Here is a 526496-nt window from a genome sequence, read left to right as displayed (position 1 = left end):
AACTAATCTCCCACGCCAGCTGACTTGGGGGTGTACTCTCTTATGCAATGCAACGCTCATCAGGTCCAATCCGGTTTGATTTGATTTGATTCTGAATGAGTTCATTAATTGAACCAGTAGACATCCACCAATCTCACCCCCCCCTTTGGCCCAATGGAGCCCTGGCGTGCAACCGGACTAGCACCACCCGCTTCATGAGTAAGTATCTAATGAGGATGCGCGGCGTCACGCCGGATCATCTGCAGATAGGACGTGGCCCGGGATGCGAAGGACACGGTAAACAGGAAGGGAGAAACGATGATCCTGCACGTCAATCGATTGCTGCATCGACTCATCGGTCGATCCATCGAGATGCGGGTTGCGTTCTCGCGTCGATGATTTGACCCGGTCGCTGGTCTCTCCGCCGACAATTTTCGTTACCCACGGCCGCTAGAGAGATAGGCCGGCGCCTAACAGGATACTAAGTTACTAACAACCCCGGCCTGCGTCAAGTCGTCCTCAACGATTGACTTCTTTGGCGTAGTGTGCAGCTGTTAGCGCCGCTGCATGCATGACCACTGACTGAGACTTGAGAACGGACAAGGCAGGTTTTTTTTTGCCAGTCCTAGCAGTAGTATCGTGAGCTACGGCGTCCTACTGTATCTACTAATTTTATCCGGTTAATGGTGATGGCCGCCTGACGCAAAAGAGATCCCGCGCGCTTCCGGTGGATGAATGGTTCATTTTCCCTTTTTCTTATTACATAGTAGATATAGGTTCCCTGAATGATCCGGATCAGTCATTTCACCATCTTTGCCACTTCCTGATTTCCGTCAGGTCACATGGCTCTTATCCATTTGGGACGACGGGGACAGAGAGAGGGCCAAAAGAAAAACACATGGCAAGAAGGAGAAAGGATGTTGACAGAGTGGATCCCAGTTCCAAGAGAACGAAATGAGATCCCCACTGTTGGGGGTGTTCATTCCGCACCGTTGGTGTGGTGAAAACTGGATCGCAGCAATCAATGGCCGGTCTCAGTGCGGAGGCAGGGTGATTCACGCCAATTTCGTCAAACTCCTCGGCAAACTCCCACTGCAGTCCTGGACAGATTGCTATAATAGTGCACAAAGTGGAGAATGGGTACACATGATACACCACACTCATTGAGCCTTTGTCATACTTACGCGCCTTTCTCTCTCTCTTGTTCTCCCCAACTAATGTTGTCGTATATCCCGGACAGTTTCCCGCCTCAAGTTTTGGTTCCCCTGCGGGTTAGTGGATTGGATGTAACGCAGCAATTGCGTTAATGCAGGTACTATGCATCTCACTGCATCCTCGACTATCACAATCACCGTGACGCCTCCCAGTCTGCAATATTCAATAGTCCGACTGCAGGAGGGGTTGTCCACGCCGATGTAGGCAAGATCGGAATTTCCCAGGCAGGACTCCGTGCGGCGTACATATCTAGTGAAGATCAACATCAGGGAATTTCTCCGCTCTGTGGAATGGTACTGACTCTTCCAGAAACCGTCGCAATCCATGGTTCACCGCTCCTCTTGTCGCACAGTGCTCGTCCACTATCCGTCCCACACAGGTTGCGGTTCAAACTCTCAACAATCGCTCCCGCTTTGTCGCTAAATTCGGACTAAAAGGCCACTAATTATGATACGAACTTGCTACTTTGTTCTAGTGAGCAGCCGGTCTCAGCACCGCCTTTGGCGCCGCCGGTTTCACTACAACGGCTGGTCCACTTGCTCCCACTAACTCTGTTGCGGGAAACCACTGCTCATCGAATTCTATCCCAGCCTCTTTTTCACCACACAGACCCCGTTGGTTATCGGTTGGCTGAATGATATTACCTTTGCTCCTTCAGGATAAGCACTGGAAATTACTGCCGTCCTGAGTAGTGGCGTAGGAGTCTACGGAGTTCTTGGTGCTCTGAATACCGTGTCTTAGGACCCATGTTGATCACGATTTTCAATAGCACCCTTATGGTTCGACTACTCCCTGTTGAACCCCGCAGCGGGATCGGATCTCACGGGCGGCTGGCTACGGTTTTTCTCGAATCCTCAAGCAAGGCAATAACATAGGCAACAGAGGTTCAACCTCAGTTGCAATTCTTTCGGCCATCTTCCTCGCGGTGTCTTGCCTCTTTAGGCACATCTCAAGCGGCTAAAAGCCTAAAAGGGCTGTATCTAACTAGAGGGTCTCGTCTACGTCTTCCGCATGGAAAAGTCGTCCTTACCGTGGAACATGGATCCCAATTTTATCAATGTCGGTCAATCCTACTCCACAGTACGGAGAACTCCGCCCACTACCTTAGTCGGAGAAAATTTTGTTTGGACCTGCCCTTTTCTTCCTCCATTGACGTCAAGATTCGGCTACTCTCCATTGGATCCAGTGCAGGGTTTTGCTTAGCCTTGCAAGATTATTAATGTCTGCACGCCAATTACTGGGCCATTGTTCAATTGCTTCGGAAGGCATCTCCGCAAAAGGGCGGACAGGGCGCTCCTGAAAGAAAACGGTGAACCAAATCCCGGTCCTCGTTTACTCTGGTGTTGGGGTAAAATTAGACGACACGGCAATATCTCGGTACTTTGACTCTTGGCAAGATACTGAAGCAGAAGCCATTCGGGACGCGTCTGCTCAATCTCAAACGCCATTCTGTCTCCTGTTTTCAGATATATCACGGAGTCGCAAGCTGTCAATCGGCATGTCAACGTGAAACAACCCCTGTACATCAGTATGTTATGCGCCAGGATCATGGCTTATGCAGCAAGCCGAAAGTCTAAATGACCCTCACATATGTATGTGCTGCAGTGCACATCCATGCGGCATGGTGTTCTATTCCAACGGCGAGTGCCCCGCAAGAGGCTCCCAGGGACCGACTGAGTTATGACAGTCTAGGCCGATTGCGACGCGTCCTGACACTGTAGACGTGGTCTTCGGCGCAAAAGGGGCGAGACGGTCAGGTTCCTTGGGACCGGTGTTACACAGAACTTAATCCAGATAACGGCCAGCATCCGAGTCAGGCTGTCGCACACCACTGTTTCGTCGCCTCACTGGAAACTCGAACTCAAAGATGATTCTCGGCCGGACTGGTCTCGACTCCAGCTAATGTTGTCCAGACGGGCCGCCATCGCACCAGGTGGTACAGCAATTTGCGAACACGTCGCAGGACAATTGTTCGATCCTTTTCAGCCGGATAGCAGTCAATCTGCATCACGCGCACGAGCATTCTGCAATTCATGATATGCGACCGTTGGACCATACCATGCGTTATGCAGAAATCAAACGATCAGGTCGCATCTTACGACGAGGCGCCATCCCCGTCCCACGCGGCGTTTGCAAGTCTTGCAATGCTGTAACGTATTGCAGGCAGCTTCGAAATCATTCTTCGGGCAGATCGCCCTGGGCCTGGCTTGATATCCATTCCTCCATCAAGACCTGACGACCAGGTTCTGCCGGTGCAGCTCTTGTCCCTGTTTTGTCACCTTTCCGCGTGACAAGCAGACACAGCACCCAGCCGTAGATATTAAATCCCTCGTAATTGGTCCTGAAGCGCATCTTCTTGTCATCACCATGATCAGCATCTCGCGATAGCGTACCATCATCCTTCCTCCTCTTCGATGTGCGTCGCCGCTCCGGCGAATCATCAGACTGCCCATCAGCATCATCCCGCTGGCGCTTCCCCCCAGCCGCATTATCATCATCATCACCACTCGTCTGTGGAATATCCCTCAATTCCAACCCCTCTTCCTCTTCATCACTCTCAATCAAGATCCCACCCCCAGCCGCCCCAGAACCAGAACCAGAACCTCCTCCTACCCCTCTCCCCACAGCGTATCCCCCCTCCTCACCCCCATCAAACTCCTTATGCCTCGTAAGAAGCGAATGACGCGTCCTCGACTCGCGCAAAAACAACGCAACCTCGAATTCCTCTACACGAATTGCATGATTAGCCAGCCATCCCTTCCAAGCACCATACATAGTCCATCCAAAATATATATATATATATATATATATATATATATATATGCATTTCCTGTATATTCTAATAAGAGATTACTCACCCTCAGAAATAACATCCTTCACAGGCTTCCCCTTCTTCTTCGCAAATAACCGCTCATTCTCCTCACGTAACTTGGGCAGCACGAGTGGCCGGATCGCTGCGAATACGCGTGGAAGTACGGCATCACGCGCGTTCAGAAGCCATCGGATATCCGAGGGGTTCTCGAGGTAGATTCGACTTTCGAGGACCGTGTATTTGCTGATTCGGAGGTAGCGGCGGATGGGCGCCATGCTTGAATGTGCGCGGGTGGGTGGGTGGTTGGTTTGTGGTTGGGTTGGGAATCGAGCGGGGAGGTGGTGGTTTGTTGGTTATGGATGCGGGGGTAGTAAGTAGTAGGTGTGGTCTGATGTTGAGATTATTTGGTGGAGGTTGTTGATTGTGGTTGTGATGTTAGAGGAAGTAGGTGAGTGAGTGTAAATCAGTGACGTTACCGCTGCAGGCAGTGACCGCCAAGCTTAGGTTAGCTGCGGTGCGGTGCGGGATTACTACGGGCTGGCTGGTTTGGCTGTATGTAGTAGCCTCCGAATAACAACACTGGTCGGTTTGTATCTAGGGATGTGGCTTAGCTGGTTTGTGCTACTTGCAGGGGTGTTGAGGGTAATAAGCTAGATTTTATTATTGTTTTTCTGTTTTCTTGGGGGATCGATCATACGATGTCTTCGGTTTTGATTTCGTTCATTTTGCTTCTCGGTTTACTATACAACTGGTGGATAAAGTAGATGAAGTGCAGGGAGGTCTCGGCCGAAGGCGATTCGGTTGATTGTTAGATTGGCTGGGTAAGTATCTGGTGATATTTGCATGGCGTATACTACACTGCATCTTCTCTGGGGAAGAAAAGTCACTGTGGTTGGTACTGTTACTTGCGGTGGTTGTTATTGATATCTGGCTTTGGTCTACTCCATGGATAAGTTCTGGCTATTTATAAATCATTGATAGACATCTACAGAGTTATCCAGGTAGAAAGAAATTCATCGAGGCATACATGCAAGATGAGTTATAGTTCAGTCCGAACATACATATACCTGGATGTATATAGAGGGTGAAGCACATATGGCGTGGTATTGTCTCTATCCCCTCTTGCATGCAATCTCCACGATTCCCATGTATCGGTAATACCTCTCTCGCTCTCTCACTGGGTCTCTATAGCTGGGCTCTGTCCTGTTCCTTTTTCTCTGGTTAAGTGTTGATTCCCGGAATAGCAGTATCCTGTGATTTCCCGTTCTTGCTCCTGATGGGAGAACCAATGCAGCGAAGTACTCACCTTTCCTTTCGTTGTTAAATACCATGGTTTCTGTACTTTTAGCTTTGAATTATTCTCAGATAGTGAAACGCATCGTGGCAAGGACTTACCAATCTTCTAGCTGGGATGCGCCTCCATGGTAGGTTCGGTCAGCGCAGCTCTGAGTGCTGCATTAGTTGGCTAAATATGAGACTGCGTCAGCTCGATTCACTCTGGAGTGGAGGTATATTAACGAGGAGTTTATGCTATGGAGATCTGGAGTCTTCCTGGTGCGGTCTGCTCGGGTTTGGCTTTCTATAGGGTTGGTGTGATTGTCAGTGGTTGTCCATTTGGGGGCCGAATGTTGTACTTAGTTCTTGAGTGGCCTACCTGCGAGCTGATGACTTATATACTCAAGGAAACGAAAAGACTTATTGCAATATTTTAGCCGTCTCATTGCATTGTTGGTGTAGAGCGATTCAGGTTCTGAATGTTGTGGTGTGAACTGAAAGATTTCAATGACTGATTAAAATTTATCGTGGACACAACACAGTCAAATATTCTGTGGGCTGTCTGATATTAAATTGTAAAATAGTATTAACTCAATACAGGATGCTCCTTCATACCATGTTCTGGCACTCAAATGAGTCGCTGCAGATAGTGCCGTGGATTTGTACTATGATGGCAGGTATGGAGCTCCTATATATAGTTCAGCAATTCCCACACCGTTCACATTACATTATCGACCTGCCAAAAGTCCAACAAGCTCTGCAACTATATATATCATGAAATTAACCATCAATTTCATTATCATCACTATCTCAAAGTATACATCAAAACTCGACAGCCGGGGTGCAGAATGTATAGACGTCACATGACACCGCGTATCGCTCGCGTCTCCCCGAATCGACGATCTGCAGCTTCTAGACCCCTCAGCATCAACAACACAAGCCCCATGGCTACTCCGCAATGGATCCTATCCTAGATGGGCTCAATTCCGCCCAAACAGCCGCCGTAGCGTCTCCATCCCCTATCCTCCAAGTCCTCGCTCCACCCGGCTCAGGAAAGACCAAGACTCTGACCGCGCGCGTCGCGTACCTGCTCGCGCACCATGGCTACCGACCACAAGATGTCATCTGCTGCACGTTTACAATCAAAGCTAGTCGGGAGATGAGGGAACGGCTGGCAAAGCTGATTGGTGACGAATTGCAGAGGAAGCTGGTTCTGGGCACTTTCCATTCGATTTGTCGGAGATATCTGGTAACGTATGGGTATTTGATCGGGCTGAAGAAGGGGTTTGGTATTGCGGATTCGGGGGATAGTTTGGCCATTATCAAGGTAGGTGGTCTAGGTTACATGGTCCATGTGTATGTGTATGTGTCTGTCTGTTGCTGACTTCAACAGAGGATCATCAAGCGATTACAGGTCGGAATCCAGCCTAATGCAGCGAGGGCAAGGATCTCACACCAGAAAGCTCATGGAGTTAGTCCGGATGAGCTGGCGGCGAAATTGAATAAGAATTCGAAGGTTCTGGAGCAGAGAGAGTTTGTTCAGGTTTATCGTGAGTATGAGGCAAATTTGGCAGCTTCAAGTTTGCTGGACTACGATGATTTACTTGTGCGGTGTGTGGAACTGCTCAGGAAGCATCCGCAGTGTGTATCGAACGTGCAAGCTGTTCTGGTTGATGAGTTCCAAGATACGAACCATATCCAGTATGAGTTGATGAATTTGTTTGCGTCTCAGAATCAGCGGATCACTGTTGTTGGAGATCCGGATCAGAGTATCTACGGTTTCCGATCTGCTGAGATTAAGAACCTGGGGCGTATGCAGCAGCTATATAAGGATACGTCGGTCGTCTTGCTGGAGGACAATTACCGGTCGTCTGGGTGTATTCTGAGTTCGGCGCAAGATGTCATCGAACAAGATTCATCACGGCCGGCGAAGAAGCTGCAGCCGACGCATAGCTTGGGCACTATGCCTGTCCTGCGCAAGCTGCCTGACTCGGAAGCGGAGGCCCTCTGGATTGTTCTGGAGATTAAGAGGTGCATCGCCTTGACGGGAAAGCTTGTGAACTACTCAGATTTTGCGATACTGCTCAGGTCGGCTGCTCTCTCGCGACAGATAGAAGCCCAAATGGGAAAGCATGGCATTCCGTACCGGATGGTTGGTGGCTTGAGGTTCTTTGACCGAGTGGAGATCAAGTTGCTCCTGGACTATCTTCGAGTCATCAGCCAGCCGGGTAACACCGATGCTCTCCTGCGCATTATTAATGTGCCGTCTAGAAAGCTCGGAGATGAGTCGGTCAATATATTGACAAAGGGCGCGGAGAAGGTGAAGAAGCCGCTCTGGGACTTCATGAAGGATGTCGCGCAAGGCCGCAGTTCTACGGAAAAGTCTCTATCAAAGCCTGCCGACAACGGACTCTGCACCCTGGTTGGACTCATTGAGTCTGCTCGACAGAAGCTCCGTGAATGTACCGACGGGTCGTCGCCGAGGAAGCTCCTCGACTTTTTGATCAAGAAGCTATCGTTCCGAGAATACCTCAAGGCGTTGCATGGCTCGAATGAGGAGAACCGGTGGGCCAACGTGGAGGAGCTCTTGACCCAAGCTGATGACACACCTGGGCCAGAGAATGAGGCTGAAAATGAGGAAAATCTTCCGGAAATACAGGGCATCGAACAACAACAAGCTCATCCGGGCGAAGAGGCGCTGTCTCGCTTTTTGGCGAATGTGGCTCTGTCCACAGAGATTCTTCCGCAAGAAGGTGACGAGGGCGAGCAATCCAATGAGAAGGTTACCATCTCCACGATTCATGCAGCAAAAGGCCTTGAATGGCCTGTGGTGTTTGTGCCTGCCGTGCTCAATGGTATCATTCCACATTCACGCGCCGAGGATTCAGACGAGGAGAGAAGACTGCTTTATGTAGCCATGACCAGGGCACAGGCATTGCTATATCTAAGTTATCCTCTGCGACAGTCCCGCGATGGCGAAGAGGCAACATTGTCGAGCTTCCTCCCGTCAAAGCTAGTAGAGGAGCGATTTCGTTTTCTCGGACCGAAAATCAACGACAGGATTATCCAAGATATCGCAGATATCCTACGTCGACCAATGCCGGACTCAGCTGCTATATCGGAAGGACGATCTACCTGTGATATCCCCTATGATGATCAGTGGACAGAAGATGGCTTCGAAGCACCTGATGCCATCATTCGCTGGGACGGCAGCAGAGCCATGGGCGGGGAGCCCAATCCTAAGAGACAACGTCTCAATCAAGAGCAATCGGGCGCATCGACGACAACGTACATGTCGTGGACGACGCCGACCATGAATGGCTCCAACTTTTCTGTGCCCACCACATTATCCCTGGGCTTCTCGACAGCCCGCGAATACATAGCGACCAGCGACTCAGCCCCAGAACAACCCCCAACCAAAGCCGAGACCAAATCGAACGCCATAGCTGCCAGCATCGTCGGTCGCAAAGCGGACGGACTATCGCAGAAAACGATCTCCGGATTCTTCGGGCAGCCTTCGTCGTCAGGCCCGAAGAGCGGTTCAGGCGCGGCTGGGCGCTACCAGCCTCAGGGCAACCGAAGAGACGCGGTAGGGCAAACGCGTCACAGTGGATCGTCGAACTCTGAGTTTAAAAGTGTGATCCCATCGAATCTCCGGACGTATCGCCCGCAAGGGCCAAAGTTGCAACCGCCTCGCCCGGTTCTCGAATCTTCCGACCCGAATCAATACACCTGGTTGGCAGCATCCTCGAAGCCGTCGGAGGGACAGAAGCCGTTCTCGCGCGCCACTCAGGGACCGAAGTCGACTGACGAAGGAAGAGGCGAAGCAGGGAAAGATTTGCGGACAAGCGAGATTAAGAGTCTTTCAGGAACCGTTGGGGGAGCCAGACCGGTGGCCACGTATCACACGACTACCATGTCGATGGTGCAGACCGGGCCAGCGACGACGATGCGACGGACGCTAGGGATTCGACGAAGCATGAATGGATGGGCGGATCGCATGAAGAGGGAGAACAATGGGCCATCCTCATAACCGTATGAAGAAGGGTGTGTGGCGTCAGGCGAAGACAGGGTATATACTGGCCAGCTATAGGCTGTGGGCGCATTACGAAGTCATGATCAAACCATCAAACTACATGGTAGTATAGCATCTTTACACTTAGCGAATACGGCCCCATCCCTTCTAGCAATCCTTCGTAGAACACCATACCTATGCCCTCTATGAGTATGGGAAGTATTCACACCGACCAAGCCCAACTCCAACTCCAACTCGAACTCAGCTCAGCTCAGCACAGCACAGCCCACTAACCCCCATCCGTACTAGCCAGCCACCTTACCACTCCAGCCAGTCCTCAATCTCAGCATCACTTCGACCGTCCATCCATCCATCCATCCTCAGTAAAGTAAAGTAAAGTAACTCACCCAGTATGACCTACCAGTGATGTATGTATGTATGTATGCACCTAACTACTATAATAACATGCAAACATTATTAAATGAATAAATAAACACCAACCATCCATTCAGGAACCTTCCATTACCCACGCAAGCAAGCCAGCCACAATAATCCAATCCCGCCTCACTTTTTTACCATCCTTCGCCTTCGTTCCTTTCCGTCATTGTCGTGATTATTATTATTATTATTATTCTTGTCTCGAACTTACGGGGGACTAACTAACCCAGATCCAGGTCTAGTTCTTTCTTTGCTTGCCTGCTGACCTGGCAGGTTTGGCACTAATCCAATTACAGTACTCTAGTACTGGGTTAGTATGAGTTGGTTGGTTACTAAGATATTACATAAGTAGTGATGCAGGCACAGCTGGCGATAGTTCATAGGAGGGTCACAAGGGGTCACGTCACGTCAGTTGGATTTGCTTTTGTACCTGACAGACAGACGGACGGGCTGGATGGGCACGGTCGGTTGAGTGGGATGGATGGGTGGATGGATGGATGTAGCGGTGTGCTTACTAAGGTAGGTATTAAGGTGTATTGTTGGGAGTTTATTAGTTAGTAGAACATGAATGAGTGAGTGATTTCTCTGTATCTTTCTTCGGATTATATGATTGTAGCGGTGAGTAAGTAGTAGTAAGTAGAGTTAGTTTTCTCTCTTCCATGCGCATGGTCTGATTTATTATTCCGTTACGGATACTATTAGTAGGTATGGGATGGGATGGGATGGATGTGATTACCCGAGGATAATAATAATAATAATAATGTGATGGGGGGTGGGGGATTAAATTATTTACTCCATATTGCCTTAGTATGTCTCAATAATCTAATCTACTTGATGGGAAAAAGGAGGGAGGTGAAGCGAGTTGACTTGAGTCGGTAAAGGATCCAAGTATGGTTCTACTGGATTTAGCTTGCTTACTCTGCTAAGGTAGGTGCTACTAGGTAGGTAGCTTACTGACTAGATCCGGAAGTAGATAGTTGCTGATAGTCTGGGGAATGATAATTACCCTGATAATAAGCTTGGAGCTATCTATCCATCTATCATTTACTGAAACGTTTGAGCTATTTTCCCATCGTCAGCATCAATCATCAAGACTATTATTGGGAGAATGAGCTGTTTATTTTTTTTTACTGCTTCGCTTCTTGCCTAATAATCGGGCTTCATCAAAGTATGGTTCTTATTGCGACTAGAGAAAAGCTAAGACCCGAGATAAGGGGGTGAGTGATGAGTGAGTAGTGTGGGTGGGTGCGTGGTTGATCCATCCCCCTTCTCCTGAGAGGCAGGTCTGTCTCGAGTACAATACACGGCATACAGTAGATACTGTAGTGATTAGTCGAGTCGGTGATGGGGATGGGTTGCGATGTTCAAATTACCTTACCTAGCTAAGGTAGGGTAAAACCGTACTTTGTCCGTGTGACAGGAATAGTAGTAAACCAGTTGGGTAGGACGGCGACGACTACGACGACGACTGCTATTTTGGACTTTTTTCGCGGGTCGTTCTAATAAACTGGAGCTTGCTTTGCTGCCAGCTAACACAGGAAGTTTCCGTAGATAGTAAGGAAGTCAATTAGGTGTGGAGGATGTTGATCCACTTGGAAGAGAGGAGATGTTCGGTTCGGTCGAGACTACTATGAGTAAGTGTGCCTGAGGTTCAAGTCCCCTTCCACTCTTACTGTTTCGGGATGGATGGGGCCAGCACCAATTGGGTTAGGTGTGTTATTTATGGGATGGTATGGGAAGTGTAATATTGGCTCGTTATTAATAGTTGGGCGACTGTCAGGTGACCTGTGGGGGTGGTATAAGGCTGTAAATTTCCATTATTGTGACAGCTCTGACCCAATAATCGGGCATATCCCTGGTTTTAGGGGGTAACATTCCCAGGGGGAGCTGGCTTCCCGTGACCCAAGGCGAGTCGGTAAGGTATTGGGCCTTACCAGCATTGATTTCCAGCTTGGACAGCATCAGCAACTGGCAAAAGTTGAGTTGTCGACAACTAACTAGTCCAACTAATTAGTAGTAGTCACCCAAAGGCAAGGCCAGTTGGTGAAATGACCGCCTCAGCCTCGTACCGCCACATCACCCAGGTTCTTCGGCCAGACGAGAAAGGAGAGTGGATTCAGCCTGTCTGTCCAACTCTCCAGCCACAGTCTCCTGAGGGCATTGCCTGATCACTTGACGGGCGGTGCCGAGGGAAGCCTTCCTGCCTGCCTGCCTGTCTGTTGCTCCCAGGCACTTTGTTTCCCAGGCTCTCTGACTCCCATTCATTCCCCTTCAGGCTCCAGGGCTCAGGCTCAGGCTATCAGCATAGCAACTCTCCTATCAGAATCATCCCCCCAAACCCAATTGAAACACTTACTCATCCCCCATCGTGAGAGTGTCACTAGAATGACGAATCACCTGGTTTGCTGCCTCGTCTTTTTGTCCTTGAATTTCGCCCCTGGCAGGGGCAGTGGATACCACCACCCCCGGGCGAAGTTCGAGGCTTCGACGAGGATTCCAGACATTCGATTTCCTTTTTGCCTGGGGGCCACCCCATGACGTCTGTGTCGCGGACTTCTTTTGGATCGACGATGCTTTCGTAGCATGTAACTAGTATGTAGCCTGTAGCATAGCATGTAGCAGGCCGCTGCAGGCTGGTAATGCAAATGGGGGGGGGGGGAAAGAATGGAAGGCAGCAGAGCCCACCGACTAGTCAGTCCTGCAAGATGATCGATCTGCTTCTCCGTCATGGCTGGCTTAGTGAAGTGTGTGAGTTTACCGTCTAGATCCAAGTCCCTGGGGGGGGAAGCTAAACTGAACGGGATCTGATTCGACTTGATCCTTTTCTGGATTGGAGCATTATTCTGGCTTTGCTTTGCTTTCTATTCTATTTCCGTTTGGATACCGTTATACTTCCCTCGTCCGGGGAAAACATACAAAAGCCTCCTGCCGTCCGTCTGGAAATCGCTTCTTTTCCATCTACCACAGAACTACTAACTACTATTACAACTCTACTATCAACAACATCTTCAACCCAAGACTACTCCTAGTTTCTAACTACTTCTACTCTATCTTCATCTATCCTTCTTCTCTCATCGTCTTCTCTCACCCTCTTCTCTTACACTTCGGATTTTGGCCTCGTACTGAGCCTTGCTCCGCCACCGACTGCCATCCTTATACTTACTATATAAATCTACTTTCCTCTCTGATTCCTACCGTCTACTACCTGAGTCATCTCACCTCCTATCTTCTACCAAACTACCACCACCACTACTACAAAACAATCCACTTAACTCTATCACTTCTCTTTTCATCAAACCATCAACATGCCTCACAAAGTCAACGACTCCAATTCTACCCTGTCCAGTAGTGGCAGCAGCGGTGACCGTGTTGTGGTCTCAGATCTACGAGGTATGTCTTTTCCCCAATCTGCAACTTCAAATCTACTATCTACATCTTGTTGGATCACGGAAGCTAATCCGGCGTCTGTCTCTCCTTAGGGCCCAATGCTGTCCCACGCCGTACACAACCCCCGGTGATTGTCCACAACCGGGGAGGGCAGATCTACGATGAAACGAGACCCTCTGATTGGGACAAGCAACGGTGGAAGTAAACCCATCCTGGTTTCTTCCAACCCTCCAGTCGGGGGGAGTTCCCTTCCGGAAGCGCTGCTGGGCAGTTGCTGGGGACTATTTGTCGCCGGAAGGGCCGATTATCCGCGCGGCTTCGTCCAAAAGTGAGGCGACGGATCGACAGCTGGTCTGGTCAACTATCTTTTCGGCGTCTCTCTCGTTCTCGACCGGCAACCGACGGATGGGATGGCATGCTCTGGACTCTCGTCACCGCCCCCCTGACAATGCTGCATTGCAGCGCTGCTATCCTTTGCTGTCTCTTGTCTGTCTCTCACTCTCTCCGTTGCCGTCGGTTCCCTTGCGAATCGTTGCCCCGGATTCTTGTCTTGCCCTTCCGTCGAGATTACCTTCTGGACTTGATTTCCTTTCCCGATCATTGTACACTATTGTGCCTCTTTTTGTTTTTTTGACGCCCTTTTTCGGATTTCCGACGCCATGCCCTTGTATTATTTGGTTTCTTTTACCCTTTCGGAGATTTCGTGTTCCTGTTGCTCCGTGTCTCCTCACACTGTGACGAGGCACACGTGTTACATCCCTCCATCCATCCATCCACTGGCAAGACTGAGTGAGGACGGACACGAACTCTAACCCGGTTGTGTCTATCTACGCTCGAGACAGCGACGGCATAGTTCCGGGCCAGCCCTTGCTTCTGCCGTCCCTTGTCAGCAGCAACCGCGACACCATCTTCCTATCCCTTTTTTTTTATTATTTCTTCTTTTCTGGCTGTACCATATCGTGCTGATGCTTTTTCTCTGCCCTCCCTTTTCTGCTTTTGTCATTCCGCATAGCGTGGGTTTGATCTTGCAGGACTACCTTTTTTTTTCGGCTCCTGTCCTAATTATGTGCTTCATGTCATATCACGGTCATGTCATGTCATTCCTTCATTCGCTCGTTCGCTCTCTCGTCCGACTTGGACGCGGAGTCATCTGCATCGCCTATACTCAGGCCATGACAGTTGCCGACCGGCCCAGTCTGGGCGGGTGGGCAGGTGCTGCGCTGGTCGCGGGCTACCTGCCTCCTACATACACTCATACTCACACTAACACACACACACACACCCTGATGTATCATCATTATTGCTCGACATGACTGACGCTCTACTGTTACCAATTACTATCCATCTGCTGTTGACTGGTTTGGATTCTTGTTGCCGTTATTTTGATGTCACACATACTATTTCACAGAACTTACTTGGATACATTCTAAGTGAGGTTGTACCAGATAATCTAATTGTCATGATTACTACCACTACAAGTGCATCCATACACAGTAGCTACTATCTCCCATTGACTTTGCACCAACCCGACTAAACCCAATCCATCCCCCACCGCATACCCACTGCATACACAGAAAACGAAAACAGTAAACCAAGAAAGTAACACTGACAACACTGACAACACTTTCTTCCCCGCAATTCCATTGCATTCATTACCCACTTTCTACCCCGTGGCATGATAACCTCCCACATTTGACGTACTGTACTGTACACTTGTCTTGCCCTGGTCCTATTGTTTCTAGTCACATCTCTACAGACACCATACACTCCCCACACTATCGACAATTGACATTTGACATATGCTCCGTGTTAATGTGCTGGCATGTCGTTATCCATACATACATACATACGTACACAGATACACACATACCCACATGCACACACAGATGAACAGAAAGACATATAATCCGAATCTCTCAATTCTCTCCGCATCTGCAGATACCACAGAAAATGACACAGAAGAGCAAAGTCTAGAACTAAATGAATTGCCATGACTAGTAATGGAAGTAATACCAGCCAGCACATCACCTGACCACACGCACTGCACACGACATCGTCCATGCATGATGCTCAGGCAGATAGGCAGACGAGCTACCTACATACTACCTACCTACTTTCACTGGTATTTACCTAACTAGGGAACTTAAGAAGGTAGGTAGGTTGACAGGCAGGTTGACAGGTTACAGTATGTAGACGAGAGTGGTAGTAGTAATAGTAGTGACTGACTACCTGCTATGAAGCACTGCATGCACAGCAGCGGCATCAACGGCCAGCCAAGATCGGAAAGTGACAGACAAGCAAGCAAGCAAGCAAGCAAGCAAACAGACAAACAACATCCACCCTGCCTACATACAGTACAGACAATAGCAAGCAGGCAAGCAAAGCAAACACACATTTCCGTTTCGAATATGCTGCCAAGTTTTCTCATCGTGTCTTAGCATTACATACAACAAAACCGACTACTAACTGAAGAAATACTTCTGTCGCCTCATAGCTTACTTACTATACTAGTCACTTTATTCACTATTGACATATATTTTCTAGAATGTATATCACTTACTACTACCTACCTACCCACTGAAAGATACCATCTGTGTATTTTCTGCAATGCAAGCAGATTATCTATCTATTCACATCTGGAAAGTGAAAAGTATCCCATTGTGGCAGGCAGCTGTAGCCAAGACGGACTGGCCCGAGTCGGGCATGTCGGGCACTCACTCTCGCGCGTGCGTATGCACGATTGATTGATTGAGTGATTGATTCATGGATGGGGTGTACAGGGTATGTGGGATTGTCTAGAGGGTAGTCTATGCATGTAGCTTACTTTGGAAGGGTATGATACTAATAGTAGTGGTATAATCGGGTATGTGTATGTGTATGTGTATGTAGTCGCTCAAGATCTGACTTTCCACGAGATAATAAGAAGAAGGAAAGCAAATGCGAGATTGAACCACCAGGGAAAATAAACTTAAGGAGATGGATCGATCGATCAAGGTATCATCCGAGTGAATGAGAGAAGAGGGAGAAGAAGATAGTAGTAGTAAAGGTAAAATGGAATGGTCAATTTTCATCCACCGGTCCATAATTGTTGTGATGACAGATCCTTCATCTGCATCTGCATCTCTCTCTCCAACTATTAAATAACAAAAATTCATATCTGTTTGGTATTTTCTCATTTGCATTTTCCTCCCCGGACCACACAGATTTTTTTGGTCGGTTTTGACAATGTTCTTTTCTGCTTTTTTTGGGGGACCTCATTCCACCAGGAAGAAAACAGATGCCGTGCTCAGATAAAAACACGGTGCAGGGTCTTGTATGCGACCTGCGTGTATAGAAGGAAACATGGGGTCAGAGGTTAAGCCACATTAATGTTCTTTACGTAGGGGTGTTGTGAAGGGGACAAGGTTGATGAATGTTGTGAAAGGGGTAGATAGGGACAAAAGGGGAGAACTAGAAACGGAAAGTTAAAACGAAACACCCAGCTTGGTCATCGCAATCCACTAAAGGAAGCGCAGGAATGTGTGACGCTACCCATGGGCTGCGATGGAAAACGAAAACATAAATGCAAATGTACTCGAACGGCTCGCGCTTGCAATGCTAGTTGTAGAAGAAGAGAAATAACAAGCTGAATGCAACGGGGGGTAGTCCCGTGAGATGATATGCGGAAGACAAGGAGATGGGGTATGCAATTTTTAGACAAAGAAACAAAGACGGAGATAGAACGAAATTGGTGTCGAAGTAGAACCAGGTCTGTATAGGTTCTGGTTCCAACCAGATCGGCAGTTATGGCACAAGATGCAAAAATACATCGTATTCAGGTATCAAGCAATATGTTGGTATATTATTGATGAGCAGCTTCTTCAACCCTCGTGTCGAGTTCAGTAACCAGTGCTGAATGACATGTTGGGCTGGAGGAACTGTTGTTGGTACGTGGTGTCCTGCGAATACGTGTGAGAGCTCACGTACTGCATACTGGGCGGAGGTGTCGGCGATGGCGAGCAAGCACTAGCTCCTGCTGTGCCTTTGGCAAAGGTGGGATTACCACCATTGGCAAAAGCCTCGTTCTCCGGCGTGATTGGCGGTGTGATATAACCGTGCGCCATGGCCGATGATTGGGTCGCCTTCTGCGGTGTAGCAAGCCCAATCTCGCCTTCGTATGGCTTGGGCTCGGGTTGGACAACGTCCGTTTGCGGGCTGGGGGGCGTGTAGCTTGCGATCGAAGCTTGACGGGCAAGGAATTGTTCCAGCACCTTGGACACACGGGAGTAGTGAGCCGAGGAATACTTCCTGGAAAGTACCTGGGAGGGTTGGTGAAGCTGCTGCGACAAACCCACGAGCGTCATCGAGTCGTACTGGGACGCCCATTCTGTGTGACGAGGCTGAGTCCGGTTGAGGATGCAGCGCGCCAGAGCCAACGAGGCCCGGGCGAGATCCGACGATGGCTTGGACACGAATTCCCGATGGAACAGCGAGATCTCCGAGATGTACAATGCTAGATGCTCGACCTCGGCATCATACGGGCAATCCATCACGGCCATCTGCAAGAAGCTATCGACAGTCGGGTGTCCAATGGTCCACCCCAGTGTTTGCAGCACATGCCACTCCATTTGGATGAACATGTCGTCGTCGTATAGCGAGCAGCACATGGACTTGAGTTCCTTGATGGTAGGCACGCGGTCCTTCTTGTCGCCATACTTGGCTGCGATGAGCAAGGCAGCACATCCAACGAGTTGATAGTGTCTCTTGTAAACAACACGCTTGGAGCAGTAACGGTCAAGAAGGTTGATGGTGAGGAAGAGGGTCGATGGCAAGAGCTGGAATGCTGTGTGGGCTTCAATCAAGAAGTCGAGCAGGTATGGACGCATGAACCACTGAATCTCAGTCTGGATATCGATTGACTCGACGTCCGGAAGGGTGGCAGCATCCATGTCCAGCATGTGCGCCAGAACGTCATCACGGAATTCCTCGCTGGTAATCTTTGACAGCTGTTCCGCCATGGCGTACTGACGCTCGCGAGCCATCAACTTGGCGTGTTCTTTCGGATCCATACGGGGGGCAGGGAACTCGTCGTAGGACTCGACGAAGAAAGTATCGCAGGGCTGGTAGCTCGATGTGGGGCGCTTGTGGTAGGCCATGATGTCGGTCTGGTAATAACGTCGACCCAAAGAGTATTCAAAGAGTGGACCTGATAACTGTGTCGATCAGGAAACGACGGAGGTGAGAGAGTGACAGTCGTCGGATTAGGGGATTAATGAGTGGAATTAGTTGGGAAATATTAAAGTCAAAGGCCACAAGAGACGATAGCCTGGTATTGAAAAGGGGGAAGGATGGGTAGACAGCTGGAGCGGAGCCTTGTGATGGCCGGAGCTAAAGGAAGGTAAAATTATTAGTAAAACGTAATATTAAAATTAGAAGATTAAGGAAATTGGTAAACGAGTGTGAAGTGCCAAAGGATGGTAATGTAGATATAGAGGTGAAGGGAAGGATTGAAAGGTGAGAAAGGAAGGCCCAAAGATCGAGGGCGGAAAAGGGGATTCCCTGGGGATAAAGTATACTAACCCAGATTGAAAGCCTTCGGGCAGAGGGCACGATGCAACCCTTACCGTGACGGCGTGTCTGGCATCTAGGCTGGCTAGGAACAGGCAGGAATGATCCGTTGAGATGGTACTCTGTAGGATACCAGTCCGAAAGACGAAGCACGAGTAAACGCCTTCGCCCTAGGAACCGATGCTTGAACTGGCAAGCCTGGGTGTGCTCCGGAATGTGGAAACAGGAGCACAGGCACGAACCCTATGAAGGGGTGGGGAAATCGTCAGGGGGGGGGAAAGGATTAAAGTGCAAAGAAAAGAATGACCACCACATACAGTTTGCAATCCAGTGTCTTTCGAACGTCCCTGTACAGGACTGGAATGGTGTTGCGACAGGGGATAAGCGCTTAGAGAGCCAAAATCCACATTAAAGGGAGGGAGGCTAAATCGAGGCCAAATTGAGAAATTAATCAAGAAAAACCTGTCTGTTGAAGGAGCAAAAAAAAAGGTTAGCCATCATCATCTAACCATCACTCATCTTTCCTTCAATCGCCAATTGTGACTAAAAGGTAAAAGCTTCTTGGTGGTCTGCCAATGTATGAGGGCCCGGGTCGACCCCGTCAAATATGCACGAGCCGTGCTACGCATTCTTTCTTCAGGGCACATGAGGATCTCCTCCTTCCGATCCACCTCGTTGCTTAAGATAAGGACGATCCTCTCCCTCTGGCAACATGTACTGTCGAATGGAGACAGGCCAAGGCGGAGGGAGAGGACATCCGACCTGCAACATCTGCATTCCCTGCCCACACCCAACTCAATGAGCCATTGTCCATAACCCCCGACCTATACGCAGCCACTGTCCGAATATCCTTTATCCAGCACTTCCATTGTGACAATGCCGACGTATAATTGCGGTCATCTCAGACTTCAGGTTTCCACGCCTCGAAGGAAATGTGGCAGGTCTCGGAGTTCGAAATAAGGAATTGCTGACTTCATTCGAATTGGGCTCATGGGGAACTCGCTCAGCTGGCAGAAAGCTTCACTGGCATCCACTGACATCGGTGCCAGGCAGGTCGAACTATCATCCAGAGTGTCTTCCACTTCCACCCATTCACCCACCCACCCACCACTCAAACCCCGACCATCCAAGCAGGGGGAAAAAGGGGGGGTTGAAGGACAAAGAAAAAAGTGTTCTCACCTCCCAAAGGATCACAACCAAGATATAGAAATGTACAGAAAGCGTTTGAAAAAAAAAGAACCCTTCTCTTTCGCTCTTCTAACCGGCAGGAGCTGAAGTCAGGGGAGTCTATCCGTCGATGTCACAGATAGGGCACCGGTAGTCGGATATAGGGGGAATTCGCCGTTTGAGTTAACAAACGTCGAAAGGGGAGGACGTCGAAGCGAGAGCTGACGGACACGGCTCGACTGGAGAGCTGGTGCAACTGGCTGAAGAAGTGGTCGACTGTTATAGGACAGTCAACGGTCTTTTCTGCCTCGTAGACCAGTCTCAGTTCTCTCCTAAGGAATTGGCGGGTGGTAAGGAAAGGGGGAGGAGGGGAAGAGAAGGAAGGGAGAGGAGGTGAAGATAAGAAGAATGAGGAGGAGAGGAAAGTGAGGAGGAGCTGCTCTCTCTCCAGACGGGTGTAGTAGAAAGAAGAGAAAAAGAGGATTAAAGAGATGGGACGAGGGCCGGAGATAGAAGTCTCGAGAGGATCGCTGCAGGTTAGCTCGCCCACGCTGTATCGTAACCCATGACGCTTTTCCCGTATGAATGGTGGTATTGGGTATCGCGTACCGAGGCTGGAAGGTAAGCGTATGGTTTTGTTTTAGTTTCATCTCGGTTTCCAACGGTATCTGACCAACCAAAATGGGCGGTTGGCTGGCTGGTGTCTCTTCTTTCTTTTACTTCCACCTCCATACGTTTGATCTTTAGGCCTACAGATCCATCAAACTCGTGTTCAAAGGTACGGATAAGATGCTTGTGAAACATGCTAAAAAGGTCTACAACTCAAGCATGTCCTCCATGGCCAAAAATACCATCTACTTGTGTTGTGGAACAAGCGGAAGCGCATGAGGAAAGCCGGGGCGCTTTGGTGTATCTTACTTACTGGAAGATACCAGGAGAATGGGTAGAAACTGAGCCCTCACAGACCAAAATCACATCGAGCAATAGACAACTCCTTTTGCAGAACCTCGCATCGGATACACCCTCAACCTAACGCGGCCTGAGCCCCGGAGGAGCGGCCCTTACTGTGAAAAGGGAAAGTCTATTACCCTAGAGGTACATACATACAGGCAAGTACGTAAGGGTATGGATGCGGTACAGCGGTAGAGACGGGAGATACTGGGAGGTACTGGGCTGGGGCGGGTACCTACTAGTAGGAGTTTAGTATACCACCGTATAGTTACGGTCGGCCGTATGCCTTCGTCCTTTGGTTACCTATTCATTCTTTCTTCATTTGGGACCAACTTTCATCCAGGAGGGGCACAGGCATCATCACTTCTTCTCATACCTTTCAACATTATCCACTACTTTTTTGTTCTCTCCAGGTGGTAGATCCCCTCTCAAACCAGGGAATCGATAAGTCTGGAGAGAGAGGGGTTTTTTTTTCTTTTGACGTTGCAAGTTGCAATGCTAGCTGGAGATTGACTTTCTTTGCTTCCGGGCTGTACCAGACGACTGGTCTCGGTTCACCCGTAGGGGAGACACCTGTTTTTCGATGGCGGCCTCTCGACCCTCTAAACCTGCAAAGTCCCAGCACCAGCGCTCCTTCGGTGGGCTTCGGGGTGGGGTGATCTCCCTCGTCACCGGCCAGTCCTCACCAGCCATTGCCTCCCTGATTCAGGCCAGGAACACCTCCGGTCCTTGGCTCTGTGACCTTTCTTTTTCTTTCTCTTCTCCTCTGGTCTCTCTGGGTCCTTAGGATGCGACAGAGTAGCGTACCGTGTATGTATCTTTATTGGAGCTGCGATTCTCTCTTGCATTAGGCCTTTCCCTGCTACTCCGTAACTAAACTCACACTACCTATCTAGTTAGGGTGAACAGTGTGTCAGTTGCGCTCTAGTCAATTAGTTAGTTAGTCTGTAGACAAACCGACTTCAATTGTGGGCTGCGGTCTGCTGCAATGTGACGATTAACTAAACTAGTACGGAGAGCCTACCAAACTCGTCGTTATCAAGGAATTTTAATCTATCTGTCGTAGTTGAAATAATAATATGTGATCCCTAATGCGACAATGCTGGACATATTCTCTCCATGGACACAATTGACCCTCCCATTTCACTGAAACCCTCGATCTATCCATCCTATCCTCTTAACTCGTCAGGTCGACTAGGGTCGGGCAACTTTACCTATCCTTCAGCATATCATAAGGACGAAACGCTATTTGACGACTCGCTCGGATTACCCACAAATGCGGAGTAGCCGACTGGGACTTTTTTTTTTTCAGCTGGTGACTGCCCGTAATCATGCTCGATCGAATGGTTCGCATTTATTTTACTTTGGTAGGTAGTTGTACGTAAGTAAGTATAGTAACTAAAGTATGTAAGTTGTCTTCATACATACAGTAAGTAAGTATTAGAAAACCAGAACTCACATCCCCGTACCTTACTACTACATAATAAGTAGTATCTAGTTAGTTCCATAGTAGTGGGAGAGAGCGGTCGCGTCTTTCTCTCTCTCCCTTCCTATAGCCGTCATCGACTGCTGACTGGCCCGACCCGCACTGGGCTACGGTACATCGCGTATCCTTCTGCGACCATTCACAACCAGTCGCTACCATGATTGCTCTTACGCCCCTCGTCTGAGGCTTGTTGTTGTACAGCTCGTGATCCATCGACTTTGGCCTCTCCCCCGAACGAAAAAAGACCCTCCTCGTAGTCCGCTGGTCTCTTTGTTTCGCACACAACAAGGGTTTTTCGCTCTTCGCCTCGAACCAAAATCAGACGAGAGGTTATGCTGTTGGATCATATGCAAGATGATCCGCGGGAGAGGGGTAGCCAGAGCCCAGGCCCACGGTACGCAGTTCAACTTGACTCTACTGTTTCAATTCGCCTTTTTTCAGAGCTCTTTGACTGAACCGGACACACATTTGCTTCGTACTGCATCTTGTAGTGTTGCCCGATTCACACATATCGCTGAACACAAAAGAAACGGTGAGAGAAATTGGATGAGGCCTGCCGTAGTGTGTATCTATCCGGGTACTACACGGTCTCTGCGCAGTAAGGCAACCTTCAGTATTACAGTAGGAAGATGGCCATATACCGATGTTCATCACCCGTTAATATTGGCGATTCCGATTCCCCAGCATAGAGAACACATTATTACTTTACTAGACACTGGGATGCCATTGATGCAGTGCAGCTGCACTGGCGTGACCATACCGACGAACGCTTTTCTTTGAGTTCCTGTGACGCAGGTATCCTTGCGGGGGTGACCTCCCGCAACTTACTGTTCACCCAATGGCTCGGAGTAGGCGGTTCGCGGATCTAAGATGGTGTCATGAATGCTACGTATAGAATCACGACGATTGATAAAGAACGCGATTTGGTGCGAATTCTACGGAGAGCAGAATTGACCCGTGGACATTGCACATGTGGTCGAACCGGCTATCAATGACATGCAACCTCGTACCTGTCGAAATCTAACAGAGAGGTAACGGGACGTAACCCTGAATGCGTACCTTTCAATTATCTACACCGATAAAGAATGCAAATATGCTAATTGAAGATATTGTGGTATCGATTTATGAGCTACTCAAGGTTTGACCTGTGACTGAGAAGTAAAGATATGACCCATGGTAGAATTTCAAGGGAGTAAGGGAAGTCTAAATCACAAGGCTGGCTGAAAAGTCTTCAACGGCCAAAAAGCTAGTTTCATGAAAGAGTGAAGCATCACGAAGCTCTGCCGAGCTTTGTTGAAAATTCAAGGTTGAGGTGGTGGCTAGAACGCTCTCGATACTCGGCGCAGGGATAGCTTCTAATCCCGAGCCTCGAATTCCCGTATCCTCCTACAAACCCTGGTCCTCCAAAGCCATGCCTATTCAGAGGACGGGAGTGGCTGAGACGGGCTGACATTGTCACTTGTCATTTGTCCGTTCTCCACCGAGCTTTATGTGTCTTGCATCTGGTCTTGGTGTATAATTGAGGTGGCTAACTCTGGTCACAATCGCAGGCTGTCCTTGCTTCAGACTGATCTCTTCCAATCTTTAACTCTTACCCTAGTAGGTCATGCTGCCCATTCCGGAATGCACGCGCTCTGGTCCTGTGGACAAGATACGATGCATCCAGGTGTTTTCTTATCATGATGAATGCTGGATAGGGAACATTCTCACTATGCCGGGAGAAAGGAGCAGCCTGCGGGACCGGGGGATCTGGCGAAGATACTTCCTTCATTCATCCATTATTACATGACCAAACCATTCAAATCTAGTCGCTCTCGTCAGCACATTCAATCGTGATGAACAATAAGGGGTAAAAGGGGCACTTTAGTGCGGACAAGGATGTTTGCTTCATTGCCTCCAGGCGCCAAGCTGCCAGCCGATCGCGATTAGTAGATTACCCTCTATAGCACTCGTGTAATGAATGTCTAGCTTGTACATGACTTGTGGCGAGCGATCGAAGTGAGGCTTAGCTATCTGAACATGTTCTTTGCAGATCGTGGACTCAATACATTCTGTAAGGAATCATCAATTGGTAAGAAGTGCACAGAATCTCGGTAACTATCAAGTTGCCTAGGTAATAGCAACTGACCGGGCAGATTTCGACCATTGGGATCTTTTCTATTCCACTACAAAACCACCAAATATAAGTGAGGCTTACATTATTGGTACTTATTCGCTTCAGGGACCCTTATGAGGCTTCTGGAGTAATGCACGGTAGCCGCTGGAGCCTATCCGCCTTCTTCCCGTCCACTACATCCGCTTACCATCCCCCATCCCGCCGGGAGTATGGAAACAAGACCTTAGCTGGAGGAACAATTTATCTCCTCCTTCAATGTATGGACAATCGCCGCATGGGGTACATGTATAATGATACTATGGAGATATCATCATGCATGTAGAGATGATCCAGAATGCGTTGCTTTCGTAACCCCATCCTTAACTAAAGTGGCTAGCTACCTAACTATTCTAAGCGTCCTCCCGGCGACGTATCAATAGACATCTCCTTGCTGGGTACCTGCAGACTCCAATTCGATACATTCTACTCCAATCAACGAATCCTTGTTTAACCTGCAGACAAGTAACCGTCCTTGCACTGATATTATGCATTCCTCTGGATGGAATACGTACATGATCATAATTTCTCCCCAGGCCAACCATGAGTTCCATACGTTCGATGATTGGTCGCGTGTAACATCCCGTAACTACTAACTATTTCGCCCCCCCCATGCAAGGGCCATTCTGACGGAATATCCTCAGTGCATATCATTATTTCCTGTAGTATCTAGATAGCCCCAGAAGGGCCGAGATTCCTTATTCTTCCATTTCCATCATACGTATCACTCTAGAATACGAACTAGTTCGTGCACTATATGACTCGGAGAATTCCACATCTTTTTTCTTGATACAATCACCGCTCCACACTAGGGCCATAGCAAAGAGGATGGATACCCTGATATATCGGTGAGCCTTCACATATCAACGTCCATGACTTAGTCTCATTCCTGCTAACGCTCAACGGGGTAAAAAATTGAAGGCCATCTATTCACTAGTCCCTATTCATCCCATCGTAGACTAGAAAGGTGTCATACAATCCTTTCCAATACACTGACTGGCCTTTCTATCTCATTCCACGCTGCTTCCTTAGTTTCCTGTACCATATAAACACACCGCATTCGGGACCCGAAATTACTTACAACCCACTGCGGATCTTGGAAGTAGACGAAAGAAAAGTCGTCAAAGAATTTCCTGGAATTCTCAATTGTGTAAGAGGCACACACGGGCGGGTAAATCAGCAACCCCTTCACTTATTTGAACCCATATCCTTTGCGAAGGACAATCAAGGGCCAGTAAATCAAAGCTGTCACCGACTCGCCCAGTTCACCGCCCAGCCATATAAAACGGACCATTCCACTACTACTTACTACTACTTACTAACTTAGCGGGCGTTTTCTCAACCAGAAAAAACGAGGCGGTTTCCCAAGGCCCCGCAGTTCCGACCTTTTGGTCCACACTTAGAAACCGGCTTACGATATTTGGAGCGCTAGCCCATACGCACAAAATGGCGGTAGCCGGGAGGCAACGGGTACAGTATGCAAAAACGAAGTTCGACTTGCCCATCTAACGGATGAGGGTACTAGATGGGTGTGGGCCAAAGTGGGCAGACAAGCAGAAATTTTTTTTCTCTCCTAGAAAGAAACGGTCGGAGGAAGCCCAAATTCGTCAAAGAAAATTCGAAGTACAGTAAGTAGTGTTTTTCTTTGGGTCGTGATGGACCGAATGTTAGAGAGGGGAAATATTCTAGAAGATTTGGTGAGTTGATGAAAGGAAATTCGTTTTTTTGTATAGACACAAAAGTACGTACCAGCAACCAATATTCTACATCACATTGGTAAGTAGTATTTGCTCCATCTTCCCTCGGTATATTGCATGTTCAATCCCGAATTGATCGTCGCATTTTCTGCAGTATTTTGATAGTAGTTGTGGTAGTGGCTCAACAAGTCAACAATTTTTGATTCTGATCAGACCATCTTTGGGTAGGTCAGAAGTTTCTTTATACTACTGTATGTTCTTCGAATTATGCTACGTGTATCACTTTTTTGGTACTCTACCTATCTTCATGTTCGGTGTATTCGTCAACTTTCATCGGCTTCGAATTTTGCCTTTCTCTCTCACTCTTGTTCTTTCTTTCAACATCTTAAATTTACCGGTATTGATCGATTGAGACATATACGTACTTTACTTGTTTTTCATTGTTGCGTTGATATCCGTTTCGGGTCCACTACGTTGACTTTTACCTAACGATTCTTAAAGCCTGTGTATGCGCAGCGTAGTTTAAGGTGGTGGACGAGAGACATGGATGTCAGAGGTTGTCGGCAAGAAAAGCGCAGCACAACTTGGCGCGAACCGTCGAAACTCTCCCTCCACCCCCCATTGATCTTCATTATTTCGTCATGGAGTCCTCAGTCTTTTGTCATGATCTAAATCAATCGAGGGGAGTGCAAGGGAGGGATACACACATATCATTACTTAGTAGATATGTACCTCGTAGCAATAATGTGGGGGGAAGAGGGAAGAAAATTTTTAACATCCACTGACTGCAACGATGTGCATCACGATCTGAGGCATTTTACTAAATAGTGGGCAGATGTATCCCACAGTATCCCCCTCTAAAAGATGTGTGGAAAAGATATCCACGTTGCCCGTTGAGTATTTCATCCGAATACTACATCGACTGGGACGAATAGAGACCCTGCCAATTGGTGACAAAACGCCCATTCTGACGACGCGAGAATTGCCCCAAACCCGCACCAAATTTCTCGAGAGACAATATGACCTCTTCTGGTAAGGTCAGGTCCTCTTTACGACTGGGGCAGCGGAGAGCCTCAACCATGGTATGCTTTGTGCTTTTTGACGGCCGGTTTTCTATGGGTCCAGGTTGTTTTCTGTCAGGTTCTGCCTGTCCTGCCTGGTAGAATACCAGTAGCAGTGTATAACCCGTATGAATACGTCCCAAGACGTATGCTGAAGAACGATACCGAGTAAGGGTCCTTACCTATACATACAGACCGAGATCGTACTTACATGGCGCTAGCTGGGATTTGGCTTAGTGCAAAACAGAAGAGCGGGCCCGATTGTAGTGTAAATAAACGACTCCACATTTAACCCCAAAGCTCTAGAAAAAGAAAGATTATTACTCAGCGGTCAAGTTCAGCCTTGTGCCGAATCATATGTTGTTGCTGTTCCCCTTTGGAAGGGGGTGAAGTAACTAACTAATATGTGGAATTTGTCAATCGAGATATTGTCATCCGGAATGAATATCTTGTGCCATCCAATTCCCGTGGTCGGTCGCTCAATGGCAAATCGCGTTTTGAAGACACTACTACTAAGGGACGGGATGCATCGATAACTCCGTTCCTCGGGGCGCGTTCTGTATTCCCTCTTTTAGACCCATGTCGTCATTGAGTCTCGCGTCCCACGTTTCGGGTCTCCGGCCTGCCTGTTCTGGAATCCGGAGTTACGAGCAGCACAGGATGGAGATTATTGGCCCATCGTGATGCTTTCATTAACCGTCCAATTGCTAGGAGAGTAAGTACGTACACTAACTAGTGTTTGCTGCTAATAATCTCGCCCCCGGGCTTCAATAATGACCGTGATATAACAATGGAGCTACTCCTATTTTCATCTCTTCTAAAAAAAGGAGTTGGGATAATCCGCTTCGCTTCTATACTTGTTCTGGGTTTAATCTCCTGGCAGGACCGGGAGATCAGACATCCGATGAATTGATGCCGTCCGTCCTGAACAAGCCACGTTTCCCTTCAGCTCTCATCTCCACGCCTCAGGCACACGCTCGCGCGACCACCTCCTTCCGGCAGGTTAAAGGGGGAGGGGGAAAGGGGACAATCTCAAAATATGACATAAACTCGAAATTGAAAGTCTTACCCGCGGGAGCTTGGCGTGGATTGTGATGAAAAGCCCTTTACGCGTGATGATTCGACGATCGCGTTGGGAGCCCATCGCGCGCTTATTGCCAATCTGGCGTGTCTCTTCAATGAGCGTTCTCCGGATAACCCTGGTCTAGAAACTAGAGAAAGCCTTGCATCTGCATCCCGCTTGCCGTGCCTCGAGACTTTTTTTGCCACTAGTCCGGGGAAGGATTACGGGTTTAGTACCCATTCTTTGGTGCCGCTTTTGGGTGTGCAGCGATAGTTCACACTGGCTAAGGTGCCTTTCTTGCATTTTGGTTTCTGTGCCCTGCTATCCCTGTCTAATCCCAGAAGCATAATATATGAAACTGCCCGCAATTGGGCTCCCGGTTTGCATGAACCTGGTCGGAATGTTATTAGGTTCAGCTGGCACGCCTGGACCGCCCCCATCAGCCACCTCCTGAACCGGAGAATGAGTGATGCCTGGTCTTAAACCAACGATACCTGGCGTGCGCTGTCATTGCCGTCTCTGCGCCGACGGTCGCCATGTCCGCCAGGGCTACCACCATGCTGTGTTGCGCATACCTGCATTCACGTTTCAAACCAGCGTGTCGATACCCCATACAGTGGCCAGAAAAGATAGCTTAGTTTGCACCAATTGAGAGCCCCTTTTTGATTGATTAGGCGCAGCGAAGATCACATTGCGTGATGATTTCAGCCTGAGGTGGAATTGGCGCCATCCGTTCTATATTTGCGTCTTGGCTATCTATAAGATGCATATTAAAAGGTCTGACAGTGCATTTTCTCATACCTTAGGAGTATCAAACCCAGACCAAAAGGACAGGGAAACTTCATCTGCGACTTGGCATTGTGTTTGGGACTACAGTCTACTCTCCTAATGAAGAAAGGTATGGATTCTCATCGCGATATCGTGTATATTTAGCAAGACTGTCACTTCTTCCCCTGCTGCATGCTGCGTGGTGGTTGTTATATCCGAGCGCTTCGACGGAGTAACCCCAGGAGATCGTCTAAGACCCAATGGACCCGTAAGCAGCCCCGCCAATCAATGATTATATTCATTCGACTCTTTGGCTCCGGAAATTGTCCCCCTTCTCATCCGACGCTATTTGCATTATGTAGGTTTCGCTCGATTCGTGATCTTTGGTTCTTAATGTTAGAGAAGGCAACGCGACTTGACGATCAGTCGGCTCCGATCTCACGGGTTTCGCAGTCAATCGCGCACTCGTTACTTGGCTTCTCAAATGCTAATCTCCCGCGCAAGACTCCTGAGGAGATGATCCAAGAGTGTTGTCTTAGTTTGGGAGTGTTTGGTGCGGCTCCTTCCAAGTCAGCGCGGCACAAAGTGTGTGCCTATCAGTGAACCCCGCACATCCCAATTATCAAATCAAACTGTCGAACCGAACTTGGAACTGAGCCACGCATCCTGGTTCAGCTGAAGGTGGAAGATGAATCCGCCAAAGATATTTTGAGCGATCCATTTGGGTCCACTAATATTCCTTGCTGCTGAGCCTGCTGGGGCTCATTTCCATACGCCGAAGAATTTGGACGTAATCGTTCTATCCGCGTATACCCCTTTGCTCACCCTCCATACTGTACAAGCCAAGGGACGGACGGCATATCTCCCCTTTACCTTTACACAGTACATGCATTTAGTCTCTCCACACCTGCACATGAGCTCTGACATCTTGAATACCACGAAATTTCGCCCCCTTGGGTGGGGAGCGATGCCTGCAACATCGGCTTAGTCGCATCCTATCAGCTCTCTAGGACTCCGAACCGGGCCCTGCTAGCCTTTAAAGTACGAACCGCGTTCCGGCAATGATGGCCCAGGCTGCTCTGACGTGGCAATCCCTTGATCTCGAATCAACCTATGGACATCCTTGGACATGCAAGTGTCTTGTCAGTGATACGACATCTTCATGCAGCAAAACTCGCTTCTCTGTGTTCAAATATCCGATGGATGTCCTGATAGCCAGTCATTGACCCGTTTCAAACCCCGCTTGCATATGGCCAGTACAATCCATTTGTTCGACATCCTTTCCCCCATTCTGACTGCATTCACAAGAATCCACTAATCAGGCTGTCTGCTTTTCAGCATGTGTCGCGCAGAGTTGGTCCGACCAAACAAACCATCCTGGTCCTAGTCAGGACTTGTTTGTTATCTCGCTCAAAGCTTGGTATGGTCAAGTCCTCGAAAGCAACTGTTGGTTCACAGCATTTGTTCTCATCCGGTGTGTTGGCGTTGCTTATCAGTACAAGCTGACGCCTCTCCGAGATGGAGGGTATGTCGAATGACTAGGCCATTCTGGCCAGAAAGGTGAGTGCTAGACAAGTGCACTCTCATGCAGTAGTGGACGAACATTCCAGTCCGTTATTGCCATTGTTGGAAGACTTGCTATGGCATATCTGGTAGGTGAGTTTTTGCAGTTGATACCAGTAGCACAGAGAAGGTTAGACCATCTATGTCTATGTCGCACATGGAAAAAGGCTCCCTAGTAACTGCGCTGGACAGAGAGCAGATCAATCATCGTAGTATTTTTGTAGTCTCTTGGCCCTTGTCCAACCTAGATTGGTCTTCAATATCTGTAGATATCAGTCCTTGCCGTCTCGGCTTATTGGATAGGAAAAACTCAACGACACCATGTCCCACAACCATGATAGCCAGCCAACACACCTAATATTCACATTCATAATTAGTGAAATCCACATCAAATCAACCCGTATCTCATATCTTAGCAATGAGCATTTACGATGCTCGACGGCGACCACAGCCCGCAACCAGTCACGTGACACAAGAGCCGGTGGGACCTCCGCGGCGCGCTAAAAATTGTATCAAAAAAGATCCGGAAAAAAAGCTGAAGAGTCGCCAGCACCATCCAATCGAGCCACCGCGCCTGTGCCAACCATATCACGAACCGTTTTTATCGACCGGAATGATTGTTTAACGGTCGGCTCTACAAGCTGAGCCGGGTAGAATCCTATAATCGCCAAACGGGGATCTACTTTTTCCACACGCCGTATCATCAAGAAAACGAAGCTCTTCCAGTTACCAAAAAACCAAGACATCATCACCACCACCAAAAGCCCATCATGGATATCCACCGTTGCCGTTTCGTTCCCTACAACCCTCAGGCGATCAATGCGCTTGCTTTCTCCCACCCTCCCTCCGCGGAACTCGCAGGACGAGGTGTCCCTACGCTCCGACTCGCAATCGGTCGCGCCAACGGCGATATCGAGATCTGGAACCCCCTGCGCGGCGCCTGGTTCCAGGAGACAGTTCTCCGAGGAGGAAAAGACAGAAGCATTGAGGGGCTGGCATGGACGCTTGACCCTCCTGAGCCTGGTCCGGATGGGTCCAAGCTGCCTGGACGTCTGCGCCTCTTCAGTATCGGATACTCGAGTGCCGTGACGGAGTGGGATATCGAACAGGGTCGTCCGCTGCGCCATTCGAGCGGAAACTACGGCGAGATCTGGTGTTTGGCTGCTCAGCCTAGGTGGCAGGCGACGCGGGGTAAGGATGGCAAAATGTTGCCTCCGGCGGAGGGAGAGTTCACGGGCCAGCATCTGGCTGCGGGTTGCGCCGACGGATCGATTGTTATCTTGTCTACGGCGGATAATGATCTGAAGTATCTGCGTACTATGCGCCCGTCTACGAAGAGGTCCAGAGTGCTTAGCGTGACTTTCCAGAACCGTAATACCCTTGTCGCGGGATATGCGGATAGTTCGATTCGGTTGTACGATATTCGGAGTGGTCAGCTTCTGCGCACGATATCCCTGGGTAAGGGGCCTGCTGGGGGAACGAAGGAATTGCTCGTCTGGTCGGTTAAGTGTCTGCCTGATGGAACGATCGTTTCGGGTGACTCGGCTGGTGAAATTCGCTTCTGGGATGCTAAGAACTATGCCCTTATTCAGCGTCTGCAGGGCCATTTGGCGGATACGTTGGATATCGCTGTGAGCGCCAAGGGTGATACTGTTGTCAGTGGTGGTGCCGATCAGAGGACGGTCGTGTATAGGAAGAAGGAGGGTGAGAAGGGTGACAAGAAGGCTAGATGGACTGAGGTCATGCATCGTCGCTACCACACTCACGATGTGAAGACCTTCGCTGTGTACGAGACCAGGGATATCAGTATTGCCGTGTCTGGAGGTGAGATTCACTGTGCTACGATGTATGCGATTTCCTGTGTACTAACAAGGACTAGGACCTGACGCTGCCCCGGTTGTCCTGCCCCTGCGCGAATTCGGAAAGGAGCACCACAGAAAGCTTTCCAGCTTGCCTCAAATACCCCAACTTGCTTCCTCTCCCTCGTCTAGACTTGTGATGAGTTTCTGGGATAGGGAGGTCAGTATCTGGCGTTTGCACCGTGGTCCTGCGACGCACGAGAATGCGGATGGCCAGCGCCATCGCTTGGTTGGCAAGGTTCTCATCCAGGTAAGAACCGCAGTGATCCATTTACAATACGGCCTATATCTAACGAGTTGCAATAGGGCGAAGAAAACATCACATCTGCTATGCTCTCCGCAGACGGAAAGATCCTCGTCGTTGCCACGATATCCACCATCAAACTGTTCTCCGTGCGCCGCCGCAAGGGCGATGAGAAGGGAACTCTCCGCATACAGAAGTTGGACGTGCCGAAGGCTCTTGCGGAGGACGGTGCTCGGGTCGTGACTGTCGCTCCCAACGGCCAGTGGGTTTGCGTCGTCCGTCCCAACAGTGCCATGTACCTGGCTCGCATCAAGCCGGCCTCCACTGCGCAAGAGAAGCCCCACATTCACACCCAGCTCGTCAAGCTGAACAGAGCTACTCGTCACACTCGATTCGAGAAGGCCTCTCACGGTACCTTGGGCGAGTACGAGAGATCAGTCCGCTGCGTCGTATTCTCTGACGACAGCAAGGTCCTGGCATCCGGTGATCTCTCCGGCTGTGTCGATACCTGGGCGCTCCAGAACGCAGAGGACGCCCCCAAGAAGCGCAACAATGCCGCCGGCTCAGACGACGAATCTTCCGATGACGAAGACCAGCCCGTGATCGAGGGTGAGCGCTGGACCCATGCTGCTGGGGAGTCCCCCATCCCCCGTCTCAAGTCCGGCGTTGTCCTCCTGTCCTTCCGCCCCCCCAACCCATCCAAGACGAAACTCCTCCTAAACGGAGTCGCAAAGGGCGAGCACCGCCTGATGGCCCTCACAAGCGAGCACCAGCTCGTAGAGTTCGACGCCGTTGAAGGCAAGCTATCCGACTGGTCCCGGAGAAACCCGAAGGCCTTCCTCCCCGAAGAGTTCCGCGGCGTCAAGGACCGCGCCATGGGCTGTGTCTGGGACCTATCGGCCGCCCGCGAACGCCTATGGCTCTACGGCACCTCCTGGCTGTGGATGTTCGACCTCAACCAGGACTTCCCCTCCCCCGAGGAACTGAACGCCTCCGCAGACAACCACGAAGACGAGAACGCCTCAACACAAACCTCCAAGAAGTCCGCCGCGCAAAAGCGCAAACGCAACCCCTTCGAGGAGGAAGAGAACGCCCGCAAGAAGCCCAACAGCGGTGCCGGTGACAGGATACCCCTCGCCCAGTCCGACCTGTTCTTCGCAGCCAAGATGCGCAAGATCGTCGGCAGCGACGAAGGCCAAGGCGAATGGATGTCCCTGGACAAGGAACGCCCTCGCGCCCCCGACGCCGACGATGAAGCATACGACTACGACGAAGCATACACGGCCAACAACGACGTCGCTCTGGCCCGTCTCCGCAGAGAAAGACAATTCATCGAAACCAGCACCCCCCTGAAACGCGTCTCCATCGGCGGAAAGCAGGATAAACTCCTCCTCGGCGGTGACGTCGAAAGCCCCTCCGCTCAGAAACAACTCGTCCCTGCTTCAGCCGACTCCAAATTCAACCAGCAGCAGCAGCAGCCCTCCCGCCGCTGGTGGCACACCTACAAGTACCGTGATCTCCTGGGTATCGTGCCCTTGGGCTCGGATGCCGATGATGTCGAAGGTGATAGCGACGATAGTCATTTCCTGGAGGTCGCTGTCGTCGAAAGACCCATGTGGGATGTCGATTTGCCGGGTCGTTATGTCCGGGACTACGCTTAGGCGAGTCGTCATCTTCTCATATTTATTTCATTTACTTTCTTTTCTTTTCTTATTATTATATGTTCATTTTCTCCAATTTATATTAGATATTCTTCCTTGTCTTGGCGAGCATGATAGGTCTTTATTTTTACAAATCAGAATTAGATTAAAAGTTGTTATTCTTGAAATCACTTTCGAAGTAGCATGTAGATTGATTCATTGGTAAATGTCGATCAGGGACATATAGATATGTTAGACCTCGTACTCTGCCACCTAACCTGATATCTAGATATACTAAGTAACTCTGATTTCCACATACGTACGTCTGAGGGATCTATCGCCAACTTCGACAAACAATCAGTCAATTAGTCAGTTGATCAAATATCCCGCATAGTTATTAATCACCTAAAACTACCTGACGATAGCAGTTCCATTTCAAGTGTTGCTCATACACACGCCTATTGTAAGATAGATGATACAAATAACTATCCACTCATGTGTTGATTATTTGTTATCAAAGTAAAGGAAGGGAATGTATGCACAGTTTGCTGCTGTATTTGACACAGCTTGACGAGGCTACTTTGTGTTATCACGGAAGAATCGAGATGACTACTTAAAAGTGGACGTGGGCATGATAGATGATGGTAGGTAGTATGCGTTCGGATGTGGCATGTTTTCGTGTTGGGTGTATTTCTTTACTTCAACAAGGATGATTGGATTGTACTGAAAGTTGAGAACTCGATTGCATTAGGTGAGATGACTGTCAGTTGGGCCCTTTTCTCTTTCCTCCTTCGTATTTGTAGATGAGGGGGGTGGAAAAAGCTGAAAACCAAGAGTAGTGAAGGATCAAGACAACGCCATGCATGTTTCCTGTAAATATCTACCACAACTATCGTGAAAATCGAACCATGTTCCATGTAGCATAGCATGAGCGTAAAGAAAAACCGAAGCAACCCAGAACCTGCTGATCTGCGTTCAGGAGACAGCATACATATCGTGACGCATCAAAATCTTGTCTTGTCTCAATCATTGCCCGAAGGCAACAGGAGACTCCATAGCAAGTACAGAAAGTAAACATGTAACGAAAACGCCAATGAAAGAAGAAAGGTACATTGCAAACTCCCGTGACTTTCCCTCTTTGGCTTGTGGTCGTGATTTTCAAGTCAAACTTCTTTCTTCATGCAATAAATTTGCGGCCGCTAGGTTAGACTCCATAACCGTAAGCCGGTTTATAAACTGTCTATCGGGCGATCCGATATGGATTCGTCTCATGGCAGGCCTATCATGATGTTGATCGATTCCGGGTGGCGAGAGATATAACGGACCTGGCACATCCCGTGTCTGCTGCATCTGCAGAGTATATAGTCGTGCGAATCAGCTTCGCGGCGCTGTGAAGTAAGTTTCGAAAGCTGGCACCCGAGATACGTATATCGACGGGCAACGGATAAGTGTAGCGCAGCATCCGTTTGCTGCTGACGGTATGCTAGCCCCACCAGTTTATTATAGGTCGCACCATCGAGTGGACGGGATGTTGGACGCTGACCAGCCATGGCAGGCTCAGGTCCAGGTCCTTGGTGGTGACATATGGGCGGACGGCGATTGCTTGGCATGTAATTACCAAGACCTCTAGTAACTTTGCGCAGAGACAGGTGCAGGCTGCATTCATTAGCATCGAACAAGCAACGATGAATGCCAAGTTGAAGAGTAAAATCGTCATCCCAAGTACAAGCGTCTGGGCAGCGTTACACAAGGGAGTTGCGCTGTGACCTGGCAAGAGAAGATGGCTAAGCAAGGGACAACTTACAGGACTGCTGAGCATGCTGTTCCGCTTGTTCCGGCCCTTCTTAATATGGTTCTTCAGTGCGGTGGAATCCAGCGGTTTGAGCAGCTCAAAACTACACAACAATTCACCTGAAACCGACATAATGGCACCCCAGTTGTCGAATTCACCACAATACTATTATGAATAGTGGTTAGCAAGATAAATCATCGGGTTGCAGATACCTTATAACGGTGTCTGGAAGCACTTACATTAGGTGCAGAAAAGACGGTAACGAGAATTCGATCCTGGTAGAACTCATAGCCGTCCTCGACGACCATGTGCGCTCTGCAGACCAAGTCGAAATCATGCCGTTGCAAGAAGTCCATGATGACCTTCTTACCGAAGCAATAACTCACTCCGCGCTCGTTCGGCTCCCAGTCCTCTTCCATATCCGCAGGGTCGCTCCACAAAAGATCATTCAGCAAACCGTAGTCCGGCACATCGGTCGGACGTGCGATTCCTCGAATGTCATCCATATGGGAGAGGCTAGGAGACAAACCACCATGGACACAGAAGATCTTGCCAGCGACGATCGCAGCGATGGGGAGGCAGTTGAAGGTATCAACAAAAGTCTTCCAGATCTTGATGTTGCAGCGCCGTTTACATTCATCATAAAACCCATAAACGCGGGTTACGTTGGCACACTCGTGGTTGCCACGTAGAAGGAAGAAGTTCTCCGGGTATTTCAGCTTATAGCAAAGCAGGAGAAGAATCGTTTCCAGACTCTGCTTTCCACGATCCACATAATCACCCAAAAACAGATAGTTTGAAGCAGGAGGGAACCCGCACATCTCAAAGAGCCTGATAAGATCCGTATATTGACCATGAACATCTCCGACGATCTTGACAGGGGCAGACAGCTCCAGCAGAGCCGGCTGAGAAAGGAACAATTCCCGTGCCGCGGTACAGATAGCCGTGATCTCTGCGTTCTTCAAGCAAACGGTCTTGGTGACCTTCGTCGAGTAACCGGCGTCGAGAAGCCGCGAAATCATGTCGTCCAAGTCAATAGACTTCAGAGCGCCCATTCCCATACCTGGCGAACTAGCTGCCTCGAGTGGAGTGTTCATTATATAGTCCAGAATGGGGTTGAGTTGATTGTCCTTTTTGATGAGGATTGATTCACCCACGGCCTGCGAGGATGGGCCCACGGGAGCAACACCAGTGGGAGGAGCGTCCGACACAAGGTCAACCTCGCCGCTTTGTTGCATAGCACTCACATCTTGATGTCCTCGCTTCAAGCTGCTCGACAAGGAAGGGGATGGGGGAGGCTCGGGGGCATCAGGGTTCGCACCCGGATCCTCGGCGGTAGGAGACTGTGTACTCAGGTTGGTGGAGCTGCGTCGACTCGCTGCCGACTTGATCGAGCCAGCATCCGACCTGTCGGTCTGGCTCTCCGTTTGTGACAGCGCGGACGTCGATGCGCGGGGACTGTCACTGCTACGGATTTTCGAGCGGATCGAGCCCCGAAGAGAACGGAGCGATTCTTTAGTATCCGACCGAGAGAAAGATGGATACGACTGCAAAGAGTCGCCCGGGCTGGAGTTGCCCTTGGAATGCGACTGACCCATTACTGCAGGGTGAAATATCTGCCAAGCTCGATTTCGGACGTCTATACAAGCGATATACGTTCAAAGTGTGAACACCAAGCCCTGCGGTGCGTCGGAATGCTGAGGGTCGTCTTGGCTGCTGCCTAGTCCCGAGAGGTTTGGTCCAAATATAAAGGAGACAGATCTTCCACAACGGTATGGGCAGGAAAAAGACCAGTCCTCGATCGCGAAAGTTGGCGGTGACGGAGATGCAACGAAGCAATAAACGGGGACCAGTTAGGACGAATATCAGTACAACAAGGGAACCAGTCCCGGGGAGGCGTTGCAAAGATTAAGAAGCGATTCGACAGATCGGTGATGTCGAAGAGTTATCGGAAGGAATGGATGGACATTGAGCGGAGGGATGAGAGAGCTTCACTATGGAGAGCCGCCGACAGCTAGTAGGGTGCTCGGAAGGGGAAGCTCCGATTCGCCGAAAAGAGCTCCTAGGGACGTGCGGATTAGACGAGGCTTGAGCAGGCAGCGACAGACGGAACACAAGATCACAAAGACAAAGGGAGAAAATGATAAGGGGAAAAAAATAAGAAAAAAAAAAATTGGAGTTAAGTTGAGGGTGGCATGTGTAGGGGAGATCTGTGAAAGCTAGAAGCTCTGGACGGAGAATTTGGGTAGATTCGGGGCTGTGGGAGGGGGAATAATAATAGAGTGTGGAATGGATGCGTCATTATGGGGTGGGAAAGAATGGAGATGAAACCAGACCGGACAGGAAGGGAAACTCACCCTCACCAGACTACTGGGGAGATTGAAGCACTAAAAGCTGACGAGAGACTGTGTAATGGAGGGAGAGGGGTTTGTCAAAGTTGGAGAATATTTGGAAAAGTCTAGTTGATCAAGGAAAAAAGAAAGGAAAAAAGGGGAGAGTAGGGAAAGTTGTAGTAAGTAAGTTGTAGCTTTGTTGGATGTCGCCTCAATAATCCCCCAGGCTGTCGTTTTTGGTCTCGATCCTGCAGCCAAAGCGGGTGTGGCATTTCCCGGAGGATCTGTCGGCCCGGCTGAAGCTTGGGCGGCTTGGGAGGCCTGAGGATGAAATAGAGCTGCCTAGAATCTCTTGGGGTCACTAAACCGAGATAAAGAGATAGATAGATCAATAAATATAGAGATTTATCGAGATTCGAATTTAAAGTGACCACTCCCTACCAGAAGTCTATTTATTTTTTTCTTCTACTACCCAACTTGCCCTGTCTGTGCCCCGTTCTTCTCTAATTTATATCACCACAAACTATAGGAAGAATGAGTAGTTGTGTGTCGACGAACAGAAAGGCTTACACGCCCCCTCCCCTCCTCCAACCGATGACCGAGCCACATTTCAGCCCCTCGTGACTACTATACATACAGTAAAAAGTTGACACCACGCTGCAGCACAGACACGTTCTCGTCTCTCCATCACACCCGTCTCTTTTCTTGGCTTCGTTCTCTTCAGGGCATTATAGGTTCCTCGCGCTTGCAACCATGCATACAGATTTCAATCCAGCCTGGAAAACCGGACGCACCACTTACCTTCGGATGATCACCGAACTGTCAGCCTCTCAGATGCTCCGAGCACTCCCGACAATTCCATGAGGGAATTCGTCGGCCTGCTCCATCATTGGTCGGTCCGGAACGCATGTAGTCATAGACTTCTGCCAGTTTAGATGAACTGCCGTCCCGCTGGTGTCGAGCCTACGACCCCTCCAACGCAGGGCCGACGACGGATCATGAGGCGTAGAATAATGTGCTATGCAAGATACCTCTTAGTCACAACGATGGCAGGACGCAACTTCAGTCAGCAGCAGGTCCAAACTCTACCCCACTGCAGGAACACCGCCATTTGCATCCCCAACCCCAGCTCAGCCTGGTCATGATCATGGCTTCTGCTGCCAAGCCCCCTCTACTGCGCCAAGAACCAACGACTTATGTCCGATCTTTTCTCCTAGCCACGTTGTGGTGGGCATGTTTTGGGTGATGTGCCTTGGCCTGCGTTGCAGTCTAGCTGATGCGGGTAAAGGTTTCCAACCATGGCATGTGTGACACTGAATGGGATTACTGCGCAGGTGAATATGCAGAGTCTGCCTTTTTGACTCGGCGCTAATAGGTGCATTTGTCCAGTCGATTTCAGTACCTCCCCGATGACCATCATTGGTCACCCTATGACCGCCCGCACCCAATCCTTAATATGAGAAAGCCGGGACCGAGCGGTGTAACAGCTTTTCGTGATGTTCGTAGCGCAACTTGGTAGACGGGATTATAAAGCAACGGCGTACCGCCAGTTTCATTCTACTTCTTCAGGGACTCCCGCGCGCGAATCTGCTGCGGAGTTTCCTCCAACTCAATTTTCGTAATATGTTGGCCAGGAACGACCACAAGACCGATAAATCGACTCGTCATATCCATCTTGACGCTCTGGGCGTCGACTGCGCTACCGGCGGCTGAATCATGCGTACCCGTGGCGGCGTCTCGAACAGTAGATGGGGAAGGGAAGCGGTATTCGTAGGTGCTGGCAAGGATGATATTTCGTGCCTAATGCGGCCAAAACAAGTCAGCAGGCGCTAGTTTATTTTCTTTCTCGTATTCTTGGTTTTCATATCCCTCCGAGCTATCCAAACAGATAAAAAGTGTTGAAACGGGAACTCATAACAGAAAGCACCTACCGCATCCGTACACTTGAAGGTACCCACGAAAATGCGCGTATCTGTCGCGTGCACTCGTAACGTCCGACCGATCAATGAGTCCAGATATTGGACTGCTTGGTTTCCGTCCATTGTGCCCTTTCCTGTTCTTTCCAATCGATTGACGTAAGGCAACCTGCCTAGCCACACCTTCACTTTTGAGCGGGGTGGGGTTTGACCACTAGAAGAAAGAAATCTAGCGGTCTAGACTATTCTGCGTTGTCCCAAGGCGAGGCGGGAAAATCAATCAAGGGGCGAGATTGGGGAGTCTCTTATAGCCAGCTGAACTCAAACGCCTAGTCAGACTGGACGGATTCCGGTTGGTTGTCGGGGAGAGAAAGATGGTCACCGGGTCGCGACAAAGAGATCCGCTGGAGACCTCAGGCATTCTTGTCGCATGTGACGTTCCGCAATCGGGCACGCTATAACAACGGCTCTTCATGATGGATTTCGCTTCATCTTGAGGAAGAGGTCTTTTCAGGATTTGAGAGAGAGAGATATAATAGCACCAGTATAATCTTTTCGGCTTGTTTACCATAAGGATAATATGAATTTATTGTTTGCATCGCTCAATATACTGTAGTATAACGATCCTCAACATTTCTAAGAGACTATATACATCGTTTCGTCTGTAACTCCGCACCTCAGTCGCCAAGGTAGCTAGAGTTGATTCGAGCTCAAACCGAGTATCCTGGCAGCCGTTTCGGGCAAGAGAAGCAGGTTCCGGGCTGCTTTGATTCATATCTCCAACAAAGACATGCAGATGCATGGACAGTGCAACGTATATCAAGTGACAGTGTCGTGACGCTACCAATATGACCAGCACATTGATCCGCGCGGTTATAATATTAAGATAAAGTAAATCAAGGTATCATCGCTGAAAGGACTAATGTCGTTGGTATCGCACGCGATGGGTGTAATGCACCCCAGACATGACCGAGCACTCGTCATGCCCAACCAAACCCTCCGAATGGTCTCCGAGGCTCTTGGACTGACTCGTTGGTTACTGAGTCCATGTCCATATCGCTGCCTGTCAGCTGCGAAGGTGGGCTACTCGTACCCCATCCCATCGAAGTAACTGGCGAGGACAGATTGAAGGTATGCGATTGAAAGGGTGTTGTTTGCAGTGGTATAGCATTGTTCGATGGTTGATCCAGCTTGTCCATGCGGTTGTGAGCGGGTGTAGATTGGGAAGGACGGAAGAACTTGAGTAATGTCTGCTGGCGAGGGTCGACGATCTCAGATGATGGTACAGGTTCTGGCTCAGTTGCCTCGTCCTCGTCTGTGGAAGGAGTAGGAGCTTGGTGTTGTTGTTGCTGAGCCGTAAAAAGCCATCGCATTGTATTTTCTACTGTATGTGAGACAATTGCTTTCGGATAGAAAGGTGCAATCTTTCAAAACATACCATAGACTACTTCGTCATCCGGGCGATCGTTCCTGAAGCGCTTGCGGGTGCGACTGTGGAGGTGCTTTGGGGAGTCATCTGCCACGAATGATCGTCCTGACATCACAGGAGCAGGATTGGGCGATGTGAGATTGGGAACCGAGGCCTTGCGCTTGAGGGACATGGTGTGAGGCAGAGAAGGTTCAGATCAGATCTCCGGTGTCGCGTGCGAATATTGAAGAGTTTATTTCTCGGTGGAACAATGCAGAGAGCTCTTATGAGAGGACAATGTGAAAAATTGATCGTGCAGAAATGTTTAATCACGAACAATGGGTAACTGTGCAGGCTGATATATAGAGTCGTTGGCTATAACAGGGCTGGGGAGTAGCCTTTTCCAGTGTGGTTGGGGAGAAGGATACCGGCGCGTCGGGGTCACGGGGGAAGCGTGAGCAAGACCGCGTTCCAATACACAAAATATGCGCTATTCCAATTCGGGGTAAATTGATCCGTCCATACCAGTGATGGCAGGCGATAAAAGATAGCAGATAACAGAACCTTGGATCCCGCCATAGTACTGTACGAGTAGCTAATTACTAGCTCCTCCGTAGTAATTTACTTACTATTCTCTCATATGAAAGACTACATAGTAGTATATGGTTCCAGACAGGCATTCCGCTTCGGGATTTAGCTGTATCGGTATCTACTCCAAACTCACAGGCACAAACGACCACGGCGCTGACAATCTAGTTCAACAAGGCCGGAAACGACTCCGGTTCTGCATGACCTCATGCTGGGTATTAGCTCCTTCCTGAAGAGTGTCTATGATCGGCATGCTGCCCTTGATGCTGTTTTGCGTCTTCAGAGCTTAGACCCGGCTGCATTCTTCATTGCGGGTACCGCAATGACGAGAGTTCCGCCTTCCCCGCTTCTGCCTTATCAAGCTGCCACCGACTGTTGTTCATCATCATCCCAACTCTTCACTTCAACTTTGCCCCATTCATACCTATATATACTGTATATACCATCGAAGCGTCTCTCTAATAACAGACCCTTCAGCTAATAGCAAGTCAAGCGGCTCAACATGGATGCTCGTGAAGATAGTCATGCTGGTTCATGGTACTCCGACGATAAATCCACCTTGTCCTATCAACTGGATCACTGGTTGCAAGAGGTACCGGATGAAATCGAGGGCATCGGCCAACTACCAGTGCCTGGTGCACGAATGATCATTGCGCCGTATGTATCGGAAAGCTAATTTGCATGTTGTATCTGACACTCTGATCTTTTCTCAGACACGCAGGCTATGCATACTCCGGACGGTGTGCCGCTTTCGCCTACAAGGCCCTGGACCTGTCACAGGCGTGAGTGATAGCCCTCTAGCCTCACTCGCTGTTTACTAAAGTAAATGAATGTATAGTAAACGAATCTTTGTTGTCGGACCATCGCATCACCATTACTTCACGACGCTTGCCCTTCCTGAGTTCACTTCATACCATACCCCGCTCTCTGACGACCCTCTACCGCTTGATACCGAGTTCATTGCCAAGCTACGTTCAACCAAAGCAGTGTCACGAAATGGGCTAGAATTGCAATTCACCACCATGTCTCGCTCCGTGGACGAAGCTGAGCACAGTATCGAACTGCACCTACCTTACATCCACCGTCTCCTACAACGCCAGCGGCCGAACCAGCCAACATCCCAATATCCGCCGCTGGTACCTATATTAGTGGGTGCTGTTACTGAGTCGACCGAGAGGGCTTTCGGAACCTTGCTTGCTCCGTATATCGATGATCCAGAGAATGCTTTTGTCATCAGCTCCGATTTCTGTCATTGGGGGCAGCGGTTCCGTTACACGTACTACAGCCCCCAGGCTCCTAACCCTGGGCCCAGCATCCCCGTTTCCGCTCCAGGCCTCCCTCAACCCGGGATTGATGGCGATAGTGTAACCGATCAGATGGAGATGGTGTCTACTGGTCGCTCCTTGAAATCGCGGGAACGTATTAGGAGCCGAGAACCACCGATTCACGAGAGTATCTCGGCAGTTGACATTGCGACCATGGCAGCTATTGCCACCGGAGAGTACGCACGTTTCTCAACGATACTCAAGAATACAGGGAACACTGTGTGTGGCCGTCACCCCATCGGCGTGATAATGGCTGGTATTGAAGATATTAGAAAGAATGAAGGGGAGAAGGGCAGATTTCGCTTCGTCCGATATGACCGCAGTTCAAATGTGATAGAGGTCGATGATAGCTCTGTGAGCTACGTTTCTGCCTTTACCGTGCTCTAGGTTAACACATGCTCACTGCAAACTGAGAAGTCAGAGGAATTGTCATCTGTATCCAATCCTTGCTCGGGACTGTGAATAGCCGCGTGCCTTCAGGCTCTCTAGTATTGTGTAGGAATCATTTTACAACTACTGCCATTCAATATGTCTTTCGGATAACTTCGCCTTCACCCTCCGCGAGAAAGCGGCCTGCTTATCCCCACAGCAGCATTTCCCGACCAAGGAATGAAACCCTTGAGAGATTGAGATCACCGGTCCTGCGGCCAGGGAAGGGTAGCATAGAGGTAGTATTGCTAAGATGGCCACTCTTCACTCTTGTTGGGCCATTGGTTAATGCCCAATCAACGAGGTTGAAGCTCGAAGAGTCTACTTACTATACCCGCCATGACTCTCAAGACGACATGGTACTCCCGGAGAGACTTCAGCAGGCGTCGACGAGGACAAACGAGCGATGGAAGATCATTGTCACATGGGCTCCCGATGGAAGCAAAGAAGGTTCGCCGTTACACGGCAATGGAGGGGGTTGGATTAAGGTAACTCGGCCACTCCGGGGCAATAACCCCAAAGAGACTGGAGAAAAAGCCTCATGCCTGCCGTTTCTTGCTCACTGCATGGTGCCGGTTTGCGGCGGGGCTACATATGGTCCGATTGTCTGGTGATAGGATCGCGTGGCTGACCTGCCTGCCCGGTTACCCCGCAGCTTTGCGCGATGGTCTGCCGGGGATGGAGGAAAAAGCAAGTCGAAACCCTTCGTGCATGATGCAGTGTTCAAAAGGTTGCATTGGGCTGAAGGGGATGTTTGGCATTGGTACGCTGGGGCTGGTGTTGACGGCAGCCGTTAGCCAGTGACACTCTCCAACGACACCCTTAGTCGTGCGACTGCGGAGGTTTGGCACCACCCAATCGATGAAGATGAGCTTAAATTGAAGTCCTACATCTCGTAGAATTCCTAGCCAATCCGCAGTCAGAAGTGTTGGCTCAGCATTTTGGCTTTCTGACCCGTGCGGTCTCTCGGATACTTCCGCAGCTTGAGCCAGATTCCTCAAGGTTTTTTCCAAACATTTGCGCCTTCAGGGCTCCAATGGTGTTCCTGTTTTGTCTTGGAATTGGACCCCTACGGTGATGCTCTTCACTCTCATTCGATTCTAGTTTGATCACTTCTGGCGATCTGTTGACTCTATTGTTCCCGTGGCGTGGCCAACGTCGGGATGTGCCTTCTGTGCCCGGGTGGATAGATCCATTCCCTGTCACCGTTTCCAAAGTCTAGGTCGTAAGACAGTCGGAGACAAATTGCAAGGACGGCGGAGATTGCCAAATGTTGTCACACACGCACACCGGGGCGCAGATGGTTGTTGGTTCAGGCCCCATGATGCCACAGGTTGAGGTGTGTCGGTATTTGCCGACATACAGACGACTCAAGGCGACTATAAAAGGCGTCAATGGAAGCTGTTTCACTTCTATCAATTCAAAATCAGAGACCTGAAGTTTCAATCCAACAGGTAAGCCAAGTATTTGAGTCTTCCGGAGATAGTCTGCTGAAACAGAGGGTTGACTAGCATCTTTGTTGCGAGACGACAAAGAGCTGCATCTAAGAACTATATCATCTGCACTGCCCACGCTCGTTCTTCGCGTGTTTCCGTGGTCAGTCTTTCCTTGATTGCAGATCTAGAGGCGCTTGAGGCGTCTGCTTTGTCCCTTCTTTATCTCTTTTGCGTTCTGTTGGCTTAGTCTCGATCACTTGTTGATATTTCGAAGATGAAGTTTTTCAAGTTACCCGTTCTGGCCCTGGCTGGGCTTTTTACCGCGGCGAGCTGTGCTCCCACGGGCCAGAATACTACTGTTCCGGTCAATGGCACTACTGAAGCGTCGACTGATCGACTGGTCTTTTGCCATTTCATGGTAAGCATCCCATTGGATGTGATATGGCTGGGCTTCACTAACAGATTAGATCGGCATTACTAGCAACCGACAGAGCGCTGCGGACTATGATGATGACATGAAACGTGCAAAGTCCCTGGGCATCGATGCCTTTGCGTTGAATATTGGGGTTGATCCCTACACTGACACGCAGCTCAACTTTGCGTACGAATCGGCCGCGCGCAATGACATGAAAGTCTTCATCTCCTTCGACTTCAACTGGTACAATACCGGACAGGCATCTACTGTTGGACAAAAGATTAGGCATTACGGAAGCCTGCCGGCTCAACTTAAGGTCGATGGCAAGGTCTTCGCATCCTCATTTGCGGGAGATGGTCTCGACATCAACCAGATGCAGTCCGCCGCCGGTACTGAAGTTTTCTTCGCACCGAACTTCCACCCTGGCCAAGGAAATTTCGGCAATATCCAGGGAGCATTGAATTGGATGGCCTGGGATAACAATGGCGATAACAAGGCACCAAGCGCTGGTCGCAACGTGACTGTTGCTGATGGCGATAAGGCATACGTCAATGCTCTGAACGGAAAGCCTTATATTGCCCGTATGTATCCCTCTGTGTTGTGGATGTGTTGCATCAGTCTTGCTAACATTATGCAGCTGCTTCTGGATGGTTCTTTACGCACTTCGGTGGTGAGGTATCCTACAGCAAGAACTGGGCGTTTCCCTCGGATCTGTTGTGGTACAACCGCTGGTTCGAGATTCTGAACCTTGCACCTCGGTTTGTGGAGATTGTTACCTGGAATGACTACGGCGAGTCGCACTACATCGCACCGCTGGCCTCTCCACACACCGATGATGGCGCATCCAAATGGGTCATGGACATGTAAGTCACCTGCCGTCTTCACAGCCAGCAAGACAATACTGACCAGCGATTCAGGCCCCACGACGGTTGGCTCCAGATGTCGAAGCCCTTCATCGCTGCATACAAGAACGGCGAAAAGTCACCCGACAAGTACATCACCGAAGAGAAGTTGATCTACTGGTACCGGCCTACTCCAAGGAACATCAACTGTGATAGCACCGATACTACCATGGACGGCAGTCCCAACAACTCCTCTGGTAACTTCTTCCGCGGGCGCCCTAACGGATGGGAGTCCTTGCAGGATTCGGTCTTCGTTGTCTCCTTGCTCAAGTCCCCCGGCACAATCCAGGTGGCTTCCGGACAAAACAACCAGAAGTTCGATGCACCAGCCGGCGCCAGCGCCTTCACTGTGCCCATGGGCGTGGGACAGCAGAAATTCGCTCTCGTCCGCGACGGCAAGACAGTGCTCAGCGACACCAGCCTGAAGGACATCGTCAACACGTGCATCTGCGGAATCTACAACTTCAATGCATACGTCGGTACGGTGCCGGCTCCGCCCACCATTGACAAGCTGGGCCCAGCTGGTCTGTCGGCCCTTCAGCAGGGCTTGCGCGTGGCATGTCCGACCAACACACTGGGCCTGGGGTCAGTTGCGTCGGCTACGCCTATCCCGACTCCCTCTCCTGCATGAGCCATTACTTGGAGGAAAGTTAAGCTAAGACCATGTATCTTAACGTAAATGTATGGCCTGTACTTGATCTCCGTTGTCACACACTCATCCATTCATTCAACGAAGAGAGAGACTCGCTTTGACTGGAAGGATCCAAACATTCATTCAAACAATGCATTACTCCATTCTACCAACTCCCAAGTTCACCAGTAAACCAGTAACCCACCCCCATAAACTTAAGCACCACACCTCCCAAACCACCACCTCCTCAACCACTCCCCCCTAACCACCCCCGAAATCTCCGCCCCAGGACACAACAAATCAAACCCATGAAACGCCCCAGGCCAAACATGCACCTCACACTGCACCCCATCCCTCAACAACCTCCTCGCAAACTCCACCCCCTCATCCCTCAACGTATCCGTACTCCCCACATCCAAATAAACCCCCTTAGACATCCCCTCCTCACCCCCAAGCCACCCCGCCCTCCCGGGCGCCGAATACTCACTCACCACCGACCCCTTCACTCGACTCCCACTCCTCTCCTCCCCAAGTAACGCCCTCCACGCCCTCTCATTATCATTCCGATCCCAGACCCCTATCCCCTCGAACTCCATCGCAGACGCAGAGTCATTCCGATCATCCAGCATCGGACTGAATAGCATGGGCCCTGGGTTCCTGTCCCGGAGAAGCAGGGCTACTTAGTCCCGCTGCGAGACATCCGCCTGCGGAGACCCCTATGACGGCTATTCTGTCCCTGTCGATGCCGAGGGAGGCTGCGTGCGTGTAGAGCTAAAGGAAGCCGGCGTAGGTGTCTTCTAGGGGGATTGGGTTCGTGAGGAAGGAAAGGGAGGAAGGTTTGTAGGTTTGTGAAGCGGTTGCCGGTTGTGAGGCCGCCGCTGTGGATGTGGTAGATTGTTGGGAGAGGGATGGTGGTGGTGTTGCTGGTGGTTGGGTAGTGGGTTGGGTTGCGTCGGAAGATGGAGATGGTTAGGGTTGTGATGTTTGTGGTGGTGATGATGATGATGATGGTGATACTACTCAGCAGTAGTTGAGTATATGGATATCACTTCTGCTACTATAAGACGAATAGATTCTGAGTCTAAGTGTGATAACAAAATACTTAAAGCTTGGCTAGGCTAAGTCATGCTGATATTATATTGTCTGTCTCTATACTACTTGGCTGTCTTTGCGACCCGGTCGTGCCTCAACTACTCCCTTGCTCCCACAACTCACGAGCTAACCCTCCTTGCAATGATTGTACAACCGTTCCTTATCATAGATGCATGTAGCCAGTGGCATCTATTGCCTCTTATGCTACACTGCATTGCTAGCTACATTATAGTTGCAGAGTATTGCCCGTTATGGCCGGTTGCTGCATCCCTAGCAGAGTATAACCACGTATAATTATTTTCTGCTAGCCGGCTAGTATTGCTAGCTTAGAAGAGAATATAGAGTTATCACACAAAGCTGCGTACTAGCCAATTGTGCAGCTGAATAGAAGAGGCATGAAAGAGCCAGCATAAGTCATGTGCACTCATGCTAGGCCTTGCCCGTCTGAGATTACTCGTGCTGCTCGTCATGTTGTGTCTCTACAGTGTCAAGCTATCCCTCTTCATAATGGAACTGGCGGCTCGCTCAACGGAGAAGAAGGCGGTTACTGAAGCCTCCCGAGAGACACATCATGACTTCTGTTGTGGCTAAAAAGATCTCGGCCAGTTTGGTGATGATGAAATCAATATTCCATCACGACCAAGCTCCTGTTTCGCCCTTGGCCTCAACCTCGCTTCTTCCTCGTCGGACTGCTTGGTGCCTGCGTCGAGGGGTTCTTTCATATGTTGTTTGACTATAAAAAAACCCATCCGATGTATATGAAATCATTACTGACAGATACAGCTCCCTACCTGTTTCCATCTATCAAAAGAGCAAGTGCCATCGAACCGGTATCATGAAACTTCCGATGACTTGGTTTTATAGTCGCTTCCGTCTCAGTTGGTATCTTGACGTCCGTGACCGGCTACTACGTCCTGTTAAATTATGTCAGAACATACAAACCAGAACAATACCAGTAACCAGAGAGGGATTTCTCTTTTGGCCTACTTGGTATCTGTTTCAACAAATTATCTGACGGTTGTCTTCAGTTTCATTGACACCCGGCTTCTGAGTATTGAGGCCGACTCTGGACACCCCAAGTGGATTATCGACTCGGTCTGCATGTCAGACAGTGCTCCCCTGGCAGTATTGCTTTGGCCGCCTCGATCATCATGTTCTCAAGGGTTTTGTAGAGGCAACGGTGGCCTCCGTAGCGACAAACTATCACGGACCAGCTAGTCCGGAACATCGCGAGCGGAGTACCTTCTATTGACCCAGGGACGGTGATCAACGCTGGTGCCACGGATCTCGTAAGTCATGTGCCAGTGGAACTGTACCATTAGGTCATTGTCGCGTATAACAGAGTCGTAACACATCCACATTGTGTTAGGGTTGCAATGGCGTGCTGCAGTGTGTTAGGGGCGGTTCTTTTGGAGTGGGTGCATATTAAGGGGGAGAAATGATGGACGGGGCTACGGCAGGATGTAGCATATTCCCAGATAAGTATATTAAGAAATAGACTGGCCAGAGTAATCTAGTATAGAAGGATAAATGTTTAATCATTTCAATGCGGGGAAACATATCCATGGTACAATAGTAAAGATCCAGACCGGGAGAGATACTTGTATACGGGGGTGGACCTCGGGCCAGCTCAGCCCGACCAGTCCCTAAAAGATCGGAAGGAAAGACGCGCCCTGCGTTGGACAGAGAGATAGTGGCTGCCTGATGACCTGGCTAGCTGTCATACTATTTGCAAGTAACTCCGCCTGAAATCCGGACAAGCCAATGCCATCTGTGCCAGCGGAAACAGTTCCTCAGACTCCGACTGTCTCCGGCACAGCTTATCGGAGAGACTCGAGCGACTTATCGTGGTTTATCTCCCGCCGGCGCATTTAAACCACCACCAACCCCTGACCAAATAGTTCGCTGCATCTCACCGACTTTCTCGGATCTACTTTGCTTATGACCTGTTCTGACCGGCACAATGATCTTCTCCGGTGAGGCTGTCTTTTGTTGATATCTGCCACCCCAACAGTGTCTCTGTTCCTCGCCATGGATCTGTTCGGTTAAGCCTGGCGCTTACTGTCGGTTTCCCCTCTCTATCGCCTACTGTTGTCCATCACCCCGGATCTCGCGTGATCGATTTCCATTTCCTACCTCACGTTGATCTGTGTCTCTCAGATCATTGCGCATACTTGTGACCCATCTCGACTCTTACTTTGACACCATGGCTTGTTGACGGGTTGATCCCGCCTTGTGCTTATACTTGTGCTTCATTGATTGTTTTCCATCTCGTCTTTTGTCCACGTGCCATATCACGACGCCCGACGCCATGGCGCGCACCAAGCAGGGTGTGTTTTCTTGGGAAGATGTGTTGGCGCATCGCTACCAGAGTGCGTTATATCCCAGTTACCAGTCATTCTCCATATTCTGGTAACACACTAACCACCCATCGCTCACCAGACAACAAACCCTCCGGGCTCCCCAGGTCCCGTCGATACAGCGCCGTTCAAGGTCAACGGACGTCCTCCAAACCCGACACCAGGAAGGAATGGTCCATCCAGTCGCAAAGCGCCTTACTGGCCAGGCTATCGCCCGAGCTGCGACTCATGATCTGGGAGATGGTCCTGGGTGGCATGCGCATCCACATCGTACAGCGTCAGAACCGGCGAATGGGACATATAGTCTGTCCTCAGACCAGCGCATGCGATATTTGTCGCGGTGGACTTCCAGGCATGAAAGTGTCGGCGGGTCTGCTGGCGCTGTCGATGACATGTAAACAGATGTAAGTCATCTATGTCTACTATGTAGCTTATATACTAATATCCACTCAGCTACTGCGAGTCTATCTATATGCTCTACTCACTCAACACCTTTGAATTCAGCAACACCTGGTCGCTGACATACTTGCGACCCACCATCCCGGCCGACTTCTGGGACGCCATCCGCGAAGTCGAGCTCCGCTGGGCGTTCCCGGGCCACTGGCTCCCCTGCAAGGACCCCGTCAAGTCGGTCTACTTCTCCGCTGGCCGGCAGCAGTGGGTCGAGACATGTCTGGCTCTCACACACATGCAGGGCTTGCAGACATTTACGCTGCAGCTGAGCGGGAGCTGGTTCTGTGAGCCGGTGGAAAAGATCCCGGTGTTCTTGGAACCGCTGCGGGAGCTGCATCTGCGACAGCGATGGAAGTTGCAGCTGCCGAGGCAGCCGTACTATGTAAAGGAGATTCGGAATATCGATGGGGATTTGAGGAAACGAGGAATTGAGTGTGTGGTGAGGGTGGTTTAGCATGTCCTTTTATAGCGTAATAGCGTGCAGGCGATATATTTATACCCTAATAGTTGATGAACTGTTTAATGGATGGAATTGAGTGATTTGGATTATATTAAGATGAACACCTGCTTGGCACAGTAGACCACACTATATATCACACTCTGCTGCTTCACAATATATATATATATCACACCCGGCATAAAACTACTAGTAGTGGTAATGTACAGACAGAACCACGACACTATCCCCCAATAGCTACTAATTATTTACGCACCCAACTTAATTATACTTCCCAATTGCCCACTGTCATTACTACTACACTCTCTAAAATCTATGAGGAACGCAAACAATCAATACTCCTACAGAGTACATCCATCTCAAAACAAACACAGAACACAACACAACAAACTAACACATCAACATTCCCACCCATCACCACAGAAACCCCAAGACACCCACCAATCCAGTAATCACCTAATCCAGGGGTACACACAAGTCTACATTATCCGAAGAGATAGGTAAATAAGAAAAACACATCATCCAGCCGAGGAATGTACGTATGTATGCGTGTGGCGTAGAACAGGTTATGTAGAAGTAAAGTGTACCTATATCGATGGAGTGTGGATTTTGTGTAGTCTAATTTTGTTGGCATTCTTCGGCGTTTGACGTGTCTTGGATGGGTGCTTATTTGGTTGGGGGGTCTGTTTGTAGCTGATAGGCAATGGGATCAGGTTTGGTTGGTGGTGGGAGGGATGGTGGGATAACTAGTAGTTTGGGAATGGATCGTTCTTCTATAGGAGATAGATGAGATTAGTAGTATTCTGGAGTGGTGAGAGTAGCTATAGTAGTAGTTCAATTGGTCGGGAGTAGGGGTATTTAGTGATAATTAGGGTAGATGGACGTAGTATATATATAATTGTATAAGGATACTGATTCCTATGCTTCACTGTTCTCGGCTGCTTATGTCTACTAACTTATGTTGATGTCTAGAAGCCTACTACTAGTTTAAGCAGAGTGCTTACAGAGTGTGGCGTCGTGATGGATTATATTTAGGATCTCCAGAAGCTTCTTCTACGGTCAATGCTTGGGAGTGTATAGGGTAGTGGGAGTGTATAGGGTAGGGTGGGATAGGGTAGGATGTGAACATCAGCAAAGCTAGGTGCATGCATTCTTCCTTGACCTACTGGAAGAAAACAAGCTTATTACCCTCCAGCACTTTCTAGGTTGTACACGTCAATTCAGCTGTTGTGGTGGCTGGTGGCTGGGCAGAGAGGAATGTGTGGACATTCTTGACAAGGAGGCGAGTGAATTGCGAGATGGGAGGTTGATGAGGCTCGATTGATCGGTTCCATGGATGAGATGTTCATCTTCATTTTATTCATTATGGACAGAGTCAGTTCTGGAAGGGATAGTTTATGTTGTAAGCTGGATGGGTGGAGGTTATACAAGTACAGATGGGAGGGAAGAGGAGAGTGACATCAATTGCATGTACCTGGATTCTTTAGCGATAGACTCGCATTCTTGGGAATTGTGCCATTGACTTTTAGTCCGAGCAGTCAAGGAACTTCGAGGGAAGACTGAGGTAGACAAACCAGCTAGAGATGCGGTGCTGGTGTTGTCTTCCGCCGACTCAACATCTCCATCTCACGTCGACCAGACGACGCCAAAATTCCCGAGCAGTCTCCCCGGTTAATACTCCGCGGATACACCCTTCTTCTCTCACCTGTCTACTCACTGAGAGCCAATGAACTGGGGAGCAACCCTGGTGGAATGCCTCTTTCCCCCCAAGAATGGACAGCCGACATACCAAGCCAAACAACAAACAACCCAATTTACGAGTCGGTTCCACTGATGTACATCCAGCTTCCCAGCTTAAGCTAACAGCACCAAAGGGGGCAGTTTGTTGTTCAGTCCATCGCTATGGATCGACCGTCAATAATCATATCAGACCTGTTAAATACATATCACTTCAACATGCAGCCATATAACTCAAATTCTTCTTCTCTTCCCCAGCCCCATCTGTTCACGTCGTGCTACATGCTTGATCCTCTGTACGACCTTAGTGATCTACAACCATGCGACAGGCCATATCCACCCGCACCTCTGGTGCAATTCGAAGGGATGTTCAAATAGCTCAAGCTTCCGCCGTCCCGTATTCTTCGTACGGAGGTTCGTCATCTACCTACGACGACGGTCAGTGGCACGGAGGATATTCGTCGGGCAATTCGTACGGTCAGCAAGGTTCAAACGGTCAACAATCGGGGCAGTCAGGCGATATGTCCTCAGGAAGCGCGGGCACAGGAAGCTCAGGCTCGAGCGGTGCCTCCAACAATGCAGGAGCTCAAGGCGGTGCTGCCGCCCAAGCCAGTCCTGTTGCTTCGACAGAAAACTCAGCTTCATCGTGGTCTGAAGGGAGTTCCGCCAACAGTGCCCAGGGCAATACCGACTCGTGGACTAGTCAATATGTTCCAAACTCGCCGTCTCCATCTGTTGTAAGCGCGACATGGGAGACTTCGGCCATTCCCACACAAACAGGCAGCTGGACGACAATGACATCGACCACTTCTAAAACCAGCAATAGCACACCCACCCGCTCGAGCACTACCGAAAAAGAAACGCCCGCCAGTACAACACCAGCGGCCTCCGCCGGAGGTACCTCGCATGGCCCTACCCCCCTGTCTACCAAGTTGGCTATCGGCCTCAGTGTCGCAATGGCGGTCGTCGCCATCCTAGGATTCTTCGTGTGGTCATTGCACCGGAAGAAGCGTGCCTTGCAAAAGGCGATAGCTGGTAACAAGGCCAGGGACGAGAAACCAGACCCTAGCCCACCGCAGCCCTCTATTATGAAGAGGTACGCCAGCAGCTTCTGCAATGGTGTATCAACCATCAAGTTCAAGTCCACCAGATCGCGTCTTCGTTCTAGTTCAGTGCGTCTGCCTGGAGCTCCCAAGTCGGAGTACAAACCGATCAAAGACTTGGCACTCAAGGTGTATGCCAATGGCCGCGGAATGTTGCGTACAGCTGCCAACATTGCACGGTCTACTTGGCAGAAGTCCCACGTACATGTTCCGCGCCCTGCTTCTGAGTACATGCACGATCCTGACAGTGTGATACGAGATGGCTTCCGCCAAATTCATCGGTCATACTTGTCCCTGCCTCAGGCGCGCAGCAGCAACAATAATAACAAGGATAACAAGGACATTCATCCCGCACTGCGCGGTCTACATTCCTCGACTGAGACATTAGTCGGGGCAGACATGGGCAGAATCAAGGAAGTCACCGTGTCCAACACTCCTCCAAGAGAAGAGACCGGCAGGATACCAGAGGCCAATGTCGCAACAGTAGAAACCATTTCGCGAGGAACATCGACCAACTCCAGTTCCCCGGCCGTTTCTAGAAGCCCTACCATCGAAGTCCCTACTATCGAAATACCCACTTCTCCTGGAGCACCACCAATTTCATTGGCTCGTGTGTATCGCGTCGACATGGACTTCCGCCCTGTGAGCCCTGAGCACATTGGACTGAAGGAGGGGCAAACAGCTATCCTGCACCTAGTGTACGAAGACGGATGGGTAAGACACCAACCTTGTATAGCCTACTTTATAACTCTAGCTAACATACTCAGGCACTGGTCACCGTCCTCGAAACCAACAAAGAAGGCCTTGTCCCTCGGGCATGTTTCTCCGCGCAACCAATACGGAACCAAGCCCAGTACCTCGGAAACAACATCAGCATCTCGACAGATCACGTCCCTCGCTCGCCGCGTCCAGCGACTCCCACGTCACCATGTGAATCCACATCTGATGGCGACCTCGGGCGGTTCTACTCGAACTGCGTGAGTCCGGAGCTGCCGCCAATGGACGATGAGAGGCCACAGACCCCGAAGCTGAAGTCTTTGCCGTCGATTGCAAGTTTCCTTAAATCACCTCCAAGCTTTAAGAGCATGGTTTAGGTGATGAGCAGCATTCGCTTCCTGTAAATATTCGGTGTGACCCGTGTTAAGCGACGGGCGCACTTTATTGTATATATACATGATATCATAATGTCTTGTGCGGATACCTATAAATTCTATTGAAGATATCGAGAGACATCAAGATGGTCAGAGGATGTCCAAGTAGGAATTTATGCCAATGTATTGGCAGTTAGTCTCAGGGCCAATTGACCTGCCACCTTTCTGGGAGAGATGGATCCATCTTTACCATGCTTCTCCTGCGAAAGCCTATCTTCTTGCTCATCTGCCTCATCAGGCTTCTTGCTCGAACGACCACTTATTATCACAGTGGCTTCTCGCTAGGTTGCTCACTAGAGCATTTGTTCGTTGCTTGCCTTTGACACAAGCGCAATCACACCACAGATGGCAAGCTCATTGATATATATGATGGTGCCTAGTAATATCGCTTCTTGTTACATGCGCTGCGAGACGTTTGACATGAAAGAAAGCAGAAATGTCCAGAGCATAGTCTTCTACATGCTTTCTTTTTCTATATATATACTATGCAAATGTGTATATATCACAGGATGATACCAAAAGGATTCTTCGTGCAGATTCAATGTCTACTACGCACTACCTAACATTAAATAAACTTTGTAGAAGTACCTTATGGGTAATGTCCTTCTATCAAAGAACTATATACTAATACACAGCTTTTACTAAACCAATGAACATACTACCCGTAAATATTCCATAACTATCTCACAACACATACCTACAGATGCAGCCCAAGCATACATACATACATCGTGTACGGCAGAATAAAATACAAATACACAGCAATACCATGACCACACAATCGCACACTCACATGACACCACAACTGACGAACCACAAGCGCCCGTTCCAGTGCAGATCACCGCCGATTTCATTTCCATCTAAATATAGCTCTTTATGCTATCAGCCTTTCTTAGCTGGTGGGTTTGCCGTGCGGGGTCCTCTTCTTCTTCTGCTGCTTCCATCTCTATTATGTTAATGGTTTTATGTATTAACATAATTGTTCAGTATATGTCTATACAATGTGTATCTAGTTAAGAGTATTATCATTTACGAAGTTTCCCTATACGTATATATGGCTGAAGCTTAAAGTACATGGACAACATTCCTGTTCCTGAACCATACCTCACTACTACCCTCTATACCCACACCACAGATCACACACTAACTCACTCACTCCATAACCCCAATCCAATTAAATTATAATTAATCAATCAATCAACAACCCGGATTCCATCCCTGTCTCACTTCCACTCCCAGTCTCACCTCATCCTCTGAACCATCATCCGACACCCGAACTGACGCAGTCAATAAGTCACTAGTCAGGTACAAGTTTACACACACGGTCGGGTAATTCCTATCCTTCTTTACCCGTTCTACTATCCATCCATCCACTTATCCCAATGCATCTTCTACTACTACTATCTTTCCAATCTACAGTAGTATCCACAGTACGGAGTAGTAGTACTTACTACACAAGGTAACCCGGCCCACTCCACTCCTCTCCACCTATACATACCCCGAACCGATTGAACGTGACCTCCAGTTTGAAGAATAATGATGCCTGTTCTGGTGATCAAATCCAACCCGTTCCTGACCTGACCTGGACCCGTTTCCACGTTCCAACCCATCCTCCCTCCATTCCATCTCTGAAACCTTAGCATCACGTTCTCATATCATACTTACTTACCAACTTACATTGGTATGTTCAATTGAATGATTACATACATATCCAAGACATAGAAGACAATGGTGTTGTAATTCATTCCCCAAACCGGGGAGGGAAAAAAAAAAAAAGGCCCCCAAGGATTCATTTGATCTAGCGTAACCTGTTTTGGCCTTTGGGGAGGGTCGTCGGGGTCTAGGCTAGTCTAAGACGGGTTGAAATTGTGGGTTTCTTAAGTGGAGAGAGAGAGAGAGAGAGAGAGGTAACTACTAACTAGGAAAGTAAAAAGGGGAGGGAGGGGGGTGTGGGTTTGGAGAGTTGGACCCTGAATTTTCTTTCCCACTCGGTTCGAAGTTTCTTGGCTTGGGGTATCTTCCATTGGGTAAGGGAAAGTAAATTCGGCTGGTAGGTTTGGTTTGGTGTGGTTTGGTTGGGGGAAATTAAGGGTTCTTTTTTTTTTTTTCTTCGGTCTATTTTCGTTCGAGCTTTGTGGAGGGTATTATGTTTCATTATCATGTTTCTTTATATTTTTTTTTATTCTCTATATTATTCGTATGTAAGTATGTGCGTATGGCCTGATAATTGTATGAGGGTAGGTCTGGTCGGGTCAGGGTCTGTTGGAGAAGACGGATGGGGCAGGCAAGCCTGGAGGGTCCGTTCAACTTCCGGAAAGTCCGGGCGAGGCGCGAAGAAAGTCTTGATCATGGTGCGTGTAAGTTCATCCTCTTCAAGGTCCAGACAAGGCATAGGTTTACCCCATAACTACGATCTATTGATCTTGATAAGGGTCTCGACCAAGACAAAGTGGATATCATTATCATCTTGAAGATGATCGTGTCGAACTATCTGTTTATCCACAGTGCAAGGACACAAAAAGAGGGCAGAACTAATTTAGTACGAATTGGTTGGATTGCAATACGAACGGCTTAATCTGGGCGACGCACGTATCCTCCCATCTACGCATGGTGGTAAAAAATAATATCAGTAGATGTCAATTCGGTATCTGAGATCGCCAGGAGTCAGAACAAAAATGGAAAATGAAGGTGCCGCTGCGCCTGTCAGACCCCAGCGCCGAAACAAGTGTCTCATAAACGCGGCAATGACTGGCCAACGCCAGTGCTTGGCATGCACCCTAACAAAGAACACGGGATGAAAATGAGAATGAAAAAATGGAAATGATTATAAGGAAATTAATATGGAGAAGCTGAGGAAATGCTCAAGGCTAAAACGAATCCAAATGAAAAGCCTGTCACGATCGCGCCTCCCAACCTGCCCGTTTCCCCAAGGTATCCGATTATATAACCTGAAAATGCATCATAAATAAAGGAAAGGAAATGATCTGGTGGTGGACAAAGTGTCACAGAGTAAAGGAAATCCAGAATGAATGAGTAGATAGAATAGGATGATCAAAGACCATCACTAAACAAAAAGTGTTGTTGGCGAACACTAGTAGTGTTCGCAGCCCGCCGACCGAGGCAGTTGCCTCGGGCGCGGCTGGGCGAGAAACGACCCGATTCTCGTCCGGACGTGAGCCCGAACGCCGGCAGAGGTGTCATTAGAATCCATACGGAAATGCTCCCTAGCAGTGGAGGATGTAGCGAGTCGTGAAACATGCGATGCCGCTGATGTGAATCCGATAACAGGCGGAGGCCAATCGTGTATCTCGTGTCATGTGTCGTCCATCGAGAAACGGTCCAGCCAGATTATGTGGTCGTGTAGGGTCGTACCTTGCGGGGAACCGAAGTCCCGACCGGTCGCTGCGTACCGATCAAGAGGCACCGAGCCTTACTTGCCGCAAGGTGACATTATGGGGGTTGAGGGCTGAGACACGCGCAAAGTTACCGGCCGTTGTGCGATCCGTCGGGGCCAGAATGGCCATGGTTTCTCTGCCGAGTGTCGAGCCATTCCATGGGAACGTCCTGCCGCGAGGCGGGCGTCTTCTGATCCTCGGGGCGCCCGGTGGTGGTGTTCTGGGGGAAGAGGTTGTTCAGTTCGGCAGCAAGGGCGGACGCAGTGTAGGCGCGCAGCTCTCTCTCTTCACGCTCATCCTCCTTCATCAGGCGTCGCTGATCCGTCTTCGAGAGGTTCTCCCGGCGCTTCTTCCGGATCTCGTGGATCACCCACACAAGCACCTCCTCAGGAGCACGGTTTCGGGCCTTGCCATGCCGTGTCGGGCTTCGAACATAGCGTCTAGTAACATCGGTAGCTCCATCGATCGAGAAGGCAACGCAGTAGGAGATCTTCCGTCCCCAACCTATAGCTATGATTAGCGAATGTCAAATCAGACGAAGCCGGATACACATACCCTCAGTGTAGAGACGGGGCTGATCCCAGGCCTCCTCACAAGCATCTACATGCACCCAGCGGCGCTGATGCTCAGAGTAAACCTCAGTCCAGACGTGATCCTCGGCGTTCCACACCCATCGTACACGGCCACCAAGGGCTCTGCAGAACATGCTGAAGCAGTTGGCCCATTCACCGGCACGTCCCCGTCGAGTTTGCAGCAGCTGCCACACATCCGAGTAGCGGGGAAATCTCTCGTAGGAGCCACACATTCCTTCGGAGCATCGGTATAATTCGACACGAGTGGCACCACGTGCGGTCTCGTCAGGCGACGGGGGAGTCATTCCTTGGGCGATTGAGGGCGAGCCACATCGAGCACATGGGGGATTGTTGACGAATTTGAAGAAGCAGTTCTTGAACCACCTATATTGATATTGATTAGTAAAGCCCATGAGACGATTGAATTATCAAAAAAAACGTACCTTAGAAGCGCCCGAATGACGCAGTCCTGGTATCCCCATTCCGGCTTTCCTCCTACACTAGCTGCCTGAGCCTGCATAATCTGACTTTCTTCCTCTGCTTCCGAGTACAACCGGTCGAGAGGGATATGGGCGAGAGCCTCATCTAGAAGGCCTGGGTTCTCATATTTGGTCGGTGTTACAGAAAGAACGTGGAGAAGGTTGCGAAATTTGAGGGAAGCCGGATCTTGTGGGGGAGCAGGAACGATAGGTAGACTGCGGAGTAGGGGTGATTGAGCAGACGTTTGCGGAGGCATTTGAGGAGGGTATTGGGCGGCGGTCGGAGGCGGTGGTGGTGGTGCTCGCGAGGGATGAGGCGGGTACAGGCCAGAGGACATAGCCGCGGGCGCTGGGGATTGTGTGCGGGAGGATGCTCGGGACTGTTCCTGAAGCTGGTTGAATCTCTTGTTGCGCATCAATTGTTCGAAAGCGTTGGTGAGTTCCGAGGCGTCGAAGTTCTCAGGCTGCAGCGCCGGGTTGTGGTGTCGACCGTCCGCCATGGTGGTAGGGGGTAGGGTCAACGACACCAGCAAGTGTAAGACGTGTGAATCTCCAGATTGGGTGATTTGCGATAATCCTGGGTATTTAAGATCGACTAGTAACGTGTCTCCAGACGCAGTGAGGAAACACGAAAGAGATGAAGGTCGGGATGGATGGAAGAGTGATGTCGACACAGGCCAGGTAGTAGTAGGTGGGAAGGTCCGTCAGGTCGGTCGATTGTAATGATAGTCGCACAGCCTAGCCAGGCGGTCGCCACGCTTGGCGCTGGTCAACGTAACCGCCACGACTACGGAGGGATCAAGGTGGTGATGAAGATGGGAGGATACTGAAGCCAGATGTCGAGATGGCTACAGTATAATCGAGTAGTGTGAGAATGGATAAAATTATGTCAAAGTGTTTTAACGACCGAAAGGGTATAGGAAGGGTTTGGTTTGGAGAGGAGAGGAGTGGGCGGGCGGCAGGGGGACCGAAAGGGGAGCGAAGAGGAAAGGAAGAGAGAGAAAAGAAGGAAGGGAAAGGGAAGAAAGAGAGAGAGGAAGAGAGCGGTTAGAAGAGGAATGAGGAGGGATGGTTGTTGAAGATACCTACGACGAGGTAGGGAAGTAGTAGTTCCTGGGGAGGGAGGGAGGGAGGAGAGTAGAGAGAGTAGAGTAGAGAGAGAGGGAGGGAGGGAGGGAAGAAAGGGAAGGTAACTAACTGAACTGCTAAGAGAGAGTCGAGAAGCAGTTACGCAGACCGTGGCCGAACAATACGCAATACTAGTAGTAATACGACGACGGAGGGACTGACTAGTCACAGGAGAGGTGATGATTTTTCTGGCCATTGGCGCTTTTTCTCTCCACGCCAGCAGCGAGGGCGAAGCGTCGTCAGCCTTGAGCTCTTCGCCCCAATCAGGGCCCCGCGCCAGCACCGCAAGCCGCGTGTGTCCCGCCCCGAAACAGTTAACTGAACCATGGCCAAGACCCTCGCTCTCCTCGGTCCGCTGCTTTGCATTGCTGCGTCGCACTTACTGCCACGCACTTTTCCTCTCTTTCTCCTGCTGGTAGCATGGCTCCCTCCTCCCGGGTTTTGGCAATATTGCCTTGATGTTGATCAGTATGGTTTTCTGCCCGTACAGCCAGCCCTTTCCCAACCCAAACCCTCTGTTGACTCTCAAACTGCATCCATACGTTGCAGACTCTCCTCCGATCTTTTCCCCAATTATTGACCCCAACCTTCCCGCAAGTATATTTCTTCTTTGTCAATCACTCCTTGTCGCGATCCGATTAGGTCGATATCTTTGAACTTCAGGCTCCACTTCTTGAACCCGATGTCGATTCTCCCTGTCCATCGTGACCTCTTCTATGCTAACCAACGGTGTGGCTGTCTGCTTCTACAAAAAAACAACTACAACTCCATACTGCCCAATAAAACTACTATACGACTATACTAGTATGGACCACTGGTAGATAGAATTTAGACTATGTTTTTCCACCCTCTTTCTCTATCTCCACTTTCTTCCTAGGCCCTACAGAGAGGAGACACACCTGCTGATGAATCCCTCAAAAAGCTTGGCCATGTCCGCGTGGGTTGCACGTCGCGATCTGACATTGGGACTGGCTTTTCCCCTCAACCTCGTCTACGCAATCCTTGCACAGATTTTACTATGATCCTCAGAGCTTCATCATCTTCCCGACTACACCCTCCCCGTGGAGGTCCTGTCCCGCTATACAGAAGATTTGCATCTCCCGATCGGGTAACTGTCGAGCGCAATCTTCCGCGCTCTGGGTCCGCACCATGGGGATCTCGTTCGACGTCAGCCTGCCTGTCTTACGCGGCTCTCTGACCAACGGACTAAAAATGTCACCATCGTACGCTACCATGCGCAACGACCGTGCTCCGTGCACGTCGTGTCCACTTCAATGGTCGATACTAGGCACACCATCAACAGAATTTTAAGGAGCTCTTCCTCCACCAGGAGGGAAATTTCATGACTCCAACACCTATTCAGACACGAAACTCCAATACCTCTACCAGAAGGGGCAATTTGGCAGAGCGGCATGGCCCGTAGCCTTACGAGTATTCAATCCAGTGCTGGGATTTTTAACCCACTTCACCAAATTCCCCTCAGCTGACGAATCACGGATGAAGTCGAACCCGATTTTGGGTGCCGATTCTCTGGCAGACGAAGGGATTGGGCAAATAAGAGGGAGCTGGATAGTCATGTAAGGCTAAGAACTGCACTATTTGCCAGCTAAATTACTCGGAAAGCTGCCACAGAAGCAATTGGAGGGGCAGCATCGTATGCTGGCGTCGAACTATATGCTGGGTACGTCGTGGCCTTGAAGGATGTGAGGGTCATTTTAAATGAGCCCTCCTATAAGACGAGCAACCCAAACCCTAGCCGGAACAGACTTCAGCCGTCGTGTGGCCGGCGATGATCATGGTGATCTTGATGACTTATAAAAGCCAACCTTGATCAGGGTTCAGACTGCGCCTTGCACGGCAGACTTCTATATGTTTCAATTGGAGGACGACTCCATGATAGACACAGCGATCAGAAGACAATCATCGCGCCGTATGCGCACGATACCCTTGAAGCAAGCCCTGGGCAGTCCGTACGCATAAACGCCCTTTCTGTACATATAAGACGACCTGTCCAGCGCCCTATCTTCTTAGCATTAGAAGCACACGCGGCATCTGCACCCTGATGAATGTGAATCCCCACTCTGACAGTTCTCATGTACCACAAATCGCCAATTCATTTCCACCGTCATTTTATGTATCCCTCCCAAAAAGGAATTCCCTAGGCCAATCATTTCATGCATATAACACATCCAGAGAACCCTACGCCATTGGTTTTAATCATTCAGCTGAATGGCGGCGCTGAATGAACACCTGAACTCGATAACAGTTATACCGAGAGTGTTCAAGGAGAGAGAAAAAAAAAATACAAATCAAAATAAAAATCAAAAGAAGACCCGGAAACCCGACTTCTCCGAGTGTCCGCATATCTTCCTCCCTACCAACTCAAAGCGGAAAGTATCCAACGGAGATAAAACCAGTCGGCGTTACAGGATTACGGCATCCTTCCTAAACAGGACGATGGGTGGCGGAGACGCGCAAGCGTCCGTCTTGGCATGAGACAAGATCTGGCTAGAGGGAGCTTCCAGACCCATGGCCCTAAACCCGTTTCTGTTTGTTGTCCAAGATGTCAACAGTCAATACCACCGTCCTAGACCCTGGCTAGGGGGCTTGGCGTGGATACCTCATCCGGTTATGTGTGGCTTTGCTTTTTCTTTTTCCCTCTTCCTTCTGAGTTTAGTAAGTGGTAGATTGATTGCGAGAGAGAGTCACAACCCTTTCCAGTTCGTTCTCGGGTTTGTGTTCCATTCCATCGATGGTCGAGACCCTGGACGATCTCATCTCTTGTTTTTGAGGACATTCTATCCTACAGAGGTATATTTCCATGGTTTAGATAATTGACTTAAAATCTTCTTCACTACTACACTCTAGATAAGTAGGAAACAAAATATGGGGATGGCTAATATTAGCACCACCTTCACACACCAGGTAAGAACTAAGAAGATTGCAATTCCAGAGATCAGTTGTTTCTTGGTTGGATTACGCAGCACTATGCAGATGACTAAGTAACTAACTAAAGGGAACCCGGGCTTTACGGCATCCCACTTAACCCGAACTGAACTGTTTTTTTGAACCTGGACGCGGAATTGAACCCTTGAAACCGAACACGTGAGCCATCCCTTTCCCGATTGGTGAGAATCCTTCAATGTAAGGTGCGGTGGGTCTTTTATCGATGCTGAACTGGCATGATTACGACAACTCTTTTCTAGGTGGATTCTTCAGTGCCTGCCTGCCTCCAAAGAACAATACTGCACGGATTACTGAGCAGAAAGAAGAAGATCAACGGAATAATGGAGTCACGGAGTTAAAAACTGTGCGCGGCTCAAGCCGACAGAGATTCATACCCACATCTCTTTGTACCAGGTTTCATTGACCCAAGGATCACAGTCAGTTACTGAGATTACTTATCCACAGTTCAGTTGGAGGCACTAGACTACGTACAAATTAGTTTATCTAGTTGGTTGGTGGTTGGTGGTTTGTGGTTAGCGGGCCGTGTCATCGTGAAGTCATGATTAGATACTACTTGCAGATACGCTAACTATACTCTACAATACAATATACTATCCTATACTATACACAATATATGTAGATAGATACTACATAGAGTAAACTAGTCTAGGGATATATATATACATACGTATGTATGATGTGATGATGCAACCGCGACTGCATCTTCACCTGAGACAAACAGATAGATAGATAGATAGATAGATACACAGCATACTGTAGTAGATATGATCCAGTTCCTTGCTTCAGGTACTCGCGGACATACATACATGCATACTACACGCATACTTGCTTGATTCGCACACATACCGTATAGCATAACTTCAATACTGTGGATTCGCCATTATGAATACTACCTGCACCTGTTTGTCTGACTTCTTGCTAAGGTAGCATAGCAGGAAGGCAGGCAGGTAAGTAGATGGACATTGCCGCTGCGCTGCAGTACTACCGTTACTGTGCAGGATGTAGGAAGTATATACTATCTGTAGGTACTATTACTACACTTATACTCTAACTTTTTCCCTCTATTTACTCTGCAATCTATTGTTATAAATATATATAAAGTATTGTATGTTATATTAATCATAGCATTATCCACTTTCGAATATAAGCAATAAACTAAACAAATTAATCAATCTCATCTCTAACATACATTGTATGAACTGACTCAAGAAAATGATCTACAAAATATATGTACATGATGACGTACACCCCCAATCCGGGTCCCATAATCCCTTCTTTTTCCTTCCCGGGACGGGTAAGTATCTGCTTTGCTCTGCTCTTTGTCCCTCCCGGGTACGTATTTAGATATTATGGACAACGTGTTTCAGATAGCGTAGGTAGGGATGTATGATGTGTGGTTGGGTTTTGTTGGATAATCCGATGATCATTGTTGGGATGTATCAGATAACGTATGCGGCTTTATTGAATTTTACTTTTCTTGCCATGTGTCATGTGTATTGTGGTGGTTAGGTTTAGAGCATGGGTTTTTGACTTCTTCGATGGATGTTCGGTTCGGCGTGGTGGTGTGCTTGCTGTGCTTTGCTTACTGTGCGGTGTGTAGAGGAGGGAATTAAGTTTTCTGCACTACTACATACTACTCTAGTTTGGGTGCTAGTTATCTATCAATCAATCTTCTAGAAGGTGTCTCGTCTTGTCTTGCATTAAGCGGTATCTTTATTATGCTGTGTCGCTTGCCGAATTCTTATTTAATCTATGGATTAGAAGATCGCTATGCCCAGATACTATGTTCGCCGTGCTCGTGTTCGCCAAGAATATGAACAGTAAATGCTGGATGAACGAGTGAACGAATGAATGAATGAAGGAGATGAAAAGAAACAAGGAAACCGCTACAGTCCATAACAACAATCAGGTTGAACACTTGGATAGTTCGGCAACAAATGACTTGCCCCAGAAAGCACTGCGACATTATCGTCAGCTAACTATGCGTTGTATACTCATCAATAGGCCGCGTCAGCTTACCTGGTGTACTTGGAGATGTATTTGTAGAGCTTTTCGAATTTTTGGGCCCGCAGATCGTCACTCATCGACACGGCCTCGTGGTATGCGTTGGCAAGTTCTTCCGTGTTCCATGGGTTGACGACAATGCTGCCGTTAAGGCTTTGCGCGGCTCCAGCAAACTCCGACAGAATTAGCACCCCCTTGCGTTTCTGCTGTGTTGCAACGTATTCGAACGACACTAGGTTCATCCCGTCGCGAGTCGACGACACGACACACGCGTCGGAGGCAGCATACAGTGCGATGAGCTCATCAAAGCTCACCGATTTGTGCATGAAGTGGATGGGCATGTAGTCGACCGTTCCTGAGTCAGGCTGTTAGCAGGCGCAAGAGGAGAGAAGTATTGCCATTGCCAGTCTTACCGAACTTTCCGTTGATTCTGCCCACCAGCTCGTTCACCACGGCCCTCAGGTTCTGGTACTCTTCAACATCCTGACGACTTGGGACAGCTACCTGTACCAGCACGACTTTGCCCACCCATTCGGGATGCTGGGAGAGGAAGACCTCCAAGGCGTGCAGCTTCTGAGGAATACCCTTGATGTAGTCAAGGCGATCAACGCTGACCATCAACTTGGTGCCTTGGAACTTGTTCTCAAGGCTCGCGATGCGATTCTGCACCTTGGGGCTCTTTAGGCCTTCGGTGAACTTGTCGGGGTCAATGCCGATGGGGAAAGCTCCCACGGCAACAGATCTGTCCTTGAATTTGACACTGCTGGGGGTCGTGACCAATCCACTGCCAGGGACGTTAGCCTACATTCGACCAGAGAGCAAGTGGTCACTTACAGGATATGAGAGCAACAGCTCAGGAAGTGACGCGCATAGTCATAGGTATGGAACCCGATCAAGTCACACTGCAACACGCCGCGCAGCAACTGACTCCGCACGGGTAGGATTCTATAGATCTCACTGCTCGGGAATGGAGTATGCAAGAAGAATCCAATGCGGATATTGTTCTTGCCCAAGGCTGCGAGTTCTTCACGGAGAACCTCCGGAAGAAGCATGAGGTGGTAGTCATGGACCCAGACAAGGTCCCCTTCCCGGGCCTCATGGGCGATAGTCTTCGCGAACAAACGGTTCGCCTCACGATACGCGTCCCAGGCAGCTTCGTCGAAAACAATTTCACCGGGATGGTAATGCAAGAGAGGCCACAAGATTGAGTCTGATAGCTCACATTAGCAACAGCTACGGACCTGTCGCGCCCTGCCAGGTGGCAGCCGCAGGAGATAGGTGCGGAAGCGCATCCGATGCGGGTGGAGAGGGGAATCACGACGATACATACTTGAGAAGCCATTGTAGTGGCGATCTGCCAATTTGTCGTCCATGAACACTGGAGTGGCGTTGAACTCTTCCTGCAATCGCTGCTTCACGGAATCGACCTCATCTTCGGGTACTTCCAGTCCTGGCCAGCCATACCACTGGAAGGTCGTGGTCTTTGATAGTCCGCTCAAACCAGTCACCAGGCCACCAGAGGACATGGAAAATTCATATTTCCCACCTCCGGAGCGACGAATGGTGATAGGTAGACGATTAGAGACGATCAACAGGCGGTGATCGCCTTCCGAAGAATGACCGTTAGCAGCCATTGGGGGGGGAAAAGGAGATAATGCAATGGAGAGCAGAGCAAAAGGGGTGTGCCCCGCTTTGAGAATGATGGAGGATAAGATGAGTCAATTGAGGGGAATTGATAGGAGACTGCGAGGTAATATAATGCGAGTAGCTGGAGGGAAGGGAAAGGTGGTGGTGAGAAAGAGGGGGGAGACAAGACAAGCAAGAGGTAGTAGTAAGTAGTGTAGTGTAGTGTAGAGTAGTGGTGGTGATGGATGGAAAGTTGAAGGGGGGAAATATTGAAGTGGTGATGGTAATTTTGGTTTATCTTTCAAGCTTTCCGCTTTCCATCTCATTTCGTGTTGCCCCTCACCATTTCCTCTTTGTGACTTCACTTTTTCCACTTCCCACGTTTTTCTTCTCCTACTTTTCTCTTCCTTCCCGTCTCCATCCCTCAATTACCCGTTCCTTGTCTGGAGTGCCGGAATCATCATTGACCAACCCGGTGTTCCATGTGCTTCGGTGACCATTCCCATTGTCTGGCGGAAACAAGGCGCGCGTGCGCGACAGAGCGACCCAACGCCCGGTCGAATTGTCGAGAACCATCGCCAAAACGCTATCTTAGTGCCGGTGGAGAGACTGCGGATCCCACGGGAACCACAACGTCATTGATCTCATTGGTCTGCCCACTATAAGCTGCAAGGCTATAGCAGCACTGCCAGGCAAGTTTTCTTGCGTCTTTGGCTTCATCTATGCCATGCATCGGGCTTGTGATCTGAGACCATAATCCTGGTGGCCTAGATCCGGGTCCCCGTTCCCCCCAATTCCCCTCCTTCTCTCTTACTCTCCTGCCCTCTTTTGTTTTCTTTTTTAGCATCCCTCATGATGCGACTGGACTGGCATCTCTCTCTGCCCAAGACAAGCCCAAAGAACCTGCCCGAACCCCTCCTTCGCGCTTGGAACATGCCCCTCTCCAGTCACACCTTTTCCCCCGAAGAGCCCAGAATGTTCCTGTCATTTTCGCATGTGCTTCATCTCCCTGGTCTGGACGGCTTCCCCCCCCCTGGTCCAATCATCAACGTCACCACTCCCTGCTTTCTTCATCTTCTGGCTCGGGTGTCTAACCTGTCCCCGGGATTTTCAGGGTCGTCGCAATTCACTCTTCTCCCGTGACACTTAAGACATAGCTCCTGCCGTCGCATATCAAATCATTCCCACACCCTCTTTAGCCTCCCTTGGTCCGGACAGGAAGAATTCAAATCTCCACGGATCATTCACTGAAGTCCCTCCGGGAAAAGCGGCACGCATAATTCCATACTTCAGCCTTTCATTTTCCTCACAGAGAACCTCCCAAAGCTCCCCCTCAATTCCTCGTGCAATAGCCCTTGAACAATACAATAGGCAAGATTTTGTCGGTGTCACTTCACCCCAATGACGGTCTTCATTGCCTCACTGTATGTTTGTCCTTCTTCATCTCGCAGTTGATTGAGTTCTCTCACTCACACTGTCCAGTTTTCTCCCCTATACCATTGACTTTCAAGCTACCGAGTTACGACATGCTCGGCGCAAGTCATCCAGTAGCTCTTCTCGCGGAGAGGGCCGAATCATAGGGCGACTAGCAGACACCAACAGGAAGCACCATTCCAAGAGCATAAGTCTGTCGCTAACTCCTGGCGCCACCACCGACGATGAAAGAATCTTCAAGCCCTATGTCTCGCGCGCTGCAGGTGAGATTCCGGCTGCAGATGATCCCAACGGCCCAGGCCCTAGCGAACCTCGTACCGTTTCCTGGGGCCAGAGCCGTAAGTTCAATCAGCCGCGCTTAAAGACTTCTCTTCACCCGGGTCCCTCCATCCTAAGCCGTCCTGGGCCAGGGGATGATGTGGACAACCCGCCCTATCTGGATGGTCCTGTAGATGTATTGAGCTCAGAAGAAGAACACGGGAGTCCCCGTGCTCTGCTCTCTGAGCTTGACTGGGTTGTCAAGGCAGCTGAACAGGGCAATGGTGGCTTGCGGAACGCCATCAATGCTGCCGAAGAAGCAGGCATGTTGACGGACAAGATGTGGGTAGGCACATTGGGTATGCCTACGGACTCATTGAGAGATGGCACGCGTGCCAGTATCTTCGAGACGCTTGAAGATGAATACGAGTCGCTTGCTGTGTTTGTCCGCGACAGCGAATTCGAAGGTCATTACACCCACTTCTGCCGGGCTGTCCTGTGGCCTGCTTTCCACTATCAGATGCAGGAAAGCCCGCGACACACGGAGTACGACGATTACTCCTGGAAGCAGTATGTCAAAGTCAACGAGGCATTCGCAAAAATCATTGCTGCATACTGGCGTCCTGGTGACAGCATCTGGGTACATGACTATCACCTTCTGCTTCTTCCGGGAATGCTCCGGGAGAGGCTGCCAAAGGCAGAAATCGGCTTCTTCATGCATACTGCATTTCCCTCGTCGGAGATCTTCCGCTGCCTGAACGCTCGAGAGGCACTGCTGAAAGGGCTTCTTGGTGCGGATCTGATTGGTTTTCAAACGGAAGAGTACTGCTATCATTTTCTTCAATCTTGCATTCGCCTTTTAAGGTTGGAAGTCTCCGTCGATGGTGTACAACTCGACCGACGATTTGTCCATGTGAAGAATATGCCCATCGGTGTTGACGTCAAATCGCTCGACGCGCTGCGCAGGACTACACATGTGAAGGATTGGATCGCCAATATCACCTCTCGATACAAGGGAAAACATTTGATCGTTGCTCGTGACAGGCTCGATGCTCCGGGTGGTATCAAGCAGAAGCTTCTCGCTTATGAACTTTTCCTGAAGAAATACCCTAAGTGGAGGGAAAAGGTATGTTCGGGCGAAGCACAATGCATGGTTTAATACATTTGGTACTAACTAGCCCAGGTGGTCCTTGTTCAAGTCGCTTCGGCTTCTGAGCTGCCTGAATTGGAAGCTCAAGTTTCGAAAATCGCCATGAGGATAAACTCGGTATACTCCAGCTTGACTCATCAGCCCCTGGTACTCCTGAGACAGGACATCAGTTATTCCCAGTTCTTGGCCCTCATGAGCGTGGCGGACATCTTCATGGTCACCAGCCTTAGGGAAGGCATGAACCTTAGTAGCCACGATTACATTCATTGTCAGGATGGAATTCTGGCATCTCAGCGTCACGGCTCTCTTATCCTGAGCGAGTTTACAGGGAGCGCTTCCCTCTTCAGTGGGCACGAACTTCTGGTTAACCCTTGGGATTACAAAGAGGTTGCCGATGCGATTAATAAGGCGCTTTCCATGACGCCCGAGCAGAAGGAGCGGAACTGGCAGTTCTTGCTTGAAAAGCAAACCCCTCACACAGCGATCGCATGGTTCAACTCATTCCACACCGCTCTGACTAATGCACACAGCACGCAGCTATCTCGTGAACTCAGCCAGGTGTCCCTTCTGTCCGTCAAGGCCGTGAAGGAGGCGTATGACAATTCCAGCTCACGCCTTTTCTTCTTGGAAGACGACGGCATCATTGCTCCTCAAAACGGAACTTCAGCTGACCTAATCGCTCTGCTCGAGCGCCTGCTAGCAGATCCCCAGAATATTGTTTATGTGACGAGCAGCAAGAGTCCGGAGCAGCTTGACTCAGCCTTGGAGGCACTCTCTACCAAGGTGGGGTTGATCGCCGAGAATGGCTGTTTCAAGCGCGAGGTCGGCTCATACACTTGGAAAACGCTAGTAGACATGGAAAAGGCCAAGGACTGGCGGAACGGCATCCGCAAAGTGATCCAGTATTACCATGAACGAACTGAAGGAAGTGAGATGGAGGAGCGGCGTTGTCTCATGAACTTCTGCTACGAGCATGCGCATGATCCGGAGATCGCCGGGCGCCAGGCCTCGAGCCTAGCAGATCAGATCAACGGCACACGGGGAAGCGAAGCCATCCGCGTGGTCCTCAGCCAGGGCGCAGTGAGTGTCGAGCCTCTGGACGTGTCCAAGGCCAAAGCAGCCGAATCCGTCCTGCGGCAGTTACCCCGCACGCCGGATTTCGTGTTCGTCGCCGGAGGTGCGCGCGGCGACGAAGCCCTTTTCCGCTGGGCTAATCGCCTGCATGCTGAACAGATGATCCCCAGCGTGACCACCCTGACCGTGGGCTCTCACGCCACGGAGGCCAAAGCCGTGCCTCCCGGTGACATGAGCATGGCCGATATCGTAGACGCTTTTACTTCTCGGCCGATGACAAACGGCATGTCTAACGGACACACCAACGGGCACTCCGCTGAGGATACTAACGGGCATGCAAATGGTCACCACCCCGAAGTAAATGGCGTCAATGGAGAAAGCCATGACTGACCCTCTCCCCCTTTCACCCCTCCCTCTATTCTTCCATTACTCCATCCTTACTCCATTCCTTCCCAATTGAACATGTAGCATCCATCCATCCATCCTCTGACCCCTCATTCCATTCTACTGTTATCTCTCTTCTTTCCCTCTGCCCTTATCTTCTCTTCTTCTCACATGTCTAGCTACCTCTTTCCTAAGTATGATATAACGTGTCACGGCGAATGATCATAATGTGTCCATCGGAAGGAAAACCCCTACCTCGATACACGATAATTATACTATACTATCCTTTCCTTACCAATATATTCTTAGTGTACTTTAAGAATGGACATTTGATATTCACTACCGTAACATATTCCTTCCTCCGTACTACATGCATCGTTACATAAGATAAGATAGTAATTAAGATAGAAAGGAACACCAGATCCGATTGTATGTTTGATTGATGATCTATTCCAAAAACAACCAGACAAGTTTCCTACCTTACCTACTAACTAATTAGTCAGTTAGTTACCTATGGATCTTACCTCCCCCCCCCGCAGCGCAGCCATGGCCAGAGTCAATAGTCAGTCAATGAACAATGCAACCACTGCCTTTGCAAGATAAGATGAAACCCCTGGAGAAAAACAGAATCAAAGGGGGAAAAGGGGGGTACTCGCGACTATGAAAAAAGTGAACAGTAACCATGAAAAACACCAAAGTAGACAAGGGTTGTGGCTATGGAAAAAAAAGCGAGATGAGTAAATACATGGAGTAATCCGAGCCCCTCCCCACGTGAGTTGAGCCAAAAAGAAGTAAGAGTGAGAACAAGACGGTTGAGGGGATGAGGTTGCAGGGTTACAGTGAATGCGCCAGAAGAAATGGAGGGAGAAATTGAATGCATGCATGCATGACCGGAACGCGTGGGTAAACTCTACCGGGATTTCCAGGAAGGAACCGAGACCCATCGGGATGAAAGAAAAAGCAAAGTTAAAAAGACGGAAATGAAAGGGGACGTAAATCATCAGCAAGGGAATAATAATAATAGTGATAATAATCGTAGCAACCAGATCATCCGGGCCCGCGTTTGACATTACACGGATAAAAAAGAAGAGGTGGGGGGAGCGATGAGGAACAGCAGATAATAGTTACACTTGGGCGACCAGATAAGGTATGTCTTTGTCAGGCGAGATTTAACCGCCCACGTCAGCATTGGGTGGCTCGTCACGCAATGTAGCAGACGGATTGGTGCCGGCTGATATCAGGGTCGGTGCAACCCGTCTCTTCTTCGGCTGTTGCTGACTCTGCTGTTGTTCCTGCGGAGCGGCGCTCTGATTTTTGTCGTCCTCCTTCTCAGATTCACCGGCTCGTTTGCCTAGAACACTGTTGCTGACATAGCTTGTCCCACTTTGGGAGGCCGCGGACATGGGGGTCTGCGGCGGGGTAGTGAGCGGAAGTGTCGGAGGCTGGGCTGAATGGGTTGCTGTCACCAGCGGCACAGATCCCAGCGTGGGCGTCGGGTTATTGATGAGCCTCGAACTACCAGACTGTGTCGTAACCGAAGAGACAGAGTTGGACCGTGCCGGACTTGCGGGAGGTGCCTGAGTCGAATTCGCTTGAACCGCTGAGCTTGGTTTGGCAGTGACGGGCGTGGGGAGAGGCGTGTTATTGGCGGATGAAACGGCAGCTCCTGCCTGTTGAGCCGCTGATGCCGGAGCAACGTATGGTTGGCCCAATTCACCCGGGGAAAACGCGAGGGTCGAACAGAACCCGTCTGATGAACTCATCATCAAAGTCAATCCGTCGTTTGACCTGGAGAGCACTTAGTACACCGGTATGTGATCCTGTTTCTGATACTGAACTTACCATGTCAAGTCGGTGAATGTGGCAAAGTGCAAATTGCTAACGACACAAATCGGTGTCTGTTGCTGGGTATCATATACCATGACCCCATCCTGGGTCGCCACAGCATACACGATCCGGTAAGGTAACGTGAATACAGGAGCAGGACTCTGGCTTACTGCTCGATCCGTGGCCTTGGGAGTCGAGTTATTCTTCGCTTGGTCGTTTGGCGCCGACGTTGGGGGTTCCATGGAAGCATTGTCCCCTGTAGAGCTTACTACCGGCTCGGGAAGAGAAGAGAAAGATTCCTCCGTTGACGAGGTATCTAATGTGATATGCTTCGCAGGCTGGGGACCTTGCCGAAGCGTGTAAAACACGGGGGAGCATTTCACTGCCACAGAGGGCTTCTTGTGGCCTGGAAGATGGGAGATGGGAGGCTTGTTGAAGCCTGCACGAGTGTAGATGTAGACAGTGTTGGTGATCTCATCTGTCGTCTTGGTCGGATCCGTAGCAGACACATGCGAAGTTTTGTATTGGCCTGCGGGCGTGAATAGCAAGCTACCATCGGGGGCAAATGTCAGCCTCCGGAAGAATGAGGTGAAGGTTTCATTCGCATATATATTGGCATTCTTCACGCCAAGTCCACCCAGCAGACCTGGCGAGGGTACTTCCAGTGGCTTGACTGCAGGCAATGGCAAGGATGGCGCTGGGGATGCCGATCGACGGATCGAGGGAGATGAGCCGAAGGATGAGCGTCGGCTGTGAGACACCGGTGGAGGGTCCATGGGCAGATTTGAGGTCATCGGCGTGCCCGGAGTAGAAGGGGCAGGGGACACAATAGCAGCAGCGGCGGAGCTAGGTGCTGCGGGTTGGGAGCGGATAGAAGGATCTGGTGGAGCTGGGCTACTGGAGGAGATGCGTTTGGCAGGGAGATCCATCTTGAGGAATTTCCCGTGGGAGGTGAGGGTGAATTGACCGTCCTTTGTTTTCAAGCTGTAGATATGGACAGAGCGATCTGACGACTGTGTCGCCACGAACTCATTCAGAGGATCCCAAGCTACACCTTGGACATAATGAGAGTGCTCAGCAATCTGGCGTACCATTTGACCTAGGTTTTTCGTCGTCAGCTAAAGGTATTCCTCGAGGGATTCTGAGAGAGAAAGCTCACCTGTCTGAGCATTATAGATCCGAGCAATATTGTCCATGCTCCCTGTGATGATGAACACGCCATCCGGTGACCAGGCGAGATCATAGATCTCTGCACCAGAAGACCGACACATGTGCTTTACGCGCCACGTTTCCTTGTCGTCCGAACGATCTTCACCCAGGCCGGATTGTGTTTGCAATTCCGATGGGACCCAGAGTAACACATTGCCATCATCTCCGGCAGATGCCAGCATCTCGCCTGAATCATTGACAAAGACGAAGTCAGAGACAAGATCGGGTATACGGGTCGAGGAGATATCTACCTTTAGGACTGAAACGGACCACATTGACGGCTTGGGTGTGTTTGATCAGTGTGCTCAGGTAGGTCACTTTTCGTTCTTCGCCAGTTGTCTCCACTTTCCATAGCTATGGTTGAGTGTTTGTCAGAGAAAAGGCCGAGAGGAGGAGTAATGAGGGGGAGGAGGTCTGGTGAGGGGGTTTCGTACTCGGACGTTGTTATCACTAGGGAGGAGAAGCGTTAGCACCATAGACCCAGGACTCGAATTAACACATAGAGTGGAATAGCATACTTGCCAGCCGTGGCCAGACGACCTTTGCCATTGGGGTCGAAATGGACCGAGTAGATGGGGGCATTGTCGTTGTGCCACGAGATGAGCAACGGGGTGGCCTTCATGGTGAGCACGGCAGCTCAATGAGGGCCCCTGGGGAGTAACGGAGAAGACTACAGCTCTTCTTGCGTGCAGGGGAAGAGCTTGATAATATTAAATGTTGGCAATGGAAAGGGTGTGAGATCGCCACAGCAAGAGAGAGCGAGAATGGGTAATGATCGGAGGAGGGAGCCGTTCGTAGAGAAGGTTAATTTATTGCTTTGGAGCAACGAGAGGAATCAATCAATCGATCAATCAATCAATTAATCAGGTGCCGCGGAGCACAACCAGTGGAGAGACGGAGGATTCCAGTGGGGAGGCAGAAGAAAGGGATAGATCCGGTGAAGGTAGCCAGGGAGTGAGTAGTCACCAAGTTGTATTGAGGAAAGTTGAATGGGAAGAAGGAAAAAAAGAGGGCCCAGCAACAGAGAGCCAAAGGGTCGTAGTGGTGATGTCGATGCTTCCCGTGTTGGTTTCGCTTCCTCGTGTCGCTCTGGCGTTCAACGCGCCCGGCGAATGACAGCCGCCCTGACCGTCAGCATCTTTCCTGGAGATGCAATCGATCAGCATTTCAACTACTTCCCGTGGTTACAATGTTCTACATTTTTGGTACAGAGGTTTGTCTCCTGTCTTTATGCATGTCTTGAACATACCCAGACGGTCGCTTTTCTACGTGAACTAGATATATGATTCTGCTCATGGTTTGTTGCAGATCAATCCCTCCTAGCTCAAAAGGTGTATAAGCAAGCAAGTATATCTATCCCGAACGATGGTACCTGAGGGATCGCTCTCCTGCGTTTGCTTTAGGTTTTTATTTACTTTCATTGGCTTTCCTTGCATTCCTATTGGAAGGGTAAAAAAGCACCCTGGAAATCCGTGGCCCTGCATGTCCATGCGTAACAACGTCGATTGTCGCAGACTCGCTTCTAAATCATAACTCCTACTGGAGGGGGTGACAAATGGGGTAATTATACACAAGAGAAGAGAAAGATCCAGTCCATAATGGAAGCACCACGCATATGCTTTATGTAACCCAACGGCCAATCGTCTCGCCGAACCAACTGACGGCTTTCTCTCTGCGCTTTTGCCGTGCGTCCTCGTGTGTCTGCATAAATGGCGATGCCTCCTGTACGTACAATTTCTGTTGCTCCAGCTGCGCATTGTGTGCTCGGATCTCCAATTCTCGTTCATGTGGAGTAAGCTGTGCCAACGGTTTGGACGGTTTCAATCCTGCCGGAATCGTCTCACCTCCAGGAATCTCCAGGGCTCCTGGTGTGTTGGTCGGTGTCTGCTGTGCCTCTGCCTTGGGGTTGAAAAGAGAGGTAAGAGGCGGGGCCTCCTGTCCGGCTTTCTGCGCCTCTTCGACCCGTTTCTCGTAGTCAAGCATCTGATGGTAGAGTTTATCGGCGTGCATCTGAATCCGTTCTTCCCTGTCCTCGTCCCAGTTGAAGGAGGAAGCGTATCCTAGGGCCTGGAGGAATTTCTGGATGATTGTCAGCATATACCGACCGACAACGGCTCAGACGTCGCAGGAAAAGAAAAGAGCCGGTTTAACTGCGCCTGCACTTACAGCCTGCGTGGTAAAACAACGAGAGAACTTAGCGTTTTCCTCAGAGCACAGAGTCACACGGGCGCGCAATCGTTTCTCCCAATTGCCAGTCTGGAAGCAGTAGGTCAAGTCCTCATGCTCCAGGGCGCAGTTTTCCATCGCCGCCCGGTGCACAGTATCACCGCGCTGCTTGTACTTCTCAATCACTCGCTCTGCAGTCTTCTGTTCCGTCGCTTCCTTTTCCTGGGGCGGCTTGTAGGTCTTCCAGAGATGCGCATAACGGCCATCTTGGAATAGAGAAGCGGAGGGGAGGGCGGGTTCGGAAGGTTCGGCGCTGACAGCTGGCTTCGTATCTTGGGGCACCGTCTTGGAGGGGTCCTGCGACGAGGGGACTGAGGTGGTTGGGACGTATTTCTCTGGAGCTTCATGCTCGAGGTATTCTCGCAAACCCGGGTCAAGCTTTTTGACCGGGTCGTCCTTGTTCGAGCCACCCCAAAACCAGCCCATGGTGTGAGTGCAGCAGTGGGTTCTTTTTCGGAAGAGTAATTGTCCAATCGATGGGCAGAATGCGCGGTTAAAGGGTGCGAGTAGTATTGAGGAACATATGAAGAAGAACTGGCTGGAGCATGCGGAGACCGATCGACTGCAAAGGCACTTGACCGACCGCCATACCGCTTTGGTCTAAAGTGCAGCCCAGAGAGGAAAAGGCCAAAGGTCGAGCCGGGGTTCGAACCCGAGGCATTGCCAATACCTTGGATCTATCTATCATATATCGCGTCTTGGCGAATGCTTTCGACAGTTTACAGAAGACATGATGGTATGAAAAAGAGAGTCAAACTTTGAGAAGGAGACGAAAATGCCATCTGGTGTTAATAGTATTTTTAAGTCATCTTTTCATGACAATACTGGCTGTTAATAATTGTTGTTTCCATCCATGATACTGGAGCATTTCAGGATCTGTACTTTGGCGAATCAACTGTTACCCGACATTTATATATAACTTACAGCTTGTTGAATGTGAAAGAAACCAGCGTCAGAACTTGACTTCATGATACTTGCCACAGAATCGCAGTTGACAGTGACAAGGGTCAAAGTTGCATAATTCCATCTCAAATCACACATTTATTTGTCATAATATGTGTTGTCGGGTGTATATCCACAAGTCCATCAGAGTTACTAGTCTGCTAACTCAGTGTACTTACTTATTGATCAAGTAGTCTCGAGCAAAAGAGCCATGGTATCACAATGTTTTCCGGGAAATAGGGGAGATCTATGTCCGTGAAATATATCTGTATGTATCGCTTGTTCATACCCAGCACATATGACGATAAGTTTTAAACAACTTCTTCCCAAAAGAAATAAAATGTAAACATAGACTGCGGTTGTTCACGGGCACCCACATGGCGGGAGTATCGCCAACCCACCATTGGCCATCTCGGCGGGCGGCATCGCTCCATCATCACAGCTCCTCTCCATCCATCCACCATCGCCCGTCATATTCTCCCTCCATTATCTTCCCCTTCGCGTGAGGTTTGGCGCGTTAAGCTCGCCAGGAGCGCCGCCTCTCAACTATGGCTTCCAGTATGTTTGCATCAAACCTCCGTGCTTGCGCCAATGCTAATGGTATTCCAACTATTCAGATCGAGAGGAGCGGCTGCAAATGCGGCAGCGCGGAGCAGCGTACGCGCATCACCATCCCGAACCCCGCGACGAATTCACCCAAACTGCGATTTTGCTAACGCTGTGACTGTCTAATAGGTCACGTAAGACCAAGGCGATAGACTTTGGGTTTTCCTTTGGCTTGCCCACTGCCTCCGATGAACCGTCTCAATCCACGTCGCGACCGGACAATGTCGGTATTTCGCTGTTTCCTCCTGCACCACCACCGGCCTCCACGACAGATACTGCTGTAAACGTGACGGCGCCTATATCAGCAACGGAACCAGAGATTACGCAACCTCCCCATATATCGCCGGAGAGAAAGCTGTCATCGCAAGAGGGGCATATTCGCCGAACACCTGGAAGCGCGCGCAACAAACTCCCGCCGCGTCCGTCGCCTTACGATCTACCTACGGAAGATCCGCCGGAAGTCGGTCCTAGTCGCAAGATTAGGAAACTTGGTGTGTAATTAGATAACATGATGTGCTACAGGATGCTAATAGGCCAAAGATCATCCCAGAAGAACTTCGACAATATCATTCAGCGCGCGGAATGAAGAGAGTTCGCATCCCCTCAACAATGGCGTCGAATCAATTGCTGCTACCCAGTCGCCTCCCAAACCGACGAGCCCACCTATTACCAATGGCACACAACATCCTCAAGATATACCGTTTACTACACCTGTTATACAGGAGCATCCCGCACAATTACAACCACCGCAGTCAGCAGAGCCTGTAGCACTTGACCATGCCACGGAACCGCCGCCGCAATCTCAACAAGAACCCCAAGCGAAAGCGACGCCTTCTCCGCCAGGCGAGAAAACAAGAGACAAGCGCAAGAGACGTACATCCCAGGATAGTGAAGCTTCTTCGCGTCGCTCTCCGCGGGGCTCGCCGCAGAACGCCGTGAGCCCCAAGGCAGCAAATGTGGAAGATTCACAGGTGTCAGAAGCAATGGATATATCACCGGATGGGAAATCACCAGTCACAGCGTCACCAAAACTTGCTGCGCCTGATGCTACCGGGAGCAAACAGGACGGTACCGAGCCTCAGGCTACTAGTGAAGCGCAGATACCCGCAGCGCGAATACCCAGCGAAGAACATACTACCACTGCAGGCGATATTACACAACAACACATTGTTAGCGAGGCTGAAGCCACCGGATCTCCAATTGCTACGCAACCTCAAGAGGCAGCTGAGCCTCAAGATGGCGTCGAACCCGAAGAGACGAATGGCATGGAGAAAGCGGCCGAGCCTCATGCTACTACAGCACAGACAAAGTCTCCAACACCTCCAAGAGCCAAACGAACGAGAGGCCAACGTGCAGCATCCGTTCAACCGCAGTCAACAACTGCCAAACAGTCTAGACTGGCCAGAGCCGGCTCAGCAGAAAGCGCCCCGGCCCAGGGTATGGAGCGAAAGAGGCTTCGTGGACGTATCGCGAAGGGCCAGGAGCCTACGCCCTACATTCCTACAATAGAAGAAGAAACCGCCGATGACACTGGCGTGAATATTTCATCCGAGCCAAAGCACGATCTTGTGGCCAACAAGGGAAGTCGGCAATCACGGCTGCCAAGACCTACGGTGGACAAGAAGCCGACACGCGCTGGACGCCCCGGAAGAAAACCGGCACGATCACAGGATGTTCAAGAAGAAGTGCCTCTGCCCGAGCAAGAGGCGCAGCAGCCGGAAGAACAGGAGCCTGAACCTGAGCCAAAGCCCAAGGCCATCCCAGAACCCGAAACAGATATACAGCCGGAAGTACCGACAGAATCCATACCATCAAGGCCTGGCAGACGTGGTCGCGGCAGGAAACCATTGCCAGAGACTACAGTTGATGAAACACAGGCACCGAACGAAGGAATACCAGCACAAGCCGAGCAGGCTGAGCCTGAAACAGAAATACAAGCGGCACAACCAACAGAACCTTCTAAGCCTGCCAAACGTGGTCGTGGCAGGAAACCGCTTTCAAGGAAAGAGAACGATGCGACGCAGGCTCCGAACGAAGAACCTACAGCGCAAGCTGAGGTAGTCGAGCCGGAACCTGTACCAGAGCCCGAAGAAGAACCACAGCCGGAGCCTCCAGCGGAGCCCGAACCGTCCAGGCCTGCCAAACGTGCTCGCGGCCGTAAACCAGCGTCAAAGGAGAATGCTGAGACAACACCGGCTCCGGATGAAGAAGCTACAGCACAAGCAGAGCCGGCGGAGCCCGCCGAAGAAGCACCTCCACCTAAGAAGCGCAAGCCCAGACAGCCTCGGGGAGAAACAGTGCCAGTAACTGTCCATCGCTTCGTGAACGCCGCTGTACTTGGAGAAGGACCCGAACCAGAGGGATCATCGGACGAGGAAGAGGAGTCAGCCGAGGGACTCGCAGCGAAAGAGAAGACCAAGCTTGTGAGCCGAGGCGGCGTCAACGCAGCAGACGTACTAAGCCAGATCTGCCGCGAGACATTAGAAAAGACGCTCGCGACACTCAAGAATGGGATCGCCAACGAAGGCAACGCCGCCCGGCGTGCAGAATGGACACGCAAGAAGAAGGCCGTCGAGGCCTACGGCACGGAACTCGAAGGCCGCCTTTTCGAACTGAGCGAAATGCTCGACAGTAACTTTGTCCTCGGACGCCAAATCAAGAAATCCAAACGGGAAATGATGGACCTACGGAGCCGACTATACCGAGTCCGGAAGGAACGAGAGGAAGTGGCATTGCAAATGGACGCCGTACGGAGGAAGCACAGTGAGGAAGAGAATGCCAAAATGGTAAGCAAGCAAGCAAGCAGATTACCAGACATACCCTAAGCATTGCTAACAAACTCCCCGCTAGGCCCGCTCAACCATCAACAACTCCCTCCACAGTCTGGATCTCGCCCTCGAGCGCAGCCGCAATCGCCCCGTCGACGAATCCACCTCCCAGAACCCCGAACCTTCCTCCACAGCCGGACTGGAGTTCCTTGTCCGCAACGTTGCGGAGAACGTGAGCTCCATCGCCCCCGGAGCTCAAGGCGGTCTGTTACATCAGATCAAGTCATTCAACGCACAGCTCGAGGCTACTGCGCGGAGACTTGAGAGTTGATTTATTGATAACTCGATATGAGTACTTGTCTAACCTCTTCATTCATATGTTCGTTTGTGTGTTGATTGTAAAGCTGTGTCTGTGTTCTTTTGTTCGAATAAATACCCCCGGCATTGTTGTCTACGGAGTGAGGGTCATGTTCTTTGCTAGTTTGGATAGGAATGAATCAGAATAAGGATAATGGGAATCAAATGATGATTGATAGATATATCCTACTTTTCGTACTACCTCACTACTAGATCTTCAACACCATATACAACACCATCACCATCACCATCACCATAAAGTGCGAAATAACCAACCCAAGAAACTGATTAATTTATAACCTATAGATATTTTACTATCCTACCCACCCCATCATAACCGTCACGTCAAACCCCCACAAAATAACTAATTACTTAACTAAGATCACCTTCTCTAACTAATCAACCCGCAAATAACTAAGCATTTCCACCCCCTCGGCCTAAGCAAAGACCGAACGAAAAGGGAACAACCGGTCTCCGCCCGTAAATCCGGCAGCGTAGCTACAATGGAGTAAGGTTTGATTTGACCAGTAGGTTAGGTTGTTGCATTTGTCAGCTAACGTAAGCCATGTGGCCGCCACCCGCAAATTCAACTACGTACTACGTACTTGTGGGGCTGAGGAAATTCTGCAGGATTGTCTTGTCTAGTCTGAGTCTGGTTAGTGCTTAAGAAGTATTATTGTTGGGTAGTCAGTTAGTCAGTTGATGATGATATTGATATGTTTCTACATCCTATACTGGGAGAATATCTTTTGATGTGATAGTAGTACGTATATTTGAATAATAGATAGGTCCATATGATCAATATAATGCTGTGTGTTGCTCTGTGTTTGGTTCGAATCAAAATGTGGCGATGGACCCGTGGATGGAGGGAGACAGAGAGATTCGTCTCGTGGGAAGTTCATGCAGGGTCTTCTTCCTTCGTTGTATGTTCAAACTCCGGGAAATAGTTCAAATTTGTTGATGATAGGTTAGGATATCATTTTTGTAGGATTTTTGCCTAACTAAATGTAGATTTGACTTTTTTTTTTTTTTTTTTCAATCCCTCGAATTGTATGTAATCGCAGCGATGCTACGCTACATTCCCATATCTTCTCCCTGATTAGAAATCCAAGGTGTGGATCTTCTCTCCATCTGGTTCCATTAATTTTTTTTTTTTTTTTCCCCTTTCCCCTTTGACCCCTCGTCCCGAGATATGGGTTGTATGGTTATGGCGTGCCACAGGGGATTAGTAGTTGTTTCCAGAATAAATATCGTGTCAGTGTGTGGCCCTGTCTTTGGGGGTATATAAGTAACAGCTTTCATCTCCTCAATTCCCCTCTCTCTTCTGTATCAATATATAAACCTTTCTCATATAGAACAGTCGTTTATATAGACCATCACCACCATCATCATCATCATCATCATGTCCAAGTTGTTCTCTCCCATCCAGGTCGGCCGCATGCCCCTGGCCCACCGTCTCGCCATGGCTCCCATGACTCGTTTCCGTGTCGACGACAACCACGTCCCCCTTGACCTTGTGACGCAGCACTACGAGCAGCGTGCTGCTGTCCCCGGAACCCTCTTGATCACGGAAGCCACCATCATTGCGCCCCCTGCTGGCGGATTTCCCAATGTTCCCGGCATCTGGAACGATGCGCAGATTGCGCAGTGGCGCAAGGTGACCGACGCCGTCCACAAGAAGGGCTCGTACATCTACATGCAGCTCTGGGCCCTGGGTCGCGTCGCCAACCCGCAATTCCTGAAGGCCAACGGCAACCATGACGTCGTGTCTAGTAGTCCTGTTGCTCTCGACGATGGCCCTGTTCCCCGCGAATTGACCGAAGCAGAGATCCACCAATACATTGCCGACTATGCGCAGGCAGCGAAGAATGCCATTGCGGCGGGTTTTGATGGTGTCGAGATTCACGGTGCCAATGGGTACTTGATTGATCAGTTCATTCAGGATACCGTTAACAAGCGTACCGATGCCTGGGGTGGAAGCGTTGAGAACCGTTCCAGGTTCGCACTTGAGGTTATCCGGGCTGTGTCTAATGCTATTGGCGCGGACCGCACCGCCATCCGCTACAGCCCTTTCAGTACTTTCCAGGGTATGCGCATGGATGATCGCATTGCTCAGTTCACTCACCTGGCTGAGAAGACCTCCGAGTTCAAGCTGGCCTTTGTGCATCTTGTCGAGCCACGCATCGCCGGAAATGCTGAGGGGCTGGTTTCGGAGAAAGATTCTCTGGATTTCTTCGTCAAGGCGTACCGCGACGCTAGCCCTCTTGTTGTTGCCGGTGGCTACAAGGCTGATACGGCCAAGGAGGCGGTTGATGTGCAGTACAAGGACCACGAGGTCCTTATTGGAATTGGCCGCCCCTGGACGGCGAACCCCGACCTGCCGTTCAAGATCCAGAACAATGTTCCTCTCCGCCCTTACCAGAGAGAGGTTTTCTACTTGCCCAAGGACCCCAAGGGTTACATTGATTATGACTTTAGCGAAGAGTTCAAGGCCGTCAAGGTTGCTGCTTGATCGGGTCTGAGATCGTGATTCAAACTTTGTGGCATGATTGTTGAGCGCTTGCATATAGTATATTGATTTCATTTGTATATATCATAATAGACATGACATTAATGTTCTTTTTAGCTCAGTGTTTATACTGTAGACTATGTTAGTACCGCTAAAATTACCAGGAAGATACGCGCTTACTCTAAACTCAAGGTTCTCCTTGTCTGTAAGGTCCAAAAACTCAGAATTCTCTTCATGCTGGAGCCCTGCACACTTTCTATCGCGTCTTCGGTTCTCCCAGATGTAGTAGCACTTCAGAGCCACGGTGAACACTATCGCAACAGAGACGGTGGCTACAATGGCGACCTTGGCTGGCATGTACTCCGGCTCGTCCTCAGTGCGAAACGACAACGGCCCTAGAATGTTGCCCAGACAGAACGCCATCAGGACGATTGCATTCATGGTCACTTTCTTAGTATGACCGGCGACATTCGCGCCGACGGTAGAATAAAGCAAGGGAAGTGCTGAGCCGACGCAGTTGGTCAGGTAGTTTCCTGCCAACTTGGCGCCTTTGTTGTTACTCGGAGCGAATGCCATGAGGCAACCTCCAAGCAGGCCAGAGCATAGAATGCCGATAATGCAGAAACACCGCTGGTCGAAGCGGCCTGCCAAGTATGTACCGAGTAGGATGCTTATCACGCTGACGACACCGCCCGGTATCGTAAGTAGCTCAGTCTCCTTGGTGTCGAATCCGAAATTCTTGATGATCAAGGCCGAGAAGCTGCTGATGGCTGCATTACTGATATTCCCCGAGGCAACTATTATAGCGATCAGGTAGGTCTGAGGGTCTTTGAAAGCCTCGAAGAATTGCTCCCATTTGAAATGCTTGTTCTCGATACCCGTCCGATTCTCGCGAAGACGCTCAATTACCATTAACTTCTCTTCATGGCTGAGGCGAGACTTCATAGGATTGTCTGGAAAGACAACAATAACTGTGATCCCAACTGCGATAGTAATGAGCCCGAAGATCAAGAACATGATCTGCCAGGAGTAAAACTTGTTTCCTTCGTAGAAAAGCAGCCCGTATGCAACGAGGGCGCCTAATATGGTCGCGGTACCTGTGCCCAGGTACCAGAAACCGATGCGCTTAGGTTGTTCTTCACTAGGTCAGTGAATATGAATTGATCAGCAAGGTTTATTGCATACCGTTCCTCTTGTACCACATGGAGGTTATCAGAATCAACCTAATCTCGTTAGGTAAGTTCTTGATACGTCAGATGGTGTCTTACGCAGGTGCTACAGCACTTTCGAAACATCCTAGGAGCACTCGAAGAACGACGAGTCCGGGAAAGTTCTTCGCAACACAATTCAGAGTTGTCAAAAGGCCCCAGAGGGTCACTTATTCGTCAGCATCGCCAATATGGGATGATTGAGTGTCTTACCATTCATTCCCAAGTACTTTGCAGTTGGCAAACGCTGCATGAAATACCCAGTTGGAAATTCAAAGAAGAGGTATGATACGTAGAATGCCAAAGCGAGGTTTGAGAATTGGTCTGTCCGCATGCCAGTGTCATCAAGAAGGCCCATGACCGAAGCATAATTGACTGCAACCGTTTAGCTTCTGGGTCGAATAAAGCACGCTGTCGCGACACACTGACTTAGAATTTTGTCTAGGTATTGTAGAAAGTAGATCGCCCACATTAGGGGCACAACCATCCAGTCGATCTTGCGAACCAGCCTTTTCTCATCGATATCAGAGAAAGTTGCCACCTCGCCAGCATGAAGGTACTCCAGTGCTGCATCAGCCTGGCCAAAAGATACATGACCGTCGACCTTCGATTCGGTGTCAACTGCACTTGTGGCGACCACCTTGTCATCTTTTCCTGATGTAGAAACTGTCATGGTTTCCGCCATATTCCTCATCTGATGGTCCTTAATGGTTGTACGCAGCTGAAGATTACTTTGGCAAGATGAGATACTTCGCAGGTGAAGCCATCTCTCTGCACCTTTCTTATACCCCACTGGCTCTCAAGGACTGAACTGCTATCGCCCCGATAACCATGATATGCTTGTGCAGGCACCTGCCAATCGTGAAAAGGTAATGTGCTCGGCCGACTGATTGCACATCCTGATTGCTTTGATTGGCCCCCAGGTTTGGTCTTAATAAACTAGTGGCTACTTAGCAACACGACTTGGGATGGTTTGACCCCTTCGAAGATCGATAACCCCGCGGGCTTCTATATCAATCAGTATCTGATCAGGCTATCGGAGGATCCGATCCCTGCAAAAGCTCGAATTCTCCCATATAGCTGAATCTACGCAACTGATGTCGTTGCTTGACTGTGAGCCCTAACATATAATAGGCAATGAGTCTTGTGTGAGCACGCTTGTAAGTCATAGCCAGCTTTGAGTGACAGCTGGCCGGTCGATATCAATCAGCATCACCTGATAGACCGCGCGCAATGCACCTTCTCAGAGAAGTTAGTCAGGAAGTAAAGATACTGGTAGAGATTGATATCACTGATAAAGACCCTGAATGTCAAGACCATCAGGATGATCGCTCCAGAAAGAGAAGGTCGTAAGCCGGTTTTCACGGGGATAACGTGTCTGCAGCTTATCAACCCCGCACGACGCGAATCTGTCAAGATAATGGCAGACACCTTATCACTCTTCGACGCATCGCGTCCTCGGATCTTCTTTCGACAATAAGTCTAGATTGCCCAGTTACCAAGTCATGGCTCAATGAATATGTGGTGAGGTCCATCTGGGTGCGATGCGACCGAGGTAGAGCATAACAGCAATGCAGATGAATCAGAACGCATGGATGCAACCATAGCTTCTATGCTGCTAGTCCGTCTTTCAACTTCTGATTAGTATGTTCAGAGTCATTATGATGCAGTTTGCCTTCGCGTACTCGCTTCTGCAGAGCAAGATCACAGTCGACGCAGCAGTCTTCGGCAGATACCATTGTGGCGATGATATGATCTATGAAGGTATCTTAATCTGCATCCTGGGCTGCGCTGGCTGTGGGAGAGTAAGTAAACAATTGAGAGAAGAGAATTGAGATCAAATGTGGCAGTGTTGATGGTCGGCGAGTTTTTGCTTGTTTTGGCTGGTTTGTTTCCTGGTTGACATGCACGTGCTGCATCAGCAAAAGCAACAAGCAAAGCTCGTCCATCCAGCGACAGCAAATCCCGATCACTGCAGCTCATGATCTTCGGAGCAGCATCTGGTCTATCAACAAATTTGTCATTTTGCCATCAGTCACCATGCCACTATCGAGTCGGTGAAGCGCATGAAGAACAACAGTTCGTCTCGAAGGCTCCTCAACACCCCGCCGCTTTCCTACTATCGAAGGATAGAGCCGAGGAATCCACTTGATTCCACTTGGACCCTCGATAGTCATTGACGCCAATTCCGTGATGGCGCTGCCTCTGCTGGCGAGGGAACCGGGAGGATGCCAGACCGCTTCTTCTGTAGATCTTCCTCCCCACATCAACAAACACCATCACTCGATCCAACCATCATCCCACCAAAGATCGCCACAGACGCCGGCTGTGATTGACTTTGAACGGATTGTGACTATGTTAGCTTGCCACCTGGTTGGCATGTAGTGATGGGGCTAAGATAGCCCGAAGGCGCGTGGGTGAAAGACAAAGATCTACAAGGCGTCGTGCTTAGACGGCACGGGATTCTAGCAACCCATCTAGCCATCTACTGACTAGTAAGTGAAGATTACTTGCTGTTTTTGCTTTGTTGCATGAACTATGGAGCCGTGAGCATTTGGACTGAATCCTACTTTCGCTTCAGATTCGAAGATTCTACTCAATGTGGACCGGCTCAACCTGGCCACGGACAAACCCGGTTTCCTGCCCCAGCCGCCTACTTTCCCCAACCTCGATACAATGGCCATTGTCCAGGACCTACTCCACCAGCTGTAACTCAAAAATGGGCGTAGCAGAGATAACGAAGGTGGAAGAAGAGCAGAAAATAATACACACGCACAGAAATTGCATCATTGTTGAATATCGAGTGGGTTCTAAACCTAGAGTGAGCAATACGGCAAGTGTACTATCAGAAGCACTGCCGGACTTCTGGAACCGTCTCCCAGCCAGTCATACCCGAGAATTCAGGTTACCGCATCTCCGCAGGCGGGGACCAGGCTCAAGAAGGACAAAGAAAGACCTTCGACGAAAAAAGCAAGAAGAACATGAGAAAGTGGAATATCCCCTCCAAGCTACAGTGGACCCTAATACGAGTCCTTCCAAATGTGGCGCATAGCTTCTTGGAAGGAGAGCTCCAGATTTATTCGAACTTGAACGTAAGATTTTGGTTTGTTTCTCCGCTCCGCCGAGCCGAGGGTATAGAGCAACACGTCTCATCATTTGTCATTTGCCCAGGCAGGATCTATACCAAGCCACCTCTACGAATGGCCGCGGGGAACGGGAAATCCCCAGACCCCAAGAAGAACCCAAGGATGATGGCCATCCACAGCCCAATTTCCAGGGTCTCGGTACCAGCAGCGTGGATGTGGAACCGACCAGACAACAAACAAGGGCGGTCCGGACGCAAGGAACATCATCCATGGTTTGACCTTGCAAATGCTGCTCTACTAGGAAGTCTCAGAAGCTGTGCCCGATTTGTCATCTCTGAATCCGTGAGATCACCCGTAACTAGCGAAATTAGGCGTCGACAGCGTTAGAGAGCATCGTGTCAGCTCGATCAGCAATATCAGATTCAAAATCCCCTCCCTCCGATAAGCTGTCGATCCCCCTCACTTCTCATCATCCCGTGACTTTGTGCAGGCTGTCTACCCCAACATACATGCAATCACGATCCACGACCGTGCCCATTGCCCATCATCAATAGTCAGATCCTTTGCCCAGACAGTTGATCGTCGACAGGGTCATACTCATTTCAAGTGTGTGGCCCGTACCAAGATGCAATGAGTGGATGTCCTTCCCAAAGTAGCATGTCTGCACACAGGGATATCCCTTGAACCGTAACCGAAAAAGAAAAGAGGAAATGCCTACCAAAGTATACGTCTCAAGCAAAAGCAACTCCTCCGCTGCATCTACGAGTCCAAAATTGGAACACAGTGACGTGGACCACTAACGCACCAGGATCCTGCAATTCCCCCGCAGAACCAGCAGATAGGCAACCAAGCAGATACTCCACGGGATTAAGCAATAGAGCTAAGTAATGCACCACGTGGGTGTGCACATGTACATGGTACATATTCTCCCACCTATTTTGTGTGCTTATTCTGTGTACCATGCGGAGAAATAGTACTTCTCCGAGTGCCAGTGTATGCAGGATTATTCCCCTCATCTGCTGCTCACACATTACGGAACATCACATTCAACTAGAGCACGTATGAGGGGTAGGTAGAATGCAGATACACAAGCTGCATAATAAATCCCATTAATAGTATCTAAACAATACACCAGAGTGCAAGTCACACATGTGATAAGAAAAAAGAAAAGAAATAGACCGAAAATTAACATTCAATAGATTGGAAAAATCTTCCGTCACACGGACATATACCAACAAGAAATATATTTATTTTTTCTTTTTACTTGCCCGATGGAATTACATCATACTACTGAAACCTTTTTCAAACTCAAGATAATCAATAGTACTACCGTGCTAAAGAGTAGATAGTAGATAGAACCCGATCAAACTTTGAATCCCTACAAGGCATGATAAACCTAGAATAGCATTTACAATAGTACTACCACTTATAAAATATAGAATTGAATTGATGAAATCGGTCAGATGGGATCTTCACGATCTACTCTGTACGAACAGGGTTTACCATGTCAATCACACATTTCTCTGTATGTATTCAACGTGACCATAAATCGCCATGAAAAAAAGTAGAAAAAAGAAAAGAAGATATCATCCCTCCAACATGCTCAAGAGGGAAAGAAATAATACTGCGGCCTATTCCGACATGATGGTCTAAGCTTTACGTGTGCTTCTTCCTCCAACTAACTACGTAGTATAACCCAACTGATGCATTAATTTCCCACAACCAAACCAAACCAAACCAATTATCTACCCTCCCATTAAGGGTTCCCATAAACCACAACCTGGACCAGGCTACCAGCAGATAGATTACCTACATTAGTGTACTCCGTACTCCCTCTGTTAAATGAACATGATGGTAAGCACTAAATCACACACACACAGACATCCATAATACTAAGAGTGTGAGACACATCCCGACACGGGTAAATTGCTTCTCAGGCCTAATTCTGCCTAGACTCAATATTACTACTACTAGTAAGTATTAATTGAAGGTGTGTGTGTGTGTGTGCGATGATAATAACAATAATAATAATATATTGTAATATAGTAATAATAATAATATAAATGGGGACTACTGCGTAATATCATATAACAAGTAGCCTAGCCAAGACAAGACAAGAAAAAGAGATGGATTCGTGCACGTGCAAATTGCTTACTAGGCAGTAGGCAGATATCTTTTTGACTATGGAGATGGATGGATGTAAGTTAACTAGCTAATTACTTATCCTATCCACTGTTAAGCAGGAATATGAAGCCATCTTCCATCCGTCCATCCATCCCATCGTGGGTACCGCACGGAGTAGTAGGCTTTTTGCATTTAGTGAGATGGAGTTATTATTGCCGGCCCGGGATCCCGTAGGCTGAAGATGGGTGTGTCCCACACCATTACTATCGCTGTTTAGCGATGATATCCCTCTCTCCCTCCATCGAGTTCTACAAGTGGCGCCATCAGTAAAAAGCTAGTCTAGGGCCCCGCCGCACAAGCTGAACTGAACTGAACTGAACTGAACGAACCGCGACCGAGCTTTTTCGCAAAGAAAAAAAAAAAAAAAATCTTCCTGTATTTTTTTTTTTTCCCTCGCAAACTTCAGATAGGTGGATAATTTATTTGTTGGGACAGGGAATGCAGGATGATGAAATGATTCGTTGAAAGTTCATTTCTTGGCTGCAGGATTTAGTGCCATGACCGGACCACGATCTAGAGCGGAGCCCAAAGCGCAGGTTTTGAGTCCAGGACGGACTCTAGTGAGGGAGAGAGGGAGGGAGTCATACGAGGATTGGATTGGACTGGACTGAACTTGTATCTATCTAGACTAGTAAGTAGATACGGATTACTACGGCGTGTTACTAGGTTGGTTGGTTGGATTGGTGTGGCTCCGTCTTCGTGCAGCGACCTGCATAATGGTCTCGCCCTGCAGAGCATTTGCCGGCAGCAGCGTAGTCGTCGTCTTCGCTAGGAACAAGCTTCCCGGTCGGAGACGAGGAAAGTCTTAGGAAGGAATGGGATGCGAACTAGACTAATTGCTCTAGAAGCAATTGGCTTCGTTTGTTGCTGGAGAAACGCCGCTCGCTCGCTCGCTTTTTTGAAGAAAACCCTGCAGGAAGAGGGAAGAAGGTTTTGTGTGCGTTGTACCTGGCATGCTGGCTTGCTAGGCTAGCTAGCTTAGCTAGTAGGGATGGTAGTAGGGATAGCAGAGAACAAGAGAGAAATTTTTTGACGGCTTACTTACCGACCCGAACTCCGTGGCTGCCGAGGTAGGTACGTACAGAATAGGGAAAGGGATAGGGAAATAAAATATAATAATAATAATAAATAAATGAAAAAGCAAGTGTTGTGCGAAACTAGTAATGGCTAAAAGTGAAAGCAGTTCTTTGGCTAAAATGATTACTGAGTAAGTAGTATACGGAGTATTATTGTTGGTATAGCTGTCATGATAAGCTCGAGGTTCATTACTTTTTGACAGCTTTGCTTTTCCACCTTCAAAAGACCCGACTGATTAACTATCGAATGTTTAATTTACAATCTGACTAGCTTAACGGACATTTGCTCAGGGATTACCCTCCTGTCAGTGTCAAAAGTGTCAAAGGGGGGGGTTCATTTTAAATGACGATGAGCAGTGGGAGACTGGGTCCCGGGCCAATTTGAGCTTGTTCGTACGCCATCAATTGAGGCTGTGGACGGGAGAGCAGGCAAGAGGGGAGGAAGAGAATAGGGGGGAGGAACTGGTAGCTACTTCAGGGAGCCAACTCGGAGACGCGGCTGGCGACGTTCCGAGTTTGAGCTTGACACGAACAGGGCAAAGAAAAGAGAGAGAGAGTGTGTGTGTGAGTGAGTGAAAATCGGCGACGCGGCAGAACGGTCGCCAAGAGGCGCTCCAAGTGGGGATGCGTCCCTTTGTGCCGCGACGAAACAGACCGAGAACGGAGTCTATCCCCAAACCTCTCTTGTGTATATTTACTGGATCCAGAATCGTTGGTTCTGTCTGTCTGTCTGTCTGTCGGGTGGCATCCGCCACCGCCGCCGCACACGGGGAATCTACCCATCTGGAGCCGATGGGGGTCGACCCAGATGGAAGTGTTCGTCTCGTGTCTAGCAGTATCTAGTCTGATGTAGCATGAAGATAGCTGCTCTCTAGGTTGAATGCTGATCCTGTCGATGGCAACATCGTACTTTTAATTTTTTACTTCTTTCATTTTTTTCCCTTCTGGTTGCGCGGACAATGACTGATAATGTCGCATGTACCGGAATTATGCTCAACGTCACGGCGATCAACGGAGAGAAGGTTCTCCGTAGTTTCCACTGAAAACGAACCAGCTGCTCCGTACAATTGAGTCAGGATACCTATGATAGAGAGTCAGATTTGAGATATATATCCTGCAGGAAAAAGAATAATTCCCTCATAAGCAATCTCAAAAGGAAGATTAAGCATATTGAGTAGAACCCACACAGCCGCGTTGCCTGCATCTCACACTGCATCTAGTCAATGTATTAAGGGCGCTTGGAGAGAACGGTATGACCCTTCGGTTTGAGACTCGGAAAGCTTCAGATTTCGGGCCCGGTCCCGTTCCCCCCCCTACCCACACCTGGGATCATTCAGTGATTGCTCAGCAAGCAAGTAGTAAGTAAGCAAAAAAGCAGGTACGGTCGCAGCCGGGTCAGCTAACAGAACTACTAAACCTCAGTTAGGCACAGGCCCCGGCGCAGGAGTAACTTAGCAGTACGTAGTAGAAGTGATGCGAGAGGTAAGGGCCCGCAATCACCGCACCTGCCAAAGCAACTGTACTACTAAACTACTACTTACTGTGTACTACTACTCTCCACCAGTCACCCAGCTAGGACTTCTCCAATGAGCCACAGCGTCCAACTAAAAGTAGACTAACCCTTAGCTTGTATGGGACCAGAACTGGGTCATCTTCGGTCGGGTCACACCTCCTTGCGGCAATGGAGGCGTGGGCTCAGCTTTTCGGGTTAGATGCTACTTGGCCATCGTGCAGTGTAGTTTAGATCGGACGGAAAGGGAAGGGAACTGCTGGGGTTGTTGTTGTTGTTGGATGGATAGTTATTTTTCTTTTTTTTTTTTTTTCCCCATTTATCTTCCCTTGCAACAGATCCAACGATAGACAAGAGACATACCGTCACGGCCGTTACTCTGGGTGACGGACGGATGGGATTCAAAAATGAGAAATTCCCACGAGAGTCACATTACTGCCTCAGTTACTTACTAAGTACTTACTGCCCGCTTGGGGTGACATCCAGTAATGGAAGTGACAGCACAGCTTCCGCGGATGATCCGGTTGGAGACTGATGTTCGTATGTAATTAATTTACCCGTACCCTTTTGGAGGAGGGAACAGCCGCACCGTTTGGCGATCGATTAGTCGATGGACTACGAGGGACTACTACAGAACTACTAGTAGTAGCGAGGGTGGCTGGTAAACGAAGAGAAAGAAAGAGAAGGGCCACATCATACGAGATGGCAATCATAATCTATAGAGCCCCATAAATGATATACATAAACATACAAGGATTGTAGAATAATCCAGACCATATGGCATGAGACCTGGAATGTACACAGGTGCTTATTATTGCAACTGGTGAGAAAACAAATACTGCTAAGTTAGCAGTCAGTTGAGAGATACAACAACACACCCGTGACCACTCCAGCTCAGCAAGAGAGATACATCCATATTACCGTATTACTGACTAAGGCAGCACTACGGCCGAAGACATCTGATGGGTTACACCAATAACAACGCAGCCTTCGGAGGTCGAGTCTCCAGTGGCAGCTTCTTACTACGCTAATTGGCTCTTTCCCCAGACCTCGGGCGCCTTTAATCTCCACCTGCCCTTGCTTTCCCCGGGCTTGGAAAGTCAATCGTTCTTAGGCGATACCCGGTCGTCGACTAGAGGAAGAGAGAGAGACACACACACGAAGGATTTGCCATCTGAGAGGTTGTCCGCGTGTTGAGTCTGCAGCCCTTGCTGGACGAATGGAGCCATGTTCCTTCCACCCTGCATTTTGGGGCCCTATGGGGTTATTCCCTCCAGCCCTTTAACCTAGGTAATTAAACAACCCTCTAAGACGATGGCAAAGCCCTTCTTCTCCCCCGCTTGCCCATGGTTTGCGGAAAGTCTAATCCCCCATGCCTCCAATGGGATGTTCATGGACGAATGGAGAGAATACCGCAGAATGATGGAGGATCGGCACCTCCCTCTTGTCTGTGTCTCTGGTGATGGTGAACGGCGTCCAAGTACTCGCCAGCGAGACCCATTGTGTTAGCCTGACTTCTAGTCGTCAATTAGGGACATTCACACACACGGGAGTGGCCCGTCAGGTGGATTCCTGCACATCGTTTTAAAAGCCAACGCTAAATTCGGCCGCTCCACTCCTGCGCATCGCCGACAAAGCATGATAAAGTAATAAAAATCATGGTGACACCGTAATAATAAAAAATAATAATATGATATAATAACAGCCTAGATTATATGCCCCCCAAAAAGACAGATTGGGTGAGGGGAGGAAGGGAAAAAAAAAAAGAAAAATTTCCCAAATTTTGCTCAGATCAACGCTAACCAACGGATCCCATGGAGAAAATGTCGAATGAAAATGAAATAAAATAAAATGGAGCATCAAAATAAAATAAAATAAAATAAAAAAAAGAGGAGAACTTACCAAACCAACTAAAATCCCAGGCTAAACTCAACTAACGGTCCTTCCTCCCAAATCCGGTAGAATTGCTGGCTCCCTGCAACCTTCGCTCGTCCGGGTTGGGTCTCATCCCAAAGTCCGTTAATCCCAGCGAGAAGCACTGTCAGGCCGGGCCACTTCCTATTTCTTATTTGACCTTCGCCTTTTCCCCTCTTCTCCCTTGTCCTCTCTCCTCATTGCTTCTATTTATTCCTCTTACATCTTGCACGGTCCCAGTCGTCGTCAAGATACCTTGCTGATCCGGCCAGCAGAGCTGTGCGCATCATATTTCTTTTTGGACTCCTCTTCCCCTCTCCGTGGTTTCATATATATTCATCTTCCTCCACCTTCCAGCTAGCTGGATTGCTCTTTGATCTTAAACCATTATAATCAATCTCCCTCTTATACCTTTGATCCTTGATCGAATTATCTCCCGATAATCATCATGTCTGCTGAACACCCTATTGAGAAGGACATGGCTCCTGAGCTTGAGAACGGCAGCAACGGCAGTGCTCCCTTGACCCACGAGTTGACCGCTGAGGAGACCGCCAGAGCTGCTGCGCGTTTTGGCTATGGACCCATGGCTCACGTCAACACCAAGGAGGCCAACCTGCGCCCCTTCGGAGGTGAATTCCAGCCTGGTCTGTACAAGTCGGTCGAGCAGCGCAAGTTCGCCAACCCGGCGCCTCTGGGTCTCTGCGCTTTCGCCCTCACCACTTTCCTCCTGAGTTTGATCAACATGGGAACCCGTGGTATCTCTGCGAACAACATTGTCGTTGGTTTGGCTTTCGGATATGGTGGTCTCGTTCAGTTGCTTGCTGGCATGTGGTATGTACACCCTGTTGCCACATCCTCGAAATGAAATGCTGATCGTTATTGATAGGGAAATGGCTGTCGGAAACACCTTCGGTGCCACTGCTCTGTCCTCCTACGGAGGTTTCTGGATCTCTTTCGCCATTGTCTTGACCCCCGGTGGGTTCGAGATCGAGTCGTCGATTGAATCCGCCGGTGGCGCCACCATGTTTTACAACTCGATGGGACTGTACCTGCTGGTAAGCTTGATCAATGGCTGGAAGAATGAGCATCGCGCTAACTATCCTCCTTAGGGCTGGTTCATCTTTACCACCATCCTGCTGTTCTGCACTCTGAGATCCACTGTCGCCTTCTTCTGCCTCTTCCTGTTCCTGGACCTGACCTTCTTGCTGCTTGGTGTTGGTTACCTGCAGCGGAACTCTGCTGGCGAGCCCAACACCCCCGTCATCAAGGCAGGTGGTTTCTTCGGTCTCCTGGCTGCATTTGCCGCTTGGTACAACGCCTTGGCCGGTATTGCCGACAGCAGCAACAGCTTCTTCATCATCCCTGTTGCTCACTTCCCCTGGTCTCCCACTGCTCGTAGCCGTGCTAAGACCCCCCGTGAGACTGTCTAAACCAGTCGCGTGGGTTCGGACCATCGACATGGTCGCGTTGAAAGGAGCCTCTTGAAAGAAAGAGTAATACACCTGCAGTTGTTATGTTTCAGATACCCATTCTAGTAAGGCCATTGCTGCGCGGGGAATGGTCCAGGTTGTAGACCACTTGGGGGTCTTGTCAAGACGTGCAAGCCCTCTGCAGCGGGTCTAAACAATCCAGAGCAGTGTTTTGTTTATTGTGTTGGTTTCCATTGGGATATATAATATCGGAACCTGGGTAATAATGATGGAGCAGTCCGTTGTCGAGTGCGACGGACAGGAAACGCGTTGGTTTTGGATGTTTAGTTTTTGTTAATGAAATGATTAACCTTGAATGAATACATGATTTATGTCAGCTTGACCTGAAGTAAATGCTGTTGAACACCTACCTCATCCCTCTGTCAAAGACATCCATCCATCACCAAGTCCTGCGCAGCAGTCCTGATAGACCTTATATACCCCAACACAAACAAAGAAAGCATAAACAAGAAAAGAAAAGAAGTATAAAAAAGAAAGCAATAAACTATGACCTGCACGCAACGCAACACAATGCAATGCAACTCACTCTTCAAACCTTCGAAGAAAAGCTTCAATAGTCAGTAGGTAGTAGTAAGTAATCCCCGACCGCAGGAAACAAAGAAATAATATCCCGGTCGCTTGACACCTTGTCAACGTCGCAAACTCTCCGACGTCGCACAAGTTGAAACCAAGAATATGAGTCAAACAATCAATCAAGTAATCGGGCAGGTAAGTTGGCGGGCCGTTTCCAAGCTGTCAGTTAGTAGTTCTGTTCGCTTTTCTTTGTGTAAATATACTTTGTTAGTGTATAGACATGTAGTATAGCAATAGTAGTCGTAGTAGTAACCACACCCAATCTGCCCTGCTATGGAACCAAGCTGTATAGAGTATAGCTGAAGTTATACCACCGAAACAAGCAGGTAGGAAAGAAAGAAAGAAAGAAAGAGAAAGAAAGAAAATAATAATAAGCGCGCAAGGCTACAGTAGCTAGCAGCGAAACGAAGAGACCGACGTAAGTATTTATCTCTCTTCACACCGACCGACCGGCAGCGGCAGCGGCAGAGACTCGGCATTCGGGCGGGATTTGCTCGGACGGAAATTTCTCGGAAGTGTCAGAAAAAAAATAACCTCACTACTTACTCACGGGCACTAGTTAGTTCATACTTAGTTGATTGATCCCGAGAGCGATTGTCCAATCCGCTGCTGTTGGCTGGGTTCTGCCAATGTGGACTTTTTGAATGTGTTCGTGTAAGTGGATTCTTTCTTTTTCAGGGCTTTTCTTTAATCACATATTTTTTTCTCGTGGTTGGGCTTTTTGTTTCATCGTTTGTTGGTGTGGGAGAGGGCGTGGGTGGCTGGGATTGTGTTATTGGGAGGTGACTGTTTGTTCAATTGGTATGGGTGAGGGATTTTTTGTACAAGGCTTGGTTTTGGGGCTTACTGTCCTGTTTTCGGGCTTGGTTAAGTCGGGATCCCGGATGGTGTGATATTTGGGATTATGACTGATTGGTTGATCATCCTGTTTTCATGATTGAGAGGATCATGTGTGGATAAGTAGTAGAATTAGGGGTGTTGTAACGATTGTGGCAGCTTTGGTCATATATACCATATCTCATTAATATATCATACATGCCACATGAAACATGCGATCAGTCCTATGTATGAGTGTTATGTCGGGTCTATATACATTCGTGCGGTGCGCGGAGCTTCATCTCAATCTCTTCCCATAGTTCTCGTAGCGGAGTCAGGTAACTCCGGTCCGCATAGAAAAAGCCTAGAAGTAGGGCTCGGAGGTCCTGCCACGAGTGGATGCTTCCGTCTTCTCGAAGTACCGAAACAAGCTCGTTCACGAAAAAGGTCCGCTCCGGTAGCAGCCGCGAACTGCACGCCCCGATGAACAGGATCCAGATCAGCACATCCCGGCACAGTTCAAAGTATCCAGCACTCATCGTGCTTTCCAGCGCAAAACGAAGCGCAGTCACCGGTTTGGGGAACACCGGCGCGATGTGCGGGTAGAAGCCCCAAATGACAGTGTTATGGAACACCAGGCATGCCAGCCGAACGCAGCCTTCGATGGTGGCTTCCATCTTGATTTCACCTGTCGCCGTGTACCGGTCCTCATGGAGGGAGTATTCGACGTACAGGACTTCGGTGTTGAAGTAGTCCTCCGTCTCATCGTCAAAGTCTTGGTATTGCGTTGTACTCTTGATCCATTCGCAGTACCACGTCAGTGCGGCCAGGTCATATATCATCTTGGACATGGCATCCCCAAAGATGCCGGGTATCTCAATTAATTGTGTCAAACGCGTAGCTAAAATTAGTAGATCTTCATTAGGAGGCATAAGCGCCAATTGCGAGGGACGGGCGTAACGAATAAAAGGGAATATGGGCTTGGTGCCGGCCATGCACGCCACGCGGATGTCAGTCCTACTCGAGTCAGTCCCGGCCCACAGACTCCACCAAAGCTTGAGTTGAACTGACCATGATATCTGGAATCGAACGTCGGGCGGTACATCCGCGAAGGTTTTCCTCATGCCTACCATCTGTCGGAGACCGGCCAGATGGATTTTGAGATAGTCGGCATTGCCAGATGCAATCTGACAAGTTAGCTAACCTCTTACATAATGGTTCAGCAGTACTAACCTCAATAGTCAAAAGGATTGACACGGCGGCAATCAGCTGGTCACTGGAGGCCTTGATCGGATCCGATAATCCCTCGTTAACTAGCTTAATAGTCTCACCCCGATGGTGGAACGTGTCCAGAAGTAGCACGCTAGAACGCCGCTTGTTGGGGTCCGTCAGCGGGAGCTCCCCTGCTGCCAAGGCGGAATTCGATGCGGCTACACATATACAAGCATGCAATGATACCGGATCTTGTTGAACCAATGCGGTCCAGTGATCCCGCAACTTAGGTCCATACCGGCGCTGCAAAGGATAGGCCTGCTGAGTCAGGTCGAAAACTGCAGAAGATCGTTAGAACTACGTCTTTCAAAGTCTATTGCAAGTCAACCTACAGTGCTGAAGATGTCGACACATACGGTCCGACATGACCGTATGCATTGAATTGAACGGGTCGGTAGCACCGCCCAGATAAGCCCACGGAGTTGCGGACTGCACGGGTGCGAGAGCATTCTGCGAAGGAGTGTCGACGCTGTAGTTGTCCACTGTCTCGGCAGAAACAGATGGATAACTGCCCGCGTCGGTGACCACCAGCTCTTGCTGCGGTACTTCCTTCTGTCGCTGTTCGGGCGACGATGAACCAGAGGATGATGATGGAGAAGAGGAGGGAGAATCAGAGACAATTCGTGTGCCGAAGGAAGAGGATTCGGTGACACTTGGTTTCGGGAAGGATCCGGCAGAAGGGGCCGAAGATGACGGAGCTGCAGCTGACGAGCTGGAGGCTGTAGTTTCCACCGGCTGAAAGGCAAGATGTTTCCAGGTTTTGCTCTTGTAGCGTTTCGTGTTTTCTAGCCGCTTCTTGCGGTTGTGCTCGGACATGACATGGGAACGAATGCGCTTGAGTGTCTCCTCCCTGGTACCTTCGGACACGGACTGTGGATCGGTATGCACCCAGAACAATGTCGATTTCCCCGCGGCGGCATTGTTGGACTTCCGCGATTTGCGGGGTTTCGTGACACCATTCCTGTTTACATCCTGCCGGGTTGATTCAGTGGTGAAGGTCTGCGCGTCGGCATGGACGGGGGCCGGAGGTATTGATTGCTGGGGCGGCGGCGGAACAGGACCATAAGCAAGCGGTTGGCTGGATGTCGAGATCGGATAAGAGTAGGGATGATGAGGATGTTGATAGGTATTATTATTAATCGTGACTGGATGGACAGCAGTAGTGGGAGAGGCCCAAGCAGCTGGTTTGCTCAGCACAGGCAAGACGTGCTCGTGGTCGGTGGCCAAAGAGCGCGCCGTTGGCTGATAGTGGTGGGAATTTCTAGCGTCCATCGCACGCGCGAGTCTAAAGTATTATTCACAGATCCAGCTGGCGATCTTCATCGACGTTCATCGTTCTAGAATGGGCGAAAATCGAACGATAACCGTCTAGGCGGAAGGGTGGGAATTGAGGATGATGAGAGAAGAATCCGGGGGGGAAGGATGAATGAACAGAGGGAAATGCTGAATGGTCAGCGCACTGCCCTTATCAGGAAAAGCCCATCTCTCGGAAGGTGGATGTTCAAGGAAGAGGTGGAAGGGAAGGATGCCGGAAGAGCAGTTAGTGGTAGTACTAAGTAAGTGATAGTAATAAAGAGGGAGTGAGAGTGAGAGAGTGATTGGGGAAGGGCCGATGATTGATTGATTGAGTGGGAGGAGGAGAGGGGCTGCAAAGTGGAGGGGACAGGGACCTCGAATTGGGTAAGGCCCAGCGAAGAAAAAAAAAGAATGAAAAAGATAAAAAATTGAAAAGGAAAAAAACAGAAAAGATCAAGCAGCCAGTTGAGGAGATTTAATTCCTGTTCCTTGTTTTCCCTTTTTTTTTAAACCCCCGTTCCTTTTTTTTTTTTTCCCTTATTTTCCTTCCCGTTCTAATTTTCTGCTTGTCTGGACGCGTAGCCAATGATCGGTTTGTTTGGCGGCCAACAATACCGGAACAAATGCAGGCACAGGTACATAAACGAGTCACCCTGACAGGTTCACAATCACTTCTTCTCAGCAATTAGTGTATAAAATGAAAATTATATTATGATAACGGCGCACAACAATGGTAATGCCTCATAATGAAGAATACAATGAATGCAACAGAATAGACACGAGGTCCAGATCTCGGATGTTGCAGTAGCCGGTGCCGGGTGGAGCAGCAACTTAAAAATTCTCGATGCGAATTGGAGACTCCAAACATGAGTAATACACTGCATTACGAGTATCCGCAGGTTATTAATAGTAGGGGCGACCACATTTAATATCATCCAGAAAGTAGTGCCCAGACTTGTTATGCACCTTAGGAATCAGATAGATAGTATCAAGAATTCTAGACAAACAAAGAGAGTGTGTGATGAGATACCACTTCCTACATGTTTGATCGATACTACCATAGGCATACACTACACACACTAATCATTTGACCACTCAGGCACAACCCTGACCAGAACAAACCATCCCTCCTCCTCCCCCCGTACTTCCGCGGGTTTCCCTCTGGCACATACAGAAAACCGCGTTAGTCGGAAGTTAAAATCCAGCCCAAGACCAGCAGGAGACATCCGAGAAACCCATAACAAACCGGCGGGCTCCACTCTTTTCGATCGGAGGAGATCGGACAAATTTTCCCTCCTGGATGGTTTTGGAGGTTCTCCTTGCGCGGTCAAAAATATGATGTATCTCTCTCTCCCTTCCAATTCAACCGAACACCGAGAACACCACTTCGGTTACGTGTACTCAATAATTGTGCATCGTCAGATTGACTACCAACATAGCCAGAGATATATTAAGTTATTAAAATCTGTCAATTGCCCGACTCCACGGCAATCAAACTTGCACCTCCACGTACGTCATGTTAAGAAAGTCTTCAGGGCTGACACTTTTGCCGGCTCGTTTCCCAACAAGCAGGCACGCCCGTCCGTCGGGGAGAAACTAAAATCGAGCCAAGACGGTTTGATCCACCGCCATTACGATTGACCGCAACGGTTTGAGCACGTCATTCCAGATTGTCCGTTCCGCTTTGTACGACCCTCCTGAGGGATGGATAACGGTTCTCATTAATGTTTTGAATCAAGTATTGTTTGTCGATTTAGAGAAACAGTCAACTATTAAGTGTCGTTGAAATTCGGTTTCATATCATCCTCTACTCTTCAATCATGTTTCACTCTCATACCATGGTTTTTCCACACACTCAAATTTTCTTCCACTAGTGTGTGTGGTAAGCAAGTAACTAACAACGCCCCAACAGCCACTCAGCCAGCCAACCCGCCAAACAAACAGCAAAAGCACGCACAGGATGCTATGCTGCCTGCATCTACCTGCACTGCGCCTTGACTGCTACCTTTCGTGCAGCGATCGCCCATACTTGAAGTATACAGGGATGAGAAACGAACAACTCATTCTTGGCTCCCCGTGACTTTTTCCTTTTTCCCCTCCCTCCCTCTGTCCCTCTGTGTGATTGTGTATGTGTGTGTGCCGTTGGCTTACATACTTTCTCCTGCGGAGTTTATGCACACGAGTCAGGCCAGTCTCATATGTACATGCCTCCCCTGTGGTGATTGTTGCAGTTGCACAGAGTTACATCGGGAGGGTGTTGTGGCCTACTCAACTTGACCGCAACATGGCCGCCAGGTTACGTCCGAATCGGTCTCCCTGCATGTGTCTCTAGCCATGTAGTAACTAATTAATAGGCGTTTTGCTATTAACTAGATAGATAGTCTCCATAGACCCCATCCAGATCGGGCGCTCAAATCCGCACGCTAGGACCAATATGGAGTTTTTCGTTTTCATTTGTACTATGATAATAATGTAGTTTATATTTCCGGAACTGAGAAGAAATATCGCTACAAATGGTGTTCCTTCAAATCTAGTCCGTCGCTTATTTACTAACTACTTACTTATTAGTTAATTAGTTAGTAAAAAACGGTGTTTTTATCTCCGCTTACTAAACCTCCGAGGAGAGAAAAATTTTACGAGAACGTCGGATATATCTCTGTTTGAAGCCACAAGCACGGAACAGGATTGTTTTAGGATGGTGACGGCTGTCATATCCGCTTTCCACTGGGCTAGGACCAATCGTTTGGTTAGCTGGGATGCTCTCTTCTAATGCCATATCTACTTCTAGAAAGGAAGGAAAGGGATTCAATCATACGGAGTCCGGAGTAATTAGATCCCAGCCATCAGTGACAATATATTAAATCACCCAAAATCTGGACATCAATATCGAGTGTATACACTTAAGCGACGAGTACATAGTACACATCTCAAGTCCCAAAACTCAGTCGGCACATAGATACACATCTAGAAGTGGATACGGGATGGATTCCCAGTCCTCAGGTGGGCCAAACTAGCCTGGAAACTGACTAGCTAGACTTAGCTAGCAAGCATCTTGACCAAGCACAATTCTTCACCACAAGAAACCAGCAGCAGCATCGACACCAACACAACTACGTACCTCGTACTCCTTATACGAAGATACGCATAGAAGAAAGCCTATATAGTAAACTAAGTATCGACCAAAACCACGGGAACCCGCAACGCCCATCAAACTCTATCTAGACTCATACTGAAACACGACACTCAACAGCGGCAACTTCTTAATAACTAGTACCTACGGAGTAATTAGTTAAGTAAGTAGTTAGTTAGCATAACCCACCCACTATGGAGTCATGGACAGGTAGATAGGTGATTTAATTTACGTTCTATCGGAACGAGCCGATCGGTCTGCACCCGGTCCACCGTTAGTTGATCCAGTCCAATGCACGCCAAGGTATAGGTCAACCAAACAGAGAGCGGGTTTGCGTGTTGGTTGAGGTCTGGACACACAAGTCTTTGGGATCGGATATTCCGGCTTCGCCTGGATGAGGGAATATAAAGAAAGGGCGTGTGAGTGTAAAAAGTGTGGATAAAGTGGACTTCAGTTGGGATATTGTTCGGACGCGTCGGAGATTCGAGCCCGGTGATAAGTTACTTGGCCCGGCATACCGGGATGAAAAGTTCCGTGCGTATGAATGGTTCGGATGTGATTGGTTGGGTGCTCGGAGATTTGATCGTGTTGGAGGTACTATTAGTACTGCTACTTAGTACGTATATAGTGCGATTTATGTGTTGGGTATTAGGCTTTATGGTCGAGACCAGGTTACTGCGGTGTATGTTTTTGAGATACAAAAGAGCTGGTGAATGACTAAGTAGCGAACAGAACACTAAACATGGTAGTACGTACTCCATAGTAGGCTACTAATAGCCGAGGAAGATTGGTTTGAAACTGAATCATTTTATTAATGCCCAGATATTGGCTTCACTGTCTCAACAGATAGAAAACATGTTCATTGGCTCGGGAGCAATATCCGATACCTCGACTCTGAAAACTCGGTTCGCATGAGAAGGCAGAAGAAGCCGAGGAGTCTGGATCCAGCAGCTGCAGCTATGAAGCAACGGATTAAGTTCCCTGCTACTAACACCTCTGTCTTCCCCCTCTTAGCAAGCAGGTCCTCTGTCTTCTCTTAGGACTGCTGGTCAAGGGAAATGGATATTTTCTTCGACATTTTCAACCGGGAGTTATAACTCTGGTCCAATCGTAATCTCTCTATATACGAAACATCGGGAACGTACGTACGTAGTACTAGTCAGTGCCCCATTCGATATTATTGGCTTGCTGTTCTACTACTGAATAGTAGTATATTTAGCCCAGAAACTTGTCTTCAAGACGTAGTTTAGACGGCTTCTGGGCTTCTTTAGCTGCCCAGCAATGGGAGACACGTAGGGAACAGTACACCAAATCCAAGGATGTGTGGGCGTAAGTCTATGTTGGTTCATTAGTGTTGGTAGTAGTAACCTGATATGAACGACTTTGACGGATTGTTGAAAGAGCAGGACGAAAGATATGAGAATCTAGGAGAAATTATATATGACGGAGCAAGCCTTGACTACTTCTGTAGTAGAACACTCTCATCAGGCCAGCAGTAAGCCACTCTGCCCTCACTCTTGAGTAGTACGAATAGGCTTGACTGAGAATTGTCATACCCGGAAAGATATCCGAATAGCATATATTTCCCACTATGATCAGAATTACCATAGTCTATTGTGTGAGCAAAAAGAGCCATGATTCTGTGCATAAGCCCTCAGCTCGTATTTGACCTCGTGATATTATGTATCTAGTTATCCAGGGCTTGAGAGCATAAGTGGTAGCATATCTTCTACGAAGGCCTCGCTTATAGCTCTCTCCACACTGACCACTTGGCAGCAATAACATCAGTGATGGACCCGAACTGCTGTACTATACAAGGATATCCCATAGCCACAGCTACCATCTTGGCGGTCAGTAGTGGCTGAAGTGACTAAGTATCAAGTTTAGTGGGAAATGCATCCAGAGAGGCCAATCTAGCCATATACTTTCACCGTTAACGACATGTTAGATATTCCGTAGACTGGGACTACATAGCTGATCTATAGCAGTGATTGATAAGACTTCATACTGTGGGAAGGATTACTCACACAGGAAGTCAATCAGGCAATCGATTGCCGGGGTTAACTAGGAGGGTTTCACGAGGGCCAGAATGTCGATCTCCCCTTGCTGATGGCCGGCACTCATGCAGGTAGATCCCAAGTACTACCCTCATCTTACTGGCTAACTGTTGCTTATCATCTATACAAACGGGCAATTGTTTCAGGTTGCTGCAATCCTTTGTTATATTCTCTTATCACTGAACCTCTGCTATCGCTACATGGTCAACGGTCGGGCCCGCACTGCGAGCCCCGTCATTATGCTTTCAAAACACTCAATCAAGAAACCCAATGCAAGTCAATAAAAGAGTATTAAAAGGAAAGGAGGAATAGTTATGTTCTAACACACTATTTTGTTTTCGTGTGGTGTTGTAGAGATCAAAATGTTTTGTAAGCACCATTATGATAGCCCCGGTCGCGGGAATATGGGCACCGTGTCTAGTTGCTCCAAGCCTCCCATTGTGCCCTGTTGCCCGCCGACATGCCACCCTTGGCCCGTCTGTTGGTTCACAAAGGCACTCTGGCGGAAAGGATTCGTGCTCCCCGTCGGGTTTGGTCGTAGAGGAGCCGCAGCAGGAGGTTGCAGGCCCTGGGACTGCGGTGGGGGAACAGAGGAAGCACGGGCAAACGGGTTAGTTCCCGTCCGCTGGGCTTGAAGTGGCGCTGGCTGTTGGGGCGCTTGCGGCTGCACCTGCGGGTAGGCTTGAGGAACACCGGTATCAAGCTGCGGGTTGACTGTTGATAAACGTCGTGCGAAGGGGTTCGTATTCTGACGGTTAAGGGGAGTGGCAGGCGTGGCCGATCCGGTCGGCGTGCTCATTAACATCGATTGTCTGAAGGGGTTGGTTGACTGTGGCTGCAACTGCTGCTGGGCCATTGGCATTTGTTGCTGCTGGGAGAATGCACTCATGTCATGTTGTGGGATGGGAGCGAGGTTTGACTGGAAACCGTATGTTTGGGGCTGCGCCGAATAACCACCAAATCCGGCCCCCGTGTGGTTGGGTTGAAGAGGTTGGGGTGCCTGCTGCTGCTGCTGCGGCTGGCCAAATTGCTGAATATTCTGCGGCGCAAACTGGTTTCCAAACGCCGCTTGTTGGTCAAACCCAGTAGGTTGGGGCTGCTGGAAGCCCGTCGGTTGCGCGTAGAAGGCCTGTTGCTGCGGTGGGAACCCGGTTTGTTGGAACTGCATCGCCTGCGGTTGCTGCTGTAATTGGGCTTGCTGGAACGGATTGGTCTGGGCCATCGGCTGTTGGTTCTGCTCGATTGAATCAAAAAAGTCGATAAGGTCCGATTGGTTTGACTTCTGTGTCTGTGGATTCGGCTGGGTTTGAGGCCGTGCCGGCATATTGTTCGCGTTGCTCACGGCCCTATCGCCTGTCGCAGTTTTACTCACAGGCGGAGGAGTTCCGCCGCTCTTCCCTTGCTTCCGTGCCAAATATTCTCGCCGGCGAAGGTTGAAATCCGGGTCATTGAGATCGTCCTCCAGAAGTCGCGTAAGATCCGTAGAAGCATGTTTGAGCTTAGGGATCTCCAATCGCGTCGCAGACTGGAAATGCCTGGCAACTCCCAGAAACTTCACGACTTCTTCCGTTTGGACCGTAAATGTCTTGTATATTTCCAACGCACGTTCGCTGTCGGGTCGCGACATTTCAAAGTAATGCTCTGTGCGCAGTTCAGTCAGAGCATGCCGCGGGTTTGCTAAGCAGAGCACCTACCAAGAACGTTTATTGTTCCTTCGTTCATCACGGAATATAGGGTCAAGAGATCCAAAACCAGCAAGCGAAATGCGGTCAACGATATTTCGTTCTCGACGTCGTCAGTGAGAAGCTGAAAATGTCAGTTGAAGATGTCATGATGCAAGGGAAGGAGATGACATACGTCACATTTGAGCAGCGCATGGATCTGATGTTGAACTAATTCTGTCTCCCTCAGAAGTCCCTTCTCTACTGTCAATCTCTTCATCCGACCTTGTCCGCTTCGCACATAGTCGGTCTTTGTATCCTCGAAGGCACGCGCACGCGCGATGAGATAATCGGAGTATCTTCGAATATTATGGCCCTGCGACTGTACTGTGACATCAACGTGTCAGCACTCTCCCGCGCAGGTTCTGACATCACCTCTCACCTTCTGAGAATCCACTGATGGCAAGTCTTCTGGGGTTCTCCGCCATATACTGCAATGTAGCATCCAACTGTCCTTCCCTTATCATCAAGTGGACAACAATAAGAGCTTTGAAAACAATGGTCCATGTTGAGTCGCGAAGTCGGAGCTGCAGCGTCCGAAATATCTCTGCAACACCTGCCTCTCCTGTATGAGTCGCAACAAGTATATGTTCAATGTATTTGGATTTGGGGGCCGCAAGCTGTTGACGAGGACCAGATTGTCAGCACTTGCGCAAGATCACGCATCCCCTGAAAAGACACGGAACCTCCTACCAACCTTTATCTTGGTGGCTCCCTTCACCGACTTCTCAAAGTTGTGAGACATGTTCAAAGATGGCTGTCCTCCGACACAGCAATTGGTCGGAAACAGAAATCAGGGGACTCTGGCAGGCAGCTGGATTCGAGGTGGAGGGGGGGGGGGTTTTCGGGGTGGAACGATAACCAGATCGATCGAAGATGAGAAGGTACCAAAACTATAGTCGTGTTCTGAATGCTTTGCCCACGCCAATTCCAAAAATAATCATGATGCGTCAAGTTGCCATGTCGCGGAACTGGTGATTCTTACGCAAGCTGTCAATAGTGAAGTGGGACGGGGGTGAAGTGCCGACTCCTAGGGAGGGGGATCGGGACTTTCGGTATGACAGGGATGATCTGCCTGATAATCCCCCAGAGGAAGGGTGGTGGGGGGGTTCGAGGATTGAAGCGGTCAAGGGAACAGGAGGGGAAGATTTATGAGAACAAGTCGGGGGGGGAGAGAGAGAGAGCTTCAGGCAGTTCGGGATGTTGGACTTCAAAGCGGCATCGCAGTGGAGCGCCCGGTTGCACCCAACTAGGCTAGAAACCGCCTAGTGCTGTTTGGGTCGGCGCGATGATGTTATCCGACGAACTATATGTACCACGCTGTTGAGGATGATCTCTACCACTGTGGTACAAAAGAAAGATGAGGGTAGAGTAAATCGTCACTTAGTTATAGTATTTTAATATTTGATTGTCTCACTTCTAAGTTGACAGAAACCATAAGTTGAGCCTTTCATCAAGTGCAATTCTACGGGGTCTGCGATCTGTCCTCACGTGATAAATAATATATATATTTCTGGAATGCCTTCGCTACTACCAGTAACCTCACTATCACTCTCCAAAAGAAATCATACTAATGTCAAGTTCAAATTTTGTAAACGATACTTTCAACATGACCTGGACTTATTTAACCGAGTGAAATTCTTATAAATATAGGTTTCAATGGCCGCACCCAAATCGAAATCCATACTAGCTAGCCCACTCATGCTGTTTGAAAAGTAGGCAAACGTCTTTTTCTTAACCTGTTTCAATGTCCCAGAGAAGAATTTGTACTATACAGACTTGTAGCCATGATCGAAATTTATGATCAAGCTATTATGGCTTCCTCGCTTATTCCTCATCCACAAATTCTTGCTGAAAACAAGCTTCCAATATCGCTCGCTCACTACTCTTGTGTGGCCCACCATTCTCTTACCGAAGCCTAATCGCGAGACTATTTCATACTATCTTGTCTCACTACTCTTTCATGAATCACTCGATTGTCGTGATGGATTCCGAAATTGGTCTTGACTATAGAACTCCACGGCTCCAAAATAAATGGACACGGGAACAGAGACTGTTCCTCTGCTGTCTCTATGAGTTCTTTCAGAGAAACACGAGCGCCTTCAGAGACATATTCAATCGAGTGTTTGAATCGGAGGTGACAGAATGCGGGTTTACTGAGGGCATCCCATCAAGTACTCTACGTACGCAGTGGGGTGAAATGGTGAGATATTCGTACCCGGAGTGGAAAGAAGTTCAGCAGCATACATCCGAGGGACATTGGCGCTGGATCCCAACCTTGAGACGGATTAGAAGGACTGCGAGGTTATTAGGTCTCCATATAGTCCCGAATTATGTCGACGACAATGAGGAAACTTGCAGCCATCAGCAGAGCCTGACACCACAAGTCGAGATGCCAGAGATAACTCCTCAAGACACGTCTATGACACAGCGCCCTGAGAGAAGAGATGTTGGTATTACTGAAGTGCAGGAACAAGCCCCAGTACCAGAGATCGTGGATGTAACTCAGATCGATATTAGCCTATGCAGTGGCGGCGACAAAGTATGCTTTTGGTGTGTACAAGAGCAGATTTTGAATGTGAGACCCAAGTGACACCTGAGTAACATATAAACTAATACCACATTCAGCAGAAAGCACGTAAAGAACCGAATACTGTGGGATCTCGTTCACGTTGGACTGATGAAGTGCCTCCTGTCATATACAGATGGTCTAATATCGACAGTCAAGGCGTCAATTCAAAAATGCTATTCCTGGCCGGACTTTTTGCAGATGGACGCCAATTCTTCACACCTGGGGATATATCTCAAGAAGAATTTATCAACTACTTCTCTAGACATGTTCACATCGACAAAACGCCATCACCGTTCATATCTACGTTTCGCTCAATGTTATCGCCTGTTCACAGAGCACTCTGGAACAAAGAAGGCGCTATTATATCCATCATTGACACACATAAGCTTGATACCGACGTATATCCCGCGATCAAGCTATTCAGGGAACAAAATCTGCGTATCCGAGGCTACGACGGTAGAGGCGAGTTCTTGGTATGGGGAAAGATACCACCCGCTGCTATAATATGTGCTGTAAAAATAAGCACGATACAACAGCTCGCAGATGAGCATGCTGAGATTGGGCATTTTCTACAGCTTGATAAACTTGCATCTCATAAATACAACAGAAAGCAGTTGCATGGCGAGCTAGCTAGAGATGCCGGCAAACTTGACCACACGTCGGGATATGCAATAGGAAAATTTCTTAACTCTATTAATCTCCCATTCGAGTTCAGCAGGGAGGTGAGCGGGGGCTTATTCCACTCCTGGAGACTGAAGAGGCAAGGAACTTGGGAGTCCTTTCATGAGGGAGTATGTGCTGGCTACAATCGCTCTATACCATCTACCAGTGTCAGCGAAGTCGGACGTCCAGAATCCATTGTTCATGATATATCGGATGACGACTCAGTCACCGAGTGTGGATCTATTGCAGAAGACGAGAAAATGAGTGATAGCGAATCTGAAGATATCGGTGCTAGCTCACCCTGCATGGGGCGCGAGTTAGCCACACATACCTCAGAACGAAAACCCCTTTCCACTCCTGACTGGTTCTTCATGAGAAATACAGATGATGAACTGATAACATACGAAGATGGAGAAGAAGGAGCCACTGGACGGCAAATCAACCTATTTTCCGAACAAAATCCTGACCGATCGGCTGAGCTGATTACCGATTGGCCTGAAGAAGACACTCAAGTACTGTCATCCTTGAACTTGAACATATCTCAGACTCGCATCCCTACCATCGAGATGTTCGACCCCAAAACTGGCGGATGGGTCCAAGAACAAGCGAGACTCGCGCAGAAAATGGAAGAGGACGACTGTCAATCTTATATGCAGCCACCATCCAGCAATGATACTCAGGAAATGAGGAGTATATCCGTGGAAGGCGAAAGCGACATTATGCATGATATCGAGACTAGATATTCAATTCTGAGCATGTCCCGTGAATTGTCAGAGGATGTTCTGCCCCACATTCGGTTTGCGAGAGATCGAGAACGTCGAAGACGCTGGCTTCTTCAGTAGTCTCGTTCCTCTTTCTGCCCCAGATTTGCAATACCCTGTATTGCGGACTCGCCGTCGATGTTATTATTGGTTCAGGACTCACGATTATTAAAAGGAAAATTGTAAGATAAGGGTCGACAGGTCTGGTTGAAGGAATGGTGTACGTTAGTACCAAGGGGAGAGATGTACTCCGTAGTGTTTGATTAATGAATTGGAGATAACTGAAAGGCCACTAAAATGTAGCTAGTACTTGCTTTATATCAGCTAATTAGAATGGGTCAGTGCACCTACGAATACTACCGTTGACTATTGGCGCTAAGTGCCCGCAGTGAAAGCGATAAGGAACATCTACAAAAAGACCCAAACTGGAAGCGGCAGTGACTCGATTAGAAAGGCTAGATTTCACACTAGCATACTGAACTCTCCCTCAGTGCTCTGAGATCTCGTACAGATATAAAAAGTCTATGTGGGAGAATCAAAGTAATTTTTTCATTGGATATTCCTTCCACAAGGGTACCTGGGACATGAAATCGTGAAACAATCCCAACCCGAGAAACTATTCCGTTTATATCCAGTCACGCCGCTGCCCTAGGTTCGTCCTCGCGAAAACACACCCTTCCTCATCGAGACGCTTAGAACTTGGAGAAAGCCTTGACGGCCTTACCGGTACGGGGAAGGACACGGAGGACGTTGAAGCGGACCTGATTAGCATGTTAGCGCATCCGTTGCAGATGGTTGTGCGAGTCATGTGGAATATCTTCAGTAGCACTAGGCGTTATCCGCATTCTTTCCAGGCGTATAGGAAAGAAACGCATTTGCCACCAGCAACTGCAGAAGATATTCCGAGGAAGTTTTGACATACAGTCTTGGAGAGGGGACGGCACTGGCCGACGGTGACCCAGTCACCTTCCTCAACACGGAAAGCGGGAGAGACGTGAGCGGCAAGGTTCTTGTGTCTCTTCTCGTAACGGTTGTACTTGGGGACGTAGTGGAGGTATTCACGGCGGATGACGATGGTACGGTGCATCTTGGTGGAGACGACACGGCCGGTCAGGATACGGCCACGGATGGAAACCAGACCGGTGAAGGGGCACTTCTTGTCTGTTCGATATCAGTTATTTTGTCCCACCTGGGATTTGAACAACATGACTGGACTTCTCCGGAGCCTTTGAGAGATGAGAATAACCGGGTTCCGCAAATCAGTCGCCAAGCGCTCTTTCCAGGTGTGATCTCTGATTCCTTCTCTTGTCGCATTTCATCCCGATCCTTTGCATGGTGAAGTTGCATTTATCGTAGACTCATGCTGGCGCTCCCCAGGTGATTTTTCCCTTTTTCCATGCGGCATATTCTCATCTCCCCATAGCCTCCGAAAGATTCCCAGTCCCGGTCCCGCATGATCGGAAGTCGATAACGCCGCAAAATAAAATTTCAACATAGGTCGTGCATACCGATGTAGGAGCCCTCAATGGCGGTCTTGGGGGTACGGAAACCAAGACCGACATCCTTGTACCAACGGCGGCCGGTGCCAACCTTCTTGCTCTTCGCCTGAGCCTTGGGGTTGACGAAGATGTGAGGCTGCTTCTGGAACGCACGTTCCGACTGGACGGTCAACTCGGTCGCCATTGTTGCGAGAATTCAGTCCGACGAGGAAGCGAAGTCGAGCTGGGTGGTATAATTCGTCGCGGAGGGTGGGTGTCGGGGCCTGCGGTGGTCGACGTCGATGTTGGAGAAGATTTATTCGACGATGGCGGATATTCGGCCTGTGAGTGTGCGATGGGGGCGCTAGTCTGTTTTGGGACTCGGCTAGGGCTATCCGTTTTGGTTTGTTTACATCCCCCGGTCACATGAGCGCCGACCGGGTGACGCGCGGGAAGCTCGAGGCCCAATCCATCTAAGTGTTTATGGTGAAACTTTAGGGGAGTAAACTCGTTGGTTGTTGTCATTCCCCGGACTGATCCCCCTAACTAGTCAGTTGGATATCGCGGGTGACGCTTTTAATCTACCTCATTAATCACTTCTTCATCTTTCATGTCCCCCTCAATATAGACTCCCATGGCGTCCCGAAGTGACTCCGCGGGGTCTTCCCGCCCGCGATCTCGTCGCTCTATCGCCCATGTCCCTCGATCGCAGTTGACCTCTACCTTGGACAAGGAGAATGCCACCACAAATATCAGCTCTTCTCAACCTATTGGTGAGCGTCCAAAGCTCTCGGCAAAGGATAAGAAGTCGCGCAGTAAGAGTCTGGGACCTGGTGGTCTAGATGCGCTCCAAGATTCAAATGGCAATCGACGCAAGGTAGCTCCGCACTCTGCCCCCCGATGCCCTTATCTGTCACTTATACTAATATAAATCCTGTCGCGTTCAAGTCTACTGCAGCCTTTCCCCTCAAGTCTATCCTGAAACCTACAGTTCCCGTTTCCCCGGTTCGCAACATTCCTACGTTTGAGGAGACACGCAGACGGACTCCCGCTCGAGGTCCACCTCACAATGACGGCACAGGTGAAGCCCCGGACCAGGGCAAAGAGGGCATGTTAATAGACTTCGATACTCCGGCACAACCGTCAGGCTCTGCGGGTGACGACCCGTCCAATCCTTTCGATAGCTTCACCGCCGCTTCAATCCGGGATGAAATGGCCGCGGTGAGAGAACGGGAAGAGAAGGAACAGCGGGAGCGCGAGCGCAAGACGATCCTTGAGCGAAGAGAGGCGCGCCGGAAATCTATGGGTTCGTCATACAGCTTTCCTATTCTAACATTAAGCTGACAGACCGCGACAGCAAATCGCCGTGTTTCATTTGCCCCAGAAGCAACATTGCACACGTGGAATGTTGTGGAGATACCTGATGACTCGACCTCTTCGTCTACTTCCAACTCAACCAGGCGTGCATCGTCCCTGGCAAATCAGACCCCCGCGCAAAAGAATCCCCCGGAAGATCCTCCTTCTCCAGACCTGGACGCAGAATCAGATATCGGCTTTTCCCCCGTTCAGTACCCAGATCTACAGCAGCTCCAGAACCGCTCAACGTCGTCGCAGGAGATGTCCTCAAGCCCATTCAGCGGGAGCTCGGCGGACGGCAGTGAATATACCGGATTACAAGGTTCGCAGGAAGACATCGACGATGATGACAATTCGTCAGTTTCCGGCTCTGACGGGGAAAGTACCGCGATGAGTATGGACGATATGACCGCTCGTTCTGCAGTCACGACTCGGTCAGATGGGTCTGAGGCTAGCACCAGCTCCAGTGCTCGGCTAAATGAGGCTCTACGGCAAGCGGCCCGAGAAGCAGGCACTCGTGGCATTGAGGACGATGATGACGGTGACATGTCGATGGAGATTGCCGATCAGGAGATCACAGGCGCCTTCCAACCTTGGATCAAGAAAGGTGAACGCCAAAGTTTTGATTGGGAAGACATTAGCGCTCGGCATGACCAGGAGAATGTGCAGCCCTCAGGGTTCGTGGCCGACCAACCGGCTGAGGTAGATGCGGCAAGCGACAATGAGGATGAGGACCTCAGTATGGAAGTGACGAATGCCATTGGACGTATTCTTCCAGGCCAGCAGAGCCGTCGTCAGAGCATGAGAAGTCGCATGTCACTTGGCGCAGAGACCGTGTACGATGAACAAACAATGGAATTGACCAATGTCGTTGGAGGCATCGCGCAACCTATCTCGCCAGCCAAGTCAACAGGAGCCTACAGTAACGCAGACGAAGATGAGGAGATGACCATGGAATTCACATCGGTCGTTGGTGGCGTTCTGAACAAACCATTTACAGCTAATGTCGCCAATGAGAACGACGATGGCCCAGCAGAATCCTTCACGCCAAGTTCCAAGGCACCGGATTTCTCTGCCTGGGAGAACGAAGATGACAACATGGATGAAGGAATGGACATGGAAATGACCGGGGCCATTGGTGGCATACTTCCCGCAGCTCAGGAGCAAACCGAACCACAAGATGAGGATCAAACCCAGGGCATGGATTTCACGACTGCTGTGGGTAAGATAATCTCACCTCAAGCAGGGCCACAGGAGACCGTTGAAGAACCAATGGAAGTAGAGCCAAATGCCGAACCGACTGCTGCTCGCCTCGGTAGCTCACCCTTCCAGGGTTCCGCTCGTCAGTCCCCAGCTAAATCACCCGCCTCGTTCCATGTCGCTGCCGTTGCTTCAGAGAACGGAAGCCCTAGCCTGGCGAGTGTGAGATCCAGGCGGACCCGACAAAGCCTAAGCCATGCTGCTTTGAGCACCCCAACCTCTCAGACATCACAGCCATCCCCGAAGGAACCGGCGCTGCAGGCCAGCGGACTCTCACCTGCTGAAACTCCGTCTAAATCCACTGATGATCAGAGTACATCGCCCGAGAAGCCACCGCAGGCGAACCCTACGGGACCTGCAAGCGGGAAGAAATCTCCAAGGCGTAAAAGTCTTTTCGAGAAGTCTGCATCTGGAGAGTCAGCTCCTCTGTTTGTCCTGCAACCTCATGGAAAAAGACGATCTTCAGGTCTCGGGATCGATAAAGAAGGCCTTGGGTCGCCCAAGGTGGCCGCTATGCTTGACAAGCGTCGATCGATTGGTGAAGAGGCACCGCAGTTCATCCCCCAGGAACCGTCTAAGCAGGGAGTGCGCTTTGAAGATCCCGTGAAGCTTCAGGAGGAGGTTGAGAGGGAGCGCGAAGAGGAAGAGAACCGAGAAGATGGGCATATTCCGCCCCCACCGCTCAATGATCGGGACCCCACAGCTAATTTGAAAGACATGATCTCAAGTCTTACCCCGAAGAAGAATAAGCTGCGTGGGAGAAAGAGCTTGCATGTTGGCGCCGCTCGTGGCGTCCTCGGCAAACGGCCAGCCGAGCTGGATATGGATGATGAAGATGTTGATAGCACACCTAAGCGTTTGAGGGGGCGTGAAAACGTGAGTCCGGTGAAGAACATCAGGCTTCCTGCACCTCCGTCCAAGGATGAAACGGTTGGGCGTGCAGCCCGTCCGCCTCTCAAACTCTTCAGTGGCTCTCCATTGAAGATGAGCACCACTCCTCTCCAGGAGCCGAAAGGCAGCTCCCTGGCGACCAGTCCGGAGAAACCCGGTCGAGTGTCCTCAAAGTCACCGTCTAGTGCCGAACCAACGGAAGAACAGGACGCTGTTGCTGAAGAGCCTGGTCCGCAATTTGAACCGATACAGTTGCAGGACTTCCTGAACATGACAAACATCCACTTCATGGAGCTCACGACGACAAAACGGCGGCATACCACTGCCCCTGACAGTGCTACCAAACGAGCAATGCGACTTTCAACTGAGAGCGAGACTAAATCAAGTGCTTCTGACTTTGAAGCCTGCGTGGCAGCTGGTTTCTGCACTGTCCCCATGCTTGAGCTCTATCAACACGTAAGCCTCCGCACATCTATCTATATTGCTTTTGTCATCTTACTAACAATACTACAGTCTTGTCGCGAACTGAAGTCCTATATCTCCGAAGGAAGACAGATCATTCGCTCGATCGAAACCGAGACCTATGCCGAAAACCCGCCGCTGTTCCGTGAATACATGACAGCGCCACCCGACATTCGTCTCTTGATGGACAACCAGTTCCGCAACGTCAAGACGCACGCCAGACTCCAAAGCAAAGCCACCTGGTACGAGTGGCGCATGAAGCTCCTCGAAGGCCTGAAAGACGGACTTGACCGGCACGCGCAGGAAATGAAGGCCGACAGTGACATCCTATCCAAGCATGAAGCCCTCCTTACCGAAGTCGTACCGAGTCTCGAAGAAAAGCACTCCGCCCTCGAGAAAGAAGCTACAACGCTCCAGCAACTCGCAGACGAGATGGAGAACTGCGACCAGGACGAACTCCGCAGTACAAGAGAGAAGCTCTCTAGCGTGGAAGCCGAAATCGAAGAGAAGAAGCGCCGACTACAGGAGATGCAAGACGAACTCAAAACCAAAACCGACACGATCGAGTCCGGCACAGCACTCAAAGCAGAATACACCGCTCAGATCGAGGAAGCAGAACGAATCAAAGAAGAATGCCGCGGCTGGAGCGCCAAAGAGATTAGCGAGCTGAAAGAATCCGTCCGCAACCTGGAGCGCCAAACCGGCTGGAGCATCATCTCCGCGACCTCCCATCCAGAAGGATCCTCCGCCGGCCCAGCCATAACCATGTCCTACCGCAACCAACTCCAACTCACCTTCCACCCTGCCTCCTTCCACACCAACACCGACAACAACACAAACCCACCCACACCAATCGACCTAAAATACGCCCCTACATCCGATACCAAGCGCTCTACCACAACACCCACCGCCCAACTCTCCCCCATCTCCCTCCTAGTCCTCAAATCCCTCCAATCCCACATCACCACCACCACTCCCCAACAAAAATCCACCCCCAAACACCTCCTCCACTTCATCTCCCAAGCCTGGGACCTCACCCTCAAACTCGAAGAAGAAGCCCGCATGCTCGAATTCTGCGGCGTCACCAAACTCAAGCTCCTCGAAGCGAACGACTCCTCTCCCTCCCTCCGCGCAAGATGCACACTCCTCTCCACGGGTACCACACCCGACGGCAAACGCCGACGCATTGACGTCGACTTTGCCGTTACAACCCGCATCCTGCACAAAACTACCCATGGCGATGAGGGCCAGGAGAGTGGTAGTGACAAGAGTGATATCGGTACCTTGGATATCAAGACCGATGTGATCGCTAGCAAAGTCTATGGATTCGGGAATGGCAATGAAGCTGGTCTCTCGGAGGTGGAGATGCGGAAGATTCTTGCGAAGGGGCTGCGTGGCGGTGGGGAGAAGAAGGGTGGTGATGCGGCTGCGTTGAAGCTTGGGGGTGGGGTTTGGAGTATGGCGGTTAGGAAACTTAGTGGGGTTGTGTTCTAGTTAGGTGGTTTTTTTTTTTTCTGATGAGGTGTTCGGTTTGGGTTGGTTTTGGTGGTATGGGGTTTCTCTGTTTCGGTTTGTAGGTATTTTATTTTATTGCCGGTTGTGTATATGGATGGGGCTGGTGGTGTTTGGTTGATTGGTTTTCTATTTGTTAATCTGGGATCAACAAAGGGAAGGAGATGGTGTTCTATTTCATGCTGTGTACCTTGCTCCTTTTTATGGGTTTACTGGTTTACACAAGGTACAAGGTGCAGTACAAATGACAACTATATCCACATTTTTCATTACAATATCCGCCTATGTCACTAGTTAAATGATAATAATCTGAATGTCTGATCGTCACTCATGCTCGGTATGTACAATTTCGTTTCTCAGATTCACACATGAAGCTGAATATATCGGTCCGGTCAGGGTGGGAGGTTATATGGATTCGAATACATGCCGGCCATCCACATATCGTTTTCCTGCAATGACTGATCTGCAGTTGTAGGCATCCCGCCATGTTGACTGCGGTTGCGGTTCCGGCTCGGATTCTGCGCTTCAGCCATGGTATTGGCATAAGTGAACTCCATGGGCGCTGGTACAGTTGTCATGGGTTGGCCGGCAACCTGGCTCGTCGGTTGGAGTTCATTACTGCCCGGGTCTGTTTGCCCCGGGAAAAGGTAATTGAAGTCGGGCCCGAACAAGCTGCCTAGGGCGTGTGGCGTGACTTCCCAATCTGCTGTTAAGGGAATTTGCCAGAGTTCGGGCTGAGAAAAGTTGAAGCCGTCACTGTTGACTGTGATGGGGAAGAAGGAGCTCTCGAGGCCTGTTGGTAAAGAGCTATCGTAGGATCGAGGGGGACCGGATGGAGGTGCAGGTGTGGATTGAGAAAGGGGCTGCGTGGTTGTGGTTGTAACCGGGTGAGAGGAGAATGTCGGACCCTGTACTGGACTGGGGGTCAGGTCATCGGGGACCACGTAGCCGGCAGAGTTGACTGGGGGAAGGCCTTCAAGATTCGGAATGTCGATGCTTAGGCGGACGGAGGAAGGCACGGGAGGGCTTGATCCGGATTTAGAATAGGTGGATGTGCGTGATAACTGAGGGGATACCGCACGCACGGATTTCTGATCCTTCGCGGTAGTGCTGGATTTGCGGGATGAACTGCAATGTTTCGTTTCACTAGGTTTGACAGTTCTCTGATTTCGCTCAACGACAACCCTGGCTATGCGCTCGAAATTGGCACACATCCTCGTCATGAAGCGAGCGTAGTGACCAGGCCCATCGCCAGGAATGAGGGTTGCGAAGAACGTCGCCGCCATGTTCAGGGACTGTAGGTCGTCTTTGACTTTCTCGTGCTGCGGGTCTCGTAGAATATTCACAAAAATGTTCATGACCGCCAAAAAGATGTAGTACAGTAAGGACCTGGGTATTGTCAGTCATCAAAGAGCCGCCGTGCAGACAAAAATTCTGTTTATTTCTTACCATATCCATGCAATATCACCCCATGGCAAATTGTTCACTAGTCTCACGGTGTCCCGGGCGGCTTGGACGCAAATCGCAGCTGAAGCAGACGCCTCGCTCGATATCAAGTCATAGTCCATTGGGGGGTGGTTGCCTCTCGCGATACAGTGCGCCGAGGCAAATTGAATCATCAGAGGCAGTCGATGTATCATAATCATGGTATTATAATAGACGAACTGCAGTCCTGCCGAGGCAAAGCCGATCAGGAAGTCCTGACCAGCACCTCTTTGTTTCATTCGAAACTCGAGCGCATTGACACGCTTCCATTCCTCGAGCTCATCGTGTAACTCCCGAATATTGTTGTAGATCTCCTCTGGTGACTTATTCTCCAAAGCTTTCGCTGCATAAAGCTTGCTGAACACGCGGCTTTTGATCACCGTAAGCTGGCAAAGATGGCGGAAGAACGAGCCGTCGCGAGCTTTCACAAACGGATCGTGAATATGATCAACAGGGAAATCCACATCGAAGTCTTCGAAGTGCTGGGCTGGGGCGCTTCCGGATCGAACACAGGCGCTATTTAAAAATCGCAAGTTAAAACTGCTTAGAAAGGATGGACTGTAGCTTTTGAAACTTGCACTTCTTACCTTTGATCGAGGATATATGCAATCCAAAATACCCTCCTTCTTTGCTCCTGTTCCTTTGGGGTGAGGTAAGGCCTTGGTATATTGCGATGTAGACCCATTCGCTGGCAAATGCGCATGGCCGCCGTGATTATTGGTAATGCTGACTGGGTCCCCGAGTTTCCACGAAGAAAGAAAGCCATGCCCAAAAGGGCTTGCACGCTTAGGAGGTCAGTCCGTCGCAGAGAGAGCTCCGCAAAAACCGACATTGCGTTCTTGTAGTAAAGCCATGCACGTTCTCGATCTTTCTCCGATTTTTGACAGTTAGAGAAGCGGTACTCGTAGGCCAACGAGAGGATGATATTGATACTGGCCCATCGGGCAGCATCGTCACACGTTTGTTGGGTGTATTGCCATTCAACAAGCTGCATGAAAGACGATTCATCATAAAGCGGGAATAGGCGGTTCACTGTGCGAAAATAGTCCCGCAACAGAGTGAACACCTCTGCTCTCGGGGGCAAAGGCTTGAACACCTGCGAGGCGAACAGGTCATGGAAAACTTCCGGTCGCCAGGCATCCCAGGCGTTATCACTATTGGAGTTGGAAAATACAACGTTTAGTATCGTGTCTTCGCCAGTCTTGTGCTTAATCCAATCCAGTGCCTCCCGCGATAGAATGGACAGCGAAGATGACCGGCCTAGTATACGTTAGAAACACAATAGGTGCCAGAGAGTGGCGTTATAGACGATTGCCATACCGTAGTACCTCGAATCCTCTCTGCTATCCAACTTGAATACGGGGGCATGGGTGTGAAGACACTTCTTCGAAGAAGAGCTCCCGTCCTCAGGAAGCTTGGACGAGTTAGTAGGGCCGAGTGACTGACGAGATGGGGTGGCATGAGATGCAGTAGATCCTGCGTCTTCCTCAGTTGGCGCACGGTACTGTAGATGATCATAGTCCCTTGAGCCATCCGAGGTCAATGCCCCCGAACTACGCCGGCTGGAGACCTCGCGGGGGCTAAAATAAGGCGAGATCGATTCATCTCCCGAGTCACTTCCATAGTCGGGCCTTCTATTATCATCGTCGCTGAGCCCATCATCCAAACTCATGAGGTCATCGCTTAGAAGGCCAGCGGCTCTGAGAATAGACTCTGTCCTCTTCACTCGGTTTTCCAGAGTCCTCACGTAGTGCGCCCTACGGGTGTTTATTAGCAAGTGCCTTCAGATCGGATATGTATAGAGAATCTAGACAGTAGATAATTACCTCTTCAATTCATCTCTTTTCTCTTTTCTCGTGGTAAATTTGCAAGTTGTATTACGACGCAGGCATTGTATACATGTTGCGCCGGAACCTTCGGTCTCGCACTTAACCTTTTTCTTATAACACGCTTCGCACGCCTGCCACCATAAGTTCAACTGATGTACATCCAAGAGCGGGAGAGGATGTCGCTCACCAGTGGGTTGCGCCTCCGGCTACTCGGATCTTGGCCGCCGTGGGTGCCTGCACCCTTGTGGATGATGGGATGATTATCTTGCACACTCCATGAGGGCAACAACCCCGCAGCTACTTCTGAGTCCTGCATGGCTTTGTATGCACAAAGCAACTGTTTACTGTGACCATGAGTAAGGAAGGCCCATAGGGGGGCTTAGTGGACCGGATGGAGACAGAGCAGCCAGTCGTCTTGTCTGTGATAAAAGCACTAGAAATTATGGCCGGTATTGATTGGCTGACAGTTATGAAAGCATAGAAGCCGGACACAAAAATGAAAAGCAAACTAGAAACATTCAAGGCGCTCCGATCACACAAGCAATGATATACACAGGAAAACGGACGTTAGTTGGAAGCTGACGGCGCGCCTATGACAGCGCTTCACGCGATGGATCGAATATGGCACAGCCGGTCCCGCTTAGCGCTGGATTTTTCGGGTGAAGTGGCGTGTAGCTTATTCCGCCCAGCAAGCGATGGGAAAGGGGAAGGTCGATGTAGAGCAAGATCAGGGACGATGTGTCATATACTGTGTTTGTAAAATGGATCCTCCGATCACTTTGGCTGATATTACAGCAACTGCCAGCAGATGACCAACGTTGGGCAAGATTTTTCCTTTTTCCTCTTGAACAGCCAACCGAGGGTCATCGCCAAGATTATTAATGACGCTCTAGCCTTTGAGGCGCTCGGCGGTCGGCACTCGGTCGCTTCCGTCTCCGTCGGGCTCATTGGCGCCGATGGTTCGTTTCGATTGTGTCTTTAGTCCGTTCCAGAAGGACTGCTCTTTGAACCCTGGCGCTTGCTCGCTTTGAGAATGACTGCACCCGTTTAGAATCTTAACTGCTTTGTGTCAAAAATATAGTGACGTAGTTGAATTGTATAGGATTCTTTACGGCTAGAATCAATGATTCCTTTGAAATCGTCGGTAATGCCACTGTTGGGTTGATAACTGAATCGGTTTAGAATCCCTGTCAGCTACTAACTCGATGCCTGCTCGCACTTGTTTGCTCTCAATGAACCAAACGCATACCTTTTATAGCTCCAGGTCTCGTTGCTACACACGCGTCTGCCATTCGGACGAAATACTTCTAGATCCAGTAGGATACCTTCTATCTCATTGGGCGTGGTTGATGCCACCGAACGCTGCAAACCCGGGTGTACCAATGAGCATGGCTCCTTCGACTCCGATGGAGGTAGAATGATCTCTACCCAGTAGTTGCACTCGAAGCAACGTGGGCTTCCTTCGTGGCCTGAAGATGATTCGAATAACCCTATAAATGCTTGCCACCTATTGCCATTACAACGCGCAGGCATGCGAATCTCTCCCTTGAGTTTTTCTCCAGACGACCGCTCTTTCTCAGGCCATTTTCCGCGCTTCGTGGATACTTTTAGAGAGGAGGGTGATCACTAGCAGAAGCTCATTGTTAGCACGATAGAGGATTAAAGCAAGTGATCATGCGGGCTGGTAGCCTTACGAACCCATAGTTGTTGCAGCGCCTAAGGTTTGGGTTAAGGTCAGAATCCGATCAGATAAAAGCCTGCATCGGGGTTTCATTGGACTTTCCAAGTCAAGAAAAGCCCAATCCCCCCCCGCATTTCGTGGAAGATGCAGCGCTTTTCCCTCTCTGCCTCCTCAACGAGTAAGATTGAAGTTGCCTACTCTGCTCAGCTGAAGGTCCCGGGAGCGGGAGGTGTGACATGTCATATTGGGACGTAAACGGATTATCCAATGGATAGGTGCTCATCTGTTTGATAGATGTACCAGAGCTTGGTAGAAGACGTACACGCTATTAAGTGAGCCGTGTTCGTTCTCGTCCTTGTCTTTCCTCTTCCTCCTAACATGATGACAACTGGACTCGGTAAACGTAGTATAGATTCTTGTCTGGTAAAATTGAATCACCTTTTCCTGCTCCATCCGGAAACCTTCGAAGAGTTAAAAATAAGCAAGTATACGCGAGAAAGAAAGAGAAAGAAAGCTTGACGGTCAAAGGAGAGATGGATCGTAACTTCCGCGTTGGTAAACATTGGAGCACGTGCTAGTTCATCAGCCGGTGTAGTTATTGCGTACCGTCTCTACAACAACAGACAGTTGCAAACAATTAGCATTCGTAAACCATACCCAATTAGACTACTGCTGTTGTAGAACTCCGACGTTCGCAACTCTACTATACAAGCTGGCGTAGTATAACATAATCCAGCCGGGGGCGATGACTAGTGACCATCGTTGTACTAGGCAGGTTACGGCTACTCTAGGCTTTAATTGTAGTAAGTGGCAACCTACGCCACTCAAGTAGCAGAGGGCTAGAAAGTCCTAATCAGCTCACGAAACTTAAAAACACGCAGCCTGGAGCGGGATCTCTCGTGGTCATGTTGGATTTTACGCCTGGTCTCTTCCTAGTGGGTATGTATACATTCCGAAAAGGTAACATGGCCCGAACATACGAGCCCTAAGGGCATTGCTACTGCGCGAGTAAGACATGAGCTGAGATTTCATGGAAAACTTCTTCTTGGCAAGTGGGCAGGAAGAATTCAAGCATGAAGATGGGTGGCATGGGGCACGAATTGGCAGTGGAGAATCAACTTCCAGCGGCGCAGTAGGCGGTTGGAGAAGTGGATAGTAGCCTATCCAGTCGGCCGCGGAAAAACCTATTAGGTTGTCGACGTGGTAAGCCTTCTTTACGTAGGTTAATGCATAGTTGGAGTTATTGTGGTCCATTGCGGCGCCGAGATGGTCCCGAGAAGAGGACATCCACTCTCCGTAAGATTCGAGACTTTTCCGTGGACCGTGTCATCCATCGGAAGGTCTTTCTGAATGACAGCAGGATGTAGTGGGTACAGAATGGTGTGCTAGGTCAGTCGCACCTACCGGAGTTCTCCCGTCACTCAGGGACCATTTGACTAACCAGTCAACACAGTGCGTAGTCTGTGGTGACCCGCGAAAGAAGAAGTGTAATTGACAGCAACCGCATGGTCCAGATAATGCACATTGCGGGAATTGTGCAACGAAACCAGTGCAGGTGTAAGGACCGTACTTAAGTATACTCTGCAGGCCAGTCGAGGACGCAACTAACCAAATCCTCGGAACTCGACAGGACTATGTAAGGGGAGAAAGATCTTCCCACCTGAAGGACAACCCGTTTAGGGAGTTGGACTGGGGAGCAGTGTGGTCGATCGGTCTGATCATAGCCAAACAAAGATGGCCATCAGCACCGTGAGGTCATATTCCGCCGTGGAGCGCGGGGAAAGCAGTCCCTCCAGTAGAGATAGAGACCGAGGAGCAAGAAGATGGATTCAGGAGACGGACGGAAGCGCCAAGCTTGCATGTTAGTAGTAGTTATGGTTAGTTGACCAGATGCCTCGAAAGTTCGATCGAGGAAGCAACGGCCGGAAGGACCGCGTCATTCAGCAACGCGTTTAACTGATTATGATTTGCTCCGAGCAATAGTGAAACGGCAAAACAGAATATCCCAGGGCTCGGACAAAGGTGCTTTTGTGAGAGCAGTGGAGAAACCAAGGTCTGGCTCAGCGATGGGTGGACTGGAAGAGAATATTAATATCTGGGAGGAGACAGTGCATAGGGAAGGGGATTGGCTCCTGGTCCAACCCCTGGTGGGAAGCTAACCCCAAGACGGGCCACACTAATCTGCGGCGGATAATGTTAGATTGAAGGTCGTTGGCTCTCTGTCACGTTCTCGTAACGGAGATGTTGGATTCATAGTTAAGCCACAATAAAATGTGGGTATCAAAATTACCCATGATTACCAATTAGTTCTCCGTGCCGTGGCACTTCCCCTTTTTCAGTGGTTGGAGTGGGCGGGACTGGGAGGGACTTTTCGCTCCTCTCGGACGGCGTTCGCCTGTCTTTGTCGCATCTGGGCGATGATCGAACAGGTTGACGTCCGCATTGTACTGTAAGTAGTAAGTAGTTGTAGTTAGTAGTTAGTTCCGTTACTGTGTCGTACCCAGTGCCGTGCTCCTCCCCCCCTCCTCTCCCCTACTACCCGGGCCTTCTCCCTAACATTCTGGAATGAGTAAGTATAGTAAGTACTGTAGTAACTGGTATTATTTTCCCCCCCTCTGGACCACGCACCCCCTTCTTTCCCCAAAAATCTATCCGATCCAATCTTCTTTCGTTTTATCTTTCCCACCCCTCTCTCCCCAACTTTTCTTTCCTTTCCCCTGGAAACTATATCTATCTAACCATCCCATCTCCTCTCCCGCTCTCCGGACTCCTCCGCAACTGCCCGCCTCCCAAAGCGGTGAAATCATTTGGGCATTTCCGAGGCTGTGACTGGCCAACCACAGCGTGCGATCACGACATTTCTCCATTCTATCAGATCATCCACTAGCCTTGCCCGGGCATGAGACGATCACCACAACTGCGTGGTCCTTCATGCTTATTCCCCGGCCTGACGCTCGTTTTTCTCATCTTTTCGCCCTGGTGATACATGGTCCTGCTTGCTGGTCGTTTCCTCCTTCTGCAACTAACTCTAGTACTCACCTGAAATCCCACCCCTCTCTTTAATCTGGCCACGCTTGGTCTCGATCCACATCGCAACCTGACTAGCTTTCCCGGTCGCCCCCTTCTACCCTCCTTCCCACTCATCCCTCCCGGCCCATTGTCCCATTACTGCTCGTGCTTCTCTGCGTACGTGGCTAGCCGTCCCGGGCCATACCATTGTGAGCGATGGAGTGAATGCAGAACAGATATCTTTGCTACAAGTCACCCAATCTGCATCCTGTGAAATATTCCTGCCAACCTGTATTATCTCCGAACCTTACTTTTCCACTCGCAGACACACTCACACACACCCCTTCCCCTCCTTTTTATTTTTATTTTCTTAGACACGCTGATCTGGGGTTTGACATCGGCTTGTCAATTCTGTACCATTCTGTTGTCATCTAAACCACTTCTGGATCCTGCCTGTCCGGGACGCAGCCACCAAGCAATTTGGGAGGCCGGCGGTTACGAAAAAGAAAAATACCCAAAAACGAACCTAATTTAGAGGGCAAGGGCCGGAATCCCTCTAAATACCTCTCCTCCACTGCCAATATGTCAGATGAGCACCTCGCTCGTCAGACAGCCTCGAGCTTCGATAGGCTTGAAAACTTCAACTTTCTTCTCTCTCGACACGATCCTAACTTGGCCAAGAGTCGTCACTATTCCTTTGATGCAGATTCTGCCGGCCTGGCTGCCTTTTCGAATCTGAACATGGATTACGATCAGACTGAGGGGATGGGCGGTCTCTCCGTCAGTTCGTATGATAGCATTGAGGACGAACGCAGTCCGATCGATGTGCGCGGATATCCGTATCATGGTAAGTCTCCCAAGATCTATGACTCTCATCGTTGCATCGTTTGCGCAATTTTCGTGCTTTGTGGTTCGCTTTAATTTCGCTAGCCCTACGGCATTGGATGGCTTTGTTATGCTGGAAAGTTGCTGTGGAAGCGCATGTAACCGCAGATGCCTTGTCCCTGTTGCTTGTGACCAGATTGTCTTGAACATGATCCTCCCTGCGTCCTTTAATTCTGGCTGCCTGAGAATGGCCACATTGAATACCCTCTGTAACCACTTTTCCCCCTTTACTTTTTCGGGGGAGTTCTCTGGATTCTGTTTAATTTTCGCTGCATTGCGAAAATTCTGCAGCTCCGGGACACCTTACCCACCTTGGTTCTATTTCTATGCTTTTCGCTCGTCTTTGGTGTCTTTAGCTTGAGGTTTTGGTGGGTTGCCATCCCCATGTCTGGATGAGCGCTCTATTTGAGCACGCAATCGTTCACACCAATGACAACGTCGGGAACCCTGTCGTTAACGGACCCTTATGCCGAGCTTACCTCTTCTTGATCATCCAAGGCCCCCTTCAAGTGCTCCATGTTCCCCCTGCTTCTGTTTCCGATCTTGAACATTGTCCCCTTCTGCTTGCTGTCTCCATATCACTTCTTGGCTTTGGGTGTTACCACCCCACGCTACCTACTACCAAGGGACAAGTGTATTGACTCCTCTATATAGACCAAATGCTGTCCTACTCAGCTCATCCCATCTATCCACCTATCTCATATGGTCCTCCCGATGACCTGGGGCACGGTGCGGGTGCTATGACACCCTCCGATGTCTCCTCTTCCATCTCACCTCCAAACGGCCATATCAACCACAGCAAGTACAGCACGCAGATTCCTGGCGATCACCTTGCTTCCGCCCTTGGCCAGGAGGAGGGCGTCCGCCGTGCTGCCGAAGAAGACCGGCGACGCCGCAATACGGCTGCCAGCGCCCGGTTTCGCATGAAGAAGAAACAGCGCGAACAGGCCCTCGAACGCACCGTGCGCGAAACCACCGAAAAGAACGCAACTCTCGAGGCGCGTGTAGCGCAGCTCGAAATGGAGAACCGCTGGCTGAAGAACCTCTTGACCGAAAAGCACGAAGCCAGCTCGACTCGCATGGCTCCTCCCCCAACTGACAGCACAGCCTTGGCCTCCCAAGGTACCAACGCTACTGGCCCCGGGCAAAAACATATTCAGCCAAAAAAGAAGGGCGTCGGGACCGACAACTGAAGTCAAAGAAAAGAAGTTGCCTCCTTGATTCCTTTCTTTTTTTGAGCTTCTTTTTGCCTTGCTTCATCGTCCTCAATCATTTCGATATTTACATAGTACCTGCGTGGATCTCCATGGGTCTTCTTTTGTATGGGCGTACTCACAGACTGAGTGGCCCGTCGCATCTGTTTTCGTTTCCCTCTTTTAGGCTGGTTATCCATCCTAGGATGGAGTCAGATGACGATGTAATGACTTGTTTCCTATGTTCTTCTATCTCCTGTTTGTGTGCGCGAAGGTGAGGGTTTGTGGGTAGTCTTCAGCCTGGTTCGGTTATTTCTCAAGGGCCATGGACATGGTTTCAGTTATGGTTGTTGTTGTGAGCTTTCAGCGGGCCGTGGGTCAGGGATAGAGTCCTCTGAACCCCTTATACATACATACGTGCCCCCGCAATCGGAGTACTGGGAAGGGTTGCTTGTTCATCTCTTGTGTTTTCTGTTGGTGTTGGTGTTGTTGTTGCTGTTAAACGCATTGACCAGCCCACGTGCAATTGAGTGGTCTTGAAGATTCGACTCTTGTACACGGTGTTTCAGACTCATACTACTATCATCTATCTACTATATGCCGAATGGGTTTCAGCCGAGCCCAAGTGCCAGAATGAACTGCACGGCTTATTTCTACAGACCAGCGAATTATCAGAGAAGCCGTAGACGAGACAAATTGTCTTTGACTGACGGCATTCAGCCACAGTCCCTAAGCATGTAGTCCTAGTAAGTAATCTCTATAAGGCAACAAAGACAAGGGTCACATGGTTGCTGCGCCCAATACCACCAATCCGGGGAATCCGGCCGCTTGGTGGCTCCCCCTCCCTCCCGACCGGCCGCCCCGACCGCCACTTCTTCCGTCCGTGACATCACCCCCTAATTTTACTGCCTAAGGAAGCAAACTAGAAAACTAAGTACAGGCAACTTATCCAAGCCCGGCTGATCTTTACTCCGTGATGATTCCAACATCTACAAAGTAAACAGTCTTCCTTTTAAACTCATTTTATTCCTCTTGATAGACCCATACAGTTACTGCTGTCTACGAATACATCAGATCTAATTTATTATTGTACTTTTGCATACTACTAGTATCTTATCCTTATGAAACTATGTACTAAGTACTACATACAGTAAGACCCGATCGATCGATCTGAGAAGGTACTAAGGTCACTTTAGTAAATAAAAAGTATTGATTTGAGGAATGACGTGATATGGAGAGATGGTCACGATTTTGTTTTACTAAATTAAAATTGTATTGGACGTGGGGGTGGGTGTCTTTTGTATTTCACCTTATTTCTTTTGGTTCGTAAGTTGCTTTTTGGCTCGTTTTTGAGGGGTAGTGTGGTGTGCTTGGTTTGTAGGCTGTAAATATGATGACTACTACTGCTGCTGCTGCTGCTGCTGCTTAAGTTGACCTGGTTTTACGTGCTTCTATGTAGACACAGGCTTAGCTGTGACTGCACTTCTCCGTAGGAGTCGTTTAATAGAATATAATAAGTATAGACCATTGCACAGCTCATTAACAAGTTCATTAAGTACCTACTACTCCTATCCCAAAACACAGAGATTCAAACCACGAGCACAAGACGAACTCAAGGATTGCACCAACTATAAATACTCTGTCTTTCTTCTCTCTCTGCTCCGTCCTCCTCGCAGGTGGTATAGTAATACATTAATCAGTTCGACAGTAGAGTAAGTTCCCCTTGGACCCGGCCATGTCTCTTTGGATCGCGAATATTCCCACCACGTGTGTCGGGTTTCATTTCCTTCATCAATAGGGGAATAATCTCGATGACTAGTGTCGGGACATGCGTCGTCAGGGAGTATATTAATCGTAAGGTAACGGAAAACTCGTTAGGGGTAAAAAGAAATCACAAAAGGCATCAAGGAAGAACGACAAAATCATATCGAGCGGGAATCTCAAACCGCAAATATAGAGACAAAGATGAGAGTATTGATCAGTAACTTGGCGGTCTCAATGATCGTATATGATCCACCAAGGTAAGCTGATCTTCACCACTTTCTCATCCTATTTAAACAGACACCGTGACGGGCTCCCGCTCCTCTTCTCGACCCCGCGACTCTCCGTCCACAGTGCTGGCCACTTCCTCACCATCCTCTACCTCGTGCTGGTAGGTCGCATGCTGATCCGCGGGCACCCAAGAGTCACGGCCCATGGGCTGGTCCTGGCCGGAAAGATCGACGCCTTCACGGCCCTTGAGGGTCTCACGGTGACGCTGAGACAGGGTGCGCGAGCGCTGGGAGAGAGCGGGCTTGACCGACGCCTTGGAGGTGACCCAGTTGGCGAGGGCTTCCTCACAGTCCTGGATGATGGCCTTGCTGGCGTCATATCCATCATAAGCATGGCGAGTCTCGCCTGGAGTAACCGGCGTGTCATCGACCAGGTCCAGGAGGTGCTTGCCGTATCCAGCGATGAGAGCCACCTTTTCACAATGCTCCCTGAGTGCATCGAACTGGTACTGGAAGGCTGCCTTGAGCTTCTCGCGGGTGATGTTGGAGAGCTGGGCTTCAGCCACGAGGGATTCGGCCTCTGCACGGACAAGCTCTTGCTCTAGAACGACGATGCGGGGAGAGTTGGGGTCCTTGTACTTGAGCTTAGCAATCTCATCGGTGATCTTCTGCTTGCCTAGAAGCGTATGCATGTTAGAACTAAAAATCGGTAATAGGACAGAAATCACATACGGTCGCGGCTGGGCTGAACCGAAGCCTCAATGTTGCGGATGCTCTTGATGGTGACACGGTACTGGTCATAGCGGTCGACGAAGAGGTCTTCCAGTTCACCAATCTCGTAGAGCAAGACTCCCAGCTTGTCAGTGACGTCAGAAACATCTTCGTCGCAGTTTTCACCCCAGATGGAGAGTTGTTGCTGCCAGCACCCATGATTAGTCCTCGTGTCTCCCAAGAAGTTGAATCGCTAGACATACAGCAGTTTCCATACGCTCCCTAGAAACCATCTCCATGCTGCGCATGACGTTCTTTTCCATCTTCACCAACTGGGAAAGCTTCCTGGCAAGGTCGGGCCCGAAGGCGCCAGCCGTGTTCTTGCGCAAGGCATGACCTGAATTGACATTGTCAGTTTCATCATCATACAAGGCTCAGCTTGTTCTCAGCAGATAGTGGTTGTCTAGCCCCCCCTAGCATAGGGAGTGACCAGAGCCATTGATCTCCATCCAGGACAAAGATCCAACATTCTTGGGGATCACTCACCAAAACCACCCTTTCCAAAGATTCTGTTTGTCTTGGTGGAAGACAATGGCGGAGGAGGGTTCTCAATCTGCGAGGCCGTCGGCAGGCGCGACTGGCGCATAGAATAGGTGCGATGCATGGCGAATTGTCCGAGTGCGAAAGGCTAGACACAAGGGATGAAACGAAAGAATAGAGAAGAAAGCCACCAAGGTTGGCTGCAAATCGGACGAGGCGGTATCTTTCAAGAGATTCTTTGCGCAGGAGTGACGTGTGTCAGGAGGGCGCGACGGGATGCGACGGAAGAGGGATCAAGGCGAGAGGGGTGGGCAATGCAACGGGTCCGAGATCGAGACACGAGATGGTCCAAAGTGGGAAAGGTGGATGAGTGGTGATGATGGTAAGGAACCACGCTTGAGAGTCGATGAGCAGATGGATCAATGACACTTGCGAAATTCCTTCACTTGAGCCAGAGGGGGGGGGGGGGAAAGAAGTGGGCTTTTGGGTGCTTTTTCCCCTTTGAAGGCTGGGGGAAGAGTGGAGCGAGTTGGGCTGGAAATGAAATGAACTGCTTGTGGTTGCAACTCTAGAGTCTCGTTCGTGACGTCGAGACTAGACCAGCACTAAACCCGATTGAGAGGCTCCAGTATTACAAGGTGAAAATCAGGCAGTAATTTTGGTTGATCACGAGCAACGCAAGGCGATTGGCAAATTTTCTCTTTGCAATTAACTTCAATCCAGAGGAACCGGAGGAATAACCTATTAGGAAAATTAAGGGGATTCGCAGGGGAACTGGGATCATCTCTCACTGCAAGCTTCATATATACCCATTCTTTTTTTCTTTCTGGTTTCCCCGGAACCCGCGACGTCATCACGACCCAAAGAATCCGCTCAAAAATAACTGATGTCATCGATTTTTGGTCCCTCGATCAGTCCAACAGATGAAGCGAAAGTTTGACCAACTCGTCAATGTCATACAGAGTTTGAGCTATTCTCATATGGTGATGGTGTCTGTTTTGTGGCTTGCTAGCTACGTTTTCTTTTCATTTGTCTCATGCCCACAATGATCTAAACTTATTGATTTCTTCTTCTCATTCTAGGTAGATGTCCTCTACAGAACCGCCCCGATGGCTGGCTCGAGCAATTCCACCAGAAACCCCCTTTTCGAGACACACGATGGAAATGATCAAGGCGATAGTCCAGACCGCTGCGGGACTATAATTTAGTCTCATATAAACGTACAGATAGTAGGTCCAGATAGTGCCCATCGCCTAGGTGATCGCCGTCTCCGCATTCGGATCGCCCAGGACCAGAACTCCTGGAACTCGGGTCCAGCGGCACTTGCTTAGTGATTCTGCAACATCATGACGAACGGTGGGGGGCCCTTGTTCATCTCCCGTCAACACATGATGTTATGCAGAGTTTTTCTCGTCCTTTTACCTATGGCTAACAAGCTCTTGTGACACAGGCACTTATACCCCTTTTAGATGAGATTCGGCAGTAGCTCACGCCAGGTTTTGTACTTTTTTTTGACGCTCCGGGTCACTCAAGTCATATCGTCACCAGGAGTTACACCCTCGATAACTCTGCCCCACAGGTCCTCAGTCAAGACGGCTTCCCAATGGGGGTGACGAGTTAAGTCTCAAGCTAATCTTCTCAAGCTTGAATATAAGCCTGTGGAGTCCATCTGCTGTCTCAGCATGGACCGCATTCTGTTAAGCTGGTCTTGTTAGCGCTTCCCACCCACCCGATGCAGCAGCTACTTGTGTACAAAGTACAATTTTCCAACCCTTTACACGGCTACTACTGCCCTTGTTCTCCGTTCAATGTGTTTTTACCCACACTTCACAATTAGCCCCTCTTACACGTCTTAATCTTATCTTGTGTAGTATGTTGCCGTTATTGTGTGTCATGCAGAATTCTCGTGATAGTCGGCTGAAGCATTGCGGCTTCGTCCTATTACTTAGCCCACTTTTCGATACACACACAGTAATTTGCAGCTACACAGAGTAGAAGCAACAAAGTAGAAGCAACAATATGCATCCGAAGAGTGACAAGTGATCTCAATCACGTGAACCATGATTTGCATACACTGTAGTATTGACAAGGGATGATTTTATGATCATCTTCGCACTCAATTCCCAATAGGGGCCATACAAGTATCTACCATAGACTGGGTTCCTCGTTGATGGACTTATGGCTTATCTGCAGCGATATAATCACTAGCAAATGCAAACCCCTCAGATTCTGGCAGGCTGTGTCACGTGCCACACCATATCCCACCACTCATTACGTAAGCCTATTCACAGTGGATGGAAATTCTGGAATTTTGAACGATGATCGCCATGCGGGGGAAGCCACCATTTGTAGATAATGTGCCTCGAAGAATGCATCCCTCCGTTGAGGTCAGTGGTAGTCTTATATATCAATCATACTCAACATCGCTGACCGTCTCCAGCACATTGACACTTGCGTCCCCGTAACGGCGCTCAAAGCGCTGGAGTTGAGGGATGTCAAGCTTCTACTCCAAGCCCAAGGCACTTATATCAGACTCATTGATGAAGTGACTGGGAAACTGCTCGCAGAGCTGAAGGCCTTCAAGCGAAATCATGTGCACGGGTTCGTTGCTCTCAGCCAACAAGAGCAAGTTGCCGGGCCCTCACATGCCCGGTTCGTTGCCTGGGGAGGACAGTCCGTGAGAGCTTTTGACTTGTTTCTCTCTGTTCAAGAGCCCAGTGCAAGACTCGTGGCTGCAAGCGCTGAATATCAAGGACCAGATTGGATCCTGGCTGGTTGTGCGTCCAGCCAGGAAGAGTCCACGACTGCATATGTATTGACGGCCCACAATGCCGTTCTTGGTCTGCATATAGTAGATGGAGACGGGTCAAAACATGAAAAGGCTGTTCACATAAAGCCACTTGTTACTGGTGTCAACACGATTTTGTACTCTGCAGATATCGTCGCCCTCTCGGACTCTCACATCCTGATTGCCGCAGGGACTGTTTTTGGAGAGATCATCGTTTGGTCTTCCTATCTGAATGAGTCTGGAGGAGCAGTCGGTTCGATTCATCACTTCTTTACGGGCCATGAAGGGTCAATCTTCGGGGTCCGGATATCTCCTTCTATTGCTTCCTTGCGCGGCGACCAGAGCGGACGACTGCTGGCTAGTTGTAGTGACGATAGAACGATCAGAATCTGGGACATTTCTGACTGCGAGCGTACGTCTCGCCACGATGCGCCGGCGTACTCGACCGATGGCTTTGAGCTCCGGAGCACTGGCTTCGGTGCTGTAGCTCACGACAACGAGGTCGGTTCCGAGAAAACCATTGCCAGTGCTTTTGGGCATCTGGCCCGAATTTGGGGTGTCAACTTCCTTCCTGTGGGAGAGGGATTAGGCAAAATGAATCTTATTTCTCGTGGTGAAGACGCGACGTGCATACTATGGGATCTCACATGGGACCCGTCGTCACAGACACCCCAATTCAAGCTGACTGAGGGCATCTCCATCCGCAAACACACGGGCAAGCACGTCTGGTCCTTGGAGGTGCGCAGCACGGATACGGAGGCGGTGATTTATACCGGCGGCGCTGATGGAGCCGTGAAGAACTTTACCATTAAGGCAGACGAGAATGGATCTCTCGTTCTACCCAATCTACACGACCGCATTACGATGACAGTTGATACTCAAAATTCGGAACCCCACGTTGAGACGTCCATCAAAGGCTTTGATTTTGTCTCACAGAACGAGTTCATTGCTGTGACTGCCCGTGGCGAGGTTCAGGTCGGTCATATCAATGCCCAAGACTTGTCTAAGCAACATATCTTTAAAGAAACATTATTCGTCGAAGATGACCTGCGATCTTACTCAGTTGTTGGCAGCTTACCACAGGAAGGTATTGCCCTTGTTGGTAACGCAAGAGGTTCGATTCGGCTTTACAATCATAACGTCAGGTCTTTAACAAAGCTCGTCGACGTCGGTCAAAGACCTTTGATTTTGATCCCCCTCGACTATAACCAGGTTTCAGAATCAGAAGCCAATCTGGTATTCACTGTGTCTTATCCGAACTCCGAGACAGCAGAGCTTTTCATGGTATCGCTGTCAGGTGATAAACCGTCGGTGGATAGAATAACTATTAATCTCCCCTACGGCTTCGGCATGGCATCTGCATCATTGGTATGCGGTAAGCAGTACCTGGCACTCGGCTCTCTCACTGGCAATTTCGCTCTGTATAAGGTGGCCAATACCGAGAGTATCGAACCTGTTATGCCCCCGAGCAAGCTACACGGTCGTGAAGGACTCAGCTACATCACGTCATTCTCGTCGCTATACGGTGAGGAAGAACAGCTGCATCCGTACTTTTTGACCTGTGGACGGAGCGGGACCTACGGCGTACACAAACTGGTTATCTCAGAAGGCCCGGAGCCTTCCATCTCTCTTCAAACCTTACATCTGGCCTCACTGGCTTTCAACTGTGAGATCCAAGGAGCCTATATCGACAAGGTATCTCAAGACCTCATGATCTACGGATTTCAGCCCATGGACTTTGTGCTTTGGAACGAATCCGCGCAGACAGAAGTCGCTAGACACAAGTGTAATGGCGGCCGACGCGCCTGGGCTTTCCAACCTAACAATACCAAAGCTTGGGCTGGTTCACTCCTATGGATTCAATCCGGCTTTAGTGGCATGGAGATACATCCGGACGCCAGCCGGACCTTGCGTTCTGGCAGCCACGGTAGAGAAGTGAAGGCCATGTCTGCGACTCAGCAGGGTGGACTGGGCCCGTTGTTCGCGACGGGATCGGAAGATACAAATGTGCGTATCTTTACACCTCGCGATGCGCAGTCTGAGAACCGCTGGGGAGCTTTCAAATGTTTACGGCTCCTGCGAGAGCACCACACGGGTCTTCAGAGTGTGGGGTGGTCCACTGACGGGCGCTTCCTCTTTACGAGCGGTGGTTACGAGCAGTTCTTCGTTTGGCGGACACACTCGATTCCTCGGTTTGGACTTGGAACGATCTTGGATGGGGAATGTCCCAAGAGCGACCCCAACTCTGATCTTCGGACAACGAGTTTCGACGTATTGGAGGTGGAGGACGAGCAGGCAGAGGGTTCGTTCCTAATCTGTCTGACCTATTCTAATTCCACCATCAAGGTAAGCAGACCATACATTCTTTTTGAGCGATGCTAACTGTGCAGATCTTCCATTACACCTCATCGGCCGAAGGAGGCAGCTTTACCCTCTTAGCGAATGGCACGTACATGAGCAACTGCCTCACGCAAGCAAACTTCATGCTCAAGGGCTCATCACTGAGCCTAATCACAGCTTCCACAGACGGCTACTTTACACTCTGGGACCTGACCTCCGTTTTGGAACCTTTCTACACGATCACATCACCTCTGCGTATGAAGCAGACCATCCAAGGAGCATCCATCACGCCAGCAACCATCTCATGCGAAAACCGCTACCAGATCCATTGGAACAGCATCAAGAGCCTAGAACTGGCCGATCTATCAAACACCCTGTCCTTGATCGTCGCAGCCGGCGACGACAACTCGATGACCGTCACTCTTCTGGACACAAGCATCGAGAACGGCGCGGCCACATGCACCATCGCAGTCCCCGATGCCCACGCAGCCTGCATAACGACGACGAAGATTCTCACGCAGCACCTGAACCCAAGCGACGGGACTGCTCGATTCGCCGTCGCATCGTCCGGCAACGACCACCAAGTCAAGATCTGGTGGATCGATATTAACACGAAGATGAACGGGGCGGACCGGATCCAGATCTGCAAGGCAGCGGAGCGGTACAGTTCTGTGGCGGACATTTCGTCGCTGGACATCCTCCACGATGCGTCGGGAAGTAAGCTGGTGGTGTGTGGTACTGGCATGGAGATGTTGCGTCTGCAGTTGTAGTACCTACTTTAGATGATTTGCACATACTATACCAATAAACATAGAGCCATAGAATAGAGTGTACCGCGGATTACGCTATTACCCGGGGAACTAAGCAAGTAACCCCGTAGCCAAAACGGCATAGTCTGCTCGATCAATGCTTGATTGATATCTGCGTGATGTTCTTCTCCCTCCGATTTGCTATCTGCAGGATGCAAGCAAGCATGCATTGCTCGATTGCTACCCCGCAACACCAGGGTTCAAGACGGGGAATTCTTTTTCCATCAACCGCATTGAGGTCCGATCGCAGTCGGCTAAATGATTCCACAGGATCCAAATTCCAATGGGTTACAGCTGGGTCTAGAATGGGCGTGATGCATACCCCTCTTTTAGTAGTGATACTATATAATAGTATCCAGAAGATCAGCACAGCTTGAAGCTTCACATTCTACCCAGCCAAGACCTTCATTGAACCTACAATCCATACTGCAACAACAGCAGTAAACCAACATGAAACTCCCACCCTCCTGGCTCCTCGCCAGCGGCATCACCTTCACCATGACCGCTATCCCCACAGCCACAGCCAGACCATGGACCCAAGTACCACGACCAAGAGCAGAAAACACCACCACTAATCCCACCTACTTCTTCACCTTGTACGTCCCCAACCGTCACCCCTAACCACACCACACCATCACCGCCACCACTAAACAAGAATATAGCGGAGACTCCTACTCCCAAACCGGCTTCAGCGCCTCCAGCACCCAACCCTCCGCCTCCAACCCCATGGGCAATCCAGACCTAGGCAAGCACCCATTCCCATTCCCATACCCATACCCCTCGCATAACACAAACCCCTAATAATAATAATGGGTCAGGAATCGGCACCACAACCAACGGCCCCAACTGGATCGGCTACCTAACAACAACCGAAAACGCCTCCTTAGTCCTCAATTACAACTTCGCCGCGGGGGGCGCCACAATCGACAATGCCCTAGTCCCCGCATACCCCGGTGACTTGGCATCGCAGTTCCGGCTCTTTGAGGATGTGTACGCCCAGAAGCCGGAGACGGCGCCTTGGGATGCAAAGGATGCGGTGTTTGGGGTGTGGATTGGGATTAATGAGTATATCCCCTCCCTCCATCCTTCTTCTCATTGATCTTATTCTCGTTGTGTATTATGTATGGGGATGTGGGTGGGTGCATGCTAATAAAAATGTATGAAATAATAGTATAGGAAACGCATTCTACTCCACCGACGCAGCGACATACACACCCAAGCTCATATCCCGACTAGAAAGTCTCGTGGAGGAGGTATATAAGAACGGGGGCAGGAAGTTCCTGTTTCTGAATGTCCCGCCGACGAGTCGCAGTCCGTTGTTTTTGGATCAGGGTGAGGAGGTCGTTAAGCAGCATGCGGAGTATTTGGCGGTTTTTAATCGGAATTTGGAGGGGATGGTGGAGAAATTTAATAAGGAGAAGGGGGATGTAAGTTTCCCGTTTCTTAATGTGTAGGGGTTGGAAGGAGAGCTGACTAGGATGTGTACTAAGGTAACTACCGTCCTCTATGACTCGTGGTCATTCATGACGAAAATCCTGGATGATCCCACGGCGTATGGATTCCCTAACGCCACGTGTATCGATGATGATGGGACGTCGTGTATTTGGTGGAATAATTATCATCCGGGCATGAAGTATCATCTTTTGCAGGCGGAGGATATGAAGGGGGTGATGGCGGGGTTGGGGGGGTGGTAATATTATTTTTATAGTATGTTATTTGTTGGATAGTATTGCTGCTATACTACTACGTTTGAGATGAAGCATATATACTAGTGGGTGTAAATGGAACTAGTTACGCTGTAAATGCTCAGCTTTGTTTATTGGTTCATTGTTGATATGTAGTATAGACTGCATCGGTTATATATTTTAATGAGGGACTGCCCTACGGTATTCTGGCTGAATGCATTGCCAGTGATAAAATGTCACTGACATAAAAGCTCCACTTATGCATTACTCCATGTTCTTATATCATAGGGGCCCGAAGGGCCGCGTAGTAAGGATAGTAGTATATTCAATAATATTTAATAATAATATATTATTATTATTCACTATTATTACCTGTAATTACTCATTCTTATTTACTATTACTATATAGTTTAATAACAGTTATATATAATAATAATCAGTTATTTATATATTATAAAAAGATTATTTATTATTATTCTTAGATAAATTTTATTCTAAATTAATAAATCTTATTTAAACCGGGTAATTACATTTTACTATTATAAAATTATATGTGGAAGCTGATCAAATAATCAAATTTAGTATTATCTAACAAGAATTTCTAGCATGAGGAAAGAAAGAAAGAAACTCAGAGAGAATATATAATTATATAAAGATAAATAAATCATGCAAGACAGGTAAATAAAATAAATAAAATAAAAGTTATATAATTCTGAGATATTACTTATTATTATATTATTTTTTTATTTAAGTCTAGCTATCTTTAGCTAGAGATAAATTATTTTTTTTATAATTTAATATAAATTTATCAGTCTCTATAATTATTAATTATTATAGAAGGTGCTTAGAGAGTCTAAAATAAATAAAATATTTTATATAATAATTTTAAAAATAAAAGAAAGTATTCTTGAAATTTTCTACTGAATATTAAATATAATTAACTATATTAGATATTAGCTATTTAATTTTATACTAGAAATAATTATATTATAAATAATTAATTAAAATATTTTTAATCTCTTATTTTATTTAATTATTAATTTTAATAAATATAGTAGTATCTTGGATCTGTTCTGATAATAAATTAAATATATTATATAAATAAAATTTTTTAAAATAGAAGATAAAATATATATATATATTTTTAAAAAAATAAATTTTATAAATATTATTAATTTTATTAATAATAGATACAGAATTATACCAGTTTTCTAATAGTTTTTATAAGAACTAGTTCTATTTCTAGTTATAAATATTAATAAAAATTTTATTACTGATATTGAAATTAATAGAGTAATAGAACTAATTAGCTTATTATATTTATTAATTTTATATTTTCTAGATTTTATCTTATATAAAGATTTAAATTTATTTTATATAATAAATAAACTCATGGGCTTAGTTTTAAATAATAATATAAAATAATAAATTTATTAGAGAAATCTAGTTAAATAATATTTAAAATTTATATTTTTTCTTAATTATAAATAAAAATAATCTGGTAGATTCATGAGGCAGAATTATAATAATAAAATTAATAAATAATAATAATTCTAATTAATTATTTTAAAAATAATTAATAAATAAAATAAATTATTAGATTATATATTAGTTAATAATTTTTATTTATTTATTAATCTGCAAATAATATATTATTAAAAGTTTTAATTTAATCTATAGGATTTAATATAATTTATTCTAAAAATTAATTATAAATTAATTTTTTTAATTAAAAATAATAATATTAAGGGGCCCTGTCCAGGCATAAACTTAATTAATAAATAAATAAATTATATTTTATATAAAAATCTGTTTTGTATAAGAAATAAATATTATATATTTATTAAAATAATTTATTATTATAAAAATAATATTAAATCTATAACAGTCCTTCAGAAAGAAATAGAAATTTATAAATATATATTATTATAATTAATCAGGAATTAGAAGAGATTAGAATAATTTAAATAATAAATCTTAATATATATTTTTTCTTTTATAAATTAAATAATTATTTATATAGTGTCGGATATCTCTGTTCTAAATATTTTAAAAATATTATTATTTAATTAATATTATTATTTTTATTTATTCAGAATAAGTTAATAATAATTATTAATAAATCTTATCTAATAATTAAATTCATAGATTATTTTTATCAGAAATTACTAGTTTATTTTAATATAGAAGTAGCTTATCTTATAAAAAATAATTAATTTCTTACTAGTAGACTTGCTCCTGGAGATTTTTTAAAAAAAAATAAATATAATTTATTTTTAAAATATAATTTATAATATAGAGATTTTATTTTATAAAAATTATTAATACTGGATTAGAAGTTATACCAGATTCTAGAAACTTGGGTTTTAATAGTACTTAATAATAATAATTATTAATTATTTTTAAGTTAATCTTTTTCTATATAAGATAATCAGTTAATATATTATTCTTTTCTAGTTAATATTTAATAATAAAATAATATTAAAATAATATTTCTGCTTAGCAGGCCTGCTGGATATTAAATTTTTTAATAATTATAAAATATTTTAGGATTTAATAGTCTATAAAAATTATAAATTTTTTTAATTATTATAAGCTTTTCAATTCTGCTCTCTATTTTGTAAGAATATATATAATAATTAATATTTTTTTATTATAAATATTATAATTATACTTAGAAGAAAATATAATCTTAAAATAATAAATTATAGAATATTATATATTTTTAATTTATTAATAAAAAATTCCTATAATTATTTTATTAGCTATATCAGTTTTAATATATATAAATTAAGATAAATTATAATAGATTAATATAAGAACTAATATCAAGATTTATTTTAGAATCTGAAAGATTATTTTACAGAACTAATTCCAGATAAATAAAATATTTTTCTGGATAAGTTAATTTATAGACTTAATAATTTAATTATAATTTTTTATAAAATACTGGTAGAAATTACAGAATCTAAAAAATAATTAAATTTTTTTAATAATAATTAAATACTGTTATTCTGTAATTACAGTAGTTTTTATAGAATTAATCTAAATATTAATAGTAATAATAATAAATTTTAAAAATTTAATTTTTATTATATAGAACTTGTACTTATAGATTATTATTTAAAATTTAATTATCTGAAAATATTTAAAAATCTAATAAATATAAAACTTATATTTTATTTTATTTTTATTAAAGATTAGTATGTTATTTATATATATTATAATAAATTTATTTAAAAAGTTTATAAAAATTTTATTAATAAAATACTAGAAGATTACTGGTTTATTTATAAGTCTGAATAATAATATTTAATATTTAAAGATTTTATAATAAGTTTAGAAAGTAGTTAAGTCTTTAAATTTATAATTTATATAAATATAATAGAAATCTTAGTAGATATTAAGTTTTATAAATATTTTTATATTCTAGAAATAATCTATTATTTTATTAATTAAAAAAATGGGATAAGAATTCTTATAAATTAAAATATTAAACTTCTAATAATTAATATATAAATATAATTTTTCTCCAGGCTTCTTTACTATCAGGATAAAAAAAATAAATAAAATTATATTAAATATAATAAATTTTTTTTTTAAATTTTTAATAATATAATTACAGGCAGCTTTAAGTTTTTCTAGAATTATCTTATAAAAAGAAATTATTTTTAATAGATTACTTTTTTTTAGTTAGATGTGATAATCATAAGATTAAAAAATAAATAAAATATTTAATTTTTTTTTAAAGAAGATATTTATTAGATTATAATAATATTTAAAAAGAATTTATTTTATTTTCTCTTTCTCAGTCAGTTTAAATATTTTATTATTAAAATCTGTTTTTTCTATAATAGCTTTTTTAATTATACTCAGGAATATGATAAATATTTTTAATTTAGAATTTTAAAAATATTTATAAAAAGTAGTAGTTCTGATAAAAATTATTTTAATTTTTTTAAAAATATTTCTTTTCTAAGAGCTCTGGGAGATTTTAGAAATTTAATATTAAAAATTTTAGTTTACTAGATTCTGGTATATTTTAATTAAGATTTTTTATAAAATATTTTAGTAGGTGCAGGGCACTTCAGATTTTATTTTAAAAAAAAATATTTATAATAAAATATTAATTATTTTTTAAAAATTATAGTTTTATTAAATAGCATTTTACTAGTAATTTTAATTAATTAAATACTATAATAGAATATCCCGGGAGATTTATTATAATAATTTAATTTTAATTTTATTTTATAAAAAAAAATAGTTAGGCTATATTAGCTTGCTTTATTAGTAATTTAATAAAATTTTTTATTTTATAAATTATATTTATTTTAAAATAATATCATAGTAGTTTAATTTAAATATTAAAAATAATATACTATAGAACTGGTATTTATTAACTGTAAGTATAAATTAGATAATATAAATTAAAAATACTATAATCTTACTATTAAAATCTATAATAATATAATTAATTTTAAAAAAAATAATATTAATTTGGAATTAGTAAGTTATCTGAATAATAAAGATAATATTTATATAAATATAAATATTAGTTTTAGTATTAGTAAGAGTATATATAAATACTGTTAATCTATTATTTAATATTAGAATTTTAATAATAAAGTTTTTATTCTCTTGGCTTAACAGATCTTGTAAATTTAATAAATTAATATTAATATTTATTTTATTTAAAAAAAAGATTTTTTTTAGATATTATTTTTTATTAAATTATTATTTTTTATTATTTTTAATAGCTTAACTTAATTTACTTTCTTTTTTAAATAATTCTGGATTAAGTATTTCTATTTCTAATAAATAAAGTAATATTCTTTAATTATTATATAAATATATTTTTCTGATTTTATGCTGGTAGCACAGCTAGTATTATAAAAGATTTTAATTAAAATAAAGAAGATTATGATTATAGTAATAATAATAATTAATATAAATAATTAATAATTTAAAATACTTGTTTTATTACAGTATTTTATTATATTATTAATTAAGTTTAATAATTAGATATATTCTTTAATATATTATTTAAATATTATATTATTATTATTGAAATAAGATATTATCAGTTCTTGTAACTTAAGTAGAAGATATTAATAAAGATTTTTTTTTTAATAAATTTTAATAATATCTGCTTCTACAGTGAGGTAATAAAATATAAATATAAAATTATAAAATTTATTATTAACTATTATTTTAAACTCCTGATACTATTAATATATATTATAAGATTTATTTAAATTAATATAAATAATTTTCAGATATTTAAGCATGTTAATTATATCTGTATAGAGATTTAGAATATTAAAATAAAATTAGAAAACTAGATATTTTTTAATATTATTTTTATAATAGTTAATTATATAAGTTTATCAGACAGTAACTATACTTAAATAATTTATATTAATTTTTAGTTTTTATTATATTATAAGGAGCTAATCTTTAAAACTAATAATTTTATTATTATTAAATAAAAATAAATCAGAGATCTTTATTAATTTCTTAAATTCAGAAATCTTAGTTATTTAATTATTCTAATTATTAAGTTAGAGAAGCTGGATAGTATATAAATTATATTTATATATTATTTTATTATAATTATTATTAAATTTATCCCGCTGGCGGATAATCTTATATATTTTTATTTTTATTTCTTTTATAATATAGAAAATTATATTAAAGATTTTATCAGGATTTTTTATATATAATTTATAAAATTAATTATAAATAATATTTTCCCTGTTATCAGGCTTTTTTTTTAATAAAATTATTAAATATTATTAAAAATTTATAGTATTTAATATTAATTTAGTATAGTTTTCTTTAATTATTATAAATATTTTTACTAATTATTTTAGTTCAGGTTTTAGTTAGATTATTCTATCTTAACTATATTTAGTATTATTAAATATATATAAGAGATAATACTGGCTGCTGAGCTAGATAACTAATAATATATAATATTAATTTAAAAAATAAAAGATAGAATAATATTAGAAATTATATAAAAACTAATTAAATAGTCAAATTTAATATTATCTAATAAGAATTTCTAGTATAAGAAAAGAAAGAAAGAAGCTTAGAGAGAATATATAATTATATAAAAATAAATAAGTTATATAAAGCAGGCAAACAAAGTAAACAAAACAGAAATTATATGATCCTGAGATGTCACTCGCCGTCACATTATATACTATTTAATAATACTTATTAAATTTTATTAATAAAATAAATAATCTTTTATTTAATATTTTATATATTAATAATATCTGTTATTTACAGTTAGAAAAGATATTATAAAATTAAATAATATATATAAATTATAAATATTTTTGATTTACTGATTATATTATTCATATAATAATATATTCTTATAATTAAGAATCTTGAAAGTTATATAAAATTATATTAAAAATAATAAAAAACTAAATTATAATAATTATATAAAATTAATATTTTATAGACAGTATACTAAATCTAATCTATTATTATTAATTAATAATTATTTAAAATTATTATATATATTTATTATGAATATCTGTTTAATCTTATCTTATAATTTTAATAATAATTAATTCTCTGAAGAATAATAATAAGAAAATATTATTATTTAATTTAAATTATTAGATTTCTAATATTATATTAAAAAAAATAAGAAAATTTATAACTAAAAGTAATATTTTATATTATAACTAAGATATACTAATAAAAATTTATATTTAATAAAATTTTCAGTAATGATTATCTGTGAATAATTATAAATAAAAAAATAATTAATATAATATTAATATAAAAGATTATTATAAAAAATTTTTATAATAATCTTATAAAATGATCAGAGATTCATCGGGAATAGAATTTAATATAATAATAATAAAATAAATTAGACTTATTATACTAAATAGATATTAAAATAAAATATTTTTTTTAATAAATAAAAAATAATATATTTAGTATATCCTGCTCAGAAAGAAAATAATAATAAAATTTAATAAAATATATTATTAAAATCTGTATATCAGTATTAAATTTATTTATAAAAATATATTTTTAAATAAAATACAGGCAGGATTTATATAATTTCTAGATTATTTAAAATAAAATTAAATAATTATTTTATTAGAAATTAGCAAGGCCCAGGTATACAGAATAATAAAATTAATTTAATTAAAAAAGATAAATTATAAGCTGAGATAATAAGATATAATTAATCTATTTTTTAAATACTTTTATAAAAAGTATTAATAATTAATTATATATATTTAAATAAATATTTACCTATGCTTTAACTTGCCTGTTAGAATATTATAATTTATAAATAAATTATATTTAATAATAAATATATAAAAATAAAAGCTAATATAAATAATAGATATTTTAAGATATTTTATTTATTTATTATTTTTTATTATTATATCAAGATTATGCAGTAATTTTTCTACTATATATAAATAAATTAGTAAATTAAATTTATTAAAAAAAAGAATTAGATTATATAAAATATTATAGATTCTAAAAATATATAATTAGAAATTAATTAATCCTGAAGCAGTAGCTATTAAATATTAGAAAATATAATAATTATAAAATATTTAAATATATATATTATTAGAAGACACTACTTGGCTAGTCAAGATAAGTATAATAATAAATATAATTTTTATATAAATATAGATTAGTTATTAAAAAAATAAAGATAAATCTGTAATAAAAAAAATAATATTAATAATTAAATTTATAATAAGAATCTTACATAAAATCAGATTATAATTATATAATATTAAAAAATAATAAATAAAATAATAATTTTTTAATTAAGTTTTAATAATGTCCAGGTCTTCAGATATTTTAAAAAAAGAAATTAAGATTAATAAGTAAGCTAAATTACTTTCTATAAAATTATATTAAAATTAGTAATATTAAAAAATAAAAAAATTCTCTAAATATATTTTAAAAAATAATAATTAATCTTTTTTTAATTAAAATAAGATATATTATATAGACAGCCTAAAATAATATTAAAAATTAAGATAATTTATTTAATTAATAAGGATGTAGACTATATTCTTTTAATATTAAAATATTTTTATTATTCAGAAATAGTTATCTGATAATTATTTTTAATTTAATAATATTAATACTGAAAATAGTACCAGTTATAAAAGATTATATTATATTTTAAATTAATCTTTTTTTTTCAGGGGTAGTAGTAAATCTGATATTCTATATTAATATTATAATTAAATATATTATTATTTTTAGCTTACTATAATATATCTCCAGTAAATATTATAATAAATATAATAATAATTATTTATTTACTATAAAAGATACTGTAAAAGTCTTTTATAATAATTTTAAAATTAATATTAATATTAGCTAGAATATCCTGAAATAAGATATTATAGAGATCTAGTATTATAATAAAAAAATTAATTAAATATTTTTATATTTAATAAGATAGACTAGCTGATATTAGATAAATTTTTTTTAAAGTTCTGAATATATTGCAGTAGATTCTAAAATTATTAATTAAAAAAAAAAGACTTTATTTATAACTAGTAGAATAATTATATAAAATAATTATATTTAAATATCTTAAACTCAAGTTCTGCTCAGAGTAAATATATAACAGTATATAATTATATCTGTCTAGTATAGAAAGTTAAAATATAATAAATAAAGATAATATTATTAAATAATATAGTTAAAAAATTTATATAAATAAGCTGGAAATTAATATAATTATTAATTAATATAAAAAAGATTTTAAATACTATATTCTTTACCAGTTAATATTTATTATTAATATAAGAATCTGTAAGTTTAAAAGAGTATTTATATTTATTTTAAATTTTAATAAATTAATATAATTTAAGAATAGGCTGGACAGTATAAATAATTTAATTATATATATATAAATAAAATTAAATATTTTTATTAATAAATATTATTCTGTTATATTAAGATAATATATTAAAATATTATTATAATTAGAAAATAAATTAAATAAAATTATTTAAAAGAAAGATATTTCTAGAATCTAGATAAAAAATATACTGGCTGGATATAATAATAAAAAATAAGTTTTATATATAATAATATTATAGTTTAACAAGATAATCAGAATATTTTATTATTCTAAAATATAATTTAAATAATTCCAGATTAGATAATAAAATAAAAAAGAAAAGATATAATAAATTATAAATATATTATATAGATATTTCTTACTTCAAGAAATTCTTTATAACTAGTAAAACTAAATTTTAGATCTTAGAATTAACTGAGATAGAGTATATTTTTATTAATAATATAAATAAAAAATTTTATATATATTTTTTTAAAATATTTAGTTTTCTAGAAATAAACCTGAACTCTTTAAGTAATATAATTAAAATTAATATTTTATATAATATTATATAATTACTCTGGGAGATTAGAGTAGTAGAAATCTATAATTTAAATATAATAATAAATTTAGAAAGCTGGTCTTGAAAATAATTAATATTAAATTTAAAATATTTTATAAAAGATTTTTATTAATTATTTTTATTTTTATAAAAAAAAATCTTCTAAGAAGACATGGTTAGGAGATTTTCTAGATTATTAAAAAAAAAAATATTTTTATAAATTATATTAAAAAAATATATTATTTTTAATAAAATTAATATTATTATTTATACTAGTATTATTATTAATATTATTATCAGAACTAGTAATACTATTAATATTTATATTAATATTATTATTAGTATTACTGCTAGAACCAGTATTACTATTAATATTTATATTAATATTATTATTATTATTATTATTAATATTTATCTCTATATTATTATCTGAATTAATATTAATAATATATCTAGTATAAGTATCAGAATTAATATAAAAGTTATTTATATTAGAATTACTAGCTGCTGTTAATTTAATTATTATTAAAATTAATATTAATATATTTTAGTTAAGCAGGCTCTGCTTACATAAAAATATTATTTAAATATTTAATAAAAAAAAATTTATATTATATTTTAATCTCTGGTAACTGGTTTTTTAAGAATAAGATATAATAAATATTATTAATTAATATAAACTGGTTAAATAAAGTAAAATATAATTTAAATTAAATAGTAAAGAATAAAGGAAAATAAAAATTAATTTATAAAAAATATAATTAGAAATAAAAGTTTTAAATAATTTTTATAAGTCTTATAAATTATAATAAAAGCTTAATAATATTTAAAATTATATTATTAATAAATAATATTTTCTAGAATTTAGACATGTTTCTATTATCAGAGATTTATATATATAATTATTATAATAATCAAAGATATTAATACTAAAGATATTAATTATAGAAAGATAAGTATTATATATATTAATAATTTATAAATTAATATTATTATAAAAATTATTAAAAATTTATTATATTTATATTTATTCAAGATAGATATATATCATGAATTATATAAATAAAAAAATAGTAAATAGAATACTACTATTAAATAATATTATTAGTAATTAATTATAATAAATATATATTTAAGATTACTATAGTACTATAGTAATAATACTAGTATTATATAAATACTTAAATATTATTATTACTTAGTAGTCAGTATTATTATAATTATAATATAATTTTAATTTTTATTACTAATACTTAGTTACTAGTCTTTTAATATTAAGAAGATTCTGTAAAAGCCTTTTACAAGATTTTATATATTTAGTAATAAGAGTTAGTACTATAATTATTATAATATAATAAATAGAATTAATTATTAATTACTAGATTTATAATACTAATCATACAGCTCTTTATTATTTATTTAATAATATATATAATTTATATTATTTATATTATTTATAACTTATTATTAGCTATTTTTATTCTGTTATTTTTACTTATTATTTTTAATTTTTTTATAAATAGCTGTCTGAATAGCTTTATCTTAATATTATTATTATAATTATATTCTTATATTATTTACTGTGGCTTGCTGTGGGATCTATAATAAGATTTATAATAAAATTTATTTATAATTATATAAAAATTATTTTTTTTTTCTATTTTTTTCTATTATCTTACTTTTCTTTATTAAGATTTTTATTATTATATTTTTATTAAGTCTAACTCTTACACTGCTGTTTTAAATTATTTTTTATATTATTATTATATTTACTGTGGAAGCCGATCAAATAGTCAAATTTGGTGCTATCTAACAAGAATTTCTAGTATGAGGAAAGAAAGGAAGAAGCTCAGAAAGAATATATAATTATATAAAAATAAATAAATTATATAAAGCAGGCAAATAAAGTAAATAAAATAGAAATTATATAATTCTGAGATATTATTTATTATTATATTATTTTTTTATTTAGATCTGGCTGCTCTCAGCTAGAGATAAATTATTTTTTTTATAATTTAATATAAATTTATTAATTTTTATAGTTATTATTTATTATAAGAGATACTTAAAGGGTTCAAAATAAATAGAATATTTTATATAATAATTTTAGAAATAGAAAAAAGTATTCTTAAAATTTCTTACTAGATATTAAATATAATTAGCTGTATTAAATACTAGCTATTTAATTTTATATTAAAAATAATTATATTATAGATAACTAGCTAGAATATTTTTAATTTTTTATTTTATTTAATTATTAATTTTAATAAATATAGCAGTGTCTTAAATCTATTCTAATAATAAATTAAATATATTATATAGATAAAGTTTCTCAGGATAAAAAATAAAATATATATATATATTTTTAAAAAAATAAATCTTATAAATATTATTAATTTTATTAATAATAGATACAGAATTATATTATTTTTTTAATAATTTTTATAAAAATTAGCTCTATCTCCAGTTATAGATATTAATAAAAATTTTATTATTAATATTAAAATTAATAGAGTAGTAGGACTAGTTAATTTATTATATTTATTAATTTTATATTTTCTAGATTTTATTTTATATAAAGATCTAGATCTGTTCTATATAATAAATAAATTTATAAATTTAATTTCAGATAATAGTATAAGATAGCAGGTCTACTAGAAAAATCTAATTAAATAATATTTAAAATTTATATTTTTTTTTAATTATAAATAAAAATAATCTAATAGATTTATAAGACAGAGCTGTAGTAGTAAAGTTAATAAATAATAATAATTTTAATTAATTATTCTAGAAGTAATTAATAAATAAAATAAATTATTAAATTATATATTAATTAATAATTTTTATTTACCTGTCAGTCTGTGGATAATATATTATTAAAAACTTTAATTTAATTTATAAAATTCAGTATAATTTATTTTAAAAATTAATTTATAATTAATTTTTTTAGTCAGAGATAATAATGTCAGAAGATTTTATTTAAATATAAATTTAATTAATAAATAAATAGATTATATTTTATATAAAGATTTATTTTATATAGAAAATAAATATTATATATTTATTAAAACAGTTTATTATTATAAAAATAATATTAAATCTGTAATAGTCTTTCAGGAAAAAATAGAAATTTATAAATATATATTATTATAATTAATTAAAGATTAAAAAAGATTAGAATAGTTTAAATAATAAATCTTAATATATATTTTTTCTTTTATAAATTAAATAATTATTTATATAATATCAGATATCTCTGTTTTAAGTACTCTAGAAGTATTATTATTTAATTAATATTATTATTTTTATTTATTTAAAATAAATTAATAATAATTATTAATAAATTTTATCCAGCAGCTAGGCCTGTAAATTATTTTTATTAAAAATTATTAATTTATTTTAATATAAAAATAACTTATTTTGCAGGAAGTAATTAGTTTTTTATTAATAAATTTATTTTTAAAGATTTTTTAAGAAGAGATAGATACAGTTTATTTCTAGAATATAATTTATAATATAAAGATTTTATTTTATAAAGATTATTAGTACTAGATTAAAAATTATACTAGATTCTAGAGACTCAGATTTTAATAATATTTAATAATAATAATTACTAGTTATCTCTGAGTCAGTCTTCTTCTATATAAAATAATTAATTAATATATTATTTTTTTCTAGTTAATATTTAATAATAAAATAATATTAAAATAATATTTTTATCCAGTAGGCCTACTAGATATTAAATTTTTTAATAATTATAAAATATTTTAAAATTTAATAATTTATAAAAATTATAAATTTTTTTAATTATTACAGGTCTTCCAGTTCTGTTTTTTATTTTATAAGAATATATATAATAACCAGTATTTTCTTATTATAAATATTATAGTTATATTTAAATAAAAATATAGTTTTTAAATAATAAGCTATAGAATATTATATATTCTTAATTTATTAATAAAAGACTTTTATAATTATTTTATTAGCTGTATTAGTTTTAATATATATAAATTTAAATAAATTATAATAAATTAATATAAAAATTAATATCAGGACCTGCTTCAAGGCCTGGAAAATTATTTTATAAAATTAATTTTAAATAAATAAAATATTTTTTTAGATAAGTTAATTTATGAGCTTAATAATCTAGTTATAATTTTTTATAAAATATTAATAAAAATTACAGAATCTGAGGAATAATTAGATTTTTTTAATAATAATTAAATACTGTTATTTTATAATTATAATAGTTTTTATAAAATTAATCTGAATACTGGTAATAGTAATAATAAATTTTAGAAATCTAGTTTTTATTATATAAAATTTATATTTATAGATTATTATTTAAAATCTAGTTATTTAAAGATACTCAAGAATCTAATAAATATAAAATTTATATTTTATTTTATTTTTATTAAAGATTAATATATTATTTATATATACTATAATAAATTTATCCAGAAAGTTTATAAGAATTTTATTAATAAGATACTGGAAGACTACTAGTCTATTTATAAATTTAAATAATAATATTTAATATTTAAAGATTTTATAATAAATTTAGAAAATAATTAAGTCTTCAGATTCAGGATTTATATAAATATAATAGAAGTCTTAATAAATATTAAGTTTTATAAATATTTTTATATTCTGGAGACAGTTTATTATCTTATTAATTAAAAAAATAAAATAAGAATTCTTACAAATCAGGATATTAAATTTTTAATAATTAATATATAAATATAGTCTTTCTCTGGATTTTTTTATTATTAGAATAAAAAAGATAAACAGAACTATATTAAATATAATAATTTTTTTTTTTAGATTTTTAATAATATAATTATAGATAGCTTTAAGTTCTTCTAAAATTATTTTATAAAAAAAAACTATTTTTAATAGATTACTTTCTTCTAGTTAGATATAATAATTATAAGATTAAAAAATAGATAAAATATCTAATTTTTTTTTAAAAAAAATATTTATTAAATTATAATAATATTTAAAAAAAGTCTGTTTTATCTTCTTTTTTTTAGTTAATTTAAATATTTTATTATTAAAATCTGTTTTTTCTGTAATAGTCTTCTTGATTATATTTAGAAATATAATAAATATTTTTAATTTAAAATTCTAAAGATATTTATAAAAGATAATAATTTTAATAAAAATTATTTTAATTTTTTTAAAAATATTTCTTTTCTAGGGGCTCCAGGGAGTTCTAGAAATTTAATATTAAAAATTTTAATTTATTAAATTTTAGTATATTTTAGTTAAGTCCTCCTGTGAAGTACTCTAATAAGTATAAAATATTTTAAATTTTATTTTAAAAAAAAATATCTATAATAAAATATTAATTATTTTTTAAAAATTATAATCTTATCAGATAGTATCTTATTAATAATTCTAATTAATTAGATACTGTAATAAAATATTTTAAAGAATTTATTATAATAATTTAATCTTGATTTTATTTTATAAAAAAAGATAGTTAGATTATATTAATTTATTTTACTAATAATCTAGTAAGATTTTTTATTTTATAAATTATATTTATTCTAGAATAATATTATAATAATCTAATTTAAATATCAGAAATAGTATATTACAGAACTAGTATTTATTAATTATAAATATAAATTAGATAATATAAATTAAAGATACTATAACTTTATTATTAAAATCTATAATAATATAATTAATTTTAAAAAAAATAATATTAATTTAGAATTAGCAGGCTATCTAAATAATAAAAATAATATTTATATAAATATAAATATTAGTTTTAGTATTAGTAAGGATACATATAGATATTACTAATTTATTATTTAATATTAGAATTTTAATAATAAAATTTTTATTCTCTTGGCCTAGCAAATTTTATAAATCTAATAAATTAATATTAATATTTATTTTATCTAGAAAAAAGATTTTTTTTAAATATTATTTTTTATTAAATTACTATCTTTTATTATCTTTAATAACTTAATTTAATCTACTTTTTTCTTTAAATAATTCTAGGTTAAATATCTCTATTTCTAGTAGATAAAATAATATTTTTTAATTATTATATAAGTATATTTCTCTGATTCTATATTAATAGTATAACTGGTATTATAAAAGATTTTAATTAGAGTAAAAAAGATTATAATTATAATAATAATAATAATTAATATAAATAACTAGTAATTTAGAATACTTATCTTATTATAATACTTTATTATATTATTAATTAAGTCTAATAATTAAATATATTTTTTAATATATTATTTAAATATTATATTATTATTATTAAAGCAGAATATTGTCAGCTCCTGTAATTTAAATAAAAAATATTAATAAAAATCTTTTTTTTAATAAATTTTAATAATATCTACTTCTACAGTGAGATAGTAGAATATAAATATAAAATTATAAAATTTATTATTAACTGCTATTTTAAGCTTCTGATACTGTTAGTATATATTATAAGACTTATTTAAATTAATATAAATGATTTTCAGGTATTTAAGTATATTAGTTATATTTATATAAAAGTTTAAAATATTAAAATAAAATTAAAAAATTAAATATTTTTTAATATTATTTTTATAATAATTAATTATATAAGTTTATTAAATAATAGCTATACTCAGGTAGTCTATATTAATTTTTAATTTTTATTATATTATAAGAAGCTAGTCTTTGAAATTAATAATTTTATTATTATTAAATAAAAATAAATTAAAGATCTTTATTAATTTCTTAAATTTAAAAGTCTCAGCTGCTCAGCTGTTTTAGTTATTAAATTAAAAAAATTAAATAATATATAAATTATATTTATATATTATTTTATTATAATTATTATTAAGCTTATTCTGTTAATAGATAGTTTTATATATTTTTATTTTTACTTTTTTTATAATATAGAAAATTATATTAAAGATTTTATTAAAGTTCTTTATATACAGTTTATAAAACTAATTATAAATAATATTTTTCTTATTATTAGACTCTTTTTCTAGCAGGATTATTAGATATTATTAAAAATTTATAATATTTAATACTGATTTAATATAGCTTTTTCTAGCTATTATAAGTATTTTTATTAATTATTCTAGTTTAAGTTTTAGTTAGGTTGTTTTATCTTAGCTGTGTTTAATATTATTAAATATATATAAAAAATAATACTGATTACTAAGCTAGATAACTAGTAATATATAATATTAATTTAAAGAATAAAAAATAGAATAATACTAGAAATTATATAAAAGCTGATTAAATAATCAAATTTAATATTATTTAATAAGAATTTCTAATATAAGAAAAGAAAGAAAGAAGCTCAGGGAGGATATATAATTATATAAAAATAAATAAGTTATGTAAGACAGGTAAATAAAATAAATAAAACAAAAGTCATGTAACCCTGAGACATCACTCACTGTCACATCTACTGCCATACCTGCTGTTATAATTATTATTATTATTATAATTATTTTTATTTCTGCTGGTCTGCTTTTTTATAAAAAAAATCTATTTTTTTTATTATAGAAAATTTTCTTAAATTTTTAGATTTCTTAGTTAAAATTTTAAAGAAAGTTATTATAATCCTGGAAGTTATTAAGAAGATTATTAATATTATATTAGAAATTAAGAAGATATATAATAAGATAAAAAAAATAAAAAAAATAATTTAAAATTAATAAAAATTTTAAGTAAGTTTATATTTTTTTAAATATATAATTAATATATAACTAATATATAATCAGTATCTTATTATCAGTATTATAGCAGGTTATTTCAGAAAGATTATTATTAGAAATATAAAATAAAAAGAAACAGAAAAAAAGAATAATTTAATAATTATTTAAATAATAATATTTAAGTATAATTTTTTATAAAAATATAAATTTTTATAACTATTAATCTTATAATAATCTGATATAATTTATTATCTAATATATTTTATAAATATTATAATTTATTTATTTAAATTCTAGTCTAGTATTCTTTTTCTTATTTTATTTATATTTTCTGGCTTTTATCTAGTATTATTATTTTTATTCTTATTTTTATTCTTATTTTTATATTTATACTTACTGTTAGTATTATATTTATTTTTATTTTTATTTTTATTATTCTGCTGTTATCTCTGTCTACTAATATTAAATATAATTTTAATTATTTTATTTTTATTCTAAATAATTAGTCCTGGTTCTTATAAATAAAATTTAGTTATATTTATTTTATTATTAAAATAATTTAATCTATTAGATTTTTTTAGAAGAAAATATTTTTTCTTATATATTTTAATAAAATTATTTTTTATAAATTTATTTATATTAATAATTAAATGGGCATAGTGTATTTTAATTATAAGTATTAAATAATAAAAAAAATTCTTAATATTAAGTTTATTCTAAAATTTATTATAATTATATAAATTGTCAAAGATATATAGAATAAAATAATAATTTTATTTATTTAATAAAACAGTGCTGGATATATTTATAAAATATTATTTATTAATATTTATAAAATAAGTTAATGTTATAAGCTGGATTATAATATTTAATATTAATTAATATTATTTATAAAAATCTTTTATTATTTTTTTTATTTATATTATAATTAATCTTTATCTAAATTAAAATAATTATTAATAGATAATACTTACTAGATCTAAGAAAAGATATTAAATATTTAATTAAATTTAAATTAGCTAGCTATGGCCTGGTAAATTAAAATAAAATTAATTAATTAATAAATTCTTTATATTTATTAAGAAAAGAAAATAAGAATCTAATTATTAAATTTTTTTAATATCAGATTCAAGAACTTATTCTTTTATATTTTATAAAAATTATAAATATAAATTATTATATTTTTATATATTTTATAAGTAGCAGAGAAACTGGGAAATATTTATTTAATTAATTATATTATTTTTTTATTATTTAAAATAATAATAAACTATTACTATATATAGAAAATTATTTTCTTAAATATTTTATTATCTGATTTAAAAATTCTAATTTAATTAAATAAGTTAATGGGAATGACTAGTTTTAATTAAATTAATTTATTTTCTTATAAATTATTATAATTAATAAATAATTATTCTTATAAAAACTATTAGTATAACTAAGAATTACTATTTTTACTAATTTAATTATTGGAATTAGATTTTTACTTATTAAAAAAATAAATAGATACTGAGGCTTTCTAGAGACTTTATAATAATAATAATATAATAATAGTATTTAGTATTATTACAGCTATAATAATATATTCTAGCTGGAATAGATTAATTAAATTCTAATTTTAAAAAAATAAAAAATCCAGTTTATTTATTTTTTTTTTATAATCTTATATAGAGAAGCCTAGCTCTGAAAGAATTAGATTATATTATTTTTTATTTTAGTTATTTTTAATATTTACTTAGAATATATCTTTAATTATAATATTTTTTTTAAAAACTATTATTATTAATAATATATAAATACTTAATATTTAAAAAATATTATTTATTTTATTATATTTAATACTAGTAGTACTTCTTACATGAGTTTTAGTTAAAAAAAAAATAAGTTTATTAAAAATAAGACTAATATTAAATTAATATTAATTAATATATTTTAAGATAATATTTTTAAAATCTGTTTTAGATAATATTTATTATTTTTATTTATTAAATATTAGTAGAAATACAGGATAAATACTAGTATAATAATATTATAATATAAAAGCCAGCTATTAAGTACTTTTATATAATAGAAATAAATAAAAGAAAATAAAAAAATATCTATAATTTAAATATTATTTTTTTATTATTAATAATATATTAATAAATAAATATTATTAGGATGCCTGGTACATGAGTATATTTATATATAAAATATATTTTTTATTATAAATATATATTTATAGTTTTTTTATATTATTTTATATATCTTTTTAATAAGTCTTTATATTATTATTAATTTATTTTCTAATTAATTATATTATTTTTAATATCTGTCGGCCTCTTATATCTTTTAATTTATTTATTTTATAATTATTTATAAGTTATCTGTAGAAATCTTTTATAATATAATTATAATTTTATTTTTTATAGAAAGAACAGCTGCTGTATTTTTAATAATTAAAATAAATATTATTATTATTATAAGAATAAGATAAGTATAATTATATAAAAAAAAATCTTTTACTAAATATAATATAATATAAAAATAAAAATAATTAATATAATTTTTAAATTAAAGCTGTGCTCTAAGTTCTAATTTAATTATAATATTTTTAATTTTAATATTTATATTTTTAATCTAGAATATAAGAAGACTAATATTAATAACTTTTTTTTTATATTTATCTTATTTTTAATAAGTATGAGTAGCTATTTTTTAAAATTCTTAAAATTATTTATATTTATATTAATAAATATATTAATTTATTAATTTTATTATATTTAGTTTTTATTTATTAATATATTTATCCAGGTACCTTGTGAAGATTACTAGTAAAAAAGATTTTTATTTTTATATTTATATATATTTTTTTTATATTATTTATATTAATAAGATATTATCTTATACTGGTACTAATTATTTCTAGATTAATATATATAATATCTTTAATAAGTCTTAGAATATTATTATTTATATAAATATTAATTAGATTATTTTATCTGTTTATATTTATAATATTAATTATATTATTATTATTAAGATTTTTTATTATTTTATATATAAGTTCTCTGATTATTAAAAGAATATTATTTTTAAAAATTAGAATTTTATTTTTATTTTTATAAGGACTATATCTAGCTCTGTTTAAAGAATAAATTTAAATAAAATAATATTTATAATATATATTTTATATTAGTATATTTTAATTAGAAATATATAATATAGTACTAGAGTAATTAATAATTTATAATTACTTTTATATTTATAATATATTTTATAAAAGTCTTTTACTGAATACTTTATATTATTATTAGTAGAATTAAGATAATTAATAATTAAGAATTATAAAGATTTTAATTATTTTTTATAAAATTATATATAATCTCACGTACCACCTGCTTTATTATTAATTTAATATTTATAATATTATTTTTTTAAAGCTTCTTATTCTTGTTTAATATTATTAGTTTTTTATTTTATATAATTTATTTTTTAATTAAAAATTTTTTTTTTAAATTATCCAGTGCGGGGGCCAGTCTAATATATATTATTATAATAAGATTTAATAAGATTTTCTATATGCTTCTCTCTATTAAATAAATATTAAAGATTTTAAATATATAATATTTATATATAAAAATTATATAAATTTAATTTATATATAATATTTGATTTACAGTCTAATTCTTTATAATTTTTAAAATAACTAGAGAAAATAAATACAGATTATAATAAAGATTTTATAAGTTTAAACTAACTGAATTTATTAAATAATTTATAATTAATATTATATATTTATTAAGGTTTCTAGTAAATAATTTAATAATAATAAATCTTTTTTTAATTATTAATCTAATATAGATAACTGCATAATCTAAGCTAGTTTTAATAAATATAATAAAAATATATATCTCCTCCTTAGAAAAATAGGTTTAAATAAAAAATTTCTTTTCTTTAAGAAATATTTAGTTATAAATAATTAATAATATAATATATATTTTAAAAATATTTTATAAAAGCTATTCCAGATCTTCTATATTAAATTATAATATATTATTATTATTATTATTAAATAAAATATTAATAAAATAATACTCTTTTATTTATATATAGAAATTTTTTATAAATTTTTTTTTTATTATAATCTTTGTCTCTAGACTCAGATATATATAAATTATTTATTTATATTATTTAATAATATTAAATAATTTTATAATAGCAGAAGCAGACAGGCTGCTTTTTATATTAATAAAATCTAATTATAATAAATTTAGAATTAATTTATAAAGATAATTTATATATTAATAAATATAACTTAGCTTCTTCTAGTTAATAATAAAAATATTTTTATAATTTATAATTTTATAAATTTAATATATTATAAATTTTTTTAATTTAAAATTTAGATATAGTATTTTCTTGAATATAAAAAGAATATTTATTTTAATTTTATTATTTAATTTAATTAATAGTACAAAGTCCTGTGTATATTAGATTATAAAATATTAAAATAATTTTCTTAATTAATATAAAATAATATTAATATCTTATACTTTTTTATTAAGAATATATTTTATTATAAATTTCTAGTTATAAAGTAATTAATTATCCTGTATCTCTAAAGTAGTATTTATAATTTATTATATATAATTATTAATAAATATTATTTTTATATCAGGATTTAAGAGTAAGAGAAATCTTATATATTTTAAAAAATTATATATATTATTATAAAAAGATATAGCTATTAATAAAATATAAAATCTAATATATAATTAAATATAAATAAATAAGATACCTGATTTTTTATTATATAATAAATAAATTTTATTAAATATAATAATTTTAAAATATCTCCCCAGATTGTCTGGGAAATCTATAAATATATAAAAATTAATTAAATTATATAATTTTTTTTATTAATATATTAAATTTTTATTATTTAAAGATTGTAGCAGGTCTTTTATATTTAATAAAAAATTATTATAATAATATATATATTTACCAGCCTGTCTTTAAAAATTTTATATTTTTTTATTAATTTATTTTTAATATAGCTTCCAGCCTGACAGCATATATTATTATAATAAAATAATATTTGAAATTCTTTAATTATTAATATAATCTTATTTATCTATTACTTAATAAGATAAAATAAAATAATAATAATTATAAAATAATTTTTTAGAGAGTCTGACCCGTCTCTCTTAATTATAATAAATTTATATTTAAATTTATTTAATTATTATATTATATTAGTTATAAAAGCCTTTTATATATCTTTAAAAAAATATTTATATATAAAAGAAATATAATAATTTTCTAAATCTTTCTAATACTGATAATATCTATAATAATTATTTTATATAATAAACTGAGTTATATAATCTTAATAATATAATTAATATATATAAATTACTAGAATTTTAGTTCCTGACTATATAGTATTCTTTTTATATAAGAATTTATTAAATTTTTAATATATAGATTTCTACAGATTTTCTTATAATTATTAAATTAATATTTTTAAGTGTCCAGTTACTTCTTATATATTAAGATTTTTTTATAATTTTTTAATATTAATTATATAAGCAGGTTATTTAAATCTGTATTATTATTAAAAGATTATTATAAATTCTCTATAACTTAGTATATACTTAATTTAAATATATAATTATTAAATATTTTTAAAATATTTATCTCTTTTTTCACGTGTTTAGATTTTTTTAATATAATTTTATTATTTTTATTAATTTTAATATTTTTAATAGTTTTAGTACTTTTATTATTTTTAATATTTTTAATAATTATAATTATCTTCTTTGCCTGAGCTATAATTTAAGATTTTAATAATTATAAAATAGCTTTTATACAGATATAAATTTAAAATAAATTTTTAAAATTAAATATTTTTAATTAATATTTAAAAATTAATTTTTATTAATTATTTAACAGCTTATGCTTCTAGACTGGAATTTATAATTATTATATTTTTAATAAATCTAAAGACTTATTATCAGTAATAAATAATAATAATAATAATAATAAAAATTCTTTATTTAATATTAATTTTAAAATCTTTTTTATATTTAATTTATTTTTAATTATAAAATTAGTTTTTACTTTAGCTGCTTACTATATTTTAATTTTATATATTTTAATAAATTATAATTTTATTATTTTAATTACTAGAGTTAACTATAAAAATTTTTTATAAAATATTTTTAAATTTTTACCTAGTAAGGTTGCTCTGAAAATAATTTTATTATTATTTAATTTATTAATTTATAATAGATTATATATTTATATTAAAATATTTTTTAAAATTTATATTATTATATTTATAGTATTCTCAGAAAGATTTCTTTAATAAAATATTTTTTTTAATTTTTATATATTTTCTAATCTTATATTATATAGAAAATAAATAAGATATTTATTAAAATTTTATTTTATTTTATTAATATATTAACAGCTGTATTTAATAATATTTTATATATTTTTTTTAATTATAAATTTTTAGATTCAGGCAAGCCCGGCTCTCTATTTTTAATTATTAATTAAATTTTTTATTATATAATCTTAAAATTTAAATTAATAAAATTTAATTAAATCAAATAATAATCAATCTTTTTAATTATTTTTAAAATTAAGTTTTAATAATTTTTATAATTTTTTTTTATTTTTTTTAATTAGTTTCTGTACCGCAGTTATCTCTGCTATAATTATTTTTATTATATTATTATTTATTAAAAAAAATTTTATATTATTTTTATTATTTATTTTTTTTATATTAGTACTGTTTTCTTATATTATCTATAAAAGTTTTTTAACTTATTTTTAATTTAATTTATTACTGCTTCAGCTATTTTGCTTTAATATAAAAAAAAAAATAAAAATAAAAAAAAAATAAAATAAGTAAGAAAGAGAGGAAGAAAAAAAATAAAAAAATAATATAAAAAAAAAATAAAAGAATAAGAAGAAAAAAAAATATAATATATATAAAAAAAGAATAAAATAACAGTAAATTAATAATAAAATAATAATAAATAACCTGTAGAAAACTCAGTCAGTATAAAAGAAAAATAATAATATAATTTTTTATAGATAGATTAGAGATAGAAAAATAATAGATTTTTAATAATAATAAATAACTATAAAATAAGTTTTAAACAGTTAATTTTTTATTATTTTCTTAAATATAGTTTCAAAGTAATATATAAATACTAGTATAACTATTATGTACAGTATAACAGAATACTTATAATTTATCTTAGTTAATAACTATTGGGAACTGTTATGCAACTGGCCACAACTCCCGGTAACTTCCACCAGCGGCCTACTATGATGTTGATCCTTCTTCTCCCGTCACGGACCTCATTTCCGTATCAGTTTCATGACCCTGACCCTGCCAAGGCGGATCATTGACCGAGCGTAGTCCCTGCTTCGACTTTATCCGCCCTATAGGCATTGATGATATCTGCAGGTGTGAAGATCTGCAACGTTTCCTGTTTGAATATCCGTTTACCTCTACATTCGGACGTTTCGACTTGAATAACGGTGGATGGGGAGATGTTGCCGAGAAGGGTGCATTCTGCTTTTCTCCGTGCTGGATTGGGATAGTTAGGATGAGAGGAGGATATAAAGGTTGGACATTCTCATCTCCTTGGACACTAACTGTAGACTGTTAATCGAGCAGTCATCATGAAGTTTCAGAGCACCCTGCTTCTTGCCGCCGCGGCTGGTTCCGCGTTGGCTGTGCCTCATGGTCCTGGACATAAGAAGAGGGCGTCTGTGTTTGAATGTAAGCTTCCATCTGCATTGTTGTTGCGAAGCTGACAGCATAGGGTTCGGATCGAACGAGTCTGGTGCTGAGTTTGGGACCAATATCCCTGGGGTTTGGGTATGTATCATTGCCAAAGTATAGGCGTATGCTGATGTCGCAGGGAACCGACTACATCTTCCCCGACCCCTCTGCCATCTCTACGTTGATTGACAAGGGGATGAACTTCTTCCGCGTCCAGTTCATGATGGAGAGGTTGCTGCCCGACTCGATGACTGGCTCATATGATGAGGAGTATCTGGCCAATTTGACGACAGTAAGATGATTCCAGTCTGCTTTGAGTAGTGCTGACGAGATAGGTGATAAGAGCGGTAACGGACGGAGGCGCCCATGCGCTTGTCGACCCTCATAACTATGGCAGATAGTAAGTACGCAGTCCCCGTAGGTGATGCTTGCTAACCAAACAGCAACGGCGAGATCATCTCCAGCACGTCGGATTTCCAGACCTTCTGGGAGAATTTGGCAGGCCAGTACAAAGATAACGACCTAGTCATGTTTGACACTAGTAAGTACCCACAATCCCGTCAAGAATCATGCTGACAAGGCAGACAACGAATATCACGACATGGACCAGGATCTCGTGCTGAACCTCAACCAAGCAGCCATTAACGGCATCCGCGCCGCAGGTGCGACCAGCCAGTACATCTTCGTCGAAGGCAACTCCTGGACCGGCGCCTGGACGTGGGTCGACGTCAACGACAACATGAAGAATTTGACCGACCCCGAAGACAAGATCGTCTATGAAATGCACCAGTACCTAGACTCCGACGGTTCCGGCACCTCGGAGACCTGCGTGTCCGAGACCATCGGAAAAGAGCGGGTCACTGAAGCTACACAGTGGCTGAAGGACAATAAGAAGGTCGGCTTCATAGGCGAATATGCCGGGGGTTCCAATGATGTATGTCGGAGTGCCGTGTCGGGGATGCTGGAGTACATGGCGAATAACACGGACGTATGGAAGGGTGCGTCGTGGTGGGCAGCCGGGCCATGGTGGGGAGACTACATTTTCAGCCTGGAGCCCCCAGATGGAACTGCGTACACGGGTATGCTGGATATCCTGGAGGCGTATCTTTGAGGTCTGGGTGGGTCGCAGATGCGGTGCATCGGAGAACTATACGGAGTATCTTGTCCGGGTGGGCGGTGGTGGTACAGAGAGTACTAGTCTAGTATACATTAGTGGCAGCGCACTGACTGACGTCACAAGGCATTCCGTTTTGGACGCTCCATCCTTGTGCATTCTGTTGAGTGTTACCTGTAGGCACTAGGCAGTGAGGCACGCCTGTCGCTGAAATAGTGCACGTTGTACACCGTAATCAGTAGTCAGTGGATTCTTATCAACGATCATCAAGTATAGCTCAACGAATTGCGTAGGAAGTAGACATCTGATGACCCACAGATCGTAGGATATACATAGCTCTCCTCGTCAGCCTTATCGGATAAATCATGTTCGTGGATGAACACCGCGATGTTGTTGAATGCACGAGAAAGCAACGACTGCAGGTAGGGCAGTGATGGGATGGTCGAGGCCGATGAAGGAACCATGGATGAGAGACGGGCCCGCCAAGACGCTCAACGTAAGCCCGGGTTAATAGTCTGGTCGATCGGAGAGGGTCAATCCCGGCACTTTTCCCGTCTGCCGCGACGGTTGAGAATTGAAACAGCAGATTTGCTTCTTTTCATAGGTGGTCATGAAGTCATGACTCAACTAGTCGTGGTTGATTACGCCAGTTGCCTTGCTAAGAATACTCCGTGGTGATGATCCATCAATCACTGTTGAGATGACTTCTTGGGCACTTCATCGGACGTCCCTGAGGCAGTACCATGGGACGGACAGCAGGGAAGATGTCGATGCAGAAGAAACTTCCGAGAAATGTCATGCATACCAATAAAAGCATCCAACATTGACCGCGTATTGCCAAGCTCAGAATGATGAAGCCTAGTCAGTGGAGGTTCAGTGGATGGTGGGCTGAGGGTGAGACACGCTCATCCAGAGATCCAGGCTCACAGGAAATCTTGGGAATGAGATGGTTAAGCAGATTCCCGATGATGACGATCGCTACTTCACTGTACGGTGCCTCTTTGGTCCACCGTGTATCAGATAGGTTGGTTGAAGTGATACGATCCAACTGGACCCGACCGACATAGATTGCGCAGGACTACTCAGTTAATAGCCAGAATTCCCGTGTGTGTATAAAATTGATGAAATTGAATACATCAACTGACTTGATAAAATATAAAATATTAGGAAACAAGGTTAATTCCAGAGTAATAATAATAATGATAATAATGAGGAAGAGGACGCGTATTACCCCAGCCACTTTCTGACGTGGCGGTAGGGCTGGTGAGTCTCCGCCACGAGGGTCAGTCTTCTCAATGGGGATTAGTCCCTTGCAGTGTGTTCTGTGCAATGTCAACAGAAATATTGCTTGCTATGAAAATATCTGCTCATTACCAGAACCCTTTAAAAAAAAAAAGGCTCCACTATCAACCGTGCTGGATCCCGCGTTTGGGTTGCGGTGGAAACTCGCTCGAATTTATTATAGAAACAAGCGTGGCGTAGTCCATCATCTGCCCTCCGTGATTGGCCCGCTGATCAACCAAACTCTCTCCATCTGACTGCGCCTCCCCAATAAACTAAATTCAAAGCAGTAAATAACAAGTAATTTTGTGTTGATCCCCCAGCAGCCTCTTTTATAAAATCATCCTGTCCCAGCCTTCTTCTCATCTTACATCTCTCACATTTTTCATCACCACCCATCACCCTGATACACTCACGTTCAGTGTCCTGCTTCTATTTATTTAAAACACCTGTTCGGACCTAAAATCAAATCTACCCCCCCGATAAGCAAGGGAAAACAACCACAGCATACATACATCCCCACGACATCCTCCACATCAACCGTCACCATGGGTAAAGGCGGTCGCATTGTCTGCATCTTCACTCCATATGTCCTCACCATCGCCTCCTTAATATGCATCATCATGGTGGGCCTGGGCTGCACAAAATCCAGCTCCAGCACGCTAAATGATCTCTACTTCTTCAGAGTACGTCTTGCTTACCTTTCATGCATCCCCACTCTCATGTCCGATCGTACTGACTCCGCTTCAGGCCAACCTCAAGAACATTACCTCCGAAGCCTCTTCCACCGTATCAACAGTATCCTCCGTCGTGAGTGACCTGACCGGTGTTTCGGATGGCGATCTCTCCGCTGCGCTCGAGGAAATCGAGGAACAATACAACATCGAGGACTTCTATGCCATTGGTCTCTGGGGCTACTGTGAAGGAAACATCACCTCCAACAACAGCTACCAAACCAGCAACTGCTCCAAGCCCGAGGCCGAGTTCTGGTTCAACCCTATGGAGGTCTGGAACTTGGAAGAGACCGGTCTGGAGAATGCCCTTCCCAGCAACGTCAAGAGCGCCCTGAACACCTACAAGGCCGTTTCCAAGTGGATGTTCATCGCCTATGTCATCGCCTTCGCTCTCACCATCGTCGAGCTGGTCGTCGGTGTCTTTGCTATCTGCAGTCGCTGGGGTAGCTGCGTGACCAGCTTGGTGTCTGCTGTCGCTTTCCTCTTCACCGCTGCCGCTTCCGTCACTTCCACCGCCATGTTCGCCGTCCTCAAGGGCGTCTTCAAGTCCGATCTCGAGCAATACGGCATCAAGGGTCAAATGGGCAAGAACATCTACGTCGCCACCTGGCTCGCGGTCGCCTTCTCCCTCGGAGCCACTCTCTTCTGGATCATCAGCTCCTGCTGCTGCTCCGGTCGCTCCCCTTACAACCACCGCAACCGCAACCGCGCTGTCATGGCCGAAAAGACTCCCTACACCTACGAGGCTCTGGGCCCTCACGGCCAGACCCAGCCGATCCCTTACACCAACACCTCTTACCCTCCCCCGCCTCCCATCCACAACAACCAGACCACGGGTCGCACGAACGCCTATGAACCCTTCCGTCATGCTTAAATGATGGTCTACCACCAACATCAATCACAAAAACCACTTCCTGAATAGGAAAGGAAGGAATTTCATTCAACATTTGTTCATACTGGCGTTCTGGTTTGGGTTGGTTCGGTCATGACAACAACAACAACCTGATGATGACATTTTTCTATATTTTATTCGTGTATTTTGTTTCCAGCCAAGAAAAGGCAGGAAAGCTAGTGTGCATACCCGTGATACCCCGAGTATGGAGGGTTTGGAACTTGGATTATAGAGCCCTTGGTCCGGCACTGATTCATTCAGTGCTGCGACTCTTGGCATGATGAATTAATGCTAGTTGCATCCATCTATTGTATATGAAATGAGAATATCTACCTTTAAACATTTTTATTTTTATGTTTGGTAACTAGCCCATTGGTAATTTCATCATTAGTAACTTAGTAGGGGAAAGAAGGGATAGATGCACGTCGCTGTTTGGAGAAATAAGATGCTTACCTACTACGTTAACAATGCATTTGTCATTTTGTTCAGCTGAACAATGCTTCCTGTTCGGGAAGTGGAAAATGGCCCATTTTTAAATTGCCCACCTCTTGCTGTATAGCGACTCTTCGATTGAAATACCATCTGGCCTTGCTTTGAGAATCACAATACCCCTGTTAAACAATCCACCTCCATTCTTCCCATCGAAGAGGCATTAGAATACGGGATTACTGGCTTAAAGATCATAATATATATGAACCACACTCATATCTTTCATGAATAATATCTTAAATTAGAAGACGAAATATAGTAGCGACCTTAATAATAGTAATACAAACAAAGAAGGTAAAATAACCACCTTAAAAACACAGGTAAAAAATAGGGTATACGAAGAATAATATCCCAGAAGATAAATGAATTAGAAACATGAATAGGCATGAAATAGCCTTCACCCACGATACCCAGGACGCTGGATCACTCCCTTTTCGTCAACAGGCAGGTATGCGCCGCCTCGTCGGTTACGTTCAGAAAGAACGGCCTGGTCCGCTCGTGCCCATTGCTTGAAGGGCGTGTTGGGGTCGTCGGACCAGACAGGGCCTTTGGGACGGATGTGTCGAAGGGACACGAACCAATTCTCGTTGACACTTTCCGTGTCGGATTCGGGTTCGAGGTCTGAAAGCTGCTGCTGCTGCTGCGCGAGCTGAGCGGCATCTTGGGTCTCTGCGCCGAGCTCAATGCTGGCTGTTTCGTGCGTCTCGTCAATCATTTCGTCGTCTTCGTCTTCGTCTTTCTCTTCCTCGTCTGAATGGTCGGATCCGGAATCTGCGTCACTATCTGGGGGCAGTGGTATTGCGTTTGGCTTTGTTTCTGAATCGGTGTCATCGTCTTCATCGTGGCTGGTCTCGCTCACCATGTCGGATTCGGTTGAACCTTGTGGGGATTGGGGGACTGAGTGGTGCTGTAGTTCCAACTCATCGTCCTGCCCTGTGCCTGCTGGGTTTGCCATTGCAGCTTCACTCTCGGGTATACTGGAGTCCAAGTCCGGTTTGGGTTGTTCGTCCATGACATAATCCCCACTCTCTGGGACGCTAGAGTCCAAGTTATCTTCCTGAAAGGCCTCGTGCGCAGCTGAGGGTATCTCCGCGCAATCAACGGCATTCTCCACGGCACCGGACTCTGGCTGTCCCGGCTCTGCCAGCTCTTCAGCAATGGCTGTTCCCGCGCGAGTGTTGACCTGGCTTCGTGTCTCCTTTTCGTCCAAAGTAGACTTCAAGTACTGTTCTAGTTGCGCAGACGGGGTGTCTTCATTCACAAACGGGTCTTGAACGTCGTAATAAGTTTCGCCTGCAGGAACGGAAGACTCCAAGGGTTGATCGTCCACCGGCGGGCCATCCCGCTCGTGCCCAGTCTCATTGACTGGAATACGTGATTCCGAACCCCGTTCCGAGTCTGTCTCCATAGCCTCTTCGTCCAATACTGGGAGGTCTGGTGCATTTGTGTCGCGCCTGACCTTTGTCTGAGGCGTGGGAGACGACATAACACATGACATATAGTCCATATCCGTATCAGACTGGGTTCCCTGAGTCTCAGGACCAAAGGAATGGGCGTGGAAATTAGTGAATCGCTCGACAAGACTCCCCGTAAAAGAAGCGTTTGCTTTTCGAGATGCGATATCGGTATCGGGTGCCCCGGCTTGATCAGCGGGAACATACTGGGCCGCATTTGATTCAATCCCATGAGTGGTAATGCTCCGTTTCTTGTATGAAGGCCTAGAGTAGGACGACGAAAAGAACTCTTCATATGCCAACGACTTGGTACCCGCGGAGAGACACTCTTCAGTATAGCGTGGATAATCCTCGAGGTGCTTGATTATGAAGTCATCCCATAAGAAAGACCGCTGCAAGTGTCCCTTGGAGCGGACAGCGTGGAGTTTCGAACAAAGCTCGGTAAAGTGAGCGAAGTCCCCTGAATAGTTCGGATAATCACGCCGAAACTTTTCATACACCCTTTGCGCCTCCTCCAACTTTTGGGTGGAGTGGTTGATGTAGCTTCGGCGACGAACGACTATGTTCAACGCTGGTTCTTCAGCTGGCTGTTGATGAGACTCCATCTTAGGCCGTTTTGCAGGGGACTCTTGCTCTTGTTCGACCTCCGACACACGACGTTTTGGGCGCGACATTGTGGGCTGATCAATGCCCGCTACAACTGCCCCGATCTCCGAAGGTACTGACGAAGGCATTTCTCGGTACGAGGAAAACGGATCTGACTTCTGTGAGTTGTGCATCTGGCCATTGGTCGACACACTGCGCGGTTGAACTCCTGAAGCAGATGAATTGAGCCCCATGTCCGACGTCGTATACGGCGTTGTGTCTTTATGCATACTGCCGTTGCTCACTTGTGTGCCAAGTATATCGGAGTCCTTAGTAGCGGTGGTGCCATCTTGACGATCCTGGGATGAAGTCCCTTTGGATCCACTACTGGCATACGTGTTCAGGATCCGTGACTGAGATGACGATTTCGCTGCGTCAGATGACAGCTGCCCATCGTGACGAGTGTGCAATCCAGCGTCCTTTTTAGCAAAGTGTCCAGATCGACGGCTAACATTGTTGTCTGGCGTGTCCACAACCTGCACATGTTCGCGAATGCGAGGCCCAGGAAGTGATGAGCCAGAGCTTGTAACCTCCTGTTCTGATTGACTAGTAAGTTGCACTTGTTGCACATCACCAAGCGGGCACGGAACGGACGTGTCCATCATCGAGTCCTCGCTTTCAGCATCGGACATATCCTGAAGATCTTGAATGTGGTTTGTATCTTTCATCTGAGTCGCCTTACGGCCAACAAGCTGACCATCCCCGTTGGGGCCGAGATCAATAGGGCCCTCCTTAGTCTTGAACATCGGTTGTGGTATGATTTGATTGTCACGAGCAGACTCCAAGCTACCTCGCGGCGGCTGTTCGGATGTCTCGTTTTTCGACTCTCCTCCCTTCCTAAAGGTACGAACACGCACTGGGCTGCTATCTGCAGGCAAAACCTGACGTGAACGTGACTCCTGCTCTGGAGAACTTGACCATTGTGACGTCAAAGGCTCGCCCTCTGATTCCGAATCGGTCTGAGGTGAAGGGCTGGGCTGGCTAGGAAGAAGCTGGCGAGATTCAGTCTCCACGTCCACAGACATCTCCTCTCGAGCCATGCGACTCCTTCGGAGTGCCGTTTTGTTCCATTGATCAAGGAGTCTGGGCGGCACATGCCCCTGTGGCGTGCTTTCTCCTGGAGATGGTGGTATCCAACGGCGCCTATGTTGTTCCAGCAGTTCAGCTTGCTCTTTTGGGATTTCTATGTCTCTCCGTCGAATCTTTGTCATTCCATGCCAAGGATCGGTATGCCTGGGATACGGTCTCTCCGGGTTCGTAGATTGAGGAGAATGTTTAATAGGACTTCCCTGAATCGTGATGGATGCTGACCCATTCTCTGTAACAGCACCATTTGAATCTTTTGCATATTCTTCGCCTGGTGGATCACAGGGTGGCTGGCTGACTCTCTGGGTTACCGACTCACTTGGCAGTCCAATGAGGGTATCAGGTTTCCCTGTCCCCGTGGCATTCTCAAGCCTCGTGGGGCTGATAGCCGATGAACTTGGTCGGACAGTCATGGAGTTGGGGGAAGGTTTGGTAGCCTCGGCGCTGTTCTGTCTACTCCGAAATTGTTCTCCAGCCTTTGTCTTTCGTCTGTGCACATGGTCACTACTTGAATTGGGAACATTCGGCGCTCCGGCACGCATTTCTGCATTCCCAAATAAACTATTTGTCAAATGAGAACAGCTAACAGACGAGGTACGAGCCGCTGGACTCTTGAAAGCGGACATTGGGGGTAGTTGGGACATGAGAATGTCTTGCGAAGCAGATATCCGAGTGTCTTGGTAAGCCTGTGTTCCAAAACTATCATCAAATGGCTCCGCATGTGCCACATCTTGCGCCTCAGGGCCTTTAAGACCGTGAACGACATGTTGCATCAATTTCTTGACGGAAGGATTCTTATTGACGAACTTGCCCTGCGGGGCTGATTTGATTTTGCCGCGGCCCCAGTCGATATCGAAACGTTGAACATATAGATGAACCCTCGGCTCAACTATCGTATACTCCAGGACTATCTGAAAGTCCAACAACTGGATATAGTAACCCCGAGCCAGGTCCGCGCCCAATGGATGTTCTGGTGCTGTTTTTCCGTATACCCGTAATGCCTCGTGTGTAAGAATAGCCTCAATCTGGGATTTGGAGTCGGTCAAGATTAATTTGGGTACATCCTCTTGCTCCCTCCACTAGTCGGAAAATATAGTCAGTACAATAGTCCTCATAGCCGCAGGAGGTTGATCAAACTTACACCTTGGATTAAAGCCGAATGCTGAACATGGGTAGAAAAACGAAGGTTACTACCATCATCTTCGTACTTAGTACTACTAGCTGAACCTTGACTATAAGATGCGAGACATCTCTCAATGATGGGTGCAATCCAGATCTCGGCGGAGGCCATCGTGAGGATCTAGAAGTAGGCAAAGGCGAGCGAGCTTTTTGGTATAGGGCCACATAGTCTGGTGATAGATTTCAGCAGATGAAGGTTTGGTTAGTGTACGTATACGGATCCACGTTGGTTTTCATTCCATCTGCAGATGCAGAACTGTATAGTGGGTAGTAGTACTCATGATCTTATCGCTTCGATTATTTGAGTCTGGCTCCTAGCGCAAGCTGCGCAGCTCATTAATTTGTTCCCGGCGGACGCGACCTCGTCGGCAACCGACGCGCCTGACCGCCCTCACTGTGGCGCTTCAATACACTAGCCACACAACCAGCCACAACGCGGTGGTCGGCGCGAACCACGTCATTGGGCAGCGGCACATGTCATGGGCACCGCCCGAATCCCTGTTGCTGCTAATCGACGAGGTCTAGACAGTAGACAGTGCAGCCTGTCTCATTCAGCATCTCTTCTCCCCCGCTTTGCTCCTCTTCTCTCATCGGAGACAAAGGCTGCCTTGCCTGCCCTCCTCGGTGTCTCCGACTGACTAATTTTCTTTTCATCCGACTTCCCTCCAGAGAATGTGGAGTCCAACTCACCCATGCATGGACACTCACCGCACAGACTCCGATCACCGAGCAACGGAAGCTTCTCCGCAGCAAGATACCGCAAATGCTTGCCACCCCTTGCCTTGCTAAACCCGTCTGATTAACGTTCGATAAGATTTCGCGGGGATATCTGCTTTTTCGTGTCCCATCTCTGGGTGTGAAGAAGCCTGGATGGCTTCCCAACAGTCCCAAGGGACTTCGAGCCCCTCCGCCTCTTCTGTCTTCCTTCCTCTCGGTCGCCGCGGTTCTCGAGCTTCTGTATCGACGCAGGCGGAACGTGAAAGTCTGCACGCAGCCCTCGATCAAATACATACCGCTGCCTACCAGTCGGACGCCTTGACAGTTTTCAACGAGTTTACGAGCCCTCCTGCCCCATCATCTGCAACAGACGAGAAAACCATATCCGGCGAGCTGCAAGGTGGGTTGAGCGGGCTATATAGTCGCTTTAGGACATCGGTGGGTGGTATTGTGAGCGGGGTTGGGAAATCCTCAGACAAGAATACTGCGGATGATACTGGGTTAAAAAGTCCCCCGTCAGAGCGCTCTTCTATAAAGCCTACCCATGAGTCTTCGGAATCCCATCAGCAACATGCGGGCTCGTCACAAGGATCAAGGCTTCACTCCCCGGCTCCTGGGAGCCAGCACTCCTTCCAGGATAGTGTTTCTGGAGCCGGGAAGAGCGCAAAACATCCTCCCAAATCAACCAATTCATCTTCGAAACCGTTAATATCACCTGCGCTGAAATCCCCGGTGCCACCGTTACCCAAAGCTACGGGTAGCTCAACAGCCATTGACCCGATGGTAACCGAGCTTCATGTGAATGCTACTCATGCCTCAAGTACGAACTCGGTCAATCTTTCCACTAACAGCCTGCAAACTGTGGAGTCCGCTGGCACGGACAGGGAAGATGGCCCTCATACTGCATCCATGTCCTCATCGGGTTGGAGCCAGCGGCTCTCAAATTCCCCAGTATTACAGGTCAAATCCAGTTCCGCGAACGAAGCTCCAGCAAGCCATGATATCAGCAGAACGTCTACCATGGGAAGTCAGGTGCCTGAAAATTTTCGAAGGTCGGATTCACAGGGAACTCATGAGATAGAGGCTGCTTTGCCTGGCCCGCTGCGAAAGGCTAAACGTTCGATCGATGGAACCCAAGATGGTATCCCTTTCCCGCCTGAAAGGCTACGATCGAATTCAGGCGCGTCATTCAGCTTGGACAGAATCAACACGGCCTCTGGATCAAGGACGAATAGCGTCACTCAGTACAACAGCAATGAGGTAGCTCCATTCATTGAAAAGCAAATTCCCTCTGGAGTTGCTACGCCATTGCCAATGCCCGATGATGAGGTTCAACGGAAAGAACTACCAAAGCCGCTAGTCAAGCATAAGACTGGAGAAAGGCAGTCCATATCGAGTGCCAGCCGGTTGCCAGGATATGTGGCATCCCAAGCCTCCACAGCAGAGTCCGTAACTGGTCCACCACCTCTGGCTCCATTAAACACGTCTGTGGACCGCGTTTCTGGCACAGATGGAAGAAGCTGGCGGCCGCATGCGAGTGGCGATGGCGTTATGTCCCAGCTCCGAAGCAAGCTACTAAGCAAAGAGTTTTGGATGCGAGACGAAAATGCCAAAGACTGCTTTCATTGTGGCGAACCTTTCTCTACATTTCGACGAAAGCACCACTGTCGGACCTGCGGGCAAATTTTCGACTCTAAATGCACATTATTAATCCCGGGTGACCGGTTTAGCCAAACCGGAACAATACGAGTGTGCAAGCCTTGCGAGGCAATGATAAATGGCCATGACGACGATTCTTCCGAGTTCTCTGACAGCGAACAAAGCCCCATACCGCTCCATCCCCGGATGTCCGAATTCGGGGGGGGAATTTATCCGCGTATTCCTTCTGAGGAGGATGATACCTCATCGGTCGTGTCTCAGTCCATCGAACATGTGATGAAGACTCCTACTATGGCCATTCCCGCGACACGGCGTGCAGGAGAAGGCCACAACCGCCGCTCAGCTGTGCTTGAGATTAGCCCAGATAGACCACTAGCCCGGCCGACGTCCTCAAGATCCTTGAAGTCGTCATTGAGTGGGAGACCTCATTCAATGGGCCACAAGCGTCACCATTCCCGTCAGCAGTACATCCGAAGCTTCAAACCTCACCACGATGACCGTGCACCGTTCCAGCGGCGCCAAATAGATGATGCCGTACATGAGTCCCGGTTGCCTGCATTTCATAAAGATAACATCATCGATCCTGACCTGGCACAGTACCTCTCTGATGATGCCTCCAGTGGCGAGGAACAGCCCAATCTAATGTCTGCTGTATCAGAAGGCTCGTTGTCCAAAAGTGGTGGAGAAAGTGAGCGTACTACATTTAGCGGACTGCTTGCAGCCATGAAGAAAGGCCGACACGCGTTTGGAGATCGGAGTGTTGCTGGTTTAAACTCTTTTGGCCGCGAACCAGATGATGGTAGTGTTAGCAGCTCGAGAGCAGTAAATTTGCCTCGCGCTTCCCGTCGGCGCAATCTTAGTGTTGCAAGTAGTATTCATCAGCGCCACTCTCCGAGAGCATCGAAAGATAGCATGTTTAACTCCCTTGAACAACCGCCTGCTGTTCATGTTCTGCCCCCGGGTGTTCCGCCCAGCGGCTTCAAAATGACCAGAAGCTCATCTATGAGAGGAGCGGGTGCGCCTCCGGTCGAGTTAAACAAGGCTAGCCTGCAGCATGTTCGCAAACTGCTACGACAGCTCCTCAAAGACTCGTCCGTGCCAAACGTCTCCAAGTGGGAAACGGCTCTTCTGCCGATACTTCTTAAGGCAGCGGACGAGGTCGTACCGGACGTGCAGGGGGGTGATGATATGGATATTCGTCACTATATAAAGCTAAAAAAGATCCTGGGTGGCCGACCAGGAGATACTTCCTATGTTTCCGGATTGGTATTCACGAAAAATCTTGCCCTCAAAAGTATGTCGAGGAGCATACCGCAACCAAAGATCTTGATAATAGCTTTCCCCCTCGAATATGCACGGCATCAGCAACATTTTATGAGCCTGGAACCTGTGATCCGGCAGGAACGTGAATTCCTTGCGAATCTGGTGAGCAGAATAGCTGCTTTGCGACCTAATTTACTTCTCGTTGAGAAGAACGTCTCCGGCTTGGCCTTGGAGCTGTTGGAAAAGGCCAATATCGCAACCGCATACAATGTCAAGTCGTCAGTACTTGAAGCTGTGTCTCGATGCACTCAAACAAGGATCATCACCTCTATGGACAAATTGGTGACCACCCCGGTGCATAGTGACTGCGGCAGTTTCGATGTCAAGACATATGTGTACAATGGCCGGAAAAAGACGTACATGTATCTTTCTGGCTGCCGCAAAGAATTGGGTTGCACGATTGTTTTGCGCGGCGGTGATAGCGAGGTGCTTGCAAAGGTCAAAAGAATCACTGAATTCATGACCTACGTTGTTTACAACCTCAAACTGGAGACCTGCTTGATGAGAGACGAATTTGCGCAGATGCCGGCATTGACTGATGCTGAGAAGGAAAAGAAGATAGATGCAGGGCACGATTCTAGCGAGGGGTCGAGCAGTTCCTTGCCTAAAGACACAATAACCGACCCGGAGACTGCAAGCGAAGTGCCCGACGACGTTCCGAGGCCAACTTACTACGAGGATATTGTTCGGGACCATGAAACGAAGGTTCTATCCGCGTCTCCGTTTGTCCAGTTTGAGCCACCCTACCTGCTCATGCGTGCCCGAGAGATGGAGCGCAAACTGGCTTATCTTAAGCGCCTCCGCGACAAAGACCTTAACCTTGACCAGTCAGCAGATGAGAAGGCCAAATCTCAGAAATTCATACTGATAACCCCTGAAATGGTTCATGAGTCACCCGAGGGTGCTCCGCCTAAAGTTAAAGAAGTCCTACGCGCAGCCCATGATGCTGAGTATGATAGAGCTCTTCATCATTATCAAACCCAGAAACGTCAGTGGGAGGCTTATGTCGCCGGAAGCGTCGGCCTTTTCGATCCGTACGCCCACCAAAACATCGTCGTCCTCTTCAGTCTTGTCTGCACTACAACGTCAATTCCCTGCTCTGGTCCAGATCTTCTTGCGCTCGAGTACTACAACGAGCATGGCGGTGACCCGATATTCGAGCCAGACTGTACTTTAGGACAGTATGTCGAGGATATTTGTCTACATGCAAATGCAGTATGTACGGCAAATGGTTGCGAGAAGCGAATGTTTGAGCACCACCGTCAGTATGTGCATGGTGAAGCCCAGATAAGCGTTTTCACCCAGCCCTACCCCTCGAAACTGCGAGGTCTCCAAGACACAATCTTAATGTGGAGTTGTTGCAAGATCTGTGGTAATGAGACTCAGGTCTTTCCGATGTCGGAAAGTACTTGGAAATACTCATTTGGGAAGTATTTGGAACTCTCCTTCTGGAGCAAGAACCTCCATGCTCGAGCGGGCGTTTGCCCTCATGACTTACAGCGTGACCACCTTCGCTTTTTTGGCTTCAAAGACGTTGCTATACGAATCCACTACGACAGCATCAACTTGCTTGAGATAATTGTTCCTAGAACTCGGGTTACATGGAAAGTGGACAATGACTTGAAACTCAGAAACGAGGTGTATCAGCGAATGGAGCATCGCATCACCCGGTTCATGGTTTCAGTCAAGGCGCGGCTGAAGGGGATCAGTGTTGAGAGTGTTATCCCTAAGCAAGCCGAAGATTGCAAAACACAGATAGAGCATCTGAGTAAGAAGGCCAACGAGGATCACATCCTCTTGATCAAACAGCTACAGGAAAAATACACCAACTCGCGATACTGGGAAGTAATCCCTCTCAATGAAGTGCTCCGCTCCGTTCAGGAGAAAGTCGTCGAATGGGATGCTGCCTTCGCTGAATTTGAGAAGAATTTCTTCCCCTCGGAAAAAGATATCAAACGATTGGCTACTCTGCAGCTGAAGAAAATCTTCCTGGACAAGGATGTGTCGGTGATCCCCGAAGAGCCTCCTACCACACCAAATGAGGCCGACAATGAAATCATCGAAATGCCGGAGCGGATGCGACTAACGCGCCGTATGACCCTTTCCCCGGAGAAGGCCCAGGATGTCCTAGTATCTGTTGTCGAAGAGCATTCGGGGGAGAAAGATGTTGCAGGAAGCCAGGAGAGTGATGCCATCAAGTCCGATGATGTCGGCTCTGCAACTCTCTCTTCCAGTTCAGGGAGCTCGCAGTTTTCACCCCCGCAGGCTGAGATTGCGGCCGAAAAAGAGGTGCAGCATCTGGATCTCGCAACACCTTTGAATCACTCTGAGCATCCGGTCCTAGCCCCGCCCACCACGAAGGCAATAGACAGTCAGGAGCCCCGGGAGCCCTCGGAGCCACTGGAGCCATCAGAGCCAAAGGCTACCTCTACTGATTCTGATGTGAACCCGACGGAACCCCCTCCTGAGGAGCCAAGTGTTCGTCAGAGAAAGAAAAGCGATGAAATTGAAAGAACCGCAACTCCAAGTCGTTTCCCATCTGCTATTCCCCGACTTGCCGAAGCTACTTTGCGACGCAGTGGAAAGTCTACATCTCCACCATTATTTCGGGCTCAAACGCAACCTGCTCCTTTCCACAGGGACCTCGGAAATGATACAACCCCAATAAAGGGCATGAAAATCGCCTTTGGCAGATTGACACCGTCTGATGGAGCTCCAAGTCCTCCGCTGGACTCCAGGTCAAGGTCTTCGGACAACAAGAAGCTCTCGGAACGTTTCAATCTGGCCCTCCGAAGTGGAAGAATGACACCAGGCTCATCTCTCATACCGCGTTCTATCCCGACCCGAAAGAATACCCGAGTCTCGAACCTGGCTAAACACTTCGAACAGTTGAGCCGTGAGTTTGAAAAGGAACGGCAACGAGAAAGAGCGCGACGAGCTGCCAAAGGTACTCATTCTCGCGCAATCCCAATAGCTTCCTCGAAACCAATCGTCGAGGTATACAAGAATGTCAGGGAAGCAGTTGAAGAACGGGAGCCTTCTGGCGAAGGGGAAGATTTCATACCCCCAGCATCACGCCTCCCGCCGGACCAGTCCGGCAGAAACAGCGAAGATATGCCGAGGCGGGATTCTGAGGAAGAGAGCAGGCAGGAGGATATTTCACAGGAACCTTCTGCAGCTAAGGAAGAAAAGGAGGGCGCTAGCCCGGAGGACGAAAATGTCTTATCTGAGGTCGAAGGTGAGGAACACAGTGATGAAGACCGAGACGACCTGCAAAGACTAGACTCGAATGATGAGTTGAAGATGTCGCCTGAAGACGAGTCGATGGACCTGAAAGAATTCCCCAAGCATGAGAGGAGTACGCTATTGAAGCTGCTGACCAACTTCTGGTCAGAGCGTTCTGCCAGCGGTTGGGCACCTCTAGATTATCCGCTTACCATGTCCGATCACGTTTTTGCGGATTGCGACATAATCGTGCGGGAGGACGAACCAAGCTCCCTGATCGCGTTCGCGCTGGACTCCAGCGACTACAAGGAGAAATTAGAAGCCATCCAAAGGCGCTACGAAGAGCCTGACGAGAAGGACACGTATGAAGAGGATGGCAACGATACTTTGGACGAGACCCGGGTCGAACATGCACTCTTGAGGTCAACAGGTACACATCTGAAGTATCAATTCCAGGAAGGTCAAGCGAAAATGCTGTGCAAGGTATTTTATGCGGAGCAGTTTGATGCCTTACGGAAGAAATGTGGAGTCGCAGAGCGGATTGTAGAATCGCTCTCTCGATGTGCCAAATGGGACTCCAAGGGAGGAAAGACCAAATCCCTATTCTTGAAGACTCTCGACGATCGCTTCATTCTCAAATCGCTGTCGCCCATTGAAACACAGGCATTCCTGAAATTCGCCCCAGCGTATTTCCAGATTATGTCCGAGGCACTGTTCCATGAGCTGCCGTCTGCAATTGCGAAGATGTTTGGTTTCTACCAAGTGATCATCAAGAACCCCGCTACAGGGACAGAGTTTAACTGGTTCCTCCTGTTGATGGAGAACTTGTTCTACGATCGTGTTCCTACTCGGATTTTCGATTTGAAGGGCTCCATGCGGAATCGCAAAGTCCAGAGTACGGGAGAACGCAACGAGGTTTTGCTAGATGAGAACATGGTGGACTTCATCTACGAAACACCGTTATTTGCGCGGGAGCATTCAAAGAAGCTTCTGAGCCAGAGCGTTTGGAATGATACCTTGTTCCTGGGACGCCAGAACGTGATGGATTACTCGCTTATGATCGCTATCGACGAGAGTCGTTCAGAGCTAGTGGTTGGCGTGATCGATTGCATCCGCACATACACCTGGGATAAGAAACTAGAATCCTGGATCAAAGATCGTGGATTTGCTGGTGGTGGAAAGAACAGACCTACCGTCACCAGTCCAAAGGAGTACAAGAGTCGATTTAGGGAGGCGATGGCGCGATACGTGCTCCAGGCCCCAAGGTATGTTCCCGAAACCTCACATTCTCAAAACCGCAGCATTTACTGACATGGCCATAAGCTGTTGGCACCAATTCCAGAATTCCCAGCTCTACAGATACGCCCCAGTCGAACATTACCCGAGCCAGAGTTATGCCGCCGCGGACGCTGATGCCCTCGAGGAGATAGCAAGTTGAGCGAATCAGTTCCCCCGCGGACTGTTCTGTACTGATTAAGACCCTCATGACGGATATGACTTGACGAACACGACATGATGTACCAAAAATTCCCACTTCCAGTTCATTCATTGATGCTACATTTGCACTTGGCGTGTCGATCCAACTTTTGTGTACGGTCTTTGAGCGGTATTTTTCTTTTCTATTACTTTTGCTGTTTTCTCCTCGTTCCACAAGCATTCCTTCATTTTAATGAGTGTACGAGACCACACCACACCACCACCACCACCACCTAGACTAGGACCTACCATAATACCACACACCCAACCATAATGACCATTATGATGACACAAGCATAATAAAACATCAATCTGAAACCAAGTTCCCCAAAATCCAGCATACACAACAACTAAAAAGAATACCCGAAGTAGTAAAACATAGTAGTAATCCTTTTTCCGGAAGAACCCCGCGAGTGTCACACATCCCGAACACACCATCGGCTGAATTCGGGACGCTCGGGTTACCACTCGGGAATCTGATTTGCTGCTCCGCGGTTTTAGTTCTCCTTCAGTTCAGTTTTGGGCAAATTCGCATTTCCCACACCGTCGCGTGCGCGGATTTTCTTTCTTTTTTCTTTTTCGTGTGGCTCCTCTTTTTTCTTCTCTCCTCTTATTCCCCTTCTTCTTGCTTCTTGTGTGTGCGCCAGTTGCTGGTAAATGACTGCTCTCTATTGCTCCCAGAGGGAAGGTGTAAGGGCTAACGGGATAACCCAGCCTTATGCTCCGCGCTGTGCTACGGGATTGAACTCACGAACTCACTATTTACCATGACTAACTGATTTACTGCCAGTGGCTGCTGCTGCTAGCTTTACCACTCACGAGCTATGGGCTGGATTTCAAATGTGAAAGATTGACAAATGCCTTGCTTGCTTGCCTCGGTTGGGGGGGCTTCTTGTTCCGTTCCCCCGCACGAGAGAGGAGGACTCGATTCGAGGGGCTTTCCTCTCTCTCGCGCGCGCCCTCTCTCTCTTCTTTGCTCTTTTGATTTACTACTCAGCTCATTCTCTTCCTTCTGCAACTGTCTTCATTGACTTTTGATTGTTTACAAAACTACGTCCGATTCATGTCTTCGGACATGCCGTTTATGGCTTACATCGCTGCGATTCGTTACCGACGAATATTAACTCTTTTGCTCGACGAATGATGGATTCTCAAGTGATCCGGGTTGCATTTCCACTAACCAATCATACTGACTGACTCTCAGGATGCTTACTTTGTTCAAGACATGAGAACAACTTATTAAATTCTAGCTTTTGATCGCAGCAAAGTCCACCAAACATGGCTGGCTAACTAACGTCAAATCAAAATACATACACATTACGTTCCCAAGGTGTGTGTCTTCCCCCAGCGCATTTCGGGTTCAAAGTGAATGTGGTGGTAGACGCAAGTGCGCACTCCTGGTGCTCCTCGTCCTGCCCCGACTAACGAGTCTCGCAGTGAAGACACAAGCAGTCTACCGCGGGCAGACTACCCTGGGTCGTCGCATGGCGGCGAGACCGGTCTACGATATCCAGAGACACACCCTTGACGCTTTCTATCCAATCGCTGTCGTTACCGTGTCATCCACCAACCGGTGGCATGCCAGACTGCTTTTGCATTTACTCAGCCAGGCCAAGGTTCTCCTCAGCAGGGACCACACGAACGGTGTTGGTGTGGCCCATACCGCCGCGCCATCCCTGGACACAGACGATGTTGTCACCCTTGTTGATGATGCCGAGCTTGAGGGCGTGGTTGATACCCCACTTGAGACGGCGGTCAACATCCTCCTGCCAGACCTTGACGTTGAAGTCGGGCTTCTTCTCGGGGAAGAGGAAGGGCCAGACACCACGGTACAGGTGCGAGTACTGGATTCAACACGTTAGCACACGACTCTCGAAACAACACTAGCTTCTCGACTTACCCGGGAGGCAGCGGGGTTACGAGTGACCATGACAATGGGGCACACGGGGCGGTACTTGGAAAGGTAGCGAGCAGTTTTACCGCTGCAGATCTGTCAGCACTCATCCTACCCGACTGGATATATCCATTTGGAAGCGTCGCTACATACCTGGTAGTCAAGACGACAATGGCACCAGCGTTGAGTTCCAGACTGGCGCTAACGGCAGCCATGGCGATGGACTCGACAGTGTCGGTGGGGCGGGGAGCAAGGTTGCGGAGCTCATCGAACACGTTGAAGTGAGGGATGGCGACCTCGGCGAGCAGGCAGGTCTCGGACATCATCTTGACGGCCTCGTTGGGGTAGTTACCCTTGGCGGTCTCACCCGACAGCATGACACAGTCGGCACCGTCAAGGACGGCGTTGGCAACATCGGACACCTCAGCACGAGTGGGACGAGGGTTGTATGTCATGGACTCGAGCATCTGAGTGGCACAGATGACGGGCTTACCCTTGATGTTACACTTGGCGATCATCATCTTCTGGGCGATGAAGACCTTGGGGGCGGGGATCTCGATACCAAGGTCACCACGGGCAACCATGACACCGTCAGTCTCCTCGAGGATCTCGTCGAAGTTGTTGACACCCTGCTGGTTCTCAATCTTGGCAATGATCTGGATCTCCTTGCCCTCCTCACCCAGAACCTCACGGATGTGGCGGATGTCGCTACCGCGGCGGATGAAAGAAGCGAAGACCATGTCGACCTTGTTCTTAACACCGAACTTGAGATCGGCAATATCCTTCTCGGAAAGGGCGGGGAGGTCAACGTCAGTGCCGGGCAAGTTAACACCCTTGCGGGAAGAGATGTTGCCGTTGTTCAAGCAGCGGACGCGGATGGTCTTGTCGTCTACGACTTCGATGACCTCGAAGGAAAGGATACCGTCATCAACATAGATGAGCTTGCCAGGAGAGATCACCTTAGTGATGTTCTTGTAGTCCAGGTACCTACAAGACGACTGGTTAGCGGAGTCCGTGCACAGACAAGTCTGGGGCTGGTCTCCCGATCCACTTGCAGTGGTCGGAAGAACACGGGGAGGAGCCTTACATGTTCTTGTCGTCGGAGGCGGTGGCATATTGATCATCGGTGGTGATGTTGAGCTCGTGGCCCTGCTTGATAGGGATATCCTTATCATCGGGGGTGTTTCCGGTACGGATCTCGGGACCTTTCTACGGAGGAGTCAATTTGGGGATCGCGACCGGCCAAGGGACCGGAGAACTTACGGTATCGAGAGCAATGGCGAGAGGACGTCCGACCTGGGTCTTGGCGGCCTCACGGGCGTTGTCGATAACAGATTGGTGGTACTGTGGCGGGTCAACATACTGTCATGTGCCAATGCACGGATGGGGACCGTTCTTACCTCATAGGAACCGTGGGAGAAGTTCATGCGAACAACGTTAAGACCGGCTGCAAGCTAGTCAGCTGATTGATACCTTCCAGAGTGAATAGGTTTTATCGGTCGTACCAGTGCGGAGAGAGTTGATCTTCTCCACGGAGTTGGTCTTGGGGCCTAAAGAAAAATCGGAGGTTAGCTTGGATGAGGTCAAGTGCGGGGTGCGAGGTCTTCATGAAGATGGATGACAATCGCGACGACACAACTGGCAGAAACGTACCGATGGTGCCGATGATGGAGGTGCGGCGGAAGTTCTTGGAGGGCACCATCTCAGTGTTGAGCTTGGAGTGCCACTCCAACTTCATGCGGTTGCTCAGGTGGTCGAGGGAAGAGCTGGCGGCCATCTTGACGGATGATTGATCTCTACTGAACTAACAGGAAAGACAGAAGAGAAAGGGATTGATGGAAGATGGGAAGAGAGAATGGAGAGAGAAAGAAGAGAGGAAAGAGGAGAAGAGGGAGAGATAATAGGGAAGGAAAAGACGGGGCCGGTGAGCGAGAGAAGAGAGAGATGGTGGACTAGAGGAGGGGTGCCCGGGAAGGAAAAATGTTGGCGGCGGTGATTGGCTGGATCGGCCCTTTTTGGTGGGATTCCTGCTTTGGGACACTTTTTTCTGTCGGTCGGTTCCCCGCGGGTTGAGAGAGCAAGAGCAATCAGTACTTACTCCCGTACTTAGTTTAGTTGTGCCTCCTGCTACGGAGTAGTTACAATCACACTTCTCATCGCCTACCTAATTCCCATTATTAATGACTTTTTCCCTCCCCGGCACTATCGCTGGGTATCAAAACTCAATAATTTGCTTCGTGATCCACCTTTCACTGCTTTTGCTTCTATTCTTTGATCGGTAGATATACCCTGCTGCCTCTGTCCGCGCTTTTCACTGGTCAGCCAAGGGTTTCCGCCCAGCGATCAGCAGCAGCTTTTTGTCCACTTCATCCTCAGGCACCTGCTTCCGCGCATCTCAGGCATTCATACGCCGCATGCAATATTAATTGGTTGGGAAGATCCAAAAGCAATTCAAGCCCAAGCCACAATCTGGCAGATACACCCACACAACATTCCCCTACTATCTATCTAAGTATCTACCTATCTACAACAAACTTTGTCAAAAGTAGAAATCTGGCAGGACCACATGATCCCCCTTCCTCACTGTCCAGTTGACCCCACATGGTCGCGGATCCATCCTCTCCTAGCGAGGTGGATTTAATGTTCTTTGTCGGTGCTGAATTTTCTCTCCCTCCTCGCAGAAAAAAAAAGGCGCCTATTTTCCCCTTTCCCCTTCGCAAGAACTATTTCCCTGACTCCATCGGAACCCATAAGGCTGAATTTTGCTCTGGTCGGATGGACCCAGTTGCCAGTTATGGAGAAGCTGTCTCATTTTTTTTTTTTTTTACCTGCTCTTTTATGGGTAAGCAATTTTACTTAAGGTAGTAGATAATTTACTCGGAGGTTTTCTCTTCCTGTTGGAGGTTCTTAACTCCGAAGGTGTGCCGATTCCTCTATTTGTCTTGGAGATAAATACTGTTAGTTGAATTAGGATGGGAGATAGTAGTAGCAGCACCTTAACCACATATATCCGAACTGAAGCTTGGTAGTTATCTTGGCCTATTATGCTCAATATAATTATGTAAGTCGGTCATATGAAACATTCATGGTTGTTGCATTGATATTCCTTATTTTCTGTAATTGGACACCCCCAAGGTAGACAGCAAGTAGTAGTAAAGGTACTCACTACCAACATCACTCATACCCTCACCACCACCGCACAAGTACCTTCTACCTACGAAAATATATGAATAACGAATCCCGATCTACACCTACCTACTTCGCACCTGATACTATCACCACAATCACCCCGTCCCGACTCAGCCCCCGGTGAATGAATGCTATGGATAATCTGCAATATGCATGCTAGGCCATTCCACTCCGTAACTACAGAGCCCGCCGTCGGCTCGGCACACTTCCTCTTACAAGGATAACTCTATACTTAGCACAGATACATACTTAATATGATATAGTCTGCAGAGCCAAGCCCCGGTTATCTTCATTCATTCCCCTTCTCGGTAGTGTTTCATCCTGCATCCACCCGCTCAGCTACTATTTGCAAAGTACTGCCGACTTGGCGGTGATGTGATTGCGTACTCTCTACGGAGTAGTTTTGTTTGGTTTTGTTTAGATTGGTTTCGGACTTCGGAGAATGAATGAATAAATGCATGCTGATCTACTTAGTATTGATGTTTGTTTGCTCAGATTTGCTTTTTGGGTTGAGTTGGTTTAATTGTTGGGGAATGATATAAATGGGAGTGTGGGTAGTATTTATGATCCATCCTATCTCTAGATTCATTCCGGAGTACGTAGTACTATTTATGAAGTGGTAGAATACTCCATACATAAGTAGTAAATAGATAGGCAGACACTGCCCCTCCATACTTTACCCTCTACTATGAGCAGCAGTAACAGTGGTCGCTCGGCTCGGCTAGACAACTTACTAACCACACCAGCCACTCCCTCAAACCCAGCCACCCAATTGACCCATGACCACCAACCCAGCCTCGCTCACCGCCTCGCACCAAATCAGTCGCCCACGTCATGTGAAAGCCACGTGAACTGGATGACTTCCTCCGTGGGGTGACCTGATACCTACCTACCTATCTTTCTTTTTTTCTCTATTGCCCACTCACAAAGAAAAACCCCACGCTCATAACCTCTACTATTGCTATTGTTACAATTCGCTGCTGCGAAGCACTCAACCTGTCAGATTATCATCCCCAAATCTTCCTGTCATCATGGTATGTCACGTACCCAAACTCGACCGGACCGGATATGGATGGATAGGGAACAAGAAGAAATGGGATGGGATATACTAATATTTATGGGTGCATTCAGCTCGGACGTCTCAGCCACTACGCATTCGATGCGGTTCTTAGTACGTACACCCTTATCCTATCTTCTCTTGTTGTTAAGTTGGGGTTTGGATTTGAAAGCTGACCTATTTCGCAATCTAGTCTCTGCCTTCCTGGCTGGCGTGAAGCGCTCGACTGGATTAACGTAAATACTACACCTCATGCTCTCTTTTTCTTTTTCGATCACTGCGCTATCTTATCCACCCTATCTGTGACGGCCAGTAAGCTAATCAGTTCATCCCGCGCACATCCCCCAAACCCTGGGGGGCATCGCGTGGGGTCTTCCACAGCCCCAGTCTCAACTCCGACAAAATCACCGATAACAAGGACTTCAAGAAGTGGATCGATAACTACCTGGGTGTTGGCGAGTGGGTGATGGATCAGTCTGTGGCTGTGTTGGGTTCCACGAGCTACTTCGAGCGCAAGCGGTAGATTTATCACTGCTACTGATACATCTTAAATACCGATCGCATCGCTTTTCCTGAGTCGGAGTCGCCGGTCGGCTTACGAATGGGTTGAATGGATCCCTGATGGGGTGGGCATCTATGTGTGATTTGCCTGGGTTGGGCGAGTACACTACTATGTGAGGCTGGGGGTTTCTGGCTGGAGGAGAGATTGCGATATAAGGCAAGAAAGGGATTAAAGGGTATGAACCCCGTCGCGGTTGAGGGTATGGCTGCGATGGGTCGTTGCTCACGATTGATGATGGCATTTCGGCTCGTGTTCGAGTAGCGCAAGTCATGGCGTTGGGTATTTTGCGTTGACTGTATACCTTGATCCATGCTCCAATGGCAGCTCCCTTTGGAACATTTGCATCTCTTCTCGATATGCCTGTTTGTACATAGGTTCCCTGTTGAGGGATAACTCATCTGTATCTCTGTTCTCCGCTGTTTAGCTAACAACGGCCATGTTGTGACCGGACTACCCATCCAGGTTGCTTCCGGTATTTTCCTATCCACCAGTACAGTCACCGTGTGCAGGTCACTGACTAGCCTTGGAGTTATACAAGAGTATCCATTCTCAGGAGTCCAGTTCATTTCAATGTGGTAACCTCCGCAGGACCCGCCCTTGGACCGTAAGTGTGGTCTCGCAATAACTGATGCGCCCAGAGTGAAAGATTGATTGTCCCATGCAAGCATGTGCAGGTCTATCATAGCACGTATGTGCTCGCTAACAGGATAACGTCAAGAGCGTCCATGCATGTAAAAGCCTAATCGCCAAAAAAGAGCTAGGGTATGCTCTGGAAGCACCGTAGGGTATGTAGTGAGTGACGTGATTCGTTCAATCGTAACTTTCGTACTATGTAATCATTAAACCTATGTCCGGAGTAATGCATCGATGTCCAGACGACGGTAATAGGAGATATGACCCATGGTTTCCCAATAGTGTGCTACGCACTCTGACGAAATCAGAATAAGTTGGGATGAAATAAACGTATCTAAGAGGAATATTAGCATGCATAGCGAAAAGCTGGGCATTTTCAAATCAAACTTACCATCTCTGAAACCGAGGCCCGCTACATGACCTTTGCTCCGTACTATACGTGCTCCCTGGAAGAGAGCTTCCTCCGCAATGCGGACAAATCCTCCGGGGCCAATGTCATCTGCTGAGAAAGATATTTCCCCACGAGGGACGTTAGGGTCTCCAGTGAGCTTGATGGCCTCAAGGCTGCATCGCTCTTCTCCGTGATCACGTTGTAGGAAAAGCAAAAATTCGCATCCATGTGCCGAGTAGTCTCCAACCCAGATGCCTTGGTATGGTTTCTTGTCTGTAGGTGTATACAGCTCGGGGTCAAGTGTAGCATAAGTCGACAGCGTCTCGCTCCGCCCAGCGGTGAAGATCGGCATACCCAATCGGAAGTGTGCCCATCTTCTAATTCGAAACGCATGCTCGGAAATTTTGTCCAGCTGTGGAGGGTGGTGTTCCCACTCCGGATCAACTTCACCACGATAGACGCGGTGTTTAGTTGGAATGGTTTTAGGAGGCCATTGTTGGTTCGCCACAAGATCAGACGTTATTCGGGCGGAGCAGAGCGAAAATGAGTTGAAGACATGCTGCGTCTCGAGAGGCATAGGCATGCGGGTCTCACCGCGCAAATATAACGGCCGTCCCTCGTGATGGTTTTTCAGGAGCAAGACTGGATCATCTAGCCAAAGACTGACCTTAGGATTGAACGTTTGGATTATAACATCTGGATTCCAGTCCCAGAGTTGGAACTGGTGCGAGCGACGTTCTGCGATGACCCGGTAAGCCTCTATGACACCCCGTCGGTGATCGTAACGGGCGAGGATCAAATTTCCCGTGTGCTCGGTGTCCGAAAACCAGATCTTGTTGCGAGGAATGAACCAACAGGGATGATGGGCGATGTAGAGACTGCGAAAGGAGTCAAAGACACCTGTTGTGTGTATGGGTTCGGGAAGATTGGAGTTGATGATATTGGCCCATAAAAGTTCGTTCGTCGCATGCTCAGCGAAAGTGCGGCAGGTAGATGACAGGCGAGCGAGATCTTGAGCCGATAGAAAAGACAATATATGCTGGACTAGCTCGGGAGGAAGGTCTAAAAATGAAGCGCTGGTTTCTCGGGGATTGTTGGAAGTTGTTTCCGATAAAGACGCCTGGGGATCGTCGTCCATCTCCACGGGTGCCTGGTTCCGTTCCTCCCAGGCCGGCTGATTGACAAGCGCAGCAGCCATCACGAGTCTCTTGGATGGAGTGAAAGCCGAGAAGCCAAGGGTGACAGGTGCAGCAGCAGATGATCTGCCAGATAGCGCTCGGAATAATTGAGTTGGCAGTGAGCACAAGAGCAGGGGAGATAAAGTAGTCAAGGAAACAAATGGTTGACGATCTGCATACTAAGTTAGCTTCCAGTGGATTAGCGAGGGGAAGGCAAGTCCAGCTGGCCGCCCGCATGACATCACCCTTGCAGCCGCCCCGATCACCTCATCAACGGCGCTGTCCAGCCAGATGTCTAGGTAAAGAGCGGTGCATCCCTGCGAGCATTGTGCGAAGCATGGGATGACCAGTATTGAATGGCGTTACTGGGAGATCATTCATTTGACCACAGCAGTTGGCAGGGGACTTCCAAGTTCTCGTGGTGGGCTGCCGGCAGTAAGAGAAGTTGAGTTGAGGGGGAAAACGTCAATTTGGTGCTCGTCACGGGGATGGGCGATAAGATACGGAATTAATGTCTTTTATTGGCTAGTCACACAACAGATACAATACGCCTTGTCTTTCCCCTATCAATACTACATACAAGGCAGGCATTATCCGGGCGTCTCATTAACAAACTTGTCTTGATCACGATTTGGAATAACAAAGCAAAACACAGCCTGAAACGCAAGGCAGCCGGGGCAGTCAGGTGACCGGCGCAAGGGTGGGTTTGTTTACGCGGTCCCAATCGGGCAATGGCCCTGTCCTTCAACGCGTCAGGAAGGCACGATGGGCCCTTACCTAATCGGGAAAAATCACAATACTCCAGTCCCGTGGTGATTGCCGTCAACTGTTGTTCCGAACTACCATCATTATTACTACTACTCTATATATCTATTGGTTTGGTCTACGGCGCTATAACATCATTATTGTCTTAGCCAAGTGTCACTTAAGCCCTTTCTTTTTTCAGGCAAAACAAATCAGAGGCTGAGAAGATCGTGCGACATTTGACTCACCCCAGTCGGACCAGTACACAATCGCCATGGACACGAGACAGGCAAAACGAAAGAGACAAAGCAGCTCTTCATCCGGCCAACAGCCTCAGGAGCCTCAAGAGCCTCCCACTCCAGTCTCGATTAGAAGGACTCGTCGCACCGAGTACTATATTACCTCCGCCACCTCTTGCAATACCCCTCATCAGAGTAAGAAGGTTCGCTTCTCAGACCCAGGTCCCGGCGGGCAACATGGTTCTACCCACTCGACCGGCCTCACTCCGGCCATGTTGCGTTCTTCCTTCGAAGAACGCGCAGAAGATGATCCTTTGATTCGGAGCCCAAGCCGTCGCCAGCGACGGCGCTCAACCCCTCTTCCGCGGTCTCGCCGCAGTATGGGTACTTTCGATGCTGCCAGTACAGCCTCCCCAGAGCATGTAGTGCAGTTTACACCGCTGCGACAACTTCTAGACGCGCGCACAAAACGACGAATCCGGCGGATAGGCCTAAGTGATGAGATCAACCATCTAGAGCGCGAGAAGAGAGAATCCGCCCAGTACGAGAAGACACTTCAAACACTACTACGCGAACGAGATTCGTTAAAGACTGAATTGGACTCGGTTAAAAGACATCAAGACATATCCAAGAGTCTAGCATCCAGCGAAGAAACCACATGGCTATCGCCACAATCCATGATCGAACAGGTGTCGTCCGAGAATATCCATCTAAGGGAACAGCTTTCTTTCCCTTCTCCGGGTGCCACAACAGACCATGATACTATCAGCAACTCAGAGGGAGAAACAATGGTGATCAATGAGAGCGCATGGGATTGTGATACAATGCTTATATCAAACTCGCCGGATATTCGAGGCGTAGATGCCCGGATATCAGTGCCTGATGACATCTCGCTTCTGAGCCAAGGACATGCGAATACTGATGCGTCGACTCAAGCATCCATACCTGATTACAGGCAGGAGGCAGAGATTATTGCGCTTTCAGCCGATCTCGCAGCTGCCAGGAAGGAAAAGTATGACTTGTTTGACGCTTGTCGCGCCCGTGTCGCTTCGTTTAGTGGAACTGCAATTGAAGGTCTCCTTCGCCAGTCCTCTCCGCCGCCAGACTTCTTGGATCAAGTTCTGCCTACCTTGACCCAGACACTGCGGCGTGCTTCTGATGCCGCCCAAGCACTAGACAACGTTAAGGAAGAGTTGTCGGGTCTCGGATTTCCTGGGAACAACGCTGAGGAAATCATCTCTACGATGCGCGATCAATTTCGCGCCGCGCGCCTTCAACTCGAACGCGCAGTTCCTGGCGAGACCGCCAACGCTAGTCTCAGTGATGGCAAGGCAACTCTTGGTGCTTTGGTAAAGCGGGTTGAGATACTCGTCAAGAGCCTTGGGGACGAGCAGGAACGACTGGAAGGCTCCGTAGGCCGGGAGAACGCACTTCGGGGTCAATTCGATACCCTGTTGGCTCGATATGAGGGGGCATCGAAGAAGATTCATGACTTGGAAGAGTCTATTGCCTCCTCCGCTGGAGACATGCTTCACACACGAATGCGTATGCAGGAGCTTGAATGCGAAGGAAATGAACAAGCCGTCAGCATTCAGCGGTTGAATGCAGCCCTCGACAAGTACCACGAGGAAGTCAAAGGACTAGAGGCCCTAGTAACTGAACTGGAGGATGATAAGACGAAGAATAACGAGTCACACAAACAGGAAGTGGACCAACTCCAGCAAAAGCTGGAAGAGCAGGCCCGTTCCCTTCGTACTGCCGAATCAACCGTTGTGGAGCGGGAAACTCGCATCCGGGAATTGGAGGAGGCCCTTGAACAAAATCGCACCAGTGTGCGTGACCTCACAGCCAAGATTGAGTCGCTCGAAGCTGAGCGCCAGCAAACGATACATGATCTGGAGCAAGAAGCAACGGAGCAGCAACAGCGCCTTGAACAAGAAGTGGGGTCGATGAATGTCCTCGTCTCGGAGCTCAACACGTCACTAGAGGAAGCCAAATCAGATGTTGACCGACTTCGCCGGAGTAACACTGGCCTGGAGGAGCAGCTGCGCCTCGAAGTTGAAGCAAGGGACAGCCTGCTGGATAAATGGGCTGCAGAGCAAGCGCGGTCATTTGCCATTATGAAGGAAACCGTCAATAGCGAGCGACGGAAAGCCAGAGTTCGCGCTGCGAACTGGGAGCTACGTTCGGATGAGATCCAATCATCAGATGGTGTGAATATCGAGCCCATCACACCGGTCAGTATGACAAGATTTGTCGACGTGGAAGCTGGCCGGGGGAAACATCGTAAGCGACTAGACAGTGGGGTAGGGATACTCACCGACGACCTGGAAGATGCAGATGCTGGTATCATGCCAGAGTCGTTGCCTTCTGATCCCGCTGAATTGCTGTAGTTCGTTTGGTACATGAGTAACGTGGGGACGTTGTTCGCTATGCGTGAAAAAGTCTGCAATATATTTTGGTTAGCTATGCATGTTATTGGGATAGTCTGCTAAGTCATGTACATCAAGCCTTGGACATAATGAAATGATTTGATAGTTGTCTATTGTGCTTCTATAACTAGTAGCGAACGAGGGCAGTAGTGTTGCACGACACACGACTCAACAAGGTGTGCCAGAGCTCATCAGGTCAACTTCCACCAACACCGATAGGATATGAGCGTTCAAGTTGGGATTTTGTGACATGTCCAAGACATTTTTAACCAACACTTGCTTGCATATAAGCAGATGCTACAAGTACATGTGGTACCACAACACCTGGATCAGTTGCCTTTGACCTTGCACCAAGTAGCAAAATACATTGGCAGATACTACCTGGTGGTGCCGACGAGGCAAGTTCGCATGATGATACTTCTTTACGCAAAATAATCAAACTCCCCAGGATGCATCAACTTCCTTGGTTCGAAACATGCTCACATTCTTGACTGTCATCCGCATACTTTATCCAAACGAACTGGCTTGACAGACGCCTGTAGCCCAGCGTGTCAGTCACGCGCAGTGGAGGCCTACCTGCAATAACTAAGCCTGGACCTCAGTGGTCAAAGACCTTGCTTAATTTCTATCTATTGATGATTATATTTCCGGTTATCAGTGCATCTAGTGGAAAATGGACAATGGTAACAGCGGTCTGACGGCCAGCTTTGGGGCGTTTCCATGGTTGAGTCGGACTTCCCTGCGTTATAAGGTTCATCCCGCGGGTGGGGGCGCTTTGATCTTTCCATTGAAGTCTGGCACAGCTTCCCCGTCTCCCCTTGTTTGCGTCAGGGCAAGGCCCTGCGGAAACCCTTTTTTTTTCACTCTATACACAATACTACAATCAATTGATTGTTCATATTGCCGACGACAAGGGAGACAACCGTGCCATGGGGGACTGCAGTTAGCAGGCGGGGGGGACCACAAGCTGGGACTACTGCCATGTGTCATGTCCGAGGGAAAGGGAGAGAGTGTGAGTGAGGAGGTCAGTGCATCTGAACCCACCGGGGTAATTAAAGGAAAGCACTAACAGCATCCTTTGATTATTCCATGAATGCTCTAGAAGGACTAGAATGGCACTAGAGGGAAATTGGTCGCCGTTAACATCCTCGCGTCCATCCCTGATCCACCAGGGGTTTCCTAGGGGAATGCGTCATCCAGGAACCTGTCCACGAACACAGCAACAACTATCTCTACACAGTAATATTCCTACACCAACCATTTGTGGGCTGACGGGGATGGTGAAACTGGATGTTGCCACCGGAAGGGATGCAAGATCGAGGGGGCCAGCATGTGAACTAAGGATTGGGACAATCGGGATGCACGATCAAGGTTTCGCTAAACTTGTGTCGCAACTTGCAAGGAACTGCAAGCTGGCCTTTTTTAGGGGCGTGGGGGGAAAGGGAGACGATCGGGGGGAAGTGCAGGAGATTGCAGGAAATGTCCCGGCCAGTCGGGGCTCCATGGTGACCATGACAAACAGTCAAATTGAATTGATGATGCTGTGATGAGAATGATAGTATACGTAGTACGAGGCATGGGTTTCAGCTGGTAAGAGGACTGTTTCATCCCACCTCAGCAATAGGATCATCACTAGCATCGCATCAGTATTGACTGTGTATGAACTTTGCAAGGAGTTGGTGCCGATTATTCCGTCGATCGCAAAAGAAAGGATGAGAGTCATTCCCTGGGGGAGGTCAATAGTGCCGGAGACTATCAGGTCAAGGGGGGGAAGGGAAGCATCCACCAAAAGGAAGAGAGGGATTATTAGGTATTCTTGGTGGTGATTATTCAATAATACGTAAGGCCATCCAGGCAGAGACCGACGAGAAAACGAATCTGAGACGGAGCGCCATCAACTTGAAGCCGCGGATCCGACCCCTGAACCCGCTGCCTCAGGCGTCGGGGCCTCGTTGCTTTCTCTCTCTCTCCACTTTCCTCTCTTTAGTTGGAAGTGTCTCTCTTTCTCCCTCTTCCTCCTCTTCTTCTTCTTCTTCTTCTCCCTCTTTCCTCTCTTCTCACCTACTCATCCTCATCCCCCCTACCATTCATTCATTCATTCTCTATTCACAGCTTCCTCACTCCAATCCCCTCTTTGTCCACCATGGTTGTGTCCACCGCGGTTACATTGTCTCACCTGCATTGACTTTGTTTCCCCCCACTACCGAACCACTGTTTGCCTCCCGCGTGTTGTTAACAGATTGGGTCTACTGTTTATCTCACGTCACCCCGTCCCTCCTCTTTCTGGGACGCGTTCATTCATCCTTGTGAATGCCCTCCGATTCCTTCGCTTCATCCGTGCGAAGCGCTGAATCTCCTCTTCGCATCTCCACCTCCGTCGATTCTTTGACCAACCCCTCGAGCTCCGATTCTCCCCTCCCCAGTCCCATCCGCCACGATCAATACCCTCTGCTGACCTCCCGCTTCCGCCACTTGTCGCCCAAACGAGCCGCCATCATGAACGAGACAGGCGGCCATCCTGGTGTGCGCAACCTTCTCGCTAGGTTCGAGAACAACCAGAACAACACTACTTCCCCTCCCTCCCGCGGTCGATCTCCCGCTGGCTCCGAACATTCCGCAACTGCCAGACCCTTGTCCAAGGTGCGCGCCAGCTTCATCGCTGTCGATGGAGCCACCCAGCCGAACCCTGTCGCAGGGCTTCGCAGCGTGAGTGGTCGCAGCGATAGCCCTGCTGCTCCCTCTCGGGTCAGGAGCTTCAATTCGGAGGATTTCGAGGGTGGCTTGAGAAGTCCGTTGTCTGTGTCACCAACCAGCAACGGCTTCCCTCAGAAGATCACCGAACAGCCCGTTGCGGCCTCGGAGACATCGCAGAATGATGTGTCTGAGAAAGTCGAGTCTGCCCCGGTAGAGCCTGAAAAGCCCTCAGAAGAGGTCATCGAGGAGGCCCCTGCACCTGCTGCTGCTGCTGCTGCTGCTGCTACGCCAGCCCCAGCTTCTCCTGTAAAGGCCAGCAAGGTCTCCACCCCCAAGCCGACGCCGACCAAGACAGTCACAAAGCGACCATCCACTATCCAGGTGGGAAAGACGGCACCCAAGCCTGCTTCCAAGTCGCCAGCGCAACCCCGTACCCCCACCTCTCCCGCCAAAACCGAGGACAAGACTACTCGGACTACACGGGCAGTCCGGCCGACGGCGACGAAGACTGCGGCCCTTGAAGCCCCCAAAGTCGCACACAAGCCGAGCCGGACATCCTTGAACACTGCGACGAAGCCCGTCACCAAGCCTGCACGGCCCTCTGTGCCTGCCCGCGACCTGACAAAGCCGACAGCCTCGACCGCATCCCGCACCACCAAAGCGGCCGCCAACCCCACTCGCCCGGCTTCGACAACGGCTTCGACTTCGTCTACCGCCAAGAAGACCACCACGTCTACTCTGACGCGCAAGCCGTCCACGCTGAAGAGCTCGACCACTGCAACCCAGAAGCGCGCGATCACTCCGACCGCTTCCACCGTGCGCAAGCCGTCGTCTCGTACCTCCCCTCCTAGCGGAAGCGAACGCCCTCATTCCCGTGTGAGCAACACGAGTTCCAGACCGGTCGACGAGGGATTCCTGGCTCGCATGATGCGCCCCACGGCTAGCTCTGCCAGTAAGACGCACGACAAGGTTGAGGTCAAGAGCCCCCCGCGGGCCACCAAGCCGGCCCGGGCGCCTAGACGAGTTCCCTCCAAACTGGATACCCGCACGTCCCGTCCGACCAAGGTCGAGCAAGGCAAGCCGCTGGAGAAGCCTGCGCCTGAGGCGAAGGCCGAGGAGCCGGCCGAGGTCGTTTCTGAGGCCTCTGCTATCCCAGAGAAGCCCGTCGAGGTTGTCGAGGAAGCTCCCGCGCAGGAGCCTGTGCAGGAACCTGTTCAGGAGCCCGTTGAGACCTCTGTCGAGCCTGAAGCTGAAGCTGCTGCTTCCGTCGCCGAGGCTGCCCCTGAAGTCGATGCTACCGAGGTTGCTGAAGCTGCTGAGGAACAAGCTACCGACCTCCCTGCGGTTGCTGAGACCGAGCCCGTTGCCGAGATCACCGTGCCGACGGAAGAGCCAGCCATTGAGGTGCCCGAGACTAAGGAGGTCACTGAGCCCGAAGCTCCTGCTAAGGAATCTACTGAGGCTTCCACTGAGGTTGTCGCCGAGGCTCCTGAGGTTGTCGAGGCCCAGTCGGGCGAGGTTGATGTTGACATGGGCAAGCTCTCTCTCAACTGACTTTCTGCGGAGCACTTGACCAGTTAAAATAGATTCTTCTCTTCTCGTTTCTTTCTCGTGACATATCTTTTTATACCCTTGATAATCGTGATGCGACCAGGTACATATGCTTGTCTCCACGTGTTCTTGATACTGATTTTATTGTTGGGCTTTACCCTTCTTCTCTGCTTCTTGGCTTCTCTGTCTTCCATTTTGGTCTCGGGTTATCTTTCGGGATCTTGGTGTGGAAAGCCCCTTGTTGACAGTCGAACAAGACCGACGACGTGCATGTCGGAGCATTGCAGGTGGAGTTGATTCGGATGTGATCTTAGCGATGTGTACGGAGTACTGCATCTTGCATAGTACTGGGTCCTCTGGCATATTCTTATCCTTGATTATTTTATGCTTTGGTGTAAATTATTGGTATTCAGTAAACGATAGTTTGTTAATCTTATCATAACATGCCAGTACACACAGAAGCCCTTTTACCTAGATCATTACGATTGATTTTCATGACCAAACTAATAGCCAACTCAGAACACAGCTACAGCGTGCATTGTTCTAGACCGCCACAGCTTATACCTTGGGAGAACGCCGAGCACATATTTACTAATAATGCGCTCGACTGCATGCTACGCCCTACACACAACAGCAGTATAATCCTTCGCCCATGAAAGGATTCTTCCTTCTCTCCACCTCAAATTTACTGGTTCTATTTTTATTGACTCCAAATCCAATGCCATTCGATCCGATTTAAAATCAACTTACCATGTGATGGATAGCATCATCACCAGACCACAGAGAGATAGTCAGCTCATGAAGCGGATTTCAAGCCGTACATGCACACAGTAAATAGTTACTAACTAGGTATCCGGTGAATAAATATGCTCAATACTGCTCTACTAGCTGCTGAGGTCAGATTAATCATTAGCGGTGATTCACGGAACAGAATAGCACGTGCCTGTACCTGTTTGTTCTAGATTGGATTAGTTCCTGGCAGTACTTTGTTCCTTCTATAGTAGGTAGTTATAATAACAACAGGAGGAGTGAGCACTGGATTATTAAAGGCGTCATCTATCCTCTTTGACTCACTCGTTGAATCCTAACTATCTCATAACTGCTATTCATCCTCCCCAATCTCGTCAAATATCACCCCACTATGACAGGTACTTCCCCTCCCTCCCCCGCCCCTCTCCACATCCCAACTATCACCTCCATCCATTGACACTGACATTAACACCACCACTCCAGACTCTCCCACTACCGCAACAACTACATCACCGCCCCTCCGCATCGGCGTCCTCCTCTTCCCGGGCTTCCAAGCCCTCGACGTCTTCGGCCCCCTCGACGTCCTCAACGTCCTCTCCTGGTCCACCAACACTCCCTCACTCACCTCCCCATCTCCAATCCCAACTCCACCCATATCCCTAACCCTCCTCTCCACCACCCTCACCCCCATATCCACCCTCCCCCCCTCCCTCCCCAACGCCCTCTCCCAATCCATCCTCCCAACAGCAACCCTCACCTCTGCCCCACCGCTCGACGTCCTCCTCATCCCCGGAGGCTGGGGCACTCGCGCCCCGCTCCCCGAACACATCGAGTACATACGCTCCGTCTACCCGTCCCTCAAGTACCTGTTGACTGTGTGTACGGGGGGCAAGTTAGCTGCCAGGGCGGGCGTGCTGGATGGGAAGAGGGCCACGACGAATAAGAATGATTGGGAGGGTGTGGTTAGGGATGCTCCCCGCGTGGAGTGGGTGAGGGAGGCGAGGTGGGTGGTTGATAAGTCTACTGCGAAGGGAGATGGGGTGGGTGTAGAGGTGTGGAGTTCGGCTGGTGTGAGTGCCGGTGTGGATTTGATGTTTGCTTGGGTGGAGAGTATTTGGGGGGAGGAGGTTGCGGGGAGGGTTGAGAGGGTGTTGGAGTTTAGGAGGTGGAGGGAGGGGGAGAGGGATCCGTTTGTTTAGTTTGTTAGGGGTTGATTGACTGATATTGTTCATTGATTGTTTGGGGGGCGGCGGTGGTGGGTAGGGATATTCTCCTGGGGTGTTGTATGTTATGGATTGATGTGTTGATGAGGAATGTGAACGTGCACATGTATGGAATGGAATTAATCGCTGTTGAATCGAACGTGTAAGACAAATGATATACTATGTAGAAGAAGCATTCAACGCCAGTATAAACAGATCCTTAACCATCATGCCATAACAATCCAAAAGTCAAGTTCCTTATAGGAGATGGTTACAACTTCTTCTCCAACTTCTTCAAGAACCGATTCACCCCATGCTCCACCTTATACGCACTCTTCACAAAATACTGCGGCCGATGCGGATCCCCCGGCTTGACCATCGCCTCCTTGGCATACTTCTGATGCGGGGAGATCGACTCCTGCGCCGTCGGCTGATACAATTGATTGTGAACGTTGTACTCATTCCCTGACACCGTTGCGCTTCGCTTCGGTCCCTGCTGTTCATACGAGAAGGTCGAATATCCGCCTAGCGACAACTGCATTGGCGGGGTAGATGTCGATGATGAGTCCGTTGACGTTCTGTATATGCCAGGAGTTGGTCCTGCGGCGGCTCCTGCTCCTGCTCCGCCGAAGAGGTGCGCGTTAGGGTCAGTGGGAGGCGGGGCGAAGGACATGCGTTGCTGCTGCTGCTGTGGTGGACCTGGGAGTGACTGGTTCCCCATGGGATGGCTGAGGCTCTCGCCTGATAGGAACGAGGCAGAGTATGAGGGCAGACCTGGGCTAGGCATGGAGGTTGGGAACGAGGAGAGGCCAGCACTCGGAGGTCCAGGGGGCACGTAGTTCCCAGGCATGCTGTAGGGCGGGGCGGGCCCTGGTGGAGGTGGAGGGGCGGATAGACCTCTTGTTGCTGATGGTGCTGTTGCTGTGGCGGCTACCCCCGGAGGCATTTGGGAGGATTGAGGATAAACAAGGCCGTTGTCGACAGCTGCAGCTGCTGCAAGGCCGGTTCCTGTCTCAGCGTCCTCTGGCGGAGGAGTCTTCTCTCGGTGCCTGATAGGCTCTGGCGCCGGGGGTGCAGCGGGATTGTAGGGTAGAGGGGCGGGAGTTGGTTCCGGCGGAGTAGTATCCTGTTGTTCGCTGGCTACGGACTGGATTCCAGGCATGAATGGCTGGGCAGTTGTAGCTAAGCCGCCTAGTGGAGGGGGAGGAGGGAGGTTGCTCGGTGGTGTGATGGCTTGGTAGCTGGGCACGGGGTTAGACACAACCTCGGCTTGAGAATTGCGAGTCTGTCCATTCTGGTAGCCAGGATCGGTGATGGCTACATTTTCCAGCTGCTGCACAACAGAACTGACGGTGCTTTGTGGTGGAGGTGGAAAGGGGTGTCGGTCTGTCTCGATTTGTGACTGCGAGAGATGACGCTCCACCAGATCTAGGAATTGAGTGACGTCCTCCGTCGTCCAGAAATAGATGTCTAGTGTGTGCAGGCGGAATAGGGCCGGGGAATCGTTACCAGGCAGTTGCCATTCGCTTGAAATGGCGCCTGGTGGCGGCGGAAATGCCGGTTGGCCTTGGGGTGGACTCGGCACTTGTCCGTCCACGGTCACAGTGCAGAGAGTCGGGAATTTAGTTGAATGTCGGAGATGGATATTGTCCAGAGCTATAGGCGTTTAGCGATAAATCAGTATCACCAAGGAGGTGAGTACTAACTGCCATTGAAAGCATCCTGCTCTGGAGTCCCTGGATTGTTCGCGACCTCAATCCTGATCTTCTGCAGAGCGCTGTTGAGATATAGATATAGATAGCAACCCTTATCAAACCGGTGATGGACAGGCTTCGGACATGGCGCTGCAAAATAATAATGGATATCCGCAAAGCTACACGGCGGTTAGCAACTCCAAGCAACCAGATGTGATACAGCTGCAGCAGCTGGGATCTGCGGGGTAGCGCTACTCACACAGTTAGTATACGCTCTTCACCCGATAACGGCGGCATAATGGGCGATCAACGTCGATAAGGCCACCAGGGCGTGTTGAAGAAGAGAAGAAAAGATGATGAATTCCGCACGAAGCGGGAATTGGGGGGAGACGACAGCGCCATGATTTATACCTAGACAAGAGGGGAATTCACACCGGCCTGTAAGATGCAGCGATGCAGCGTGATGCAGAAGCCCGGCGGCTACAGAGCGGCTGAGAGCGCTTCTGGCCGCTGATTCGCTGCCGCCGGAGATGTCACAAGAAACAGTGATGCCTGAGGCATATAACCCTATCGGCGCCGCGATTATGTTCCTCCGAAAATTTCATCTGAGCTTCCGCATCATCGGAGATTGTCTGCCAGCGGGACCTCAAATCCGACCATTGCTGCTGCTGTTCTAGATTGAATCGATAGAGATTCGACTATCTTTTCATTGACCTTCTCCGCCCACCGCAACAGGTACACCCAACCCCCCCACCAGCTTCAGTCGCCGCGCAAGTTTGCTTACTCCGACCCAGTCACCTTATCCCCGTCCTCCGCACACCACAGGCCCCCGGGCCAAACCTCTTGTCAAGATGTCTCTCGTCAACCTCGCCCACGTCTGCTCGCACCTGAACAATGCCTGCAAGGCCCGTCTCGGCCTCACCTCCATCCCCAACTCCAAGCTCCACCTGAAACTCGCCCTCGCGCTCCAAAACGACGGCTACCTCTCCTCCGTCGTCCGCGGAGGCCCGACTCCTCCCCCTGTACACCCTATCCTCGGCAACCCGAACCCAGTCGATGAGGTCGAAGGCATCGAGCCCGTGACTCAAAGTAACGTCGCTACCCGACGACTCTGGCTTGGTCTGAAGTACTGGCAGAGCGAGCCCGTGCTAGGCAAGTTGAGCATGGTTAGCAAGCCGACACGACGAGTGACGATCGATGTGGCTGGTCTGCGTCGGGTGATTCGCGGTGAGCGGGATAACACTGTTGAGGGTATTCGCTCGCCTGGTGAGAGCTTGTACATCTCCACGGACCGGGGTATCTTGGAAGCTAGGGAATGTGTGGAGAAGAAGCTGGGTGGGTTGGTCTTGTGCCGTATTCGCTAAGGACTTTATACGGAGAGGGAAGGATGATAGATGGATTACTTTTGATTCTTGTGGTTTTGCATTTATAGCGGAGTTTGGTCAGTCGCGCTGTGTCTCATCCCATGCTTTGTATGTTTTATGTCGCGACTTTGGGATGGATACCTTGTATAGTAACTAGGTGACTTCATGTACGATCTACCATTTTGAAGGCCTGTTTTTCTTATCTTTTGTGCTGGCTGCCAGTGATGATGGCTTGGTTGGAGCCGATGGTCATTGTAGGTGGTGAATCTAGCTGCTCGTGATGTTCATCTAGCTCTGGTCTTTTGTTTACAGGGGATCCGCCTAGCTATGGTTCAACAAACCTCAGGGACAGCCAAGCAACAGGTTTAGAGCTCGGTGAATGACTCAGGAAGACATTCTCGTATCCAGGCAGGGTTTCGTGCACATCTACCAGGATCAACCCCTCTACTACTACGATGTTCTCAACAAGTTGCAGCTGGCCAGGTCATCTATCGACATACAGAACCACCCGGTAGTGTCCGATGGCTTACTGCTCCGCCTGTGAGCACCTTGAAATCAGAGTGCTTTAATGATTATGGCATTCTGCTGCAGCTCTACACCGACCTGCCTGATCCAGTAGATTCTGCTGCTTGCATCTAGCAGTGTCTGCTGACAATATCCTGTTATCCATGTGCATGTGAGCTCCTTCCCATGGGTCTCTTTTGCGGCGGTTGTCTCGCTTTGACCGTTCATCGAATTAGTGCACCGGTTTATGAAGCTGCCTTACGCATGGCTCAGCTGTCGTGGCGGCGCTGATATAAGCAACAGGTTCGCCATGCAATATTGGCAAGTACGGAATATTTTCTTCCTGTTAGAACTCCTAGAAACGCCGTTGAGTAGCCGATACAATAGTAATTCTCAATTTATACTTTCCTGTTGGTGCATGGACTCTGCTGCCATTGCCAACACCTCACCGTGCAATGGGAGGACATCAGATCTTCCAATGTTAGTCATAGAATTTGGACCAAGTCTGATGCGCAGTGTGTCTGGATTGAGCCAGCGATGTTATCTCCGGGCTGTCCGGATACTGACTTGAGATCACCATGACCCATTAATCTATCGTCGATGTACCAACGAGATAGGTAGCAGGAATGCTGGTTAGGACGAAGGGGGCATGGTCTGGTGGGATTGTAAAACCACGGTGGGTAGGGCAGGACACCCCAGGCGTTTGTGACTACCGAGATAATATCGGGTGAGCTTCAAAGCAATATCAGACGCCACGAATCATCCACACTCTTTACTCGGGAGGTTACCTCAGCGACTTTCCGTTGGGTCGCAATGATGTACGCCATACGCAACCCGGCAATGTCTCACAGCTTGTGCTGGTTCAATTTAATCGAGTAATCGGTTCGATCCACGAGAGAAGGCCCTGGTTGCTTTGTCTTCTGGATTCTTCTTGTCCAAGGTTTCCCCTTATTTGCCTCGGCACATTGTTTGCTCAGATGGGGTCATTTAGTGTATCCAGAATATAGGCAAATAGCCAGGGATCCCCTCAATAGATCGGGGTGGTAAGTTTCCCTATTCATGATCTATCATTAGTTCGATTGCTGTTTGCACGTCAGTGACCTCGTACGAAGAAGTAGTTTCATCAAGTCAGCGTCGGGAAAGGAGTATTGGCTGACACGGACGCCCTCAGTTTGGGCGACAAAACATGCAGCTGTGTGTGCCCAACTCATCGAGGAGCAGTGACATTTCAGGCCGGGAACCTGAAGCTCCCCGCCCTGTGGATTCTCGACTTTAGGCCGCCATCCGTCCTTGACCGTGGTGTGTGTGTGCTCCCGATCCACTCCACAATATATACACCAAATCTCTGTGGTAGTTGAATTGAACTGGGTCCTTCCCTCCAGCATAGGCAGCTGTAGAGCAAATGCGAGTAGCGCATCCTCGACAGTGGGGATGGATCCGTAGATAGACAAGGGCTAGATGTCTACCAGTTGGAGTTTGAGATGGACTGGACAAGCGCCAGACTATGGTTCGGTTCACCAGCACCATGGAGTACAACGATATGCGCATAGCCAAAAGAACGATCTGGAGTGGAGTTAAGAATAATGACGGTAGATGCGGTAGCAAAGTCCCGATGGGGAAAGGAAGATCGGGTCTATTTTGGCCCTCGACCGGTGGACTCAGGCACCCAGGCCAGTCCCCGCCGTCCGCCCCGTGATTCGCAGTTTGCTTCTCTTTCCCACTGCAACCTCCGCTTCATCATCGGCCTTGGTCTTGTTCTCCTTCTTCGTCCCTGTCCACAATTGGATCCCAATCAAGGCCCAGTCGATGTGGGTGGAGAGACATGGGACCATTGACACGGTGCCCAGTAACTTTATTCCCTTTAACTTCCCCCCTCCCAAAGAAAAAAACAAAAGCCCCTTACCCGCAATGTTCCATCAGCAAATGGACTGACTGGCAATTGGGCCAAGGCCGTGAATAATAGTAGGTAATGTTCTCGTCCTTATGCCCAGCGGACGCATGTTCCCTGCCGAGTCCTGCGGTTGCTGCCCAAAACCCTATGCAGCACCGGATCCTTCGACTCCTCATTTCTTGTCCTGACATGCGCGGTTGAGGGCAAGATCAACATACAGGAGTTGGCTATGTCCCGCTGGTGGAGTCTCGCTGCGATTTACTGCCGGGTCCATCCATGGCTATGTACCCCAGTATGCCTGGTGCAGCTCCACTGATTGCACGGAAGACTGGCAGGGCGTCTAGCTCCGGGAGTTATTGTCTGGCTGCTGCGCCGGCGGACTTCCTTATTGCTCTTCATCGTCCCTTGTTCTCCCGGACGTCTCTGGCTCAATCGATCCCCCTCAACCCTGTCGGCGAGGCACGGTGGAGACCTGGCTCGATTGGCCCTGGAAGCAAGATAGATTCGTTGTTTTCCGTATAGTACGAGGTATCTTCCGGCACGCGCTTGCTCCCTGACAGAGCGGAGCCCGGCCTTGAGCAATCCAGTCCTATTGCCACTGACAGTGGAGTTCTTCATATTTCTTCCAACTTGCCATATCTCACGCGGCCTTTGAAATTAAAAGCTTATCTGGTGCCGTGGGCCGTCCACCCTCTTATTTTATTTTTTTCCCACATTATCTGCTACTTTGCTATAATAAAACGCCCCATTCTACTCGCTGTCAGGCACCATTCTGAAAGGTCTGGACTGAACAGGCTGAGGTTGCCTCGCCATTGTGTATACCCGTTCATTCTTCTATATAAATCATCAGCCTCATGTCCACGGTCCTTTCACCCTCATTGATCGCAATGTCTTCAGGTCTCAGTTATTTCTCACGAGCATCTGGGAGCAGCGGCTCCTGCACACATTCCATCAGCAGTGATGATTCGTGGTCTCGCCACAGGTCAGCCCCAATGCAATATTCTCCTTATTTTGTTCCTGGTGGTGTCGTCGGGGGAAGCTCACCTTGTACAGTGGCATCATGCCCCAACAACCGTCCGTATACGGGACTTCGGGCGAGGCGCCCGTGATCTATCATCCAAGGTACCTTGTCACTATCTTGTATCGGCTCTACTTCCTTTCTTTGCAGAATCTGTCATACTGAGACTCTCATGTCACTCATCCTTAGCGCTAGAAGGTTCTCCCCTCCGCATATTGAGCGTGGACCCATAGATACTCAGGCTCCTGTCAAGCCCAACAAACCAGTTTCGTCGGAATTTGCTATGCCATACAGCGGACTTCCAGTGACTTCACATGCATTGGGAACCATTCCCGTGTCTGCAGGAGGTGCCTTGCCACGCCCCACAGCTCTGTACCCAGAGTGGGACCACCCTGCTCGCCTCCCAGCGGAGTCACTTAGGCGTGATTACGACCTAGTCAGACCCTACGAAACTTCGGAGTACCTGATTGAAAGAAACAGTCGACGCGCAACGGAGAAGCCTAAAGGCGCTACCCGGTATCACTCGCAGAGACGGCCGTCTAATCGTGACGAGTTCGACGGACCCCATCAGTTGCTAGACCCACCGTCACCGCGGGTCATAGCAGCCCAAGGGAGGGATTTGCCTCATCTACCTACTAATCTAGATGTCTCAGAGCAAGATCAAATCCTGTCGTCAGTAAACGACCGACTGTCACAGTGTGCCTTTGACTTCGTTGCAAAGTATCAATTTCCGATTCCACTGGAACCGGACAAGAGACCGGTGAGAGTTCCTTCTGACCGCGAGTGGACCGAGTGGGTATATCTCCTAAAGAGACTGGCGACCAAGCGTCGTATCCCAGCCCGGGTGTTGTATAATGGCCAGATCAAGCAATTAGTGACCGTTCTGGAGAATTCCCTGGAGATGAGACATGCCGCCAAGCATCAATCCCGGCCCATCAAGGATGATCGGAATGTTCTTCAACTTATCTCAGCTGGCACGCAGGTGGCCAAGATTCTCAAGGATGCCAATGCCATGGAATTCCTTGACCGCCTCTATCTTGATACAGAAAAACGCATCCATGATCGACGCAGCCGTCGCGTCAAATTTGCCAGCCCATGAACTAGGGTATTTGCCAGCCTTTGCCTAAATTATGATGATGATGATTTGAGTTATGGCCACACGATCCTGCCTTCCCATGGACCAAGTGCAGACCGCCATGCTCCTGTTTTTGTGGTTTACCCCTCCGCACCTCTGGACGGTTGTTCCCAGGAAGGAGACTTCCCAAGGAGAACAAACACAGTGCCCGTGGAATATCCGGATTACCCGTCCATTGTTCAAGCGGAACTGCGGACCTTTACCTTACCCTTACGGATGGATTGACTTTGTCCAAGCGTCCCACATATGGCCCCTGGATATGGATTCCCCAGTACTACCGGATTGGCCGATTCGATGATCTCAGGCCATGACCGGCCGAGATTTTAAACAAGTTTGGTTCAATAGATCCCCTTTGATTGGACGATGATGAAGTATGCCATGGTGATATTAGGGCTTCTTTTATGCCGTTATGGAGGTTTCTCGTGTGTTCCTCGGGTTTATTTGTCTCTTTTTATATGTTGTCTGGATTTCCATGATCAGATTACCTTTCGGCTTTAGATTATACTTTTGGTGCCGTTATATGCTTTTGAACCTTATGCCTTGGTATGGGTTGAAGATTTGTCTATTCCTTATGTTTCTCCTTCAATATCATGTTGTACAGCTCATTTTGGCTGATCCGGGTGGCCTTTTGTTTTTTTGCACTGCGGTCGACTTCCGTTGATCTAGAGGTTACATGGCTGTTGAATTGTCATGTTTATTGCGTTCTGTTGGCTTTTCAGGCTGAACACTTATATGAAACTCTGCGCTGGCTCAGTGCTTGGTCCATTTTTGAATTGTCCACTAGCACTGATAAAGCGTTGTCAGCAGCCAGACTTTGTGTCTTTCTCAGGGACATATACAAATACTTTTTGGACTCTACGAAGCGGGAATACAGTGTTATTTTCACACTATAGAGCCATACGAGCGTTTGCTGAAGGGAGATGAGGTGGAAAGACATGGGGCCACATTGGGGGAAAATTCCTGCAGAATTAATAGTCTGTTATGCGCCTTCTCTGTCCGGACATGATAATCGGCCAAGATTGGCCTCAGGCACAGAGACAGAAGGGGCCTTTTTCTAAACCCCTAGTGCTTCTCAACCAGCCCTTGCCTCAATCAAGATAGTCTGGCAATCAACAGACGGCTATCATTCTTACTGCCCTTACTAACGAACCAGGTACAATCTTACCCCCAACCTCCTCAAAGAGCCACCATACTTGGCGCGCCACTTGTTACCTCTCTGCAAAAACATACGTAATACAACGGGACCAAACAAAACCACGAGAACTGGGCGATTTATAGGCCCAACAAATCATTGCTTTCGAGGTCAGCGGGCAGCCTGAGGCATGGCCCAGAAGGAAGTGCATGATGATCACTAGCATTCTTTCTGGAGTAATTGTACTAGCCTAGTAAGTAAGTATCTAGTAGTGTCTGTCATTTGGTATGTGACAGAGATAACTGTACTACCTGTTACACTAGAACATCTTGTTATAGTGTTATCTTCTTTCAATAGTTTTAAAATGTCCATAATACCAAAGTATTTTCATTTGGTAACTAAAATCCGATCGCATTAACTTGTGTCATGAAATGAACTCATAAGTCAGGTACTATCTCTAACATGGTATACTGGGTTTAACTCCCCACCGAACTTATTTAAACGTACTTACTGAGACATTCAAGCTGTACTAGTTGCTAGTATCAAACAAATTTTATCAGCAGCGGGTTCACCCAATCCATCATGATATATATCTTGTACTACTATTCCAGTTTCACTACTAGCACTACTCATAATCATCCCTTTTCCTCTTTCTCCCCCCCTCCCTACTACTAGTACTATTATTCTCATTCCACCCCTCCAAAAAGTCCAAAAGTCTACATACAAGCTCCTCCTTCCTACGCGCGGGCCTCGGGCCTATCGGCAGTTCATCATCCCATTCAGACTCCGCCTGCTCCGACAAACACTCCCGCCTCACCAGGGTCAGTCCCAGCCCATACATCCGCCAGCAATCCCATACCGCCATGCCGAGTGCGTGCCAGGACTGTGACAGGTCCTGCTGGGAACCGCGTGGGGACGTGGACATTGACTTGCTGCTGCTGCTGCTGCTGTTGTTGTTGTTGTTGTTATCCTCGCGGGTTAGCTGTTCTTCTCCGACAGGTCTGATCATGCTATAGCGGCTTGGATTAAGCCACTCGGTGCTTCTTGTGCAGTTGTCGGAAGGCTTGAAGCATAAATTAGGAGGTAGTGGTAGTGGAGTTTGCGTGGCTTTCTGATGTAACTTGCGGATTTTGCCGAGGGCTTTTGTAGATGGTCGACGTTGAGCTCGCGGCTGTAGGTCAAAGTCTGTGTCTGTACCTGCATCCGTTTTGAACAGATCCAAATTCTCATCTAAGCCCTCCAACCACCCAACAACAGTTCTTATCTCACGATAATTAATGCCTAACCACTTGAACTCCTCATCATCGTCAGTATCTATGTCCATATAGTCATCTTTCATTCTCTGAAGTCGAGCATCAGTGAACAATCTCAGCTTCTTGCCAACAGATAACAATTCATATCTCAGCTGTAGAAACCACAACGGACGGTAGATGCGATACTCTTCGAGCCATGAGGGAGGTCCCACGTCGTGTAGCTTGTACGGTTCCATGTCTGTCTGTGTGGATGCACTTGTCTTTGGATCTAGGTCTTCTTTGGTCCAGCGGTGCGGATGAACGCTCCGAAGCCGGGTTAGGAAGGTGGATAGACATGCGCATGCTAGACGCTGGATGTTGGCCGCGAGGGTGATCATTTCGAGGAGGGTTGTGTGGGCTGGTGGGGAATCGAAGGAGAGGGAGGAATCATCATTCCCTAATAGGAGTGTAGTATAACAGATGGTGCGGCTGACTGCTGGTTGTGAGGAAAATTGACGTAGTTTGGTGATTATGTGGAAGTGCCGACGGATAGCAACGGACATGATGGGGTTGTTTTTGAGGGTGTATTTGACAATGCGTATGGCTTCGCGGTGGGCTTTGGATGATGTTCGTGCTGATCTTCGTGATTGTTTCTTTGGTGAGGTGCTGGGGGCTGCTGAGGTGGTGAAGAGGTCGTGTAGTGGTGGGGAGATTTGAATGAGGCTTTCGAGCGTGATCCAGTCTGCTGTGTAGTCGATGATTAGGGAGAGGAGCTCGTATGGAAGCTTGCTTAGGGGGTCCATTTTGGTGCTGATGTTGTGAGTGGAGTTGGTGGTTCTGTTCTTTGGGGTGACCAAAATCTGGATATGTGTGAGAAGGTTAAGATGACATATTCTATCGTCAGACAAACTTATCATGCAGATTTACGTGCTTTTGGCGTCATTCTATGGTTGCATGCAGTCGGGTCTCGCAACAAAAAAAACATCAGCTATACTTACATAACATACTGTTATAACGCAAAAAAAGCTCAAACAAAAGACAAATACGGAGGATTCCATCAGTTTCTTCCAAACAACGTCCTCCACACAGCTCTCAACGACAACCTCTCCGGCCACCTCATCAATACCCCAGCCCCGATCATCACCGACACCAGGACCGACCCCAGCCCAGCAACGCCTAGCAACTTCCCCTGCCTCTTCACAGACGCAATAACCTCCGAGTACCGTTGGTTACTGAAGCTTACCCGAGAATACTGTGTCTGCCATCCCAGGCTCGGTACATAGCGGTCTAGTGTCTCCTCCACCGTCTTGCGCAACTTGTAGACGGGACTCTTGACTCCCCAACGCATTTCCAGATAATTCTGCTTGGACAGGTCGTTGATGGCCCATGTATCGGCCGTGCGTTGGTTGGTGTATGCTTGCAATGCTGCGGCACGGGCAGAGGCTCGAGCTTCAGGTGTAGGACTGACATGATCGTCATAGACGCCGTATTGGTCCATAAAAGAGAAGAGAACGCGGATATCTTCAAGTCCGGCGTTCAGTCCCTGTCCATAGAAAGGCAGGACGGCGTGTGCAGCATCGCCGACTATTACTACGCTGGAGCCGAAGTGGTGTGGTTTACATTTCAGACTGATGAGAGGAAGGTGTGGGTTCTCGGTGAATTGCTGGGATAGGGCTTCAGGCGAAATCAGGTTGGGACAGACGCCGGGAAAATTATAATCGAAGGAGGTCACAAGGTCTTGCGGTGAGCTCTTTTCCAGTTTCTCATAGTGCCAGGCTGGTGCGAATAACGTGCAGGTGAAGGATTTATCAGCCGATGGAAGCGCAATGAACATGAATTCTTTGCCCGGCCAGATGTGTAGATGGTTGGGAGAGATCTGGAAGTCTCCTGTTTCTGGGTGTGGGGGTATGCGAAATTCACACCAAAGCGCGTCGATGTATTCTTGCTGATAGTCTACTCGGGCGAACTTCATCATATGATAGCGGGAGGCGGAGTGGGCACCGTCGGCGCCGATGAGGTAGTCGAAGGTGATTTCGATCTCGGTCACTGATTCCGGAGTGTAAGCGGTGCCCGGAGTGCGGCGTTCGAGCCAGGCACGGTTGGTGCGGAAGTCGGCGCCGGTGAGCTTGTGGTTGAAGAATATCTTGACGTTTGGCGTGCGCGACAGTTCATCCAGGAGGGCATTGTTGAGAGTGCCGCGGTCAACGGCATTGATGGCCTAAGGACAATGTTAGATGGATTTGTTGGAGAATGAGAGGGCTGAAGGCATACCCGGCCGTGGACGTCATAGGTTTGCGCAGCTTCCCAAAGCTTGCCGTCGCTTCGGCCATGAATCATACGTCCGTGCATGGGGATGGCGTCGGCGAGGACGCGCTTGATGAGCTCCTCTCGATTCGCCTGCCGCATGGCAGTGATTCCCCGCTCGGAGAGGGCGAGATTGATGGACTTGGTGAAATTCAGAGGAATTGTGTTTGGATCACGCAGATCTGTAAATCAACATGTAGTGTGAGAATGGCCCCATTCTTGATAGAGATCGAGTCATCAGGAAGATGCGGGGTCGATGATGATAGAGTCATCGCAGCCTGTCGGATGGCAAGGGAAGCAGGATATCCAGGATAACCTGGCAGCGTATAGCGACTAACCTCCGCGTAGTTCGTACATCTCAACATCGTCGCCTCTAGCTGCAGCGTAGAGAGCCGCCAGGGACCCCACCGGGCCAGCACCCACGATGACCACTTTCTGTCGTCCAGCAGACGGTTCCGCCATGTTGACCGGAGTCCGTGATCGAGAGTCTACCTGGACACTTGATGTGATTTGGGAGTCTTGGAGATGATCCCGAGTCTGCGTAGTATAAAGACCTGCAGATCGGCCGAGCTTAAACTGATATTGAAATGGCAACTGACAGCTGCGTCACACGCATTCCTTCTTTCTTCCATATGGCGGTGGGTCTGTGGAACATTTTTACGGCCAACAGGAGTTTGTTCTAGCCGCTCCCCGCCGATAAGCATCGGGACTGATTGACCAACGAGCATGTCCCATTGAGGACCCTTGACGCCGGTTACGCGCGCTTGTTGGCGCTTACTTAGGGTAAGACCGGATACACTAGTCCAGTTCAGGCTAAGGTCAAACAGCCCACACTAACCCAAAGCGGGAATGGAGTGCCTGGAATTGGCCGGGCGGATAAGCGCCACGCCACGCCAGGCCCATCCGCGGGGGATTGTCCCATTTTTTCCCTTCTAGCCCAACTTATATTCCTCCGGCGACCATTTTTCTCGATTCTTTCTTTCCTAGCGGTCATTTACCTGATTCTCTTACATTCGCGATATAGCTCGATCTCAAAATGGCGGAAGTCGCAACGCGGAAATGCATGGGGCTGGACTGTGACAAGAACGCAGGCACGTTGCAGTGTCCGACATGCCTCAAGGCGGGCACGGATAGCTTCTTCTGCTCGCAGGACTGTTTCAAACGGAGTTGGGTAGGCTACCTTACGTGACCCATCCGGCTCACGTGGGTTTGAACGTTTTTCGAGGTGATCTGCGAATGCTGACTGGTCCGATGCAGAGCGAACACAAGACTATTCACAAGAAGAGTAATTTCCTGGCCAACCTCTTCACTCCTAAAGTAGTTTCTGAACCAGATCCAGCAACCGGCTTGTACAACCCCTTCCCTGCCTTCCAGTTTGCCGGCAACCTGCGCCCTGTCTACCCGCTGTCGGCTCCGCGAACCGTCCCGAAGACCATCCCCCACCCCGACTACGCCAAGGATGGCATTCCTCGTTCCGAGCAGAAGTTCGTTGGCCGCAACAACATCAAGATCCTGAGTAAGGAGGAACAGGAGGGCATGCGCAAGGTGTGCCGTCTGGCCCGTGAGGTGCTGGATATTGCTGCCCGGGAGTTGAAGCCCGGTGTCACGACCGATTACATTGATGAGGTGGTTCACAAGGCTTGTATCGAGCGTGAAGTGAGTGCTTTTCCGGGCATATTGAGTTATGATGTTTAGTGGTGGTTTGGTTTGGTGCTGATGCGATTGACTACAGTCGTACCCCTCCCCCCTCAACTACTACAATTTCCCCAAGTCGGTTTGCACGTCAATCAACGAGATTATCTGCCACGGTATCCCCGACCAGCGACCCCTCGAGGACGGCGACATTGTCAACATTGACGTCACGCTGTACCACAACGGTTTCCACGGAGACATCAACGAGACCTACTATGTCGGTGACAAGGCCAAGGCCAACCCCGATGCGGTGCGCGTGGTTGAGACGGCGCGTGAGTGCTTGGACAAGTCCATTGAGCTGGTGAAGCCGGGCATGCTGTTCCGCGACCCTGGCAATGTGATCGAGAAGCACGCCAAGTCCCGGGACTGCAGTGTGGTCAAGAGCTACTGCGGTCACGGTATCAACCAGCTGTTCCACTGCGCTCCTAACGTTCCTCACTACGCGAAGAACAAGGCCGTTGGTGTTGCCAAGCCCGGTATGTGCTTCACCATCGAGCCCATGATCAACCAGGGTACCCACCGCGATCGTACCTGGCCCGATGACTGGACCAGCTCCACGGCCGACGGAGCCTTCTCCGCCCAGTTCGAGCATACACTTTTGGTTACGGAGGATGGTGTTGAGGTGCTGACGGCGCGCTTCCCCGACTCGCCCGGTGGGCCTGTGCCCATTCCGGCTGCTGCGGAAGCGTGAGTTTCAAGTACATTGCATGCAGATAGCGTAACGAGATAGAGCGTTTATGATTACGAGGGTTGGGTGTGATGCGTGCTGTATTGGCACTGTTTTGGGGTGTTCTTAGTGATTATTATGCCGCTGTCTTTGTTCGTCGTTGAAGATATCCTTAGTGTATAGGAGTGGACCATGACCTTATCCATGTTTGTGTATTTTGGTGTCTGGCATTGCGTTGTCGCAGTATAGTTTACTATCAGACCAGGATGAAGGTGGACCAAGCCAAACTACCAGCGAAATCATCACAGGAGAGCGTAGTTAGCATTACGTACGCGGCCGGATCGGAGAAGATAGCCTTAACGATAGAGTTGCGATTGCGATATCCGAGAAGAGACCATCGCCATCGGGGCGGGCGGACCCGTTTCCGTTTTGAGGAAGTCTCTCCCTTATCTGTATTTTTCTGACAACTCTCCTCGGATGAGTATGTATGGCCATGTCTAAATCGACATCCACAAGTGACACTTGCCTACGCGGCTCCAATTCTGTGTAACCATCGAGGATGATCCCTCAATGTCGTGCCTCGGCCGAGCGAGAGATGGCAGTTATGTTGCCGATAAAACCAATCAAGACGGTCTCTGACGGTATTTCCGCAAGTGGGGAAAAGATGCTTATCTCCACGTGACAATAGCGCAGGGGCCCATTATCCCAACTAGTGGAAGTCTAGTTAGTGAGTCCTTTAGTGAGCAGTTATTACTTATTCGCCCTTCTGCCTCTGACAATCGGTGACTCTTCCCTCGCTTCATTCTCCCCTCCTTCTTCTCCACCTTCTCGACTTTGTGTCGACTCCCTGGCCCCCTTGGTAATGGAGATTACCCTTCTCTAGAGTCATTCCCCCACTATGTCTCCAGAAAGGATTCCTTCCGAGACCTCCCCGTTGCTGGGTCCCCAAAGCAATGTCTCTACCACGGGGGCTATTCCCAACCTTGGCCGTCAGGATGTTGAGTCCGGCGAGCAGACTCTTCCGCCCCAGGAGGACCAGGCCAAAGATGCTTCCGAGGCCGGGAAGGGCCTAAGGTATATCATTCCGGCTATCTCTCTGGGAGTATGTGATTCCCCATCTATTTGCGCATAGGAGATTCCTCGGTAATACTAATGCCGCCCAGGTATTCCTCTCCGCAGCCGACCAAACCATCATTATGGCCAGTTATGGGCAGATTGGCAGTGACTTGGAGGCCCTCAACCTGACCAGCTGGATCGCCACCTCCTACTTTCTGACTTTGACCTCGTTTCAGCCGCTCTACGGCAAATTGAGTGATATCTTTGGTCGCAAAGCATGTCTCTTGTTCGCATATGCCATCTTCGGCATCGGTTGCTTGTTCTGCGGTCTTGCGCAGAACATCGATCAGCTCATCGCTGCACGCGTAGGTTGAACTGTTGTATTCTCTCTTCGAGACAGTAACTGACGATGGCCAGGTTTTCCAAGGTATTGGTGGCGGCGGTATGACCACCGTCGTGAGTATCCTGATGAGTGACATTGTTCCTCTCCGGGACCGGGGTGTTTGGCAGGGCGTGATCAATATCATCTATGCGACGGGCTCCGGCATAGGTGCCCCTCTAGGTACGCTCGATCAATGGCAACGATTGGAACTCTCTAACCGATTATGCAGGTGGTATCTTATCCGACTTTATCGGCTGGCGATGGTACGTTCCTTCAACCACTCTCGTTACGCACCCTCCTCTAACCTAACCCAGGGCCTTCATCGCTCAAGTCCCCCTGTGCATTCTCGCCTTCATCGCCGTGACTGTCATGCTCGACCTCCCCGCCCAGGAAGACAGCCACTGGAAGACGAAACTGCGCCGCATCGACTTTCCCGGCGCCATCGTCCTTGTCGGCGCAGTCTTCGGCTTCCTCCTCGGTCTGGACCGTGGCAGCAACGTCTCCTGGACAATGCCGATTACCATCGTTTCTCTGAGCGTCTCCACAGCTCTCTTCGCTCTCTTCATTGTTATAGAGGTCTTCTACGCCGCCGAACCATTCGCCCCCGGCCACATCATTTTCAACCGGACCTTCTTCGCCGCATACGCTTGTAACTTCTTCAGTTTCGGCGGCTGGCTCGCCGCCCTATTCTACATCCCTCTCTTCTTCCAAGCCGTCGACGGCGTCTCCGCCACCGTTGCCGGTCTTCGACTTCTCCCTAGCATCATCTCCGGCGTCAGTGGCTCCCTCTTCGCCGGCTACATCATGAAGTGGACGGGCAAATTCTACTGGCTCACCATTGCCGCATACACCGGCCTCACGATAGGCCTTACCACCATCTTCATGGCCTCTGGTGCAGTCACCGAGAACACCACCGTCCTAGTACTAGGCATGGTCGGTTGCGCCTTTGGAAACGGTATCGGTGTAACTTCTACCTTAATCAGTCTCAGTAAGCCTCTTCCTCGCTTCACTCCCCATCAGTTCCACAACCCGATTCTCTAACCTCATTCCAATAGTCTCCAACTCCACACCCGAAGACCAAGCCGTCGTGACAGCCTGCTCCTACCTTTTCCGCTCCCTCGGCTCCGTCATCGGCCTCTCCCTCTCCTCAACAGTCGTTCAGCAACTCCTCCGCGAACGCCTGCACTTTGCCCTCCGCGACAGCAAAGACATTGATAAGATTGTCGACGGTGTCCGTCAAAGTCTCGACTTCATTAAGACCCTGGATCCGACTACTGCGAAGATCGTTCGTAGCTGTTATGGCTGGGCCACGAACAAGGGCTTCGCATTCTTGGTTGGGGTTGTGTTTTGTGCGTTGATTAGCAGTTTCTTTATCAGAGAGAAGAAGTTGTCGCGGTAGGATATACATATATTTCGGGGTTGGACTCTGGCTGTTGGTGGTAAGGGGACTTGGGTAGATGATGATAGTTTGCGGGGATGCTTACTTGCATTGAGGAAGGGGGGCGTATACACTTGCATAGTGGCTGTATATGCCACTGTCGGATGGTTAAAAGACATGCTAGAGGTGGTACTACATATATGATGACTTAGATGGCATTATCTGGTCCGGTGATAAAAGGGTTGGATCTACTTAGTTGTGATCCATCGGATACGAAAATGGATTTGGGAAAAGGAAGCATTAGATCGTCTGATACTAGACTGATCATGGAGATTATCTTTTTTGTTGTACATATGCATGCATTCCCGGGTGTATCTATTAGTACTATAGTTTGGACAAAATTGATTTCATCAGATGCATATTAACGCAGCCCTTACTACTACCAATATTGACCGAGGCAGCAAGCAACCCAGAATTCAAGTGCCAGGCGTAGCATATGAGTTAGCAATTATGAGATACCCAAGTTCCCTCGATGAGATTAACTGGAAGTAACCCATCCCATGATCACAAGCTGCATTTTCATTCAGAAGAGTAGTCAACGTTGGGAAGAGAAGAGAGAAGAAGTGGTGTTGAGTCAGGTACAGAAGAAGGCGGTGATGGGACTTTGAATATTTTAAGCCTTGGATGGCTCCAGCTCCGCCAACTTTCCCCGGAACCCCAAACTGTCAGCCTCTCCAAGTCACACTGTCGCGGTTTGAGAGACAACAGCACCTGCAGCCCCCGAGAGTTCCACCGGCGACTCCCAGGGAAATCTCACAAGCATGATCCTATCGGCCTAACCGTCACATTTCTTTGTCGCCCGCCATGTCGGACACCCGCCCACGGCTGGCGCTGTCACGATATCGTCCCATTCTTTACCTGCTCTCCGGGGTAGCCGCCGCCTACGCGATCGTCTACATCCACAACTACATTTCCTCCTCTCCTCCGTCGCCTTCCCGAACTTCCCTCCGACGCCGCAGAGCCGTCCGTCGCCGGCGACGCAGAAGCGAAGCCAGCAACGCCAGTGATCATCCTATTGACGACACCCCGTCGACGCGAGCTATCGCGCACCTGGAACAACTGGAGCGCCAGAATGGAGTTTACGGAACATTTCGCATCGAGACAGAGGATGGAAGGCGCGTGGAAAGTGGCCTCCTCCCGTCCCTTCTCGCAACGCGGGACCAGCTCATGGAGGAAGTGGGGGTTCCCCAAGCTCATGCGGAGCGGATGCGCGAGATGATGGAAGACACATTTCTGGAATCTTTCTTGGCACTGGACTTTCCGCCCACACATTTCATACAAGAAGGTTGTCCGGAATGGGAATACTTGATGGTAGAGCTCCAGCGGCGGGGGATCTCGCAGGCCGGAATCGAGAGGGCCTTGATGCGATTCAATGCAGACAATAACTACGGGGAGGAGTTACGGCGGCGGAGACAGAACGGCGAGAGGGTCACGTTGTCGACATCGACCTTTCCCGAAGAGTCACCGCCGGCACCGAATATGGATGGTGGGGAGACGGTGGTGGATGATCAGAGTGTGTTTTCGTGGAGGGATGGAAATAACGATGCCTCGCCAACGAGAGAAGGGCAGAATCTGCTCAACTTGCTGTACCATATTGCTGAGGACCAGGCCAGACGGGACGGGTATATCCATCGCGGCGTGACTTGCAATAGCTGCGGAGCCATGCCCATTCAGGGTATTCGGTACAGATGCGCGAACTGCATCGACTACGATCTGTGTGAAACCTGCGAAGCCATGGGAGTGCACATCAAGACACACCTGTTCTATAAGGTCCGTATACCTGCCCCATTCCTGGGCAATCCTCGACAGTCTCAGCCGGTCTGGTACCCTGGGAAGCCTACCATGCTGCCGCGCAGCTTATCTCGGTCTTTGGCCAAGCGCCTCATGAAGGAGACGAGCTTCGAAAATACCGAGTTGGATGCGCTTTGGGACCAGTTCCGCTGCTTGGCCAACCATGAGTGGGAAGAAGATCCGAACAAGCTCTACATGGCCATCGATAGGAAGACGTTTGACCGGTGTTTCGTGCCGAACACATCCATCCGCCCACCGCCGCCTAGCCTGATCTACGACCGCATGTTTGCCTTCTATGATACCAACGGGGATGGTCTGATTGGATTCGAGGAGTTCTTGAAAGGAATTGCCAGCCTCAACAATAAGAGCAATGACGAGCGGCTACGGCGCGTATTCCGTGGCTACGACATTGATGGTGATGGCTACATCGAGCGGAAGGACTTCCTACGGGTTTTCCGGGCCTACTATGCGCTTAGTAGAGAGCTGACTCGAGACATGGTGGCAGGTATGGAGGACGACTTTCTCGAAGGCGGTGCTCGGGATGTTGTTCTGGGAAGTCAGCCGATCAGCTCGGCCTTTCCGGGCAGCATTCCCTCCGGGGAAGTCTCGAGGACCGGAGAGGGTAAGCGTATGAATCAAGACGGCGACATGGAGCTCGTGGACAACGAAGGGATCGTACGAGCAGACCGCGCGGATACCGCAGATCGACACTCGGTTGTGGGAGACGCTGCGGTGCGAAGCCAATACGGCAGCGTGCGACCCATGTTCCCAACTGCGGCCCGCCTGGCGACTCCATCCGGATCTGGCGTGGCTCATACTTCAGGAAGCAACACTAGAAGAGAAGTCAACGGTGACGATGGTAGTAATATCCCTGACGATGTCTCCAACTCTTCCGGTGCCAGTGACAGGTGGCCCCCGCCGGAGCATGTTCGAGACTACGATATCGTGAACGCCCTTGGATATCATGTGCCTTTGAACGATATCACTGACCCGGTCGATCGAGCCCGCGTTGGTACTGCGGTCTACAACAGAATGTGCGCTCAGGACCGACTCCGGGTTAACATGGCTCACAGCACGGGCATCCACAACCGCTGGCAGCGCAGACGGTTCTATACTGATGAGGAAGACGGCGCAACTGTTCCGCCCGGCTATCGCAGCGACATGGACGTGGATGGCCTGAGCGAGGATGAGGACGAAGATGATGTCGACGAGCCCCAGCCCGAGTCTCACCCCCCATCTCCCCGATCTCGCTCCTCCTCCAAGGTGCGGTTCCAAGATGATCTCACCGACGACTACGACGTGCGCTCCAACCCGTCAACCTCATCTCGCAGCATCCTGGTGGGTGAACGGTGGGGCGGGTTCGAGATTCCAGAGGTCGAAAGAGATGTCGGCAAAGAGATCCTGTATCAAGTCACCCAGCAAGGGTTCAACGAGCTGCTCGACCTCTTATTCAAGCCGAAAGAGGACCTCCTTATGGAGGCCTTCCGCACCCGGGCCGAGCGTAAGATGTGGGCGCGCGAAATCGAACAAGTCGAGCAGGCGGAATCCGGTACACAACTCGCACCGGAGCAAACCAACAACGAGCCGGACGAGCATCCAGAGTCATCGATGGTTAATCCATTCCGTGACCATTCCCTGGACGAACTGCTCAGCCGGGCAGGCTACTCCGTCCGCAGTCCACCTCTCGAGCCCGTCCAGGATGGCCCAGTTCTTCCCCCTCCCACCCCAGACCTGGGTGTCCCCAACGACGACGTTGTCTACCTCGGCGTTCCTGAAGTCGAAGAAGAAGGCGACGACGACGACGAAGAAGAAGCCATGCACCCACGATCCAGCCACGACTTCCTCCGCACCCTGGGAACAGAACACACACCCATGTCCCCCTCCTCTCACGCGTCCACCTTCGAAGAAGACGACGACGAAGTAGTCAACGACGACTACGAAGAATCATCCCGACCCCCATCCACCGCATCCTACTACGATCCCACCCTCCCACACCACCGACCCAACGAACCCGACGAGCCCTACCACAACCACCACGACGACTCCGACCTCATCCTCTCTAGCAGCACCAACAGTCCCGCCTTCCCACCCCAACAAAGCCACCACCTCCCCGCCGAACTCCGTCTCGAACCCACCGCTACAACCTCCTTCCCAGCCCCCACCTCCCCCTCCATCTCCTCCCCGGAAGCAGAAGCCACAGCTCCCAAACTCTCCCCCTCCCCTATCCACCCCCTACCCCTCTCGTCATCATCCTCTGCCCCTCCTCTCCCTAGACAGGCCAGTCCGCCACGGCCCCCATCCAAGGCTCGCATCGCCCATCTCGCTTACCTAGAGAAGGTCGAGCGAGAAGCCAAGGAACGCGGCGGCAGTGGCGCAAAGCTTAATTTCTCGGAGTTTGCGCAGCGGATGGCGATGGATCGCGGTCGTGCGTTGGCGTTTGTCGCGAGTTGGATTGAGATGGCTAGTTTTTAGGTGTTTACTTTTTTTTGTGGACGTAAGTAGTAATGGGTGGGTTTGTATATTAGGTTCATTGTGTGTGTGAGAGAGCATGATGGTATGGAAATAGTAGATTTCATGACTTGATTTAACTAATCATACTACCTACCTTTTCTTCTTCTATCTATTACTGTTATGTTATGTATCACGTTGTAGGACAATACGACCAAGAAGTGATATACGTCACGTTCAAAAACGCATCATCATATAGTCGATATAACCCATTTCATGCATACTATATCTATTACACAACACACAAAAACACCTATACAGAAAAAAAGAAACAGCGAACGAAACAACCCTAATCCCAATACTTAATCAACCCGTCCAACCCACCCGTAACAACCTTACTAGTTTCCTGCGGATGCCAATCGAGACAAGTAGTCGCGCCACCTTCCTTCCCACCAGCCAGGATCTTATGGTACATTTTACCCGTCTTCCAATCCCAGAAGCAGACATAGCCGCCACTATCACCGGACGCGATGAACTGTCCGTCAGGGGAGATCTTGATATCAATAGCGTAGCCGGCGTTATTGTGGCCGCGGAAACTCTTCTTCCGGTTCTGGCGGAATTTGTCTGTGGCGCCGTACACGACGATCTGGTTGTCGCCGGATTGGAAGGCGACGTATTTGCCGTTGGGGTGGGGGGTGGCGCGGGTGAGGGCGAACATGTATGGTTCGGCGATGAATTTGATGGGGACGGGGATACCGTATTCCCAGGCGCGGAGGGATTTGTCGTCGGAGGTGGAGATGAAGCGACGGTTGTCGTCGACGAAGGTGATGGTGTTGATGGCTGCCAGGTGGTGGTCGTATTCTTGGACCAGTTCGCCGGAGCGGGTATCGAATTGCACGATCTTCTTGTCGGACATACCGGCCAGGAATTCGTGGGAGTGTTCGGCGCCTGGGTTGAAGCGGATGACGTGGGGGGTCTTGCCGGTGCTGAAGCGGCCGAGACATTTGCCGTATTCGGTATCCCAGAGCTTGATTTGGCGGTCGTAGGAGGCTGTGAGGAAGGTGGTGCCGCTGGGGTGGAAGTCGGTGTCTGTGATGGCTTTTGAGTGGCCGGAGAAAGTGCGTAGCAGTTCGCGCGAGTGGTAGGCATCCCAGATCTTGGCTTTGCCGTCGGCGGCGGAGGAGAGGAGGAGGTGGCCGGAGCGGGGGAAGAAGCGGAGGGAGGTGATGGCCTTGGTGTGCGATTTCCAGGTATGGATGAGTTTCTTGGGGATGAAGTTCTTGACACTGCCGGGACCTTTGCGGAGGTCGATGTCCAGATCTTGAGGAATGTGCATGTACGTGCGGCCCAGGTAGTCGAACTGCTCTGTGCCGTGGAATTCGGTGGATTCGACCTTGGTCGTGTCGTCTTGGTAGTCGGTGGCTTCTTTGCTCATGGCGGGCATGGCTGACGGGGCCAGGTCCTCCTCTTCGTCGACCTCGACGTACTCCTCGTCGCTGGCGAGTTCGCGATCCTCGTCAGCGGCCTCCTCCTCGTAGAACTCCTCGCGTTGGTATTTCGCCCATGGGCCGAGGTAGGCACCTTCACCTTCAACGATGCTGGGGTCACCCTTCTTTTGCCGCTTCGCGCGCAGCGCTGCAGAGGCCTCCTTGGAGGGCTTCATCTGAATAACATCGCGGCCACCAAATTTGGCTGCGCTATCAAGATTGCCGACAAACTGGCCCGGGAGACCTGGGTTGCGCGTGTAGCCTAGACTCTGGAAGGTACGGTGTTGCGCGGCGAAGGTCGCCTCACTGATGGCTGCTTCTTCGGCGAATCCGGTCGGGACATTCTTGCGCTTGAGACCGTTTGCTAGTCCGGCAGGTTTGAAGGGGTTGACTGGGCCTTGAGACGGCCGCGAGAGATCATCGTAGGTTGCGTTGTAGGTCAGCGCAGTGGATGAGGTGTTAGCGAGCATCATCTGCATGTGAGCTTGATCCTGTAGGTTTGTTAGATACACCAGACATTCCGAATTGGGTAATCTTAGGGGATTCATTGCATAGCAGCGATCTCAAGAGAAACTGGGGGACCAAACCTCTGTGTTCACTTCTGGCGCCGCGACAATCGTGGTCGCTGAGGGCACCGTAGGTTGGGCTTGAGTGGGCTTCGCCGAGTCATCGTCGCTAGACTCGTAGCCGGCGCCGAGTAATGATGCCATGATTGCTGCGATGGCTGTGATTCAGGGAAGAATGAACTAATTGAACTTCCCCGATGCGGCGAGAAATGAAGTGGAAGCAAGCTTGGTTTCTACGATCGGCAGAAGTCCCACGCCCGACTTTTACGGAAGGCGGAAGCACCGCCCACGCAAGATTCTCCGGCGGACAACCAACCCTACTATCTACTACTACTATCTACATAGCTGTGCTTCTACAAGGAATCAAGATATCGTACGCGCTCATTGTCACACCGCTGAGGTATATACAGCACCATTATTGAAGACATTAACAGGAAATTAGCAACATCAGAAACCCAAGGAAAGTACACTAAGCAAACAAGAACAACTCAAGCAGCCTCTCCGGCGTGCTGCTCCCAGGCGATCGGATTACCTCATCTATCGCCCATCTCTCTTCCGCAAACCTAAAAAAACATCAAGATCTTGAGACCTCACGCGTTCGCTGTCATCAATGATATGCTTTCATAGTCACGTCATATACAAGGTCTCTTCTGCTGCACGCGCCGGCACACCGACGACAGTGTCAAGCAGCCGGGACGAGAGGCGCAAGTTGCGTCGGGATACAGCAGCGAGACCGATACTCGCAGAACCATGCTCCGTCCAATCTTCCCTAGCCAAAGGAGAAGTCAAGACAATCGCACTACATGACACTTCAGCCCGGGCGGCCGTTGCGCAGTGCGTGTTCCGTCTTGCCACGAAGTCAGTGAGATTCGTCGCGGATCAGGGCGACGATCATGCTGTAGAGATAGAAGAAGAACATCAAAAGGTGGAAGCCCAGCTTGATGAAAGATTCCTGCAAAGTGTGTCAGCGCTCGGTCCGCCTTCAATAGCGGGATTGAGATAATGCAGTCTAACCTTCTTGTGCACGTTCAGCTTGCGGAAGATCTCGGTCGCATCCAGGAGGTGCTGGTTCTCGTAGATCCTGTGGAAAGGGCGGTTGTGTTAGTTGGGCTACACCATGGCGGAGCTGGAAGGACAGCATTACTTCTTAGCGTTGAACGCCAACAGAGGCAGGTTCAGGACGATGGCGACCCAGTAGCCATTGATGATGAACAGGAAGGTCAGGAAGGCGTGAACGGCGGCCTCGGGCACAATGTAGGCGTTGAGGCGGTTGCACAGATCAATGGGGTTGATGTAGTCACTGCGGGAGCGAACCGGGATGGTTAGCTGGTTGGGTTCCATCACGCTGTCGCAATCCATGGCGAGCTCCCATGCGGCTCACAAGAGCCCGTCCACGCACACGACAGATACCGGCGAGACAATAGGGAGGATATAGACAAGAACATACCATTCCAGATCGCTGTACATGATAGTAAAGAAGACCTGCAGGAACAGGTTGACGGCGTTAATCAACACCGCCAACAGATAGAGCCAGGCTTCACCGGACATGGTGGGCAAGATGGAAAAGAGATGCTCGAAAGACTCGAAAAGGGTGCTAACAGGAAGACAAGGGGGAGGAGAGGAGCGGAGAGGTAGCCGTACTCGGGGGCAGGGAGATAGAACAGGAGGAAACAGAGGCGAAGGGGTGCAAGGTGAGAACTGAAGACGAAGGAAGTTGGACTTGATTGTGGATTCGAACCGATGGGGGAAAGCCGCGATTGGAGCTGGCAGGCGGTGAGGCTCTTCCGGGGGAGTGACCCGCGATCTGCTGTCAAGTCCGTGGAGTTGGTTACTGGTGACTTTTACTTCCAATCTCGATTCATTATTACGACTTACTACTGTCTATCTGACGCTGAAAATCAGGGCCATAGCCCCAGTGTGCGCGAGAAAAGCAATTATGGCCATGACCGCGGACTATGCGCCTGTTCATGCTCAGCCGCTATCGGATACTAGTAATCGCGGCATCGGCCACTATTGCCAATCACCACCACTGCAGTCTCGATTACGAAAGTTTTTGCTGCAGAGCTTAGCAAGCGTATGATATCATTAATGCAAAGGTCTACCAGAATATGAAGGCTCAACCACTTAATAAACACTTGTCAAAATGGCGGTATGGGCACACATAGCATAGCATAACATTTCTGCCATCATAAACACATGTCGATGACGTGGGGAAACACGTGCTTCCATCCGCATCTGGCGGCTTCTACTGGCCAGCCCGCATGTCCGCATTATAGCATCACCATCACCAAGTATATGCAGTAGAAGCACCTTCAATAATTGACCTCTATTTACATAGATATAACCCATCATTAGCTAGCTAACGGTGCAATGGAGATCCGTGGCAAGAACAGGACTAAAAAGCAGAAATAGGAAGAAGACGTCGTATCAGAATGCTCATCACGGAGTCAATACCAGTACACAAAAACAACCATAGCCCGTGGGCTGCATAATAAAACAAGATCAAGTGTGTCGGCATAGATGATTGCCGGCACCTTTATCAGACTATCACCGCTTCTCAACTAGCAGAATATGCATCGCGCCATATGCGATTACGATGAATGCACCCGAGATGACGGCCAGTCCAATGACATCGGTCCACAGAGCTTGGGTATCAAATCCAAAAGCGCTCAGGATGGATGCACCGGGAACTTCAATGTCGAGGCCGTATTTATGATCAATCAAGGTCAGATACGTTACTTCATTGACGATCAGAGCCTCGAAGCCGTAGTGGAAGATGGAAAGCTATCAAGAGTCAGTAACTTGCACAAAACCTCTATGAATACAGCAACAAAAGGTTCGTGGATACTCACAGTTTGCAGCCACAATGCAGACTTGGGAATGGCGTCGTGGTTGAGCAGGAGACCAGCGAAGAGCAGACTGAACAGCATCACCAAGCTCCCAATCAGATTGGCCACGCCTCCATCCCGGAAGATGATACCGATGAACAAGCAAATATTGGCGGCCGCTAGATTGAAGAGAACAAGTACCAAGATGAAACGGAAGAATTCGCCCCAAGCCGGGATCAAGCCAGTCATGGGATACACAATGATACCCATGATAATAGGAGGGAGAAGGCGAAGGGGCACAATGTCAAACACCACCTTGGCCGCAAAGTAGGTTATCGGGTGGTAGTAGCCATTAGCTCGCTCGCGTACAAATAGAAGCCGCTCCCCGGAGAACACCGTTAGACTGGTAAGCGTGCTAAATCCAAACAATGCGAGAATGAAGAAGAAAAGACCCAACCGATTCTGGAAGCCCTTGATGTCGTCGGTCAAGCCGTAGAAGAGGTAACCGCACAGAACAGCGAGCAGGATAGAAATGGCATAATGCGTGAGCATCAACATAGGATTCCGATACAAGTTACGCCAGGTCCGTTGTGACAGGATCAGAAATTGTCGCAAGAGGCCAATGCGAGCGTATGTCTTGCCGGTTCCAGTAGGAGCTGACATCAGCTCGGGGTTGGTATACCCGTTCGCCACGCGTGCATGCTGTATGGCCGCTACGATCTCATCATGCACGGAGCGTGCGATGTCCGATGCCGCATAGTTTGCAACCAAAATGTCAAGGTCTGTCTGTCCGGGGGCCGCTGGGGGTATCTGATCAGGGTCATCCATGATTTGAGATGGAGCGGTGCCTGTTTGACGAGAAAGACGCAGCCATTGCTGGTTTTCCTCGGCGGCATCATCCAAAGGCTCGTCTTCTTCATCGGTTTTCGGGGTAGGGGGAGCTTCTGGGTCCTTCTTGCGCGAGTAGAGCTGTCTGTCCTGTTTCTGTTTGAGGGAGACGCGCCGCTTACTCTTCGGTCGTCTGTTCGCATCGAAAGTACTGCTGCTATCCTCGAAGCTCGCGTTGGATGCACTAGCCACAGATTTGACAGCTCGTAGGCTGCTTGACGCCGTCTTAGGGGGGTCGACACGCACATCTAGTAAGGGGGAGTTGATCTCGTCGCTGTGAGAGCGGGTCACGCTAGCGTGCATCGTGAGGTCGACAAGATAGTCAGCAATGTTGAAGCCTGGTGGGCAAGAGTAACCTGAATGGTCGAAGTATCTTTGGCAAGTGGAGAAGGGTCCGGAATAGACGGTCTTTCCTTTAGCTAGGAGAATTAGTCGGTCAAACAAAGCAACAATGTTGGAGCGCGGTTGGTGAATAGTGAAGATGACAGTGCGATTGTATGTTTTTGCCAATGTCACCAAGCACTCAATCACATTGAATGCGTTGTATGCGTCCTATGTAGCTAGTCAGAAAAGCACAGTGTTAGTTGGGCTGATGCATCTTACCAATCCACTTGTAGGCTCATCCAAGAAAAGAATACTCGGGCTAGTAACCAACTCGCATGCGATGCCAACTCGGCGCTTCTCACCACCCGAAATGCCCCGACCTCTGCCTTCCTCAGATCCGATCAATTGATCCTTGATATGGGATATCCCAAGTTGCCTTTCAACTTCAAACACGCGCTGCTCCTTCGCAGCCCTGCTCATGTCTCGCGGCAATCGGAGCAACGCACTTGTCAAGATAGTCTCGTGCACAGTCAGGGTGGGGAGCATAGTATCTTCCTGATCGACAAAGCCAATCATACTCTTGAAGTCATGGTCACTGATCTTCTCCCCATTGACATAGAAATCGCCACGGACAGTACCCCGCTTGTTCTTCCGAGCAAGAATGTCAAGGAAGGTCGTCTTTCCTGCACCCGAGGCGCCCATGATGGCTGTGATCTGACCAGGCTGAGAAGAACCCTGAATGCCACTTAGAATTTCCTTTCCGTTCAAGTAGTACGAGACACCGTCCCAATACAAGGCCGCTGGTTTGTGTTCTGCCAGGAGCTTGGCCGCTTCGTCGTCCTCGTCGTCCGAAAGGGGCAGCTGAATGCGACCAAAATAAGACCTGCGTGAAAGATACCATACAGACAGAATGACAGCAACGACGAAGAGGGCACATCCCGCGATGACGCCGGCGATAAGAGGGGTGTTGATCTGTTTGACCGGGCGCGTGTAGCCAGGAACATCTGTCCGATACAGACACTCGCCAGCATTGCAATTCAGAGTAATACTCTTGTCGCCAAAAACAGCTTTAATCAACTCGTCCATAGCTGGCTCCTGGAACGTGCTACCATCTTCCGGACTGCCACCCTCAGTGGAGATCGAGGAGAACGTAGCAGGTCCCGCGATTGACTCCCGGAGAAAGTCGCCGATATCGATAGATCCTTCCTCGCCACAAAGCATGCGTCCTGGGATACACTCGCAGTTGATGTTTTCGCACGTGTAGTGGGTTTTGTTCTGACTATGAGTAGTCTCCAAGCCCCATTGGCACTTATCCAATCCACAATAGAACGATTCTACCCGGCCCACCCAGAACTGAAAGTTGCAAGTCTGGTCTTCGGCCTCGCAAGAGAACGTCACCTGTGGCTTGCGCTCCTTGAGCTGATCAAGGATCTTGCGATTGGTCACGTCACACATCTGAAAGTTCTCTTTGACGGTAACACCCTGTTTATAGCAAACACCCCCTTCACCTTCTGGCATCATCGCATTGCATGCATCATCCGTTTGGCACACGTTGCAGTTGATTCCTTCCCAGCCATCTTCGCACGAGCACTGGTCGCCCTGCCGGGGGGACCTCTGATGGCCATCGGCCAGCGACCCACACAGAGGCTGCGCGCAGTCATCGCCACCAAACCCTGGTGGACAGACACATTTCCCGGTAAATTTATCGCAGTCAGCAAACTGGGCGCATTGGAATGCGTCTAGTTGGCAGTTGAAGCACGGCGGGCAACCGTCTGGACGATCGTCGAGTGCGGAGAAGAGCGGAGATACGAGGGCGGCCTCGGAGTAGTTGCTCCGTGCTGCGACCGTAGAGGCCGAGAGTGAGAGGGAGAGGGCGAGGGATAGCTGGAGTGACGATGGCAGCCGCATGCTGGCTCCAAAGTGCGAGAGCTGCCTTTGCACTTGAGTTAGTAGGTAGCTGGCAAGCTGATGGGCTGTCGGACCGAGAGACCGGGTGCGGAGTAAGCAGCGACGACAATGAACGCCTGAGAATCACAATAAAGGATAGCACATCTGGATACAATCTAAAGGACTGTAAGGCTTCCCTGACAGGTTCAGGAAAACAGAATATCCACCAACGTGATTGCACCGACAGAAACCACAACCAGAGAGCCACGAAAGGAGCGGTAAAGGTGGGTGGGAAGAGGAGAGGCTGGATGGGGAAACCGGTTGAGGCGATGACGAGGGCGGAGAAGCGCTAATCTGTGGCCTGACAGCCTGGGGCACCCACCCAATGATAGCCCGGCGCGATGTGGTATTATCGGGTACCTACCGCGACCTACGTTGCTTCAAAGTAACTACGGCATATATTGGTCTACTGTGGATCATACTGTCACCTACAGGGCGCGGTGGATATCAGTAGGATGGCCTCGAATATATTCCGATGGTTCATGTTGACGGCAACAGTAAATTAACCGGTCATTTGCTGGATTTGCCTGGCTTCATCCACTTTCTCCTCCGTTTCACCCAATCGGGAAACCCCATATTCAACTCTCACGTGACTCGGTACCTGAATTTCCACGAGATATAAAGGAAAAGCATTCCGACTCATTGAGTCATTGTTGAGAAAGGACCGTATTGTTGTTAGAAGTAAACAAGTGTCTATCCTCAAAAAGCCTTCGCGATGGTTCACATCAAAGAGTTCGCCGTGGAACAAGTATGACCCCTCCTCAACCGGACAACCCCGCATATTTTAAGTAGATGAAGCTAACCGTGCTACTCTGTACAAGTGGATGGACAAATATGAAACCACAGCCAAATACAATGTGGCAGAAACATGCTGTGCGTCAATCTCATTTAATGATCTTCGGGAGCTGTCGGAGGACAAGTCCGACCCATTGGATTTGAGCATTAAGCTCACCTACGGAGCTATTCGTGGGTCAGAACGACTCCGGGGAAACCTGGCAAGGCTGTACTCGGATCAAACACCCTTGCCATCGGACAATGTCTTGATCACTGCTGGCGCCATCCAAGCCAATTTTCTCCTGCTCTATACTCTGGTTGGGCCCGGCGACCATGTGATCTGCCATTATCCCACATACCAGCAGCTCTACTCAGTCCCGGAATCGCTCGGGGCTGAGGTGAGTCTGTGGAAGGCGAAAGAGGCAGACAACTGGAGGCTGGATATCAATGAACTAAAGAGCCTTATCCGTCCGAATACCAAAATGATTATCCTCAAGTGAGTAAACCCCTCGAATTCCACTGACCGGCTTCTCTGATCAAGATATGTCACCGTACAGTAACCCTCAAAATCCTACCGGAGCGGTGATACCCCAGGAGACATTGAAGGATATCGTTGAAATAGCTCGAAGCTCGTCCATTATTGTCCATGCCGATGAGGTTTACCGCCCGCTGTATCACTCTGTCGAGGAAGGCCAAGCCCCGCCATCGCTCCTGTCTCTAGGATACGAGCATACCGTGGTGACCGGCTCCATGTCCAAGGCATATAGCTTGGCAGGACTCCGTGTTGGATGGATTGCATCTCGCGACCGCTCAATCATTGAGGCCTGCGCCAGCGCCAGGGACTACACAACCATTTCCGTCGGCCAGCTGGATGATGCTATTGCCAGTTACGCGTTAGCCCCCGCGTGTGAGCCCAACCTCATTAAGCGGAACCTTGACTTGGCCCGCCGGAATTTGGCAATCTTGGAGAAATTCATCGAGTCACATCGGTGGGCATGTGACTGGGTTAAGCCGCGAGCAGGTACAACGGCATTTGTGCGTTTTAACAACCAAGGCCATCCAGTGGACGATGTAGCCTTCTGTGAACAACTGCAGGCCAAGATTGGGGTGATGTTTGTCCCTGGAAGCTCATGTTTTGGGGAAGGAGAGGATTATGAGGGATATGTTCGGATTGGGTATGTGTGTGAGACGGAGGTGTTGGAACAAGCCATGGAGGCGTTGCGATCATTCATGGACGGGGAATATAGGAACGTGCCGGTGAGGAGACGGACTTAAGAAATCTGCTGAGTAAGTTAGAGAATAAATTCAATAGTTAGCCAAGCCAATGCTGCATGTAGCATGTAGCATGCATTGACCGGAGAAAGGTGAAATCAGGTACAACCCGTGCATCAATCAGCCCGTGCATCAACCCGAACATCAAAGTTACTTAATCAATAAGTCCGGCCATAGTTATTGCTTTTAGTGTAGTAGCGATGGATGGAATTAGCCCCAACGAAGGCTTATTTTCGGTTATTCCCACACTCTCCACGGACCCATTGGCCGGTTCAGCCACCAGCCAACTTGGCGAGTCTCCACCTGATCAACTGGTTTCTTGTTGGACCATTGAATAACAATAATTCCAGGTTAGTGGAGACTGTGACCAGCTTCATTTGATGCACAACCCATCATTAGCGCTTGTTCCGTCCAGCCGAGGTAACTCTGTTCACCCGCTCCTCTCCACGTAACGACATACTTAACTAGTACTTAAATAGTGAATTGAATGACAAGGATCTTGTTGGCTCAGCCTCATGGCTGTCAACTAAAAGCTCCATCGATGCCAACTCGTGCTCCAACAGTTCCTTTGTTCCTCTGCTAGTATTTAATACCCCGCGCGCATCCTCATTTCCGGCTCATTTGCTCGTCTCCGTGCTTCCCTTCCTTTTCCCTTTCCTTCCGGTGACCACCAACGGGCAGACCATATCAGTGTGCCGCTTCTTCCGAACCATCCAACATAAACAGTTGAAATAACTCCCAGAATGTCTGCGATACCTGGTCTGTGAGCTCCCTACCATAATTATATATTAAGTATAGCTAGCATTCCGGTACTGACTAGATGATCTACCAGATCTCCCCGTCCCTCTCCCGATCGTCGGTTCGGCGCTGGTAGCCACGCTTGCATATCTAAATGCCAAATTCTCTCTATTCCAAGACAAACATTCAATCTCCTCCATGCTCAGTATAGCTAGTAACTCCAAGTCCTCTGAGCGAACCGATCGGGTCAATTTCTTCTATGTTCTGGAGCAGCATGCCCGCGATCCGAAAACCAAGGATCGGCCGTTCATCGTCTACAATGGACAGAGCTGGACATATCACGAAACGTACGTGCTGGCGCTGCGCTATGGCACCTGGTTCAAGCAGGTTCACGGAGTCAAGTCCCGGGAAGTCGTCGCCATGGATTTCATGAACTCCTCGACGTTCGTCTTTATCTGGATGGGTCTCTGGAGTATTGGCGCTGCGCCCGCCTTTATCAATTACAATCTGACAGGGCAGCCTTTGACACATTCGGTTCGGGCCTCAAGCGCACGACTGCTGCTCGTTGAGGAGGAACTTCGCCAGAAATTCACGCCCGAACAACTAGAGCTGTTTGCTTCTCCTGACTTCCGAGACGGAGGTGATTCGGTCAATCTGGTCTTCTTCACCCCAGAAGTCGAGGCTCAGATCCTCGGAATGGAGCCTACGCGGGAGGACGACACAGCTCGGAGCGGCACTCAGCTGCGCGACATGGCCACGCTGATCTACACCAGTGGAACTACCGGCCTGCCCAAGCCCGCGATTCTCCCTTGGAGGAAGGTCTGGGCTGGTGCTGTAATGACCAATACCTGGCTGAAGATGACCAAGGACGACCGGATGTTCACGGTACGCTTCTTTGATACTCCTGTACTGTCTCTCAAACTCACTAATTTCATCATAGTGCATGCCTCTCTATCACTCATCCGCAGCCATCCTCGGTCTCATGCCATGTTTGTGGACAGGATCGGCTTTGATCATCGGTCGCAAGTTCTCTGCTCGCAGCTTCATGCGGGAAGCCGGGGAGAACGATGCAACTATCGTGCAATACGTGGGTGAAACCATGAGATACCTCTTGGCAGTGCCGCCCGCCATCGATCCTGTCACCGGGGAAAACCTAGACAAGAAGCATATGATTCGCCTAGCTCTAGGCAACGGCCTGCGTCCAGATATTTGGAACCGGGTGAAGGAACGGTTCAATATCCCTACAATTGCCGAGTTCTATGCCTCTACCGAAGGCCCAGGCGGCTTGTTCAATATCTCCTCAAACGACTTTACTGCGGGTGCAATTGGCCGTAGCGGCTTTCTCACCAGTATGATCATCGGTCGCAGTGTCGCTATTGTTGAAGTTGACCAAGAAACCCAACAACCCTGGCGCGACCCCAAGTCCGGTTTCTGCAAGAAGGTCCCGCGGGGCGATCCGGGCGAGTTGCTATATGCACTCAACCCGCAGGACCCCGGAGAGAACTTCGTCGGTTATTACAAGAACAACAAAGCCACGGACGGCAAGATACTTCGCGACGTGTTTCGCAAAGGTGACGCCTACTACCGATCCGGAGACTTGATCCGATGGGACAAAGACGGTCGGTGGTACTTCTCCGACCGTCTAGGTGACACCTTCCGCTGGAAGAGCGAGAACGTGTCCACCAGCGAGGTGGCCGAGGTGCTGGGCGTGCATCCGGAAGTGCACGAAGCCAACGTCTACGGAGTGGCGTTGCCAAACCATGACGGTCGTGCTGGCTGCGCCGCCATTGTTCTTCAGCAACAGACACGCTCCGAGGACCAGACTGTGGTTCTGCCTCCATCTGAAGAGAGTCTGAACAGTCTGGCTGCGCATGTGGTGAAGAATCTTCCGCGGTTTGCTGCTCCACAGTTTCTCCGAATCACGGCTGAGATGCAGGCTACGGGAAATAACAAGCAGCAGAAGCATACTCTTCGGACACAAGGTGTGGATCCTGCGCTGGTTCCGGCGAGTGACCGGATGTACTGGCTCCAGGGGAACCAGTATGTGCCGTTTGAGTCGAAGGATTGGGACCGACTACAGGCTGGGCAGGCCAAGCTGTGAGCTGGTCCAGTTAGTGTTTTCTGGATACTAGTAAATACAGGGACATGTAGATAGTGTAGTAGGTTTTCATTCAATCAATTGGTAAAATAATCCCATTGACGCTGATTAATGGGTAACCCTTACAGTGTATCGATCCCGAGGACGAGAACATAAATGGAAACAGACAAATTTGATCATTTTAAGCCTATAAGACAATACATCACACATAATACCGGAAAGTCCTTCGTAGTTAATTAATCAACATAATTCAAAGACCACTTTCTTCCACCTGATCCTTGAACGATTTCAAGAGCTTCGCGGCCGCCATATGCCCATTTTTCTCAGCCAATTCCACAGCACGCCGATATTGCCGTTCACCATCATTGCCTACCAGCGATGCTCCTTCGTCAAGAAGTAGCCGAAGTATGTCAATTCGCCCGTGCTCTGCTGCTCCCTCCAAGGCTGTTCTGCCATTGCGTCGTGCAGGAGCAGCATTAACGTCTGCGTCTAGGTCGATGAGCTTGCGAGCGATTCCCAGGTAGCCTTGAATGGCAGCAATTTGCAACGCGGTAGCTCCGCCATCCTCTGATGGTGTACTGTTGACATTGGCTCCGTGGTCAAGGAGGAAGTTGATTAGGTCCATGTTTCCGTTGTTGACCGCATGTTGTAGCGCCGTGCGTCTACCCGCGCCCTCCCCTAGGTAGTCAATATTGGTTTGCGGGTTTTTGACTAAACATTGAACTATTGATACCAACTGGTTCTTGACTGCAGCCTGTAGAGGTGTGAGAATCTCACACCATCCTGGTATTTCCTCATCATCCTCATTCACCGTGTCGTGGTAGTAAATTTTAAACTCTTGATTCATGTCCTCCACCTGCTGCAGGATATCATCTATTAGCCCAGTGCGTTGACAAATAACAGCCATAGTCAATGCACGGCCGATAGTCCGTTTGTCCCAGATACAATATTGGAGAAGAATTTGAAGAGATGATCTATCATCCACCTGTGTCGCCAATTCAAGGACTGATTGCGGGTCCTCGGGTAAAAAGTCGAGATCAGCGTCTTCGTACCAATTGTCGTAGAAGGCTTGCGGTGTTCCTGTTGGTTCGATGCCTGCATTGAGTATCAGTTCTATAGCCTCTTTTTTGCCCGTTACGATCGCACATCCGATCGCGGTGGGAGCTCTCCCAAGGAAACCGGCCAAAAGGCGACTCAGCAGATCAAAGTCACCAAGACCCACCGCTGTAGCAAGGTCACGGTCGGTCACTTTGGCGCCACGTGCCATGATGCTCTCCACGAAGGAAAGTGATCCTGCTTCAATTGCGGCTTGCAACGGCGTTTCTGAAAGTCCGGAAGAATCAAGCATAGTGGGATGTCCGTCGAAATTAATACGATATGCAAGTAGCCACTGCGCCAGTTCAGGCTTTTTAGCGGAGATTGCACGGGCCAGAATTCTCCCTCCACATACTTCGAGGATATCGTTCAGTACACCCCTTTCTTGTAGATACACTGCGAGTTGCAAGTTTCCGATTCCTCGGAGCTTTGGCCCAATTAATGTAGCCCCGGCGGACTCCAGCATGCGAATAAGCATTAGATCTCCCTTTTCAATGGCTGCTGCAAGCACTGTTCCAGGCGCATCACTGTAGACTTCATTTAACGGTGCACCTGCTTGGACTAGCTTATAAACAATGTCGCTATAACCGTTCTGGACGGCAAGGAGGAGAGCTGAAGAGTTCTGCTGTTTATCTGAATAGGGCATGTGTGTCTGAGCGTCACACTCTATCAGAAATCTGCTCATCTCCGCGTCTTTCCTCTTGATAGCACGTTCAAGGGGTGATAGCCCCCAGCCCTCAGATGCAGTTTGGATGCCAACACCCGCTCGAAGTAATAACCGGGCTATTTCTATATCACCAGCCTCAATAGCTAGGGTAAGAGGTGAAACATAAGGCAGCCCATCTAGTCTGGGATCGACGTAGACACAAGACTGGAGCATTACCTGAATAACCTGCAAATTCTTTCTTCGGGCTGCAAGCCCTAGGACTGTGGTCACACCAAAGTCTTGGTCGAAATCAATACTCAACAATGCATTTATATCTGCCCCTCTAGAAAGAAGGAGTTTGACCGTCGTAAGATTGCCACACGCCACTGCCCGCGCCAAGGGACTAGGATCCTGCCATCCGCTTCGTGCATTCACGTCGGTAACTCGATCTACTATCTCGATGAAGAGGCTCAAATCGCCCATCTCTGCGGCAGTTGCGAGACATGATGGCGTGACAATTGCATTATGGGACAGTAATAGCCTGGTTGTCTCAGAATTCTTGCATTGAAGTGCATAATAAAGGGGAGGACAGTCGTTGTAAGATAAGTTGATATCGGCCCCGTGAGACACAAAAAGTTCGACGGTCTCAATGCCATAATCACTGTTCGTCATATGAGCAGCAAGTTGTAAACATGTAAGAGGACCGTCGTCAAATGTGTCGACCCGACTATCCGGGTCCATTCCAGCCTCCAACATCATTTTCACAGTGTCCAGATCCAAGAGTCGCAGTGCACTGGCAAACAGTTTCTCTGCTATGGCCTCTGCGGTGGGCTCTCGAGTTGATAACAAGATCTCAATGTGCTTTTTATTCTTCCAGCCAGACGCGTGGAACAATTTCATCACATTCTGGTCATGGGCAGCCATAGTTCTTTTGGATTTGCCAGTTGGACCGTGGGAGACGAAGTTGTTAGACAACAAGAATAGTTCTAAGTTAAGACTCTCTGTTGTCGTTCGTGGAGTGTTGCACAGCCTTGTGGCGAGGGTACGATGCTGGCCATTGAACTCTTCCGGCATCAAAATACTAAGTCCAGTCACTATACGGGAAAAGCTATTGATATTTGGTGGATGGGACAGCGTCTTCCAAGGAATTATCGAGCCTAGTCGTTGCATCAAGTCTCGATTGATGTTGTTTATCAAAGCACCAGGGGATTGTGGCGATGTCACAGTCAGGGCGGACGGTAGCGACGGCAGATCTATACAACCGTTCAGATCAGTTTTGAAGAAGAGGAGTGGAAATAGCCCCAGGAACATACTATCGTCTCGTCCAGGCTTGAGCAGCTTGGCAAATTGCGACCATGGAAGGGAGTGATTCCAAATCAGCCGCATACCCGGCGTTGCAGGAGTACAGACAACAATTCCTTCTGGAGTACTGGGAGAAGGAGCTAAGACTCTATTAGCTCCCTGGGATTCATGTGAGCAAAATGATATGGGAACAGGCTGAACAGACCATTTGGAAGGTTATCCACCGTCGAAACAAAGGTCTTATTGTATCGAGACTTTTTCAGCTTGCTGGGAGGGTATTGAACCCCGTCGACATACACTTCGCTCTCTTTCTGGTGTTCCCTCTTTCTCTTGTCGATTCGCCGCCCGATGAACTTGCCCTCCGCTGAGGTCAGAGAATGATTTTTTCGCAGGCCCCATCGCTTGAAGTATTTTTCGTACTGTGACTTTCTATTTGGATATGAGATTCTCTGTGTCTGTAGGTGCAGTAGGGTAAGATTGTACTGACCTTTCATCGAACCCGTACTTAGTTCGCATATACTCCCTGACTTCGCTTAATTTCTGGCCTTCATGGATATAGAGACGCTCCAGTTCGGGCCGGTAAGACTCCCAGATGGCGTCAGCCATGCTTGGATGTTGTGGACTTGTGCCTGAGAGGTAGAAGGAAAAGCGTTCTTTCCGGTGGGAGTCAGCCTGGTACTTATAGGGGAGTGAATGGCGAGGTGCACATCAGCCTAGTCCACCCAAAAGGGACCAAGTACATGTAGAACCACTAGAGCAGTAAGCCTGACGAATCAAGGCGTGGGCGGGAAGGTACATTCCCTGCCAGTTTCCTTCCTTCTATTGGCGGTTTCCAGAATCTCGATGCACCTTCTTTAGCCCTGCCAGGGGGCTGCACGAATAGAAAATCGACGCTGGTGGAGCGCAGCCATGTTTAGCGTCTTGCCTGATTATCGCCCTCTGGGATTGGTCTTGTCCAAAATCTTGGGATGATAAACCGTGTGCCGTCACTGAGATCCCGGATGATCGAATGCATCAACAAGTGCCAGCCTAAGCCCATCTATACAGAAACACACAGCACGAAGGCCCCTTTCTAGTATATAAAAGGGCACCTTCTCTAGTAATGACCTCTGGCCAAATCCAAACACCAAAGCACTCATTGAAACCTGAATCATCTCTTTCACCATTACCATTGCCCATCCGAGTTCATCATGGAGTGGCCGACCAGTTCTTTCCCAGGGTCCCAAGAGGAGAGTACTCATCCAGACCGCTTCCCCATCGGTCAATTCCTCTTTCCCCAGTCATCAGCCGCTCCAGTGTCCCGGCCAGACTCCTACATCTTTGCAAATCACCCCCTATGGAGCCTTTACCTCGATTGCTGGTCCACCCCGTAGTATTGAACCTCGTGTTTGCACAGTCAATCCGACGGGGGACGGAAACATTCCACCACAAGGCGGCGGTGTGGCGCAGACTGCCCAAGCGCCTTTTGCCTATGATGAAATCCCTGCCGAGTCACTTGATTTGTTGTATGCTTCCACTCGTATCACTGGTGGTCAGCCCCTGCGACTACCAGTAGACTGGACGGATACCAATGCAGACACGAACCCAACCTGGCTTGCCCCCAATAGCGCCATGAGCCACCAGCCACACCCAGCTCCGGGAAGGTATGCGGCCCGCTTCATCTACTACTATCAACATGGCGTATTTAACAGTACAATATTAATGCAGTAGAATCCCCCGTGCCCCATCTAATGCTCATAGCCCACCAATCTTTGAGTGCAAATGGCGAGGCTGTTCCAGCTCCACACGGTTCAGCACTGAAGGGGACCTTGTCCGCCATCTTAAATCGATTCATATCTCCCCAGATGCAGCGTACCTTCCCGATTAGGAGATAACAAAGATACTTCTACTATCTTCCATTAGATAGCTCTAGAGAAGACATAATCAACTATCTACTTCTGCTTAAAAAAAATCCTTTTTTATATTTATTATATAAACTTAGATTAATTACTCTAGTATAGAGCAACATAGTAGCATATCCTAATATTTTTTAAAGTATTTTTATTTTTCTTATATAACAAACCACAGTCCACAGAATATACAGAAAAAATATTTTCTTTAACTAGTAGTATCTAAGCTCAAGAACAGCTATACTTTTTTAAATTATAATATCTAAATAAAGTTTACTTTCTACCTGGCATTGCGCCTACATAATAATAATAAAAAATATAAAAAGAAGATTTATATTATTTCTAAGAAAACTAAGTTTACTGTCCTTAAAAACTACAAGATCAATAGTAATAGTAAGATTAAGTATTTCTACTATAAGTATCTTTACTACAAGTACTGTCAAGCATCTTTACTATAAATACTATTAAGTATTTTCACTGTAAGTATTATTAAGTATTTTTACTATAAGTATAGTACTGGTATTCTCTTCTTTATAATTACTAAATATAATTATTAATATAGCAGAAAAGTGCCGCCTCATCTATATCTTTAATAAATCTGAATAAAAAGAATTATCTTAATTAATAATTTTCTTATAAATATCAAATTTATATCTTATAATTATAAAAATATATTATTTTATTTTTTATTATACATCTAATTATTTTTTTTAAAAAAAATATTTATTATTAAATACCAGCTGAACATTCTATAAAAAGCAGAATTTTTTTAATCTAATTCTTAATTATTATTATATACTTTAAAAGTTATATTATCAAATATCACCTTATTAAACTTAATTTATTAAATTTAAATTCTTATGATTATAACTCTCAAGAATAGAATAATTATTAATAATAATATTATATCTTATATACTAAAAAAAATAATAATAAATATTATAAATTTATATAAAACTATTCCTAGTCTTTCTAATACTAGAAAAATCTGTAATAAGTCAGGCAATAATACTAAAAAAAATAATTTAATTAAATCTGATATCTAAAATAATAATATTTTTTGTTTATATAATTCTTAGATAATAAAAGTTTATAAATAAACTATAATCCTGTTATATTATATATAATAATATAATTAAATAAATAAAATATCTAATCTTAGTATATCTAATCTAATAGCTTATTTTATAAGTTAATTATATATAGTAAATATTAATAAAATATTTAGAATTATATTTACTCTGAACAAAAGCTAATACTAGAAAATTTATATAATAATAAATATTAATTTTATTAATTTTTTTAATTTAAATATATTATTAAGAAATTACTTAAGATTATAATAAAGTTTAAACATAGACCTTTCTACTATATATTAAATAAGTATAATATCTCAGATATATATAAGACCAATAAAATAAATATAAGAAAAAGAGAATATAAAAAATAATATATTTATTATTAATAAATTAAAAAGCAGAATACTAAGATCATAAAATTATAATAATAAATATTAAATCTTAATTAAATATTTAAGTAATCTGACTAGAATTATATTACTTACTAAAAATAAATATAATACAGGAAATAAATATTATAAGAATAATTTAATTAAAAAAAAATAATATAATAATAATTTAATATATCTTAATTAGCACAGGATTTTAAACCCAGTGAATCTTATTATAAATAATAAATAAATTTAAATTTTTTCTAGAATATTACTAAAGAATAAAGTAATCTTTATATTAAAAATAATTAATTTTAAAATACTTTCTATATGTCAAGTACATGTCCTGTTTAAATAAATCTTTTTTATTTTAATTATAATAGATAAGATAGATATAATAATAAATAAAATTATAATTAATTTTATATTAATCTTAATTATTATTTTATTAATTATTATACTACTGAATAACATCCTTATTGGCTGAAGTCTAATAATATAATAATATTTAATTTAAAAATAATAAATATTAAATTTTTTATTTAATAAATTTAAATTATTATAGCTCAGGAAGAACAGTAATCTATATTAAATATTTTTTTATTTTATTTTAAAGATTAGATTTTTATATAATATATTAAATTATTTAAGATACTCTAAGACCAGATAATTTATAAGATTAAAATATAGTATAAAAAACTTAAACATAAATTTAAGTATTTAATTATTAAAATATAATAAGAAATATAACAGTTAAAATTCAGATTTAAGAAAATAAATAATCTCTTACTTATTAATTATTTTATTTAAAAAATATTTTTTTATGAGTTATCAGTACAGTAAATAAAAAGATTCTGAAAAGTAAATTATAAAAAAAATTTAATAATAATTTTATTTATTTTATTTAATTAATAAAGAACAAGTTATTTAAAACTTTTAAATATTATTTATATATTAGAAAAGCCGGTACAAAACACCAGTAATAATTATTTAATAAAAAAAAAATTATATTAAAATATATAACTATATTAAATATAAGTATTATAATAAATATTTAAAGCTAGTTAATAATCTGATTAATAAAGATAAGAATTTTCTAGTAAAAATTTTCAGTTATTATAATATAAAATTTAGTCAGTCTTATCGCTATTATAACAGTAATTATTAAAATTATAAATACTTAAAAAAGAATAAGCAGAAGTAGTCTAATAAAAATATATATTTAATAAAAAAATATATTAAAATAAATAATAATTTTAATAATAATATTAATCTAGAAAACTTATTAAAGTCTAGTACAGACTTTAATATATTTTTTATAATAGAAAACTAAAGTCCTTCTTAGAAATAAAAAATCTTAAAAATATATTTAAATCTTTCTTTATATTTATTATATAATAATAAATATTAAATTATATAATTATAAAGTAAATATTATAAATATTTATTATTTATATATCTATATCTAATAGGAAAATTTTTATTTACTTAAATACTGACTCTGACTTTATATGTATCTTATATAAATATCTTATTATTTATTTTTTTACTATTATTATCTAATACTAATTAACTATTTTTAATATATTAGAATCTAATATTACTACTGATAGAATTATTTTCCTTAAGATTCTACTAACAGATAGATACTTAAATATAAATATTCTAGTACTTGAGCGTGTGTCTACTAGTATATTATTTAATATAAATATATATAATATAAATAATATTATTATTAACTTTTTAAAATCATATATTTAATTCTAAAATATATATTCTATATTTTTTTAATCTATATATAATATATATCTATTCTTTAGAAAGAAGCAGGATATTTATATAAATTAAAATATAATAATAAATTCTAGTACAGAATATTTCTTATTAATAATATATTTTTATTATATTCCAGATAATACTTTATTATAATTTAAGTTTATATTATAGATTAAACAAGAAATCAGCTTATTTAATAATTTATCTAGTATATTTATTATAAATAATAATTAGATTCTGCTATATATAAATTTAGAAAATAATTAAATTTAGATATATTAGAAATAATTTATAAAATATATATTTAATCTTAAATTAGTAACAACAATAACAGTTATTATATATATTATATAAACTATAATCAGGTCTGATACTAGTAGTAATCTTTTATTAAATACTTACAGTAATATACCTGATAATCTTAATTTTAATAATATTAAATTATCTATAGCCATTTCTGAATTTAATTTTATATTATTAGTTAATACTAATATATTACCTGTATAAGGCGAAGACTATATTTTCTAAATAAAAATTATATTAAATAAATATTTTTTATTATTCTGATCAGAGCTTAAATACTTTACTAATATAAAAATAATAATCCTGTTTTATAATAAATATAATATTAAAAATTTAAAGTAAAATCTATATTTTCTAATATATAAAAACCGCATAGTAATAGATAGTATCTTAAACTTTTTATAAAAAATAGAACAGATTAAAAAAATATCTCTTAATAAATCTTTTCTTATATTTTTACTAGTCTTTATTATCTAGTAGCATAATAAATCTTATATTATTATTAATTTATAATATATTAATATATATCTAATTCTAAATACTTATCTATTATTATAATAAAATAATATATTAAAAACTCTAGATAGCTTAATTATTTTTATATTATTAAATATTATTAAAAACTACTTTTAATAATTTATAAAATATAAAAACTACTAGAAAATAGCATTTACTACACTGCATTAAGAATATAAATAATTAATTATTATATTTATAGAATTTATCTTTTTCCCTGGATTCTTTCAGGCAAAGATAGAATTTATATTAAGTTATTATTTATAAGATTTTATACTAGTATATATTAATAATATTATTATCTATAGTTAAATTCTAGATAAATATTTATATTATCTAGATTTAATTCTTAACCTGCTTTAAGCCAGCAGAATAATATTATTTTTTATAAAACATTATTTTATATACCTATTAATTAAATTACTGTTACAGGACAAGCCTCTACTAAAGGACTCGGCTAACCAGTCTTATTGCCGCCTGCTAACTAAACATAATATATAAAATCTCAGGAGCTCTGAGGCCCTGTTCTGAACAGTAGTTATTTCTTCTTATTTAATAAATAATATATTCTTAGAATTAAGAGATAATTTCTAATATTAAAAATAATTTTTTAGATAAATCCATAGTATAAAATCTGATTATATAATTAATAAAATATAACAGAATAGAATAGAACAGAATAAAAAAATAATAAATAATATAATATAGTTATAATTCCTTACTAATCTTATTAATAGGCTAGAAAAGACTGAATAATAAATAATAAATTAATAAAATTATTATTAATAAATTTAATAAAATAAACGCGAACAGCTGAATTAATATATTATAAAATTATAAAATATTATTAATATTTAAGCTGTAAATAATACTTCTTATAATATTATTATTTTTTTTTAGTATATAATTTTATAATTAAGACTTATATATTTAAAAATTAAACTCTTCAACAGGCAGGATAAAAAAGATTATTTTAAATTTAAAATATATTTATAGTCTAAGTTTCTTATAAATTTAATTATATATCCGGATAATATATCCCAGGTAATTTATATATTTAAATAACTAGAGAAAAATACAGAAAAAAAAATCTTATTATAATATTAAAGTATAGATAGTACAGCTACTTATAAAAAAATAATAAAGAAACTAGATAAAATCTATAAAGATAAGAATTAAAAAATAAAAGTTTTAAAAAAATTATACTTTCTTTAATAAAATAGTAAGAACTTTAAAAACTTTCTAGAAGATTTTAATATTATCTTAATCTAGATAAATAATATAATATAAAAAGATATTCTTAAAATTATAATATTAGAAAACTTAATTAATTATATATTATTATAAATTATTATTAGTCTGGAGAAGAGTCTCTTTTATAAAAAATATTATAATTAATTTTAATAATATAGTTATAATATAAAATAAATAATATTTAAAAAAAATATTAGAATTATTAATAATATATATAAATTTATAATTTTTATATAATTTTAATAAGCAACATGAAAAATATTATAAATTAAAAATATATTATTTTAATAATAAATAATAAAAAATAAAAGTATACAGTTTAATCCAAAAATCTAAACTAATATAATCTTTATTTTACTAAATAAATTTTAATTAAAAAATTATAATAAAAAAGACAAACAGGTCTTTATCTTTAATATAAAAAAAATAAATATCTAATCTAAAATTATTATTAAAAATCTATATTCTAATCTTTAGTCTAAGTAATTATTATAAAATATAGAAAATATTTAATAAAAGAAATTACAGATAGCAAGCAAGATAAGAACTAAGAAAAAGAATAGTTTCTATATAAAATTATAAATAAAAATCTTTAAATAAAAAGAATTATTTTTAATAGAAGATTTTTAAAAAAAAATATATAAATTTTAAACTATTATTTTTAAAAATTATTATTAACTAAGTAGCTAATACCTGTATTATAATTAATATTAAATATCTTATTTATAATATTATTAATCTAAAAATAAATAAAAAAAAATAAGCTGGACCTGGTCTCTATTATTTTAATTTTAATATTTAAAATTAAAAAAAAAAAAATTATTAATTATATTATTTAAATATATTTAGATATCAGGGCACACACTAAATCAGAATTATATATATATATATTTAATTATAATCTGAAATATAATATTATTTTAAGTTTTTTTTAGCTAGAGTACTATAATAGAAAAATTAAATTAAATTAAAATTAAATTTATTTTTAAATAATCTAAATCTAGATTAAGATAATATAAATATTCTAGTCTGAATATATCTTTATCCAGATTTTAACTATTATCTTTTAAATATAGATTAAAAAAAAATACTAAAATTAAGGATAAAAATATTTATTATATTTCTAAAAAATATAGAAAAGATTTTATATATTAAATCTAAATTAAATTTAAAGGACAAGCTACTAAAATAATATTAATAATTCTTAAATTTATTTAAATTAAGAAATACAGAAACTTTATTTTTATATTATAAATCTAGTATTAACTACTCTATTAAATTAAAGAAGAAAAATAAGAAAATATTTTAATTTTTATAAAAATTCTTATATAATATATTTTAAAAAGAATTTATTATACTCAGAAAAAAATTTATAAAATTATTAAATAAAAAATTTATTTAAATAAATAGCTTATTAACTGTAGTTTTTATATTTTTTATTTAAAAATTAAAAAAAGATCTCTATTTCTATATTAATTATTATAAATTAAATATTATTATAAAGAAGAACCAATACCTGCTATTCTTAATTTATAAAATATTAAACTAGATTAAAAAAGTATAATAATTTATTAAGTTTAATATTTTTACAGTATTCTATAAAATATATATTATTAAAAAATAAGAATAGATGATAGCTTTCTATATTTAATATAAATTTTATAAATAACTAATTATTTTATTTAGATTTATAAATATTTTTAGTATTTTTCAGAAATATATTAACTAGATTTTATAAGAATATTTAAATAAATTCTATTCTACTTATCTAGATAATATATTTATTTTTTTAACTAAAATTTTATAATAATACTAGAAATAGATTTAAAAAGTCTTAATTAAATTATAAAATACTAGATTATATCTAGATATTAATAAATATAAATTTAAATAAAAGAAAATAAAGTATCTTAAATTTATTATTAAAATTAAATAAGAAATAAATATAGACCTAGAAAAAATCTATATAATCTAAAAATAAAAATTATTTATAATAATTAAAAAAGTATATAAATTTATTAGATTTACTAATTTCTATTATTAATTTATATTAAATTTCTTAAAATTACTTAAGCTTCTTCATAATCTTATTAAAAAGAATATATAATTCTGGTAGACTCAGGAATATTAAAAAAATTTCTTATATTTAAAAAAAATATTCTATATAAAATTAATATTTATTTCTTTTAATTCTGATAGATAGACTATTCTTAAAATTAATTTTTTAAATTATAATCTAAAAGAATACTTATTCTAATATAATAAGAAAGAAAAATTATATTTATATATTTATTTTTTAAAATAATTAATACCTGTAGAATATAATTATAAAATTTATAATAAAAAATTATTAATTATTATTAAATATATAAAGACTCAGAATATTAAATTATACTTTATTTTTAAATTTAAGATAATTATAGATTATAAGAACTTGGAGTATTTCTATACTCTAAAAAAATTATTAAAAAAATATATTTAATAAAATCTTTTTTTTAATAAGTTTAACTTCTTTTTTATCTACTGGAAAAATATAGAAAATAATTAAATTAATATATTTTTTTAAAAGAATTAAGACATACTTAATTACTAAGATAAATAGATTATTATATAAATTTTTTAATTTCTCTAGTTAAAAAGATACTGCGGGATTATTTAAACTAGATTTTTAAAAATAATTCTTATATCTGCTAATATAATATTATTATAAAAAAAAATTAAAAAATAAGATAATTAATATTAAAAAGCTAAATAAATAATTTAAAAAAATACTTAAAGATTTCTACCCAGTCTAGAACTAAAAGTTTTAATCTTAAAATATATAATTAATTTATAAGAAAACCTGATCTTTAAAAAATAAAGATAAATCTTTAATTATAAATCTTTATAAATAGAACTGATATAAAAAATCTATAATTTATTAATAATTAAATATCCAGATCAGAAATAGATATATTTAATAATAAATTAAAAGTATTTTTAATTTAATATAATATAAAATATATAAATATTTATACAGAACTACAACACCTGCAGGAAAATAAAAATTAAGTATAAAAAAAAAATTATTAAAATTTTTTTTAATTTTCAAGTACTTGTAATAAGATATTAATATAGATTTTATTATTAGATTATTAAAAAATAATAATTATATAAATATCCTAGTTATTATAAATTAATTTATAAAAAAAAGTAGTATTAGTAATTATAAAAAAGATAATAATTAAAGACTTAACTTAGATAATTCTAGATAATTATATATATTAATATAATTTATTATAAATAATTATCTTAGATTATAAAATATAATTTATAAATAAGGCCTGGAAATAATTATATTTATTAATAAATATTAAAAAATAATTATTTATAATATATTATTTCTAAATAGACAGGACCACTGAATAAGTAAATAATATTATAAAAATTTATTTTTAAATTTATATTTAATATAATTAGAGTAACTAGAGTAAGCTTTTTCTATTTATTAAATTAATTATTAATATCTAAATTCTAATATCTACTGGTATATTTTTATTTTTTTTAAATTATAAGTATAAGCTGTTCTTTTTTAATTTTATTAAAAATTAATTTATTTTATATAATAAGATCTTCCAGAGTCCAGTATAAGTAGAAAAATATATTACTTATATTATTAAGAAAGCTAATAATTAAGTTAAAATATTATTAATATATATTTAGTAGAAAATAGAATAATAAATAAATTAATTATAATTATTTATTCTAATATACTAGACTAGAAATATAATTTAATTAAATTTAAAAAATATTAACACTGACCAGCTAAGTAAGAAATTAGATTAAAAAAATATTAAATATTAAGTTACTAAGATACTAAATATTTATTTTATTTATCTAGATATATTTACTAGAATTTATAATATATTTTATATAGATTTATTATATTTAATAACTATAAATTAATTATTATTTTAATAAAAAAATAATTAACAGCCCCCAGCTATTTATATTAATAAAAAAAAAGAATATTTAATAAAAGTTATTTTAAAAAAAGTCTAGTAATTAAAAAAATAAGATTAAAGATTTTATTATTAAATTAAATAGATAGACTATATATAAAATACTTAAAAATTAATTAAGACTTTTTAAGATATTACTGTTACTTATATATAAAAGAATTTCTAAAAAAAATTATAATTAAATCTAGTATACTCCTATCAGGGCTAGAGAAAATCTTATTAAATTAAAATAATAAAAAAAAAGAAAAATTATTTAATTAGTTATTAATATCCTGAAGAGCTAATTATTAATACTTTAAAGAATTAATTATTAATATTTTAAAGAATAATAATAATAATCTTAATTATTTATATAATTAAAAATTAATATAATCTAATAAATCTAAGGCCAAGAGTACTTACTATTAAAGATAATCTATAAATTATTAATATATTTATTAGATACTGAGACAGGCACTGAAATAAAAATAAAATTAATAAAATTATAATTAAAATAGATAATATTAATAATAAATATTATAAAAATATAATTATATTTATTTATTATTTTTTAATATAACTTTAATCTTCTTAAAAAAAATATAAAGAAATCTTATAAATTAAAATAATAAAAAGTAAAAAGTTATACAGGTTAATTAAATATTATATTTAAATTATAAATTATTATAAAGTTTAATAAGATTTCAAGATATAAATAAATTTATTTTTTTTTATAATAAATTATTAGACAGGCTAGCAGATCAGAAAATATAATAAATATAAATAAAAAAGATTTTCAGTTTAGTAATCAATATAATAAAATAAGATAAAATATAAATAGAAATAAATAAAATAAGATTAAAAAATAAATAAAAATAAGTAAAGCAGGACTAGAATAAAAATAAAAATTAATAAAATTAAATTAGAAATAGAAAAGAAAAAAAAAGAAAAAAAAAATATAAAAAAAGAAAAAAAAAGAAAGAAAAAAAGATTACTTTTATATATTTTATATAAAAGAAAAATATAGAAAAAAATAAATATAATTTAAAGAAAAAATAAAAAAAATAAAAGAAAAATAATAAAAATCTATCTTTTATTATCAGATTTAAAGTGAAGTAAGATTATAGTTTTAAAAAAAATATTAAAAATATATTTTTTATTTACTAGAGTTAAATAAAACAGTCTTATAAGTAATATAGCTAGAATAGAAAATAAGATAAGATTAAAATAAAAAAAATAATAATATAAAATTAAAAATAAAAAAAGTAAATTTTTTTATTTTTATTAAATACAGAAGATAATAAGTCTATATTTTTATATATATTTATTTTTAATCTAGACTGGTCCAATACCTGGCTGGAAATATAAATTATCTTATTTATAAATAAGAAAAAGAAGAGAAAAGAAAAAAAAAATCTTTTTTTATAAAGATTTAAATTAGTTATTTAATTAATAAATTAATCAGATAAGTCTATATTAAAAAGAAGATTCCTGCTTAAGATAATAAAAAAAATTATATTAAATAAGTAACTAAAATTAGAATACAGGAAAAAAAAATCTATAAATATTAGATATCCAGAAGATATTAAATACCTGGAAATAAAAAAAATAGAAATAGTATAAAATCTAGAAACCAAGTATTAAAAATAGAAATATAAATAAGAAGACTAAGAACTAAAATAAAATATAAGATTATAATAAAACAGATTAGTTAAAAATCTGAATTTAAAGTATTCTAGTTTATAAACACACCAGTTTCTATATTATTATTTTACTAGAGAAGAGAGATAATATTATAGAATAAATCTTTATTAAAGAACTTAGCTAATTAATTTTATTATTATTTACTAATTAAATATAATATACAAAACCTTAGGAGCTCTGAGGCCCTGTTCTGAATAACAGCTATTCCTTCTTGTCCAACAGGTGATGTACTCTTGGAACCAAGGGGCGACCCCTAACAATTACTTAATTATTATATTTCATATTTAAGTATAACTATAATAAATAATAAAATAGCAGCAGTATACTGCATGTAATTTTTATTAATTATTAAAAATTTTAAGACCAGTATTATCTTTTTTAATTATTACTAATATTTTATTAAATATTTTACATTAATCACTGAACTGCTATATAAATTTAAAGTCTTATAATTATATTTAGATCTAAAAAAGAACTAAATAAGAAAATATTTTATTAATTATATACTTATAACATCACTGCAGAATGATAATAAGTTCTATAAATTAATAATTTAAAATATAAAAATATAAGATATTATTTATAAATACTTAATTTCTGCTCTAATATTTATATATTCTAATTTTTTAAAATTATTTAAGTTCTATGTTAATAGAAGTAAAAAATAGAAATTCAGAGTTATTATATATTAGTTTAATAAAGATAATATTAAATATTTAATTATATATTTTTTTAAGATATTATTCTCCGCAGAATAAAACTATATAATAATAAAGCTTAAATATACTATACTAATATAAATTTTAATAAAGCTATCTTAATATACTAATAGTATTATATTTATTATTATAATAGATTACTTAGTATTACTAAGCATATTTTAGATATTTAATAAATTATATAGTATATAGCTTAATTAATAAATATTATATCTAATATTTTACTTAGATTAAATAATAATTTTATATAGAAAAGAATTATTATATTTTAATATAAATATATTATTCTAATTTCTAATAAATATCTATAACTTAAAGCTACTTTTACTAAATATTATTTATATCTTTTATAAGCTGTTATATAAAATCAATCTATATATAATAATAAAGTATCTAGGCTTTAATAAGACTTTTTAAAAATATCTATATAAATTAATCCTGGATAATTAAATTTTTTAATAAATTTATTATCACATTATTAACATATCTAATAAGAGATATTATTTATTTAAAATATATAACAATATTTTATATAATATATAATATAATTTACTAAGACTATATATTTTCTATATTTTTAATAAAACTATATTCAAGATCTGCCATAATAAATACAGATATTTAAAATTAAATAAATTATATATAATACTAGCACACGATTTCTATATATTATATATAAAAAAAAATTTATAATATTATATTTTTTAATACCCTGTATACAGTCAGAATATTTATAATAATTATAAATTATATAACTAATTATAACTAATTAAAAGTCTGTTCTGGCTATTTTATATAATTATAATAAATTTTATTATTAGCTTGCCTGAAAATAATAATTATAATATAATATTTATAGTTATTAATAAGTTGTCATATGCAGTATAACTAATTATTAAATAAAAAAATTAGATTATTATTTAATAAATATATACTTTTTAGAACAGTATTATCTGTAAATAAAGATTATTAAATATAATTATATTTAATTATAATCTAAAGTTTACAGGTGACTTCTGGCACGAGATTCTTAAAATATTTTAAATTAAATATAATATAATTATTATCTATTATCTGAGTACTGACAGCCAGGTAGAAAAGATAAATTAAATAATTATTATTATATTAAAATATTTACTTACTAGTAAATATAAAATATTCTAATATTTATATATAATGAAGATATAACTTAATCTAAATATATTATTATTAAATACTACCAGTATCTCACTGTTTAAAATATTATATAAATTTTTATTATATTTTATATCTTTTATTATTTAATTTACAGGCAAAGTATTATCTACTATATTTATTAAAAATTAATCTATTATCTGTAATTATATTCTAGATATATTATTTTTAATAAAAGCATAGATAACAGATATATTTAATAATAATTATAAACCTGTCTAATTAAAGAAACAAGCCTGACTTAAAATAATATATAAAATAAATATAAAATATATTCTACTGAACTTATTTAAATTATTACCTATTAAATATAGCTCTTTTAAAATTATTTAATATATTAAAAAGCTGGTATATAAATTATATCTATTATTAGATTAGATTATTTATTTTATTATTAATATTATATATCTCAAGCAGGTCTATAAGAATAATTTTAAATATAATAAATTAAATAAAATATCTATCTTACCTATAATAATTTAGAATCATAAAAAATATAAGATTAATTATATTATATAAATTAAGATAAATAAAGTTCTGTTACATTAGAAGAACAGAGATTAAATTTAAGAATTATTAAATAATATATAAAAAAATATTCTAGATATATTAAAAATCTATTAGAAAAGCTAGTACAAGCAGTAAATACTATAATATAAATAAAAAAGTAAATAATAAAAACCTTAGTATTTATATTATAATTATTATTATATTATATCAGTAATAGATACTCTGCTATATATAAAAAGCTGTTATATTTATATTTATTTCTATATTTATTTATTATTTTCTAATTTTATTTATTTTCTTTTTACTTATTTCTCTGCTTGTTAATTAACTAGTTAATTTTACTAGAATCTAATATATTATATAATTTACTATAAGTCTTTATTTTACTTTAATTTTTATCTTATCTTAACTCTTATTTTATCTTAATTCTAATCTTATTTTCTCTTATTACTCTATTCTTTTTTTCTTTTATTACTCTATTCTTTCTTTTATATTATTTTAACTCTTTTTATCTTTAACTTCTTTCTGAATCTCTACTTCAGTCTATTTTCTCTAAGTAAAGCAGTATCTTTTTTATTTATAATATATTATTCTTTGATAACTCCTCTGACAATAATAATAAGAGTAATATAATAAAAATCTTATATTATAAAATAACTAATACTAACAGGAAATTTATAAAAATTATTAATATTAGTTTTTATAATCTGCCAGTCTGGTATAACAGAATACTAATTATTTTAAATATTTTATTTAATAAAGAAAAGTCAGACCTGTTTATTACCAGATAATAATTAAAATTATAAATATATTAATTAATAAATACTAGTTTTAATTATAATATTAAATTATTAATATATATTTATCTCACAGATATATAAGTCTATATTATTTTATATAATAATATTATTACTACTTCTACCCGTAGCTAATATTAAGTAGTTAATTTTATTAAAAAAAAATTATAAATTAATTATATCCCACAAGACCCAATAATATAGTTAAAAAAGAAAAATATTTATTATTTTCTTATTATTAATAGTTATTATATATTAGATAGAGATCTTATATATAAAAATAAGAATTAGATTATTAACTATAAGTATTCTATAGAATAAATAATTATATATAAAATAATTATGATTAATACTAGCACTCTTACTAAGTAATTAATAAATATTTATAATATTAATTAAGCCAAGTAGAGTTACTTTAATATTTTAAATATAATTATAGACTTTTTTATTAAGATAAAACATTCTATGGTTATTAATTTTCTGGTTAATATTATATTAATTAACTTAAAAAATAAAGTAATCTTTATAACTAATAAAACTTTATATAATTTTTATAAGCTGGTTATAGGTCCTTCCAGAATAATTAATTTTAATTTTTTAATAATTATAAATAATACTGATATTACCTGGATTTATTTTATTTTTAAAATAATTTAAAATACAGTGAATATGTAATAATAAATAAATAATCTTATTATATATCTAGTATATTTCAAAGATAAATTCTGAGATCTGAATCTATTTCTAATTATAAAAAAAATAATCAGGAAAATCATAATACTGTATTTAAATAATATTATTAATAAGAAAATTATCTAAAACACCTTACGCGCTACTAAATAAGACTAAATCTTTATTTTTATTACTAAGACCCGCGCGTTCTCTGCATATTCTATTTATGTTTTTTATAATATAAAATCTCTTGATTTTTCTTATATATATATATCTTATATACTTTTTTATTTATTTATGCTTTGTTACTTGCTTATAATAATATTTTTACTTATTTATACTTTGTTATTTACTTATAATAATACTTCTACTTGTTTATACTTTACTACTTGCTTATAATAATGCTTTTACTTATTTATATTTTATTATTTACTTACAATATATTTTACTTGTTATATTTTCTTATTTATATTTAAATACTTATTATTATTATTACCTATTAAAAATAACAGCTTATATAAAGCAGCAGTTTGCAGTGTATCTTCCTGATTAGAAGATAATAAAGATACTTTTACTATCTTTTATTAGATAGCTCTAGAGAAGATACAATCAATTATCTATTTCTGCTTAAAAGAGATCCTTTTCTATGTTTGTTGTATAGACTTAGATCAGTTACTCCAGCACGGAGCAACAGATGCGTATTCCTGTTCAGTTTGTGGCAAATCCTTTGGTAGGAAGGATCACCTCCGTGACCACCAGAGACGTCGTCATCGTTGCTTAGCCTGAGACTCTCTGTCAATTATACGTGTTTCATATTAGAGTTTCCTGCAATCTCTCTTTTCATCATCAACATCATCATCATTATTATCATCTTCATCATCATCATCATCTTCTTCTTCTTCTTCTTCTTCTTCTTGATTTTTTTTTTTTTTTTTTTTTTCTTTTCTTTTCAAAATATATTTATATCTACTCCGTATTATTTCTATACTATACCTGTTTGGGGCCTTATTAGCTGTTTTCTCATTCCATGTTTTCCTTAATAGCATCTGATACTATATACAAAATTTGGAGAGAACGATATAAATAAAAAAGAAATCGATTTTGTGTCATCGGCGCTCGAAGTTTGATAAACAGTATCGAAAGAATTCATAGGTCTTCCGTTTACACTATCTATTAAACAAGTTTACCGTACCAACTGTTATGGGGAAGGCCGAAGAAACAAAAAGTGGGGCATGTCCACATACCCGTTCGGCGAGCATTCAGCGTGACACTAGGCAATTGTTTTGGCAGTCTAATCTTGGCAAGAAATATCGGACAGCCGCGTTGGACACCTATCAAGTGGTTGGATAGTGAAGTTTACGGAAAATCTAATTATCCTTACGCAGCCCCTTCGCGATGCATCTAATACGTGATTATATTAGCGGCAAAGACATTACGTTCATATATTTGTAGATTTTTAGATTATTACTACCGTAGGTCATGGTCCCCACCCTTTCTAACTGTTGTCGCCACTGCGGTATACCAAACGCTGCTTCATAACTTCGGATCCTGATGCTTATATAGCTTTCAAGCATCACTGGCCTAGTGCCCAGCGGGGAGGGGAGGGGAGGGGGGGAAGGACCCTAAGTCGATCTACGGTACATGATATGCAGCAAGCTGCAACGGAGTAAATGTCCAATAAATTTCCCCAAAGTTATGATTATTGTATACTATTGGCCTATACTTTCTTCCAATACTTTGTCGTGTGGGACTTCTGAGAAAGTTTCCCATGCATGACCAGGTGTAGCAGAACTCTTTCCTAACATAATTTCTATTCTATTCATAAACTACCGAATAGAACTTCAAGTATTTTGAGATCTGCTGAGGCCAGTACTACCGCACCATAAATCTTCATAACAGAGTTCGGCATCATCTCTCGCAGACCGAGAGAATGCGGCGGCTAAATGGCGGAGCCATAAAGGCTACTCGGAACATAGCCTCTCAATCCCGGTCTCGGAAACCCCCCCAGTGACCCGAGGTACAAAACCCCAGCACTTCCGAGACAACGCCCTGTTAAGCTCCCCTCTCACTTCTTCCACAATAACTCCAATCAAAGCAAAACAACATACACCCTCATTCAAAATCACAATAAACTCAAATCACAATGTCCTTCCCCTCCATAGCCCGCCATTCCACTCGTTCCCGCCTCCGCCCCCAATCCCTCCCTCCGCAACTGACCCGCGCATTTTCCAACCGCCCAGCCCTCCGTACCTCCGCATCCGCATCCACCATCGCAACATCCTTCCTCACACGCTTCCAATCCCTCGGCCCACAAACCCGCTCCCAAACCCTCGACGCGAACCAACTCCAACTCCTCTCCCTAACACTCAACCGACCCTCTCTATTCCCCAACTCCCCACCCCTATCTAATACCCCGACCGCCCTGCCCACCGGCACGCCCTTACCCGCCGGCTACCACCTCGTGTACTTCACCCCCGCATTTCTAGAAAATGAGCTCGGCGCAGACGGCACCGACACCTCGTATAACCCTGCGTCGCCGTTCACGCGCCGCATGTGGGCTGGCGGGGAGGTGCATTGGCCGAGGGGGAAAGATGGGAAGCCGAATTATCTGAGGGTGGGGCAGGAGGTGCAGGAGACCACGAGGGTGCTGAGTGCGGAGCCGAAGGTTGTGAGGAAGACCGGGGAGGAGATGATTGTTGTGGGGGTGGAGAAGGAGTTTAGGAATGAGGATGGGGTGGCGGTTTTGGACAGGAGGTGAGTAGGAATTGTGTTTTGTGAAGTTGGGGATGGTGCTGATAATAATGTATACAGGAACTGGGTCTTCCGCAAAGCTCTAACCTCGCCGTCGCCTACGAGTTCATCTACGCCTCCAGCGACGAAGGCGTTCAACGGCCCGGCTAGTTCGTCTACGGTGACGAGTGACAATGTGTATTCGCGCACGCTGCGCCAAACGGCTGTGACATTGTTCCGGTTCTCCGCGTTGACGTTCAACCCGCACAAGATTCATTATTCGACGCCGTGGGCGAGAGATGTCGAGGGACATAAGGATATTGTTGTGCATGGGCCGTTGAATCTCATTTCCATTCTGGATTTGTGGCGCGATACGAGGAAGAATGAAGGTGGGGAGTTGGTTCTTCCGGAGAAGATCTCGTACAGGGCGACCAGTCCGTTGTATGCGGAGGAGGAGTATCGGATTGTGTTGGAGGATGGAGGAGATGGAGTTGGGAAGGTGCAGATTGTTGCGCCGGGGGAGGTGGTGGCTATGAAGGCGGAGATTCAGTAGATACTATAGTCTGAGAGTAGTTATGTAGATATTTGTTTTGTTTGGCTGCTGAGAGTCGATATACTGTGATTACTATAGCTATGTGTAGATGATGTTACACGAGAATACTATGTAAATGAAGCACCCCAAAATAGAATCATAGCAATCATACACTGTATGTACTATTCTTCTAAACAGGTACCGAAACTTGACTTCTTTATTAAGTTGTCTGCTCCACTCCACCCCAAAGTAGGGTTCGGGCTTAAGCTCCGGAGATAACCACACCACCCCCCATCCTTATCGCCATCGCGGCAGCCTCCACTCCACTTCAATTACACTCGAACTCAACTTCACATTCACTATCTAATTACCACAGATACCCCACGCTCCACACATCCCTCCTTATACTTGGAACATAGTAGACCCACCAGATACTCCACTGTCCAACGACATATACGGGAGTCAAACGGACATGGAAAAGAAACGCACCCGCGTGCAACTCTCCTGCACAGCCTGCCGAGCCCGCAAGTAAGCACGCGGCGGCCCCTCCAATCCCACATTACTCACTCTACCTCCAGCGATCAACACCTACTATTCCATGTATAACGCATACCAATAACAATAATTTATGCAATAGGTTAAAGTGCTGCCGCACGCACCCCTGCACAAACTGCCTGAAACGCGACGAAGCCGGCACCTGCACCTTCATCGGGCGCGGCCCGCGCAGCAAGACCTCGAGTAATGGACGGACCAGCCCGACGCAAGTACAGGATCGGTTGCAGCACTTGGAGAATTTGATTCTGTCTTTTACGCAGCAGCAGCAACAGCAGCAGCAACAGGAGAGGTCAAATAGTGTGGGTGAACACCAACAGGTGGTTAAGAATGGTGGTCAGATTACGCCGGCATCGTCGGTGCCATCGTCATTGGCATTTGGGGAGGTACAGCAAGCGCAGGAGGGGGAATCGGAAACTCCGCCTCCTGATCCCGGGAGGTTGGTGGTTAGGGAGACGGGCATGAGGTATATTGATGGGGCGCATTGGAGTGCGATTCTAGAGGAGGTGAGGCTGTTCTTTTGCTTGATCAAGCTAGGCGAGGCTGATTATGATATGCAGATAAGTGGGGTCAAGGAGTATCTAAGGGATAATGAGGAGATGGGATTGTCGGATGAGGAAGTGGAAGACGAGGAGATGGTGAGGCCGTCGAATGCGCCAACGCTATTACTTGGGCTGCACCAGGAAATGACCATGGACGAGCTTTTGGACGGGTTGCCGGCTCGGCCGGTCGTGGATCGCGTCGTGGCTATGTTTGTCGGCCTTATGGAGCCGACGACAGGTAGGTGTCGCTGTTGTATCAGTCCTTGATAGGTGATGCTGATGGAATTAGTGATGTTGCACTTTCCTACTTTCCAGAAACAGGTATGCTAGCTCAATTGAGTGGGAGATGCAAAGGATGCTGACGTGCGCAGTATAACCAATTCTGGCAAAGACCTAAGGAAGTTTCCATTTCTTGGCTGGCACTGCTGTACGCGGTTCTCACAATAACAATGTCCGTGTATATGCGCACCGGGGAGCCACTACCGGCAGAATTCGGGGAAGCAGATGAAGCCGTTCAGCGTCTCAGGCAATTGACCGCGCAGTGTCTAGTTCAGTCAAACTACACCGTTCCGGGGCGTTTCAAAGTGGAGGCTCTGTTTTTCTACACAATGTGCGAATTCTTCCGCAGCGAGGATGCCCAAGTCGGAGTATCTTTTCTGCTGAACATGTCAATTCGACTTGCTATGCGTTCAGGGTACCACCGGGATCCGCAACACTTTCCGAATATCTCACCATACGAAGGCGAGATGAGGCGGCGGGTCTGGGCTATCATGCGTCAACTGGATGTTTTGATCTCGTTCCAGGTTGGGGTCCCGCGGGGTATACAGGACTGGCAGCAGGACGTGGAGCTACCGCGTAACATCTCTGATGAGGAATTCGGGGAGTCTATCGTCGAACTGCCGCCATCTCGACCCGAGACTGAACTCAGTACAACTGCATATATCCGCGGAAAGTCACGACTTATGGCCGTATTTGGGAAGATCTCTGATTTAGCGTACTCGCGCGATCCTATGACATATGATGACATACTGGCCCTGGACCGACAGCTGGAGGAAGCTCGGGACCTTGTGCCCACTGCATTCAAGATACGCCCACTTGACCAGTGCTTCGTGGATCCATCATACCTGATCCTGAGACGATACACATTGGAACTTTTGTACCAGAAGGCCCGCTGTGTGCTGCACCGGCGCTACCTGGGCGAGGTGCATACCAATCCCCGCTATGCCTACTCGCGTCAGGTTTGTATGAGTGCTTCCAAGGAGATCCTCCGTCACCAGGCGGATATCTACCACGAGACTCAGCCGGGTGGACTTCTTTACCGCGACCGACAATTCCCGAACTCACTTCAGACCGCAGATTATTTGCTTGCCGCGATGATCATCTGTCTGGATCTGTCGCAGAACCCTACCGGCACACCGACGGGAAGCACGGACGAGGACGTAGCGGCAGTCATCCGGAGCCGGGAGGAACTGCTAGCGACCATTAAAACGTCACATCGGATATTTGAGCAGCAGCGTAGGCGATCGGCAGATGCACAGAAGGGATATGTGGCACTGACAATCATGCTGCGGCGAATTAATTTCCAGCAACAGGAAAGCCAACAATTGACTTCCGGTAAGTGGCACGGGATAATCCGAAGTACATTGCTAATGAGTGCAGCACAACCACCACTATACGGAAGTTGGAATGGGCAGCCATACTCAGTTGGAGTGGATCCAATGGGGATTACCCCAGAGTATCAGTCACTAGATGTGATCGGAGAGATGCTTGATGCGCCCACCAATCTTGACTGGGTAAGTGAGCCGCTGCAACTAATATTTGAAACTGGCTAACAGGCGTAGAATCTCTGGGACCAGCAGATGCAAAGTGCCGCCAATGCGGATGTGGGGTTATGGGGGGATAATATACCAGAAGCTGTAAACATATAGAAAGGGAAGGAATTGTAGTAGACCACAGCGGAAGTGTCAACCGGGAGGAACCCGAGATAAGCTCGGGGGCGGAGATCCGCTCGGAAGCCGACAAAAAGTCCACCCAAAGTTGAACCACCATTCTACCCTCTACCCAGACCAACTACTGATATACTCCAATTCCACCACCACATTGCACTACACACTACACATCCACAATGATGCGACCACCGATACCACGCAGCCTCTACAACCGGGTCTCTCTCCCACGAGCAGCCCATCGCTCCCTCTCCACATCAACCTTCTCCAACCACCTCTCTCACCACTCAACAAATAAGATCAACAACCTACGAACCACCAGACCAAGAATCTCAAACTCTTCGACCACCTCACTCTCCCAATTAACAATCCAAAAACGTCCCTTCCTTTCCTCCTTCCTCCCCAACTCCGACTCCGCCTCCAAAACCCGCCACCTCACCGCGACCCGAACGCTCCCACACGCCCCCGCTCCTCTCTTCGACATCATCTCCTCCGTCGAATCCTACTCCTCCTTTCTCCCCTTCCTAACCGCCTCAACCGTCACCCACCGTGACCCAACAACCAACTACCCGACCCGCGCCTTCCTCACCGTCGGCTACGGGCCCCTCAGCGAAACCTTCACCTCCAAGGTGACCTGCGACGCGGAGAACTGGGTCGTGGAGGCGCAAAGCGGCGCCAAGTACGGCGTGGGCAAGAAAGACGGACAGGGGTTTCCGGGTGAGGATGAGGGGCTCTTTGAGTACTTGAGTACACGGTGGGAGTTGCAGAGTCAGGGTGAGGGTAAGGGGACGGTGGTGAAGCTGGATATTCGGTTTGAGTTCCGCAGTCAGCTGCATGCTGCTATGATGGGCGCCGTGGAGGGACAGATGGCTGGTGTTATGGTCGAGGCTTTTGAGAAGAGGATTTATGATGTGTTGGGGAAGGCTTGAGCTGTCTTTTCATTCTTTTGTGGATCTATTGTTGATGCATGAGGTGGACAGGATGTATTATAATATTGTTGTGAAGGGAAAGGAAAGGGATATGATACACATCAGTGCATACATAGAATATGGAATAGAAGCTACACATTGTATAATACAGTTTATCACATGAACAAAAAAGAAATGACCGGAGAAGAGAATAAATCACAGCATGCTCAAGTTCCGTCCAGCATTAGCCGCATTGCCCTTAACCGGCCCAACCGCATTGTAGTTGTCGAACACCACCTCCCAGTTAATCCGATCCCACCAGCGCTCCAAGTACTCCGCCTTACCACCAATGCCGTAGTCCATCATCCACACATGCTCCCATGTGTTCACACACAGAATAGGCTGCACGTCCAGAGCACCCGGCGCCATGTTCTTCTGGTTAGCCGCGTGCGCACCCATCGCGCCAGCGTACTGGTTGCCCAGCGGTGCGTCCGGCGAGTGTGTCGCCATATCGACCGGTTGCCTCCGCGCATGAGCCGCCGGGTAGGGCGAGCCAGCGTTATACGTGCAGAAGATGTGCATCAGACCCTCCCGCTCCAGGTTCTTGGCCAGCCAGACGAAACCGGGGCCGAACATGGCGTTGGCGGTGGCCAGGAAATCGAGTTTCAGGGATTCGATCGAGGAGCAGGTGTCGACGATATCTTTGGCGAACTTTTCGGGGATCTGAGTTTGTTGGGGGGACTAGCACAGGTGTGTTAGAAGCTGGGCCTGACACGACTGGACCTTGGTACCACTCACCAGGCAGTTGAAGAAGAAGTGGTTGTTGTGGGCCATCGAGGCATAGTTGAACACGGACGCCATCTCCGGTCGGCGGGAGTACTTGACCAGCAGTTCTCCGGGCTTTGCGTCGGCGTCGACGGTGTCTGTTGCAGTGGAAAGACGATGGTGTCAGTTTCATACCAGCGGAGTTTGAGCTGCACTGCAAGGAAACTAACCCTGCGTCATCAGGTTCAGCTTGTCAATGAGCAGACCCTGGTATTGCGTCCAGGCGAAGTCGAACGCCTCGGGCGATAGCAGCTCCGGAATGCCATTGTTCTTGAAGTACTGGTCGTTGGTTAATTGGGGCACGCGGTGCAGGCTCCGGATCTGAAAGCGTGGGAGCGCGGAGACGGGCTTCTGGCGGAGGTCAGGTTGGTTAGCTATGAGCCCACCCCGGGCATTGGGATGGGGTCAGCTCACCTGGGAGAAGGCGGAGGCAGCACGCAGCGCGGACTGCGGCCGGAAGAGGCGGTTCAACATGATGATGGGGGATTGGACAGGCAACAAGATGGCGAGCAACAAGCGGTTGATTTCAGGACCACCGCAGAATTTCCCGTTCGGCCTTCAGAACTCACCTCTTTCGGGTCTAGCGCCGGTTAGGTAAGCGGGCGCCAGCTCGGCCAATCAAAATGCTGCGATTTACTTCGGCAGCATTTCAGCCATCATGATCTTCTTCCTCTGGCTTCTTCATCGCTCAACTTGCTCTACGCGCCGGGCTCTGCAGGAGATCTGGTCGGGTTTGGAATGCCATGGCCTGTTGTTGATCTTCGCCTTCCCGTGGCTCCTCCCGGCGCCTATCTCAACCACCCTCATTAGCCCTCGAACCATGCGCCCCATCCGCTGTGCTATTCTGAGACTCGGCGCCTGCAGCTGTGGATGTTTGTATCATGATGCTGCAGAATGTCGGGCAGCAGATAGCGCTGGGTGGTTAGGATGGGCGCTTCCTGGTCATCGTTGGGGGTTGAAGGCAAATGCCTTTGTAAGTCGCTCATTGTTCTTTCATCCTTTCTTTCACTCATTGACACTGTTGCAAAGTTCTTGTCTCATACTTTCTTTCATAGACAGCTTTCCTCGCTTAGCCAAAGTCTACGCAAGCCTATATTTGATTTTCTTCATCTCATCTATCTATTGTATTGGATTAGAGTCAGATCGCAATGACAAGGCCACAGCTTTGTTCCCTCATGAGACGGCCCTCCATGATACTGCTCCTCGCCCTCATTGCTTCGACGGTATCGCCAACGCAGGCCTTTGGCTTACTGCTACGAAGCTCCGACTCGTGTCCAAGCAACTATAACAAGTGTGCAGACAGCAATTTGCCGGATGATTTCTGCTGCTCTAGCTCGTCAACATGCATCAGCCTGGACAACTCCAGCTCTGCTATCTGCTGTCCAAGCGGACAGAGCTGTGACTACATCGAAACAATAACCTGCGATGTGCAGCTCCAGAACGCAACAGCACATCCCAAGAACTCTGTCAAGACAACGCGGCTGGATGATTCCCTCCCCAAATGTGGTGACAAATGCTGTCCATTTGGCTACACCTGCACAGGAGACTCGCTATGTGCCATGAACACGTCCAGTGCATCCACCCTTAGTGCCAGCCAGTCATCCACAACTTCCACAACAGGGACCACATCCTCCACAGGAGCCATCACCTCCTTCACAACCTCCGCCTCTACAACCGATGCCTCAAACCCCACCATCGTCCCCGTCACGACTGGCTCCTCCAAGACTGCCATCTCTGACAACAACGGCAGCAGCGCCAACGGCACCTCCTCAGCAGCCGCACTATCCTCCAAAGCCACCTGCCCATCCTACCCAACGAACGCCATCATAGCAGGCTTCTTCCCCGGGGCCATCTTCGGCGCTGTCCTAGCCCTTCTAGCCGTCTTCCTCTACCGCAAACACCAGCAGAAACACCAACCCCCCTCAGCCAAAGTAGCCCAATTCACGCGCCGCTCCTCGAAAGGCACCCTCATCGGCATCTCCTCCCCAATCCCCTCCGACGAGACCTCCTACCGAACGGACTTCCTCCTCCGCCGTAACCGCAACACAAAGCGATACTCCGAAGGCGCTCGCTCACGCATCCAACGCACCGGGACCCGAGTCCGGAGTCTCTTCAACCCTAACAATGCTCCTCCCCTACCGAAGGCCAATCCCGCAAAGACCCTCGTCCCAGAACACGGCGGAGGAGCGATGCACGCTCGTGTACCAGTGCCTGTTCCCCCGCTACCCATCTCCGTAACGCCGTTGCAACCTGGACGGACGCCTTCGAAGAAGACACTGGCCCGTACGGAGAGCATTAGGGTGTATACACCGCCAGGCGTGTTTGCTACAACGGGTGTGTTGAAACCGGAACCGTATCCAACGCATATAAGAACGGAGGGGACGTTTGATGATATGGAGAAGTGATATAATACTGTGTTTGTCTTTTAAATGTCTCGAGATGCGTCGTATTCATGTTGTTCTATGTGATTTGATAAAGTAATGAGGTGGTACATTGTATTCAGTATGTTCTTAAGAAGTCTTTGAGATACCTTATAGCTAGTTAGTTACTCATATTCGAAATTCCGCAATAAATATCTTTCAATGAATCTAAGAATGTAATATACTATACATACACGAAACCAAACACATCCACTAAAACGGGGTAATTGCCTTCACCCCCTCCTCCTCTCCTTCCAAGCACTCACTACTTTCTTCACCTCCTTCAGTAGACCCACAATAAGCGGTACTCCCACGGGCCCCAACAGGGGCAAATACACCGCCACCTTATGCTCATCGGGGAAATACATCTGCCCGACCATACTCTTCTCGAAGAAGCTGCGCTCGGCCTCGCCCTCCGCGACACGGGCACTTGCCAGGGCGGCCTGGAACTGGCCGTGTCGGAGATGGTCGCACGCGGAAGAAAGATGAGAGAGCGTAGTAGAGACTGAGGTAGCCACTGTAGCGGGGATAGGGATCTGGGGGAGGGATTCGGTGAGACGGGCGAGGGAGCCCATGGTTGAGGAGGCGGAGAGGAGGAGAGAGGCCGCGCGGACGCGGGTGAGGGTTTGGAGACGGAGGGGAAGAGGCGGAGGGGTGGAGGGGGTGCCGAGGAGGGTGAGAAGTTGGTGGGAGAAGGTCATGAAGGCCGGGCCGAGGGTTTCTTTGGTGAGGTGAGTTGGGTGGTTAGGAGGGTTGAGGAGGAAGACGCCGCCCCATTGGGGGATGATCCAGCTGGTTGCGAGGCTGTCTTTGACGACGAGGGGGGATTGTGAGGGGGACGGGATGTAGAGGATGAAGTTGATGGTTGGGCCCGGGCCGATGCTGGGGCTGAGGGGCCATTCGGCGGCGTTGATGAAGGCGCTGAGGTCATCTTTTTTGAGGGTCCAGGCGGAGTGAGTTTCGTCGTATTCCGGGGGTGGTGCGGTTGGGGAAGAGGTTGCGTAGAGTTGGACTTGGGTGTCGACGGTGAAATTGCTGATAGGGGAGAAGGCGTCGAGGACTGGGGTGATGTAGTCGTGCACGGCGGCTTGGATGTCCCAGGAGGAAGGGGTGGCGCCGGGGGTGAACAAACTGAAGGCGAGGTGATAGGTGTCGGCGTATTTCATGGAGCGGCGGAGACGGCGAGTGACGCTCTCTGCGAGGTCCGGGGAAGTGGGTGCGCCGGGGATGTTGTTGTCGGAGAGTACCTGGGCGATGATGGCTTTCTCTTCGGCGAAGAGAAGCTGGAGCTCGTCTGCAATGAAGGTGGATAGGGGCGAGTTGGACGCCGATGGGGGTGGGATTTGGCTGGGAGGATAGAAGACGTCGAGCTGAGTGGTATCATGGTGGAGAGCTGCTCGAGGGCTGGCGAGGTCGTCCTGGGGCAGTAGACGGACGGTCAATGCGGTGTCCGCGGCGTCGGCGGCGGGGGGCTGATCGGGGTCTTCGTTGGAGAGCTTCAGTCGCAGATGGTGCGCGGAGAACTCATTGAGGTCGTCGAGCGTGTGCTGCGTAGAGCGGAGGAGATTCTGAGCGTCGACGTCGGGCAGGGAGGGGGTCTCGACGCGGATCTCGAGGGGGAAGACAGGACGACAAGTCTGGTATTGGTGTTCTGGTTAGCAAGGTTGTGAGCAGTAGAAGGTGAAATTACCTTTCCATCAGCCCAATCAATCATCTCCGGGACCGGCAGGGAAGCGCGATAGATCGAGGTGGTCTTCCACCAGATGGGAAAGCCCAGGAAGATGATCACAGCCCAGAAGGCCGCAATGACCTTGAAGCGGGTGCGGATGGCTTCTGGCTTCTCGGGCGGCGGCAGACGCGGCGTAGGGGTTGTGGTAGTCATTGTGTGGTCAGAGACAGTCTGGGGAGACGTCTGGGGATCATTCTTGGCCGTCATGGCCACATGCTTGAGAGAGGGTGGTGGATGGAGAGTTGGAGATGGATTGGAGATGGAGTTGAGATGCGGCAGCCAAGGCGGAGTAGCCCCGCCAGTTGGCCGATCCTCTTAATTCTGCTAACTACCACTACGATTATGCCTGGAGATAGGAAACAGTCTAACAGCATACCAATAATTCCATATTATCTATCCTGCAAATTCACTTGGGGTATCTAACCAATGCGCCATCCTAAAACAACAAGACAATCCCACTAATACTCCTTTTCGAATAACTTCTGAATCGGTTTGGCCGCCTACACCCGTTAGTAGAGTCCAGCACACAGGAACACAGTGTAACCTACGTCAATAAACCGCTCCAGATCCTGATCCAAGCTGGCCAAGTCCTCCTTGCGCTTGTTGTTCTCCGCAATCAATGCTTGCTTGCGCTTCAGCAGCTCCTGTCGGGCCTGTTCCAGCTTCTCCCGTTCCGCGTGTTCGTGGTTGATGCGAGCGATCATCAATTCGTGTTCATCGGACTGTTGGTGCTCGGGATGCAGAGCCAGAAACTCTTCGAGAGGGATCAAGGGGAGGGAGCGATATTTGTGACTATTCTGGTTAGCATCTCCCCCACCATATATTGTCATTGAAGACCACCTACTCGTAGGACTCGCAGGCGGCAATCTCGCCTGTCAAATGTCGCTGTTCATAATACAAGTTCTGAAGCTGAAGATGGAGACGGTCAATCTCCTGGCGGGCCTCTGCAGTAGACTGCTTGGTCTCGCGCACCCGCACGATCGCATCCCGGTTCTGCCCCCGCAGACGAGCCAGAAGAGCAAACAATTGTTTCTGCTCGCGAGAGGCTGCCAGAGCACGCTCTTGGGGGTCATCGGACAGATCAGCCGTGGGGTCGAGGACGGCCAGCAGTTTCATGCATTGATCGCGAGTCTCGGCGCTGAGCCCGAGCACGGGCAGCAGCGAGGGATTGGCGACGATATCCCGGATGGCCATGGCGGGTTATCACAGGATGGATAAATCCGACGGAAAGGCGGAGACGATAGAAGGATAATTTAGTGGAAGAGAGTAGACTGTTTGTTGGTTCGGAGGTGGCTGGTGGCAAGGAAATCAACGCCAACGTGGAGCAGCTGCGGTCGCTGATGGGCTGAACGATAAGGTAGGGTTTATGACAGTAGCCACTGAAAGGTTGGGATGAAGACTGAATGGCGCGTAGACTCAATGAAGTTGAAGGACCGGGCGGAAATGAAAAAGGCCGTTTCAAGCGCCAGTTCAGTGAGTGGTCGATGATTCGGAGACGAAGCAGCCGGAACTAATCTTTTGGATCCTCCCCACTTCATTGGATTCTGTCTCTCTCTCCTCTTTCTCTTTCTTTAGTCCTTCTCCTTCTCCTCTTTCTGACTTCTCCTTTCACCCTCGCCCTTTCTAACTGTACTGGCTGCTGTTGGATTGCCCTCTCCTCTCTTTCGTCTCTCCTTAATTTCTCTCTCCTCTCCTCTCCTTGCATATTTATTAGTTTTCTCTTCTTGTACGTATTTTGGTACTCGTTTTCTCCGCCTCTCCCGGTTCTCCCGATCTTCCCCACCCAAAACAACATCCTTTCGCTGTCTGCCCAACCACCACTAACTCTTACACCCTCTCCAGGATATGTGGAATTGACTTCTACGCTGTGGTTTTAACTGTCACTGTACGCCATGGCCTGCTCATCTCAATCTGTCACCATTGAGTCTTATCCGGAGGCCGCGGTGGCCTCCGCCTATGCCACCCCCGGAGAAGACACCGGCCTCCTGAGAGATCGCCGTCGCAGACACTCCTTTCATACGGCTCGCAAGTTGTCCTGCGACTACGATGCGGATGCTGTTTTCCTACGGGTACGCTGCTTCCTTGGTTCCACCATCAATACTGTCCCTGACTGACCTCTCCGTAGGTGGAGCTCTTCCTGGCCGAACTCGAACGACGCCTCCACTGGCTCGAGCAATACCGCAAGTCCCACATGGATCAGATCGACGCCAGTCTCCGCCGTGGATACGCCACCTTAGAAGCCGTGCGAGATTCCTGCTCCTATGCCTCCGGGGAGCTGATGGGTGGTGGAAAAAAGCGGGCCAAGATTTTGGTCGAGACGCTGGAGGACCGCTACATGGATGCTCTCGCAACAAAGGAGACGCTTGAACAAAAGGCTCAGGCGGGAGTCCGACTGATGGAGTCGTTTCTGGTCGAGCTGGAGTCCCGCGCCCATGCGGTCCGCGACCGGGGGCTCTACGGCACTCTAGATGATGGCTGGAAGGCAATGGACTCGAAGCTGGTGCATGCCCGTGAGGTGGTCGACGAGGGTATGGAACGGGCACGACGGGCGAAAGACGCGCTGCGGGAGAGCATCGACCGAGCTATCCTGCTGGCCCAGGAGCAACGGTTGATCACGTATGCGGATCTCCCGCACCCGTGGCGGGTGAACCCGCATATCCTGCAGGGGTATCGGTTCACACACTCCAAGGTGGAATGTTTGACTTCGGTGTTCACCCCTTCGAATGAGACGTTCAACATCTGGTCTCACCTGATTGGGCTTTTCATCGTCCTGTCGGTGGCCTTTTACTTCTACCCGCTGAATCCCAACTTCCACCTCAGCTCGCGAACGGACATTCTCGTGGCGGCCGTCTTCTTCTTCGCGGCGTGCAAGTGCCTGGTCTGCAGCACACTGTGGCACACGATGAACAGCATTGCCAGCCAGACGCTGATGGAGCGGTTTGCCTGTGTGGACTACACAGGAATCTCGATGCTGGTGGCAGCCTCGATCGTGACGACCGAGTACACGGCTTTCTACTGCGAGCCGGTCTCACGGTGGACTTATATCCTGCTGACCATGTCGCTGGGTATTGGAGGAGTGATCTTGCCGTGGCACCCGACCTTTAACCGGGCGGATATGGCGTGGGCGCGCGTGGCCTTTTACGTATCGCTAGCGCTGACGGGATTCGCGCCGTTGGCCCAGCTGACGTACACGCGTGGACTCGCCTGGTGCTTGTATTTCTACGCACCCGTGGTGAAGAGCATCATGGTGTACTTCGTGGGAGCGTGTGTGTATGCGTCGCAGGTGCCGGAGCGCTGGCGACCAGGATTGTTCGATTATGTGGGTGGCAGTCACAACATCTGGCATTTGGCCGTCCTTGGAGGGATCTTGTTCCACTACTGCGCGATGCAGGATCTGTTCGCGGGAGCGTTCCAACGGGCGCAGGGCGAGTGCCCGAACCTGGCCAAGTAGGGGGTAGATGGGTAGTAAAAGGGGTGTAGATGGTGTATAGACATAGAAGTACTCTGTAGATGGAGGTTGTATTGTGGATGTCTCATTCTTGTACATACATTTGGGGAGAGAGATAGCGGACATAGATTCTTTCCTATACTGTCAATATTTCCGACCACATATTGCCAACGTTCTTCTCTGTTAGCATCTGCTAACAACCCCCTCATTCCTCACCAATCAGTAAGTGCCCGTCTAATCTATCGTAAATAGTTTGGATGACGGCGTTGCAAAACGAGCAAGTCAACCACGGGAGAAGGGCCCATCCATTACATTTGCAGCGACGGGATTGGACGGGAAGTAATGATATAATGGGTCTGGAGGAAGACGACTAAGAGATAATTGTGGATGACAGTTGGTTCAACGAGATAAAAGAGATCCTCAATCAGCACTAGAGAGCTACTACTAACCCCTCCATGTCTTGATTCACTGATGGGGGCTAAAACAGATTACTGTTGAACATATATAAACTGAATATCGCCACCACAACCACTCACCACTCACCACCCATACCACCCTCCCAATTACCACCACCACTGTCACCACCAACTCACCCCCAAAAGAACCAAAAGATACTAGTAATTGAAGAGAAAATGTTCCTCGCCTCCCTCCCCCCCAATACCCCAATCACCGTCACCATAACCGGCACGAACCCACACACCCCACCCAATCTCACAACCACTCTGACCACACTCTTCGCCTCCGCCCTATCCGACTCTCTCTGCGCCCATACCGAAACCCTCCACCAGCACCATACCACCAATAGTACCATCCACTTAACCTACTGGAGCACAGAAAACTACAAAACATGGCTTACCTCCCCAACCGTCTCCACATTCTTTTCCTCCCTCAACAACAATGATCCTGCTGAAGCACCAGCAGCAGGAATCTACCACGAAACCCTAACCATCCAACCCTCCCGCATCCAAGGCGCCACGAACCACCCCGTCCCCTCGGGATGTATGCACCTGGGGACGATAGATCTCAAGCCCGAGTTATCGGGGTATTGGGGGTGTTATCCGGATCGGATTGGGGAGAAGAGTATTAGATCGAAGATTACTAGGGAGGATATTAGTGCTGTTATTGCTGAAAGCAAAGCTGATAACCAAGAAAAAGAAGGGGAAAAGATCCTCCCCTACAAACAAACCATAACGCACATCCCCGATAACATCTGCTTCGTGGTCGAAGGTCAAGATCACTCTGCTGCATCTGCAGAGGAACGTACGTACTGGGCTGAACACTTCGATTCCCTGTCGCAGGAGTGGGTGGGCCAGGTGCTAGGTGCGGGATTACCGGGGGGTGTGGTTTCTTCTAGGGGATGTTATAACCCCTCTGTGGAGAGTACTATCATCCCTACCTCTAATTCTACTGCTGAGGAGGGGAAGAAGAGGAGGTATCCGTTGACGCTGGGACGGGATGTACAGTTGCTTTACTTTGTGGATTTGCAGTATATGGAGACGTTGGGGAGGAAGAGTGCGGAGCATGTTAAGCTTAGGAAGGCGTTTATGGAGGCGTATGGGCCTGGAGGTGTGCTGTTTGGAGGGGGGTTGAAGTTGTGGGTTGAGACGGCGGTGTTGAGGGATGGGGATTTCTTGGGCGAGTATTGGGGGTGTGTGCAGGGGACGGGGTTGTTGGGGGTTAAGGGGGTGTTGGGGGTTGAGTGATTATGATTCTGTGGGAATGGATGTGTGTATGCAATGGGAGTGTTGGTAGTAGGCTGTTGTTGAGATTGGTGGGTGGTGTTGTGAGGTTTGTGTGTTAGGTCTATGTTTGGGGTCATTCTTGGTCTGTATGATATCAAGGTTGGGTAGGGGTTAGGAGCTGGTGTACACTTGATGACGAGTATAACAGTGTCTACTCATCTAATGAAAGTAAGCTTGTTTAACCTCTTGTTATTATTGTCTCTGTACCTCTTCTACTATCAAGAAGACCATGCAATATCGCTTACTGCAACAAGATGCAGGCTTACGTGGACTTGACTCAAATAACTATACATAGTAGACATGATCTACGACTGCATCCACCATGTCAAATTATACAATGTCTTCAATTGGAACGAAGATATTCTATCACACATCCACGAAGATTGTCTGATGACTACAACCTGCTTCAAGCAGACTCACTGCACAGATTTGAGATATCTCACATCCATCACCTGTAGTGTAATCAACAAGTATCTGTCATGACTGCGCCATGGAATGCACACACAGATCCATACTTAGTAGCAATACGTAATCACTGCTGGTCATAATCTCAGCACATGAACAGGTATCTAGCAACCATGATCTTCCAACCCCATCTTTCGCAAGAACACCCACCTCGCGTGTACATCCCGCAAAGCATGATCCATCCTTGCGTCGCATGACCTCTGCATTACGAGGTGATCATGTCTCCACAACTGAGATACCTTCGCTTCAATGTGCGGAACTGCACTCCCCATGCCAAGGTGCACTGCATCATGTTTGCCCACGCTACCTGACATCGAGCGAGTCAGAATATCCCGCTCTGCTTCGAAACCTGTTTTCGAGACGAGGTTTAGCACTGCAGATACCGGAGAGTGCCCGAGAATAGACCAACCGCTGCAAAGATACTGCCCTCGTCCATAGAACAAGGACAGATGTGACAACATGCATATTCTTGTTTTCACCCGGTCATTAACCGCGCCACATAGGTGACGTTGCTGCTGCCACTCGCCTCGGAGATGTAAGTGTAGATCTCAACGCCTCGACGCCACGTCCATCCCTCGCTGGTTGCCTTCGGTTGCCTTGGCCTTGCTCGGGTCTGGCGGTGGGATGCTGCCGTTATTGCCATGTGGATTTGGTAGCCTCGGGATAGTTAACCCAGATAATGGGAACCATAAGGCTGATCGCGGCATATTTCAGTCTATAGATTCTGTAGTTGCATTACATGCAATGTTAGAGGCTATTGCTGGCCAACTTACTAGATCATGTTGTCTACGAAGATCCTATGCAAGAAGCGCAATTGAGAAAAAAAAAAAAAGAATACTCTCGTGATGAACATGATCCTCGTATAAGCCACCATGTTGGGTTCCCCACGAGGATCACGAACAGGTAGATAGTATATCCACTTTACGCAGGGATCACCCGGAAGCGAAGGCTTAAGCTTCCATGTGCCGTGTTCTTAGCCGATTGTTATGCCGTCTTCCTTGTCAGCTGGTCTTCTGTTACTGCTATTGGCCTTGGTGCTCTTTCTGCTGTTCCACTTCATCACATCTGGTCATTCTGCTGGTTCATGCAGGTGTCCGCCACACTCCTCGCTTCGTTCAGGCGATGTTTCAGCTATCAGCTGCGTCGAACCTAGACAGTTCCACTTCAGCAGCATGATCACACGCCAGATCTCCACGCATGAACTGTGCAGCACCCGGTGGAATAAGCACTTCTCAATCACACATGTTGTACTTCTTCAAGACATACACGTCCCAGTTGGCCTATTCACCATTAGTAACGCTCACCAAAAGCAGCATACCTTGAATAACATGATAGGACTACAATTATAATCACATAGGCAGCAAGAATGGCAACCAGTATCCAAGAGCGTACTAACTTGGATTCAGCTCGTAACGCTTGGTGCACAAGCAAGGACCATCAGTGTCCCACCTGCTATGTAGAGATGGGCTTTCTCGACGTGTGCTCGTCTAGCTTGCTGAAAGCAGCCATAGCAGACGCATTTCCACGTCGTATTAGCGGTCCCCACGATCCCACTACTCAAGGATCACAGAATCGACCTCGTACTTAGATTCTGATCGCACATCAAGTCGCAGTCGATGGCAAACACTAGTCCTCCGTAGCAGATTCTGTTGCCTTACCAAATATTGGGCAACAGCAGTGTTTCAAGTGTCTGGCATCAAACGTCTTTCCTTAGTCTCGGCTGTTTTGGGCCTTGGCAAACATGTAAACTGATATGAACCTGTTCGTACCAAGATTTGTCACATATCCTGGAGCCATGCATGCATGATAGAGACATGCCAACGCCATATCATGGCAATGCACTTACGCGCATGTATAAACGCAAATGACTCATTCCGTGTCGCGGCTTGAGCCGACATCCAAAGGCCCAGCCTCGTGTAGCACTCCGGCCGAGCATACCTTGCTTAGCGACATAATCCAGGGATTTGACGGGAGCGATACGAATTTGTAGCAAATCCCGAAAGCCGAAAGGGTGTATGTCGCTTCCGTGTAACGCTCAGAGACTACTAGTTTTATGGTACCTGAGAACTAGTCAGGGGACCCGTAGCTTCCGAAGAGCTCCTGCGTAGAGGGTCCTAGTTTGGACGTATCGCTCGGTGAGGAGGATTTGACGCGGATCCCTGCCGAGGTCGTCCATGCCCGAGCATACCTCGAAAAAAAGGGAGAGAGAAAAAGCAACGGTCCTTGGCTTGTTGACGAATGCCAACTGAATGACGGAGAACGCCGGACCACCATTATTCACATTTCCGATGAAGGCCTCATCAGCTGCTAGCGTCACCTCGTTCCTGCAATCCTGCTAGTTGACGTAACTAACTTCTGGCGGGTGTTTCAGCTGTCCTGCGCGTGAATGGCGACTGCTTGTCATGCTAATTTTGTGGCGGCCGGAAGGGGCTGTACAGGGAAAAGAGTTACGCCGAAGAACAGGGGTAACATAGGGGAGGGAACTCTCAATTCCCCGGAATTTCCGTCAACTTGTTTCATAGTTTCATCACACTATGCCTTAGGCTTCAGCTGAAGGGAGGATCAGCGACGTGCAGTTGCGGCGAAGATCTTTGCCGCTTTGGCTGCGAACACCAGATCTCACAGCCTGCGCAAGACACTAGGTCAAGGGCGCAGTTAGCTTGGATTCCTACGAATCTCTCTTCTTCTGGTCCCGTAATTTTAAGGCTCGGCCGCTGCCATAGTTCGGCTCGGTTCGAGACATGGCAGCTCTGACCAGCGGTCCACGCGGAAAGGCATGCTTGGCTGGTCCAGTTTGATTAATCTCTTATCTCTTTGCTTTTTGTTCGTGGTTTTATAACCTTGTCACTTACTTTTCGAAAAGGTCCGGTGTTGGACGAGGCCATGGATCTTTGAATGAAGCAAATGAAGTCATCCTTGGACTCGGTAAGCTCTAGTGAGTACCTGCTATCCATGCCGGACAGCCAGCCAAGGGTGGTCCATGCGGGTTTGCGCACCGGCTTTCTTACCGAATAGAAGCAGCGATGTGAAAGATAAGGTTGCTGGAGCTAGGAGCTTGGACCAAGCGTGCCTTGCAGGCGCGCAGTGAAACCAGCCAACCCGTGTCCGCGACCAGGGGAAAAGAAAAGTAAAAAATTATTGACAGTATTATTTACTCGGCTCTTCAATAAATTCGTATCCTCACCCAGTTTTGCGGCCGAGCCCGGTTGAACTCGCATTACCCGGAATGCAGGTCCGTTTTCAGGCCGTGTGAATCAATAGCACTGGAGGTGTTTCCTGATGGATACCTTCCCCCGCGGAATGGCGTGGAGACTGACCGTTTCTGGGTCATAATCTGCCAGCGGAGAAGCCCGAGCCCGCAAGGGCGCTGGCATATTCGGGGGGAGCGAAAAATAAACCAGAACGGCATCAGTCGGCGTTGTCTGTAGATAGTAGGAGACAATAGCGCAACGCTTTGTGAGTGAGACCTCTGGAGGAGCCCCTTTTCGGAATGCTTTCTCCGAGGATCCCTGAGATGGCCAACCGCCGTTCACTCCTCCATTGCTCCGTTAGCCGTTCATAGTCACTTTAGCTTGTGCAACGGACCCGGCGTTCTGGTAAGCCATGCGAAGGAGGCAGCCGGACTTACACCAACTCGGCGAATCTAACGTTAGTTGCCAAATAGGAATGATTAGGTCCGTGGATTGACGCAGGGTACTTTCGCCGCTACTCCGTAGTTTGCCATTATTTACGGTAGTGCCATCACGATCCGTGATTGACCAGGCCAAATTTAGAAAGCGACAATTGCTTTTGGGGGGCGCATCCTCATTTCTTATCGCGCGGGCGTGGATATCCCCTTTTTTGACTGGTCTAAAGGCCAGGAAAAAGCAAATCTGACAGAGCACTGGCCAGCAGCAATCTTTTAAGGAGAACGAGGCTTGGCTTAGCATGCTCCTTTTCAGCAAGTACATAGTTGATCGTTTGATTAAAGGGACAACCCCTCAATCAAGCTGACCGAGGTCAGCAGTGCCGGCTGGCTGTGACAAGCAGGTATGTGAACGCCTCCGGATAAAGATCGGGGGTTGTTCAATAATCCCTGTTGAAGCTCTGCTAATTTTGGAGTTTTGTCGACAGGGCGAGGAGAACCAGCAAAACTGATGTTACGTCCTTTGATGGAGCGAGGACTGCTCTCGTATCGTAATTAATGGTTCAAGGAATGGGGTGAGGCTTTCCATAGCTAGCTCTTGATGTCCTTCGCTGCCCAACTTGGAGATTTGTATGCTGTTGAAAGATGACATTGTCACCTGCAGCTTTCGTAGTGACTGCCACTGAATGCAATAATGCCGTTGATTCTTCGGAGACCGCAGAACCGTTAGTGGATAGTGTCGCCAATCCTAGCTGAATACAGTAAGAACCAAGGAACCTGAAAAGCAAAAGAAATTATCGAGATGCAGAAGCGTGGGTTAGAGAAAACGAAGCCCAAAGCCCGTCTATCCCCTGGGGCAGTGCGTGATCGCTTGGATGGGATCGACCACGTTTTGTCCACATCGGTGAGGTCTCAGGCGATCCTTCAAACGGTCTGCCTTCGATCCTTTCTTCGTTTGGCTGCTCACTCCCCCTCCCCCCCCCATCTCTTTTCCGAGAAAGGATGGGTCTTGACCATGACATAGCGCGAGTGCGAAAAGGGAGTAGGCTGGCGGCCAAAGGGGGATCGGGGGCAGTGGTCTAGATTTCTGGCAAGCTTTCAATCGTGGGCAGAGCAAGCTGATTTGGGCGTTTCAGCCCTCAAAGCCCCTATCCGATGACGACTGCCGTTGAACATCCGCTATGACCAGTTTGGTTTGGTAGTGGACTTTAGACCCAAGACGCATACCGAATGACCGGTTATGGTGTTTCTCGGCTCATGTGCCCGATGTAGGCCATGCTGATGATCGTTCATGGGTTCCCCAGAATGTCCTTACTGTATCCAATGGTTCATGAACCGGGCCTTGGGTCACACATTTCACCCTAGTGCTTACCCTGGCAATCATCGCCTCCAATTTTCTAGGGATTGGGGTGAATGTGACTAAATTCGTCTATCGGGTCAATGGGCTGATTCTCGGCAAACCCTAGATCGAGGATGTGCAGCTATCCGAACTTGCAGGGCAGAGTCTCATCTCGATCAGTGGCTGATCTTGACTAGACAGCCCAACCGTTCCTTGAAAGTAGCCTAGTTAGTCAGAGATACACTACTCCGAGGCACTATCCCACCGAAGATCTTTATCTGCCTGTGTCACTTACTGGCTTCTTTCCTACCATTTCCCTTCACACTCCGGACCCATTTTCGGATTTTCCAATCTCATCGTTTCCCTCCACGTCTGTGGCAGTCCAGCTTTTTTTGGACGCTCCCAAGGCATCTACTTATTCTTGTATCACATTCTCGGTTTCAGTCGTCAGCAACAGCGAGGCTTGGAATATAGCCGGGGCCGTTGAAAGGTATATAGGGACAGGTCTCTCCTCGCCGTTTGGTCAGAACTCACCAACGAATCCAAAGCCAAACAAGCCTTCTCATCCACTCAAGTTTTCCATCTGCGACCAAGAGACTTCTCTCTTCATACCCAATCAAAGTCCATCACGCACGATCGTCTGTCCAAACTCTCTCAAATCTTTCCACACAAGCTCTTCCTCTGAGTTCACGGGACTATTATCCAAACTTCATTAATCATGTCTGGAAACGCTCATACCTCCAAGTAAGCTTCCATCGATCACCTCTTCAAATCCTGTTGATACTCACACACTTGCAGGTCCGCCAACGGCATGGGCAGCAGCCTCAGTGCAGGAAACCTGAGTCACATCCCGGATGGCAGCAGCGGCAGCATGGAACGCTTTTCGCAGTCGTCCGCGGCGGAAGCACCTTACTATGCCCGGGCACGAATGGGAGAACGCTCTGATCATGTGTCGCGTCTCTCAAGCCAGCTCGACGCGACAGAACAGATCTTGAAAAAATGAGCGAAAATCAAAAAAAGAAAAACGAAAGAAAAAGCAAGATACAAACGCGAAAGAATAAAAGCGCTATGAGAGACGACCTTTTTTGCGAGTCGCTTTGAGGAGACTGGGAAGTAGACGATATGCTGCCTGGGTTGCGGGGAAACGGGCAGGCGGAAGGAAGTGAAGGTGAAAATGGAGGACGACGAAGACAAAACGACCAGTTTGGCCAGGCAGGCGCTATACCCAAACAGGAGCCAATTGCTCCAACGCTGGACCGGAAAGAGGAAGGGAAAGTTGATATAGAGGTCCTATAGTTACCAGCTGGCGGCGTAACACGCGCCGCGGTCTATCCTTGACAATGCAGATACCCAGTCTCCTATGTTTTAACCACTCCTTTTATCCAAGTTATCGCACAGATATTGCATGATTCAACATACTGAAGTGTGTCAATAACCAAGTAAAAGTGGAGTTATGTGGCATCTAAATTATCGCTGGATAAAACTAGGCATTTGCTCTAAATGGAAATGGCAATGTGGGCCAACATGAGAAAGATGGGAAGCAACAATCCAAAACAGGAAAGTCTAACAAAAAATTCCACTCCAAAATGTCTATAAAGAAAGTAAATCAAAGTCAATGATCAGCATCGTAGGATGATTCCTTGCAGGGTCCTCAGTGCATAAACTCCATCACATATTGGGCCACTTCTTCATATTTGGTACTTGGGAACTCGTGGCCTGCGTTGAAGAATTTGAAGCTTGCATGCCCTTGAAGTGCCGACGTTGCATCAGGGACAAGCTCTTTCTTGACGATGACAGCATCATGGTCCCCGCACATGATCAGTACCTTATCACTTGGTAGGCCATTCAAACGCTGTTCGTCGATCGGGAGATCATTTTGTGCCGATAGATGCCTTCCAAGACGTTCCCAAGTCTCGCGCTGGCGTTGCTGCAGAATCGGTCCATGTCGCATACTGGACATGAAAGCATGCACGAACCCAGCATGCTCACCCACTTGCCATTGGACCGCACTGGGAACATTGACATGAGAGTACGTCCGAGATAGCTGCTGGACTTGTGCCGCACCCTGTGTTGGCAGCTCCTCGGCGAGCGCATCCTCAGCGGTAAGCTTACGGGCCTTCGGCTTCGGGGTAGTCAACGGGCCTGCGCGGAGGCGGCGTCCAACCAAGAAGCCAAGCACACGTTCCGGAACAAGACCCCGGGAGTAAAGGAGACGTGACTGGAAACTGATCTGGGAGTCACGAATCAAGCCTGCGGGTGCAAGTAGCACCAACGAAGAGAGAAATTGGGGGAAATATGCTGCAAAGGAAGCAGCTATGCCACCACCCAATGAGTAACCCACGAGGCAGAATCTACCTGAACCGGCTCCAGTCCAAGAAAGTGACGATGAGCTTAGGGCGAGAAGGATTTGAGTAGAGAACAGTCTGTTGTCCTGTGGAATGTCAGACGGGCAATCGGAGTAGCCTCTGCCGAACCTGTTCAGGCATATTAGTGATAATTCCTCTTCATCATAAGCGAGTCACCTACAGGTCAAACAGCATGACCCGGCAGCCCCGGTCAACCAAGGCATGGGCCAGCCCCCCAAGTGCAATACACGGAGTGGTTATCCCGTGAACTAGGAGAACCTTAGGTCCATCTTCTGGGCCCCATTCATACACACGGATAGATCCATACGGCGTAGAGACATCCCGGGCTCCCGGGAGTACGTCCGTGGGCAGCGGAAGCTCACGGTTCACTGAATCGGACACGGACAGGACTTTCTTGCGCGGGGACTCAAGCACTGTGTTTTCCTGTTGTGGGTCTGAAAGCAGTGATCGAAACAAGAGACCCAAAGTGAACGAGGCCCCTGTGACGGCGAGCAGGGGAAGTTGGCTTCGGCTGGTCCCCAGCGAATCGGAGAAGGATTCGATAGTCTGGCTGTACCACGCCATGTTCTATCGTCTATTGTGACTGTCTATTGTATGATCTTTAGTCTACACGAGAAACCAGGAGTGGAAGTAAATGGATGCAAGCCAGATTAATCCTGACCGGTGAAACAGACGAACGAGGGGGAAGCGACCGGCGAGGTTGGGCGGTTGGCCTGAGGATACACCATCTCCAGTTGGGAAAAGTCATCCGATAAGCGATAAGCGGGTGATAAGAAACTGCCGAGGCTCATGACTAGTTAGGCATCACAGGGAATACCATTGTGTCCTCTCCTCTTCCTAGTTCAGATGAATGATTAATCATATCCTCCCCTTCATTTCCTATGATCTGGATCTGACTACATGAGTACATATTGTACGGACAGTGGAATATGCGAGATCTGTCTATGCTAGGAAATGTCAGTTCCACCGTTGGTACTAGTTCTAAACACAACGATAGTAACTAAGTATATATTTCTGCTGCACAAGTTAAAAGCATGATCATGGCAATCTGCTCACCCGACACTACAGATATCCTCACCCATATGCAGACAAAGGCCTTGTCTGAAGTACTACTAGTAGCAAGACTGTCTGTTATGGGTTAAACGTCAATGCAGTCGCTGCATGATCAATCCAAGCAAGGCAGTACAATCTTGGCATCTACGCCATGTATGTCGCGGAGAATCACTCCGCGCCCTCCTCAAATTCAAGCCGGCTAAATAGCAACCGTTGGATCTTGTTGGCTTGCACGCCTCCGAACGTAATCGGGAAGCGATCTGCAAGGTACAGCGCCATATCGTGGCTTCCGTCGGCTTTGTCGGATGTCTGTGTGTGAGCTCACTACAGTGGTTCGATTTACAGGTGACACGGCCCAGTTAGTATTACCACGTTAGGTACAAAACCAGGCAAATGAAAGGGCGATGGCGTCTGGGGAAACACCTTACGTTATGAACAAATGGAAATTCGATATGAATAACTGTGGTGAAACATTCGTCTGTCGGAGATGTTAACCGCCCTGTTTAAGCCGGTAAGGCGGCATCTACCGGGAGCAAAGACCAAAACATTTCTTGGTTTGACGTTGATTACCCCATCCAAGTCTACTATTACCGGCTTGGATATATCAATTTCAGCCTAGCTACCTGCATAAAATTTGAATCATTTTGGCACCCACTCGAGCTGTCATTGATGGGATGTAGCACCCCGCATTCCGAGATCGACAAGGCTAAAAGAGGACCCTGGAAATTAATCAACCCTTCATCAGGATTTGAGATGAATCGGAGTTGGCTGTCACCCAAACAACGCCACACGCTGCCACATCTTCATTAACCCAGCGGCTACATGGGACGCCGTTGCCTCCGTATTTCCCAAATGGGACTGCGAATGGCCTTTGTTAATCGATGCGGCTAATAGATGACAGGGTTTGTGATTTGAAGATACTCTAAGTATCGGAGAAGAAAAACAGCAACGGAATGGACTGCCTGATCGCTGCCATTTGCTAGTGTTGGTTATGATATTCTGCGAGATACCCTAGAGCATCTCCTCGGCAAGGCTCCTACACCCGAGTAAAGGGCCCTAAAACCTGTCTATCGCAGAGCTTCACTAAGTTGGCATGTGAGGCAGATTCTCTCTACATGCATGGCTTTGAATAGGCCACACATGACATAAACAGCCTTCATTGGAAAAGACCATAATGCTTCATTACACACAGGGAACAGAAACAACTCGGAGGGCCCTCCGTGAATCCCTGAAACTCCATGAACCAATAAGGCACAGCGGTAGCCAAGCAGCCTGATATACTCCATCCTGGTGATAGAATCTGGGCCCACTCTCGGACACACCTCAATACGCAGAGCCATCTTTCTGCAACACAGCACTCTATTATCGTGCATTCTTCATTTCACGGCACATAAGGCCTTGCCTAATTTGAAACATCGACGGACTGACGGTCCGCTGCACCGGCAAAAATGGGAGACCCTATTCTTCCGGATCGCACGGAGGTATGAGACCGAATGCTGGCTGGGATGTTATAAATGGGGAGGTTATCCCGCTGTACAGCTTGGAAATCACATCTGCCGGACAGACAACAGAATCACTGAAAGAAGGAGACGACTCGAGTCTTATACAATCTCATTGCAATGCATCAACGCGCCCTTCTCTTTTTGACCCTGCTGACGGCCGTTCGTGCCCAGCAAGCCGGAACGCTCACGGAGGAAGTCCATCCTTCCTTGACCTGGCAGAAGTGCACTTCTGAAGGCAGTTGCACGGGACAGAGTGGCTCGGTTGTCATCGACTCAAACTGGCGCTGGACCCATTCTGTCAATGATAGCACCAATTGCTACACTGGCAACACCGTGAGTTTGACTGGCACCTATGTGCTGCACTGGCTGACGCACATCACAGTGGGATTCAACTCTCTGCCCTGACGATAAAACCTGTGCGACCAACTGCGCCCTGGACGGAGCAGACTACGAGTCCACCTACGGTATCACCACTGACGGCGATTCATTGACACTGAAATTCGTCACTGGTTCCAATGTTGGCTCGCGTGTGTATCTCATGGACACGAGTGACGAGAAATACCAGACGTTCGACTTGCTTGACGCAGAGTTCACTTTTGACGTCGATGTGTCTAACCTCCCATGTGGATTGAATGGCGCGCTGTACTTCACTGCAATGGACGCCGATGGTGGCACCTCAAGGTACACTGCAAACAAGGCCGGAGCCAAGTACGGGACAGGATACTGTGACTCCCAATGTCCGCGAGACCTCAAGTTCATCAACGGAGAAGTATGTAGTCCTTGAAAGCCTCCTCAAAGCTTATATGCTAACCTGAACCAGGCCAACGTCGATGGCTGGAAACCTTCTAGCAACAATGACAACACAGGTATCGGCAACCACGGTTCTTGCTGCCCTGAAATGGATATCTGGGAAGCCAATAAGATCTCGACCGCATTGACACCCCATCCCTGCGACAGCAGCAGCCAGACCATGTGTGAGGGTAACAACTGCGGTGGAACGTACTCGGATGATCGCTACGGAGGTACGAGTACCTAGATAAAAGCTCGAGCTGGATGTTTCGGCTAATCCAATCACAGGAACCTGCGACCCTGACGGCTGCGACTTCAACCCCTATCGCATGGGCAACGAATCTTTCTACGGTGCTGGCAAGATCGTTGACACCGGATCCAAGATGACGGTTGTGACCCAATTCATCACTGATGGCTCCAGCTCTCTCAGCGAGATCAAGCGTTACTACGTGCAGAACGGAAAAGTTATTGCGAACGCCGAGTCCAGCATCTCTGGAGTGACCGGAAACTCGATCACAACGGACTTCTGCACTGCGCAGAAGAAGGCCTTTGGCGACGACGATGTGTTCGCTGCACACAATGGACTTGCTGGAATCAGTGATGCCATGTCTTCCATGGTTCTGATCTTGAGCTTGTGGGATGATTACTATGCCAGCATGGAGTGGCTCGACAGTGACTATCCTGAGAACGCCACCGCTACCGACCCAGGTGTTGCACGCGGAACATGCGACTCGGAGTCGGGCGTCCCTGCCACAGTCGAGGGGGCGCACCCTGATGCTTCGGTGACCTTTTCGAACATCAAGTTCGGTCCCATCAACTCGACCTTCAGCGCTTCCGCATAAGCTGAAGCGCTGGGCTCAGAGCCTCAACTACTCCCCCAAGCCGGACATAGCAGGACAGGTTCCTGAAAGGGGATATGGGAGATTTGAGGCTTGTAACTAGTCCGAAAAGTGGCCACTGCTTTTGTATATCGGGCTGCCTTCCGTTTACTTTTCGTTCACTCCGGATTGACTGATGCAGACTTTGTTTCTTTTTTTTTCTTGTTTTCCTCCAATTCATGTTGAAACTTTTGTACTTCACTTCACATTCGCTTATTTTGTGTTTTGAGTCCACTCAATTCTAGAGACACTTATTTTTTGCTAGTCCCGACCTAATCAGCCCTGCATAGATAGCAAACTGATAAAGTAGCCTTAAGCCTAAACTCTATAACCAACCGACCCCGGAAGATCCGTCGGCCCGCTCACTCCGAGACTGATCGGCTCCGCCAGCCTGCAGCTGCAAGCTCCGCCAGTCAAAAAAACTGCGGCATAGGTTCGCCCTCGTGCAATTGCTCATTCCCCGCAATGTTCGACACCGTCTGCACCCTTCCGCTATCAGCGGACCTGTTCTCCCAGGCCCTGCACCCCAAGGAGCCCGTTGTGTCCGTGGGTCTCTCCTCCGGCCACGTCCAAACATTCCGACTCCCCACCGACGAAGCGGCCAGCGACGACGACGAGACGTCGAATGCCTCGTCACGCAATGGCAGAGGACACATTGATACGATGTGGCGGACGAGACGCCACAAGGGTAGCTGTCGGTGCTTGACGTTCGGAATTGATGGCGAGACGCTCTACTCGGCCGGAACGGACGGACTGATCAAGGCCGCGAAGGCGGAGACGGGTGTTGTGGAAAACAAGATTGCTATTCCTACGATGAAGAATGGGTAGGATATGAATCACCTTCCATATGTGGTTGGATGGGGACTCAATGGCTCATTGTATTCGCTTCTAGATCCATCGATGCTCCCACTATCATTCATGCGCTTTCCCCTCAGACTCTCCTTCTTGCGACCGATTCCAGCGCCCTCCACCTCTACGATCTCCGCATACCCTACTCCAAGGTTTCCGCAAAGCCTGAACAATCTCATCACCCCCATGACGACTACGTTTCGTCGCTTACGCCTCTTCCGGCCTCCGATACCAGTACCTCGGGGTTCAGCAAGCAATGGGTGACCACGGGTGGTACGACCCTGGCAGTTACGGATCTGCGACGGGGTGTGCTTGTTCGCAGTGAGGATCAGGAGGAGGAGTTGATCAGTTCGACGTATATTGGCGGGCTGGCAGCCAGTGGCACGAGTCGCGGCGAGAAGGTGCTTGTGGGAGGTTCTAGCGGTGTTCTTACGCTCTGGGAAAAGGGCGCGTGGGATGACCAGGACGAGCGGATCTATGTGGAGCGTGGAGATGGTGGTGGAGAGTCCCTCGAGACCATGGCTGTTCTGCCGGATGAATTGGGCAAGGGCAAGGTGGTTGCTGTTGGCCTGGGCAGTGGTAAAGTCAAGTTCGTGCGGATCGGCCCTAATAAGGTCGCCTCGGAGGTTATGCATGATGAGACTGAGGGCGTGGTTGGCCTGGGCTTTGACGTTGAGGGGCGCATGGTCACTGGTGGTGGACAGGTGGTGAAGGTTTGGCATGAGGCTGTTGTTGGTGCTGATAGGTACGGGGCGATGCCCGGGGAGAAGCGCATGTATGGCGACAGTGACGATAGCGATGAAGGTGATGACAGCGATGACGACTCGGATGATAGCGACGCCGGCGGCCGCCAGGAAAAGGCACAGAACAAGCGCAAGAAGACGAAAGCCAAGGGCAAGGGTGGACAGCAAATCATGGCTTTCGCTGACTTGGATTAACTGGAATCGAATGTGGTTTATTGATACCCTAAGCGGGAGGTTATGCATAGCATTGGTGTCGGGAAAACAAAACTGGGAGTGTGCTTTGCAAATACGTACTCAATGATGCTAATATCTCTAGATGATCAGCCATTAGTGTGACCCAGCCTATCTAAATAGTGTTTCACATTGTAGCCGAGCAGAACTAGTGTATCTCGCAATACAATATTGCTCCAACCGCATGAAATCCAGGCACAAAGAACTGCGGTTGCACACAGCCTTGTCGGCTTCTAGTTCAAGGCTAGCAGCTTCAACTGTCCAGGATCAGCAGCTGTATTAGACTGTCTTGGCAGCAGGGGAAAGCAACATAAAGAATGATAATAAGCGCCAACCAGCCCATAAACCATCTCACATAAGCCATTGTACCCCATACCCTTCCATCACCATCATACATCACTCCACCGCAATGCCAGGAACCATCCTCCTCACCGGAGCCAACAGCTCTCTTGCCATCCCAGCAGTCCATCACTTCCTCACTCAATATCCAGACTACACTCTCGTCCTCACCGTCCGCAACCCTTCCACTTCGGACCCCAACACCAAGCGTCTCAACGACACCATCACGCCCTTCTTCAATCCAAGCACCTCAATCCGAAAACTAGACCTCTCCAATCTCTCCGAGGTGGCCGCATTCGCGCAGACCTTAGCCACTGAAATCACCAATGGCACACTGCCCCCTTTAGCAAGCATCATCTGCAACGCATACTACTGGAACCTAGCTAGCGAGCTCGAAACAACTGCCGATGAGCTGGATAAGACCTTTCAGGTGAACCATATTGCTCACGCCTCGCTAGTACTGCGTCTGCTAGGTTCATTCGGACCAAACTCTGGACGGGTTATTCTCTTCGGTAGTGATGCCCATTGGCCCGGAAAAAATGGATTGGAGAAGTATCCGCCTACCATTCCGGAGGATCTGGATGTGCTGGTGAAGCCGACGAAGAAGGCGGACGAGGATGTTAGGGGGAAGGGGTTCTATCAGTATGCGGTGTCAAAGTTGGCGATTATTATGTGGATGTATGCGCTGAATGGGCAGTTGATTCAGGTATTATCTTGCTTCCTTGCAGTCTTCTGGATATTCAAAACCGAGTATACTGACATCGGGATTAACATCAGGATGACAATCTAAAGCACATCAAGGCTGTAGCTATCAACCCAGGCAACCTGAGTGATTCTCGCGCGCTGCGCACCAACACGCCGCTAATTCTTAGGATCATCTCCCGTCTCATAATCCAGCCACTCCGGCCACTGTTGAGACTACTTGACCCGACTATGCGCACGGCTACGGAGGCCGGGGAGGATGTGGTTGAGTTGGCCGTGGGTGAGAAATATGCGGGGGAGGCGGGGTACTTCACTCTTCTGAAAAAGGACGAGAGTTCTCCTGAGAGCCAGGATGGGGAGAAACAGGGGAAGACCTGGAAGAAGACGTTGGAGTGGGCGCAGGTCAGCCCTAAGGATACGGTGTTGAAGCTGGAGTAGAAGGAATTGCAGTTTAGGACAACTACACACTGTGCCATAACTATCATGATACTCAATAATGGAAGTCTATTCCTTAAACCATTATTCACCGAATACTTATCACTGAAGTTTATCGAATATCAGTTCATAGTATAGTATCGGCATGAACAACAGCCAACTGCCGAGCCCCTCCACGGGCGACCCACGGCAAAGGCCTTTGCCCCAATAACTTCATGACGTTTGCTCCGGAACGGTGGGGTGTGGGGGATTATTCATGATGATCAAGCTTCGTCGGCTGTTCGGGTTCCTAGAAGTCCAATTCATGGGTCGATCTAGGCAAAGATATATACCGATCATGATTCTCAGTTGAGTTTCCCTCCCCCGCTATCCTCATCCCTTCCCCTCATCCACAACTCCAACCATCACCCTCACCACCACAAGCACCATGGACTCCTTCGAATACAACGCCAATCCCGGCCGAGTCATCTTTGGCAGCGGCACCTTGAAGAAGCTCCCCGACGAGCTCGCCCGCCAGAACCTCAAAGCACCTCTCCTCCTCTCGACCCCGCAGCAAGTCTCCCAAGCCGAGAATGTCAAGACCGTCCTGAACGGCCAAGTGGCCGGCATCTTCACCGAAGCCACCATGCACACTCCCACCCACATCACCGACAAGGCATTGGAATACGCCAAAGCCCAGAGCGCCGACTGCGTCGTCTCTATCGGCGGTGGTAGCACCATCGGCCTGGGCAAAGCCATCAGCATCCGCACAGGGCTGCCGCACATCTGTATTCCGACCACCTACGCGGGCAGTGAAATGACCCCGATTCTGGGTGAAACAGCCGACGGATTGAAGAAGACTCGCTCCGACCCGAAGATCCTCCCGGGGACTGTGATCTACGATGTGGACCTGACTATGACTTTGCCGGTGGCCATGAGTGCGACGAGCGGTGTCAATGCCATCGCGCATGCGGGTTAGTCCTCCCCAGTACCCTCCCCCAAAACCGTCAAACTAACACAATCGACCACCCAACAGTGGAAGCCCTCTACGCGCGCAACACCAACCCCGTAATCAACCTCATGGCCCTAGAAGGCACCCGGGCCCTCGCCTCCTCCCTCCCCGAAATCGTCCAGAACCCCAGCTCGCCCTCCGCCCGCTCCTCCGCCCAATACGGCGCCTGGCTCTGCGGTACCTGTCTCGGCAGCGTAGGCATGTCCATCCACCACAAGCTCTGCCACACGCTCGGCGGAAGCTTCAACCTGCCCCATGCGGAGACGCACACGGCGGTGCTCCCGCACGCTATCTCCTACAATGCGCCGAAGATCCCCGAGGCGATGAAGAAGCTGGCCGAGGCGCTGCCGGAGAGTAACGGGGATGCGATCCACGGGCTGAATGTGCTGTTGGAGAAGTTGCAGGTTAAGCGTGGATTGAAGGACTTTGGTATGAAGGAGGAGGATATTGATAAGGCGGCAGATATTGCGGTTAGTAACCCGTACTGGAACCCTAGGGAGATTGAGCGTGCGCCGATTCGGGAGTTGATTCGGAGGGTGTGGGCTGGGGAGCCGGCGAGGGCGGATTTGTAGATTGAATTCTTAGAGAGGGGCTGTATGTAAATAGTGGGTGTGTAGAGTTCAACTCTATATGTGAATTATAAGTACTACATTCTATGTAACACACTTTCCACTGAACCAAAACCTCTACACTTCTACATACATAGCAAGTAAAATATGGCACCATAACCTACAATCCTACTCACCTCCGTAATCCATCCTACCGCGATTGGCCCTCACCGTTCGCGAGCGGACGGATGGCGGGGTGAAAGTGGGGTGGAAGTTTTGCCCGCCAGAATGAAAATCAACTCCGAACTAATTTTGCAATCCATCCCACTTTCCTCACCCCTCAATCCAACTCTACACTTACCATCAACAACACACACACACACACACATTCTAGCTTCCCCCCACCATGGGCGCCGATATGGAGGCCGCCCCAGTCCTCTCCACCCCGGATGACCGCATCCTCGAAGAAGCAGCAGCCGTCCCGAACCGCAGCGGTCCCGTCTCCGACGAAGAAATCGCCATCACATATGACATTGAACGCACGCTGAAGGAGATCCGCCAGGCGCGGTATAAGCGCATTGCGCTGCAGTTTCCGGATGATATGCTCCCGGATGCGCCGAGGGTGTTTCAGCTTTTGAGTCGGGGGTTGGATACTACTACTACGACGCGAGAGGGTGCTCGTGGGCAGAGTGCGGGAGCGGAGTGCGAAGAAGGTGGGGAGAAGGGTTTGACTGAGTCGGTGGCTCAGTTGAAGGTGGATGAGGCTGAGCCTGCGCCTAGGCTGTATATCCTGGCCGATACGTCCTACGGAACTTGCTGCGTGGATGAGGTGGCGGCGGAGCATGTGGATGCCGATGTGGTTGTGCATTACGGTCGGTCGTGTTTGTCGCCGACGGCGAGACTTCCTGTGATTTATGTGTTTACGCATAAGGAGTTGGCGTTGGAGAAGGTGGTGCGTGCGTTCAAGGAGACGTATCCGGAATTGGACACGAAGGTTGTTTTGGCTGCTGATGTGACTTATTGTGATCATGTCCCGGCGGTGTATGAGGCTCTGGTGAAGGAGGGGTATACGAATTTGTTTGCGACGGAGGTGCTTCATGACCCTTCGTCGGCTATTCCGAACCGGACGGTGCCGGAGACGGTGCGCGAGAGCCCTGAGTCTCTGGCTGAGTGGCAGCTTTTCCATATCTCTGATCCGCCTACGGCGCTGCTGCTTACCCTTGCTTCTCGCGTGGCGGCTATCTATATCTATCCTACGGATAAGCCGGGGCAGGATGTTAAGCCCCTGCCTGCGTCTACGGCTGCTGCCTTGCGTCGTCGCTATGCTATCCTGACGTCCTTGAATACTGCCCCGATCTTTGGTATCCTGGTCAACACGTTGAGTGTGAAGAATTACCTGCATATTGTGGATCATGTTCGGGAGCGGATCGCGGCGGCCGGGAAGAAGAGTTATTTGTTTGTGGTGGGCAAGCTGAATGCGGCCAAGGTGGCTAACTTCAGTGAGATCGGTGGCTGGGTGGTCATCGGGTGCTGGGAAAGCTCGCTCGTTGATAGTCGCGATTTCTGGAAGCCGGTTATCACGCCGTTTGAGTTGGAGCTTACCCTGAAGGGGGATACGGAGCGGGTCTGGACAGGAGCCTGGCAGAGTGATTTCCAGACCGTCCTGGATCAGTCTGCTGCCGAGGCAGAGAACGGAGATGCGTCGACAAATGATGCTGCGAACGGGGAGGATGAGGATGAGATGTCCGAGCCCGAGTCGGCTCCGCCAGAATTCGACTTGCGCACTGGCCGGTATGTCTCGCATTCCCGGCCCATGCGAAACCCTGCACCCCGCGTTTCTGCCTCAGGAGAAGAAGGTGCTGCCTCGTCAGCATCAGCTGGAGGTCCATCCGCAGCGCGAGCTCTGGCCAGACGGGCCAAAGGGGATCTGGCGATGATCGGCGGAACCATCTCCCCTGGAGCGGAGTTCCTTCGGTCGCAACGGACGTGGAAGGGGCTGGGCAGTGATTTCGATATCCAGTACGAGGAGGAGGATGCCAAGGATAGCACGCTGGTGGTGGAAGGGCGCAAGGGTATTGCAAGGGGATATACAGTAGGAGAAACAATAGAGCGACACTAGTTCAGGCCGCCCTCGCTCCCCTGGCGTTCGGAGAACCGGATTGTTGGGCGCGACCGTTGAAAAAGGGTAGAAAGTATGGGAACGAGTAGGGGGAAGGGCAAGGCAAAGCATAGTCAGGTGGAACTAGTGGTTTGCTATTTTCTTTGTATTGATGGATTGACGGATCTGTTTTTTGTGCCCTACTGATGCTGCTGGCACGGCCCAAAGCGGATGGCGAGGTTAGTGGTTGTGGTTGTAGTGGTGGATTGGATCGTCGGGGGCAGAGAACAACACCACGCAGCTAGCAGCAGATAGTGGAAAGAAATCCAGAGGGATGAATTCAATATTCAATAAAATACACTGGGGACGAATCACTAGTGAAGTTGAGACCCGTCAGGCCACAGACTCCGGTGACCCAACATATATCGTCATAGGAATAAGTCTGAACTCATCATCAATATTATCATCATCATCATCAATCAACAAGCAAAGGCAAAGCAACAATAACCAAAAAGAGTGGCATCCCAACGGGGCCAAGGCGACCTATCACATGATTGCCGGCCGCCCGTTGGATTTTTGTTGCCCATCGCCAATTCTGAGCTGAGTTGTCCAAGCCACCCCCAATCGGTTTGCTGTAACTTGTTCTCCCTCCTCTTCCCTCTCTGACCCTCTTTCTCCCTCCATTTCATCCTATTCCTCTCCTTCCCGTGGATGGCCACTGCTTATGTCCAACATTTGGGTGTAATCCGCCCTCCTTGCGCATGCTCTCCTTCCTGCTTCCCTTATGATGTGCGGCCCTCTCCCGCATTCTCCGCTGTGCTCGCGATTTCGCGTCACTCTAACCTCCAGCTTCCTTTCAGGGGAGTGAAATCAAAAGAAAAAAAAAGGTTGTTGAAGAAGCAAAGGGTCCCGCCATCCGATTCGGATCGTCATGCCATCCGTATCTCATATTCCGGGAGTGCCCGCTATCGATCATCGATCGGGCCCTGAGTTGACTACTACTACTATTACTACCACTACAGCCATGGCCAGCAAGCCCAGCGGAGACCAACAGCAGCAACACCTGGTGGATTCCGCGCTCGAACACTCCGTCCTTCCGGCCCAACATCCGCTATCCACCTTTGAACTCGTCGTCACCACCAATGCCCCCATCCTCGAATCTCTCCTTTTGCAGACTCCCACCGAGGCCATCCTAGCCCTCTACCATACCTCCCGCTACCTCCGCTCATTCCTCCGCTCTTACCCGACAGCATGGAAATACCTCTCTTTTCGGCTCCTCTACCCCTCTGGCACCCCGCCGCCCCTCCGGGTTGTCTTCACCGGCTCCTCCGAGACCGTCATCCCGCGCCAGTCGCGTCCGTATGCCCTTGACCAGCTGTTGATGAACGTGGTGATTCCGTTTAGTCCGTGCTTGCGCAGTCTGGAGTTGGATAACACAGCTGTGTCGGGGCAGATTCTGATGTCGACGGTACTACATTCGCGGCGCGAGACCTTGGAACATCTCTCCGTACGAGGCTGCAAGAACGTGTCGCTCAAATACCACATCATCCCGTACCTCACGATGTTTGGCCTCCAATATGATGTCAACATGGAGCAAAATATTGGGAGTTCACCGGATACCAAGCATCTTGCACTGAAAAGTCTTTACACATATCGATGTCGACATCATCGACGACGGCCGTATCTGACTTCCTCCTTGTCGCGAAAAGACTCCGACTCCGAACCCACACATGAGCTGGTCAACCTCTGCCACAAGCTGGGCATCTGGACGGATACCGCGTGGTGCTCGACTCCTGCGGGGAGATGTTTCCGGAGGCGGGGCTACGTGTCTATGCGTGTTCCACAGGGGTCGGCGGAGGTGTGGGTGGTGTTTGATCGGCTGTGGAGGTCGAAGAATTGGATCGGTCCGGTAGACCAGGCGAACCGTCCAGTTCAGCGGGATGCGAAGCTGTGGGAACACAGTGAGACCGGCTACTACGGCGAGGCTTTGGGGACCGGAGAGAGTGGAGACCATGGAGAGGGCAAGATGCTGCCGGCACATTTGCGACGGAGCCATACACAGTTCGTTGAGAATATCCGCTGCGACAACTGCTGCGAGTTGATCCCTGAACGATGCGAGCAATGCAGTATATTGATGCACTGTGTCGGATGTCGAAAGACTCTGTGTGCTAGCTGCGCTTACGAACGGCCTTATCTGCACTGCCGGCCTCGATCGGCATCCAAGGACAGTCCATTCTGGTGGGCCCCTGGAGCTACGATGTCGCCATGTTCTATGCAAGACCCTGTCGAAGATTCCGAAAACACCACTGTAGCCAACAACGCGACTCCCTCCTATCCCGCCCTTACGTTTCATTGGTGCTGCACTGAGCCTATCTTCTCTGGCGGCGGCGGCATCAGTATCGGCACACCGAACCGCGATGTGGATCAAGTACGAGCCGTGCCCCTGCCGCGAGGACAGGGGTGGGAGGACCTGGAGTACTCGGCGCAGGAATGGAGCAAGACGTTCCCGCGGGACGCCTACGGAGACCCTCGCAAGCCCGACTATACGCTGGAGACCGGACACATCGCCATGATGCGATGGCTACTTGGGCCGCCCGACCGACAGCCTGCAGCTTGTCCGCGCAACCTATGCCAGGACTGCTACGACACGCCTCAGTGGAAGGTCCACTGTAAGAGCTGCTCGAAGCCGCTGTGTATTGAGCATGATCTGCGGGGACTCCGCTTGAGGATCTGTGGGTACCGTGATCTCACGCTGGAGAAGCTGGCAATCCAGAACCACGCCGAGAACGGCTCTCGCGGGTTTGTGTCATCGCGGATGCCCTACACGAATTCCGTGCCAGAGTTCGAGCTGCCGTATCGGACGCAGCGGATCCTTGATTCGACTACGAGCAGTTTTACCGAGGACAACCAAGAGGTCTTTCCCGAGGCGAGCAGTAGCGCGTTCGACCATCCTCGACCCACGCCTTTGGTTCACCGCCGCTCGCGCAGTCTCTCCATCTCCAATTCCAACCGTTCACGCTCATCCTCGCCATCCTCGGTCTACTGCGACTCGCCGTCCGACCAGCCCAGATGGCAAGGATGCCAGTCCTTTTTCTGTCCGCAGTATCGAGCGGTCGGTGACCAGCGACAGCGGTGCGCCAGCGTTCTCCGCGAGTGCACCAGCTGCTCGGTGTACGTATGCGAGGACTGCACCATCGCCTTCCCGCCGTGCAACTGCTCCTATTGCGAAGCGAACTACCTGTGCCCGAACTGCCTGAAGGTGCGGGAACGAGACGGGACTTGCCGCCGGCCGGCAGAAGAAAAGGCTCGTCGGGAGCGCAAATGGAAAGAGGACATGCGTCTGCTGGAGGGAATCGTGCAGGACAAGCTGGCGAATAAAATGGCAAACAAGATGGCCGAGTATGCCGGCGAATTCTTCGACGTTATCGAGCGGGAGGAACACGGCGAGGTACAGCATATTGAAGAAGCCTCGACGTATCCTGGACCCGTAGCTGAGGATCTAGGCGAGGAGATATTGACGGACAGTACGGGATGAAAATAAAATATGGCTGGCAGGGATCTACGGGCGTCGAGGATGGGCGGACTGATGATTATTTTCGGAGTTACTCTTTATCTGGGCCTGCAGATATAGCAGCGTGCATAGCAAATGATACTGTTGCGGGTTGCCCTGATGCGCAGGGCGCTGAGGGGTCCTGTTGTCCCAGGAGGACAGGAGAGAATTTGTGGGTCATTGCTGGAGGAACTGTATGTAATAAAATAATGACATACGATATCCCACCATGCCCTACCATTATCTGCATTGATCATAGTGTTTGTTGTAGTCTACTAGTAGTTGCTATGATGTCTACACAATAAACGTAGTAGAAAGTTGCCCCGCACGCGGAAGCTTCCAGCCATCCGGCCAGTCCCCACCATCTGTAATTCCCTCCAATTCTCCAAACAACCTTCTTCTACAAATCTTTCCACAACCAAGTATGACCCCAACTTCCCCCTAATACAGCTTCTTCACCCACTGACACAACTACAACTACAACAGCAAAATGGCCGACGAACAACCCCCCACCCCCGCCGAGCTCGCCCGCCGCGACGAGGAAGAATCCGCCCGCAAAGCCCGCGAAGCCGCCGAACAAGCCCAGCTGCCTTACAAATGGACCCAAACGATCCGCGACGTGGAGGTGACGATCCCCGTAGCATCGAACCTCCGCGGTCGGGATTTGGATGTTGTTCTCACGAAGACGAAAATCCGCGTTGCGATCAAGGGACAGGAGGCTTTGATTGACGTACACATCCCACTCCACAACTTATCACTCTACATCTCTCGCTATAAATACTAACCTGGTACTGGAATATCGTAGGGCGAATTTCCCCACCCCGTCATCCCCGACGAATGCTCCTGGACCCTCGAATCGACATCCCAGCCGCCTGGCAAAGAAATCTCGATCCACCTGGACAAGGTGAACAAGGTGGAGTGGTGGGCGCATGTTGTGACGAGTGCGCCGAAGATCGACGTTACGAAGATTACGCCGGAGAATTCGTCGTTGAGTGAGTTGGATGGCGAGACGAGGGCGATGGTCGAGAAGATGATGTATGATCAGAGGCAGAAGGAGATGGGTGGGTTGACGAGTGATGAGCAGAAGAAGAGGGATATTTTGAAGAAGTTTCAGGAGGAACATCCTGGTTAGTATTACTCCCTTTTTCTTTTTTTCTTAGGTGTGGGTTGTGCTAATGTGGTGTGTGTGTGTGTGTTTGCAGAGATGGATTTCTCGAATGCGCAGATTGGTTAGGTATATAGTCAGTGGTATATGAATTATGATGTTGTTGGAATTGTATGTTATGCTGGTATGCTATGCTGGTGGAATATAGCTGGCTTCCGTATTAGGACTAGTCTGGTCAGGCACTCCCGCGAGGCTGGCTGCTCTCATCGTCATATGTCATGAGTCTATCTGTCTTACTATCTTGTTCTCTTCACATATCCTCATCGTATGAATGCAAGCTATGCACCTTCATGGAACGTAGCAAGGTCTAGCAACTTTGGTGGCTGCCATGCAGTCTGTCCTCCAACTTCGTCCTTCTCCCCGTACTTATCATCCCCGACGCCCGCATCGCAAATCCCGCGCTGGCTGCCTCGTTTGCAAGCAGCGACGGGTCAAGGTATTCCCCTTACTCTTCTGGTCATCGCCCTCTCTAATTGTACTATTCTTAACTGTAGTGTGACGAGGGAAAACCATCCTGCCACCGATGCCAGAAACTCGGGTTCGACTGCAGCTATGAGCCCGAGACCAAAGACAAAGACAGCGTCAGCGTCTTCCTTGCGAGTCCGCCCGATTCAAAAGCGTACTGCATGTCGGTGGATACCGTGACCAAGAATATCAACGAGATACTGCAGTTGGATTCAAAAAGCGGCCCATTGTCCGTCGTGCAAGCATTGCAGCACTTCCACCATGGCCTAACAAACCCGGCGCTCGGGCCGAAAGGCGCTCAATCCGCTATGCAGGCGAAGATCATTCAGCTAGGGTTTAATGTATGCTGGAATTCATCTTACTCAGGTGTACTGTTACTGACAGCATAGTCACCCTTTCTACTGCACACTATCATTGCAGCAGCCACTTCGCACATCCGTCATCTGGCTTCGGATGGTCGTGTCTATACCTTCACGGAAACTTACCACTGGCAGCAGGCCATTACTCAGTACTCTCGGGAAGTTACCTCCATCGGCCCGAAGAACACGGATAGTCTTATCTCTGCGTGTTTGCTGTTGACTATTCGTTCCTTTTCTTTAGACGAATACGACCCCCTCAGCTCGTTTGTCTTTTCAGACGATATTGCCTCATTGAGTTGGCTGACCTTGCAAGGGGGGTTACGCCATCTGATCATGGCTACGGCGCAGTGGAAAGCTGGCAGCATGTGGTGGGAAGTATTCATGAAGTCTCAAAATGAGACGATGGATCTCTTTGAGGATGAGCGTCCTGGACGGGTGGCTATTCATCCGGGGCTAGCTGATCTGTGTGGGATTGATGACACGACCACCGCAGAGACGAACCCGTATCATGCGCCAGCACGGATACTGACAGGACTGCTGTCGCTGGAGCGAGGAGTCCGGAGTTTTGCATCCTACACGGGATGGATGGGGAGGCTGCTACCGCAGTTCTTTGCCAGATTGATGCAGAAAGATCCACCGGCACTAGTGTTGCTGAGTTGGTGGTTGGGTTTGATGTATGGGACGGACATGTATTGGGTCGAGACGCGAGCGAGGTCAGAGATTACAGCGATCACATGGTACCTGGGTGAGGGATGGGATGAGTTTGTGAAATTTCCAACAGAATGTATAGAAGACTACGAGAATGCTTGCATACCAGCGTGAGATGAGATTGAACTACAATTGATTGATGCTATCTTATCCGCTTATCGATAAAGTGAAGACCAGGAGCGGGGAACTCCACCAATCAGCGATGCGGGGAACGTAGATGCCTGGATGCTGAGGCGCAGCCTCGTCGTGACTTTGACTTTCTTTCCTAGTCGTTCACTCTCGTAGACATCACCTCTCGCTCATTAAGACAGAGACACGTAGTCTCTGCATCGCATTGACGTGCCTGGTGTCTCAATCAGCCTTTATTCACCTTGCCCCTCCAACCATCAGACACCCGTCAATACCGGAGACTACGATAGTCTGCGAACATCTACAGCAGACTGACCACCTCACTCCAACAACCACAACACGAACACATCCTCCGAACCTATACAAAGACCAGGACCAGAAACAATGCTATCAACCCTCCTCGCAGCCCTCTGTCCATGCTCGTGCACCAGCCCGACATCTCCCCCACCACCAAACACCGCAACCACATCCACCCATCACCACCACCACCCCAACAGCATCCAGTACCAACCCCCCTTAGAACCCACCCTCACCCTCCCAGCCTACACCCCCCACCCAAACACCGAAACCCTAAACGAAAAGACCCTCGCCCTACACCTCCGCGACCCGCCCATCTCCTCATCCAGCTACAACAACAACAACAATTCCTTCCCCCTCGACGAAAAACACCCCTACACTACTACATCCACCACCACCCCACAAACATCAGAGACGAACTCTGCAGGAAACAATGCAACAGCAGACGACGCCTCCTCGCAAATCTCCTTCCCTAGCACAACCCACAGCTACGGAAACACCTCCACCGCGACGAGAGAGACGCCGCCTCCGCCGTACTCGCCGACCTGGAGGGGTCACGCGGAGGGGGAGGTCGAGGGGGTGATTTCTCCGGTGCCGTCGTTGAGTTTTTCGGGTGATGGGGAGAGGTCCAGGTCGGTGTCGGTGTCCGGGAGGAGTAGTGGGAGTTGGGGGGAGGGGGGGAGTAGTATTGGCGATGGGGATGGGGATAGGGTGGGGATTGTGGCGCCGAGGGGGGTGTATATAGCTGGTCAGAGTGGTAGAGGGGATGCGTGGAGTGGGAGTATTGGGGAGGAGTATTATGGGGTTGGGTATGGCGTTAGGGATGGGGATTTGGGGAGGGTGAGTTATGAGAGTGGTAGGAGTGGGAGGGGTGGTGGTGGTGGGAGGAGGGGGTCGTGGGGTGTATAGAGGGTATACTAATTCCTTCATTGAGTTTTATCTGGAGGAATGGTTAACTTGGTTTTTGCTTGGGCTGGAGTTAGTTCTGGGATGTATATACGCCTTATGAGGCTTAATGTGGTATGAATATGGGTGTGATTGATATTTAATATACACGTATATGCGATACCAAAGGCTAGTATCGATAGTCAAGTATAATTTCCTGCCATCTGACTATCTCACTTATCAACCCCAGGTTGACACTTAACATCCCCAATACAAAACGTGTATATACACAAAATCAGAAGAAGAAGAAGAAGAAAGAACAATGTCTCACCACTTCCACCTTAAGAGCTCTGGTAAGTGACCTTCAACTCAGAGTCACTAACAACACTAGGCACAGCCTGGACATGATCACTAGTGCTATCCTCCACAGCCATCAAAGACGAGCCATCAAGACCGATCGTCTTTCCACCAGCCTTAGCAACACAGCCAGTGAAAGTAGCCTCACCGAAGTTAATGAAGGTCAGACCATCACCATCGATAGCCAAGTCCTCGACGATCCACTCAGCAGTCTGACCGACCAGAGTCGAGGAGCTATCCGGGGCCGAAGCAGTGGAAGTAACGTTCTTGCCGGTGGTCAAGTTCTCAATCAGGGCAGTACCCTCGCTGCTGGAGGTCGACTCGACCGAGACAACAATCACATCACCGATGCTGAACTCCATGTCAAGACCGACAGTGTCAGCAGGGTACCACTCCGACCAGCCGAGGAAGGTGGTCTCGCCGTTCTGGACGTAGATGTCGACACCGGCCTGCCAGATCTGGTTCTGGCCCGTGGCACCGTCAATGCCGACCCAGAAGGACACGGCCTGGTCATCCGAGGAGGAAGAAGCCGCGGTGGGGGTCACGCTGGGGAGGGTGAAGGTGGCGGCCACGTAGGAGAAGGTAGCGCTGCCGCTAGTTTCCTGGACAGCACCGGCCCAGTTCTCGTTGACTTCGTAGTTGTCCGACGAGGTGGAGCTGCTCTTGTGGTTGGTGCTGACGGCGGAGGTCACGGCGGGAGCGACCTGGCTGGCGACGCTGGGTTGAGGGGTGAACTGCGCTTGTGGAGCGGCTTGGGTTTGGTAGCCGTTGTTGCTGGGCTGGATGCTTGGCTGGGGGGCAGCCTGGCCTTGACCTTGGCCTTGTCCAGGGGCATTGAAGCCCTGGTTCCCGGCGCCGGGGAAGTTTTGGTTGGACTCAAATTGGTGACGGACGTGACCGTGGGGACCGGCCAGGGCGGGAGCAGCCAGGAGGGCTGTCAGAGCCAGAGTAGAGGTGAACTTCATATTGATGGTGGTGAGACAAAAGAAATGTATGTAAAAGAATGAACTGAGCACTGCTCGGGTGATAGTAAGACTAGCTATACAGATACCGGCTCTGGGCTGATATGACGGAAAGAGATGTAGGGAGATGCTGAGGATTTATAGTCAACTGCATCATGGTTGACTGTACCGTTGGGCCATCGATAGCTGTTAGTGGATCAAACTTGAAACATGGTGCCGCGACTGGTGGAGTCAGCGGAGATTGACGTTTGTTATATATGAGCATCAGTGTTTCAGGGTGGAGGTTGCAAGCGCATTCGGCAGTGATGTGCGAACGGGCCACTGCTAGCTTTGTAGGGCAATAGCTTAACAGATTAAAGCTCCAAGGGGTTCTTGGCTATTGTTTAATCACCATTCGGTGGAGACATCTCGTCGGGGTAGATACCAGAAGGGGTGAATTGTGAATCAGGGGTAACAGTTTGGCTTTAGATTCTTCCATCTGCCCTATATAGCGGATAATCTATTCTGCATCAGGCCATGATCAGTACTCATGGGATTTGGAGTGGTTGGTCCGATTGCACGCAAGCAGGCAGATCAATCAGTAATTGCAGGCTTCAGGGGCAATGGCTTAGCAGTCTAGATCTTCTTCTACTCCTGAACGTGCATAGATCATATGAATGGCAAGATCATTTGTTTGGGGTTTACCTCAATAGTGTTGACCAGGATTTAGCTAAGTCCCTTATGATTAGATAGTCATGTAACCTGTGTCTGAGGTTATTCTGATGCCTTCTAAGTGGACCCTTTGCGTGATTGGCTCCATTTAGTTCGGCATTCTTGAGTCCGCTTACATAAATATGAGGAAAGTGCTTGAAAATAGCATGGTATCTCCAATATAGAATCACAGGTAGATTGGGCACACTGCTGAAGGGGATATCGATCTACTGTCTTGCAGGCACAGGCACCGTCAAGGCCTTGACCTGATGGAGATGGCAGTCTCAGGGTCGCCAAACGAGGCCCAATCCATAGTGAGGTATACCTGCTCGAAGAATCAAGCCATCGGCGCATAGAGATCTAATCTGCAAAGGTATTCTGTGATTAATCTGGGTGATTACTTCTTTTCGTAGATCGAGTCGTTGACAGTCTCACTACAAGCAGCTCGAAGCTCCTCGATTAAGCATGTACCAACTGTTCTGGCATTCCTGGTAGGATCATGCTAATGTCACAGATGCTTATACTCCCATCATTGGCAGCAACGGCTTGTTTCGAAATGCCTGAGCTGTACGGATTATGACGGTTCGTGGCATCAGATACCACTTACACGAAGATCTGCCCACACATGACTGGTGTACCGACAAGAACATCTAAAGTACAACCAATCGCCATCAAGCTGTCGTATTGGCCAATTCCGCAGTCTTGAGGGCCTTCCTGGCTTCACTTCCGTAAAGTTCTTCGGGACTAGATCTTCACCTTGTTGATAGTAATTTCTGGAGTTTTACCACAGATGCAGTCTCCATGGTGGGACGCGCATGAGAGCTCGGTGTCTCACTCTGTCACCCCAATGGTTTGACGGCGCCATCACATTTGAGTTTGACGATCGCTCCGTTATGGAGCAGTCCGACTTGGAACTGATCGGAGACACATTCCTCCGGGTTCAGTCAATGGTCGTTAACGATATTAAGCAATAGCTTGGTAGTTATATCTGAGTTTTCAAAGGCCATACGTGGTAAAGCCGCGTGGTTGAACAAGAAGATGTAACCAGCCTAGAGGCTGTCTGGGGGAGTTGAAGAGTGTAAGTTGATGAAAGAAGCGCAACGCGTGATCAGGCTGCAATACCTTTCTGCCTGAGGAATAAAGTCACGTGTGGATTGGACCGATTGGGAGGCCCATCGCAGAGGATGAATGAACGACCCCATGATCATCTTTCCCTTTACTTATTCATCGGGTCCACATCTCGCCATCTTGACAGCCTATATATTGTCACATCATACAAAAGTATTGGCTGTATTTATGACTCGCCGTGGGTGAATCATGATTTAAGCCTGCGGGGCAATCAACCGGCGACCCGTAGCGACGATCGCTCTACGGCAACCATCGAGCCATATCCCTTCTTGTGAGTATCATAACTCGCTGCTATGTCTAACAACTTATGCTGACGCGATATTTCAGCCTGTAATGCAGCGCAATCTTCCTGAAAATGGATTCGAAAGCCACTCTGGGCAGCATCCAGAAAGCCGTCTGGGCCGGAAAGCTACCCTTACAAATCACCTTGGCTCCATCAGAGAGCCGTACATTTGACCAAACAGATCCATACCTAGTCCGTCCTCTTTTAGTATCTGATGAACCTAGAGCTAACTCACTCAGATCTCCTGTCCCCGCATATCATACCTACCATCGCTTCTCCCAAGGCTAAGGGCTTTCTTCGCCCCCTCCCTCATTGATCCCGGCTCCCGCCCGCACGAAGGCTGGTTCTCCTTCGAGGGCGTCCCGTTGAAATGGCACTACCCAGTTGGCCTCCTTTATGACCTTTATGCGGGAGCAGACCCTGCCTCTAAAGGAGGTGCTGATGCTGACTTGGCATCCACATCGGATGAGGACCCGTTACCATGGCGTCTAGTCGTGCATTTTAGCGACTGGCCAGATGAAGAACTCGTCCGACTTGATGCGGAAGGGATAGTCATGCATGATGCCTTCATTAATAGTGTCAAAGAAGCAGATTTCCTGAGGAATGGTACCGCTAAAGGAATCATGACCCTTTCCAGGGAGGATTCGGCGGGGCTTTGGGAGTCGGTCAGAGATGGTACGTTAATCCAGTTGTCGCTTACATGAACATGACAGCGAGATCAAAGTGCTAAACATACATCCAGTGGACCTGCCCAACTTCCAGCGTATATCTAACATCCTCCTACCACCACAATCACAACCGTTCCGCAACATTCCCGTCCGGTTCTTTCTCCCCCTCCCCCCAGACTCTGACTCGCCGTCTCTCAAAGTAGTTCAGTCACCTATTCCACCAACAATCCAACCAATCTCCGGATCCAGCGCCAGTGTCATGGCGAGCCAATCCATTCTAACTACATCCAGAGGGCCTCAGCCACAGACCATAGGGTCAGCACTGCACTCGCTTCTACCGCATCTTTTTCCAAGTCGGAGGACACCTGTCTTGGCAAAACCAGTACTGCATGGTGCCGCGGTGCCAATGGGGGCCCCGTTAGACGAAGTGGTGAGGTGCTCAGGGTATGGCGACGGGTGGCTTTACATCGTGATCAGAATGATGGGGTGATATATAATCATCTCATTGGCAAAGAGTGATTCAGCATGAATGGCCTGGCCATGATGTTAATAGATAGCGTTGATATCATCTGATATTACCAGTCCTTTATTATATTAGTATAATTGCGCATCGTACCTTATGTTTCTCCTTCTTATACCCCAAGGTAAATGGTAGATTTTAGTTGCGATGATTACACTAACCAAGAAGGCATTTGTACACGATCGTCTTATCTTCTGCAATGAATGACAAGTTAGTGGTTGTTGATGATAGATAAGTGGGTATAAAATTCTCGCTAGGCAATGTCATGACTCTAACAGTACTTATCAGAATTGACAGAGGAATAGTGTTAGTATTTCATGTGAGGTGTCTCTGTAAGCATGTGGAAGTGAGCCCACTCCGTCCATTGCTAAACCGGCACGTTACTGGGAGAAGATTATCAGTGATGTAGACGGAAAGTGTCCACCATCTCACATCACTATCGAGTCATCACTATCCAGGTCCTAGTCGCCTCACAACTCCACAACAACTAGTATAACGATAAGTAATAGGAAGAGGAACAGTACCAAGTATAGAAACACATACTCCATGCAGCACAACCGCGCCTACTCGGAAATAGTATCAAAGAAAGAAGAACTTACTAAAAGTGTCTATCAAACTAAGATCTTAATTTAGAAATATGTGAAACTCAAGGGACTATCTAGATGCAAGATGGAGATCGAAGACCCCAGGATAGGTAAGTGGAAAGCATGCAACGGCTGTATGTAAAGGCGTAATGAGTGTAAAGTAAGACCCGTACGGTCAGTAACATACCGGTATGGTACAGAAATACAGATCGTCAGGGTAGAAGATCATATCTAGATCCTGAAATAGACATAGCAAGCAGGGGTGATGTCGCAAGCGCAAGAGGTATGACTGGATAGAAGGCAGAAAGTGGAGGTATGAATTGCTTCATCCAGTTCTATTATTATCGTGGCGCAGGAAGGGAAGTGGGAAACGAGATTAGAAACTTGGGGTGGTAGGAGGGTAGCGTGCAGTTGGTGGTGATGGTGATTTGCATCAATGGGAAATGCAGGTAGGGGCTTAGGGTAGAACGCAAGCGCGGTTCGGATAGGACAAAGTTGTTGATGATTGGGGGAGAAGTAAGGTAGTGGATGAGATTAATTGTGATGCTGGGTGGGAAGAGGGGAATGATGGTGGTAGAATGAGAAAAGTTAGTATGTTGGCTTCATGCTAGTGCTTTGGATGGTCCAATAAGGGAAGGGAGAAGATAGGCTCTAATGCTCGAGGTTAAAGATTCTATATGTGACTGACTAGTAGCTAGAGAATAGTAGGATAAGAATAGTAAATCATTTCTGGTTTCTGTGGTTTAACTGGTCAATGGAAATTTGATGGGGGGTTGCTGTGGAATGTTAGTGCTGCCCCTCAAACAAGCGGGAAGGTTTAGAGCGCAACGCCCGCCCACTCAGCAGACTTTGTGATCCTTGTCTGATTTTCACCGCAGCCTAACGACGTGAACGCTAAGTATTTTGGAAGGATTTACAGCCCGAATTTGGTCAAAGTAGATGCGAAATAGCTATCTTCTATCACATTGCTCCCAGTCACCCAATTCATGTTCTGTCAGTTTCTCCTTTGGTATGTTTGTAGTTGAAGAGTATCTCAACCCATCTATCTATAAATCTAACAGCATCGGGCATAAATATGGCATAACCAACGACTGCAGGAAAGCTCGAGTAGAGGTGAAGTTGAGATTGGAATGATTCCAAAAATAACTCCCCGCCAACCAGAAAAACCCATGTGCTGCAGGGGACCTCCTCCCATGTGGGGACGGAGATGTCTATCTAATAGGGCCAGAGAATCGCGCCAGAAAGATCTCAAGAGAGAGAAGCTAGTGTTTGGGACTAAAACCTGGGACGTAGACAAATATAGAGCAGCGGCTCTATGCCGGAGGCAACTGGCTCGAAGTTTGCCTGATAGAGGTACTAACTATTTGTTGAACATGGATATGGTCCGATCCTGCCCTCCACGAAGGAAGGTGGAGCATGGAAGCCATTAGGTATGATTACTGGGCGGTTAGGTGAGCTTGCCCTGGCCTCTGAGACTAAAGATAGAAAAATTAGACAGGATGGGGATAGATGAACCCTCTTGCATCGAAATGGGCGGGGGTAGCATTCTGAATGTGTTCTAAAAATGGATTCTTCAGGGCCTGTGATGTGATCCGGCGGCTAGTAAGGCTTAGTAGCAGAGAAGAGCTTCGGGGGCGAAGAAAGGTCCTCTCCAGGTAATGGGGAGGGGGTAAGGTGCGAAATCTTGCATATGTGGGTCAGGAGGGCGCTTAGAGGCCATAAATAGAATATCACACGTGCTGAGTGATATGATTCGTTAAGGTGAGGATATGGAAACACGCATGGGAAAGCGCAGGCATATCGCAGGTAGAACCTCAGAAAGGGGATTGGCACATGCGGAAAGACCGCCATCAGAATGGGAGCACAAGATGGGTGCCAAAAATAGCACCTTTTGCCGCGGGTGATATCGTGGCTGCAAGCTAAGAGTGAATAGTCTGTTGACAGCAGCCAACAAGCGCTTAATGTCAGGATGTTGTATGCATGATCCATGTCCCGCCAGTCTGATTTCCCCGCAGTGACAGTGTCTGTGCACCAATCAAGCCGATCCCTGGATGTGAACGGGATCAGGGATTTAGGCTAAGCCCAAACTGGGGGAGAAGCCCGTATCGCGGCACTTTATTGGTGGTTAACGAATTTAGGCATTGGATGCCCACCACGGTAGCGCAGGAGCTCGAGGTTTGGTAGCCCAGAAGACCATGAACTGCCCAGACTCTTAACCACCCTTTTGAATAAGGCTATGGATCCAAAGCGAATTAACGGAACTTGATAGGCGGAGAGTGTTTTAACGAGATATGCATTCTCAAAGACTGTTACTTTTTTAAGCACCCATTGAGCGGGTCCTATAGTCACATTCGAGAAAACGCATGTTGATTGCGTGAAATGGTGACTGCCGTGCATCGCAATCTCCGAAGCCTGTCCTAAAAAACAACATCATCCCGTTCCGACATGCATGAAGTAGGTCTTACTACCCAGTGCGCCGAAGGCGTACGCAGGGATTAAGAAAAGTATCAAGCAAATCAAAATGCAACCATGGATCTTCCATAGACCCACGCAACAAGGTTGAAGAGTGTTATCGCACTAAATTCCATGCAGCTCTATGCGAACGGTTGATTTAGAGAGCCTATGAAGGCACATGTTGTCCACCAAACTAGTAGCTAGGTTTGAGGTCCATAGTCACCAGAGCATAGGAGTATCTTATTTTAGAATCAAATTCATAAATCATCTCCACAGGGTTTTGTTCAACATTCGCATGCGAGTTCTCTTTGGATGAGAATGTCGTCGTTTGTCATAGATCACAAATCGGTGCGGGATGTCTGTTTCACCAAATCTCTAGGCTCTGCGACATGATAATTTCCAAATATACGAGCCAATGAGAACCTAAATGCAGTATTTAATATAGTCATGATTCTATTTCACCGGTAAAGTAGATGGAAAGGTTTAATTATGATGTCTTCCTTACCTAGTTTCAGGTGATGTTGATGGATTGGTGATGGTGATGCTTGTAATACGCCGTAATACATGTATATCAGTATGCCGTATAATACCAGTTCCAAAACAACCGTCACTTATCTGGTTACCGTTTAGATCTGAATTCCAACCGGCATGTCGAATCCTGTAGTGTATCAGAAGAAAATCGCCCTATCTGCCATTGACCTATGGAAATTTCTCTGAGAATACCTCTGGATCTTGGATTGGACATTGCCGGTGGATCCTCTGGTGGTATGAAGGTGGCTGTGAGGCTCAGCAAGAACACATCCGCGCTAGGGAATCCTTTGGGACCAACGAGGACGTCACCACCTGTGTGGTGCTTACCCAGTCAACGGTATGTTTGTGGGTAAATTTACTCGCGAGTAGTATCTACTGGGACCATGTGGGAGACACGTGGGTTAAAGGAATCTAGTGAAAATCCTTCCTGGCGTCAAAGCGGGATGAAGTCCTATCAGCTGCATTTCGCTAAGACTGCCTGCGATTCCTTTGAGGCTATGCCATGGCCAGATTTCTGAAAAGGATTGCGATTAGGATGATTGTGATAACAAAGTTCAGGTGTTCAACTGTTTAATTGGGTAACATTGCAAGCCTAACTGAGAACAATAGATGCCGCTGAACCAAACATAATTGACAAAGGATATCCTAAACATGTACTAGCCACTCAATTGTAAACGAGGCCTTTCTTTTTCCCAACACAAACAGAACTACACACTATGCTCCAACTCCATTCCTTCCGCCACAGGCAGTACCAGACCGCCGTAAGGTGGATGCTAACCCCTCTAGTAGATGTCAATGCCAAAACAAGCTCCATATGCGATGATTCCCACCGAGTAATAACAAAACATAAACAGAGTAACAATAAGATGTAGCAAGAACAGCCATATGCTGGGATAACAGAGACTTAGCAGTGCAATAAATGAGAAATATACACCAGCAAAATTGGATACGATCCTCCAAACTCCGTAAGCGCAAAGACATCAAATCCGTCTAAGTCATGGTCGTCGTAGCGTATTCTTAGCGCTCCTGGGATTCGTTGGTCCTTCTGCGTTTGCCCCTTGGTGGGGGTTCAAGTGAAGGCGCGCGCTTGAGATTGACAGTGTGTGTAACAATATGTTGTATGGTAATGGTTCTTCCATTCGAATCACTTGAGCTCTCAATATACCTTCCCCTCCAATCTGCTGGTGAAAAGGGTGTTCTTAGAGTGAAAGGACTCTGTGGGGATTCAGTTGTTGCTGGGGAGTACGGGTACTGTGGTGAAGCGCGGAGGTGGCGTGCAGAGATAGGCTCCCTTGCTGATCGCGGAGGCCCACGTGGTGTAGGGGGAATTGAAGTAGGACTAGACTTGGGTACACTTCCAGGAGGAAAGGTTGCGCTTCTAGCAGTGGGAGGCATCGAGACAGGTGATGGTAGAGCCCTGCTCCTCACCCATCTTGTGTAGCTTCCATTGATACCTTCGGGGCCCGAGTAAGCCGGGCGTAGAGCCCTGAGAAACTCCATATATGCGCGTGGAGGGGGGACTAAAGGCCCACTTCCTGGCTCATGCTGATCCATATCAGATCGATGAGGGGCGTTGTCTTGAAGTTGTGATGGGAAGGTCACGCTCTTCGAGGTCTTGAGTGGGTAGAGGATTGGTCGAGGAGCCATGGTACTGTCCAGCAGTTTCTATGTTCGGTATTAGACGAAGTGAATAGGGAAGGCAAAGTATTGAGAATATCAGATGTCTTTGAGTGAGTTCAAAGAGTAGACCCCAAAGACTGTTTGAATTGCAGCAAGGATGAAGTGATCAAGGGTGGTGAGGGAGAGAATGAGGAAAGATGGAGAAGGTTTGGATGGTTGTGGATAGGGGGCGAGGAAAGTGAGGTTAGATGCAGGGAAAGATAGATGATTATATCTTTCTCGGTCCACAATGTGGATATTTTCAGGATCGTTAATAAAGTGAACGATCAAGTGTGTTGGACGAGAAGTATAGCCACCGGGGTATCGGGTATAGTTGGTTTCGTATGACACTGGTACGATACGTAACGCATTGTATTTCACCGTTACAATACGTTTTTGGTTTCGAGTGGAGGCGACATCGGCACTAGTCTCTGAAGGGTTAGTGGGACAAGCTCCGGTTCCAAAATAGCAACAGCAGCAGCAACAACGGAATCGGCGCAGATTGACCACCGGTTTAGATCCTGCTACGCAAGGTGTAAAAAAAGAACAACTGGATCACTTGCTTGATCCTCGTCCGTCTGTGCAGATGCTGTCCACTCCTGTTTCTAAACTTGGTGCTGGCGCTTAACTTCGATTGACGGCTGCGGAAGACAACTGATGCGGGAGACAACATGCGGCGGAAGAGACACCATGAGATCAGTCCAGAAATAGACTGACCGGCTAGACAGGAAAATTTCCTTCGCAACTACCAGGAAGCCGCCTGATTCCCCCTACATCCCATCGTCGGTGACTTCTCTGGAGTGCAAGCAAAAGCTCATCGCAGTCATTTCGCTTGGTAGTGTTATCGCTCACTATCTCGTTGAACTGTATTCGCCCAGCCTGTCTCAAACCTGACATGTCCCATTCGAGTGAGTCACTATCCTGGCCAGATACCTTAGCCTTGGCTTCTCTGGCCGTTGGGTTTGTCAACACTAGGCGCGCGATACCGAGTGTCTAGTCCAAGGCGTCGGCGACACGCTTCCTGCTACACCGTGGAGCCCGAATCCAGCGCGAGAGACCCTGGTGCTTCAAGATCGCCGCTTCTTTGGGAGGCTCCTGTCTCAGTTCCTCGCTTCATACATATCAGCGGGTATGGGTAGCCATGACAGGCGACACTGGTTGTAAGCTATCAATGCGCACACGACAGCGACTTGGTTGTTACTAGTGAGATACATTCCATTAGATTTGCACTGGACTATTTGGCTCGACACAGAGACTCGAACAGTTGAACGCTCCATACTGTTTGCCTGGGTACATGTTTTTTCGGCTATTCTGCGAAGAGCGGAGCCTTCTATTACCTGGAGAACACTCGGTAGGGAGTCTTCATTATGTTACAAGCCACTGCAGCTTGACCTACCTCATCAGTTCCTCATTTGCTTCGCCTTTTACTCGCCAACACGGACCATCATTGCTTCAATAGCTGATTAGTTCACTAAGCTTCATCAGAGAAATGCAATTTTACATGGTAAGTTTTGAGTTTATCTTTCATTTTGTGTTTACCTGGTTAGCTTGCCATAATCCTTCAACGTCTCGCTGATAAAACTGTGCCATATATCAGAGACCGTATGTCGCCCTTGCAACGAAATATTTTCAAGGATTTTCGGGACATCATTTGGCAATCAGCAACCACCGGTGACTTGATCATCACTTTCTTTCGAATCTGCAACCGCTACTGGAACCCCGGACCCAGACCTATCTACGTTGGCGTTGCCGTTTTATCGGTCGGTCCTGATTATATGAAGCTGGCAGGGTATGGTGTGCAGTGTCTGGTTCATCTAGGGTCATTGGTGACAGCGAGTATAAATGACAATGTATGCAGCTCAGAGGCCGACTGAAGTGCTGTACATAAAAGGATGACATGCCGTGTTGGAGCAGAACAAAGCCGACATGAAAGATTCGCGCGGGAGTGGGACCAACGAAGATTACACATAATGCGGATACTGCGTTTGGTATGTCCCTTTTCATCTGTGCTATAGCTGCCTCCGATGTTGAGAACTCCAGGTGTTGGTCGTCCGACTTCTCAGCTACGGTCATGAGCGTCCTGTTCAACAGCCAGCTAAGCCACCTTAAGCTTCAGGTCTACTCCAACGGTGTCCTCGGGCTCGAGTTTTACGCTTGGAGACGTGCAAGCAATATTCCACACAGGATACGGCTCCCTTACTAACCGCTGCTACCCCCCAGGCTTAGCTTCATGTTGGCCACATGCAAAGAGAGGAGCCATTTTGTGACACATTGACAGCTCCAGAAGCTTGGCCTGTTAATAAATTGTGCTGCAGGCCTTAGGCTGCGTGGAGAATTCGCCGGACACATTCATCTTCTCTCATGGTCTTTGCTGGACCCGAATGCCGTTGGTATCTTACTGAATATTCACGCATGGGAACACCGCTATGAGTATCATGATATGTTTGCAACATATTGCCTGACACTGTCAGGTTTCACTCATTGATGCCTCGAGTTATGGAGCAAATGTGAACCCGCGACATTGATACGAGACCCGTCATTCAACACCTGGGCTTGGGGAATGTGGACAAACCTTTCTAAGCATGTCCTGCTAAACGTTACCTGCTCAACGGACTGCTGGCCAGAGTTACATGGAAGGAACATACTGGGAACAAAAGCTTTCAATCCACTCGCTTTCTCCTATTGAGGCCATCTCCGCGGAGACAGTCTATATCCATTCATGGTCCTGCGCTACCTCGAAGGAGTCATAACAGCAGCCAAATCCATTCGCGAACGGCAGAACTACAATTGATAAAATTACAAATCAGCCCTTCAATTAGGAAGCATATCAAACCCCATTCTTATGTCTAGTTCTTATCCCGCATGAAAGGCTGTCAGAGACATGAGGAGCTTCATGGGACATCGGTGTTCTGCTTCGAACATCCTTGGGTATTCAGGAAGCTGAGATGCATGGATGGGAGAAATTGGGATAGTTTCACGGTGACACCTGTGTATCTTTTCCGATTCTCGTCGTCCCCTTCTTGCCTAGCCGGTTCTAGCCTGGCCCAGATGCTCACCGCAGAACGTCAGGTTTACGACAAAGCATTGCGTTTATTGCCTGGCGTATCTGGCTATGTCTTTTGGGCTTCGATCCTTAGACATTGTCTCGTTTCCGTCAGCTCGACGGCTTGTTTAGCATCCAGTTGTCGAAAGTTGATGGCCTCGGAGATGAGGATAATTTCGTCGGACATATCACGGATCCTCGCGCTCTCGCGCTCTCGCTCTCGGAGCGGCGGCTCACGTCTACATCCCCGATATTCGACTTCCCCAGCTCGGACCTCTTACAAGGCCTCGGAAATATCAATCTGGATGGAACGTGGACAAATATGGATGTGTTGTATGCTGCGTTTGTGCTTTTTTGGTTAACACAGACGAACATTATCGTTCCTATTCAAACCACGCGAGGGTACCATTCGTCGCTCATTATGTTGATTGTGCGTGAGAGATGTTGTTCAATGCGAAACCAAAGACTCCAAGTTCATCTCCAGTCTCAACAACATGAAATGGTCTCATCATGGCCAAATAACGTCGCGGGTCCCAGCTGTTTTATAATGAAGCTGTTTGGATAGCTCAAACGCGGTCCGGTACGCGGTCAGAGTATGGATATATAAGAGCTTCCCTGCGCTATTGCACATCTTCGTCTAACTATAGGTTTACCAACAAGCTGAGGCCAAGCCTCTCACTCCATAACACTGGAGCGAAAAGCCGAAATGAAGTTGGTGCGGGCCCTCCGAACTGCCTCTGCATTATTAGGCTCTCACCCCGGATCGATGTCTATAGGAAGCCAAAGTACTCTACCATGATGGGAGATAGAGCCATGGAAGAACATGGTAAGGAAATGTGGGGCATATCACATGGCTATGGCTATGCCAGTCTTCTACGTGGGCACATAAGGCGCCCTCGTGTTCGAACATGACCGTATACACTCTGCACTCTAGGCTCCGTGATGATCAAAGTTGGCATGCGATGGCAGTGAAACCTTGGAGACATTAACAGCACTTATCCTCTTGTCAACCCGTACTGCTATCGCTGGCCTATGTTTCAAAGTACACGAAAGCTCGCAGTGTGCCCAATTCTGGGCATGTCTCCTGGGAATAGAGCCACCGCTCGAAGATACGGTTCGTCTCTACATCCATGCCTGCGTCAGCTCCATACAGGGTTTCGGTGGAAAAAAGGTGTCATAACTGGGTTCTGCTTTCAACTTTCTTGGAAGGAATACAGATGCCTCGGGTATCGTTCATCCTATGCATTAACCCGCACTTCCTATTTCCTTACTAAGTATAATCGTTCGCACGAATGTCTCGATCACACCATAACACTCAACCACGCACATGCTATGGTCGCATCATGAAGCGCAACGATGCTCGCCCACTGTGGTACATCATAACAGACCCCCTTTTTCAGGACCGACCTTCCTGATCTTTCCATTTATCGACAGTCGTTTTGTGAGTCAAAACTGGGCCTACGGAATACTGGGATCTACGGGGATGGCGTGCACGCTTGCCAAAATGAGGGGGATAATGAAGTCCAAGCCCATCAAGTCACCACGGACTTGATCACCTGGACACCTTACAACGAGTCCTACAAAGACGATTACATCCAGTCAAAGCTCCTTCGTAAATCGGCTTGCGCAACGGCAATCTTCGGTCTTACTTCGATACGACCAACGGACTGAAAATCATTTGTTTCGATATCGCAATCCATCCACATTAATCAGCCTGGCTCTGGCAAAGTACGTCCCGGACGTTGAACTCCGCAAACCACAACGGCCAGTGGACGTCAGCGACATCGGGTTTCGTCACTTGTCGATCTAGAATGCTGTCCTTTATGACTAATCCCAAATGTGCGCTTGGGAGCCACCAAAAGGCCTTGTTACTATGCTCAGATAGCCATGCGAGGCCTTGTCAAGGGGACCCCGAATTCAAACCGGAGTTATTGCTTGTTGGTCGAACTGACAAGGTCGTAATAGGCATATGGAACCACCGGCAACACAAAGATTCACTGGATGAATGTGCTAACATGCTAAGGTGAGTCTACTGTTAAATCGGGTGAGAGGTATGTACTAAACTTTTTATTCTGAAATGCACTCTGCCTATATGACAGTCACCTCTAAATATTTGGAAAGCGACACTAAGATATTAAACAGAACTGAACTCGCATTGCTCGAACTAAACTAGACTGAACCACCGGAACGGAAGACGACAGCAACGTAAGGTGAGGACGTGAAACCATGAACATCAAGGAGGCCTAAAACAGACTACACACAGCAGGAGAGCAAGTCAAGCATAACGTTACGAGAGAATGAAAAGCCACAGAACAAAAGACCGAATACGCAGACGAGAAGAAGTGAAGGAAGAGCGTATGTGCGAAAAATCAATAAGGAAAAGAAGAATTGTACCAGGGAAAGGAAAACACCGGGAAAAGCTCAATTGACCAAAAGAAAAAGAAAAGAAAAGAAAAAAAAAAGAACTGAAAGAAAAGGAAAGAAGAAAAGTCAAAACCCATCCAGTCAGTAGTGTTGGGTTGGTAAATGGAAAGTTGCGCTGTCTGCAGCGTGCGCCAGCTAGTGAGGGGCAGCACTCACCAACAGGCAAAGCGGGGAAATAACCAGCGCCGGCGGGACGTGGGCAAGAAGAGATTCGAAAAGTCCAAAAACCACGGAGGTGAAAAAAGCAGAAAGCCAACCAACACGCCAAATAACAATCACAGTAAACAAATGATATGTTCAAAAAAATTGAGCATCACATGAGGGGGGCAGAACACCTCCCACGAGTCCAACAGTCGGACGTTAGCCACTTGCGCCTGAACTCCTATCACATTCGCGCCATGCAGTTGCAGAAACACCCTCAGCCTTGCCGCAGCATCTCTGCATATGCGTCAGTTTCGAGGGAGACCCGTTGAAGAATTCATAGGCTGAAAGATGTGCAACATACATGTTTGGTAATCACAATTCTTTTGTTTCCTCCCCAACTTCCTGTTTGTTACAGTCTTCCTCTTCGTGCCCGATTGCATGCATGTGTTGAACACGCTTACAGAAGAAGCCAGTGCCAACCGTGGCGGAACATAACGCTACGCCAGTGGACAGCCTGCTTCTTAATGGGCCGACCGATAGTCCCTATCGTGGGCGGTGGCACGTTATCTAGTCTCTCCAGCATCGTATTCATCGAGGGCAACATGTAGTTGGCCTCATCGTAAACAGAAGTGGTGGGGTCGTCTGCAAGCTTCCAGGTCTCCTTCAGCACGCGGTACATTCGGCCGAAGCTGCCGTATTCACCTCCATCATCTAGCTCGCTTGCTCGGCGGGCGAGGATCTTGCGGAATTCGCTGTCAGGAGTGGAGCAGACCCCTGCCATTAGTAGAGGCCAAACGAGTGAGCGGTCGTATCCGTGGGGCCCCATCGGCACGGAACAGAGGGCTTCCACAACTCCTTGGACGAGGGTGGATACGCTGGGATTGCTGCGTTCGAAGCCCGGGGCGAGAGTGCTGAGGTAGACTCGGGCGGCGGCGCGGAATACAGCGGTTATGTTTGCTGTCAGCTTCTCCGGACAGATGATGCCATACCGGGAGCATGGGTTTGCCGTTGCTTCGGTATCGGTGTTGTCAAGCTGTGATGTAAGTGCCGAGATGTGGAATTGTAGCGCGTCTTCATCAAGGCCGTTTAACTTGAGAGATTCAAGGCACCCAATCTCCGCAATGAGGTACATCACACTGTCGTCGCATCCCATTAGATCCCTCATACCCGAGGAGATTCCACCTGAGTGCTTGGCGCGATAGACATGAGAGAATTGGGGTGATCTGCCGAGCATGGTGGCTCCAAGGATATCGATCCACGTAGTGAGCGACATGCTGAAGGGGAGGGGCGTAAAGGGCGCCGGTTCGATTAAGCCGAGTTGGTGCACAAGGTCTGCGACTGGTCTGAAGTGCTCAAACCATGGGATATCAGGCAGGTAATCCTCGGGCTCGCCCACAGCGCAGTGGAAGAGTATCGTCGCGAGCGTTGCGTCCAAAACCTTCTGATGTTCGTCGGCATTCAATGCGTCACAGAGGTCCGAAACCGAGGCGTAGCGATGTCGCATGATATCGTCGATGATTTTCGCTTCCGTGCGGAAGCTCGTGCTGGCCTTTACTGTCTTGATGTGGAGGGCGGAAACGCTGAGGCTGCAGTGGAAAAAGGGTTTGTTGGTCTCGAGCGATTGCAGAATCTCTTGCGACCTGGGAGCCATCTGCGGGTGGAGGTCTAGAATGGGGAAAATGAGCTTCAGAACATTGTCAACGAAGTGATGGAGTAGTGGCTTTTCGGCGGCTTTCACGGTTATCGTCTCTAGATATTCGGATAGCGGTTTCTGAGACGTAAGGGTATTCTCCAATCCGGTAATCTTCTGGGAACCAGAGCTCTCAGTGAGGTTACCAGGCTGGGCAGAGCTTGCGGCAGGTAGTAGGGGTCGGTACTGCTGCCCTGGATATTGTTCCGAGACCTGCTGTGGTAGTTCCTGTGGAATCTGCTGAAGGTATTGTTGCGTTGAAGACTCCTGGAATAGCTGCGGCTCAAGCGGAGGGAACGGCTGTGTGACTGGCTCCGGGAACGGCTGTAGTACAGGAAAGGTCGGGGTCTGCAACGGCTGTCCCAGCCATTGCTGTGGTGATTCTAGAGGCAGTTGCTGGTAGACGTGCTGGGTGGATCCTGGAAGCGAGAACTGCTGCGTCAAAGGATTTGACATCTCTGGTAGTGGTAGTTGTCCAGGTAGCCGTTGGCCACCCATGAGGGTACTGTATGAAGTGGACGGTATAGGGTGCTGCCAGGGATTCTGCCCCTCGTCAATAGCCGATTCGAATTGGGGTTGCGCAGGAACATTCAGGTATGGTGTGTATTCGCCAGATGAGCTTGTGTCGACGGACAGGGAGCGGGAGCGTGCACGCTTTCTCTTCGGGCCTGAGAAGTTGCGGTTGACGAAGGCTATTGTCAAGGTATGAGGAACACTGTTCAATAGATCTTCCGCAGCCATTACCAACCTTGAAGGTTCTTCTGTCTCGCAATGACCTTTGAGTGCCTTATCTGCCTCTTGATCCGCTCTTTGTGTATGTCCCGCGCTGCTAGGCTCCTCCACCACGGCGGTTCATCATAGTCACAGGTGATATCGAGACTGGTGCACGAGTTACATCGTGGGTGATTCTCATCACACTTCTTCCTTCGTAGTCTACAAGTGAAGCATCCTGTTTGAAGTTTGGTAGGTCAGTTGACTGACTTGAACGCGACCAAGACATGGCATGATATCTGTAACAGACCCTCACGCGAACGCTTGTACTGCCGGACTATCCTGTCATTAGACCCCTGCGGAATGGCAACCCCACACGATCTTCCCGAACCCGAGCTAGATGCGACTGCGCTTGACATGGTGCCTGTCGGAGACTTCAATGATGCTTGGCGGGGGCGGGGAGGAAGGAAGATCTTTTAGTATGCGGCAGGCGAAAGGCAAGAAGATCAAAGTTCGCGAAGGTCAAGGTGGAAGTTTCTTGTCTTGTAGAGCAATGGTGATGATGATTGAAGAGAATTGTTGTTGTTTGGATGGATTGAAATCGAACGAACTGGTGCCGGACATGATGCCTTAATATCTTTCGAGATGATGACTCCAGGTCTAGTTCCGCGATAAAGTGTCATGCTATGGTTGCTTCTATTTTTTGACGACGAGGGCGGTAGAGCTAACTGGGGATGCATGAGCACCGAACCAACATGCGAACTGCAGGCGGGGAAGATCTGATGCAGGCGACGAATGGCCGGCGTCTAAGAGCTAAATTTGGGACAGTCGACCTGAGGGGTGCTTTGGGGAAGATCACGTCGAGTTGGCAGCGAGAATTGCTTACTAGGGAGCCGGGGTCCCTGGCTAGGGCCGACCCTTAGTGCCTGCAGTCCCGCTAGCCTCGCCCTGATAGGCCCTACCCCGGCCAACCATCGTCTCCTCGTACCTTGAAACCATGGAAGTGTCTTCCATACCCATCTTTCGCTGCCTCTCTTCGGATTCAGTATCCCTCTTTTTTTCCTGACTCTCCCATTATGGTTGGTCGTCTCTGGGCAGTTTTCGAAACCCCCATGAAAACCAGCATGTTTCTAATTTCGCCCACACTCTGACCAGTAATCCCTGCTCGGCGCTTCAAAAATGTCGACAATCATTGGCCCTGATTCGTCTGAGACTGGAATTTTTCCTGTTTGGTATGCCAGTGGGCGACTGATGAAACGGCGTTAAGGGAGCTTAGGATGTGAATGAACAGTGGAAGGTGCATGCCAAGCTTCTTCTCTTCCTCTGCCATTGGAGGACTTCATCACAAGTCGGCGCTTCGGTGGGTTGGTTGGTGGGCGCTAAAGCGGCCCGCTGGGGACAATTCGAGTATTCTCTGCCAACCAGGTGCCGACGACCACTGTGGCCCGTGCAACTTTGAAGGTAGTCGAGACGCTTTCCTTCATTTCTCATTTGTTGTCCTCCAGCGCTAACTATTTTTGCCTGTATCCTTGATTAGTTACCCTTAACCGCCGCCATCCGCACCTAGAATAATGCTTAAACGCTCTGTGTCGCTGATAATAGATCATAGATGCCATATCGAAGCAGCTGAAACAGAGATAGCCGCCCAGTCCATGGTTTTGACTTCTGAAGCGTAACTGTTTTTAGCCTCTAGGTGCGGCGCTTTGCTAATAATAGTTCTCTGCTAGCTTGCTGATTGATTGTCTGCACATGGGAGACTAGGAACCAGATATGAAGCAGACACTACCCACTATCTGTCACCGATCTATATCGGGAACATCAGGTCCCTGACCCGCAAAATTAAGCGCAAGGTAACCAAAATTAACAACAGTAACCGCCGACTTGGCTCTATTTGCAGACATCTACTATACAGTGAGTGGTGAGGATCTAGTTCACTATCCAATGTACACACATCATGAACACGCCAATTGCTTGTCGCTCGCAACTTTCAACGCATGCATACTCGCTGATGCGCCATATCAGAACTCACATGTGATGGGAAATATGTTTTAGTCCACTTTGTGTTCCTAGAGACATGGGTTAGATGGTAATTATGAGAGGGGTAGTTGTTGGATTTCAACATGGTGTCCGGTAGATGCCAGATTCCAGCGATGCTGTTGGTCCCAAGGCTATGGTACCGTACATCTCTGGAAAATGCATTGGCCATCGATACATACCGATTATCTACCAGTATGTGCTAGTGGAGAAGTATAGTAGGCACAACTATCGGTTCATCTGCGGAAAATATATTCGCTGTGAGCATCAAAGCCATGTGTAGCGTGCAGCGGATCGGCCAGCGGCTCTCGGGCTAGCCTTACACCTTTGACCCCACATATCAACCGTCACCACTAGTAGTTTCGCCGCCTTATATTGAAGAGTATTTATTGATAGGCTAATAGTAGTGCAACTATATGTCATATGTGGTGATCTACACGTGCGAGATGGCACAACTTAGTAGTTTATGAACCTGTTGAGTAACAACTGGTCTGAAAAAAGGACCAGGGTCATGTATACGAACGACCAGTAGAATGTATATTATCAAACAGGTTGTGTATATAGCTAGTTACATTGACGTCAAGCCTGTTGACTTCACCAACCAACAGAAATTTCGAAGTGCTTCTGTTTGCTCGAAATTCGATTATTTCTATTACTTGTTTGGTGACAAGGATCCTATCTCTCTGCCACAGTTGGGATTATCGTGAGATTCCCCCACGAAATGGACCACCGTTGTACATTAATAGGGGTGAGATGATAGGTGTCTGCAACAATCGCTACACATCATAATTGTGACATCGCAGTCACCTGATAAAATAACTTTGTAGACAGCTTTGTACCTTCCTAGCTTGTAAGGTTCTACCACACTCATCGAGTATATTCTCCCAGTAAGACACCTTTTCTTCTACATCCCTCTAAACATCATCACTCAAGTCGCTTCGCATGGCTGCTACAGGGTATGTTAGCAGCAAATTTGAAGAGCAGACCTGTTCCTGTTGCAAACATCGTATTGAGGAGTAAGTTCCTACTGTCCGTGTTCTCCGTCCTCAGTTCTAACATACTATCCGCGATGGTGTTCTTCTTGACTAGATAAGTCAGTTGATGGTGAAAACCGATTGCCATTAGTTGTTGACCAGAACACGAGATATGATTTTAAGACTCACATGCACTTACGGCAATGAAAGATGGAGGGATAAGCATGGCAAGAGGAAGAAAGATAATGGGGATGTTGAGATGTGGGTGAAGAAGGTAAAGAAGAGGCAGGAGGTTGAGCTTGCTGACATAACTGAGGTTGTTACATGCGACCCATCCATCTCCTTGGAGCTGCAAGGCAGTGATCACACTGGTGCAGGCACACTATCACATCGACCGAGGGCCCAAGCATAACTTCATCGCTTGACATGCCTCACTTTGAAATGTAAAGTATACACGCAAGAAAGGTCCATGAAGAGGACTCTGTCACTTAGCCCAGTGCTAGGGCCTACTGAGACCATATGTTGATTAAATCATCGGGACTTTTAGGGGTGAAAGATTACAAGTCCACTGCGATAAAGTGTCGGGAGAGAATAACTTAACAAATAGTTCAAGCGACATAGCCAAAGGGCTCTCCATTTTGTGATCGCGGGTGGAATCCGTCAAACAGTGAAGCTGCCGTCGAAATTGGCAAAGTAAGCAAGCAACCACCGGACGGATTGAGATGAGGACTAGAATGAAGGGGACCCCAGCTTCCTCGGCGGGTGTCACCGTGGCTGTCACAGTACATCTTCAGGTGAGGGGTAACTGTGGGCTACGCTCTATTCCTGACAAGTACCGAGTACCCCGTCTCTGCTTCCAAGGCAATGTCACCGACTTTCTGCGACATTAGGGTGGCTATTCTTGGAACTACCATCAACCGCCTATACTATTTTCGCAGAATTATCAGTCGCTCAGTGGGTACGGAGTAGCTAAATTTAATTTCCTAGGGTCAAGTGAAGCCGGTAGCAGTCAAGCTGAACGGAGACCGACTAAGTGTGCTGCGTGACAGATAGACCAAAGCCATTTACAATCACCCCCACTGCACCGTCGTCACAGCAGTAGTGGGCATCCTTCGAGCCAGTCAAACAGCAAGCCCATCTTTCCTTGGGCGCCATGTCCTCTCGAGCGATGCTCGTTATAAACTCTGGATCATCAGTATCAGAATGTCGGCCAATCAGAGCTCGGGACCGCGTCGGACAGACTCTCTCCAAGCGCCGCCATATTCCCGGCTTGCAGGACAGCGACAAATCAGAGGCCTGAAACTTGATGCCACCACGGGATGGTTGGGATCTATTCGACGGTTTTTCAGTCATCTCCGCCTAATGCACCTGCAGGCTCAACCCGTCACATCGCTCGTTCCAGCAATCACGGCATGCCTCCCTCCCTTCTCTTCGACCGTGTCATGTTCTTTTTTTATACCGCCAGACGAGGGATTTCAAGTTACTCGCTTATACTTATACGCCCTCGCCCACCCTGTTCCTCTGACCGCGCTTCCCTATCTCCAAGTTTACCCCATTGAACTAACCTTCCGTTTTTGGTGAGGGCTGGTGATAACCCTGCCAATTCTATATTCTATCTCAACCTCCTTTACTAAACCCTCTAAACGATCTAATCTCCCTCCACGCAGTCGTCCCCACACCGCCCACAGTGGAACGAACAGCCTCACTCCTAAGGGGACGAGTCACTTGACCAGAAGACTCCGAGGGCCATTTTGCCATAGCGAAGAACTTCCATTGATTATTAGTTTGGCTGGTCCAAAGCACAACAACTTCTTCGTTTTTCGACGGTCTATTTCCCCGCCTGGGCCCTGTGCCACAATGAACTACTTCCCCATCCTATCCGATCCTACGGTATCTGATACCGACACGACCGAAATTCTCGACACAGACTTTGAGTCTGACTCTTATGAGAATTATTCAGATGTTTCCCGTTATCTCAGCGGCCAGTCTGTGAGTACGCTGTCCGGAGAATATTATCCCAATGGCTAACAATAGATGTAAGCTCGGAACGGAGAGTGTGACGACTGCTTCGACGCCAGATGATGTGAAAACCCCCGATACAACCGGCCTCACGGCATTCCATTTCCAGCTCGATGAATATCCTGTCAAGGGTCCTGTAGGACCACACCTCTTCCGTGTTTCCTCTGAATATTCGGAGGCGTCCTTTGGCTTCGATTTGACCATGGAGGATATTTCTACCACTGCTACAACTCCGCTCTATCAAGCCGCCTCCAAGCTTGAGCCCGAGAGAAAAGACACCCCGGTACCGGTCACTGCCGTCGCAACGGAACAGAAGCGGCCTGAGAAGACAACATCCCGTCCTGTGCCTAAGGAGAGTGAGGTCGCCAATTGGACGCCCCAGGATGTCGTTACATGGCTGCGAAAGCAAAACTTTGACGACTCTGTCGTTGAAAAGCTCTTTGTCAATGACATCACTGGCTCGATTCTTCTTGAACTTCAAGCGGAAGATCTGAAAGAACTGGAGATCAAGTCATTTGGAAAGCGACACCGATTGTTGGGTTGTATTCGGGAGCTCCGGGGCAGAGCGGCCTCGGTGGCGTCAGTTGCGTGCGAGTCCCAGTGTACTTTGGATCCCACATCAAGGGAAGACACATCAACCCCACAGACCACTGCCGCTGAGGTTGGTGTTGATTGCACAAGCCCAAGTACGGACGATGATAAGTCCCGATCCAAGTCTTCACAACATCGGCGTCGCAGACGTCAAAAACAGCAGAAGGGCACAGATATTGTTCCTGAAGACTCGGTCTCCATTGTCGCCATAGAGCAGCTGTTGCCAAGACTTCACACTTGCTCTAAGGGCGAGAATTGCCGCAAATGGCAAAAGCAACAGGCCAAGCTCGCACGTCTAGCCAAAGGCCTCCCGGTTGAGGGCTTAGGCGGCTCGGTTCTTATCACTGGTGACCCGGGAAATCCTGCGACCGCGCAGAATCTTGTCAAGACACCCAAGTCAGAAGTAACGCCATCTGTTATTGCATCCTCAGATGCCCTGGGTAATAACCATGCTGCCGCATTGCAGCTATCCCAGGACAAGCTCGAAGGCGTGAAGCCCCGTGATCCTCAGGAAAACGTACGGCAATTTCTAAGCTTTCAGCGCCTCAGTAAGCTGGAACCAGCCTGCGATCCTGCCACTCCCCCCGGAGATCACCTCTCTCCTGGAGCTGGCTCGCCTGGAGCCGCAAGAGCGAATGCTACCCTGTCCGAGAATCTTCGTCATCTCCCCAAGCTCCGCATCCCAAGCCTCAACACCGATACTAGTTCCATGTTGTCGCCCAACTACTCTGCTCAACGCACAATCACCCCTTCGATCCTACAACGAAGGCAACCGTTTGGTAGACAAAACTCAAAGAAATCTCTTGAGCCCTTGCAAAGGGGGGTGTCACCTTCAGACTTCTACAGAATTGACCCCCACTATGCTCAAAGCACGCCTTTGTCTGAGATGGATGCCCCAATTACTGCCATCCCCATTGGACCTGTTGCGCGGAACTTTTCTCAATCCGTTCCACCGGATATGAGATTTGGGGGAGACATGCACCATGTACCGGATGTAATTCTCCGACCAGCCTCTACTAGGCCCGAGAATTCGCGGAGACACGCCTTTGTCTCAAATGGTCAGGATCTGCCCTACCTAGGGAAACGGTTGCCATTGCCACCAATTGAGACTCCCGAGGATATGGCAAGGACCCCTCGGGCTGCACACTGCAAGGCTCCCAACGGTGACAATAGCGTCACCCACAGTGGGTGGATGAAAAAGCGGAAGACGACACGGTTTCTCCGCCACGATTGGGAAGATCACCACTTCACCTTGCGGGGCACGCAATTAGCCATGTTTCCCGACGAAGAGACCTCACACCGAGACTCCAAGGCTCTTGAGTATATCGATGTGGATGATTATGCTGTGGCTTGCTCGTCCTTTCCATCCAACTCAAAGCTGACAGCGGCTTTCAAGAAAACCGTTCTGAAGCGCAAAGACACCACTCAGGGAGGAGCCGCCTTCGCATTCTCTCTAATCCCATCACCGACAAACAGCACGTTTGACAAGAAGCTTTTGTTTACCAACGGCCCCAAGGCTCATCACTTTGCAGTCAAGACACGGGACGAGCGCATTGACTGGATGAGAGAGTTGATGCTTGCCAAAGCGCTGCGGAAAAGCCGCGAAAGCGGTTCATCTATCAACCACAATGGAAATTTCATCTAAACGATGTATTCGAACAAGCTGCAGATTCTTGTGGTGTTACTGTATTTGCTACAGTGCATCCTTTGATACCCTTTTACTTGCTTCATGTTTTGCATTTACCGGTTTCATTCTCAAGTTCTCATTTTCATCACTCTTAACGACTTTACGACTATATCCATGACTGTGTCCAATCTTCTGTCTCTCTGCCTCTCCCTTCCCAATACCTAATAATCCCTATTTCATTTGTCAGTGGCACAAAAAACACGGGTAGATTGGGTGTATGGCCCCCGATGTCGACTCACGTCTGGCTTGCCATACTGATTATACATTACTCAACTTATTGTGGAGGCTGGCCCTTCAGATTATGTATTTAAACTGCAACCAAGGCTCAATAGAGCTAACAAGAAACATATGATTCTAAACTGTGAAACACATCTTTACCTTCAATGTAGCCTTTCTCCCAAAGCCTCTATGAGTTAGTCTCGAGACAAACCAGCTGAGACTGGAACTGAGCGACCGGAAGTGGATGGAGCCGACCCGCCTTTCCTCGGGTGACACCTTCGTGCTGGACGCCACCCAGCAAGGTCGGCGCTTAACCAAGTCTACCTATCAACTTCTCAACAAACCCAACAGCTTTACGCCTAACAATATGAAAACCTTATCCCTTATTATGTCACATGTAAGAGCAAACCGGTATGAGTTGTATCCACTTAGTTGTTCATATTTGGGCCATCAGATCTCTTCGAAGTAATCTTTGTCCCTTCTTCGTGTCCAAGTTCTCCTGGTGCTCTCCTTCTGCCATACAATGTCGCGCTGGAGGTACACACCAAGGATCGCAAGTCGCAACTTTTGGTCTGAGCACACGGTGAAAGTGCATGAGGCGGGGGGTTGCATATTACTTGCCAGCAAAGTCACTCATACGGGGGGTGGTGTGCCAATCCTCGATGTTATCACAATGTCAGGGATGGGTGGAGCCCATTATTGGCCGCGGGAGCACGGAAGTATACTATGGATGGATCCGCCGGGCGGCTAACGCTCGGCGGGGAGTGGATGGATGCGAGCACACGCACGGCAATCACATCTGCTCCACCTGCAGTTCCCCCGCTTCTTATCATCGTTGATCGAATGAATGTTGCGATGGGGACGGGGCTGGAGTGGGGGATCCCATGGGCCCATTCCTGTCTTCGTCGCGACCTGCAGTAGTAGTAGACTCATGTCTCCCAACTCCGTACCGTTTAGTCGTTACTACTACTACTCACCTCGTTTCTCTTTGTTCTGTCCTGGCTGATGATCACTTCGGTGGCCACGGGGCAGCAAGGTACCATGTAACATGGATAGGTAATATCTTCCATGACCCTAGTGTGGACCAGACATGTCTGGGAGAATATTCAGCCCAGTATAACTTGTGTTGATGCTGCTTAAAAAGCATATTGACTGTCTGGCTTATATCTCTCTCTCTTAGCTTCGACACTGGTAAATAGACAGTGGCTAGCTACTATTAGTAATAATTGTAGGAATAGCAGTGACAGAGTAGTAGTACTACTACTACAGAGCATCCAGCTTCTCTCATAGGTAGAAGCGCCCACTTGGACGGCTTCCACTGGGCGTGTGACCAGCAGCGGATTGTCGCTGTACCTAAGCTTTCGGCGGTTGTCGGTGGGCTGCCTTGCGAGGGGCACCAGTGGGCATTTGCTTCTTCCTTTCTCCAGTAATTGATCGCTATTTCCACTAAATATCATCGCAAAGGGTTTGTACCCGCATGTTTCTCTTTTTCTGCTAGACGCCACTATTGTTATTCGCTGCGCATCCGTCCTGTTTTCCGCATGGAAACCCACCCGGCACGCTTGGGTCAACCGCTTAGTCCTACTTTGTCTCGCTGATTTCTCACTCACACTTCCTCTTTTAACCTCTTTTGTTTACCACTTCCATATATCCACAGCATTTTGCTTAATTGTTGTCACCCTCTCGCTTGTGCTTGCTCATATACTCTCCGTTGATTGCGGCTACCAACCCCTGCTTCCCGTACATTTACATTACGGCCAAGGAGGGGTCATTCAGCGAATTGGTACCGGTGCAGAAATATGGTCGAGGTCTCAGAACTCCGGGGGGACCTCGTTCAGGTCACTCAGTCTACTCGCATTGTGATGCGCTGTCTCAGCACTGGGCGGGATTCTCAGGAAACATCACAAAAGGCTCTTACCCTGCTGGCGGATATCTTGGACTTGCTATATCGCATCAAGGAGCAGATCAGTTGGGGGGAGGAGAAATGGCACGTGGACCCATCGCGTCTGGTGGCTTTGGCCGAAATGCTCTCCTGGCTGAATTCCTCCATGAAATCAATCGAGCTCTACTTTCAGCCGGGGGGAGTGAGCGTTGCTTACTTCCGGAAACACCTGTTGGAGAGAACATTCCTACCGCGTCTGGAGCAGTATAAGATTCTCCTGTTGCTAGCAATGCAGCCTGATTCAGAGTATGACCCCGGATATTTGATGCTAGCCGTTAGTATATGTCACTAAGGAAACTCGAGCTAACTTCTGTCCACAGGGAACGGTCTTGTTTGGAAGAAGAAATACGATATACACTCCGGCTGGCTCGAGGTGTAGATTGTGGTATGTACTCATCTAAATTTGACTTAAGTGCTGGCAGTTGATCAATGTACTCAGGCCCAACGGTTGATTTACAATTCGAGGAAGATGCACTGGGCATAACAAGTCGACTTTGCTCTGAACAATTTATTGGCCTCGCCGACTTGTGTAACCGACGTCTCAAAGGGTCATGCAACTGGTTCTTCGATCACACAGAGTACAGACGCTGGCTGCTTGGAACTTTCAAGACACTTTACTGTGTCGGTCCGCGTGAGTACTCCATACACCCTTCAGTGAAACACTGGTAAGCTAACTTGCTGTCTTCCATGTCGATAGCTGGTGCGGGAAAAACATTTCTTTCGTAAGTCGTGCTACATACAATTAGATAGACTGAACACTGATGAGAAACATGCAGTTCTGCTATCATCGATTCTCTGCAAAGAACTTTCACGGGGCCCGATGTAGCCACGGTATTCGTTATTATCCAGCAGGAGCATGCAAAGGACCATAATTCCACCGATATTTTACGCAGCATACTGGCTCAGCTCGTATATCGCAAGCGCAGTCTTTCTTATGCGACATCGTCTCTTTATCACTCTGAATCCTTAACAAAAGGGAGGGCCTCGCCCAAGGAATACCATAACGCAATACGTGCGGAAGTCAATCGTTTCTCGAAAGTCATGTTCGTCATGGATGGACTGGAACTACTTTCTGATAAAGAGCGCATTTTGAGCCGACTGCAGAAACTCCCAGAGCACGCACAGCTATTAGTCACCCTTCGTGAAGTTACCCAAGTGGGAGACGCGTCTTATGTGAGCATCCTGGGATCATCAGAGGATCTTCAAAGATATGCTATCTCTCGGATCGAGAATGATGCTGGATTGAGGGGGTTGTTCGAAAAGGAACCGGACACTCGGTTGTACGAAGAGGCCGTATACACTGTTGTGGAAAAGTGCCATGGAGTGTAAGTATCAAGATTTCCCCCAAAGTTACCACGTCATAGTACATGGGAGGCTGATTGTCGCTGCTTTGAAGTTTCCTTTTGGCGCATATACATCTAGATCTTCTGTCGCGCTACACGGACAGAAGCCTTCTAGAACGAGCTTTGGTCCACTTACCAGAGAGTCTCATTGAGGCCTACAGTGAAGCGATGAAGCAGGTAGTGAGCATCAACCCGAGTGCCGCTCGCTACGTATACTGGACATTATATGCTTTTCGGCCGTTGACGGTCGCAGAGCTAAAGTGTGCCACCAAAACCTCAACAATAGATGACGGAAGCAACAATTCCACCTTCGAACACTCTCTGCAGGTGCAGACTGGTGGGCTCTTGACCGTGGATGCAGTAACAGGAACAGTTCGATTTGTCCACAAAACCGCGAAGGAATACCTCACTGGCACAGTTGCAAGGGTGTTCTTCCCCACCGCCCAGAAGGATATTACGGAAGTGTGTATTACAGCCATCTCACCTGATGAAGTGGTCGATGAGTGCTACCGAAATTGCGGGCCGATTCCCCGCAGCGCCAGTAGCGGCTTTCTCAGCTACGCGGCGAGATACTGGGGCGACCATGCTCGTCAAGTCCCTGATGACGAGCAAACAATACAGGTCCTCACAAAAACATTTCTCAATAAGCTCCTGTGGCGACGGCCACCTTTGAAGGATCTGAGTGATGAAAGAGTCATACCTAAAGAGCTAGGCCTTGGGTGTTATCCTTCAGACTGGAGCGCTCTGCATGTTTTGGCTTTCTTCGGCATCATCCCTCGATCAAACCGTCTGATCCTCCAAGGTGCCGATGTCGATGCACATGACAACACCCTAAAGTTTACTCCACTTCATTGTGCCGCGTATCGTGGAAATGATGAAATGGTCAGTCTTCTGCTAGAACATGGAGCCGACGTTAACGCCGTCGCACGAGATGGAAGCACCGCACTGCATTTGGCCACACAATATGGGCAGCGCAAAGTATTAAAGGTGCTCTTTGCTCATCGGGTCAATCCCCAAATCGCAAACGAGAAAGGCGCTACAGGCCTCCAGGTGGCAGTTGGCACAGAATCCGACGAATCCACGATCCCGTTGCTAGTGAAAAACCGAGTAGGCGTGAACATCCGTAACATTCACACTGGAGACACCGCGTTACACCTTGCTGTTGAATGGAGAAGACCACGCATCATTCTCTTCCTTCTTGACAAAGGCGCTGCCATTGACATGATGAACGAGAATGGGTTCACGCCGCTGCAGCTAGCAGCGAAAATTGATAATTGTGAGGCAATCTCGCTTCTTCTTCAGCGATGTGCCCAGGTAGAGACGCGCTCCCTGTCCGGGTTCACAGCGCTGCAACTCGCGGCTCACGCTAGACATTGGGTTGCCTTTGATTTATTAGTCATTGGCGGTGCCGATGTCAACGCATGGAACAAACAGGGGGATTCTCTGCTCCACGAGCAGGCGAAAACCTCCTCCAATACAGCAATCGCTGCTAAGCTCCTAGAGCAAGGTGCCAATATAGAAGCTCGTAATTACCAGGGGTATACCCCCCTTCAGTGTGCTGCCAGAGCAGGAAACAGAGCGATGTGGCTGTTTCTGCTTGACAAGGGAGCAAAGATGGATGTTGAAACTCCGAAAGGTGAAACACTCCTCCACATCACACCACCGATCAACGATGATTGTCTCGATATTCTCAAACTTGCCCTGGACTTTGGACATAACGTCAATGCAGTGTCTAGTCAGGGCTGGACGCCTCTACATCAGGCAGTGTTCGTTGGCACGGGTGTACCTGACTTGTCTTTTGACAAAACAGCCGAATACATCCAGATGCTTCTCTCGTGTGGAGCAGATATTAATGCTCGCGCCACATCGGGAGCCGCGGAGACACCACTCCATCTTGCAGTTATGGCGGTTGTTCCCAGACCGTCTTTGGTCCAGCTTCTTCTGGACTTGGGTGCCGATATAAATGCCATGACTTCAGAAGGCAAGGCAGCCCTTCATCTTGCAGCTGAACGCGGTCGCGAGACAATATTCAGGATCCTTCTGGAAGCGGGGGCAGATGTGTCACTTGAGACCCCAGACAGTGCCACGTCTGACGATGATGACGATGTTGATGGTGAAGAGGAGGACGGGGCAGGGAGCACTGCGTTTGATGTAGCTCGGAAGAACCCATTTGGTGCGCAATGGTTTGATAATGACGGTCAACTGCGTCCGGGGCCTCTTAGAACCCGTAGAGACAGCGTTGGAACGGACATAGAGGATATACATCCTGAGTGCTCGGAGGAGGACACGGCAGAGGCGACCCTTATTGGAGGCGAACAGCCATATGTCCTCATCACTTGATGGGGGGAAAGGAGAGGGTGGACTTCACTGACGATGGTGATGACATGTAAAGAGCAATTCCGGTGCTGGTCCACTGGACACTTGATACCCGGACGTGGAGCGGATATGATTCGATGCATGTGAACAGGAGTCCCGGGATAGTGCAATCATAAAGGCGTGCTATTTCTTGAGGAGGAATGAGTTGGTTACAGTTCTAAGTATAGTATACTCCCTCCATATAGATTGAATCTAGATCATGGCGCTCTTTCGATGCGTCTTCATCAAACTTCTGAGAAGCCTTCTATTTCAGTATACTCTAAGAATAGCAGGATTCTTCTTCTCGGGAGCTTCGTACATGAAACTATTGAAAACCATCACGACTAGCGTGTTTTTCGATATACCAAATTGACATCAGGATGTACAAATCAGGAATGGTGGGAAGAGAAATGTATGAACAAAGGCGTCATCGACACCTCAAAGTTAACCACCTTATCGACGAGGAGCCGCGTGCATGTCCAATGGCATGTTGCAGCTTTTCATGCACGTCCCCTCCGTTGGTGATAGTGACGGCTCCTTCAGGTTATTATTAGGATAGACCTGAGCAAATTACAGCAAGTCATTCGTGGGAACCCCACCTGATTTGCGAGCAACGGCCAATGGACAGGCGTCCATTTCCCTCCAAGATGCCTCTCCGGCTGCTAATTAACGGTTGTCAATGCTTCCTCTCAATCCTTCTCACGGCCACTTTCCCCTCCTTCTGCCCCTCCCCCTCCTCTTTCCTCCTCTTCTTCCTTCTCTTCCTCCATCACCCGCACGGGCCGAGTCCCGCCCACTGCAATGATGGGTCAACAACGACTGGCTCTGGTCGAATCATGCTTCAAGTCTTGAAGCTTGGCAATGTACGTTGGCGCCCATGGAATCCTTTCAACCAATAGCCATACTCAGATGCTCCTTAAGCGCCGTGGTCGATTAAACTTGGGCGTTACTATGTCCCGGGCCGACCATGAGAATAACACTATTACCCATGCTAACTATGGCCGGCTAACTGGAGAAATGCATCTTTTTCCATAGAAAGAATCTGGCTTTCGGAAAACCGCGCATCGTGAACTTGAATCTATACAGATTGATTCCTATTCTTAGCAACAAGCCATGATATGCGAACAACAATAGCAACATGGACCTACAACACCACCACCACCACCACCAACAACAACAATGCTTTGCTCACTTAGTCCACAAACTATTGGCAAGCCCGGAGGAGATGCCATCCAACTGACCAATGTAGCGCTCTCATTATCCGCCATTCTCAACTTCGCGCTAATGACGAACCTCCCCAAGACCCTGACAGGAACCTCATGGTAAGAGCCCAACGTGATCGACCCTTGCATTTTCCGGCTGCACGCGAGCTGTGCCAGATATCGGCTCGACATTCAGAGGCTTTCGGTGCATGCCATACCATCCATCTCGACCACCACCACCTGGTCTCAATTTAGCTCTCGCGCTTTGTTTTCGGTCTTCGCGACAATGGTGATTTGTCGTTCGTCCTCGTTCCCCACAAGGTTTGCATCTCGGACTTGTCTTCGAAACATCGTCCATCCACAGTAATCCGCTGGTGTTGGTAAAAAATAGAATCTACCCGGGCATCACCTGCAACGGTCGACACCGTGTCTACCCTCTCTATGTCCCAGATGCCGGGGTGGAAAAGATTCATAAAGGCCAGCTCGATGCCTCCTTCGTCTCAACTCCATCCTCTTCTGTATCATCTTCTACAACAACATCCTACTTCAAGGATAAGCATAGAGAGGATCTCAACACAGTGCAACATCTCAAGTCTTCTATTGTTACTTCACTTCATAATCATCGTTTCACATCTCTGTTTTTACAATCTCTATCATCTAAGTCGACAGTCCTTCTATCAAGACCCGTGACTTCTTCGTCACCCTTCGGGAACACTCTACGGACTGCTTGATAAGGTGGTGCTGCACAATGGCTTCTACCTCCGCCCAACCAGTCATGGACGATACCCGTCGTTCCGAGAGAGCCAACTCGGAATTGCCTGATGAGCCTGGTCCATCCGGGGAACGGAAGACCAAGACATACAAGAGATCTCGTTCAGGTATGACTGGCCTTAACATATGAATACCTTCCATCATATGCAGTCTCAGATCAGCAGGGTAGCTCCAAAAAGCACTGACCATGGAACTCTCTTTAGGATGCTTCACTTGTCGCTTGCGACGGAAGAAGTGTGATGAGATCCGGCCGATCTGCTCTACATGCACTAAGCTTGGTCTGAAGTGCAATTATGTGACCCCTAAGTGGTGGGCCACTAAGGAGCAGCGTGGGGTGCAGAAGGAAAGGATCAAAGAAAGGATCCGACAGACGAAGGTGATGGAGAAGGAGGGCAACTTGCAAAGTATGTGCCACTCGCTCGATGCTTATCTGATAAAGATGCATTCTGACTATTTGTGTAGAGTATAGAGACCGGATTTCTGCTCTCGTCCCAAAGCCTCCGGAGTCTGAGGGAACGAGCTCCAGTCATGCAGCGTCCATGGGCCAAGCTATTACCATTCCTCAGTCTCTTCCTACCCCGGTCACTCCCAATCCTAATCCGTTCCAAGTTCAGCAAGATGTTGCTCTGAGCACTGGAGTTGTATCAGCATCCCCAGCCTTGCCCCAGAGCTCGCCAGTTCCCCAGGCCTCTTTCTTGGCGCAGACCCCATCGTTGCCCCAGTCTGCGACTTTCTCTCAGACCCCAGCACTTCCTCCAACCCCATTATCAGCTCCTCCCACCTCGACATTTGCCCAATCGCCCATTATTCCCCAGGTTCAGACGTTCACTTCAACTGCGGGTGCTCCCCAGCTACAGCTGGTGTCTCGAGTGTCGATCCAGCCATCTCCTCAGACGGAGACGTTCACTCGTCCACCTTTGCCGCAATATAGCGGGCAGGGTCCTTCTTCAGTGCCGCCTCCAACGCCCCGGCTTCCTCACAGGGAGTTGGCACGGCCACCCTTCAGTCTCCCACAGCCTTACAACCAGGACTTCTTCGATAACATGGCCAACGGAGGCGCCGATAGCACAGATGCTCAGCTTCCTCTTTACGAATCGGTGCGGGGACTCATCTCTGTTGACAATAATGCCCAGCCGCTTCTGCAACACTTTGTCGACTACGTCCTGCATACTGTCTTCCCGATCTTGGAAGCAAGGCAAGGCCCTCGTTTGCACATAAATGAGATCCTGGGCCTGATGCAAAACAACCGGGCGTACCTTCGATGCTGCCTCAGCGCGGCAGCTATCCACCTCAAGTACACCCTAGGCTTGGACGACCAAATGGATCACGACATCATGGAGCATCGCTACGCAGCCATCTCGCAGCTCTCCAATGTCCTCAACAGGGAAAGCGGGCATCTGCAGAACCTTGACGCTACACTCGGTCTGATCTTCTACAACTCCTTCGTGGCAACCTCAGAAGATTATTTGGATGATATCCCGTGGAACCACCACTTCAAAGGCGCTGCCACTCTCATTAAGAAGCTCATCAACCCTCCCAGTTCTCTGAGCGTCGCACTCGTTGCATGGATCGATATTATTGGAGCTACGATGCTAGGGGCAACGCCGGAGTTCGCCCATACCTATCGGCAAAGACATGTAACAGGTATCCGTTCTGGTCTGCAACATGTCATGGGTTGCGATGACCGTATCATGTACCTCATTTCGGAGATCGCATGTCTAGAATCGCTGTGGCTTGAGGGCAATCTCGAAGAACTGGATCTGTATCAACACGTCTTCGCACTCAACGAGCAGATCAATTGGACCGAAGCGACCGACTCACCTGTCGAAGCCCCCTACGACTCCAACGGAGTCATCATCGCAGATAAGTTGGTCACGCTGATCACGGCGCTCTTTCGACTGGCAGCGCGGCTCTACGCTCACAGCATCCTCCCGACCTTCGATAGCTACGATGCCACCGTCATGAGCTGGGTTACCAGAATTGGCGACATCATTCAGATGATTCCGACCGGTCGCACCGGTTACGATCGCTGTCTGGCCTGGCCGTTTTTCATTGCGGGTTTGTACTCCGTTCCCCCAAGTCAGTTCCGGAAGATCTTGTCGGAGAGAATCGCTGCCCTGGGCTGCCTAGGGAAGTTCGGAAGTATCGGTCGGGTGTATCGTGTCCTGACAGAGGTCTGGAGGATTGCTGACGCGACCGCCTCTCTACCTGGAAGCGGCACAAGGCCTCCCAAATCCCGTGTTAGTCAGTCCGTTGCAGCTGAAGAGGCTTGTCAGGCAACAATTCAGCAGCATCGGAGTCCGCTGGATGTCGAAGAAGTAGGTGATGAGCACCACGATGGGGAGCAAGAAGCTCAGGAGGAGCAGAGTCCTGAGCCACCGATTCAGGAGCAGCACGGTGAGGAGCACCAGAATCACGAGAAGGAGAGCGAAGAGCCAGAGAAGCGCTACATCTACTGGCGAGAAGTTATGCGCGCCAACAACTGGGAGTACTTGTTGATGTAGAGGGCCGTGTCTCGCCACAAGCACCGCAGCTCTTCTAACCCACTCGCTGGTCGATGGGTATGAGCGCAAGCGACAACTGCACTAGTTGGCAAGCCGGCTATTAACGAGGGGAATGTTTGTTAATTCGTCTGCTTTGTTCTCTATCTGTGTTGGTTTCGAGTTTGTTCTGCTTTTCTTGCCCAATGGTCTTTTTGAGATTAAGTCGTGTCATCTATGTTTTGTCTCGCTATTTTGTCATTCACATTATATACCTCATACGCTCGCTGGATCCTGTTGTCACGCTTGCAGTGTTTGTTCCTCTTTGCTTTGAACTCCTCCTTCCATCATGATCTATCCACGACCAATGCCTTATGTCCCTCGTTACGTCCTTCACGTCTGATGATATATAGTTTATGTTTTGTTCGGGTTTTGCTATTTATTATTCCTGTAACTCTTGCTTCATTCTTGATGATATTCTGCTTAGTTAGTATGCTATTTAGTTCCGTCTTCAATGCAAGTTTGTCCCGCGTTCTGTCCAGAAAGAAACAGGCCAGTAGACCACTTTCCAACTGTAGTCAAGAAATATCTTCCATCCAACCCCCTTCCCCCAAATACTTAACCACCCTCCCACCAACCAACTACACCCATACCACCCACGACGACCAACTCAACCAAAAATACAAATAATCATCCCAAATACTACTTACCTGGTACTTCATCCACCCCACTACTTAGCCAACCAACCAACCTACTATATATAATTGGTTAGATAAAAAGTTAGCCGCGCAAACCCTTAGCCTCGGCTACCCCCCTCAGCACACAGACAATCGAAACCAACCTACCTATTTAGATTAGAAGGTACTACTATGTCGAACGGACGAATGCGATTCCACCACGCGGCTATCGAGTACTATTTCAAGGATGTTGGTTTGCGTTAAGCGGAGTTGGAGTGATTGCGGCTTATCCTTTTGATTGGTTCGTGGGAGAGGAAGACGGTGGTGGTGGCTGAGTGCATAATGTTACTACGTATGTAGATGGGTGGAATGGAGTCTGATCCTGCAGGAATTCTGTGGGTGGGATTCTGCTTGTGCGTGGGTGTTGCTGGTGCTGGTGCTGGTGCTGGGTGTTTAGGTACGACGTAAAGCTTGTCTGTTCTATTGGTCTGGGTTTGGGATAATTTGGTAGTTATTCATATGGGTTATTAACTAAACTGACGTGAGAGTACATAAATAGAATGGAAAGATCCCGGAAATAGAGAACGTAGCAGTGACGAAAATAGACATGAACTCCGACTCCCGTGTCGCATATCCCATTTGCAGGTAAAATGTAGCAGAGGAATGAACATAAATAACAAGATGTGAAGCATGACAAAACTAGACGTGATGGAGCATGTACATTGCACTCGTGACACAAGGAGATATAGTAGATGGTAGATATGGAGGATTGACTTGATATCCAGTCAAACATGGCACCAAGATGGAAGCATCAAGTGTTACGACGCTTGAGATTCTTTCTCTTCTTGCCCAGCGGCGGTGCGTCAAGCTGAGGAGCCCGCTTATACGTGATGGTCGTGGTCACCACGTGTCGAACACTGAAAGAGTTTCCCGCCTCACTGACCGGAGACTCGAAGGGACGACCTCTATACTCCGATGAGGTGAAAGGAGAGTGGAGGGGGTGTGCACTCCTCGGGGAGTCGGACACCGGTGTGCAGACATACGGCGGTGGTAGACGCATACGTTGACCATGTGTAGGATGAGGGACGACCGCAGTGGTGCTGTTGTTCTTCGGTGGCTGGCCACTCGGGAAGTAGGTTGACGTGGTGCTGGAGGGGGTGGTGGAAGTGGGGGAGTGACGGGGCTTGTCGACCATGTACTTGTAGAAGTTGGCTCGGGATGTTGTGGGACTGGAGAAGATAGGACTGAAGGTGTTCACGAAGTCTGTGTATGCTGGTGGAGGAGTGATAGAGGCCTCGTTGTCTTCGGTGCTGCTGGTTCCTTTTCCCACGATGGACGATGACCTGTCTGGGTCAAGGCATGTGGTGAAGGTTCGCTCGCGGAGCTCGGATGGAAAGACCATGCTCTTAGGAGTCGTCAATGGACGGAGAGTTGGTTTGGTGGGACCCATCTCGAGGATTATGAGAGGTGATGGAGAGGTACAATGGCAAGTTGCAGCTTGAGGAGAGAATCTCAAGGGTTGTGGTAATCGGCCTGGAGGGAGGGGTTCTTATAGTAGACAGAAACCCCTGGGATACGGGTGGAGAGAGTGGAGAGCCTTATCTAGGCGGAGGCAACAAAGCGAAAGAACTAAGTTTAGGGGGTAACTGGCAAAGAAAGGACCTGTGGAGGAGTCAGAATCAAGGAGAATCCTATACATCCTGCTTGGGGGTCAGGCGTAAACATACAGATGGCTGTACCAGACAGTATCAATACGCAGGAGCCGTATAGATTCGCGAGGACGAAAGTGGTTTAGCCTAAGCTGCGTTAGCACCTTGCACCTTCAGCTCGCCAGAATAGCAGCACGAGATCGGATTACTTACTTCCAGGCACCCAATCTGAAGGTCGAATAAGAGTGTGTCTTAGTCGATGATTATCACTCAATCCGGACCTAGAAGGCTAGCTTTGGTATGGTTCCGGCGTGGCAAAGTTCCTGGTGTCAAACGAAGACAAGCTAGTGGAGGCGCACAGTCCAGCTGTTTAACCCCAAAGATGACAACAGAAAGAGCTAAGGAAACAAAGAGACAAAGATTGACTTTTGATGATGATGAAGAAGAAGAGATTAAAGAGAAGGTTTCTCTCTGACTTTATAGACTTTTCGGGACCTTTTCTTGCTCGCACATAAACACCAGACGGCATCTCCAGCATTGTCGCGCGCCATCTGAATCAAGTCTCATCTCAGGGTCTCCTATCCCCAGAGGCTTCAAGAAGCGGTTTGTCCGGTTCTTCTCAAAATTCCATGTACATGGTTCGTCACAGCAAAGCGCGCGGTTCCGCTACCACCGTTGAAGCCGTCGTCGTCATGACGATGGCAGAAGACGGGGAAGACCCGAAACATGTTCCTGCAGCACTAACGACGAGCACGGTATAGCCTGCAGAAAAATATCTAGGGTCGACAGCATCAAGAAACGCCATGGAAGGGTCGTGCTCCAGTCACTGAGTAAGAGAGAAGATTGTCTGTTGTGATCATGGTTTCAATCGTCGACCCCTTACATTGCAAGCTTGAAGACGGCGCTTCGTGGGGATGGCTGGACCCTGATAGCGGGCTGTAAGCGGCTACGATAGACGGTATGGATCGTTGCCGATGAAGAAGTCTGTCTCGGTTCTATGCATCAGGAACATGAATCAGTCTGGTCCGTTTGTCTAATCTACGGACGTCTTCGTTCGCTCGGGTTCACTCAGATGCTCACGTTAGGTGCTTCTACTTATGAATGTGAGCGCCTGTAGAGCCAGCATATAATCTGCACTAACACCTCACTACTATAGCTATGGCTTCTTTGATTAACTGCGAGGGCTACGACTAATGGCAATATCTAATCGTCCAGTAGTGGTAGTTTGCGTCAGCTCCTACCTTCGAAGGGCGCGTGGTGCAATGAGATCCCCTGCTCTTACCAAGAGCTTTCAGTGGCTTCTCACAGTGCCTACAGACTTGCCATCGCCAGAGCTGCTCAGCGAATCAGAGTCACCATTTACGACCGTCCAGAAGCCGGCGCTTAAGCAGGCCACCAACCACCGCTATCGTGATACAATTGGGTACCCGCTGGTGCTATAAACAGCAACATATGCATCTCCTGCGCAGTCTTGGTAGGCGCTTAAACGCGACCATGACTCTCGGGCACCAATCAACCCTCCAGTTGAGAGATGAAGTAGCACTGGACAAGAGCATATGCTCAATCCCGCACTCCTCACGTCTCGCGTCCTCGCTCCTCCAATCAGACGAGTGATTTAGCGCCGGGAAGATATTCTTGGCAACTGGCAATCCTGGCGGGTACTAGATAACTACTAAGATTAGATCTGCTACCGGTCTAAAGATGGGATCCCTGCACGCCTGGCTATTTTTGGATATCTGCACACTATCTCAACTTCATAGCACTACCTCAAGTGTCCATTCCCCTCTCATGGCAGAATAACTGTTGGGGAAGCAGCAACTCATGGAGGGTATAAGAGAGGTGTGTCTTTTCATCCAACATGAGCAGTCGAGTCCGACTTCTAAATGATACAAAAAACCGTTCAACAACATCTACCGTCTACAGTCGCATTCATTTACATCACCATAAACTGATACCAAGCCAGCACAACGCCGCTTGCTCGTTCCTACAGCCAATACTTTTGCAAAGACTAAGTACCGTGCTGATCCAATTCCCCCTTATGCTAACCTGATAGCAGCTACTCGCCCTTCGCTAATGCACCATATCCCTTGTGCCCCTCCACACTCCGCCAAACAGGCTGGCTTTATGACCGACTAGCCCGCCCTCCTCTCACTCACTCGCTTGCAAGATTGATCAGCCATTACTTAAAACAAGCACTATATTAGCTCTTTCTATTCTTGTATCATCGTCGCACGCATACCAAGCGCTGCTGGCGAATTGGCCAGCCATAGCTTTGCGCTAGATGAGTGTTTCTTCCACCTCATTGAGTTCATGCTCACATGCCATCATCACACCCGCATATATCCTACGCCAATATTGCTCACTCTTGTCTCCACAGTCGGCAGGGGGTTCCGCCAGAGAGAAGTTGTCCCGCACGAAGAATGATAATTTTAGATCACACTATCGATTTCGTGCTTGTGTCTATCACGCCCTTGGTCATCCTTCCCTGTCTTTCCAGCTCATATAAGGTATGTATCTACACTCACATCATCTAGTTGATATCCTGTATGATACTGTATCATACCGTCCACGAATACACCTTATACCTCCAGATTTACGCTCCACTAAATCTGCTCGTCCTCCGTCTCCAGAATTATTCTTGTCTAGTTTCCTTAAATAGCATCCAGCACTACTATACCCTTTTCATTTAATCCAGTTCCTACGCGCCTGTCCCTGTGCTTACCGGTGTTATCATGTCCCTGGTAGGTTGCTCGCGACCATCTATATATAGAGCTCACACTTCTATGGCATGTTCAGTATCATGTAAACCGCAATTTCACATGTGCAGTTCCCTAGTGCACTAATACCAAAACTACTATTGCAATGATATATCTCATTGGGAAATATTTAGTACGAGTTGCCGCCTTGTTTCTGCCTTTCGCCAGCACACTCGGCGCATTTTCATGTTGCTTAGTTGGTTGATTGAGCAAATGCGAGAGGCATCACTACGTCGTGATCTACAAAGTAAGCAGGCATACCCCTCATCACTGGGACTTCATGTGTCCGGAACTCGGCTCAGACATAGTTAGAGCAATTAACCCCCTAGGGCGCTATAGTCCTCCTTACGGTAAAGTCTCCAACATAGAACCGGCAGACTTGCCTTCTTCGTAAACCCATGCATCACTCTCCGTCAAGAATTAGGCCTAGCATTATACTCCCCCATATCCATTCTTGTGCCACCCCTTCTCACTAGACAGACATGTAGGAGTATTAAACTGGCATAACCTAACCATTTTGTTTCCCTCCACAGGCCGGGCATATTGTTTCTCTACCCAATGCTCTCATCTACACGAATTTGTGATAAACTCCAACTATCCCCTCCTTTCACTTCCTCCACTTGTCCATCTATCCCTAGCCATTCTCATCTAAACCAAACAATTAAACACCATACACACCACCTTTAACACCCAATTCACATCATCAACCCCATCTAGCCCCTGTATCTACTAACAAATGCCCCACCCCCTCCCTCTGCCCCACTCTCACTTCTACCAACACCCCAATAAAGCCTATCCCATCCATCAACCCTTCACAATAACACCCACTCTTACGCCCACAACCTTTTTGGTCTTCACCAATCTAACCCAGTACCAACACATCACTCCCCAGAGCACGAATCACCCCATCCACTCATCAACCCGATCAATAGCCCACAAAATAAGAGCATGACCCACCGAGGGCAATCAACTGGATACAGGTACATCACCCTACGGACAGGCTAGTATTAAAGTCCTCAATCAAGGTAGTAAGAAAGAGTTTTATGGTGCTGGTGTGTTGTCTGAGATGTCTTTTAGGTGTGCATGTGTGTGTGCTGGTGACGCACAGGCACCCTTATGGGTCTGTATCTGAATCTGAGGCGGCGATTACTTAGAAAGTGTCGTGACGGACTTTGGATCAATCATGGTGGCAGTATTGATAGATTAGTGTATCGAAACATGGAGTAATTGTATACGGGCAAGGATTCAATTGGGACTAGTGCGGACGTGCAGAGTACTAATACGCTGCTCCGGGTGAGTCCACTGCAGTGATCTCTATGACGTGGGCCAGTTGACTGGTCAGCACGAGTCTGATAGTGATGACGTGTGGCTGCTGGCTGCCTACAGCATAGGAAGAATCATTAAACTCAGATGCATCGCCCGATTATTGAATTGAGAGTAGACTAGTACAAAAATATCATGAATGCCACCCCATATCCCAAGAGCCGTAAATCATTCAAATCCAACCCATATACCAACAGCCTATTAGTTAATACCGGGACCTGCTATATACATAAGGCCCCACTAGATGTACAAGGAAATAATCAAAAAAACAAACCGTGGTATCATGTCGCACAGTCGTGGTGAACAGAGTGGTATCATAATCGAGAAGATGAAAAAGCGATGAAATCGGAAGAAACGAAGGAAGGACTTGGACCGTATCCGGAATGAAAGAAATAAACAGCTGGAAGAGTCATCACATTTACTCTTCAGTCAACGCGTCGTCTCCAGTCTCGCGCCATTCCTTGGATCGTTCGGTCAGGCGTCGCACACCTGCCACACGCTGGGCCCAGTGGGCCTCAGACGGCGATCGGAAAGTATAGGCCCTTTGCGAGGAGATTACACCGATGCCTTGCAACACAGCCTTGCGCGAGTCTCTGGAGAATACCGCAGGATGGTTGATCCATTCCAGCGCCGACTGCAAGTCTGCGTCCAACGCCGTTATGGTCTGACCATCGACTGCAGACACAGAAGTGATGGTCGCCGTATCCGAAGCCGCCGACGAGTGACCGTCAAACATAGACGACTTGGGTGAAGAAGAGGTGGGAGTGTCTGCTCGGCTACCGGAGTCGCTGGTACCCGCTGGCCTGGCGCCCGGGGGCAGAGGAGGAAGACCACCCTTGCCCAGGCCTTTCAGGATACTGCGAGTCTCGGTCAACAAGTGTTGCGCACGGTCATGCTGGCCACGGGACACCAAGGTCAAGGCCCGCGTCAGCATGTCGGACGTCAGAAGCTCCATGCGTCGTTGAACGATGGATGGATGAGGAGGGATGGGTGGGCTAGACGGGCGACCAGGTTTGGCTTTCGGGTTAGGTGGAAGCATAGTAATTGCCAAAAGCGACGGTCTTGGAGAATGAGTAAGATGGCCTTCCCGCAGGAAGTCACCATAGGTCAGGTCTGCCTGGATCAGGGGGACCTCCTCAACGCTCGCCACACGCTGATCATCGCCATCAGACATACCCCCTAGTGCCTCTAGTCCTGACACCAGGCTCTCCCAGGCATCTTGAGGCGTAGTGTCTTGCGTGGAGTTGTCAGGAGGAATAACAAGCTGGACCAGAACGTCACGCTTGTCGCCAAAGCGCAAGTCTCCCAGAGCTGCCTCCGCATCACGGCCAGTCGCACGTTTTGTGGTATGCAGAGCTCCACTGATCTTCACGAACTTGGCAGGAGACCCCTCGGGTAGACGAAGCTTCAGCTTCACGTTCTGGTGGGAGGTAGTTTGTAGTGCGCCCAAGCAACCAGCGACACACTCGCGAAGCATCATCCAGTCCTTCACGTAGACGTATGAGCCTTTAGTCCGAGTAGAGAGTTCAATAATAGTGTCCGGTTTGTGGGTAAGCCCAAGGCCGAATGAGTGGATGTTAACCCTGCAAGCAACGTCAGCAAATCGTCCATTGGGCCAAGAATCAAGAATAACTTACTTGGCAGCTTCAGCCCTGGACACAACAAAATCGACGCTATCGGGATCGGAGGTGGATGTATCACTGATTAGAAGGATGGTAGAGATGGGATTCGACGACTTTCGTTGCATCAGCAAGTCCATGGCCACGTTAGCACCCTCGACCACATCTGCACGAAGACTCTTCTGTCCGACAGGTCTGATGGACTCAAGGATCTTGGGCCATCCACCCCAAGACTTGGTGGTCATTCCCACTATTGGGACGCCTCCACTGCTAGAACCAAACGTCACCAGTCCCATACGGTCGCGAGGGCCAAGGCTTTGTACGAGGAACCTTAGTGCATCTCGAAGGAGCGTGATCTTCAGTCCTTGCATGGAAGAAGACACTGGAATCACGACTACAAGGTCGAGAGGAATATGGATGGATGGAGCTGGGCTCTCATTGCCCATGCTCGTATAGTCTGTGATAGCCGTGTTGATTGATCGGGCTGCCCCGTAAGACGAGTTGATCGAGGCCTGGCGTTTGATTGGATTGTTCCGGTATTCTTCCTCCTCTGCGCCAGAATTATCATAGTCGTAATCATTGTTTGGAGACGTGCTCTCGATGGGATGAAGGTCGAGAAGGGAACGGCGCCAGAGCTCTAACTGACTGCGGTTCGGGAATCGAAGGTAAAAGCAGGGAAGCTCACTGACAGACAGGTTCAGTGCAAGGATAGGCTCGTCTGCGGCAGCTTCCATGCTGTTGAGGTGCTTCTTGATGAGAATGGAACCCTTCAAGGTGCACCGGGTTGGCTTCGGCTTGGACTGTTCATCGTCATATGGACGGCGCTGGGTGTTCTTCTTCTCCTTGACGCAAATGAGCATTTCTCCGAAGAGATAACATTCCAGTTCCTGCCAGGATGTACGGTCTTTCCCCACACTCATGTGACCGTGCAAGCGGAGCTTTCCAAATCTGAATTTCCATCAGCGTTGCAATTTTCGTAACGGCCAAATTGAGTCACCTACCGGTTGAATTCCAGGCCATGCCAATTGTCCACCTTGTTCCGCAGGTCCTCTGCCAGATCGTCCAGGTTCTCCTGGCTTTCATAAGGAACTGGTTTCGGCTCCTGGTTAGGGGGGAAGCGCATTGCGCCGTAAGGTTCGTCTTGAGGCTGGTCTTTGCCATTCGCAGTTAGGTCGCTTGCATCGGGCTGCCAGCTGCCCTCAGGCACTTCCACCGTTATCAGGCACGTCAAAGACTGCTGCTGGCGTGAGCGATTAAGCGTCGGGAACTCGCTGCGGATTGTCACCGTTGGCGCCGGGATGGGATTTTTCGTGACAGCGGGACGGGGGCTGAGGTCAGACTCCATAGCTTGCACGTCGTAATCATGGCGTCTTCCATTGGCGGCATGTTGATGCGACTCATTATAGTCCGATGAACCAGCAACACTTCCGTTCCGCGAGTGATGTTGGCGGGATCCCATGGTCAGACGTTCGACCCGTTCGCGGTGGCTGCTATTGTCGCGGCTGTCGCGTCTGACGTAAGTATCCCGACTGTCACGGTTATGTGGCCGGCTTCCTGCATGACTTCCAGCATCACTGGGCCGTCGTGCTTGAGCTGGAACAGGTTCCCAGGGAGGAAGATTAGACATGCCACTTCGATGAGTCGCAGCGTCACTAGTCACAGAGCGGACAATATTGCTGAGCTTCTCTGTATGCGGTAATGATCAGCACAACCGTTATTCCGATCCCTGCAAGGGAGAGAAGACCTACCGAGATCCAGCATATTTCCCCCACGGCTCGTATCAAGCCCTAACGGCGCATCACATGTTGGGCAGTACTGGCCCTCGAATTCGCGAATATATTCGTAGAAGCAGGCTTCATGTGAGACATGAGTGCAGGAGAATTGGAGAACACGTTCACCGCGCAAGGTATGTTCCAGTGGCTCGTCGCAGATAGCGCACTCAGTGCCGACGAACGTTCTGTCTCTCCGCGTCCGAGTGCGGTCAACATCCATTAAGCCCGCCATTGGCCTGCCTGACCTGGAGTTGAAGGACACGCGCGACGAGTTGTGGGAATCAGACGGCCAGCCGGGGTCTTGTTGGCTGGAATAGACGGAGTTGGCTGTGGTGGAGGGGGCGCGAGACCGGGCAGTTTGAGCAGAGTAGCCGGTTCCAGGGCGCTCTAGTGGTATATAGGTGAAGGTTCGGGGTGGAGGAGGTGGCGAACGAGATTTGGAATTAGAGAAGAAGTCTGCCAATATATTTGATTTGTCACGGTCAGTGGTGATGAAGTGAGATGGGAGGTCAGGTGAATAGCAGAGGCCAGGACGGACGACAGCAAAGACAAAGCAATGCAATCGTCTCACATAACACCAGTGTAGAAGGTTGGAGAAATGAGTCAACGTTCTAATTCACGTGCTGACCCCAAGGAGGGTATAGCAATGAATGAACTGTAATGGATAAGGGACAAAAAAAAGTCCTGAGAGCTCAAGAAGGAAACGAACGGGGGGGCAGCGTCCAGCAAAAGAGAGGAGAGACAGTAGAAGAAAGAGAGATAAGGAGGGAAAAGGAGAGTGGATGGCAGACAGCAACCAGAAGAAACAGAAAGAAAAGGGCAAAAAAGTGTAAATGATAACCAGAATAAGAAGGACAATAATAATAATATAAGATTCAGCAGCCGAAAGTTAAGAAGAATCAAGAGTAACACTAGTACGAGACACTATACTTACGGAGCGGAGACTTCTTTTTAGGACGAGCACTGCTGCCACGCTCGGATGTGTGAGGGCCAGAAGAATCGTCATTCCCAGACGTGTAATCCGATCTGGGAGAGGGCCGATGTTTCCACATGGATCACGGCAAAAGAAGCTCCTGACGGATCAGGAGGACAACAGGATCAGGAAGGAGGAGGTTTTGGGAACTTTTGAAGAAAACAAGTAGAGAGATTTACTATTTAGGGGTGCCAAGTGGGGGGGGGGTCAAGACGTAGTGGGGGTTGAACCTGAGGGAAACGCCCCGAGGATGGATGAGATTGACCAAGGGTGGAGGAAGATGAGTGGCTGCAGTGAGAATCATCCAACAAAAAGGTTGGTTGGCCACGCGTGAGACTGGGAAGGAGGAGGGAGCGAAAGGGAGGGAAGGGTGTGTGTGAAGATGACGAGAATCTGGGAGAGGAGACTAGGGAAAGGAGAAGGCGGAACAGGAAAAGATGGAGATATCGCACTGGTGCGAACAATTTTACGACGGCGTCCGAGCCGGTTCAGCGAAGCCGTTGATAGTCGCTGGGGCGGAGCGATCAGTATTACGAGAAATGGTAATACTACCTTTACCTTTTTTTTGTGTACTAATTATTTTGTAGTATTTAGTATCCGTTGTTACCTAGGACTGAGTAACCATGGTTTATTTCCACTGCCACTTAATACCATTATGAAAGACTATTCACACAACATACACAACACATACCAGATATAATCATTTTCATCCTGGTTTATATCGAGTGCTACATACTCCATGACCTGTACTCTCCTTTCCAATGGGGTAATTCTTTCGGAACGGTATTGACAGGAAAAGCCATCGGCGTATTTTGTGAATTGGAGATTACTGGTCTATAGTGGGGCCATGACCGCCGAGCCATGGATGTCTGGAGCTCACTAAACCACGCAGTGGGGCCGATCCAGGGACTGGATACATTCAAGTCTCAAAAGGACGGACTCTCGGTACGGGTAAACCTACGGTATCTGAGTAACTACCCCTGAAATGCTGGAAATACTTAACCCCCTCGGACTAACGTTTCAGAGAATGCGAGCAAATATGGTATAGAAATCACCCGGTTAGGAAGGCGTGAGGTCATCGTGGCTGCACGATGTAGTCAGATATGAGCTGAGATTTCTCCAGGTTAAAGTTGCATCAACTATCCAACAGATATCTTAACTATTAACTCCAGTCTGAATCACCCGGAGACCCGTCATTTTCCCATCCCTTGCATCCCCAGGTAAAATGGTCCGTCCAGTCAAATGCTTCAGTGCTAATGCCCTACACGGAACTTGGACCTATCATTTCTGCTGCCAATTATCGGAGATTTCTTTTCATCATTACCCATCACCATCACTATCAGCCTAGCCACACTGAGGCTTTGGATTCTGCAGGCTCCAATGTCCACTGTCGATTATTGAAGGCTGCCTGTCAGCTATGTATAATGAACGGCGTCTGAGTGGATTACGCCCCTCATGGAGTGACCATCAGCAGCGAAAAATACACATCGGGGTGGTGTCTATTGACACTCATATATAGCGATCCTCGTTGGACCCGGTAGTGGTATCCCGATAGGCTGGTGCTTTTGCACAATTCAGCAACGATTGGCCTTAATCTCGGTACTGGACCGTCGATCCTCGAACGTTTGCTGTCATGACGAGGAAGCAAATCGAGTCCCATCCAAGCGCTGTAGGCTAAGAGCAAGCGGAAAGTCCGGTTGGCATGTTTCTCCTGAGCTTCTAGGTCGGTGTTGTTATTCCCCTTTATCCAGTAGAGAAGTGAGTCTCAACCGGATACGTAAGCGGCAAGCGGTACAGCTGCATATCAACGGGATCCCCACCGTGGAAGATTTCCACCCGAAAGGTTAGTTTGTCTGGGCGGGTCGCTCCCTTCCCCTTCCAGCGTTCCCTGGGACGGCACTATACTCGCTTGGGGGTTAGTCCACTTGGTCACAATCGCTATTGAGAGCATTGAGTCGCCTTGGGCTTATTACAAACCTGGTCCATTTTTGCTCCGGAGAAACGGAGGTAACGGAGAGCGCACCACACGGACAATGAAGCAGCACGTCCTCTAATGTTTTTCCATCCACTTATGCGCCAGTGGCCACCAAGCGGGGATTCTTCTGAATGACGATCATCAATATGACCGACCATCGTGCTGGCTGCCTGAGGGAAGGTGCGCGCTGAAGTCCAAAAATATGTGCTGTGGAGGAACCGTGGTGCTGGTGGCGGTTCTCCCCACTTGCGCCCGATCGGAACTCGCAGGTTCGGTACGGAGTATGGTAACCAAACACCCAGAGTTACATCGTCTCGTCCCTTCCCGTATCATCAAATTGGATAATACCATGTTGCCAAAACTCTATATTACACAACACCGGGCAGTCGCAATATACCTAGTCCGTACTAGGTAGAGAAAGAGGTTGCCCGCTAGTGCAGACTGTGTTGCCACTGCCTTGCACAGCTATGGAATGCTTTTTAGAGCATTGTGCTAACTGTTGTACCCCCGTCCCTAGTGAGGCCTCCCCGACCCTCTGTAGTTTACAATTGAAATCGATGAGACTATTGAACCGGACCCAAGGATTCAGCCCCCAGTCAGCAAGATCCAAGGTAATCACAACGGAAAAAGCAACACGCTGACTCTTACCCTCTGCAACTCTATTTTATGACGACGGATGATCAGCCTAGGGTTCGCGCCGTAATAGAGGATTCTCTGGTCCAGGCTAAGGAGCATAAGGCTTTTCTGGGGATTGCCCGGCACAACCTCAGTCACCAACTGGGGGTTTAGACGTGGGCGATCTGGCTTCTTGACGGGTATCTTTCTCTTCTGAACACGGCTGCCATTTCCGAAGTTGCCTCCAAGGCCAAAATCGATACGTTTGTCGATGTGGCAATATTATCCTACTAGTCCCTACAGACCAAATAGTCAAAATGACACACTAGATACCTAGAGACGGGCTTCCACCACGGAGGCAACCTGGGTATGTTAGCTCAGTACGCCATACTAAGCGCATCGTGCACCATCATCATTTCCAAAGCTCTTTGCCTCAAAACTGAGTTAACTGCCAGTCTTTCATCCGATTGGCTGTTTAATCAACTCCATACCATGGTCGGTCCCTCGACACTTAGATACATCGCCCATTTTCTTCGCCTTTTCCATTATTCTTCTCAACCGTGGAACCGCGAACCGTGGCAAGAAGGCAAGCAAAGCTGAGCCAACCAAATCGCGATCACGTTCCACAACAATCAATCTTGGGCGCTGTCAGATTCAGATGACGGCACAGTTCGCATGCGCACAGTGGAATAATATTTACTTACATGGTACCTACAGATCGGAGGACGATCCGGCCACAATTAGCAGTTGAATATGACTACCCGCATCTGTGTTACCTCAGCAATAAATATAATGATGCAAGATCACATAACTACCCAACAAGACCCCAACATTACTCACTAGTTTTCAGGAACTATCTCAATGATATGCAGAAGAGTGCATTGGCCCCATAATCATGCACGGGTCTTGAGTCGGTGATGAGAGACGCCCTCATCTGCCAGTGCCCAAAGCCCCTAGATTATTATCCTGACCCTACCCCATCATGGCGCTGGACAGGTCAAATATCCGCCTTATGACTTCAACGGCCAGGGTCAAATCTTGGTTAATGGACCAGTCGGACAAAGAACTGCTTTGGTACATGTTGTATTGGGTTAATCTAGACTGACGTTTTCTGCAAATTGATAGTTAATACGCAGTATTATCCGCTACTCTATCCGGCGTAATTCGGGTCATGACTACGGGCGCAACCATGCTGGAAAGAGTAATCCCGACACATTGCAATATCTGAAATAAAATACCACTCGCACCAAGACTTGACGGTGTCTATTAGCTTCTTCTCGTTCTGGTTCCTTCCGGCCCCTAAGCAGTCGGTAATTGGAGCTACACTAACTAGTTCACTGTATGAACTATGAAGAATACAGAAATGCTGGGGGCGGGCAGTAATAGTATTCTTGTTATAGAATACTTCCCCTGAAACAATCGTGAAACCACCCCTTCAATATCCAACTTTGGGGCAGAACTTAGCAACTACTTGACTAGGTTCACCATGCCATCCAAGCCTCCTTCCCCTTATGGTCAGGTTGGCCAAATGACACTCGATGTTTCAAAAACACACAAAGTACCGATTCACTTCCATCGATGCAGGCACCTGCGGGATTTGCTTTTAAGTGTGGTCTGATCACCTCCGTCCTCATTGTCAGGCAACACGAAATTAACTAGACGCACAGATGAACACAGTAGAATCTACTGTAGAGCAGTGCATTCATTCCTTGGAATTGATGCGACTTGTCATGACCGATGTGCCCTAAGTTTATGATATGTAAAACTCCCCCCTCTGCCCAGCAGCGCCACTTACAAGGCAATTTTCCTACTTTTCTTTTTTCTCTTGTCCTCAATTTCTGCATACGTCCAATGACCTGCATCCCTTCAATCAATTAAACCCGCATACAGTAGCCACTCCCTGCACGGACGCTTCATTTTTCAGCTCCTGCTGCTGCTGCTCCTGCTTCGCATTTCCCGGAATGCTCCCGAGTCCCGACACCTACTGCTACTCACTGACTCGTCTTACCCCGACTTCGGCTCCCGACATTGATAGTATCCAATGCAGCATTGACACTCCCGCACAGTCCATCTTTTTGACGCAAGGTACTTCGCCTTCTCCTCCAGATTTTCCCCCATACTGTAAATTATAACTATAATTTGTCACTAAAAAACTAAGCAAGTAGATTCCCCGACGATCTTCCGTAGATAAGTCGATTCCTCCGGCGTTTGATAATCCACCATCGGGATTGTCGCTGGCCTACCATGGTTCGAGCACAAGATTAGGTAGGTAGACTACTACTACTATAACCTTGCCGTGCATTTCGGAGTACCCCGTAGGGACCCGATTTACCTACTACCTACATATGGACATGTCTGAAAGTGCCAATTCCAAGCATTGATTGGCGGATTCATCAAACCCTAATATTGATTCTAGATTTCTCAACACCAATCAAAATGCCTTCATTGCCATGATCCCTGTCTTTGTCAGCGGGACTGGATATAAACCCATCCCCACTGTGCGGGCTGTCGTAAAAAAAGGGACACGGGAGAGAGAAAGAAAACATGTACCATAGATAGGGCGAAAGTACGTACGTCATTGCTAAAGGAGGATGTCTGGTTTTTTCCGAGACTCGAGTTGTCGGACTAAGTTGTTAGACTCGAAGTTTACTTTGATAGATGTTGGGGTTGGGTGGTTAGTGCCCATATTCGGGCCCGCTTTCCGTTTAGGTGAGCGGCGCTGTGGTCACTGAGGGAGGAGATTTCGCGGAGTAAGTACTGTAGTCGCAGAGATGACTTGAATGGGTTAGAGGTTGCTGTCAGGTGTCGATCATGAGCGCGGTTTATCTGGTTAGTTATCGTATGTTCTTTAGGGATGTTCGGTCAGCACTTTACTTTAGTTGCGGCGTGTGGAATCGTTTACTTTTTGTAGATTTCGGTGTCGATTTATGGAATGGCTTGTGTATTACGCTGTCTAGCTACGATGTTCTTGTTTCTTGCTCATGGATTCTTTCTTCTTCGTGGGCGGGATAATTTGTAGCTGGAGACGGTGGTAGGAATTGAAAAGGGCACATGCACTATCGTAGTTCTAGACACAGTTGCCAGACCATTAAATATCTGGGAAAGTATTCTCAAGATCTGTAACATAATTATTTTCTTTTTAGGTACTAGCTTTACTACATTGATCTGCATCAACTTTGAAACCCTCAAGAGGACAATACCATAATGGTGAGGCTATAGCCTCGGAGTCGCCGATGCTGTCACAGATCTAAACCTCGAGATGTCCGTGAACACCGTAGTTACTTACTAAGATCTGTGATTATTGATTTGACTTACTGAGTAAAATAATTTCACTTATCAATCATGCAAAATCGTAGCAGTACATCAGGTAATACAATGGATCAATATTCCGTGGCAAATAGTCCAGTCATGACCATGAACAGTATGAACTTCTGTAATGACCTTCTTATCTACTTAATTCCTCCATTGTGCTTCTTAGTATACATAAATGAAATATTTCAATATTTCAGAGAGCATAGTAGACAATTGTGCCATGCTATAGAGTATCCAAGCAAACACCTCAACAACACAGCTTGATGCCTCAGCAGAGCCCTCATCCCCACTGTGCCAACCTCAACCCTGACCCCTCATTTCTTTGATATCATATTCACTTGGCAAAACCTCTTATCCTTTCTCGATCAATTAACTCACATTCTCTCGAGAATTGATACCCTTGATATCAAGTACAATACTATGTCAAGCCTGAAGCCTCTGGGATAAAACCGCGCAGTTTTCTGCACCCGGACTCATTACGCAGCAGTTTCAGCGAGCTGGACGTGTTTCAGTAGATCATACCATGTAGATGATCCCTTCCCGCTCTGATTCAACATGTTGCACCATTTTCTCGCATAATAGTCCGCTGGTGCGAGATAATGTCCGCAATTTTGTTCCGGGTCGTAAGGAATAGATGTGCCAGTCTGACCCACAATATGCTGTGCACCTATGTATGTGATTATGTAGGAAATAAGGGGCTTTTTGAGCGGCCAAAGGCACGTGTGCATTGCTATGGAGAAGTGAGCAAAGTATCAGTGTTGTGGTACAGGCTGGGGCTATGAAGGCGAGCAGAATTGACGGTATATGAGGGTTCCATCCAATATGAGAGATGCCAAATTACATGAATTCGCAAGATGTACATTAGCATAGCTCAGTCAATGATACCTGCTTAACTATGGCATTGTAGACTATTTTCATCAATCGCACTATTGGCATCTATGAAGGCTGGGCACGCTAAGTCTATGTCTTAGGTAATAGGGAGAATTTGACTTATGACAATGTAACATTGACTGATGACAAGACCAAGTAAGGTTCAACTTAGCATAACAAAACTCTCTGGAGAGGCCCTATGCCCCGTGGGCTCCATAGGATTGGAGGATACTATGATGGTAGTCTCCAGATCTAGGCCACGGTCAGGTTGGAACTGACCCCGCAGTCTCCGATAATTATCCTGGACTATATTCATACGCAAATCCCTGTTACCACTACGTATTACAACTTCTAATTAAGAATATTAATTTCCTTGGCTCAGTAGAAACGGCTTCATTTCATTCCCTTCTTCCCAGGGTAATAGTAGCCGACTATGCCCCTCCCCGCATGGTACACAAAAGACCCAGGCATGCAAGGACATAATGTGACACCAATACCACCATGCATGCAATAATACCTGCAATAAATATCGACCATGTCGTGCAATGCGAATTACAAATCCTCCAAGGCTTAGATGAACTTGTGTCACCCAAACCCATTAACCAAGGAAAGATCAAAAACATGCAACTTTTGCTACGTGGTATTATTTCACCGATACCAAAAACCAACCATTCATTCATAGGTAATAACAACGCCATTGTAACATACTTACACAAGCCCATTTTCAACCCGCTAACCAAACTTTATCAGCAAGAGAAACAAACACCCCACTATAACGAACAAAGTTCACAGCTCCCAGAACACGACAAATGGGAAAATAGCCTCTGGTTTTCTAGAACACCCCAGAATGCCATTAGGGTTTGGTATCCGAGTCAGAGGGAGAAAAACTATTGTCGGACAGCAGTCCAGAAAAGGCAGTATGTCCTTTTTTTTCCTCTTCTGTTTTCTCCAGCTCAATGCTATTACTAGTTAATGGGGTTTTAGTTTTTTGCCCTCCCATTCGGAGTGTGGAAATGAAATCGAAAAGCAAGTTCAAAAACTACAAATTGCAAGTAATCTATCATCCTGGTAATGTAAGAATGTTACATTGCTACTGGCTGTAGGTAACTCTCCCAACACCGCTCCAGTTGGGGTCAAGGCCACACACACACAGGCCATGATCTACACATCTGCATCCATCTCACCCGCTGACCCAAAATCTGGAATTCCGGGTTGAACAATTAAAAAAGTAACTGGACGGAATTAGCCCCCAAATATATCCGCAATTTTCCCGTGTATGCAACCAGCCCTGCTACGCCTTGCTCTCCGTGATTCTGAAGAATTGAGAATAGCTCGTTCTTCCTTCCCTCTGGAATAGTAAGTAATATTTTACGTACTAACCGGTTACACAGAGAAAGCAACTAGCGCCGATGGAAAAGGAAGGTCCGCTGGAATTCCATTTCTAGCCCCGTGACGAACCATCTCCGTGCGTAAAGTAATATAGTTTCTTAATTTGGGTCACCTTCAGCTTATCCACTTTCTCTTGCCACGTTTCGCAAGGGGGTCGCTCCCGTCTTGGGCTGAGTTGCTCCGTCTATTTCTTTGATGCTCGGATTTGGGGATCGATCTACATCTACCTACGACTGCGTCATGGGCTGATGTCGTGCTCACCGTTAATGGAATACCTGTGTGAAGTTGTATAAACATCAACACTGCCTCTTAGGATTCAGAGTTGTGACCGTCAGACTCCTTTCTGCAGTGCGCTGTGCTAGTATTTCTGTCCCCCGCCGACTTGGAAGATGGCGTTTTCGCCCCATGGCTGGATACTGATGCTGACGCTACGCAGAACATGTTACATGTATACACTGTCGTTTGGGGCGCATTTACCACTCTTTGCTTCATTACGTTCCGTTGCTGAAAGCTAGGCAGTCGCATATGTTCTCTCGACAATGCAATTGAGCCCACAACGATCGGAGATCTTGGGCCATTGATGCTTCGCTACAGTGGGCTCTACCATGATTGCCTCGTTCCGCGCACGGAGCAGTCGAATCAGATCCAGATCCTATATCTCTGCTGGGCTTGATTCAGGTTGTATGACATCAGTCAAAGCCTGACCAGCTCCCTCCGTGTGCTAAATTCTCACCAATCGCGTATATGCTAGAATATCGGCTATCGCGGGATTACCCTGGCAATGCAAAGCTCCCGCAGGATCCCTATCGTGGGCCAGATCTCGCAAGCGTTCATGCAGATGGGTATCCTAGAGGATTGGAATCCTTGCGCGTATATCTGTTGGGTAGTCGGCCATTGTTGTTGGCTATCAGCCATCGTGTCAGCCTGTTATGCAGATTGCTGGCCCGTCGCACATGGCTGAGCAGCACGTGGCGCAACGAAGTGGCCCCAAGCTGGGTCTTACAGGATTCGTATTGTAAGTATACCAACTTATAAATGACTTCTATTTCTGGCCCCAACTAACACCGCCATAGTGTAGTCGTAGTGAACGTGGCTTTGACAGACCCGTATGCATGGGGCCAGAATGTATGCAAGGCATGCGGCGTCTGTTTCAGGTATTGTAGGATAGGCGAAGCTGTCTGAGGCAAGGCTGTCTGGAGAGCCGAACTCAGTTAAAGCTTCGTCTCACCCACATTTGCATTTGGAGGGCAGAATCAAGAGATAGACGCGGTGAGCTGCTACGCTTATCGGATATAAATCCTAGCTCGGAAACCATATGTTCGGACTTTTGTCCGCATGAGCTTGATGGAAGCTTATAACTGCCGGTGGTCAATTGCTGATGCAATAGCGACCACTTCTGCTGAACCGGAAAACGCTGATTCCAAGTCGGGACAGTAATGATATGGTGCACATATAACATGCTCTCACGCATGTTGCCATACTATCTGTGAGGACGTGACCGCCTTTGTTAAATCAACGCTGAGACAGGCTCGGAAAGACACGGAACCCAATACTGCCTTAGGCTAAGAGTCGGTCTGGCCAGTGATCGGGTGAACAAAGGTCCGATAAACAGCGAAGGAGTGATGTGGTTGGTTGGCCATGGCGATCAGAGGGGCCCGTTCGCCGTAACGAGCTCAATGGCGCAATTGACAAGCTCAATTGATGGGAGAAAGATGAGCCTGTGTATTGATAGCGGTAGCAGAGAGAGAATATTAAAGGAATGAGTGAATTGAGGCCAGTAGAAGAATGAAAGAAGCAGCAGGCGTGAAAAGAACAGGTGTTTGTGTGGTTTGCAGGGGCCCTACACCGGACGGCCCCGAAGGGAAGGGAAGCGGGCTTAGATAAGCCGCCTGCCGAATTCCGCCTAGCCGCAGGGGAAAGTTTGTTCCCAACATCTCCGTCGAGGAAGTTGAAGATAACAGAATCTCCCTTCCTCTCCTCCAGCTCCTCTATACCCTCCCCGGTTGGACCCTCCCTCTCGTCCATCATGTTGTTCCGCGCTGCGGTCCGTCAGTCCGCGCCCTTGAGGCGTCAGGCCCTCACTCCTCTTGCTCGTCGCTCCGTCACCACCGACGCCGCTTCGTCGCATGCTGAAAATGTCCCCCAGGTTCGTTGAGAGCTCCCTGGATATCCCGGATTGACCTCCGCAATGGCCTCAACTAATGCGATTATCATCTGTCTTTAGGAGGATGACAAGCCCTTCACTGTCCGCCTCTCCGATGAGAGCTTCGAGACCTACGAGATCGACCCTCCCCCGTACACCCTGGAGATCACCAAGAAGGAGCTCAAGCAGATGTACTACGACATGGTTTCGATGAGGTATGGCCGCCGTTAGGCCCTTTGCTTTTTTTCCACAAGCCTCATGCAGGATCTAATCTATTGCTCAGACGTATGGAGATGGCCGCCGACCGTCTTTACAAGGAGAAGAAGATCAGAGGTTTCTGCCACTTGTCTACCGGTCAGGAAGCCGTCGCCACCGGTATCGAGCACGCTATCACCCGCGACGACAAGGTCATCACTGCCTACCGTTGCCACGGTTTCGCCATGATGCGTGGTGGTACCGTCCGCTCCATCATCGGTGAGCTGCTCGGTCGCCGTGAGGGTATCGCCTACGGAAAGGGTGGTTCCATGCACATGTTCGCCCCCAACTTCTACGGTGGTAACGGTATCGTCGGTGCTCAGGTCCCCGTCGGTGCTGGTCTCGCTTTCGCCCAGCAGTACAACGAGGAGCCCACCACCTCCATCGTCCTCTACGGTGACGGTGCCTCCAACCAGGGTCAGGTCTTCGAGGCCTTCAACATGGCCAAGCTGTGGAACCTCCCCGTTCTGTTCGGTTGTGAGAGTAAGTCAACTTCACTCCTCCGACACTATCTTCACGACAGGCATAGCTAATAATCTTCCACTAGACAACAAGTACGGTATGGGTACCTCCGCCGCTCGTTCCTCCGCCTTGACCGAGTACTACAAGCGTGGTCAGTACATCCCTGGTATCAAGGTCAACGGCATGGACGTCCTGGCCACCAAGGCCGCCGTCAAGTACGGTAAGGACTGGGCCGTGGCCGGCAACGGCCCCCTGGTCTACGAGTACGTCACCTACCGTTACGGTGGTCACTCCATGTCCGACCCCGGTACCACCTACCGTAGCCGTGAGGAGATCCAGCGCATGCGCAGCACCAACGACCCCATCGCCGGTCTCAAGCAGAAGATCCTCGACTGGAACGTCTGCTCCGAGGACGAGCTCAAGTCCCTCGACAAGGCTGCCCGTGCCCACGTCGACGAGGAGGTCGCCATCGCCGAGAAGATGCCCCTCCCCGACAACACCCCCCGCATTCTCTTCGAGGACATCTACGTCCGTGGCTCCGAGCCCAAGTGGATGCGTGGTCGCACTGTCGACGAGACCTTCTACTACTAGATATACCCATAACCACTCCAATCCAAATCTAGATATGTTTCTTTAAAAACCACAAGGCTCCCTATTTTCCAGTGTGAAGAAATGAACCTTCAGTTGGCAAGAACTCTGGATGATGATGACAAGGAAAGAAGAAGAAAAAAAAAGAAAAGAAAGAAGAAAGGAGGAGCAAGTGAAGGACAGAGGTCATCCTTTTGTTTTTTCTCTCTGTTTGAAAACACAAAAGTTTAGACCGCGCACGCACACACACATCACGCAACCAGACCATTTGGGATTTGGCAGGCTCCTACCTACTACTTACTTTACTACGCAAAGGCATCCATACCATGGATATGTTTACTATGTAATTTAGCCCGGGAAATTTTTCTGTTTTTATTTATATTTTTTGCATTACTCCAAGCTTTCGATATCTTGAAGTTTCAGGTCCTCTCCTACTAGCTAGTATGTCTATACCTGTAAAGCATTAAGTTAGAAGGTAATGCCTCTGGGAATAGCTTAGATGTCTGTCGATAGTGTCGAGTGAACACTACTTACACATATGGAACTTGAGTGTAGTGAAAGTATAGGTAAGTTAGTTATATATGTATTGTTTCCCCGAAAGGTCATAGTGAATATATGAAAATGGAAATAATGGAAATATGAAGTGAGAAGAGAAAGGATGTTGCCAGCAGTCAGTCACTCAGTCAAGTCACATATCCGTACTGCAGCAGTCAAAGAGTATAGGAAAAGAAAAGAAAGCTAATAAAAAGAGATAGAATATAAGATAGTCGACATACTCGTCCATGGGTATCATCTGGTAAAAAAAGAGGACGCACGAATATTTAAACAGAAAGCAAGAGGATATAGTGAATATGAGAGAAAATGAAAAAAGAAAAACGAAGGAAGAAAAAGCTGGTTTTCAAGCAGGCTCCTGTCTCAACATCTCAAGGATCATTTCCTGCGTCCGCTGCACCGAGTCCAGTTTCTCTTCAAGTGTGGCTCGATCTTTTTCTAGCTCGGCACGCACTTCAGCGCGCATTTCTTGTCGGAGTTCATCTTTAAGTCTGTTGATGAAGTCGGATGACAGGTGCGTGAGTCCGGTTTGTGCGACGGACGCAGGAGGGGGATCATGTGTAGCCGTGTTGAGTTCCGCTGGTTGTGCGTCCTGGCGCTGTTCGCGAGCACGGGATCTGGAGGGTGACGTCGGTTTCTTGGGCGCAGATGAGGTAGGTTGGGTATTAACCGAGTCGAGGTGACGGTTCAATTTTCCCAGTGTCTCCAGCATAGCGCTCATCATAGAATTATCTGTCCCTGAAGGCGGATTATTTGTGGAAGCAGCTGCAGCTGCTGGAGTCGTGGAAGGCGTTGCCCGCTGTTGTGTCGCAAGCCCATCCGGCATACTAATCGCCGGCGATGGGGTCTGTAGTCCTTGATTCGAAAACATACTATCGAACCCTGGGGGTAGTCGCACTGTGCTCTGCGAAACAGGAGTCACAGGTCCAGGTTGGTGCTGGCTGACAGTAGGAAGCGGGCTTGCTGTGCCCTTCCACTCGTCACTGGGACTCATAGTCCATGTATCCCATGGCCGGTCTTTTCTCTTCCTCGGTTTGCGCGAATCGCGCTTCTCGATCCGCCGTGCCTCTGCGTCCTCCCACCTCCGCCATGTAGGAATCCATGCGTCCACTGCTGCCCGCCACCGGGGATTCGATAGGTCTTCCCTCGCGTCCGCACCCTTGTCGCGCTGCTCGTCGAGGAACTTCATCCGCTGTTTTGTAACCAACTCCACTTTACGGCGCACCGAATGCCACGAGTATGGGTGTCCCTGGTCCTGGGTGAACTCTTCTGTAACAGTCATCCACCATTTACAGAGATTACTGCGCTGTCCGAATTCGCTCGCATGCCGGTTGCAGATGTTGAACAACGAGACTTCTTCAAGGGTGGTCAATCGTTTTCCATGCTTGCGCGACCGATCGCCGTTTGGCGCGCCATCGGGATCGTCGTCATGGTCTTCCATTGGATAGGGTCTAACGACACTGGCTGCTGCTGCATGGAGTGCGGCTCGATTAGCCGCGGTGCCGTTAGGCATAACCCCGGCGGTAGTCGTAGGTCTATGTGCGGACTGTCGGGAAATATTCGTTCCCTGAGCTAGATTATCGGGAGATGTGCCGTAATCGGGATCTGCGAGAGCGTCGGCGTGGGTGGGGTCGCGCGCACCGGGATCTGTATTGTCACTTGCTTCGCTTTCAAGAGTCTCAGTCAGTGGTTGTTGGGATCGCGAATCGATGATAGCTGGTCCAGGTTGGCGCGTTTGCGGGCGTGCTGGTTGGTGATTGTGTGGATGAGAATGGGTATGAGGATGGGAGAGGGCAGTTTGCGGCTGCGGCTGCGGTGGTGTTTGAGAAGGCTGCGGCGATGGGTGCTGTTGTTGCTGCTGGTGCTGTTGTTGCTGGGCTATACGAAGATTGGAAGACGACAAGGTGGGAAGAGGTGTTGCGCGCGATATCATAGACGGGAGCCATCGTAACCCAGGCACTTGTAGGGAGGATTGAGTAGTGGAGGAGGGGGAGTCGATGCGAGGTCCAGAAGAGGCGGCGGCGGCATTGGTCGTGGAGCCATGCCAGGGATACATTGACATGGTCTGTGATACTGAACTGTCTGTGCGACTGGCGGGGTATAATAAAGAAGACAAGAAATAGAAAAAAAGGACGATGGGGATGAAGCAGCAGCAGTGGACGCACTGCCGGCGTGCTGGAGATTGAAGAGGAAAGAAAGAGGAAAAGGAAAGTCGAAGGTCGAAGTCGAAATCGAAATGAAAATTGCTCGGTCGGATTTGCAATTTCGAGGGTTGACAGGCGAAAAGCCCCCCGCCGATCGGGGCCCGGCGTGTATTTTTCAGCTGACGGTAAGCCGACCACCATGGTCACTTCCCTTTTTGGCAGTTATACAATACATGCGGTATCGCGTCAAAATGGTGGACGTAGAGATCATACGGAGACTGTGTTAAGATAATTAGACTGTATAGGATACTTTGAATGTAGAAGAGTGAGAATAATAGTAAGAAGTGAGGATATATTTCATTGGTGATTTACATTTGTGATCATCCTGCTCCAACACCGCTGCAACATGATATTGACCCTCTCCTATCAACAGAGGACCAGACAGATAGACATAAAGATACACGGTGAGCACACCGACAATGCAGAGAGAAAGATCTAAGAAACAATCAAACCAGCGACCCAGTAATACAATAAGACTGTGGAACATGCCCGCAGAACAGCGAAAATAAACCCAAAGAACAAAAACAGATGGGGGCAACTAATTAGTACAAGCATTTCTCATGCGTCTACCGCCGTCTCAGGTACCAGTGGTATGCCAGCGCTCCAGTCGCAGGACTGAAGGGCGACGGCACCTCCGACAAGCCCGGACGAACCACGGGGTGGCGCAGGTAAACGGCCGCACAAGCCTTAGGGTGCACCTCCAAGTAGCGAGGGATCGTGGCAAAAGCGCTCATGAAGTCCCGCGGCCGCCAGGGCGTAGCGTATGGCTTCGAATGGTCGATCGGGTTATCACGCATCTGGACAAGGGCACGACGGAGAATCTGGAACTCCTCATCGGTCAACTCGGACGTGTCCACCTCCTGTTCGGGGTTCTCAGCAGCCTGGCGGAATGCCTCGGACAGCTTATCGCCGGGCTGAGTCTCGCTGTCTGCCTCAGCAGCGGCCTTGGTGTCGGTGGACTTCTCGGAGTTGGCAGCTGTGGTATCTTGTCTTTCCTTCTTCTCTACCTTCTTGGCCTTGAGCAGCAGAGTCAGCTCGGAAAACTGAGCCTCCAGGTTGTCGGCGAGAACGTTTGAATCAGAGCGAGACAGCACGCGACGGACGGCCTTCTGGAATCCACGCAGCTCCTGCTTCCGCTTGGCCGGAAGCACCGACTTGCTGTCGGCCATGATGTTCTTGGCCTGAGACAGCAGAGCCTGCAAGGTCTGGCGCGGGGACTGGACCTCCTGCTTATCCTCCTGCTTATCCTCCTCTTTGGCCTCACCCTCTTCCTCGGCTTCCTCGGCCTTCTTTTCCGTCGCCTTCTCCGCTTCCTTCTCAGCAACACGGGCCGCGCGCCGGTCGTACTTGTTCTTCGGAGCACCGGTGGCAAACATGACACGGTCGGTCTCGACCTGGAACAGATCACCAGGGTTGAGTAGGTAACCGGGGTATCTCATCTGTCAAACGTAATCGATCAGCATCAATGGCAGCGCCTAAATGGGAAGGACCATGCAGCGTCCCAGGCACACTCACCTTCTTTCCATTGACCGTGACGGCTCCATGAATGACAAATTGCCGCGCCTGCCTCGTACTGCTGGCGAACATAGCCCGGAAGACGGCCACATCCAGCCGGCGCTCTAGGGGAGCAAAAGTCGCCTGTGTATAGGGAAAAGGTCTGTCCAGTTGATCGGTCTCGACTCTCTCGAGTCTCGAGACTTTAGAGTACGCGGCTGGATCAGGCCGCGGCTCAACACCCATACCACGACCGGCGGACAAGGCAGAACCATCGTCTTTGGCCAGTTTGGCGGGATCCATGGGCATCACGCTGCGAATGCGGGGAGAAAACATGCGCACCCAGTGCTTTTCGGAGACCTGTTCACCATGATATCCACGGGCCATTGATTTGGCATCCCATTTTTGCTGGAAATGAGTTCGGAACATGGGGTTCTTGATGGAGAACCGCTTCATGTTATATAGGTTCCATTTGCTCCATGATTGCCGGACTTTCTAAGCAAAGCATACAAGAATTAGCAATTGCGGCTAGATGAGCAAGGAGACAGAGCAAGGAATATTTTCATACCGGCTTGCTCAGATGCTGGGTCGCCCTGTTCCTCATGATGGCGAGATGGGCAGGGTATGGCCTGCTAGCAGATGTCTTCTTGTCTGTCTCGCTGCCCGTCGGCCTCTTTTCCCATGCTTTCCCGGCCGCCCAAAACTTCGCAGGTGCACGTGATATCAATCACGTGTAGCTGAACTGTTTGATGCCACCTGTCTGAGGCATCAAGTGCCTTTGATAACCTACGTCTCTGATTGGCGGAACCAAGCTCGCTTACTCTTAGCGTTCTTTCACCGCCTCCACCGACGGGTATATAATCTTCGCTCGCCCGCCCAACTTTTAGAATCTTTTTTTCTTTCTTTTCTTCATACTTACCTTGTTTGGGTGGCTGCGATCAAGAAGGCGGTCCACCACGGATTGGTCCCTGCATTGCACAGCGCGGCGGAACAATCCGTTCAACGGCCTTCGGGTCATTGACAGGCGTATTCTTTGGCACTCCTCCACTCTGTGGAATCTCATTTCTTTTCATCATTTCTTCGCCTTGTGCGGGGGTTTGGAGAAGAGAACACTAGTAGGCACATGTAATAATCAAGTAAATATAAGATAGACCAGGGGTACGCGCGTCTATCAAGTGCTTGGTATATGACTTGGTATATGACCCTGTGGTGTCGCGAGAAGCTCTTTGCTGCAAAGCAAAAGGAGACCTACCCGTGCCCGCTACATAGAGCCTACAGCTTAGCTACCTAAGGCTCATGTGTCCTGTCTAATGGGAGTCAATCACTACTGTCGAGCCATCACTGTCTGTTTATTACTCCATGCCAGACCCTACCGGGCAGGTCCTTCCCTACTAGGCCACCACTACTAATGATATGACTTAATTGACGTAGAGCCTCCAATCAAGCTCAGCTTCTGGAGTCAAGAATTCCCCATCGCCCATGTAACCCAATCATCACTAGACCTTAGTGTTGATTCTCCTTTACTTATCTACCCATTGGCACTTACGGGGACAGGATACTTCGACTACACGATGGATAGTAGCCAACACATTACAGCTCTACTACAGTATCTGATCATGTACTATTCTCACAGCCTCTATTCTGTGTTCTTCGCCTCCTGTATCTAAAAAATTAATTCATCTTCAGTTTCAGTTGTTATTCCTCTGACGGATATAGTACCCTCTAACTCGTCTATATATATAGTGCCGGCATCCACCGCGCAAGCAAACCAGCAAAGGCGGGAGTAGCATTACATTGAATAATGACACCACTGGCGTAGCTGAGCGTGCACTGTGAAATATATTATTAGTATAAGACCTAGTAACACCATATTCCATACTAGCAGATAGTAGCCAACAAACAAAGACCAGCATGGAGCAACAGAGTTTACACGACAACCTGCTTAGGAGCGGGTGAAATGAACTGACTACGCCGCAAGTGAGAACTAATCCATGAATGGTGAGAATATGAGAATGTACTCACTCACAAGTGGACAATGAGGCGGAGAGAGCATCCAACCACCCCAGAGACCACAGCGGCCCTCGTCCAAGCCTGCAAGCAAAAGGTCTTCTCCGTCACATCAGCCATCCATGCCGCCTACATCAAGGTCCTCATGAAGCACGCAGACCCCAAAACCCCTACATCTTACATCTCGGTACGCCAACATCGGCGTCTTCGACCTCCGCGAATACTTTCCAGAGTCATCAATAGCAATGTTTCGCAACACATGGCTACTCCCCCCCGTTCGCGGTCGACTTGTTGCCGGGTGAGTTTCTCGCCATTGCGCGGGATTTAGATCACAAGTACAAACCCACCTTAACTGGATATATAATTATGATACTGGGGTGGATGTTTAGATGCCTATGAATACATTGGTAGCTGGAATTTATTCAACAGACTGCACAGTTTGCATTATCATATTATATCGTATATCATTACTCTGGTATCGTTGGTATCGTTGTATAAATATTCAGACATCCACCCTTCCACATCCAAGCACCATAGATTATCGGTGAACACTCTTCAGATAAGCAGATCAAACCTGCCTCAGCTACAAGCAGCAGCTTAATCCTCCCGCTTGGCATTCGGAAATGCCTCCTCTAGCGCCTCAGCTTCCTGCGGCGTTACGGCATCATCGAGGATTTCATGGGCCATTTCAACCGTATCGTCGTCAATCCCTGCTTCTAGCACTAGGCCTTCGCTGAACGCTAATCGTGTCATGACCACCAGAAACTTTTGCTTCCCGCCAGGAACGCGGGACAGCTTGGGCTGCAGATCTGCCTGCTCGTGATGGCGCTGTATTACGCTATAGACGAGACACATGAGCCCGTTTACCAAGGCCGCGTGGAGGTCCTTCTCCGGTGGTTGTGTATAAAGAGCCTCCAACTCATCATGCATAACCCGGATTAATCGCGCCAGTGCGGTGGGATGGGATGCGATGACCATGCTGCCGTGCGTGCTGTCCGGTATACGGGGATTGAAAGCCACGCTGGTAAGGAAGGCTAATGCTTCTTGTCGCATGCCGCAGACCTCATCTGGACTGTACGGCTCCTGTCCCTCGTCGAGCAGCGGTGGCTCGCTTAGCAGGTTGGCGACGCGATCAACGATGTAATTCTCAATGGTGAGCTGAAACTGCTCGGTATCTTGGACGGGACCGAAAGAATCAGCGCGAATGCTGGCCGAAAGTAAGCTCAGCATCAGCGTTATGTCGTCAATGCGCTGCGAGCAGTTCAGCATTGTCAGCACAAAGTCGTAGCGCACATGTCGCCACAGCTCGATCACATCCTGTTCTACGTGCATCCGAATGCATGCCATGTCATACAGCAGGCCAAGAACCTTGGTCGAGTCGACCAGCGGTTCCAATTCGGATAAGGGAGTCTTCCGTGCCTGACCTAAGTTTTGTCGGGAGACAGGAGAGGCCTTAAACCGGGGAATTGCGTTGACTTCCGCGGATACTTGCAGAACCGGCACTAGGTGTGCGTACAAGTCACGATCAAATGCTTGTAGGTCTTCCAGTATGAGGTAGTGCATGATGGAAATGAACATCGGGATAGGTTGAAAGAACTTTTCTGTCAAAGCACGAGACCACAACGATATGATCGCCCGCGCGTATTCTACCATGTAATTCCCAAGGTTCAGCTTCTCAGTCTCCTCCAAAAGGATGGTGGAAAGCATGCGCTGTGGCTCTGACGGGAATGCCAATCCAGCCATGACCTCGATATCTGGCTTCTCATCCGGGTGTGTTCTGTGATTCATGAGGCGTTTTATTATTCTGGGGTCCACGATGTTAGGTACTGCGCCTATCTGAGCTTTATCCGGCACGGCATCTAGCATTGCATCGTCCGACAGATCCTCGGCCAAATCGGCTGCCACTGGCTCCACTTGCGGACTTAACTGCAAGGGTGTCGTGATATCCTGGCTGTGCTTTCTCTTCCTTTTTCCCGGTACGAGTGGAGTGGTTCGCCTGGAACGTGCTGACTTGCTGGGAGAAACGGCGAGAATTTCATCATCGTCGAAGCCGTCGCGGAATGGTAGCACCTTCGACTTCTTTGGAGTCACCGGTGGTGCCTTTTCCTCTGCTCGACCTTTTGCCTTGAGCTGATTGGCGCGCATGGCCTCCTCTGCTAGATCTTGCCTCAGAAAGGCGTTTTCTGTGGCGAACATCTTGCCCTCCGCACGAGCCGCCGCAACCTCCTCCTCATGTTTCGCTATCTCGTCCGCCATTGCCTTTCGCAGAGCTGTCAGTTGGCGGTCATAATCGGCGATGAGTTTGGCCTGGTTGGCCCGGATGATGGAGATCTCGCCGGCTTTCGTTGCAGCCATTGATTTGGCTGCAGCCAGCTCCTCGGCCATTTGTTTTTGTCGCGCGCTCTCTAAAGCTAGCTATCGAGATGATGATTAGGTCACATTAACTCACGGATGGTGGTTTTGCATAGATACTTTTTCACTTAGCTCAGCATAGGCTCTGTGTAGGTCCTGAAAATGAGAGGCGCCATCTTCTTCGACCTCCATGGGGTCCAGTAGATCGCCATAATCATCCTCTGCCACGGCCGTCGCAGCAGCAGCATTTGGCTGATGCTGAGCTGGAGCAAAAGTCGCCGCCCGATCCAGTGCAGCATTTGACTGAATTGGGACCCCATTGTCCAAAACCTCGGCGTCCAGCTCCCCTATGTCCCACACATCATATTCGTTACTCAACCCGGTGTGCAAGGCAGGAGGAGGTTGTAAGGAAACGTTGGAGACGAATGCATTATCAGAAAATGCCCCACGGTTCTGGTCCGAATAGGGTCGCGACGATTTCTTTACGTCAGAGACCGAGTATTGTGGTTGTTGTTGTTGGGCAGGGTTTGGGGCCTGAGTTGCGCGATAAGCGTTCTGCTCCAATTGGAACAAGGTACCGGGAGGGATGTCGTCGAAGCCATCATCGGAGAAGAAATCATCGTCGTTATCTTCCATGCCCTGGAATGGACGATCGCCATGAACGGAGAGGGTGGAGATTAATTGAAAAAAAGAGAGCGCTAGTTGGTTGGGTTATTGGGGGGGGAAGGATGAATGTTGAGTAAATGAAAGTGAAGGAAGGAAAGAAATGCGGGATGCGGAAAAGTTGACGTCGTGTTGGGGGAAGAGAGAGAAATCCAGATGGAAACTCTCAAAGTTGGTTTGTTGCTTGCCAGTTGCTGCCTCACGGGATCTCATTCTCTTCCCTCTTCAACAACTTCTCTCTCTCCTTCTCACTCCGACCAACCCGCACCTTTTCCCACCGTCGAATTTCTCCCTTGGTGACATCCTGAATTGACCCGGATCCACAGCAGTTCGCATAGTCTCCAAGACCCTCAACTCTTTTCTCCTCCTGGGGATCTGATCTACTACTCACTTTAGTAGCCCACCGCTCGTGCTCCATCCCGCTGTTCCCCCCGGTCGCTATTATTTCACATGAATTTTCGCTAGACGACGATCATTGCTCCTTCGCCTGCTCCGTCTCGTCTCCCTTTTTTTTCCTAACCAAACTCGATTGTCTCCTGCGCTCGCGCGTCTCGCCTGGTCGGTCAAATTCCGAAGCTTGATTACTCTCCCCGCAGCCATACGACTCGAGAAGCCGCCGTGCTCCGTCGCTCTCCCCTGCTCCCCTGTACATAACTTTTCGTCATGTCCAAATCGCGTCGGAACGTCAGGTTCCCACGTCGGATGTCCAACTCCTCTGAAGGTCGCCGCTTGAGCATCTCGGATGCCAGCGATGTCCTCTCCGACCCCGGTAGCCCGGCCAAAGATGGCAGCATCACCGCGCCTGCCACTATTCCCGAGGAGGTGAGAGAGCTACTGCGAGCTTCCCGGAAACCCCCGTGAAGCTGTTTAAAACCTGTTAGACAAAAGCTGACATGACGTCCAGAAATCCGAGAAACCCCAGTTGTCCGATTACGAAAAGAAGAAACAGACCTTTATTACACGTACGATATGGACCTTCGTGATGATTTTCGGCTTCTTCGTGGCCATGTTTTCCGGCCACATTTACATCATCGGCATCGTTACCGCGGTCCAGATCATCTCGTTCAAGGAGGTTATCGCCATTGCCAACGTACCCAGTAAGGAGAAAAACCTGCGCTTCACCAAGTCGCTGAATTGGTACTTCCTGGCTACAACCATGTACTTCTTATACGGAGAGAGCGTCATCTACTACTTCAAGCATGTGCTTCTGGTGGACCGGGTGCTGCTGCCTCTGGCTACTCACCACCGCTTCATTAGCTTCACTCTTTATGTTATGGGTCAGCTTATTACTTCCCGCGTACATTCTCGCCTATTGTCTTGCTGACAGGTACTCCTAGGCTTCGTCTTCTTCGTCGCGTCCCTGCAGAAAGGACAGTACCGGTTCCAGTTCACCCAGTTCGCGTGGACGCATATGGCGCTCTACCTGATCGTCGTTCAGGCCCACTTTGTCATGAACAACATCCTCGAGGGCATGATCTGGTTCTTCCTTCCCGCCTCTCTCGTCATCACGAACGATATCTTTGCCTACGTCTGCGGTATCACCTTTGGTCGCACCCAGCTTATCCAGCTGTCCCCCAAGAAGACAGTCGAAGGCTTCCTTGGCGCGTGGATTTGCACCATCATCTTCGGCTACTTCATGACCAACATCCTGATGCGCTACAAGTACTTCATCTGCCCCGTCAATGATCTGGGTGCCAACGTCTTGACGGGTCTTCAATGCTCGCCCAACCCGGCCTTCGTGCCTCAGCCCTACCATGTCCCGGAGTGGACCGGCATGCACAAGACCTTCCATATCGAGCCCATCCAGTTCCACATTCTGATTTTCGCCACCTTTGCTTCCCTCATTGCTCCCTTTGGCGGCTTCTTCGCTTCCGGTCTTAAGCGTACTTTCAAGATCAAGGACTTTGGCGAGTCGATCCCGGGTCACGGTGGCATCACTGACCGCATGGACTGCCAATTCATCATGGGCTTCTTCTCGTACATGTACTACCACAGCTTCATCGCGGTGTTCAAGGCGAGCGTCGGAGATGTAATTGAAGCTGCCATCAACGGTCTGACGGTCGAGGAGCAGCTCGAGGTTGTCCGGGGCTTGAGCAAGTACCTGTACAACCAGGGTACTGTCTCTGAAACAGTAAGTCAGCCTTATGCCAGGTCTGCGTTCTGAATCATAACTAATTCATTTCCCCTACTTGCAGATCCTTGATTGTATCAACACCGAGCTCCGCCGTTAGAGCGGAAGCATGATGAATCGACCCACCCTTGATCCGACGGATCTCCGTGACGAAAATCCTATCCTTCTCTTTCTCTCTCTATAGTTGCTGTTGAGGGTAAAAAATGAGCTATGTCCCATCTATACACCTTTCTAATCACGTCTTCTAGTCTCCCGGGATGCTCTCTCACTCGTGAGGACGGCACCGGGAAGCTCTTTCTTTTGGAAATGTGCAGCACCCTGCATGCATGCATGTATTTGTCACGCTTTCGCTACTTATATTTACTATTCCTTGCTCTTGCATTGGGGGTTGTTGTTCATTGGTGTATACATGTTTTTTTCAAAAGGGCGATAAAGGGGGGAAGCAGGAATCAGGCATAGGTGAAAACAAATGGAGGGTGTGGGTTGGAATGCAGCAGGGAAGCGCGGATACGAAATACTGAACCCTGCAACATGACTTTGACATGACACATACTATGGTAGTTATAGTCATCTTACCATTTTTTATTCCTGTCCTCCATCTCTCTCTCTCTCATTCGATTTCCTTTCCGAATACTGTATTCTTCTCCTGATATGCTCTATTTTTGTGATACGAAATGAGGACTGTAATAATGTAAGAAACAGGACAATACCGCAGGAAATTGTGTAGACGACAACCTTTTCTATTGTGTCACTGTCACGCTATATCTCTGTTATAATCTCAACTTCTACCCCCGGTTACTGATACGCACGCCTCAGCTACTCAGACTGCACTTGCACTACATAACACTTATACTACTAACGTACCACATATAACAATAGAAGTTTGATCGTATAGATAGATAGTAATTAATATACATTGCATCCAGTATATTGCCCACATTGTCAAAGTTTATCTATGCGATGCGTTATTAGAGCACTTTTATATAGGTGTAGTCATCTTCTCATGGACTGATTCCATCCTCCTCGTGACCCTCCGTCATCAATTCCAATGAACCCCAAGGATCAACCAGGAACTTGAATGGTCTGTCTGGGTGTCTCCCGTACTCAATAAGTCGGCACGTGGCGCACGAAAAAAACCCACCAGTGGGCTCGCTCACCAGGAGTCACATTCCGGCCTTGTCGCTCTTGAAGATATCTGTCCGAGGGCCATCCATCACTCGATCCACGATTGAGCAGAGCGCGGACGTGCTCGCTCTCCTGGGTGAGATCCATTGGGTAACGACCATGCTCGGTGATTCACCCCGCCTGCTCAGACGAGACTGGCCTCTATGCAGGATGCATTGCGTTAGTAACACATGCAGAGCGATGCACGTTCCTTGCAGCTGGAACGCAACCCAATATTCATCATCTGATATATGAAAAATCGAGAGAGAGAGTGTGTTTCTGAAACAATTCACTCCTCAACCTCGTACTCTTCCATCTCGACTTTAAAGTACGCCGCTACGTGGGATTTCTCGGCATCAGCGCACTCCGGATCCAGCATAAAGCGCACGGCGCCGTCGCGGCCTTTCTCAGTCGCTCTGGGACGGTCCCCGTTTGCGGCGACGGGAGTGAGAGGGTGCAGTTTAGCGGTGGCGTCTTTCGCGGCTTTGTCGCCGTTCGTGGCCTTGCTTTCGCGAGGTTCCGGAACCCAGTTCGTGTACCGGGGTAGTTTCTGAGACTCGGCTTCGGTGTTCAGTGGAATGCGGACGGTGAGGAAGCGATCCGCTGGGAAATGGGGACCGACGGTGGTGTGTCCGCGGTTGTGGGTGTAGAGTTCTAGGAGGTCGAAGAGGGTTTCTTTCAATTTGGTTAGCCTTGAGAATTTCAGTGCAGGGAACGCGGGCTCGGTCATACCCATTACTTCCTCGCGGCTCGTCTTCCAATTCGCATAGTCAACGCCTTGCTCCACGGCCTCGATGCGCTGGTCAAGTAACCGCCCCGCCAGTTCCAAACAGGTGAAGGCCATGGTGGAGGTCGTTTGCTTGATGGGCGCGTACGTGCGATAAAGGTCCTGCGAGATGCGATACGCCAGGTTCGAGACCTCCGATTGCGACGTCAGCCCATACTGCCGGGCGAGCTTGATGAGCGTCTTTTGCGGATGACGGGTCCGGAAGTCGAAGCCGGATGCCTCTAGCATCAGTCTCTCCAGGCCGATGATGCCTCTGGCGTGTGCTTCGAAGACCTGCCTTTATTAGCATGCACTTCATGAGAGAGAGGTCAGAAGTACCAGCATACCGGATTATCAGGAGCCATGTGCTCCTGCGGCGGCAGTTTGAGATTATACGCAGCGCAGACAATCTCCCGGGACCGCTTCAACGTGTCCTCGATCTTGCAGGCAGTGAAGAGCGCAGCTGCAGCGGCGTCCTGGATCAAAGTCAACAATACGTTCAGTGATACAACATGGGACATGAAGTGGGATGTACCATATAATTATACTCGTTGTCAGGATGAACGAGTCGGAACTTGTGGTAGTACACCACAGCCGTGTTGAAAGTGCGGATCGGGCTAACTACCTGGTTAGCTATTTGGAGCAGTAGAGAATCCGGTGCATGGGCACCTACAGGTAGAGCACACGGCGGACGTTATCGATCCAGGTCACGCCTTGCAAGCGAAGGGATTCTTCGCGCAGCGGATTGACTCCCATCGCAGCAATACATCGCTGAATGGTCTGCTCGAAGATGTACGGCTTGGCTACCTGGATGAAGGACGGGTGGATGGGCGGCGGGTCGGGAATGGCAGCATCCGGGGAGGATGCTTCATCCTTCTTGTCGGGAGCCATGCTGGGGATATTGATATATGAGCGATGGCTGGACAGGGAAACTCTGGTTGGGATGGAATTGATGGGATGCTTCTTGATGCTGATGGAGCCGACGACGGCCATTGGCCGGCTGGTCATGTGACGGGCGCATTTTCAAAGAAGAATTACAATACATAAATTACGATATTTGGTATGGTATGATGACTAACCGGTGTAGTTGCATAACAGTGAACATCTCGACATTATTGTAATTCAAACAAACTGCTCTCATTCTAGCAGACATCAGTAGTGGGGACTAATTACTAGCCATGGTTACAATCTGAAGATTCTAGCTTAGCGACCCACTTAGCTTTTCTGCTCGCTAAGGAATAGTATTGAAGTATCGCTGCTTACTATCAATACCCTATCCTATCTGTTTGAACCCAATATTGTATGGCTAGCGCGGGTGAATCTGGTTCCCATGTCTGAAGAAGATTTGATAGAACTAATTGATTTATTTGTGAGATGTAGGCTGGACCAACTGAGTACCTGGAACCTTTAGTCATTTCCCTCTAGAAGCTCAAATGAGTAGTACCAGACTATATAGTCGGTATATAGGTTGTTGAGACTATACTTGGTTCCAAAGTACAACGTGATAGTATGGATATCTCGTCTCATCTACCCATGTAATCATTGATCATCAATCATGGAACCCCCTTCCCCTCTCTCGTCGCCCTGGCCAACCAACTCTGCGCCTTATCATCCGCATACCTTTTATAGATGGGCAGATAATGGACCGCCTCACTCGTCGTCTCCTTCGAACTCCTCCGTCCCTCCACAGCCTCCAACCACTTCCTCCACTTTCCCCAAACCTCTTCATCCTCCCCTCCCTCCCCAGGCTTCGGAATACCTAATCCGCCCTTGAACTCATCAAACACCCAAAGCCGGAACGCCCACGGCGCGAGCACCAGATCCGGGAGCGACACCTCCGAGCCCCAGAAATACGGGCCCGTGGAGTCGATCTCCTTAGCCCATTCCTTCAAGGTGGAGAGGAATTCCTGACGGGCTTGGTTCAGACCCTCGATTCCGCGCGTCGAGGGCTGGTACTGCAGGAAGCGATGCAGGGTGGGGATGATGCGCGAGGTGACGTAGTCAATCCAGATACGGGACCGTGCGCGCTGGTAGGGGTCCGAGGGGAGCAGGGGCCGGTGGTTGGGGTATGCTTCTTCGAGGTATTCGAGGATGACGGTGGATTCGTAGAGAGGCTTGGAGGTGTTGGTTGAGGGGTCGGGCACGGAGATAGTGGGGACGAGGCCTCGTGGGTTGAGGGCGAGGAAGGAGGGTTCTTTGTGGTAGGGGTTTATCTCAATGTACTGGTAGGGAATTTGCTTTTCTTCGAGAACAAGCCAAACACGTTGGACTGAAAATTGATTAGTTGATTACGAATGCGATAGTGAGAATGAATGAGAGTTGTGAGGTATACCGAAGCTGCAAAGGCATTAGTAGAAGTCCCGAAATGGTGTACTTTGGTGGGGGGACTTACGGACAGAACCAGCCGGCATACAGCTTCAACGGCTGCTCGGCTTGGTGTCGGTCGACTAGTGCTTTAGCTGCACCGGTAGCTGCGGGGTGAACGTCTGCGTCGGGGACGGGCATTGTGAGATGGATGTGGAATTGACGATGGGATGATCCGGTGGGCGGCAGGGGCTGTTTATTTATACTCAAGGGATGGTGTCATGGGCTTATTAATTGATGGCATCACAACCCCGCATGCGGTAAGGGTCAGATATGCTTACAGTGAAGTAGTTGATAATGGTAATCTACTAAAGATAAGAGTAGAGAATAGCTCAATTGTGATACCAGCATGAATGTCGCCATTAACGAGTAGAGAACAATCAACGTAGATGGCATCTCAAGGCATTCTAGAAACGAGCTCACTAGCAGCTACTCCATCCGGGTCAAACATTAATCCCCATATTTCCTCAGCAACTTCTGCATAATAGATACAGCGCCCGATCGGTACCCGGCTCCAAAGATCGCATGGTGGTTCAGATGATGGTATCTGTGTTTGGTTAGCTTCTTTCTCGCGGTTCTAGACCAAAAGCCAGGAGGATAACTCACAGCTCGTACAATCGCACACGGTCCTCATATTCCTCCACTGGCTCGGTTTTCGGCACAATCTTGTGATAAGCTGTGAAGAAAGCCGATCCAAACCCGCCAAACATTCTCATTATCCCCAGTTCATACTCGCTGTGTGCGTAGCATGCCGACGGATCGTAGACCACATCGCCGACCTCCTCGTCATCCTTGCGACCGCTACCTACAATATGACCGCGATCTGCATTTCCACTCCACAAATCCCCATGGACAACGACAGGTATAATGCCCTGTCCATTCCCGTCCCTGTCGTAGCCTAAGTGTCCGTCCCGCAGCAACGCAGGGACCACTGTCCGCGCCGTCCGCTCCACCAGATCCCGCAAGCCAGCATCACGACCATTCCGAGTTTCCGATGACTCGAGGATGGTGAGCAGCCGCTCATTGGCATAGAAGTCCGCCCACGAGTCGCAGAAGCGGTTGGGCTGCTTGGTGTCCCCGCAGAAGGTCGGAACAGGGAATCCGAATCGACGTCGTCCCGTTGCAGGGTCGGGGGGCGCTGGTGTCGAATGTAATTTGCCTAATCGCTGGGCTAATGTATCTCCTCGACCTCGACGGCCACCTCCTCCTAATTCCAAAAACTCAGTCACTAGGAAGAAGCTTGTCCCAGCGCTTTCCTCCAGTGGGCCCCAGGCGAGTGCTCGGGGACAGAAACCGGGCACGGACGTCGCGATCGCATTGAGTGATTCGTACTCCCCACGGAACATCTCCTCTGCAGCCTCGCCATTTGGAGAGGTCTTGACAAAGTAGCGACGTTCTTCCTCCCCTGAGCCATCGGAGCGGGGAACTGTAGCTCGTATTGCACCAGTGTTTGTGAAGCCCGACCCCAGACCGGCGGTGGACAGGCTGGCTTTGGCGGGGTCAGGGATGGAGAGGGCACGCAGCAGCGTGGCAGGCACGGGGGCCATCGTCTCAATCAACACACACGCGACTGAAGATGGAACAAGGGTCAAAGTCAGGAACAGAGAGGAGAACAAAGAGGGGGACCACGGAAAAGAAGGGGAAACCAGGACGAAAACAAACAGCAGCGAAGATTGGCCGGAAACGATTTCAGCGGCAGGCCTTCCGATGACGTCGCTCGGACCTTATCTTATCGATAAGATAACCCGCTGTGGATGCCTGAGGTTGAGGGTTGCTCATTTTCACTGTGGATGATGGGAGGATAAATTGTCATAGGAAAGAAGAGGGCCCAAAGCGCCACGAGCAGAATTCACACAGTAGGAATGGATGAGTCTCCTGGTGCAGGTCAAGCACCGTCTACGTGAGTAAACCAACGCTTTGTACACAACGACCCCTCGAACGCCTCCCAGAGTGTCTGGGTTTCCACTTGTCCAGTCCAAATAGTCCGCAGAATCCAGGCACCCGAATGCATGGCTAGCCTAACATGAATAATCCTTTTTTCTTCACTATGTGTGCGTCAAGTGATTGACCAGATCCTGGGCTGTCCGTGTCCGTTCCCGCACGTCCAGATCGGGATCATCCCCAAGACTGGACAGCCGATCTATGACTCCCATCGCTCGTAGCCGGAACGCCCGTTCTCGACACCCTTCCTCCTCACTCGCATCATCCTTGTATGTCAGGTTAATCACCACCCACACACAATTGGTGCGGACTTCACGATGGGTATGATTGAAATACCCCATTAAGTAGCGTAGCAAGTCCCGATGTGATACCAAAAGCTGGCGGTGCCACGGAAGGCCCGCAGCGAGATGGATCATGACAAAGGTAACTGACACCAGGATTTCTGTAGGAACACTCAGAGGCCGGTGCGCTGACGACTCCCCCCGGTGGGGAAGTTGGATCGACCGGGGCCGGAGCTTATCCGCCAACGCATCCAAAATCAAGTCCTGTCCTATCACCTTGAACAAATGATCAATCATCTCGGCTGCGCCTGGCCCGCAGATGATATTGCGCAACAGGTCGAAGGTCTGTTCTTGTACTGCAATATCATCCTGCCGGGCCTGGGTTGTCTGGTCGAGATTACCGTGCAATGCCAACTTGCGCCGTCTCGTGGCATCCGGAAGGAACATATCCAGGCTCATCTTGGACGGGGGCATTGTGTCTGCCATCTTCATGTCCTCATCTTGCCCAGCGGCGTTATCAACCGGGTTGAGCAGGTCCACCTGCTCCCCTGCTGAGTTGGCTCGACCCATCCCCACGTTGGAACCGTTGTCCATCTCCTCATCCATCCCTCGTTTGGCCAATGCGTTGGTCGGATCTTGGGTGATAATCTGCCGGATATAGGCGGGGCTCAACCCATCAATAATTCTCACCTTAACGTCGTTGGTGGAATTATATGCTACATGCTTCAACGCCCAGAGCGACTCAATGCGAAGCTTGGTGTTCGGAGAGTGTGCATGCTCACAAAGGGTGGGGAGAACGTCGGCGGTAATAATGGCCTAGACCTGTTAGTGCATTCTCTTATGTGGCAGAAGGATGACAGAACTAACCTCTTTCATTGGACTGAAATCCAAGGCTAGGTTACATATCACCTGTGTCGCAGCGATTTGCACCTCAATATTGGGGTGCTTGATCAAGACAAAGAGAGGCGTCGCCACCCCGGCATCGATCATACTCGTCCTCAGAACACTGACAGAGCGCGTCAGCATCCGCGCGGCACCGCAAGCAGCTAACAGGGTTGAAGTCGGGTTGCCATGCGAAGCGGTATTCTTAGGACCTGACGGGTCCGCCGATTGGTCGTCCGAACACGGCTTCAGTGAGTCGATAATGTACGGTACCACGCCGTTCTCACAGACAGCCTTGCGATACTCGTCCTTGAAAGGGACTAGAGCTGCTAGTGCCTTGAGAATATTCTCCCGGTATCGCATGATATGGCAGTGAACAGGAGAAAAGCCCAGAGAACCCAGGCGGCGCTCTGCGGGCAATGTGTCGGGGGGACTGTCGATACTTTCTTCAGCATCGGCATGCCACATGGGACGAGTGACATCCTGGACTGGATTGTATGTTTCTTTGAGCAGTTGAGAGAGTCGTTTGATGGCATTGCCATCGACTGCATGCCTTTGCAGCTCGAAATCATCGATGACTAGGGTAGCCAGCACAAACGGGGCCTCTTCACGAAGACGTTCAGTCGAAGGGATCAAGCCTCCGTATTGTACTCCATCGTCGCCGTTCATTTCGTAGTCCTTATCAAGCATCCGAATCAAGATCGGTATCAGCAGGTAGCACAGCATAGAGACCCGGCGCTTCTTAGTTAGGCCCAAGCGAAAAAGGACGGTCACAAGACGAGCCGCCATCAACCGAACCATACCACCTTCCGCACGGACAATATACAGGAGCCACGGGATGATGGGATTTTCCTCGTCTTCAGAGGTTGGAGGATCGTAAGCGGACATCGGCGTAGAATACGATTGGCTGTGTCGGCGGTGCGTGGTACCCTGATGGCCTAAAGGCGGAAAGTTGGGAGTGTTCGCCGGTGACTTGCTCTGCGACAAGGGAACCGATGGCAAAAGGTGCTCCAAGGGACTTGCGCCTGCATGGCGGGGAACGGCGGAACCAGAAAAGTAAGTTGAGCCCCATGGTCCCTTCTTGATGTCTGTCGGAGCAAACTCGGGGAGCTGCCTGGGAAACACAGTAAGTATACCAGGGGATGAGAGAAAGTGCTCTGCGCGCCACTTGGAATGCTCGATTATGACCGTGACAGCGCGAAGAATTGGTGCCAGTTTAGCTCCTGCTGGTGCAGGGGCTGGCAGAGAACCGAGAGCACCTGTATCCTGCACATGTGCTTCCGCACCGGGGAGCACGAAGCCCTGGGCAACGATGAAAGAAGCCACCTTCACGGCCAAGGCGTCTAAAACCCCGCACTCCGCCAGGATGGCCTTATGAATTTCCTCCGTGCATAATTTACCAACCAGAGATGCAGTAAGTTCAATGGCCGCTTGATCGTGATGGCTTTCATACTCCTGGCCGAGGATACGGGCTAAGCAGCCAATGTGATCGTTGGAGAAGAGCAGATCGGCCAAGCGGGTGTCCTTGGACGATAGCTGTTGACTCTGGAGCGGCAGTCGATCCGCCACGTTGTTGAGGGTTCGGAGAATCGGCAGAACGAAGAATGAGGGACACCCCGGCGCAGAGAGGATGGACAGAAGGGCCGGGAGAACACCGCTGGCGAAAATGGGGGAAAGGAAGGCCGCACCGCCTGCTCGATCATCAGTTCCCGTGCCGAGATAAGAGTACGTGTAAAGTACCCGATTGACCAGAGCGTGAATTTATATACCTTGTGCTAAACTCCCCAAAATAATGACTGCTTGAAGGCAGGCTTCATCTTCCTCCGATGTAGGATAGCGGAGCTTGGATCCCCCATTGAGCTCCGCGGAAGCTGTGCCTTTTCCGGGAGACTGCCGGGCGGCCAGGATATTGGCTAACACGGGAAGAATCCCCCATCGAACCCAGGACTCTTTGCGCTGGTCATGACCAATTGTCTCGTTCTTCAGACTTCGTAGGGCAGCTGCCTGGGCAGACAACGTTTCTGCATTCTGTAGTTGAAGTAGGAGTGGAGGGGCCGAGGCGCGAGTCATAGTGCGCAATCGCCGCCTCCCGCGGGAGGGATCTTGAATGGATTACGTCGGAGAATTTAGAGGGTCAAGCTGATCGCGTGGAAATTGTCGGTATGGAATAAAAGAGAGAATAAACTGGACAATGTATGGGGGGATAGGGAGGGTAAAAGATTCGAGGATGTGTTTGACCAGAGGGAAGGTTGCGTGCGTATCGCCAGCTGGCCGGAGGCGATGGTTAAGCAATTGTGAATTGTAATGGCGTTGCAACTGGAATGAGTGGTGAAAGTACCGGATTAGTACCACAAGGAAAGAAAATGAGATTCCGAGAAGGTCTAGCAAATATGACAGAGTAATAACAAACAGTACAGGCTATGTACGGAATGAAGCAGAGAGATAATAGATAGAAACGAGATCCGCGACCAAGGGATCTGGGGTTTGAGCTGGACTGGGGGAGATTGGGGGGAGCTTCTGGACGTTGACTTAGTGGTGATACTTTGGTCCTGCTGCCCGGGGGAGCCATTGCCTCTTACCGCTTTCGGCCGGAGCCGTCAGGTGATGTCACCTGATGGTTGCGGTTGCGTAGTAAGCTGACAGTGCTGAGTCATCTATCGCCGGACACAGCAGGGCCATCATGTGATTCAGCCCTATCAGTATTGGCTGCAGTCTCAAGTCTCAAGAGGTAGTACTACTACTGTAGTAACCCATGTATCCCATGGTATTGGGGGGTCGTGCGCCGACTGCTGAACAAGGGATGCAATTAATTATGAACCGTAAGGAGACATGCATGATGAACTATGGCTTTCAATAATGGGGAAGAAGGGAAGCAATGGTGTCACTAAGTAGAAGCTGCTGCTTGGGGGTTTCGTGAAGAGTTGGAGAGGAGTTGGAGTAGTTGTTACTAGTGATAAACGGAAGTGCGGGCGATGGGGGTAGATTGGTACGCAGTATCGCATGATCTTAACAAGTGACCGGGAGATGGATGTAGAAGAAAGGGTCTCCCTGAAACTCGGAGGACAGGAGAGAAGCTTCTTGGGCTATAGACCAAAAGGGATGCAGCTCCTCGCCTCGTTTGCTCCCCTGGAATCGATAGATTGATAGGTCTGTGTCACCATCACCTGACGCCAAGTTACCATCTATACGGGACTACTAGTAGTAGTATACACACACACTGTAGTAAAATACAGAGCAGGCACTTCTGAGTAGCTCTACGCAGTGCTCCATATAGTATGTCATGTAAGATCTTCTGGGGAGTGTCAAATAGACTCCGCCTTCCCAATTCATGGCTGCACTGTACCCAATTGAGTATCTATCTCCTAATACGAACCAGCAAAAGAGCGAGTCCGAAGTACAAAGTAGTAATTTGAATCTTTTGCCGAGATGCGTCAAAAAACAGGGGAGTTGTAATACGGCATACACTAAACCGAGATTAGACCGACCAGCGGCGACTCCTATTGGTGAATGGGGCCACGCAGGGCGGGATTCCCTGCTTTGTTCCCTGCGTATCAAACCGTCCTCGTACTGCCCCATACTGACTTTTACTCACTTTTAGTTACTGTCAAACCTACACGGGCCGGTTTGAAGAGAAATTTTCCCAATGAAAACCCCCCTCTCTCTGCTGGATCGGCGTCATTGTTAGTATATGATTTCTCGCTCGTCGGAGTTCCTTGCTCTCTACTAGTACTTTTTTACTTCTTCTAATCTCAATCCTCCTCCACTTTCTTTCCCTTCTCCTCTCCCTTTTCCCTCTTCTCTTCCTCTCTCTCTCCCCGCCTTTCAGCCTCCTTCCATCCCTTGAAGAGCTGAATATTTTCGCTCCTCTCCCTTTCTTTCCCCCGCAGATCACGATGCGTCTGTGCACGCCACCTTCACCCCTCGCAGCAGCACAAGGTTTCGCAGCGTCTGCCAGCTCCGTTGCACGTCGTTCAGTCGTGCGCCCACGTGGTGGCCTCGTTGGGCGGAAATGCTAGTTTCGTCGCCCTCTCCGTCCGCCGCCCTGCGACCATCCCCCTCCCCTTCCACCACCACCACTACTACCACCACTACCACTCATCATTCCCATTCTCATCCCCTTCCCCATTCTCAGTCGCATCCTCATCCGTCCCCTCATTCCCAACCTTCTTCTTCTTCTTCTTCCTACTCTTCATATCCACGACAGCCTGCGCGTCAGCATTATGAGCCCGCCGGGCACGCTTCTTCTGCAGCTGCATCTTCCAACTCTCGTTTCGACCCGCAATCCTCTCGGGTGGCCATCGAAGAACTTCGATCGGCCCTAAACCGGCATACCGTTGGCTCATCCCCTCCCGGGCCCTCAGGGGATATCCCTCGCGGTCGCATGTCCGCCGGGCTGACCTCCTCTGGGGGCGGAAGTAGCACCACGTCTCATCCGCCTGCTGACGCCGCCATTCCCGCCTCCAATCCCATGCGCCCTGCTCAGGATCGTCCTGCCAATAACGTGTCTGTCCCAGCCGTACCTGCAGCCTCCGTTCCCGCCTCAGGTGCCCAATCTACGTCGACTCCCCCAATGCCGGTCCCCAACAGCGCTGGCTCCGGGTCCAACAAACGTAACAGCCCGAACGACCCTCCGGTCGGTGGTGAGCGAGCCGCGGGTCTAGCTCACGCTGACCTCGAGGGCTCTCAGACAAAACGAATGCGACCGGACGTTCCGGCAGTCAAGTTGCTGCCGGAGCGGTACGAGCTGGCGGATCCTCGGGATATTGTTGTGTTGATCTCGAGCATGTTGATGGAGCTGATCCGGTTTAACGACAAGATCCCTCTGAATCAAGGTCGCTTGACACGCTTCCACTCGCGGTCGCCGCCGCGAATTTCGGTGCATGACTACCTCCAGCGACTCACCACCCATGCTACGCTGTCCCCTCCGATCCTTCTGAGCATGGTGTACTACATTGATCGGCTCTGTGCTCTATACCCCGCCTTCACCGTGTCCAGTCTGACGATTCATCGATTCCTCATTGCGAGCGCCACGGTAGCTAGCAAGGGTCTAAGCGACAGCTTTTGGACCAACAAAACCTACGCTCGGGTGGGTGGTATCACCATGACCGAGCTAGCCCTGCTTGAGTTGGAGTTCCTGTTCCGCGTAGAGTGGCGCATCGTGCCCGAACCCGAAGTGCTTGTAGACTACTACAAGAGCTTGGTCGAGCGATGTGATGGGTATGCGATCGGACGTGACAGTTGATCCTTTCTTTTCTCCGATGTCGACATTTGAGGTGCTTGCGAGCCAGGCATGAAGATTTAGATCGATTGCATATATTTCTGGGCTTGGATGGCGCAAGCTATGGATTACTACTACTACTATCTGGAGAGTTTGTGGGAAGACGATGTGTTTGTACCAGTACATATCACACATACACGGACATGGAGTTGATGTTGTTTCTGCATATTATGATGGCGGGGAGCGATCGATATCCTTTATGGCTGGTGTTGTTTGATTTACTGTTTTCCCGTTTTTGTTCCTTTTGATTTTTTCCGTTTTAGTGTCGTGTCTGGTTTTTACTCGTATACACACCCTGTACAGCATTCACAATACATGATATATTTCACTCTTCTCGGACGATAGAGGGATCGATTGGCCCACTATGTTCCACCCACTCGACCCATCGCTGGGCCCGCTCCGTTACCCCGAGTGGTTTAGGCGTCATCGAAAAAGACAGTGCTGGCTGTATTTGCTTACCCGTGCAGAAACATGACATGACGTCTTTTCCTACTCCTCTAGTCCCAATCCATCTTCTCTGCTAGGGCTTAGGTCCTAGGGCACAGGGTCTGCAATCCCGTGCATCCAGACGGAAAGTTATTCAGCTTCATCTTGCCGTTCTCACATCTCGACCCATACGGCGCAGCTAATTCCGCCAAATTGAGTATCCGCATTGAAAGAATGCCGTGATCGGACACATCGGCCATCCTCACTCTTCCCCTCCCATCGTTTACCTGCCCCTCCTCCACCCGCAACCCCGCCATAAAAGCCATCTCCCCCGCGAGATAAACCACCAAACTCAATGGACGTCGAGGAGCTTCTCCGCGGCATCAAGCCCCTCGAGGGCCAAGTCACCGCAATCCGGACCGTGCAAGAAACACGTCCCCGCGAAGACTACGGTGCGCCATGCCCAACCCACCCCACAATGACCTTACACGCATCTAACAACACCCTCAGCCGACGCCTACGTCACGGAAGTCAACGTCAAATGTGCCTCCAAAGTGATCAAGTGAGCTCTTCACTCCCAAACACTTCTCACCCCTTCACAGCTCACCTCCCATCTCCAACACCACAGAGTCCTGGACTCCCGCTTCCCCCGCGACTCCTCCCAACCACTCAGCCACCTCCGCCGCTTCGCAAAACACAACCAAATCCCCGAACACCTCCGTCCCCTTCTCCTGCGCGAGGGATCTTCGCCGGCGCAAACCATCTTCGTGCTCATCTCCCCGCCTCTTCCTGACATCGAGTCCCTCCAAGATGCTCTATCACAATTCGCGCCCCCAAACCCTACTGAAGGGGAGAACAGCAGCCCCCTCACCTTCCACACCATCCGCATTCCCCTCCAACCGCCCCTCACCCCCGTCCAAGCCGACGCATGGTCCAAAAGCATGTGGCCAGTCGTCTACAACCCCGCCGCACCGCGCGCCATGATCGCCCCGCCACCACACATCCTCGCCCGCGCGCGCGACTCCATCCAGCCCAAAGCAGGCCGGTACCTCGCTCTAGCGCAAAGGGTCGCAGACGAGGCAGAGCGATCCGGTCTAGGCCGCCGTGTCGGCGCCGTCGTCGTGGACCCAGACCTCGAAGCAGAAGCAGAAGCAGCACCCGACAACAGTGCCAACGATGATGGAATCCACTGGTCCGACGCCGTCGTGGCAGTAGCCGGCGACGGCCGATACACCCGGGCAGCCACGGGCACAGAAGAAACCCCCAACCCTCCGAACCAAATTGCAACAACCTACTCCCCCGACCACGAAGGCGGGCCCGAACTCCACGCCCTAATGCGCGCCGTGGACCTCATCGCCAGTAAACGTCGCGAAGACCGCCCAGGCTCATCAGCTACAAACCGGCCCTGTCTTACCGAGGTGGAGAGATATTTTCTATCTAAATCAGACGTCGACACTACTGCTGCTACAGAACCAACGGAACCCAACTCCGGATTCCAATCAAAGGAATCTACCCCCGTCCCCCCACCGGAGAAATATCAAAAGACCACAGAGACTTCGGCACAGCCTATTCACACTCACACTGAGATACAAGCATCAGCGTCAGCATCAACATCGCGCATCCGCCCCCGCTCTCAAGGCGGATACCTCTGCACTGATCTAGACGTATATCTGACCCATGAGCCGTGCATCTGCTGCAGTATGGGTCTGTTGCTCTCGCGCTTCCGGGCCGTGGTGTTTCCTCGGTCTGGGAGGATGGTCTCGGGTGGGTTGGCGTCGGAACCGGTGGTTGGGCCGGTTCTTGTGGAGGAAGGTCAGGGTGAGGGTAAGAATGAGGATGAGGATGTTGCTGAGAAGAAGGATAAGGATGATGATGGGTCGGTGGAAAGAGAGTATTATGGGTTGCATTGGCGGAAGGAGTTGAATTGGCGGGCGTTGGGGTTTGAGTTTGTGGAGGAGCAGGGGAGTGCAGAGGGGAGTGCAGAGGGGAGTGCAGAGTTGGGGGTGGCGTTTCATGCTTGATTTTATGGTGTGGGTAGGTCTAGGTATAGATGCATATGGTATAGGCGTCATGAAAGGGGCGTTGTTGGGGTGGGTGTAGTAGTGTTAGTATAACTACCAAGTCGTGATCCAAGGGACACATAAAAGCATGTAAGAAGGCTACGTCTACACATATGTTACAAAAAGCATCATGCTAACCTCGTCATTCATAATATTAAGCTAAGATATTATCAAATCAATGACTGGTTCCATAAAACCAACCAACTATTCGCATCTCATATGCAAGCAAGCGGCGGCTAGACATTTCCGCGTTTACTCATCCAGGCATTATTTCATCAAAGACCAGGACGTAGACCTTTTTTGTTCTGTAACTTCTTCTTTTCCAATTCATCCCCGCAGAAGCCGGGCACGGCGCGACAGAGGCGCAATCTTGCGAATGATGGGGTCATGAGGCGAGGTTTCGGCAACAGACATGTACAGCGCCTCGAGCCGTTGGCTGAGGATGTCCATGATTCTAGGCACAAGCTCGCGGATATCCGGGTCCTGATGTCTTGTTAGTACAGGTGCATACATTAAGATCAGGTGATTAAACATACCATCGGGTTGACCGTTTGCAGGACCACTTCCAGCCATGTCAGACGCTGCATGATGTTGGTCTGCAACGACGAAGTAACAGCAACGCCGACAGACAGACTGACAATAGGTGAAAGACTGGTCAGGTAGGAGGGATTCAGGCGCACAAACAGGTTGTCGAACAGGTCGGCCTGCTGGGAGGATTGGAGCCACTACATCACAATTAGCAAAGTCCGTAACATTCTCATGAATAAAGACGCACCTTGACTGAACCCTCTTCGAACCGACCGGCGTTGATCAGTTCAGCGATTTCTTCCAATTCAACTCGCTCGGGAGTTCTCGTGTCGGTAACCGCGGGTGCAACAGGCTGCTGCTGTTGCTGCTGCTGCTGTTGCTGTTGCTGCTGCACTGGTTCCGGCTGGGCCACCGGGGAGGCCAGGGCACGATTGAGTCGCAAAACTTCGCCCTGGAGCTGGGTCTGTGCCGTCGCCATGGAAGAAACAGTCTCAGAGAGTTCTCGCACGAGGGAAGTGAGCTGGTCAATCTTGGCGGCGTCATTCTGACGCTGCAGCTCGAACTGTCTTGCCTGGGCTTGCATCTGCTTCTCCATGGAGCTGGCAACCTTCTCCGCAGACTGCGCAGCAACGTTCCGGATAGCCGGGGCAACGGTGTTGTGAACAGCCTTGGAGACCTCGTTCTCTACCTGGCTAGCCAGCTTCTGGCCCACAGCATCCGACAAGACTCTCATCAAATCGGGGTGCTGGACGGCGCGAGTGACGGCTTCAGGGAGGGCCTGGCGCAGTTCACGGGGAACAACACCTCCGATCTGCTGAGAAATAACGGTGTTAAGTTGCTTGCCGACAGCAGCGGTAGTGATATCGCTCAAAGCAGGCACAACCTCAGTCTGAATGTTGCTCGACACGATGCGAGCCAGATTCTTCTCCACATTGTCAGACAGGGTGCTCGAGACCAAACGCAGGACTTGATCCTGCTTGGCTGCCGAGGCCGCATCCCAGCTACGGCGTTCTTCATCGAAGCGCTGATAGAGCCCTTCCACCTCACGGCCAAGGCTCTTGCTGAACTCGGATGACACAGCACTCTGCAAGGCTTCCAGATGCTTACTCAGAACAGCCGCAGAGTCGACAGTCACCAGGCCAGGTCCATAGGACGCCGAGGGAGCAGAAGCCGAGACGGGGGTAGGCGCAAGAGATGCCTTCTGTACATCGCCGTTGGATTGTTCAGCACTCGCAGGAGTCTGAATAGAGGCAACAAAGTCACCAGTGATGGGCTCAGTTCCAGTTGCAGGCTCCTTGCCCTTGACGGATGGCTCACCCGTTGGGGTGGCGGTCGCAGCACTCTTCTTCTTCTTCTTTTTATCAGCCTTGTCGGTGCTAGTAGCAGTAGTAGCAGGCTCAGGCTGTTCTTGGGCGGGCCTCCTCGTCACCAACTTGGTGGGCGACTGAGTACGCAGAGTGCTAGGACCGGCGGCGGCAGGAGCAGCGGCAGCCTCAGTGTTCAACTCAGGGATCTTCTTGGCGATCTCCTTAACTGCAGGCTTGGTAGGAGTAGGGGCAGAATCACCGTTGACCGAAGGCTCGTCTGCTACATAGGTGGGGAAGGTCTGCAGTTCAGCGATATCGATGAGGCCCTCTTCCAACGCATTGACGGGGCGAATGATCTTGTTGTCCGAGGTCCATCCCAAGTCTTCTTTCTTGATGTTCAAGCACGTCACTCCGCGGGAGTGCATAACGTAGAGTTCGAACAAGCCGTTCTCGTCGCCAGCGCTCTTAGTGACCGGGAGAAGGTCCAAGCTGCGGAGCTGTCCCTTGGAGGCGAAGGAGATCTCGCGGATGCCGCTCATGCATGCGGTAGACTCCGGCTTGGGCAGGCTGCTATCCTTCTCACCCGAGCGCTTGATGAAAGAAGCCTGCGACATCGCCTGCAGGTTGTACCTGGGGGCGGACAGGTGGACGAAATAGATGGAGTTCCGGGTGGGATGTCCGACGACAATGATGCCGGATGCCGGGTGGTAGGCGACACTGCAGATGGCGTCCGACTCGTTCTCATGGGGGAACTTGAGCTCCTGCACAGCCTTGCCCAGCCCAATATCCCAGAGCTGCAGGGTGTGGTTCTGCTTAAGACCCACCAGCACGTAACGAAGCGCCATCGACTTGACATAGGGACGCAGCTTGTCGATAAAGAGCACCGAAGTGGGCCACGACTTCTCGGTAGGGGAACCAGTAACGAAAGTGTTCAATGGAACCCGTACCTCAGCCGGGCCAGGCCCAGCGGTAAAGAAGGCAGGATTGCTAATCGCCTCCCGGATGTCCCAGAAGCGCAGTCGGCCGGTCTTGTCAAGAGAGGCAATGACAGTGTCGTCGTCGCTAAACATGAAGTCCTTGCCGGCCTTGCCGGTCGAGATTTTCAGAGCACGCTCCTTGAAGAACTTCTCAGTGTTGACGACGCGTTGGGGGCCTGCGACACCATAGCTAGGGTTCATAGCAGCCTGTGGCGAAACAACGTAGATGTTCTTTCCGCGGCCAATGGCAAAGAAACCAGGATGGCGAGAGCTCCGTTTGGCCCGCGTTTTCAGCTGGCCGCCCGAAGTGTTCTCGTCCGAGGCCGGGAAAGGTGGGAAAATGAGGCTCTCGCTCTCGAGAGCGTCCAGTTCGAAAAGATCCTTATCGGCGCGCGAGATCAAGGCCCAGTAGACTGCACCGCTCACGCCAATACCAAGGAGCGCCTGCTCCTCGGTGCTGCGGCCAGTTACCGCCTGCGAAGTACAGACAGCAACGTTGAACACGCGGTCACGAGCGGAGCGGAACACTTGCTTGTCACTTCCATCGTCCTGGCGAATGATACGCATGCCTCCGTTCTTTGCCAATGCATAGACGATGTAGTCGGAAGTAGCGGACGTCAAAGAGCGATCAAGCTGGTCGAAGTCCTTCTTAAGCCGAGCGATGTCCATGATGCCGTCATCCCGCAGAGTTGCAAGTTTCCCAGTGTGGGCCTTGACGATGATGGAGATGAAGGGCTTCAGAGGGAAGTTATGCACGGAGACGACACGCTCTTCCTCCTTCTCAGCGCTGTCCTCCGCGCTCTCCCAGCTGTCGGCCAGCGCATCGCCGCTGCCACTCTGAGAAGTCTCCTTCGCAGCAGCGGACGGGGCGGTGCCTTCAGTCTCTTCCTTGTCGGTCTTGTTGTTGACATGTTCAGTGTCCTCCTTCGCCTCAGCCGCCGTCTCGCGCAGGTGAGAAGCAACAGACGAAATAACTGCCTGAGCGCTCTCTTCCTGAGCTGACGCGATCTGAGACACCTGCTGCTCCGCAGCCTTGGAAGCAGCAGTATCCACCTCACGGCTGATTTCCTCCACGAGCTTGTCAACTACTTGTGTAACAGCTTCCTTCTGCTCCTCGGCCAGAACGGGCGATGTGGCGCGTTTATCCTCGGTGGACTCCACGGGGTTGGGCGCCGGCGCATTCTCAGCCTTGGTAGCAATGCTGACCTTCTTGGTCTTCATGATTTCCACGGCTGGACTCTCACTCCGAGACTTAGGCTGAGGAGACTTGACTCGAGGGGAGGCGGCAGCCAGCTGCTCAAATGGATTGACGTAGGTAAACATCGATTCCTTTCCGGAAGGCTTGTCTAGTTTCCCAGACAGAGGCTCCTCCGGACGGGCAGCCGACTCTCCGACAACCGGACCAGATGGCTGCAGGATGTTTCTCAACTCTGCCTCCGGCACGGGGGACTTGATGGGAGAGACAGTAGATGGAGACTGAGAGACAGGTCTCACAGGTCCTTCCGACACGTCCTGAGCCGGCTTGGGGCGGTTCAGCAGACGAAGCAACATCTCCTGAGTATTCTCTGCGGTCGGAACAGCAGAAGAGGAGCTCTCTGCCACACCGGGACTCGCAGCCGCAGCCCCAAGCTGACCAGGGTGAGTACCCGCCGGTCTAACAGGTGGAGCAGTGGATTGACCCTGTCCAAAGAGCGACGCGACAAGATCGGACGCAGAGATGTTCCTCGCATGGCCCGACGAAGCCTCTTCCGGAGCAGCAGCACGCGCCTCGGGGTATTTGGGCTGATCGATCCCAGCCATTACCGCGGGCGACTGCTGCTGCTGTTGCTGAGCAGGAGCAGCCGGAGGCTGGTTGAACTTGAGGAGGTTCAACAGGTTGACAGCACGGTCGGGGTTTTGCGGCAAGGGCTGATGATGCGGCTGCCGCTGCGGCTGCTGCTGGGGATAAATGTCCGCACGCGGAGTGGAAACGTTGGGACTAAGGATATCCGAGCCATGATGAGGCGGAGTATTAACGGGCGACGGGCTATGGATATTCGACGAGACGGATGGATGACGGTAGCCGTGGTGGTGGAGGTGTTGAGGGTGAGGGTAGCTCTGGCCGTCATAGGGCGGCTGGAACTGCTGCTGTTGCTGGCGGTAAGCAGGCTGGTACTGGCCGGGGTGCTGCTGCTGCTGTTGCTGCATGGGAGCATCATGAGCAGGGGTGCCCGATGGCGAGGGGCGCGGCCTGATGCTGGCCAGAAGGGCCTGAAGATCATTGGGGGTGGACATTTCTGTCGCTCGCCGGGGTGGAAGAGGCGACCTCCAAACGAAATTCAAGCTCCAAAGGTCGTGCGAAGAAGCTCTCTTTCGAGAGACAACAAGCGAGGCAAAGGAAAGAGAACGCGAGAAAAAGGAGCAGGCAGACTCGCGAAGGAGAAATAAAAAAGGAATGCAAGCAGAACAAGCAAGAAGACCAAAAGGACGGACTGACTATAGTACACAACGAAGGGGGAGAAAAGGGAGAAGGGAAGGAAGAAAGGGAAAAGAGGAAGAGAGAAGAGAAAGCTCGGCGAAGAGCGAGTCGAAGCGAGAAGCGGAAGAAATGAACGGCGGAGAGGTTTTTGTGGCTAGTGAATTTGGCAGGCGGTGTGGCTGATTTGCTTGCTTGTATGGTCAGGTATGGTATGTCTGTATGTATTGGGAAAAAGGATGAAGGGAAAAGGAAAGGCAAAGAATCACGAACCATAAATACTATCATCATCAGTACTGGTTATTATACTCGAGTCATAATTCACCGACATCGGTTTCACTTACAATTCAAATTCACACCTCACCAATTAACTGTCCATCCTCGGAAGTGAGGTACCTCGAACAACCTTACCGGTACCCTTCCCTTACATTTCCCTCGCCACCATCTCTTACTGTCTGTCACTGTCACCGTCACTCAACCAAACCAAACCAAACCAAACCACTTTATCACCGATCGACATCATTGCCGCAATTCCGTCCAAATACCTACTACCTACTACCTACCCTCACCAACCACTATCCCAAACGACCACCGACAAACCCCCAAACCAGCACCATGTTCTGTCTCCGGAGGTAAGCAAGCCAGCCAAACCCATCCATCCATACCGATATCTCCAAAATCATATATACTAAATGAAACAAAATATAGCTGGCTCCCCCTCCTCTTCATCCCAACAAACGCCTCTCCCCTCTTCATCATCTCCTTCGTGACCCTAACCTACATTCTTCACCGACCCTGCATCTACTGCTCCGCGCTCCTCCTCATCCTCTTCATTTCCTCCTGTCACTGGTCCGACAAATGTTTCTTCGATCTCCGCGGTGACTGGTTCTCTCCGCGTTACTCCACCACATTAGATACCACCACATCATCCAACGAAACCCTCGCCAGCTACGTCTTCGAAACAGTCAACAGCACCACCAAGGCCCTTGCCGGCGCCGTCGTCGAAGAAGCGCAACGCAGACTCGCCCTGAATGGAACGTTAGCCGCGGCGTCGTCGACGGGGACGGGGACGGGGACGATGACTTCCGCGCATGATGAGTGGACGGGTATTGGGCTTGAGTGGTTGAGGAGTCTTTTGGGGAGGAGGGAGTGGACGTTGCCGTGTGTGGATGTTAAGGTGAGGTTGTAATTTAGGGGGGTGTTCGCTTATTTATATACTTTATTGGGTGGGTTTGGGGGAAAGGCAGAGGGGGACGGAGGGATTTAGATTTTATATGGTTTAGTTTTTTCTGGTTCTCTTCTCACTTTGCCCTCACCCTTCATTTCAGTTCATTTTATTGTTTTGTCTTGTTGAAAGAGATCGGCATTCGCATGTTGTGTATATCTTCTCACTTCTCACTCTCACATCACCACAACCTCCCCTCATCTCTCTCCTCTGCACCCTCTCTCCTGTTCAAGTCCGCAGTCGAGATGGACGTCGATATAAACATAGAGAAATCGCGGTGGACTTGCAGCTAGCTGCATACATGATGCATATTATATATGTCCTCCTTGAAGAAAGACCTGGTATGGAGTGGGTTCGTGGGAAAATTCTCCGGTGTAACCTGCGGGGCTTTTATGTACATAACTATCATCTTCTGCCTTGTCCTGTTGTGTGCTGAAACGGATTGTCGTTGATAACGCGCTGCATATAGTAATCATCTTGATAGTTCATGTTGTCATGTAGTTAATTGTGGAAGTACGGTAGCAATTCTTGGGGTATAGATAGTATCATTATCGCCGGTCTTTGCACCCGAGGTCATATTATAGTACTGGTGATATATCGAGCGCGAAACCATAGTCTGCTGCAAATGTTGGTAAGGAAAGTAACGTCATCGTACTAATTACAATGCAAATAGGTATCTAGCTGGAAGCAAGAATTAAGCCCAAAGATAGATAGGTACCGGCTGTGATCACACACTCGTCAACAGGGCAAGTAGATCACATCCCACAGTAGATAGAATCAAGTCATAATCGAAGCATAAAACCACACCACGTCGCATCAAAAACATCATAAAACGTAAAAAGGTATCACAAAAGATGGCGAGAACATAGCCCGTCGTAAACTCCGTGGACGCGTCGAGTATGCGAAGAGCAAAGGGCGGGTATCGAAGCACCGATGTGCAAGGATCGTAGAGAAGTAATATAAACAAGTCGGACATGAGGAGGGAATGAGGGGAGTATTAATGGGGAAGAGGAGCTTTCCGCACTGAGTGCTCTAATGGTATGCACCTCCGGTTGTTATCGGCATAGGCCAATCGTCTTCGGTAATGCTGCTCCAGAAGCTCCATATCGTCCCAACTGCCAAAAGAGTGAATAGTGTCTCGAACAATGCGCCGTTGATCTTGCTGCCGGAGGCGTGGCAGAGGTGAACGCTGATCACGTATTCGAAGATTTGTCCGATAGCGAATAACAGGGCGGCAGCAGTTAAGTAGACTATTGACAAGTTAGACAGAAAGATTATCCGAAAATTGGTTGTCAACATACTCATTGGTCGAACTTCGCCCAAGATCCGAACAACTAGGACAGCCTCCAACACATAAAACGCGACGAGGCAGATGAGAGGAAAGAGCTGGTACAGCACATAGAGGGCAATGTTGCGATAGTTGTTTGCCTCGGTTGTCGCGAATTCACCAGTCCAATCGAAAGCCGTGTCCAGGGCGATATAGCCCGTTCCAATGAAGAGAACCAGGGCGGAGGCGAGGATTAGACCGATTGAGGCCGGGGTACCGTCGTCGAGGAATTGATAGCCCACCACGGCATTTAGAAAAAGAATCCAGCACGTTGCGGTGATTGCAGCGACATGTGCAGCGGAGAAGCCCTATGCATGCTGATTAGACACAGCAATCCGTGTGAGGAGTCGCACCACTAACCTTGCGCACTGCTGCATCCAGAGGGAAGCCGCCCACAGAGAAGATCTCGCAGATTTCAACGACGATAAATGCCAGCAGAAATATTTGCATTTCCCTATTCCAATCAGCACTTTTCCCTCCATGTTCCTTGTCCAATCATTTGTTGCGTACCTCCTTCCGACTGCCGCCCGTTTGCGATCCGACCTGAAGAGCAGGAACAGCGATACTAGGATGGAAACGAACGCGAGAAGAATCGAGCCTGTGGAGATTAGCGCTAAGAATTCCAACATGAGCCTGTCTGGTATGCCATACCCAGATTGCTGAGATAGCGGTTATCGCTGAGTTCGATACCGTGAAGCGGGCATCCTCCGTACGCCTCATTAGGGGGTTGGTTGTTGGAGACAAAGAGCTATCGGGAGCACATGGTCAGCCACATGGAATGTATCAATTGAGGATTGACAGCCGATGACAGGAACAGAAAAAGGCAGCCGGGGATAAAGTAAATTGGGGAAGGGAAAACGTACATTGCAGACGGGCAGTGTGGAATCTCGACAAAAGTCCTGCACATGCAGATCATTCACGGTCAGCTTCTTCGATATTCCGGCAGATGCAGACGATAGATCAATCGCAAACCCACGTTGAAATTGCCAAATTGTGTCGAACCCATGGCTAAAGAGGGATGAAGCGCGACACCATGCAACCAAGGTTACGGAGAGTAGGTGTGGTCAGACGGTGGTGATGGTGGTGGTGATGACGGTGAATAATTCGATCGAGTTCGGCAGACCCACGTCGGTCACGATGGCTCCGCTGCAGATCTGGAATGTGGGAACAAGAAGAGGGCACCAATTATGATTACACAGGAGGGTGATAAGGAGCAATAAGAATTAATTTTTTGACAGGGTGGGAAATTCGGCTTGAAACGACGGGAGAAAGAATGGGGCCAACAGGGACAGAGAGTGAGAGAGACAAGCTGCCCACGAAAAGGGAAAAACAAGGGAGGAAGAGAGACCAGGGGGAGGGGAGGGCCTGAGAGGCCGGGTTCACAATTCGACGTGCAGTCGGACAGTTGAAAGAAAGCGGGAAAAGGATGGAGCGGATTGATCGGAAGATTGAAAGACGAAAGAGGAACCGAAGGGGAAAGGAAGGGTAAATAATATCAGCAAGTCGAGGGAGACCGAGGGCGTGAGCCAAAGAATCGTGAAAGCGATAATCTCAAACACCGGCGCAGGTGGACGATCTGTAGGGCCGGGTGGGTATGTGTAGTAGTAGTAGTAGTATTGTAGTGGTAGTTATGTGTGGGGACGGGAACAAGCAGCGTCGTCGAGTAACAAAGTCATACACAAGTCTAGAATGACTGTGTGAAAAGATGAACGATCGATCAAGTTAAGATGAGAATAATAGAGAGGGAAGATAGAGAGACAACGGAGCGAGGAGGGGAAGACGAAGAAGATGATGATGCTGAGCCACGCTGTCCGGGCGAAAAGCGTCGGAAGAAAGCGAAAGAGAGAGAAAAGGAAGAAGAAGAAGAAGAAGAAGAAGAAGAAGAAGAAGAAGGGGAGGGGAAATGATGGGGAGAGAGATACTAGTAGTACTAATTCAGTACACAAGAAATAGACTAATCAATGTCGAGTCTAGCTTTGCTGTGCTGGAAAACAGAGCGTCGAGGGAAAACGAGATGGGATGGAATTAGTTCCAGACTGGCGCGGGTTTAGCGTTGAATTGGGAGATCTTTCGGGTGACGATGATAGGCAGTCCGAGTCCATCCCACCAGTCAGTCTAAGACTACTAAGACCCAGAAGGAAAGAAAGGCCCCGTTGCGCGACGCCTTCCACAGCCAACGAATGGCCCCTAAATAAGGCATTGTCCGTCATACTAACTGGAAACCCTGCAGCTGAAGCGCAGCAGATCCAGGAACCAGATAGGCTGGAAAGAGCGGGAATTACTTCATGCGGCTGGTAAAGACTGTGTGAACACTGAACAGAGACACAAGTCTATACTAACAACAACCCCTGTACTTCTTCCACTTCATCAGAGTTTTGACCCCCCTGTGGAAAACATATCCAGAAACTTACAATTCAAGTACCATGGATCATGTTCTCCCTTTTCGCCATCCATGGCTCGGGCTTTCCTGATTTTTTTTTTTTTTTTTTTTTCCATTTTTCTATTCTGGTTCCGCTCTCAACCCGCGTCTTAGTCCCAGTCATGAATCATGGCAAAAATAAATAAGAACTCGCTACATACTACTTACGTATTGGGGCTAAGAATAGCAGTTGACAGGCAACATTTTCCTTGGAGCTTGATCGATCTTGCTTGAAAATCCGGATGTGAAATTGCCGCTGCGATCTTCTTAGTTCTTCCATCCTTCGACTGTACATCCACATCCACATACTACTATGATGTGTCTTACCCGCGCGGTTCCTTCGCCGAATGACGCCTGCAGGACCTCCCCAGCCACACACATACATACACACACCCTGTCGGTCAGACATGGTTCAACAACATCTATTCTCTGTTCATTCTTACTACTTATGCTTCCCGGAAAACTATCTGATGCTGCATAATGTCGTGTTCTATTGTAGTAAGATGCATGTCCCGCTTTACAAAGTAAATTACATCTCACCCAATCTCACTCATCCTAGTGGGACTCACAGCCACTGTGGTGCGCCCTCGGAAGGGTCATCAGCCAGGATCTATCTGTCTTGTATCTGTCTGCTCGGCACCCTTGCATCCATACCTTACCTGTGGTATATCCAATTGATCATACTACAAAGGAATCGTCTAAAGGGAGGTCCAAAGAGCAACATTGCCCTTCGTAAACTAGTAGATGGAACAATCTGCAGGACGGAAAATGCCGTCAATGCCAAAACTTGGTGGGCAGATGGTGGAAGTCGTCACACCGATTTAGTTTCCCGATATATCGTCGCTGCCTATTGATACCATCATCCACCCACTGCAACAGACTCCGCACATCCCATCCTCTAGTCTAGCACACGTCTTCAATCTTCAACTCCTTCCCATCATGCTCTCCCAGATCCAGCTTCAGCGTCCGCCCGAACAACTCCAGCAACATCTCAAAGCACACCTTGGTAATAGCAGGGTCATACCGTCCCTTGCTGAGCTCATCGCGAATAAAGGCATCTATTGAACCCTTGTCAGCGATCACACCCTTCTACTCCCCCCCTTTCCTAAACAGGTTAAAATGGAGAACCTACGTTGAGCCCAAGCCACTTCGTAAAAGCTAAACAAGACTCCCTTGTCATGAAGGGTCTTGCGGATCAAATCCCTTCCCTCGGGCGGAACATGGGTATCGTTCTTTCCGAAAATCTGCGACAACACACGAACAGCCCTTCCTGTTAGCACTTCTCCTCTCGCGCAATTGAAGCGGACTTGAAATAATGAAAGGACAGGGGGGTCCTATCTCACCATGAGCATCTCGCCCTTGATATCCCCCGCCCGGGCCAAACTATCATCATTCTTCCCCAGCCCCAACGTCTTACTATGGATGTCCGTGGCAAAGTAGCACACCGCCGCTTTCACGCGGCTGTCCAACGCGCAGCGATACGCCAGATGTCCACCAAGGCACATACCCGTCGCACCTACACGGCCATTGCACGTGGGGAGTGACAGAAGATAGTCGACGCATAATGAGGCGTCCTCATCGTAAGCTGCGATTTTCTATAATAGAAATCCCTCAGCATGGCCTTGCCCATGTTTCACAACTCAAACTGGAAATAGATATAGTCGACAGGGAATTTGCTCACCTTGCTAATCTTCCACTGGTTGCCCTTATCCGTATCCTCGGCATCATACTTCAACGGCTCAGGACCTGTGAACTCATGATAACTCGAGGGTGCCGCACAGATGTATCCCTGTCCGGCGATTTGGCGAGCAAATCGCGCAACGGGGCCAGTTACTATATGTATAGGTGTGATCAGTAATGATACCTTCTCACCACAGAGAATCCTCCTGGAATTGATTTGTGAGATCGAGCTTGCGACATACCTTGATAGATTTCACTAAAGACAACTACACCGGGGAACCGCGCCTTAGGATATCCGGGAATAGTAGGGTGGAACACATAAATGCCTGAATTGGGAACCAAGTCAGCAATGTTGAATTTGATGGAAGATTAGTAGACATCCTCAAATGTAGCCGCAGCTACTGGTGGATTATAGGTAAATCTCAAACTCGAACTACTTATAGGTAACATACGCATAGTTCCACTGCCGTCCGCCTTTGTCGGCACATCGTGGAATGATTCCTGGATCAACATAGTGGATTAAGATGGCAATTGTCGTAGACGAGGCGTAGTATAGAGCTATTCGATGTTTGAAGGAGCTCAGGACAAGCAACCAATCGTCAATTGAAGTGTTTTATTCTGAAAAGAACGTTATGGCGGGGCTCAGTTGTTGTTGCGATAAGATTCCCGAAGATGGAGGGGTAGTCATGTGATTTGAAGTTGAGGAAGGCATTGGGATGACGATGTGGAAAGTCAACCATTATATGAGTAATTTGTGGCAGGGTGATGAATTGTACTTTGTTCGAGCTGCAGTTTGACCATATAATTGGTATCTGCCTGGTATTCATTAGGATACAGTGAGATGCTTGCTACCTATTGGTCGCAACTAGGTTCGGGAATACATGAAGAATGAAAGAAAGTTGAACGGAGATGAATGAGAAGAAAACAAGAAGCACAATCTAATAATGTACATAGAATGTTCATAATCTAACAGGGTAGGGTGAAATGCGATACTCGAGGAATGATCCTCATATGCAGAACTAAAATCAAGACATAATGCATGTACTGCAGCGTAGTCGAGCCACGACTCGAGCGCATGGATCGAGCAAATAAAAGAGATTACAACGAGATATGGTAAAATCGGTCAAATATAAATGGTAAGGCCCTACCTGCACCTTAGACCAGGGGATGTGAAACCCCCAGGTTGCGCTGCGAGGAGTGGGCTGGCGCATCGAGACGCTTAGAAAACATACTAGCCGTGAAAATCAGCTGTCGGTCTGCATTATCAACACTCGGCAGTGCACTTACCGGGATGAACAGATAGGGAACCTGTCTCTCGTACTCCCTCCAGGCCTCGCCGTACTTGTTCCGGCAACGCTCGATATCGCGCATCGCACGGTGGGTGATCATGCAGGCAAAGAACAAAGGATAGAACCAAGGAAAGGGGCTGCTGAACCCAGTGATGAGACCCCAGTTAAGGGCAAAGTACAGGTCACAGGTGTAGTGGATCTTGCGTGCCTTGCCATCTGTAGTATACGAGTTTAGCGCAATGTATGACATGAAAGGTAAGATATGAGCAGCACTTACACCAGCCGTCGACGAGGATCTTCGAACCATCCTCAGCCGTAATGGTCTTGGGGTTCTTCAGCGTCTGCCAAGGCAGCTGAGGGAAGGTGCTGCGGAACACCATCGTTCCACGCTCCTGTTGGCGGTAACGGTTCTTCTGGCTGTTGGTCGTATCCCACACCCAGTACACAAAGAGGTAGGCAATGTAGAGGAATGTGAGGAAGTAGCGGTTCCAGTGGTACGTGGCCGGGTCGTGGTTGGCCAGGTAGATTGTGCAGTGACAGTAGCTCAGAGGAACACCAGCGAGGTTCCAGAAGATCAGCATGAAACCCCATTTTTCGTAGTACATATCCCTGCAAATAAATCAGACTGTGACACACTGTCGCAAGTTCCGGGAATAACTTACCAAGTTGACACAATGCACTCTTCACCCTTAGAGCAGGCGTTCGCGTACAAGAAGTGCGCCATGAGAAGGAAGCCAACTTCTCCAGAGACGTAGCCATAGACTTCATACTGCCTGGCCGCGGCACCCAAGGTAACGAAGAGCAGAATGTACCAGGGAAGGCGAACTTCAAAGAACATCTTAAAGTCCAAGATCCCAAACATTCTGGGGTTAAGCTCGGCACCCATGAAGAAGTCGTAGACATGGTACCCGGTCATGCGATGTTGCGCCCCGCGTGCCAATGCCGAAAAGTAGGCCACGAAAGCAACAAGGAACCCAGAAAGGATAGCGACGCTCATAAGAGGGCCGAACTCGTCAATGATAGTGTACAGCTTAAAAATGCCAGTAACATGAAGCAGGGAGGCCAGCACAATGGTGGTGTAGAAGGACCAAACAGCAGAGCAGTAGTAGGGCAGCTGCTTGCCTCCCAAGTGCGGCAGAGGACGACCCATCACAGTGATACCGGGAAGATACAGGTAGCAGATTCCCTCGAAGATGAAGAACACCCAATAGATCGTCCAAGCCTTGAGAGACGGGAAAGCACCTTCGTATACCAGGTGTCCCAGATGCGCAAAGAAGTCCGCCATACTCTGCCCATCGGCGGGGCGAGGAAACTTGCCATCGTAGTAGGTGGCACCAATCCACATGTAGTACATCAGTAGCGGGAATCCGATCATCATGGACGCTACACCGAACGAGCCTCCAAATTCAAAGTGGCCGCTGTAGTCGACTTTGGGGTCCTTCCCCTCTTCCCAACCATCCACAATCCGAGCCTTCTTGACACCAGAATTCTCGGCATGACCATTGGTCGCGAATGGCTTTGACTCTTCCTCCACAGGTTCAGTCTTGATCTTGACAGAAGTGCGTCTCCGGGTTGTCGACTTCGATCCTTCAGCTGTTGAGTCGGAAGGTTCCTCTGACAGTCTGGCGCTGGCGCTGCGGGTTACTCGGCGGCCAGGTGTCTCGATGAAGCCGGGTCGCTCCATTTTCCTAGAGGAATTGATCGACCGGTCAGCCAGAATCAATTACAAGAAGCAGAGTGAAAGGTTCGCATGCGAAGCGCAATTGGGGTAGACCGAAGGTAAGATAATTTCACGACTGGGGTTCCTCACTCGGTCCCTGGTTCATCGTGCCTTCTTGTTCTCTCCCATGGAACTCTCACTCCCTTGCGCAGTTAAATGACTTACTTTGGGGTTTTCCCCGTCTGGGATCGAGTGACGGTCATTGTGTGCTGACCATAAGAGGCCTCAGGCCAAGGGTTCTATAATTGATTGAGTATAAGTGAAGGGAAGAATGGGCGCAATTGACGCGAGGAGAAGGGTTAGGGAGATGAGGGAGAATCTTTAGGCGGTCGCAAGAACAACAACAACATTCAGGTTGGGGATGCACTAAAAGGGAGTGGGTGCGTTGCCCGCTGCGGCAGGATCATCGTCCCTGGAGCTTATTACTGCAACCAACAATACTACCCGCGGAAGGCTTGTACAATCCCACAATAAATGAAAGGGATAAAGATATAAAGCACGGACTATCATAAGACGAACGGATTAATTTAATCGATCAATAACTACTAGTACTATCAGGTCATACAGAAGGGTCATGGCTCGCTGGCTTCAACCATAATTTACCAACAAAAACAGACAGGAACAGCAGCCATTCGATATTTAGCATATCACGAAAGCATTCCACGTCGTTGAACTGTCATGCATTGAACCCCACAGATAGCCACAGGCATTCTTTGAAAATAATCCAGCAATGTTTGTACAAACATCAATATGTTTTGATATATGAGGAGGGATGCGTGTGCATTGGCGGAAGAGCAGTCAGTACTACTTAGTGGGTATACTTTTTCTGCTAATAATGAAACCCGTGCCTTAATCGTCTGCCGTACAGCACGTGCCTGAGGCTCCGGTCGGCCGCCAAGGCATGACATACTCGCCCCTCCCTCAATCTGCCTCTCCTCTTCCGTTCTGCCTCTACTACTTTTTACGGTAGGGGAAGCTTCAGGGTTCTGGTGCTTCTCCTTTCCTGGTGCTGCCCTCGGGGCTTCTGTAGCCCTTCTTTCTAACTTTCATTGTTCGACTTTACCTTGCTCAATCACAATTTCCCGCCTGCCTCAGTCGGAGGCTGTACCGCAACTCTAGTCATATCTCCGCATTTTCCTTCATAACTGCTTTTTTTGCCCCCGCCATACGAAGGTACTTTCACGCCTTTACCTTAGAAGGCAGAGTGAATAATGTCGGGCAATCCTAGTCAGATTCCTACCACATCTATGAAAGCGGTGAACATTCCGAGTCAGCCAGCCTCTGCGACATTTACTCCATCGTCATTCGATAGCGGCTCTCCGCGGTCTCAGCGGCGCCCGGGAGGTTCTGGCAGCTTTGGAGCTGGCTTGACATCTCAGGCTAGGCACTCAGCCACTCCTAGGCACAATCAGGCTCTCAGGAGTCAACATAAACGACAGCGGCGTCCTCGATTGCTGGATGATGAAGATTACAGCGAATCGGTACGTATCTCGAAGTTCTAGGGAGCGGCTACAGCTACACCACCCTCACTCCAGCCACATCATACTGCCAGAATCCCCTCCCTTGTATCAGCCCTACCTGGTTCTCTTTGTGGATCCTAATGCGAAGGACTTTGGGAAGTTTCCTTGGGATTCCCTGGACATCGTATACGCGAAGGGCTTACATAAGATGCTTAAAGAGGGGCCTGCGCATGCAAGATAATCTGGGGGTTGTAGCAGAAGTGCGACAAGTTTGGCTGCAGTCACTCACTATGACTTTAGTTACATCTTTTGCTAGCCTTATTTACTGACTCATCCGTCTCCGCAGGCCATCATGAGATCCACGACCAGTCGTAAGGGACAGACGTCCATCACTCATCTGATGAACTTCTCCCTTCCCCCTCGTCCTCAGTACCATCCTCCACCCCGTAATACTCGCCGCTATACGTCTTGGGGTCCAGGTTCCGGCTACCATGCCATGGACAAATCTCGCTACGTTCATGCCAACTATCGTTTTATCGTGACGCCGAATCGCAACTACCATGCACAAGCGGCCAATGCTGATGTCCATCTAGACTGGGACTCAGTTATGCAGGTCTTGGTATCAGAGCAGACGCAGTCAGCTAGTTGCCCCATCTGTTTGTCCACGCCGGTAGCGCCACGAATGGCTCGTTGTGGTCATATATTCTGCCTTCCTTGTTTGATTCGCTACATGCATTCGAGCGACGAAGAAAAACCGGTTCCTGAGAAGAAGCCACGTTGGAAAAAGTGCCCCATCTGTTGGGACTCTGTGTACATCTCTGAAACTCGGCCTGTGCGATGGTTTCGTGGCCAAGAAGGGGACCTCCCATTTGAGGGGGGTGATGTCGTACTAAGGCTAGTGAAAAGAGAGCCTGGAAGCACTTTAGCACTGCCACGGGATGGAGCTGAGGGGATTGCGCCAGATGAGGATGTCCCGTGGTATCATGCTGCGGAAGTGGCTGACTACGCGCGCATAATGAAAGGAGGTGAAGATTATATGAAAGAACAGTACGACATTGAGATTGATGAGCTCCGCAGGCAGGAGCTTGAGGATGAGCTTCTATTTGGGGATGATACTACTTGGACACGGAAGGCGGTTGCAGCGATTGCAGATGCCAAATCCAAGGTAGAGGGTATAGGGAATCCGCCTGAGATTGTGCGACAGCCCGTCCCAACCCAGGAGCCAAAGGAACCCGTCGCTGCACACTCACCACCAGAGGAAGTTGCTGCTATGTATGCATCGCAGCATGCGATCAAGTCAGGCCAAAGTTCGTCTGCGGAATCCATTCCCGCGTCAGATACTGGGCCTGGTTCGGCCTCCACACCGGAGACGTCCAATGATGTGGATCGTACATCTGAAGCTTTGAGCCAGGTTGACTTGAATACAACTTCTACCCCGAAAAAGAAAAAGAAGGATCCTGTACCCGGCCGAAATAACATGCCCTCAAAGCGAGGCCCTACTACATCTGACCATGCGTTCTTCTTCTACCAAGCTCTACCACAATTCTACCTTTCGCCCTTGGACATCCGCATCCTGAAAGCTGCATTTGGTGATTACTCTTCATTCCCGGCCACCATTCTTCCCAGGGTTGAGCGTATTTCAAGCGGTCATATTGTGGACGACGAGCTACGCAAACGAGTCAAGTATCTCAGCCACTTGCCTCAAGGTTGTGAGGTGAATTTTCTCGAGTGTGACTGGAGAGATGTAGTTGTACCGGAGGTGCTAGAGACTTTCAAGTCCGAAACTGAAAAGAGGCGGAAGCGCAACAAGGAGAAAGAGGTGCGAGAAGAGAAGGATCGCATTCGAGCGGAGAAAGAAGAGGACGAAAAGCGCTGGGCAGCGGCGCGCCGGAAGAGGCCTAGCATAGGCCCCATCGATGAACCTCCCTTCTCCGACCGCGATTTTCAGCCGTTATCGGGCTCTGCTGGTGAGCCTTCTGGTTTTGATATAGGTTCTTCCTCTGCCTCGCCTCCTCCCTCCTCGAGTCCTCCCGGATCTCGTACGGTGTGGGGAACCGTGGCCGCTCCGACACTTTCGGCTCCATCGAGCTCACAAGCCCCTGCCGATGGTTGGCTGCAGGGCTGGGAAGAGGAGCTGTGGGCCCAGCAAGAAAGGGAGCTCATGGCTCAATCGGCTGCTGAGGCGAACACTGTAGCCTCTTCCTCCGGCGGGAAAAAGAAAAAGAACAAGAAAATTACACTTATGTCGACCAATATCCAAAGAGGGGCATAGAAGGTGCGACTACCTGTGCGTCTTCGTCCACCAGCTCCTGGTGATCTACTTCATCGTTTACAATCTTTTTTATACGGTACTCTGTGGATTTTTATCAACTATATCACGAATATTATGTTATAATCATATGTGGGGGGCTGTTTGCAGATACATTTTGGGAAGAGCATGGGCCAGGAGTCGAACGTGTTTTTATGAATTTTGATGGCCACATATGTGTACCAATTACAACAAATAGATAAAAATGATAAACAGCTAGATAGATGAAGCTTTTCTGTTGGGCTCATTCGGAGTCACGGCGCGTCTTTCCAGATGGAAGGTGCTAGTAACCTAGCTCTCTTTCCTAATCAGGACAACACAGTCTCAAGAGAATACTGATCGGAGAGAGATTCAAAGAAGATGAAAACTTTGATCATGATCCAATCCATAGTAGACCACTACAAGCTTGCCTGTTATTATTATTATTCAAAGAGTAAGTATACCTGATTCAAGAAAGAACGTAACATCTGGTGAGGCTCTGTTGGGTTTGTTGGTGAATCTCCAGGGCCGGCGATCCTGCCGCAGCGGAGCCTCAGGCACGTGCCGTCCGCCAAAAAAACATCATCCATCTCAGCTCCAGCAATCCACCCACTTCCCCCCGATTGTGCTGTCCGGCCCTTTACCTATTTCTTCACCACCTCCCTTTCTTGTCTTACTGGCCTGCTTTATTACCTCTCTGGCCTCATATTTCATCTACATATCCTTATAACTTGACCCCGCGTTCTGCACAAGGTTCGTACCACGTCTCGCCCAACCAACCCTTCCCCGATCTTTTGCGCAACGTCCAACTTCCGTCGTACACCACGCTGATCCTTCGAGCACAAATAGGCGCCAAGCTTCGGTCTACAATTACCTTATCTTAGCTTCCAGTGTCCCGCCTGGGGCGTTAGGATGGCTGCTTAGACGGGTGCTCGCCCCCCAGTCTGCTTCCTTTCGCTTCTTGACCTCGTATGGCTCCCATTGAGGCAACGCGTGGCTGAATAGTCAAGGCGACTCTACGACTGCCTGGACATGATGAACCATCATATGCCCGCAATGCCCCATGGGCAGCCACCCATGCCTACTCCTCGTCGACAGCAAGATGTTCCTTACACTGCAGCTCCTCCCAACATGCGATCCCCTCCTGCCTACATGGGGTACCATCCCCATATGAACGGCCACCCTCCCCCGGCCGCATACTCGCCCCAGCAATACCCTCAATGGTACCCACCTTATCCTGCCATGCAGCTCCCTCCACGCCCATACCAACACCCTTACGGACCGATGTATGTGTCTGCCTACCCGCCCTCTCAGCCTATAATGGCGCCGGCCCATATTCCTCCCGTGTCTCTTCCCATGCAGCCGAGGACCTCCACTCCTTTACAAAGCACCATGTCTCCGCCTGTCGGACTTCCACCTTTACCCATAACGACTCAGGCACAGTCTCCCGTCACTGTTCCTGTGCACCCGGCGCCAAGTTCCGCTGTGTCATCGTCCCCCGCTCCTGCTCCTGCAAAGGTTTCTCCCGAGCCCAGGGAGCCTTTCCGTCCACCGGTAAGTGGTATAGACTGGCACGCACTCAGTACTTCGCCTGACTTAAATCACCAGCTACCTTGGCTTTCCGTTCCCGACCACCCTTTCCCTGCTCGGATCCCGGGCAGACGTAGGAAAAGCCGTCTTCTCCCTACGTCATCTGTGTCCGTCGAGCTTCCTACCAAGGAGCCTCACCGGGCTGACCAGCACGAGAGACAAACCGAAGTTCAAAGACTGGAGCCGGAACAGTCGCCATCGGAACCCCAAACACCAACCTTGTCCGCCGCGCCATCAGTTGCGAATTCGACACAACCCACAACTCCATCTTCAGTTGCACAGAACCTCCCTCTGCGTCCTCAGTCGCAGCCCAAGGGAGCCAAACCGACGATCCCGGTAGTCCCCGTGGTCCCAGTCGTTCCGGCGCCTAGTACTCCTCGTCAGGCTACCAAGGATGAGTCGAGTCGCTCGTCGGAAAACCCCAAGTCGGTCAGTGGCACAGCTCAGGAGAAGACAAATGAGGACACTCAGGAGTTGTCCCAGAATAAGACGGAGGAACCTGTTAAGCAGGCCTCGCCTGCCCCTGCAGCGCCAAAGTCGTGGGCGGATTTGGTCCGGTCAAAAGCACTCGCTAAAGGAGCAAGTGCTCCCAACGCGTCGCCTGCTGTGTCAAATGGCGTTATCAAGCCCAAGAGCGAGTCTCTGGCCGACGTCTTGACGACACTAGGAGACGATGTGTCACAGTATAGCGATAAAGTTGCCTTTCTCCAACCCAGAGGACTCGTGAATACCGGCAACATGTGCTACATGAACTCTGTATGTTTATCCAAGTTGCGAGCACGAAGTGCTACTAGCTAATGACTTTCCTCCAGGTGCTCCAAATCTTGGTTTCCTGCGTGCCGTTCTACCAATTTCTGGATCATATTGGACGGAGGGCGTCCCACAGTTTCAACAGCGACTTTCCAATGATCGACGCGTTGTGAGTAACCTGATTTTCTCCATTCTTAGTTCCTCGGTGTTCTTCTTGTCGTTATTCGTCAGTCTTGCTAACCCCTTAAAGGATCATGTTCATGAGAGAGTTCCGCATCATTGATGCTGCACACACTGAGGAACAGCTGAAGCTCAGGCTGAAACCAAACGAGCTCGAGGATTACGGCGAAGCCTTTGTTCCGGAATTTGTTTACGAGGTTATCAGGCAATTGCCACGCTTTAGGGACATGCGCGTAAGTCTGATTCATTCCCTAGTTTATGGGTCCATGCCAGCTAATACGTAAATCTTTTCTCATTACAGAGAGGCCATCAGCAAGATGCTCAAGAGTTTTTGGGCTTCCTTTTGGAAGAAATGCACGAAGAGTGCAATCGTGCCGCCAAAGATGCCCCTGCAATTACCTCGGCCTCTGCGAACCCCGAGGCAGAGGTCGCAAATGAAGAGTCCGGCGATGGATGGTTGGAGGTCGGTCACAAGCAGAAGGCTGCTGTTACGCGCTCATCTGGCCATATTGCTTTGGAATCGCCAATTACGAAGATCTTCGGTGGAAAGATCCGGTCAGAGTTCAGGGTGCCTGGTAACAAGACTTCTGTGACCCTCGAGCCCTACCAGCCACTTCAGCTTGACATTGGAGCTCCTGAGATCAACAATATTGTTGATGCTCTCAAAGGACTCACTAAGCCGGAAAGCATTCAAGGGGACTTCAATTCTTCCCGCGGTCCCAATGTTACAGCAACCAAACAGATCTTCATTGAAACTATGCCGCCAGTTCTTATCCTTCATCTGAAACGATTCCAATACGACAGTGTGACCAGAGGCACCCAGAAGATCTGGAAAAAGGTTGGATACCCGCTCGACCTGGAGATTCCTCGCGAGGTCTTCCCGCCCAACAAGCGCAATATCATGATGGCGCAGGGTGGCCTGCCCAAGTATCGCCTCGTCGGCGTCATCTACCATCACGGCAAGAACGCTAGTGGCGGCCACTACACCGTCGACGTCCGTCGTCAAGACGGACGTGAATGGATCCGTTTGGACGACACTCTTATTCGTCGGGTTCGGAGTGAGGATGTTGCGCAGGCCGGGGGCGAGGAAGACCCCAAGGTTCTTGCGGCGGCGCTCGAGCAACACAAGCGTGACGGACCGAATGCCAACATCTTTGATCACATTGACCAGGACGACTTGGAGCAGTCCGATAACGAGAGAGGCTGGAGCCAGGTCAACGGCGCCAGCGGCCATTCAAGTAAGAAATCAACCTCAGGTGCAGCTTCAGCACCGTCTTCCGGTGTCCGCACTCCTCTTGGACGGTATGGATCCCGAGATAACAAGGTGGCTTACCTGCTATTCTACCAACGCATCGATTGATTTGGCATTTTCTGGAGAGAATCATTCTCCAGGAGCGACCGGTGAACTATCGAGACGAGAGAGAAAACCAACAAGCGCAATTTGCTTCTTTACATCCTCCCGTCCTCTCCTTATTTAGGGAGAGGTCACAGCATTCCAATGCTGCCTGGTGGTACGCCTAATGTGTTCTGGCGCCTACCCAAACACGTATCAACCATATACACTAACTCAATTTTTGTCTGTCGACTGCGCATACAACATGACATCGACCCGGCGGTTCATTAGAGGTCCGTGTTTTCACCGACCATCAAGGGTCGCTGCTGCGGAAGTGGAAAGGATATTTGGGGAGTTGTTGGGCCCTTCTTTCCGACTATCCGGACAACTTCCGTCGCGCAAGGACCCCCGTCTTATTTGCTCGCGTTAAATCTACACCAATGGTGGGCATTTCCCAAACCATTGCTGTGTGCTTTGCTTTTACTTGTCATTATTTTCCCGTTCCCTTCCGTGTTCCTGATGACATTTTCCCTGTAGCTTATCCATCTATCTCGCTTATGATCTTGTGTGTTCGCGGTGCTGTATCTGGTGAGATGTCGCTCTGATATATACCCCTAGTTTCCTCGCATAGCCCCTTGGTTTGCCTCGCTGATGCAGATGGGTTTTTTCTTGATGTGGCGTGGACGGGTTTATAACGACTGCATGATTTTCCTTTTCTCCCCCAATAGACATGTCTATCCAGAAAAAAGAAGGGCTGTGGAATTTTTGGTCGGCGGCTGGCGTGCATGCTTTATTTGAACGAAGTTGGAGATGAGGAGTCCGGAGGATGGTGATGAGCATGATACAACAACGCCTTATGATGGAGTTGAGTTCAGATCAAATGATGGGATCTACTGTTGATTTTCTTTGACTCCCAGATGATTTTGGGCCAGTTGTGGTGCAGCAGATCCGCCCATCATGGCTGGTTATTCTATGTCTTTTTTTCTTTTCTTGTTTCCTTTTTGCACCATCACACACAAACACAAACCTTCGTTTCAACACAAATCACACATATTTTTTCCTATACTCTCTCACTATCATATTAATGACGAGATACGGCGGATTGCAAAATAGGGTGGTCATCAAAATCAAGGCATGGTTTAGGGTGGGATGAATATTTATTTATTTGTTGATCTATTTCAGGCACGACTTGATAAAAAAGCATGTTTAGGCAATACTAGTATTATTATACTTATAAAATCATGGGCTTCTATTACTTCTACTAGTAGTAGTCACCACCCACATCATCACAATAGTATGTATATTCAGCTAACTAGTAGTCTATGTAGTAGTGAACTAAGTTCTAATGAATCACTGTCACTAGATGCTGACTAGTAGGCAGAACGTCTCTTAATACAGTATCACTTCTCTCTCTCCCCCACATATTATCATCCCATCTATACACCACCCCATTCGTCTCTATACACTCAACCATCCACTCAACCATCCACAAATTCTCGGCCACACACATCCCCCTCAACTCTAACGTTCATCATCTATATGTGCAGCCATTCAGCCGCACCATCACCATATATACATCACGAGCATCATCTTGTGAATAGAGACCAATCACAAAAGATCTCCATGCAGCTCCAGCTCGCAACAGCAAGGATTCGTCTCCAAATCCTGCGCAGATACATCTCCAAGCAGACTAAACATGCTGTTCGACTGCCGGAGTCGGACTGTTACTGTTGCTGCTCTCCTGTGGACTATCCTGCTCATTCTCCCGAACAATCAGGTTAACAGGTCGAGCAGGTTCATCCGCAGTTGCTGCTCCGACCTGGACTTGCTCCTGCGAAGAGGTGGTCCGAATAACAGACCGACCGATCTGGAAGACGGCCGGGTCGGGCGGTTCTCGTCCTGCTTGACCGCGCTTCCGGTTCCGGTTGTTCGTGGGACCTACGCCGCGTGTCGCGGTGCTGTGCGTATGCTGCACATTGGCGATTGGCACGGGGTCAGGTTCAGCTATGGTGCTAGTGCTCAGGGCTTGGGAGATTGTCCGGGGGAGATGGTAGCCGGCTTTTGCTAGGGGGATACAGAGGCCATGGACGATCTGCGGAGGGAGTCAGATTATATAACAGGTTGGTGGCGTCAAACTTACGATGCTGCAAATGACCAGGAACCAAACTATGACGTTCACGGCCTCGGACACCTTCGCTGCGTCTTCGCGGACTTGACCATCGACGGTGATCTGGTTCAGGAATTCCCGGCTGACTGACAGGTAGAAGACAGCTCCGACTCCGATAGGTCCGAAGAATCCAACAAATGCTGCCTGGTAGAAGTGCTCGATTTGGTGGATGAGCTTGTGCATGGCGAAGATGATGGGCATTCGTCGGACTAGCAGGATTAGGATTCCCAAGAATATCAAGCGATAGATGGGAATCACGCTGTTGTTCAGGAACGATGACCACGGGCAGACAGCACCGAACCACATGAAGACCGCCAAGTTCAGCAACATATCGATGGTTGGCTGCAAGGAGTCATCCATGGTTTCCAGGCGAAACCAATCACTACCTTCGTCAGCAACCGAATCAATGCAAATGGGTGTGAATATCATACTCTTGCGTAAACACATTGCCGGCAACAAAGCAGGCCAGGAGGTCATCGGTGCCTATCAACCCACATGTACCGATGATAAATAACTGCATCCGGTTAGCAACGTGGAATGGCCGAGCCAGGAATTCAACCTACAGAAAGAGCGATAGCGAACACAAGAAAGCTCTCCCGATCAACGTAATGCTTCTCCTCTGCCCAGTGAAGCAGCTTACGGGAGAGCCACCCAACTACAATCCCATAGACAACACTCAAGATCACAGTATAGACCCAAGTTTCATAGAACCACAGGCCTATAGCTTTCCCAGCGCCTCCACTGTACCCCTCGCCGCCCATTCCAATGTACTTGAGAAGATACAATCCAAAGTAGAGAAAAGGATAGCCGAGACCATCATTGGCACCTGACTCGGCCACAATAATGCGCTGCAAGGGACGAGGCACATTCTTGTCTGCAAATTTCCCCTTTACAATGGAATTGGAAAGCACGGGGTCGGTAGGAGTGATGCATGCACCCACGACAAGGGCATGGAGAAAGGGAAAGTTTGGTACCATCGCCCAAATGACCAGGCTGCTACACATCCACATGGCAGCCATCCCGGGGCCCAAAAGGAGCGACAGGCTCTTCCATTCTATCTGCAAGTACCGTTTGGGGAGCTGAACACCGGCAAGGACTAGCTGGACCCCGAGAACGAGACGGGTGAAGTACAGGGTGATCTCTTCTAGGTTCTGCTCGGAACCAAGTGCATACTCTTGGGGTCTTATGAAGTTGGCTGCATGAGGGGAGAAGATCACTCCAGCTAGCAATGAAATCACTGTACAACGTCAGTCATCCACCGTCTAATCAGCGACGACACGCATAGCCGAGGAGCGATCGGGAGTAGCGCATGGAAGGTTGGAAAGGCAGGACGGACATGCTTCAGAAAGATAGAATCTCTCCTTGAAAAGGTAGGACACCAGTCCGAAGACGGATATGAATCCACCTAGCGTCGCACAGACGATGTTGAAGTTGATCAACGATAGGGTAGGCATCTTGCCGTTGTGCTCCCCCAGGTGCAGCGCACAACGTCTATTGCTGATTATGGCTTGATCCCAAGCAAGGATGCCGGAATCTTGAAGGTTTACAACTCGCTATCCAGCTGGAGCGCGGGGTAAAAGAAGGTAAAATTGGGGGGGGGGGGGGAGAACAGAATAATCAAACTAAGTCACAAGCACGTGTTATTCAATCATAATAGTATAGATATCTTTGATGGCAAGCTCTCCTGGCATCGGAAGAATGTGAAATTCCTCCAACAGCTGGATTTTTAACAAGACGAACGTCGTCGTCGAGAGCACGAGTTTCCAGCCCGATAAACTTCAGGGGGTGGGAGGAAGTAAAAAAGGGCGATACGAGAGACCAGACACGAGGCAAGCAGACGCAGGCAAGCACAGACGCGACGAATGACCTCGAGCGACGATCAGACTCGATATGAGCGAGTTTACGCCAGAAGCGATGTGAGGATGCAGCGGTACGTGGGAAGAGTGGGAAGGAAGAGGAAGAAAAGCTAATCGGGGAGAGGAGAAAAAGTTCCGGGGATCCCAATCAGTTCCATTTTGGTTTGCTAATGGCCCGTGCCGCTTTCGGGTAAGGCACACCCTCGTGGTATTACTTTTATGTCCTACTACTCTACAATCAACTCTTTCTTTCAGCTGCCCGTCATACAGGTCATATCACCTACAGCTGGCCCGGATCGTGCCAAGTAAGGCATCAATTCATGCTGCAGTTCTAGGTCAACTTTCTCTCCCGCCTGGGGGAAGAACACGTCATTTCTTGAGACCGACATAATTGAAGTCACGGATCGCATCACAACAGTCTACTCAGTACGTCGACAAACAATACCCATCGCCATCATTGATCTGTCTCCGGGAGCATCTACAAGGATACCTCGCGATTGGTAGCTCAGAAGTCGTCGTCATCCTCCTCCTCCTCCTCAAAAGCCTCGTCCGGAATGTCCCTGACTGCTTCCAATGCTGCAGCCTTCTCCGAGACTCCTCGTCGAGCACCACTCACCGCCAGACGATCGGCAGCCTCATTCCCAGGGTGGGAGCTATGTCCTTTGACCCATTCGAACAAGGTCTTCACCTTCAGCTCATTGCGTTCTTCGATCTTCGAGAGAATAGATTCAACCAGGTCCTTGTTGTCCACCGGCTTGTTACCAGCGGTCATCCAGTTGTTGCGCCGCCACTTTGTAAACCACACCGTCACACAGTTGATCGCGTATTGGCTATCTGTGAAGATGGTCACGTCCCGATGTCGTGGAGCTATGTCAAGCGCCCGGAGGATGGCCGTCAGCTCGGCACGCTGATTGGTCTGGCGACTACCCTTGAGGGGCTCGGAAACATTTCTGCTGGGAGAACAGGCGTCAGTATTAGCCAAAGGTAGACCCCCTAAGGGATAAAGAAGACGCGACAACGCTAAGGTGAACGTCAGGGGGGACAAACCGGGAATCGCCAGGTCCAAAGTAAACCCCAACGCCCGCGGAGGCAAGCGCTTTGCCATTTTTCAAGGAGCTACCGTCCGTGTAGATGCGCAGCATCCCTGGCGGACCAGTAGATTTCACCTTGGTCGCGGCCTTCTGGTCCTGTGATTTATAGACCACTTTTCCTGTTTTGGGATCCAACAATACATTGGGGTCAAACCCATCCTCCGCTCCGGTCGGCAGAGGGCCAGTGCCCGCCTCAAAAGGTATACCCTGCGCATCTGCAGGGACCCCGTTCATCATTCCCGGTGCACCGGCGAGCTTCTGTGATTCCGGGGTCTTTCCGAACGTAGCGCCGGATCCTTGGCCTTCCCTTGCAAACTCCTCTGCCTCCTCCCTAGTCGAGAATTTCTTGTAACGTGGCTTGGGAAAACCTTTGATCTGCTCCTGCGCTTTTGCCCAGTCCGTATAAACACCGGGTATTCGACCGCGCTGAACACCGTAAAATCTCGTGGGTTCAGAATCTAGGGGAGTGCCGCCGCGCGCAGCGGGCGCACGGGTCCCGGTGAGGAAAGCATTTGCTTCTTCGTAAGAAGGGAAGGCCTGGACTGGAAGAACAAGTCAGTTTCAGGCAACTAAATGCGGACTATCAGCGAGTTACTCACAGACAGCTCCCTTGTACCCGGTAACCTGGGTCAAACAATCGTGCCAATCATAGTAAACACCGGGCTGGTAGCCAGCCTTCACGGCATAGTATTTCGCCGCGGATGCGCGCTTGCGTTTCGTTCCGGCCGCTACTGAGGGGGATTTCGAAGTCGGAGTTGCTTTCGTGGCGGGTCCCGGAGTGGGAGAAGGGGTGGTCGTGGTGTCGTTCATGACGTCGTCCCCGCAATCCGGCGCGGTCGAGAGGAAGGTTTTTAGGAACAAGGAAGGCTGAGAAGGATAATTCGAGTAGAATCTCTTCGGAAGATTCCTGTCGCGCGGATCAACTGAACAAGATCCAGGGGCCAGAGATCTCAACCTGCAGCTCGAAATGGAACACCTAGGTCCCAACTTCGAAGCTGTCAGGCAAACCCAAGTGAGACGCGTGATGGGAACAATCCGCTGCTCTCTGACTTGACCCTCTTTCGCTTATGATTTACAGGATTGAAATCTGGGCGACGTTGTTGAGAAAGGAGTTCAGACAAACGCGGGTCTAAAGTTTTGGTGGACGAGCGGGGGGGATGGCAGAGAGGTCAGAGGGAGGAGGGGGGGGGGGTGTGTGTGGTCAACCCCCATCATCAAGCAAATCCCCGACCATATTGCGGCTGGATCCGATGCGCCTTTCAATGGTGTCCCAGCTGACCTCAATGACAGGCTCACTTTCTCTGCTGGCGCTCAGTCATTCTCAAGTCTAGAAGTAACTTGAATATTGTCAGATTTGTTAATCATCGATGGTCAGCAGGGACAGGCCTGGGTCGGATTGTGGACCCAACGGGGGTTCAGGCATTCGGATGGAAACATTGGCTTGGAATCACTGATGAGTCTGGAGACTTTCCGAGACGATATTGAAGATGCATGAATAGAAGTCAGAGGACTTTTTCCTACCTTGTTCTAGTGGTAGCGGATTGCCTGATTGAACTGGGTGGTCTTCCTCCTGCTGCTGGCTCTCTCGTCACGTGATTGGTGAGTAGATCGGTTGTCAGAGACTATGGATATAGCATAGTCTCTCAAATTTCATGGGATTTCCAATCAGTATACTCTGATTGTTATACTCAAGTGTTGAGTTAAGTAGCACGATTCAGAGCAAAGTATGCTCTGAGCAATGGATTTAGTTGTAGATCCAGTACTTATGTTGTACCTACTAATCACTATTAAATATATAACCGCACTGAGAGCCAACTCTCAATTTAAACATAGTAGCTAGAGAAAATGAAGTACCCCATTGGATTCTGTTGTAGCTCTTTCAGGCCCTAATACTTACTAGTCATGCGTTCAATTGGCAGTGAAGAGGTTCAAGACTGTTTGTGCAAACGTTTACTGGACAACAACAACCTTCGCTTCAGGATGTGACCGATATGTACGGTCACGGTCTTCTTGAACAAAGTGCCAGAACAAACTCCCGCATTGCCCGAGTACCATTAATTTAAGTAGTACGTAGTTGGTGATGGAAATGTCAAGAATCTGATTTGACGGTGGTTGCTCTTCTTGCCAGACACCATCCAAGGTGTCATGCCTGCGATTATTGCCGGAGTAAATAGCCTCTTGGTTGCTCTACAAACCCATCTTCTGCCATGAAGGCGACATCAGCATCGTAAGTAGTAAGCATCAAAAGACCAATCTCACAGTGGCAGAGATTGACAGCAATATCATAGACAAATTGAGGACTTTAAGGGTGTGTTTTCGGGATCGTGCTCCTATACTTCCGGGCCAAAATCATATGTCTCCGGACCCTGGTGGGAAATCAGACTGCAATAAATGTGTGCAGCAAGCTAATCCTGTCCACGTCACCCAGCCACGAATTGCCCCTGTGGGGAGTTGGGTCCAGTGGGGGTGAGTACCCTGGCTGGCTACTTCGGCAATCCAGAGTATTGGAAATTCGGATATGGATCGCGATAACCATATAGAGGTTCTATTATTGGTGGAGGCAAAACACAGGAGTCATGGAATATGACTGATTTTCGTAGGATTTTTGTATTTGTTATCGACAAATAGTTGTAGTGGTCCGACTTAGATTATAGGGCATCTGGATGTGTCAAATCTGACGCTGAGAGCAGCCCCTGGAGTTAGTTTGCATTCTGATCAAACCCACCAGTGAGAAACACATGATCTGTTTCTTGATCTGGTCTCAATCCTCTCCCTCATCTTAACCGTCTTTAACCAGATTGAGTCGACCAGGCAAGGAAAGGCTTTATGAGACGCCATGATTGTTTCTTTCAACCTGACAGAATATCTGCCATGCCCAAATGACTCCTTCGGCAAGACTTCGGAAGAAGGACATCAGGGAACTAAACTAATCAATGAGTTCGCGTTACGAGGCTTCTTCGCACCCACAATGCCAGACTTAACAAATGGACTCCGCCTGTTTGAAACTACGCCACTCAAGTCTTGTTTCGAGCTTAGAAGCCCCTCGTTGGATCTAGGCCTAATCCTAATCTACTAGGAGAAATGTTCCTCTGAGAAAAGGTGCATATGGTTAGTCTTCATTCTCGGCGTAGTTCCGGGTTGGATTCACCAGCATTACTGTTATCAGAGCAAATCCCGGCCATTTTTCAGTTCCCACACTTCCTTCAACGCGAGACCCACCACCTCAGCCCTAGTGCATGTCCTCGAAGGCTTAGCATCTCTAATCTAGTTCGATGGCTATTTACTTACCCTGCCCATGAATTATCGCCTGAGAAAGGGACCAGTCAAGGAAAGGATCCATCAGGGCTGACGTGAACCCTCAAGGGTTTTCAAGAGCACAAGCAATTTGCCCTCCGCCGGCACCCGTTGGCTTTCCCTGGGTCTTATCATTGTTTCCTACTAAGGAGGGAAAAAGTACCCGAGCCTGATTCTTTATCCTGCCGACTAACAAGAAGCTTGTGTCTCCCAAATAAGGACCGGTGCATACATGGCAAGATTCGTGAACTAATGTTCACCTTTTTACAGTGATATCTCTCAGGCGAACCACCGGGACCAATTAGCGCACAATCCCCGAAGGCATGTCGGCAAACCCAGCAGAGGGCAAGATGACGCGTTGCCTGGGGTTAGACTGTCGCCAATCACCCCCGAAAGGGCCGAACTTATCGCGTCATACGGGACGCCGGCGGTTTCACGAGCCAAACACCAAAGACGTCGGGATTTCCGACTTGGCATCCCGGAAGCCGTATATTCAGGACAGGCACGCTATCTAGGAAAGCTCGCGGTCATCAGAGTAGCCATACGTAAGATGCGTGGATCTATCAAGTCCACTGACCAGTAAATCGAGGATGATACGACTCGTGCCGTACATCATTCCTCACAAGGGGTCGGCGCAGGTCTCACAATGAGGATGCTCTAAGTCCAATAGCAGAGGATAAATGGTACAATAAATGCCCACCTTGATCTGAAAATCTGGATCGTTTGTTCTGAGATAACCTCACTCACTTCCTCTAGCAATTCCCTTACTGTTAATTTCGTCACTCATTGTCATTTCCTTTTGTCCCTCTTTATATGGACCCTCAGTAAAATGAAAGTCCTCTCCTTCATCGTGGCCGCGGCCCTTCTGGGCCTGACTGGTGCGTCTTCGAACTCCAGCCAGGGGCTGTTGAAGTCAGACGGTGGTAAGTACTGGACACTCACCTGTACGCTTTCGCTGAGTCGGTCCGCTCATGTCGTATACAGTGGCCCTGGGAGACTGGGACTCCGCGTACCAGAAGGCCTCTACCTTTGTCGAAGGCCTGACCACTGATCAGAAGCTGGCTTTGATCACGGGCAGCAGTGTCAACTCCACTAATGGCAGCTTTAGTGGCCTTACTTTCCTCGACGGTGACATGGGTCTCCAGAACTTCTACTATGTATCCGCTTTCAGCTTGTCTTCAGCACTTGCTATGACCTGGGACCGCGATGCCATCTACGCACAGGGCAAAGCGGTCGGTTCTGAGTTTTACAACAAGGGAATTCAAGTTGTCGCTGGCCCGACTTCTCAGCCATTGGGACGTACGCCCTGGGGTGGCCGTAATGTTGAGGGTTTTGGCCCCGACCCTTATCTTAATGGCTTAGCCACTGGGTTAACAACAAAAGCCTACATCGACGCTGGCGTTATCCCAGGTGCTAAGGTAAGTAGTAGATGCTGTCTCCCTAGGATGCTGCTGTTCTTTGACTGACATAAGTTGCACTACTGCACAGCACTTCCTTCTCTACGAACAGGAAACAAATCGGACTGGCGGCGGCGGCGGTGGTGGTCCTGGCGGCGGCGGTATGCCTTCCGGGGGAATGGGGCCCGGCTCGTCGAATACTTCATCCATGGGCGCGAAGCCTACAGGATCAATGGGCCGTCGTGCTGCCAGTTCCAGTTCCGAGTCGGATAGCGGCTCGGCACCATACTCTTCCAATGCCGATGACAAGACTCTGCACGAGACGTATCTTTGGCCGTTCTATGACGCAGTCAAACATGGTCTGGGTGCTGTGATGTGTGCCATGACGAAGGTTAATGGCACACTAAGCTGTCAGAACTCCGATTTGTTGATGAAGCATTTGAAGACTGAGCTTGGCTTCCCGGGATTGGTGTGGCCTGATACTAATGGCCAGAGCAGTGCTTTGGAGTCTGCTCTCGGCGGCGAGGATTACGGTTCCAGTAGTATCTGGAGCACTTCTACCATGGAGACTCTGTTGTCCAATGGCTCTCTGAGTGAGGCTCGCTTGGACGATATGGCCATCCGCAATCTGATGGGTTACTACTATGTGAACCTGGACAATGGGCTCCAACCCGAGGAACAAAGTGAAGATGCGTACGTCGATGTGAGACGCAACCACTCCAAGCTGATCCGGGAAAATGGAGCCAAGTCAATGGCCCTGCTGAAGAACAAGAACGCTCTGCCATTGAATAAGCCTCGTGTGATGAGCGTTTTCGGTGCTCACGCTGGTCCTGTGTTGGGAGGACCCAACACGGCCATGGACATCGAGGGTTCGGGACCGACGTATCAGGGTCACTTGGCCACCGGCACCGGTTCTGCTCAAGCATCCCTGCCTTACCTAGTGCCACCTTACGTTGCACTGACTAACAGGATCATTGAGGATGGAACCATGATGCGGTGGGTGCTCAACGATACCTATACCTCTTCTAGCACTTCCGGCTTGATCACAGAGGGGACTGACAGTACCGCTGTGGACCCCTCGTATGCCAACTATGCCACGAACTCCGATGCCTGCCTCGTCTTCCTGAACGCCCTTTCCGGAGAAGGCGCTGATCGCACTGAACTCTACAATGGCGACCAAGACACCATGGTCAACACCGTCGCCGATAACTGCAACAACACAATCGTCATCATCAACACCGTCGGCCCGCGCCTGATGGACCAGTGGATCGAACATGACAACGTTACTGCTGTCCTCTACGGATCCCTCTTGGGCCAGGAGTCTGGTAACTCCATTGTCGATGTCCTCTACGGAGACGTGAACCCTTCTGGCCGCCTCATCCACACCATCGCCAAGAACGAGAGCGACTACAACGTCAAGATCTGCTACACAGCGCAGTGTGACTTCACCGAAGGTAAGCAGCTCAACACATTATTCTTCCCCACATCCTCGCACGTACTTACACATAAATCCTCATAGGCGTCTACCTCGACTACCGCTACTTCGACGCCTACAACGTCACCCCCAGATACCCCTTCGGTCACGGTCTCTCCTACACCACCTTCTCCTACTCCGACCTGAGCATCGAAAAGCCCTCCACCCTATCCAAGTATCCCACTGGCGAGCAGACCGTCGGAGGACACAGCGACCTCTGGGATATTGTGGGAAGCGTCTCCGTTAAGGTCGCCAACACCGGCTCGCTCGACGGCGCCGAAGTCCCCCAGCTCTACCTCGGATTCCCCACTGCTGCGCAGCAACCCGTTCGCCAGCTCCGTGGCTTCGAGCGCGTCGAAATCGCTGCTGGCAAGCAGAGCGAAGTTACCTTCAAGCTGCGCCGTCGTGATATTTCCTACTGGGATGTCCGCGCCCAGCAGTGGCTTGTTGCTTCGGGTGACTACAAGGTCTACGTGGGTGCAAGCTCGCGTGATCTGAAGTTGAATGGCACTTTTGCTGTCCAGTCTTCGTCTTAGATGTAAATTAGAACTGGGAGGGCTGGAACCTTTTGTCTCTTCTTGATGGATAGCGGATATATTTTTTTCTAAGTGATGTATATAGCGGCTATTCCATTCCTGTTGATTAGGACTTTTCCACCCTTGAATGATTGTTGAAATGTACTTTTTTTTTTCGGAATTACAATAATCACAATCAAACAGCCACAGAGTAGACAGCTCTTGTTACTACTATAATTAGGGTTTCAAGACTTTTATTCTTCATGTTCCATAACAAGCTTGACCGTTAACCTACTTTACCTCAGATCATATCAATCATAACTCAGAAGAAGCTACATGTTGCCGACCAGAGAAGCATACATCTACAACAAACTGTAATATTACAGCTTGGCTCCTGGCTTCTCTGCCTTCGTGACCCAAAGGAGCAGCTCATCTTTCCCAAACTCCTCCATAACTTCCACTGGTAGGTTCACGCGGACTTCCCAAATGCTCTCTCCTCGCCTAGCGGGATTTCTGTCAGGTAAGATCAGAGTCAACCCATCAGTTCGACCGTCGATACTATCAAAGTCCAGCAGTGGCCCCAGTTTCGTACCCCAGTCCGAGGCATAGATGTCAGTTTTCCGCAAGCTGGACATTATGACCTCCGCAGGGGCACCAGAAACTGATGAGAAGTCATCGCACTCTTCCACACGGCCTATGAGACCGCGAATTTGCTCGTCTTGAATGGACTTGCATTTGGCTCGAGACCTCAGGGCTAGTTTGAGTAGTGCGTTGATTGTTTCTTTGTCCATTCGCTCTCGCGTTACAGGAGGGGCTTCCTGTGGAGTAGGGATATCTTTCCACTCGCACTGGGTTTTCGCTAACACGAGGCTATTCCCCAGGTAGCTTCTTGGAAGAGGAGGCTGGAGTACTGATCGAACCTCTATATTCCTGGATAAAGAGGATACGCGCGGTAAGTCTGACGAATGCTTGGAAGCAACTCGACGACGAGCGCGGGATACAGAGAGCCATGCTAGAGCAGTTACCAGATCGTCATTTGAGATGTTTTCTAGTTTGTACTGGCTTCCAGTTGGTGGGACTTTCTGTGATGTTGAATGGCCCTTGGCAAGCTCATGGGCTAGATCGTTGCACGAATTTTTGAGGTAGTTGACTCTGTCTGTATGCAAAGTATAACGACGACAGATGATTGAGTCGGACTGGCGTCCACGTATCTCCTCATAGCTAGTCTCACAGTATGCATCCTTGAGGTCGGGGTTGCTGGCGGTGGCAGATTGGTTGATCCTCCTCCTTGCCTGCTCTTCTTTATCGAGGTCCATCGGAAGACGTCTGGCATCGCCGCTCTTTCGATTCGATCCAGAGCAGGATCGAGACAAAGCGTGCAAAACTATGGTGACGCCTAGCGAATCCATTACCTGGTGATGCCAGGCGAGGCATAAAATGAGTCCGTCTTGCATGACATTGGCCTGAAACCGCACAGCAGGTATGGGGTTGGAATTCGAGAGTGTCTTCGGAACGTTTAGCATTTCATAATCGATGACTGGCGAGGCTAAAGCATCTGAAATGGTGTGTTGATGGTGTTTGACACGTAACAGGGGGCATTGGAGGAGGTCCGATGTCGTCGGTGGCTGCAACTCGGTGACGTTTCTTCTTTTCTCCTTCTGCACCATCGCAACATTGCCAGCCAAGAATGGCCACTGGGATATCAAGTCTGATAGACCCGATTCTAACGCATCAACTGCTTCAGACGGCTGTTCAGGCCGAAAAGACATATAAGCGAACACATGATGAGGAGGGAGCAGGTGGTCCAGAGGCGTGAGGGTATAAGGCTGGAACGACGGAGTATGAGTTCTGGCGGTCATTTTGTATACCGAAGAATCACACCAAGTGTTGTGAAGGGATGGGCCCTTGAGATCCTATATATAATAACGCCGTGGAGTGAACAAAACTCGAAAACCTATTCGTTTGAAGATAGAAACTCAATTAAACTTACGCGCAGATGATGGCATCTTAAGCTTTCAATTTAACGTCCTGTAGCCAGGTTCCGTCTGTATGTATGAACAGGTTTCTTCAGAGTTAGAGGAGGCCATAGCATGTAGATAATGATTGTCATGTTCCGCCCACTGTCCGTTTTATGTATGTGGCTTGTAGATAGCCAGTTGATGATAGGTAAGTTGTCGTCTGTAAGTGTATCCCACAATTATAGTAGGTAGAAGTGAACATGGTAGAGGTGGAGTATGGTAAGGTTTTGTGTCGGGAAATGTTCAATTGAGGAATTGATATCTTTTGAATTTACACATTTGACCAAGTTTCAGACTCAGCGAATGTATAGTTCTGGTTCCATTGATAACTTCGTGATGCAGTCAGTATACCTGGGTGCTCATTGTTGATCTCGTGCACACTTGAACTAGAGGTAGTCGCGATAGCTCATTCGCCAAGCCAAAGCGTGACTGCATAGAAGCGGCTTGTTTCATTATAATTTGCTCCACTATAGGGGTTAATACCTTGATTTTAGAGAGAGTGATGGTTTTCTTAGATGGTGGGGAGTTTTTCGATTCTAGAATCCAGACGATGCAACATCGTATCCCAAAAGGGACCCCGACATCATGACTCAGCAGAATAACCCTCTTTCACCAAATAACTATTAGCTAGCTATAAAACTCAGGAACTTTGAGATACACTCAATTGAAGGCAAATTCGAGCTTGAATCTTATGCAAATAAAAGCAACATGTCCGACAAAGACCTCCTCAACATCGTATCCCAAGAACTCACCGGGACTCGGTATGCCTCGTCCTCTCTAACCCCACTAAGCGGGGGAACCGCCAACTTTGTCTATCGAGCTCAGCTCGATCAACCGCTCCCAGATGGAACAAAATCCGTTATAGTAAAGCATACGGAGGCATTCATTGCCCTTAATCGGGAATTTAAACTCCCGGCTGAGCGCTGTGTTGGTATCCCCTTGTGAAGTCAAACAGACTACAAACATTGAGTTAACATATTTCATATAGCTTTTCGAGGAATCCATCTTGAAGGCCCTTGATGGATTCTCTAGCATACTTGACACCACCAAGGAGTCTGAAGCACACGCTAAAGAAGTGATGGTCAAAACGCCTCGTCTCTTCTCATTCAATCGCGAAACCAACACTGCTGTTATAGAAGATCTTCCCGATTCTCTGGACCTAAAGTCCTTCCTAATCTCCTCAGCTACTTCCAACAACGTCACTCAAGAGTGGGCTTCTTCTATAGGCCGTTCACTAGGAGCATGGCTACAATCATTCCATCACTGGGCTGATAACGCGGCCCAATTAGGGGTGGCGGCCGAGATGGATAAGAACCAGTATATGAGAGATTTGAAGTTCATGGTCAACTACGATGCTCTGGTGAATGCAATTGATAAATACCCGACTATACTTGGAGATTCCCGGGATGTGTTCAGCAAGGTTCGCGAAATGGCGGCCGCAGAGCTGAGTGGAAGGGACGGAACTGGGTTTGGGATAATTCACGGTGATTTTTGGTCGGGAAAGTCCGTGCCTTCCCTGCCTTAATAGAACGAAGAACAAACAAGCTGATGCAACATAGTGTCCTCATCCCCAAAACAGCCCTCGACCAACCAAATCATCTTCCTCTATTCATCATCGACTGGGAACTTTGCCACTGCGGTGCTCGTGCCCTCGATCTGGGCCAGATGTTCGCTGAGCTCTACCTGTTGAAGCATTTCAAGGACATCGATGCCGCGACGTGGATTATCCAAGGCTTCATGAAGGGATACCAGGACTTGGATGATGAGACGGCCTTTCGAGTATTGATCCATGTTGGCGTCCACTTCATTGCCTGGGCACCCTTGATTCCTGGCTGGGGTACCTCGCAGCAGGTTGAAGATGCTGTTCGTCTGGGTAGAGATATCGTCACCAAGGCATGGGAAAAGGATAGAAGCTGGTTTGAAGGGGTATGGAAGTCACTGTTTCGAGATCGGTAGATCGTTCAGAATCTAAACTCTGTTCTCTATGTACCTAATCAGCTGTGAGATTGGGTGGCAGGGCGAGATACAATTCACCTGTCTGGCCCCACCCTTGAATCATAAGCCAAGCTATCAAGGAGATTGACCGAGAAACCGTGCACATTTCCGGTTGATTCAGTGACAGATTTCCCTTGTCTAAGAATAGGCGCACCCTACCTTATTGGGCAATAGGGTCAAACGGCGGACTTTTCTGCACCCCAACCCAGTGATCGTGCTTTTGCTTCCTCCCAGCATCTCATCATTAGTCATTGACCACCTCACTGGATACCTACAAGCCATGGCTCCATCTAAGAAGAAGCGAAACCAGTCCAAATCCAAACCCTCATCATCCAAACGTCGCAAGATCGTGGAGACAGCTCCTGAGGCGCCTAACCAGTCCGAGAAGACTGTCCCTCAACCGACCGTTCCACTCCAGGCTCAGCCTGTAAGCCCGGTAGATTCATTGTCCAGTAACGTCTCCTTCAAGCTCCATCAACGTCTCGAGCGCTATGACGACCTTGAACCGTCCGGCATTATAGTCGACGTTGAGCCACTGGATGATATCAAAGAATATGCATATAGCACGGTCCTGGGTAGCAAGAAGCTCCGGATGGTGGAGCAGATCAAAGTAGTGGAAGCGTTCATGGCGAAAATAGCTGAGCTCAGCCGCAGAAACAACATGAAACATGAGTGGGTAGGGCTCATACATAATGCTATTCTTCAAATGAACCTAGAGAACAGGGAAGCGTTCAGGACTGTTGAAGATAAAGGTATGTGAGACAAAATTTCCCCAAGTTTTGGTTATCTTTAGCACCATATCTGACATCCCAGAAAGAGTTGCATAGAAACATAATGCCAAAGCCCGTACAGAGTCTAGAACACCGATCTCGACCTGACATTTGTGTTGGGTTGAGCGAGTCTCACCTACGAGAGATCCTATACAAAGACCCGGATGATGCAGCTGCAAAAGAATTCTGGAATTATTTGAAAGAAAAGGATGGAGTGATCAGTGATCCATATGCGAAGCCGCAGTATCTGCGCTTTCCATTCTTCATCGTGGAAGTCCGGGCCGACTTCAATGGAGATAACCTGCACCAGGCCCAGAATCGAGCTGCAGTTGGTGCTGCAGGTGCACTCTGGATGCTTCAGATGCTCTCTGACAATAGGCGTGATACGAAAAGCGCGAAGTCCAAGAAGGGATTTGATGTTACCAATCTTCCGGTATTCTCACTTGTCTCGGAGGGCGCTACATTCCAACTCTGGGTTCATTACCGGAAAATGGTTCCGGGGGACAGCACGGACAAGATCGAATATTGTTCTGCACATGTCAAGTCATGGCATGCAACAGGGGGAAAAGCCTGTTATAAGATTCTGAGAAATATTTACGCCATTCTAAGATGGGGAGTGGGTGAATACAAGAATAAGGTGGTTGAGGCGCTCAAATCATATGTGTGATGGCTCTTCTTCGACTACTGCTTTTGCTGGTAAGAGCTCTTCCTATTTGTTTAAGATATCTACAGAAAAAATGCTAACCCCTGGTCTTAAAGTCTTTGCTATTGAGGGGAGACCCTATGTTTGGGCTCTATAAGATCACAACCCCCATTCTTTCTAGTTCTCAGATTTATACTTTTGTCTAGGGATTGGTTGTTTTGTCATGGTTTAGGAGTGTTCAACATCTCTCTGTTTCTGGCTGTTTATCGGATTGTTTCATTGGTCACTTTAATACTTACTGTTTACGGACTACAATTTCTTATTTGGGCCACTGGATATTCCTTCATGTATTAATACTGGACACTATCATTGCTTTATCATCAAAATAATATGAAATATCAAAAAGCTTGCTATACTTGTTGATAGTCATTAGATATCTTCATGCTTCCCTCATTTACCGAGCTATCACTGTTACGAGTCTCTTTGCAGTAGACTGTATATGCATTCTACGGACAGTCAAGTCAGGCTTGCAAGTATCGGCTACCGCCATGTCTATTTCTGTGCAGACTACAAAGAACAGAGATGCTAGGATATATACTCGCATTCCAGACGTAGCTCAGTTCATAGTTTTGCACGGTATGTGCTCCGGATACCTTCCAGCCCTGACGGTCCATCGTAGATTTGCTGTTCTGCAAGGCGGGTGTTGATCTGTCGCATAGTCGGTTAGCGATGAAAAGACAATAAGAAGTGGAATACAGTCGAAGTGACACTTACATGTTGGGGTCCTAGATCCTCCACACGCTCAACACCGAGTAACCGCATGCATGTCTTAGTCTCGTCGGAAAGAACTAATGATCCTAGTCAGCAGACGTCCTATTTGGATCTCGGATCCATTTACGTACTCTGCAGAGTGCGCTTGACACCCTCAACACCACCGGCTCCTAAGCCCCACAGTGCAGGGCGTCCAATACCAACGCCCCTGGCGCCCAGACAGAGTGCCTTGACAACGTCTGTGCCACGGCGGATACCGCCGTCAATCCATACTTCCAACTTATCAAAGACCTCCGGGCAATATTTCCGGATCTCGAGTAATGTGTGCACAGCTGGAGGGGCGGTGTCGAGAGCACGTCCACCATGGTTGGAAAGGATAATGCCTTTAACCTGAGGAGTGTGAAGGGATGCAATGTAAGCATCCTCGTGAGTCTGAAGACCCTTGAGGACAATGGGTAGATCGGTTTGCTTAGCCAACCACGGCAGAGTCTCCTTCCATGTGAGGGTTGGATCCGTGCCCGCGAAAAGCTGACGTCCGACACCTCCCCCTCCGTTGTTGATATCTTTCGAAGACTTGTCTGCGGCCTTTGTGGCGCTCGGAACTGGTGCTGATGCGCCCACGGTGTTGCCGCGCTCATCGTCCTCTCTCTTTCCCGGCACAGGCGCGTCCAGAGTGAGAACAATGAACTTGATCGCCTTGAGCTTGTTTATGCGTGCCAGCATGGCCTCGCTCTTCTTACGATCTGTTTGGACATACAATTGCCATCCAAATACTTGGTCTGGTGCGGCGTCCTTAACGATCTGCTCTGGGGTCATTGAAGCGTTGTTGGAAATGATCTGCATGGCCCCGAAGCTGCGACAGGCCTCCGCAATGCCAGCTTCACCAGCTGGATGGCCCAAACGAGCCATGGCTGCGGGGGAGACGTAGATTGGCATGCCGATCTTGTTGCCCAGAGCTGTAGTATCCAGGTCACATCGCGTGCAGTCGATGAATACCCGTGGTCGCAGCAAGATGGATCGGTAAACTTCAGTATTGAAATGTTTCGTGATTTTGTCGTCAGATGCTGAGTAGTAGTAGGCCCAAGCCTTCTTGCTGACATTTCTGGTGGCCACTTGCTCGAAATCGTCCATGTTGAGTAGACTCTCCATCGGAGGCGGGCCTTCCTTTTCCCCCGCATCTGAGGCCGGCTCCGCTTGTACTTTCGGCAGCGTGTCGGCATTCACCGTTCCCAAGAATGCTTCGGGCTTCAGATTCTCCTCCAGAATACCCGGAGGGTGGATAGGGTCGTATTCCTCTGTGGCATCCTTTCCTGCAAGCTTAAGAATTATTTTGGCACCACCAGGGTGCTCTGAGAGAAAGTCGGTGACCTGATTGAGTTGTGAGTGTTTAGTTTCGGTTAAGCCACAAAAGGATGTATGATTGGGTGAACATACATCGTAAACTTTTCCGTAGAGTATTACCCAGCAGCTCTCTGGAGTGTTGTGTTTTGCGACTGAGGGTCTTCAGTTAGTTTCAAGTCTGTGACTCTATCTTGATATGACAATTGTGCGCTGCATGGGAATTCCGGGGTATACTAACCTTCCGCCGCGTCGAATACCTTGCTCATCTTGCTATTCAGAGAGATGTTTGGGTCGTAGCAATTGGTCTTGTTACAATTGTCGAATGCGACCCGCGAGAGGGAAGAGGGAAGAAGAGATGAGGAGAAATCAAGGATAGTCAAGAGAGGAAAAGACGGTAGGAGATGAAGTGTTCGGAGCGGTGGCCTCGAAATGTCTCCTCGCACTCAACTAACCCGGTTAAACCCACCCCCATTTACGGCTCGGCCTGAACTCCGACGAGGAGACAAAGTTGGGGGCGGCGATTGAAATGCCGCCTGTTTGGGAAATGTCGGTCGCCGACGGGGACTGCTTAGAGAAAGACGATCGGCCATTGGTGGACAATCCGGGGGCCCTTGATGTCATGGCTCAAGCAGTTTTCTTTCGGAAAAGTACTTATCTTAGTATGCTCTTGAGCTTCATCTCTTTGATATGAGTAACCCATTTACAACTCTACAATTGACCCAGGAAAGCCAGTCCTCCACGTAGCGAAAAGGCTATAGGCTACAGGCTACTGCAGACGATGCAGCTTAATGCCAAGTTGAGCCATCAGATGCCATGGTCGCGTGCTATTCCTCTTCCAGTGCAGCTAGACCACGTGAAAGACCAGGCTGCTTAGCTTAATCCCCTCATCATCCTTCAGCTTGCCCAACGTCCATCTTGAATTTTTCATGTCGACTTGTCGACTTTCGACCCGGCATACTTTTTGGGGCCTAACTCCAGCCACATCGGAAGTCCCTTCTGTTCGCTTCTCATCACCAAACGAGGAGCCAAACAGTCGCCCATTCACTCCAGTATCCCGTCGATCGAAGAACTCGAGTCGTACCACTCAGATATTACATGACACGTCGTGATGTTTGAGGTGCGTTGGCTGACTGGCGATTACCACACGGCTTATTCTTCCTACAATGAGATTTGCATCTATAATGATGTCTCTGTACTGACTGGCTCCAGCGTCGCGCCGCGGACCGTTACCGGCTGCGGATGCACCGTGCCCGCACAGTCGCGCTAACTTCGGATGAGATTGTCGAAGTACGAGCAGCGCAGCGGACTTTCGAAGGCGCCTACATCCGTACAGCTTTATCCCAATTTTCTTTCGCCCTGGTGGTATTGAAGATCTTCACCAGCGAGTTCTATAGCACTGGAGCGCTTTTCGCCATCTACGGCACGGGCGTGCTTATCATCGGACTCTTCCGCCGTCAACAAGGCAACCGGCAATTCTTTTCCGAGATAGGGGAAGATGGCATTCGTCACAAGTTCAGAACTAGTGGAAATGCCGTGGTGGTGTTGACGGCCCTTAGCATTGCCGCCTACGCGACCCTTATCGCGCTGACCGTGAGGCTGGACAAATAGGCGGTCACGCCTCGCCAAGACACTTTAGGCAGTATGTCTACAACCTCATTGCGTACCTGCCAAGTGCATGCAGAATGCGACGGGCTCACCCCAGGCTTCTCGTTTCCTGCTCCAAGTGCAGTCGAGAGACGTGGCACGCGGGTGTGCCGAGCCGACTTCCGCCAACATCAAGCCACATCGACGTTCCAGCGCAAAGTTGAGGGGTGGCCCGACAGGGATAAGCTTGCAACACGAGTAAGACATTTCCTGCCCGGGTATGTGGGACCTACGGTTCATGACGAGATGGAGCATTACCGCTCTCAGCCACCCGAACTGGCAGCCTCACTGTCTAGGATTATCATGTCTATGCTCGAACCATTGCCTGCAATGCGCTTAACTCGTTACACGGTCCTCTATGTCGCTGCTACGGGAGATGATTACCGGTCTAGTCCACTACAAACGATGGTGGCGCTACTGACGATACGTGACGGTCCGAAGCGTGCTCGGGACGGCGTGTCGAATCGTCGGATTGATCTGCAATTCTCCTTCCAACATGTCTCGAAGGGAATACTTTCTGTACATTACCTTCTTGTATGGTTAATCTGTCTCTTCGTATTCAATTATTCAGGCTCATATTCATACTGCTATTCACGACCCCTTCCCGACTTCACCAGCTCCTACGTAGCCCTCCAATATATAAACTGCAGTTTCCTCCGTATCCAACTCTCCCCTTCATAAAATCCCATCATCTTAGATACGTGGCATCTTAATAGCCGAGCCGATGAATTTGATAAAATGGGTAGCCAAAGTATCATATGCATTAAAAAACCAATCACAAAAGCCTACTATCTCTGGGAAAAGATAATCTTGACTGTTGTAGATGTCTTGCTCATCGACTTGACTTATGGTCGTCTCTTGGCTTTCCGTATCACTAGGAAAGGACGAGGTCCACTCCACAATGAGTGCCTTATCTGTTGAAAGAAATATGGTCCCGAATATAATCAATGGAGTCTCTCGGTAAAACCATGACACAACTGCGTTGGCTGAGCACTTTCAACTGGAAAGAGAGACCAACGTAAAATATGAACGATCTGCAGAAACGACAAATAAATCTCATTGGTACTATGCACAATCGCCTAGACGCATAATTGAAGCTATACCGCAGTATCAGAGCAATGGCACTGCACTGGCGTGTTAGCACAATGCATATGGCACACCATTACGGGCTGCACAACACCCTTAATGGCAACTTATCGCGGACATGCCAGAGGATCTATTGGTGAACAGAAGATATCCTGGACTATATTTTTAGAAAATTATCCAGTCACCAGTGGCGATATCCTCTTATTAAATAGAGCGAGTTATAACAGCCCTCCATCGCACTAATCCTCAGATACTAGAGAGCCGATACGGACCACAGGCTGTCATATATTCTGCAGCGAGTAAAAAGTCCGTATAATACAACTACCTGAGCCCATCATTACCAGGGGATGTCCTTTCGATATCAAGGGCCTCTTGTTACGATGGCCTGGTAAGAAAGACTGAAAGTTTCGACTACACTACCTATGCTTGAGACGATGTCTCTTCCCACAGTGGGGGACTCAAATTGTCCCTTCTTTATTGAATACATTGCGAGAGTTTGGCCCAATTGCTTTTGTCCTTATTGGTTCAAGTTAAAGCGTCCTGGAAGACGCTAGTCTAGCGATCTGCAAACCTGTTTTTGTTGCTTATAGAGTAGCTACAATGGCAATGGTATGCAACCAACTCAGCGCTGTATTATATAAGTATATATTACCTTGGAGGTTGAAGGAGACCGACGTGTGGACACAGGTTGATGCACTTGATCATCGGACTGGGCAGAAAGTGGCCGATATACAGAATTTAGTTTAGATGTCCAACGAAGAGTCAACCGCAATCAGCCATAAGATACCGGGTGGTTCTTTGGTACCCTAATACTGACGTCTAACATAGAAATCAACAAGTCACACTACTGTCGGCATTATGTTTTGTGCCAGATGGCAGAAACGCCATGGAGTCTCAGGAGAACGATTGTTATTCTCTTGCGAGAGATATAAATGTCGACGAATGATACGTGGGGTGACTCGCAATCAGAGATGAGACAGGAGTACAGAGAAGATTCTATCAGAATATGGGACAGGCTATGGGGGGCATGTTTCTGTCAGAAGGACTTGATATAAAGTTTGGCGACTTCAAAACTTGTGTCTTGCATGAGGCCTACAGTCGCGTACCAGGCTCATTGGTACGAACTATAGCCGGTTCTCCTCTTGCAGTTGGGGAAATTTTAAAGTTCCATGGGTTCCATTGCATAAGATAAGAGATATTCTGAGCAATAGAGAGGTTTGCTTCAGACACTTGGTTGGCAAATCATCACTGACATATGGAAGTTTGGATATGATATATGGAATTTAAATATAGCAGCTCACAAGTCAATGTGGTATTAAAAAAATATATAAAATTAGTGGTTGAAGGTATAGCCAATGTATATACTACTTTTCGACTAGCAATAGAAGAGAATACTCGTCATGTTTTGACCCTATTAATCCAGGACAAAGAGTGCTTAGTACTAGCCATACTTGAAGCGAAGGGTTCTGAAACGTAGCACTAATGTAACTCAACCGATGATAGAAATACCGGTTGCAGTGTAAGATTCAGAGTAACAGGTCTTAGTTGTTTGGATACCTAGCCGATGCTGATAGCTGTCGCTTCGTTTAGCTGAATCGGGACAGGGAACTGCATGTCCTGCAGACATCCGGCTTGGAGTTAAACCACGATCCATGGCCAGATTGTGAAATAGATCGAACTACATTCTGGGAAATAAAATGCTGAGTCGGTCGATATCTCCGTCCACTACTTTTGCTCGCACCTGGACTAAAATAATAGGTTGTAAATTCTGAATTTATTGAACATAACAACTCGATATATACGGAGAAAATACGAGGCCGAAACAAGCAAGACTGGGTAAGCTGCAACGGAGGTGATCGGATCTGTACCGTGCAGGACAATGTAGATGAAACTTGGAAGGATTGTTGACTCGCCTTGCTGGCACTAAGACATCTGACACCCTTACCTGGGCCAAGCATTCTAGATTTTCTCGGTGACTATCGGTACTATCTGTCTGCAAACTTAGTGCGGAATTTAAAGGATTCACTTTAATGGTTGTTTTATTTGCTTTTAGCTCTATGATCGACAGTGCAGAATGACTAGCGGACCTGGTTGGACATTCTGTAACCGCAGCAGACTAGATACATATTTAAAACCGGGTGTACCAAGTAGTGTTACTTTCTAAATATGTACTTTGGTACATAAGTCCACATATTGTAAGAAGTAGCAAATTAGTGGATATGATTTGACATCATGGGGTGGCCATGGATGTTGATCAATCCGCGGAAAAGCTCCACCGTTTGTCATGAACGAGTGGGCGGGAGTGACTTCATCAGCAACGGACGTGACCCTCTTAATATGCCCGGTCGCAGTTGGAATCTCTTTGACCTCCAAGACCCTCCGTCAACCCAGATGATAAGAATCATCCAACCGAATTAGCCTTTCTCACCTCGTGCACAAAACCCTGGCCTATAACTTCACTTATTAGTTTCAACTGCGCCCTGCAGTTTTGCCTTCGGAAGAGCCGGAATAAGGAGCTTTGCATTGCATGGTTCCGCCGCCCTGGAAGAGCGTTGCGTGCTGTGAACTTAGCCCCGTTCTGCGGGATTCTGCCAGCGTCTATCTAACTCAAGAAGACGCGGTGGTGCAGTTGCTACCGCGTGGTGGTATAAAATTCACGACCGCGACTGTAGGGTTTCTCTCTCTCTCTTCAGAAAGAAGTGGACTGGCTTGCATTCACGGAAAGAGCGAGCAAAGTGACGAGTTGTGTGCCGAACAAGTGAATTTGAAGTGACGTTTGGTTGGGAGCGCGGATTTGACTCATCCCGCCCGCCTCACAGCGCGACGACCAACACAACATCTTCCCCCTCACTCTTTTTTCTCCATCCTTCTCCAAATAACGAACAGTTACTACCCCTCGATCATCATCATCGCCTCCGTGAGTAAAGACTGTGGTTGACCCGGTTTCGAGGTCGCTGCCAGCATTAGATCGGAGGTGATTCTCACTGTTGTCATCCTCTCATTGGCTCTCCCTCTTATTCTGTTGTTCACCTATCGATTCATCTTTGCATCTCGGCTGCATCCCTGCGCCACTCGCGGGGATGTCTCAACACACCGATATTGCACGATCCGCCATCATGACGTGCGCGTCGGCCCCCGATCACCAACGTGCCGGTGCTCCAGGAAAACCAAATGGATCCGTTTCTCACTCGGGAACTGGGAAAGACGCTAATCTTATGCCTCCCCCCAAATCACTGGTCGGACGAGCGCTAGGCAACGAACTGCATTCCGATTCCCACAGGGGATCGCAGGTGCCCAAGGATGGTGTCGGGTTTGCCCTAACAGACACTCCGATTTCTACCGCACCCTCGTCTCCACCTTTGTATGTTCTCCCGCCTTTTCCTTGCTCCTGTTGGTCCGTTTTATTTTCGTCTGCTGTCTAGATCTGTTTCGGGGCGTTTTGCTCTCGAATTCTAGATCGTGAAAGCCTTTTTTTCCTTTTTTAAGATTTTAGTTTATTATGTATTCCCCCGGAATGATCGACGGCTGTCAATTCGGGTTATATTGGCCCGGCTGATGACCCGGTCTTCCCCGCGCGTTTGCTTCATACTTCCTTTTCTCCGAATTCATCCTCTTATCTTGATTCTGGGATTGGACCATGTGTCTATCTCCCCGGGAGTCGTCTCCTTATTTGTCGCAGCTGTTTCTGGACACTGTCAGGAACAGAGTTTGTGGCGTTGCAAGCTAACCAGCTATCCACATTAGTACTGCCAATACTACTCCGTCGACCCCGGGTCGAATTCGTGCCACTACCCTCGATATTCCAGGTCTCACCAAGTCGAAGGTCTCTCCCGATGGACGTATTGCTCAACGTGATGTGGGCTCGAAACTGGTTATTGTCATGGTCGGCCTCCCTGCTCGGGGAAAGAGTTATGTCACGAAGAAGCTGGCCCGTTACCTTAATTGGCTGCAGCACGATACCGAGATCTTCAACGTAGGAGAACGTCGTCGTGTGGCCGCCGGAAAGTCTCCAGCTACCGATGGAAGACGTCCGAGTCACAGAGCCAGTACCATTCATAGCGAGCTCGTTGATTCCGTGCGTCGGCTCAGTGTCAGCGTTGGCACTATGAACCAGCCGTCGAAGAAGAGTGACCTTAGGGCCGAAGCAGCTGCGAATGCCTCGGATGTCGCTGTGACCTCGCCCCCTGAAGTTGAAGGCAACGTCCCGCCTTTCGATGGCAGCCTCCCGCCTCCTGCTGTCCCTACCAAGATCCTGGTTAATGGAAAGGAAGAGGATCCGTCCGAGAGCACTATCGTCCCACCGATGAATGCGTCGCCGGCCGAACAGGATGCCATACGCGAGGCATCTCCCGAGCCCATCGACCAGTCAGCCAATTTCTTCGACCCTAAGAATCAGCTGGCCGTGAAGCTGCGAGAGCAGGTGGCCTTGGACACGTTGGATGAACTTCTGGATTACATCCTCGATGAGGGCGGCAGTGTCGGCATTCTTGACGCCACCAACAGCACCATGGAGCGCCGCAAGGCAATCGTCGATCATATCCGCAACCGTGCTGGCCCCGAGCTGAACATCTTGTTCCTGGAAAGCAGCTGCGTGGACGCGGAATTGCTGGAAGCCAACATGCGTCTGAAGCTGTCGGGTCCCGATTACAAAGATCAGGACCCTGTCAAGGCCCTCGAAGACTTCAAACGACGTGTGGCGCTCTATGAGAAGTCCTATGTTCCTCTCGGCGAGTACGAAGAGAAGCACAGCATGGCGTACATCCAGATGATTGATGTTGGACGCAAGATCGTCTCTCATCAGACCCATGGCTTCCTTTCGTCGCAGGTTGTCTATTATTTGCTCAACTTTAACCTCTCCCCGCGTCAAATCTGGATTACCAGACACGGTGAAAGCAAGGACAACCAGCTGGGCCGCATTGGTGGTGACTCCGAATTGAGTGAGAATGGTCATCGCTATGCAAAGGCGCTGAACCGTTTCATCGACCATCAGAAGCAGCAGTGGGAGTTGGTTCAGAGACAGAAGGAAATGCTGCAGCGTTTGCCCCCTCGTGCTGGCGATAGCACTCCCCCCAACCCATCGTACATTCCCCGCGACCGGCCTCGCAACTTCTGTGTTTGGTCGTCGATGATGCAACGTTCCGTGCAAACCGTCGACTACTTCAATGAAGATGAGTATGATGTCAAGCAAATGAAGATGCTTGATGAGCTCTATGCTGGCCAGATGGAAGGAATGACTTACGATGAAATCCGCGAAAAGTTCCCTCAGGAGTATGCAGCGCGTCGGAAGGACAAGCTCTACTACCGCTACCCTGGCCCTGGAGGCGAAGGGTATCTGGATGTGATCAACCGGCTTCGCGCCGTGATTATTGAGGTGGAGCGGACGACCGACCATGTGCTGCTGGTCACTCACCGGTCGGTCGCCCGCGTCCTGCTGGCGTACTTCCGTGGCCTGAAGCGCGATGAGGTTGCTTCTTTGGATGTGCCTCTGGGGATGCTTTACATGTTGGAGCCCAAGCCGTACGGTGTTGAATTCAAGGCGTACCGTTACAATACCGATACGGACTGGTTTGACTACATTCCCGACTTTAAGTTGCAGCAGACTTCCCAGTACTAGACTCCGCTATTTCTACTGGCACCGTGCCACGACATCATGGCTGGTCTAGCGAGATCAGTGACATCTCTGCTCACCTTACAGATGCCTTCTACGAGCAACGACTCTTGACGACGTTTCTTTCTCCAACTTTGCTTTTCTCTTCTGCTTTTACTCGGTGTTATGGAGCCTTACGCTGGACTGGTTGCCAGCTGTTGCTTCCCCCCATTCCCTTTCGCATACGTGTATTATCCCGGGAGACGTCCAGTTGCGTATTCACTGGGTCTTGGCTTTAGCGCGCATTTGCTTACTCCGGCGCCGGAAAGGATGCCTTGTCTCTTTCTGAATTCATCCGGGGATATTACTTGCTCGCATTTGTCAACTCGGGCGTTTGGGGATTCTCTCTGGGGTTGCAAATTCTCCTCCCCACTGCAAAGACTTATGGTTGTGAATTATCGGAGGACTTAATGGGCAAAAGGATGGGCTGTCTTATAAGACTAGACTCCACTACGTTACACTTCTTCCTGCTTGTGTTACATATTTGCTGCCTCCATAGAGCAATGTAAATTGCATGGGATCAACAGAACCTGTAGATTTCCTCATATACCCATCTAACATCGTAACCCTCTTGATTCAAGAACTCTTCTTCACCTGCTCAAACACCTCCAAAAAGGTCTCCGGCTCATCCGCCCCCTCCACAGCATACTGTCCCTGAACCATATAGTACGGCACGCCCGTCACCAACTGCCTTCTCGCCTTCTCAGCCTCCAAATCAACCTCCTTCCCTCCCTCCTCCCCATCCAACAACCTCTCAACTTCACTTCTCTCCAATCCTGCCCCAACCCCCGCCTGCACCAACACCTCCCGATCCGTCACATTCTTCTCCTCTTCAAAATACGCCCGGAACAACTCCTCCGCCACCCTCGTCTGCAAGCCCCCAATCACATTCTCTTCTTTTTTCTTCTCTACATCATTCTTCTCCTTCTGCCCCGCATACCACATCAACCGATGCGAGTCCCGTGTATTCCCCGTCCTCCCGCCGAAACTGAACTTGATCCCTTCGCTCTGGCCCACGGCACCCAGTCGATCGAAGATGGCAAGCGCGCGGTCGCCGCCAAACTTCGACTTGTAGTATTCGGTCTTGTCCAGACCGGGGAAACTCGGCGAGTTCGGGTTCAGGTAGAAGGCGTGCCAGGTTAGGGTGAATGTGTCTGCGGGGTGTGTGGCTTTGTGGGTTGTGATGGCGCGCGTGAGGCGGCGGTAGCCGACGTAGCACCACTGTTTGATTCTGTTAGTAGATGTTGGTATAGTGGGATGGACCGGGAGTGATCGGTTGCATGTAGGTTTGGGTTTTGGGTTGGGGGGAGGGGTACCGGGCAGACGGTGTCGGAGATGATTTGGATGTTGAAGTTGGTCATTGTGTATATTATTCCTCTCTAGGTTGATCTTGCATTGGATAAAGTTTAGGGGAAGATGTTTGTGAAGAAAGATGTAGCTGTATAGTTAGCTGGTTAATGGGGATATTCGCAATGGATTTGTCAGCAGATTAGCAAATTGTGGGGGAGATTCAACCACATGGACTGCGATGGAAACAGTCATTGGTGATCTGCTTGTAGAGCCGAGTTCCGATCCATCTATTACAAAATGGCAGATGGATTGAGGCTGGTCTTCATCTGACCAGTTGGAAAGTGCAGTTGAGTACTAAGTACTAGTGATGCTGCGGGCTGATCCTCCCTCTTTTTCTTCTCCCCGCATGACATCATCTCACTGGTTTGATTGATCGACGGAAATCCACAGAAGATGATTAGATGATTGACAGACTGAAGTATTCTCCTGTAGGGGTCCAATGGGTGGACTCTTCTTCAATAGAGAGTCAAACAGAGTTGGTTCAACAATATTATATCACGTCCGGCACCGACGCGAGTCCGCCTTGGCCTCGACTTGCTGGCAGGCGCTGGAAGGCAGGGCCGAAGTGGTAGCCAACCCGACGCATGGCCTTGTACCATACGGCGCCTGAGACCGGGTATTGCAAAGGTGCAATATCTGACGCATTGGCAAGTGATCGAGGAAGACTTTGGTTAGCAACGTCTACAGGGCTTCGGCAGTGTTATTCAATTGAGCCATCCTTTGTGGTCGTGCTGACCGTGAACTCGTGCCATGACTCCTTAGTGCTGGAGCACGGTTGCAACGACAATAGGATATAGGTACCGCTTTTTGTGTCCAGTGTGAGCATCCGGGAGAATGTCACGTTGCGCAGTTTGAAAGGGAGTTCAAAGATGGAAGTCCCCTCGGGGATCTGCCCAGTTGCATACGTCTTCTGTTAGATGGCTTCAATAGCCATAGCAATGTAGCCCGCCGCCGGGAAGATGACGCTGTCTCCGACAAGATGGTCGCGCAGCCAAGTGATATCGCTTAGCCGCAACACATTTTTTCATGTTGGATTAGTCCATGGGCTGCTGAGGATTTTGCTACCAAGAAGGTCATGATAGGGGAACTTGCGGAAGCGCTAGTCGTGACTGGATTCGCTTTCGTGCCAGTATTTCACGGAGTGGTTCCACTGGTAGTTGGGTAGGTCCGACACAAAACACAGGGCGAGCTTCGCCTCCATCATTGTTGAATGCTGTCAGGGATATGGAGTAGCCCATGGTGAATAGCGTCCCCGCTGAATGTAGCAAGGCCGAGATCGCGTTAGGGCCGCGCTTCCAGGCCGAGACATACTTAACTGATGAGGAGGCGGCTTTTTTGGTCTGGTTAATTGGTCCGGACAGCGCGTCACTTAGCCCTATTTCGAAAAGGCAACCAACAGCCTCTGGTCCGTTATCAGCTCATGTGCGGCCTGGCTAAAGAGCACAGGCGAAACCATGTTGGCGACCCAGTAGGCAGGCCCGAGTGGGGTCTCGAATGCCTTGCCGGTGGTCGACGACACCATTAGTGACTGCTTCTTGTTCTTACTATGCTTCGGCCACTCGACATGTTGCCTCAACAGATTCTCATATCGCCCAGCGAGTACATCACCTTGGCCGAGAGCGTGACGCTCTGCGGGCTGTTAATGCAGGCAATCTCAATAGTAGTGCCCTCCAAGTATGGTAAGACCTGGTCAGGTCCAAGACCGACAGCCATCATCCCGCCAGGTGCCTGGTAAACGGCTTCGAATGTAGCTTTACCCCGATAATACGCTATCAAAATAGCCTGCTCGGGGGTGATGTAGCCTGCCGCGACAGCTGCTGCAATCTCCCCGGATGAATGCCCGATGACCGCTTGAGGCACCACATTGGAAGCCTGAAATAGAGCTAGCAGTGCCAGTTGAAGTGCCGTGACAAGCGGCTGAGATCGTTCCGGGCGTTGGACCTGGGCACCGTCGGCCGTCAACTCTTCGTAGAGCGACCAGGATGGCGCATCATGAGCGTCTTGTAGTATTCCCTCCAAGTGCTGGATCGTATGCGCGGCTAGAGGGAATGTTTCAACGAGCCTCTCCCTAACATATTCGAGATTGTCCTATTTGGGATCAAATTATACATGATATTAGGGCTGCTCTCATTGTAAACACAGCCTGGTCAGGTGACAGGACCGGGGGTATAATCCTTCTTTATAAGACGTCCTCTCCTCCATCTGCTTTCCCCCTCCTTCCTTGATCCCCCCATCTGGTGGTAATCTCTCCTCTCCACTTCTCCTTGACAATGTCCAAGGCTCGAGGACATGCTATAGTTTCCTCAACGACCAATTCGCGCACTGAAGCGACTGGAAGCACTCTTGACAATGCCACGCCCGCACCCGCACCCTCCCCGTCCAGGGAGTCCGGGGCGCGTCTCACCACCACCACAATTGCGTGGACTATGATGTCGCTTTGTTTGTCGGTGCTCCTCTCCGCTCTTGACTTAACAATTGTTACTCCTGCAATTCCTGCTATAGTTGGCACTTTCAAATCTTCGGCCAGCTATATTTGGGTGGGAAGCGCTTATACCCTGGCCTACGCAGCCATTACGCCAGTATGGGGCTCGGTCTCCGACATCTGGGGCCGAAAACCCATTATGCTCATTGCAGTCGCTGTTTTTCTTATCGGAAGTCTTGTCTGTGCCCTTGCGCCGCATATGGATGCTCTGATCGCGGGACGGGCGATTCAGGGATTAGGCGGCTCCGGAATGGGGATCATGGTCAATATTGTTGTCAGCGATATGTTTTCACTACGAGATCGAGGGCTGTATCTCGCAATCACTTCGCTCGTGTGGGCAGTTGGCAGTGCCATAGGGCCTGTTCTGGGTGGCGTTTTTACATCGAGGCTCAGCTGGAGATGGTGTTTTTGGATTAACTGTAAGACGTTTCATCTAACACGATGGCCCTTAGCTTACTTTCTCGACTGTATAGTACCAGTCGGAGCCGTCTCCTTCCTGGTCTTGCTCTTCTTTATGAGAGTTCCGAGCCCTCGAACACCCATTGCCGCCGGCCTAAAAGTCATTGACTGGACAGGCAGTCTTTTGATCATAGGCGGCTCTTTGACGGTCCTCCTTGCCCTTGACTTTGGCGACGTCGTCTACTCCTGGTCTTCTGCAACCGTCATCTGTCTATTGGTTTTTGGAACGGCAGTGATGGCGCTGTTCGTGGTGAACGAATGGAAGATTGCCAAGAACCCAATTATTCCAGTTTGGCTGTTCACCTCGCCGACCAAGATAGCGCCTTACGTTGTCTTCGCGTGTAATTCATACGTGTTTATTGGACAAGCATATTACCTGCCGTTATATGCGCAGTCCGTCCTGGCCGCAAGCGCGCTAAGATCAGGCCTCTACCTTCTACCACTAATTGTCTCATGTTCCCTGGCTGCGGCCGCAGCCGGGATCTTCATGCAGCAAACCGGGAAATATCTCCCGGTGATGTATATCGCCCAGGGCTTTTTGGTCCTCGGCTCCGGCCTACTAATTAGTCTTGAGTTTGAAGCCAATATCACCAAACTCGTCATCTTCCAGATCCTAGTCGGTCTCGGTGTAGGCATGAACATCGAAGCGCCGATCCTTGCTGCTCAGGCGGCAACCAGTATCCTGGATACAGCAGCTGTCACTGCGACAATGGGGTTTGTCCGGTCTCTCTCTACGGCTATTTCGGTTGTTGTCGGAGGTGTGGTGTTTCAGAATGAGATGAATGCGAAAAACGAGGGGTTAGCAAGCCAGCTGGGTTTCAACTCTACTTTGGCCAGCGAATTCAACGGCGACAATGCCGCTTCGAGTGTGGAGGAGATTAGCACTCTCGGACTTGACGCAGTTCAAGAGGCCTTGGTTAGGAAGACGTACTTTGAGGCGTTGAGAATGGTGTGGGTCATGGTAGGTCATTGCGATATATCAACACGTCGCACTGCTCTCCTTCAAAACCTTCAGTGCATCTATACTAATGTTATACCCTGTGTGCTATTAGTATGTGGCATTTGCTGGACTGGCTACCGTTCTTAACCTGTTTGTGCGAGCGCATAAGCTTCGGACTGAGAATGAGGGTGCCGTGCTGGGGGCCGACCGGTCAAGGCAACAGGAGAGCCCTGCTGCTGGGGTCGCCGAATTGGAGTTGCGGAATGAGCGAGGCGATTAACGTTGGCTGTGGTGTTGACATACATGCCAAGGGTAACTGGGTAAAAGTCCTCGGTTGCAGCTACGCAGGCATTCTGCGTAGCCTAACCTGGGATTGGTTACGTCCTCATCATGCAGCTGCAGCCATTGCAGTTTCTCATGGCCTTATGTACTAGATCTAGTGCATATTACATATACGTGGTAGATTTAGACTTGGTTGTCTTATAGATTTGTATGCGAGATGCTTGACAAAGTAAACGAAAGGACAAAGGTGTGCTCTTATGAATCAAGTCCGCAGGCTTCCTATCTCCGATGAATAAGCTGGCATCCTTCTAACCAGTCTAAAACAACTTTCTGGCTTAAAGTGCGGCATATTGTGTCGGAAGCCCAGCAGGAGCACATGATGAATCTAATAGTAAGCATGGGACCGATGATGCTAGTGAGCATCCAGAACCTCATACTAGTACTGGCGGAGAAGCCTACGGATACCTTTCATGTGAACAGCTAGATCTACAGAATGGTGTCATCTACATAGAATGTCTTAGTTATTGTTCAGTAGTAGTATGGTACGGTACTAGTAATCCATCAGTGGTTGATGGTAGAGAGGCACTGCTGCTCAAACTATATACTGAAGGCCTTAAATCGGAACAGTTTCAGTAGTGACCGACACACACTATACATAGTATATACAGTCTATAGAGTTAGTGGTTATCTATTAGACTTACCTCGCAAGCATGAATTACCGTAATATTGCCTTGAGAGTCCGTCGACTTTTTGGCGAAAGATAGACGGGTTATATACTAAATTGGGCGGCATACGGCGGTAAATAGCGGCCATCGGGCAAGTACTAGGCGGGAGCTATCAGGCGGCAGGTGACTGACTTAGTCCTAAGGCTAGTTTTATAGTTAGTTACAAAAGCAGCAAGAACAACACGGGCGCGATCCTCGACGTCATAGGACAGGCGGTGGAAAGTGGCAGACCGACAGTTACAATAAAGCAACTGTTTCTGGCATCCCCGCTCACCACATGGCATCGAATACTTAACTAGTTATTATTTGTTACCTGTTGACTACTAGTACTCCTTTGCATCTCACCTACCCTCCCAGATCTCAGGAACCAGAGCCAGTCTTGCCTTGCTGCCTCCTCTCCATGATCATTTCGTTCCTTCTTCGCTGCCATGATTCCATCTGGGCCTTTCTCCATGCCACTATCCTCAACATCCCTCCATCCCGACTATATATTTTCCCTACCTTGGCTGGTTCAGTCTGGTTCCTGACTCTGGCGTCTTTGCTTCTGACATGGCTGGCTCGTGGAATGCCCGTCTATCCGGGCCAAAGTAATCCTCATGTCGCGTGAGTGTTTTCTCTATCTCAATTATACATTACATACTTTAAATGGGTATTGATTTTGAGGACAGCTTCATCTCCGACATTGCCTCCTTCGAACTAAAACCCCTCTTCCTCATAGGTGCTTCTATGACCGCCGTAGGATTCGTTTTCACAGTAGCTGCCGTGCACGTCATGCGCTACGAGCCCGGTTTCGCCTTGGTGAAATGTCCAGTTATCTCTGAAGAGACCTCGAACAACCAGGGGAACAATATTACCTACACCCAATCTAGCGGTCACAACCACCGAAACGCCTATAATCACATAACCGGTGGCGGACATAATGAGGCAGAAGAAGATGCAGAAGAAGGGGAAGAAGAAGACCAAGAAACAACCCGCACTCTCAAAGTCATCTCCCTGCTATCAATCCTCGCAGCCGGAACAGCCAGCACAGCGCTCATCCTCCTCGGGGTAATGGATACATTCCGCTATAAATTTGCCCATCACATCTTCCTTCGCATCTGCTTCGGATGTCTTGCTATACAGTCGGCCGGCACCGCGATTGTCTATTCAACCGAGGTCCTGAGTTTCGTGTCATATCTGTATCATTGGGGGGTATGGGGTAACGATTGGGGGAGGAAGAGGAGTACACGAGTTAGGATATTGTATGTGCAAATTATCCCTTCGATGCTTTTGTACTACATCGCCAGATACACACATCGTTTCTAACATGCCGGGAATATATAGCGCATCCCTCTCCACCATCCTCATCCTAATACAACTCTTTCTCGGCGTGGCCTTCATCTCCCTGACCATTCCTGAGGACGCGAATGACTACAGAACAGCTGGGATTCTCGAGTGGATCATTGCGTTCTTGGGGACGATCTACCTATGGCTCTTCTGTGGGTTCTTTGACCGGTAGGACTCCTCCATAAACATCATATTATCACCACCATTACTGACCGCCAGCAGAACCTCCTTCGAAGGCTACGTCCCCAGCATATTATACAACGCGACACCCCACGGCAAATTCCTCGGCCGTCCCGCAGTACCAGGGGTAGGAGTAGCCGAAGCTGAGTCTTCGTACAACCCTACTGATGATACTTTGAATGTGGATCCTGAGCGGGCGCCGTTGCTTCCTCAGTCTCAGTCTCAGTCTCAATCTCAGGGTGGGTTTGGGACGAGGTATACATGATGATGTAGATGACAGTTATATTTAGATATGATATACTATGATGTGATGCTCATTTAAGGCGTGGCGTTTGGTTGGTTTGCGTATGCGTGTATATAATTTTCATGTTCAGCTGTATATACAACTTGTATGAAGAGAACTCGACGATTTATGAGATTGGGGCTATAATTCTAAATGCATGGAAAGTAAGATACCGACCAAGACATACCATATAACCATAATATTCACTTTTCATTCTAATAATACTCGCCCGTGTCAACGTGACAAAAACCCATTTAATCACATAATAACATGCTAAAGATACGTACATTGACAATACGCCACCCCATATTTACCTCAAGTAAAGGGGGTGGGTGTGTCGACCGTCTCATACATTCTATTGACTTTACAGAAGTTGTTGCTGTTGTTGTGGCTGTGACTGACTACATTCTGGAGCCACATATCGCCTTAAGAATTGAAAGAAAGGGGACCATCTCACAAAGTCTGACCACCTTGGTTAACGAGTTGCCACATGTTGGCCTTGTTCAGGAACGCAGTCGAGTTGAGCCCGGGAAGGGGCTCCATGACCGCAGGTTCACGGTTTCGGAGCTTCTCCATGGTAGAGTTGTACTAGACTTGAGGTTAGTTTGAGCTCTTTAGTTGGGATGCAGGTGGGATAAGAGCCTACCTTGAAGGCAAAATTCAATACCAAGGCAACGGCCAGCCCCACGCAGACCACAATCGGTCCAAACATGTTGTCCAAGTCCTTTCCGCTCCGTTGGCGGATCAGACGGGCGCGTTTCTCGTGCATGTACCATCCCCAGGCGGCGGCGAAGATGGCAAAGCAGGTGTAGACGATGGACAGGGCGCGAGCAATGTCGTTGTGCTTGCCCGCTGCGTTGTACAGACCCAGAGATAGCGAAGAAAGCAGGATACTAATATGGAGCCACTTAATGAAGGTACGCTGGTTGGCGAGCCAGACCTTGGTCTCGACACGGACCGGGCCCGAGTCCTTGATCCATGTGCCGGGCTCCCGGACACCAGGGGGCAGGACTACATTGTCTGCAGGTGCGCGGTTCTGACGGGAAATGGTGAAAGAGGGGAAGAGAGAGGCCAGGCGCTTCATGGTGACTGGCTGTTCCGCCTCTGCGGCGGACTGTTCGACAGGCTCCTGACGCTCAGGGGTCGGTTGTGACATTGTCGGGGCAGACGGACGAGGGATCGGCTGTACAATCTGGGAGGATTGGCGGCGACGTGAAGGCCCTGTCTCGGTGAACATCTGGACGGGGGACCCGACAATGTGTCGAGTTGACGGTGTCTTGCCTCCCAAGAAGCTCCCGACAGCCATGTCGTCTTCGGCACGCTTCGCCAGACGCTCCTGTTCTTCGTGGAAGGCCGTCTCAGGGTCCCGCCTGATATCACTTTCCAACTCACCGAGCCAGAAGGGGAAGCTGTTGACATAGTCTTCGAACAACTGGGCCACGCCATGTACGAATTTGGAGAACCGCGGGGCTTCCTTCACGAGATGGGACACCATCAAGTCCTTGACCCATTCCGCGCTACGTGCCACATCCCCTCTAATTTTGATCTCCAGCAGGCCATGGGGGAAACGAGCGATTTCGCCGGTTCTGATGGACTGGAAGGGATATTCCATGCCAGCATCGTCAATGTCCCTCCGGTGCCATTCATGTGCGTCACGGCACGGGCGCAGCTCGTCCAGCGCATCTTCCCGGATGAGTGCCAGGTTCGTATCAAGAGAAATACGGATTCGGTCATCTCCAGGGATCTGGAAGGCAGTGCGGGTGTAGTTGGCGCGGAGCATGGGCTGCAGGTTGTGCTCCTTGATGAAGGATTGGAGCTCATCGACATCCTTCTTGAAAGCTTCCGCTTGTTCGGAGTCTCCGTTGCCCATGTTCTCCATGCGATGCACCTTCTTATCGAAACGGTACTCTCCGTCCAGGAACTCCTTGACGTGCTTCTGCTTGAGCTGCACCTTGACCTCTCGACTGCGATCATCATCGGTGACCACCTTCTTCTCCAGGAAGATGGCGGGCTTATCCCGTAAGTTGCCGGTCCAGCGCAGCCGCAGCGAGCCCGCTTCAGGGGCACGAGCCACCTTCTGAGTGTAAAGGTCGAATTGCGGGTTGTCGAAGTAGAGGGAGGTAATCGTAGGGTCATCGGGGATGGTGTTGAGATCCTTGGAAGTGCCAGGGTTGTAGATGAGGACAGGCAGTTGTCGGAGGATGTAGGTCTTCACCTCCAGGATGTTGTCTGCATGAACCCAAAACTTGAATGAGGAGTAGACATCCTGACCGACACGAGGCTCGACGGGGTCCTTGGCTTCGATTATACCTTGGCTGAGGATCTCGCGGGCGAAGGAATACATCACGGACAACCGACGGACCAAAGGGGAGTAATCCTCCGAGTTGAAGGGAAGTTGCGAGAGACGCACTTGCAGCAGAGGCTTGACACGGTAGCGAGTACCACGCTTGCGATCATGCTTCTTTGCAGCTTTGAGGAAGCCGGTAAAGTTGATACGGCTGTACTTCTCGAGCTCTGTCACCTCTTTTGTGATATTGTCCAGTTCCTGCAGGACATCGGAAGCAACACGCTTCTTCTCCTCTCCATCCACCACGGTAGGTGCATCATCCTCGGGCGAGGTCGTCAACGGGCGCAAGCGGGCTTCGCAGGTAGTGGTACGCTCTCGCAACTGCTGGAGGGTTTCCATCTGAAAAGCATTGACCTTATCGAGCTGGACGTTGATGAGCTCTTGGACGAAGGCTTCTTCATCCTGCTCGGTCCATGGGTTGCTTTCGGAGTCACTGCCATCACCAGTGACATCATGCTCTCGGAGCAAGACCTTTAGTTTATTGTAGTCGATGTATTTGCCCGCCCAGGGGGCATAGATAGAGTTGCGTAGAGTCTTCCCGAAACGCATGACTGTGATGGGCAAGTACGCACGCGACAGTTGAGAAGATCGGAGGCGGGGAAAAGAGAGAGATGGACTCCGGGAGAGACTAGAGATGTAAGGAATGCCGTCCTAGCGGAGACGATTCCGGGAACCACGGAGGGCGATCGATGCAAGGGGGATAAGCAATTAGCTATATGCACCGTATTTTTGTTATCGGGGTCGAGAAGAAATTTTTCAGGAAGGAAGAGGAGAAAGAGAAAAAGAAAAGAAGAAAGTGGCGAGGGGATCAAGCAGCAACAGCATCATGACTAGCAAAGAGGACTAGATAGCGACTACTTTAGCAGCTTCAAGCCAGAAGGACTGCCATCGCTGTATCCTCGCACGTGCTCCCGTCATTCCTTCCCTATGACACTCTGATTGGTTAATTGAGTTCAAGCTATCCCCGGCCAGTTGAAAGCTAGTATCAACTTGATATTATGGTATCAGTAATACCATTACCATACTAAGCCTCGGTTCCATCACTACTAATCTCCGGCCTCCATCCTGATGTTATTCGCATCCCTTCTGTTGCCTGTCTTTCGCTGACACCTTATAGGCTCAGCTATAGGCATTCCGTGCCTGACACAAATTCCCCTTTCCCCCAGGCTCCTGGTAAATGGATCCACCTTCGATTACAATGTCCGCCTCGTTGGCCCCGTCCCTTCATGGCGTCCTGTCAGACTTACACAACCGTCCATATCCCCATGTCCCCAATCCGCCGTCGTGTAAGAAACGTGCCTCTGTCGCCTTGATCCTCCGTGTCCGTCCCACATACCACCACTGGCCCGATGCCTCGTCTGTTTCACCTCCAGATGTCTCTGCCTCCGTTCCGCAACGGCTGCAGACGTTCTTCGCCCAGGACTGGGTTCAGAATGGAGAACCGGAAGCTCTCTTTATCAAACGAGCGTCGCGCGTCGGCGATCGCTGGACTGGCCATGTCGCCCTGCCAGGAGGGAAACGGGATCCAGAAGATGTCGACGATAAAGCAGCCGCGATTCGAGAAGCCGTGGAAGAGATTGGACTGGACTTGACAACGAGTGACTGTATCCATGTGGGAAATTTACCAGAGAGAGTAGTAACTTCAAGTTGGGGAACAGTACCGTCCGTGTCTTCCCCCGTCTCCTTATTGTCACTTAAAGAAAGCATACCACTGACTGTATCCTTTCTAGATTGATGGTGTTATGTCCATATGTCTTCTTTTTAACGTCCAGTGACTCTCCCACCCTCCGATTGCAGCCTACAGAAGTCGCTTCAACCCATTGGGTACCCCTCAGAGCCTTGCTTTCTTCATCCCTAAGAACGGTGGAACATGTGGACATGACTCAGAGATTGGCGAATATGGGCGGGCTTCTGGCCCGCCTTGCATATCGCTCCATGATGGGCTACATGCAGTTTTCTGCCATCCGGCTGGCTCCAACTGAAAGCCTACAGTGCAACTCGACCCCGGGCTATCTTCCAGAAGGCAACCAACCGTCCACATCTCTGTTTCAGCGATGGAAATCTTGGTTCATGGGCAGTCAGACGCACTTCGGCAGCCAGGACCGGCCACTCCTTCTCTGGGGCTTGACACTGGGTATCATGGCTGATTTTCTAGATATGCTTCCACCTCATACCGCTGTACAGTTATGGAAATATCCCAATTTCACAGCACTAGATTTGCGATTCATCATAAACGTTCTGACATATCGTCTGCGCAAGCACAACCGAAGCCAGGTCCGGTCGGGTGCCCGGCCCAGCAACACGGCGGTGGATAGCCAGACCGCTGCACTGCCGGTCACTAAGACCACAGCGACCAATGGGAATGCGGAACACAACCAAGTTGGCATCGGAGGGCTTGGAGTAGGTAGGTATTTTGGGTCGTCTGATACAGACCCTACCGGCAGTGCATATGCAGTGGGTATCATGCTCCGGGGCTACTATGAACGGGTGCGGATTGGCATCTACATCATTGTGGCCTGGAGGATCGCACTTGGCTCTACAGCCGCCATCTATGCATGGAAGCTGCTCCGTCGGTTGAAGTAGATATTAAATATGTTCATGCTTCAAGTCTTATATATAATCTCTGTGAATAGCAATGTTGATGACGACGCACCTTCACATTATATATTTCAAAGTGGCAAAGCAGATCCCATCATGCGGCGAATACTTATTTAGTGCCCGGTTCTCGATTAGATAAGAAGTTGATTGGGACTGCGTATGGTACGGTTTGGTTGGGGACTGGGGGTAAATTACACCAACAGGGCAAGCGGTAAGGAAAAAACAGCTAAGCTTGAGAGCTCGAGTCGAGATCAACTTCTAGTGGTGAATCTTAGTAGTCATGTTTATTGTTCCCATTATCTATTCCACCCTTCCGCCGCCCGTCCTGATCCACTTCACTTACCCTCAGCACCACCGCCTCAACTGATAACCTCGGTGCTGCCAATCCTTTGCGCCAGGAGCTATTATGGCAGCTACACAAAAGCTATACCCCCGCGCGACCGTTAAACGCGTCGTCAAGGCGCACTCCAACCGCAGCGTGAGCAAGAATGCCGATATTCTGGTAAGCTGCGACCCTGAACCCTTGTTTATTACTATAATTGTTCACTCAAAAACTGACGTGCTCGTCTTTACTGCATAGATCTTCCTCGATTACATGCTGTTCATGCAAGAGTGAGTCGACGTCATTGTTTACGGGTTACAATCACCGGGCATCTGCACTCGTGGGGGATTGCTTGGGCGGAGTAATATGAAGCTAGTTGCTGACGTCTGCTTGTCTTTGTAGACTGATGCGGGAATCCTCAATTCAATCGCGCAAAGTGGGCGAAAAGAACATCTCCCCAAACAGTGTTCGGAAGGTGACTGAGGTATGTTTGCTTTGTTGGATTTCAAGGATAGCCTGTTATGATCTAGGCTGACTATGGATTTCCGGCGATTTAGAGAACCCTTCGGAAGTTTAAAGGATAAGCTTGTGCACCGTGTGCGGTTCGGCCTTCTTCTCCGGGCTCCTGGAGAGCATGTATGATGTCGCGATGGCCTTGTAGTGACGGGACTATACTATAACGAGATGGCATTGGACTTGGGGAAGGAATATCCGTAGGAGGTTGGCGTTTGCTCTGGGGTTTATCTTCTTTTGCGCACCTTGCCTCCCCCACGGGACAATGACTGATGGGACTTGGTCAGACGATGATGGGAGGTGTGCGCGGCGTTAATTAGGAATTGTTTGTGATGATACCCAATGATCATGGTGATCTAAAGCAGCAGGGATTGCCCCTGTTGAATATCAAACCTGTAATGCGTCTGAGACGCTCCTCCAACCACAGTTTCCTTTGTAGGCCATTGAGTTCACATTAAGCTGCGCGATCGTCCGAGCGTCGTTTTGGGGGCAAAAGTTGTTGGGCTGGCGGCGAACAGCACGCGACAAAGCAAAGGCGGCGCTGCGGTTCGGAAGCCTTCCACCCGCATCTTCGTCGTCTTTCGCTGTGTCTCTCGCTCTGTCACTTCTGCCGCCTTGGCTTCCTTTCCTCTTCTCTCTCTCTCTTCTCTCTTCCTACTCTTCTCCAGTTCCTTTCCCTCAACTTGCGCAAATACCCTTCTCCCTTTCCTCCTCTCCTCTTTATTTCTACATTACCTTTTTTCTTTGTCCTACTACCCCCCTTCTCTACCAAACAACTAGATTCCCTCCCAGCGTCTAGCATCTCACAACTCAGCTACAATGGCCGCCGCAGCTGTCAACACCAACCCTCCTCCACAGTCCGAGACCTCAGAGAAGCACAAGCCGAACCATGCTTCTAGCCCTTCGATCGCTTCCAAGGCAGAGGTCAACGGTTCCGATAACCATGAGCATCAACACTTCAAAGAACTTCAGAAGTGAGTCATCCGAGAAATCAGCCTCGGCGCTTCCCACCATTTGACCGGGGAAAAGAGACCAAGTCAGATAGGATGCTAATTACAGTGCTATAGGAGCCTGCGCAATGCTATGAAGAAGCTGGTTCGTTCACCCGACTCAAATTTAGGTCCCTGTACACCGCTCACATTTGCCCCATCCAGAATGCGACCGCTAAGGTTGACGCCATCATCGCCGAAAACCCTGGGAAGTCATTGGACGAGCTCGTCGCGGAGAAGAAGATCAACGTCGATCAGAAGGCTCAGGCCCTGAAGAAGCCTTCCCTCCAGGCCGCTGTTGCTCAGATCGAGGAACAGATTGCCCAGTTCAAGAGCTTCGCTGCCTATTACGAGGAACGCTTGGTCAGCCAGAAGGCTGAGCTGGAGCAGGCCCACAAGGAGCAGCTTGAAGCTGTTCAGAAGCAGGCCACCGAAGCTGCTAGCGGTGTTAGAGAGACGGAGCTCAGACAGAAGCTGCTTAACTTGAGCAAGTTCCTCTGTGCGGCTGCGCGGGTTAGAAACTCTGGAGACGAGACCTCGAATGAGAGCCGTGCCTTTGAGGGTGTCCTTTACCAGATCTACGGCGGTACTCAGGATGCTGTCTCTTCCATGCTCAAAATCATCGATGGCGTGGACGAGAAGGTGGTTGGCGTTGACAGCACTCTCCTCGATGTCACCTGTGAGCACTGCCGTCATCCCATGTATTTTGTTTTGCCTGTTGCTAACGATAATCTGTTGATCAGACGGAAGAGTAAAGCAGGCCGCTGCTGAGCTTGCTGGACCAACTGACGAGACCACCACCGCCACCACCGAGGCCGCACCTCAGTCGGACCCTACTATTGCCAACGCCGGTTACACCGAGCTCCAGGATTCTTCTTACAACACCGACGCTGCTGCTACCGTTGCTAACGAGTCCGCTACTGCCGCTGAGCCTGAGGCGGAACAGGTCCAGCCGCCTGCTCAGACTCTCGTTGGCGAGGGTGGTAACGCAGTCGCGGAGGCCAACTGGGATGCCAATGCTTCTGGTGTCTCCTCGGCCAACACCGAAGGCTGGGTTGAGGTCCCCCGGGACCCCGCCGAGACCGATACTGGCCTGGAGGCCACACCTGCAGCGGTGCAAGCTGAGGTAAAGACCAGCCCGGCTGCCGAGCAGGGCACCGAGAATGTTACTGTGCCGAAGGACGGCTTCGAGCAGGTACACCACCAGAGACAGCCTAGTGTTCGCGGACGTGGTCGTGGCGGACATGGCCGTGGACGTGGTGATGGTTTCCGGGGACGCGGACGCGGTGAGTTCCGTGGCCACGGTCGTGGTCGCGGCCGTGGTGGTCGGGGCCGTGGCGGAGCCAACGCCAATGGCAATGGCGCTCCCAGTGCCGCTCCTGCTGGAAACCAGTAAGCCAGTGCAGCTGGGAACAGGATCGATCCGTCGCCTGGCTTGGGGGTTGTGCTCCTCTGTGAGAAGTACATCTCAAGGCCGACGCGGTCCTGATGCTGGCTCCTTGCCTACTGAATGGCACTGGGCCTTGTCCATGCTACATCTTTACATCTTCCCCGCTTTTATTATTGCAGCCGTCGGGGCGTTGTGCTTTCCTTTGTCTATCCTCTCTCATACTAATAAACTCATGGGTAATGGCGGTGTCATGGTTGACGAAAGCAATGACTCTTGAAATGATTACAACACGGAGCTACGAGGGCGACACGCTGTCGATGAACCAGTCATCCGGTAGCATTGCTCGACGTTTCTTTTGGATTCTCTTCCCCAAGGTTCCGGTTGTATATGTTTGCAGTTATTGAGCGTGCATAATGTTGCTCTTTCATATCTTTTCTTTTACCTTGTCTTTCGAGCTGTGATGACTGCTTCCACGGGGCCATTGCATTCGGATGGTGGCGGCAAAGCTCGTCGTATTGGCCATCTACTATTCTTTTCCTGTATTTTATTCATTTGCATCTTATGTTGACATGGAGGGTTGCAGGCCAGGGCGGTTCGCAGCGACAGGAGCAGGGGAGAATGTCTGGCCGTTGACGGCCGGGACGAAGTTGCTAGGAATATAAGGTCAAAGTGCAGCTCGGCGGCAATGGAAGCCAGAGGCGCACTTACTTTTCCTCGCCAGATTGGACGAACCAGTATAAGACCATTGTAGATGCAAGTATGAATGTAAGCGAAATGAATAGATCAACTAGAATTGACCCGAAAAGGCAGCCAAGGCCGAGTCCCGCATCTGATAGGGCTCAGGGCTATGACATAATTGGCAGGTGCCTCGGAGGAGAAGATGCCATCGTGTTGTTGTTGTTCTTCTTCGACCTGCCTTTCTTATGTTGCTGAACGCTGCTATCCTTCGTTCCATTTCTGTTCCTCATGTTTAATTAAACCCCTTCTATTCGCTCTCTTCTTCCGCTCTTCTTTTCTCTCTCTTTCGTCTTGACCTTCTAGTGTTTCCCGCACCTCGCCGTCTCACCACTATGGCGGTCGCCGCAGACCAGCGGAAGAAGATCCTCAAGGTCTTGATGACCTCGTTGCTCTTGGATTTGGTATGTTTTGCTGCTGTTACTCTCGTTCTCATGATTTTCTTTCTCTAACCGTTGATCTAGATATCCTTTACGTTCATTCTACCTCTCTTCCCATCTCTCCTCTCCTTCTACCGCAACCAAGACCCCTCCCCAAACTCGCTGCTGAACCGCGTCTTCCACTATCTCAATGCCTACAAGAACTCCTTCGCAAAGCCCATCGACTCGCGCTATGATATTGTTCTCCTCGGTGGTGCTCTCGGATCTCTCTTCTCCTTTCTCCAGGCCCTAGCCGCCCCCTTTATCGGCCGTCTCTCCGACCAGCGCGGCCGCAAGACTGCCCTCCTCTACTCCATGGTTGGCAACACTCTCAGCGTCGCTCTCTGGGTCGCTGCTACCGATTTCCGCACCTTCCTGGCCAGTCGCATCGTCGGTGGTCTTAGTGAAGGGAATGTGCAGCTGGCCAACGCCATTGCAACCGACATCAGCGACCCCAGCCAGCGCGGCTCGACCATGGCCCTGGTGGGCGCCTGCTTCAGCATCGCCTTCACCTGCGGACCCGCCCTAGGAGCGTTTCTCTCGAACATCACCACTGTGGCAGCAAACCCCTTCGCGACCGCAGCCGGCGTCTCCCTTCTGCTCATTGTCGTCGAAACCGCATACATCTACTTCTGTCTGCCGGAAACCCACCCTCGTTTCACCAAGCTCACTCATACCTCTTCAACCACCACGTCTGCCTCGAAGGCCCCCACGTCCACATCCACCCCCACTCCCAAACGCAAACAACACACCAACAACCCCGCCATCCTCAACGCAATCCACTTCCTCTTCCTCCTCCCCTTCTCCGGCCTTGAGTTCTCCCTCCCCTTCCTAACCGCCACCTTCTACGCCGGCAGCCAAGCCAGCCCCTCCGCTCTAAATGGCCGCCTCCTCTCCATGATGGGTCTAATCGCCTCGCTCCTCCAAGGCACTGTCGTGCGCCGTCTGCCCCCACTCGTGACAGTCCGCGCCGGCGTCCTTGCCTGCACCGTATCCTTCTTTATGCTCGCGCGCGTTTCCTCCCTCTCCGGCCTTTACGCCGCCGGCAGCCTCCTCGCTATCACCAGCGCCACGGTCGTCACGGGCCTCAACAGCCTTGGTAGCTTCGAGGCACAGGAGTCAGACCGCGGTGCGGTCTTGGGTAGACTCCGTAGCTGGGGCCAGGTCGGGCGCGCGGCGGGACCGTTGCTCTTCTGTTCGTTGTTCTGGTGGGTTGGGCGCGAAATCGCCTACACCACGGGTGGAATCGCGATGGTCACCGTTTGCGTGGCTGTGTTCACGTGCTTGAAGTCGCCGAACATTCCTGCCAAGGCGTAGTTAAATGTCAGTCGATTTTTGTTGGATTGTTCGAAAATTCTGTGACGATAAAGATAGATTTATAGATTGAAGTCTTCTGTTGAGTGTACGTTATGCATCTTTGCGGTCTTATCAACATGATGTGCAATAGATCAGATAAGATTTACTATCTACTGGCTGTATCAGTGAGTAGTACTAGCAAAGTATATATCCACCATACATTACAGAATACAAAACATCTTCAATAGTAGTATAGTACTGGGTATAATACACATCGGAGAGGGGGTGGTAAGCGAAAGGATACATATTAATAACAAGACAAGGAGTGGAGAAGAGAGGAGAATAAATATGAACATCTAGAACTCCGAAGAGATCGCCACCAATTGATGAAACAAGCAAATCAGATAGCCAGCCACCGTGAACAAACAAAATCAGAGTATTTGAACACAATTTTGAGATCGTGTAATACCTTTTCTCTTCATACCGCCTCGCAACTGCCTCTATGGTTTGTTCGCCTCGGTAATGGGAGTAGAAGAGAGTCTCAAAGAGTGGAGTATTGAATAAGCAAATGGAAACCAACATGGCCATATACCCATATCAGTAATATCGGAGGGGTAAAAACGAGGCCTGAGGGCCTACGATCACCGACCATGAGGATAATAATGTTGTTCATGATGGTACCGATCCCTATCGAGGTACTCCTGCGCATCCTGCCAATGACAGCCCTGCATAGCTAGCCCCGGCTCTGCAGCAGGGTCAAGCGATCCTCTCGCCTTGCCGATCAACCAATCAGTCAGAGTCACGAACTTGGGCGTGCGATTCCATCCGCGCGCATCATCCGCATGTTCGATCGTATGCGACGCGATTCGACCTTCCTCGTCGAAGGAGAAGATAAACAGGCCCGTGAACTGCTCTTCCTTCTTCAACTTGAAGATCGGAGCGTCCCCGCCCAGCAGGACGCTAAGGCCTTTGTTGATCCCGGCTTTCGAAGATGAGAGGTGACTGCCATTACTCTTGTTGGTGCCTTGGGTATCACTTGGTAGCGTGGGAGATGCGGCGGTGAAGGATGTGCTGGAATGTTCCGAGTTGGAGGAAGTGGATTCGCTCCGCGGCTCGGTTCGCCAACGCACGACGAGACGCTCGTCGCTGGTATCGTGGTCGTTGTCCGGTCGTTCAGGTTCGAGGACCGTTCCTGCGCGGACGATACGCTCACTGAGGATTTGGAGCTTCACATTTCCTAGTAGGGGGAGGCTGCTCCATGCTACTGGGACAGTCCAGAGTGCGGCGCGGTAGAGGGTTCGGCCCTTGACGGTGGGGAGATGTGGGTGCGTCGAGGGAAAGAGGTGCAGGGCTATGCTGGGGGAGAGGATGTTCGGGGGTAGCGGGTTGATGAGAAGGGTGGGGAGGAGAGGCGAGAGGATGCGGAGAGCTGTGGGAGGTTGGCTAGGTCAGCACCGGGTCCATTCTGTAGGATTTCCTGTTGGGGAGCACTCACTCTTTCCAAGCTTCAGAATGCGCTCGTCGGGAGGTTCATGATCTCGATTCGAGCCCCCGTCAAGAGGATCCGATACAGATGGCCGGAAACCAGTTTGCGAGAAAAGTGTCGGAGACTCGCGGGTCAACTGCGGGCCATGTAGGATATCGGGTCGTGGCTGGGCCAGAGTCCGCGGGGAAGGAGAGACGAAGTATTGTTCTCGGGAGACAGGCGGTTTTATCGGAGAGGGCGTTGTAGGAGGTAGTAGACGACGTCGGAGAGCGCGTGGCGCAGGGCCAGAGACCAGCTTCGGCGGCATTCCCGGAGGTTCACCCAGGGAGTTTGTGTTGGGAACAGATCAATGCATGCCTTGCGGGATGGCAGCGGAGGGGTTGGGTCAAGTCATAAGCTGACAGATGCATGAGACAGCAAGTGCAGAGGGAAGATGGAGTGAGGATGGAAGGAAGTCGAAAAGTAATGGAAATGGCATCGAAATGCAAATGAAGTTCAATCGAAAGTAAGCGGAAGATGACGTCGGCCCGCCCCGTCGCAGCCTGAGGCAACACAGGAATATAGATCGAACGAAGAAAACGAAGAGCAAGAATGCAAAACTCCGTGCATTTGGTATCTATTTACATCCGTAGCATATGATCAAATTGCTTTCTCATGCCAATTCATCATCATCATCTGCCCCCATGTACCGTCGCTCTGCCAGCTCGCGGATTTTGTCCTCCAACACGCCTCGTCCATAACGCTGCGCAACCTTAACAGCTGCCTCCACCATCTTGCCATTGCGGTCGCGCATCATCTGCACCAATTCCAGAGCCTTCATACCTCGCTCTTCACCCTCGCGACATTCCACCGCCAGTAGCTGCAGCAAGAACTTGTCCACTTCCAGCTCCTTCCGCGCCAACTCTGCTCGCTGGCCGGTAGTGGCGTTGGTAGATCCCAGGAGGTCCTCAAACAGCGACAGCATGATGTTGCTGCGAACAAACGCTTCCTCAAGCCGTGCCCCCTCCCCACGTGTGTTGCCTTCTTCCTCATCTTCATCCGGCCCCTTTCCAGGCGTGTCGGTGATGGGGACGCGGAAGTCGAATTCACTCAGCAAAGGCCTGGGGAAGTACGGGTATTTATCCCCTCCCTTGAGAATGATGCAGTGGAACTTGTCTTGAGCCACGGCAACGGGCCAGTAAGACTCCTCCTTGCGGCCGCTCGCGAGACGCTCGAGCTGTCTCGTATCCAGCAGCGGTACCCAGCGAGCTTGCCCGTTTGTGCGCCAGTGTTGCAGGATGAGCAGAACGCCTTCAGAGTCATAGATACACGGGTCCTACAGACAGTCATTAGCACATCAAACTTGGTGAACCTGCTTAGGGTTTACTCACTCCTGCATCAGAAAAGAAGACACTCCGCAGCTCAGCACCCTCAGGGATGGCGACCACATCCTCATTCTGGCACACTTCGTCCCGCTTGACATTCTCCACAGTGTACCGCAGCGTGGCAGTACGACCATCGCTTCCTAGCGGGCCATTGCCCACCGTCATGATATAATCTCTCCAGGCGGCGCAAGTAACCGCCGGGCTCTTTTGTCGGTACACCTTGAATGGTGTGCCGAATAGCGTATATACACGGACATAGTCCTTAGTCGTGACAGCGACAATGTAGGAATCACTGAGCGCCAGCGCTGCCACTTTGTTAGTACCCGTAAGGTCCTTGGGTGTTTAGTCGGCTGGTGCTTACCTCGAATGAACTCGCCCTTCGGCAGCTGTGTCCGCCAGTCCGCACGCGTCGTCCATGTCTCATGCGGACGATAGAAGATCGTAGCAGGGCTGCCGTCTGTGGGGTTGTTGGAGAACAGCGTGCCGTGCTCATCTAGATATCGTTAGCTACACCGTTGATCCCATCTAGGAGATCCATTAAACATACTTAGACACGCCCGATCGTATAGATAGGGATCAGTGAAGTGGAAGTCGCGATGAAGTTCACGGTCGTAAAACTCCACTGTCACCGTGTTGTGGGTTTCTTGATCGACTGTCCAGACACAGCCGGTCAGGTTTAAACCTAGTACAGTCAGCACATTTGGAGCCAGCACCACTCAAGCTGCTTGAGCACACATACACAGATACCGTCGGTTACCCCTCCAAGGCGTACTTCCCGGCTGAAGAGGAGGGTGCACCTTAGGTTTTGCAAACGAGGTCAATAGCCGCTTGTCCGGACGGCCATCTGCATCATCGAGATGAGAGCCCGCACGCTTGCCCCGTGCGAGATCCTCAGCATACCCAGCCCCATCATCGTCCTCCACGAAATCCTCCATGCCGACATCATAGTCGAGGACATCATCCAGTGAATCGGGTGTGCGCGCCCGCCGTTCAACTGACTGCTTGGGCCGGTTCGCCAGCGGTGGTCTCACGTTGTTCGAGATCTCAGTCAAAGGTCCAGAAAAGATCGGCGCAGCCTGAAGCGGCTTCTGGAGGAGTGGTTGGTGCTCTCTCGGAACAATACCGTCATAGATGAACAACTCTCCGTCGGATGTCGTGAACGACAGCGAATTATTGCTGGGGTGCCAGGCGAGATTGATCACATTCGCAAAATCGTACCGTTCCAGAACCTTTTGAGTCTTCGTCTCCCAGAGCAGAACCTGGTCATCCTTACCGGCAGTCGCCAGTAGTGCCCCATTAGGCGACCAGCTAATCGCCGTGACCTCTCCATTATGCCCACCAGAGAACACTTTCTCCTTCTTCCACTCGCCCACCGAGAAGATAGCGATATCCCGAGTCGCTTCCGCAGACGCAAAGGCCGTTCCATCCGGATGCCACACAATCCGCGCGGTCGCTTCATCCTCCGGTTCCAGCCTTCGGATCACTCCATCCACCTTACGGACCAGTTCAGGCTCGTCGGAAAGCATCGAATAGATGTAGAGCATCCCGTCCGTACATGACACCGTAACGTACCGCCCGCTGGGGTCGAATGTGACATGCTTTGTTCCCTTGGCTTGTTCCCGGAGATATTTAACCTTTGTCATGTCCTCGATGTTCACGATCTTGACCGTAAGCTCACTAGCAGTAGCATCCAGCTTATTAGCCATTCTCCTGATACCTCAAGTGTTAAATATAAAGGTAGGTTACTAACTCGCTCGCAACAGCCACCCACTCCCCTTCCTTCGAAACGGCAATATCGCGCACCGGTAGCGCGCATCGAACAAGTAGCTTCTCCATCCGGCCAGACTCGATTTCGTATTGCCAGACGGTACCGTCTTCGGCGCCCATAATGAATGATTCATTCTGTCGCGGGATGTATTAGCATATTATCCAAGTGTATGTATCACGCATAGCATGTCAGTAGAGCATACAGTAGCTCCAATTCCAAGATGTCCATCCACACCCTCATCAATTGTCTTCGGCTCTCCATCCTGTCCAACAGTGTAGATCCGAATCGCAGAGTTAGAACCGCCCGTGATAACACGACGTCCATCCGGTGTATATGCTAGTACCGTAGTCCCTGGGGTATCTGGCGGGCAATCACACAATGTTAGTTAGAAAGTCGAGGAAGGCATAGAGCGATTGTATACTCACGGGCTGGTCGGCCCCGGGGACGCATAGCTTCAGTAGCCATGGTGGGGTGACGAGAAATATGATGCCTCTGGTTTTATGAGAAAATAAAATAAGTAGTTTCAACGCATCGATCTAGCCCCGATCTGACATTGTATGTGACGCTCGTGGTTGCGATGCGGAGGTGAGACTCTCTCCGGCTCTCCTGCAACGCGCCGCCCGATTTGGGGAACGCGTTCCGCGCGTTGCATCTACTTTTGCCTATTTCGGCGGGAACAAAGGGCTTAGGGCATTGGGTCAGGGCTGTCGATTATCTACCTATCTCTTCCCTACGACAACTCAATATCAATGGTTCACTTTCCATCATTTAATGATGGCCCACTCGCTGCGAGAAAGTCAAAATCAGCGCCGTCCTGTGCCTGGTTCACCGATCGTTCATACAGTCCCCGATAACCTCTTTTCTGTTTGGCATGCGATTTTTCCGCCCCGCTAGCTTTGAGCGCCTGTTTCCGGGCGTCAATTCGCCGTTTCAGCTCTTCATCTGAAATCTCAAGCTGAAGCTTTCTCGTCGTAATGTCGCAAGTAATTAAATCTCCTGTTTGGACCACTCCGAAGGGCGACTCCCGCAGCGCTGACTCGGGTGATATATGAAGAACAATAGTACCTCCTGCTGTTCCTGACATGCGTCCATCGGACAGCCGCAGCATGTCCTTGACGCCTGCGGAGCCAAGCTTACGAGGGATAGGTATCAGGCCTGCTTCAGGCATTCCGGGGTTGCCTATGGGCCCGATGCCCTTCAAAACCAAGACTGAATCGGGAGTGACCTCGAGGTTGGGATCATCGATGCGCTTAGCAAGATCTACGGAGTTCTCGAAAACAACGGCTGGTCCAGTATGAGAGAGCAATCGTCGATCCTTGGATGCAGATGCCTTCATGACGGCTCCATCGGGCGCGATATTTCCCCGGAGGACGACTAGCGAGGATGAAGGGTGGAGAGGATCAGTTAGCGGTCTGATGATCTGCTGCGAAAGGGGAAATGTCCTGAACGGTGAAGAATCCAGTACTTCGCCCAAGGTTTGACCGCTTATGGTCATGGCTGAGAGATGAAGAAGTGGGCGGAGAGTATGAAGCAACACCAACATTCCACCTGCATTGTGGAAGTCGTTCATGTAGTTGTCACCACTTGGCTTTAGGTCAATGAGGAGCGGTGTCCTCTGGCCGACTTCCTCTATAGTCTGCAAAGTGATTACCCCTTGTAACTTGGGGTGTCTGTTCACAATAGCCATTAGGTGTACAACAGCATTAGTCGAACCTCCGATAGCTTGTAACACCGTGATGGCGTTTAAAAAGGACTCCTTGGAGAGGATATCTTGAGGTCGTCGTTCAGCGCGTGCCACCGCCACTGCATTTGCCCCTGTTTCCTCGGCCACTCGGATTCTGGCTGAGGAGACTGCTGGCGCGGACGCACCACGCAGCGGCATCATACCTAGAGCCGCTGTGATGCATGCCATTGTACTAGCAGTTCCCATAACCCCACACGTTCCGACCTGCAGCAATTATAATCAGCAAATATTAAGGTCTTCTAGAGGATCATAAACGATAATACGAACCGTCGGGGCCAGCTCCTCATTAATAGCCGATATTTCTTCAATATCAATTTCCTTCGCTCGAAACGCTGCCCAATTATTCCGGCAATCCGTACAAGCCCCAATGCGTTTCCCGCGATGACTCCCCGGCAACATCGGACCTGTGATAAGCGGAAGGATGGGTTTATTGGCAGAGATGCCGCCCATCAACTGAGCAGGAACAGTCTTATCACAGCCTATGAGATGTTAGCTGAACAGCAAATCCCGATTTTACTTCCTAAGTGTTTGCAGATAGGGAGGGAAAAGTGGCATGTCCTACCTCCAATCATAACGCACGCATCCAACGGCTGAGCACGAATCATCTCCTCGGTATCCATACTCATCAAGTTCCTCAGAAACATGCTTGTTGGATGAGAAAAGCTTTCCTGGATACTAATAGTCGGGAACTCGATGGCAAGCCCTCCCTGGAGATGAACTCCCCGTTTCACGGCTTCGATCAGCTGAGGGGCATTGGCGTGGCATGGATTGAACCCGGAATAAGTATTGATAATGCCAATTATGGGACGAGAGAGCGCCTCATCGGAGTAGCCCAGGGCCTTGATGAAGACCTTTCGCAGGAAAAGAGAGAAATGCGCATCACCATAGGATGATAGGCCTTGACGGAGTCCAGAGGTGGAGGTTATGGGGGTCGATAGGTCATAGTCACTTTGAGGCAGGGTGTGCGATTCATTCTCCATGGTTGACATTTTATGAGGGCAAAGCAACACGATATTTTCTTGAAAATCGAATGTTGTCTGCAATTGAGATGGGGCGTAATGATGTTATATGAGCGATTGTGGGTAGGTTGCCCGGATTCTTTTCCGCAGCATAAGCTCGTCATACCCCCAAATTCTCTCTCCCCATTGGCTTCGTAAGACTAGTTGCTAGCTTCAAACCGAAAAAGCACTAGGTTCGGTACCTGGGTAGTCTACCTAACCTTCGGGCTAAGTCGCCAGAGCCTTCTCAATCGACATGCTAGCGAACAGTTACAGTTGCTGTTAAGAGGAACGGAAGAGAACGAGGCCCGAGCATTGATAACCAACCGATCAGCCTCAATTAGCTTAGAGGATCTATGAGCGAGAACATAATGGAACCGAACTCCGTGTCAATAATCTAGTCCTTCTCTGGTAAAATGCCAAGGCATAGGCACTCCTCCACTAGCAAACTGGCTGTGTAGTCTCAGCTCCCTCTCCGCATTACAAAGATAAAATCCAACCGAAGTCTTTCAAGCGTGGTTGGTAAGCTATGGTAATGAGAGTCGGACACAGTTCCCAAGTAATTTCTTGTCCGGCGATCAGACCGCGTCATAAGAGGTACCTGGGACACTTCGAGGCAGACCATCGGCCCCTGAAGGTGGAGGGAAGGGGAGTTTGGAAGTACAAGATAACTTTGCCAGTGACACGGGCTTATTTTGGAACTCTTGTAAGATGTTTTTCATCACTCCCTCCATATCACAAAGATCCGTGTGCCGTGGAAATCGTTCGGCAGGGGAGATATCCATTATGAATAGAAGAGACCTAGATCAATGCAAGGCCAATGAACGTATAGAGAAGTGTATCACAAGGGTTGAAATGTATATATACTGATCATGAAATGATCCAAGGAGACGAGAAATGGTAGTGCCGCTTATAATGCATGTATAGCGCCAACCCACTGGCGCCTCCGTGAAGTGAGGCATCAAGGGTATTAACATATCCGTCACTGGCTGACGAAGTCCAAACAAACCGACAAAATGACGAGAAATCCAGGTGACTCCGAGTCCATCTCCGCTGACACAGCAGGTTAGGTGGAATCCAGTCCTCCGATTGGAGCACCAAGTCTTTCGAAGGATGCCCCAAGAGGCCATGGGCTGATCAGCGCACTAAACCAAAGATCCTACTTACTTCTCCCCTCATTTGTCCTATCGGAGCGCTAGAACAGCACTCCGGATGCAGGGGCCAGAATGCTTATGTTGATCTCGTTTGCTCAGATTCGCTCGGAAGACCGAAGCATGTAAAGGACTTGATAGAGATTGGACATGTAACCTCAGAACCATCTTTAACCATCTTATTTGCGTGTATCATCGCTGGCATTGCGTAAACATAGACGTGGTCTTATAACCTAGATCATGCCACGGATGGCAGTCTTACCTAACAGCAGATTATTTGGCCTACCGTCACAAGTAGCCGACCTCCATAATGTCTTTTCTTTGAGATACTCCAAAGCCGACATCTGGGAAACGTTCCCGGCAAGGTGATTCTCCGTCATCTAGAAAGATTCTTCAAGTTGCCTTGAACGATAAAGGAAGGATCAGTGATTGCAAATTATCTGTGGAGACGAACATGGCAGGTATGCACATATAAGGGTCGAAGATGGTGATGATATTGTGGAGGCACAACTGCTAAGGAATATGTGTGCAGCATCATAACGCCGCATGAGGACTCGGCTGTTCCTGCGCCCAGTCGGTCTACAAACTTTGTCAGAATCACTGACTCCTTAGATTGATTAGAGGTATTTCAGATTATACTCGTAAAATAAATGTACTATAGCCCCCACCGCTCCTTAAGCCCGCTGTGTGATCCGCACCCGGACATCCTTCCGAGGCAGATATGCCGCGCCAGACGGTCGATGCTCAGGAATGGTGAAGCCTCCCTCTTGGGCTGGCTTGACATCCCACATGGTGATGATTGCCGCGGCGAACGCAAGGAGCTTCCTCTCTGCAAAGGCACGGCCCTTGCATCCAGATACTCCGCCACCAAATGGCTTGATGGTGTGCACGTTCGCTTTCCTCTGCCCAGTTTCGGAGTCGGTCGAGATGAACCTCATCGGGTCATAGTCACGAGGATTCGCGAAGTATTTTGGGTCTGTATGGAGAACAGCGTGCGGAATAGCCACGGTATCGCCCTTCTTGAGTTCATAGGACCGAGGCTGCGCTACGCCAGCGATAGCAGCATCTTCAGCGGATTCCGTGATGGTTAGGTCAGCGGTAACTCCTCGGAACGACAGAGGCGCTGAATCCAAGCGCAATGTCTCATAGAAGCTTGCCTTCAACAGCGGACACGACTTGACTAGCGCTTCTGTATCGATTGACAGCTTGGGGGCTTCTTGGAAAGCGAAGCCGCTTTCCTGCCGGACAATCTTCACATAAGGAGCGACCTCCTTGCGAATCTCTTCCAGGAGCGTAGGGCTGGCATACATCCGGAGAAGGTGCCAAAAGACAACATTCGGGGAGTTTCCGTTCATCGCCCAAAGCAAGGATAGATGTGTAGGTGCGCTAGACCTTGCAGAAAGTCCTAACTCTTTGCATTTGCGGATCCGCTCCTTTAGAGGTTCCGAGATGTCGTCAAGATCTCGAAACGTGAGTCCAGGATCAATCCCATCATCCCAAGCAACGAAGGCCTGATGGTACTCTGTAAGAGAATCGAGGAGCCGTCGACGGGCAACATGCGCTGCAGAAACCCCAGGGTGGGCCAACCGAGGGATGCCCATGGACAGAGGCACAAACTGGTTGTCCAGCGTGAACACATCTTCCAACAGGGCAGGGAAAGCCTCAAGAATGGCCTCGCCCATGAAAATTGCCGTAGTAACGTGTCCAACGAACCTTCTGATGAGGGCGAAAAAGTTCACCTCGCAGGCAAGCGGGTCTTCCCCGTCAACGACAATAGCCTGGCTCCCACGCTCCCACAGCATCTGGTCCACGATGCTTCGGCAGTTGGTCACCAAATTAGGGATCTCCCGTTCAATCAGGCGGGTAGCGGTTCTGGTGCCTTCGGTCAAAAAAGGCTCCCGCATGAGAAGGTTGGGGATATTGTGGTTGAGCGTATGATGGTCTACAGGATTCAATTTACGAATCACACCTCGGTCGCCAAAGATCTTCTCAAGGGCATAATTGATCAGGTCCGTCGAGGAGGTACCCCGAGCAGCCAATACCGAGTTGACCATGGATGGGGACACGACCACATCATGTTTGGTGCCACCCATGTAGATTCCAAACACGGCCTCCTTCATCGACTTTCTGTAAAACTGGTGAGAAGTTTGCAGCAGCTGTTTGGCTGATTTGTAGACAAACCTGGACTTTTGAATGAGATCGACATGGTCCCAGGCAAAGGCCGGGCCATGGCCTAGCCAGGGCAGCCAATATGGCACCGTCCTTACGGGACGCGGACGTCCCTCGGAGATCCCACGAGAACGACTCTGATATTCGGTGATGAGACGAGTCACCACGCAGATGGAGACCAGAATAGCCACTATGGCTGGCCATCCAATTGACTTGAGAACATCGCCGACGAATCGTACAAGATTCCCTGGCGCTAACAAGTCATACTGTTCCATCGTAATGAACGAGGAAGAACCGGCCCGAAAACGGGGGCAGAATTAGGGAAAAGAAGGACGGGGATTGCGATCACAGATGATATGACATGGATATCCAGAAAAAGAGAGCGCGATATACACCAAAGGTAAATGAACAATTCCCATTCAGAAGGGGAAGATCGAAGAAATAAAAATAAAAAGTAAAGAAAGATTTGTGCAACGCCTGAAGCAAAAAATAGAAACGAGAGTTTGATGCTGCTTTGAAATGATGGCCAAACTGGATTATTCAGTAAATTACCGTACGGGCTGTGACGCTTAGCTCAGCCACACCTGATCTGGCCTGCGGCTAAAGTCGTTCCCGGTTGGTTTCATCTTCAACTTGTTTACTACTTAGTACTTACTCTCTGTACTATTTATGGCTCATCATTCATTCAATGCAACTAACTAGTCATTACTATCAATGATACAGAAATATACATATTTTCCTCGTGGTCAATGCTCTCTGCGCAACACCTTCTGTAAGATGGCACTCTCGTGCTCATACTGGCTGATCTTGTTCTGCGAACTTGCCACCTTCTGCAGGAGCCACTGAATCCGTGCGCTGAGCTCCCGAGGCTGCTTGGGGAGAGATCCCAATACCTGCAGCTCCTGCTCGTATTTCCCAATGCTCTTGTTTTCACTACTCAGCAGCTGCTTGACGATGTCCAGGTCCAGCCGGCTACTCAGGGTCTTGTTCTCCGTTAACCGCTTAAACACCGCCCGATAGACGGGTTTGCCAGGCTTCACTGCGTCAGGGCATCCGTTGACGGAACTGATTGCGATAAGCTCGGCTTGCTCGAGGGCTCGGAGGGTGGCCTCGCCGTTCTCCTTGAACAGATCGGAGAGGAGAACTTGATTGTACGGCAAAGTGCCATCCTGGGAATGGGCTAGCGTTTTAATTAAATGCCAGGCCTGTTCGTGGCTCCACTGTTTGGATTCGATGTCAGGGTCAAAGACAAACATCTTCAAGATCTCGGATGCCGATTGTTCGATGATGCGATTAACTGCCGCTGTTTTATTTTTAGCCATACGCGCCATTGATCAGCCAAAGTGGATCCAACCTACCTCTGGGCGTTTCTCCAGTCTCGATGCGCCGTGCCATGAATTCAAGGTCAGTCACTCGGCCTCCCAGTACTTCTATGCAGCTATCCAGGGTACCCAAGTCTCCTACTTCTTCCATGTTTTGGCCTGAATTGGCTCCATCCTTCGCCCCATGCTCAAGATGGCTGAGGACAAATTTCCTGCCCACGTCGAGCGAGCAATCGCCTAGGGAAATGGTCCGGAACACTGAGTTTGGCAATGCCTTGCTCAGAGGTTTGGAGAAGGAAACGTCGGTAGTCAAGAATACTACATGAGCGATATTTCCGGTTGTGAGGCCTGCAGCCCACTCGGTGATCTTGTCGTACACCACACTGCTCTCAGAGGCATTATGCAGAAAGTTGTCAATGACTACGACGGGACGCTTCTCAGGGTGAGCTTCGAGGTACTCTTCGTCTGAGAGGTGTGCTTCCTTGTCATCATTTTTCCTGTTGGACAGGGCAACCTTCTTTAGGGCAGTGGCAGTATTCTGCCAGATTTTGCTGAGCTGCGCATCCAATGTCTCAGAGAAGCCAGCCTTGGTGCCGATCATGCCCTGCGCAGCTAGGTCGATAAAGCTGCTCATGCTGTTCATCCATGAGAACACAGGCCGGTAACCGACCTGGCTAGCAGCACGGGCTATCTTTGCAGTATCGCCTTTGGCGTCTTGGATCTGTTTACAATCGATGACGACCTTGTACTTGTAGTTCTCAAGGGCTCGGTCCAACACAAGCTCTCGCTTTCCCGTGCCCCGAGGGCCGTGGATGACGATGAATGTCTCGGCATTTTCCATCAGCCAGGACTGCAACTGCTTAATGTCTCCCTGGCGATCCTCCCATATCGCAGTGAGACGACGAGGGTCTGTCCTTTGGCGCCCGAAGTAGATGATGTTAGCCTTGTTGACCTGATTCCGGATCCATTGAAGGACACTGTTCTCTTCAGTTTGCAAAGTTGCCTTGATCTTCATCTCGATGAAGAAGGTGCGGATTGGGTCGAAGATGGTCACAGTGATGGCTGCAATGAGTGCGGCAATGGCAGGGATCACGATCCTCGGATGGTTCAGGATCCAGTCCTTGATGACAGATAACTTGATCTTCCGCTCGTACTTGATCTTGATCCTCGTTCCGGACTTGCCGCCGCCTTCTTGCTCCGGGATGGTAAACCCGTGCATGCAGTTCTTGGCCATGACTGCGTACTTTTGCCGCGTGAACGACACAAAGGCATACCTCGGTGCGATCTTCGAATCGGTCGGCTGTCTCTCAATGTCCCTTAATTTTCCATATCTCCTGAAGAAAGAATACAATGTTTCCGTGGTCAGCTCTGTTGCGGCTCCATCAACGGAGCCTGGCAGGAATTCCACGCGCAGCCGCTGGCTTGGGATGCGGTATAGATCCTCGATCCACGGTCTGCCATGCACGTGGGCAACCTTGACCTGCTGAAACGGGTTGAACCAGGGCCGGATAGGATTGTGCTCCAAATGGTCCTGCACCGCGGTTACAATGTCAGTGTCTCGGACACCATCCTTGCGAACATATTTCACAAAAGCACCGCCTTCTCTGAAGCGCGGAATGACTTCCCGGATGTCGACGTTCAGGCTCTGGGGGAAGACACGGCGGATTATATGCAATGGATCCGACGCCGCCAGATGGGGTCTGTTGATTCGTTTCAACGCCTCTTCGTAGGTTTTAGTCCCGCTCAGCGGGCCTTGTAGCAACCATTGTAGCTTCGACGGGAAGATATCTACTCCCAAGATGGATAGTTAGCAAGGCATACAGTATCTGAGACGCGAAACTCATACTGTTCACAAACACAAGACCCTCGTCGTCTTTCACATCAATGTGCCCAGTCTCGATGAAAGAGGCATGTGACGAAGTACGCCGACTGACGATGAACGCCTTTGTCAAGGAAGGAATCGCAGAAGGTCTACTGAAGCGTGCATGGGGTAGAGTTGCGCGCGGCACCACCGCTCGATAGGGGATTCGCATCATCTCTGCAGACCTCACAGCATTGTGCAGGAAGCTAGAGGGGTTCCTGAAGAACAAGAGACGCTGTTCCTGGAGTCTCCAACTATGACGTCGACTGGATGATCTGGACCAATACATGATGTGACGGGTATTATATCTTTGGTGGTGTGGGGCAGCTCCGCCTTACCGTCACGGCGCGTTCGGGTGAAATTTAGGATTCGATCCGCTTTGAATCCATTCAACTTAATTCCGCCGTCTCTTCTTGTCCCCCATCCAAACATCCCCCGCAGACTCCCATTCTATCCTCAATTGAAACCAGTCACTGCCATGGGTTGGTGGTGGAGCTCCGCCCCTAAAGAGGGCCAGTCTTCTACGCCTGCTGCCTCCAGTTCTCCTGCCTCACAAACCCCTCCAGAGACCACCTCCGCACCTTCACAACCACCGCAACCCCGGACTCTCACCCGCGAGGAGCAGGCCGACGCAGAATGGAAGACGCTGATCGCCAGCCTGGAGAGCGATATAAGTGGTCAAAAGCAGCAGCAGCAGACACCATCCGCTGGTAATTTCACATCATCCGATTCCGCATCATCCCCATCCAACTCCGCCGATCCTCAAGCACCTCCCTCGTCCATTGCCCCCGAATCCCTATACGATGATACCATGTCCTGTCGCTCCGCATTCGACTATGCCTTTTTCTGCCAGTCCTTCGGAGGCCAGTTTGTCAACGTCTACCGCTATGGTGAGCTGCGGTCCTGCAGCGAACACTGGGACAACTTCTGGATGTGCATGAAGACCCGCACGTTACCGGATCAGCAGCGCCGGAAGGCAATCCGCGATCACAACCGGAAGAAAGCCATCAAGTACAAGACAGGGCCCAGCAGCGAAGACGTGTGGGACGTGCGGACAGAGCCGGTGCAGAATGCGTTCTCCGGGGATTTCGCGGCCCTGGAACGGGAAATGCAGGCAGAGGAAGAAGAAGCAGCGCGGCAGAAAGCTGCTACGGCCTAAAAAAGAAGCCAACCAATCATGACCCCATCCATTTTTTCGTCTTTGTGTCAGATCTCTTCACACATACCTAGGGATCTCCCATTTTTTCACATTTGATACCATGTAGATGGATACCTGTCTCCCGAACTCGTGGGGCACGTTGTACAATAGCATTAGCAGAAATCAATCACCCATCATCATCTGAGCATCCCAATTGTCTCAGCCACTATCCCCAGGACAAAGGAAGTCTCCGTCTCTCACGCACACAATAAAGCAACTTGCTTCCGACGGACAATCCCGATGTGTCTTTATTCCTCTTGACCTATCCTCCTCTGTGCAGCTCCTATATATAGACCTCACATAACAACAGCACCCTTGTCATCACCAGCAACCACCAACAGCCAACCATTGGGCCATTCAAGCACCATGGCTACGATATGAACTCCTCAGGAACAATAAACATCTGATATGATGCGTCCTTTTGGGTCTTTCAAGAAACCTCTTCGCATCAAGCAGAGACTGAAATTACCATTAACCGCCACATATCGCATGCGCACGCTCTTCCATCGCATTTCTGCCATGCTGACTACCACCAATAATTATACGGAAGACTCGAGTTCTGAATCTACTACTACTATCAAGGCTAGCAGCCTCAGGAACTACCCTAACATGGACGTGAATATGACCACGAACATGGAGAAGACGCTGGATACTATCGAAGGACCTGCCTTTCCAGCTCAACGTCGTCAACTTCCACACAGACCACAAACACCAACACCACCACCAGCATCAATATCAACATCAACATCAATCCCACCACCAGCCCCAACAACCACCCACCCCCCATTCCCATTCCCATCCCCATCCTCCTTCACCCACCCTCACTACCAACAGCAACAGCAACAACAACAACAACAACCACCACCACCACCACCACCACCACCACCACCACCCTACCACTTCCATCCCCCCAAATCCGTAACCTGGGGTCCCATCACCGAAATCCCCATCTACTCCCCCTCCCCAACCCCATCACCCCAATCCTCCCCCTCCACCTCCTGGATCGACCTCAGCAGCACAACAACAACATCAGCAACCTCCTCCACCGCAGCCCTAACCTCCTCATCCACCTTCTCCCCCACCATCCCCAAACCCAGCCCACCACGAAGCCACCCCATCATCCACCGTCCCCTCAAACCCATCCGCAAACCCCCCACCCAACTCGACAACGAAATGTTCTACCGCAATCTCTACCACATGTCCCAGATCAGCACGCTCCGATTAAACATCGTCTACGACGCGCTGAGTTTCCTGGGCGGGGACTTCCTGGACCAGGTCCTTCTCATGGAGGAGGGGTATTTGATGCAGGTGGCGGTGATGCATGCGAGGCAGGCACAGCAGAGGGATTTTGCAAGGTTTTCTGTTGCTGCTGGTGGTGCTGGTCCTTTCGGTGGTAATGGTGGGTTTGGAGCGGTGATTCCTCGTCGGCCGAGTCCGGTTAAGGGGGGTCGAGTGGAGAAGAGGAAGATGAGGAAGATGATGAGAAAGAGGAAGGCGTCGGATGTTATGGGGGCGGAGTTCTGGGAGCAGGTGAATGAGAGGGAGGAGGGGTATGAGATTGATGAGGATGAGGATATGGATACTAGGGAGTGGGTGTAGGTCTGCCCGTCCTATTCTATTCTACTATACTTGTCTTAGACTGGCTTGGCTGGGGTTAAGAGGCTGTGTATATACCACGCAACTGGCATGCGTCAAGTATATGGGAGTCCGGTCATATGCACTTACTCTGCGGAGCCATACATACTACTTTGATAGATGGTATTTCGGGATTTCTACTAGTGCGTTCTTATGAATCGGAAAGGGGAATAGATGGACTGAACCATGGGATTGATTTGGTCATGAAGAGAATATGTACATCAAAATGTGTTGGACGGAAATCACAAACGCTCCGACACCTCGCACCTCTTTTGAGAAGGAACAGAACGCTGCAAATCATCCTTCAAAATAACAAAACCAAGTAAAATATAATTCCATCGGACTGTATCCCTTCCTAAACTTCCATGAAGACGGACGCAACGTATCGTATTTAAGATCAAAGTAATTGCCGTGATAGATATAAGCCACCCAACATTGCCTGGCCGAATCAAAACACTTTTTCTCTTCTCGACATAGGAATTCGTAGATTCGTTGCTATCATGACGGAGGTTTCATGCGGGCAACGCTAGAACCCGTCTAGCGGATTTAGCAGCAAGGCGCAACCCCCTGATGGACTTAAGCAGATACTGTCTGCTGAGCAGCCTGAGGGACGGCATCGATAGCGGGCCGGCGCACAATACCACCAGTGACAGGGAGCTGGGAGCTGATGCCCATCAAGAAGGTGTCTACCTCACGGGCGCATTGACGACCTTCATTGATACCCCACACGATGAGAGACTGGCCACGGCGGCAGTCACCAGCAGCGTAAACACCCGGAACGCTGGTGGAGTAATGTCCTGGCGGCGTCTTAACGTTCTTGCGGGCATCACGCTCAATCTCTTCGCCCAGAACCCGGTCCTCGGGCCCAAGGAAGCCCATGGAGAGAAGAACAAGGTCCGCGGGGAAGAACTGCTCACTGCCCTCAACGGTCTTCATGTCCCAGCCACCAGAAGCGCTCTTGGTCCACTCAACACGAACCGTGTTGATACCCTTGACACGGCCACTACCGTCGTCAACGAACTCCTTAGACATGACGCAGTATTCACGAGGGTCCTTGCCCATGTGCGTCTTGACCTCGGAGTGACCGTAGTCGACACGGTAGATACGGGGCCACTGAGGCCACGGGTTGTCGCGGGCACGCTCCGGCGGAGGCTGAGGCAGCAACTCGAAGTTGGTGACAGACTTGGCACCGTGACGCACAGATGTACCAATGCAGTCGTTTCCAGTATCACCACCACCAATGACCACGACGTGCTTGTCCTTGGCGGAGATGTACGCCCCGTCGGCAAGGTTGGAGTCCAGCAAAGACTTGGTGTTACGGTGCAGGAATTGCATGGCGAAGTGAACGCCGTCAAGCTCACGTCCAGGGACCTTCAGGTCACGGGCCACCGTGGCACCAGTAGCAATGATAACAGCATCGTTAGTCTGGCGCAGAGAGTCCAGCGTGATCTCATGCTCTGGGCCGACGGGGGTACCGGCAGCAAACTTGACACCCTCAGCAGCCATCAGATCAACGCGACGCTGCACGACCTTCTTGTCCAGCTTCATGTTGGGAATTCCATACATCAGAAGACCACCGATACGGTCAGCACGCTCGTAAACAGTAACGGTGTGGCCAGCCCGATTAAGTTGATCGGCAGCAGCGAGACCTGCAGGGCCAGAGCCGATGATCGCAACATTCCTGCCCGTGCGAGTCTTGGGAGGGCGAGGAACCATCCAGCCCATCTCGAAACCACGGTCAATGATGGCACATTCGATAGACTTGATACCCACGGGGTCTTCGTTGATGCCAAGGACACAAGCACCTTCGCAAGGAGCAGGGCAAACGCGACCAGTGAATTCAGGGAAGTTGTTCGTCATGAGTAGCCGGTTGAGAGCATCCTGCCACTGGTTCTGGAACACCAACTCATTCCACTTGGGAATGATGTTGGAGATCGGGCAACCAGTGTCAGACTGGCAGAAAGGCACACCACAGTCCATGCAGCGCGCGGACTGGTACTTGAGTTCATCCTCGCTCAGGCGATTAGAAAGCTCAGCCCAGTCACGCGTACGAGTTGCCGGGTTGCGGTACTTCTCGCTGCGCCGGTTGTATTTCATAAAGCCCCTGGTCTTGTCCAAAATGAGCGCAGACCGCTTTTTCTCAGTCTTAGAGTCGCTGATGCTATCTTCGATATCTAGCATCTCAACCTTCTTGGCATCGTCGGACTGAGCTTTGGGCTTCTCCGCAGGAACTGGAGTGCTAGGAAGCTGAGGCAAAGAGAACTCTGCCTTCTTGGCGGCTTCAGCCTTGGCAGCTTCCTCCTGTAGGATCCGCTTGTAATCCGTAGGCAGCACCTTAACGAAGTGAGGAAGGGCACGAGTAAAGTCCAGCAAGATACGGGCGGCGAGCTCCGATCCGGTGTAGTGGTGGTGATCCTCGATCAAGCCACGAACGAAGGCGATCTCGGCGGGATCTTCCAAGCCGGACACCTCAACCATTTCCATGTTGACCTTGGAGTGGAAGTCCTGCTTCATATCCAGGATGTAGGCGATACCTCCAGACATACCAGCAGCAAAGTTACGACCAGTCGAGCCAAGAACAAGGACGCGACCACCAGTCATGTACTCACAACCGTGGTCACCAACGCCCTCAACGACTGCGGTAGCACCGGAGTTACGGACAGCGAAACGCTCAGCAGCCATACCGCGGAAGAAGCAAGTACCGCGAGTAGCACCGTAAAGGCAAGTGTTACCAACAATGACGTTTTCTTCAGCCTTGAATGCAGCACCACGAGGGGGGTAGATGATAAGGCGACCTCCCGAGAGACCCTTACCAACGTAGTCATTGGCATCGCCTTCCAGCTCAAGAGTGATACCAGGAGCAAGATAAGCACCGAATGACTGACCAGCGGAGCCCTTGATGTTGGCGTGGATGGTATCCTGGGGAAGGCCTTCGCCACCATAACGGCGACTGACCTGGTAAGACAAGGTAGCACCCAAGCCACGATCAGTGTTGACGATGTCGCACTCAATTCTGCAAGGGAGGCCCTTCTCCAAGGCAAGCTCAGACTCGGCGATCAGCTTGTTATCGAGGCGAGTGTGGAGACGGTGGTCCTGCTTGCGGACGTTGTAGGTAGCGACGCCGGGGCGCAGGGAGTGGGCAGGAGTAAGAATGAGCGACAAGTCAATTTTCTCCTGCTTGGCATTCCGGATATCGTCACGGACCCTAAGAAGCTCGGCACGTCCAACCATCTCATTCACAGTGCGAACGCCCAACTTGGCCATGATAGCACGCATCTCGTTGGCAACATAGTAGAAGAAGTTGATCACGTGCTCGGGCGTACCCTGGAACTTGGCCCGAAGTGCCGGGTCCTGAGTTGCGATACCGACAGGGCAGGTGTTGAGATGACACTAAGCATGAGTTAGCACGGTTCCAAGGAGAAATTCCAGATTCATCTTACCTTGCGCATCATAATACAGCCCATGGCGATCAGAGGGGTCGTAGCGAACCCGAACTCTTCGGCTCCGAGCAAGCAAGCGACCGCAAGATCGCGACCAGTACGAAGTTGACCATCAGTTTGCACAACAACACGTCCACGCAGGTCATTGAGAACCAAAGTCTGGTGGGTTTCGGCCAGACCCAACTCCCAAGGAAGACCGGCATACTTGATACCGGTCCAACGAGAGGCACCAGTACCACCATCGTGACCAGAGATCAGGATGTGATCAGCCTTGGCCTTTGCGACACCGGACGCAACGATACCAACACCAACTTCCGACACAAGCTTGACAGAGACACGTGCGCGAGGGTTGGAGCACTTGAGGTCGTAGATGAGTTGCTTCAGATCCTCGATAGAGTAAATATCGTGGTGGGGTGGCGGCGAAATAAGACCGACACCGGGAGTAGAGTAACGGGTGTGTGCAATGGGGCCGACAACCTTGTGACCAGGAAGCTCACCACCTTCTCCAGGCTTAGCACCCTGTGCCATCTTGATCTGCAGTTCATCGGCATCGGCAAGGTAGTGAGATGTTACACCAAATCGACCAGAGGCAATCTGCTTGATGGCGGACCGCATTGTATCGCCATTTTCCAACAGCTTGCTTCGCTCGGGATCTTCACCACCTTCACCAGTGTTCGACTTTCCGCCAAGGCGATTCATTGCAATGGCAAGGGTGGAGTGAGACTCCATGGAGATGGAACCGTACGACATGGCGCCCGTAACGAATCGACGAACAATCTCGGTCCAGGGCTCGACCTGATCGATAGGGATCGGTGTGCGTTGCTCGAAATCAAAATCAAGCATACCACGGAGGGTGCAGTTCTTGATCTGCTCGTGCTCAGCCTTGGCATATGCCTCATAGGACTTGTCGTTCTTCGTGCGCACAGCATCCTGCATGTTTGCGATACTGACAGGGTCGTTGATGTGCTCCTCGCCACCGTCACGCCAGTGGTATTCACCCGACTCTGGGAGACCGGGGATATCGACAATCTCGCGAGAGGGGTATCCACGCTCGTGGAAAGCAAACGCGTCTTGGGCAATCAATTCAAAGGTCAGACCACGGATGCGGCTTGCAGTTCCAGCAAAGCAACGGTCAATAACACTGTCATCGATACCGAGGGCTTCGAAGATCTGAGCACCCTTGTATGACTGCAGGGTAGAGATACCCATCTTGCTCATAACCTTAAGGATACCACCATCACAGGAAGCCTTGTAGTTCTCGATGACCTTCTCATCGGGAAGCTGCTTGCGGATCAGCTTCTCCCGGTTCATCTTCAAGATACATTCCATAGCAAGGTAGGGGTTGATGGCGTCAGCTCCGTAACCGACGAGGACACACATGTGGTGCACTTCACGAGCCTCGGCAGTTTCCACAACGATGGCAGCAAGAGATCTCCACTTGTTGCGGACCAGATGGTGATGAACAAGACCGGTTGCTAGAAGGGCAGACACCGGAACTCTGTCCGCACCAGTGGCACGGTCTGAGAGGACGAGGATCTTGTCACCGTTCTGAATAGCCTCGGTGGTGGCATCGCAGATGGCATCGAGGGCCTCCAGGTATCCCGGAACGCCCTTCTCCTTTTCGAAAGTGATATCAATGGTCCTCACAGTCCAGTCCTTGTGGGCCTGGGAAATGTTCTTCAGGGCGTTGAACTCGGGGATACTGAGGATGGGGGAAGGAAGCAACAAACGGTGGCACTGCGACTGTTCCATCTCCAAAAGATTTCCTTGAGGACCAACGTAGCACTCCAAGGACATAACAACAGCCTCTCGGATAGGATCAATAGGAGGGTTGGTGACTTGAGCGAAGAGTTGGCGGAAGTATTCGTAGATAAGACGAGGCTGCTTAGCGATACAAGCCAAGGGGGCGTCGTTACCCATGGATCCCAGAGCTTCCTTGGAGTCTGCGGCCATGGGACCAAGGAGTAGACTGACTTGCTCGAATGAGTAGCCAAAGGCCTTCAGACGAGGGTCGTTCTGAATGGTCGTTTCGTCCAAGGCATGTGTCAAGTCCACGCGTTGTTCGTCCAGGCTCTCTTTGATGGCAGGCAACTTGAGGAGCTCCTTATCCAGCCACGAAGCAAAGTCATGTCTGTGAGATACAGTGTATTTGAGCTCAGAGTCATCGATGATGCGTCCAGCCACGGTGTCGACGAGGAGCATCTTTCCAGGCTGCAGACGACCTTTCTGGACCACGCGCTCGGGGTCAATGTCTACAGCACCGACCTCCGAGGCACAAACGATGCGGTCATCATCTGTCACGTAGAATCTGCAAGGACGCAAACCGTTACGGTCGAGGTTTGCACCGCAGTAGCGACCGTCGGAGAAGGTAAAGAGAGCCGGGCCGTCCCACGGCTCCATCTGGCAAGCCGCCCATTCGTAGAAAGCAGCCTTGGCCGGATCCATAGCCGGGTTATCTTGCCAGGCTTCCGGGATCATAAGCATGACCGCCTCAGGCAATGAAAGCACACCGTTGATCATCAACAATTCAAGAACGTTGTCGAACGCTGCCGAGTCGGAACCACCGTCCTCAACAATGGGGTACAGGGAATCCAGCTCCTCACCAAAAATGTCCGACTTCAGCACACCTTCTCTGGCGCGCATCCAGTTCTTGTTGCCACGAAGGGTGTTGATTTCACCGTTGTGGGCGGCCCAGCGCAAGGGCTGTGCACGATCCCAAGAAGGGAATGTGTTGGTAGAGAAACGGGAGTGGACGAGAGCAAAGTGACCTTCGTAGTCAACGTTTACCAGATCATGGTAGTACTGGTATACCTGAACGGGGGCCAGTTGACCCTTGTAAACAATGTTTCTGTTGCTCAGGGAGCACAGATAGAACCAGTTGGCGAGACCGATGACGTGAGTAGCCCGCTTTCGCAGGACATACAATTGACGTTCGAATGTCTTCATGTCAAACAGCTCTGGGTCGGTAAGCTCTGGCTTGTTTCCTTCGCCATAAGCCGACTTCAGAACGACGAAAGGCTGCATGATGGTAGGCTCCCGGGAGAGAGCGGCGGGGCCCAGAATGGTAGAGTCGCGGGGGACCTCACGCCAGCCCAACACCCGTAGTCCCAAGGATGTGGCAGTTTCCTCGAAGCTCTGTACAGACTCCTTTACGGACTCCTCCTCAGGCTTGAAGAACAGGTTGCCGACAGCATACTGACCGAGGGGAGGGAGATCAACTCCGACCTCACGGGCAAAGTTCTTGATAAAGAATTTATGGGGAATACTGGTCATCACACCAGCACCATCACCATCGCGAGCATCCGAGCCAACGGCACCGCGATGGGTCATGTTGCAAAGCAAATTGCGAGCTGCAGAAGTCAGTTAGTATACTCCCAACCCTTCTAGGCATATAGGATTGTAGGTGCTTACCATCACTGACAATCTTGTGGCTAGGCTTGCCCTTGATGTGACTAGATTGCGAGAGAATTGCTGTTAGCCCGTCGATCCATGAAGCCCAGGGCGCAATCATAAAAGATCACACCTTGAGGGGGAGATGGTTCCTTGCTGAGCACTTACGCTGCAAAGCCTACACCACAAGCATCCTTCTCGTATTCGGGGTCATAAAGACCTTGCCTCTCGGGCAAGGTGTTTGCCCAGCCATATCCCTTCTTCGGCTGGTACTCCGAATACTCATTCGGAGTCTCCTCGTCCACTATAGGTTTGCCATAGATTTCCTCCAAGTTCAGACCCATTCTTCCGCCGGTGGCCGACAGAAAATGGAGTAGCGAATCTAGGGGAATTGGTGTGGTTGTTGATGGGGGGACAATGGGATCGCCGCGGAACAAGTCGGGGCGGGGGAGGGGGGGCAATTCGTTCTGTTATAGATAAGAACGATGTCGTCACAAAGACGGGGGGGAGTGGTGTACAATGACGCGGGCAAGGAAGGGGCAAAATTCAGAAACTTTTAATGGTGATGGCCCAGCGTCTGACTCCTTGTGGGATGATAATGGGAGAAAGAAGAGAGAGAAAGAGAGGAGAGAAGCGACCAGGGGAGGGGGAGGGAGGGAAGGGAATAATAAAATGGGCAAGACAGACAGAGAGAGCGGGAGCTCCTACTACGGGGGGGTGCGGTCCGGGGATTCACCTCGAGACTCCTCCGATACTCCGTACCAAACCAGTATGTAAAATTGGGGTTACCCCCCTTCCCTTCTCGGTCTTCTGGGCGGATGAACGCACCTCCAGTAGTAGTACTACTAGTAGGCTCAGGTCGGGTGAATCCACCGCCAGATCCAATCTACTCTAAAAACGCCCAAATGGTACGGAAACCGAAAATTACCGAAGGTGGGGATGATCAAGAGATTCCCGTGGCAAATCGTAGCTTACCTAGCTTCAGGAGCGAAGACGGAGTGCTAAAAAGGAAAGACAGTCGTAGTTAGTAGGTTAAAGCCAGGCAGGTGTAAGCAGTCAGACGGTGGTTGTTGACGGGCGCAGGGAAAAAGGAACTAATGCGGGCTGGCAGATGGCAATGAATTCTAGCGCCTACTACGGAGTACACTACGGAGGGTACTGTAAGGGGGGTGGGTGGAAGGAAAGGCGCATTGAATGACAATCAATCCCATCAATCATTCATCATTCTGTTGCCCTCTCTCTGCTGCATCACTGCCGGCAGTCACCAGAATATCCCGTGTATGATGTAGTTCCATATGCATACACGATGGTGATCTACAAGAGGTAAGTTTGTTATTGCTTCTGTCATCATGGTGCAGAAGGCAAAAAAAAAAATAAAATAAAATAAAATAAAATAAGAAGGTGGGTGGTGTAAGAGTGAGTGGCTTACGTCGACTTTTTGTGGATTAAAAATGTTGTCTGGCTTGTGAGTTAGTCTGGCAGCAGGGTTTCTGACTTGTCTCAGAGAAGAAAGCTTTTCCATCCGCTCATTGTGTTGAAAGGGAGAGAGGTGGAATGGAGAGAGAATAGATTAGCCATTTTTCCCCATTCACCAAGGGAGACTGAACTGACTGTTACAGTACTTCACCTCCAGCCGGGGATTTGTTCTAGAGAAGGAGATAAGACTAGCGTCCACCAATCAGCATGACGGTTTTACAACCTTCCGCAGAAAGATTAGGTTTTGGCTACGTCAAGATCCAGGCCGGTGGGGCCCGGGCCAAAAAGAAGAAAAAGGGAAACAGAAAAAGGTTGTCCGCTGACGGCGCTAGTGGGAGTCTACTGGGTACTTTGTTTCGTATCGTCCCGTAATGCTGTTTCCCTTCGTTCGTTCAATACGGACACCGACGAGTTTGTGGTATTCAATCAGATTACGGGACGCAACATAGTAGTAGTAGTCAAAGTAGTAGTAGGATTTGGTCTCCATTGTATTAATGCACTGCCTCCAAGTGGGCATGAAACGTTTTTTTTCCCCATCATGCACAGCTCCATTCTGGCATTCATGTCTGCACCATAACTCTTAATTACAAATTGACCCATCAGGTGAGAGACCTGGCCGGTCTTCTATCAAGTGGGCTGGCTGGCATACCCACCCAGGTCAGAAGAGGACCCAGAGAGCTGTTGGAGAGGTTGGATCAACCGGAAAATGATCGTCCTGGTGGTGATACCTACAACAATCCACAAATGGAAGAAGTAGATGCCCTGGGTGGCCTGTTCCACTTCATGCTCATGGGATCATAAGTCACCTTTCTCTAGTTTAATGTACGAAACCTAACAATGCGATCACAAACCACAGTATGTACCTGGTGGTCTTATTCCCTGAACACTAATTCGTATATTCTCGGATGATTAATCCTGGTCGTGACGGCTATGATCGAATCTCAATCCAATTCAACTGTATCTACCAACAGTTCGCAAAGATTCGGTTCATATCATGAGCTACAGTGTGCCTTGGGTGGTGCAAGCACTGTTAGTCAAAGGAATATTTGCAACATACTAGTAGGAGTGTATACGTATAGCAGGTACAGAAAGTACCGAGCAGGAGCCCTATAGACACGCCAAGCGTTCCGTACCTACTAAATATTTGGAGCACCGCATATACCAGAAAGCCCATCTCAATGCCCGTGTGCAAGCCATGGCTAGGATGGTCAATGGATGGTGAGACCGTCTGGGCTACACGACTCGCAGTTTCTCATCTTCCTCCAACTGTTCGACCAGAGCAGGAGGGAAAGGGCCCAGCTGGATGGAATGATTGGGCGTTGTATAAGTGGGGCAACGCAGGGATACAGTGCTTATCCCCGATTCTGTCCCAATCAGTTGGTCGGCCTGTGCTGAAAGTGCGCTGCTGCACATGGTAAGTCATCCCCAAGTGGCCTGGGAAACCCGGAAAAGAGGACAAATCCGGCGGCACTGCAAAAATTAAAGGTCACTAAAGAAGCAATTCTATTTCTACTCCAAAATTGCTTGGCAGGCACTAGGCGTTACATTAGGACAGTAAGGAGATGAAGTCTCCAAGTCGATTATTTCTATGTATAAGAGAAAATCCCAGATCGTCCTGGGAGATGAACTTTTGTAGTCATAGTAATTGGGATGTAGTCATAGGAATTGAGGAAGTGGGTGGCCCCTACGGTGTGTGTCAGTATACCGTGATTAAGTACACGGCCCGCAAGTGGCCTCTGCCTACATCGTATACCACAGGAAATACGGAGTGGTAAGGTGCACCCATACTAGGTTGGTAACTCGCTTCTCCGACTAGGCTAGGCAATAGATTGCATGGTGCATAAATCTGCCGCCTAAACATCTTTGTAAAGTTGATCAATCGGAAATAGTCAGAAAGAAAAGAAAAAAAAAAAAAAAGGGACAGGGCAGAACAACCGGCACACGCGGCCTGCAACTTGCAAGAGGACTGCAACCGAAGGAACTTTTGACCCAGACGCTAAGTGGTGCATTGGGCAATAGGTGATCTCGCCCGTGGGCTGCTCTCTAGACCGAGGGAGGGCCCTAATAGAAACACACGCTTCCTTTGCCCATCCTAAGCCAGAAGAGAGAGCCTTTGAACTAAAACTCGCATACCCCACGCTGAGGTGCAGGTGGTCGGGCGATCAGTGGTAAGTTGGTAAGTTTGCCCGTTACAAGCGTATACGCTGTTGTAACCGGTATATGTATTTTTGGCCAGGTGGAATGGTGGGTAGTAAGTTACTGGCACGGAGCGGTACCACTCGCCTCAGCAATAGAAGCATGGCTGAGTGCTGTTGTCCGCCCACCTTTTTTGATTCCCGTCAGCACCAACCTTTCCGACAACGGCCAAGCTAGGCACCTTTCCCTATCCGTCCCGGAATCCCTCCTCCCTCTCAGTCCCTCCCTCCCTCCCCAAACAGTTAACCCAACCCCTCTCCGAGCCACGTTCCCTCTAGTACAGTCTTTTAGGCTGCCTTCTCTTCTCTCCGTTACATTCACCCGTAGCTTACTGCCTAGTAGCTTTCCCGTACCCCTGCCCCGCCGATTTCGGGGCCCGCCACTGCCCCGAGACGCACCTTGCGTTTCCAAGAATGCCAGTGGGTTCGACCCGGTCGAATTTCTCAAGCTCATTTCTTGAGGTCATCCAAACCTCTTATCAGTCACCCTCTTCAAATAGCCACATTCTTACTCGACGCCCATCTGTCCATCTGGCATCTAGACGTCCCATCCGTAGATCTTTGAAACCTTCCATTGACCCAAACCTAGGTCAATTTTCTGGGGAAAACCCACCCTCCCCGTGAAATGATTCCCATGGGCTTGTCCGGGACTCCGGGCAGGACTGAACGGACGGAGTAGGAGTAGGACCGTGGCCATTGATTGGCCCCGACCAATGAGCATGCAGGAAGAACACACACCAACACCCCGGAAATACGAGCGGTACCAAGCCGGTATGGCTCTGATTACACTGGTCAAGTTCAGGTCGGGATCTGCCCATACTAACGTATCCTTTCACCAGCTATCGGACTAGTAATGCTTTTCCTATCCCCCCCTCCTTCTTCCCCTTCGGAATAATCACGGGGTGTTTTATGCTGGCTAACTCGGAACCCTGGCCCGATAAGAGCTTATTTATTCGAAAAATAATAGCATGAGTATGATTATGGTAATACATAAATCAATTGTTTTCCAATCTCCCACTCTTACCCTTACCACCCCCCCCCCCTCCCTCGTCCGAGTTGCCTGGACGGTGTTGTGTTCACCTTCTACTGGCTGACAGATCAATGGATCCCACCATGCCAGACTGGCAGCCAATTTCATTTCCCCCCCTCTATAGATCCTTAATAATCATTGTTTCCGTGCTCCGGCAAACTTGGAGCTAGGAGGTGTCTCGACAGTTCGCATGGGTACGAGGGTGGCCCGATTGGAGGGCTGGCTTCACGGCTTCAGGCGTGAGCTCCCCGGGACGGATTGTCTTGAGACGAATGACTGAGACGGTTCCTTCCTTTCACCTCTGAACGACTAAAATTCTCGGCCGATCTACAAAGGCCGAAGAAATTCGCCCATCCTCTCTCTCTGGTTCACTTGTCTCTCCAATGGCCAAGCAATAGCACCTACTAGTGGGCGTGTCCTGACGCCTCGCTAATTACTGGTCCTCTTAGACTTACTTGCTTGGGAGGCACGAGAGGGATGGAATGACTCGGAGCTGTGGAATGATCACTAATTGCAAGACTGCGCCTGGTGCATTCATTGATGGGGATCGATTTATCGAGAGATGGAGTATTACGCAACAAAGCTGCCGTGTTACCTCTGTCCAGAGGTGCAACTACTGTTCCGATTCTCCCCTTCGCGTATCCTATCGCATCTTAGACCTCGTTTCGGGCCAGCCTTTTGGCAATCCGCAGACTGAAAGGATCCGCTTTGGAGCGACGGACATCACATGACCGAGCGGAGATGCCAATGTTTCCGGTGTCCGTTTTCTCCCGATCCTTCCTGTTCAGGCTTGTCCGCTTTGGGCTCACCGAATGTGACCTTGACAACGGAGCGGGAGCCTGCAACCTCTCGGGAGTTCTCGGGCCTGGCAAACGGAAGCGACCGAAAACCGGGCAGGAGGAGGGGGGCCCAGCAGCAGGTCGGTTTTCGTGATTACAGGAACAAACAACACCAGTAGCATCCGGTAAGGTACCAAATGGTTTGGTTTGGTTTGGTAGGTCTTTATGCAAACCGAATTAATTTCAGCGTGACTCTGATTCATCTCTCCGCTGCAGAGGCGCCATAGACCCAGTAAATTGTCTTCATCTGACTGGATGATATCTGGATCTACCAAGTGTAATTTTCCAGGCTATCCTGGCTATTTCTGAGCTGCTACTGCCACAGCCTTCTTTTATTGAAGACGACGCTGCCCTCCTGCAGAAGGACACTGACGAGGATGTCAGATCAACATCTACAGCTGTGCGAATTGGTGGAGCAGAGTAGTCCGTCCATGGCCTGATTTTCTCACGGCTCTCTGTTGCTGCTTTGCACACTTTGTACAGCTGGCTAGGCTCATGCTTCAGGTGATCTTTGTGCAGTTATACTCGGCAGCTATGCAGGACTACGGAGATCCCCGGATGCCTCACTGTGGGCTGATGCGGGCCTTGGTGCGGAGCGTGGGTGAGAGATAGATACATACAACCGCTGCTGTGCATGCGTCCTTGTTTCTGGCCTGGCTGGTGCGACGCATTGAAGCAGACACAGGCACCGCATGAGGGTTTCCCTTGCTTACGGCGTGTCCAGAGTCAAGCCTCTGTCTACGTGCTGCAATGCGGCCAGCCAGCAGCAATGTCAATATGCACGGTGCACCAATCATCGATGGAGAATATGGTCTTTACCTGCACGTTTGGGGGACGGATTTTTGTCCGTTGGTAGATAGTCAAGTGGACTTGAGACATGAGCCACTAGTTAGTCGATGAGCCAGACTTCTAGTGTGAATAATACAGTGTTGCTAAGTACTTAGCTGAATGGTCTGTCTCACAACACGAGGCCGACGCTAGGATGGAAGTGCAGGGAAGTTTGTCTCTATGAGGGTAAGGTTAATAGTAGTTCGCAAGAATCCTTCCATCTAGTACTGTAGTAGACTGGAGTCCCCGCTTAACACACGATACTAATACCGAAGTACCATGCAGCCTGGCATTTCCTGTTGTCGAATCATGGGCGATTTAGATAGTACTACTTCGTACCGTCCGAGGTATGAAGTGTGACACAATCGGGAATTGAGTCTCGGGATATATATTTTTAAATTAGTACGGAGTAGATGGGACATGAAGCAACACAATGCAAGTCCCATAGATTCCAAAACAATCTCCACCAAACTATATATACACTCTTCTTGTTAGTGTCTATGAAAGGGTTACACAGATCTCAAATCTTGCTGCGTGACCAGTTCGCCAGTAAAAGAGTAATCGCAAAAGGAAGCGGCGAGACGCATCCTGCCAGATGCGGTAAGTCGGGAGATCCCCGCGCGGGAGCTTGTCTGCTTTTGTTTTGGTTTCCCCTCTCGACCTCTCCGATTTCTCCAATTCCGCTTCTTCCTCTCCAAACAGATTCAAGATACCCCCTTCAGCTATCTACCAGTGGTCTCTACTACTGATCTAGCGTCATAAATTCGACTCGGTTATATTCCGATAAAATTGCCTAGCTGGTCTTGCGCATGACGGCGGAACAACTCTGGCTCAGAACCACCTCACGATAAAAACCAACCGACCTATATAGAGTGCGAATCACTCGAACTTCTTTCCATCTATACATCGCAATTCAATTGAGTCTGAACGAGTACTTCCATATTCCTTGTGTTAGCTCAGGCTAGCACCGCCAACAACAATGCTCTCCCTTCCACTCATTACACCTCGCGATGTACGTGCTATCAGCTTCTGCGAGCTCCTCACACTAGACACCCTTGGCCTCCAATTGAAGTGCGTCCTTGGCTGATTTATTTCTATGATAGTCTCATGAACTCTGGTTCGGCTCCTCACAACCCTACCGCACCTCCTCCCAGCACCAGCCGTCCGCCGGAGAAACACAACCACATGCCCGTCGCAATGGCTCTACTGCGCTAGGTGGACGTGCCTCAGCCTCTGCGTCAGGAAATATGCTTTCATCCCTTCTGTTGGAAGAGCGGGCTCTACGTGCGCGCAAGAACAATATTGCCTCGTTCGGATACTCGTGGATCAGGCCGGCCGGGTGTCCCAAGACGATGCTGGGTATGAAAGAGGAGGAGGCAGAACGAGAAGAGGCGCTGGCCGCCGCAGCGGCAGAGAGAGCAGCGGCGGCAGCGGCGGAGGTAGGCGTGGATGGATTGGACGAGCTCGGGAACCAGACGCAGGGTACTTTTGATGGCGATGGCCAGGATGACACGGGCATGGAGAGAGATCTGGACGATGATATCCCCGACGCGGATGCAGATGGACTGGTTGAGGAAGGCGAGGAAGGGCTGGAAGAGGATGATGTCGTGGATGAGGGAGAGTACATGGAACGTGATCTAGACGATGATATTCCGGAAGCATTCCCGGACGATGATGACCTGGAAGAGGAAGACTTGGAGGAAGAAAATGACGACTTTGACAATCAGCCGGACCTGGACAATGATATCCCCAGTGCAGCTGAAGAAGATTACGACGATGAGGGAATGAGCGAAGGCGAAGAAGACATGGGTCGGGACCTGGATGATGACATCCCCGAGGCAGTCGAGGACCGGTCAGAGCAGGAAGAGGAATGGCAACATACCGACACCGACGCCGAATTTGACGATGAGGAGGATGTCAGCTTCTCGCAAGACCCCTTTACGCAGAGCTTCCGTGCCAGTACAACCAGCAGTCGAGGCCTGCCACCGCCTATACGACGGGAGAGGGAAACCGAAGCCCAACGGCGGTTTCTACAGAGGTGGAGTGGTGGTGGAGATGCCTTTGACACTAGCAGCATGCTCGTCGACGATGAAGACCTCCGCGCTTCTTTGACGAGTCAGGGCAGCCGACGGAGTTTCTTTAGTCGATTCCCTAGACGGCGCACGGGAGGGCCCAGAGACAGCCTCGAATGACCGCAAGTTCAATTCTAAATTACATAGGTGTACTATAGTTCCTCGGGATGGGTTATGGAGTCCTGGGTATATCGCAAAAGGAGGGATGCTTGTGCTTATATAATTGCATGAAACCGATGACGGCGTCTTGGGCACATACAGAATTTAATAGACTCATTCTATATTTATAACTATTACACATGGTACGATGTCATTCAAGCTAGCAGTTAAAACTATCTATCGTATTGCAAGCCAAAGGGTTCATATATCAAATGCATGTAGATAGGCAGGTAGATGACATGATGGGTATGAAAATAGTATACTATACATCTCACGTATCATTGTACAGCAAAAGAGCAGATGCTGTCCTATGTATGGCAAACAACCGAGCAAGCAAGTACCCATAGAGTAGATAGCAGGGCCCCGAACTCCCAGACATGCACTATCATCGGTAGAGCACAAGAGCGCAACAATCATGAATGCTCAGCCAGGTAGAACCGTCGGTCGCGGGAGATAGAAAGAAGAATGGGTATGCTCCTATAGACCGCTTATGTGCAAAGATGCTAATTATGTCGATGTCGAAGAAACGTCCTTGGCCTCAAGCCATAGGTTCCGTGAGCAAGGAGCTGGGCGGATGAAGGTGAAGCGATTGACACAAGTGTGTCCCTGTATATGAATATATAGCTCAAGGTCATGGCCCTCTGCTATACAGCCACGCCAAGAAAAAAACCGTTGCACTGGGTCAATAGAGCTCCCGAGATATCATGCTTGGCTAGATTAACAGCAGCAACATGTCCCGTCCCTCACGTCAGCCAGACGTAGAAAAAGAGCAAGAAGACGGCAAAGAAGAAAGCGAGCCACACTTTCCAGCTAACGCCGGTGCGCTCTGCCATCCGCAGCATACGGTTCATGTTTCCGCGGAGACGAACACGAGTATTCTCGAAGGTGTTATTGAGGTCCGATATGGTGGAGGTATCCCGGATCTCGTCGCCAATAGCAACCGTGAGCTAGCATTGGGGTATTAGAATGTGTACGTACAACCAGTCTTGATGAGTGGGAGAAGCGACTCACATCTTTCAGCATCTTGACCTTGGCGCTGATTCCCTCGACCTCTGCGTCATTCTGAGACTCTAGGTGGGATAGTACAGCATCGGAGTAATGACCCCTATGGACCGGAATTGTGAGCTTCTTGCGCGGGAAGGTCCAAATCCAGCTTCTCTCTTCATTGTTGTAAGAACGTACTTGGCGTTTGGGGTCGCAGAGCGAAACCCTCCCCTGGAGTTGCCATTCACGGAGCCATCCCCGGCCGGGGGCGTGTATCCTCCATACCCGTAACCACCTACGCTGCCCGGGGATTTACTGGCGGGTCGAGAACCGCCACCGTATGAATCGAAAAGGGACGAGGAGGCACGAGGATCGCGCTGGTGTAGGTTAGAGCGTGGGAATCTATATACAAGCTAGTAATCAGTATCGGCTGGGGTATCTGGGAAAGGACAGATGAATAACACCAACATACCGTGAAGCCATAACAGATCGTGAGATTATTAATTGTGAGAGTTAAGGTGGATAGGATATGATATTTTAGAGGAGGCGATCACAGCCAGTGGGGGCACATGTCGCAAGATGGAGGCCCTAAACAGCAGGGGAAAGATGGGTGAGCGAGCAGGCTCTCGAGGAGAGGAAGAAGTGAGGACAAATCGTGGCGGAGAGCTAATAGCTGGCCGTCCCCGGAGACCACGGGGTAGCTCACGTGACTCTCCAGGAAGTACAATCTAGCAAGTGCGAACTCTACATTAAGAAGAAGATTGATTGTACAATGTACATGAATTCTTTTTTTATTATCGAGATATTTGCTTATAGATCTCCTCTGCAGACCATGAGGTGGGTTTAGCATGGAGGTGATAGCTCAGTTGAACCCCATTGCGAGGCGATAGTTTCAGCCGAACCCTGGCCCAAACAAAAAGGGTCCAGGGTGTGCCTATCGGGGAAACATTGAAAGGGAAAAACGCATAGGCAATCATAATGATCCGTATCCATCCCAAAACCTGGAAAAGAAAAACATCATAATATGATTAAGAGATGAAAGTGTGACCGGCATAAAGGAACCGAAGAAACCCTCAAAGCAGACCCTGCGCCTATCCATCCCAATTCCCATTGCGCTCGCCGCCCCTAAGTGTGTGTTGGTATCGTCGTAGCTTGATCCAAAAATCTAGTCCTGCATCTTGTTGTCCTCGTCGTCATCACCAGCGCCAACGTAGTCGTCGTCCTCATCGTCATCCTCGTCCATGCCATCATCCTTCAGACTCTCGGCGGCGGCTTGGAAGTCAATGTTCTTGCCGCGTGTACGGCGGCCACCGGAGATGATGTTCTCCGAGGAGATGGGCTCCAGGTTGTCGTTGTCTTCATCGTCATCTGGCAGTGAAGATGCGCAGTTAGTATGGGGTTCGAGCTAGGAAGGACGAGATCCGTGTCCAATGAATGGAGGAGAGTAAAATCAGGGCATCATACCATCATCGACCTAAACGGCACAGAAAAGGAATCAGTCAGCTGGACATGTCTCATTGTTTGGAGATCTAGTCAGTGGGTAATAGAAAACTCACCATTTCTTCGGCCTCGCTCTCGTCACTCTCATCATCGTCCATGCGCATGTCTTGGGTGGGGTCTGTGGCCTTGCCCTTGCCCTTATCCCAGGCAGCAGCATCGGGAGCATTGGCGGCAGGGTCGAAGCCGGTGGTAGCTTGGTTGTTGTCACCCATGATGAATGAAGAAGAAGAGGAGTAGTGGTAGTACACGGGAGGGTGGTTCTGAAGATGGATTGGTAGGAGTGTGTTGGAAGTAAAGGCAAAGCCAATCGAGTAGGAAGGAAACACTCCGGAGGAAGAGAAAATTCGTAAGGAACAGGAAATTCAGAAACAGGGGATAGCAGGAAGCGTGGAGTTTAAGTAGGTAGCGGTGTCAAGGGCAGCGAGGATAACTCTTCTCTCTCTGTCTCTCTCTCACTCTTCAAGGCAAGATCAGTTCCTGTCGCAAGGGGAGATTCACCTCGGCGGGCATTGGGGCGATGATTGGTTGCCAGGGGTGGCGATCAGCTGCAGCTCCCGTGATGGGGCTTTGCCCTGTTGGGAGGGCTCATAACAAACAATGTTTAGAAGTTCTGGCCCTGCAATCAAGGGAGTTGCCATTACTTGCTTTCTATAATCAGGCATAGTCACTACAAATGGATATGAGCTTTGGTCTACTAGTGCTGCTGCAGATTGGCAGAGTGACAAACAACAGAAGCTTCGTTTGAGTGCAGTGCAGCGGCGGTTTCTCAGACAACGGATTTTGATCGCGGGGAAGATTTAGCAGCAGGGGGTAGCTGGAGTGGAAGTTTCTCAAAAGGATGGATATACAGCTACAAAAACGAGGAATAATATTATGTGGAATGTAATGGATTCTTTAAAGGAGTATGTATTCATGAGGAATATTGCTGGAGCGATTGATGGCTCTGCTGGAAAGGGGCTAGATTCGTTAGTTATAACTAACTAATTGTTGTGCCAGGTACCCTGTCAAAGAGTGACTCAAATCATGTGACAGTTCTGGACTGGCCAAGAATGCGTAGGAAAGAAAAGAACAAGAATGGAAGTATGGAAAATCCATCGAAATTCTCCGAAGGAGAAGAAGGAAGAAAGAAGAGGAGAAAATGATATGAATCAGCGTCATTATGACGGCCTCTATTCTGCCCAATTCCATGGGTGTCCAAAATCTTCCCCAAACAGGGTGAGAATTGAAGTACAGAGTAAGCTATGTTGTACAATTAGCACTTCTATTCTACTACTATCTGCACAATTTCTCAGGTTAGCAATTGAAGGAGGGGGGATTGGGCGGCAATTCATTTTGGGATTCATTCTTTGGGAAACAGTAGTATCATGAGATAATAATAATAAAACACTACTAACATGGTAAAGTAAGAAGAATAACTCAAAATAGTGAATTACACGCGAGTGAGTCATGGTTGTGAACCAAAGATCGTGTGAAATCACTAAAATTAAAATCAAATCAAAAATAATAAAAATGTCAAAGAAAATTCGGATTCTGCCTATTACGTCATCCGGATTACCCCGCCAACCGCCCACCAAAAAAAATCCCCTCAGAGAGTCATTCTAGATCTATCCATCTCCGATGCTGCAGGGAAGTAGATCGTAGCATCACAGAGAGAGAGAGAGAGAGAGAGAGAGAGAGGGAGGGGAGATAGTAACTACTAGTGTTAGATCGTAGCCAACCCCCCAGATCATGCCAGTGCCCTCTTCTCCCCTAAACCCTGAACGAGTGAATTCTCGAAGGGTCGAGTGAATGCTGGGCAGGACTGGGGCGCAGATGGAAGCCAGTCGAACCCGATGGATGCCCATCGAAACGGGCAATTGCTAGAAGCTTCGCTGGAGCAGCAGCTCACCGCCCGCCACTATATCAGCTTTCGCTCTCGCACAAATTCTCGTCCCCTCGATTTCTTTTTCTCTCCATCAATCTCTTCCTCTTTATACCCCAATCTTCCCATTCTTCTTTTGTGTTTTGTACACTACTCTCTTCTAACGAATTCCCTTCTCCCTCTTCTCTCTCCCTTAACGAACCTCCTCTTACACACATAAACACATACACACACACACACATTCATCATGGCCCCCGCTGTCGGTATCGATTTGGGAACCACCTACTCCTGTGTGGGTGTCTTCCGTGATGACCGCATTGAAATCATCGCCAACGACCAGGGTAACCGCACTACCCCCTCTTTCGTGGCTTTCACCGACACCGAGCGTCTCATCGGTGATGCCGCCAAGAACCAGGTCGCCATGAACCCCCACAACACCGTCTTCGATGCTAAGCGTCTGATCGGTCGTCGTTTTGGCGACGCTGAGGTCCAGTCCGACATGAAGCACTGGCCCTTCAAGGTTGTCGAGAAGGGTGGTAAGCCCATCGTCGAGGTTGAGTTCAAGGGCGAGGCCAAGCAGTTCACCCCCGAGGAGGTCTCCTCCATGATCCTCACCAAGATGCGTGAGACCGCTGAGGCTTACCTCGGTGGCACCGTCAACAACGCTGTCATCACTGTCCCCGCCTACTTCAACGACTCTCAGCGTCAGGCCACCAAGGATGCTGGTCTCATTGCCGGCCTGAACGTTCTCCGTATCATCAACGAGCCCACCGCCGCTGCCATTGCCTACGGTCTGGACAAGAAGGCCGAGGGTGAGCGCAACGTCCTCATCTTCGATCTTGGTGGTGGTACCTTCGATGTTTCCCTCCTGACCATTGAGGAGGGTATCTTCGAGGTCAAGGCCACCGCTGGTGACACTCACTTGGGTGGTGAGGACTTTGACAACCGCCTCGTCAACCACTTCGTCAACGAGTTCAAGCGCAAGCACAAGAAGGACCTCACCTCCAACGCTCGTGCTCTCCGTCGTCTCCGCACTGCTTGCGAGCGTGCCAAGCGTACCCTCTCTTCCGCTGCCCAGACCTCCATTGAGATCGACTCTCTCTTCGAGGGTATCGACTTCTACACCTCCATCACCCGTGCTCGTTTCGAGGAGCTCTGCCAGGACCTCTTCCGTTCCACCATGGAGCCCGTCGAGCGTGTCCTCCGTGACGCCAAGATCGACAAGTCCTCCGTCCACGAGATCGTCCTGGTCGGTGGTTCCACCCGTATCCCCAAGATCCAGCGTCTCGTCAGCGACTTCTTCAACAAGGACGCCAACAAGTCCATCAACCCCGATGAGGCCGTTGCCTACGGTGCTGCCGTCCAGGCTGCTATCCTGTCCGGTGACACTTCCTCCAAGTCCACCAACGAGATCCTCCTGCTCGACGTTGCCCCTCTCTCCCTGGGTATCGAGACCGCTGGTGGTGTCATGACTGCTCTCATCAAGCGTAACACCACCATCCCTACCAAGAAGTCCGAGACCTTCTCCACCTACTCCGACAACCAGCCCGGTGTCCTGATCCAGGTCTACGAGGGTGAGCGTGCCCGTACCAAGGACAACAACCTGCTCGGAAAGTTCGAGCTCACTGGCATTCCCCCCGCCCCCCGTGGTGTTCCCCAGATTGAGGTCACCTTCGACCTTGATGCCAACGGTATCATGAACGTCTCTGCCATCGAGAAGGGCACTGGAAAGACCAACAAGATCACCATCACCAACGACAAGGGCCGTCTCTCCAAGGAGGAGATCGAGCGCATGCTTGCTGAGGCCGAGAAGTTCAAGGCTGAGGATGAGGCTGAGGCTTCCCGTATCCAGGCCAAGAACGGTCTCGAGTCCTACGCTTACTCCCTCAAGAACACCATCAACGAGGGCAAGCTCACCATCAGCGATGAGGACAAGCAGAAGGTCACCTCCAAGGTTGACGAGGTCATCAGCTGGCTCGACAGCAACCAGACCGCCGAGAAGGACGAGTACGAGGCTCAGCAGAAGGAGCTTGAGGGGTATGTTCATCCTTTCCTTTCATCCTGAAAAAAAACAATTTGAATCATGACGCTAACTTTTTGACTTACAGTGTTGCCAACCCCATCATCTCCGCTGCCTACGGTGGTGCCGCTGGTGCCGCCCCCGGCGGTGCTGCCCCCGGTGCTACCCGCACTGCTGACGAGGTCGAGGAGCGCCCTGAGGAGCTCGACTAAATGCTTTAACCAGCTGCGGTCTCGATTCTTTTCTTGTTCTTTCTTCATTATACCTCCAGCCGTTTGCAGATAGGCGAGCGGTTTTAATGGATCTGCTTGTTTCTTTTTCCTAGTATCATGTTAACGAATTTATGGGAATCACTTTTTCTTTGTCTATGCATAGATTCGAGTTGCTAGTTGTTACTGCATGATGACTTGCTCTGCAGACTCTGGGAGGGAAAAAGTTTCCTTTCGACGAATACATTACTTTAATTCAATTCGTGCAATTGTAGATACAATCGACTCTTCATATTAAATCTGCCCACTTTAATGTTCACTTGAAATCGAACTTAGTTGTTGTATCCCGTCAGAAATATCTTGTCTAGACCACCTAGTCTGATTTCTACCAAAATACTAAACTAGTTAGTACTTTATAATTGATCTGGGAATATCTCAATCAATCATCGCATCATATGTATTCAGTAAAGATCGCTCAATCACACAAAGTGACTTATAACCATAGAACCCTCAACGCCCTACCCAACCCACTAATATATACAGTTTCCATATACACACATCCTCACCCCCATCCAACCCATAAATAAACATAAATCTCACACCTTCCCCACCAACAACATATCCATATCCTCATTATCAACCTCCAATTCACTCAATCCACTAGTCATAGTATCATTCCCCAGCAGAACCCCGTCCAACACAAATACACAAACAAAGCAATGTCGACAGAGACCGAGCGACCGGGTATAACGAGAGAAAGGCAATTACAACCCCTCAAAATCCCCCGCCCACCATCTCCTCACTCTCCCCGCGCCCACCGAAACCACATGTCCAATACCAATATCCTTAGCCTGATCCGGGAACTTTTCGCGCTGGTCGCGCTGAATGCGCAATAATGCCGCCGAGGTGCCGATGGTGAGGGCGAAGATGGGGTCGGCGATTCTATTTTTCATTTCGCATTATTCGTTAGTATTCGTGAGTTATATCTGTGATGCTCGATGATGTGCGCTGGGTGTATGTATGTATGTGATCGGTCGATTAAATCCAAGGAACAGGTAGAGAGGGATTATTGCCATGCGATGTCGGCTTCATATTAGGTAGGTGGGTAGGTAGGTAGGTGGATGGGTAGAGGTGCATGCATGCGGCAATGAGGGAATTAGGATATATGTGCTTAACAGGACAACGTACTTGGAGATTAGGTAGACTGGCATTTTGGGCGGCTTGGCTGTGCAGGCTTTGGCTGGTGGGGAATGTGTGCTGGATGAAAGATGAGTTGTAGACTTGAGATGAGTACTAGTTGGAAGCTGTAGCTGGTGTAACTCCGCGCCGGATGTCATGGGTCACGTGATATATAGGCTGGTTACGGTGTATCTCGATTCGGATTGGTGATAATGTCTGTTAAGTTGTAGATGGCAGTGTGCTGGTGCTACTAATGTAACTGCAAAGTTGGTGACTGGTCGATATGTAGCTACTCTAAACGTTTAGTCCCTATAATGGCATTGTCTTCAATACCGGCTGCAGCCAGAAGTATGCATACCGGTTGAGGATGCGCTACAATAGTTGAACACATCCAGTAAACTGACATCTACCACTGACAGAATTCATGATTAAGAGGAGTTGTATTTCGTATCCAAGAGCATACCATCTTGCACCCATCATCCGGAACAGTGCCGAAGGGAAAAAAAGAGTCTATCATAAATACACAAAGGCTTAACAGAATGAATGCTCTATAACAGCACCAAAACAAAGCCCCGAATCGAACATAAAAAGTAATAATGTCAAAAATAACCCCGGATATGGGTAGAAAATGAGAAAGACACTCGCTTTTCGGATCAGCTAATCATCAACATCTTTAAACAACCTGGCCGAAGGCGGGGATCAACGTCTGAGCCAGCCAGAAGCTGAAAACGAGCTTGGGTCCGGTCATCAGGAGCTTGGGCGTCAGACCCTTGAAGAAACTGGAGACACCCTCGTTCTTGACCATGTTGGACAGAATGCGGAAGCCGGACTCAGGGTTCTCGAAGTTGCGGTTCTGGATACGGGTCTTGATCACATCCAGAGGAGCCGACACAACCAGGGAGGCACTGGCACCGCAGATGGAGGCAACGAAGTTCTGGCTCCAGGAAGCAGTGTTGTAGTCCTTCAGGGAGTAGATGTACTCCTTGGCGAAAGCGGAACCACCGAAGAGCTATTTCCAGGCATTAGTATCGAACACTCATACATGAAAAAGAAGGCAACAATCGGGACCATAGGAACATACAGCGAAAGATCCGGGAGCGTTACGGGCGGCAGTCCAGCCAGCACCACGGTACAGACCCATACCCTCATCGGAGATGATCTTGAACAGACCACGGCCACGGAAAGCCTCGGGGTTAGTCTGACGCTTGATCTTCAGGACGTCCAGGGGCAGAAGGACGATCTCTCCGATACCGATCAAACTGTTCCCATATGATTAGCCAGAGCGTTATCATCGATGACCGAAACACAAAACGAACCTTCCAGCAGTGGCGTGCATGATGGCCTTGCCGGTACCCTTGCCGAAAGCATTGTCGAAGTCGGAACCCCAGTGCTGAGCGAGGTAGTCGCGAGCGAAAGGCTGACCACCGTACTTGTAGATACGCTGGAGAACCTTGTAACCGGCGGCGTAACCCAGACCGGGGAAGAGGGAGGTGAACTTGCCGCCGAAAGAGGCGTTGGCGTACTCCTTGAAGACAACCTGGTTCAGACCGGCGGTAGAGGTAATCTAAGCCAGAGCACAGTTAGCCCAATGCATTTCTATGGCCTTGTATGTATATGGGACAGGAAGTGTCGTACCCGAGTCTGGTTGCTCATCAATCGCTTGGAGATGGTATCAACCTGGTCGATGAGTCAGTTTTTGATTTCTCAGGCGAGAAGAGCGCAATCGATGCGCAAATATTCGAGAGGGTAGTGTCTAATCGTACAGGGTGGAAGACCATCAACTCCGCAATTCCGGCAGTTCCTGAAACGGAGAGTTAGTCCTCGAGCGCAACCCCCACGCCCTGGGCACAAGATGGGTGTGACACATACCGGAACCCAGAAGACGAGCAGTCGCGGATTCTCTCTTGACATCCTTAGCGGCAGAGCCAGCACCGGCTTGGGCCATAGCGGGAGACATCTTGATTATGGGAATTGGGCTGAGTTGGGCGTAGTCGGGGTAGAGATTGGAGAGTATAAAATTTTCCGGGCCTGAGGCTGCTTTTCCGTCGGGGAGATGAAAAGGCGATTCAGAAGGAAAGAGGAAGGACGGAAAGATTTATATATAGGACAGGAATGCCAACAAAGACAGGACAAGAGACCACAGCCGGGGCTAGGCAATGCAGCAAAGAAAAGGATGATGGGTAAGGCGGATGCACGAGAGAGGGAGGGGAGGAAAAAGAGCAAGAGGAAGAAGAGGAAGAGACCGAGAAAGATGGACTGACTGACTGTTTCTGCGCCGACTCGGAACCGCTCCAAGCGTCGCGGCCGGTGCTTCAACGCCACTAGCCCCCTTTGGGCCTGGCACTACCGGCCCTGGATCGGAGCGGCCCTGATTATCTCAGCAGCCGGTGATAAACTAACTGGTTTTAGATAATCTAGTTAGTTATCTAAACTACTAATCCATACATTAGTTAGCTAGTTCTAGTTATTCCATGGTCCGGAAAGTATGTAGTACGTAGTAGCTTGTTCAATCATGACTATTTTGTTACACCTGAATCTACGGTCACACAAGACAAGCTTCCATCAATAGCAACGATTGTTTCTCATTTAAACTACCATCTGAAGAAGAATACTCATTTCGCCAAGAGAGTTCACGAAGATTAATGAAGAGCCCCCAAGATAACGCCCGCGTACAGCACAGCATAGAAACATCACAGCGTGGTCGAGCTCGCCATCCACCCCTGTCCTACAGCAACCAACCCCTACATCCAGGAAGTCAATCTGCAACTTCCCCAAAAGAAGGAAATGGCAACTGAAGGAAGTGACTTGAACGATGACGGCAGCGAATTCACTTCAAGAGACAGGGAAATCAGACCAAAAGGGAAAGATGAGATCGACCAGCGCCTAGCAGTCACCGAACGTATTCTCGCCGGAGTACCTAATAAAGAGAGATCCGGGTTAGCACTATGCACACAGAACAGAGATACTAGGGTATCGGAGGGGTCGGCCTACGTGATATACAAGAAGCCATCTTCATCCTTGTGCTCTTCATAGATGCTGCTCATCAGAGCAGCCGTAGGTGGTAAAACCTCATCGACAAAGATAAAGATCGCCTTCTCAGGAGACAGCTTGATCCGCTTACGGATCACGTAGACGAACTGTCCAACTGTAAGGTCGGCAGGGACAAGGTACTTCTTCTTGTCGATGGTGGCGATGTCCGATTTTTCGACCTTTTCGCAGATTACCTGTAGGATAGAAGCTGGGTTAGCGACTCGAACAAGCGGTGAGCTAGGGACCCGGTTTCTCCCCCAAAAAGATCATGAAACCAAAATCACAGTAGGAGGTAAAATAGAAGATAGACGTACGGGAATGCGATCGGCATATTTCTGGCGGATACGCTCGGCCTCTGCCTTGCGCTTCTCGAAGGGGTGCTCGTCCTTAAACTTGGAACGCATATTGATAAGTTGATGAAGGCGGCTAATAGGTCTGGTCCGACGGGTCCCTTAAGGGGGAGATAGTGAAGAAGTAGACGAAGAGGAGCGAAAGGGTGACAGAAGCTGGATGAAAGTTAAGAGATAACAGAGCAAGGGTGAGATGGCCGATGGAATGGATAGATGGATGGGATGGGATGGAGAGATAGATGGATGATGACAAAAGGTGAGCAGGCTGGCAGTTGTAGAGAGAGTTGAAGGCGACAGCCCCGCGTCATTTGGTGAGGGAACGGCTTCCACGGCTGATAAGGCCGCCAGGCAAGCGTGGATCACGGGGTGGAGGCGGTGAGCGGCCCCACACGTGAGTCAGGTCGGGTCATGTGCTGGCTCGATTCATAGCACATTCGATCATCTTTCGGATATCTAAGCCAGTCCGTCAGGGCAGTTCCTGTCGTCATCCTGGCACGTGGATGTTGTGCACTCATCCAAATGACCAATGCGGATGATACCGTTTGGTTGTCATCGAGCTGGGCCGCCTTCGCATTACTGCATCGGTAGTGAAGTGGTAGCTCGGCGGGCGATGCCTCCAGCCTCCACTTAGGATCAGCGCCTAGATTATGGGGTTTCCCATGCTAGAATGGTTACTGTCTACCGCTTGGTGCAGCACCCACATTTCCTGCACTCTATCTAGTTACTGCTGTTGAGTGACTCAAGATCGCTCACTATCTGCATAGTAGTTAAATCTACTCCGCTAGTGACTGACACATTCTTCACTCATGGAGCAACCCCGCTTGATGTTGTGCTGCTGCCTTGGGGGGTGTTCGGACCCAGGGGTTGGCTTCGGCATTGGCATTGGCAGCCCTGCAAACCATGCAAAGTGCTTATCTCAGCCGGGCCGGGTCCCATGTTCAGACAAACCCAACAATCATTGCAAACTGCACAAACAGATTTCATATCCTCACGACATTCGGGAATATCGAGGCCGCAGGTGGTCCCATACTGTGCCTCGGAGCCGATGATCTGAACAAATCCTCCATTACCAAATCCCTACCCACTACTGGCTCTAGACCATAGGTGGAGCTCGGAGGGAACAACAACCGGTCGATTCTCGACAGGCACAATACCTGGCACCACCTGATCTTTGGCAGATCAGCCAATTCCATCTACTCTGCAACAATGGCTGTTCCCCGGCCATATATGCCTCTTCGGAGGTCGCTCTGTCAATTCTCATCTCGATCCTGTCGCACACCTCGCAAATTCTCAGCGCCCTTTCGCAGATACTCTTCGGAACAGAAACCCCCTTCCGAACCCAAGCCATTCACTGTCTGGAGACCATACCTACGGCTGGCCATTGGTGTGCCCTTCATCGGTGCTTTGGTGTATTCCATGGTAGACTTTACCCACCATGCACTTTGCGCGAATGTCTTAATCTGACTATATTTAATACAGATGACGGAAGAAGTAACCGAACTCGACTCGCCCTCCCTCGTGGAACTCGATGAAACTCTCAAGAAGCAAGCCACGATCAGCGAACAATCTCCCATGCGCCTGCGCATGGAGAAGCTGATCAAGGACCACCAACAGAAAATAATTGAAGAGTTGAGCCGTATAGATGGAAAGCAATTCAAGACTGATACCTGGACGCGCCCCAACGGCGGAGGTGGAATATCCTGTGTCCTTCAAGACGGAAATGTCTTTGAGAAAGCCGGAGTCAACGTATCCATCGTCTACGGCGAACTTCCCCGGCCAGCAATTGAGAAGATGCGGGCAGACCACAAGTCCTTTGTTGGCGCCGACGTGGACTCCTTGAGCTTCTTCGCTGCCGGTCTGTCCCTCGTTCTCCACCCCCACAACCCAATGGCCCCAACCGTCCACCTGAACTACCGGTACTTTGAGACATCCGACCCCAAGGACCCCCTCAATGGCGACAAGAACTGGTGGTTCGGCGGTGGCACAGATCTGACCCCCACCTACCTATTCCCCGAAGACGCCAAACACTTCCACCAGACCATCAAAGACGCCTGTGATCGCCACGACGCCACATACTACCCGAAGTTCAAAGCCTGGTGCGACAAGTACTTCTATATCCCCCACCGCCGCGAATGCCGCGGTGTAGGAGGTATCTTCTTCGATGACCTGGACGCCAGCTTCCTCCAGTCCTCGTCGACCTCCTCACAGAACCCCCAGGAGACCCTTTTCTCCTTCGTCTCGGACGGTCTCGCTTCTTTCCTCCCCTCTTATGTCCCCATTATCGAACGCCGGAAGGACATGCCTTTTACACCTGAGCAAAAGGAGTGGCAACAGCTTCGACGCGGTCGCTACGTCGAGTTCAATCTCGTCTATGATCGCGGTACTAGCTTCGGTCTCCGCACCCCTAATGCCCGCATTGAGAGTATTCTGATGAGTTTGCCCCGCACCGCAAGCTGGGCTTACATGGACCCCGTGTCCGGAACTCGGACGGAGGATTCCGTGGATGGTGATGAGGCACTTCTGGGCGAGGGCAAGGAGCGCGAGAAGGAGATCATGGATGTTCTGAAACATCCTAGACAGTGGGTGTAATGCTGCTTGGATTAGATGGATCATGGATCATCGGCAAGGATATGGTTTCTTTTCCTGAAAATTATGTATTATCTGCATGTATATTATTTTATGAGCTGCATCTATGGGCTACGTCATGTCAAAAGCAGCACTGTCTCTAGAAATCAGAAAAAAGAAAGACTTTCAAAATATACACTTGTCTAACACATGCAGCAATGCCATAAATGTGCGTATGATATGTTTATAATGCCGATCAAGCTCCAACGGAAAACCCAGGGGTAGTAGTAGTAGTCGTAGTAGTTGAGCCGCAACGAGCTGGTATAGCGCGGCGAGCAACGGAAACATATGTATGTAGAAAGAAAAAGGTATAGCAACAACAAACACAGTCTTGGTAACGATAGAAAATGCGCAGGGGAGAAAAAAGGGGGAAAGGGTAGAATTAGAAAGACATGTACGAAGAAGAGATAGGACGTAAACCATATCGCCAACATACAAACCGGAGCTTTATCGACCAGCGACCACGCTTCTTTGCCTGGCTAGCCAGCCCTTCTGAGCATCGGCCAGGGATCCATTCCGATACCGGGCCAGGCCAATGTTGTTGTTCTGTAATCGATTCTGGAGTTCGTACCAGGAGGAGCTCATCAAAGTCAGCTCCCGCGCTTGAGCATCGATTATCTTCTGGAGTTCGAGCTGTTTGGAGAATTTGAATATTAGTGGCTTGCAATAGCTAGTCCGTGTCAAATGACAACTTACCTCGCGCTCTTTGCTGATTCCATCATCCGTATCCTCTTCAAGTTGCTTTATCCGCTCTTGGAGGAACTTGATGTGTTCGTTCTGTTGATGGATATACTGCAAGATGATTCGTATTAGTCTTTTGTAGGCCGTAAAGTGTAAATGGGATAGGATGTATCAATGGGTCAAGGTGGCAGCCAAGCCTCAGCGCCTGAACCGCTTGGCGATTAATCGACCCAGGCGCGATAGGCCGGGTGCCTTCGCTGCTAATATCTGGGTCGAATCGCCAAATGGCCGATCCGCAAGAAGATCGAGACGTTTCCTGTCGCCACTGAGGCTACCGAGGCGAATAGCCCTTGCTTGGTTCGGGGTAACACAGGTTGAGAGCCGATGGGGTTTCTTGTAACTAACCTCTGCACGTTTCGCCAGCCTCTCCAGATTCTTTTCAATCTGCGCGGCGACTTGTCTAATGAGCTCTACAGCCGACTTTTGAGCAGCTTCGGGATCATCGCCATTTTCCTGTGCAGTGAGTTCGGCCAGCAGCTTCTTCATTTCCTCTGCAGCTTCATGATCTTCCGCACGGAACTCCGCTTGCTTCTTCTCGAGCAAGTTTCGTAGATCGTCACGTTCGGCACATGTGACCTGGACCAGAGCCTGGGTTGAATCAAGCTCGGCCTGCAAATTGTACAGTCTGCGCATAGCATCATCTTCTCCTTCACGAGCCTTAGTCAAATCCGATGCGCTGCTCGCTTTGATCTCGGCAATCAGATCCATGTTCTCTTTGTTGGAGAGTTCAACTGCATTCGTGTAAGCAAAGTTCACACACACGGATTTCGCCGAACAGTAGCTACTCACTTTCCGCTAGCGCATCGTTCAGCGATCTCTTGGATACATCGAGAGCTTCTTGGGCCTCGGCCAATCTCTTGAGGGCAGATGTATACTGGTCGTACAACTTCCAGTAATCATCACTGATGCATCGTTAGCGGTTATACTAGCTAGGCTGCTTCTAGTAGGAAATACCTCTGCGAAGAATTTGCGCGGGCCTGTTGCAGCGTTTCATTGAAGGCTTCGGAAAAGTCCAAGCCCACCTGTATTACCTTGTTAGCGGCTTCAAATAAGATGATAGTAGCCATAATATGTAAACATACGGATGGCCCTTTTAGAGATTCCACTTCTTTCTTCAACTCTTCATTCTCAGATTTCCTGTAGCGAGTTAGCCTAGATCTCCGTGGCTGTAGCACAGGGTCTTCTAACAGCTGTGATTCCTTCACACCGATCGCCTCAAAGTCTTTCTGCAGAGTGCCCTCGAGCTTGGGAGTTTCAGTACCCGGCGTCAGGGATGGGCTTCCAGGAGAACCTTCCAGTTCACGGATTCGCTCACGGAGCTCGCTTATCAAAGCATCGTCACGTTCGCGCTGCTCATCGGCGTTACTGAGTCGCTCTGTGAGAGCATGGTTGTTGAACTCGAGCTGCTTCTTCAGGTTTTGGATTTCACTGCACTCCTGCTCAATGCGAGGCAAAACTCTGCGGTATTCTTCAAGCTCCACCTCACGCTCGGAGTTCCATTTCTGCTGCGAATCCGCCTCCTTCAGCTGTTGCTGGAAGTCTTTGATCTGGTTCCTGAGCGACTGGTTCTCCTTCTCGAAGTCCTGGCTAGCCTGCAGCTTCTGGCGGTACTTTTCGGCCGCATTCGCCTTACGAGCGAGTTGATCTCGCTCAGTCTTCAGCTCATCATAGTCATCCTGAAGCTTCTGGAATCGTTGGTTCTTGACGCGTAACGACTCCACCGTCATGCGTAAACTGTCGATCTCATCCTGCGCTGTAGCCAGCCTTGCTTCCTGGGTTGCGATAATGTCTTCCTGTTGGCGGGATTTAGACTCGAGAGCCTTTGCGCTGAGTCCAAGATCACCCTTCCCAGACCTCAAGTTGACTAGTCGGTCTTCGGTCGATGCAAGTCGGCTTTGTAAGGTATCGTTGTTCTCCTGGAGGCGCGCCAGGCGATCGTGCATATCATCGATCTGTTTCTGCATGTCCTTTTTCTCACGCGCCATCCGGTTATTCTCCGCCAACACCTTTCCTACCCGCTCTTCAAACTGCAGTTCCGGGTCGACGGGCAGATCCCGCTCCTCCTTGACATCGTCCTCGCCATCGATAGCCTCATGCTGACCATTCTGAGCTTCTTCGAAGATGTTTTTCAGGGTCTCTTGCGTCGGGGTACTTAGGCTCTGAAGGGTCTCGACGTAGGTCTGCGCGTTGGGGGAGCGGATGGCGGCGATCAGAAGGAGCTTCAGGAGTTTGTTGGCCTCCTTAACGGAGTTCTTTTCGGCGACCAATTCGAGGTTGGGATTGGGGTCAAGACCCGTGGGCATGCCATCGGGTTGTTGGCGGATGTAGTTGACGAGCAACTTGTGGATATGTTTCAGGTTCTGCCATTTGGATAGCCAGTGGTCGGACGGGGCGCGCTGGGGGATCTCGTCGAGGAAATACTGCGGATCGATGTCCTGCAAGATCTCCCAAATGATGGTGCCATCCGATAACTCCTCGGTCGTCCGGATAGTCTTACCCAAGGCGAAACTGTTGACCCATTCCAGCAGGGCCTGGGTGACGGTATGCTCCGCAGCCATGGTCGGGCGATGTTGACTGCAATCGGGGGCAATCAACTGAGCGGGGAACGCGGCGGTTGTTGCAAATTCCAGGAACGGCTGGGTGGAATTGCCGGCAATTGTATTCGGATCGCGGCCAGGAGGGGCTAATTGCGACCCCTCAGCACGGTTGAGTTTAAACCTGGACGGCGGAGGAAGAGGACTGTGCCTCGATGAGATCCTTTTTTGAGCGCCTCCGGGGCGTTGGAGGCGGGATCCACGCTACGCGCATCGACGAGCTATAAATACCGAAGTCCCGCTTGGGGGGAAAGGAATGATTTAGGGTCACCCACAGCGCTGCTTCCTTATTTTCTACTTTCCCCATGTGAAACAACATCCACTGAGGATGGAAATGGTTTGAAAGATTGGAAAAGTGACAAGTGATCCCTATCATGTATTCATATCTTGATTGCTTTTGTGTTGTTTGTTGAGTTATGGGAAACAGTCGCCGGCTTTAAAAGTTATGACATAAAATGGTCCATTAGACAAGAACAAGACACAAACTTTCTTTCCAGAAACAGAAGAAGACAAATGATACATAAGAATCCTGAATTACAATCTAAGCTAGTTTTTCCCATCCATTATCGACCATCAAGGGTCGAGCCCCGAAACCAGCGGGAACCCCATCCATCATACAGTAGTAATTTGGAATAGAGAAAAGGGAGCTTTCTTCCCCCGGACTATCCAATATCGCTCTCACTGAATAGTGACAGTCATGTCTTTCTCGACAGTTGGATTGTATGCCGCGAATTCAGTTGACAGCTGTTGGACCGAGTCGGCCTTGGTGTCGGCTGCGAAGCCCCTGTGTGTATGTATGTCAGACCAAGCAAGCACCTCAGGGCTTTCAAGAGAGAATTACTTGAGCAAAGCTATAGAGAGCAATATGTTAGCACTGCCACTACCCAGAACGCAAGGATGACTAGGGATAAATGCTTACTGTAATTATGGGTGATCTTGCCACCCTACCAGAAACGGCCAGTTAGTAACATATAGATGTGCCAACGCTGTCAAAGCACCCGGTCACATACAGCGTCCTTAACTGATTGCTTTGCCTGATCAACCACCGAGTCAGGGGTCCCTGAAGGGAACGTGACCAGAATCGATTCGGCCAGGGCCAAGGGGAGCAACCCCAAGACGGTAACAGTAGCAGACAACTTCATGGTGAAGAAATCGACACAAGGCAATATTTCCTAAAAAACCGATGATAGTATTACAAAGGCCCAGATTCAAGTACCAATGGTTGTAATATAGAGATAGAGGCGATGAGGAAGGAGTTGTACCTAGTCAAGTTGGGAGAGTAAGGTGTGACTGCGTCATACTACCCACTCACATCGATTCACGAGAGCGCTGGAATGCATTGCCCGAATAGGGTTAGTCGGTAACGGATAAGGAACCAGAGTCTCAAACTAGTGCGCTGACTCAGCCAGTCACGCCGCGGCGCTGACGCTTTCTATTCTTCGGACCTCGTGAGCGCAACTTCCGCAATTCTGCCTGCCTCTCCTGCTCCCTGTTCGCTTCCCTTTGCCTCGCTTCTTCCCGGCCGATTTTGGCTGCTTTTGCTATTTCCTGGTCATTCTGGTCGAGCTTTGATTTTCCTATTCAGCTGGTTTTCTTTTCCCTTGGTCCCCTCTGCACGTCCGTTCCCCATCGAGGTGTGTAACTGCTGGGGGTATTTCCCAACTTCACTCCGAGACCTTCCCCCTCCCCTCCATCTCTCATCCACTCCCCTTCGCCCCGGTTTGGTTCCTCTACTAGTTATTGTCTACTGGAAGGGTCAATCAGTACGGGTGATTGTATGAGATAGATTGCTTAACACTGGGTTGACGGGGTGTTGTAGCGCGGGTTCTTTGTTGACTTTCGGGTTCTGGTGGAGGATTTGCGCTTGCGGCCTCCTGTTGTTGTCTCAAGTCTGACCAAGATAGCTAGCAAGCATTCTACAAGTTCCGACAGCTCTTTCCATCTCTTGCACTCAGGAGATACGTTTATTTGGAGAGAAACAAAGCACGCGGATTTAGGAATCTTTATATACGGTGGTAAAAGGGACAAAGCCGGGGAAAAAAATCAGAGGAGAAAAGAAGAGAGAAAACAAAGCAATAAGAAGGACAAGTTCCTAACAAGAAAGGAGAAAAGGGAAGAAAGTCAAGAAAAAAAAAAGCAAGAAAAAAACAAGAAGATAACAAAGTCCAAGGAAGAGAAAAGGAACTGGAAAATACAGTGAAAAAAACAAATAATTAATATAAAGAGGAGGATTCAGAGGAGAAAGAACAAACACAAGGAACATAAATATTCTTTCCGAGTGTTACGCCCTTCTTTAGCGCTTGTCCATTGTTCATTTCTTGCTTCTTTGTCGATACCCTTTTCTTATTCTCACTTGCCCCCTGTTCCCCCCTTCATCAGCCTCATCAGCCTTTGTATCTGCCCACCATGTCATCCGGGTTGGCCTCCGACGAAGTTGCCGAGGACTACAAGAATTCCTTGGAAGATCTAACCAACAATGACAGGTTTCAGATCAGCAATCTGACTGTCATAGCCAAGGAGAACACTGAACATGCGATGGCCATCTCCCGCGTGTTGGAGAACCACATTCGAACAGTAGGTGACACGCTCTCAGAATACCACCGGTTGGGCCCTCGTCGAACCTGACGAGGGCGCTCAACCCGTCTGTAGTCTCTCTTTGGGATGGACGAATTCTAATCTGCTCTGTAGACTCCGCCGGCTCAGAAGTTGCCCGCCTTGTATGTAGTCGATTCGATTGTCAAGAACGTAGGCACGCCCTACACTCTGTTCCTGGGTCGCAATCTGTATCAGACCTTCATGAACGCCTACACACTGGTCGATTCGCAGACGCGCAAGAAGTTGGATGAGATGCTCAAAACCTGGAAGGAGCCGGTGCCCGGTTCCCTCGACACCAGGCCCGTTTTCCCTCCAGAAATCACTCGCAGTATTGAGAGTGCTCTGATCAAAGCAAGGACTGCAGCGCTTCAGCAGCAGCAGGCTCGAACTCAACAAGACATCCTCGCTCGCGGTCGAGTTGGCACTCCTCCAGCGTGGAACAGCACTCCGACACCACCGCAAGGCATGGGCCGCCATCCACCTGCTGCAAATCAGGCTTTACCCATGCATTACCAGCGCAATGGCTCTGGTCACGGATATCCACCATCGGTAAGTATCATCTCACCATTTAGTGCAGTGGCGGAAGGTCTCATTTGATTAGCAGGGTGAATCGTACTCTTCACGGGGAACCCCGACTCCCCAAGCCCAGCCACGTACAACAGAGGTTGATCTCGCGGCTCTCAACCGAGATATTGAGGCTCTTATTGCCACCGCCAGAAGCGATTTTGCCAACAATCCACTAGACCCCTCGATACAGCAACGACTGAAGGCTCTTTTGGATCTTCAGGGTATCTTGCAACGGCAAGAACTCACCCAGGAGCAATTGAGACTCGTCCGCGACCAGGTTTCAGCTCTCGCTCCGAAGCCTGCAATTCCGGCTCCTCAAGTTATTGCTCCAACTGTTCCGGCTGTTTCAACGCCCCCCATGGCTACTCCCCCAGCCCAAACACTTTCGCAACCTTTACAACAGCTCCTCAATCCTGGCACGCTTGCCGGGCTCCTCAAAGCTACTGCTACACGTCAGCAGCCGACTCCGCCGCCTCAAATCCACAATATCCTACCACAGATGCCCACTAATACCACCGCGCCGCAACCATCCGTCAGCGCCGCACCAGAAAATCCTCTCATTGCAGCCCTAAGAGCGCAGGGCTTACTTCCACCGGCTTCGGCACCTCCGGCCGCTTTCACTGCTGCTCCGCCACCAAATGTCGCGCCTGCTTTCCCACTAATCGTACCGGGTCAGGTGCGAGTCACGCCTCCCGTCGCAACGCCGCAGGCACAACAAGGTACATCGAATGCGCAAATAAGCGTTCAAATGAGTACAGCGTCCATCAAGCTGTGAGTTTCCTGTGTCATGCTACATTGGTTTTCCTATCACTGACTTAATGAACCCCCAGCCCTCGACCAATGCTGCTCTCCAGCCTCTACGAGACCCGGTCAAACCGGTGTGGAACATGCGGTCAACGTTTCTTTACAACGGAAGAAGGGAAGGAGAAGAAAGCTCGCCATTTGGATTGGCACTTCCGAACCAACCAGCGCATGTCTGAGGCAGCTAGGCGGGCCCAAAACCGCAGCTGGTACGTTGATGAACGGGTAAGTCACGCACCATTTCCGAACCAGTTATCCTGCAGTACTAACTATCTCCAGGATTGGATCAAATCCCGTGAGGCGGGAGATGAACAAGACCTTGCGGAGACGGAGGCCTCGGCTGAGGGTGTTGCTGGTGCTGACGGCGCTGCGACGAAGAAGGGCCCTCCTAAGCAGTGGATCCACGCCCCGAATGACGCGACATTGCGAAACACCCCTTGCCCTATCTGCCAAGAGAAGTTTGAGTCGACATGGTCAGAGGATGTACAGGACTGGATCTGGCAGGACGCAGTCAAGGTGGGAAGTCGCGTGTACCACGCCAGCTGCTATGCCGAAGTGACCAAGGACGGACCTACGTCAGCCAACCGGGGGACGCCGTCAGGACGAACTGGGACTCCCGAGTCTGTTCTGGGCAAACGCAAGGCCGAGGTGAGTGATCCATCAATGAGAGTTATCTAGAAATCTTTGTGACTAACACGTATTATACTAGGGAACCGATTCTCCTGGATCCAATGTACGGATCAAAACAGAGCCCGTGTGATCGGGGTGTACACTCCCTTCTCCCCCTTCTCTTCTTCTCCTACTCTTTGTTGATGATTCTCTGCTTTTGAGCGAAGATGCATCGTTCATTCAGCTTCACGGCTGTATTTTGCATGGGAAGGTTGAATGAATTCCCTTCCCCTGGGCGTTCCGGGGCAAGTGACGATGGTGATGGATCACAGGACACATACAGCACTCCCGGGCTCGCTGCCTTGTATATAGTATCCCATTGTAGAACCAGATGAATCAAATATCAGGTCATTTATATACATCCTGGATGTCTTTTATGTGATTAATAACGTAGAACCACTATATATAGATACTAACCCCCCAGTCTTCATAGTCTCGGCGAATGACGTCGGCAAATGAAGCTGCCCCGCTCGGCGCAACTCCGCCCAGCGCAGCTAGAATTACTTTTATTCCTCACTTCCCCTCGACATCTGTCGAGCATTCTTCAGAACCCAAGACATCCGTGCGACTGTCCAGAACTCCTTAGCCTTGTTGATCCCTGTTCAGCATCCAAGAAAATCTCCAGTCCTCCATCTTCACAATGGCTCCCCACAATATCCGGTGGGGTATCATGGGTAGGGACCAATTTCCCCGCATCCAGACAAACAAACAAAAAGATCCCTGGCTAACGAACATGGATGGTATTGCGCCTCTACAGCTACGGGATGGATCGCCGATGGTAAGCCTCTCCTCCGAAATCTCACAGTCAGTAAATTTTCCTAACACCAACACTATAGTCTTCACCCGCGATCTCCTAAGAGACCCCAGCATCCGCAACGTCACCGACGTCTCTCACACCGTCGTGGCCGTAGCATCCTCCTCCAACGCCGCACGAGCAGAGAAATTCATCTCAGACACCGGCATCCCGTCCCCCTGTGCCGCCTATGGCTCCTATGAAGATCTCGTAGCCGACGCCAACGTCGACGTCGTCTACGTCGCAACCCCACACTCCCACCACTTTCAGAATGTCATGCTGGCTCTTAACGCCGGAAAGCATGTACTCTGCGAAAAGGCCTTCACCGTCAACGCGGCCCAGGCAAAGATCCTCTGCGAGACCGCCCAGAAGAAGAATCTCTTCCTCATGGAAGCTGTCTGGACTCGCTACTTCCCTCTCAGTATCCAGATCAGGGACTTGATCAAGCAGGGTGCTATTGGTGAGGTCTTGCGGGTGATTTCTGATAACAGTTTCGGTGACCCGGTCGAGGAGAGATGGGGTACGGAACACCGTATGGTTAATAAGGATTTGGCGGGTGGTTGTTTGTTGGATTGTATGTGGTGTCTACCTACCATTTCCCTCCTCCCCTGGATGATGACAACGACAATTGATAACTGACCATATATCGAACGCACAGTGGGAATTTATTCCCTGACCTGGGTCTTCCAGACCCTCTACCACACCCTCCCTCGGGAGCAACGTAAACCCCCCTCTGCCATCTCCGCCCACATGACCCTCTACCACCTAACCGGCGCCGATGAGGCCACTACCATCCTTTTGAGCTTCCCGACCAGCACCCCCTCCAACCTTCCTCACCCGGGCCAGTCGCAGGCTGTGGCAATGACACATCTCCGCGTCTCTACTGATCCCGACGAGGCAAACACCGCCCGTCCGGCCATCCGGATCCAGGGTACGAAGGGTGAGATCCAGGTAGATGGGCCGGCGTTCCGGCCTGAGCGGTACCGTATCATCCCCGCCAAGGGGAACGGTGAGGTGAAGGAGGTTGAGTGCCCGTTCCCTGGCGATGGCAAGGGAATGTTCTGGGAGGCGGATGAGGTGGCGCGCTGCTTGAGGGATGGGAAGTTGGAGAGCGAGACTTTGCCATGGGAGGAGAGTATTGTGATCATGGAGGTGATGGATGAGGTTAGACGGCAGGGTGGGTTGACTTATCCGGAGAAGATCGAGTCAACTGTCTATCCTACGCAGCTGTAGATTTAGTAGTCATGTAATTCGGATAATATGATCTGGAATTTCAAGTTTTGTTCATATGTGACGGTCAAGAGTATATATCGTTGGCCTGTATACGCCAGTCCAAAAGATCAATAGCTACGCGATCATGGCGGTTTACTTGTCGGAGGTTATTCGCATTCCGAAAATTACTACTATACAAAACAGAGATATCCCGCCGGAAGGCATGAGTCTATATAAGGACATGAGAAAGACAATTTCCATTCCCGGACAATGCAGGTCTTTTTTTCTGCCTTTCTTCGCCGGCCCGTGAGGGCAATACAAAAAGCCTCTACCTCCGGGCAAAGACATAAGCACCGGAACGATGGGTATCACTAAGGTACATCACTCCGGCCTCAGAGGTGGACGTCCTCTGCCATTTAAAGGCATCTAGTTCTGGCGGAAAACACCGAGCAGGCTCTTCCAGACCTGGCCAGGCTCCTGGCTGGCGTCAATGCCGCGCCAGATACCGGTCTTCTTGTAGTAATCGACAACGGGAGCGGTCTGGGCGTGGTAGGTGCCGAGACGCTTCTTGAGGGTATCGGCGTTGTCGTCGGAACGCTGGATGAGGGGCTCGCCAGTAACGTCATCCTTCATCTCCTCCTTGGGGGGGTTGAAGATCTTGTGGTAGGAGCGGCCGGAAGCCGGGTGGACGAGACGTCCGGTGATACGGGCCACCAGAAGGGCATCGTCAATCTGAAGCTCAACGGCGTGCTGGAGCTTCTGCTGGCGAGCGTTAAGCATGTCGTCCAGACGCTCAGCCTGGGCAACGGTACGAGGGAAACCATCCAGGATGAATCTAAAAAGAGGCGCGCGCCGTCAGCCAACTAAGCAGAATCGCATAGAGTTTTAGGTTACCAACCCGTTCTTGCACTCGGAGTTGTTATCAAGCTCGCTCTGGATCATGTTGACCATGATCTCATCGCTGACCAGACCACCCTGATCCATGATCTTCTTAGCCTCCTTGCCCAATGCGGTCTTCTTGGCGACCTGGGAGCGCAGCATGTCACCGGTGGCCTGCACAAGTGGAAATTGACATTAGCATCGGGCTCAAAAGCATTTTTATAACATCCCAGTGATTAACTTACCAAGTGGCAGACACAGTACTTCTCCTTCAGTCGGGGAGCCTGGGTACCCTTGCCTAGTTTGGAGAATCGGTCAGAATTCCGCAGGACGGAAAAGCAGGGAACGAGAGGATGCAAAAAGAGTCCAAGGATTGTCAATGGAGAACATACCGGCACCAGGAGGTCCCATCAGGATGATGCGCATCTGCTCAGCAACCGACTTGGGCTTGACCTGGTTGCTGAGGCGGCCCTCCAACTCCTCAACACGAGCCTCCAGCTTTCCGATAGTGTCCTTCAGGCCGTTGACGACCTCGTCCGTGATGGGAGCCATTGTGATGTGAAAAGTGGAGAGGAAAAGGAGAACGCTTCAAAAAAGTGTCCGGAAAGGGAACAGGAGGGGAAGGAGGAGGGAAGAGAGGAGAGAGAAGTGGCAGGAATGAGGAAGAGATATCAACCAGACCGGGGAAAGGGAAGGGAACGGAGAAAGTGCATGTTGGGGGAGAAAAGAGGCCGACCGGAGGGAGTGGAGTCTCCCACCCGAGGTTCCTGCGCCCTGGGAAATTCGCCTCGACCGGCACCCTAGTCTTTGGGATTCTGATCGGAGGTGGTTGGTAGATCCTCAATTGCCTTCAGAGGCGTCCATTGACCCGGATGCAATCTCTCATCTCCAACATGACGTCCTTTCTTCGAGCCAATCTCCACTGGTTTGAGCCTTGAAGAGTCCAACTCGGGACTAGTCCCGGAACACGTGTCCCGTATTGTATGCCTGAGGCAAAAAGGCACCAGCAATGTATATATGTGGCTGGTGTTCAGGTGTCGAGGTGTCAATGTACACCCATCAGCCACTCAAATGTGGCTCAAGCACGGAGCTCCAATGAATCCAGAGGCTCTCCGTTGATCCAACCAACAACAGCTTCCCTCTTCATCGTCATCGCTCCTCCTCCTCCTCCTTCATCTCCCCATCTTCATCCCCTTGCTTATCCCGCAACAATCCCTCCCACTCTCTTCTGACATACCCTTCATCCTCCCCTCTCAATCCTATCTCCACCGGTGACAGCTCGTCTCGCGTTCCTTCTGTCTCCGCCATGCCTGCCACCACGGCGGACGCCCTCTCCCTCGTTCAGCGCACCGTCACGGTCGCTCCTCTAGTCCTTCTCTCCGTCGCAGATCACTACGGCCGCTCGGCCAAGGGTACCCGGAAACGTGTGGTTGGTGTGCTGCTGGGTGAGAACTCGGGTCAGAATGTCCGGGTATCGAACAGCTTTGCGGGTGCGTCATTGACCTTCTATTACCTTCGGTATCTCTTTCAGTGTCCACATGCTGACAGTTCCTCTCCCAGTGCCCTTCGAGGAAGATGAGAAGGATCCCTCTGTTTGGTTCCTAGATCACAACTTTGTCGAGTCGATGAGGGACATGTTCAAGAAGATCAATGCTCGTGAGAAGCTGGTTGGGTGGTATCACTCGGGCCCGAAGCTGCGGGCCTCGGATTTGGAAATCAACGAACTCTTCAAGCGCTACACACCGAACCCTCTGCTGGTGATTGTGGATGTCCAACCGAAGGAGGTTGGCGTTCCTACGGATGCTTACTTTGCCGTGGATGAGATCAAGGATGTGAGTAGCTTTACGCGCCGTTGTGACGGGCCTCGTCCGTGGACTTGTGGACTAATCATTACAAACCATATAATAGGATGGTACTACAACATCAAAGACCTTCGTCCACACCCCCTCTATAATCGAAGCCGAGGAAGCAGAGGAAATCGGAGTGGAGCACCTTCTCCGGGATATCAGGGATGTCGCTGTCGGAACCCTCTCTACCCGCATAACGTCGCAGCTTCAGTCGCTGCAGGGCCTGCACCTGCGTTTGCGCGACATCGGCCAATACCTGCAGAAGGTTCTTGACCACGAACTCCCCGTCAACCACGCCATTCTGGGCAATCTCCAGGACGTCTTCAACCTCCTCCCCAACCTTACCACACCAGCCGCCACGCCGCGTATCAGTGGCGCCCCCGAACAGCCGTCGGAGAACAGCGAACTCGCACGGGCCATGAGCATCAAGACCAACGATCAATTAATGGCGATCTACTTGAGTAGCTTGATCCGCGCCATCACCGCATTCCACGACTTGATCGAGAACAAGATCCAGAACCGGCAGCAACAAGAAGAGAATGAGCTGAAGAGGGAGCAAGAGGCCAACGCGGCCAAGACTGAGAAGGAGGCCGCGAAGAAGGCCAACAGCACCGCCAATGGAGAGCAGAAGGAGGGTCAAGACAAGGAGAAGGCCAAGAAGAGCCAGAAGGAGTAGACGGGTCAGGGACTCTATGCGATACGATCATCTAGAACAATGCAGTCCATCGAATGTATATTACGGTAATCTCTACGCGGCTGATTGCGACTGGCCAGCAACGATGCTGCTATATCTGTATTGGTAGGATATATCCTCGGAGCAGCACTTGCGTGAGGTATTGTCGAGGATGAACTTATGGAACTGCAAGCTCCCAAAGCTTTCATAGTGGACTCCACATTTTGGAGCCGTTCACAGGCGGCACAGTCATAGTAGTCTTTGTAGACCGGCACGTATCCAACAGACGATCATCCCACTGCCCTGCACACGTCATGCCATAGTGTTGCTGGGTCATCTTCCACGTAATGGCTCCCAGCCATCATGAATCAGGTCTCATTAGCATCGAAACCCCTCCACCACGATCCTCAATGAGACCTATTCGATGAGACAATGAGTAGTGTTCCACCCCTCACTAAACAGAGACAAAGCACACCATGCATGTTCTCCACCCAGAACAAGGACAAAGAACAAACACCCAAGAATAGCTTTAAATCTCTCACCGACTCGAAACATACAACACAACGAACAAAGAAAGTCTAGAGCCTTCATCATCCACCCCACCCAGCACACCAGCCCGCCAATTCCTCCGCACTGACAATGGAAACAGACCTCCCTTCTCCGCCCCCAAAAAGACCCGGACACCGCACGGCGAGGCAACAGGCCAAAAGGTGCTTGCACACGGGAGGAGAGGAGCGAGTGGAGTTCCTGGTTAACGAACCCCCGAACGGATAGTGGTTGTCCTTTGTTAGGTATAGGCTATCGTGACCAATGGTGGAGGATGAATCCTCTTCGGATCCATCAGGTCCCGAGTCTCGAAATGCATTCAGGGTAAAAGTAGGACACGTGCAGTTCCAGGCCTTTAGGCGGACTTCGTAGCCTTTTGGGTCTGGTTCTTTGGTGTGATATGGTGAGGTTGGATTTGAGGTTGAGAATGGGTCGCTTTGGTCGGGGGAAATGGTAGATGCTGAGCGGACATAAAAAACATCAAGTATGTCTTTGGTGGTAGCATTTGTTGTTGAGGAATGATGGCCGGTTGTAGGGTGTGATGTTTGACTGCTGGTGTTGGTGTCGTTGCATATGAACCGGTTCACTAGATTCCTATCCAAAATGTCCAGAGCGAGGAGAAGCTCATTTGGAAAGATGCAGTGGAGTGTTAACATTGTTGCCTTCACTTCTGCCATTTGAGATGGAGGGAGAGTAGAGAAGGGTGTGCGGTGGTGTCGGGCTGGTGGTTGATGCCGGTGGTCATGATTACTGTCTACGGGCGGGACGGTGAAGGTGGAGAGGTGGGAGATCAATTGATCGATAAATTGGGCAGATGAAGGAATTGTTTGGGAGGGGAGTTGATGGTCTGACTGGTTTTGAGACGCCATTGGGGAAAGTGTAGCTGGAGATGAAAAGTGTAAGATAGTTCTGGATAGTAGAAAAGGGCGCGGGAAGGTTACAACCCGATTGATCCTGGAACTGCGCTGTCCTCGATAAAAGGTCGCATGTTACTAGTATCTCACAAGTATGATATCAATAGAATCTGAAAGTTCAAATGGTGATAATTAATGGAAAACCCAGCGTAACCATTGTTGAATCCATCAAATCTCGAATTGTTCCGAACGCGACAGGACGCTAAGCTGAAGTACTATGGAAGCATTGCATTGAGGTATCCGCACACTAGAAAGAATATATAATCGAACAACACAACTACCATCTCAATCTCCACACAACTTCCAGCAGATTCAAGTCCAACCTATGAAGCGTCTTTCTCAAGAGAAGCCCCCCTAAGCGGATCGAGACCGCTTCTGGCTACCGGCTTTTGTAATTCTCCCAGAGATAACCCTATCTTGCGCATTTCCCGAAAGTCTTGCTGACTCGCTGTCTTCCCTGCAGACCCTGCGTCGCGTTTGTGTTGCAATGTCTCGTACAGGTGTGTCCGGCCGTGTTCCAGCGTCATATGGCTCGGGTAATATATCTGGCTTGAGGGGAATGATAGCTCGCCCTGTGAGGACCTCTCTCGTCTTTCGGCAGACAAGTCTAAGCCTGACCTCGGCATGTTGAACCTTTTTCCCCGGTTTCAGCCAGATAAGGGGCCCATCTCCCTCAGGTATGACCAGCTGGTCATCGACTGTCCATTTCAATCTTCGTCCCTTTAGGTGAATGGATTGTTCCAGGCATACAGCATTATGAGGCGCGATGCTCATCGAACCTGGGCCAGGTTCTGGGGAAGAGCCCCTTGGAGAGCCTGCATCGGGGCCGCCATGGCATCCAAGGTTGCTGGGCGGTTCATCGCTGTCAGTTGCTTGCATGGCCGAAGCCTGATCTTCCTCCCAGTCCCCTGATCCAAGATCTAATGGCCTCTCGAGAGGTACACGGTGGTAGACCGCCCAACAGACGCGATCATGGTAGGGAGGCTTGAATCTTGTGTGGTTATCCATACCAAAATCCAAACAACCTTCCAGCGATCCATAAGTATTGGTTTCCATGTCGTTTTGATGTGCCCACTGATTATCTGGTCCCATGACAGCACAGGTGTAATGACCCATCTGAATGTCCGTCTCATGTGGCTCATGGAATACTATCCCGAAAAGCTCATAACGAGCGCAGCCTTCGATTTTCACTGTATCACTCAATAAACCAGGTGGGAGTTCTATGTCTTTTTGAAGCCAGACTGGAACCCTGATTCTCCTGGGCTCATTCGTGATTTTGTCGTATTTCATCCTGGGAAATTGAACAAGAAGAACTTCAGGAAGGTATAAAGCCTTCTCAGACATAATATGGTCTGTCTCTTGCCTGCACTTGCCACACTTTTCCTTCGAATGCTCTGGCTTGTCTAGCAGTCCTTCCTCGATGTTTGCGTACCCAGGCATATTTTCATCCTCAGGAACATACACCATGAAGAATTTTTCATCAGGCCGAGACTTTGATTTCTCACATTTGCAGCACTTGTCGTTCCTGCTCAGTCGAATCTTGAAAATATCATTCAATTCGCGGCGGCTATAAGCAAGTTAGCACCGGGCGTGTGGCGTGCGTATGAAGAAAGAACCTTACCCCTGTTCATCTACCTCTGCAAGTAGCTGCTGGAATATGCTTTCCATGAAATCACGCGCATCCTGCTGCCCTTCGGTAAAACCTTTCCAGGAGGTCTTTGCAAGTATTCTCCACAACGGTTTCAGGCATCTCTGCAATCTCTGTGTTCCATCATCTTCCTCGACCCAATAGAGATAATAAAGACGATAAAGACAACAAGTCAAGCATTTCTGCAGCTTTGGAGTACACGCTTCGTGGGTTTTGCGATATCTTATAAGCCATTTCAGAAAGATAGGCGTATTCATAAGTACAACAAGCACCACGTTCCGGTAGCACAAAGTACCTGGATTTCTGAATCCCCTGACTTTCTCCCGACTGAATCCCAGAGGGGGCCAGCCAGAGGTAATAAGGTCATCCTGCCAGTCAATTAGTCAAGTAATCTTTGGCTAGCTCGGCCATCCATGAGTACATACCGATTCTGGTGACTGTGACAGCCGTCGATGTGGTAGTTCCGGTTCCGGTTTTGGTTCGCTCATATCTTGAACTATCAATATCTTTCGTTCCTTGTCCAGCGAATAGTAAATATAAAGACGGCTGTATGAGTGTATAGCTCGAGAATAGACGAACTTAGCAGGATGGAGAGACGTTCTGTATCATGATCAAGGGATATGCCCGCAAAGGAGAGTGCTGCTCGCTTTATGTCTGAAAACCACATAGCGACAAGGTGGGAATGGAAGAGAATGCCTTATCTCGTTTGCACTTGGTGCAGGGATCTTTTCACCTCCCTGATCTCTTTGAAGTGTTTAAATGGAGACAACCTGACGCGCCATTACAATGAAAGGTGCCGTGTGATCATTGGTTTCCAATGACAGCATTGCTATTGACTCAAAAGTAAACATAGAGATTCAGAAAATATGAATTTATATATAGGCCTTGTTCGATAATGGTATCCAGACACTGTAGCCCTTGTGAAAACGGAGAAACAAAGGACCATACGGCCTTGCAGCAGACATTGTCGACCACCTCTATAATGGCCAGGTCTCCCAGAATAGAAATTTAGGATGCCTAAACAAAGAAAAAACTAAGGTGCCTATTATGGCTGTTCTTCTGGAGTCCATCAGTGTTCCGCATTCTGTTTGTCCGAACTAGTGAGTGGTATAGTTCAAAGTGATGTAGGCCCGAGGACTTGGGGAACGTTGGACTCATGCATAAGGATCTGAGCAGAAAGAAGCTCCAACATATCTGTCAAGAGCTCAATTGAAGCTTCCGGGTCCTTGATTTCCTATTCAGTACTGCGTAGTAGACAATAGTCACATGATTAGACCAGATGTCACATGTTAATATCACTCTGCGACTCTTGCTTCCTTCATCACCACACATCCAATGCCCATGTGACGTGTTCAGCTATTATAGGACATCGGATACTGTTTTCCTTATTCTACCAGCAGCTGCTCACTCAAGAGTTGTACGGAGCGATCCAGCGCAGGGGCTGGGTCCCGAATACGGAGTACTTGCATCCTAGTATCCTGTATGGCCTTTGCAATGACGTCCTGAGAGACTCCCGACGGCCGAGATCGAGTGGGGTTCAACCCAAGTTCTGGCCGGCTGCCAGACCACCCGCGCGGAAATGAGAATTCCAGACTTGACCAGTCAGGTACACCCTGGCCCGGTCCGGCAGACATATCCATAGTACCCAGCCCTGATACTTGCGACAAGGACTACAGGTTTCCGGCCAGTCCAGCCTGGGTAGATTACCCTTAGTTGGTTCTACGGAGGTAGCGAACGATGACGGGGCTGGCGCTCTCAACGACAAATGAGATGGACGTGAGCTCTAAGAGTTGTCTCGAACACGGGAAGTTTCGAACAGGATTATTGCAGCGGGATACGGCACCTGGCCGTTCAACGGTTGTGTCAGTGTCAATGGTTCAGTAGATAGGCCATGATGACGGGTATCCGTTGGAATCAGTTCACCACTGGTTGTTGTTAGGAGAGGCGCCCAGCTATGATGGTCAAACCGTCCATGTCACACGAGCCCGTTGCCAGTGTGCTTCTGCTGTGTCCGTTTGGTCCTTCATGTGTGTTTTGGGAGGATCCGATTCGATCCGCTTTCCTGCTCATGTATGTCAATAAACCGGCAGGGATGAAGGGTTATCTGAAACACTTAACATGACCATTGTATAGTACAAGTTAAGTTACTATTCGCTCCCTCATCAGCCGCTTTCCTTCCGTCATCCTCTCCCCCTCCAGTCCAAAGTGATACGTTCAATCTACCACCAAACCAACCCATAGCCGAACACAACCAGGATGGAGAAGAGAACCTGACGCGAAACCAGAAAAAAAAAAAAAAAATCTCCTTCGAGTCTAGACCACCCGTCCTTCACCGATGAACTGGTTCTTGCTAGTCCAGTAGTGTCCGGAAAATATGCATCGCGATATTAAATTCCCCTCCCCCCTCTTTCCCTAAAGTATACTCTCCCATTGTTCTGTCCCTCCTCGATCGCGATCCAAAAACCTTCTAATTACTAGATCATGGATACTAAAGTAGACTTAACTTTGGTCGAACAGACAATAAGACTCCTCTCTCAACCAAGATACCCACGACTAAGATAAATTAAATCATTTCTAGACGCGTGGTAATTTCCTACCTTTCCCCACAACCCGGCCTCGGTTTTGGTTTCATCTGGTCATCAAGTGGAGCGGAATTAATTTACCACCCAAACAAATTGGCCTTTCCTACCGACAGCCCGGACGGACCCCTTCAAACCAAACCAAGACCAAACCAAACCACCCCTCCTCCTCCTCTTTCTCTCTCACACTACTACGTAGTACTCCTCTCCCTCTTCGTTTTCTTCATCATCGTCAGCTAGATAGATACTAGACTCGAACTAGAACTAGACCAGCATCATATATTGATTACACCGGGACGAGCTTTTAATTAATCTCACGCCCCAGGTCAATCTCTATCGGCTATCTCACCACAAAACTTTCCGTTGGGTCGGTCCTCTCTCTCTCTCTCTCTCTCTCTCTGTTCTAGTTTAGTCTAGTCAAGTCCTTCGACTTTCTTTCCTTTTGACCGACCACATGGTCTGATTCGGGAGAGAGCATGATAGACAAACATACATACACAGAGAAAGGTAAGAGAGCTGAGACCCAGTCCAGGAGCGTCGCAATTCCAGATAGAGGGGCAATTCTATCTTTGCTCCTAATCCCAAACCTTCCATTTTACATTCTCATTTACAAAGTAAATAATGTAACCACTTACTTCACAACATTCTCGCTCTCGCTCTCTGTCCCCCATGTGAAATAGATGGTTAGCGAACCTTTGACCCATCGGGCCATACTCCTCCGTAGCAATCAAAATCCAACTACGAAGGAAGTAGTTAGATAACAGTTTAAACCTGCATCTAATCTGTGACGAACCATGGTTTCCTGCAGATTAACCAAGTCGGAAAACCCTTACTTGAAAATAATAAAAAAGAAAAAAGAACGCAAAAGTGGATGATGGGATTCGAGCGGAGTACCTCAATCGCGGAATTGCGATCTCTCTTGTGAGTGACCTGTCTGCCAAAATTTCCATAAGTAGCTAAAGTAAGTAAGTAACTAACTAACGGAGTTCTCCGTAGGTCGGGTTTGGTTTGGTTCGGTTTTCTTTTTTTTTTACTTTACGTTAGCTTTTCATTCAACATTAATATTATCCAGGTAGCTGGGACGGCGCTGCCAGTAGAAAGATAGTACCAGTACCGGGTTTTGGTCGGTGGGTTTTTTTTGCCTTGGTGATTTAGTTAGCTGCTTAGTGGTTAGCTTTCTGTTTTACTCCATACGCATCTGTTAAGTGGTAGATAGTTACTTACTTGCCTTGGGTTTGTTCAATTGCCATTATAGGTAATGGTTATTGGCTTGTGCTATCTAGGTAGGAGGTAGGAAGACTTACTGCGCAATTAGTTCGGTATCTCCAGTAAGTATAGTATGCATGCATAAAGGTAGGTTCGTTTGTTCGTGTTCAGCTCTGAGTGATCGGCTGAAGGGGAGGGGTAGACTAGGATACAGTTGGTGGTAGATAGGTCCCACCATCAATTCCTTCCTGCAGGTCAGTAACTAACTGACTGACCAACTACGCACAGTAGATGCAGATGCAGAGACCGGCATTTAAGAACAGGTCATACAAAGTACCGCATAATAAAAAAGAAATCATAGAAAGGGAAGGAAGGGAGGGGGGTGATCGGAAAAAGAAAGATACTCCCAAAATTCGGGCCTACAGAATATGGAGTATACAAAACAAGCAAATACCCAGAGGGAAGGGGGCGAAAAAGAAAAAAACAAACCAGAAATGAAAAGACATGGAAGCAAGGCAACGAACAGGAGAAGGGAAGGAAGAAAAAAGACATGGATAATTCTTCCATGGGCTTTGTATGGGTCTTGTTTAGTCTGCCTTGGGAAGGTGACAGCTGAGTTCCTTTGCCAGCATCCACAGAAACCCACTTTTCGAGGGTTGAACGTGAGATAAAGCTCCCTAAACCACCTACCAACTACCTGATCATCTTACAGAGGGATAATTGCGGAGCCGGAAAGCCACACACTATACATCACACAATGCGAGTATCAGCACTCGTCGGAACGGAGGCTCGCCCTTTTTTGAAGCTGGGCTATATCCCACCTATACCATGCATGGCCTTTGGAATGATGGATATGTACACCTACCACTAGTTACTACCGTAGCATATGGGCACCTATTCACAAGGAATCAATTTCACCTGGTAGTACAGCATAATGCTGTAGATACCGGAGTAGAATTGGGATAATTGCAAGCTCCCTCCCAAGTTCGCATCTTGATGCCAACAAAGTACCTGCTTCGGTGGCAGCCAATTCTAGGCCTCCAGTTGACTTGCAGATCCACTCAAGTTGGGCAGCGCCGAGCGAGTATCAAGCGTTCTGCTCCAGGCTCCATAGCCACGGGACCACCTTTCAGCTTTGCCACGAAGCGGTGATCCAATGCCCGTTTCGATTTGTCTTCCAGCCCAATGCAAGCCTTCCGACGTCTGATTTGTAGACTGAAACCTATCCGTTGTTCTGTTTCCTCTCCCGGCAGCATGCTTGCCCACGGATTTCCCGGTAACATACTCTCTCTCTCTCTCTATCTAAATTGTTGGGCCACGCAAGAGTCCTAGTATCGATTACTACTACCACCCTGGCCCTGCCTACCCCACAGGCACAGACCATGCGATTGAAACTTTGGAGTATCTTCAGGAAGGTATAAGGCTGCCTGGACATGGATAGAGTTGGGTTACTAGTATCGACTATCGAGATTATCGGTCACTCGGGCTAGCTGAGTTAAAAAAGTATCATACCACCAAGGAGGGATGGATAGGCTGGGATGATCGTAACAGTTCCCCAAAATGAAACAAGCACCACAAGACAAGTCCGATGATAATTTCCCAGTTTCAGCCATAGCCGAGTCTTGGCATCTAGATCACGGCATTACACTTATTTATTCTATCTGGCAGACGCGCCGAGGAGATAGATGTATAGGAAATAAAGCGCGGAAAGGAAAAGGGGACAAGTAGATATGACCCCCGAAGCGGTAGAACCGAACCCTCAAGTCATGACACACGGACATGAGGATGCGACCATGGGTGTGTGGGGGGAAGAGAAGAGAGGGCCCTCTGTGAGGTCGTCGGACATTTTCCTGCGACGATCACTGCGAGCCAGGAATAGATAGAGCAATGGAATCCTTGCCCGACTCCACTGGCGTTGGTCCAATGACGGCTGTCAACCACCCTCGAAGCCGTTTGGACTTTCTGGTCAACGTCGCTAACAGACGTACTTACTGCGCTCTAGACTGGAAAAAGATCCGTCTCCTTCCCAAGAAAGACATGTAGCCCCGTCCACGACTCAAAGTGCCCAGCGGGTCGGAGTGTGACCGCCTTAACCAGATGTCCACTTCAGTGAGCTCTTGTTCAAAGCTACTAAGCATTGGTTGAGTACCGAGTATGCTCAGATGCGGTAACTACGGAGATGTGCGAGCTTCCCGAACCCTCAATGGGATGCTGATAGACAGTTGAACCCCCTCCCAATGCTAGCGGCTGGGGACTGATCTGCTTGTTGTACAACAAGCTTCAAAAGTTTACAGCTGGTTTGACCGAAGTGCAAGAGACATGGAGTGGGAAAAGTAAGAGAAAAAAAAACAGAATGAATGAATAAATGAATTGTTTTACAAAATTCATGCGCGTGTAACTCCGAACTTGCCTTGAACACGAGGGGAGGGGCGATAGACCGCAACAATTCAAGGTCTCCTTCTTCAACCAACCGGATGTGGAGGCTGATCTTGCCATCTGGCCACCCGTTACTACGCAGTGGAAGACTTGAGTACTTACTCCGTACTAGCACTACTACTAGCAGCAGAGACTATAGTACTTTTTGCTTGGCCCCTAAGTACTAGTCAACTATCATAAGGGGTGATGGTTATGATGATCGGCTGGAAAGCACTTAGTCTGGCCACAATCGGGATTTGGATCATGTTCGTTCGGGCCCTAGACTCGACTCAGCAAGCAGCAGCTTGACGCGTTTCGACAAGAGGAGAATATTGTAGTAGATGCACGAAAAGTTCTAGACCAACGGCAGAGCATAACCCACAGTTGTTTACGCTATACTTAGTGTTTCGCCTGGTATGGACGGTGGCATCATCATCGTCATTGGGCAATATTGTTGGAGGACAAATCCAAGAGAATGATGAAAGGGTGAGTGAAAGCAGAGTGTCTGTCAATAAAAGTCAAGATCAATCGACAGAAGAGCCAAAAAAAAAGGCCTCATAGAGAGGTCGCCATGATAGTGATGATGATGACGATGATGTTTATCGATCGGGTCAAAGCTGGATGTATTACAGTAACATGGCTCGCGTCACGAAGGGGCCCATGTTTGCGTCGTTCAGACCCATGAATTCTCCGAATGGATCTATCCGGCGGTGACTTACCGCCCTCTGGTTCCATGGTAGGTGGACTGCAACTTCTGCGTCACCCTGGATGCCATTGTGTGTTCATGGATTGCTCGTTCGCCAAAACTATAATTGGTAAATTCGCAGCCTGTTTTCCATGGTTTGTCGGTAGAGTCGCACCGAGTTGTTTAGAAAATCAGGAAAGCGGAAGAACAGCCATTGGCAAGTGTAATCAATTCAAGGCAACGCAATTGAAAGATACTGTGCACATGAAGTTACTACACAGGATGGTAGAATGGTACATGGATACTTTTCAGGTAGGTAGGGTACGCAGCTACCTACGATGCGAATTGCGTTGCCACATCGAGTTGTACGTAATGCCCATTGGAGTGTATACTAGACAACGGCTGGACTACCGGTGAGAGTGAATAGATAGCTGCTAGATACCAATTAACTATAATCACTACTATACTACAAGTAGTAGCAAACACTCAACGCTGAACAAAGCCAGTTTGAAGGGAATTGGAGATTATTGGAGCATAGAGGGGAGGAAGGAGGAGGGGAAAGTAGAGAGTAGAGAGGAGGAGGGGGGGCAAAATGGGGACTACTAGTACTTCTAAGAGTATAGTACACAACTAACTACATTTAGGCCAGAGAAGCCTCGTAGCGAGTATCCGCCCCTTCACCCTCTCCCAATAAGGCCCATCAGTGCGAAAGAGAGAGAGACAGAGAGAGAGCTTCGAAATCAAGCCTCGCGCCCTGCGACCGCCAGTGCGTTTGCCATGTCACTGAGTAATGGAACGGACTAAGCTGGCGTTGTCGGTCCCACTTAGCTTGTCAACACGGGGCCCAAGCTGGTGCTGATTGGGCATGGATGGCCTCTGGTGCCTCCGCCACTCTCGTCGGAAGAATGCTTTTAAGGCAAGCCACCGTTTGACCCGTCTCCACTGGTCCCTAGGTAATCTTGCAGGCTTGCAGCTGCGCGGGAAACCCCTTGTTCCCGTTGGCCCCGTCGTTCGATGTCCAGCTGTGATCCAGGTTCTCCGCAGCCCTCCCTCTTTTTACCCAAACATACCAATTGTTACCCTCTGTTTCCCTGAACCAGAAGATTGTTCTCTGTTAATTATACCTTTCGAAAGGGAATGCTTTACTTACCTACTTAGTAGTATGTAGGTAGCAGTGAGCTTTTGCTTAGGACTGGTAGGTGACGGGAGTAAAAAAAAAAAAAAAGCATAATAAGCCAGTCCAAAAGAAATGAGAGACGAACGGCACATCGCCCTCGTCCCCTCCTCCCGAGATCACAAGTGTGAAAAAACCTACTGTGTTGAAGACGATGTGAATGGAACATTGACCCATCAATCTTTGCCATATGGATACATAGTACCAGAGACAAGCGCAGAGAGAAAAGAGACCGACGCGTCTTTGGCGGCAATCAGTTCGGTTTAGCGAGTCTGGAAGCACGCCGTACCAGCACTTTTGTGGTTCCAGCCCAAACGATCAACAGTTCCTAATTAAATGGGAGCCATCGAGACCCGGAGATCGCGAAATCTCAACCGTCATCCGTGAGGGTTTAACGGGACGGTAATCAAAACCTATGACCCCATAGTATCTGCCACAGGAATAGAACTCGAAGAGCCACAGCGGACTTTGCAACCAGGCAATAATTTGTCGCCGACCAAGATTTTCGGCAACAAGCGCTAGATTTTGAGAGAAATAAGATAAAATAAAAACAAGACGAAATAGAAGGTCGTATATACTGTACACTATAGTGAGCTATGGTACCACCTGTTCTCCAATGGCACCATGGCGCCCCTCCTTTAGCAGGCAATAGACTCGAGGTGATGGTACCAATATCATAGCAATCCAATTCAAATCTCATACAATTGTTCTTCTTGTTTGAAGAAAAGGAAAAGGACCAAAAAAACAAATTTGCCTACATTAGGGTTCTTGTGTTTCATGCATCTAAGACCCGAAAGAAACAAATGCAAAAGCCTGAATGGCTCGTCTTAATTGTACCAGCTGATTGGGTGGGAGAATCTTTGCGTTCTTGTTATTACTACTACTGTACTTTGTTAGTAGTATCGACAAGATACCAATATCACATTCTGCTTGTAACAGGGCCATTGACATGTTGACTGATGGATTCGGAGAATAAGTGCGTCAAACCCGACAGGGATAAGGGTAGGAACCTTGCCTGCACATGCTTTTGGAGGATGAGGGAGATGGAAAGACAAAACAAGAAAAAGCAAAAACAGGGAAAGGCAAGAAAAATAAAAGAATAATTAGAATACAGCAGAAAAGCAAAGACCGCTCTCCAATCTCCGCTAGCCTGACGGAATAGGTAAATGGACACTAAAGACAACCTTAGGACGCACCTAGCTACAAAGTAGGAACAGAGAAGCGAAGCTTCATATTACCACTTAGAACATTAAGGGAACAGAAAAGCCCACTTACGAGAGATGAACCCGCGTTGATCCACCAGCGCAGGCTCGGCAGAGAACCATTTGCCGCCTTGTCACCTGATTGACAGCACCACGAGTGGATGTATCACTTTTTCTTTCACTCCCTTGCTGAAGCTGCCAGATCCCATAGGGACGGATCTCATCACTACAAAATACTCACTTATAATCTTACTTACTTCCACTCCCATCTGAACTGATCAAAAAGGCAAGGCTGTGAGGCAGCCAAATGAGTCAATTTAAATTGGTCACAACATGGATGCTCAGACTTACCCGAAGAACGGGAAAGATATTCATCATGGATGGGACTATGCTGACGTTTGGACCGATAAGGCCAGTCAATTAAGGCATGAAGTGCAGAAAGGTGGACGAGGCGAACTGGTGCTAAAAGACCCCGGATCCTAGTTAGCGCCTGGCTAGCGATATTACCTAGGACGATACTTGCCGTTCCAGGCTTGGGGTTCGTTCGCCGTTGACAGATCCATCCAGACGGTCTGGGACTAATTGGCTGGAGCAACCCATGGCCGTTGGGCCTCGGAAATTTAATTAGATTGAGCGGCGCCCAATCAAAAATACCATGAAGAAAACCGGAAATTCCACAAAAAGGTAAATAAAAAAAAGAGTAGGGGAAAAAAAAGGAAAAATAACAGTAATTCGAAACAAATTGGTATAAATAAGTAACAAAATTTTGTGAGAACACGGGAAGTGAGTAAAATGAGCTTTATACTCTGGTCATTTCTGAAAGCACTGAATTTCTTACCATCTATTAGTAGTACTGTTTTGGCTCCCTAAAAGAGTAATAATGACAGAAAGTCAGCCGATTCCTTCCCGTCCTTTTCCAAGTCAAAGTGAAAAGTACATTCCCCTCTCCCTTTTCGCCGTTTCGGCCGACGGGTGGTGGTTAAAAGCCTCCTCTGGGGACTTGACGCCGTCGTCGTTACGCATGCTCCCCATTATCGGCCGTTTTCGCCCTCTGGTTGGAGCTTCTAAGACCATTCCACTTCCCGGCTTAGGGCGGTGGTCTTCTCCACAGGGAGGAACCATGCTCCCCAACCGTCTAATGAGATTATTTCCTCCTAATTTCTGTTCAAGACAATTACCCTAACTAACCTTCGGGTCCTATACCGGGGTTCCCGGTTGTTCGACGCCAAGTGAAAAACAACTCCCCACCACCTACCCACTATTATTACCCACCTGTGGCTTAGACATTTGCTGCTCACTGCCCTTTCCTTCTCTAGCAATACCAATGCTGCCCCTCCTGAGGGTTACCGAACAGTGTGCTATGCATATACTCCGTACGCAACTTCCTCTTCCCTCCCACACCCACATAAAGCACCTAAAAAGCACCCCAAATGGACCAACCAAGTTCGAGTTAGGATCAGTAGGAAAGTTCGAAGATAATGCGGTCTAAATTAAGATGCAGCACAAGACATTTTCTATTGTTCTGCCTTTATGCGTATGCCAGGAAGTATTCCATCCTACAACTCACAAAAACACTTTTCGGGTATAAAAAGCCACAGACAAGACATCTATGTACCAATACTACTATCTATACTTCGAAAGGACCAACCTACCTACACCCGGAGTGAACAGGATAATGCACCTGAAAAGAGCATCGTCGTGTGTTAATATCGACTGTGTGTCTCCATCCTGTTCACGGCATTAATATCACTCTTATTATCCATTTACATTTGTATTTTTCTTTTCTCTATCAGTACGTTTATGGTCATGACGACGATGATGTTGACGATTATCATCATGGCCGACCTAAAAGGGACTCGCGTCCCAGCTTGAGCTTTTCTTGGGTAAGTTCGGAGCAGACAGTCAACAAGTCTTGGTAGGAGGTGGGCAGGTACCTTAGGTAAGGCTAGGACGGAGTTGATTGCATCCATCCTGTTTCGCCAGCCAACTCACCAACCAACCAACCGAGTCATTAACATGACCGAGGCTGGGCTCGAACGTTCTTCCGGAGAGGTTTGACCGCCAGTAAGGCCCTTCCCGTCAAGTATAGTACCCGGGTGTGGAACCGTTTTGATAATTATCGCCGCGTTGATAATAATATTTTATTATTATTTTGGTTAAGCCCAGTGCCGTTTTGATTCTTGCTCTGAATGGGGAGGAGGGGGTGGGATTATTGTTGAGGGAAAGATGAATCTCATCATTTCATTATCATGATGATGATCAGTGTTGATTTATTTCATTGTATTTTTCTTCTTCCTTTTCCCTTTCTTTTCCTTATTCCCTCCTTATTTACTTTATTATGCGCCCACAGACAGTACTCAAGCCAATGTACCAGATAGATAAATAGATTACTTTTAGATCTCACTAATGGAAGCACCGCAGTATCTGATACTCTTCCGTTGTGACTTGACGGCTGGGTGTGGACCTTAACCCTTTCTGTCTGACTTACAATTGGACTAAAAGGCAGTGAGTGAGGAGGAGAGGAGGAGGAGGAGGAGGAGGAGGAGGAG

General features: G+C 47.8%; 152 protein-coding genes across 152 annotated transcripts; 81 read left to right on the top strand and 71 right to left on the bottom strand.

Moving 5' to 3' along the window:
* Positions 1 to 3369: 3369 nt before the first annotated feature.
* Positions 3370 to 4281, bottom strand: BO79DRAFT_138964 (uncharacterized protein; the record flags this gene model as incomplete). Its single annotated transcript, XM_025678178.1, has 2 exons — positions 3370 to 3920; positions 4053 to 4281. The coding sequence occupies 2 exons, from the start codon at positions 4279 to 4281 to the stop codon at positions 3370 to 3372; spliced, it is 780 nt and encodes a 259-aa protein (XP_025543103.1).
* An 8758-nt stretch (positions 4282 to 13039) lies between these two features.
* BO79DRAFT_251561 (uncharacterized protein) lies at positions 13040 to 13326 on the top strand (the record flags this gene model as incomplete). The annotated part of the gene is made up of 2 exons (XM_025685864.1): positions 13040 to 13124; positions 13214 to 13326. 2 exons carry the CDS (start codon positions 13040 to 13042, stop codon positions 13324 to 13326), a joined length of 198 nt encoding a protein of 65 aa, XP_025543102.1.
* Positions 13327 to 13349: 23 nt separating this feature from the next.
* On the top strand, positions 13350 to 13973 carry BO79DRAFT_63409 (uncharacterized protein). Its single transcript, XM_025689522.1, has one exon. The coding sequence runs from the start codon at positions 13527 to 13529 to the stop codon at positions 13857 to 13859; it is 333 nt and encodes a 110-aa protein (XP_025543101.1). The 5' UTR covers positions 13350 to 13526; the 3' UTR covers positions 13860 to 13973.
* On the top strand, positions 13974 to 14466 carry BO79DRAFT_63405 (uncharacterized protein). The gene has a single exon (XM_025689521.1). The coding sequence runs from the start codon at positions 14087 to 14089 to the stop codon at positions 14432 to 14434; it is 348 nt and encodes a 115-aa protein (XP_025543100.1). The 5' UTR covers positions 13974 to 14086; the 3' UTR covers positions 14435 to 14466.
* Positions 14467 to 16651: 2185 nt separating this feature from the next.
* BO79DRAFT_63386 (G1/S-specific cyclin) lies at positions 16652 to 18718 on the bottom strand. The gene has a single exon (XM_025689520.1). It carries the CDS (start codon positions 18254 to 18256, stop codon positions 17000 to 17002), a length of 1257 nt encoding a protein of 418 aa, XP_025543099.1. The 5' UTR covers positions 18257 to 18718; the 3' UTR covers positions 16652 to 16999.
* A 1250-nt stretch (positions 18719 to 19968) lies between these two features.
* BO79DRAFT_251559 (uncharacterized protein) lies at positions 19969 to 21479 on the bottom strand (the record flags this gene model as incomplete). The annotated part of the gene is made up of 2 exons (XM_025685863.1): positions 19969 to 20111; positions 21323 to 21479. The coding sequence occupies 2 exons, from the start codon at positions 21477 to 21479 to the stop codon at positions 19969 to 19971; spliced, it is 300 nt and encodes a 99-aa protein (XP_025543098.1).
* A 9655-nt stretch (positions 21480 to 31134) lies between these two features.
* Positions 31135 to 34458, top strand: ura7 (small subunit rRNA maturation protein UTP4). The gene is made up of 3 exons (XM_025679369.1): positions 31135 to 32400; positions 32456 to 32685; positions 32742 to 34458. The coding sequence occupies exons 1-3, from the start codon at positions 31347 to 31349 to the stop codon at positions 34338 to 34340; spliced, it is 2883 nt and encodes a 960-aa protein (XP_025543097.1). The 5' UTR covers positions 31135 to 31346; the 3' UTR covers positions 34341 to 34458.
* Positions 34459 to 35807: 1349 nt separating this feature from the next.
* On the bottom strand, positions 35808 to 37908 carry phzA (putative serine/threonine protein phosphatase). The gene is made up of 3 exons (XM_025689519.1): positions 36351 to 37908; positions 36124 to 36276; positions 35808 to 35975 (listed from the first exon to the last, which is right to left on the bottom strand). Exons 1-3 carry the CDS (start codon positions 37707 to 37709, stop codon positions 35946 to 35948), a joined length of 1542 nt encoding a protein of 513 aa, XP_025543096.1. The 5' UTR covers positions 37710 to 37908; the 3' UTR covers positions 35808 to 35945.
* A 1031-nt stretch (positions 37909 to 38939) lies between these two features.
* On the bottom strand, positions 38940 to 40704 carry BO79DRAFT_235563 (LSM domain-containing protein). Its single transcript, XM_025684491.1, has 6 exons — positions 40376 to 40704; positions 40086 to 40244; positions 39989 to 40001; positions 39666 to 39894; positions 39550 to 39618; positions 38940 to 39322 (listed from the first exon to the last, which is right to left on the bottom strand). The coding sequence occupies exons 1-6, from the start codon at positions 40484 to 40486 to the stop codon at positions 39256 to 39258; spliced, it is 648 nt and encodes a 215-aa protein (XP_025543095.1). The 5' UTR covers positions 40487 to 40704; the 3' UTR covers positions 38940 to 39255.
* A 564-nt stretch (positions 40705 to 41268) lies between these two features.
* Positions 41269 to 42015, bottom strand: BO79DRAFT_235562 (uncharacterized protein). Its single transcript, XM_025684490.1, has 2 exons — positions 41799 to 42015; positions 41269 to 41741 (listed from the first exon to the last, which is right to left on the bottom strand). The coding sequence occupies exons 1-2, from the start codon at positions 41959 to 41961 to the stop codon at positions 41341 to 41343; spliced, it is 564 nt and encodes a 187-aa protein (XP_025543094.1). The 5' UTR covers positions 41962 to 42015; the 3' UTR covers positions 41269 to 41340.
* A 742-nt stretch (positions 42016 to 42757) lies between these two features.
* BO79DRAFT_167219 (protein MEMO1) lies at positions 42758 to 44102 on the top strand. Its single transcript, XM_025679368.1, has 3 exons — positions 42758 to 43013; positions 43070 to 43138; positions 43195 to 44102. The coding sequence occupies exons 1-3, from the start codon at positions 42859 to 42861 to the stop codon at positions 44066 to 44068; spliced, it is 1098 nt and encodes a 365-aa protein (XP_025543093.1). The 5' UTR covers positions 42758 to 42858; the 3' UTR covers positions 44069 to 44102.
* Positions 44103 to 45820: 1718 nt separating this feature from the next.
* On the top strand, positions 45821 to 47573 carry BO79DRAFT_277020 (glycoside hydrolase family 71 protein; the record flags this gene model as incomplete). Its single annotated transcript, XM_025687792.1, has 4 exons — positions 45821 to 45964; positions 46014 to 46542; positions 46599 to 46824; positions 46879 to 47573. The coding sequence occupies 4 exons, from the start codon at positions 45821 to 45823 to the stop codon at positions 47492 to 47494; spliced, it is 1515 nt and encodes a 504-aa protein (XP_025543092.1). The 3' UTR covers positions 47495 to 47573.
* A 2926-nt stretch (positions 47574 to 50499) lies between these two features.
* On the top strand, positions 50500 to 51949 carry BO79DRAFT_207390 (uncharacterized protein). The gene is made up of 3 exons (XM_025682164.1): positions 50500 to 50958; positions 51029 to 51350; positions 51400 to 51949. The coding sequence occupies exons 1-3, from the start codon at positions 50898 to 50900 to the stop codon at positions 51851 to 51853; spliced, it is 837 nt and encodes a 278-aa protein (XP_025543091.1). The 5' UTR covers positions 50500 to 50897; the 3' UTR covers positions 51854 to 51949.
* A 1964-nt stretch (positions 51950 to 53913) lies between these two features.
* On the top strand, positions 53914 to 55790 carry BO79DRAFT_277019 (uncharacterized protein; the record flags this gene model as incomplete). The annotated part of the gene is made up of 2 exons (XM_025687791.1): positions 53914 to 55410; positions 55464 to 55790. The coding sequence occupies 2 exons, from the start codon at positions 53914 to 53916 to the stop codon at positions 55788 to 55790; spliced, it is 1824 nt and encodes a 607-aa protein (XP_025543090.1).
* A 3427-nt stretch (positions 55791 to 59217) lies between these two features.
* png1 (peptide-N4-(N-acetyl-beta-glucosaminyl)asparagine amidase) lies at positions 59218 to 60987 on the bottom strand. The gene is made up of 3 exons (XM_025689518.1): positions 60258 to 60987; positions 59798 to 60198; positions 59218 to 59746 (listed from the first exon to the last, which is right to left on the bottom strand). The coding sequence occupies exons 1-3, from the start codon at positions 60791 to 60793 to the stop codon at positions 59331 to 59333; spliced, it is 1353 nt and encodes a 450-aa protein (XP_025543089.1). The 5' UTR covers positions 60794 to 60987; the 3' UTR covers positions 59218 to 59330.
* Positions 60988 to 66080: 5093 nt separating this feature from the next.
* Positions 66081 to 68350, bottom strand: BO79DRAFT_207386 (glycosyltransferase family 20 protein). The gene is made up of 5 exons (XM_025682163.1): positions 67723 to 68350; positions 67227 to 67602; positions 66806 to 67176; positions 66408 to 66747; positions 66081 to 66345 (listed from the first exon to the last, which is right to left on the bottom strand). The coding sequence occupies exons 1-5, from the start codon at positions 68024 to 68026 to the stop codon at positions 66294 to 66296; spliced, it is 1443 nt and encodes a 480-aa protein (XP_025543088.1). The 5' UTR covers positions 68027 to 68350; the 3' UTR covers positions 66081 to 66293.
* Positions 68351 to 69290: 940 nt separating this feature from the next.
* On the top strand, positions 69291 to 72430 carry BO79DRAFT_63161 (trehalose-6-phosphate synthase). The gene is made up of 3 exons (XM_025689516.1): positions 69291 to 69442; positions 69501 to 70836; positions 70894 to 72430. Exons 1-3 carry the CDS (start codon positions 69420 to 69422, stop codon positions 72322 to 72324), a joined length of 2790 nt encoding a protein of 929 aa, XP_025543087.1. The 5' UTR covers positions 69291 to 69419; the 3' UTR covers positions 72325 to 72430.
* Positions 72431 to 73342: 912 nt separating this feature from the next.
* On the bottom strand, positions 73343 to 76092 carry BO79DRAFT_63185 (putative chromatin assembly factor 1 subunit B). The gene is made up of 6 exons (XM_025689517.1): positions 75873 to 76092; positions 75789 to 75804; positions 75606 to 75708; positions 75305 to 75541; positions 74161 to 75244; positions 73343 to 74106 (listed from the first exon to the last, which is right to left on the bottom strand). The coding sequence occupies exons 1-6, from the start codon at positions 75974 to 75976 to the stop codon at positions 73488 to 73490; spliced, it is 2163 nt and encodes a 720-aa protein (XP_025543086.1). The 5' UTR covers positions 75977 to 76092; the 3' UTR covers positions 73343 to 73487.
* A 739-nt stretch (positions 76093 to 76831) lies between these two features.
* Positions 76832 to 78079, bottom strand: BO79DRAFT_235555 (uncharacterized protein). The gene is made up of 2 exons (XM_025684489.1): positions 77521 to 78079; positions 76832 to 77433 (listed from the first exon to the last, which is right to left on the bottom strand). Exons 1-2 carry the CDS (start codon positions 78004 to 78006, stop codon positions 76975 to 76977), a joined length of 945 nt encoding a protein of 314 aa, XP_025543085.1. The 5' UTR covers positions 78007 to 78079; the 3' UTR covers positions 76832 to 76974.
* A 931-nt stretch (positions 78080 to 79010) lies between these two features.
* BO79DRAFT_188949 (uncharacterized protein) lies at positions 79011 to 82227 on the top strand (the record flags this gene model as incomplete). The annotated part of the gene is made up of 5 exons (XM_025680624.1): positions 79011 to 79080; positions 79140 to 79179; positions 79258 to 79619; positions 79669 to 81914; positions 81979 to 82227. The coding sequence occupies exons 1-5, from the start codon at positions 79071 to 79073 to the stop codon at positions 82225 to 82227; spliced, it is 2907 nt and encodes a 968-aa protein (XP_025543084.1). The 5' UTR covers positions 79011 to 79070.
* Positions 82228 to 83655: 1428 nt separating this feature from the next.
* BO79DRAFT_277003 (alkene reductase) lies at positions 83656 to 84765 on the top strand (the record flags this gene model as incomplete). The annotated part of the gene is made up of 1 exon (XM_025687790.1): positions 83656 to 84765. The coding sequence occupies one exon, from the start codon at positions 83656 to 83658 to the stop codon at positions 84763 to 84765; it is 1110 nt and encodes a 369-aa protein (XP_025543083.1).
* Positions 84766 to 84880: 115 nt separating this feature from the next.
* On the bottom strand, positions 84881 to 86643 carry BO79DRAFT_277000 (putative MFS transporter; the record flags this gene model as incomplete). Its single annotated transcript, XM_025687789.1, has 6 exons — positions 84881 to 84892; positions 84943 to 85898; positions 85948 to 85985; positions 86031 to 86139; positions 86184 to 86345; positions 86400 to 86643. The coding sequence occupies 6 exons, from the start codon at positions 86641 to 86643 to the stop codon at positions 84881 to 84883; spliced, it is 1521 nt and encodes a 506-aa protein (XP_025543082.1).
* Positions 86644 to 94285: 7642 nt separating this feature from the next.
* Positions 94286 to 95073, bottom strand: BO79DRAFT_214436 (uncharacterized protein; the record flags this gene model as incomplete). The annotated part of the gene is made up of 4 exons (XM_025683232.1): positions 94286 to 94357; positions 94390 to 94542; positions 94578 to 94615; positions 94983 to 95073. 4 exons carry the CDS (start codon positions 95071 to 95073, stop codon positions 94286 to 94288), a joined length of 354 nt encoding a protein of 117 aa, XP_025543081.1.
* A 1115-nt stretch (positions 95074 to 96188) lies between these two features.
* BO79DRAFT_139183 (acetate uptake transporter family protein) lies at positions 96189 to 97170 on the top strand (the record flags this gene model as incomplete). Its single annotated transcript, XM_025678185.1, has 3 exons — positions 96189 to 96571; positions 96627 to 96795; positions 96850 to 97170. 3 exons carry the CDS (start codon positions 96189 to 96191, stop codon positions 97168 to 97170), a joined length of 873 nt encoding a protein of 290 aa, XP_025543080.1.
* A 1674-nt stretch (positions 97171 to 98844) lies between these two features.
* On the bottom strand, positions 98845 to 101574 carry BO79DRAFT_285217 (uncharacterized protein). The gene is made up of 4 exons (XM_025688334.1): positions 100224 to 101574; positions 99853 to 100169; positions 99691 to 99806; positions 98845 to 99636 (listed from the first exon to the last, which is right to left on the bottom strand). The coding sequence occupies exons 1-4, from the start codon at positions 101161 to 101163 to the stop codon at positions 98889 to 98891; spliced, it is 2121 nt and encodes a 706-aa protein (XP_025543079.1). The 5' UTR covers positions 101164 to 101574; the 3' UTR covers positions 98845 to 98888.
* Positions 101575 to 106640: 5066 nt separating this feature from the next.
* On the bottom strand, positions 106641 to 108840 carry BO79DRAFT_285216 (ENTH domain protein; the record flags this gene model as incomplete). The annotated part of the gene is made up of 5 exons (XM_025688333.1): positions 106641 to 108015; positions 108069 to 108180; positions 108232 to 108422; positions 108478 to 108715; positions 108793 to 108840. The coding sequence occupies 5 exons, from the start codon at positions 108838 to 108840 to the stop codon at positions 106754 to 106756; spliced, it is 1851 nt and encodes a 616-aa protein (XP_025543078.1). The 3' UTR covers positions 106641 to 106753.
* A 2141-nt stretch (positions 108841 to 110981) lies between these two features.
* On the top strand, positions 110982 to 112172 carry BO79DRAFT_139732 (uncharacterized protein; the record flags this gene model as incomplete). Its single annotated transcript, XM_025678204.1, has 2 exons — positions 110982 to 111140; positions 111204 to 112172. 2 exons carry the CDS (start codon positions 110982 to 110984, stop codon positions 112170 to 112172), a joined length of 1128 nt encoding a protein of 375 aa, XP_025543077.1.
* A 360-nt stretch (positions 112173 to 112532) lies between these two features.
* Positions 112533 to 113868, bottom strand: BO79DRAFT_207378 (40S ribosomal protein uS17). The gene is made up of 3 exons (XM_025682162.1): positions 113600 to 113868; positions 113014 to 113252; positions 112533 to 112852 (listed from the first exon to the last, which is right to left on the bottom strand). Exons 1-3 carry the CDS (start codon positions 113772 to 113774, stop codon positions 112784 to 112786), a joined length of 483 nt encoding a protein of 160 aa, XP_025543076.1. The 5' UTR covers positions 113775 to 113868; the 3' UTR covers positions 112533 to 112783.
* Positions 113869 to 114096: 228 nt separating this feature from the next.
* On the top strand, positions 114097 to 119332 carry BO79DRAFT_285214 (kinetochore-microtubule binding complex subunit SPC105). Its single transcript, XM_025688332.1, has 4 exons — positions 114097 to 114446; positions 114518 to 114875; positions 114927 to 117532; positions 117590 to 119332. Exons 1-4 carry the CDS (start codon positions 114204 to 114206, stop codon positions 119030 to 119032), a joined length of 4650 nt encoding a protein of 1549 aa, XP_025543075.1. The 5' UTR covers positions 114097 to 114203; the 3' UTR covers positions 119033 to 119332.
* BO79DRAFT_63016 (transcription factor domain-containing protein) lies at positions 119238 to 122817 on the bottom strand. The gene is made up of 6 exons (XM_025689515.1): positions 122552 to 122817; positions 122362 to 122495; positions 121856 to 122292; positions 121123 to 121795; positions 120500 to 121051; positions 119238 to 120439 (listed from the first exon to the last, which is right to left on the bottom strand). The coding sequence occupies exons 1-6, from the start codon at positions 122678 to 122680 to the stop codon at positions 119443 to 119445; spliced, it is 2922 nt and encodes a 973-aa protein (XP_025543074.1). The 5' UTR covers positions 122681 to 122817; the 3' UTR covers positions 119238 to 119442.
* A 4467-nt stretch (positions 122818 to 127284) lies between these two features.
* BO79DRAFT_63005 (bZIP transcription factor) lies at positions 127285 to 129423 on the top strand. The gene is made up of 2 exons (XM_025689514.1): positions 127285 to 127901; positions 128594 to 129423. The coding sequence occupies exons 1-2, from the start codon at positions 127637 to 127639 to the stop codon at positions 129130 to 129132; spliced, it is 804 nt and encodes a 267-aa protein (XP_025543073.1). The 5' UTR covers positions 127285 to 127636; the 3' UTR covers positions 129133 to 129423.
* A 1593-nt stretch (positions 129424 to 131016) lies between these two features.
* On the bottom strand, positions 131017 to 132738 carry BO79DRAFT_62975 (Eisosome component PIL1/LSP1 family protein). The gene is made up of 4 exons (XM_025689513.1): positions 132381 to 132738; positions 132098 to 132231; positions 131856 to 132039; positions 131017 to 131799 (listed from the first exon to the last, which is right to left on the bottom strand). Exons 1-4 carry the CDS (start codon positions 132496 to 132498, stop codon positions 131186 to 131188), a joined length of 1050 nt encoding a protein of 349 aa, XP_025543072.1. The 5' UTR covers positions 132499 to 132738; the 3' UTR covers positions 131017 to 131185.
* A 1963-nt stretch (positions 132739 to 134701) lies between these two features.
* Positions 134702 to 138272, top strand: BO79DRAFT_188922 (tRNA (34-2'-O)-methyltransferase regulator RTT10; the record flags this gene model as incomplete). The annotated part of the gene is made up of 3 exons (XM_025680623.1): positions 134702 to 134761; positions 134815 to 137508; positions 137553 to 138272. The coding sequence occupies 3 exons, from the start codon at positions 134702 to 134704 to the stop codon at positions 138270 to 138272; spliced, it is 3474 nt and encodes a 1157-aa protein (XP_025543071.1).
* Positions 138273 to 138809: 537 nt separating this feature from the next.
* BO79DRAFT_225311 (putative cellulose-binding GDSL lipase/acylhydrolase) lies at positions 138810 to 140005 on the top strand (the record flags this gene model as incomplete). The annotated part of the gene is made up of 5 exons (XM_025683727.1): positions 138810 to 138907; positions 138974 to 139056; positions 139130 to 139376; positions 139483 to 139738; positions 139802 to 140005. The coding sequence occupies 5 exons, from the start codon at positions 138810 to 138812 to the stop codon at positions 140003 to 140005; spliced, it is 888 nt and encodes a 295-aa protein (XP_025543070.1).
* Positions 140006 to 164390: 24385 nt separating this feature from the next.
* Positions 164391 to 166003, top strand: BO79DRAFT_276992 (glycoside hydrolase family 5 protein; the record flags this gene model as incomplete). Its single annotated transcript, XM_025687788.1, has 6 exons — positions 164391 to 164889; positions 164933 to 164988; positions 165032 to 165184; positions 165228 to 165292; positions 165336 to 165433; positions 165477 to 166003. The coding sequence occupies exons 1-6, from the start codon at positions 164790 to 164792 to the stop codon at positions 166001 to 166003; spliced, it is 999 nt and encodes a 332-aa protein (XP_025543069.1). The 5' UTR covers positions 164391 to 164789.
* A 1631-nt stretch (positions 166004 to 167634) lies between these two features.
* On the top strand, positions 167635 to 169244 carry BO79DRAFT_235541 (SUR7/PalI family protein). The gene is made up of 2 exons (XM_025684488.1): positions 167635 to 167973; positions 168038 to 169244. The coding sequence occupies exons 1-2, from the start codon at positions 167836 to 167838 to the stop codon at positions 168893 to 168895; spliced, it is 996 nt and encodes a 331-aa protein (XP_025543068.1). The 5' UTR covers positions 167635 to 167835; the 3' UTR covers positions 168896 to 169244.
* A 478-nt stretch (positions 169245 to 169722) lies between these two features.
* Positions 169723 to 174023, bottom strand: BO79DRAFT_167159 (uncharacterized protein). The gene is made up of 2 exons (XM_025679367.1): positions 173729 to 174023; positions 169723 to 173666 (listed from the first exon to the last, which is right to left on the bottom strand). Exons 1-2 carry the CDS (start codon positions 173876 to 173878, stop codon positions 169800 to 169802), a joined length of 4017 nt encoding a protein of 1338 aa, XP_025543067.1. The 5' UTR covers positions 173879 to 174023; the 3' UTR covers positions 169723 to 169799.
* Positions 174024 to 174345: 322 nt separating this feature from the next.
* BO79DRAFT_285206 (1-phosphatidylinositol-3-phosphate 5-kinase FAB1) lies at positions 174346 to 182495 on the top strand. The gene is made up of 2 exons (XM_025688331.1): positions 174346 to 181955; positions 182014 to 182495. The coding sequence occupies exons 1-2, from the start codon at positions 174637 to 174639 to the stop codon at positions 182126 to 182128; spliced, it is 7434 nt and encodes a 2477-aa protein (XP_025543066.1). The 5' UTR covers positions 174346 to 174636; the 3' UTR covers positions 182129 to 182495.
* Positions 182496 to 183400: 905 nt separating this feature from the next.
* BO79DRAFT_167152 (pyruvate kinase CDC19) lies at positions 183401 to 186217 on the bottom strand. The gene is made up of 9 exons (XM_025679366.1): positions 185714 to 186217; positions 185566 to 185610; positions 185461 to 185507; positions 185324 to 185404; positions 185148 to 185269; positions 184214 to 185047; positions 184067 to 184148; positions 183604 to 184010; positions 183401 to 183496 (listed from the first exon to the last, which is right to left on the bottom strand). The coding sequence occupies exons 1-8, from the start codon at positions 185835 to 185837 to the stop codon at positions 183765 to 183767; spliced, it is 1581 nt and encodes a 526-aa protein (XP_025543065.1). The 5' UTR covers positions 185838 to 186217; the 3' UTR covers positions 183401 to 183496; positions 183604 to 183764.
* A 2057-nt stretch (positions 186218 to 188274) lies between these two features.
* Positions 188275 to 188829, top strand: BO79DRAFT_188903 (DUF1748 domain-containing protein; the record flags this gene model as incomplete). The annotated part of the gene is made up of 4 exons (XM_025680622.1): positions 188275 to 188283; positions 188381 to 188420; positions 188500 to 188542; positions 188688 to 188829. The coding sequence occupies exons 1-4, from the start codon at positions 188281 to 188283 to the stop codon at positions 188827 to 188829; spliced, it is 228 nt and encodes a 75-aa protein (XP_025543064.1). The 5' UTR covers positions 188275 to 188280.
* Positions 188830 to 189632: 803 nt separating this feature from the next.
* Positions 189633 to 191251, bottom strand: BO79DRAFT_62865 (F-box protein). The gene is made up of 2 exons (XM_025689512.1): positions 189893 to 191251; positions 189633 to 189835 (listed from the first exon to the last, which is right to left on the bottom strand). The coding sequence occupies exons 1-2, from the start codon at positions 191088 to 191090 to the stop codon at positions 189714 to 189716; spliced, it is 1320 nt and encodes a 439-aa protein (XP_025543063.1). The 5' UTR covers positions 191091 to 191251; the 3' UTR covers positions 189633 to 189713.
* Positions 191252 to 196526: 5275 nt separating this feature from the next.
* On the top strand, positions 196527 to 199180 carry BO79DRAFT_207369 (uncharacterized protein). The gene has a single exon (XM_025682161.1). It carries the CDS (start codon positions 196796 to 196798, stop codon positions 198731 to 198733), a length of 1938 nt encoding a protein of 645 aa, XP_025543062.1. The 5' UTR covers positions 196527 to 196795; the 3' UTR covers positions 198734 to 199180.
* BO79DRAFT_62838 (uncharacterized protein) lies at positions 198803 to 199180 on the bottom strand. The gene has a single exon (XM_025689511.1). It carries the CDS (start codon positions 199091 to 199093, stop codon positions 198872 to 198874), a length of 222 nt encoding a protein of 73 aa, XP_025543061.1. The 5' UTR covers positions 199094 to 199180; the 3' UTR covers positions 198803 to 198871.
* A 585-nt stretch (positions 199181 to 199765) lies between these two features.
* Positions 199766 to 200819, top strand: BO79DRAFT_188895 (DJ-1/PfpI family protein). The gene is made up of 2 exons (XM_025680621.1): positions 199766 to 199878; positions 199964 to 200819. The coding sequence occupies exons 1-2, from the start codon at positions 199872 to 199874 to the stop codon at positions 200677 to 200679; spliced, it is 723 nt and encodes a 240-aa protein (XP_025543060.1). The 5' UTR covers positions 199766 to 199871; the 3' UTR covers positions 200680 to 200819.
* Positions 200820 to 202729, bottom strand: BO79DRAFT_188891 (uncharacterized protein). The gene is made up of 3 exons (XM_025680620.1): positions 202636 to 202729; positions 202389 to 202555; positions 200820 to 202338 (listed from the first exon to the last, which is right to left on the bottom strand). Exons 1-3 carry the CDS (start codon positions 202671 to 202673, stop codon positions 200954 to 200956), a joined length of 1590 nt encoding a protein of 529 aa, XP_025543059.1. The 5' UTR covers positions 202674 to 202729; the 3' UTR covers positions 200820 to 200953.
* A 296-nt stretch (positions 202730 to 203025) lies between these two features.
* BO79DRAFT_167137 (mitochondrial 37S ribosomal protein uS8m) lies at positions 203026 to 203999 on the top strand. The gene is made up of 2 exons (XM_025679365.1): positions 203026 to 203111; positions 203171 to 203999. Exon 2 carries the CDS (start codon positions 203228 to 203230, stop codon positions 203738 to 203740), a length of 513 nt encoding a protein of 170 aa, XP_025543058.1. The 5' UTR covers positions 203026 to 203111; positions 203171 to 203227; the 3' UTR covers positions 203741 to 203999.
* Positions 204000 to 207022: 3023 nt separating this feature from the next.
* On the top strand, positions 207023 to 208252 carry BO79DRAFT_139439 (uncharacterized protein; the record flags this gene model as incomplete). Its single annotated transcript, XM_025678194.1, has 3 exons — positions 207023 to 207117; positions 207189 to 207257; positions 207343 to 208252. The coding sequence occupies 3 exons, from the start codon at positions 207023 to 207025 to the stop codon at positions 208250 to 208252; spliced, it is 1074 nt and encodes a 357-aa protein (XP_025543057.1).
* A 1793-nt stretch (positions 208253 to 210045) lies between these two features.
* BO79DRAFT_276960 (uncharacterized protein) lies at positions 210046 to 211455 on the bottom strand (the record flags this gene model as incomplete). Its single annotated transcript, XM_025687787.1, has 1 exon — positions 210046 to 211455. One exon carries the CDS (start codon positions 211453 to 211455, stop codon positions 210046 to 210048), a length of 1410 nt encoding a protein of 469 aa, XP_025543056.1.
* A 150-nt stretch (positions 211456 to 211605) lies between these two features.
* On the bottom strand, positions 211606 to 213551 carry bna4 (kynurenine 3-monooxygenase). Its single transcript, XM_025680619.1, has 3 exons — positions 213295 to 213551; positions 212924 to 213138; positions 211606 to 212870 (listed from the first exon to the last, which is right to left on the bottom strand). The coding sequence occupies exons 1-3, from the start codon at positions 213416 to 213418 to the stop codon at positions 211710 to 211712; spliced, it is 1500 nt and encodes a 499-aa protein (XP_025543055.1). The 5' UTR covers positions 213419 to 213551; the 3' UTR covers positions 211606 to 211709.
* Positions 213552 to 213897: 346 nt separating this feature from the next.
* BO79DRAFT_167127 (methionine aminopeptidase MAP1) lies at positions 213898 to 215606 on the top strand. Its single transcript, XM_025679364.1, has 3 exons — positions 213898 to 214127; positions 214214 to 214612; positions 214689 to 215606. Exons 1-3 carry the CDS (start codon positions 213993 to 213995, stop codon positions 215337 to 215339), a joined length of 1185 nt encoding a protein of 394 aa, XP_025543054.1. The 5' UTR covers positions 213898 to 213992; the 3' UTR covers positions 215340 to 215606.
* A 511-nt stretch (positions 215607 to 216117) lies between these two features.
* BO79DRAFT_167123 (putative MFS multidrug transporter) lies at positions 216118 to 218480 on the top strand. The gene is made up of 6 exons (XM_025679363.1): positions 216118 to 216417; positions 216479 to 216736; positions 216789 to 216933; positions 216983 to 217016; positions 217068 to 217741; positions 217809 to 218480. Exons 1-6 carry the CDS (start codon positions 216214 to 216216, stop codon positions 218150 to 218152), a joined length of 1659 nt encoding a protein of 552 aa, XP_025543053.1. The 5' UTR covers positions 216118 to 216213; the 3' UTR covers positions 218153 to 218480.
* Positions 218481 to 218871: 391 nt separating this feature from the next.
* BO79DRAFT_235528 (EF hand domain protein) lies at positions 218872 to 222489 on the top strand. Its single transcript, XM_025684487.1, has 6 exons — positions 218872 to 219035; positions 219066 to 219117; positions 219151 to 219813; positions 219844 to 220014; positions 220048 to 222104; positions 222260 to 222489. Exons 1-6 carry the CDS (start codon positions 218996 to 218998, stop codon positions 222364 to 222366), a joined length of 3090 nt encoding a protein of 1029 aa, XP_025543052.1. The 5' UTR covers positions 218872 to 218995; the 3' UTR covers positions 222367 to 222489.
* Positions 222490 to 222748: 259 nt separating this feature from the next.
* Positions 222749 to 224679, bottom strand: BO79DRAFT_235527 (WD40 repeat domain-containing protein). Its single transcript, XM_025684486.1, has 2 exons — positions 224505 to 224679; positions 222749 to 224408 (listed from the first exon to the last, which is right to left on the bottom strand). Exons 1-2 carry the CDS (start codon positions 224625 to 224627, stop codon positions 222780 to 222782), a joined length of 1752 nt encoding a protein of 583 aa, XP_025543051.1. The 5' UTR covers positions 224628 to 224679; the 3' UTR covers positions 222749 to 222779.
* Positions 224680 to 224859: 180 nt separating this feature from the next.
* BO79DRAFT_188869 (cornichon family protein) lies at positions 224860 to 226031 on the bottom strand (the record flags this gene model as incomplete). Its single annotated transcript, XM_025680618.1, has 4 exons — positions 224860 to 225435; positions 225498 to 225564; positions 225628 to 225783; positions 225865 to 226031. 4 exons carry the CDS (start codon positions 226029 to 226031, stop codon positions 225343 to 225345), a joined length of 483 nt encoding a protein of 160 aa, XP_025543050.1. The 3' UTR covers positions 224860 to 225342.
* A 773-nt stretch (positions 226032 to 226804) lies between these two features.
* BO79DRAFT_167113 (putative ATP-dependent permease ADP1) lies at positions 226805 to 230697 on the bottom strand. Its single transcript, XM_025679362.1, has 3 exons — positions 228803 to 230697; positions 227336 to 228751; positions 226805 to 227267 (listed from the first exon to the last, which is right to left on the bottom strand). The coding sequence occupies exons 1-3, from the start codon at positions 230429 to 230431 to the stop codon at positions 227031 to 227033; spliced, it is 3282 nt and encodes a 1093-aa protein (XP_025543049.1). The 5' UTR covers positions 230432 to 230697; the 3' UTR covers positions 226805 to 227030.
* A 471-nt stretch (positions 230698 to 231168) lies between these two features.
* BO79DRAFT_167108 (putative long-chain fatty acid transporter) lies at positions 231169 to 235396 on the top strand. The gene is made up of 6 exons (XM_025679361.1): positions 231169 to 231218; positions 231292 to 231740; positions 231802 to 232501; positions 232867 to 232879; positions 233349 to 234139; positions 234195 to 235396. Exons 1-6 carry the CDS (start codon positions 231186 to 231188, stop codon positions 235353 to 235355), a joined length of 3147 nt encoding a protein of 1048 aa, XP_025543048.1. The 5' UTR covers positions 231169 to 231185; the 3' UTR covers positions 235356 to 235396.
* A 149-nt stretch (positions 235397 to 235545) lies between these two features.
* BO79DRAFT_235525 (ankyrin) lies at positions 235546 to 239015 on the bottom strand. Its single transcript, XM_025684485.1, has 4 exons — positions 238883 to 239015; positions 238601 to 238824; positions 238407 to 238535; positions 235546 to 238346 (listed from the first exon to the last, which is right to left on the bottom strand). The coding sequence occupies exons 1-4, from the start codon at positions 238999 to 239001 to the stop codon at positions 235603 to 235605; spliced, it is 3216 nt and encodes a 1071-aa protein (XP_025543047.1). The 5' UTR covers positions 239002 to 239015; the 3' UTR covers positions 235546 to 235602.
* Positions 239016 to 239585: 570 nt separating this feature from the next.
* BO79DRAFT_225287 (uncharacterized protein) lies at positions 239586 to 240262 on the top strand (the record flags this gene model as incomplete). The annotated part of the gene is made up of 3 exons (XM_025683726.1): positions 239586 to 239692; positions 239769 to 240038; positions 240136 to 240262. The coding sequence occupies 3 exons, from the start codon at positions 239586 to 239588 to the stop codon at positions 240260 to 240262; spliced, it is 504 nt and encodes a 167-aa protein (XP_025543046.1).
* A 17040-nt stretch (positions 240263 to 257302) lies between these two features.
* On the top strand, positions 257303 to 261497 carry BO79DRAFT_235524 (putative C6 transcription factor; the record flags this gene model as incomplete). The annotated part of the gene is made up of 8 exons (XM_025684484.1): positions 257303 to 257913; positions 257971 to 258438; positions 259059 to 259479; positions 259534 to 259753; positions 259805 to 259836; positions 259887 to 261129; positions 261175 to 261308; positions 261357 to 261497. The coding sequence occupies 8 exons, from the start codon at positions 257303 to 257305 to the stop codon at positions 261441 to 261443; spliced, it is 3216 nt and encodes a 1071-aa protein (XP_025543045.1). The 3' UTR covers positions 261444 to 261497.
* A 42-nt stretch (positions 261498 to 261539) lies between these two features.
* Positions 261540 to 262487, top strand: BO79DRAFT_62733 (ubiquinone-binding COQ10-like protein). The gene has a single exon (XM_025689510.1). It carries the CDS (start codon positions 261641 to 261643, stop codon positions 262388 to 262390), a length of 750 nt encoding a protein of 249 aa, XP_025543044.1. The 5' UTR covers positions 261540 to 261640; the 3' UTR covers positions 262391 to 262487.
* A 17-nt stretch (positions 262488 to 262504) lies between these two features.
* On the bottom strand, positions 262505 to 263696 carry sod4 (mitochondrial 37S ribosomal protein mS42). Its single transcript, XM_025679360.1, has 4 exons — positions 263609 to 263696; positions 263365 to 263545; positions 263168 to 263292; positions 262505 to 263110 (listed from the first exon to the last, which is right to left on the bottom strand). The coding sequence occupies exons 1-4, from the start codon at positions 263666 to 263668 to the stop codon at positions 262586 to 262588; spliced, it is 891 nt and encodes a 296-aa protein (XP_025543043.1). The 5' UTR covers positions 263669 to 263696; the 3' UTR covers positions 262505 to 262585.
* A 688-nt stretch (positions 263697 to 264384) lies between these two features.
* On the top strand, positions 264385 to 265599 carry BO79DRAFT_188848 (uncharacterized protein; the record flags this gene model as incomplete). The annotated part of the gene is made up of 2 exons (XM_025680617.1): positions 264385 to 265300; positions 265382 to 265599. 2 exons carry the CDS (start codon positions 264385 to 264387, stop codon positions 265597 to 265599), a joined length of 1134 nt encoding a protein of 377 aa, XP_025543042.1.
* A 159-nt stretch (positions 265600 to 265758) lies between these two features.
* Positions 265759 to 268797, bottom strand: BO79DRAFT_235521 (uncharacterized protein). The gene is made up of 4 exons (XM_025684483.1): positions 268188 to 268797; positions 267892 to 268135; positions 267305 to 267559; positions 265759 to 267251 (listed from the first exon to the last, which is right to left on the bottom strand). The coding sequence occupies exons 1-4, from the start codon at positions 268535 to 268537 to the stop codon at positions 265848 to 265850; spliced, it is 2253 nt and encodes a 750-aa protein (XP_025543041.1). The 5' UTR covers positions 268538 to 268797; the 3' UTR covers positions 265759 to 265847.
* A 259-nt stretch (positions 268798 to 269056) lies between these two features.
* Positions 269057 to 270888, top strand: BO79DRAFT_188844 (hemolysin III family protein). The gene is made up of 2 exons (XM_025680616.1): positions 269057 to 269412; positions 269469 to 270888. The coding sequence occupies exons 1-2, from the start codon at positions 269236 to 269238 to the stop codon at positions 270792 to 270794; spliced, it is 1503 nt and encodes a 500-aa protein (XP_025543040.1). The 5' UTR covers positions 269057 to 269235; the 3' UTR covers positions 270795 to 270888.
* Positions 270889 to 271347: 459 nt separating this feature from the next.
* On the top strand, positions 271348 to 272494 carry BO79DRAFT_285181 (aldoxime dehydratase; the record flags this gene model as incomplete). The annotated part of the gene is made up of 1 exon (XM_025688330.1): positions 271348 to 272494. Exon 1 carries the CDS (start codon positions 271424 to 271426, stop codon positions 272492 to 272494), a length of 1071 nt encoding a protein of 356 aa, XP_025543039.1. The 5' UTR covers positions 271348 to 271423.
* Positions 272495 to 278680: 6186 nt separating this feature from the next.
* BO79DRAFT_225280 (uncharacterized protein) lies at positions 278681 to 278965 on the top strand (the record flags this gene model as incomplete). Its single annotated transcript, XM_025683725.1, has 2 exons — positions 278681 to 278706; positions 278761 to 278965. The coding sequence occupies 2 exons, from the start codon at positions 278681 to 278683 to the stop codon at positions 278963 to 278965; spliced, it is 231 nt and encodes a 76-aa protein (XP_025543038.1).
* Positions 278966 to 279538: 573 nt separating this feature from the next.
* Positions 279539 to 281010, bottom strand: BO79DRAFT_167085 (alpha/beta hydrolase). The gene is made up of 2 exons (XM_025679359.1): positions 280489 to 281010; positions 279539 to 280436 (listed from the first exon to the last, which is right to left on the bottom strand). The coding sequence occupies exons 1-2, from the start codon at positions 280890 to 280892 to the stop codon at positions 279614 to 279616; spliced, it is 1227 nt and encodes a 408-aa protein (XP_025543037.1). The 5' UTR covers positions 280893 to 281010; the 3' UTR covers positions 279539 to 279613.
* An 879-nt stretch (positions 281011 to 281889) lies between these two features.
* BO79DRAFT_276929 (uncharacterized protein) lies at positions 281890 to 282569 on the top strand (the record flags this gene model as incomplete). Its single annotated transcript, XM_025687786.1, has 2 exons — positions 281890 to 281942; positions 281996 to 282569. Coding segments are annotated over 2 exons (249 nt in total), but the record flags the coding sequence as incomplete, so codon positions are not given.
* A 431-nt stretch (positions 282570 to 283000) lies between these two features.
* BO79DRAFT_167083 (glycoside hydrolase family 7 protein) lies at positions 283001 to 284722 on the top strand (the record flags this gene model as incomplete). Its single annotated transcript, XM_025679358.1, has 4 exons — positions 283001 to 283216; positions 283266 to 283652; positions 283704 to 283905; positions 283961 to 284722. 4 exons carry the CDS (start codon positions 283001 to 283003, stop codon positions 284512 to 284514), a joined length of 1359 nt encoding a protein of 452 aa, XP_025543035.1. The 3' UTR covers positions 284515 to 284722.
* Positions 284723 to 285015: 293 nt separating this feature from the next.
* BO79DRAFT_243208 (WD repeat protein) lies at positions 285016 to 286463 on the top strand (the record flags this gene model as incomplete). The annotated part of the gene is made up of 2 exons (XM_025685266.1): positions 285016 to 285374; positions 285443 to 286463. 2 exons carry the CDS (start codon positions 285016 to 285018, stop codon positions 286335 to 286337), a joined length of 1254 nt encoding a protein of 417 aa, XP_025543034.1. The 3' UTR covers positions 286338 to 286463.
* A 281-nt stretch (positions 286464 to 286744) lies between these two features.
* Positions 286745 to 287886, top strand: BO79DRAFT_207350 (NAD(P)-binding protein). Its single transcript, XM_025682160.1, has 2 exons — positions 286745 to 287418; positions 287490 to 287886. Exons 1-2 carry the CDS (start codon positions 286783 to 286785, stop codon positions 287850 to 287852), a joined length of 999 nt encoding a protein of 332 aa, XP_025543033.1. The 5' UTR covers positions 286745 to 286782; the 3' UTR covers positions 287853 to 287886.
* Positions 287887 to 288219: 333 nt separating this feature from the next.
* BO79DRAFT_167073 (maleylacetate reductase) lies at positions 288220 to 289448 on the top strand. Its single transcript, XM_025679357.1, has 2 exons — positions 288220 to 288802; positions 288865 to 289448. Exons 1-2 carry the CDS (start codon positions 288277 to 288279, stop codon positions 289410 to 289412), a joined length of 1074 nt encoding a protein of 357 aa, XP_025543032.1. The 5' UTR covers positions 288220 to 288276; the 3' UTR covers positions 289413 to 289448.
* Positions 289449 to 289732: 284 nt separating this feature from the next.
* BO79DRAFT_167071 (2-(3-amino-3-carboxypropyl)histidine synthase subunit 1/2) lies at positions 289733 to 291795 on the top strand. Its single transcript, XM_025679356.1, has 2 exons — positions 289733 to 290026; positions 290102 to 291795. Exons 1-2 carry the CDS (start codon positions 289795 to 289797, stop codon positions 291505 to 291507), a joined length of 1638 nt encoding a protein of 545 aa, XP_025543031.1. The 5' UTR covers positions 289733 to 289794; the 3' UTR covers positions 291508 to 291795.
* Positions 291796 to 292110: 315 nt separating this feature from the next.
* BO79DRAFT_207348 (uncharacterized protein) lies at positions 292111 to 295210 on the top strand. Its single transcript, XM_025682159.1, has one exon. It carries the CDS (start codon positions 292418 to 292420, stop codon positions 295019 to 295021), a length of 2604 nt encoding a protein of 867 aa, XP_025543030.1. The 5' UTR covers positions 292111 to 292417; the 3' UTR covers positions 295022 to 295210.
* A 260-nt stretch (positions 295211 to 295470) lies between these two features.
* On the top strand, positions 295471 to 296427 carry BO79DRAFT_207346 (NudC domain-containing protein). The gene is made up of 3 exons (XM_025682158.1): positions 295471 to 295766; positions 295842 to 296163; positions 296239 to 296427. Exons 1-3 carry the CDS (start codon positions 295527 to 295529, stop codon positions 296268 to 296270), a joined length of 594 nt encoding a protein of 197 aa, XP_025543029.1. The 5' UTR covers positions 295471 to 295526; the 3' UTR covers positions 296271 to 296427.
* A 33-nt stretch (positions 296428 to 296460) lies between these two features.
* BO79DRAFT_285172 (Zn(II)2Cys6 transcription factor domain-containing protein) lies at positions 296461 to 297847 on the top strand (the record flags this gene model as incomplete). Its single annotated transcript, XM_025688329.1, has 3 exons — positions 296461 to 296637; positions 296696 to 297007; positions 297056 to 297847. Exons 1-3 carry the CDS (start codon positions 296530 to 296532, stop codon positions 297845 to 297847), a joined length of 1212 nt encoding a protein of 403 aa, XP_025543028.1. The 5' UTR covers positions 296461 to 296529.
* Positions 297848 to 298025: 178 nt separating this feature from the next.
* BO79DRAFT_243202 (uncharacterized protein) lies at positions 298026 to 299068 on the top strand (the record flags this gene model as incomplete). The annotated part of the gene is made up of 1 exon (XM_025685265.1): positions 298026 to 299068. The coding sequence occupies exon 1, from the start codon at positions 298247 to 298249 to the stop codon at positions 299066 to 299068; it is 822 nt and encodes a 273-aa protein (XP_025543027.1). The 5' UTR covers positions 298026 to 298246.
* Positions 299069 to 299385: 317 nt separating this feature from the next.
* BO79DRAFT_285170 (A4/G1 family peptidase) lies at positions 299386 to 300366 on the bottom strand (the record flags this gene model as incomplete). The annotated part of the gene is made up of 1 exon (XM_025688328.1): positions 299386 to 300366. One exon carries the CDS (start codon positions 300364 to 300366, stop codon positions 299386 to 299388), a length of 981 nt encoding a protein of 326 aa, XP_025543026.1.
* A 1927-nt stretch (positions 300367 to 302293) lies between these two features.
* BO79DRAFT_188809 (autophagy protein 5) lies at positions 302294 to 303622 on the top strand (the record flags this gene model as incomplete). Its single annotated transcript, XM_025680615.1, has 4 exons — positions 302294 to 302452; positions 302509 to 302656; positions 302704 to 303139; positions 303207 to 303622. The coding sequence occupies exons 2-4, from the start codon at positions 302537 to 302539 to the stop codon at positions 303620 to 303622; spliced, it is 972 nt and encodes a 323-aa protein (XP_025543025.1). The 5' UTR covers positions 302294 to 302452; positions 302509 to 302536.
* A 4167-nt stretch (positions 303623 to 307789) lies between these two features.
* Positions 307790 to 309067, bottom strand: BO79DRAFT_207345 (uncharacterized protein). Its single transcript, XM_025682157.1, has one exon. It carries the CDS (start codon positions 308866 to 308868, stop codon positions 308239 to 308241), a length of 630 nt encoding a protein of 209 aa, XP_025543024.1. The 5' UTR covers positions 308869 to 309067; the 3' UTR covers positions 307790 to 308238.
* A 2675-nt stretch (positions 309068 to 311742) lies between these two features.
* Positions 311743 to 313594, top strand: BO79DRAFT_251484 (uncharacterized protein; the record flags this gene model as incomplete). Its single annotated transcript, XM_025685862.1, has 3 exons — positions 311743 to 311949; positions 312018 to 312353; positions 313358 to 313594. 3 exons carry the CDS (start codon positions 311743 to 311745, stop codon positions 313592 to 313594), a joined length of 780 nt encoding a protein of 259 aa, XP_025543023.1.
* A 1169-nt stretch (positions 313595 to 314763) lies between these two features.
* Positions 314764 to 316190, bottom strand: BO79DRAFT_207342 (fungal specific transcription factor domain-containing protein). Its single transcript, XM_025682156.1, has 2 exons — positions 314853 to 316190; positions 314764 to 314785 (listed from the first exon to the last, which is right to left on the bottom strand). The coding sequence occupies exon 1, from the start codon at positions 316140 to 316142 to the stop codon at positions 314949 to 314951; it is 1194 nt and encodes a 397-aa protein (XP_025543022.1). The 5' UTR covers positions 316143 to 316190; the 3' UTR covers positions 314764 to 314785; positions 314853 to 314948.
* A 5245-nt stretch (positions 316191 to 321435) lies between these two features.
* Positions 321436 to 324560, top strand: BO79DRAFT_207341 (SAM and PH domain-containing protein). The gene is made up of 2 exons (XM_025682155.1): positions 321436 to 321889; positions 321942 to 324560. Exons 1-2 carry the CDS (start codon positions 321758 to 321760, stop codon positions 324153 to 324155), a joined length of 2346 nt encoding a protein of 781 aa, XP_025543021.1. The 5' UTR covers positions 321436 to 321757; the 3' UTR covers positions 324156 to 324560.
* Positions 324561 to 325881: 1321 nt separating this feature from the next.
* BO79DRAFT_62527 (NACHT and Ankyrin domain protein) lies at positions 325882 to 327722 on the top strand. The gene is made up of 5 exons (XM_025689509.1): positions 325882 to 326604; positions 326679 to 326743; positions 326798 to 326989; positions 327056 to 327080; positions 327135 to 327722. The coding sequence occupies exons 1-5, from the start codon at positions 326216 to 326218 to the stop codon at positions 327685 to 327687; spliced, it is 1224 nt and encodes a 407-aa protein (XP_025543020.1). The 5' UTR covers positions 325882 to 326215; the 3' UTR covers positions 327688 to 327722.
* Positions 327723 to 330703: 2981 nt separating this feature from the next.
* Positions 330704 to 331382, top strand: BO79DRAFT_214378 (uncharacterized protein; the record flags this gene model as incomplete). The annotated part of the gene is made up of 2 exons (XM_025683231.1): positions 330704 to 330919; positions 331191 to 331382. 2 exons carry the CDS (start codon positions 330704 to 330706, stop codon positions 331380 to 331382), a joined length of 408 nt encoding a protein of 135 aa, XP_025543019.1.
* A 624-nt stretch (positions 331383 to 332006) lies between these two features.
* On the top strand, positions 332007 to 334952 carry BO79DRAFT_243195 (uncharacterized protein; the record flags this gene model as incomplete). The annotated part of the gene is made up of 3 exons (XM_025685264.1): positions 332007 to 332136; positions 332233 to 332433; positions 332492 to 334952. The coding sequence occupies 3 exons, from the start codon at positions 332007 to 332009 to the stop codon at positions 334531 to 334533; spliced, it is 2373 nt and encodes a 790-aa protein (XP_025543018.1). The 3' UTR covers positions 334534 to 334952.
* A 754-nt stretch (positions 334953 to 335706) lies between these two features.
* On the bottom strand, positions 335707 to 336677 carry BO79DRAFT_207338 (uncharacterized protein). Its single transcript, XM_025682154.1, has one exon. The coding sequence runs from the start codon at positions 336634 to 336636 to the stop codon at positions 335998 to 336000; it is 639 nt and encodes a 212-aa protein (XP_025543017.1). The 5' UTR covers positions 336637 to 336677; the 3' UTR covers positions 335707 to 335997.
* A 4655-nt stretch (positions 336678 to 341332) lies between these two features.
* BO79DRAFT_139172 (vWFA and PH domain-containing RING finger protein) lies at positions 341333 to 344537 on the bottom strand (the record flags this gene model as incomplete). The annotated part of the gene is made up of 4 exons (XM_025678184.1): positions 341333 to 342497; positions 342552 to 343481; positions 343535 to 344219; positions 344282 to 344537. The coding sequence occupies 4 exons, from the start codon at positions 344535 to 344537 to the stop codon at positions 341333 to 341335; spliced, it is 3036 nt and encodes a 1011-aa protein (XP_025543016.1).
* Positions 344538 to 355388: 10851 nt separating this feature from the next.
* BO79DRAFT_167040 (pyruvate dehydrogenase (acetyl-transferring) subunit E1 alpha) lies at positions 355389 to 357291 on the top strand. The gene is made up of 4 exons (XM_025679355.1): positions 355389 to 355585; positions 355664 to 355797; positions 355866 to 356320; positions 356385 to 357291. The coding sequence occupies exons 1-4, from the start codon at positions 355466 to 355468 to the stop codon at positions 356888 to 356890; spliced, it is 1215 nt and encodes a 404-aa protein (XP_025543015.1). The 5' UTR covers positions 355389 to 355465; the 3' UTR covers positions 356891 to 357291.
* Positions 357292 to 357468: 177 nt separating this feature from the next.
* On the bottom strand, positions 357469 to 359528 carry BO79DRAFT_167038 (uncharacterized protein). Its single transcript, XM_025679354.1, has one exon. The coding sequence runs from the start codon at positions 359499 to 359501 to the stop codon at positions 357786 to 357788; it is 1716 nt and encodes a 571-aa protein (XP_025543014.1). The 5' UTR covers positions 359502 to 359528; the 3' UTR covers positions 357469 to 357785.
* Positions 359529 to 359930: 402 nt separating this feature from the next.
* BO79DRAFT_285159 (mitochondrial 37S ribosomal protein uS4m) lies at positions 359931 to 361791 on the bottom strand. Its single transcript, XM_025688327.1, has 3 exons — positions 361706 to 361791; positions 361159 to 361632; positions 359931 to 361082 (listed from the first exon to the last, which is right to left on the bottom strand). Exons 1-3 carry the CDS (start codon positions 361739 to 361741, stop codon positions 360210 to 360212), a joined length of 1383 nt encoding a protein of 460 aa, XP_025543013.1. The 5' UTR covers positions 361742 to 361791; the 3' UTR covers positions 359931 to 360209.
* Positions 361792 to 363172: 1381 nt separating this feature from the next.
* Positions 363173 to 363472, top strand: BO79DRAFT_251472 (uncharacterized protein; the record flags this gene model as incomplete). Its single annotated transcript, XM_025685861.1, has 1 exon — positions 363173 to 363472. One exon carries the CDS (start codon positions 363173 to 363175, stop codon positions 363470 to 363472), a length of 300 nt encoding a protein of 99 aa, XP_025543012.1.
* A 249-nt stretch (positions 363473 to 363721) lies between these two features.
* Positions 363722 to 366280, bottom strand: BO79DRAFT_207333 (putative DNA repair protein Rad26). The gene is made up of 2 exons (XM_025682153.1): positions 365617 to 366280; positions 363722 to 365559 (listed from the first exon to the last, which is right to left on the bottom strand). The coding sequence occupies exons 1-2, from the start codon at positions 366130 to 366132 to the stop codon at positions 363742 to 363744; spliced, it is 2334 nt and encodes a 777-aa protein (XP_025543011.1). The 5' UTR covers positions 366133 to 366280; the 3' UTR covers positions 363722 to 363741.
* A 120-nt stretch (positions 366281 to 366400) lies between these two features.
* cds1 (phosphatidate cytidylyltransferase) lies at positions 366401 to 368881 on the top strand. The gene is made up of 4 exons (XM_025680614.1): positions 366401 to 366981; positions 367064 to 367436; positions 367497 to 368290; positions 368355 to 368881. The coding sequence occupies exons 1-4, from the start codon at positions 366823 to 366825 to the stop codon at positions 368388 to 368390; spliced, it is 1362 nt and encodes a 453-aa protein (XP_025543010.1). The 5' UTR covers positions 366401 to 366822; the 3' UTR covers positions 368391 to 368881.
* A 771-nt stretch (positions 368882 to 369652) lies between these two features.
* On the bottom strand, positions 369653 to 371228 carry BO79DRAFT_276905 (putative cyclin; the record flags this gene model as incomplete). The annotated part of the gene is made up of 5 exons (XM_025687785.1): positions 369653 to 370129; positions 370187 to 370514; positions 370568 to 370696; positions 370756 to 370837; positions 370894 to 371228. 5 exons carry the CDS (start codon positions 371226 to 371228, stop codon positions 369744 to 369746), a joined length of 1260 nt encoding a protein of 419 aa, XP_025543009.1. The 3' UTR covers positions 369653 to 369743.
* Positions 371229 to 371589: 361 nt separating this feature from the next.
* On the bottom strand, positions 371590 to 372735 carry BO79DRAFT_167024 (uncharacterized protein). Its single transcript, XM_025679353.1, has 3 exons — positions 372613 to 372735; positions 372575 to 372578; positions 371590 to 372490 (listed from the first exon to the last, which is right to left on the bottom strand). The coding sequence occupies exons 1-3, from the start codon at positions 372723 to 372725 to the stop codon at positions 371774 to 371776; spliced, it is 834 nt and encodes a 277-aa protein (XP_025543008.1). The 5' UTR covers positions 372726 to 372735; the 3' UTR covers positions 371590 to 371773.
* Positions 372736 to 373034: 299 nt separating this feature from the next.
* BO79DRAFT_139594 (putative fructosamine-3-kinase) lies at positions 373035 to 374131 on the bottom strand (the record flags this gene model as incomplete). Its single annotated transcript, XM_025678198.1, has 2 exons — positions 373035 to 373131; positions 373191 to 374131. 2 exons carry the CDS (start codon positions 374129 to 374131, stop codon positions 373035 to 373037), a joined length of 1038 nt encoding a protein of 345 aa, XP_025543007.1.
* A 249-nt stretch (positions 374132 to 374380) lies between these two features.
* Positions 374381 to 377913, bottom strand: BO79DRAFT_62416 (armadillo repeat protein). The gene is made up of 3 exons (XM_025689508.1): positions 377458 to 377913; positions 375674 to 377379; positions 374381 to 375622 (listed from the first exon to the last, which is right to left on the bottom strand). The coding sequence occupies exons 1-3, from the start codon at positions 377756 to 377758 to the stop codon at positions 374630 to 374632; spliced, it is 3000 nt and encodes a 999-aa protein (XP_025543006.1). The 5' UTR covers positions 377759 to 377913; the 3' UTR covers positions 374381 to 374629.
* A 1465-nt stretch (positions 377914 to 379378) lies between these two features.
* Positions 379379 to 381295, top strand: phoB (regulatory cyclin phoB). The gene has a single exon (XM_025682152.1). The coding sequence runs from the start codon at positions 379698 to 379700 to the stop codon at positions 380928 to 380930; it is 1233 nt and encodes a 410-aa protein (XP_025543005.1). The 5' UTR covers positions 379379 to 379697; the 3' UTR covers positions 380931 to 381295.
* Positions 381018 to 381635, top strand: BO79DRAFT_139269 (uncharacterized protein; the record flags this gene model as incomplete). The annotated part of the gene is made up of 3 exons (XM_025678188.1): positions 381018 to 381086; positions 381314 to 381427; positions 381498 to 381635. 3 exons carry the CDS (start codon positions 381018 to 381020, stop codon positions 381633 to 381635), a joined length of 321 nt encoding a protein of 106 aa, XP_025543004.1.
* A 106-nt stretch (positions 381636 to 381741) lies between these two features.
* BO79DRAFT_188767 (putative tRNA-specific adenosine-34 deaminase subunit Tad3) lies at positions 381742 to 383413 on the top strand (the record flags this gene model as incomplete). Its single annotated transcript, XM_025680613.1, has 3 exons — positions 381742 to 381844; positions 381903 to 381954; positions 382021 to 383413. The coding sequence occupies exons 1-3, from the start codon at positions 381748 to 381750 to the stop codon at positions 383411 to 383413; spliced, it is 1542 nt and encodes a 513-aa protein (XP_025543003.1). The 5' UTR covers positions 381742 to 381747.
* A 179-nt stretch (positions 383414 to 383592) lies between these two features.
* On the bottom strand, positions 383593 to 388780 carry BO79DRAFT_285151 (uncharacterized protein). The gene is made up of 3 exons (XM_025688326.1): positions 384228 to 388780; positions 383989 to 384177; positions 383593 to 383935 (listed from the first exon to the last, which is right to left on the bottom strand). Exons 1-3 carry the CDS (start codon positions 388536 to 388538, stop codon positions 383780 to 383782), a joined length of 4656 nt encoding a protein of 1551 aa, XP_025543002.1. The 5' UTR covers positions 388539 to 388780; the 3' UTR covers positions 383593 to 383779.
* A 300-nt stretch (positions 388781 to 389080) lies between these two features.
* On the top strand, positions 389081 to 389948 carry BO79DRAFT_188761 (uncharacterized protein). The gene is made up of 2 exons (XM_025680612.1): positions 389081 to 389351; positions 389428 to 389948. The coding sequence occupies exons 1-2, from the start codon at positions 389335 to 389337 to the stop codon at positions 389906 to 389908; spliced, it is 498 nt and encodes a 165-aa protein (XP_025543001.1). The 5' UTR covers positions 389081 to 389334; the 3' UTR covers positions 389909 to 389948.
* A 750-nt stretch (positions 389949 to 390698) lies between these two features.
* BO79DRAFT_62385 (chitin synthase export chaperone) lies at positions 390699 to 392637 on the bottom strand. The gene is made up of 7 exons (XM_025689507.1): positions 392248 to 392637; positions 392135 to 392170; positions 391923 to 392019; positions 391782 to 391869; positions 391632 to 391725; positions 391246 to 391579; positions 390699 to 391194 (listed from the first exon to the last, which is right to left on the bottom strand). The coding sequence occupies exons 1-7, from the start codon at positions 392275 to 392277 to the stop codon at positions 390977 to 390979; spliced, it is 897 nt and encodes a 298-aa protein (XP_025543000.1). The 5' UTR covers positions 392278 to 392637; the 3' UTR covers positions 390699 to 390976.
* A 1876-nt stretch (positions 392638 to 394513) lies between these two features.
* On the bottom strand, positions 394514 to 398676 carry BO79DRAFT_243178 (uncharacterized protein). The gene is made up of 10 exons (XM_025685263.1): positions 398545 to 398676; positions 397322 to 398347; positions 396937 to 397268; positions 396658 to 396875; positions 395823 to 395871; positions 395613 to 395696; positions 395372 to 395523; positions 395034 to 395285; positions 394823 to 394934; positions 394514 to 394748 (listed from the first exon to the last, which is right to left on the bottom strand). The coding sequence occupies exons 1-10, from the start codon at positions 398580 to 398582 to the stop codon at positions 394594 to 394596; spliced, it is 2418 nt and encodes an 805-aa protein (XP_025542999.1). The 5' UTR covers positions 398583 to 398676; the 3' UTR covers positions 394514 to 394593.
* Positions 398677 to 399355: 679 nt separating this feature from the next.
* On the top strand, positions 399356 to 402363 carry BO79DRAFT_166999 (RING-type E3 ubiquitin transferase MAG2). Its single transcript, XM_025679352.1, has 2 exons — positions 399356 to 399860; positions 400186 to 402363. The coding sequence occupies exons 1-2, from the start codon at positions 399591 to 399593 to the stop codon at positions 402109 to 402111; spliced, it is 2196 nt and encodes a 731-aa protein (XP_025542998.1). The 5' UTR covers positions 399356 to 399590; the 3' UTR covers positions 402112 to 402363.
* A 692-nt stretch (positions 402364 to 403055) lies between these two features.
* Positions 403056 to 406086, top strand: BO79DRAFT_62334 (mRNA-binding ubiquitin-specific protease UBP3). The gene is made up of 5 exons (XM_025689506.1): positions 403056 to 403680; positions 403735 to 404472; positions 404529 to 404635; positions 404717 to 404879; positions 404948 to 406086. The coding sequence occupies exons 1-5, from the start codon at positions 403159 to 403161 to the stop codon at positions 406004 to 406006; spliced, it is 2589 nt and encodes an 862-aa protein (XP_025542997.1). The 5' UTR covers positions 403056 to 403158; the 3' UTR covers positions 406007 to 406086.
* Positions 406087 to 407258: 1172 nt separating this feature from the next.
* Positions 407259 to 409734, bottom strand: BO79DRAFT_188747 (putative Na/H antiporter). Its single transcript, XM_025680611.1, has 5 exons — positions 409483 to 409734; positions 408710 to 409383; positions 408578 to 408660; positions 408120 to 408528; positions 407259 to 408071 (listed from the first exon to the last, which is right to left on the bottom strand). The coding sequence occupies exons 1-5, from the start codon at positions 409598 to 409600 to the stop codon at positions 407670 to 407672; spliced, it is 1686 nt and encodes a 561-aa protein (XP_025542996.1). The 5' UTR covers positions 409601 to 409734; the 3' UTR covers positions 407259 to 407669.
* A 1210-nt stretch (positions 409735 to 410944) lies between these two features.
* BO79DRAFT_62320 (RNA-DNA hybrid ribonuclease) lies at positions 410945 to 411997 on the bottom strand. Its single transcript, XM_025689505.1, has 2 exons — positions 411693 to 411997; positions 410945 to 411635 (listed from the first exon to the last, which is right to left on the bottom strand). Exons 1-2 carry the CDS (start codon positions 411901 to 411903, stop codon positions 410977 to 410979), a joined length of 870 nt encoding a protein of 289 aa, XP_025542995.1. The 5' UTR covers positions 411904 to 411997; the 3' UTR covers positions 410945 to 410976.
* Positions 411998 to 415216: 3219 nt separating this feature from the next.
* BO79DRAFT_138965 (beta-d-glucoside glucohydrolase D) lies at positions 415217 to 417794 on the top strand (the record flags this gene model as incomplete). Its single annotated transcript, XM_025678179.1, has 4 exons — positions 415217 to 415310; positions 415372 to 415805; positions 415876 to 417238; positions 417304 to 417794. The coding sequence occupies 4 exons, from the start codon at positions 415217 to 415219 to the stop codon at positions 417792 to 417794; spliced, it is 2382 nt and encodes a 793-aa protein (XP_025542994.1).
* Positions 417795 to 418153: 359 nt separating this feature from the next.
* Positions 418154 to 419632, bottom strand: BO79DRAFT_285142 (O-acetyltransferase; the record flags this gene model as incomplete). Its single annotated transcript, XM_025688325.1, has 1 exon — positions 418154 to 419632. One exon carries the CDS (start codon positions 419630 to 419632, stop codon positions 418154 to 418156), a length of 1479 nt encoding a protein of 492 aa, XP_025542993.1.
* Positions 419633 to 420468: 836 nt separating this feature from the next.
* BO79DRAFT_166985 (uncharacterized protein) lies at positions 420469 to 421907 on the top strand. The gene is made up of 3 exons (XM_025679351.1): positions 420469 to 420718; positions 420780 to 421294; positions 421351 to 421907. The coding sequence occupies exons 1-3, from the start codon at positions 420500 to 420502 to the stop codon at positions 421745 to 421747; spliced, it is 1131 nt and encodes a 376-aa protein (XP_025542992.1). The 5' UTR covers positions 420469 to 420499; the 3' UTR covers positions 421748 to 421907.
* Positions 421908 to 422066: 159 nt separating this feature from the next.
* BO79DRAFT_276880 (uncharacterized protein) lies at positions 422067 to 423223 on the top strand (the record flags this gene model as incomplete). Its single annotated transcript, XM_025687784.1, has 2 exons — positions 422067 to 422538; positions 422646 to 423223. 2 exons carry the CDS (start codon positions 422067 to 422069, stop codon positions 423221 to 423223), a joined length of 1050 nt encoding a protein of 349 aa, XP_025542991.1.
* A 347-nt stretch (positions 423224 to 423570) lies between these two features.
* BO79DRAFT_243171 (FMN-dependent alpha-hydroxy acid dehydrogenase) lies at positions 423571 to 425724 on the bottom strand. The gene is made up of 5 exons (XM_025685262.1): positions 425550 to 425724; positions 425405 to 425463; positions 424102 to 425338; positions 423974 to 424047; positions 423571 to 423907 (listed from the first exon to the last, which is right to left on the bottom strand). The coding sequence occupies exons 1-5, from the start codon at positions 425575 to 425577 to the stop codon at positions 423821 to 423823; spliced, it is 1485 nt and encodes a 494-aa protein (XP_025542990.1). The 5' UTR covers positions 425578 to 425724; the 3' UTR covers positions 423571 to 423820.
* A 695-nt stretch (positions 425725 to 426419) lies between these two features.
* On the top strand, positions 426420 to 426919 carry BO79DRAFT_251449 (uncharacterized protein; the record flags this gene model as incomplete). Its single annotated transcript, XM_025685860.1, has 2 exons — positions 426420 to 426428; positions 426521 to 426919. 2 exons carry the CDS (start codon positions 426420 to 426422, stop codon positions 426917 to 426919), a joined length of 408 nt encoding a protein of 135 aa, XP_025542989.1.
* On the bottom strand, positions 426488 to 427532 carry BO79DRAFT_166981 (uncharacterized protein). Its single transcript, XM_025679350.1, has one exon. The coding sequence runs from the start codon at positions 427208 to 427210 to the stop codon at positions 426965 to 426967; it is 246 nt and encodes an 81-aa protein (XP_025542988.1). The 5' UTR covers positions 427211 to 427532; the 3' UTR covers positions 426488 to 426964.
* Positions 427533 to 430968: 3436 nt separating this feature from the next.
* BO79DRAFT_62290 (6-phosphofructo-2-kinase PFK26) lies at positions 430969 to 433863 on the top strand. Its single transcript, XM_025689504.1, has 2 exons — positions 430969 to 431402; positions 431786 to 433863. Exons 1-2 carry the CDS (start codon positions 431122 to 431124, stop codon positions 433653 to 433655), a joined length of 2151 nt encoding a protein of 716 aa, XP_025542987.1. The 5' UTR covers positions 430969 to 431121; the 3' UTR covers positions 433656 to 433863.
* A 401-nt stretch (positions 433864 to 434264) lies between these two features.
* BO79DRAFT_166974 (DsbA family oxidoreductase) lies at positions 434265 to 435049 on the bottom strand (the record flags this gene model as incomplete). Its single annotated transcript, XM_025679349.1, has 2 exons — positions 434265 to 434909; positions 435005 to 435049. The coding sequence occupies 2 exons, from the start codon at positions 435047 to 435049 to the stop codon at positions 434265 to 434267; spliced, it is 690 nt and encodes a 229-aa protein (XP_025542986.1).
* A 1553-nt stretch (positions 435050 to 436602) lies between these two features.
* Positions 436603 to 439376, top strand: BO79DRAFT_235475 (MDR family MFS transporter; the record flags this gene model as incomplete). The annotated part of the gene is made up of 4 exons (XM_025684482.1): positions 436603 to 436717; positions 437337 to 437939; positions 437994 to 438940; positions 439032 to 439376. 4 exons carry the CDS (start codon positions 436603 to 436605, stop codon positions 439197 to 439199), a joined length of 1833 nt encoding a protein of 610 aa, XP_025542985.1. The 3' UTR covers positions 439200 to 439376.
* Positions 439377 to 440210: 834 nt separating this feature from the next.
* On the top strand, positions 440211 to 441710 carry BO79DRAFT_243166 (uncharacterized protein). Its single transcript, XM_025685261.1, has 4 exons — positions 440211 to 440529; positions 440595 to 441167; positions 441250 to 441420; positions 441475 to 441710. The coding sequence occupies exons 1-4, from the start codon at positions 440327 to 440329 to the stop codon at positions 441695 to 441697; spliced, it is 1170 nt and encodes a 389-aa protein (XP_025542984.1). The 5' UTR covers positions 440211 to 440326; the 3' UTR covers positions 441698 to 441710.
* A 233-nt stretch (positions 441711 to 441943) lies between these two features.
* On the bottom strand, positions 441944 to 444875 carry BO79DRAFT_285133 (SPX domain protein). Its single transcript, XM_025688324.1, has 2 exons — positions 442362 to 444875; positions 441944 to 442303 (listed from the first exon to the last, which is right to left on the bottom strand). Exons 1-2 carry the CDS (start codon positions 444609 to 444611, stop codon positions 442169 to 442171), a joined length of 2385 nt encoding a protein of 794 aa, XP_025542983.1. The 5' UTR covers positions 444612 to 444875; the 3' UTR covers positions 441944 to 442168.
* Positions 444876 to 445159: 284 nt separating this feature from the next.
* Positions 445160 to 446706, top strand: BO79DRAFT_207312 (NUDIX hydrolase; the record flags this gene model as incomplete). Its single annotated transcript, XM_025682151.1, has 2 exons — positions 445160 to 445724; positions 445793 to 446706. Coding segments are annotated over exons 1-2 (1312 nt in total), but the record flags the coding sequence as incomplete, so codon positions are not given.
* Positions 446707 to 447023: 317 nt separating this feature from the next.
* On the top strand, positions 447024 to 447804 carry BO79DRAFT_166960 (uncharacterized protein). The gene is made up of 4 exons (XM_025679348.1): positions 447024 to 447162; positions 447241 to 447272; positions 447385 to 447466; positions 447540 to 447804. Exons 1-4 carry the CDS (start codon positions 447067 to 447069, stop codon positions 447564 to 447566), a joined length of 237 nt encoding a protein of 78 aa, XP_025542981.1. The 5' UTR covers positions 447024 to 447066; the 3' UTR covers positions 447567 to 447804.
* Positions 447805 to 448162: 358 nt separating this feature from the next.
* On the top strand, positions 448163 to 450151 carry BO79DRAFT_235470 (uncharacterized protein; the record flags this gene model as incomplete). The annotated part of the gene is made up of 5 exons (XM_025684481.1): positions 448163 to 448469; positions 448563 to 448590; positions 448650 to 449163; positions 449228 to 449876; positions 449947 to 450151. Exons 1-5 carry the CDS (start codon positions 448315 to 448317, stop codon positions 450149 to 450151), a joined length of 1551 nt encoding a protein of 516 aa, XP_025542980.1. The 5' UTR covers positions 448163 to 448314.
* A 660-nt stretch (positions 450152 to 450811) lies between these two features.
* On the top strand, positions 450812 to 452515 carry BO79DRAFT_235469 (putative tetracycline transporter). The gene is made up of 2 exons (XM_025684480.1): positions 450812 to 451013; positions 451074 to 452515. Exons 1-2 carry the CDS (start codon positions 450945 to 450947, stop codon positions 452343 to 452345), a joined length of 1341 nt encoding a protein of 446 aa, XP_025542979.1. The 5' UTR covers positions 450812 to 450944; the 3' UTR covers positions 452346 to 452515.
* An 86-nt stretch (positions 452516 to 452601) lies between these two features.
* Positions 452602 to 454253, bottom strand: BO79DRAFT_285128 (uncharacterized protein). Its single transcript, XM_025688323.1, has 2 exons — positions 453820 to 454253; positions 452602 to 453753 (listed from the first exon to the last, which is right to left on the bottom strand). The coding sequence occupies exons 1-2, from the start codon at positions 454115 to 454117 to the stop codon at positions 452966 to 452968; spliced, it is 1086 nt and encodes a 361-aa protein (XP_025542978.1). The 5' UTR covers positions 454118 to 454253; the 3' UTR covers positions 452602 to 452965.
* A 200-nt stretch (positions 454254 to 454453) lies between these two features.
* BO79DRAFT_207307 (WD40 repeat domain-containing protein) lies at positions 454454 to 457519 on the bottom strand. Its single transcript, XM_025682150.1, has 8 exons — positions 457368 to 457519; positions 457145 to 457302; positions 456925 to 457076; positions 455914 to 456851; positions 455722 to 455856; positions 455536 to 455667; positions 455181 to 455479; positions 454454 to 455125 (listed from the first exon to the last, which is right to left on the bottom strand). Exons 1-8 carry the CDS (start codon positions 457405 to 457407, stop codon positions 454463 to 454465), a joined length of 2517 nt encoding a protein of 838 aa, XP_025542977.1. The 5' UTR covers positions 457408 to 457519; the 3' UTR covers positions 454454 to 454462.
* A 177-nt stretch (positions 457520 to 457696) lies between these two features.
* On the bottom strand, positions 457697 to 459666 carry ilv3C (putative dihydroxy-acid dehydratase; the record flags this gene model as incomplete). The annotated part of the gene is made up of 3 exons (XM_025687783.1): positions 457697 to 458890; positions 458954 to 459165; positions 459249 to 459666. The coding sequence occupies 3 exons, from the start codon at positions 459664 to 459666 to the stop codon at positions 457697 to 457699; spliced, it is 1824 nt and encodes a 607-aa protein (XP_025542976.1).
* Positions 459667 to 461445: 1779 nt separating this feature from the next.
* On the bottom strand, positions 461446 to 466369 carry BO79DRAFT_235466 (cytochrome P450). Its single transcript, XM_025684479.1, has 5 exons — positions 466173 to 466369; positions 464363 to 466114; positions 463772 to 464307; positions 463017 to 463216; positions 461446 to 462962 (listed from the first exon to the last, which is right to left on the bottom strand). The coding sequence occupies exons 1-5, from the start codon at positions 466360 to 466362 to the stop codon at positions 461510 to 461512; spliced, it is 4131 nt and encodes a 1376-aa protein (XP_025542975.1). The 5' UTR covers positions 466363 to 466369; the 3' UTR covers positions 461446 to 461509.
* Positions 466370 to 466622: 253 nt separating this feature from the next.
* Positions 466623 to 467351, top strand: BO79DRAFT_207304 (EMI1 family protein). The gene has a single exon (XM_025682149.1). It carries the CDS (start codon positions 466666 to 466668, stop codon positions 467344 to 467346), a length of 681 nt encoding a protein of 226 aa, XP_025542974.1. The 5' UTR covers positions 466623 to 466665; the 3' UTR covers positions 467347 to 467351.
* A 643-nt stretch (positions 467352 to 467994) lies between these two features.
* Positions 467995 to 468984, top strand: BO79DRAFT_139250 (uncharacterized protein; the record flags this gene model as incomplete). Its single annotated transcript, XM_025678187.1, has 1 exon — positions 467995 to 468984. One exon carries the CDS (start codon positions 467995 to 467997, stop codon positions 468982 to 468984), a length of 990 nt encoding a protein of 329 aa, XP_025542973.1.
* A 210-nt stretch (positions 468985 to 469194) lies between these two features.
* BO79DRAFT_188689 (glutamate synthase (NADH)) lies at positions 469195 to 476442 on the bottom strand. Its single transcript, XM_025680610.1, has 4 exons — positions 476019 to 476442; positions 475872 to 475912; positions 472461 to 475810; positions 469195 to 472410 (listed from the first exon to the last, which is right to left on the bottom strand). The coding sequence occupies exons 1-4, from the start codon at positions 476192 to 476194 to the stop codon at positions 469597 to 469599; spliced, it is 6381 nt and encodes a 2126-aa protein (XP_025542972.1). The 5' UTR covers positions 476195 to 476442; the 3' UTR covers positions 469195 to 469596.
* Positions 476443 to 476522: 80 nt separating this feature from the next.
* BO79DRAFT_225217 (uncharacterized protein) lies at positions 476523 to 478083 on the top strand (the record flags this gene model as incomplete). The annotated part of the gene is made up of 9 exons (XM_025683724.1): positions 476523 to 476567; positions 476784 to 476848; positions 476934 to 477005; positions 477140 to 477173; positions 477325 to 477399; positions 477470 to 477637; positions 477785 to 477789; positions 477984 to 478047; positions 478081 to 478083. The coding sequence occupies 9 exons, from the start codon at positions 476523 to 476525 to the stop codon at positions 478081 to 478083; spliced, it is 531 nt and encodes a 176-aa protein (XP_025542971.1).
* A 1767-nt stretch (positions 478084 to 479850) lies between these two features.
* Positions 479851 to 482386, bottom strand: BO79DRAFT_235463 (uncharacterized protein; the record flags this gene model as incomplete). The annotated part of the gene is made up of 11 exons (XM_025684478.1): positions 482080 to 482386; positions 481708 to 481873; positions 481274 to 481416; positions 481211 to 481244; positions 480862 to 480929; positions 480735 to 480813; positions 480552 to 480667; positions 480342 to 480433; positions 480277 to 480309; positions 480090 to 480183; positions 479851 to 479994 (listed from the first exon to the last, which is right to left on the bottom strand). Exons 1-11 carry the CDS (start codon positions 482185 to 482187, stop codon positions 479851 to 479853), a joined length of 1077 nt encoding a protein of 358 aa, XP_025542970.1. The 5' UTR covers positions 482188 to 482386.
* An 811-nt stretch (positions 482387 to 483197) lies between these two features.
* BO79DRAFT_285122 (uncharacterized protein) lies at positions 483198 to 484410 on the top strand (the record flags this gene model as incomplete). The annotated part of the gene is made up of 2 exons (XM_025688322.1): positions 483198 to 483230; positions 483322 to 484410. The coding sequence occupies 2 exons, from the start codon at positions 483198 to 483200 to the stop codon at positions 484408 to 484410; spliced, it is 1122 nt and encodes a 373-aa protein (XP_025542969.1).
* Positions 484411 to 485029: 619 nt separating this feature from the next.
* On the bottom strand, positions 485030 to 486039 carry BO79DRAFT_62181 (SNARE domain- containing protein). Its single transcript, XM_025689503.1, has 4 exons — positions 485906 to 486039; positions 485632 to 485835; positions 485461 to 485554; positions 485030 to 485396 (listed from the first exon to the last, which is right to left on the bottom strand). The coding sequence occupies exons 1-4, from the start codon at positions 485914 to 485916 to the stop codon at positions 485193 to 485195; spliced, it is 513 nt and encodes a 170-aa protein (XP_025542968.1). The 5' UTR covers positions 485917 to 486039; the 3' UTR covers positions 485030 to 485192.
* A 177-nt stretch (positions 486040 to 486216) lies between these two features.
* Positions 486217 to 487395, bottom strand: BO79DRAFT_207300 (histone H2A.Z-specific chaperone CHZ1). The gene is made up of 3 exons (XM_025682148.1): positions 486990 to 487395; positions 486898 to 486907; positions 486217 to 486801 (listed from the first exon to the last, which is right to left on the bottom strand). Exons 1-3 carry the CDS (start codon positions 487143 to 487145, stop codon positions 486599 to 486601), a joined length of 369 nt encoding a protein of 122 aa, XP_025542967.1. The 5' UTR covers positions 487146 to 487395; the 3' UTR covers positions 486217 to 486598.
* Positions 487396 to 488912: 1517 nt separating this feature from the next.
* On the top strand, positions 488913 to 491283 carry hsp70 (molecular chaperone Hsp70). The gene is made up of 2 exons (XM_025682147.1): positions 488913 to 490831; positions 490903 to 491283. Exons 1-2 carry the CDS (start codon positions 489042 to 489044, stop codon positions 491024 to 491026), a joined length of 1914 nt encoding a protein of 637 aa, XP_025542966.1. The 5' UTR covers positions 488913 to 489041; the 3' UTR covers positions 491027 to 491283.
* Positions 491284 to 491468: 185 nt separating this feature from the next.
* Positions 491469 to 492296, bottom strand: BO79DRAFT_207298 (uncharacterized protein). The gene is made up of 2 exons (XM_025682146.1): positions 492212 to 492296; positions 491469 to 491965 (listed from the first exon to the last, which is right to left on the bottom strand). Exons 1-2 carry the CDS (start codon positions 492232 to 492234, stop codon positions 491788 to 491790), a joined length of 201 nt encoding a protein of 66 aa, XP_025542965.1. The 5' UTR covers positions 492235 to 492296; the 3' UTR covers positions 491469 to 491787.
* Positions 492297 to 492639: 343 nt separating this feature from the next.
* On the bottom strand, positions 492640 to 494409 carry BO79DRAFT_285117 (putative mitochondrial GTP/GDP transporter Ggc1). The gene is made up of 6 exons (XM_025688321.1): positions 494072 to 494409; positions 493966 to 494003; positions 493838 to 493879; positions 493519 to 493766; positions 493284 to 493461; positions 492640 to 493211 (listed from the first exon to the last, which is right to left on the bottom strand). Exons 1-6 carry the CDS (start codon positions 494157 to 494159, stop codon positions 492876 to 492878), a joined length of 930 nt encoding a protein of 309 aa, XP_025542964.1. The 5' UTR covers positions 494160 to 494409; the 3' UTR covers positions 492640 to 492875.
* A 352-nt stretch (positions 494410 to 494761) lies between these two features.
* On the bottom strand, positions 494762 to 495881 carry BO79DRAFT_166921 (autophagy-related protein 8). The gene is made up of 3 exons (XM_025679347.1): positions 495547 to 495881; positions 495194 to 495426; positions 494762 to 495119 (listed from the first exon to the last, which is right to left on the bottom strand). The coding sequence occupies exons 1-3, from the start codon at positions 495634 to 495636 to the stop codon at positions 495086 to 495088; spliced, it is 357 nt and encodes a 118-aa protein (XP_025542963.1). The 5' UTR covers positions 495637 to 495881; the 3' UTR covers positions 494762 to 495085.
* A 710-nt stretch (positions 495882 to 496591) lies between these two features.
* Positions 496592 to 498351, top strand: hem13 (coproporphyrinogen oxidase). The gene is made up of 2 exons (XM_025680609.1): positions 496592 to 497001; positions 497062 to 498351. The coding sequence occupies exons 1-2, from the start codon at positions 496789 to 496791 to the stop codon at positions 498169 to 498171; spliced, it is 1323 nt and encodes a 440-aa protein (XP_025542962.1). The 5' UTR covers positions 496592 to 496788; the 3' UTR covers positions 498172 to 498351.
* On the bottom strand, positions 498348 to 501713 carry BO79DRAFT_62102 (putative microtubule binding protein HOOK3). Its single transcript, XM_025689502.1, has 7 exons — positions 500137 to 501713; positions 500031 to 500085; positions 499903 to 499970; positions 499738 to 499850; positions 499294 to 499679; positions 498904 to 498999; positions 498348 to 498840 (listed from the first exon to the last, which is right to left on the bottom strand). Exons 1-7 carry the CDS (start codon positions 501504 to 501506, stop codon positions 498655 to 498657), a joined length of 2274 nt encoding a protein of 757 aa, XP_025542961.1. The 5' UTR covers positions 501507 to 501713; the 3' UTR covers positions 498348 to 498654.
* Positions 501714 to 501968: 255 nt separating this feature from the next.
* On the bottom strand, positions 501969 to 502808 carry BO79DRAFT_207294 (uncharacterized protein). The gene is made up of 4 exons (XM_025682145.1): positions 502553 to 502808; positions 502462 to 502486; positions 502384 to 502393; positions 501969 to 502326 (listed from the first exon to the last, which is right to left on the bottom strand). The coding sequence occupies exons 1-4, from the start codon at positions 502682 to 502684 to the stop codon at positions 502221 to 502223; spliced, it is 273 nt and encodes a 90-aa protein (XP_025542960.1). The 5' UTR covers positions 502685 to 502808; the 3' UTR covers positions 501969 to 502220.
* Positions 502809 to 503789: 981 nt separating this feature from the next.
* On the top strand, positions 503790 to 506491 carry BO79DRAFT_285113 (putative mRNA cleavage factor complex component Pcf11). Its single transcript, XM_025688320.1, has 6 exons — positions 503790 to 504116; positions 504231 to 504686; positions 504739 to 505475; positions 505535 to 505730; positions 505785 to 506153; positions 506215 to 506491. The coding sequence occupies exons 1-6, from the start codon at positions 503949 to 503951 to the stop codon at positions 506263 to 506265; spliced, it is 1977 nt and encodes a 658-aa protein (XP_025542959.1). The 5' UTR covers positions 503790 to 503948; the 3' UTR covers positions 506266 to 506491.
* A 219-nt stretch (positions 506492 to 506710) lies between these two features.
* Positions 506711 to 508222, top strand: BO79DRAFT_188660 (Gfo/Idh/MocA family protein). Its single transcript, XM_025680608.1, has 4 exons — positions 506711 to 506848; positions 506932 to 506952; positions 507011 to 507541; positions 507626 to 508222. Exons 1-4 carry the CDS (start codon positions 506815 to 506817, stop codon positions 508198 to 508200), a joined length of 1161 nt encoding a protein of 386 aa, XP_025542958.1. The 5' UTR covers positions 506711 to 506814; the 3' UTR covers positions 508201 to 508222.
* A 118-nt stretch (positions 508223 to 508340) lies between these two features.
* On the bottom strand, positions 508341 to 509753 carry adk1 (adenylate kinase ADK1). Its single transcript, XM_025685260.1, has 4 exons — positions 509451 to 509753; positions 509304 to 509356; positions 509078 to 509232; positions 508341 to 509014 (listed from the first exon to the last, which is right to left on the bottom strand). Exons 1-4 carry the CDS (start codon positions 509608 to 509610, stop codon positions 508606 to 508608), a joined length of 777 nt encoding a protein of 258 aa, XP_025542957.1. The 5' UTR covers positions 509611 to 509753; the 3' UTR covers positions 508341 to 508605.
* Positions 509754 to 510133: 380 nt separating this feature from the next.
* On the top strand, positions 510134 to 511679 carry rpn8 (proteasome regulatory particle lid subunit RPN8). Its single transcript, XM_025680607.1, has 3 exons — positions 510134 to 510548; positions 510619 to 510890; positions 510967 to 511679. The coding sequence occupies exons 1-3, from the start codon at positions 510365 to 510367 to the stop codon at positions 511579 to 511581; spliced, it is 1071 nt and encodes a 356-aa protein (XP_025542956.1). The 5' UTR covers positions 510134 to 510364; the 3' UTR covers positions 511582 to 511679.
* A 297-nt stretch (positions 511680 to 511976) lies between these two features.
* On the bottom strand, positions 511977 to 512993 carry BO79DRAFT_166901 (uncharacterized protein; the record flags this gene model as incomplete). Its single annotated transcript, XM_025679346.1, has 1 exon — positions 511977 to 512993. One exon carries the CDS (start codon positions 512991 to 512993, stop codon positions 512169 to 512171), a length of 825 nt encoding a protein of 274 aa, XP_025542955.1. The 3' UTR covers positions 511977 to 512168.
* A 399-nt stretch (positions 512994 to 513392) lies between these two features.
* BO79DRAFT_276808 (cysteine proteinase) lies at positions 513393 to 515362 on the bottom strand (the record flags this gene model as incomplete). Its single annotated transcript, XM_025687781.1, has 3 exons — positions 515112 to 515362; positions 514660 to 515054; positions 513393 to 514605 (listed from the first exon to the last, which is right to left on the bottom strand). Exons 1-3 carry the CDS (start codon positions 515172 to 515174, stop codon positions 513393 to 513395), a joined length of 1671 nt encoding a protein of 556 aa, XP_025542954.1. The 5' UTR covers positions 515175 to 515362.
* A 3339-nt stretch (positions 515363 to 518701) lies between these two features.
* Positions 518702 to 519076, bottom strand: BO79DRAFT_62038 (uncharacterized protein). The gene has a single exon (XM_025689501.1). It carries the CDS (start codon positions 519036 to 519038, stop codon positions 518796 to 518798), a length of 243 nt encoding a protein of 80 aa, XP_025542953.1. The 5' UTR covers positions 519039 to 519076; the 3' UTR covers positions 518702 to 518795.
* A 6518-nt stretch (positions 519077 to 525594) lies between these two features.
* On the bottom strand, positions 525595 to 525989 carry BO79DRAFT_62029 (uncharacterized protein). Its single transcript, XM_025689500.1, has one exon. The coding sequence runs from the start codon at positions 525915 to 525917 to the stop codon at positions 525711 to 525713; it is 207 nt and encodes a 68-aa protein (XP_025542952.1). The 5' UTR covers positions 525918 to 525989; the 3' UTR covers positions 525595 to 525710.
* Between the last annotated feature and the right edge of the window lie 507 nt (positions 525990 to 526496).

The sequence above is a fragment of the Aspergillus costaricaensis genome (assembly GCF_003184835.1).
Source record: "Aspergillus costaricaensis CBS 115574 unplaced genomic scaffold BO79scaffold_5, whole genome shotgun sequence".
Classification (NCBI taxonomy): Eukaryota; Fungi; Ascomycota; class Eurotiomycetes; order Eurotiales; family Aspergillaceae; genus Aspergillus; species Aspergillus costaricensis.
Note: the sequence above shows the minus strand (reverse complement) of the source record. Positions and strands in the feature narration are given on the sequence as shown.

Coding starts and splice junctions, on each gene's coding strand:
- BO79DRAFT_188891 (XM_025680620.1), bottom strand. CDS start 202,673: ATGCCGCCGTTATCGGGTGAAGAGCGTATACTAACTGT. Junction 202,556..202,635: donor GAAGAGCGTATACTAACTGT/GTGAGTAGCGCT, acceptor ACCGCCGTGTAG/CTTTGCGGATATCCATTATT. Junction 202,339..202,388: donor GCAGGATGCTTTCAATGGCA/GTTAGTACTCAC, acceptor AAACGCCTATAG/CTCTGGACAATATCCATCTC.
- BO79DRAFT_62865 (XM_025689512.1), bottom strand. CDS start 191,090: ATGGCTGCTGCGCTTGTCAATCAGCCGGCCTGGGAGGAACGGAACCAG. Junction 189,836..189,892: donor GGGCCTCGGTTTCAGAGATG/GTAAGTTTGATT, acceptor TATTCCTCTTAG/ATACGTTTATTTCATCCCAA.
- BO79DRAFT_167038 (XM_025679354.1), bottom strand. CDS start 359,501: ATGTCAATGTATCCCTGGCATGGCTCCACGACCAATGCCGCCGCCGCC.
- BO79DRAFT_62733 (XM_025689510.1), top strand. CDS start 261,641: ATGATGCGACCACCGATACCACGCAGCCTCTACAACCGGGTCTCTCTC.
- BO79DRAFT_207350 (XM_025682160.1), top strand. CDS start 286,783: ATGCCAGGAACCATCCTCCTCACCGGAGCCAACAGCTCTCTTGCCATC. Junction 287,419..287,489: donor TGAATGGGCAGTTGATTCAG/GTATTATCTTGC, acceptor GATTAACATCAG/GATGACAATCTAAAGCACAT.
- BO79DRAFT_63409 (XM_025689522.1), top strand. CDS start 13,527: ATGGGATGGCATGCTCTGGACTCTCGTCACCGCCCCCCTGACAATGCT.
- BO79DRAFT_167123 (XM_025679363.1), top strand. CDS start 216,214: ATGTCTCCAGAAAGGATTCCTTCCGAGACCTCCCCGTTGCTGGGTCCC. Junction 216,418..216,478: donor TTCCGGCTATCTCTCTGGGA/GTATGTGATTCC, acceptor AATGCCGCCCAG/GTATTCCTCTCCGCAGCCGA. Junction 217,742..217,808: donor TTCTACCTTAATCAGTCTCA/GTAAGCCTCTTC, acceptor TCATTCCAATAG/TCTCCAACTCCACACCCGAA.
- BO79DRAFT_285159 (XM_025688327.1), bottom strand. CDS start 361,741: ATGAGGAACAGGGCGACCCAGCATCTGAGCAAGCCG. Junction 361,633..361,705: donor CCCAGCATCTGAGCAAGCCG/GTATGAAAATAT, acceptor TGCTTTGCTTAG/AAAGTCCGGCAATCATGGAG. Junction 361,083..361,158: donor TCACGGTCAATGGAAAGAAG/GTGAGTGTGCCT, acceptor TACGTTTGACAG/ATGAGATACCCCGGTTACCT.
- BO79DRAFT_166960 (XM_025679348.1), top strand. CDS start 447,067: ATGGCAGCTACACAAAAGCTATACCCCCGCGCGACCGTTAAACGCGTC. Junction 447,163..447,240: donor GCAAGAATGCCGATATTCTG/GTAAGCTGCGAC, acceptor TTTACTGCATAG/ATCTTCCTCGATTACATGCT. Junction 447,273..447,384: donor TACATGCTGTTCATGCAAGA/GTGAGTCGACGT, acceptor TTGTCTTTGTAG/ACTGATGCGGGAATCCTCAA.
- rpn8 (XM_025680607.1), top strand. CDS start 510,365: ATGCCTGCCACCACGGCGGACGCCCTCTCCCTCGTTCAGCGCACCGTC. Junction 510,549..510,618: donor GGTATCGAACAGCTTTGCGG/GTGCGTCATTGA, acceptor TTCCTCTCCCAG/TGCCCTTCGAGGAAGATGAG. Junction 510,891..510,966: donor CCGTGGATGAGATCAAGGAT/GTGAGTAGCTTT, acceptor ACCATATAATAG/GATGGTACTACAACATCAAA.
- BO79DRAFT_167040 (XM_025679355.1), top strand. CDS start 355,466: ATGTTGTTCCGCGCTGCGGTCCGTCAGTCCGCGCCCTTGAGGCGTCAG. Junction 355,586..355,663: donor ATGCTGAAAATGTCCCCCAG/GTTCGTTGAGAG, acceptor ATCTGTCTTTAG/GAGGATGACAAGCCCTTCAC. Junction 356,321..356,384: donor CGTTCTGTTCGGTTGTGAGA/GTAAGTCAACTT, acceptor ATCTTCCACTAG/ACAACAAGTACGGTATGGGT.
- BO79DRAFT_167219 (XM_025679368.1), top strand. CDS start 42,859: ATGGATGCTCGTGAAGATAGTCATGCTGGTTCATGGTACTCCGACGAT. Junction 43,014..43,069: donor GCACGAATGATCATTGCGCC/GTATGTATCGGA, acceptor ATCTTTTCTCAG/ACACGCAGGCTATGCATACT. Junction 43,139..43,194: donor GCCCTGGACCTGTCACAGGC/GTGAGTGATAGC, acceptor ATGAATGTATAG/TAAACGAATCTTTGTTGTCG.
- BO79DRAFT_235563 (XM_025684491.1), bottom strand. CDS start 40,486: ATGGACGGAAACCAAGCAGTCCAATATCTGGACTCATTGATCGGTCGG. Junction 39,619..39,665: donor CAAAACATGCCCACCACAAC/GTGGCTAGGAGA, acceptor TTCTTGGCGCAG/TAGAGGGGGCTTGGCAGCAG. Junction 39,323..39,549: donor GGTTGGGGATGCAAATGGCG/GTGTTCCTGCAG, acceptor ATGATGGAGCAG/GCCGACGAATTCCCTCATGG.
- BO79DRAFT_207307 (XM_025682150.1), bottom strand. CDS start 457,407: ATGGCTACTGAAGCTATGCGTCCCCGGGGCCGACCAGCCC. Junction 457,303..457,367: donor TCCCCGGGGCCGACCAGCCC/GTGAGTATACAA, acceptor ATTGCCCGCCAG/ATACCCCAGGGACTACGGTA. Junction 455,857..455,913: donor GGGTAACCGACGGTATCTGT/GTATGTGTGCTC, acceptor TGACTGTACTAG/GTTTAAACCTGACCGGCTGT.
- BO79DRAFT_207390 (XM_025682164.1), top strand. CDS start 50,898: ATGGCGCGCACCAAGCAGGGTGTGTTTTCTTGGGAAGATGTGTTGGCG. Junction 50,959..51,028: donor GTTGGCGCATCGCTACCAGA/GTGCGTTATATC, acceptor ATCGCTCACCAG/ACAACAAACCCTCCGGGCTC. Junction 51,351..51,399: donor TCGATGACATGTAAACAGAT/GTAAGTCATCTA, acceptor ATATCCACTCAG/CTACTGCGAGTCTATCTATA.
- BO79DRAFT_167113 (XM_025679362.1), bottom strand. CDS start 230,431: ATGCGGCTGCCATCGTCACTCCAGCTATCCCTCGCCCTCTCCCTCTCA. Junction 228,752..228,802: donor ATGAGCCTACAAGTGGATTG/GTAAGATGCATC, acceptor CTAGCTACATAG/GACGCATACAACGCATTCAA. Junction 227,268..227,335: donor CTGCATTGTGGCTGCAAACT/GTGAGTATCCAC, acceptor GACTCTTGATAG/CTTTCCATCTTCCACTACGG.
- BO79DRAFT_167024 (XM_025679353.1), bottom strand. CDS start 372,725: ATGCCCGTCCCCGACGCAGACGTTCACCCCGCAGCTACCGGTGCAGCT.
- BO79DRAFT_207342 (XM_025682156.1), bottom strand. CDS start 316,142: ATGGCTCCCAGGTCGCAAGAGATTCTGCAATCGCTCGAGACCAACAAA.
- BO79DRAFT_207348 (XM_025682159.1), top strand. CDS start 292,418: ATGCCATCCGTATCTCATATTCCGGGAGTGCCCGCTATCGATCATCGA.
- BO79DRAFT_166921 (XM_025679347.1), bottom strand. CDS start 495,636: ATGCGTTCCAAGTTTAAGGACGAGCACCCCTTCGAGAAGCGCAAGGCA. Junction 495,427..495,546: donor AATATGCCGATCGCATTCCC/GTACGTCTATCT, acceptor TCTATCCTACAG/GTAATCTGCGAAAAGGTCGA. Junction 495,120..495,193: donor GATGGCTTCTTGTATATCAC/GTAGGCCGACCC, acceptor TCTCTTTATTAG/GTACTCCGGCGAGAATACGT.
- BO79DRAFT_285128 (XM_025688323.1), bottom strand. CDS start 454,117: ATGCCGCCGAAGCTGGTCTCTGGCCCTGCGCCACGCGCTCTCCGACGT. Junction 453,754..453,819: donor CATTCTGAAGCTTGGAAAGA/GTGAGTGCTCCC, acceptor AACCTCCCACAG/CTCTCCGCATCCTCTCGCCT.
- BO79DRAFT_62975 (XM_025689513.1), bottom strand. CDS start 132,498: ATGCATCGCACCTATTCTATGCGCCAGTCGCGCCTGCCGACGGCCTCG. Junction 132,040..132,097: donor GGGAGCGTATGGAAACTGCT/GTATGTCTAGCG, acceptor GGGTGCTGGCAG/CAACAACTCTCCATCTGGGG. Junction 131,800..131,855: donor GGTTCAGCCCAGCCGCGACC/GTATGTGATTTC, acceptor ATACGCTTCTAG/GCAAGCAGAAGATCACCGAT.
- BO79DRAFT_207300 (XM_025682148.1), bottom strand. CDS start 487,145: ATGGGTGACAACAACCAAGCTACCACCGGCTTCGACCCTGCCGCCAAT.
- BO79DRAFT_62334 (XM_025689506.1), top strand. CDS start 403,159: ATGATGAACCATCATATGCCCGCAATGCCCCATGGGCAGCCACCCATG. Junction 404,473..404,528: donor ACATGTGCTACATGAACTCT/GTATGTTTATCC, acceptor ACTTTCCTCCAG/GTGCTCCAAATCTTGGTTTC. Junction 404,636..404,716: donor TTTCCAATGATCGACGCGTT/GTGAGTAACCTG, acceptor AACCCCTTAAAG/GATCATGTTCATGAGAGAGT.
- cds1 (XM_025680614.1), top strand. CDS start 366,823: ATGTCCAAATCGCGTCGGAACGTCAGGTTCCCACGTCGGATGTCCAAC. Junction 367,437..367,496: donor CTTCACTCTTTATGTTATGG/GTCAGCTTATTA, acceptor AGGTACTCCTAG/GCTTCGTCTTCTTCGTCGCG. Junction 368,291..368,354: donor AGGGTACTGTCTCTGAAACA/GTAAGTCAGCCT, acceptor CCCTACTTGCAG/ATCCTTGATTGTATCAACAC.
- BO79DRAFT_166999 (XM_025679352.1), top strand. CDS start 399,591: ATGTCGGGCAATCCTAGTCAGATTCCTACCACATCTATGAAAGCGGTG. Junction 399,861..400,185: donor ATGAAGATTACAGCGAATCG/GTACGTATCTCG, acceptor CCGTCTCCGCAG/GCCATCATGAGATCCACGAC.
- BO79DRAFT_235525 (XM_025684485.1), bottom strand. CDS start 239,001: ATGGCTGACGCCATCTGGGAGTCTTACCGGCCCGAACTGGAGCGTCTC. Junction 238,825..238,882: donor AAGTACGGGTTCGATGAAAG/GTCAGTACAATC, acceptor ATATCCAAATAG/AAAGTCACAGTACGAAAAAT. Junction 238,536..238,600: donor GGTGGATAACCTTCCAAATG/GTCTGTTCAGCC, acceptor ATAGAGTCTTAG/CTCCTTCTCCCAGTACTCCA.
- adk1 (XM_025685260.1), bottom strand. CDS start 509,610: ATGGCTCCCATCACGGACGAGGTCGTCAACGGCCTGAAGGACACTATC. Junction 509,357..509,450: donor GATGGGACCTCCTGGTGCCG/GTATGTTCTCCA, acceptor TCTCCAAACTAG/GCAAGGGTACCCAGGCTCCC. Junction 509,233..509,303: donor AGTACTGTGTCTGCCACTTG/GTAAGTTAATCA, acceptor CCACTTGTGCAG/GCCACCGGTGACATGCTGCG.
- BO79DRAFT_63386 (XM_025689520.1), bottom strand. CDS start 18,256: ATGGCCTACCACAAGCGCCCCACATCGAGCTACCAGCCCTGCGATACT.
- BO79DRAFT_62527 (XM_025689509.1), top strand. CDS start 326,216: ATGGTCGAGGTCTCAGAACTCCGGGGGGACCTCGTTCAGGTCACTCAG. Junction 326,744..326,797: donor GGCTCGAGGTGTAGATTGTG/GTATGTACTCAT, acceptor CAATGTACTCAG/GCCCAACGGTTGATTTACAA. Junction 327,081..327,134: donor GCGGGAAAAACATTTCTTTC/GTAAGTCGTGCT, acceptor AGAAACATGCAG/TTCTGCTATCATCGATTCTC.
- BO79DRAFT_62416 (XM_025689508.1), bottom strand. CDS start 377,758: ATGACTCGCGCCTCGGCCCCTCCACTCCTACTTCAACTACAGAATGCA. Junction 377,380..377,457: donor TTTGGGGAGTTTAGCACAAG/GTATATAAATTC, acceptor ATGATCGAGCAG/GCGGTGCGGCCTTCCTTTCC. Junction 375,623..375,673: donor ATTTCAGTCCAATGAAAGAG/GTTAGTTCTGTC, acceptor TAACAGGTCTAG/GCCATTATTACCGCCGACGT.
- png1 (XM_025689518.1), bottom strand. CDS start 60,793: ATGGCGGACGGTCGACACCACAACCCGGCGCTGCAGCCTGAGAACTTC. Junction 60,199..60,257: donor GTCATTCGGGCGCTTCTAAG/GTACGTTTTTTT, acceptor ATATCAATATAG/GTGGTTCAAGAACTGCTTCT. Junction 59,747..59,797: donor GCCCCGTCTCTACACTGAGG/GTATGTGTATCC, acceptor TCATAGCTATAG/GTTGGGGACGGAAGATCTCC.
- BO79DRAFT_166985 (XM_025679351.1), top strand. CDS start 420,500: ATGTCCGACAAAGACCTCCTCAACATCGTATCCCAAGAACTCACCGGG. Junction 420,719..420,779: donor AACTCCCGGCTGAGCGCTGT/GTTGGTATCCCC, acceptor TATTTCATATAG/CTTTTCGAGGAATCCATCTT. Junction 421,295..421,350: donor GGTGATTTTTGGTCGGGAAA/GTCCGTGCCTTC, acceptor GATGCAACATAG/TGTCCTCATCCCCAAAACAG.
- BO79DRAFT_243166 (XM_025685261.1), top strand. CDS start 440,327: ATGATCATTTCGTTCCTTCTTCGCTGCCATGATTCCATCTGGGCCTTT. Junction 441,168..441,249: donor AGTACACGAGTTAGGATATT/GTATGTGCAAAT, acceptor GGGAATATATAG/CGCATCCCTCTCCACCATCC. Junction 441,421..441,474: donor TTCTGTGGGTTCTTTGACCG/GTAGGACTCCTC, acceptor GACCGCCAGCAG/AACCTCCTTCGAAGGCTACG.
- BO79DRAFT_167127 (XM_025679364.1), top strand. CDS start 213,993: ATGGCGGAAGTCGCAACGCGGAAATGCATGGGGCTGGACTGTGACAAG. Junction 214,128..214,213: donor ACTGTTTCAAACGGAGTTGG/GTAGGCTACCTT, acceptor GGTCCGATGCAG/AGCGAACACAAGACTATTCA. Junction 214,613..214,688: donor AGGCTTGTATCGAGCGTGAA/GTGAGTGCTTTT, acceptor GATTGACTACAG/TCGTACCCCTCCCCCCTCAA.
- BO79DRAFT_62038 (XM_025689501.1), bottom strand. CDS start 519,038: ATGGAAGAATTATCCATGTCTTTTTTCTTCCTTCCCTTCTCCTGTTCG.
- BO79DRAFT_207298 (XM_025682146.1), bottom strand. CDS start 492,234: ATGCCAGTCTACCTAATCTCCAA. Junction 491,966..492,211: donor CCAGTCTACCTAATCTCCAA/GTACGTTGTCCT, acceptor AATGAAAAATAG/AATCGCCGACCCCATCTTCG.
- BO79DRAFT_188747 (XM_025680611.1), bottom strand. CDS start 409,600: ATGCCTACCCTATCGTTGATCAACTTCAACATCGTCTGTGCGACGCTA. Junction 408,529..408,577: donor GGCAATGTGTTTACGCAAGA/GTATGATATTCA, acceptor TGACGAAGGTAG/TGATTGGTTTCGCCTGGAAA. Junction 408,072..408,119: donor TCCTGGTCATTTGCAGCATC/GTAAGTTTGACG, acceptor CTCCCTCCGCAG/ATCGTCCATGGCCTCTGTAT.
- BO79DRAFT_62290 (XM_025689504.1), top strand. CDS start 431,122: ATGTCTCAACACACCGATATTGCACGATCCGCCATCATGACGTGCGCG. Junction 431,403..431,785: donor GCACCCTCGTCTCCACCTTT/GTATGTTCTCCC, acceptor TATCCACATTAG/TACTGCCAATACTACTCCGT.
- BO79DRAFT_207341 (XM_025682155.1), top strand. CDS start 321,758: ATGAACTACTTCCCCATCCTATCCGATCCTACGGTATCTGATACCGAC. Junction 321,890..321,941: donor GTTATCTCAGCGGCCAGTCT/GTGAGTACGCTG, acceptor AATAGATGTAAG/CTCGGAACGGAGAGTGTGAC.
- BO79DRAFT_62320 (XM_025689505.1), bottom strand. CDS start 411,903: ATGAACGACACCACGACCACCCCTTCTCCCACTCCGGGACCCGCCACG. Junction 411,636..411,692: donor CGGGTACAAGGGAGCTGTCT/GTGAGTAACTCG, acceptor TTGTTCTTCCAG/TCCAGGCCTTCCCTTCTTAC.
- BO79DRAFT_188689 (XM_025680610.1), bottom strand. CDS start 476,194: ATGGGTCTGAACTTGGAGGAAATCTATGGCAAACCTATAGTGGACGAG. Junction 475,811..475,871: donor CCACAAGATTGTCAGTGATG/GTAAGCACCTAC, acceptor TGACTTCTGCAG/CTCGCAATTTGCTTTGCAAC. Junction 472,411..472,460: donor GCTGTATTATGATGCGCAAG/GTAAGATGAATC, acceptor ACTCATGCTTAG/TGTCATCTCAACACCTGCCC.
- BO79DRAFT_207333 (XM_025682153.1), bottom strand. CDS start 366,132: ATGGAAGATAACGACGATGATTTCTTCTCCGATGATGGCTTCGACGAC. Junction 365,560..365,616: donor ATGCTGAGCTAAGTGAAAAA/GTATCTATGCAA, acceptor TCATCTCGATAG/CTAGCTTTAGAGAGCGCGCG.
- BO79DRAFT_235527 (XM_025684486.1), bottom strand. CDS start 224,627: ATGGCATCATTACTCGGCGCCGGCTACGAGTCTAGCGACGATGACTCG. Junction 224,409..224,504: donor CGCCAGAAGTGAACACAGAG/GTTTGGTCCCCC, acceptor ACAAACCTACAG/GATCAAGCTCACATGCAGAT.
- BO79DRAFT_285206 (XM_025688331.1), top strand. CDS start 174,637: ATGGCTTCCCAACAGTCCCAAGGGACTTCGAGCCCCTCCGCCTCTTCT. Junction 181,956..182,013: donor TACGTGCTCCAGGCCCCAAG/GTATGTTCCCGA, acceptor CATGGCCATAAG/CTGTTGGCACCAATTCCAGA.
- BO79DRAFT_243171 (XM_025685262.1), bottom strand. CDS start 425,577: ATGAGCAAGGTATTCGACGCGGCGGAAG. Junction 425,339..425,404: donor TCTACGGAAAAGTTTACGAT/GTATGTTCACCC, acceptor CAACTCAATCAG/GTCACCGACTTTCTCTCAGA. Junction 423,908..423,973: donor AGGATCTAGGACCCCAACAT/GTAAGTGTCACT, acceptor ACTATGCGACAG/ATCAACACCCGCCTTGCAGA.
- BO79DRAFT_285117 (XM_025688321.1), bottom strand. CDS start 494,159: ATGTCTCCCGCTATGGCCCAAGCCGGTGCTGGCTCTGCCGCTAAGGAT. Junction 493,462..493,518: donor ATGCACGCCACTGCTGGAAG/GTTCGTTTTGTG, acceptor ATATGGGAACAG/TTTGATCGGTATCGGAGAGA. Junction 493,212..493,283: donor ACGCTCCCGGATCTTTCGCT/GTATGTTCCTAT, acceptor GCCTGGAAATAG/CTCTTCGGTGGTTCCGCTTT.
- BO79DRAFT_62102 (XM_025689502.1), bottom strand. CDS start 501,506: ATGGCTGCGGAGCATACCGTCACCCAGGCCCTGCTGGAATGGGTCAAC. Junction 499,000..499,293: donor GGCTGGCGAAACGTGCAGAG/GTTAGTTACAAG, acceptor ATCATCTTGCAG/TATATCCATCAACAGAACGA. Junction 498,841..498,903: donor GAATCAGCAAAGAGCGCGAG/GTAAGTTGTCAT, acceptor TTCTCCAAACAG/CTCGAACTCCAGAAGATAAT.
- BO79DRAFT_167152 (XM_025679366.1), bottom strand. CDS start 185,837: ATGGCCGCCAGCTCTTCCCTCGACCACCTGAGCAACCGCATGAAGTTG. Junction 185,611..185,713: donor CTCCATCATCGGCACCATCG/GTACGTTTCTGC, acceptor ATTTTTCTTTAG/GCCCCAAGACCAACTCCGTG. Junction 185,048..185,147: donor GCCTCCGACGACAAGAACAT/GTAAGGCTCCTC, acceptor GTCGTCTTGTAG/GTACCTGGACTACAAGAACA.
- BO79DRAFT_235528 (XM_025684487.1), top strand. CDS start 218,996: ATGTCGGACACCCGCCCACGGCTGGCGCTGTCACGATATC. Junction 219,814..219,843: donor GACCAGGCCAGACGGGACGG/GTATATCCATCG, acceptor GACTTGCAATAG/CTGCGGAGCCATGCCCATTC. Junction 220,015..220,047: donor CGACAGTCTCAGCCGGTCTG/GTACCCTGGGAA, acceptor GCTGCCGCGCAG/CTTATCTCGGTCTTTGGCCA.
- BO79DRAFT_285151 (XM_025688326.1), bottom strand. CDS start 388,538: ATGTCCACCCCCAATGATCTTCAGGCCCTTCTGGCCAGCATCAGGCCG. Junction 384,178..384,227: donor TCGAAGAGGGTTCAGTCAAG/GTGCGTCTTTAT, acceptor ATTGTGATGTAG/TGGCTCCAATCCTCCCAGCA. Junction 383,936..383,988: donor TGCAAACGGTCAACCCGATG/GTATGTTTAATC, acceptor ACAAGACATCAG/GACCCGGATATCCGCGAGCT.
- BO79DRAFT_207369 (XM_025682161.1), top strand. CDS start 196,796: ATGCCCTCCGATTCCTTCGCTTCATCCGTGCGAAGCGCTGAATCTCCT.
- BO79DRAFT_235521 (XM_025684483.1), bottom strand. CDS start 268,537: ATGGCCATCCGGGATATCGTCGCCAATCCCTCGCTGCTGCCCGTGCTC. Junction 268,136..268,187: donor GCCGCCTGCGAGTCCTACGA/GTAGGTGGTCTT, acceptor TAACCAGAATAG/TCACAAATATCGCTCCCTCC. Junction 267,252..267,304: donor TTGATTGGGCTGATGGAAAG/GTAATTTCACCT, acceptor CACCAATACCAG/ACTTGTCGTCCTGTCTTCCC.
- BO79DRAFT_63185 (XM_025689517.1), bottom strand. CDS start 75,976: ATGAAGGCCACCCCGTTGCTCATCTCGTGGCACAACGACAATGCCCCC. Junction 75,245..75,304: donor GATCTATAATGCTCAGACAG/GTGAGCTTTCTC, acceptor CGAAAAACCTAG/GTCAAATGGTACGCCAGATT. Junction 74,107..74,160: donor ACATTCACCGACTTGACATG/GTAAGTTCAGTA, acceptor AGTGCTCTCCAG/GTCAAACGACGGATTGACTT.
- BO79DRAFT_235466 (XM_025684479.1), bottom strand. CDS start 466,362: ATGATGCGAATCCCCTATCGAGCGGTGGTGCCGCGCGCAACTCTACCC. Junction 466,115..466,172: donor GGGTCTTGTGTTTGTGAACA/GTATGAGTTTCG, acceptor TCTTGGGAGTAG/ATATCTTCCCGTCGAAGCTA. Junction 464,308..464,362: donor GACTGGAGAAACGCCCAGAG/GTAGGTTGGATC, acceptor AAAATAAAACAG/CGGCAGTTAATCGCATCATC.
- BO79DRAFT_243178 (XM_025685263.1), bottom strand. CDS start 398,582: ATGACCGTCACTCGATCCCAGACGGGGAAAACCCCAAA. Junction 398,348..398,544: donor CAGACGGGGAAAACCCCAAA/GTAAGTCATTTA, acceptor CAATTCCTCTAG/GAAAATGGAGCGACCCGGCT. Junction 395,697..395,822: donor GGACGGCAGTGGAACTATGC/GTATGTTACCTA, acceptor TTCCCAATTCAG/GCATTTATGTGTTCCACCCT.
- BO79DRAFT_166981 (XM_025679350.1), bottom strand. CDS start 427,210: ATGCTCCATCTCGTCATGAACCGTAGGTCCCACATACCCGGGCAGGAA.
- sod4 (XM_025679360.1), bottom strand. CDS start 263,668: ATGTTGAACCGCCTCTTCCGGCCGCAGTCCGCGCTGCGTGCTGCCTCC. Junction 263,546..263,608: donor CTGCCTCCGCCTTCTCCCAG/GTGAGCTGACCC, acceptor GACCTCCGCCAG/AAGCCCGTCTCCGCGCTCCC. Junction 263,111..263,167: donor ACTTCTTCTTCAACTGCCTG/GTGAGTGGTACC, acceptor CACCTGTGCTAG/TCCCCCCAACAAACTCAGAT.
- BO79DRAFT_62838 (XM_025689511.1), bottom strand. CDS start 199,093: ATGCCAGAGGACCCAGTACTATGCAAGATGCAGTACTCCGTACACATC.
- BO79DRAFT_207345 (XM_025682157.1), bottom strand. CDS start 308,868: ATGGCTCCTCGACCAATCCTCTACCCACTCAAGACCTCGAAGAGCGTG.
- BO79DRAFT_207378 (XM_025682162.1), bottom strand. CDS start 113,774: ATGGCGACCGAGTTGACCGTCCAGTCGGAACGTGCGTTCCAGAAGCAG. Junction 113,253..113,599: donor CATTGAGGGCTCCTACATCG/GTATGCACGACC, acceptor GATATCGAACAG/ACAAGAAGTGCCCCTTCACC. Junction 112,853..113,013: donor GCCGTCCCCTCTCCAAGACT/GTATGTCAAAAC, acceptor CATGCTAATCAG/GTCCGCTTCAACGTCCTCCG.
- BO79DRAFT_63161 (XM_025689516.1), top strand. CDS start 69,420: ATGACGGTCTTCATTGCCTCACT. Junction 69,443..69,500: donor ACGGTCTTCATTGCCTCACT/GTATGTTTGTCC, acceptor CACACTGTCCAG/TTTTCTCCCCTATACCATTG. Junction 70,837..70,893: donor ACCCTAAGTGGAGGGAAAAG/GTATGTTCGGGC, acceptor TAACTAGCCCAG/GTGGTCCTTGTTCAAGTCGC.
- BO79DRAFT_167071 (XM_025679356.1), top strand. CDS start 289,795: ATGGGCGCCGATATGGAGGCCGCCCCAGTCCTCTCCACCCCGGATGAC. Junction 290,027..290,101: donor GAGGGTGTTTCAGCTTTTGA/GTCGGGGGTTGG, acceptor AGTGCGAAGAAG/GTGGGGAGAAGGGTTTGACT.
- BO79DRAFT_285113 (XM_025688320.1), top strand. CDS start 503,949: ATGTCATCCGGGTTGGCCTCCGACGAAGTTGCCGAGGACTACAAGAAT. Junction 504,117..504,230: donor TGGAGAACCACATTCGAACA/GTAGGTGACACG, acceptor TCTGCTCTGTAG/ACTCCGCCGGCTCAGAAGTT. Junction 504,687..504,738: donor GTCACGGATATCCACCATCG/GTAAGTATCATC, acceptor TCATTTGATTAG/CAGGGTGAATCGTACTCTTC.
- BO79DRAFT_207346 (XM_025682158.1), top strand. CDS start 295,527: ATGGCCGACGAACAACCCCCCACCCCCGCCGAGCTCGCCCGCCGCGAC. Junction 295,767..295,841: donor GACAGGAGGCTTTGATTGAC/GTACACATCCCA, acceptor GGAATATCGTAG/GGCGAATTTCCCCACCCCGT. Junction 296,164..296,238: donor GTTTCAGGAGGAACATCCTG/GTTAGTATTACT, acceptor GTGTGTTTGCAG/AGATGGATTTCTCGAATGCG.
- BO79DRAFT_235555 (XM_025684489.1), bottom strand. CDS start 78,006: ATGGGCTGGTTTTGGGGTGGCTCGAACAAGGACGACCCGGTCAAAAAG. Junction 77,434..77,520: donor GTTGTTTTACCACGCAGGCT/GTAAGTGCAGGC, acceptor ACAATCATCCAG/AAATTCCTCCAGGCCCTAGG.
- ura7 (XM_025679369.1), top strand. CDS start 31,347: ATGGATATCCACCGTTGCCGTTTCGTTCCCTACAACCCTCAGGCGATC. Junction 32,401..32,455: donor CAGTATTGCCGTGTCTGGAG/GTGAGATTCACT, acceptor AACAAGGACTAG/GACCTGACGCTGCCCCGGTT. Junction 32,686..32,741: donor TTGGCAAGGTTCTCATCCAG/GTAAGAACCGCA, acceptor GAGTTGCAATAG/GGCGAAGAAAACATCACATC.
- bna4 (XM_025680619.1), bottom strand. CDS start 213,418: ATGGCGGAACCGTCTGCTGGACGACAGAAAGTGGTCATCGTGGGTGCT. Junction 213,139..213,294: donor GATGTACGAACTACGCGGAG/GTTAGTCGCTAT, acceptor GTTGATTTACAG/ATCTGCGTGATCCAAACACA. Junction 212,871..212,923: donor CCTATGACGTCCACGGCCGG/GTATGCCTTCAG, acceptor CATTGTCCTTAG/GCCATCAATGCCGTTGACCG.
- BO79DRAFT_167085 (XM_025679359.1), bottom strand. CDS start 280,892: ATGGCGTGGTACAGCCAGACTATCGAATCCTTCTCCGATTCGCTGGGG. Junction 280,437..280,488: donor CGGGTCATGCTGTTTGACCT/GTAGGTGACTCG, acceptor ATGCCTGAACAG/GTTCGGCAGAGGCTACTCCG.
- hsp70 (XM_025682147.1), top strand. CDS start 489,042: ATGGCCCCCGCTGTCGGTATCGATTTGGGAACCACCTACTCCTGTGTG. Junction 490,832..490,902: donor CAGCAGAAGGAGCTTGAGGG/GTATGTTCATCC, acceptor TTTGACTTACAG/TGTTGCCAACCCCATCATCT.
- BO79DRAFT_63005 (XM_025689514.1), top strand. CDS start 127,637: ATGTCAGATGAGCACCTCGCTCGTCAGACAGCCTCGAGCTTCGATAGG. Junction 127,902..128,593: donor GCGCGGATATCCGTATCATG/GTAAGTCTCCCA, acceptor TCCTCTATATAG/ACCAAATGCTGTCCTACTCA.
- BO79DRAFT_167108 (XM_025679361.1), top strand. CDS start 231,186: ATGGTTCACATCAAAGAGTTCGCCGTGGAACAA. Junction 231,741..231,801: donor ACCAAAATGATTATCCTCAA/GTGAGTAAACCC, acceptor GTCACCGTACAG/TAACCCTCAAAATCCTACCG. Junction 234,140..234,194: donor AGGACGACCGGATGTTCACG/GTACGCTTCTTT, acceptor ATTTCATCATAG/TGCATGCCTCTCTATCACTC.
- BO79DRAFT_207338 (XM_025682154.1), bottom strand. CDS start 336,636: ATGGGTCCCACCAAACCAACTCTCCGTCCATTGACGACTCCTAAGAGC.
- BO79DRAFT_207386 (XM_025682163.1), bottom strand. CDS start 68,026: ATGGCTGCTAACGGTCATTCTTCGGAAGGCGATCACCGCCTGTTGATC. Junction 67,177..67,226: donor AGCTGTTGCTCTCATATCCT/GTAAGTGACCAC, acceptor CGTCCCTGGCAG/TGGATTGGTCACGACCCCCA. Junction 66,748..66,805: donor CAGAATCAACGGAAAGTTCG/GTAAGACTGGCA, acceptor AGCCTGACTCAG/GAACGGTCGACTACATGCCC.
- BO79DRAFT_285133 (XM_025688324.1), bottom strand. CDS start 444,611: ATGCGTTTCGGGAAGACTCTACGCAACTCTATCTATGCCCCCTGGGCG. Junction 442,304..442,361: donor TATTGAATTTTGCCTTCAAG/GTAGGCTCTTAT, acceptor CCTCAAGTCTAG/TACAACTCTACCATGGAGAA.
- BO79DRAFT_235562 (XM_025684490.1), bottom strand. CDS start 41,961: ATGTCCCTCAAGCGCAAGGCCTCGGTTCCCAATCTCACATCGCCCAAT. Junction 41,742..41,798: donor GGATGACGAAGTAGTCTATG/GTATGTTTTGAA, acceptor CACATACAGTAG/AAAATACAATGCGATGGCTT.
- BO79DRAFT_285214 (XM_025688332.1), top strand. CDS start 114,204: ATGGCGTCCCGAAGTGACTCCGCGGGGTCTTCCCGCCCGCGATCTCGT. Junction 114,447..114,517: donor CAAATGGCAATCGACGCAAG/GTAGCTCCGCAC, acceptor GTCGCGTTCAAG/TCTACTGCAGCCTTTCCCCT. Junction 114,876..114,926: donor GGCGCGCCGGAAATCTATGG/GTTCGTCATACA, acceptor AGACCGCGACAG/CAAATCGCCGTGTTTCATTT.
- BO79DRAFT_62181 (XM_025689503.1), bottom strand. Junction 485,555..485,631: donor TCTGCGACCCCAAACGCCAA/GTACGTTCTTAC, acceptor TCCGGTCCATAG/GGGTCATTACTCCGATGCTG. Junction 485,397..485,460: donor AGGTCAAGATGCTGAAAGAT/GTGAGTCGCTTC, acceptor CCCCAATGCTAG/CTCACGGTTGCTATTGGCGA.
- BO79DRAFT_235541 (XM_025684488.1), top strand. CDS start 167,836: ATGGGTAAAGGCGGTCGCATTGTCTGCATCTTCACTCCATATGTCCTC. Junction 167,974..168,037: donor ATGATCTCTACTTCTTCAGA/GTACGTCTTGCT, acceptor ACTCCGCTTCAG/GCCAACCTCAAGAACATTAC.
- BO79DRAFT_63405 (XM_025689521.1), top strand. CDS start 14,087: ATGCTTTTTCTCTGCCCTCCCTTTTCTGCTTTTGTCATTCCGCATAGC.
- BO79DRAFT_62385 (XM_025689507.1), bottom strand. CDS start 392,277: ATGGGTTCGACACAATTTGGCAATTTCAAC. Junction 391,870..391,922: donor CCGCTATCTCAGCAATCTGG/GTATGGCATACC, acceptor TAATCTCCACAG/GCTCGATTCTTCTCGCGTTC. Junction 391,195..391,245: donor GGGCGAAGTTCGACCAATGA/GTATGTTGACAA, acceptor ACTTGTCAATAG/TCTACTTAACTGCTGCCGCC.
- BO79DRAFT_167073 (XM_025679357.1), top strand. CDS start 288,277: ATGGACTCCTTCGAATACAACGCCAATCCCGGCCGAGTCATCTTTGGC. Junction 288,803..288,864: donor CAATGCCATCGCGCATGCGG/GTTAGTCCTCCC, acceptor ACCACCCAACAG/TGGAAGCCCTCTACGCGCGC.
- BO79DRAFT_62029 (XM_025689500.1), bottom strand. CDS start 525,917: ATGGATGCAATCAACTCCGTCCTAGCCTTACCTAAGGTACCTGCCCAC.
- hem13 (XM_025680609.1), top strand. CDS start 496,789: ATGGCTGTTCCCCGGCCATATATGCCTCTTCGGAGGTCGCTCTGTCAA. Junction 497,002..497,061: donor GTGCTTTGGTGTATTCCATG/GTAGACTTTACC, acceptor TATTTAATACAG/ATGACGGAAGAAGTAACCGA.
- phoB (XM_025682152.1), top strand. CDS start 379,698: ATGCTAGTTTCGTCGCCCTCTCCGTCCGCCGCCCTGCGACCATCCCCC.
- BO79DRAFT_207304 (XM_025682149.1), top strand. CDS start 466,666: ATGGGTTGGTGGTGGAGCTCCGCCCCTAAAGAGGGCCAGTCTTCTACG.
- BO79DRAFT_63016 (XM_025689515.1), bottom strand. CDS start 122,680: ATGCAGGACTCAGAAGTAGCTGCGGGGTTGTTGCCCTCATGGAGTGTG. Junction 122,293..122,361: donor AAAAGAGATGAATTGAAGAG/GTAATTATCTAC, acceptor AAACACCCGTAG/GGCGCACTACGTGAGGACTC. Junction 120,440..120,499: donor GGTGATATTGCATGGATATG/GTAAGAAATAAA, acceptor GACAATACCCAG/GTCCTTACTGTACTACATCT.
- phzA (XM_025689519.1), bottom strand. CDS start 37,709: ATGGGTCAGTCGCATTCCAAGGGCAACTCCAGCCCGGGCGACTCTTTG. Junction 36,277..36,350: donor CCGTCTTTTCTGCACCTAAT/GTAAGTGCTTCC, acceptor TATTCATAATAG/TATTGTGGTGAATTCGACAA. Junction 35,976..36,123: donor ACAGCATGCTCAGCAGTCCT/GTAAGTTGTCCC, acceptor TAATGAATGCAG/CCTGCACCTGTCTCTGCGCA.
- BO79DRAFT_188660 (XM_025680608.1), top strand. CDS start 506,815: ATGGCTCCCCACAATATCCGGTGGGGTATCATGG. Junction 506,849..506,931: donor TATCCGGTGGGGTATCATGG/GTAGGGACCAAT, acceptor GCGCCTCTACAG/CTACGGGATGGATCGCCGAT. Junction 507,542..507,625: donor GGGTGGTTGTTTGTTGGATT/GTATGTGGTGTC, acceptor TCGAACGCACAG/TGGGAATTTATTCCCTGACC.
- BO79DRAFT_285217 (XM_025688334.1), bottom strand. CDS start 101,163: ATGGACGCTAGAAATTCCCACCACTATCAGCCAACGGCGCGCTCTTTG. Junction 100,170..100,223: donor GTGTCGACATCTTCAGCACT/GTAGGTTGACTT, acceptor GATCTTCTGCAG/TTTTCGACCTGACTCAGCAG. Junction 99,637..99,690: donor GTTCGATTCCAGATATCATG/GTCAGTTCAACT, acceptor TGACTCGAGTAG/GACTGACATCCGCGTGGCGT.
- BO79DRAFT_188844 (XM_025680616.1), top strand. CDS start 269,236: ATGGCCTGCTCATCTCAATCTGTCACCATTGAGTCTTATCCGGAGGCC. Junction 269,413..269,468: donor CGGATGCTGTTTTCCTACGG/GTACGCTGCTTC, acceptor ACCTCTCCGTAG/GTGGAGCTCTTCCTGGCCGA.
- BO79DRAFT_167137 (XM_025679365.1), top strand. CDS start 203,228: ATGTCTCTCGTCAACCTCGCCCACGTCTGCTCGCACCTGAACAATGCC.
- BO79DRAFT_235469 (XM_025684480.1), top strand. CDS start 450,945: ATGGCGGTCGCCGCAGACCAGCGGAAGAAGATCCTCAAGGTCTTGATG. Junction 451,014..451,073: donor CCTCGTTGCTCTTGGATTTG/GTATGTTTTGCT, acceptor CCGTTGATCTAG/ATATCCTTTACGTTCATTCT.
- BO79DRAFT_207294 (XM_025682145.1), bottom strand. CDS start 502,684: ATGAAGTTGTCTGCTACTGTTACCGTCTTGGGGTTGCTCCCCTTGGCC. Junction 502,487..502,552: donor AGCAATCAGTTAAGGACGCT/GTATGTGACCGG, acceptor CGTTTCTGGTAG/GGTGGCAAGATCACCCATAA.
- BO79DRAFT_167159 (XM_025679367.1), bottom strand. CDS start 173,878: ATGGCCTCCGCCGAGATCTGGATTGCACCCATCATTGAGAGATGTCTC. Junction 173,667..173,728: donor ATTCGGCTTTAATCCAAGGT/GTAAGTTTGATC, acceptor TTTTCCGACTAG/TGGAGGGAGCAAGAGGATGT.